The following is a 576,716-nucleotide window of genomic DNA, read 5'->3' on the forward strand; positions in this document are numbered from 1 at the left end:
GGATGCAACTTGATAGGGAAGCTTTGAAGGTTATGTGTGTGGGTCTGAAATTTGGTAGGCTTGTCTGAAGAGATGAGTTTTCAGAGAACGTTTAAAGGTTTGGAGACTAGAGGAGAGTCTTATTGTGCGTGGGAGTGCATTCCACAGAGTGGGTGAAGCCCGGGTAAAGTCCTGTAATTTTGAGTGGGAACAGGTAATACATGTGGATGAGAGACGCAGATCTTGTGCAGAGCGGAAGGGTCTGGTAGGGAGATATTTTGAGATGAGTGAGGAGATGTATGATGGTGCAGTTTGGTTAATGGCCTTGTATGTAAGTAAAAGTATTTTATATTTGACACGGTAGAATACCGGTAACCAATGGAGGGACTGACAGAGCGGATCAGCAGATGAAGAACGTCTGGCGAGAAAATTAGCCTCGCAGCTGCATTTAAAATGGATTGAAGTGGTGATAGCCTATGTTTGGGAAGACCAGTAAGGAGACTATTACAATAATCAATGCGGGAGATGATGAGTGCATGGATTAGAGTTTTTGCAGTGTCTTGTGTAAGATAAGGGCGTATTTTGGATATGTTTTTAAGGTGCATGTAACATGATTTAGAGACAGATTGAATGTGTGGATCAAAGGACAGTTCAGAGTCAAGGGTGACACCTAGGCAACGAGCTTGTGGGGTAGGGTGGATAGTTGCATTGTCAACAGTTATAGAGATATCAGGTTGGTAACTACTCTTAGCTGGTGGGAAAATAATTAATTCGGTTTTGGAAATGTTGAGTTTGAGGTGGCGAGATGACATCCAAGATGAAATGGCAGATAGGCATCCAGTGACACGAGCCAATACTGGTGGTGACAAATCTGGGGAGGATAGGTAGATTTGAGTATCATCAGCGTACAAATGATACTGAAATCCAAAGGAGCTGATTAGTTTACCAAGAGAGGAGGTATAGATTGAGAAAAGCAGAGGACCTAAGACTGAGCCTTGCGGTACTCCAACTGATAGAGGTAGAGAAGAGGAGGTAGAATCAGAGAAGTGAACACTGAAAGAGCGATTAGATAGGTAGGATGAGAACCAAGAAAGGCTGTGTCCTGAAGACCTAGGGATTGTAGTGTTTGTATGAGAAGAGAGTGGTCAACAGTGTCAAAAGCAGCAGAGAGATCTAGAAGAATAAGTAGTGTGTAATGGCTTCAGTGGCGTCACAAGGGGGGTGCGGGGGGTGCGGCCCGCTCCCGGGTGTCACCCGCCGAGGGGTGACACCAAAATGCCAGCTCCTGCTTAGAGACAGGAGCTGGGTGCTGCACTGTTACATTATGTGCAGCACTCGGCTCCTGTCACTCTGTAGGAGCCAGCACTGCAAGCACAGCACTCCCCGGGAGTGAGCCTACACCTCCTAAACCCCCCAAGTGACAAAAAAAATGGGTGTCGGGACGCGAAGCTCCGCCCCTTCTCAGAAATCACCGCCCCTTTCCAGTCATTCAAGAAGTGAAAACGGATGCCAGCCCGTGAAGTCCCGCCCCTTCTTGCGAAGCCCCGCCCCCTCTTTTGCCGCCGCACCGGGTGTCCAAGAGGTGAGTGACGCCTCTGAATGGCCTTTTGATCTAGCAGTGACCAGATCATTCACTACTTTGGCCAGTGCCGTTTCTGTGGAGTGTTGGGCACGAAAGCCTGACTGAAGTGGGTCCAATAAGTTGTGCGAGTTAAGAAAGTGTGTAAGGCGAGTGTGGGCAAGCCTCTCAAGTAGCTTGCAGGGACTGGGTAGCTGAGAAATGGGACGGTAGTTAGAGAGTGTGTTTGGGTCAGAGTTGTGTTTTTTTAGAATGGGAGTAATGACTGCATGTTTAAACAGAGAGGGAAAGATACCAGTAGAGAGAGAGAGATTACAGATTTAGTTAAGGTTGGGATAAGCAAAGGAGACAAAGTTTTACTGACCTGTGACAGTATAGGATCAAGAGGAGAGGTAGTGGAGTAGGAGGATGAAGAGTGTTGATACTTCATCTTCACTTGTGGGATCAAATGAAGAGAAAGTGCCAGAGGGTTCAGATAGGGATTTGAGCAGGTCACTGGCTGAGTTAGAGCATACCATTTCATCTCGGATTTTATCAATCTTATCCTTGAAGTAGGAAGCAAGTTCTTTTGCACGGATAGTAGCTAGTGGGGGAGGTGAGGGAGGGTAAAATATTTCAAAAGTAAGTAATGTACACAGTAACACAACAGTAATAGTAGCAATAATATGGTCCGTAGTGAAAAATAAAATCATGAGAAGTGACAAATCATCACATACAAAGATTTATGAAACAGAGCCCAGTCCATAGTTGCTGTAACAGAGAACAGACATCTTGATAAAGGTCTGACGACCGAAACGTGTTGATAAGGATACCAGGAGTTGATTATGGGACTGGCATTTGGAGGAGAATAACATTGCACTGCTTAAAAGATACCTTTATAGGAACATCATTGCATCTTGCACTGTGAGTTTGGGTACGCTGTGTGTATTATTTATTCACACTCCAAAGAAACCTTGATGAATTTACCACCAATTTGTTTGCCGTGAGTGTTGGGGTACGCTTGCTTATTAGTAGATAAAGACAACCTTTCTGTCAAACTTGACAGGTGGTAACACCCCCTTTCTCCTAGGCTCCACCCCCTTTAATATTAAATGATAGTGTTTTATATCGCTTTAATATAAAATTTTATATTAAATTTTATATAAATTTATAGTGTTCGATATTAAACCGTATTAAAAATTGTCGCGTAACACCAGTCGCAGAGTGTCACGTAACACCAGTCGCAGAGTGTCACACAACACCAGGCGCAGAATGCTCAATAAAGATAACAAGCCAGTTTGTGATGAAAAAATTCACTATTTTGACTAGTCTGTACACTTTGTTATAGTTCACACATTCCAACAATTTAAACATCACGCTTGGTACACATGGTGTCGTTTTAAAAGTCATAATGACTAATGACCATGTCCATTTTCTTAGATGTACGGAAACATCACACATGGCACTAATTTAAAAACATATTGCTTTTAATGGCCAGGAGTGATGAATGATGATCTGACATCTTTTAATGGCCATGAGTTATGAATGATGATCTGACCATGGCCATTTTCTTAGATGTACGGAAGCATCACACATGGCACTAATTTAAAAACAAATTGCTTTTAATGGCCAGGAGTGATAAATGATGACAGCACATTTAAAAAAAAAAAAAAGCAGTTTGTTATCTCTGTAGAAGAACATTAGCGCCACCTACAGGTTTATGTGTTGACTCAAATCGGATTTTCCATATTTTGGATTAATTAGATATCATAATGAGATATCATGGTGATGAGTCCTAAATCTAAGCACAGAATGCATTTATGTTACATGTACACATTATACACACATGAATATTTATGGAATCATAAAATAATTTGTATTCATGTACATTAGTTCATAAGTACTTCTGTATAATGCTTTTTATGAATTATTTTTGTTATTAAATAATTTTATTCTAAATTTGGAAGGACAGCCATTCAATCTATACAAGCACTTCAAACACATACCAAATACTTATATATATGCATATATAAGTATTTGTATGTGCTTGAAGAGCTGAGTATGGCATGTACGGTACCGCTAACAGATAATATCTTTATTGTAACTGAAAAGCATGATTACATTTACTAATGTATAAACCAAAGATTATATGTTTAAAAACCCATTTTCCGTATTTTGGATTAATTAGATATCATAATGAGATATCATGGTGATGAGTCCTAAAACTAAGCACAGAATGCATTTATGGTACATGTACACATTATACACACATGGATATTTATGGAATCATAAAATAATTTGCATTCATGTACATTAGCTCATAAGTACTTCTGTATAATGCTTTTTATGAATTATTTTTGTTATTAAATAATTTTATTCTAAATTTGGAAGGACAGCCATTCAATCTATACAAGCACTTCAAGCACATACCAAATACTTATATATATGCATATATAAGTATTTGGTATGTGCTTGAAGAGCTGAGTATGGCATGTACGGTACCGCTAACAGATTATATCTTTATTGTAACTGAAAAGCATGATTACATTTACTAATGTATAAACCAAAGATTATATGTTTAAAAACCCCGCCCCAGCATCTTGGAAATGTGGGACGGCATACCACAGGTTGGTGGGGGCCATATGGCTCACAGCCATAGCTATAAGAATAGGACACGGCGCTGAATTGAGACAGAGCACTGAGAAGAAAATTCAAACGAGCTTGCATCGCTATACACACGTGAAGACATTATGGTAAGTGTTATTATTATTATTATTATTATTATTATTTATTATTATTATTATCATTATGGATCTAGCATGTTATATTTTATTTTTAATTTTTTTTATTTTACAAATATGGCTGTGAAATAAGTATAATTGTCACCCACTGAAGGTTGTTTAAATATGTGGTAATAGCGCCATCTAGTGGTTCATTTTAGGAATGCACCAAAAAAAATTTTTATTTTTTTATTTTACAAATATAGCTGTGAATCAATATGTGTTAAGTGCAGAAATGATATATGAAATGTTAGGAAGCGCTTCCTAACATTTCAAATATAATTTCTGCACTTTAATCTACAATTGGTATTTAGTAAGTACCATTGGGAGCCGCTTAGTATTGTTAGTAAGTACCATTGGGAGCCGTTTAGTATTGATTAAATTAATTAATATTGTGTAAGATAAAACGCGCAGGCTAGTTGATCACACGAACAACAGTCATTTATTTTGGTTTTTAATTAATATGATTGCCTGAATGTTGTTTAAAATGTGTCGAGTACCAGGCATTTGTTTTGGATTTTAATTAATGTGACTGCCTGAAGGTTATTTAAATATGTGGTAATAGCGCCATCTAGTGGTTCATTTTGGGAATGCACCGACACAGTATTTCATCTAATTCGTTTGACAGATATTAATCGTATCTCATTTTCATTATTGGTTCAGAGACAGACAATGCAGAACATCAACAGCAAAGATGCTTTCATGTGTAGATCCGGATCTGATGATGATGATGATGTTTTGCCAAGTTATCAAACGACCCATGGTAAGCTATGTCTATAAATGCCATTGACACGTTTTTATTTATATTTAAAGTTTAAATAGTATGAAATTATAGTCAAGGTCTACAATTTGTTCATTTTTACTTATTTTTAAAAGTTTAAATAGTATGAACGTACAACAGTCTGGATACATTGATAAGTAATTATTAAATAGTAATTATTAAATAATTATTATTTTCTCATTTTTATTTCCCCCGATTTGACAGTAATCACAAATACAGAGAATTTCGATTCGGTTGAAGATAGCCCATTTGGTTTAGATTTCAGCATTATACCCGATTTTACTAATATTTTGGAATTGGCTCCAGCCTGTGAGTAACATGATATTTTTATTTATTTTTTATTTATTTATTTTTTATTATTAGTTTTATTTATTTATTTATTTATTTATTTTTCCGGGCTAAAGAATTAAAAATAAACCTTGTACAGTTGTGCTGATTTGTTGTCAACTGTACACACTTTATATTCTCAATAATGCATCTCTTTTTCATGTTATTCTAATTTTATACCGTATGTAATATTTATTTTTTCATTTTTCACCGGCTAAAGATTCCACAAAAATGGATGATGCGACGGCTGACGGTATTCTACGGGACATATTGAACAAACCTGAATATTGTCACAACGCCGCTATACAGACCAGCAATGTTGTTGATGAGCGACCGTTTTCCCCCCACGCGACAGGGGGTCGGGCTAAAACATTCGAATATAAAGCAGCTGTGTAATCAAACACTGTTATATGGTATATTGTTATGCTGTGATTTAAATGCTGATTTACGTGCATCGACGTTTATATTTATTTTATAATATATGTATTACAGATGATGCTGTAGCAAGGCGATATGATCCTACGATACCAGCAGGCCGTGATACCGTCGCACAAATACACAGGCCTAGTACAAGCGGGAAAACATCAAAACGCACAGCCGCAGCTGAAACGGAGAACCATCATTTCGCAACAGCAGGTGTGTAATCAAACACTGTTATATGTTATATTGTTATGCTGTGATTTAAATGCTGATTTACGTGCATCGACGTTTATATTTATTTTATAATATATGTATTACAGATGATGCTGTAGCAAGGCGATATGATCCTACGATACCAGCAGGCCGTGATACCGTCGCGCAAATACACAGGCCTAGTACAAGCGGGAAAACATCAAAACGCACAGCCGCAGCTGAAACGGAGAACCATCATTTCGCAACAGCAGGTGTGTAATCAAACACTGTTATATGTTATATTGTTATGCTGTGATTTAAATGCTGATTTACGTGCATCGACGTTTATATTTATTTTATAATATATGTATTACAGATGATGCTGTAGCAAGGCGATATGATCCTACGTTGCAGCAACAGTCGCTAATGCTTTTGAAAAAATATTCCAGCGCGGTGATGTGCCGATGAAGCTACAAACCGATAATGGTAAAGAGTTTCTAAACAGAAACCTAAAAAAGGTGTTAGAAAAATACGGTATAAAACATTTCACGACCAATAACGATGTGAAAGCGGCTGTTATAGAGCGCTTCAATAGGACTTTAAAAACACGCATGTGGCGCTATTTCACGGCAAAGAATACCTACAGATATATAGACGTTTTACAAGACTTCATACGCAGCTATAATAACACATACCATAGAACGATTAAGTGCGCTCCAAACGCTGTGAATGAATCTAACGCATTGAGTGTCTTCAAAACGACCTATGGTGATTACTTTAGAAGTAAGAAAGCACCCGTTTGTTTAGGAATCGGTGACCACGTCCGTATTTCTAAATATAAGGACATATTTCAGAAAGGTTACGAACAGAGCTTTTCTGAGGAGATTTTTGTTGTACATAGTGTGAACACTAAAGGGATTAAACCGCTTTATAAGTTGGCCGATCTGTACGGTGAAGTTATAACAGGTAGTTTTTACCCCGAAGAGCTTCAAAGCATACCAAAAAACTATAACAGAGTTTACAAAGTGGAAAAGATTTTTAAAAATAAGACGGTCAGAGGCCGTAAATACGCGTTAGTCAAGTGGCGCGGGTACCCCGCAAAATTTAACAGTTGGGTCGCAGCGGTGATAAAAGACATATAAAGATCAGCAGTATCTAAACAAGACGAGCGATGGATGACAAGTCGTTCTACATAACCTTACCCAGCAACGCATCGGCTGTTACCTTCCCACAAAATAAAATTTCTAACTATACGACAAAGTTGGCTAAACCGATAGACTTAAATGGCGAATGGGAAGTGGCACTTACTGAGATACAATACCCGCATACGTGAAATACATTGGATTTACAAGATTGTAGACTGCAATTATCATGGGATGGAACGGCGGACCAGCCGGTGGCGAGAGTCGCGAGTTTGTGCATTAAACCCGGTTTTTATGAAACAATCGAGGCGTTACTGAACGTAATCAACGCTGAAATTGTACAACTGAAACTGGACGTTGGATTAAGACTAACGTATGATCCATTTGCACGCGTTGTAACATGTGACAGTAAACTGTTGTATCAAATCCACGCCGGTTCTAAGCTGACATGGATACTGGGTTTACAGCCTAAAACTAATATTTCTAAACCATGCGCCGACATCAAAGGCGGCCAATATACGATGTACGTGTACACAGACATTATCGAACACCAACGGGTCGGGGATAGTTATGTACCGCTACTTCGCACTGTTGAAATGAAGGGTTATAACAATGAGGTTGTCACAATACGATACGAGAAACCCGATTACGTACCATTGTGCAAAACACATTTTGACACGATAGCCATAGAGATAAAGAACGACCAAAACGAGAACATGGCATTTAAGTTTGGGAAAGCGATCGTGAAGCTACACTTCAGACGCCGCAAAACTGAATTTTATTAACTAAGCAGAATGGTCGCTGTTAAAAATTATGGCGATCCGGGCCTCTATGCGCAATATTATAAATCTCAAGCCGGTAATGGATTACCAGGTTTTCATGGCAGCGCATACATGTACGGCTGCGGTTTAGGCGGTATTTTTCGAAGTCTTTTCAGAAAAGCTGTTCCTCTTTTCCGGAGAGGTTTAGAGTTGGCTAAACCGCATATGAAGACAGCGGTTCGTAATATAGCGAAAGATGTTATCGGGCAAGCAACAACGGCCGTTGTGAATAAGATACACGAGGCGAACCAAGCAAAGCAAGACGGTTCAGGACTAATATATACAAGAAAAGGCGTGTCTAAAAGAAAACGGAAGCGTATGATAACGCTTCCGCCTTGGGACATACCCTTTTTAAATAAAAAACAGAGACGACGCAACTCAAAGAAGAAGAGAAAGCCGAAGAGTGCCGTTGGTGATATTTTTTAAACATGTCTTTCATACACCACGAATCCGTTGAATGTGCAAAAACAGAGCTGGATCTTTTTGACGTGCCCCCGACACAAACTAGCATAGAGAAAAGTCTATACGTCGAAGTTCAACCTTTAGCGGCGTTATCCGACACAGCTCCGCTTGAATTTTATATAGCAGCCAGCGGTGAACACTACTACGATCTGAACAACACGCTGTTGTACGTGACATGCAAGATCGTACGAACCGATAACACGCCGATACCGCAAGGTGCGCGGGTCGCACTTATTAATTACCCAATAGCTACTTTATTCAACCAAGTGGATGTAACTTTGGGCGACAGGCTCATATCACAATCCAACAATCTTTACGCATACCGCGCGTACATTGAGACTATATTGAATTACAGCTCGGATGCATTGTCAACAAAACACACAACAGGATTATTTTACAAAGATGCGGATGGTGAATTTAACAACACGGCGCTGGACGGGCCGAATACGGGATTCAAAAAACGAGCAGGCGCAACAGCGCAGAGTCGCACTGTTGAACTGCTAGGCCCGCTTCACTGCGACCTTTTCCATCAACATAAACTAATTTTAAACGCCGTTGATCTGAAGATTAAACTAACCAGAAACAAAGACGCATTCTGCTTAATGTCGCCTGAGGCGGATGCCTTTAAAATACAGATCACAGCTGCATCCCTGTTCGTGAAAAGAGTTCAGGTCTCACCGGCCGTGCGGATTGGGCACGCACAGGCTCTGTTAAACGGTAACGCGAAATACGCGATTGACCGCGTTGGGATGAAAATCTACAGCGTGCCAACAGGCAGTAGAGTATTTAATCTAGAAAATTTATTTTTAGGACAAGTGCCGAAAACAGTTATAGCTGGTTTCGTGGATAACGAATCATTTTCAGGAATCCATAACCGGAACCCCCTGTGCTTTGAACATAAAAATGTAAGTTTTGCGTCCCTTTATCTGTGTCATGACTGAGGTTTTTGTGAACCCGGTGTAGTGAAGTCTGTGCGGGCGACTGGAGGATTATGTGAATACTACCACTGACCTGGTTTGGAAATGCTGTGGACTCTGGGTTTCCTCCGGTGACTGGGAAGAGGAACCGCAGCAGAGATGGCCGAATCTAGGTTCTCCTCATGCAGGATTAGGTCGGCAGACAGGAGGCATGCTGAAGGTCTCCTGAAAGACAGAACTGGAAAGGCACTGATGAATCAGTGAAGAATACCAGGTATAATTGTGCTAAAGGGCACGGGGTGCTTGGAGACACTGAGGTGCTTGCGGACACTGAGGTGCTTGCGGACACTGAGGTGCTTGGAGACACTGAGGTGCTTGGAGACACTGAGGTGCTTGGAGACACTGAGGTGCTTGGAGACACTGAGGTACATGGAGGCACTGAGGTGCGTGGAGGCACTGAGGTGCGTGGAGGCACTGGGGTGCGTAGAGACACTGGGGTGCGTAGGGGTGCTGAGGCACGGAGGTGCTGGAAGCACGGAGATGCTGTGGCATAGAGGTACTGAGGCACGGAGGTGCTGTGGCACGGAGGTGCTGTGGCACGGAGGTGCTGGAAGCACGGAGGTACTGAGGCACTGAGGCACGGAGATGCTGAGGCACTGAGGTGCTGAGGCACGGAGATGCTGAGTCACGGAGATACTGAGGTGCTGGAAGCACGGAGGTACTGAGGCACGGAGGTACTGAGGCACGGAGGTGCTGAGGCACGGAGGTGCTGTGGCACGGAGGTGCTGTGGCACGGAGGTGCTGAGTCACGGAGATACTGAGGTGCTGGAAGCACGGAGGTGCTGAGGCACGGAGATGCTGAGGCACGGAGATGCTGGAAGCACGGAGATGCTGAGGCACGAGGTACTGAGCCCTGGAGATCCCAACTACAACAGTAGTAAAACTGAAACACGACAGCTGTGGTTTTCAGTGGAGAACACGGAATTCAGTACTGTGCCTTTAAGACGAAACATTGCAGCTGTACCTTTACATTGAGACTCAGGGAAATGGTGAAATCAAATGGCAACACACAAATAAACCAAACGGTAACAAGGGAACAGAGTTTCCACAGGAACTTAGGTACAAAGGTTACCTTTAGGGAGCTCAGCTTAAGACCCACACAAGGCTGTATGTGACACAAGGAACTGGCCCAGATTCCAACTCAGCCTCCTGATTTATACTTCCTGGTCCTTGATGATTGGTGGGCAGGATTAGGTGATGTCACTGTCATGTGACTACTCTAGCCAAGGCTGTGATGTAGAATGAGGCCTAGCAGGCCAAGAGAACACTGAAGCCTGGACTTCTGCAAAACACAGGATGCTTGCTTTTAGATTACTGAATTCAGCCTCACACAGGAGATCACCACAGGTGGAGCTGATTACCTCTCAGGCAGAGAACTCAGGAAAACTCATAGTGCTGACAAGCTGTTTAACTCCGTGAGTGAAAAGACACAGGATCCAGGACAGATGGCAGGGGTAAGTCACCAAATATAAACCTACAGTCAGGATTGTGACAGTATCCCCCTCTTCAAGGGTGGACTCCGGACACCCATCTTGAATCTTAGAGGAACTTGATGAATAACTTGTACACAAAGCTTCTAAAAAGTGGAAACCAGAGGGTCCAGAACAAAACTTAAGCTGGATTCTTTAGAAGTCTTCCTGATCTTCATCTTCAGAACAGGTAGACCATCCATCATAGACAAGACTGGAATTTCCTTCATCCGAAAGGACTGAGGAATAAACTGTAGAAGGTTCCTCTCCTCGTTTTGTAGTGCGAGAAGATTGTGCTTTCGAAGCTAGCACTCCACTGAGGCTTAAATTAAATCTTGTTCTATAACGAGGACTTTTCATACAGAGACCTGTAGAGCTTTTTGGTGATTCTGGAACCTCTTCATGCATGGAAGCATAACAGGAAGGAACAGCACCTCCCAGGAAAGGAGTAGCATCATAAACTGGATCAAATTCAGAGTCTGAGTCCAAGTCTAACGGAAAATACAAATCTCCTTTAGATACACAGTTTGAAAATGACCTAGAAGTGCACTGTAACTTTAAATTCTTTGGCGGAGAACTTAGTATTGAGCTAGGAGAGACTCCTACATGACCAACCTGAATGGTCGGATTCCTACGGAAGGAGATACTTGGACTATCTTTGGCAGGCTTAGAGGATGAAACTGAAGAAAGCTTTGGCTGGACGAGTAGGACTGGATTGGATCCGAGGATACTTGAATTGGCTGGAGCCAAAGGAGACGGACCAGGCTGGTCCTGGAGTATTGCTGGACCGGCTGTAACCGGGACGGACTGACCAGGCGGAGCCTGGAGTATTGCTGGACCGGCTGGAACCGGGACGGACTGACCAGGCTGGGCCTGGAGTATTGCTGGACCGGCTGTAACCGGGACGGACTGACCAGGCGGAGCCTGGAGTATTGCTGGACCGGCTGGAACCGGGACGGACTGACCAGGCTGGGCCTGGAGTATTGCTGGACCGGCTGGAACCGCGACGGACTGACCAGGCAGGGCCTGGAATATTGCTGGACCGTCTGGAACCGGGACGGACTGACCAGGCAGGGCCTGGAGTATTGCTGGACCGGCTGGAACCGGGACGGGCTGAGCCCTTTCTTCACAGGGCTGGGCTGAGGCAAGAGCCCCCACTTCACGGGGCTGGGCTGAGGCAAGAGCCCCCACTTCAAGGGGCTGGGCTGAGGCAAGAGCCCCCTCTTCACGGGGCTGGGCTGAGGCAAGAGCCCCCTCTTCACGGGGCTGGGCAGCACTCTGTAGAATCTCTGGCTGGGCAGCACTCTGTAGAATCTCTGGCTGGGCAGCACTCTGTAGAATCTCTGGCTGGGCAGCACTCTGTAGAATCTCTGGCTGGGCAGCACTCTGTAGACTCTCTGGCTGGGCAGCACTCTGTAGACTCTCTGGCTGGGCAGCACTCTGTAGACTCTCTGGCTGGGCAGCACTCTGTAGACTCTCTGGCTGGGCAGCACTCTGTAGACTCTCTGGCTGGGCAGCACTCTGTAGAATCTCTGGCTGGGCAGCACTCTGTAGAATCTCTGGCTGGGCAGCACTCTGTAGAATCTCTGGCTGGGCAGCACTCTGTAGAATCTCTGGCTGGGCAGCACTCTGTAGAATCTCTGGCTGGGCAGCACTCTGTAGAATCTCTGGCTGGGCAGCACTCTGTAGAATCTCTGGCTGGGCAGCACTCTGTAGAATCTCTGGCTGGGCAGCACTCTGTAGAATCTCTGGCTGGGCAGCACTCTGTAGAATCTCTGGCTGGGCAGCACTCTGTAGAATCTCTGGCTGGGCAGCACTCTGTAGAATCTCTGGCTGGGCAGCACTCTGAAGACTCTCTGGGGCTGGACGCTCTGAAGACGCCCCTCCTGGGGCTGGACGCTCTGAAGACGCCCCTCCTGGGGCTGGACGCTCTGAAGACGCCCCTCCTGGGGCTGTGGACACGGACTCCTCTGTGACTGTAAATGGCTTGAACATTCTTCTCTGGACACCCAACTTGGGATAAGGTCTTTTAACCACCGGACCCCAGTCATAAATTTGAGTCTCTCTCAGAAGAGTAGCCTTCTTGATACCCCCGTCAGCAGCAGAAGGATCGGATACTGTGGATGACTTGTAGACATGAGCACTATGATACTGAGATTTGTCACTATTACCTGGCTTGCGAAGAATGCAGTCTTTAACAAAATGACCAGAATTTCCACAGTAAAGACAGAGATGTAGCTCCTTACGCCGCTGACGTTCAGCTTCAGAGAGCTTGGGCCGTGGATAGCTCTGATGAAAAACTTTCCCTTGCGCAGAGGAAGAGACTCTATTAACTGGATGGGACAAAACAGGATCAACAACGTTGGTAGTATTCCTGAGGAGATCAGGCATCACAGAGAGAATACTAGGCAAAAGTTCTTGTAACTGTAGTAACATCTGGTAGAAAATCTGCAGTTGGTCAGGAGTCTTAGAGCAGAAGGTCATAGAATCTCTGGAGGACGAATTCCGCTGCAGACACTGTGCCAATCGATGCTGAGTCGACTCCAGACCTTCCAAGCGTCCTGCAATATTGCTTAGGAGGTCATGCGTCAGACTAACACTTTCGGCCGGGTCCATGTGGCCAGTTCCTACTGTCATGACTGAGGTTTTTGTGAACCCGGTGTAGTGAAGTCTGTGCGGGCGACTGGAGGATTATGTGAATACTACCACTGACCTGGTTTGGAAATGCTGTGGACTCTGGGTTTCCTCCGGTGACTGGGAAGAGGAACCGCAGCAGAGATGGCCGAATCTAGGTTCTCCTCATGCAGGATTAGGTCGGCAGACAGGAGGCATGCTGAAGGTCTCCTGAAAGACAGAACTGGAAAGGCACTGATGAATCAGTGAAGAATACCAGGTATAATTGTGCTAAAGGGCACGGGGTGCTTGGAGACACTGAGGTGCTTGCGGACACTGAGGTGCTTGCGGACACTGAGGTGCTTGCGGACACTGAGGTGCTTGGAGACACTGAGGTGCTTGGAGACACTGAGGTGCTTGGAGACACTGAGGTGCTTGGAGACACTGAGGTACGTGGAGGCACTGAGGTGCGTGGAGGCACTGGGGTGCGTAGAGACACTGGGGTGCGTAGGGGTGCTGAGGCACGGAGGTGCTGGAAGCACGGAGATGCTGTGGCACGGAGGTACTGAGGCACGGAGGTGCTGTGGCACGGAGGTGCTGTGGCACGGAGGTGCTGGAAGCACGGAGGTACTGAGGCACTGAGGCACGGAGATGCTGAGGCACTGAGGTGCTGAGGCACGGAGATGCTGAGTCACGGAGATACTGAGGTGCTGGAAGCACGGAGGTACTGAGGCACGGAGGTGCTGAGGCACGGAGGTGCTGTGGCACGGAGGTGCTGTGGCACGGAGGTGCTGAGTCACGGAGATACTGAGGTGCTGGAAGCACGGAGGTGCTGAGGCACGGAGATGCTGAGGCACGGAGATGCTGGAAGCACGGAGATGCTGAGGCACGAGGTACTGAGCCCTGGAGATCCCAACTACAACAGTAGTAAAACTGAAACACGACAGCTGTGGTTTTCAGTGGAGAACACGGAATTCAGTACTGTGCCTTTAAGACGAAACATTGCAGCTGTACCTTTACATTGAGACTCAGGGAAATGGTGAAATCAAATGGCAACACACAAATAAACCAAACGGTAACAAGGGAACAGAGTTTCCACAGGAACTTAGGTACAAAGGTTACCTTTAGGGAGCTCAGCTTAAGACCCACACAAGGCTGTATGTGACACAAGGAACTGGCCCAGATTCCAACTCAGCCTCCTGATTTATACTTCCTGGTCCTTGATGATTGGTGGGCAGGATTAGGTGATGTCACTGTCATGTGACTACTCTAGCCAAGGCTGTGATGTAGAATGAGGCCTAGCAGGCCAAGAGAACACTGAAGCCTGGACTTCTGCAAAACACAGGATGCTTGCTTTTAGATTACTGAATTCAGCCTCACACAGGAGATCACCGCAGGTGGAGCTGATTACCTCTCAGGCAGAGAACTCAGGAAAACTCATAGTGCTGACAAGCTGTTTAACTCCGTGAGTGAAAAGACACAGGATCCAGGACAGATGGCAGGGGTAAGTCACCAAATATAAACCTACAGTCAGGATTGTGACAATCTGGATGGAACGCCGCACCCCGCCAAGCCATTTCAACCCGACTTTGAAAGCGGTAATGCTGTAAGAGAGTATATGTCACTCATACAGATCACAAATAAGCAGAAATCTGACAATGGTATACTGATTGACCGCGAAGAGTACCTCAGGGGCTACACACTCCTGTTCTGGTGAAAGGTTAAAAGCAAATAGCGTGTAGCCCCTGAGGTACTCTTCGCGGTCAATCAGTATACCATTGTCAGATTTCTGCTTATTTTTGATCTGTATGAGTGACATATACTCTCTTACAGCATTACCGCTTTCAAAGTCGGGTTGAAATGGCTTGGCGGGGTGCGGCGTTCCTTCCAGATAAAGGGACGCAAAACTTACATTTTTATGTTCAAAGCACAGGGGGTTCCGGTTATGGATTCCTGAAAATGATTCGTTATCCACGAAACCAACTATAACTGTTTTCGACACTTGTCCTAAAAATAAATTTTCTAGATTAAATACTCTACTGCCTGTTGGCACGCTGTAGATTTTCATCCCAACGCGGTCAATCGCGTATTTCGCGTTACCGTTTAACAGAGCCTGCGCGTGCCCAATCCGCACGGCCGGTGAGACCTGAACTCTTTTCACGAACAGGGATGCAGCTGTGATCTGTATTTTAAAGGCATCCGCCTCAGACGACATTAAGCAGAATGCGTCTTTGTTTCTGGTTAGTTTAATCTTCAGATCAACGGCGTTTAAAATTAGTTTATGTTGATGGAAAAGGTCGCAGTGAAGCGGGCCTAGCAGTTCAACAGTGCGACTCTGCGCTGTTGCGCCTGCTCGTTTTTTGAATCCCGTATTCGGCCCGTCCAGCGCCGTGTTGTTAAATTCACCATCCGCATCTTTGTAAAATAATCCTGTTGTGTGTTTTGTTGACAATGCATCCGAGCTGTAATTCAATATAGTCTCAATGTACGCGCGGTATGCGTAAAGATTGTTGGATTGTGATATGAGCCTGTCGCCCAAAGTTACATCCACTTGGTTGAATAAAGTAGCTATTGGGTAATTAATAAGTGCGACCCGCGCACCTTGCGGTATCGGCGTGTTATCGGTTCGTACGATCTTGCATGTCACGTACAACAGCGTGTTGTTCAGATCGTAGTAGTGTTCACCGCTGGCTGCTATATAAAATTCAAGCGGAGCTGTGTCGGATAACGCCGCTAAAGGTTGAACTTCGACGTATAGACTTTTCTCTATGCCAGTTTGTGTCGGGAGCACGTCAAAAAGATCCAGCTCTGTTTTTGCACATTCAACGGATTCGTGGTGTATGAAAGACATGTTTAAAAAATATCACCAACGGCACTCTTCGGCTTTCTCTTCTTCTTTGAGTTGCGTCGTCTCTGTTTTTTATTTAAAAAGGGTATGTCCCAAGGCGGAAGCGTTATCATACGCTTCCGTTTTCTTTTAGACACGCCTTTTCTTGTATATATTAGTCCTGAACCGTCTTGCTTTGCTTGGTTCGCCTCGTGTATCTTATTCACAATGGCTGTTGTTGCTTGCCCGATAACATCTTTCGCTATATTACGAACCGCTGTCTTCATATGCGGTTTAGCCAACTCTAAACCTCTCCGGAAAAGAGGAACAGCTTTTCTGAAAAGACTTCGAAAAATACCGCCTAAACCGCAGCCGTACATGTATGCGCTGCCGTGAAAACCTGGTAATCCATTACCGGCTTGAGATTTATAATATTGCGCATAGAGGCCCGGATCGCCATAATTTTTAACAGCGACCATTCTGCTTAGTTAATAAAATTCAGTTTTGCGGCGTCTGAAGTGTAGCTTCACGATCGCTTTCCCAAACTTAAATGCCATGTTCTCGTTTTGGTCGTTCTTTATCTCTATGGCTATCGTGTCAAAATGTGTTTTGCACAATGGTACGTAATCGGGTTTCTCGTATCGTATTGTGACAACCTCATTGTTATAACCCTTCATTTCAACAGTGCGAAGTAGCGGTACATAACTATCCCCGACCCGTTGGTGTTCGATAATGTCTGTGTACACGTACATCGTATATTGGCCGCCTTTGATGTCGGCGCATGGTTTAGAAATATTAGTTTTAGGCTGTAAACCCAGTATCCATGTCAGCTTAGAACCGGCGTGGATTTGATACAACAGTTTACTGTCACATGTTACAACGCGTGCAAATGGATCATACGTTAGTCTTAATCCAACGTCCAGTTTCAGTTGTACAATTTCAGCGTTGATTACGTTCAGTAACGCCTCGATTGTTTCATAAAAAACGGGTTTAATGCACAAACTCGCGACTCTCGCCACCGGCTGGTCCGCCGTTCCATCCCATGATAATTGCAGTCTACAATCTTGTAAATCCAATGTATTCCACGTATGCGGGTATTGTATCTCAGTAAGTGCCACTTCCCATTCGCCATTTAAGTCTATCGGTTTAGCCAACTTTGTCGTATAGTTAGAAATTTTATTTTGTGGGAAGGTAACAGCCAATGCGTTGCTGGGTAAGGTTATGTAGAACGACTTGTCATCCATCGCTCGTCTTGTTTAGATACTGCTGATCTTTATATGTCTTTTATCACCGATGCTGCGACCCAACTGTTACATTTTGCGGGGTACCCGCGCCACTTGACTAACGCGTATTTACGGCCTCTGACCGTCTTATTTTTTAAAATCTTTTCCACTTTGTAAACTCTGTTATAGTTTTTTGGTATGCTTTGAAGCTCTTCGGGGTAAAAACTACCTGTTATAACTTCACCGTACAGATCGGCCAACTTATAAAGCGGTTTAATCCCTTTAGTGTTCACACTATGTACAACAAAAATCTCCTCAGAAAAGCTCTGTTCATAACCTTTCTGAAATATGTCCTTATATTTAGAAATACGGACGTGGTCACCGATTCCTAAACAAACGGGTGCTTTCTTACTTCTAAAGTAATCACCATAGGTCGTTTTGAAGACACTCAATGCGTTAGATTCATTCACAGCGTTTGGAGCGCACTTAATCGTTCTATGGTATGTGTTATTATAGCTGCGTATGAAGTCTTGTAAAACGTCTATATATCTGTAGGTATTCTTTGCCGTGAAATAGCGCCACATGCGTGTTTTTAAAGTCCTATTGAAGCGCTCTATAACAGCCGCTTTCACATCGTTATTGGTCGTGAAATGTTTTATACCGTATTTTTCTAACACCTTTTTTAGGTTTCTGTTTAGAAACTCTTTACCATTATCGGTTTGTAGCTTCATCGGCAAATCACCGCGCTGGAATATTTTTTCAAAAGTATTAGCGACTGTTGCTGCAACGTAGGATCATATCGCCTTGCTACAGCATCATCTGTAATACATATATTATAAAATAAATATAAACGTCGATGCACGTAAATCAGCATTTAAATCACAGCATAACAATATAACATATAACAGTGTTTGATTACACACCTGCTGTTGCGAAATGATGGTTCTCCGTTTCAGCTGCGGCTGTGCGTTTTGATGTTTTCCCGCTTGTACTAGGCCTGTGTATTTGCGCGACGGTATCACGGCCTGCTGGTATCGTAGGATCATATCGCCTTGCTACAGCATCATCTGTAATACATATATTATAAAATAAATATAAACGTCGATGCACGTAAATCAGCATTTAAATCACAGCATAACAATATAACATATAACAGTGTTTGATTACACACCTGCTGTTGCGAAATGATGGTTCTCCGTTTCAGCTGCGGCTGTGCGTTTTGATGTTTTCCCGCTTGTACTAGGCCTGTGTATTTGCGCGACGGTATCACGGCCTGCTGGTATCGTAGGATCATATCGCCTTGCTACAGCATCATCTGTAATACATATATTATAAAATAAATATAAACGTCGATGCACGTAAATCAGCATTTAAATCACAGCATAACAATATACCATATAACAGTGTTTGATTACACACCTGCTTTATATTCGAATGTTTTAGCCCGACCCCCTGTCGCGTGGGGGGAAAACGGTCGCTCATCAACAACATTGCTGGTCTGTATAGCTGCGTTGTGACAATATTCAGGTTTGTTCAATATGTCCCGTAGAATACCATCAGCCGTCGCATCATCCATTTTTGTGGAATCTTTAGCCGGTGAAAAATGAAAAAATAAATATTACATACGGTATAAAATTAGAATAACATGAAAAAGAGATGCATTATTGAGAATATAAAGTGTGTACAGTTGACAACAAATCAGCACAACTGTACAAGGTTTATTTTTAATTCTTTAGCCCGGAAAAATAAATAAATAAATAAATAAAACTAATAATAAAAAATAAATAAATAAAAAATAAATAAAAATATCATGTTACTCACAGGCTGGAGCCAATTCCAAAATATTAGTAAAATCGGGTATAATGCTGAAATCTAAACCAAATGGGCTATCTTCAACCGAATCGAAATTCTCTGTATTTGTGATTACTGTCAAATCGGGGGAAATAAAAATGAGAAAATAATAATTATTTAATAATTACTATTTAATAATTACTTATCAATGTATCCAGACTGTTGTACGTTCATACTATTTAAACTTTTAAAAATAAGTAAAAATGAACAAATTGTAGACCTTGACTATAATTTCATACTATTTAAACTTTAAATATAAATAAAAACGTGTCAATGGCATTTATAGACATAGCTTACCATGGGTCGTTTGATAACTTGGCAAAACATCATCATCATCATCAGATCCGGATCTACACATGAAAGCATCTTTGCTGTTGATGTTCTGCATTGTCTGTCTCTGAACCAATAATGAAAATGAGATACGATTAATATCTGTCAAACGAATTAGATGAAATACTGTGTCGGTGCATTCCCAAAATGAACCACTAGATGGCGCTATTACCACATATTTAAATAACCTTCAGGCAGTCACATTAATTAAAATCCAAAACAAATGCCTGGTACTCGACACATTTTAAACAACATTCAGGCAATCATATTAATTAAAAACCAAAATAAATGACTGTTGTTCGTGTGATCAACTAGCCTGCGCGTTTTATCTTACACAATATTAATTAATTTAATCAATACTAAACGGCTCCCAATGGTACTTACTAACAATACTAAGCGGCTCCCAATGGTACTTACTAAATACCAATTGTAGATTAAAGTGCAGAAATGATATTTGAAATGTTAGGAAGCGCTTCCTAACATTTCATATATCATTTCTGCACTTAACACATATTGATTCACAGCTATATTTGTAAAAAAAAAAAAAAAATGTTGGTGCATTCCTAAAATGAACCACTAGATGGCGCTATTACCACATATTTAAACAACCTTCAGTGGGTGACAATTATACTTATTTCACAGCCATATTTGTAAAATAAAAAAAATTAAAAATAAAATATAACATGCTAGATCCATAATGATAATAATAATAATAAATAATAATAATAATAATAATAATAATAACACTTACCATAATGTCTTCACGTGTGTATAGCGATGCAAGCTCGTTTGAATTTTCTTCTCAGTGCTCTGTCTCAATTCAGCGCCGTGTCCTATTCTTATAGCTATGGCTGTGAGCCATATGGCCCCCACCAACCTGTGGTATGCCGTCCCACATTTCCAAGATGCTGGGGCGGGGTTTTTAAACATATAATCTTTGGTTTATACATTAGTAAATGTAATCATGCTTTTCAGTTACAATAAAGATATAATCTGTTAGCGGTACCGTACATGCCATACTCAGCTCTTCAAGCACATACCAAATACTTATATATGCATATATATAAGTATTTGGTATGTGCTTGAAGTGCTTGTATAGATTGAATGGCTGTCCTTCCAAATTTAGAATAAAATTATTTAATAACAAAAATAATTCATAAAAAGCATTATACAGAAGTACTTATGAACTAATGTACATGAATGCAAATTATTTTATGATTCCATAAATATCCATGTGTGTATAATGTGTACATGTACCATAAATGCATTCTGTGCTTAGTTTTAGGACTCATCACCATGATATCTCATTATGATATCTAATTAATCCAAAATACGGAAAATGGGTTTTTAAACATATAATCTTTGGTTTATACATTAGTAAATGTAATCATGCTTTTCAGTTACAATAAAGATATTATCTGTTAGCGGTACCGTACATGCCATACTCAGCTCTTCAAGCACATACAAATACTTATATATGCATATATATAAGTATTTGGTATGTGTTTGAAGTGCTTGTATAGATTGAATGGCTGTCCTTCCAAATTCAGAATAAAATTATTTAATAACAAAAATAATTCATAAAAAGCATTATACAGGAGTACTTATGAACTAATGTACATGAATACAAATTATTTTATGATTCCATAAATATTCATGTGTGTATAATGTGTACATGTAACATAAATGCATTATGTGCTTAGATTTAGGACTCATCACCATGATATCTCATTATGATATCTAATTAATCCAAAATATGGAAAATCCGATTTGAGTCAACACATAAACCTGTAGGTGGCGCTAATGTTCTTCTACAGAGATAACAAACTGCTTTTTTTTTTTTTTTTTAAATGTGCTGTCATCATTTATCACTCCTGGCCATTAAAAGCAATATGTTTTTAAATTAGTGCCATGTGTGATGCTTCCGTACATCTAAGAAAATGGCCATGGTCAGATCATCATTCATAACTCATGGCCATTAAAAGGTGTCAGATCATCATTCATCACTCCTGGCCATTAAAAGCAATATGTTTTTAAATTAGTGCCATGTGTGATGTTTCCGTACATCTAAGAAAATGGACATGGTCATTAGTCATTATGACTTTTAAAACGACACCATGTGTACCAAGCGTGATGTTTAAATTGTTGGAATGTGTGAACTATAACAAAGTGTACAGACTAGTCAAAATAGTGAATTTTTTCATCACAAACTGGCTTGTTATCTTTATTGAGCATTCTGCGCCTGGTGTTGTGTGACACTCTGCGACTGGTGTTACGTGACACTCTGCGACTGGTGTTACGCGACAATTTTTAATACGGTTTAATATCGAACACTATAAATTTATATAAAATTTTATATAAAATTTTATATTAAAGCGATATAAAACACTATCATTTAATATTAAAGGGGGTGGAGCCTAGGAGAAAGGGGGTGTTACCACCTGTCAAGTTTGACAGAAAGGTTGTCTTTATCTACTCTTATTCAGTGAAACCACTTGTTTCTTTATAACACATCCCTTTCCCTGGAGAGATTTGTGATTTGGACTGTAACAAAGATACCTTGATGTGCATTCACTTGCTCTTATTTGTTTGAGTGGGGTACGCTGCAGTACAGATCTTGTAGCATTGTCATTTATACTTACCTTAGGTATAGAACTTACTACACATTTGTTCTTTTGTGTTAATTTTTTTCATATTGGAATCGGCTCACAGGATACGCATTATTATAAGAAGATTTATCCAAAGGGTGCCCACGACAAAGGGACGTATTATCCATTCTTTAGCACTCAGTGTGTGATATAAGCTTGAACTATTGTGTATTCTATTTGTCTTTATAAGTGTGGTGACGTTTATTTTCTAGCTTTTCATACCAGAGCTGCTTTTGCGCCACCTAGGGAACTCTCCATACCATTTATTTTTGTTAGATACCAAAATCAGCCAAGCTGTATGAGTAAAATGGACCACAATTGAGCGTGTGACTATGTGTGATCCCTCTATTGTGGGGAGCCATAAAAGATCAGAAATGGGAAAAGGGGAGAGCAGGCTCCGTTCCAGTAATACCCATGTCTTAGGGTTTTCCATCATATACCAGGCACCTAATGGGGATAAGACACAAGCGACTGATAGAGTTGCAAATCAGGGAAAGCTAGACCTCCTGTCAGCAGTATCCGATGATCTGGCCACCTGTAGCACCATTTCCTTAACATGATAATAGTGGAACCTCATTAGAGTATCTCTGGGAGCATCCGTCTGGGCATTTCTGGATTTAGGGAGCGGATGGATACGATCCAGCAAGAAATCCGTGATTGTAACGGTCGGAAGCAGTTTCTTGAAGACATCCGTGACAAAGTCCTTCTAGTCAGAATTTTACACTGATTCCGGGATGCCGCAGACTTAGACCTTGTTTCGCCGTAATCTGTCCTTGAAGTCGTTGAAGACTTCCGCCTGGAGATCCTCATTAAGGGATATAAGGTCATTGTGAGATGTGACAATTTCCTCAAATTTGTTCTCCAGATGGTCAGTATGTTGGCCTATTGCGTCAATAGATTGTTGGCAGATTTGTAGGGCGGATTTGAATTCCAATGATATATCCGCTTTAAAGGATGCAAGCAATTGTTTCATAGAGCCAGTCATCAGTGGTGCATCATTGCCCAGAGCAACGGTCACAGCAGGAGACACGGTGACTGGGTCGAACGGGGCACTGAATGCGGACAACGCCCTGTGGGTTTTGTCTGCTGAAGTGCTGCCCTTTGCACCACTCAGAGGAAATGGATTCTTGAAAAAGCTCATTGGGGCGAACCCAAGATGCGTCCTTTTGTGCTTAGGCAGCATGTTAGTTGGCAATAATATGCTGCAATGAGATTGAAATGAGATGAAGTAGATGAACACAATAAAATCGAGCAAATTAATATAATCAACCGCTAGAAAGGGTAAAAAATCAAACCTTCCCTTGTATGGATGGGAATTCTTGTAGGAGATGCTTCTTCCCACAGCTCAATTCTTTTCCACTCATAAAATCAGACGATATGTAAAGAATACAAAACAATACAATAGTGTAGTATGTCGGTCAAAGTTCACAGTTCACCCTTGTGTTTGGGTTCAATTCATAAAGTGGTTCTTCATACACCTCCACCATTTTCTCAACTGGATTATTAATGTGTGAGAGAAATCCACGTAGGTGGAACTAAAGGAATGTGTTTTTAATCTCCCTTATGTTTCGTACCAGGACTCACAATGTGCTCAGATCTGCGATTACATATAAAGGTTTCTTTGCCACCGTGTTTAACTCACATTAGCGTGCCTCAACTCACAATAAAATCCCAGGTTCAGGCATATCAAGGTTTCTTTAAATGGTACTATATTTTTGCGTAGCCCAACTCACAATTTTGAAGGTGTTTTCAATCCCGTAAAGATATCTTTCAATATTCAAAAAACCAGGTGATGCAAAAACTTTGATATTTTATTCCATAAAAAGTCAGGTGTTTTAACATAAAAATTTCCAAAATCAGTAAAAATACATAAAACACAAAAAAGGTACAAGACAAATACAGGGAGCAAATGTATACACGATCTCACCAAAGGAGAGGGCCACTGGTAAATGACACCTGATTGGTCGGAATCTGGATAATCCTTCTTCTTTAGGGTCCCAATGGTCCAAAGTCTAGAGGTAGAGACCGTGTATGACAAAAATAGATGCTCCTCTCTGCCTCCAACGCGTTTCGATCTAAAAAGATAATTTTCAAGTCAATGAAGTAGATATTAATAAGCACAGAGTGGAGTGAGAATTCACATTAAATTGGCGTAACTAAAGGGAGTGACGGGGTGAATCAGAAAAATCATGGGAGAGACATGCTGTTCTGAAACAACACACAGCTCCTCAGGGCTGAATGGAGCTTATATAAGAAATAATCCTGCTAATATTTCCAAGCTGGAGCTGTGGTGTCATCTGTGCACCTGGGCAGTCCACACTCATGCAGCTGTAGAGTTTCCAATAGCCTCAGGTCCAGGGTAAAACAGGCTGGGAAGGAGTGACAGGCTGCAGGGATTCCCCGCACTTTTCCACACAGGACACTCCAGGTAGACACCAGGAAGCCAACCCAGGAGCTCCAGAGAGAGCAGCAGAGAGAGCACCAAAGAGCCTTATCTTTCCCCGCAGTCACCAGCGGCACCGGATCCCCAGCCACAGCTCTGGCTTTCACAAAGCTCAGCTGTCAGGAGGGACGTCCATCACTCGCCTGAGATACACCGCAGGGTCGTCACAGAGGCAGAGAACAGGGCAGCGGTGAGAGGAGGACGGGAGCCGCGGTAAATAAGGTCCGGAGCAGATGGGATCCCCTGTTGGTAGATGCACCAACTCTAGGTCCCGGGCTGGAGCTTGGCAGCAGGCCGCAACCCGTAGAGAGGTAGGAGACCTCTTCCGGCTCCGCAACCAGGGCTGCCTATACTGGAGCAGTGTTGGGCACAGGAATTTTATGGGTTTAGGGCTGCTCAGAAGGGAAACATGACAAATTTAAAGGGCGCCAGGCAGGAGCCACAAGGTTTAGCCTCCCCTCTCAACATCTCTATATGTTTTAAGTATATTACACAGTTTAGTGTCATCTGCGAAAAATGAACACTCTGCTCTCAAGACTATCCCCCAGGTCATTTATAAATGTGTTAAATAGAAAAGGCCCTAGTACAGACCCTTGGGGTACACCATTTAATACTTTAGCCCAGTTGGAATACTAACCATTGACCACAACTTTCTGCTCTTTATTTTCCAACCAATTTTCAACCCAAGTACAAATTTTGTCAACTAGACCAAGTTCTCTTAGTTTATGTATCACCCTTATGTGTGGTACTGTGTCAAAGGCTTTAGCAAAATCTAAAAATATCACATCCACTGTGTTTCCCTGGTCTAAGTTTACACTTATTTCCTCATATTTTTGTAGCAGTGAAAAAAATGTATCAGGCGCACAAAGCCCCCGGCATCCGGCAGAAGAAACCAGGCAGGGGCAAAGGGATCCTTGGATCCCTCTTCGTAAGCTGGGACTGTTTTCAATAGGTTGGCAGCAGGCGTGAGGGAGCATTCACCATCTATTAATGGCAACCGCTTCCACAGTCAGGCTCTGAAAATATTACTAGTGAATGGGGACACTGGGCCATCTCGGGGAGGGAAAGGTAAGCAGGAGATGTACAGAAGTACAGAAGTAGGTGAAAATGTTAATTTGATGATGATTATGCCCCCGTACCCCTTGCCTATCTCTCTGACCTTCTCTGTACAGATTTTGTCTCTCTCCCCTTTCACATCTGTTTCTCACCCTCTTCAACACGTTTCACTTCTATCTCACTATATTATTTTGGTGATGTTTGGGTTACTCAAATGCACACTGAAAAATCTTTCCAGGTGGATCGTTTGGCAGCTGCTTCACCTAGAAGTGTCCAACCTCATGTATAAATGTGATGAAACTTAGGGGCTGGTGACAGAACTATTACTTTTATATAGTGATGTTTTTGTGTTTTTGTAGTCTAAGATGAGTGTTGTTTGAATACTATATATGTTGTTTGTACCATGTTTTGATTTTATCTGCATATGAGCTTTATTTGCCTGTTTTTATCAGTGGTTGTATTAACACTGTGTGTTTTGGTGTGACGATGTGCCAAATGTTTTGTTAGGGGTACAGTACTAAATTCTGGAAGAAATATATGTGTTTTGCATAGCCACAACAGGGCTCACCACCTGTGCCGGCCTGCCCCTGAACCTGGAGAAAATGTAGAACTGGCCAGACGCTCCAGCGGCTCTACACACTGCAGGGTACATGCCCAAAGTGTCCTTTTCATGCTCTGAGCAGGACTGCAGTAGCGCTGTTCCAGACACCCAGCTAGCATGATGCTCTATACGCTGGGTGACGGCACTGATCACACACTTCTCTCTACAGCCCTGGTTGAGGCAGAAGCTCTCATATGGTTCTTAATTATGAGTCTCATAGGTGATTTGTCTGTGAGAAATACAGGTGTAACAGGTGTAACACTTTCAGACCATAAATACAGATGGCATAGATACTGTACTTACTGTGAATTGGGGTTGAATGGCATTGTCCTCCTTCAGTGTAATTTACACTGACTAACCCCAACACTCTTTTGCCCTTCACAAACCGCTTTTCCTCTTACCCTTTATTTTCTTCTGCCTTGCAATTCTTATTCCTCTTCTGCTCTCTTCACTACTACTACTACTACGGCTGTGTCCAATACATCATGTAAACACAATCTTATCATTTTAATAATTATTGCCGGGGTATGAAATAGGGTCCTACTGACACATTATGGATCCTATTGATCACGGGCAAAAGCCCAATGGCACTACCAGTCAGGGTCTCCTCATTACAAAAAGGATGATTTATCAAACATTGCAAAGGTCTATTAAAAACAAAAATATTTTGAGAGGGCCCAGAACCAGTATCTTGCCTAAGGTCCCATGAGGTCTTAATCCGCCTCCTCAGACAAATTGATTGTACACACACTGTAATCTTGCTAACAGGTTTGGTATGAGATCCTGGCAGCTAGGTATCCGGCGGTCAGAATACCAACACTGGCATCTTGACAGCCTGAAATCGCAACAGCTGTACTTGAGCAAAGTAACCCTAAACCTAACCCTCCCTCCTCACAGCCTAACCCGAACCCTCTCTCCTCGCAGCCTAACCCTAACCTTTTGCAGCTTTACCCCCCACCCCCTGCAGCTTAACCTTCCCCACCTAGCCTAACCCTACCCCCGCAGCCTTACCGTAACCCTCCCAGCATACTTACATTCGAAATTCCAGCTATCGGGAGTCCAGCATCAGCATTCTGACAACTGTTGGGATTCCAGCACCAGTATTCTGACCGCTGTGATCGTGTATGTTAGGATGTCAACTACATCCCTTGTTAATGAGAAAACAATATATTGCATCATTTGGTTGCATGCAATATATTGTTGCTTATGTTTGTATGTAAAAAGAGATAAAACAGCGCAGGGCTGCATTCACCACATTTCCTTTATATTGTTGCTTATGTATACACTAGAACAACCTTCATGCCACACCATTCTAGGGAGTGGCACAAAGGTGACATCAAATAGGTCCGACATATCATTTGTTGACTGGTTTGCCGTCCACACTTCACGATAGGCGCCAAATTGCTAGCTATATCAGTAAGTTTTTGTGCAGCACATCAAACCTGACATCACATGTGATTGTTCACATCACATCACATGTTCATTGCTCATATTGACCAATGTAGGATATATGTTGGTCTGAACCGCTCGATCTGACGACATATCGGTCAATGTGTACACAGCTTCTGATAACAATTACCTATATAGTGGCTAGATTAACCAGGCTTGCTACACAAGAGCAAATAGTTTATTCTGTAAAGTATATGATTGCAATACATAAGGTTGTGAGTTTAAGTCCCCTGCATGGTATGCTGTGAAGCTGTTATTGACTAGGTACATGTCAAGTGGCTGTATAATACAGGGGAAGGGGAAAAAAAACCTCCCAGATTTTAAAGGTTAGCAAACAATGGTTGGGTATAGGATCCCGACAGTCAGAATCCCAACACTTTTTAGTAGGTATGCTAACCCTCCCCCTCACTATCCGCAGCCTAGCCCTAACCCTCCTCTCCCACAGCAACCCTAAACATCTCCACCCTAAGCCCAACCCTAACCCTCCCTCTAGTGCCTAGCCCTAACTAGTCCCTCCCGCCCCTTCCTAGCAGCCTATCCCAGCATACTTATGTTTGTGATGCTGTCTATCAGGATTCCAGCGTCAGGATTCTCAGCATTGTCAGGATTCTGCTGCTGGTCTTCTGACCGTCTTCCTAACCGTCAAAATGCCAACTACATACTAACAAAATGCATGGTAATTGCTATTCAAAATTTTACTACATAATCTAAAAGTGCATGGAAAACAGTTTATTTTCAATTGGTTTTCAATGTGATAGTAATTACAGGTTGAGTCTCCCTTATCCAAAATGCTTGGGACCAGAGGTATTTTGGATATGGGATTTTTCCGTATTTTGGAATAATTGCATACCATAATGAGATATCATGGTGATGGGACCTAAATATAAGCACAGAATGCATTTATGTTACATATACACCTTATACACACAGCCTGAAGGTCATTTTAGCCAATATTTTTTCTAACTTTGTCCATTAAATAAAGTGTGTCTGTCACAACTGAGGGCCTGAGCTGACGGGAGGCAGCCTCTGTTGTAGGGGCTGAGATGTACCGGAACCTGGGAGGTTGTATCAGACCCCTGGACATGTAAGTAACATGAATAATAACTGCCCGAAGGCGTGACCACGACAACTTGGATAAAAGTCAATGATGTTTATTATGACAACTCCGCAACACAGCAGCAGTAAAAGAAAACGTAAAAGTCAGCAAAGAATAAATACAGTTCCTGGGTACTACAGGATGGCAGGAGCCACAGGGCACTGGTAGTGTGAGATAGTTCTTATAATCTTCTAGATGGAAAGTCCTTACCAGGCCCGACTGTAGCAATGGAGATAACCCAGGATTGTACCAGCTGGTGTTCCAGGAAAAGCTGGGTTGCTGAAGATAAAACGGCTGCTGTGGATACTGGCTGGAACCAGACTGTTGTTAGCACGGAGTGGATACTGGCTGGAACCAGTTAAATAATAAATGAACTTGGGAGCGATGAAATATGAACTGAAATGTAGAACTTGAGAGCGGAGAAATAATAATACCGGTGGAGAGTGGTAAAGTGTAGAAAGGACACCGGCCCTTTAAGAGAAGCTGTACTCTGCTGGAAGCTGGGCTGGAAGCAGGTAATGTTGTAGCTGGAAACAGATGAATCCACAATGGATTGGAGAGTCAGGCTACACCGCAGGTGGAATGCTGGTGCGGGTCTCTATGGTGGAAGTCTTGAGACAGGAGCTGGAACCTGGAAGACAATCACAGGAGAGAGACAAACAGGAACTAGGTTTGACAACCAAAGCACTGACGCCTTCCTTGCTCAGGCACAGTGTATTTATACCTGCAGCAAGGAAGGGATTGGCTAGGCAATTATGCAGATTAACAATACTGACAACAGATTGGAGGAAATGATCAGCTGACAGAATCCAAGATGGCTGCGCCCATGCAGACACTTGGAGGGAAGTTTGGTTTGTAATCCATGTGGTAATGAAAACAGTAATGGCGGCGCCGGCCACTGGAGACAGGAGACGCCAGGCTGACAAGTGCACATCCAACCACGCGGACACAGCGGAGGCCGCGGCTGACGTAATCGCCACTCTGACACTCTGCATGCAGAAGCTCAGGGACGGCGGCGGAGGCCGCGGGAGACGCCATGCCAGATGTAATAAGGCGTTACTGTGACAGCGTCTCAGAGAGACAGGAGAGGATGCAGGAATGTGAACATTAGGATAACAGATGGGATCCGGTCCTGGAGCGCTGAGCCAGCCTTAGGAGGCATCTGATGGGTAAGAAATGGCGTCCAGATACCCGGATCGTGACAGAACCCCCCCCCCCCCCTTTAGGAGTGGCCCCAGGACACTTCTTTGGCTTTTGAGGAAACTTGGAATGGAATCTCCGGACCAAGGCAGGAGCATGGACATCAGAAGCATTGGTCCATGAACGTTCCTCAGGGCCGTAACCCTTCCAGTCAATAAGATACTGTAGTTGACCGTAACGGTGACGTGAGTCCAGGATCTTGGCCACTTCATACTCAATGCCTCGTTGAGTTTGGACTTTCGGAGTTGGAGGAAGTGAGGAATGAAACCGATTCAAGATCAGCGGTTTCAACAGGGAAACATGGAATGTCCTGGGTATTTTTAAGAAGGGAGGCAACTCAAGTCTGTAAGCAACAGGATTGATGACTTGTTCAATCTTGAAAGGACCGATATAGCGAGGTGCAAACTTCATACTGGGAACTCTTAACCTCAAATTCTTCGTGGATAACCATACCCGATCACCTACCTTGAGAGCAGGAACTGCTCGACACTTCTTATCCGCAAACTTCTTGTACCTGAACGATGCCTTGAGCAGAGCTGATCGTACGCTCTTCCAGATATTGGCAAACTGATGCAAGGTGATATCCACTGCGGGAACAGAAGTTGCTGGAAGCGGTTGGAACTCAGGGACTTTAGGGTGGAATCCAAAGTTAGTGAAGAATGGTGTTGAAGCAGATGAAGAATGATACTGGTTGTTATGACAGAACTCGGCCCAGGGAAGTAATTGAACCCAGTCATCTTGACAGGAGGACACATAGATGCGGAGGAAGGCCTCCAAGTCCTGATTCACCCTCTCGGTTTGACCATTGGTCTGAGGATGGTAAGCCGTGGAAAACTTTAGCTTGACTTGAAGGACTTGACAAACTTCGCCAGAATTTGGCTGTGAATTGAACTCCTCGATCTGAGATAATTTCTTCAGGAAGACCGTGGAGTCGGAAGATCTCTTGTATGAATACTTGAGCCAACTTGGAAGCTGACGGAAGACCGGTGAGAGGAATAAAGTGTGCCATCTTAGTGAACCGGTCAACTACCACCCAGATGGTATTGAACTTGTTGCACATGGGTAAATCTGTAATAAAATCCATCGACAAATGGGTCCAAGGTCGACGGGGAACAGATAGTGGAACCAGTTGCCCCGCAGGCGACTGGCGGGATACCTTATGTTGAGCACACTTTGGGCAAGATGCAATAAACTCCAAGACGTCCTTTTTCAGAGTTGGCCACCAATAGGACCTAGAGATAAACTCCAGGGTTTTTTGGATACCTGTATGTCCGGCAAAACGGGAAGCATGGGCCCAATGCATGAGCTTCTTCCTTAGCATCGGTTTCACAAAACTTTTCCCTGATGGGGGCGTAGAGTCCATCCCTACCGTGGAGAATGCCAACGGATTTATAATAGGATGCTTGTCTGAAGACTCTGACTCATTTTCTTGCTCCCATGAGCGGGAAAGGGCATCGGCCTTGCGATTCTGAGAGCCCGGACAGAACTGGAGTTTAAAGTCAAACCTGGAAAAGAAAAGTGCCCATCTGGCCTGACGAGGGTTGAGACATTGTGCGCCTTTCAGATATAAAAGGTTCTTGTGGTCTGTAAGTATGGTGATTGAATGAGAAGCTCCCTCCAACAGAGACCTCCACTCTTCTAGAGCGAGCTTGATGGCTAGCAACTCCTGGTCGCCAATGGCATAGTTGCGCTCAGCTGGGGAGAACTTCCGGGAGAAGAAACTGCAAGGGTGTAAATGGCCATCTTTAGCCCTCTGAGATAACACCGCTCCTACTCCAACGGAGGAGGCATCCACCTCTAAGATGAAAGGAGAGTCGATGTCAGGCTGTTTCAGAACAGACGCAGAGATGAACCTTTGTTTTAAAAGATGAAATGCTTGCATGGCTTCTTCAGACCACTTGGACGGGTTAGCACCCTTCTTAGTGAAAGCAGTAATAGGCGCCACAATGGTGGAAAAGTCTCGTATAAACTTTCGGTAATAGTTGGCGAACCCCAAGAACCTCTGGACCCCTTTGAGGGTTAAGGGTATCGGCCAATTTTGGATTGCTTGTAGTTTCTCAGGATCCATCTCTAGTCCGGAACCGGACACAATGTACCCTAGAAACGGAATGGACTTGACTTCAAAGACGCATTTCTCTAATTTGCAATAGAGATGATTGACATGGAGACGGGACAGAACCTCTTTAACCCAAAAACGATGTTCCTCTAAATCGTTGGCAAAAATGAGGATATCGTCTAGATAGACCACGACATGACGGTATAGAATGTCTCTGAAGATCTCATTGACAAAATGCTGGAAGACAGCTGGAGCATTACTCAATCCGAAGGGCATGACGAGGTACTCATAATGTCCGTCACGGGTGTTAAAGGCGGTCTTCCACTCGTCACCCTCACGGATCCGGATGAGATTGTATGCACCTCTCAAGTCCAGCTTTGTAAAGATGGTAGCTCCGCTAACTCTGTCAAAGAGCTCAGTAATCAGGGGTAAAGGATAACGGTTCTTGATGGTAATGTCGTTCAAACCTCTGTAGTCGATGCACGGCCGCAGACCACCATCTTTCTTTTTTACAAAAAAGAAGCCTGCGCCGGCTGGGGAAGAAGAAGGTCGAATGAACCCCTTTGCTAGGTTCTCTTTAATGTATTCCTCCATAGAATGCGTCTCAGGCAGAGACAACGGATAAGTTCGGCCTCGAGGTGGAACCTTCCCTGGAACGAGATCAATCGGGCAGTCCCATTCTCTATGAGGAGGAAGGATATCAGCAGAAGCTTTACTGAACACATCCGTGAAATCTTGATATGGAGGAGGTGGAACATCAGACGACCTGGGGGAGGAAGAACAGACAGGCAATACTTTAAACAAACATGTCTCAGCACAGGAGGAACCCCATGCCAGGATTTGCGTAGTCGTCCAATCAATTGTAGGATTGTGAAGACGGAGCCATGGAAGGCCCAGGACCACAGGATGTGTGGCTCTTGGAATCACTAAAAAAGAAATAAGTTCGGAATGAAGAACTCCCACTCTCAGACGAACTGGTAGAGTCCTTAAAGAAATAACTGCATCAAAAATTTTGCTGCCATCCACGGCAGTTAAAGAAATGGACGAAGGAAGTCTCTCGGTGGGTAGGGACCACCGTTTAACATAGGCTTCGGTAATAAAGTTCCCAGCTGCTCCGGAATCAAGGAGGGCAATGACGTTCCGATAACGTTGAGCAACTTGAAGCGAGACTGGGAGATTACAATCTTGAGGAGATGGAGAGGAAATCATTACTCCTAGCCGGCCCTCTCCTTGGCGAGCTAGGATTTGGAGTTTCCCGGACGTTTGGGACAGGCATTAATGGTGTGAGACGGAGCTGCACAATAGAGACAGAGAGACTCGGAGAGACGTCTTCGGCGCTCAGCAGGAGTTAAACGGGAACGGCCAAGTTGCATGGGCTCATCTTTAGATGGTGACAGTTGACGAGGAGGAGGAGCAGAAGATTTTGGAGCAGATGATCTTCCACGCTCAGTTGCTCTCTCTCTGAAACGTAAATCAACTTTCGTGCAGAGTGAGATTAGCTCATCTAACTTAGAAGGTAAGTCTCTGGTAGCTAACTCATCTTTAATACGCTCAGATAAGCCATGCCAGAATGCAGCATACAGGGCCTCGTCGTTCCATGCCAGTTCGGATGCCAGGATCTGGAACTGTATCAGATATTGTCCTACAGTACGTGACCCCTGGCGTAAACGGAGAATCTCGGATGAAGCTGAGGTTACCCGGCCTGGCTCGTCGAAGATGCGCCTGAATGTTGACACGAAGGCAGTGTAGGAAGATAGCAGGGTGTCGGACCTCTCCCGTAACGGTGATGCCCAATCAAGGGCTGAGCCACTGAGAAGAGAAATAATGTAGGCAATTTTTGTACGGTCACTGGGAAAATTGCCAGGTTGTAGCTCAAACTGAATCTCACACTGGTTGAGAAATCCCCTGCAGAATCTTGGAGATCCGTCAAATTTTGCTGGCGTTGGAAGATGAAGACGTGGAGCAGAAATGGGTAAGGTGGGTGGGGTTATAGCTGGAGTCACTGTGGTTGACGCACCAGACGCGCCTGATCCACGGAGAGTTGTCTGAATCCCATCCAGCCGAGTAGAGAAATCCTGGAGACAGCGGATGATGTGGCCCTGTGCAGCCTCCTGATGTTCTAGTCGGGCTGCCAGTTCTTGCATCGGCCTGGCCGCTTGATCCTGGTCTCCGGCTGAATTCATTAGGTCAGTGCTTACTGTCACAACTGAGGGCCTGAGCTGACGGGAGGCAGCCTCAGTTGTAGGGGCTGAGATGTACCGGAACCTGGGAGGTTGTATCAGACCCCTGGACATGTAAGTAACATGAATAATAACTGCCCGAAGGCGTGACCACGACAACTTGGATAAAAGTCAATGATGTTTATTATGACAACTCCGCAACACAGCAGCAGTAAAAGAAAACGTAAAAGTCAGCAAAGAATAAATACAGTTCCTGGGTACTACAGGATGGCAGGAGCCACAGGGCACTGGTAGTGTGAGATAGTTCTTATAATCTTCTAGATGGAAAGTCCTTACCAGGCCCGACTGTAGCAATGGAGATAACCCAGGATTGTACCAGCTGGTGTTCCAGAAAAAGCTGGGTTGCTGAAGATAAAACGGCTGCTGTGGATACTGGCTGGAACCAGACTGTTGTTAGCACGGAGTAGATACTGGCTGGAACCAGTTAAATAATAAATGAACTTGGGAGCGATGAAATATGAACTGAAATGTAGAACTTGAGAGCGGAGAAATAATAATACCGGTGGAGAGTGGTAAAGTGTAGAAAGGACACCGGCCCTTTAAGAGAAGCTGTACTCTGCTGGAAGCTGGGCTGGAAGCAGGTAATGTTGTAGCTGGAAACAGATGAATCCACAATGGATTGGAGAGTCAGGCTACACCGCAGGTGGAATGCTGGTGCGGGTCTCTATGGTGGAAGTCTTGAGACAGGAGCTGGAACCTGGAAGACAATCACAGGAGAGAGACAAACAGGAACTAGGTTTGACAACCAAAGCACTGATGCCTTCCTTGCTCAGGCACAGTGTATTTATACCTGCAGCAAGGAAGGGATTGGCTAGGCAATTATGCAGATTAACAATACTGACAACAGATTGGAGGAAATGATCAGCTGACAGAATCCAAGATGGCTGCGCCCATGCAGACACTTGGAGGGAAGTTTGGTTTGTAATCCATGTGGTAATGAAAACAGTAATGGCGGCGCCGGCCACTGGAGACAGGAGACGCCAGGCTGACAAGTGCACATCTAACCACGCGGACACAGCGGAGGCCGCGGCTGACGTAATCGCCACTCTGACACTCTGCATGCAGAAGCTCAGGGACGGCGGCGGAGGCCGCGGGAGACGCCATGCCAGATGTAATAAGGCGTTACTGTGACAGCGTCTCAGAGAGACAGGAGAGGATGCAGGAATGTGAACATTAGGATAACAGATGGGATCCGGTCCTGGAGCGCTGAGCCAGCCTTAGGAGGCATCTGATGGGTAAGAAATGGCGTCCAGATACCCGGATCGTGACAGTGTCTACATTCACACAATTCATTTATGTTTCATTACACCTTATACACACAGCCTGAAGGTCATTTAATACAATATTTTTTTTTTTTATCAATAGTTTTTATTTATTTTTAAACAGTAACATTCCCAGCCGGGTATGGCAGCACACATACTCTCCAATTTAAGTATGAGTCGACTGAACAAAATATCAAACAGAAATATTACGATACATTAACAGTGCAGCCTTGTTTACAATGTCATAATCATGTACCGCCGAATCCGGCCGAAAACAAAAATAGAACTAAAATCTAACAGATAGAGAGAAAAGATAGAGTAGAACAAGAAGAAAGACATCACATTGAGACACATAGGGGGTAACAAAGACACGGGATAGGTTCCACGGATGGGAACGTTCCAAACGCATCTGATCATATATCTATCTTAATTAACAGTGATACATACTAATTATAGCAGTAATACTCAGGCATCCTCTGATTATGGGGATTGTAGCTGCGACAAGTCTATATGGTTGGTAATAACCATAGGAAGCCCTGTCCGTTCCAGAAATATTTTCCACTTCAGCCAATAATTCAATACTGAGGGTGGTAAGGACGTGTCGTAACCTCCCGATGTTTCAAATAGATAGTGTTTATGTGTGTTGTTAACAATGGCTTGGAGCGTGGGTACCCTTGGTGTTTTCCAAAGCTGTCCAATTGCAGCCTTTGTAGATATGAGAATATGGTCAGCTATATATCTATCACAGCGCATAAGGTCGGGTGAGGAATAATGGAATAGGGCGAACATGGGGGTCATAGGGACCCCAAACCCCAACACTTCCCGGAGAAGAGAGAACACTTCAGTCCACAACGCCCCCAAAGCAGGGCATTCCCAGAAAACGTGTAGGATGTTACCCACGTGGCCGCAATTCCTCCAGCATAACCGGGAAATCGAAGGCCAAATGGTATGAAGTCGCTGTGGAGTAAAGTACGCCCTTTGGCACAGTTTGAAGTACATGTCAGAGTGCTGCAGGCATCTTGAGATCCCAAAACACCTTGAGGAGATGGAGTCCCACTCCTCCTCCCGCAGATCAATGGAGAGATCCCTCTCCCACTTCAGCTGTGAAGGAAACTTACCCCTTTTAGTGAGGAGGGTTATGTACTGGTACCATTTTGATATCCCACCCCTATGGTCCGGAGAAGACAGCCGGAGGCGGAGGGAGGCCGGGAGGGGAACAGGTGCCACCCCCTCTTTCCCACAAGACTGCAGCCAGTGTCGAATCTGCAAGTATTTGAAGAAGTCTTGTCTTGGGATACCCAAATTACTTAATAACTTAGAAAAGGGCACCAACCCTCCCTCTGAGTATAGGTCTCCTAAATGCACAACCCCAGCACGGATCCAATTTTCCAATCCTAGGTTGGGTATGAGATTAGCAATAGTCTTGATTTCTAAATCAGCCGCAGGCAATACAATTTTCGGATCCGACGCAGCAACCTTATGCCAGAGCTTCAGAGTGCATCTAACCGATTCCCCCGGGCCTAGTCGCTTAGAAACGCTTTGGGCAGGGAGCAGAAACAAGTCTCTCAAGTCGATCGAACCCATGAAGGACCTTTCTATAAGGACCCATGGTTTGGGGCTGTGCAAGTCGAACCAATCTCGAGCCTGGCTGAGAAGGGACGCGGTTTGGTACGCTTCCAAGTTAGGGTATGCCACCCCCCCGACCATTTTAGGCAACATTAGGACCTGTCTAGCTATGCGGGGCCTCGCCCCTTTCCATATATACTGCGAGATAATCTTATTAGCTTTCACCAGGAGAGGTCTGGGGACGCTACGAGGTATAGCTCGGAACAAATAAAGAAGTTTAGGGAGTAGTATCATCTTGGTCGCGGAAATTCTTCCTAGCCAAGATATTTCATGAAGGGACCATTCTTTTATTAATTTTCCGAAGGCGCTAAGAAGGGGTCCATAATTACAGTCATACAGGTCTCCGTCTAGGGAGAGGTGAATACCCAAGTACTTAATGGATCTAACCTGCCAAGCATAACGGTATAGATCTTTAAGTCGGGTCACAGTACGTGGTGGTATGTGAAGCGGTAGGGCCTCCGTCTTGGTAGTATTCAACTTATAATATGAAATATTAGAATATCGGTTCAGCACGTCATGGAGCGCAGCCAATGAGGCTTCAGGGCGGGTTAAGCAGAGCAAGATGTCGTCAGCAAATAAACTGATCTTATGGGTTAAACCCCCAATTTCTGGGCCTGTAATCCTTGGTTCAGTCCTAATTATCTCAGCTAGTGGTTCAATGGCCAGCGCAAATATAAGGGGCGACAGGGGACAGCCCTGTCTGGTTCCGTTGGTGATATTGAAAGTCCCTGACAGACAACCGTTAACAAACACCCTTGCAGAGGGGGCAGAGTACAGAGCAAAAACAGAGTCTAAGAACCTCCCGGCGAACCGGTAATTGTCTAAAACAGCTCTCAGATATCCCCAATGAAGTCTATCAAACGCCTTTTCGGCGTCTAAAGAGAGTATAAGGAGGGGTGTTTTATGCGCATCACAATGTTCGAGAATATTAAACACCCTCTGGGTGTTGTCCGGAGCTTGTCTGCCCGGGACAAAGCCCACCTGGTCAGCCGCTATGAGGGAAGGGAGCAGAGGGGAAAGACGATTGGCAATTAATTTTGCAAATAGCTTAACATCTGTGTTCAACAAGGCTATAGGACGGTAATTTTGTACTGCTGTGGGGGGTTTGCCAGGTTTCGGAATAGCAACTATCTGTGCCTCCAGCATTTCTTTGGGAAACTTTCCCACATCCGATGCCTCGTTGAAAACAGATAGCAGTAGGGGAGCCAATTCATTCTTATATACTTTATAGAAATTGGAGGTGAAGCCATCAGGGCCCGGGGCTTTGTCCTTCGGGAGACCAGAGACAGCTGTGTTTAGTTCTTCTAATGTCCAAGGGGCGCTAAGGAACAGGCTAGTCGCGGAGTCTACCGTTGGGAGGGATATTTCTTTCAAGAATGACTGAATATCAACCTCTCTGGGTTGGGGGGTGGACGGGTCAGACCTTAAGTTATATAACTGAGAGTAATACTCTGCAAAGGTGTTTGCTATAGCATAGGGGTCAGATACCCTCGATCCAGACGCAGAACAGACATAATGTATCCTGGCTCTAGCTCGTTTAGACTGTAACTTCCGGGCCAAAAGGCGTCCCGCTTTATTACCTAGTGCATAGAACCTCTGATTTAATCTAGTAATATTGCGCTGCACCTCCCTAAGTGAAAAAGTGTTCACTTTTTCCCGGGCGGCTAATAAGAGCCTATAAGTGGTCTTATTGAGCGGGTTCGCTTTATGTAATGTTTCCAATCTGGCAGCTTCCCTTTCAGCAGACAGGCGTTCCGCCTGTTGGGTTCGTTTAAGTCTGGCAGCAGTCTGGATGGCTATGCCTCGAATCACCGCTTTGAGAGAACACCAGTTGTTAAAGGTCGAAGTATCTTCTGATTTATTTGTGTCAAGATATATTTGTATAGATTGTCTAATGGTGCTAAGGGCATCAGGATTGTTGAGCAGGAACCTCCCCAGTCTCCAAGGCCCTGGGGGGATCCCACCTGTCTCCAACCCCCATACTACCAGCACCGGGGAATGGTCAGACCAGGTCATTGGCAATATTTTGATTTCTCTGATAGCCGTCAGGGTCTCTTTTTTTGTAAGAGCAAGGTCTATCCTAGAGTATGTGCCGTGTACGTGTGAGTAGAAGGAATAATCCCTCTCTGTGGGATGCTTAGTTCTCCATGCATCATATAGGTCGAATTCCCCCAGTAACTGGCGGAGGCTAGGCCTCCCGTCCCGAACGTTTCGACCTCCCAACTTAATACCTCCAGTAGAGCCAGATTTGTCTAATAGGGGGTCGACCACTAACTTGAAATCCCCCATAATCATAACCGACCCCTTAGTATGTTTCTGTATCAGGGCACAAAGTTTCCTGCAGAAAGTGAGCTGACCAGTATTAGGGGCATAGCAAGATACTAGAGTGACCATAATGTTCTCCAGTGACCCTATCAAGATTAGATATCGACCCTCAGGATCTGCTATTTGGGACTCTAAGGTGAAAGTGCAGCTTGAAGAAAAAAGTATCGCCACTCCAGCTTTTTTTGTGGGGCCATTGGCCATATAGCAAGTAGGGAAACAATTATCTTGAAATTTAGGGGGATCTAATTTTTTGAAGTGGGTTTCTTGGACCGCGACTACATTTGCCTTCATTTTATAGAAGGAGGACAGCGCTAGTTTCCGTTTCTGTGGGGAATTTAATCCCTTAACATTAAGTGAGACTAACCTGACCATAACCAAGCAGTACAGGAGCCATCAACCGCTGAGTCCATCGTCTAGGAGCACATCCCTGGGGAAGACAAGACACATAGGGGAAACAGACTGGGGTAGACAAAAGAGAGTTATAAGAAAAAGAAAAGAAACAGACCCCATAAAGATATGGGGCCGCAGTAAGGCGCCAAAACATCCAGCGCCCCACCCAATGGAATAGAGGGGTTGGTGGCCAACCCCCCCGCAACCTAATAGACGAGGATTATATTTCTTGGTGTAAATACACCCACACGGCCTATCATTCCCATAAACCTTAGGGTTTAGTGCCACAAAGACATACAGCGCTAGTCAGCTAAGTAAGTACTGTTACTATGAGGTTATTAAGTTGAGAATTAGTAGGAGAAAGACAGCAAATTAATTCTGTACTGCTCATACATTAAAGTCTACTATCATGCAATGATTAGCAAACATAGTATAACCATGTCTATAGCGTTAGCCGGCTTAAACCTCTCTCGCAACCGTCTCTGCAGTTGATTGTCAAGACCCGGGGCTTCGATCCAGGTAAAGGCACCCATGGCAGATGAGTGTGATCAGTGTACTATTACTTCTCAACCGTCGACCAGTCCTGCTGAAGTCGATGGTCAGGGGAACTGGGCCCAGGATCTCCCCCCAGGTTCCATTTACGAAGGAGCTTCAGGCCCTCATCAGCCGACGAGACGGCTATAGTAGAACCGTCTCTGAAGATCAGCAGGCGAGTGGGGAAGCCCCACCTATAAAGGATACCAGTCTTCCGGAGAATAGTAGTAACCGGTTGGAAGGAGCGTCTTTTATTGAGAGTGTACTGCGACAAGTCCCCATATAGTTGAAGTTTTCCCAAGGCTTCCGCCGTATCAGAGGATGGTCTGGCCGCCTTCAGTAAAGATTCTTTTATATGATAGAAGTGTACCCTCATCAGAACATCTTTAGATGATCCCTCTGGGGCGCCTCGTGCCTTAGGGATTCGATGAACTCGATCCAACAAGAGATCTGAGGAACTGGCAGTGGGCAACAGTTTTTTGAAGATCTCCATAGTGAAATCGTGGAGACTACTGTTAGAGATCGAGTCGGGGACCCCTCTGAGTTTCAGATTGTTCCTGCGCGAGCGGTCTTCCAAATCCGCTACTTTATCGCGCAAGAAATTCACTTCGCCCTCCAGGGTATCATGGGAGTCTATCAACGAATTGTGTGAGCCGACTACCTCGCCCATCTTAGTTTCCAGTTGGTTTGTTCTCTCACCCAGGTCATCGATGGAGCTCTGGCAGGTTTTCAGCATGGCTCTAAACTCAGATGTCACGTCATTCTTAAATTGATGTAGTAAGAGCTTCATACTGCCGATCGTTAAGGCTTCACCATCTTCTAGACGCATTGAAGGGGATGCGCCACTGGGAGGAGGCTCAGAGGGCAAAAGAGAGGACCGCTTGGACTGAGGAGAGGGGCCCACCCCAGGGGTTTCAGCTTCTGGGGGTTTGTTACGGAAAGAAGAGGGTTTGAAAAAGGCGACTTGATTGACCGTTTTGGAGGCTTTATTCTTCCTCGGAGCCATGGTTTCTGTTGCCACGGAAATTGGACGGATGCGGTACTAGGGTGGCCCAGGTATCTTCAATTTAGCAGTATAGCGGCCCGGTGTAGGTATGTATTAGCTAAAATGGTTGCGGGGAGGTATTAGGAGGACATTGTAGCGAAGAAATCACATCTCAGTGCCGCACAGGCGGGGTGAGTGCACCAGATCCAGTAGCGATGTACGCCCCTGTCCGGGAGATATCAGTCGTAAAGATCAGCTCCTTTTCAGGTGTGCAGAAGTGTGCTGTACACAGCAGTAGCAGGGCGAGGGGTGAATCCGCTATCTCCCCGTTGTGAAAGAAGATAGTCTGAGGGAAGGATGTTATTCCGGGAGTTGTCCCAGGGGGGAGTTCCAGTCCCAGCACTGGTACCTCGTACTCCTTCTGTGTCGCCCCTGCAGCCTTTTAATATTGGGCCTCCATCTCTAGCCTCGGTGCTCAGTTTTACTTGGGAGAAGGTCCCCGGAGGTCGTGCAGGGTTCACTTTCTGCTGCAACGTGGTGCCCACAGCCGTGGGTGACCTCGTGGGGGGTCGCAGGCCCTTTAAGTGACCTAAGGCGAGCCGGGTGGGGGGCAGGGAGGAGGTTCAGCGTTATCTCCACGGGCCGCTCCCGCTCCTGGACCCAGGAGAGCACTTGAAATGGGTCTCTTGGGGTGTTAGATTGTGTCTGCAGGAGCAGATGACGTTCCCCCGGCAGACAGGGGGGGGGGGGGGGCGCGGGTGACTCTGCGGCACGTCTGTCTAACTGTCAGGCGATTGCTCCGGGGGGGCTTTTCAGCGGTGGTTATTGCGGTCCTTCCTCAGGGCTAGGGCCGCCAGCCGCGTTCTCTCGGAGGCCGCCTGCCGCCTACCTCGCGCTGCCGCCCGCCGCCGAGTGTTCTCTCCTCACCAGCATCCAAAATGGCCGCCGTCCGGGCTCCGGAGCGCGATGTCCGGCAATCCTCGGTCCCGGGGTAAGTCTGTCGGGCGGGATGGAGTCTCTGGTAGAGAGGACCGCTGTAGCAGCGATGGGAGGGTGTTCGGAGGGCACTGCAGGCGTTCTCGGGGTGGAGGCCCACTCGTCGGGGGATGAACTGAAAATTGAGGCCCCGGCTTCAGGGCGAGAAGGCCGCAGTCCGCAGGAGCCAGAAAACCGGCTCCCCGACTCCGCAGCACTGACTCCCCGCTTGCACCACCAGGGTAGGGCTTAAGGCTGGTCTTGTAGTTCGAAGATTTGTGGAACTGGAGGCTTTTTTAACACTATTTTGTCCCAGATCCCTGGGAGCTCAGATATAGTGCAGCCTGTTCAGTCAGCCTCCAAGCCACGCCCCCTAATACAATATTTTTAATAACTTTGTGTATTAAACAAAGTTTGTATACATTGAGCCATCAAAAAACAAAGGTTTCACTATCTCACTCTCACTCAAAAAAGTCTGTATTTCGGAATATTCCGTATTTCGGAATATTTGGATATGGGATACTCAACCTGTACTTATATAGCAACCTTCAGTTCATTAATGGTTCTTGGTCGATGTTTGTAGACCTCAGATTTCAGATGGCCCCGTTGGCTTTGCAGAGGCCTGTCATGAAACTGATGACTGTTTTCCACCCAGTAATGAAAATTCTGCTTGTTAACGTAGCCAGACAAACGAAAACGAGCTTCGTCAAGAAATTGCAACGATAATGCCGGAAATGACCTGACGAGTGATGCAAAACTTCAGAAATTGACTGAAAATGTGTATCACGAATGAAGGCCACCATTTGGATATTTATATTCAAACTAATTGAAAATAAACTGTATTCCATGCACATTTACATTTTTTGCCCATCCTGTATTTTTTAAAACTCTATTGCTTGAAATGTTATGTATTTTAATACCGTAGAATTAGGTCAATGCAGTTTTGTATGCCTATGGTGCAAGCACAAACTACATAATTACAGATGCAGTGGATCTCATATTGAATGTCTAGCTATGGCACATGTTGTCTGAAGTTTGAATCCCCTGCAGGATTAGTGTGTATTTTATTATGGAGAGTTATGTGTACTTGAATGTTATTTTAATTATATGTGTAGTATAAGAGTGTAGAGTAGACTAAGGGGGAATACAATTAGCGCGTAATCGCTGCAATTTTTCAAGTAAATTTTTGTGGTGCCAGTCGCCGAAAATTACTGCGAAAACAGCTTTCATTTTTCAACCTATACAATTGGTTGCAGTGAAAAGTGTAGGTGAAAATGGGAAAATCAGCCTGTACCCACAAAAATGCCAAAATAAAATAGGATAACAGAAAAGAAATGTATTAGAAATCACATTAAAGAGTTTTTGGGGACTGAAATTGTGTGAAATGGCTGTTATATGCATTTGAAGTCCAATGTGTAAAAGAGGCTCTACCTACAGTAATGAGTAAAAGGGTGCCCTACCTGCCGTAATGTGTAAAAAGAGGCTCTGTCTGCCGAAATGTGCAAAAGAGGACTCTACCTGCCGTAATGTGTAAAAGTGGGGTTCTACCTGCCATATAGTGTCAAAAAGGGTCTCTGTCTGGCGTAATGTATAAAAGGGTACTCTACCTGCCGTAATGTGTAAAAGGGGAATCTGCTGCTGTAATGTGTAAAAAGGGGCTCTGTCTGCCATAATGTGTAAAAGTAGGCTCTGTCTGCCGTAATGTGTAAAAGGGGGCTCTGGCGTAATGTGTAAAAGTGGGCTCTACCTGCTGTAATGTGTAAAAGGGGGAGCTATCTGTTGTAATGTGTAAAAGGGGGCTCTACCTGGTATAATGTGTAATAGGGGCTCTACCTGTTGTAATGTGTAAAATGGGGCGCTACCTGGCGTAAAGTGTGACATGGGCTCTATCTGGCGTAATGTGTGACGGGCTCTACCTGGCATAATGTTTTGTTGCGCATCTACAACGCACATTGGCCCTATTTTAAATATGGGGGGACGCCGATGCTGTTTCTTGCACACAGCGCTAAAATGTCTACTTACAGAACTGCCCTCCTATATGATGGTAAAATATGCTATACATAGAAGTGGTTACTGATAGTGGGGCTGATAGGACAGCTTGCAGTGATATAAATGTGAGGTGATTCTGTCTCTTTCATCACCTGGTGTGTTGCATGATCTATAGCCAGTGGCTTAGACAATCAATGCTCCTGTTGACTGCAGTGCAGCCCGGACAGTAGATTGCATCTCCTCTATCTGCAATAGAAAGTTACAAAGCTTCTGCAGCTATTATGGCAATGAAGGGAAAAGATGAGTACACACTGGCCAATATATCGTGGGTCCGTCGGCCAGTGTGTACAAGAGATAGGTCTGTGAACTCCGTCGTTCACAGACCTGTAGCGTCGGCCCTGTTGCACAGCCGACGACCAATATATTGTTAGATATATTGGTACGTCGGTGTGTGTGTGAACGGGCGGTCAGTCAACTGCCCGTCCACAAGCTGCAGGAGCCGGCAGTGACTGACAGCTGAACTGGGCGGGCGTGAGTAAATGACGTCAGTCCCCAACGGATCGGCCAGTGTGTATGCACACCACACTGCCCGATCCAGCTTTAGATATATCTGCGGATCAACTGATCTGCAGATATATCTTCAGGTGTGTACCCAGCATAAGAAAACCTGTATCTTTTTTCCTATAAGATAACCTATTAGCTTCCATGAATTCACCATTGCTATAGTTTTCACAGGTTATTTCATTTTTTTGTTTTGTACGGAAAATTCTCTTTTTCGGTATACTAGAATGGTTTAATATTCTTATTGAGAGATAGACAAATGTTTATGGTGTAAAACGATCACAGCCCCAGCTGGTTTTAAATGATCTGTGTTACAGTACAGACATTTATATACAAACTAATCAAAGCTTTATTTATATTGATCTTATGCATGCAATGCACTGCGCCATGGAACTTATTTTTGCGCACTGTTCTATACTACTGAATAAAGACTTGTCTGGATATCTGTTGTCATGGGAACTGTCTGACTACAGTGTAAATACCAGATTGCTGGACTCATGTCATTGTCATGCTGCGTTAGTCAGGGCTGCCATCAGAAATTGTGGGGCCCGGGACTGACAAAATAGACTGGGCCTCTCCCTCCCCAAAAAAAGATTCTGCCGCACTATAGGTGGAGTGTTGCGGACCTACAGAAACGGTTTACAGAGAGCTGATGTGCAAATAAGACTTGTTTAAGAAGTCCTCCCTGTGCATCAGCCTGCTGTTGATTCACAGACTGGTGCAGCTCTCCAGGTATTGGGGGTAAGAGCAAGCGGTGGGCACCCCTCTCTATAAGGGCCCGGACACCAGTCCCCCACAGTCCACCCCTGATGGCTGCCCTGGTGTTAGTGTCTGGTCAAATTTATTGGTACAGACTTTTATACACTAAGTTTAGATTTTGTCGCTACAGTTAGTACCACTGGGTCCTAAAACTTACACTCTCACTAATAAAATTGTCAATATAATATGTTGGTTACAGTATGTTAGGTAGAAGGTGTTTCTAGCGGCGGGCAAGCCGTGCAATCGCAGACAGATGCGCTTAGTGTGATGTGAGCCCGGTGCTGCTGACCAGTCAATTAAACTCACACAGAAGCCGCTCGCCTTTGTGGTAAGACCAAGCCCCCTTTTACATGGGAGGGGGCGCACATTTAACTGTTTGCACTGGGTGCCCAATTGTATAGAAACGGCCCTGAGTACCACAAATGTATCACACACTATAAAGTCAATTCTGTGAGTCACATAATGACACACAAAAACCCCAGTTCACGTATGCCACAGTGCCACCACACTGTTTATGTATCTATGTGTGGGGACCCATGAGTGACTGCCCCTTGTCGCCCTGTTAATCCGTCTCTGATTGCAGTAGTACCTACTTGCTTCATCATAGAGAGCTGCAACTCATACTTGCATACCCTCCAGGAATGGCCGGGAGGCTCCCGAAAATTGGGTGGCCCTCCTGGCCCCCTGGAAAGGTGGGCAAGTCTCCTGCTTTCCTTGGCAGCCCCCCACACCTCCCTCGGCCACCCACAGCAGAGAACAAGTGATTTGCGCTGAATCGCACCATTGTAACTCTGCCCCCCGCTCTACAGTGCCTGTTTTCTCTGCACTGTTTAGGGGTGGTGGGGCTACAATGACGCAATCGTGATGCCACGCCCCCAGACTGCCCACCTCCCATGCTGGCCACGCTCCCGGACAGCCCACCTCACCACCGGCTATGACCCCATTAGACTGCCACACTGCCTCCTCCTGGAGGAGGGTGCAGCAAGGTAGGCAACCATGCTGCAATTTATCCCATATGCTTATGATGGTGCTATAATGAGGAATAAATATGAGTTGCCATGACATCATTCGCTCTGTCACTGTGTATAAATCAACCAATTCACACTGTAGCTTTCTATTACTCAAGTCTATCTAGCTGTCTATCACTATCTGCTTGCTCAGGTACATAGATGCACCTCCATCCTAATATGCTGGCAAAGAGGGTGAAAGAAAGCATGGCCATCACACATTATTTAATTAGGTGCAAATGTTTCCGTTATTTCATGCAAATAGTTCAGATAAGCCATACACAGCAATATATATATTTATATTTATTTATTACAGATGTTCTTGCAAGTGCCACAATTGCCAGTGATGTGCGGTGAGGTGAATGGCTGGGGAGGCACACATAGGGATGGGTCTGAATGCTGGGAGCCTGTCTCACCCTCAACTCACTGTAACTCTCTCCTTACTACACTAAGCTAGTGTCCATTAAGTCTCCTACAACATCCCTGTGTCTTCTCTTGCTGCTGCTGACTGAGCTCCGCGTAAAGTGCACTTCCTGGTCACATGACACATCCAAGTGTCCATCAGTGCACAAGGCACACTCAGAGAGGTATGCCTCTATTCGGTAACATTCTGTGCAGCGTTACTGCCTGTGGTATGGCCCCGCCCCAGCTCTGCAATGCAGTGTCTGACTATAGAACCGAGGCAGAACTGTTGCTGCCTCATCTCTCATCTTCCTGCAGCTCCAGGGATCTCCACAAAGCTGGTGAGTGTTAAGGTGGGTACACACTGAGAGATATATCTTCAGATCAATTGATCTGCAGATATATCTATAGACAGATCGGGCAGTGTGCTGTGCATACACACTGCTCGATCCGTCGGGGACTGACATCATGAACTGGGCGGGCGTGTACACACGCCTGCCCAGTTCAGCTGTCAATCACCGCCGGCCGCCGCAGCATGTGTACGGGCGGCCGGTCGCCCGTACACACACAGCGATGCGCCAATAAATCGGTATTGGTATATCGGTAGATATATTGGCCATCGGCTGTGCTACGGGGCCGACGCGATATGTCTGTGAACGACGGAGTTGACAGCCATATCGCCCGTACACACTGGCCGACGGACCCGCGATATATCGGCCGGTCAATAGAACGGACGATATATCGGCCACTGTGTACCCACCTTAAGCTATAAAAAAGATTACAATAAACAAAGAAGATGTTTATGTTATAAATATCTTCTTCATATTATTCATTTTTATATAAAGTCTCAGGAGTTTGACAGAGAGTATAACAGCGGAGGAAATATATAACATAAGAGGGAATATAACAGGGGAGGCAATGTGTTTTTTTAAATTTGGCGTTCATGAAAGAAGTAAAAGACAATTTATAACTGCATTCTGAGGGGCTTGATTGTTACAGTTTCCTTTATAGAACACCTGGGGGTAAATTTACTAAGATGGGAGTTCTATTTAAGATGGGATGTTGCCCATAGCAACCAATCAGATTTCAGGTATTATCTTCTAGATGGTTCTAGATAAATGAGAAGTAGAAGCTGATTGGTTGCTATGGGCAACATCCCATCTGAAATAGAACTCCCATCTTAGTAAATATACCCCCTGGTTGCTATTCTCTGTTACCATAACCACGCACAATGGAATTTTCTTAACAATCTCAGTATTAACACTGTAATTTACACATTGCTCAGGGGAACACTGGACAAGCATATTTCCAGTTAGGAAATATTGGATGATTATTTTCACTCATTCTATGGTTTACCTATATAATATGCATAAATAAAAGTTATAATATTCTATCTGAAGGAATGCAGTTGTCAGTCCATTACACAGCTGACAGTTACATTACATTATAACCTAATCTTCCGTTGTTAATGAAGGCTCACAAGCTTCTGATCTTCCAGATGACTGGAGGAAAAAAATAATTTTACTTTAGAACATTAAGCATTTTTGTAACTTTTATACACATTAGACACAAAAACGCATTTTTAGAGGACCTTTGGATATGAATAGCTATTAGGATTACTTAGTAAGTAGCTATAGTCATTTCTAAACAATTTGTGATGAGACAGGTGCATCTGGAAATAAAAAAATAAATATTGTGGTGTTTTACTAATATTGTGCACAAGGACAGTCACACTGCAGTAACTACAGAGACAATGAACAATTTTAAGATTACATGAAACCTAAAAACAAATGAAACAATTTACTTTAAATTGCACTAGCAAAAATAGAGAAGATGGTAGCGAGGTTCCCCACTTGCAAGAGCCCACGCCTGCTTTTGTAACATAGTGGGGATACCAGCGTCAACATACCGACCCCGGAGTCCTGGCAACAGAATGCCGGCGGGGGGGAGCGAGCAAACATAGTCCCTTGCGGGCTCGCTGCGCTTGCCGCGCAGCACGCACGGTGGCTCTCTGCGCTCGCCACAGGTTCTGTTCCCACTCTATGTGTGTTGTGGACACCCACGAGTGTGAATAATCTCTGTTAGTCGGCATGCCGACTGAAGGGCTACTGATCGTTTGAGATCCTAGCATCGGCATGGTGACCACCGGGATCCCGAGCGCCGGCAATATGCCAGGTCAGGTTTCCATCAGGGGCGGGGACAGAGGCTGCATTGGGGGCGGGGGCGGCGCTGGGATCATCTCCGCGCTTCCTCTGCCTATACCCGTTCACACTGCACCTGACCCGGTAACAGTAATATCACTGCTTAGTAAATGTCCCCCTAAGTGAGACTAAACATGCCGTCCCTTGAGAGCCACTTAACCAGGTTCAACTCTATTAAGTATTAGAAGACTTACCACATTACTTATTTTCTCTGGTATAACATTTCCTCACTCAACAGGGATATAGAATATGCTAAGTCAGTGCCTACTATCACATTTTAAATACAACCTCTCTCATGTTACATTCACACAAACTAAAATGACTATTATAGATGCTTTTATTTCTACCATTTTAGTTTAGCATTTAAAATACATTGATTGATTTATGCATGCAGAATTGTGTGCATAGAAAGTGAATAAAAGAGTAATACCCCTTTCACACCACACAAATAATCTGGTATAGACCCGGTATATTGCTGGGTCGACGCGGGTCACTGTGCGGTGTGAAAGGGGTCACTCTCCTGAATTCCCGGGTCGCCTGACCCGGTATTTCAACCCAGGAATAAAGAAGGGTTATTCCCGGAGTGAGCCAGTGGAGAAGTGCCCATGGCAACCAATCAGCACTGAAGTAACATCTATAATTTGCATACTATAAAATTATACAGAGCTGCTGGTTGATGGGGAAACTTCTCCACTGGCTCACTTCTCCGCTCTTATCACTGCTTAGTAAATGTCCCCCTTAAAGAGGTATCCTCACTTATCCGGTTTCTCAATTATCCAGGTTCAAGAAATGTTTGTCTCACTTACAGGGGTTCTCACTTATAGATATTCAAACAGGACACCCCTGTAAGTCCAGGTACAGGGTACTTTAGTTGGGTATCACATAGAGACTTGTCAAAACCTGTGCTAATCCCAGCTACAGGTTCTAAAGGTGGTCGTCTCATTTATAGATGTTACTAATGCCCCTTTCACACCGCACAAATAACCCGGGTCGACGCGGGTCGGCGTGCGGTGTGAAAGGGGCATTGCCGAAATAGCGGGTCGCCTGACCCGGCAATTCAACCTGGGTATAAAGCAGTGTTATACCCGGGTTGAATACCGGGTCAGTGGCTGCGTAAACGGGCTCCCGGGTCGATGCGACCCGGGACCCGTTTACTAGATAGGGAGAGGCAGCGCGGAGATGAGCTCATCTCCCAGCGCCGCCTCCACCTCCACCCCCGCCCCCTCGCTGCTTTGGCAACCCGCCCGGCTTATTGCCGGGTCGGGAAAGCCTGCAGCTGCTGCCAATGCTGTATCCCATCCGGGAAGGACCCGTTTCCAATTCCGAGGTGGGATCAGGCATTGGCAGTGTGAAAGGGGTATAAACTGCACTAATCTCACTTAAAGAGGTTCTAACATCAGTCGTCTCAGTTATAGAGGTGATTATTCTATTAATCCAGAAAAATCAGTCTCAGTTAAAGAGGTCTGACAGTCTCACTAACAGAGGTTTTCTGGTGCAAAAATGCCGGGACCTCACAATTAGTACCAGTAATAGAGGTTTCCCCACTTATCCAGGTTCGACTGTATCTGTTTCATAAACAGGGACGATGGCGCTGCGGCACACCAGTTTTGGGGGTGGGGCCAACTTGCCATATCATTGGTAACCCTGCTCTGGGTGCAGCATCCAGTATAAATATACCTATGTCCATACAGAAAAAAAGTCCTATCAGCCATTTTCTTAAAATGCAAACATCTGCTGAGGTAAGTTCAATTCCAAAGTTTGGTTCACAACTCAACCGAAAGCAAAAGTTCTATGACTGTAGGATGCAACCAAATACTTAGGATTTGTCTTACAACATATTAAAACAGATTTCTCTGTGATTTTTGTGAAATTGGGTATTTTATGCACCACTCCGACCCTCTATCCCCACTGTACATTCCCACACAGTGTGCTTTTGTTGATATTCCATTCCATGAGTACAAAAATAGATGTCTGTTTACCACCTTTGCACAGTAATACCATATGCTTGGAATCAGAACGCTGCAGGCAACGTCAAACCTGACACTTGTTATAAAGTATGTGTGCACCATTTCATTCACTTCCATTATCGCTATCAGCAACACGGTGCATTTATTACATTTTAAGAATGTATGCAAAATGTTTAAACAGCTTGTGTGTACAAAGTCTTACATAACAGGATTTGGGTTTTATAAATAAGGAACACAATGTGTGTTGGAACTAACAGCAGATAGATAGTACAGTACAAGAGTCCTGAGCACTAAAGGGGGGTACTCATGGAGCGATCGCTGCTTAAAATCTAAGCAATCTGACTAGATTGCTTAGATTTTAAGCAGCGATCACTCCGTGTGTACCCCTCACAGCGATAGCGATGCGCAGTCCCAATCTAGCAGGACGCTCACTTCACCCACTGGGAGAAATGAGCGGCCCCCCGTCTCCCCCGCACGCTCAGCACACATCGCGCTGTGCTGAGCGGGGGGAGAGATGTGTGCTGAGCAAACCGCTCAGCACACATCTCTCCCCAAATCAGCCGTGTATATGGGCCTTTACCGTAGAACGGTCATGATGGTGTATATTATTATTGTGATTGTTAACAATAAAATTTGATGTCAGATAAGGACCACTTGGCCCATCTAGTCTGCCCCTTTTCTGACCATAATGTTACCTCAAACCCTTTCTGATTCTTATGTCTTTGTAAGGATATCCTTATGTCTATCCCATGCATGTTTAAATTGCCCTCCTGTCGTAACCTCTACCACCTCTGATGGAAGGCTATTCCACTTGTCCACTTCACTTTTAGTAAAATAATTTTTCCTCATTTTCCCCCTGAACCTCCTCCCCTCCACTGTCAGTTCATGTCCTCGTGTTGTAACACTTCTCTTCCTTTGATGAATGTCTCCCTCCTGTACCTTGTTAAAACCCTTGATATATTTGAAAGTATCTATCATGTCCCCCCTTCAGAGTCGTTTCAATAGAGAAGGGGGCTCATGTGCATCACCGGGTGGGCCCCCTCCTCTGTGCGGTGCAGTAGTTTCCGACATTTGCCGGAGTCTACTATGCATGCGCAGGTCTCTGTTTACATGGCGCCTGCCATGTTCTAGAGACCAATTTAACTACTGCGCATGCACAGCAGCCATTCTGCCTGTGATTTTCTCAGTGATGTCAGCGCCCTGGACCCCGGAAAGGTAAGTATTCAAATATGGGTGCAGTGTGTGTGCGGTGTGGGCCCCCCCCCCCTGGACCCAGGGGCCCGTGTGCACTGCACACATTGCACCCATTATAGAAAGCCAATGCCCCCCTTCCCCTTCTCTAAAGGGACTTACTGCTTTCAATTTAGCTCTGTCACCTAAAGTACTACAAATCACAATATATAGCAGTGAACATACTTTTAACAGCTCTGTTGAGAAATACCACCAATTTCTGTTGTGAACTCAATAATTTTGAGCATTCAAAAGAATATAACACATAGATGAAATGTTAACTGTATACTGTATTTTCCATAAAAGCAGAACATTGTGCAGTCAGGTGACTATATAACAACATATAAATAAAGGAATTCTATTTGTAATTATTTCAATCACTTAAAAAAAGTGTGTAATAACTATACCCAGGAGTCACAGTCAATATACTATAATGCCATGTTAGGTAATATAGTGCAACTTTATATAACATCATTTTTAAAGATGAAATATACATTTAGCATGTATTAGAATTCGTAATAGCAAAATAAACTTATTTAGCTTTTGAACAAAAAAAATATAATTAAGTTTGTTCACTGTCAAAATTTAGACAACTTTATATACTATAGTTTGATCTGTATAATTTCAGAGTTCTTTGGTGCATTCTGTACATATAAACATTGACATAAATACTTTTTCAACGTTATATAGAGTAAAGCATGTGTGTAAACATTCGATGTATTGGATAATAATATCCAGAATAATGCCATATAATAGATTTTAGGGTAAAGGGTTTAAAAGACTATACAATGTAGTCAAGGAAAATAAATATTTTAACAATTTCTATCTACTTCTTGACGGCAAAAGTAAGGCAATACTGATATTGTGCTCAGCTAATTGTGGAATAATGTGTTGTAAATAAGAATAAATACATGTCAGATGTGACAATAGTGTAAAACATTCGTTTGGTCTCATCAAATCAGACTACTGTATGATAATCTCAGACAAAATGGATGCAGCAAGACTCAAGAACGACATATCCAAACATACTTTTTTTAACCACATCCTCAGAGCCGTAACAGGGAGACAGTGTGACCTGTGCCACTCCTTAAACTTGTGACATCATGATGTCACACCTAGGGAGTAGGGCCACCGGCTCTGGCAAGTAGAGCACTGCTTGGGTACTACCCTTGGACACTCCGGGCGGCTCTGAGGTAGCACTACCTGCTACAGGGTGCTGTTCCAGCCTCCCTGCAAGGTACATTCAGGTGCCGTGAAGCATTGACAGTGCTGCCCCCACCACCCTGCTTGCCATTACTATAACACATTGATTTCTCATAGCAAACTGTGCAAAACTTTGGTGATTTTTTGGGATCTCTGAAAGCTCTTTCACAAATACTGTAAAGAAGCAAATATGTTTATCCGCTTCTCATATGTGTCTTTCACAAAGATATCAATTTCCTGAACTGCTGAGTCAGGCAGAAAACAGCAGCAGTGAGCGCAGTGCACTGGCGAGACAGGAGTTTAAAATGCAAATCACGATTCTCTATCTCTGAAGCCCTCTTGGCGGCTTGAACAAACTGATGATAGGTGCATACCAGATCACGTAGATTTGTTTGGACATCCATTTGGCGTTTATTGCACCGCGCGCAACCGGAAAATTGAAGACATACTTCAGTCATGTGCAGAAGATCGATGAATGTTTCCATCACTGCCTGATACATCTCCTCTGATGACTGCTCTGATATAAGCACTTTCTGTGATGAAGTCATAATCTTACGAGAAACACTACAAAGGCAGGACTTTTGCTCGGCAAACAGGGAAGAACATCTGTCCTCAGGATGTATTTTATGTTTGTTTTTAAATTCCTCTAGTATTTTTTGCAGATCCAGTACACTATCTTGCAATTTGCCAAAGCCAGTTGGGGCCTCGTGTCTTCTGCTTCTTAAGAGATCAAGAGCTTCACAGTGTTCTGAGGAGGACATGTTGCTTTTAGTGATGTTTGTGAGATCGTGATTATTTTCCAGAAACAACGGGCTTCCTGATACAGGTGGAATTGTTCTAGGTAATGGTGACACAGTCCCACTAAAATCAATAATTTCATCTTCTATATCATTGTCCACAAGTCGAAAACAACTAGTGTAAGATAACTGGCAGCTGCAGTTTCCAATTTTGGGTATAATAGGGCTTTTCTGTTCTGAATCATAAGGATTCTGATATCCATTTTCTATACTTGATGCTTCAATGCTCATGAAATCTTTATGTGTTGTGTCAGTTAATCTTGGCCCGACTGAATGTGCTTCTGTAAAGTATTTATCTTTGTATTCTGGATACCTGTTATAACCTTCATTTGAGCTTAGCTTAGGATCCATTTCCTCTTTATTTTCATCATAATATAGTTTGTAAGTATCTAATAGTGTTTCAGAGGAACTTGGTGGCGCCAGAAGTTCTTTCCTACCAATGGAATGTCTCAGCATGTCAGGTGAATCAAATGATGCAAACTGGTCTGGCTCTTGGTTTATTAAGAGATGTACTTCCTCCTCACAAGGAGGCATTCTTGGTACTGTAGCAGTTCCATCTTTAAACGCATTAACAGAGCAGCTGGTGAAAAGACCCTTGAAATCAAAAAGTAAATCAGTAGCGTTTGAGAAACTAAACAGCTTTCGTGTCTTGGATGATTGTGGAGAATCTTGATTACAAATTGCTTCTTCATGTATAGTATCTTCTTCAGACTCTGTAGGGTCAGCTTTTTCTATATTGTGCATGGGTGGCACTGGGACATCTGACTGAGAAATGTACAGTAACATTCTGACAGTGGGATCAATGGAGGAAACTGAACCAATGTAGTCCTCAGAAATGTCATTCTCATCTTCATGTTCAAATATGTTTTTTAGTGTGGCCTTAATGTATTGCGCAGAGTTGTTTTCTATGTCCTCATCCTTCATACAACTTTCATTATCCTCATAAACTGGTATCTGGCAGAAGTTAGATACTCCATTCATAATAGTGTCGTCCAGTTGCAGTGATATTTCAGATGGACTAGCTCTGCCATTTTGTTCTATTATATTCCAATCAAGAGTGTTATCCACATTGGAACTTCCAAGTACATAATAGTTGCTATTCTGAGTTTGCTCTATCAATCCTGAGTCACTCCTGAAACGAATAGCTGATATGGAAGACAATACTGAATCAGACACTGATTTAGTCTCCATGGTATCAGGCTCCATCTCCATTAGGCTTGGAGAATGGGTTTTGTTTTTAGATTTCCCTATGGAATGGGCTTGGACGAGTTGTTTAGTTTCTAGTAGAGCTGGTTCACCCTCAATGTCTTTTAAGGAGGAAACTGTAGGAGAATGTGGCTCTACAAGCAAGTGGGACTGCTTCTCAAAGCAACACACATGGTCAGTAGTCTCTAGAGAGTTTGATGGCAACAAGGGAAATGTGACCTGAGAAGTGTAATCTGTCTGCAGGAAGGATCTTCTTTTCCTTAACATTTTTGCTGGCCTTTTCAAATAGTTTTCCATTTTGCATTTTTCGATGCAATTTTCCACTGATTGAACATGTGGCCCATCTAATGCTGCACTGTTTGGGTAAGCAAATGTTTTCTCTGATCTTAGTCCTGTAAAGTGAATGCACATGAAATGAAAACAGATAGAGTTAAGTCAAGAAATATAAAGTGATGGTTAATATAAAAGTACTCTGTATAAGGTTATAATGTTATTGCAGTAATAATATTACATTTGCAAGACAATGGTCATGTGCTTGAAATAACTGGAAATGTACTTAAATTCTTTATTATAATTCCTCTTTACTACACCTGTGCTGGTGATAATGTGTTCTGTACTAGTGGGCTGAACCTGCATTTATTAGTAAGTGCCCTTCTGCTGTGACATGCTTTGGACTCTGCTTCTTTCTGCCTGCCACTGACTTCGACCTGTTTATTGTGTATTTCTCTTGACCACTGCCAATCCTTGATCTCTGTCAGTCTTGTAATCTATGTCTAGACATTCAGGGCCATATGCAATTGCGGTCGAATTTCCGCAAATGTCGAAAAACGGGGCATTTTCAACAAAAAAAAACTGATTCGACAATGCAATACAGTACTTTTTGACAAAAAAACGTCCGTTTCAGATTCGACTTTTTGCAATTCGACATTTGTCAAATTCGACATGTCTGCAATGGTAAAAATGCGGCTTTTCGACAAAAGTATATTCAATTGAAGAATGTCGATTCTACAACAGTGCTTTTCGACAGTCATTTCGGCAAATTCAGTCCGCCTCATTTTGCTGGCGTGATCTAATAAAAATGTTTAAAAATATATTTTTTTTGTGTGTTTTTTTTATTGCTAATAGCATATCTATTTATATTAAAAGGGATTATCTACTTGGTTTGTCTATTTAGGAGCCACAAGTATTATTTAATAGATTTTTTAAAAGAATTTTTTTTTTTTTTACTGACTAAAATAATATGGAGCGATCAGAGCATGTTTTTCAGTGGGAACTGGTGGGAATGGGTTAAAAATCCTGAAAAAAAATGTGTGGGGTCCCCCCTCCTAAGCATAACCAGCCTCGGGCTCTTTGAGCCGGTCCTGGTTGTAAAAATACAGGGGGAAAAAATGAAAGGGGATCCCCCGTATTTTAACAACCAGCACCGGGCTCTGCGTCCGGTCCTGGTGCCAAAAATATGGGGGACAAAAGATGTAGGGGTCCCCCGTATTTTTCACACCAGCACCGGGCTCCACTAGCTAGAGAGATAATGTCACAGCCGAGGGACACTTTTATACCAGTCCCTGCGAAATCCCCAACTAGTCACCCCTGGCCGGGGTACCCTGGAGGAGTGGGGACCCCTTAAATCAAGGGGTCCCCACCCTCCAGCCACCCAAGGGCCAGGGTGAAGCCCGAGGCTGTCCCCCCCATCCAAGGGCGGCGGATGGGAGGCTGATAGCCAAGTGTAAAAAAAAAGAATATTGTTTTTTGTTGCAGAACTACAAGTTCCAGCAAGCCTCCCCGCAAGCTGGTACGTGGAAAACAACAAGTACCGGCATGCGGGGGAAAAACGGGCCCGCTGGTACCTGTAGTTCTACTGCAAAAAAATACCCAAATAAAAACAGTACACACACACCGTGATAGTATAACTTTATTACATACATGCCGACACACACATACTTACCTATGTTGACACGAGGCTCGGTTCTCTTCACCAGTAGAATCCACGGGTTACCTGTAAATAAAATTATACTCACAAAAATCCTGTGTAGATCTGTCCTCTTCTGTTTTGTAATCCACCTACTTGGCAAAATAATAAAACGCAAAACCCGATCCACGCACTGAAAGGGGTCCCATGGGACCCCTTAAAGTATAATAAGATTGTCTCCCCATACCAAAGTACGCAGAGGCCCACAGGCGCCATGTGAGCCCATACATACTATCCACAGAATAAAATGGGGAGTACCTAGTCCCAAACACGTCACCATAAAGACACATCATTGTTAAGTATAATCCAATAGGATATAAAACGTCTGCCAAACAGCCACAAAAAATAAAACCCACAAAAACAAACCACCCCTGTAACCCCCCACCCTGTATAGCCTACCCCCATCTCAGGTATACTTGGATCCCTAAAACCCCATCCCCTGCTCTATCTACCCTAACTAGCAACCCCCCCCCCCCCCCCCCCCCACACACACACACACTTTATTCCAAAAGGATAATAGGACTCGAAACTAATAGGAGCAAAAAACTAATGACCTTAAGCTAGGCTAAGTCCGGCTCTCCCACAGAAGGATACAGCGTTCCTCCCATATAGCATACTAAGCAGTATATAAACGCATAGTATAGATACTTAGATAGGAGAAGATTCAACCATAAATAAATAAAAAATATACAGGTAATAAAGATATACAAATAATAAAACAAAGATACTGATAACAAAGACGAGAATCAATCCGGCCAGGCCTCCATCGCGTACAATATCACAGTATCAGTCTCGTCTCTGGATATCCAAGGATAGACACATCGGGGCACAAAGTACTAAAGGATAAGTCCAGGAACCTCCCGCCAGCGCGGGGATGTCCCGAAAGGTATTTGAGGCATGGGAGAAACGGATCTGGAAATATCACCACCGGCAGCAAAGGTGTAGAACGGATCTTCAAAAAGCCCATAATGGAGTCCTGACACCCACGGACTGAGGCAATATCCATAACAGTTGGAATCACATCCCTCAAGAAGGAGAAATCCAGAAGCTGCGACGAGACGCCATGAGCGCAGACCGCAGTGACAGAATGCAAAGGTACAGCTACCACATCTCCGAGCTTCGTAAGGAGCCTCTACGTAGAGGCAAGGATTGCTTGAAGGATTTGCTGCACAGAATTAGCCATCGGTAAGTTGTGATTTCAAGCCAAACAGGAGGCCCGTGGCAAGATGGCGGCGGCTAGCACACCACCAGAGCCTACCAATAGACATAGAGCGGGAGCCAACAGCCAGATGACCACAGCAGCAGGGAATAACAAGGAGACACAGCCACAGCAGTAGTATTGTCACACTGGAAAGACCGCATCCATCACCCAAAAGGCGTGGGAGCAGACAGGGGATCCGTGCTGCAGCCGAAGAGGACAGCAACAAGATGGCGGCAGCCCGCGCCCAGCACGCCCCAAACACAGCAGCAGACAGGCGTATGTCGAGGAGAAGCCACTTGCAGGGGTTACACACGATCCTGGAGAACACAGCCGGGAGACAACCAAGAGGCAGCACTCAGGTATGTATAATGTCCCCGAACAGCCGCAGGAGCTGGAGACGAGACACCAAGCCGCAGTGTGAGAAGGCGCGGCTGCAGAGATCTCTGTAAAACTGACAAAAGGCACCACACAGGATCCCTCCCTGGAGCTCCTGGTGATCAGCAGACAATACACCACTGCAGAACCAAATCCAGGGGAGAAAACAGCTACAAAAACAGGATATATTCAAGGATATGAGCGGAAGAGCCGGCAAAAGCTCCCTTCACCTAGCTACTCCAGGCCACGCCCCGCAAACATGGGACCCCTTTCAGTGCGTGGATCGGGTTTTGCATTTTATTATTTTGCCAAGTATGTGGATTACAAGCAGAAGAGGACAGATCTACACAGGATTTTTGTGAGTATAATTTTATTTACAGGTACACCGTGATTTCTACTGGTGACGAGGACCGAGCCTCGTGTCAACATAGGTAAGTATGTGTGTATGTCGGTGTGCATGTATGTAATAAAGTTGTACTGTCACGGTGTGTGTGTACTGTTTTTATTTGGGTATTTTTTTTGCAGTAGAACTACAGGTACCAGCGGGCCCGTTTCCCCCCCGCATGCTGGTACTTGTGGTTCTCCAAGTACCAGCTTGCGGGGGAGGCTTGCTGGGACTTGTAGTTCTGCTACTAAAAACAATATTCTTTTTTTTTACACTTGGCTATCAGCCTCCCATCCGCCGCCCTTGGATGGGGGGGACAGCCTCGGGCTTCACCCCTGGCCCTTGGGTGGCTGGAGGAGGGGTCCCCACTCCTCCAGGGTACCCCGGCCAGGGGTGACTAGTTGGGGATTTAATACCATGGCCGCAGGGACCGGTATAAAAGTGTCCCCCAGCTGTGGCATTATCTCTCTAGCTAGTGGAGCCCGGTCCTGGTGTTAAAATTACGGGGGACCTCTACGTGTTTTGTCCCCCGTATTTTTTGCACCAGGAACGGATGCAGAGCCCGGTGCTGGTTGTTAAAATACGGGGGAACCCCTGTAATTTTCCCCCCCGTATTTTTACAACCAGGACCGGCTCAAAGAGCCCGAGGCTGGTTATGCTTAGGAGGGGGGACCCCACGCATTTTTTTTCAGGGTTTTTTAAACACTTTTGTGCCGTCCATGAAGTCGAATCCAGGACGCACACTATCGTCAATTGGTCCGTTTTTCGACAGCGGGACTGTCGAATCCGTTTTTTATTGAATATGTCGAATTCGGGTCCCGGCGGGAGGGTGTTTGACTGTCGAATTGTGTCGAATTAAAAAACGGTCGAATTCCAGCCGTAATTCGACTGCAATTGCCCCCAGAGACTGTCGTGCCTATTGTCCTGGCTTCCACAGAGTGAAAGGAGGCAGGTTGCTGCACGTAATGTTACAGTGCAGCACCCGGGACCTGTCACTAAGCAGGAGCCGACACTTTGGTGTCACCGCCCGGCAGGTGAAACCAATTTGCGGCCCGCATCCCCGGCACTCCCTTGTGACGCCACTGCATGAGGGATTCAGAGGGCTTGGGCAATCTGACAACATATGGAGCTATATTTTAGCACAAAAGTAGAGTTGTGGGAGGGCATATGTGACGTGGAAGTAGGACAAACATCACGTATAGAACTCCCCCTTTGTCAAATATACATCACCCCATTATCTCTTTGTCATGTGTGCCCAACAGCTCCCCCTCATTGTGACAATGGGAGGGTGGTTGTCATATGTGAAAAGGGAAAAGTGGGTGGGGTATGATATGTGGCAAGAGAAGAATGGGGAAGCATATGTGACAAAGAGATATAAGAGACCTAATGTGACCCAAGACTAGGGAAGAGCTGTATGCAGCAGATGAAAGTGACTATCAACTACATGTGAAAAATGCACTATGTGTATCATCATGTATTTCAGACTCGGTTGTTGGGTGGGGATCCACAGCATACTTATAGCCCAGGGACCCAGATCATATTTTGTCCACCATTGCGGGTCTCCATCTCTCTGCGGCGCATTAGGTCGTCGGGAACTTGGCACCTGCACCACATTCCTGGAGACTTCTCTACTGCACATGCACAAATGTCCAGGTCACCGCGCTATTTTCCCTGTGATTCTAGCTGCTGCTGAATCACCAATGCAGGACTCTGGAGGGGTAATTATTAGACATAGGTGCAGGGTATGCAGGATGGGCAAACCCTGCACCCATTATAGGTACGCCAATGGCTAGGTGCAATTTGCATAATGTTACTTGAAAGGGTCATTGAACCATTATTTACTATATATTTATAAATTACAAAAGTCTCTCCTCCACATATTGCATTGGATGTGGCCAAGTCTCCTCTAAGAAACTATATTATATTAATGCACATACAAAGAGTATATATGACATGGAAACTCTCTAGCCTGAGAACTAATTGAAACTGAACTTCCTTGTACATACATGTATGACAGAGACAAAAGAAGAATGGCAGTAAGAAGAATGGCAGTAAGAAGAATGGCAGTAAGCTATGCAGAGACACATGGAGTGGCTGTGGGCTAACACTGCTAAACATTTGACTCGACTGAAACTTCATTTTCAGAATTTGAGAGAATTGCTGGCATATTATGGATTAGAATTTACAAAGTGATGTTCTTGACAGCACCCATCACTTTTGTGTAAGATACTAATGGTGACCATTCAGCAATTGAGTGAATCATGTAAACATGATATATTTCCTCATCCTATTACTCAATACTGATTTAATTTAAAAGATTTATTTGTTCCTTAACTGTCTGACTCAGATATACAAACAGTTATTGCCCAAAATGCCCTAGCTGAAACACAAATGGCTAATAAATCATTATCCTAGAACAATACCAGACAGAATACTCACAAAGATATAGGAAAAATGTACTATATTGTTTCCACATTTATTTATGTACTTTAATGAATCCTTACCACTATAGCTTATATATCTATAAATCTTATAAATCTATTGAGTAAAATTATTTTGAGCACGTTATGACTTATGTCTTGGCTCTGGTTCGTTGGGATGGATGAGTGCCCCACTGCAAATTTCTAGGGGTCCCCCCTGTTTAATCTATATGGAACGACAAGGCAGGGATGGCCTCCACTGCTACTTTATACTCTTCACTGCCTATACACACCATGGATTAATTTGGATCATATGGTGCACATACACTTGTGAGATAATCGGTGCTAACCTTCGATTTCGACCGCATCTGTGAGAGAAATCGAAGGATTGTATGCACATTTAAGGTACCTTTCGACGCGATGCGCGGGCACGCCGGTCGAATCTCACGTCTCAAGATAGTATGTGCTGCACTTAATATTTATCGAATCGCAGTCCGATCGCATGTGTTTTTAAAACACATGCTATATATCACACTGCGATGTACGATGGGCACCCGCACGGCGGTGACATACCCATCATGTGATTACCATAAGATCTATCGCATGATCGCATGGTAATCCCTTTGGCAGTTCAGGTGAGATTTCATTGCACCTGAACTGCCGGTGCGATGCCCCGCGATGTCGCACAAGTGTATATACAGACCTCAAGATTAATCTTGCCTGCAAAATGCTTCAGTTTGTATGGTCAAATGTGCTGAAATACGAGGACTTTGATATCACAGTTATTGACAATCGGATACACCTGAGTGAGCCAGTGAATGAGTGAGTTACCTCCTTAGATATTATGTATGCTGTAACACTATTTAATAACAATTTGAGATATATAAGCCTCTATCACATATCATTCATATGTAGTAGAAGACGTCAAGAGTGGGTGGGGAATGGTATTCCATATTTCAATAGATATTATTTGACCTAATAATATAAACAGATTAACTCCTGGATATTGGCATTATATTGGCATTATCATTACAGTAATTATTATTCGCATTTATTTATAAGATGCCACAAAGTTTTGCAGAACACATTAACGTTTTAACCCCAATTAACTTGCGTAAAGCATTTATCTCAAATCTGGTCTACAGTATCTATACCTGCAAACTGCAAATCAATCCAACTTCCCCCAATACCTTGCTCTGAGGTAGCTTCCTCCATCCTTGCTCTGAGGAAGCTTCCCTTTCCTTGCTCTGAGGTAGCTTCCCCATCCCTGCTCTGAGGTAGCTTCCCCCCTGCTCTGAGGAAGCTTCCCTTTCCTTGCTCTGAGGTAGCTTCCCCATCCCTGCTCTGAGGTAGCTTCCCTTTCCTTGCTCTGAGGTAGCTTCCCCATCCCTGCTCTGAGGTAGCGCCCTCCATCCTGCTCTGAGGTAGTTTCCCCCATCCTTGCTCTGAGGTAGCTTTCCTTGCTCTGAGGTAGCTTCCCTATCCTTGCTCTGAGGTAGCTTCCCTTTCCTTGCTCTGAGGTAGCTTCCCCATCCCCTCTCTGAGGTAGCGTGTCCTCCGTCCTGCTCTGAGGTAGCTTCCTCCATCCTTGCTCTGAGGTAATATCCCCCATCCTTGCTCAGAGGCAGATTCCCCCATCCTTGCTCTGAGGTAACTTTCCCCATCCTTGTCCTGATGTAGCTTCCCCATTCTTGCTCTGATGTAGCTTCTCCATCCTTGCTCTGAGATAGCTTCCCCCATCCATGCTCCGAGGTAGCTTCCCCATTCTTGCTCTGATGTAGCTTCCCCATCCTTGCTCTGAGGTAGCTTCTCCCTTCTCTGCCCTGAGGTAGCTTCTCCCATCCTTGCTCTGAGGTAGCTTCCCCCATCCTTTCTCTGAGGTCACTTTCCCCATCGTTCCTCTTCGGTAACTTCCCATCCTTGCTCTGATGTAGCTTTCCCCATCCTTGCTCTGAGGTACCTTCCCCAATCCTTGCTTTTAGGCACCTTCCCCCATCCTTGGTCTGTGGTAGCTTCCCCCATCATTGCTGTGAGGTAACATCCCCATCCTTGCACTGAGGTAGCTACCCCCATCCTTGCTATGAGGTGACATCCCCAATCCTTGCTTTGAGATACTTTCCCCCATCCTTGCTCTGAGGTAGCTTTCCCTATTTTTGCCCTAAGGTAACATCCCCATCTTTGCTCAGAGGTAGCTTCCCCCATCCTTGCTCTGAGGTAACATCTCCATCCTTACTCTGAGGTAACTTCTTCAATCCTTGCTCTGTAGCTTCCCCCATCCATGCTCCGAGGTAGCTTCCCCTATTCTCGCTCTAATGTAGCTTTCCCATCCTTGCTCTGAGGTAGCTTCCCCCTTCCTTGCCATGAGGTAGCTTCTCCCATTCTTGCTCTGAGATAGCTTCCCCCATCCTTGCTCTGAGGTCGCTTTCCCCATCCTTGCTATGATGTTGCTTTCCCCATCCTTGCTTTGAGGTACCTTCCCCAAGCCTTGCTTTAAGTCACCTTTCCCCATCCTTGCTCTGAGGTAGCTTCCCCCATCCTTGCTGTGAGGTAACATCTCCATCCTTGCTCTGAGGTAGCTTCCCCCATCCTTGCTCTGAGGTAGATTCCCCCATCCTTGTTTTGAGCTACCTTCCCCCATCTTTGCTCCGAGGCAGCTTCCCCCATCCTTGCTCTGAGGTAATATCTCCATCCTTACTCTGAGGTAGCTTCCCCCATCCTTGCGCTGATATAGCTAGCCCATCCTTGCTCTGAGGTAGCTTATGGATATCTCATAGAGGCACTATATATAAAAGTGTGACCCTACCTCAGTGTTCATACCTATATAGTATTTGATTTGTTCACTGCTAGCCTCTTTCTGGTTTTAAGAAGCTGCATTATACTGACCACACACAATCACAATATTAAACTACTGCAGATATGTCTTCATACACCTATCCTTTTTGTGCCATATTGCACGATGTCTGCTGTGATTCCTGTATGTTGCACTTTTTACTTAATTTTGCTGCTTAGGCACTTAGGATTACTATATTTGTGTAAAATAATTAGTATAAAGGAGAAGATAAAGCATAATGATGCATGGCACAGGTCACTTACTGTACATAGGGGGTCATTTCGAGTTGATTGACATGAAGTGGGCGTTACTGGGTGTCAACTGACCGTTTTCAGGGAGTGTTCGGAAAAACGCAGGCGCGGCTGGACGAACGCTGGGCGGGTTTGTGACGTCAAAACAGGAACTGAACAGTCTGAAGTGATCGCAAGCGCTGAGTAGGTTTTGAGCTACTCTAAAACTGCACAAAAAAACTTTGTAGCCGCTCTGCGATACAACCGTTCGCACTTCTGCTAAGCTAAAATACACTCCCAGTGGGCGGCGGCATAGTGTTTGCATGGCTGCTAAAAGCTGCTAGCGAGCGATCAACTCGGAATGACCCCCATAGTTCCTGTCTTTTGCCTTTTTATTCTAGATTATGAACTTTTTCCTCCATTTTACTACTATTCCTCCATTTTTGTGTCTGAGTTTGCTTATAGTTTACTAGGTTCTAAAGATTAGTATTCTGGTGCGTCTAAGTTGCAAAGTATATGGCACATCTGGATACATCTACAACCCATTATAGTGTTACTATTGGGCAGTCCAATGCGCTCTATAACAACTGATACATAAATTGTAGATATTTTGCTTAAACTGTGTGGTTATATGTTTATTTATACAGTCTGATTATTGAATGTGCATGCTGTGTATAAACCATATATATATATATATATATATATATATATATATATATATATATATAAAAATGCTCGGCTCCGGCACTCCTGCTACATTAGCTTGCTGAGGTGCCTTCCTTGTGGGGCAATCCCACACAGATATGCAAACAGGATTAAAGGCGGCACTCAAAGACTTGCACAAGTAGTGAAAAAAGCATCAATGCAGGGATGCTGTTTTAATTCGTGTTACGTTTCGGGGACGTATCCCCTTCCTCAGACAGTGATACAGTGCATCGATACAAGTATAAATACATAAATCAATTAATGCCACTTACCCCCCTTCCATGACTCCCAGCTGCGTGCATCACGGTGTTCCAAACCTCCCCCGTCCCACACTTCCGGTCTCTGCGTCACAGCAGGTCAGGAAGTGACGTACATGGGCCGGTTGGTTGCCATGATGACGCGCCGTGAGCTGTCACATAGAGAGCAAAGAAACATAAACAATAAATGAATTTAAAACATCTAGATACTAGATAAATATACTACACATTATAAAACAACAATTCTGTGACATACCTTCAAAAACATAGACATACATACAAATTGCGCTAAACATAAGCTAGAGTATGCCTGATAAGCAAAACAATATAACAATAAAAAGTGCAATGTGCTAGTACAATACATACACTGGACAGTGTGGCACCCAAACCTGGGATGTGACCAAATATCACGCAAAGATTTTTTATATATATACTTTCTTTCACCTTGTAAGTATTTACTAAAGTTTAGAGCAGTTACCACCATATCTCGCACCCTTGCCTGTAGCAAAACAACCTTTTATATAGGCCCCTATGGGGGAGCTGTTAAATACATACTATGACTGTGCCTTCTGCTGAAATGATAAACTGATCATGACTACAAGTATACCACTAGTCATTTACCCACCTCATATCACCCACTTACAAGAAATTGATGAGCCCCAAGGATTCATTCAATCACCTTGGTGCCATGCAATCCAGTTTGAAAATCCATTTGGACTCTAATTGGAGCAATCTCTTGCCCCTATCACCGCCACGTATAAAGGCAGGGACGTGGTCCACTGCTTTATACCTAAGGCTGGCCAGATTATGTCGCTGTGAGGCAAAATGACGGGCTACCGGCTGATCATTTGTGCCTGATTCTAATGCTGCCCGTATAGTGGACCTATGCTGTGTAAGTCTCACTTTGAGCTGACATTCGGTTTTTCCAACATAGTATAGCCCGCAGGGGCATACTATGACATAGATTACGAACCTTGTGGTACATGTTATTGGCCACATGATTTTAAGCAGCTTGCCTGTCTGTGGGTGCGGTATGGTATCGCCAGTGAGCATGAAGGAACAAGTTGTACATCCTAAGCATATGACACACCCGTTCTTTCTACTTAGAAAGTTTCTGGGTGCTCTTGATTGACAAAAGCCTGTTACATCAGTTTTGACAATCATGTCTTTAATATTTCTGCTGCGGGTGTAGCTGGGCATCAATCTATGGTTATGGAAACATTTCAGATCTGGATCTGAAGTTACCATTTGCCAAAGATTCCTCACCTGTCTAGATATCACAGTGCTACTAGTATTATATTCATTAACCCAGGGTGTAACGGCTTTAGCTGGATCTTTAGCTTTCCTCCTGTTTTTCTGTGTGACAGTGTGTTTGGCCTTCTCGCATGCTATGTTCAGCTCGGCCTTGGAGTATCCTCTGTCGCAAAAATTATTAACCATTTCTCTCAATTGTATATCCCGCATAACCGGGTCTGAGTTGTTTCTACATACCCTTAGAAACTGAGAGTATGGCAGACTGCGTATAATGGCCTTGGGATGAAAACTATCTGCGTGGAGGATTGTATTCCTCTCAGTGGGTTTTTTTGTATAGAGAGGTAAGTATCTTGCCGTCCCTTAGTTGAATCAGTACATCAAGATAACATACCTCGGTTTTACTGGCAGTGAGAGTAAGTTTGATGGGGCTGCTGGACTGATTCTGTCTATCAATAATCTCTGTGAGCCTAGTCAGATCTATATTCCATAAGATTAGGAGATCATCAATATATCTTTAGTATAATAACATGGCCCCTGATGTTTCCACATTTTCAAAGAACAAGCCCCTCTCTACCTCCTACATGTAGCAATTAGCGAAAGATGGAGCCACCGGCGAACCCATAGAGCAACCGGTCAGTTGTTTAAAAAACCGCCCATTAAATAGGAAAAAGTTATGATCCAATGTGAATGCCAGTAGCTCCATGAAAAAAACAATATCAGGACCCTCATGTAACTTATTACCAGTAATGAGACGTGCAACTGATGCCAACCCCGCCTGATGCAGGATGCATGTATACAAGCTGGCAACATCCAGTGTTACCAGCATCGCATCGCTGGGGACCTGCTCTATCAATGCCAATTTTTCAAGCAACATGCCGGAATCTTTAAGGTACGTAAATATATCCTGTACACAGGGTTGTAAGTAATGATCCAAGAAAATGGCAATAGGCTCACACAGAGACCCCCGGGCAGAGATGATAGGTCTCCCCGGGGGCCTCTGTGCGTCCTTGTGGATCTTAGGTAGGGTGTACAGAAGGGGCACGACCGGCCACTTGGTGGTCAGTTTGTCGGCCGGTCGTGCCCCTTCTGTACACCCTACCTAAGATCCACAAGGACGCACAGAGGCCCCCGGGGAGACCTATCATCTCTGCCCGGGGGTCTCTGTGTGAGCCTATTGCCATTTTCTTGGATCATTACTTACAACCCTGTGTACAGGATATATTTACGTACCTTAAAGATTCCGGCATGTTGCTTGAAAACTTGGCATTGATAGAGCAGGTCCCCAGCGATGCGATGCTGGTAACACTGGATGTTGCCAGCTTGTATACATGCATCCCGCATCAGGCGGGGTTGGCATCAGTTGCACGTCTCATTACTGGTAATAAGTTATATGAGGGTCCTGATATTGTTTTTTTCATGGAGCTACTGGCATTCACATTGGATCATAACTTTTTCCTATTTAATGGGCGGTTTTTTAAACAACTGACCGGTTGCTCTATGGGTTCGCCGGTGGCTCCATCTTTCGCTAATTGCTACATGTGGGAGGTAGAGAGGGGCTTGTTCTTTGAAAATGTGGAAACATCAGGGGCCATGTTATTATACTAAAGATATATTGATGATCTCCTAATCTTATGGAATATAGATCTGACTAGGCTCACAGAGATTATTGATAGACAGAATCAGTCCAGCAGCCCCATCAAACTTACTCTCACTGCCAGTAAAACCGAGGTATGTTATCTTGATGTACTGATTCAACTAAGGGACGGCAAGATACTTACATCTCTATACAAAAAACCCACTGATAGGAATACAATCCTCCACGCAGATAGTTTTCATCCCAAGGCCATTATACGCAGTCTGCCATACTCTCAGTTTCTAAGGGTATGTAGAAACAACTCAGACCCGGTTATGCGGGATATACAATTGAGAGAAATGGTTAATAATTTTTGCGACAGAGGATACTCCAAGGCCGAGCTGAACATAGCATGCGAGAAGGCCAAACACACTGTCACACAGAAAAACAGGAGGAAAGCTAAAGATCCAGTTAAAGCCGTTACACCTTGGGTTAATGAATATAATACTAGTAGCACTGTGATATCTAGACAGGTGAGGAATCTTTGGCAAATGGTAACTTCAGATCCAGATCTGAAATGTTTCCATAACCATAGATTGATGCCCAGCTACACCCGCAGCAGAAATATTAAAGACATGATTGTCAAAACTGATGTAACAGGCTTTTGTCAATCAAGAGCACCCAGAAACTTTCTAAGTAGAAAGAACGGGTGTGTCAAATGCTTAGGATGTACAACTTGTTCCTTCATGCTCACTGGCGATACCATACCGCACCCACAGACCGGCAAGCTGCTTAAAATCATGTGGCCATTAACATGTACCACAAGGTTCGTAATCTATGTCATAGTATGCCCCTGCGGGCTATACTATGTTGGAAAAACCGAATGTCAGCTCAAAGTGAGACTTACACAGCATAGGTCCACTATACGGGCAGCATTAGAATCAGGCACAAGTGATCAGCCGGTAGCCCGTCATTTTGCCTCACAGCGACATAATCTGGCCAGCCTTAGGTATAAAGCAGTGGACCACGTCCCTGCCTATATACGTGGCGGTGATAGAGGCAAGAGATTGCTCCAATTAGAATCCAAATGGATTTTCAAACTGGATTGCATGGCACCAAGGGGATTGAATGAATCCTTGGGGCTCATCAATTTCTTGTAAGTGGGTGATATGAGGTGGGTAAATGACTAGTGGTATACTTGTAGTCATGATCAGTTTACCATTTCAGCAGAAGGCACAGTCATAGTATGTATTTAACAGCTCCCCCATAGGGGCCTATGTGAAAGGTTGTTTTGCTACAGGCAAGGGTGCGATATATGGTGGTAACTGCTCTAAACTTTAGTAAATACTTACAAGGTGAAAGAAAGTATATATATAAAAAATCTTTGCGTGATATTTGGTCACATCCCAGGTTTGGGTGCCACACTGTCCAGTGTATGTATTGTACTAGCACATTGCACTTTTTATTGTTATATTGTTTTGCTTATCAGGCATACTCTAGCTTATGTTTAGCGCAATTTGTATGTATGTCTATGTTTTTGAAGGTATGTCACAGAATTGTTGTTTTATAATGTGTAGTATATTTATCTAGTATCTAGATGTTTTAAATTCATTTATTGTTTATGTTTCTTTGCTCTCTATGTGACAGCTCACGGCGCGTCGTCATGGCAACCGACCGGCCCATGTACGTCACTTCCTGACCTGCTGTGACGCAGAGACCGGAAGTGTGGGATGGGGGAGGTTTGGAACACCGTGATGCACGCAGCTGGGAGTCATGGAAGGGGGGTAAGTGGCATTAATTGATTTATGTATTTATACTTGTATCGATGCACTGTATCACTGTCTGAGGAAGGGGATACGTCCCCGAAACGTAACACGAATTAAAACAGCATCCCTGCATTGATGCTTTTTTCACTACTTGTGCAAGTCTTTGAGTGCCGCCTTTAATCCTGTTTGTATATATATATATATATATATATATATATATATATATATTGATACACACACACACAAATCATGGCAACACTCAAGTCGTCTCTCGACATTGAACGACTTACAAACTATAAGAGTCTTTCTATTCAAGGCCCATGACAAATGTTTGGATGGAGTGCCGCCTTGAATTGTGTGTGTGTGTGTGTGTGTGTGTGTGTGTGTGTGTGTGTGTGTATATATATATATATATATATCAAACAAATACTCTCCCTCTGCGCTAACTGGTATACTTAGTAAGGACTGTCACCTTAAATAAAACCAGGGGAAATTTAATAAAGGCAGCCTGATTCAACTAAGTCCCCTGTTAGACGGAACTAGAAATAGAAATATACAACAATAGGAGAATCGGCGCCAGGGGGTCGTATCAACACCCAATTTTTTAACCCTTGAATGGTTAACGATGTTTAAAACAAAGTAATAACATGTTCCAACATATAAAATTTATTAAGAGACATAATAACTTCAAAATCAATATTGATACAGAAGAGATGTGTTATTCCACACTTTAAGCAGTATGACTCTTAGCGTTGAATACAATTGTAGGTGATTAACCCAGGTGATTGACCCAGGGGTTATCTGTATTGTGATGTTATCTCCGAACCAACTATAAGGAGAAGGAGGAGACTGTTGTCAATCACCTACAATTGTATTCAACGCTAAGAGTCATACTGCTTAAAGTGTGGAATAACACATCTCCTCTGTATCAATATTGATTTTGAAGTTATTATGTCTTTTAATAAATTTTATATGTTGGAACATGTTATTACTTTGTTTTAAACATCGTTAACCATTCAAGGGTTAAAAAATTGGGTGTTGATACGACCCCCTGGCGCCGATTCTCCTATTGTTGTATATATATATATATATATATATATATATATAATCAGTCTGTCAACTTAAAAAGTAAATTTCATTTTACTGTGTCAGTTATGCCTCTATGCCACATATCAGAATAACAGGGTCAGGTGCAACTTTACCAATGAATCTGAAATGACAATATGTGTAGGATATTTAATATTTTACCTGGAAAGCTTAGTGTGGGTGTGAATCTGTCCGTAGCATCAAAAAACTCTTCTTCAGAACTACTGTCACCAAAACCAGGTGGGGGATCAAGGATCAGACTCTCCACTTCATCATTCCTTCCTCGGCTACAACCTTTCTTCTTTAGCTTAACTTGTGCTATAAGATCTTTGACACAGTTGCTCTCTGGGCTACTAGGGATGTTCCTGTCTACACTGCTGGCAGGGGAGACATTTGAGCACAGACTGTAGTATTCCATCATATTGCTTTCTGCAAGCTGACATCCAAAGAAGCCATGCAGGTCATTGTTTTCTCTGTTCTCAACCTCTCTCGGAGATCTAGCATGCTCCTTGTCATCTGTGTCAGGATCTTCTCTTCTGTTAGTCAGCTGCAAAAAACACAGTAATGGGTCTGATTCATGGCATCCATCTCCCTTGCATTTCATTTCTGTATTATCAGTGAAAACACACTGGTCTTCTGTAGACACATCTTTCAAAATTGGATTATAAAACTGAAAGAACTCTGGCCTACTAGAAGAACATGCTTCTAGGTCATCTTCTTCCAGAGCATCAATGGAGTCACTGGACCAGCTGATTTTGTAACCCTGGCTTTCTGTGTTAGCTGAGTCAGAGGCTTCAGAAATGCTGTCTCTGTCATTGCATACACCATCACAGTGACCTCTCTCTTGAACATCAGTTTCTTTCTTGTCTTCCTTTTCTTTCAATGGGCACATGTTTTCTCTATCCTTGTCATCTTCTTCTTCTTCTTCCTCCTCCTCTTCATCATGCAAAGGTTTCAAGCAGTGGTACTTTAGAAACTGTATATCTGATGAGAGGTCTAGGGAAGAATCAACTTCTGAAGACTCTTCTGAATCACTGCAAGCTCTGGATTCATATCCTAAGAGTAAAATGTAACAAAGGTAATAAAAACATTCAGTGTTTCAGCCAAAACAAATAGTATAATTAAAAGGATTGTGATTTTTTACATTCTTCTAATAACTGTAACCCATGCCCAGCCGCACCCCCCTACCTCCCCACCCCCTTCCCCCACACACACACAACCTCTCTCTATGTAGGAAACAGGGTGTAGGGCTATGGGGCAGTAATGTCGCTGCCCCATGGCACCTGCATGTGGTTTGCAGGGTGCCTGAATCCACAAGCCCTGCAGCTAGTAGCGGTATTGCAGTGCCACCTTACAACTTGTAGAGCTACAGGACACTCTTGCCCCTAGGTGTGACATCAGGACATCATGAGTTTAGAGGGTGGGACCAGCATAGGGCGCACTGCTGCCTTTTGCAACGTTCGCAAATAGACCTATTACATATATCTGGAATGCTGCAATACACAACACTGATGGAGACATACTTCTATAACCATGTCTGCTGAAATCTTGTGACTAAAATCTCTTCAGTGAGACAATACTGTCACTTTAGTTAAACTATATCCTGCAAAAGTCTGTATTTTAATTGATCTTTTCTCATAATTATACTTTATAACATATAAACATATATTTATAAAATTGCTGTTTTCAATACTTAAATGTTAGCCCATCTTTTGAAAAAAATAAGGCGAATTGTACACATCATGCCCTCTTGTTTATAGGTTTCCTTACCTTCTTCTGCAGATATCCGATGATAAAGGTTATTCCCCGGCCACTCAAATATGGGTGCATCAGAACTCACAAACAACTTGCAATAGCCAGAAATGAGACACGCAATGTCCTTCGCACTACTTGACTCCAATAGCAGAGATAGTGGCTTGATAAAACAAAATATATTGTTGGCGCAACAAAAAACATCAATTAAACACCTAAAAAAATTTACAAACAGAAAGGCACTCAAATGTTAGACAGCTATATTTCTACACTGCAATTTAGATTTTCATTTGGACACGCCCCACCCAAATCTAAATCTCTCTGCACATGTTACATTTACTCCACTTACTGTGCAACCTGGTTTGCCCAGGTGCACAGTTACTTCCGTTTTTTTTGCTTTACTGCCAAATCAGAATCAGGCCCTATGTTTGCAACCTATATTCAATAATTTCTAGATGGAGGGAATATATCCACATAATCATGAGTGCAAAATTCTAAAACCTTTCTAATGCCGCAAAATGGCTATCCTATATAATAAAAGGTGAACACTGCTCCTCACCCCTATGGGAGAATTCAAGTATTTTGCATGCTGGGGCCACTAGATGGCTCCCAATGGAGCTAATTCAAGTGTTGCTTCATTGTGCGCGCACAGCCGCCGGCGCTGACATTACTGTTATGTTGTTCCGTCATTTTAACGGGGTGGTAACTAGTAATTAACATAAAGAAAGATTCACATTGGAACCTTAGGAGCTTGTTAGGGCTGATCAGGTGAAAATAAATGTGGTTCTAGAGCTACTGAGTGAACGTATCATACAAATAATGGCTGATACTTTTATCATGGATTATGCTCCCAAATTCATTTGTAACATTTTGTCAACAGACAGCAAGAAGGAAGGTGTGTCTGATATGACCATATAAAACATACATTAAGAGGATAGTACCGTAAGAAAGGGCAAAGTAAAAAAATATTTTACATCTACTGTTCATGAAGGTAAGAATCTGAATTGCAGTTACCTTGACGTCCTGCAGGTAGACCTTCACCAAGCTCACTTTCTCAGACTCTGGGGTCAGCTCGATTCTGCTGATATTGGTGAATTCTGCTAGTGTTATCATGATGTTCAGTTTGTTGTTGATAATCTGGCTGATACCATACTTGGCTCCAACAAGAAGAGTAACATATGACTCTCTGTCCTGCAGCTGCCAGGAGACAAAATGTATGAGTGTTTCTCAAGAAACATGAAACTGTGCAATCTATTGTTGCATGTAAATACATTGCGGTCAGCCTTGGAATCGTCCCATTGGATGTGCAGCACATCCAATAGGTCAGTTCAATGAACGGCGGCTAGAAATGATGGATCTGGGGTACACCCTATACGATGTGTACGATATATCGATACAAACTGCGTTAGAACGATATATAGTATGATATATGTTACAGTGTGTGCCCTGCATTGGATGAGCATGGTAGGGGTTAAGAGAGGCTGAAGAAGGTCTACATGTGACATGCTGGAATATATACATTAATATATAATTAAAATGGTTACACATGTGCAATGGTATAGGAATATATAAAATTATACTGATATTAATAATAAAAACCAAGGTAGACAATGGAGGTTGTTATATTAAAGCAACACATTATAGGATGTAATATATACATATATATATATATATATATATATAATGATAATTTTTCGGGCGGAAAAAGGGACTTTACCACACTTTTTTTTAAGCAATTTTTTTCCACCTGCTCTTTTTTATTTGAAACATTTTCCATTTGCGGACACATAGCATACAAGTTCTTATGTGTGTTCACAGCCACGATCAAGAAAACAGGGCACGTTCCGATGATTTTTTTCAGGACCTCCGCAGGTCCTGGAATAAAATCTCCAATAAGTGCTGGTGTTAGGGCTAATTGGATAGCCCCCAGGGCATCAATTAGCCGCTATAAATTGCCACGGCTAATTGAATTCCCCCATGTCATTTACATTTAAGTTTAACAAAGAAGACAATACTATACATTGTCCAAGGGGCCTATTCATTAGGCTGAACAGGCCTGTTACACATGTGGAATCACTAGTGTCAGCATGTTTAAGCAACAAGATCCTTCATCACTTGGGGCCCAATGTGGTTGCTGAATAATCAACAAACCCTGAAAACCGAAAATTTCCAGAATTAGCTTGCGGGAACTGGAACCATTCGCAGAAAGCATTAGTTCACAAAGTCCTGTTCCATTCTACTGGAATATGCTCTAGAGTGTGAACAAGGAACCATTCTGATACCTCCACCGCACCTCCCATGGCTCTCTTGTGTGCACACACATGTGAAATCAGTTCATGCATGCACACTTACAGAACACTGCCTGACTGTGTAAACTTTCACTGCTAGTAATTAGCGGAGAAAGTGCAGATGATAGGGCTCGCAGGAGGGTTGGTATTGGGAGACCGGCGTCTGGGATCCCGGAGGTAACCATACTGACCCCGGGATCCTGATCTCCAGAATGCCGGTGGGGGTATGCCGACTGTCGGGCTGTCCAGAGCTCAAGATTTCGGCATCGGTATAGTGATTCCGCCGGTCACATAACTGCATCCCCTCGCAGGACAGCTGCTTTTTAGAACAGCTTTTCTGTCACCAAAGCAATAATGAATTGCTCTGGTACTTTACTGTACACCACCGCAACCTACAGCGATAAGGCACTAATCGACCCATGATAATGTTTTGTCCCCATGGGTAAGACCCCAATGCCTGTGCTACCATTAGGCAAACTTAGGAGTCTGCCAATAGTGCCAGCATTTTATAGATTTATTTTCCCCCCTGCAGCACTCCCACAGTCACCCCATGGAACTAAATGAAGTACACACCCTTGTTCTTCCACACTAGCTGGAAATACAGGATTATATTTAAATATTTAAATTAACTTGAGTATCCCATCCATGTTATCTGACTTGTGCTGTAATGATGCCAGCCACTGCTGTTCTGTGTCCTCAATAGGAGGCAACTGTGGCACTGACCTGTGATATGACGGCAGCAAATGACAGCATCACAGGCAACCCTGAGACAGAGAGTTTACTCCTCTGCCTGCTGCCCTTTGCTTGCTCTACACAGGGTGATGTAAGGGTGGGTGTGAAGCAGTGCAGATCCTGGGAGAGTGGTTGACTGTCAACTGGAGAGAACAGGGTAGGGTTGGCCACTGACGAATGATGTTTCTAAATCATCAATAGTTTATGGTCGATGTTAATTACTTTTACCATCGATGGGGGAAAATCATATGGTTTCCCACCATCGATGGTACAAAACCGCCCAATAGTTCTTTTTTTTTCCCTACAGTTTGTCGGGACACGGAGCATAGCTCCACCCCCTGACACCCTCAAAGTAAAAGAACAAGGTTGGTGAAACAATCGATGGTCATACATTGCATACTTTACATCCATCGATGATTATGATGGTAGCTACATCAATGGCTATCCCTAAGACAGTGTCTGTCTCGTACCCTTCCAGATTTGTCTTATGCAGAGGGCAATATACAATACCCTTTCAACTGCAGAAATATATTATTAAGATTCAGGTACCATTAGATACACTATGCTAGAGAATGCAATCAATAGAATGCTAAAATGAGAATTTTATTGACCAAACCCACGTTTTGGGTACATTTAAATCTAATCTTGCAGAAAAATAAAACTAACTAAGGTGATCATTTGCTTGAACAGATAAATAACTAATAATATGTGTCAATAGAAAACTGCTTATAAAACAAATTGGAACTACATACCATTAGTGTGGCATTAAATATTTTCCCTCCATACGTTTTCAGGTCTCCCAGAATCTTTAAATAATGTAGCCGAACCTGAGCTGCCGTTGCAGGCTGCTAAAATGAGGTAAATATACAAGAGAAAAAGTTACTTTGCTGTGTCATATTGGAAGGTGAAACTACTTACTCTTCATTGGTTGTCTGAACAGGCTTGCATTATATTTTCACCTTACATTCCAAGTCACAGATTTAGATTTATAAGCAAATTGCCCATTACCAGAATTCCTTAATAAAATCACACATTTTCAGTAACTTTTGCCATGGGATTCATTCAAATCAGCATTTAAAAAAACTGGTGTTTACTGTTTAGATATTACACTGTGTAGCAGATGACACGGTCCTCCAGGGTTTAACGTTGGCCACAGCAGTGTCTCACACTGGAAGTCTCCCCTGATGTTCTGTAGTAGCGGTTCCCCCCAAAAATTGTTGCTCATGTAAATCCAAATTACGTGTTGATTTTAGAGAGTGACCGATCTCTCTGGCACCTCCTCTTAAGCCTTCCAAATAACTGAAATCACGATATACTGCCATCTTCACTGCGTAATATACAACAACAGATTGCTGAGCTATCTGCCTCTGTATAGTACTTACATTGTGGAAGATATTCAATGCTGGCCTGAGGTGGCATATACTGGGAATAGAAGCAGCTCATAAGTGTGTGTGTGTGTGCATGTGTGTATGTGTATATATATATATATATATATATATATATACATACTGTATATATAATATAATCCTAGTAGCGAGTCCCCTCCCCTGCTCCATTCCCATTCGGTTGGTGGCATGGACCGACAGCTGGTGCATTGACTGCATCCTATATATATCTATATATATGTATATATATACATAGAGAGAGAGAGAGAGAGAGAGAGAGAGAGAGAGAGAGAGAGAGAAATGGCTGGATCGGCATTCACTCACTGATAATTGAAGGACCTGCATCCCTTGTAAACAAATGTAAAGAACCAGGAGACAAACACACGGCACTGCAGGATGTTTGAGATGCCAAATTATAATATATATATATATATATATATATATATATATATATATATATATAATGCATTGAGGATGTCTGGACCAAGCTGAATGTGTCCCTGGTATCAGCACATGCACTTTATTGGTTTATATACATACATGGGGTATTGAGAAGTCCTGCAGGATTCGAGCACCTTGCACTTTCTGATAGTGTTCTTTGATAACACTTGTTTGCAGTGATTTTCACTGATTTGGCACACTGCACGGGTGTGTGCATCATAATATACAATATTATTTTCATGAGAAGTCCTGGATCACTCTGAGAAGAGGATTCCAGGAAATGATAGCGCTCTGTAAATATGTTTGCACTGTACTGATTTTATTCATTGGTTTAGAACATAGGTTCTCAAACTCGGTCCTCAGGACCCCACACAGTGCATGTTTTGCAGGTCTCCTCACAGAATCACAATTGAAATAATTAGCTCTACCTGTGGACCTCTTAAAATGTGTCAGTGAGTAATTAACACACCTGTGCACCTGCTGGGTTACCTGCAAAACATGCACTGTGTGGGGTCCTGAGGACCGAGTTTGAGAACCCGTGGTTTAGAATATACTGTATAAGCACTTGATATGTTACACTAGATGGCGCTGTCTTCACACTCATTTTTTTAGATTCTATTTTATGACTGAACAAAGATTTTTTGGGGAGAAATTAAGCAGCCACCTGTACCATGGGGACTGTAACCATTTGTTTTATGGACTAGATCAGTGGTTCTCAAACTCGGTCCTCAGGACCCCACACAGTGCATGTTTTGCAGGTAACCCAGCAAGTGCACAGGTGTATTAATTACTCACTGACACATTTTAAAAGGTCCACAGGTGGAGCTAATTATTTCACTTGTGATTTTGTGAGGAGACCTGCAAAACATGCACCGTGTGGGGTCCTGAGGACCGAGTTTGAGAACCTGTGGACTAGATCATAGGTCTGCAAACTCGGTCCTCATTACCCCACACAGTGCATGTTTTGCAGGTAACCCAGCAGGTGCCCAGGTGTATTAATTACTCACAGACACATTTTAAAAGGTCCGCAGGTGGAGTTAATTATTTCACTTGTGATTCTGTGAGGAGACCTGCAAAACATGCACTGTGTGGGGTAATGAGGACCGAGTTTGCAGACCTATGGACTAGAGACTATTAGTACCACAGAAAGGACATTTTAAAGGACTCCTTCAGATCACTTTTAGGTGAAGCGCTGGTCATTGTTATATAGAATGAAGTATTTATATTAATTGCATAATGCATACCTCCCAACACGACCCTCTCCAGGAGGGACACAATGCTCTGCTTCTGGATTTCCCTCTTAATTTATGATTGCCATTACCTGTGCTGAAACACCTTTCTTATCAATTAAAACAAGATAGCAGGTAAGTATCACCATTGAATCAGGCGCTAATAGAGTAATAGTACATTTTAAAACAAAACACCAGGTGTACTAATTTAAATAAAAAAGCAGCTAATTTAAGGAGCGCTGGTAATATAGGGATACAAAATTATCAAATAATAAAAATATACAATTTTGTATCCCTATATTACCAGCGCTCCTTAAATGTCTCTTTAGAAACTTGATTAATTTCTTATCAATTAACTAGCTCACCACAGGTGATGGCAATCATACATTACAAGGAAAGTCAGGAACAGAGCATTTTCTCCCGCATGGAGAGGGTCAGGTAGGCAAACAGGGGTGTATCTACCAATTGGCCAGGATGTCCACATTTCCATTTTATATTTGCATTCCCCATATTCCCTGTATAGACTGTGTTTTCTATAGGGTTATGACTGTGTGGCGTAACGTGAATAAGATACACTACTGTGCGGTGTAATGTGATACTGTGTGGCATAATTTGAATTGGAAGTACTATTGTGTGGCCACGCCCCTTCCCCACAAGGCCACATTCCTTTTTTGACACGCCCCCCTTATTTCAAATATGTGTGTGGGGGGGAGAAGGGGGGATGGGGCAGCCCCTGACTTTGCCAGGGGCGCTCGGACCCCTAGATAATCATACACCCCTGTAGGCAACTATGAGTACCATCAGACATAATTACGTCCTTCTCTGCACAAGTCAGACGTCAGACAGTACAAGGACCTGTTTGTGCTAGAAAAAGGAATGCCAAAACTTCTTTTCATGGTTTAACCAGTCCAGTATGTTTGTCCAGCTCAGGTATTCCAGGTAAAAGTGACCCCCTTGCACTGCCCTAGTGACTGACAGAGTAAAATGAATATGAAAGCACACTACAATACTGGTATAATGGACATAGCCATTATTTATAGATAAATGGCAAAGACCCAGGTATCGGTCAATTCATATATAACATGAAGTGCCTACTGGTAATTACCACTATATCTTGCATCCTATAAATGCGACATATACTGTAGTAGTGTTATGTAACCTTTCAGTAATACGTACCTGTCTGACGACCTCCAATAAGCAGCCCCTCTGCGATCCCAGGAAGCAGCGTGGAGAGTGAGAAATTGAGGGGCCGGTAAAGCGATGTCACACTGTGCCTGTGCCGGTAGTGCCTTGGGCTCCAGTGACAGCGCGTCACAGTTCTGACACTAGACTCAAGGAACAGCGTGACGGAGAAGTAGCAAGAGCCGTGAGCGACTACATTATAGCTCATTTTTACATCTTCAGACGGCAAAATGAATTAGAGAAGTAATCAAAATGTTTCCATTCTTCTCTGAATCTCCCTCCCCATACTACTGTATGGGGAGCTGATTCTAACTCCAATCAGGGGCACCACTGGAGAATTCTTAGACTTTTCCATGGTATACCACTTCTTGAATACGATGAAGCAATTAAAAGCCCTATTTTCCAAAGTGCTTTGTGAAACAGACGTTTTCATTGCTGCAGGAACAGACCCCCTAATATCAATAGCATTGCTTTATAAACCTCTGTCTCTGATGCACTGAGTACAAGTAATAAACAGTTCTCATGTATCCATGCATTACATACCTCCCAACATGACCCTCTCCAGGAGGGACAGAATGCTCTGCTCCTGGACTTCTCTCTTAATGTATGATTGCCGGCACCTGTGCTGAAACCCCTTTCTAATCCATTCACCTGTTCAACGCAATCATGCATTAAGAGAAAAGTTCAGAAGCAGAGCATTGTGTCCCTCCTGGAGAGGATCACGTTGGAAGGTATGCATTAGAGAATGCAGCCTCCATGATATCTACCTTTTGTCTTGGCTCGAGAATACATTGGTTTCTCTTCATATGAAAGCTAATGGCCTTCTTTATGTCTTTTCCTCTCATGTTCCGCAGTAAAGTCGGAGACAGAAAATTGTCTATTCCCCAATCTTTCCTGTGTGAAAAAGACAACATTTAGTGGGTACTGGAACATATTGTTTCTTGACGTTTTACTTACAGAAGTAAATAGCTTAAGGGACTCTTGACTGACTGACTGAATAAATATATATATATATATAGTGGAGGAACTACTGCCGGTGCAAGTGGTGCATTGCACCAGGGCCCGACGTGGTCAAGGGGCACACAGCCAACGGCATTACAATGACTCACATTGACTCACTGTATGCCACCGCCACTGTTGCACCCGCCAGCAGTTCCACAGCACAGTTGTTCTACATTTCAGAAGTGACAGGGGGGGTCATTCCGAGTTGATCGCTCGCTGCCGATTTTCGCAGCGCAGCGATAAGTTAAAAAAACGGCAAAACTGCACATGCGTATGTACCGCAATGCGCAGGCGTGTCGTACGGGTACAAAGAGGATCGGTGCTGGGCGATGGATTTAGCGAAAATTCCATTCGCACAGCCGAACGCAAGGTGACTGACAGAAAGAGGGCGTTTATGGGTATCAACTGATGGTTTTCTGGGAGTGTTTGGGAAAATGCAGGTGTGTCCAGGCGTTTGCAGGGTGGGTGTCTGATGTCAATTCTGGCACCAAAAAGACTGAAGTGATCACAAGGGCTGAGTAAGTCCAGAGCTACTCTGAAACTGCACAACATGTTTTTGCTGCGCTCGGCTGCAAAGGCGTTCGCACACTTGCAAAGCGAAAATACACTCCCCTGTGGGCAGCGACTATGGGGGTCATTCCGAGTTGTTCGCTCGTTGCCGATTTTCGCTATACTGCGATTAGTCGCTTACTGCGCATGCGCAAGGTTCGCAGAGCGCATGCGCTTAGTTATTTTACACAAAAGTTAGGTATTTTACTCACGGCATAACAAGGATTTTTCATCGTTCTGGTGATCGTAGTGTGATTGACAGGAAGTGGGTGTTTCTGGGTGGAAACTGGCCATTTTCTGGGAGTGTGCGAAAAAACGCTGGCGTTTCTGGGAAAAACGCGGGAGTGTCTGAAGAAACGGGGGAGTGTCTGGGCGAACGCTGGGTGTGTTTGTGACGTCAAACCAGGAACGAAACTGACTGAACTGATCGCAATGTAGGAGTAAGTCTCGAGCTACTCAGAAACTGCTAAGAAATTTCTATTCGCAATTCTGCTAATCTTTCGTTCGCAATTCTGCTAAGCTAAGATACACTCCCAGAGGGCGGCGGCTTAGCGTGTGCAATGCTGCTAAAAGCCGTTAGTGAGCGAACAACTCGGAATGAGGGCCCATGTGTTTGCAAGGCTGCTAAAAGTAGCTAGCGAGCGATCAACTCGGAATGACCCCCAGGGTCCCGAACAGAGCAGGAGGAGGGTCCGGTCCGTTCTCCTCTCTCCACCTCTCCTCGCATGCCTTCTTCCCACAATCTTGGTGAAACACATTTTCAATTAAAGGAAGGTTTTTTGCACACACATTCATTTTTTAAAGCTACAGACAGTAATTCGTATATACCTACCAGCAGTAATCATCATCTGAATTGGATTAAGAATGTGCCGAAGGGCCAGTTAAGAAGGATGAGAAGGAATTGTACGGAGGTCGATGTTTTTAAGAAACAAGCAAGAGAATTAGAAGGTACATTTTTGATGAGCTTTTATTAACCAATAAGGCGGATATATTAGAATCCCAAGTAAAAAGCAAGTCAGAAGAGATTGTATTACCTTTTATTACCTCTTTCAATAGTCAATACAAAGGAATGGAAAAGATAGTAAAAAGACACTGGCACTTCCTGTTGAAGTATCCTGTACTTAAGGGGTACATTTACTAAGTAGTGATAAGAATGGAGAAGTGAGCCAGTGGAGAAATTTCCCCATCAACCAATCAGCAGCTCTGTATCATTTTATAGTATGCAAATTATAGATGTTACTTCAGTGCTGATTGGTTGCCATGGGCAACTTCTCCACTGACTCACTTCTCCGCTCTTATCACTGCTTAGTAAATGTACCCCTATATCTGTTATTCCATCTGAATTTATTTACCGCAGAGCACCTAATCTGAGGCAAAAAGTAGTAAAAAGTGCAATTCCCCCTGAAAAATCTAACAGAATTAAAACCAAAGGTTTTACAGGTGTGACTTGTGTAGTAGTTTTATGGCGCAACCAAGTAAAACCGAAAATTTTACATCAACATCTACAGGGAAAGTTTACAATATAAGGGATTTTATTAATTGTGATACCAAAAATTGTATTTATCTATTAGAATGTAAATAGTACGGTTTACAATATACTGGGAGGACTTCACGGCCATTGAAAGTGAGATGGGCTGAACATATCCGTAACATAGAAAAAGGGTTACCTTCGCACTCAGTTTCCAGCCATTCCAAAGAGATGCATAAAAGCAAATGTGAAGGCCTCGTAAAATGTATGGGTATAAAGACCGTACATAGCCATTGGCGGAGAAATAATATCGAAGAATCTCTAGCCCAGACTGAAATGAATTTGATTTATGAAATGAGTACACTTAGTCCAAAAGGGCTTAATATGGATTTTGAATTCAAATGGTTTTTATAATATTTATTATCCCATTAGACCACTGTGTGAAATGCTACTAATTTGGTAATTGGATTTTATATATGATTTTTAAATTTATTATGTGCTGATGAATTGTTATATGGTATGGTTATTTTATTGTTATTTATGAGCCAGATGTTATGATGAACGTTTGTGATATGTTAATAAGATATAGGGATGTCATTTGTCCCTGTTAATATAAGAGGTTGTGGATATTCGGAGCGCTGCACTAAACAGAAGTCAGCTCCGGGGATGCATTGCACTCCTGCACATACAGGAAGTGCGAGACTGGAATGCAGCCGCAGTTTGCGTTCCACGACCAGGAAGAAGGCGCACTTCCGGTTACCGCTGGAACGCAAAAGCGGAGAGCGCTCCACAAGCAAGGAGGTGACACTACTAGGAGGGGAAACGGAAGTAGCGTGCGTTCCATGGCCAGTGGAGCAGCAAACTGTAACCAGAAGGCATGGTACATGTTCAGCAACAACTGGTGAGGTGTGAAGGGAGTGGGATGAATGGATTTTGTATATGTAGGGGGAATAGCTAGTTGGTTTTTTTTTAAACATTAGTTTTTTATTAAGAATTTTTCATATAAAGAGAGGATACAGAAAAAAGAAGTAGGGAAAGACCAAGGGGGGAAGCCAGAAGCAAAGTACAAATAACAATACCATTCATAAGTATCACATAACGAAATAGTAAAGACTAGCCGATCAGAGGTATAACAAAAAATATATATATAAAAAAAAATATTACCGCGCATAACAGTAACAGCCATTTATAAAATAAAATAATAAAAGGGAAACAGAGACTGAAACGATGCACAAAAATACATTAAAAACAACAAGTACCGCAGGAGGATAATTACGGAGAATGCAGAACCGAGAGATCAGCAAGATTACTGTATATTGTTGTATGACTCACTTTTTTCCCTATAAAGAGTCCAACTGAACCATTTCATAAGGATTAAATTTGGGGGAGAGGAATATTTAGCTTCAGTAGTTTCACAAATAAAATGTTTATGAATATTATTTTGAATATGTACTAGAGAGGGAATCTTCTCCGATTTCCAAGCTGGGTGTTTTTATGTACCGTTTGATGGGGTGGAGGGGGTGTTGCTCTGGGCATTGTGGTGTATAAGGGGGGTGTCTGTGCATTGTAGTGTATGAGAGGGGGTGGTCTGGATGTTGTGGTGTGTGAGGTGGGGTGTCGGCATTGTAGTGTATGGGAGGGGGTGGTGGTATGTGGGCATTGTAGTGTATGAGGGGTATGGGGGGTGCCTGGGTGTTGTAGTGCAAGAGGGGATGTGTCTGGGTGTTGTAGTGCATGAGGGGGAGGTGTCGTTGCTGCAGAGGTATTAGTGCTGTATGGTGGTGGCTGTTGGTAGTGAATGAAGGGCCAGGGGGATTGTCGGAGTGCTGCAGAGGTATTAGTGCTGTATGGTGGTGGGTATTGGTGGTGAATGAAGGGTGGGTGATTGGGTGCTTCTGGTGCATCATTGGTGAATGAGGGGAGTGTCTGGGTGCTACCGGGGTGTTGGTAATGAATGTGTGCATATAAGCTTGTGTAGGTGGGGGCACCAACCACTATTTTGCCTCCATATTTGTAGGAGGGCACAAATTTATAGTTTGCAGGGGGTTGTCATACATCCTAGCACTGTCCCTGTTCCCGCCCCCTGTATCATTCAGGTTACTCTGCAGAAGAGGAACAACCCGCAAGGTGGACGGCAGACTAGCCGCATATGACAAGAGTGGCATTAATTACTAACAAGGAGGACTAATAGAAGGACTCAAGCAGAAGAGGATGTGGACATTGATGCCAGGGTGAGAGCTGCAGGACTTAGGAGTCGAGAGTAGCAGGATGACCTAGGTGCCCCAGCCCCACTGGCCCTGACCAGAGGAATGAATGAGGACTGATCAAAAGTTCAGAGAAAGACCAGGTACTGTGTATCAGTGTGTTGTGTTGTGCGGCTTGGAGCGGGTTGTATTAAATATTTGCAGATTTCAATTGTCACTGATGCTTTTTGTAGAAATCCTCCCCCATCTTTCTCTTCTCCCTCCCCCTTTTCTCCTCTTCTCCTCCCCTCTCTCTACCAACCCCCCCCCCCCCCCTCCCCTTTCCTGTCTCTCTCTCCCTCTTTTTCTATCGATCTAGAAAAACTAATCTTATTAGGGTGACACTGAAACATGGATTACAAACTGCTCTCACATCTGGCTTCGGCACAGGCCTAAGTGTCCGCCTCCCTAAGCTTAGGCCAATGCCGAAGCCAGACGTGAGAGCACTTTGCCCTGAATGACTCTGTGTCCCTCTTATAAGCCAGTTTTTATATTTAATACGTACATACAAATATTGAGTATTCTGTTTTTACAATGATACACCACTATCTGCAACCCCAGTTTATTTCATTGTAGGATCTGATGGTGTGTTGGTAGCATTGCTTCGTCACAGCACAGAGGTCATGGGTTTGATTCCCACCATGGCCCTAACTTTGTGGAGTTTGTATATTCTCCCCGTGCTTGTGTGGGTTTCCTCCGGGTACTCCGGTTTCCCCGCACAATCCAAATACATTGCTCTAGGATTTTAGTATAGTCCTACTCTCTGCCTTCACGATGCTCTCCCTCAGCTTATTATGGCCATGATTGTAGCTTTATTCTTAAATATATTATATTAGTGTTTATTACTAGTTATACCATAGATGATTTGTTATGCTTAGAGATAGTTAATTTAGCTACATTATTTCTCTTTTGCTACAGTAACATTCAATTCCGGTTTCCATGGTGATGGAAAGCACTTCCTGTACATGCTTCCTCTGCCCTCGCCGGCTGCAGCGCCAGTGTCTGGATATGGCAGTGCGGGTCAGCAGAGAAGCACCAGCGCTCTATTATGACGTCAGCGGTACCAGATCACGAGGAAAGATAGGCGGTTTTGAGCACTGGGTGTTTTTGCTATAAAGGTATGTGTCTGTATTACTGTTAAATGTTGTCCTGACGAAGGAGAGTAAAGGTCTTTGAAACGATGCATCACTAAGAGACGTCTCTGGTTGTGTTTATACGGAGTGCCGTTTGCTGCTAGGACTGCATATATATATATATATATATAAAAGCAAAATAGCCATAAGTTAAGCAAGTTATTATTGGCTTAATATAATATTTAGATTTTATATACAGTAGTTACAGATGTGCCCTACCTCATCATTGCTGCAGTCACATTAAACAGCCTTTCTAGTCGGGGCTAGTCATGAGTGCGTTTACTAACACCGGGCGTCTTTTTGTGCATTCTCCCCTGAAATGTGTCTTATTCGCATAGACCACAAGCAGACTCTGTTGATTATAATGATATGCGGCATGACTATATTCTGTGTGAAAACACTGTAATATAGCAATGCGAATAAGATGCATTTTTGGGGTTAAAAGACACTCAACGCTGGCAGAGTCACACGGAACCTGACTGCTCTCATGTGCCCTGTGTGCCACGGCTCATTACGTATGGAGGCTAGATGAGGAAGGACGCATCTGTACTTTCAGGGGAAGAACATGGCATCACCAGACCCCATAGCAATATTTGGGGATGGCCTAGCAGTGCAGATACATTCTGAGAAGAACAGAGTTGGGGCCTATTCTGAGCAAGCCCAACAATCATTGCACATGCACCAAACCTGCACATACTCAAAGGACGGCCTCCTATAGCAGGGCCCTCCTGAAGGTGCCCCAGCATTGGCGGACAGCTTAACCCTCGGCTGCACCCAATGCAGTGAGGTAATTCCAGCACTGACTACTTGCAGTCATTAGAAGTACAGGCTTGTTTACGACAGTGTATGCACAATAATGCGATTAATGTAACTGAATTGGAATGAAAATCTATATTGTTTGTTTTTAGCAAATTTGGTCACATTAGCAGCAGTAAAAAGACAGACAGTCAATGGGAGGACCCCAAATGGTCGACATGCAAAAGGGTTAGACAGTTTTAAAGGTTGACAGGTACAAAGGGTCGACAGGGTCAAAAGGTCAACATGTGTGTCATTTTCCATGTTTCACCATATCAGATCCTCATTAGTGTACCCTCACATGCTCGCTTCACTCGCGATGCTTCAGGCAAGGTGCCTCGCTCTGCTACTGCTGCGCTCGGCAAAGAATACTATTCCCAATCGTAGTCTACGTGGATGGTAAATGATAAAAAGTTTAATTTAAAAAAAAAAAAAACTTGTGTCAACCATTGTCATGTTGACCTTTTGAACGTGTTGACTTTTTGAACCTGCCGACCTTAAGTAATGTCTACCTTTTACCTGTCGACCTTCTGACCATGTCAGCCTTTTGCATGTCAACCGTTTAGGGTCGACCTATTGACAATGACTATCAATCCTTTTACTACAGATTTATCAACCTGATAGCGTATTAATGATGTGTACTTTTCATCCTATCACGGCAGAGATACACACTGCACAGACTCATAAATGCTTGGAAATGCAATTCCCCACTTACTGTACTTACTCAATGTACTTGAATGATATCTTCTGCGGCTGACCACAAGTATGTATGCGTTCCTGTATGTGCAAGGCAGCCAAACGTAATGCAACACTGCACTTCATCTCCACTGCAAATCTCTCCTGGAGCACGTCGCTGCAGCTCTTCAGGAAGAAAGTCAGTATTAGGCCAAGTTATTGCATTCAAGATTCTAACCTTCAAACCTTCAAACTAAAAACATATTTGTAAATGAAACTCCCACATAAGTTGGGTTCTGGTCAGGAGCCCGAAGGTCAGGATCCGGCTGTCGAAATCCAGACGCTGGAATCCTGACACTGATCAGGATGCCTGCACCGGCATCCCGAATAAGATCACAATGCCGGTGCCAGCATCCCGGCAGCCGGGATCCCGATCGAGTGACTGCTGGACTGCAGGAGAGGTAAGCCGCGGGGGGTTAGGCTTAGGCTGTAGGGGGAGGGATAGGGTTAGGCTGCGGGAAGGGGGGATTAGGTTTAGGCTGCGGGGGGAGGGATAGGGTTAGGCTGCGGGAAGTGGGGATTAGGTTTAGGCTTCGGGGAGTGGGTGGTTGGGTTTAGGCACCCCTGAGGACAGGTTAGGGTTAGGCTGTGGGAAGGGGGGGGTTATGGTAAGGCTGCGGGGCAGGGGAGGGGGGGGGGGGGTTAGGCTGTAGTAAGGGAGGGTTAGGGTGTGAGAGGTAACACGCTCACCCAATTGCATTTCAGCCCCAAGCCCATAAGTTATAACTATTATTACTGAAAGGAGTCCTAATAAGGACATTTTATTTAAACTATTGTTTTAACTTTATTCATTTGTTTGTGGCCAAAATGCATGCAAATGCCATACATTTTAGACTACTGTCGGAGAAGTATAATAAAGCATGGTAGATGAGGGACAGAGGTACATCGTTTCTGACAATAAGAGCTAAGAGATAAATGTGATGTTACATAAATATACTAACATACTTGTCAATTTCGTCACATTACAGTGAAGAACAGATAACCCCAATAACTGACGCTTTCATATCTGACTCATTGGGAAGATGCGCAGTTTGATGTTAAACATACGTCCACTGCTATTTAAAATATAATCATTTCATTTCCTTCTTTATAGACAGTAAAACCCTAAATCCATTATACTAGACATTTGCATATTTCGTTTTACAAATTGGCATGGGGGGGAGGGGCTGATTTATCCTGCCTCTGGGTGACTGGGATGAAGTTCCGCCACTGGTCAGGGGTGCTGTACAATGACACCATCAGACAGCCAATCCCAGACTTATTCTTATGGTATGTGAAGTGAACTGCATGGATTTGGATTAATGTTTTCATCATCATCATTTATTTGTCTGCCATCACAATACCACAAAGCATTAGACAGTCATTATGATAAATCATACATAAAACCAGACCACCGACATCTGAGGTTGATGAAGGATGTGCACATGTGAGACAGAATGTAGAGAGATTACTGCATTTGAGAGCATACAGCCTAGAAAAAGTGATAAGAGCTAGTGGCAGATAGGGGCCTATTTATCAGAGACCTCTCTTATCACTGCAATTTATAAAAAAAAAACTAGCACTATACCCCATGATTCTGTATCACTTCACTGGACATTTTCTGCAAATATGCGAATATGTGAGACATCTAACTAGCTTGTGCATGCACAGTACACCTGAAAGCTTGATGTACTCTTTAAAATGTGAAAAAGAAAATGTAATAAAAAAAAATAAAGTAATAAGAATTGAAAAAGAAAAAATACTACAATGCTTGTTGAATAAGCTTTCCCTCGCAATGGAGAATCATACGTTGTTGGGGGGAAGTTTCCTTTTCATGTATTGGGCAAACAGGAAAAAAATCCCTCTTTCCAAGATAAACTACAATCAATAGGCTTTCACCACTGGTAAATCAGCCAATCAGACCGGAGATGGGACCATAGCTAGTAGGACAACCAGACGAGGGACGTGTAGCTTATGATGAAGAGGTGGGTTTCATAGAACTCTTCACAGAATTAAGATTTTGGTACGGTCTGGTCCAGTGGGGTAGGGAGTTCTGTAAGTGGGGAGTAGCATAAATGATTTCTTGGAGGCATGAGAGACAGATGGATACCAAAGGTGCTTGTCACAACAAGATGGAAGAGGGGAGAGGAGGGTATCTGTAAAGCATCATAGATATATGTAGGGGATGCATTAATGAGAGCTCTAAAAGTGAGTGTGCATTAACATGGATTGGATTCTGAAGCTGGGGTAAGAATTTATAGAATGGCGCAGAATAGTTGGAGTAGTGATAGAGGATGATTAGTCTTTGTCAGCATTTAAAACAAATTGTTGAGGGGAAATAAGGGTGAAGGGAAGTCTAAATAAGAGTAGGCTGCTGTAGTCAAAGCAGGAGATAAAGGTGGTCATTCCGAGTTGTTCGCTCGCTAGCAGTTTTTAGCAGCCGTGCAAATGCTATGCCGCCACCCACTGTGAGTGTATTTTAGCTTAGCAGAAGTGCGAATGAAAGGATCGCAGAGCGGCTACAAAATAATTTTGTGCAGTTTCAGAGTAGCTTCAGACCTACTTAGCGCTTGCGATCACTTCGGACTATTCAGTTCCTGTTTTGACTTCAAGAACACGCCCTGCGTTCGCCCAGCCACGCCTGCGTTTTTCCTGTCACGCCTGCGTTTTTTCGAACACTCCCTGAAAACGGTCAGTTGACACCCAGAAACGCCCACTTCATGTCAATCACTCTGCGGCCAGCAGTGCGACTGAAAAGCTTTGCTAGACCTTGTGTGAAACTACATCGTTCGTTGTAATAGTAGCCGCATACGCATGCGCAGAAGTGCCGTTTTTTTGCCTGATCGCTGCACAGCGAACGAAAGCAGCTAACGATCGACTCGGAATGACCCCCAATGAGAGAATTGCTAAGGGATTTGTAAAATAGCAAACATTCACCTGTAAATAGAGATATTCAAAGGCAACTGGGTCCTCCTGCAGGAGATCAAGTGGATCCCTCGGTACGAAACAGACTCTGAAGAGACATCTGTAGTCATGGGACTCTCTCTTCTGCACCACCTACAATACAAAGATTGAAGTATAACTCACTTAAAAAAGTATTGTTTTCACCGGGTATGGAACTCAGGGTCCACAGTGTCTAGGTCGACACACATTAGGTCGATGCCTATTGGTTGACAGTGAGTACGTAGACACAGGAAATAGGTCAACGCGACCATTAGGTCGACATGGAAAAAGGTTGCCATGAGTTTTTTATGTTTTTTTGGTGTCGTTTTCTTCGTAAAATGACAGGGAACCCAAATTAGTGCACCGTGTCCCCTCACAAGGCTGGCTTCGCTCACCAGGTTATCGTTCCCAATTGTAGTCCACGTGGATCGTAGTATGAAACAGTAAAAAAAAAGTGTGAAAAATTCATGTCGACCCTTTTCAAGGTCGACATTCTTCATGTCGACCTAATGACCCTGTCGACCTATTTACGGTGTTGACCTAGTCGCTGTCGACCAATAGGCATTGACATAAGGTGTGTCAACCTAAGTGCTGTCGACCCAGAGTCCGGATACCATTTTCACCTACCTACGACTAAATGTAATAGCTTCCGAGTTCTGGAGGTGCGGGAATTTTGTGCGAGTCCACCCGTTTTTTTTTTTTTTTTAAACATCAATCACTTACAAGGCAAAACCAACCTGGTTTTGCCTTGTTTGATCACTGTTTTAAAAAAAAACAGGCAGACTTGCACAAAATTCCCGCACCTCCAGAACTCGGAGGTTATTACATTTAGCTGCGCTAGTCTATATTAATCCCATTTAAAATAAAAACATAACCTACATGTATTTAAATATAACATCACACATTTTTTATTCAAATCATTCAGCTGATAAATAAGGTGCTTTGCAGATTTTTTTTTGGTACCACTGTATCAATATTTACTAAAGATGAGTGAAATATTGGAAAGATTTTCACAGAATGTGTTTCCAATCCTACCCCAACCACACTACCCAGGATAATAAACTGACACCATCCTCATCCCAGCTCCATTTATACACGATAAAGTCAGCAAGATCTAAAGTTGCATAGCATTTGTAGAAGGACAAAGCAAAAGCACAATCCATACATCATATCTCCAGAACTTTGCATCTCTGCACAGGGCTAGATTAACAATGGGGCAGATGGAGCTACAGCTACAGACGTCCACATAAAAGTAGGCCCATCAACTTGGCTGCAAGATGATGACCAGCAGCCCAGCTGGCACACTGTCAGACATCTCCTATATATGAGCCCAGATCTATGACTCTGTGACTGTGTGTATAACTCTGGGTGGAGTCACAGTGCTGGGCGGAGTCAGAGTCATAGAGTCACAGATCTGGCCAAATACCTCTCCGCCATCTTCCCGGTCTGACGCGTCGTTCTTCCCTGCGGTTCCTGTGCTGGGGTTAGGAGGACTGCTGAATGGATGCCATGAGGCGGAGAATGAGGCCACCTCCCGCCATTGCTACTGCTGTGGGCACCAAGGATCCCCGGATCCCCTCTCCTGTGTCTCTGTCAGCCACCGGGAGTGCGCCCTGCGCATGTCACTGCCCGGCACGCTCCCGGCCGTCACCTACTGCTGCTGCAGCCCAGACGCAACCCCGACTCCGAGTCCCCGCCGCCGTTACCCGGACAGCAGGAGCTGCTCCATCAGATTGTGTGTGTGGTGTATTGTGTATAGTGTGTGCATGGGGTATGTGTACAGTGTACCATGTGTGAATGGTATGATGTATATACAGTGCCCTTCCCCCACCCGCGGCACCAATGCACCCGCCCCTCCACCACCCGCGGCACCCCTGCACCCGCCCCTCCACCACCCGCAGCGCCCCCGGACCTCCTCCCCTACCCGTGTTACATCCGGACCCCCTACCCCATCTGCGGCACCCCTGCATCCATCCCTCTACCACCTGCAACGCCTCTGGGCTCCCTCCCCCATCAGCCACTCCCCCAATGGCGGCAACCCCGCCCCTTCCCTACCTGCGGCGCCTCCTGGCCCCCTACACCACACGCGGCGCACCCGCCCCTTCCCCATCCACAGCGCCTCCAGAACCACTCCCCCATCCGTCGCAGCCCCATCCATGTCATGCCCACCCTTCCCCCACCTGCAGCCCCTTCGGACCCCCTCCCCCATTCACGGCCCCCACACCCCCGACCCTATCCCACCCGCAGCACCCCCCCCCCCCATCCGCGCACCCCCCCCCATCCGCCCCTCCCTTAACCATAGCACCTCCGAACACCCTCCCCCAACCGCGGCACCCCGACTCTTGGCCCTCCCCCACCCACGGCACCCCCGCAACCCCCCCCTCCCCCACTCAACAACAGCACCTACTAGATAATTCATCGTGCTCTGTGTGTACTGTTCACGCCATCGCAAGGGGCTAAGGCCCCTTAACCATCACACGCCCTTTGTCCATGCAACATTTCACCACTCACAAAAGGGCGTGCAAGGGTTAAAGGGGCGTAGCCCCTTCCGATGATGTGAAGAGCACCCGTAGGGTGCGATGAATCACCTAGTAAATTATAAGTATTCAAATTTAATTTCTATTTTACTCACAAAATATTTAGGTTTTTATGTATTTAGGCCGACATTGGGCTTATTAGCATATGGTGTGTACACACTCACACGGCACTGGCCACAACCATACAGCACTGGTCACAGCTCTTCCCCTTCTTGGTATAGGCCCTTGAACATGGCCAGTCATGCGGCCCTTAATCCAGGTCAACCTCCATGACATAACCTGTTCCATCATACACTTAATTTGTGAAACATTTTGCTACATGTTGCAAACTTTCACATCGCCATAATTTCCCTATTCGCGACAGCAAAAATGCAGTTTGAGACAGTTTAGAAGAAGCTAACTCATAATGATATAAAGAAAATTTTAAGGTCAAATCAGAACACTGGCACTCATAGTTCTATAAACATTTTAAGGTGGGCAGTGCAAGCTGGGATTAGTTGCGCAACATGAAAAAAGTACATTCACTTTCTAGGGCAGGCTGGCACTATGGTAAGGGGAACCCACTCTACTGGTTCCACTACTATAGTGGCAACCATAGGAACCAGACCTGTGGGTGCTTTGCGCCACATTATTTGTGCTGCCACTCTCCATGTCCACACATGCCATTTTTAAGTCATTCATTTTGAAATGTTGGCTCTGTTGATGACAACAGCCTTGGCGGGCATAGCTGTGGGCTGATATTGTCAAGTCATGCATAGCTCAGCACAAAGCCGACCCTAACCAATACGATGCCCTAGGCAAGATTTTGGCGGGTGCCCCCTAGCACCAATGCTAGTTCCACCTCTGACCCTGCGCTCCTTTCCCAGCACCATCACCCCTCACCCATAGCAGTCCTCATTTTGGCGTTCCTACCCCCTATATTTTCAATAGGAACAGTGCGCACATTCGGCGCACAGCCCAAAAAGGTGTGTTTTTGCTGGAAGGGGCATGGCCACACAATAGTACCCCCAATTCAAATTACGCCACACAATAGCTCAACTTTATTCACATTTTATGAGGCGATAGTGTCCCTAATTCACATTACATCACACAGTACCACTAAAGTACCACCTTATATAAGTTACTCCTCACAGCAGTGCCCCTTTTTCACATTACATCACACGGAATTGCTCCTTATTCACATTACACCACACCATATTGCACTGTATTCACATTAGACCACACAGTAGTGCCCTTTCTATACGTTATGCCACACAGTGGAGCACCTTATACACATAATGCCACACATTAGTAATGCATTTATACATATACAACACAGTAATGCCCCTTACACATATGACACACATTATTCATTTCTTTATAAACATAATGCACCTTACATATTATGTCAACCTTTATTAATGCCCTTATACACATAATTTCCCACATATGCTGTACATTATTAATGCCCTTATACACATAATGACACACATAATGTCCCTTTCACATATGCCGCACATTATTAATGCATTTATACATGACACACATAGTGCCTTTTACACATATGCCGAACACTACTGCACAACCAACCCACCCGCACACAGCACTCACATGGCCGCTAACACTGTGACCTCTGCCTTTGCTTGGATACAGATGTGTCCATATACATCTTGCCTCAATTCGCCATGCAGCAGGAGATGCCTGGCATGAGTCAGCTGGCAGCTCTGCTAACGTCGTATGCCTTTTTTGATGAAAATTCATCTTATTTACATTACTATGTGGCACAAGCAGCTTCTGCTGAATAAAATGATATGTGGCATGCCTATATTCTGTGTGCGACTGTGGCTGTGTCTGCATACGAAATGCTACATTACAGTGATTTCCAGGAATACACTTTAATGTAGCATTTCGTATGCACATACAGCTGCAGTCACACACAGAATATAGGCATGTCGCATATCATTTTAATCAGCAGGAGCTGCTTGTGCCCCATGGCATACCAAATTCCCTAGGCATTTGCCTAGTTTGCCTATGCCTAGAGCCGGCTCTGGCTCAGCAACAGTCAGGCAGATGCAGCCACAAATCACAAAATTTTGCCAAACTTACCTGTTCAATAAGTTCATCTTCATGAAGGAGGTAAAGTTTTGAGATGTTGTATTGCTCTTCCAGAGCTAGTGCAAAGTGCTCAATTATATTGATTGAAAGCTTCTCCTTTAGAGTCATGACGATGTCCTGAAATAACAACACACTTCTAGGTCAAGAATAATGGCACATGTATTCGCAGCTGGCTAAACAATGCTTACTTCATGATGTGTGAATATATATATATATATATATATATATATATATATAATAGGATTTTAATTACCTACCGGTAAATCCTTCTCTCATAGTCCGTAGGGGATACTGGGAATCCATTTAGTACCATGGGGTATAGACGGGTCCACTAGGAGCCATGGGCACTTTAAGAAATTGATAGTGTGCCCTGGCTCCTCTCTCTATGCCCCCCCCCTACCAGACTCAGTCTAGGAAACTGTGCCCGAGGAGTCGGACATACTTTGAGAGAAGGATAGATAAGGAAAGTGGTGAGATTACGAACCAGCACACACAGAACAAGAGAAAAGCTATGCTAACCAAACTTGAAAACCGGAACAGCAACAGCTGAACCAAACAACAGTAGTTAAACAAGTAACCGTGCAGGAAGAACAAAGCACCGGGCGGGTGCCCAGTATCCCATATGGACTACGAGAAAAAGATATACCGTTAGGTAATTTAAATCTTATTTTCTCTTGCGTCCTAGGGGATACTGAGAATCCATTTAGTTCCATGGGGATGTACCAAAGCTCCCAAACCGGGTGGGAGAGTGCTGAGGTTCCTGCAGAACTGATTGACCAAACTGAAGGTCCTCAGAGGCCAAAGTATCGAACTTGTAAAATGTAGCAAACGTGTTCGAACCTAACCAAGTAGCTGCTCGGCAGAGCTGTAAAGCCGAGAAACCCCGGGCAGCTGCCCAAAAAGAACCCACGACCTAGTAGAGTGGGCCTGTACAGAGTTTGGAACCGGCAAGTCGTCCGTGGAATACGCATCCTGGATAGTGAGCATGATCCAGCGTGCAATTAACTGCTTTGAAGCAGGACATCCAATTTTATTGGGATCATAGAGAACGAACAGCGAGTCCGATTTCCTGTGACGAGCAGTTCTCTTCACATACACCTTCAAAGCCCTCACAACATCCAAAGACTTTGAAGTACAGTAGCAGAGGTGTCTGTAATAACTGGAACCACCATAGGTTGGTTGATGTGAAACGCAGTGTGGTATAGCTTTATGGTTTAAGATAATATCAACATTCTCAGCAGACACCACCTTAAGAAGAAATTGCTGAAGAGTCCTGAGTTCAGCTCTGTCCTCATGGAAAATTAGGTAGGGGCTCTTGTAAGACAAAGCCGTGAACTCCAACACACGTCTTTCTGAAGCCAAGGCCAACAGTGTGACGGTCTTCCACGTAAGGTAGTTTACGTCTACCTCCTGTAACGGTTCAAACCAGTCCAATTGGAGGAACTGCAGCACCAAATTGAGATCCCAAGGTGCCGTGGGAGGCACAAAGGGAGGTTGGACGTGCAGAACTCCTTTCAAGAACATCTGGACCTCAGGGAGAGAAGCCAATTGTTTCTGAAAGTAAATAGACAAGGCCGAAATCTGGACTTTAATGGAGCCTAGACGTAGGCCCACATCCACTCCCAACTGCAGAAAGAGCAGGGAACATCCCAGATGAAATTCCACCGCAGAATATTGTCTGCTCTCACACCAAGAGGGTCATTCCGAGTTGATCGTAGCTGTGCTAAATTTAGCACAGCTACGATCATCTTCCCTGACATGCGGGGGGACGCCCAGCACAGGGCAAGTCTGCCCCGAATGTCAGTCAGCCCCCCTCCCCGCACAAGTACAAAAGCATCGCACAGCGGCGATGCTTTTGTACTTGTGGAGTAACTCTCGGCCAGCGCAGCTCCTGCGGCTGGCCGGGAGTTGATTGTCGCTGCCCCTGGTCGCAGTGGCTGCGTGTGACGTCACGCAGCCGCTGCGGCCAGCCCCACGCACGGTCTGGCCACGCCTGCATTGGCTGGACCACGCCCCCATAATGGCAGCCAAAGGCCGCCGTGCCGCCCCCTCCCGCCCAGCGACCACCTCTGCCGAAATGACCCCCCAAGAGACATATTTCTTCCATTACGGTGGTAATGTTTAGATGTTACCCCCTTCCCTGGCTTGGATCATAGTCGGGATAACCTTGTCAGGAATCCCTCTCCTTGCTAGAATCAGCCGTTCAACTTCCATGCCGTTAAAAGTAGCCACGGTAAGTCTTGATAGATGAATGGGCCCTGTTGCAGTAGATCCTCGCGAAGAGGTAGAGGCCAGGGATCTTCATTCACCAACTCGAGAAGATCTGCGTACCAGGCAATTTGAGGCCAGTCTGGAGCAATGAGTATTGCTTGAACCTTTTCCCTTTTTATTCTTTTTAGAATTCTTGGGATCAGAGGAAGTGGAGGAAACACGTACACCAGCTGATAGACCCACGGAGTTGTCAGAGCATCAACTGCCGCTGCTTGTGGGTCTCTCGACCTGGAACAATACCGCTTGAGCTTCTTGTTGAGTCGAGAGACCATCATGTCGATCTGTGTATATCTTCACAGACGTGTCATCCATAGGAACACCTCCGGGTGAAGGCCCCACTCCCCCGGGTGTAAGTCATGTCTGCTGAGGAAGTCTGCTTCCCAGTTGTATACTCCCGGAATGAAGACCGCCGACAGTGCCACGCCATGTTTTTCCGCCCAGAGGAAAACTCTTGACACCTCTGACATTGCTGCTCTGCTTTTCGTTCTGCCCTGTCGATTTATGTACGTTACTGACGTCACACTGGACTTGAATGGCTTGATTCCGAAGTAGAGATGAGGCCTACAGAATGACGTTGTAGATAGCCCTGAGTTTCAGGATGTTTACTGGAAAGACGACTTCCTGACTTGACCATCTTCCATGAAACTGCACCCCCTGGGTGACTGCTCCCCAACCTCTGAGGCTTGCATCTGTGATTAATAGAATCCAATTTTGAATCCCGAACCTCTGACCCTCGACAAGGTGAGAAGTCTGTAGCCACCACAGAAGGGAGATCCTGGCTTTTGGCAACAGACAGATTCTCTGATGCATGTGAAGATGCGATCTGGACCATTTGACCAATAGATCTAGCTGGAAGGTCCTTGCATGAAAACTTTCGTACTGAATTGCTTCGTAAGAGGCCACCATTTTCCCCAGAAGGCGAATGCACAGATGCACCAAGATCCGGGTTGGCTTCAGGACAGCCCAAACCATTGACTGGATTACCAGTTGCGTGGTTTACCTCTAGCGCCTCTGGTGGCGGTAGAAGAACCTTTGGGCTTGCCCCTAAACTTGGCACCTTCGAAAGGACTGTAAATTGGGTCCTGAGTAGGCCTTCCTAGCTGACCTTTGATAAAGCTGTTAGACAGTAGCGAAACGCATCAGGCTTTGGAACCTTCACCTCCCGTCAGCAGATACCTCTATTTTTCGCCTTACCAACGGACCCGACAGGACACATTGGTTTGTGGACACTGCCAACCCACCTAGTTTTTATCGTCTGGAAAGACAATATTTGGATTGGATACCGCACAATAGAGAGGACAGCTTCATTTCCATCAGCTTTACTGGATTCAAGCTACAGATCTTCCTCCAGCGGCCTCCACTGGTAACGTTACCTCCACAAACTTTGTTCATCACTGTTGATAAAAGGGTCCCTGAAGGCTATTCATTATGTGTTTACCAATATCCATTTGAGGTCTGCATAATTGTACGGGACTTAACCAGGTTCCTATATGAGGAATATTCGCTTATTTACACACTTTATTATCATTGCTGTCATATTATTGTTGTTAATAAATTTTATAAATTCATATGTTATTAGTTCATACATATTTTTTATTAGCGCTGCTATTTATCCTTTTTTTTATTGTGTATGTTATTCTGAATTGACTATTCTTAATTAGCAGCAGCTTACTGAGACGAGCCCCTTGGTCAGCGTCAAAGTAATTATCCTACTTGGTTAATTACCTCCTTGCTTCCTAGCTGGGGGAGCTGCTTAAGGAAGGTATGTGGACTTACCCGCAGTAGCTTTGGAGATCCATTTGTCTAGTTCAGGGGTGGGGAACCTCCGGCCCGCGGGCCGTATACGGCCCGCGAAGCCGTTTGGTCCGGCCCACCAGGTTGTGTCAGTGAGACACGCTGCCGCTCAGTCGGGCGGCAGCGTGTCTCAGCTGTCAGAGCAGGGAGACGGAGGAGAGCGCGGCTGTAGAATGGGACCAGCGGCGTGTAGTACTTCAAACCAGCCGCCGGTCCGTGAGCCAATCAGAGCTCGCGGACCGGCAGCCAATCAGGAGCCGCGGCTGCCGGTCCGCGAGCTCTGATTGGCTCTCGAACCGGCGGCTGATTTGAAGTACTACACGCCGCCGCTTTCACCCGACAGCCTCGCTCTCCTCCGTCGCGTCCACGGTAAGCAGCACGGAGGGGAGAGGGGAGGGGGGAGGGCATTTGTATACCTGGCACTGTGGGGTCTGTATACCTGGCACTGTGGGGGGTATTTGTATACCTGGCACTGTGGGGGGCATTTGTATACCTGGCACTGTGGGGGAATCTGTATACCTGGCACTGTGGGGGCTGTATACCTGGCACTGTGGGGGGTATTTGTATACCTGGCACTGTGGGGGGCATTTGTATACCTGGCACTGTGGGGGGCATTTGTATACCTGGCACTGTGAGGGGCATTTGTATACCTGGCACTGTGGGGGCATCTGTATACCTGGCACTGTGGGGGCATCTGTATACCTGGCACTGTGAGGGGCATCTGTATACCTGGCACTGTGAGGGGCATTTGTAAACCTGGCACTGTGAGGGGCATTTGTATACCTGGCACTGTGAGGGGCATTTGTATACCTGGCACTGTGGGGGCATCTGTATACCTGGCACTGTGGGGACATCTGTATACCTGGCACTGTGGGGGGCATTTGTATACCTGGCACTGTGGGGGGCATTTGTATACCTGGCACTGTGGGGGCATTTGTATACCTGGCACTGTGGGGGCAATTGTGGATCTGGCACCGCACTATTGGGGGCATATGTGTATCACGTCCCATTTTAACTGGCCACACCCATTTTTTTGGCGCGTGCGCGCCTCCGGCGCGCACACACAGTAACTCTAAGGGGCAGACCTACTGGGGGGCAGGGTAATTTTTTAAGTTGAAAATTTTTGTATGGCCCCCGAAGGATTTTATAAATATCCAAATGGCCCTCGGTAGAAAAAAGGTTCCCCACCCCATGTCTAGTTCATCTCCAAATAAGGCCTCACCTGTGAAAGGTAGGCCTTTCACACCTTTCCTGGAGTCCGCATCCGCAGTCCACTGGCGTAGCCATAGACCCCTGGAAGCAGACACTACCATAGCTCTAGTGCGTGCATTAAGCAAGCCTATTTCTTTTATGGCTTCCACCATAAAGTTCCCAGAGTCCTGTATATACTGCAGGAACAAGATAACCTCCTCCTGAGGCAAGGAGTCTAACCCCTCAATCAGGTTACCCAACTATTTAGCAATGGCTCTTGTAATCCACCCACATGGTATAGTGGGTCTCTGGGCCACCCCAGCAGCTGTATATGAAAATTTGAGTGTAGCCTCAATTTTATGATCAGCCGCGTCTTTTAGGGAGGCTGCACTTGGGACAGGCAATACAATTTTTCGTGAAAGCCTGCATACTGATGCATCCACTATCGATGGATTTTCCCATTTTTTCCTATCCTCAGGCAGAAAAGGAAAGGATGATAACAACCGTTTAGGGATTTGAAATATCCTATCAGGATTAACCCACGGTTCTTCAAACAGGGTATTTAGTTCCTTTGACACAGGAAACGTGGCTGAGGATTTCTTGTTTATATTAAAAAAAGATTCCTCACACTCATCTGTCACCTTATCAGGAATAATCAGAACTTCTCTGATAGCCTCTATAAGAGCCTCTATTCCCTGCAACAGAGTACCTTCCCCCACCTCTGAGTCCACCTCACCCTCCTCCATTTCTGACCCCTCATCATCCAAGTCAGACTGCAGGATATGGACCAAAGTGTGTTTCTGCGGACAAATGGCTTGGGACTGATACGCTGGTTTGGGTACAGAGTCTCTTTTCATAAACTCAGTCATAAGTATCGCGTCTCTTTCTCATTCCGAGATAACTTAGTAGAGATTGTGAAAATCATTCTCCCAATGGAGTCCAGCCATGCTGGTGCTGCCCCACTAGCCTGGGAAGGGACACTACATTGAGTACACACTAGTGAACCCCCTGGGGAAGAGGAACACTGGGGCTGATACAGACCTGATCGGTGCTGTGCATTTTCGCACAGCAGCAAATAGGTCTGAAGTGTGCATGCGCCTGCTCCACAGTGTAGCCCTGTGATCGCCTCTGCCTGATTGACAAGCAGAGGCGGTCACCGGGTGGGAGGGGGTGGGAGGGGGTGGGCCGGCTGCGTTTGGCCCCGGGGCAACCCAGGCGTGCCCGGACCATTGTGGGGACGGGCCGCGGCGGCTGTATGACATCACAAGCAGCCGCTGCAACACGAGCAGCGATGAGTTGCTCCCTGCCAGTGCGCAGGAGCTGCGCTGACTGAGAGCTACTCCTGAATACAAAAGCATTGCTGCTGTGCGATGCTTTTGTACTTGTGCGATGGGGTAGGGACTGACATGCGGGGCGGGCTACCCCTGTGCTGGGTGTCCCCCCGCATGTAAGTGTTACTGATCGTAGATGTGCTAAACTTAGCACATCTACGAGCTGGTCTGAATTAGTCCCACTGTCCCTTACATGAAACACACTCTGCCTTACATACTGTAACAGTGACAGCACACACACAGGAAAAGGTTAAATGCACAATTAACCCACAAAGAGCCCTTCCAGGGAGACACAAAGAGAGTATGGAACCAGCACACGGCACTCTTAACGCTAATGCCAAGCTTAGCCAGGTCGCAGACTAAGTACCTAGATTAGAGACTTAGTACACTAATAATTACTCCCCCCCCTGCTATGACCCCCTGGTACCGCTGGGGTAATCTGGAGTCTCTCCGGAGGAGCTGCGCGTCCCTGTCAGTCAGTGTCGTTGTCAGCTGCAGAGGGAAAATGGCTCAAGTAAGCTGCTGGATCCGCTCATAGTGAAGCCCCTTCAATGTTACGTGGTCTTCCCGCTCTTTTTTATACTGGCTGTATGTGTATATGTGCATAAAATGGAGACAGACTCCTTTAATGGCTATGCTGCCAGTCTGGGTAATGTGTCCGCTATTCAGCGTCTGTGTCGTACATGGCGGGAGACGCAGTCCACCCCATTTAGAAGCCGTGCGTCTCCGTACCCTCATGCCGCCATAATGGCCGGTGACCCACTAACCGGGACGCCGACTTAGTACTCACCACTCTTCATTCTTCTGGTTCTGTTAGGGGTGGCGGCGTGCTGCGGGAATGTACGCTCGCCGTGGTGGTGCATGCGAATAGTTTCCTCAGGAGCTAGTGTCCTGTCAGCGAGGAATGGGACCATTAACCCTGAGAGAGGTTGCCCCCCCCCCCCCCCCCCCCCAAGTCCCTTGAAGCAGGCAGGCGGTGCCATCTAGTGCTGCCTGAAAATAAAAAACTCAGAAAATAAATGCAGAAAAAGCTTCAGGAGATTCCAGAGACGTGACACATTTTCTAAACTGAGTCTGGTAGGAGGGGCATAGAGGGAAGAGCCAGCGCACATTATCAATTTCTTAAAGTGCCCATGGCCTCTAGTGGATCCGTCTATACCACATGGTACTAAATGATTCCCAGTATCCCCTAGGATGCAAGATAAATATATATACTGTACATATACAGCCACAATAAAGGTGGCACTCCTGTACTATTTGCTTGGTGAAAAAGAGGCTGTGTTTATTCAATGTTTCAGGGCACTTGCCCCGTCATCAGGGCACACATCAAGATAAATATATATACAGTTGTGCTCATAAGTTTACATACCCTAGCAGAATTAGTGATTCTCTGGCCATTTGTCAGAGAATATGAATGATAACTCACAAACTTTTCTTTCACTCATGGTTAGTGGTTGGGTGAAACCATTTATTGTCAAACAACTGTGTTTACTCTTTTTAAATCATAATGACAACAGAAACTATCCAAATGACCCTGATCAAAAGTTTACATAGCCTGGAGATTTTGGAATAATAACATGCACACAAATTGACACAAATGGGTTTGAATGGCTACTAAAGGTAACCATCCTCACCTGTGATCTGTTTGCTTGTAATCAGTGTGTATGTATAAAAGGTCAGTGAGTTTCTGGACTCCTGAAAGACCCTTGCATCTTTCATCCAGTGCTGCACTGACGTGTCTGGATTCTGAGTCATGGGGAAAGCAAAAGAATTGTCAAAGGATCTGCGGGAAAAGGTAATTGAACTGTATAAAACAGGAAAGAGATACAAAAAGATATCCAAGCAATTGAGAATGCCAATCAGCAGTGTTCAAACTCTAATTAAGAAGTGGAAAATGAGAGATTCTGTGGAAACCAAATCACGGTCAGGTAGACGAACAAAAATTTCAGCCACAACTGCCAGGAAAATTGTTTGGGATGCAAAGAAAAATCCACAAATAACTTCAGCTGAAATACAGGACTCTCGGAAAAAAAAGTGGTGTGGTTGTTTCAAGATGCACAATAAGGAGGCATTTGAAGAAAAATGGGCTGCATGGTCGATTTGCCAGAAGAAAGCCATTACTACGCAAATGCCACAAAGCATTCCGCTTACAATACTCCAAACAGCACAGAGACAAGCCTCAAAACTTCTGGAACAAAGTCATTTGGTGTGATGAGACCAAAATTGAACTTTTTGGCCACAACCATAAACGTTACATTTGGAGAGGAGTCAACAAGGCCTATGATGAAAGGTACACCATTCCTACTGTGAAACACGGAGGTGGATCGCTGATGTTTTGGGGATGTGTGAGCAACAAAAGCACTGGAAACTTGGTCAAAATTGATGGCAAGATGAATGCAGCATGTTATCAGAAAATACTGGAGGAAAATTTGCACTGATCAGCCCGGAAGCTGCGCATGGGATGTACTTGGACGTTCCAACATGACAATGATCCAAAACAAAAGGCCAAGTCGACCTGTCATTGGCTACAGCAGAATAAAGTGAAGGTTCTGGAGTGACCATCTCAGTCTCCTGACCTCAATATCATTGAGCCACTCTGGGGAGATCTCAAACGTGCAGTTCATGCAAGACAGCCCAAGGATTTACAGGAACTGGAGGCTTTTTGCCAAGAAGAATGGGCAGATTTACCATCTGAGAAAATAAAAAGCCTCATCCACAACTACCACAAAAGACTTCAAGCTGTCATTGATGTTAAAGGGGGCAATACACGGTATTAAGAAGGGGGTATGTAAACTTTTGATCAGGGTCATTTGGGTAGTTTCTGTTGTCATTATGATTTAAAAAGAGTAAACACAGTTGTTTGACAATAAATGGCTTCACCCAACCACTAACCATGAGTGAAAGAAAAGTTTGTGAGTTATCATTCATATTTCATATTCTCTGACGAATGGCCAGAAAATCACAAATTCTGCTAGGGAATGTAAACTTATGAGCACAACTGTACATAGAGAGTTAACTGTTAACTATTGAAGATTTTGGCAGTGTTTAGGGGCCCTACAAATGAATGCTAATTGTGACAACACCCTGTTCCTTAATTAGGTGAATAAAATCCATTTAAGTTAATGTCAGGGTAATAATAGCTTTCTAACATTTAACAACCACAAATTACCATCATAAATATTTTCTTAAAATAACATGTAACTTGACATTTCTTCATTTATGCTAGGACTATAATAGCCATACACACAGGAAGTCTGTAACAATGGCGAGTGTAATTAGTACCAGTTGTGATTATGCACGCTCCAGTTGTTCAGCACTACACTGCTCATTCCTAACAGATGTCTCATCCAAACAGGCAGTGCTGTAGTAGCCCATAACGCGATTGGGAAATTCCTGAAATGATGGCATGATCGCCTGTGCAGTCTGTCTGAAGCACACCAGCCTTAGTTTTCGAGAGGAGCAGTCATAAGAATACTGTTGGAGTGTAGTACAGAATGTGTCCTCTTGCTGCAGTCACGCTAACCAGCCCTTGTAGTCGTGCCATGCCATGTTGGGACACAATAGTGTCAAGCATATTTTTTGCAGGGTTTGTTTTCTGCGAAAATGCGTCTCAGACGCAAAGTAATGTAATAGGACGCACAAACAGCTTCTGCTGATTGAAATGATATGCAGCATGCCTATATTCTGTGTGTAATTGCGGCTCTATCTGCATCTGAAATGCCACGTTACAGTGTTTTCAATGAAAATACTGTAGCATAGCATTCTGTATGCAAATACAGTCGCAGTTACACACAGAATATAGGCATGCTGCATATTATTTTAATCAGCAGAAGCTGTTTGTGCGTCCTATTACATTACTTTGCATTTAAGACGCATTTTCATGGAGAAATTAAAAAAAAAAAAGACGACCGGTCGCCGCTACCGAGTCACACGGCACGGAGCAAAGATGTAAGAGGACACATCTGTATGTATTCAACACAGCTATGTTTTTAGTGTGTGGGCCCGGGAATCTTGCTGACTGGTAATATAACTAAAATAAGTCACTTATACCGCTTTCACATCGCAAACCCTGCTTTTAAAACGTTTCTTTAAATGGGTCTTAAAACGGGTCTGAGCAGTTAAACCCCCTTCACATCACATGTTGTAACCAGTATATTACCATTTCATTACCGTTTTGGTACCTTTCACACTGAACCCGTTTCACCCATAGAAAACAGTGGTTGTCATTTTAAATGGACTTTTCTGGCCCACACATTATTAATAAATAATTATTAATTAATTATTAATAATTTGGCTAGTCGTGCGATGGAACCCAGCAGCTTCAAGCATCTTTACCATGTTTTTGTAGATTACTGCATCCTTCACTGTCCCAGTGATTTGTCTACATATTTCTTCATCCCCTCTGATCCTAAGCAGCTACCTAACCTCCTCATAACTCCAATTTGCCATTTTAAACTGTATTCTGTATAATAAAATGCTTCTTCACTCTCATGTGTTTCCTCCAGTTTATTTCCTGCTTCTGCCTGGTGACATCACGCATGGAGACAGCCTATCACTTTCTGTGGTTTGGAAATACCGTTTCTGAGCCTTTCACATTGCACAATGAAACAGGTCTGAACCGTGTAGGACCCTGCTTTTTAACTGTTTTAAAATACCAGTATTCTGTAACCGGTAAATTCAATATGGCCCTTTCACACCGCAGCTAGAACCGTTTTGGAAGGCTTAAAAAACGGCAATTTACCGGGTTATAGCTGCAGTGTGAAAGGGGTATTAAAATCAAACTCATGCTTAGCACTTTCACATACCTAACTGCTTTAGCATTTCCCTATTCATCTATATTTGTAATGGTCACGATCACTATTTGTAATGGTCACTATTAACACCGAAGATAACTGAAAATCATAAGTACATGCTGTATACCTTCACAGTTGTTTTCTTCTCAAACTTAAATGCTTTTGTCTGACCGTTTTCCAGGTAGACTTTAAGGACATTGGGCATAAAGAGAAGCGAGTTTCCCTGCAATGACATTTCCAAATTAGATACATACAAGTCAGATGAAGTACACATAAACACTGGTCTGGGAATTCGTAAGTCAAAACGGCATAGAGTTAAACAGATTAATACCATGGGGGTAATTCCAAGTTGATCGCAGCAGGATTTTAGTTAGCAATTTGGCAAAACCATGTGCACTGCAGGGGAGGCAGATATAACATGTGCAGAGAGAGTTAGATTTGGGTGGGGTGAGTTCAATCTGCAATCTAATTTGCAGTGTAAAAATAAAGCAGCCAGTATTTACCCTGCACAGAAACAAAATAACCCACCCAAATCTAACTCTCTCTGCAAATGTTATATCTGCCTCCCCTGCAGTGCACATGGGCCCTCATTCTGAGTTGATCGCAGCAGCAAGAAAGTTAGCAATTGGGCAAAACCATGTGCACTGCAGGGGAGCAGATATATCATGTGCAGAGAGAGTTAGATTTGGGTGGGTTATTTTGTTTCTGTGCAGGGTAAATACTGGCTGCTTTATTTTTACACTGCAAATTAGATTGCAGATTGAACACACCCCACCCAAATCTAACTCTCTCTGCACATGTTATATCTACCCCTCCTGCAGTGCACATGGTTTTGCCCAATTGCTAACTTTCTTGCTGCTGCGATCAACTCAGAATGAGGGCCATGGTTTTGCCCAATTGCTAACTAAAATCCTGCTGCGATCAACTTGGAATTACCCCCCATATCTGCTTTAGAGAATATAACGGGAAATACATTTTACTATATAGCAAGTGTTCAGCACATTAAGTGCAGAGGCCCATATCATGTTTGAGAGATATGTGGGATTAGATAGCACATAAACATAAATCTGACACAGCATAACTCATGCAGGAAAGCACACTAATAGCAAGACAGATTTAATGCATTATTAGGCTGGGGATAATGTAGGTTTTTCAGTAAGTGGATGATGCAGAACTGAACACAAGTCAGATAGAATTGCTCCCACATTGTGCTCATGGAACTATAGGGGTCATTCCGAGTTGATCGCTCGCTAGCTTGTTTTAGCAGCGGTACAAACGCTATGCCGCCGCCCACTGGGGAGTGTATTTTAGCTTAGCAGAAGTGCGAACGCTTGTGCAGCCGAGCTCTGCAAAAACAGTTTGTGCAGTTTCAGAGTAGCTCTGAACCTACTCAGCGCTTGCGATCGCTTCAGCCTATTCGTGTCCTGATTTGACGTCATACACCCGCCCAGCGAACGCCTAGCCACGCCTGCGTTTTTTCAGACACGCCTGCGTTTTTGCAAACACTCCCTGAAAACGGTCAGTTGACACCCAGTAACGCCCCCTTCCTGTCAATCTTCTTGCGCCCACCAGTGCGAACCAAAGAGCTTTGTACCCGTACGCCGTGCGTGCGCATTGCGGGGCATACGCATGCGCAGAAATGCCATTTTTTCACCTGATCGCTGTACTGCGAAAATCGTCAGCGAGCGGTCAACTCGGAATGACCCCCTAATTAATAAGATTTTACTTACCGGTAAATCTATTTCTCGTAGTCCGTAGAGGATGCTGGGGACTCCGTAAGGACCATGGGGATAGACGGGCTCCGCAGGAGACATGGGCACTTTAAGAAAGAATTTAGTTCCTGGTGTGCACTGGCTCCTCCCTCTATGCCCCTCCTCTAGACCTCAGTTAGAGAAACTGTGCCCAGAGGAAATGGACAGTACAAGGAAAGGATTTTGTTAATCCAAGGGCAAGATTCATACCAGCCTGTTACGCACACCAGTGCTAACAGGAGTATACCGGTGTATGAACAGAGAGGGAAGCGACGCAAACGAACTCACAGACAGTATAACATAACATACACAGGAGGTGATGGAATAACTAATAAACACAAAGTGAACGGAGAAGCCCAAAGGCTCAGGAATTGGGTGTCTCCCTAGTGTCAGGAATGCTCAGATGGAATAGAGCGGACAATGAAGCGAGGTGTAGTGATTTAACATGTGGAGCACCTGAAATGATGTTGCTAAGAGCAACAGAAAAAACCCCAAAGGGTTACCAACGGGTGTGGGAATAAACTCCTTGGTCAGAGAGAGAAATATAGACACAAGGAGAGTATCCACAATCCTAACCCCCACTTGCAGGGCACAGGTTCAGCTTACTGCCACTAAACTGACACCTGGACGCCCTGCACAGTGAGGGAGGATTAAGCAAGCAGGTCTGAGAGTACAGCCGCAAACCTGCTGGGTTCACAGAATAGCAAAAGAATCCCAGCTGGTCAAACAACTGACTCCAGTCTTACTGCTAGGTCCGGATTGGCAGAATGAAGTACCGAATCCCAAGGCCTATTCGCAGTAAGCAACAAGTAAATACAAAGTCATTAGCTAACTCTCTGGAACTGACTAACTCTCTGGAACTGACTAACAAACAAAGATTCAGCAGCATTTGCCTAGCCTGAGAGGATGGTTTATATAGCAGGTGCTGTCCACGCCCCACTCAGACCTCACAGACTGTGAGCACAAAACCAGCGCCGGATACCCTGCCGTGCACAGAGCCTGTAACCACTACACAGTAAAAACCCGGACCGGAGTATCAGCTGCGCTCAGGTTACTTCGCTAACACTTGCCTCCCGGTTGCCATGGCGACGTGGCAGCACAGAGCAGGAGATCCTAACAGTACCCCCCCTCTGACGAGGGGTCAAAGAACCCCTACCACCGGGTTTATCGGGGAACTGCGAGAAGAAAGAGCGTTTCAGTCTGGGGGCATGAAGATCACAACTGCGCACCCATGACCGCTCCTCCGGGCCATACCCCTTCCAGTGCACCAAAAATGACAGCCGACCCCGAACCATCTTGGAGTCAAGAACCCTTTCAACCACAAACTCCCTCTGACCCCGTATCAGAAGAGGAGAAGGTCTTGCACTGGAAGAAGGATTACTAACCGCCAGTTTTAAAAGGGAACAATGAAATGTTTTATTGATACCCAATAAACGGGGCAGATCTAACTGAAATGCCACCGGATTGATAACCCTGGTGATCTTATAAGGGCAGATGAACCGGGGGCCTAACTTATGAGATGGCTGTCTCAACTTCAAATTCTTGGTGGACAACCAGACGAAGTCTCCTCATTTGAAGCTGCAGGGTCTTCTCCGCTTATCAAAAACCCTTTTGGTCACTAATGACACAGACACAAGGGCTTTCTTCACTTTCCTCCAAATACCCCTAAGGACCGAAACTACAGAGGAACCACCAGGCGTGGAATCCAGGGGGTCAAGAGAATTGGCCTTAGGATGATGCCCATACACACAAAGGAAGGGAGAGATCCCTGTAGCAGAGTGAGCCGCGTTGTTATAGGCAAACTCCGCCATGGACAGATGAGCAACCCAGTCAGTATGACACTTGGAGACATAACACCTGAGGAACTGCTCCAAGGACTGGTTCACCCTCTCAGTCTGCCCATTAGACTGTGGATGGTAGCCTGACGACAAGCTCCCAGAAATCTGGAGATCAGAACAAAATGCCCTCCAGAATTTGGCCACAAACTGGGATCCACGGTCAGAGACCACATCAAGTGGCAACCCGTGGAGGCGCACAACATGCTGCATAAATAACTCAGACAGGCGTCTGGCCGATGGCAACCCAACCAGTGGAACGATATGCGCCATCTTCGAAAACCTGTCAACGACAACCCAAATGGCTGTCATCCCCGAGGATTTGGGCAAGTCCACCACAAAATCCATGGAAATGTGGGTCCATGGCTTAGACGGAATAGAGAGTGGATGTAATGGGCCGACAGGAACCCCTCTAGGAGTTTTATTTCGGGCACGTCACATGCCCGAACCCACTGATCCACATCCCTAGCCACCGAGGGCCACCACACCGCCCTAGACAGCAACTCCCGAGTTCTGGCAATACCCGGATGCCCTGCCGACCTCTTGGCATGGAATTCCAGGAACACTCGCTGTCTTAAACTAGGAGGCACAAACAAGAGACCTACCGGAAGGTCTGGAGGAGCCTGCTCCTGTGCTCTAAGGACTAATGACAAGAGGTCCTGGGTAATGCCCACTTTAATACATGATGGGGACACAATGGGCAATGGCTCCTCGGTGGTCTCTTGAACTGGAGCAAAACTCAGCGAGAGCGCATCAGCCTTGATGTTTTTTGACCCAGGGCGATATGTTATCAAAAAATTAAAGCGAGCAAAAAACAAAGCCCATCGTGCCTGCCTGGCATTGAGCCGCTTCGCTGACTCTAAATATGCCAGATTCTTATGGTCGGTGAGAATTGAGACCACAAACTTAGCCCCCTCAAGCCAGTGTCTCCACTCCCCGAGTGCATCCTTTATAGCCAACAATTCCCGGTTACCCACATCATAATTCATCTCGGCAGACGAAAATTTACGGGAAAAGTAAGCACAGGGATGAAGGCGATTATCAGACACCCCCATCTGAGAGAGCACTGCCCCAATACCTATCTCAGAGGCATCCACTTCTACCACAAAAGGACGCTCTGGATCTGGGTGTCGCAGCACCTTGGCCGAGACAAATGCCCTTTTGAGATGGGCAAAGGCCGCTTTGGCCTCACAAGACCAGTGAGCAACATCCACCCCTTTCTTAGTGAGTGCCACCAAGGGGGCCACTATAGACGAAAATCCAGCGATAAACCGTCTATAAAAATTCGCAAAGCCCAGAAAACGCTGAAGCGCCTTCAAACTAGTGGGCTGCACCCAATCCAGGACTGCCTGTACCTTAGAACCCTCCATTTGGAAACCTTCTGAGGAGATCATATACCCTAGAAATGCGATTTGCTGGACTTCAAACTCGCACTTCTCCAGCTTCGCCCCAAGCTGGTGGTCTCTGAGTTTCTGGAGGACTAAGCGTACATGCTTCCGATGTTCCTCCAGGGAATGAGAGAAGATTAGGATGTCATCTAGATAAACAACTAAGAATCTATCCAAATATTCCCTGAGCACATCGTTCATGAATTCCTGGAAGACTGCCGGGGCATTAGAGAGCCCAAAAGGCATCACCAAATATTCATAATGCCCTGAGTGGGTATTAAAGGCAGTTTTCCATTCATCCCCCTCTCTTATTCGGATTAGATTGTAAGCACCGCGTAGGTCAATCTTAGAAAAAATGGTGGCAGTACGAAGCTGGTCAAACAAAACCGAAATGAGAGGCAGTGGGTACGAGTTTTTAATCGTGATACAGTTCAATTCCCTAAAGTCGATGCAGGGTCGCAACGAACCGTCCTTTTTACCCACGAAGAAGAACCCCGACCCAACTGGGGACTGTGAGGGTCTGATAAATCCCTTAGCCAAGTTCTCCTGAATGTACTCTGCCATAGCCTGAGTCTCAGGACGTGACAGGGAGTACAACCTGCTCTTGGGAAGCTTAGCATCCGGCAACAAATCAATGGCACAGTCATAGGGGCGATGGGGAGGTAGTACCTCCGCAACTTTTTTGGAGAACACATCCGCAAAATCTGCATAACATCCTGGCAATCCTGGCAAACTTAGCTGCGAGAGCCTGACTGGAAGGCTCAAGCAACTCCTGAAACAATCACTACCCCAACTAAGAATCTCCCCAGAGACCCAGTCAAATTGAGGGTTATGGGCCCTTAACCAGGGTAACCCCAAAACCAATGGGGCAAAAGAACAGACAGTCACATAAAAAGACAATTTTTCAGAGTGTGTGGCTCCAATAAACAAAGGACTTTGGCTGGTGCAGGAGGTAATTTTACCCTGGGACAATGGTTCCCCGTTTAACCCACAGATCTCAATCTCTGATGCCAAAGGTACTGAGGGAACAGAGTGATCCAGGGCGAATTGACGGTCCATGAAAACCCCATCGGCCCCACTGTCAACAAAGGCCTCAGTCTTGACAGTTTGACCGAGGATCTCCAAAGTCACCGGAATGAGAAAAGTCTTTTTGGGAATTTCTGACTTCTGGCCTGACAGGATATTTCCCATCACCCTCAGGCCCTGAAGTTTTCTGGTTTTTCTGGGCATGATACTACAACATGACCTTTATTCCCACAGTACAAACACAAACCCTGCTGTCTACTCCGCGTCTTCTCACGCGAGGAGAGGCGGGTAGCCCCAATCTGCATAGGCTACTCGGAATATTCCTCAGAGTCTGAGGTTCCCTTGGGAAAAAAGGAAACTGCGGTCTCCCTTTCAAGCCTACGCTCTCTCAGCCGTCTATCCACCCGGATGGATAACTGCATGAGCTGATCTAAGCTATCAGGCGAGGGATATTGTACCAGTTGGTCCTTTATCTGGTCAGAAAGGCCCCTTCGGTACTGGTTTCTTAGGGCTGGGTCATTCCACTGGGTATCATGAGCCAACCTTCGAAACTCCATACTATAAACCTCAGCTGGCCGTCGCCCTTGCTTAAGAACCGTAATCTGAGCCTCGGCTGAAGCCATCTTGTCAGGGTCATCGTACAAAATGCCCAGTGCCGTAAAAAAAGCATCAACACTTTTAAGCGACGGACAGTCAGGCTGTAACCCATATGCCCAGACCTGTGGGTCTCCTTGTAGCAAGGAAATCACCATGCCCACCCGCTGAATCTCCGACCCAGAAGACTGGGGCCTAAGCCTGAAATATAGCTTACAGCTCTCCTTGAAACAAAAGAACTGCGAGCGATCTCCAGAAAAACGATCCGGGAGATTTACTTTCGGCTCCTTAACCCCTGAACTTGCCGCTGCTGCTGCGGGAGCTCCGCTAGCGGCCTGCGGGGTGTTCATTTTAATGGACATCTCATTAAATTGTCGAGTCAGGACCTGCACCTGATCGACCACCTGTTGCAAAGTATTTTGAGGGGTATGCTCCAAATTCCCACAAAATTTCAACAGGAGTAGGGCTGCTGAATATGTTACGCACACCAGTGCTAACAGGAGTATACCGGTGTATGAACAGAGAGGGAAGCGAAGCAAACGAACTCACAGACAGTATAACATAACATACACAGGAGGTGATGGAATAACTAATAAACACAAAGTGAACGGAGAAGCCCAAAGGCTCAGGAATTGGGTGTCTCCCTAGTGTCAGGAATGCTCAGATGGAATAGAGCGGACAATGAAGCGAGGTGTAGTGATTTAACATGTGGAGCACCTGAAATGATGTTGCTAAGAGCAACAGAAAAAACCCCAAAGGGTTACCAACGGGTATGGGAATAAACTCCTTGGTCAGAGATAGAAATATAGACACAAGGAGAGTATCCACAATCCTAACCCCCACTTGCAGGGCACAGGTTCAGCTTACTGCCACTAAACTGACACCTGGACGCCCTGCACAGTGAGGGAGGATTAAGCAAGCAGGTCAGAGAGTACAGCCGCAAACCTGCTGGGTTCACAGAATGGCAAAAGAATCCCAGCAGGTCAAACAACTGAATCCAGTCTTACTGCTAGGTCCGGATTGGCAGAATGAAGTACCGAATCCCAAGGCCTATTCGCAGTAAGCAACAAGTAAATACAAAGTCACACAGTACTAGCTAACTCTCTGGAACTGACTAACAAACAAAAATTCAGCAGCATTTGCCTAGCCTGAGAGGATGGTTTATATAGCAGGTGCTGTCCACGCCCCACTCAGACCTCACAGACTGTGAGCACAAAACCAGCGCCGGATTCCCTGCCGTGCACAGAGCCTGTAACCACTACACAGTAAAAACCCGGACCGGAGTATCAGCTGCGCTCAGGTTACTTCGCTAACACTTGCCTCCCGGTTGCCATGGCGACGTGGCAGCACAGAGCAGGAGATCCTAACACAGCCACACCAATCACACCGTATAACTTGTGATAACTACCCAGTTAACAGTATGAAAACAGCATATCATCAGTGCAAGACCGATGCAACTATAACGTAACCCTTATTGAAGCAATAACTATATACAAGTATTGCAGAAGTAGTCCGCACTTGGGACGGGCGCCCAGCATCCTCTACGGACTACGAGAAATAGATTTACCGGTAAGTAAAATCTTATTTTCTATAACGTCCTAGAGGATGCTGGGGACTCCGTAAGGACCATGGGGATTATACCAAAGCTCCCAAACGGGCGGGAGAGTGCGGATGACTCTGCAGCACCGATTGAGCAAACATGAGGTCCTCCTCAGCCAGGGTATCAAACCTATAGAATTTTGCAAAAGTGTTTGAACCCGACCAAGTAGCAGCTCGACACAGCTGTAGTGCCGAGACCCCCTGGGCAGCCGCACAAGAAGAGCCCACCTTCCTAGTGGAATGGGCCTTGACCGATTTTGGTAACGGCAATCCAGCCGTAGAATGCGCTTGCTGAATCGTGTTACAAATCCAGCGAGCAATAATTTGCTTTGAAGCAGGGGCACCAATCTTGTTGGATGCATACAGGACAAACAGCACTTCAGTTTTCCTGACTCTAGCCGTTCTGGCCACGTAAATTTTCAAAGCCCTGACCACATCAAGTAACTCAGAATCCTCCAAGTCAAGTGTAGCCACAGGCACCACAATAGGTTGGTTCATATGAAAAGATGATACCATTTTCGGCAGAAATTGTGAACGGGTCCGCAATTCTGCTCTATCCATATGGAAAACCAGATAGGGGCTTTTATGTGACAAAGCCGCTAATTCTGACACACGTCTAGCCGAAGCCAAGGCTAATAACATGACCACCTTCCACATGAGATATTTTAACTCCGCCGTTTTAAGTGGTTCAAACCAGTGTGACTTTAGGAAACTTAACACCACGTTAAGATCCCAAGGTGCCTCCGGAGGCACAAAAGGAGGCTGAATACTCAGCACTCCTTTTACAAACGTCTGAACTTCTGGTAGAGAAGCCAACTCTTTTTGAAAGAAAATGGATAGGGCCGAAATCTGAACCTTAATGGAGCCTAAGTTTTAGGCCCAAATTCACTCCAGTTTGTAGGAATTGAAGGAAACGGCCCAGATGGAATTCTTCCGTAGGAGCATTCCTGGCCTCACACCAAGAAACATATTTTCGCCATATACGGTGATAATGTTAAGATGTCACGTCCTTCCTAGCCTTTATCAGCGTAGGAATGACCTCATCCGGAATGCCTTTTTTCGCTAGGATCCAGCGTTCAACCGCCATGCCGTCAAACGCAGCCGCGGTAAGTCTTGGAACAGACATGGGCCCTGTTGCAACAGGTCCTGCCTTAGAGGAAGAGGCCACGGATTTTCTGTAAGCATTTCCTGCAGATCCGGATACCAGATCCTTCGTGGCCAATCTGGAACAATGAGGATTGTACTCACTCCTCCTTTTTCTTATTATTCTCAACCCTTGTGTATGAGAGGAAGAGGAGGAAATACATAGACTGACTGGAACACCCACGGTGTCACTAGGGCGTCTACCGCTACTGCCTGAGGATCTCTTGACCAGGCGCAATAACTCTGCAGCTTTTTGTTGAGGCAGGACGCCATCCTGTCTATCTGTGGCAGTCCCCACCGAACTGCAATCTGTGCGAAGACTTCCTGATGAAGTCTCCACTCTCCAGGACGTATGTCTGGTGAGGAAGTCTGCTTCCCAGTTGTTCACTTCCGGAATGAACACTGTTGACAGTGCTCTTACATGATTCTCCGCCCAGCGAAGAATTCTGGTGGCTTTCGCCATCGCCACTCTGCTCCTTGTGCTGCCTTGGCGGTTTACATGAGCTACTGCGGTGACATTGTCTGACTGGATCAGAACCGGTTGGTCGCGAAGAAAGGTCTCCGCTTGACGTAGGGCGTTGTATATGGCCCTTAGTTCCAATATGTTGATGTGAAGACAAGTCTCTTGACTTGACCAAAGACCTTGGAAATTTCTTCCCTGTGTGACTGCTCCCCAGCCTCGGAGGCTCGCATCCGTGGTCACCAGGATTTAGTCCTGAATGCCGAATCTGCGGCCCTCTAGAAGGTGAGCACTCTGCAGCCACCACAGGAGAGATACCCTGGCCCTGGGGGATAGGGTGATCAACTGATGAATCTGTAGATGTGACCGGGACCACTTGTCCAGTAGGTCCCATTGGAAAGTCCTCGCATGGAACCTGCTGAAGGGAATGTTTTTCCCAGGACTCGAGTGCAGTGATGCACTGACACCTGTCTTGGTTTCAATAGGTCCATGACTAGAGTCATGAGTTCCTGGGCCTTCTCTATCTGAAGGTAAACCCATTTCTGGTCTGTATCCAGAATTATACCCAAGAAGGGCAGACGAGTTATAGGAACCAACTGTGACCTCGGGAAATTGAGAATCCAGCCGTGTTGCTGTGACACCTTCAGCGAAAGTGACACACTGTTCAACAACTGCTCTTTTGATCTCGCCCTTATTAGGAGATCGTCCAAGTATGGGACAACTGTGACTCCTTGCTTGCGTAGGAGCACCATTATTTCCACCAATTACCCTGAAATTGGTCATGACAATCCTGTACCGCAATTGTCAGGTACGCCTGATGGGCTGGATAAATGGGAACATGAAGGTATGCAGCCTTTATGTTTAGATACACCATCAAATCCCCCCCTTACAGGCTGGCAATGATCGCTCTGGGCGATTCCACTTTAAATTTGAACCTTTTCCCGTATAGGTTCAGAGATTTTAATTTTAAAAATAGGTCTGACCGAACCGTACGGTTTCGGGACTACAGCCAAGGTTGAGTCATATCGCCTTCCTTGTTGCAGGAGGGGAACCTTGAGCACCACCTGTTGGAGATACAATGTGTGAATTGTATTTAATATTATCTCCCTTCCTGGGGGAGAAGCCGGTAGGTCCGATAAGGAAAAACCGTCGAGGAGGCACCTTTCGAATTCCAGCTTGTAACTATTTTTTTTTTTGCCCCGGGAACCACCTGTGAGTGAACTCAGATGTGGCTGAAGAGTCGAAGACGTGCTCCCACTGGGGCGGACTCCCTTAGTGGAGCTCCAGCATCATGCGTTGGATGTAGTAGAGGCCGGGGAGGACTTCTGTTACTGGGAACTAGCTGTGCCCTGTACCCTTACCTCTGGTAAGAAAGGACGCTCCTCGTACTTTCTTGTTATATTGTGACCGAAAGGACTGCATTTGATAATGTCGTGCTTTCTTAGGCTGTGAGGGAATATAAGGCAAAAGATCAGAATTACCAGCTATAGCTGTGAAGACCAGGTCCGAGAGCCCTTCTCCACACAATTCCTCAGCCTTGTAAGGTAAACCTTCCATATGCCTCTTTTAGTCGGCATCACCTGTCCATTGCATGTTCCACAGGACACTTCTAGCAGAAATCGACATAGCGTTGACTCTAGAACCCAGTAGACTAATGTCTCTTTGGGCATGTTTTATATATACAGGTTGAGTATCCCATATCCAAATATTCCGAAATACGTAATATTCCGAAATACGGACTTTTTTGAGTGAGAGTGAGATAGTGAAACCTTTGTTTTTTGATGGCTCAATGTACACAAACTTTGTTTAATAGACAAAGTTATTAATAATATTGTATTAAATTACCTTCAGGTTGTGTGTATAAGGTGTATAAGAAACATAAATGAATTGTGTGAATGTAGACACACTTTGTTTAATGCACAAAGTAATAAGAAATATTGTCTAAAATGACCTTCAGGCTGTGTGTATAAGGTGTATATATAACAAATGTATTCTGTGCTTAGACTTAGGTCCCATCACCTTGATATCTCATTATGGTATGCAATTATTCCAAAATACGGAAAAATCCGATATCCAAAATACCTCTGGTCCCAAGCATTTTGGATAAGGGATACTCAACCTGTATATATAAGACAGCATCTTTTATATATATGTTTATATATATATATATATATATATATACACATATACTAGGGTCAATACCATGGTATCCTTATAGCGCTATAAACCCATGCCAACACAATCGCCGGTCTGAGTAGTGTACCAGAATGTGTGTAAATGGACTTCAAAGTACTTTTACTGCAAGCTATCTGCAGGATCCCTGAGGATAGCTGTTAAGTCAGCGCTACCTTTTGGGTAAACGTGACAAAGCTTTGTCCACCCTAGGGGAAGATTCCCATCGTATCCTGGCCCCAGTAGGGAAAGGATACTCCCTGAGAATTCTTTTTGGGAAGCTGCAGCTTCTTGTCTGGAGATTCCCGCTCTTTTTTTTTAAATATGTTTATTAGGAGAAAAATTATAGGTGTAACACACACATTTTACATGTTACATGATAATAGTTTAACAACGTCTTTTTCTATGACAATATCAAATTTAATGATATGTAGGAATGTACAACATTATATCTGTACAACAGCAATCACATATAATGGTTAGAGAATAACGTTAAAAGGATATCATGGATATTACAAGACATGTAGCAGGGAATGGTCATTTCGCGGTGCCATTAACAGTATAATTAAGCTAGGCAAAGAGGGTGTTCCTAAAATAATAAAGTTAAGGTTAGAATGGCGCTGATCCCCTCGTGAGAACCTCTGTATTGTACCAAGTAGTATATTTAACTACTTTACGCATGCCATCACGAGTTGATTGTGGCAGGGTTACTACATAGGGTAGCCATATTGTAAAGAATTTGGGGGAATTGGATTCCACTCTAAGAGAGCATTCGATCCAGTCCATTTGGTATAGATGTGTCAGTTTAGGAAGTAGGAGAGTTATGGGTATAGGGGTTTTGTGTATCCACTGAGACAGAATGGTCTTTTTCGAAGCTGCCGCTATCCGCGCTAGTAATAATTTATTACCTGGAGAGAGGGTACAGCCATTAGGGTCATATTGATTCCAAAAGGCCCAGCGCAAAGTAGGCGTGAGAGGAATATTTAAAGTCGCTGTAATGTAGTTACCGACATCTTTCCAGAATAGCTGTATTATAGGGCATGACCAAAGGCAATGAATGATGTCTGCGTCAGGTGAGGAACACTTGAAGCAATGGGAGTTATCAGAGATGCCCGTGAGGTATCTGAGACGGGGAGTATAGTATGCCCTGTGTAAAATTTTTAAATGCATTTCTGCATAGGAAGAAGACACCAAATATTTATTAAGTAATAAGTGCCATTGTATTATGGTCTGCAAAGGGGTGCCTGGGAAAGTGATCGACCATTTAGCTAGACCTGTGGTTTGACTATCTAAATCTATCTGACGTCTGGTGTGTGCATAGATAAAGGATGTTGGGTAGGGAGAGTGAGGATTTAAGCGCAGTTGGACGTCTAGGGGAAAGGTATAGTCTGTCTGCTGTAGGCGTGCTATCAATTGTGTTGCAAAGCTGCGGATTTGAAAATATGCAAATAGTGGTATATGCAGGTTTGGAAATTTTTGCTTTAATTGAGACAGGGTGAGCATTTCGGTACAGGTGATATTCAAGAATTGATACACTAAACGTAAGCCTTGAGAATACCAGGTCTTGATAATTGCATCGGCATTCCCGCCTTGAAAGTCTGGGTTATGGAGTAGTGGTTGGAATAAGGAGTAGGTGGGTGTCAGCCCTATGCGTTTACGAAGGTGTCGCCATGCTTTGTACGTAGCGAGCAGTAAGGGATTCGTACGTATAGACGTCAATGTGGAGGGGTCTGGAAAATGTAGTATGGTAGATAAAGCACCTTGGGGTAGCATATGCTGTTCTAGAGATGTATTAGCGTAGCTGGAGGAACCTCTCACCCAGTCAAGGGCATACCTATAGTTAGCGGCTAGAGAGTAGTCCTCTGGGCACGGTAAATTCACGCCACCTAATGTAGTCGGTTGTTTCAATTTGAAAAGGGCAATACGTGGACGCTTATTTGTCCAGATGAAAGTGTTAAGGGCCTTGTTAATTGTTTGAACATCTCGTTTGGTCAGGAGAAATGGGAGCATTTGGATCGGGTATAGCAGACGGGGGAAGGAAATCATTTTGTACAAGTGGCATCTACCCAAATATGAGACTGGCAAGCTCTGCCAGCGCGTAAAATCTTCAATCATTTTATTAATGGCGCGCGATAAGTTTAGCGTATATAGTTCAGCTAGGATAGGTGAAAAGCGCAAACCCAGGTAGGTTATAAACCCCATCGCCCATTTAAAGGGGAACCTGGAGCCCCAATTTTGTGTGGCTTTGGGGCCAAGAGCCAAAGCTTCTGTTTTATCAAAATTGATCAAAAAGCCCGAAATCAAGTGGAAATCATGGAGCATGGACAATAGAGAAAGGAACGCCGGTATGGGATCATTAAAATATAATAGCAGGTCATCAGCAAAGGCCGAAACTTTCACTGATTGTGGACCAATTTTTATCCCTTCCCAGGCAGCATTCTGCACGCAAGTGCGTATCAGTGGGTCTAGAGCTAGGTTAAAAAGTAGGGGAGATAGGGGGCATCCCTGGCGAGTACCTCTATGCAGAGAGAAGTCTGGTGTGTTCAATCCATTAATGGTTAGGTGAGCTTGAGGATTAGAGTAAAGCATAGTAAAGACTTTAGTGAACCCCTCACCGAATTGTTGAGTATGGAAGATCCTAAGTAGGTGCGCCCAAGATACCCGATCAAACGCTTTGTCGGCATCGCAGCTGACCACTAGCGCTTTAGATGTTGTAGAGTCTTTGACACTATGTATTGCTGCTATCAGGGTGCGCACATTATGCACGGACGTCCTAGTCTTCACAAACCCTGTTTGGGCTGGATGTAGAATGCGTATTAGTATCGGTTGGAGGCGAGTGGCCAATAATTTGGTGAATAGTTTTAGGTCTTGGTTGAGAAGGGATATGGGTCTATAGGACTGGACATAGGAAGGGTCTTTACCCGGTTTTGGGAATACTACTATTCTAGCTTCAGTGAATCTCGGGGGGGGAGGTGAGCCATTCAGCAGTGCATTAAATAATGTCAATAAATATGGTATTATGTGAGGAGCTAGCATCTTATAGTATACTGCCCCAAACCCATCTGGGCCCGGCGACTTCCCATTATGGAGTGATTTAATCAAAAACAGTAGCTCTGTGTCTGTTACGGGGCACGTTAATGATTCCCGCTCTTCCTCCGTTAATGTGGGCACGTCAGCTTTATCTAGAAACTTCATACCCTCTGTGGGACTATCTAAAGGTGCTGCGTATAAGTTAGTATAATATTGTAGGAAGGTGTCTGACATAGTTTGCGTATCCATAGTTAAAGTGGTTGGGTCCGTGTGTAAGCTAGTTATGCGAGAAGGGGCTGTAGATGACTTCACTAAGTTGGCCAGTAGTTTACCTGATTTATTACCCCCTCGGAAGAATTTATTCCGGTGGACATCGTAGGAGAAACTGGCTCGTTCAGTGTAAAGTGCATCATAAAGATGTTTCGCATCAGCGTAGTTTTGTCTGTTGTCTGGGGAGTCATTTAATAACATTGTATTATATGCTTCAGTTAAGGCCTTGCTCAAATCACACAACTGGGTATTCAATAGCTTGCGTTTTCTAGAAACATATTCTAGTATTTGTCCACGGACAACTGGTTTCGAAGCCGACCAAAATAAATTAATGTCGTTCTCATGAATTTTATTGTCCTCAGTATAGTTAAGGAATGCTCTAGTAAGGAATTTATCAAAGTCCTCAGATGTTTCCAAATATGCAGGGAAACGCCAATTATAGGATCTGGGCAAGGGGGTATCTAGAGTAATTGATATCCAAATTGGGGCATGGTCCGAGAGAGAGATTGGCTCGATTTTAGTATCCACTATATGATGCAAAAGAGAATCAGTGATTAGCCAATAGTCTAATCTAGAGGAGGAATGGTGTGGGTGGGAGTAGAAGGTATATTCTCGAGCGTCTGGGTTGCGCATTCTCCACGGATCGGTTAGTCGTAGAGAAGAGGTAAGTAGTGTGAGTGAGGGTGGAGTGGTAATTGCGGATGCACCAGACATAGATGTTTTATCTAGACCAGCTGATTGTACACAATTAAAGTCCCCTCCCATAATAATTTCCCCCTCTGCCCAACCCTGCAAACCTGCATATATATCAGAGAAGAAAGTTGCATTAGGGCCGTTAGGGGCATATATATTAGCTATCGTATACAGCGTATTTAATATTTTTAATTTTAAGAACAGAAATCTACCCTCTTGGTCGACCAAACTATCTATGATAGTGGCTGGCAGTGATCTATTAAGAATAGTTAGGACGCCTCTGCGTTTGGATGTGTATGAGGCTGTTCTATACTCTCCCACCCACGTATCTCGTAGTACATTGGGATCGGAGGTCCGCCAATGAGTTTCCTGCAATAACACTACATCAGGTTTTAGTCGTTTCAAATAGGTAAGGACCTTTTTCCGTTTGATGGGAGTATTAAGTCCATCTACGTTCCAGGACACTAACCGAAATCGTGATTGCACTATTGTTGGAGGATCAGGAGTTGACGGCATCAGCCGATACCGACCCTAGGCCAACATTGAAAAACAATATACCATACCCGTCGATCCCAGTCCTTCCCAGCGAGCGGACCTTTATGGATCAATGATGAGAAATAATAAATGTAAAACATCAAGTACATTCCTATCACAATATGTGAACTATGTGTGTGCACAGTAACAATGTTATGAACTAAGTTACAGAACCATTTTAACATTTTGCGAACCCATATGGGCGCCCTATTAACCCATGTCAGCCTCCAAATGGAGAGCACTAAAACGTTTGCGGAGGGTATCCTCCAACTTGGTGACCAGGGGCACCATATTCCAAAACAGTATGACAAAAGATGAGAAAGTAGGGTGAGGGGAAAGGAATATAATAAGAAAAGGAGTAATAGAGGCTTTTGTAGAGGGGGAAAGGAGTATTGAGAAATAAACAAAAGAACATAGCCAAGGTGGTACTGTCGGGTCGCGGCCCTCTTCGAGCTCCAGCCTCGGCAGCAATCCATCTCTACAGTGTAGAGATACATTTTAAATAACTTTTCAAACAGGAGGAAGTTATTGGACTTTAACATGAATGGGTCAGTCAGAGGTGACTATCGGCCCACTTGAGAAGGACACTTAGAGTCAATCAGCATCATCTGTACCCGAAAGAAGAGCTGCATCCAAAGAGTTCACGAAATTCCTGGCCTCCTGTACGGTTTCAAAAAAATGGGTTTTCCCACCATAGGTGATTCTTAGCTTGGCCGGATACATCAACGCAAATCTGTGGCCTAGTTCGTATAGATGTTTTCAGACAGGTGAGAACTCTCGTCTTCTTGCAGCAACCAGATATGAAAAGTCCTGAAACAATAGAATCCTGGAGTCCTGGTATCGAAGGTCCGTGTATTTCCTGTAGGCCTCCAGCAAACGGACTTTATCGGCATAATTGAGAATTCTCATGATGACCGGTCTGGGCCTATCTCTGCCGGATTGGTGATCGGGACCGATCCGATGGACACGTTCCACTAGGATGGAGCCCGTTGCTGATACGCATCCCAGCTCCCTGGGTAGCCACTGGGACACCAGGGCCATGAGTTCGGAGAATTTCACAGATTCTGGCAAGCCCACCAGACGTACATTATTTCTTCTATTCCGATTTTCCAAATCTTCTAATTTGTCTTGCAAAGATACCATCAGCTTGTCGTGTTCCATCTGGGTCGTTTTAACTGTTGACAGATCATCCTCTAGATCCGAAATTCGTTGCTCTGCCTCGGAGATACGTTGATCATGGGCTGTGAGTTGTGCAAGCGCTGAATCCAGAGAGGTTTTTAGGGGTGCCAGTTTTTGATCCAGCAGAGATGAGAGTATATTTGTAATTTCATTCGTAGTGAAGGATTTGGAAGGATCCATAATTGGCATGGGTTGCCCCCTAGGACTAGAGCCTTGACTATACGTCGGGGAGACAGGGGCACTGTTAGCGGGATTTTCACGATTTTTGCCTTTACCCGACTGAGCACCCCGTGGGTTACGTAATGATTTAGACATGAATTTGTCCATAGTATTAACAGATTCAGGGAGATCTATATCGCGGTCCAGAGGGCCGTGGTGAGTAGCCCCGTAGGGAGAGTGTTCTGATCTGGACCCTCCACAATCCTAGTACTGACTGAACATATGTGTAGGGATGGGATTGTGAGACAATATACTGAGGGGTATCTTCGGGGAGCTGCGAGTGTGTAAATATCTCTCGCAGGTGGAGATGGAGTAATGGCCCAGACTAAGCGTCAAGTATGACCCACTCCTGAAGGTCGGTATGTTAAGCGGTGGGAGCCAGTGTCCACTGAGTATTCCTCCAGCCTTTCCTCCAATCCGCACTTCTAGCCTTCAGTTTATAGGGGGTATCGGGCTTATGCTTTCTCCGTCTGTTCCCCTGTTTTTTTGTTTTTTTTATTTTTTTGTTTTTTTCCCCTTGTTTGTTTGTTTGTAGTTTGCTATTGATATATATATATAAATATATATAAAGGGGTATGGGTATATATATATAGTAGCCGGGGGAGGGGGGGGGGAGGTCAGGTAGGGGGAAGGTAGAGTTGGTTGCCTGTGTTCCAGTAGCTGACTATCTGGTACATATATGTATGCTCACAGACTATGCCCCAGGGTGAGAGGCTCCCAGGCAGGCCCAGGCCCCGGCCACCACCGTCCGTCGCACCCCCGACTCAAGGCGAACCTCTATGGTCTTCCTCCCCCGCTGGGACCCCTCAGACCGCCAGTCCGTAAGGTGTACTCACTCTGGGGCCCAGCGGGAGAGATGCAGCAGGGAGCCGCTGACGCGCTGGTAAGACGGCCGCCGGCCTTCTCGCGGTCTCGTCCAGCGTCCGCGATGACAGCGTTCCCGGGTAGCAGAGGCAGGCGGCGTGTGGCGAGGTGAGTCTCTCAGCCGTGGGCAGCGTCAGCACGGGTGTCCAGCGTCCCGGAGGAGCTTACTGTCTTGTCTCGAGGTCCCCGGAGCCACTGTCGGTACGGAGGATAAATCGAGGCCCCGGCTTCTATGTGCCTCTAAGGCCGCAATCCGCGGGAGCAGTAAAAACTACTCCCCGATTCCGCGGCTTGGACAGGGGCACTGCAGTGGGGATAGGAGAGGTAGTGGGGCTGCTAAGAGTCTTGAGTGAGCCCAGAAATGGGCTTTTTATGGGTATTTAAGCCCCGTTTTTCAGGAGCTCCTGTAAAAGGTGTCTGTCTCTTTTAACAGTCAGGCCACACCCCGATTCCCGCTCTTTTTCTTCATGAGAGGAGGGAAATTTACCTCAGCTTTCTTCCCCTTAAACATGTGTACCCTCGTGTCAGGGACAGATGAGTCATCAGTGATATGCAAAACATCTTTTATTACAATAATCATATATTGAATACTTTTCTGCCAGTTTTGGCTGTAACTTTGCATTATCGTAGTCGACACTGGAGTCAGACTCCGTGTCGATATCAGTGTCTATTATTTTGGATAGTGAGCATTGTGAGACTCTGAAGGTCTCTGCGACATAGGGACAGACCTGTGTAGATTCACTGTCTGTTCTCTAATCTTTTGTGCAATAAATTTACCTCAGCACTTTATTTCACATATCCAATCAGGTGTCGGCGTTGTCGACGGAGACACCACTCACACACACATTTGCTCCATCTCCTCCTTAGGAGAGCCTTTTACCTCAGACATGTCGACAAACACGTACCGACACACCACACACTCAGGGAATGCTCATCTGAAGATAATTCCCCCACAAGGCCCTTTGGAGAGACAGAGAGAGAGAGTATGCCAGCACACACCCCAGCGCTATATGACCCAGGAAAAAACACAGCAATTTAATGTTTACCCAGTAGCGCTGTTATTATCTGCGCCGAATTATGTGCCCGCCCCCCCCCCCTCTTCTTTAAAACCCTCTCTTCTACCGTGGTATAAGCAGGGGAGAGTCCGGGGAGCTTCCTCTCAGCTGTGCTGTGGAGAAAAACATGGCGCTGGTGAGTGCTGAGGGAGAAGCCCCGCCCCCTCGACGGCGGGCTTCTGTCCCGCTAAAAGTGTAAAATTGGCGGGGGCTCATGCATATATACAGTGTCCAGCTGTATATATGCTCCTTTTGCCAAATAAGAGGTTTATATTGCTGCCCAGGGCGCCCCCTCCTGCGCGCTGCACCCTGTGACCGGAGTATGTGAGGTGTGTGGGAGCAATGGCGCACAGCTGCAGTGCTGTGCGTTACCTCAGTGAAGATCATGAAGTCTTCTTTTCTTCTCATACTCACCCGGCTTCTATCTTCCGGCTCTGCGAGGGGAACGGCGGCGCGGCTCCGGGACGGACGGCGAGGGTGAGATCCTGCGTACCAATCCCTCTGGAGCTAATGGTGTCCAGTAGCCTAAGAAGCAGGACCTAGCTTCAGAGAGTAGGGCTGCTTCTCTCCCCTCAGTCCCACGATGCAGGGAGTCTGTTGCCAGCAGAGCTCCCTGAAAATAAAAAACCTAACAAAATACTTTCTATCAGTAAACTCAGGAGAGCTCACTGAAAAGCACCCAACTCGTCTGGGCACAGTATCAAACTGAGGTCTGGAGGAGGGGCATAGAGGGAGGAGACAGTGCACACCAGGAACTAAATTCATTCTTAAAGTGCCCATGTCTCCTGCGGAGCCCGTCTATCCCCATGGTCCTTACGGAGTCCCCAGCATCCTCTAGGACGTTAGAGAAACATATATACACCCGTATGCAGATTTGTAAGCATCAGTGTGAACATACTGTACCTATACATACACCATAGGGTTATGTAGGCTAGCTTTGGGGTCTATTCATGAAGCAGTGAAAAGTGTGGAGAAGTGAGCCAAGTTGCCAATGGCAGCCAATCAGCATTGAAGTAACATTTATAATGTGCATACTATACAATTGTACGGAGAAGCTGATTGGTTGCCATGGGCAGCTTCTCTACAAGATTTTATCTCTCACCCATCATACAATGGATACTTTTGATCTCTTTTTGTTTTGTGGGACTATACCACTACAGGAACAATTATGACCACCTAATATGGAAACTATAGGTGCACAGAAGGGTAAAAGCTGGTTCTGCACTGCACAGGGGATATTTTTCACTTTGTAAAATACCTCCTGTATGCGTCTTCAATAAATTTAAATTCAGTAAATGTTCTGTGCATAGGCTAGATGTTCACAAATGGTCACAGGGTATCTCAAATATATTTAGTTCTAATGAACAGATTAACTTTGTTATTCTCATTAGCAGTTTTATAAAAATAAAAATGACAGAAAAACACAACAGTTACGTCAGTACCGGCAGCTGTGTGTGCCCGAATGGAGAGTCACTTGAATTGTGGGCGCCGGCATGCAAAACACTTGAATTGCCCCATAGAGGTGATAAGCAGCATTACACTTTTATTATATAGTATAGCATTTACTTACTTGCAAAAGTAAACAGGTAATTAGCTAAAAACATATGTAAATAACAGATGGGAATAATAATCAATAATGTTATAATTGTGTACTGATATGGTGGGTGGGGGGCAGGGTGCAAATGTAGGATATACACACAGTCATCAGCCATAACATTATACCTGCCTAGTATTGTTTAGGTACCCTTGTGGAATCAAAATAGCTATGACCCGTCGAAGCATGGACTCCACAAGACCACTGGAGTTTTTTCATTTCAGCTCTGGGCCCCATATCATCTGCACTCCCTGCACCTAATGTAGCTACGCCCTTGTCCTTGAAAACCATTATGTTGCTAACTATTTTTTTTTTTTTTTCTTCTCGTCTCTCAGGTATGTGAAATCATTGCTACTATGCTACCAGGCTCAGACTGACACACATGCTGCGTGCAAACCACATCTTTGTTTTTCTTGTAATTTCCTATGTATGTGATTGAATTTATCGTGAATAGCTAGAGTAGTTTTAGTCTGTTGACCCATCCTGTGCAATTTGTTCTATGATCAATTAGCATTTCAATCAGGTGACTAAATGTTCAGAAGTAGGCCTGTTCCTAATCAGAGACAGTATTTCTTTAGAGTCAGTTAAGGGATCAGCTTGCTCGGGGTAGTTTGCTGGAATCTATTAAGTGTGGAATTAATAAGTGTGTTATCCGAACAGTTAAAAAAATCCAGTTGAACAAACATTGAAAAACAACAAGAAAAGGTAACTTACTTTAACAACTTACTCTAACTCCACTTAAACCATAAAACACATACAACCTCAGCATGTTCATCAAACTACTGTTTCTAATTTCAGCTCATGGAACACTCACCCTGAAACTCACCCCTCTGTACACATTACAGCTTCTATTCTCCACTCCCCTCTTCTAAACATTCATGAGATTTATACTTTCCTCTCTGCAAGTACTTTGACAACCGCAATTGGCCACCAGTATAAACACTCGCAAACATCCACCAATATTTATCTCACTCTTCTGCTTTTATTAGCTGGTGACATATCACCAAATCCAGGCCCCAACCACCTTTCCCTCTCACACTCTGCTGTCTCAAAACAACATAGAAAACCATCTAACCTCATAAATATCACGTGTCTCCCATCCCCCCTCCAAATCACTAAAATGTGCCTTGTTGAATGCACGCTCTGTTTGTAACAAATTAACATCCATCCATGACCTCTTCATATCTTACAACTTTAATCTGCTGGCTATAACAGAAACATGGCTCACACAATCAGACACAACCTCCCCTGCAGCACTGTCACATGGTGGTTTCCACTTCTCACACACATCTAGGCCTAATAATAGTAAAGGTGGTGGGTTCGGAATCTTACTGTCAGTTTTTCACATACACTGTTCTACCTCAGGTTCCATCACCCGCATTCACCTCATTTGAAGTTCACTCTATCAGGATTTTCACCCCCTTCTCTCTGCATGTTGCAGCTATCTATCGCCCTCTTGGGCAACCTAAACAACAATTTCTAGAAGATTTTTCTGCCTGGCTCCAACACTTCTTACCCTCTTACATCTCCACCATCATAATGGGCGATTTTAATATAGCTATTGACAGTCCACAATCTGTTCATGCATCCAAACTCCTCTCTCTAACCTCCTCTCTTGGCCTAACCCAATGGTCCGACTCCTCTACTCACCAGGAGGGCCACTGCCTTGATCTTGTGTTCACCAGGCTCTGCTCAGTTTCCGAATTCACTAACACTCTTTTCCCTCTCTCTGATTACAACCTGATCACCTTCACAATCTCTTCTATTACTTTAAATTCTAGGACACTAAAACCAAGCAAGCCTCCTCTAACCCGCAGAAATACTAACAATATACATTTTCAACAACTTTCCACTTCTCTGCAACAACTGCTCTCACCAATCTCTACATTTACTACACCTGACACTGCTGTATCACACCTGCACTAGACCCTAGAGAGTGCCCTTGATGAAGTGGCTCCAGCTACCCATCACACTCCACGTAGGCTAAGATGCCAACCATGGCACTCTAAATCAACAAGACACCTACAAAAACTGTCACGTAAAGTAGAACGTCAGTGGCGGAAATCTCAGAATCCAAGTCACTTTCTCACATATAAGACTACCTACCACTCCTATCGTCAGGCCCTGGACACTGCCAAACAAACATATTTCCAATCTCTCATCTCTTATCATGCCAACAACCCCAAGCGACTTTTTAATACATTTAAATCACTTCTTTACCCTCCCTCACCTCCCCCACTAGCTACTATCCGTGCACAAGAACTTGCTTCCTACTTCAAGGATAAGATTGATAAAATCCGAGATGAAATGGTATGCTCTAACTCAGCCAGTGACCTGCTCAATTCCCTACCTGAACCCTCTGGCACTTTCTCTTCATTTGATCCCACAAGTGAAGATGAAGTATCAACACTCTTTTCATCCTCCTACTCCACTACCTCTCCTCTTGATCCTATACCCTCACAGGTCAGTAAAACTTTGTCTCCTGTGCTTATCCCAACCTTAACTAAAATCTGTAATCTCTCTCTCTCTACTGGTATCTTTCCCTCTCTGTTTAAACATGCAGTGATTACTCCCATTCTAAAAAAACACAACTCTGATCCAAACACACTCTCTAATTACCGTCCCATTTCTCAGCTACCCAGTCCCTCCAAGCTACTTGAGAGGCTTGCCTACACTTGCCTTACACACTTTCTTAACTCGCACAACTTATTGGACCCACTTCAGTCAGGCTTCCGTGCCCAACACTCCACAGAGACGGCACTGACCAAAGTAGTGAATGATCTAGTCACTGCTAGATCAAAAGGCCATTACACACTACTTATTCTTCTAGATCTCTCTGCTGCTTTTGACACTGTTGACCACTCTCTTCTCATACAAACACTACAATCCCTAGGTCTTCAGGACACAGCCCTTTCTTGGTTCTCATTCTACCAATCTAATCGCTCTTTCAGTGTTCACTTCTCTGATTCTACCTCCTCTTCTCTACCTCTATCAGTTGGAGTACCGCAAGGCTCAGTCTTAGGTCCTCTGCTTTTCTCAATCTATACCTCCTCTCTTGGTAAACTAATCAGCTCCTTTGGATTTCAGTATCATTTGTACGCTGATGATACTCAAATCTACCTATCCTCCCCAGATTTATCACCACCAGTATTAGCTCGTGTCACTGGATGCCTGTCTGCCATTTAATATTGGATGTCATCTCGCCACCTCAAACTCAACATTTCCAAAACCGAATTAATTATTTTCCCACCAGCTAAGAGTAGTTACCAACCTGATATCTCTATAACTGTTGACAATGCAACTATCCACCCCACCCCACAAGCTCGTTGTCTAGGTGTCACCCTTGACTCTGAACTGTCCTTTGTTCCACACATTCAATCTGTCTCTAAATCATGTTACATGCACCTTAAAAACATATCCAAAATACGCCCTTATCTTACACAAGACACTGCAAAAACTCTAATCCATGCACTCATCATTGATTATTGTAATAGTCTCCTTACTGGTCTTCCCAAACATAGGCTATCACCACTTCAATCCATTTTAAATGCAGCTGCGAGGCTAATCTTCCTCGCCAGACGTTCTTTATCTGCTGATCCGCTCTGTCAGTCCCTCCATTGGTTACCGGTATTCTACCGTGTCAAATATAAAATACTTTTACTTACATACAAGGCTATTAACCAAAGTGCACCATCATACATCTCCTCACTCATCTCAAAATATATCCCTACCAGACCTCTCCGCTCTGCACAAGATCTGCGTCTCTCATCCACATGTATTACCTGTTCCCACTCAAAATTACAGGACTTTACCCGGGCTTCACCCACTCTGTGGAATGCACTCCCACGCACAATAAGACTCTCCTCTAGTCTCCAAACCTTTAAGCGTTCTCTGAAAACTCATCTCTTCAGACAAGCCTACCAAATTTCAGACCCACACACATAACCTTCACAGCTTCCCTATCAAGTTACATCCCCTCTGTACAGTCCACATAAACTCACATTTTGTCTTCCAACATTGCTGGGTGATCATATCATATACAACCCATTAAGAACCTAGCAACCTGGGGAACCATTATGTAACAGGTAGCATCTATCCTTGTGTATCAATGCCTATTTCCCTATAGATTGTTAGCTTGCGAGCAGGGCCTTCCTACCTCTGTCTGTCTGTCTGTCTGTCTTTGCCCAGTTTTGTTCTATAATTGTTGTTCTAATTGTAAAGCGCAACGGAATATGCTGCGCTATATAAGAAACTGCTAATAAATAAATAATATTGTTGAGCGCTGGCAAATGAGCTCTTGGGCTGCGAAAAATCAGTGACATTTCATACAGAATAGTGTTTAATCCAACAAATACATGTGTTTTATCCCCTACAAAGAGGAAAAGCTACAAACCTGAGTGTGGCCATTGACGATCACTTCTTCTGCAAATCTTACTTTCACTGGGTTACTTTTTAATTTGGCCCTCTTCTCTGCTGTAAGGAAAGATGACTTGGGACTCTATTGAAAACAAAATGAATGCAGTCATTTTTCACATTTTAAAACATTATGGGGTATATGCAATTGTGGTCGAATTCCCGAAATTGGCGAATTTCGGGTCATTTTCGACCAAAAAAAAAAATTCGCCTATGCAATGCAGTGCTTTCCGACCAAAAAACGGACTTTCAAAATTCGACTTTTTGAAATTCGACTTTTTTGCAAATTCGACTTTTCTGCAATGATACAAGTGCTGCAATTCGACCAAAGCATATTCAATTCAAGTTTGGAAATTCGACAGCAGTGCTTTTAGACAGCAAATTCGTCATTTTCAATCCGCCACACTTTGGAGGGTGAAAACAAATAAAAAAATTTTAAACATGTTTTTTTTGGTGTTTTTTTTTTTGGGAATAGCAGATCTATTTACATTAGAAGGGATTAGGTACTTTTTTTTTTTGGGGGGGAGGCACAAATATTATTTATATATTTTTTAAAATATTATTTATTTATTTATTTTTTTTTTTATTGCTGGAACGGTAAAATCAGAAAAAAAAATGGCGTGGGGTCCCCCCTCCAAAGCATAACCAGCCTCGGGCTCATTGAGCTGGTCCTGGTTCTAAAAATGCGGGGAAAAAATTGACAGGGGATCCCCCGTATTTTTAAAACCAGCACCGGGCTCTGCGCCTGGTGCTGGTGCCAAAAATACGGGGGACAAAAAGAGTAGGGGTCCCCCGTATTTTTAACACCAGCATCGGGCTCCACTAGCTGGACAGATAATGCCACAGCCGGGGGTCACTTTTATGCCGTGCCCTGCGGCCGTGGCATCAAATATCCAACTAGTCACCCCTGGCCGGGGTACCCTGGGGGAGTGGGGACCCCTTCAATCAAGTGGTCCCCCCCCCCCAGCCACCCAAGGGCCAGGGGTGAAGCCCGAGGCTGTCCCCCCCCATCCAATGGGCTGCGGATGGGGGGGCTGATAGCCTTTGTGATAAAAAAAAGATATTGTTTTTTCCATTAGTACTACAAGTCCCAGCAAGCCTCCCCCGCAAGCTGGTACTTGGAGAACCACAAGTACCAGCATACGGGAGAAAAGCGGGCCCGCTGGTACCTGTAGTACTACTGGGAAAAAAATACCCAAATAAAAACAGGACACACACACCGTCGACAGTAAAACTTTATTTCACACTACCGACACACACATACTTACCTATGTTCACACGCCGACATCGGTCCTCTTCTCCATGTAGAATCCACGGATACCTGAAAAGCAAAGTTCAATATACTCACCTCAGGGTCCAGAGATAAATCCACGTACTTGGCAAAAAAAGAAAACGCAAATACCCGCTCCAGAACGGACTGAAAGGGGTCCCATGCTGACACATGGGACACCTTTCCACGAATGAGGCCTGTCAGTGACAGCTGTCACTGACAGGTCTCTAAGCCAATCAGGAAGCGCAACTTCGTTGCGCTCACCTGATTGGCTGATCGCTGTGACAGCGCATCGCACAGCTCCCTCCATTATATTCAATGGTGGGAACTTAGCGGCTAGCGGTGAGGTCACCCGCCGGTCAGCGGCTGACCGGCGGGTGACCCCACCGCTAGCCGCAAAGTTCCCACCATTGAAAGTAATGGAGCGGCTTTGCGAGGCGCTGTCAGAGTACAGACGGCGTCCAGCCAATCAGGTGAGCGCCACGGCAGTAGCGCTTCCTGATTGGCTGAAGGGACATCAGTGACAGGAGTCACGTGATGTCCCGGCATTCGGGGAAAGGAGTCTAATGTGAAAACATTGGACCCCTTTCATTAGTCCGGTGGATCGTGTTCGGTTTGTTTTTTTACAAAGTACGTGGATTTACCTCTGGACCTGGACCTCTGGACGCTGGAAGGTGAGTATAATTTTTTGACAGGTACCCTCGGATCGTCGGAGATCGTTGCAGTCGGCGTGTCAACACAGGTAAGTATGTGTGTGTCGGCGTATGAAATAAAGTTTTACTATCAAGGTGTGTGTGTCCTGTTTTTATTTGGGTATTTTTTTCCCAGTAGTACTACAGGTACCAGCGGGCCCGTTTTTCTCCCGCATGCTGGTACTTGTGGTTCTCCAAGTACCAGCTTGCGGGGGAGGCTTGCTGGGACTTGTAGTACTAATGGAAAAAACAATATCTTTTTTTTTAACACAAAGGCTATCAGCTCCCCCATCCGCAGCCCATTGGATGGGGGGGGACAGCCTCGGGCTTCACCCCTGGCCCTTGGGTGGCTGGGGGGGGGGGACCCCTTGATTGAAGGGGTCCCCACTCCCCCAGGGTACCCCGGCCAGGGGTGACTAGTTGGATATTTGATGCCACGGCCGCAGGGCACGGCATAAAAGTGACCCCCGGCTGTGGCATTATCTGTCCAGCTAGTGGAGCCCGGTGCTGGTTTTAAAAATACGGGGGATCCCTGGCCGATTTTTCCCCTGCATTTTTAGAACCAGGACCAGCTCGATGAGCCCGAGGCTGGTTATGCTTTGGAGGGGGGACCCCACGCCATTTTTTTTTCGGGTTTTTCACCGTTTTTTCCCGTTTTTTAAAATCGCGGCAAAATCCGCCAAATCGGCCGATTTTCGCCCGCGACTCTGGCGAATCCGTTTTTCATTGCATATGGTGAATTCCGGAAGCCACCTTCCGGAATTCACCTGGCGAATTTGGTCGAATTGAAAAAACGGCGATAATTGCCGCGAATTCGCCCGCTATTGCATATACCCCTATATCTATTAGTATACCAAATCCAATAATCACCAATGTCTTCAGCCAAATAATGACACAATTCCATTTGAAAACTCACAAATGATTATAAAATAGTACTGGAAGAGATGATAATTAGCTAAAGAGGAACTACAGTATAGTTAGAGGGTTATACTTACAACTCAGCTGCTAATATAATTTAAGATTTAAGGAAGAGTAACATCAAAGTATTCAGCATGCATACCGCCATGTCTCTTTCTAGTTCTGTCATTGATGGTTGTTACTTAACAGCATTTATTATTATTAATTATGCGCATTAGGAAAATTGTCTTTGAGAAAGTAATTTAAAAGCCTCTCGCTCCTGGTGTCACCATGTGTGCATTGGTCCACAATGTACCTGAATCGTTGAATTTGTTTTTGTCACTGTTCATTTTGTCCACTTGTACAACTGTAATTACTGTATTGCTCTGCTGTCCTTTGATATGTACATTCCTCTTTCTCCTCCTCTTCCCTTGTGTCTGCTGTTGACACTCGGTAGAACAGATGTACTGAGTTATTATATTTTTAAAACCCTACCAAGCTCTACAGTCATACAGTGTGTCATCTATTAGAAGACTCGTTGCTTATCAAATTAATCCACAAATGTATAAAGGAAAGTTTAGAGCTTTGACGATGTTTTGCATCTGATGGCGATGGTTTTTCCATTCAATGGCTTAGGCCTAATGGTTCACGGTTTGCTTTTTTCACCTTTACCAACCCTAGTCAGGAGCCCTTTAGGATAATAGTCTTTTTGAGGGTATAACATCAGAAGTCTCAATAAAAAATTTTCATATTTAGTGGGAAGACAGATGCTAGATTTCTTCATAAGAAATTCAATTGAACTGATATGGCGATATCTGAAGAGGTATTGTCAAGATATAAGTATGCCCCAATACTTGGTTACAGGCTATGGTGATTAATATTAAACCCCTAATGGTGGTTATTTAACTGTAGCTAAAAAGATAATTTAAAAAAAAAATGGGCCTCAACAACTTCCCCATTACTGTTTGAAGTCAAGGTTTAATTATTATCAACCTACACTGTGCAGACAAAAGTGATTGGACACTAACAGCAAATAGATCAACAAAAGTTTATTGATGTCAGTACTTTGTAGGTCCACCACATGCTGTGATTACTGCAGACACCCTTCTTGGCAAACTGCTCACAAGTTCCTAGACAACAGCAGGCAGTATGTTTTGCCATTCTGTCTTAAGTACAGTGACCAACTGTGACACTTAAGAGAGTTGAGTCAGTCTAGAACGTACCCGTCGCTTCAATTTGTCCCAATGGGGTTAAGATTTGGACTCTGAGTTGGCCAGTCCATCCGTATTACCGGATGGACTGGCCAGGGTGTCGCCCTTGAAACATGACATCACGCAGCCTACAATGATCCTCTTTTCAAACTCGGTTAACTCATTCTGGCAAACCATTTAATTTGCAAATGATCTAATCAGTGCCTGTTTTATACCTTCACAAACACGTGCCTGTTGCTGGAGCACACCTTTTCACTTGCGGTTGGGTAGTGGATGGGGCACAAACACTTTTGCCTACGTAGTGTAGCATTTTTACCTTTGACACAGACTAAAAACCCTATTATGAAACTATTTGAATAAACTGATTTTTTCCTTTCCCGACAACAGCTTAGCCTATTTATTTCTGTCTTTACCTTGTCACCATCTCTAAAATCAAATTTATGTCTCTAATTATTCTACCAATTTAATTCTTTGTGCTCAGATGTGACATGACTGTTAATTTTACGACCAAGCACCTGCATGGTGACAACCTAAGTCCTTTGAAATATTTCATGTGCAATGTTTTTTCTTTCTCATGACTTAGGACCTCTATCATATTACAAGGCTTCTTGTTAAATATGTTGTTACCTTGTTCTATCTGTCTGTACCAATCTGTATTCCTTATGTCACATAGTGCATGTTATAGTATGCTGCCTTTTGTATTGCTCTTTGTAATGTTCTAAAACTTAAAAAAAAAAAGCTACAATAAAAAGTGTCACAGACACCTAAGTTTTATTACCCTTTTTCTCACATTAAACCCCATTGGCACACTTAAATATGGAAATATATGGTGAGCAAGCAAACTGATACAAGTACTAAGAGGTGTTGCTCACCTGTCTTGAGGTGTCAAGACATAAATGATTCAAAGTCAAACAATCCCTTCTTGGGATCAGTAGGGAAGGGTTAGGCAAAGCGAGGTCCAATTGCAAGATGAATAATCTGGCACATGGGTGGACAATAGTAGCAGGCATGGGCAATGCAAATACTGTACATAATCCACAAACAAGTCCAATATTTGGCGTAACAGACAAGGGTTTAAGCAAATTGTAGTCAGATAAGATGCAAGGTTAGTGCATAGTATTTCACCAGACAGGAGAGTAGTCCAGTAGCAAGCCAGGGAGTCACAAGCTGATGTCTAATTTCAAACTTTACGGAGTGTTCATAAATTCAGATTCACAGTGCAATCACCTAACACTGAGTACTAGGTGAGCTCTCATTACAAGTACTAAGGTATTGAGTGCTGATCACAGGTGGCTAATTGACTGCACATACTGTATACAGTCACTTTCAAACAATGCCAGGAGCAGGAAACCTGTTTCACCCTATGGGCAATGTCTCCAAACACGAGAGCCATACCGGCCGGCTAACATACAGTAAGTGGCACAAACCTTGAATGAATAATGTGATAACGACACATACAGTATTGCTCACAGTGGCAGTGTCTGTACAGCAAAGCAATAAAGTTATTTGATAAATTTGTCCCTAGGCTACAGTGAAAATCCCACTAGTGCAATACACTAGTACATATACTGTATATTTACTTATCTGCTGTGTTGGTGAGGCGTTCAAATGATTTTATTACTTCTAAAGACAGTACATGCCTTCTGTATCTGCTCTGTTGTTTCAGTTCCTCGACATGTACAGGCTGTAAAATGATGGCTATGAAATATTTCTACTGCACATTCTAAATTCCAGAGTAGTTTCCCTGTCTGCCCAATGTAATTCTATAATGCTAATAACCCAGCTCATTTCAAAATTATGTGATTACATTTGCTGCATTAGATCTAATATAATATAGCCATAAACTGTATGTGGCATCTATTAAGCTGCTATATTATAATGCTTTTCATTGATAGCATTCCTGTATCATTTACAAACGGCTAACTCAATTGGCAAGCCCTTTAATGAACAGACAACTTGTAATACAGTATTATTCAGAGTCTACATTTCTCTTACGTCTTAGAGGATGCTGGGCACTCCAAAAGGACCATGTGGTATAGACGGGATCCGCCGGGAAGGGGGCGGAACTTCGTCCCGCAGCTCACGGGCGCCATTTCTTTTTCATCCACTAGGGGTCACTGGAGTACTCTTGGGATATGGACGGCTTCCACCGGAAGAAGGCACTGAATAAATTAATTTTTGAGACTACTCCTCCCCTCCATATCCTGCAGCACTCCAGTGTTTTTTCTGTGCTCGACACAGTTAGAAGGCATAGTGGAGCTCATCCACAAAGTATTGGATTTTTTTCTAAGTTTTTTTTTTCTTCAATTTCCACGTCCTTTCCCCCCTTCTAACAGGCGTGGGTCAGGGACAGTGGAAGCGGCTGAGTAGCCGTGAGTGTCGGACCTCTCTGTAAAGAGCTCCCTCACTCCACTTGCAGGCTGCCTGCAGGAAAGCTGGACGGAGCTTGGATGAAGGCCCCGTCATAGACTTTTGTCACGGTCCAGGTATGTTGGGTTGGGGCGGTCAGCGCTTGCTGCCGCTCCACTGTTGGGGATTGTTGGGTACTCACCGCTGCCCGGAGCGCGTGTACATGGGCCGCTTCACGGTCCATGCGGCGCGCTCTCACTCTCCGGCTCCCAGCATCCTAAAAGACCGCTGCTCCCTGCGCAGCAGCAGCGCTGCTTGGCTACACAGACACGCCGTTATGCTGTGTGTGGCGGGCGGGAGCACGTGTGCATGGGCCGCTCCACGGCTCCATGCAGCACGCTCTCTGCTTCCGCCATCCGCCCGCAGCAGCCGAGGAGTTCCGTTGTCCGGGGTCTATAGACAGGCCGCTCACACGGCCCTTTGCAAAACTTCCACAGGCCCAGACCCGGTGCTGTACACGGAGGTCGTGGGAGTGGGGGGGGGGGAGACTTTAACAGTATTTGGCAGTGCAAGAAATGCTTAATATGTTTAAATGTTCTCCTGTCTGTTCCAGGTTTCCTATTTTTACATCTCGGCTAAGAGTGGTACTAGAGGAATTTTGGGGTCAGTTTTCGTATTTCTGGCAGGCACTGCACTTGCCTAGATATATACCAGGAACTTTGGTGTTATTACTGAGTCGTGCAGTCTGTCTGTGTGGAGTTTGTATTGTCTGTCTTCATAATGAGTAAGACACCAGCAAAATCTAAGAAACATTTGTCATGTCATGTCTGTAAGAGTGTGTTGCCTGATGGATCCACCACATGTACAGCATGTGTTGTTAATACAGCCATAAATACGATTTCCATTCCAGAAGTAAAGGCATCTCAGGACCCGCCATGGGCTTTACTTGCAGATGTATTAGTTGGTTTACAATCAGAACTGGCCGCCTCTCGTGAAGAAAGAGAGGCGGCAAGATCTGAGTTTAAGATGAGACCATTTGAGTTACCTGGGGAGTCTCAAACTGGTCATAAGTCCACCTTGAGTGGAAAAGATAAGTTTCCTTTTCCTACTAATTTTCCTGTCTCTGGGATACTAGACCTCACTGAACAGGAGTACGAGGAGGGCGAAATAGAACAACAGTCAGAAGGTGACGACTTTGACAGCCCAGGTATTGACAATCTCATCAGAGCAGTTCGTCAGTCGCTGGAGTTTACGGAAACTGAGGAGCCACTGACGAATGATGAGGTAGTCTTTACTAAACGACAGAGATCTCCGATGTGTTTCCCTATCTCGGAATCTCTTAATAAAATGTTACTGGAGTCACGGAAAAATCCGGACAAACGGTTTTCTATTCCTCGTAGATTTAAATCGAGTTACCCGTTTCCAGAGGCCATGACAGCTACATGGGAGAACCCACCTTTGGTGGATTCATCCGTATCTAAACTTACGAGGAAGTTAACCATACCAGTCCCAACTGCTACTACGCTTAAAGACCCTGCAGATCGTAAAATAGAGGCTATGCTAAGGTCCATGTACACAGCAACTGGAGTGCTGTTAAGACCTGGGTTGGTTGGCATTTGGGTTACTAAAGCTTTAATGGTATGGATAAAAGAGCTCAAGTCGGCTCTGCAAGATGATCATCTTATACTTCTCGCGGATCAAATCTGGGAAGCTGCTGAATATCTATGTACAGCTTCTACTGACGTCTGTCAGCTTACTTCTCGCCTGTCCTCATCGCTAGTCACAGTACGACGAGCACTTTGGCTGCGTTCGTGGCAGGCGGAGACGGAGGTTAAAAAAGGTATAGAGGCATTGCCTTATGATGGCGAGAAACTTTTTGGTCCTGAATTGGACAAATGGATTTCTGAGGCTACTGGAGGGAAGTCTGTTTTTCTTCCATCGCCTACAACTATACCTAAACGGAAATATTCTGGTCCGGCGTTCAAATCCTTTAGAACTCAGCCCTTTCGTGGGCAGGGAGGAGCAGTCACGCCGGGCAGAAGAGGTCGGGGACGTAGTGCCCGACAATCCAATGCACGTCGTCAAGACACCAAGACCACTAACAAACCAGTGGCATGACGGGCTCCCAGCCCATCTCGGATCTCCAATTGTGGGAGCACGCCTTCAGAGCTTTCAGGGGGCGTGGCTGCAGACGTCCACAGATGGGTGGATCCGCAATTTAGTATTAGAGGGTTACAAAATAGAGTTCGATTATCTTCCGACAGGAAGATTTTTCACGACAGGACTGCCTGTGTCGGACGACAAGAAAGCAGTTCTGCAGGTTGCCATTCAGTCTCTGCTGAATGCTGCAGTGATAATTCCGGTCCCTGTGCAGGAACAGGGGCAGGGTTATTATTCCAGTCTGTTTCTGGTACCAAAACCAGATGGCTCAGTCAGGCCAATATTGAACCTAAAAGGTCTCAATCATTACGTCACTTACCACAGATTCAAGATGGAATCTCTCAGGTCAGTAATTGCAGGGTTAGAGCCACAGGAATTCATGATTGCACTAGATCTCAAGGATGCGTATTTGCACATTCCGATTTGGCCACCTCACCAGAGTTTCTTAAGGTTTGCGATAAGACGAGACCATTACCAATTTCAGGCTCTACCGTTTGGCCTCTCATCAGCGCCTCGGGTATTCACCAAGGTAATGTCCGTGATGACAGCTCATCTCAGGTCCCTAGGGGTAATAATTGTTCCGTATTTAGACGATCTACTCATAAAGGCTCCGTTTCAACAATTGCTTCTCCAACATGCCTTACTAACGTACAATGTACTAGTTCAGCACGGTTGGATAGTCAGTTTAAAGAAATCACATCTAATTCCGTGTCAGCGACTTCAATTCCTAGGGATGATTCTCGATACAGTAAAACAAAGGGTTTACCTGCCACAACAGAAAGTACAGGGCATTCGTCATCTGGTGCAATTAGTGCTCAAGCCACGCACAGTCTCAGTACATTTGTGCATTCGCCTTCTAGGCACAATGGTGGCGGCTTTCGAAGCACTTCAGTTCGGAAGATTTCACTCACGTCCGTTTCAACTGGAGGTGTTAGCACAGTGGTCGGGATCACATCTGCAGCTGCACCACAGGGTGAGGTTGTCACCACAAGTCAGGGTGTCTCTTCTCTGGTGGTTAAAAATACACAATCTATCTGCAGGGAGACGATTCGGCGTCGCGAATTGGATAATTCTGACAACAGACGCAAGTCTCAGAGGTTGGGGAGCTGTAGTTCAGAGTTATCGGCTCCAGGGCCTCTGGGCGGATCACGAAAGATCGCTATCCATAAATGTTCTGGAACTCAGGGCGATTTACAATGCTCTAAGACAAGCGGTGTACATGTTTCGTTTTCAGACTGTTCAGGTGCAGTCAGACAACGCGACGGCAGTCGCATATATAAACAAACAAGGAGGAACGAGAAGCCGCATGGCTATGCGGGAAGTAGCTCGGATCCTCAGATGGGCCGAATATCACCAGGTGATATTATCGGCAGTGTTCATTCCTGGAGTGGACAACTGGGAGGCAGATTTTCTCAGTCGTCGGGATTTTCATCCAGGAGAGTGGGCATTGAATCCAGAAGTATTTCAGATGTTGATCCAGAAGTGGGGTTACCCTCAGGTGGATCTAATGGCATCCCGCCACAATCATCAGGTGTCAAGATATGTGTCCAGAACAAGAGATCCAGGGGCAGTGGCGGTGGATGCTCTCACAGCCACGTGGCCATACAGCCTTGTGTATCTGTTTCCACCGTTTCCGCTGCTCCCGTTGGTGCTAAAACGGATCAAGAGAGGGTTCGTCACAGTCATTCTAATAGCGCCTCATTGGCCTCGGAGGGCTTGGTTCTCGGATCTCCTCGGGTTACTCGCAGACGATCCGTGGCCACTCCCACTACGTCCGGACCTGTTACAACAGGGTCCGTTCCTTTACCCCGATTTAGCGCGGCTGCGTTTGACGGGGTGGCTGTTGAAAAGGCCATCTTAAGGAAAGAGGGCATTCCTGAGTCTGTTATACCAACCATGGTACGAGCTAGGAAGCCGGTTACGGCAGCTCATTATTATAGAATTTGGCGTACTTATATAGGTTGGTGTGAAGCTCGGAAATTTCCGACATCGTCTTTTAAATTATCCCGTCTTTTGTTATTTTTACAAATGGGGTTAGATGGAGGACTACGTCTTTCCACATTAAAGGTGCAGGTATCTGCGTTGTCAATTTATTTTCAAAGGAAATTGGCCTCGTTGCAGTCAATACATACGTTTCTACAGGGTGTAAAGAGGATACAGCCTCCTTTCATTCCACCTACAGCACCATGGGACTTGAATCTGGTTTTAGATTTCTTACAGTCCGATTACTTTGAACCCTTACAACAAGTGGATATTAAATTTCTCACTTGGAAAACGATTTTTCTTTTAGCCTTAGCTTCGGCTAAGCGTGTTTCAGATTTGGGTGCCTTGTCATGCAAGTCACCGTATTTAATTTTTCATGATGACAGAGCGGAACTTCGGACGAATCCCGCTTTTCTACCAAAGGTAGTGTCGTTTTTTCACATCAATCAACCAATAGTAGTTCCTGTGTTAACAGGAGACTCTGGAACGTTGGATGTGGTTCGCGCATTGCGTATCTATGTTTCCCGAACGTCTACTGTGCGTAAGACAGATACGTTGTTTGTTCTCTATGACGCAGCTAAGAGGGGTTGGCCAGCCTCTAAGCAGACCTTATCCAGATGGATCAAACTGACTATACGTCAGGCTTACCTTTATGCTAAGTTACAGCCACCTACTTCAGTAACAGCTCATTCCACACGTTCTGTGGGGACGTCATGGGCAGCGAGTCGTGGGGCTTCTACGACACAGCTTTGCCGTGCGGCTACTTGGTCGTCAGTGCACACGTTTGTGCGCTTTTACAAGTTTGATACGTTCGCGGCAGCAGCATCTAGCTTTGGCCGTTTAGTGTTACAGGTGCCAAACAGCTCTCCCGCCACGGAGGAGACTTTGGTACATCCCAAGAGTACTCCAGTGACCCCTAGTGGATGAAAAAGAAAATAGGATTTTGGTACCTACCAGGTAAATCCTTTTCTTTGAATCCATAGGGGGCACTGGACGCCCACCCAGAGCAGTTTACCTGTTTTAGGAGTCCAGTGGTTCTTATGGTAACACACTTTCACGACTGGTTTAAATTTAACAAGGGTTAATCAGTTATGGTGTCAACTGTTTAGTTGTCTGTTACGTTGTGTCAACTTTATTGTTGTCTGTGAGACTATATGTAATTCTCCTTTTGTCAATCTCTCTATCGATCCTGTTCGGCTCAGTAAAAAACACTGAAGTGCTGCAGGATATGGAGGGGAGGAGTAGTCTCAAAAATTAATTTATTCAGTGCCTTCTTCCGGTGGAAGCCGTCCATATCCCAAGAGTACTCCAGTGCCCCCTATGGATTCAAAGAAAAGGATTTACCTGGTAGGTACCAAAATCCTATTTTTCTCCCTACACGCGGCTGAGGGATAGACGCTGCCGGGACCTCCACGCTTCTTTACAAAGTAACGGGGGGCATTTCCAAAGGGGGGCCGCAGTGTGGTGCTTGAATTTAACAAAGGCAGCGCTGGGTACATATATCGTTTGTGTCGATATATGGGCGTTGGGGTGTGAGCTGGCATACTCCCTCTGTGTCCTCTCTCTGGGCTTCATTGTGGGCCTGTCACCTAGCTGGGACGTTCTGTGTATTGGGGTGTGTCGGTACTACGTGTCGGCATGTCTGAGGATGAATGGTATTCACCAGAGGAGGTTATTGGGGGTGTGGATGCGGGGCTAGAATTGGGACTGTCGACGCAGCCGACACCTGATTTGCTAGCACTGCTCAATACGATAAATTCCAATGTAGCTTCCTTATCAAAGAGGTTAGATAAGTCTGAGTCACAGACGCAGGTGTGGAAAAAGTCCATGGAAGAGGCTTTGTCTCAGGTACAGACCCCATCCGGGTCCCATAAGAGGCCATTTACTCAAGTGGTAGAAACTGATACCGACACGGACTCTGATTCCGAGGTCGATTTCACTGAGGCAGTTTTACATCCACGGTTAGTTAAGAGTATTCAGTACATGATTGTGGCTATAAAAGATGTTTTACACATTTCTGATGAACCTGCGGTACAGGAAACAAGGATTTGCTTGTTCAAAGAGAAAAAACCTGAGGTGAAGTTTCCCCCCTCTCATGAAATGAATACTCTTTGTGAAAAGGCTTGGGAGTCGCCTGATAAGAAATGGCAGATTCTCAAGAGGATTTACATGGCGTATCCGTCTGATGACAGGGAAAAATGGGAGACATCTCCAAATGTTGATAAAGTTCTATCCCGTTTGTCTAAGAAGGTGGCACTTCCGTCTCCTGACACGGCAGCTCTCAAAGATCCGGCGGATCGCAAGTTGGAGACGTGTCTGAAGTCCATTTTCGCTAATTCGGGGGCTTTGCTCAGACCCGCTGTGGCGTCGGTATGGGTGAGTAGTGCTATTGCTAAATGGGCTGAGAATTTAGCTAGTGATATGGATACCCTTGACAAAGATAATGTCCTTTTAACTCTCGGTTATATTAAGGACGCTGCAGATTACCTAAAGGACGCGGCGAGGGATATCTGTCTCTTGGGTTCAAGAACCAATGCCATGTCGATATCTGCCAGGAGGGCCCTGTGGATCCATCAATGGAACGCTGATGCCGACTCCATGAGGTCTATGGAAGCACTACCCTTCAAAGGTACTGTCTTGTTTGGGGACGGCTTGGCGGACCTGGTCTCGACCGCGACTGCGGGTAAGTCCTCTTTTCTTCCTTATGTGCCCACACAATAGAAAAAGGCATCATATCAGCAAATGCAGTCCTTTCGTCACAATAAATACAGGCGTGGAAAAGGTTTGTCCTTCCTCGCTTCAAAGGGTAGAGGAAGGGGAAGGAAACCTCCTGCAGGCTCAGGCGCACAGGACCAAAAGTCCTCCCCTGCTGCTACCAAGTCCACCGCATGACGCTGGGGCTTCCCTCGGGGAGTCCGGACCGGTGGGGGGCCGTCTTCGGATATTCAGTCAGGTCTGGATTCAATCAGACCTGGATCCTTGGGTGTTAGAGATCGTGTCTCAACGATACAAACTGGAGTTTCAGGAGATGCCCCCTCACCGGTTCTTCATTTCGGCATTACCAGTAGTTCTTCCGGACAGGGAGGTGGTGCTAGCAGCAATTCAAAAATTGTGTCTACAGAGGGTCATTATTCCCGTTCCCTCGTCCCAGCGGGGGGAGGGGTTCTACTCGAGACTCTTTGTGGTGCCGAAACCGGACGGTTCGGTCAGACCAATTCTAAATCTAAAATCCCTCAATCCATACTTGAAAGTGTTCAAGTTCAAGATGGAATCCCTTCGAGCGGTGATTGCCAGCCTGGAGGGGGGGGGGGAATTTTATGGCGTCAGTCGACATAAAGGATGCCTACTTACATGTGCCGATATATCCTCCTCATCAGGCTTTTCTCAGGTTGGCGATACAGGATTATCATTACCAATTTCAGACGTTGCTGTTTGGGCTTTCCACGGCTCCGAGGATTTTCACCAAAGTCATGGCGGAAATGATGGTTCTTCTTCGCAAACAAGGGGTTTCAATTATCCCGTACTTGGACGATCTCCTGATAAAGGCGAGGTCCAAGGAACGGTTGCTGAGAAGTGTAGAGTTGTCACTGTCGGTTCTGCGACAGCACGGTTGGGTGCTCAATTTGCCAAAATCCCAGTTGATTCCGACCACTCGGCTTCCTTTTCTGGGCATGATTCTGGACATGGTGTGGGCTCTTCACCAAGAGGTATTTGCAGAGGTGACAGAACGCTGGGGAATTCCGTTGATCGACATGATGGCGTCTCGTCTCAACAAGAAGCTCCCGAGGTATTGTTCCAGGTCAAGGGACCCCCAAGCCAGTGCAGTGGACGCCCTGGTGTCTCCATGGGTGTTCCAGTCGGTGTATGTGTTCCCTCCACTTCCTCTCATTCCAAAGGTACTGGGGATCATTCGCCGTGCAAGGGTTCAGGCGATTCTCGTCGTCCCAGACTGGCCAAGAAGGGCCTGGTACCCGGATCTTCAGGACTTACTGGTGGAAGATCCTTGGCCGCTTCCTCTAAGAGAGGATCTGTTGTTGCAGGGTCCATGCGTGTTTCCAGACTTACCTCGGCTGCGTTTGACGGCATGGAGGTTGAGCGCTAGATCTTAGCTCGTAAGGGTATTCCCAGGGAGGTCATTCCAACTCTCATTAAGGCTAGGAAGGAGGTTACGGCGAAACATTATCACCGTATTTGGAGGAAGTATGTTTCCTGGTGTGAGTCTAAAATGGCTCCTGCGGAAGATTTTCACTTGGGTCGCTTTCTCCACTCTTTACAGGCGGGCGTAGCTTCAGGCCTGAAATTGGGTTCCATCAAAGTGCAGATTTCGGCTTTGTCTATTTTCTTTCAAAAAGAATTAGCTGCCCTCCCAGAGGTTCAGACCTTTGTGAAAGGAGTAATGCATATCAATCCTCCGTTTGTACCTCCTGTAGCTCCATGGGACCTTGATGTGGTCTTACGGTTTCTCATGTCTTCCTGGTTTGAACCTTTGCGTAAGGTTGAGTTGAAGTTTCTCACTTGGAAGTTGGTTATGCTTTTGGCACTGGCATCTGCCAGGCGGGTGTCAGAGTTGGTGGCTTTATCTCATAAGAGCCCGTACTTAATTTTTCATTCGGATAGGGCGGAATTGAGGACTCGTCAACAATTTCTACCGAAGGTGGTTTCTTCATTTCACATTAACCAACCTATTGTGGTTCCGTTGGCTACGGAAAGCGGTGGCGATTCCAAAATCTCTGGATGTTGTAAGAGCGTTGAAGATCTACGTTTCTAGGACAGCTGTTGCTAGGAAGACTGAGGCGTTGTTTGTCTTGTATGCTGCCAACAAAATTGGTCATCCCGCTTCAAAACAGACTATTGCACGCTGGATTTGTTGTACGATCCAGCAGGCTCACTCTTCGGTCGGACTACCGGTGCCGAAGTCAGTAAAAGCCCATTCTACCAGGAAGGTGGGCTCATCTTTGGCGGCTGCCCAAGGCGTTTCGGCGTTACAACTTTGCCGAGCGGCTACTTGGTCTGGGTCTAACACATTTGCTAAGTTCTATAAGTTTGATACCCTGGCCGATGAGGAACTGGCGTTTGCTCAGTCGGTGCTGCAGAGTCGTCCGCACTCTCCCACCCGTTCTGGAGCTTTGGTATAATTCCCATGGTCCTTTTGGAGTCCCCAGCATCCTCTAGGACGTAAGAGAAAATAGGATTTTGGTACTTACCGATAAATCCTTTTCTCCTAGTCCGTAGAGGATGCTGGGCGCCCGTCCCGGTGCGGACTATTACTTGCAGTGTTTTTCTTGCTGGTTAAATTGGTTTATACACGGGTTGTGTATTGTTTATTGCAGCTTGTTGCTGGTGTTAATGCATACTGTTATCTGGTTTAAAGTTACTCCGGTTGTACGGTATGTTTGTGGTGAGGAGGTGAACGGGGGAGTGAAGTTTCTTCACTCCCCTGTCACCCGGCTCCATAGCACTGCATGCTAATATGGACGAGATTGTCCATATTGGCCTGCATGTTTAAACAAGCCAGCACCAACGATGATACACACTGAAAGATATGAACGATATCTCGTTCATTAATGAACAAGATCGTTCATATCTTTCATTAGTATCGGCCAGTGTGTAGGGCCTATACGATAGTATGTGCGGCTGGTTTAGCAAGCATTGAAGCTCCGTCCGAAGTGTCCTCTTACTTACCTGACAACTGTAAAATATTGCACAGAAGTTAACAGCAGTTTACTGTCAAGCCTGCTGTTGCCCCATAAGCAATGTGATCTAGGCAATGCATCAAGGCTTACCTTATTCTGCTCTGTATGTAATACTTGTCTACTTTGGGAACAAAACATTTCAGGAATATTTTAATATTTTGTAAGCATCAATTATGCACACAGTGCTGAAGAGAGTGTGTATTGCCCATTCTGAGATGGGGTGTAGTACGGTATGCCGGCGCTCGGGCTCCCGGCGACCAGCACGACCGCCGGCATACCGACAGCGTGGCAAGCGCTAAGGAGCCCCTTGCGGGCTCGCTGCGGGCACGGTGGCGCGCGTAGGGTCGTGGACCCCCACGAGGGAGAATAGCTGTCGGTATGCCGGGTGTCGGGATTCCGGCGCCGGTATAATGTGCGCCGGGATCCCGACATTCGGCATACTGAAGACCACCCCTGAGATGTGTGTCATAACATTAACATTGGGGGTAATTCAGATTTGATCGCAGCAGCAAACTTGTTAGCAGTTTGGCAAAACCATGTGCACTGCAGGGGGGGCAAACGTAACATATGCAGAGAGAGTTAGATTTGGGTGGGTTATTTTGTTTCTGTGCAGGGTAAATACTGTCTGCTTTATTTTTACACTGCAATTTAGATTTCAGTTTGAACACACCCCACCAAAATCGAACTCTCTCTGCACATGTTATATCTGCCCCCCCGTGCAGTGCACATGGGCCCTCATTCCGACCCGATTGCATGCTGTACTTCCTTGCAGCGGTGCGATCGGGTCTGGAATGCGCATGTGCGGCGTGCGCATTGCGCATGCGCATCGTTCGCCGGGCAAAAACGCTGACAGCGGTGAAAGCAGTTGCAGCGGCGACCGCAAGAAGATTGACTGCAGGAAGGGTATTCGGGGGGGGGGAGACCGTTTTCGGGGAGTGGTAAGAAAAACGCTGGCGTGTCCAGGCTAACGGAGGGCGGATGTCTGGCGTCAAAGCCGAGCCCATCATCGCTGGATCCGTCGCACAGGGTAAGTATGTCCAGGGCTGGTCTTGATTTGTGAGAAACTTTTTTAGCATAGCAGGCTGCACAAGCGATCGCAGCCCTGCTAAGCTAAAATACACTCCCCCATAGGCAGAGATTAGTTGATCGCACCTGCAGCAAAAAGTTGCTTGGTGCGATCAACTCGGAATGAGAACCATGGTTTTGCCCAACTGCTAACAATTTTGCTGCTGTGATCAACTCTGAATTAGGCCTCTAGTCTGAGTACGGGTGGTCTTCTGTATGCCGGCGGTCGGGCTCCCGGCGCTCAGTATACCGGCGCCGGGAGCCCGACAGCCGGCATACCAACACTTATTTTCCCTCGTGGGGGTCCACGACCCCCATAGAGGGAGAATAAAATAGTGTGGCGCGCGTAGCGCGCCATTATGCCCGTACCGTGGCGAGCGCAGCGAGCCCGCAAGGGGCTCATTTGCGCTCGCCACGCTGTCGGTAAGCCGGCGGTCGGGCTCCCGGCGCCGGGATGCTGGTCGCCGGGAGCCCGACCGCCGGCCAGCCATAGTGAACCCCTGAGTACACACTCTGCAATATATTGCTCGGGCAACCAACGAGCGATACATTGTTAGTGCTTCAGCAGTTGTTTACAACCAATGTATCTGTGAATTACATATGTAGATACTGTATGCTGGAACATCTGCTTGTGTGCAGTCGGTGGGTGGGTCACTCAGGTGTGTAACCAGCATTAGGTGCAACTGTAAATGAGCCCCAAAGCAGTTACATAAATCTGCACGTATAAGACAGACAGACAGACAGACAGCTCGCTCTGCTGTCACTGTATATACCAGCAGAATAATGCAGGCAAGGTGTAAATGTGGAGCCTGGTGTTGTAAACCATGCACAGTTTTCACAGTCAATACAATCTGCAATGGCAAGAGATGGAGCCTGCACAAATGTCTATGTAATATGTCTACTCTTTAACCCATGAACCCACTAGCAGATGCTTTATCATTGGCATGACTGTGGATGAAAAATATGCTGCACTGTACTGTATACCATATTAAATGACCCCTGGAACTCTCTCCTTTCCACCAAGTTCCAGAAATTTGGCATACATCCCCTTTAATGTAGCACACATTCTTGGGCACAGATCCACTGTCATACAGTACACACCCTCTGCAATGAAGCACACTTACCGTATAATGCAACACACAACCAGTCCATTACCATGCTTCCTCGGGCACATGCCTCACGTAATTAATCACACATCCTACAGCCACTCATGTAGCCATCGATGTGCTGGAGAGCGACAACCACACACATCCTCAGTCTTCTCCCCAGTTTTCCCTCCATGTGGATGGAGAGTGATCACATCATTGTGTTGTACCGTGCAAGGCCTCATGGAGATGTCAGAAGGACAAATGCCCCACATAGGTGGCAACAAATCACAGGGAAAATGGCCATTTTCTCAGCATTTTGCGCAAGCACAGTATGAAAAATACACTTGCACACCACCTAGTGCTTAGTTAGTAGACTGTAACTGTGCAGCCGCTGCCTGCTGGAGAGGGGGAATCCCTGAACGTAGACAGCACACAAGCTCCCTCCTCTCTTAATACACCCCTGCCACAAAGGATAAATGTGAGGCAAGCGTTTTAGGTGCACTACATAGGATTACACTGGGCAGAATATACAAAGCCTGGAAGATATGACATATAATGAGAGATCCTTGCAAAATCATCAGAACCATGAATTGTACAATTCCACACAAGAATATGAGGCAACCTCATATTTGAATTTGAAATGCCTGGGCCAGGGATGGCTGGGGCGCCTATTTTTCCAACCTCGTTTTCCTTTATGTCAAAAGCTGTCTACGCCTCTATTAGGAGAGGGCCTCTATTCATTATTATTTCTTGCTACTCCACCAACCGCTCTCTAATCAGCTTCGAACAGAGTGTGTTTAGTTCAGTTACACTGACTTTGCAGAATGTTACTTGGGCAAAATTATGTGACGTTGTGCAGCACTGCAAAACCTGGCATAGCTAGACATTCTGGAAAGGTCTGACAATTACAGGTTTCAGTACTTGCTAATTAAAATAACATGTGGACAGAGTACATGTTTCAACTTTAAGTGGCATCTGTATAATTAATTAGTACTGAATTTTCTCCAAAATGATCACCTTTATTCTTACATATACAAAATCATTATGTTAAACAACAAATGCACTTAAATTTTATATTTACCGAAGTACTTCGAAGTATTGTTACAGTTACAGTGTCCCCTGAATCCCTGTAATAGAAACATATATATACATATATTTAACATAGGGTGAGTTATAAGCATGCAACAATATATAACTAATAATTACCCAGTTAAGTTCAAATATATATTTTCCTCAACTCTTAATTTTGGTAATTGGTTTTCTTTTTTCATTTACACTTAACTTATCTAAAGATAAAGCATTGTTGTGCGCCACTCAGTGGCAACTGGGTAAAACCATGTGCACTGCAGTGGAGGCATATGTAACATGTGCAGAGAGTTATATTTGGGTGGGGTGTGTTCAAAATGAAATCTAAATGGCAATGTCAAAATAAAGCAGGCAGTATTTACCCTGCACAGAAACAAATTAACCCACCCAAATCTGTATCTCTCTCCCACTGGGTGAAATGAGGCCCCCCCTCCCCCCCCCCCCCCCGTGTACCCCTCCTCGCTCAGCACACATCGCGCTGTGCTGAGCAGGGGGAGAGATGTGTGCTGAGCGATTCGCTCAGCACACACCTCCCCCTACATCTCCCCATGAGTACGGTCCTTTACACCTTTGCACCAGCAATCATTGATCCCTATAGTATAATGTACCACAGCACTGTACACTCGAATGTTGTCTTAACAAAATAAAAGATGAAAGTGGGCACAAAAGAAAAGGACTTATTCACTTATAGGGGTATCCAAATAGGTGTGATCCTTTTTCGGGTGATAAAAAAAGCCTGACCGATGGATATTATGGCACTATCCAATGGTTGCTGAGGCACCCGAAGTATAATCCCCGATAAGTGCCACGTACCGGGGCTAGTTGGATAGACCTGGCCAAATCCATTAGCTCTGGTAAATTACTGCAGCTAATTAAATACTGGTCTTAGAGTTTATGAAGAAAAAGTCATAAGCAAAAGTCGGATGTATCTCAACATGCATCCAAATCAGTGAGAGTAGTATTTGCAGTAAGCATACATCCGGTATACAATGGCAGCATAGAGATGTGGCTTGACAGTGTTGGCAGTAAATGCTATAGTCAAATTACCTCATTTGTATATAATATAATATAATATAATAAGAAATAATGTAAATTAAATGTTATATACACAAGAGAGAAAAGGGTTATTATTAAATGTGAAAGTTGAGCCTCATCCATATAAAAAGTAATTAAAAAACACACCCCACATTCGTTTTTTCCATTATAAAAATAATTTGCTAATATTCTCTGCTGTAGTAGTCAATAAATAATGTTAAAGGCAGCTGTGATGCTAATGAACTACAGAACCCCCATGACGTGCATGAGCAGCACTGAAATGTGAATAATACACCAAAAGAATGAACATACACCAACTGTACATGAGGACCTGTACGTGGAGAAGCCTGTGTGCTCAGTGCACGGTGGTGCTTTTCATCATTGGGATAAATGATCTCTAGCACCTAACATCCAGCTTCATTATACCAGGTGGGATGCAAAATGGGCGGATTAAAACCAATTATGTACTTAGCTTAGAGGGAAAATGTGTCCCCTAACTGAGAGTAATGACTGTAGACATCACTTAGGACTTAAATATGCCATGAACCCCAGGGCAGCAGGTTGCTATAGCAAATTCTGTGTTAGTAATAAATATTCTTCTAATCAACTATATTGAATATATGATACATTTACTAGCCTTAAGATTAAATTTTTTGTTTCTAATATTGAAATGTGAATATGATAACATTCCTGCTTGCCATCTTATATAATAAAAGGCTAGCATTGTTCCTCCCCTCTATGGGGGCAATTCAAGTGTTTTGCATGCCGGTCGCCACAAGACGGCACCCAACAAAGCAATTCAAGTGTTGCTCTGTTCAGGTGCGCACAGCCGCCGGCGCTGACATTACGGTTATGTTTTTCCATCATTTTGACAGGTTGGTAACTAGTTTTTGTTCTTGCTATAATGATAAATAAAAACACTACAACCACTGTTACAGTTATCACCCTCAGACATTATAGGATGCGAGTCTCTAATCACACAACTCAAATTTGGCTAACATGAGATGCCCATATTTTCTGGATTAGATACCTGGTGGATTAGGGAGCTATATGGTTTTATTGTAGTGCCAGACTGAGGGGCAGATGTACTAAGCCTGCAGAAGTGATAAGAGGAAGGTGATAACACACCAGCCAGCTCCTAACTGTCAAGTTACAGGCTGCGTTTGAAAAATGACAGGAGCTGATTGGCTGGTGCTTTATCACCTTCCATTTATCACTTCACCAGGCTTAATAAATCTGCCCCTGAATGCTGTTCTAATTTTATTTTGATAATACTGGTCATTAATTCTAGAGCAAAACATTGTAAAGAAAATAAATTTATAGCAACCCCTTGTAGTACTAACCACAAGCAATTATAGTTTTCATACTGCCATATTTAATGTTTGTTTTTTTCAGATAAGAGAATCCCAGATAATTTATGTATAACATTTGCAAGTGTTCATATGCATTCAAGGGACTACAGAGCTGTGATAACTTTAAATGCATCATTTACAGCAGTTACAGGTTGTAAATGTCTCATATGAATGATGGACGATTGTTAACATTACATATGTAAGGGCATCATGTCAACAAATACTGACATTTTACCGCAACACAATTTCTGTACTTACTAACAGGAACTGGAAGAGCTAATTGTGGTCTTTTCTTGTGCTTGTGTCATGCATAATCCAAGACAGATAATGTAATACTAAAAGCCTGCTCTTCTGCACTTAGCAATGGGCAGTGGCAACATGCAGGAAACATTACCTGATCATGTCTGCTGCCTTCTGAACATGGATGTTTTCCACATTTTCATTGTTTATCGCAAAGATTTGATCATATGGTAAAAGCTTCCCTTCAGCTGGACCGCCTGCAAGAAATAACAGACAATGTATTGATCATGAATACTTCAGTGGATATTGTCAATGGCAAATCAATAGAATATGCCATTCAGATTATTGTGGAAACGGCCAATGTTTTGGAGTATTTTGAAATCTTTACTGTCTCTGGATCCAAGATTAGCACACAAATTTACTCGCATTTATTATATTTGTGTATTCTGTGGATGGCTTTGTAGTGGTCATTTGTGTCATTAACGTTTAAATGTATATTATATTTTGTAAAATGCCACTTAGGCAGGAGGGGATATAAGGGATGGTAGCTGGGTCTCAAAGTGGCAGGTACTGCAGCCCACAGTCATCCACACACCTCCCCTTTCCCTGTTAGTGCAGTACACTCATCAATTCAGGCCACACCTGTATCTTGAGTTATCTGGCCAGGGTTGGTTCAGGGAAAGTTGTCCTGACCAATGGCTGAGAATTTTATTCACAGCCAGAGGCTACAAATCCATCCCACCCACCCACCCTGATCTCATTCATTAGCCAAGGCGAAGGAATTCTGCAGCCAGCCACTTAAAAGGGGCCCTATGCTAGGCAAAAGAGGTCACTATAGCTGGCTCTTTGGTAATACACGTTGGGACATCTAGGGTGAAGCCAAAGAGGCTGTCAGTATGAATTGTACGGGTCAGTGTTAATTATGGCAGGTGTCCCAGCTCCATCTGTTTCCACCCACATCTTTGCTTTTTCCATTTTCAATTACTTAATTTCTCAATAAATATAGTGACCTAATCTCTGCCACACATGGGAATAGTTCTTTAACACCTTATCAATTTAAAAAAATATAACATTCAGATTTGTATTATGGTTTGAAGACTTACTTGTCAAAGTGTGACTAGTTGTCAAACTCCCAGCAAGGATATTCATGCTTGAGCACAAGTTATTCAGATAATAACTAAGGCACTCATTAAGTCACCTGTACCCAAACACAGATATTTAAAACCTGGACCGGAGTTTGAAAACACTTATACCCTGTATAATATGTGACAGTTGCCTTTAACACCTATTAGTGAATTGCAATATAAATTGTGCAAATGTTTCAGATTAATCTTCTGGTTAAGTTCCAAACAGTAGCTGGAACTCATTCTTATCTAATTTAACAAAACTACATTTTAAGGACAAAGGGCCTAATTCATACCTGATCACTAGGGTGCGTTTTTTTGCATCCCTGTGATCAGGTAGTTGCCGCCTACAGGGGGAGGGGGAAATTGCTTTGCAGGGGTGCGATCGCATGTGCAGGAGAGCTGCACAAACAGAAGATTGTGCAGTCTCTGCACTGACCAGGACTTACTCTTCCAGTACGATGAACGGGGCCGGAGCTGTCGTCAGAAACTCTCTCTTCAAACGCCTGGTCCCACCTGCGTTTCTCTGGACACTCCTTAAAAGCGGTCAGTTGCCACCCACAAACAGCCTCTTCCGGTCAGTCACCTTGCGATTGCCCGTGCGATCGCTTTTCTCGCATCATCCCATTGCTGCCCGTCGATCCCCGTCGCTGCGGACCGACGCGCCTGTGCATATGCATGCGCAGTTCAGACCTGAACGCAGGCTGTACGAAAACGCAGCCTAACGATCAGGTTTGAATTAGGCCCTTTGTTCATGACATAACTGTAATGCAAAGAAACAAATGATTCATTAATTACCTCATTATACAAGCCTTAACTTGACTTAAAACTCAGACATACAGTATATACTATAGGCAGATGTTTTCAAAGTATGTTAATTAATGGATATATTTTCTTGAAATAAAATTTTCTATTGTTTTCCATGTGACTCTTCCTCACATTGTTTGCATTATATACCGGTTTACATTGTTATCCTTTTTATTAAATCTGGAAGTTTATATCTATTGCTGATATTTACTAATAATTCATTAATATTGTTTTGTCATTGAAGTATATAAAATAAATAACATCTATATAAAATGTGTACTTTTAATCAGTGTTAATTTTGTCAACAAAAATTTCAACTAATACTATTCATCGACTGCAGTTTATTTCAGGACTACAATTAGACTAAAATGAAAACTGAGATCCACTGACTAAATCTTAACTAAAAGCAAAAAAAAGGCGACTAAAACAAAATTTAAAATCCTTGTCAAAATTAACACTGGAAATAGAATTTTAAATTTTTAAACAACAATGATGTGTTCTAGATAGTTGCAGAAAAGATATATGACCAGCTGTGAAGGAAATAACATTGTGTATTGCACTTGTTTGTTCTAACAAGCTTGGGGCATTCATTTGTATGTGATGGGTGTACTATGGTAAATCAGACACATTCCCAGCCTACTGAGCCTAGATTACTAAGCACATAGTTAAATCAATTTGCCGGCTGTCGGGATCCTAGCGATCAGGATACCAACGCCAGAAGCCAGAATCCCGACAGCCGGAAAACTGGCACCCAGAGGTGAAAATTCCCTCTCGTGTAGAGTTGACTCTTGATCCGAGGCACCAACAGGCTAAAGCTTTGACTGTTCCCAGGATGCATTGAACCGCCTCCTCTATAACCCCGCCTCCAGGCACTGGAGCTCAGTTTCGTTAACCAGTCCAATGCAGTAGCAGGTAAAAAAATGGTAGATGTTAGTCACATAGAACCACATTCTCACGACAGGAGAAGGGACTAGCGGCTAATGTCATACAAACCCAAAGAAGCTAAGTGCGTCAGGGTGGGTGCCCTGTGGAATCCAGTGTACCTCGCAGAAAGAGATTTAACAATGGTAAGTCTACCATAAATCTCCTTTTCTGCAGCGGGGTACACTGGGATTCCACAGGGAAAACATCGAGATGTCCTAAAGCAGTTCCTCATGGGAGTTGACGCACCGTAGTGGGCACAAGAACCCGGCGTCCAAAGGAAGCATCCTGGGAGGCGGAAGTATCAAAAGCATAGAACCTGATGAACGTGTTCACTGAGGACCATATAGCCGCCTTGCACAATTGTTCAGCAGACGCGCCTCGGTGGGCCGCCCAAGAAGGTCCAACAGATCGAGTAGAATGGGATTTAATAGCAGCAGGAGCTGGAAGACCACCCTGTGCATAGGCTTGTGCAATCACCATTCTAATCCATCTAGCCAAGGTTTGCTTATTCGCAGGCCAGCCACATTTGTGAAAACCAAAAAGTACAAAAAGGGTATCTGACCTCCTGAGGGAGGCAGTCCTCTCTATGTGAATACGGAGAGCCCGTACCACATTCAAAGACCGCTCTTTGGAGAAGAGATAAAGGCGGGAACCACAATCTCTTGGTTAAGATGAAAAGATGATACCACCTTAGGTAGATAACCAGGGCGAGTTCGAAGAACTGCCCGGTCCCGGTGAAAAATCAGAAAGGGTGGACGACAGGACAAAGCGCCAAAGTCCGACACCCTCCTAGTAGAGGCAATAGCCAGTAAAAACACGACCTTAAGCGTAAGTCATTTAAGGTCCACAGACTCAAGAGGTTCAAATGGAGACTCTTGTAGGGCATTTAAGACAACAGACATATCCCATGGAGACACAGGAGGGACATAGGGAGGCTGAATCCATAAAACGCCCTGAGTGAAAGTATGAACGTCAGGAATAGACGCAATTTTCCTCTGAAACCACACCGACAAGGCAGATATATGAACCTTGAGGGAGGCCAGGCGAAGGCCCAAATCTAGGCCTTGTTGCAGAAAAGCCTAGAAGTTCTGAACGAATAGGCATCATAATTCTTAGCAGAACACCACGTCAAGTAAGAATTCCAGACCCTGTAATAAATCCGTGCAGAAGCCGGTTTGCGGGCCTTCAACATAGTTTGAATAACTGCCTCAGAGAATCCCTTGGCCCTCAGGAGTGAAGCTTCAAGAGCCACACCATCAAAGCCAGTCTGGCTAGTTCTGGATAGACACAAGGGCCCTGAACGCGGAGATCTGGGCGTTGAGGAAGTAGAAGAGGACGCTCTATTGATAGACCCTGCCGGTCTGAGAACAAATGCCGTCTGGGCCATGCTGGAGCAACTAGAAGTAGTATTCCTCATTCTTGCTTGAGCTTCCGTAGTACCCTGGGCAGGAGTGACACTGGAGGGAAAACGTATGACAGCCAAAAGTTCTGTGGAATTGCCAGTGTGTTCACGAACGCTGCTTGAGGATCCCTTGTCCTTGATCTGAAGACCGGAACCTTGTGATTGTGTCGAGGCGCCATCAGGTCTACATCTGGTAGGCCCCACTTGTCCATTAGGAGTTGAAAGACTTCCAGATGAAGACTCCACTCTCGGCGTGAACATCCTGATGACTGAGGATATCCGCTTACCAGTTAAGGACACCGGGGATGAACACTGTAGATACTGCTGGCAGATGGCGTTCCGCCCAGCGAAGGATTTTTGATAATTCCAGCATTGCCATGGGGCTTCAAGTGCCACCTTGATGATTTATGTATGCCACTGTGGTGGCGTTGTCTGACTGTACTTGAACAGGCCTGTTCTGTACTATGGGCAGGGCCAGTGTCAACGCATTGAACACCGACCGCAATTTTAGAATGTTTATCGGTAGGAGAGACTCCTCCCTGGTCCACCGACCCTGGAGAGAGTGTTGCTCCAACACCGCGCCCCAACACCGCAGACTGGCATCCATTGTCAGGAGGATCCAGATGGAGATCCAGAAGGGACGGCCCCTGCTCAACTGTTGGTCCTGTAGCCACCAACTCAGTGACAGATGAACCTCCGGAGTCAAGGAGATCATTTGTGACCTGAGCTGATGAGGCAGGCCGTCCCACTTGGAAAGGATTAACCTCTGCAGAGGGCTGGTATGAAATTGAGCATACTCTACCATGTCGAAAACCTACACCATGAGGCCTAGTACTTGCATCGCCGAGTGTATCGACACTCTTGGGCGAGAGAGGATATTGATCCTGTCCTGTAGTTTCAGGACTTTCTCTGGAGACAGAAACAATTGTTGGTTTGTGTGTCCAGTAGTGCCCCCAGGTGCACCATGCTCTGTGTAGGGACCAGCGAGGACTTTTTCTTTTTTTTGATGAGCCGCCCGTGGGCTTGTAGGAATTGGACCATCAGTTCCAAATGACTGAGGAGAACCTCTTGGGAGTTCGCCAGGATCAGCAAGTCGTCCAGATACGGCAGGATCCTGATTCCCAGACGGCGCAGAAGAGCCGTTATCACGGCCATGACCTTGGTGACGTTCCGATAGGCCATGGCCAATACAAAAGGCAGTGCCTGGAATTGATAATGTAGGTTGCCAATAACAAATAGCAGATATTGCTGATGCGACATGGCAATAGGTATGTGCAGGTAAGCATCCTGTATGTCCAAGGATACCATATAGTCTTCGGGTTCCATGGCCAGCACTATAGAGCGCAGAGTTTCCTTACAGAATTTGGATACTCTCACAAACTTGTTCAATGATTTGAGGTTAAGTATAGGCCGGAAGGACCCATTTGGCTTCGGAACTAGAAACAGGGTCGAATAGTATCCCTTGCCTCTCTGAGACAGGGGAACCGGCACTACCACTCGTGTATCCAGGAGGGATTGTACAACCAAGTGTAGAGCTTGCGCTTTTAACGGATCCGCAGGGATAACTGTTGTGCAAAACTGGCGAGGAGGACGTCTCTTGAAAGAGATTGCGTACCCGCGAGAGACCCCTTCCCGCACTCAGGCATCTAAAGTGGTCTTTAACCAGACCTGGGCGAACTGCAGAAGTTGGCCTCCCACCCTGCGGTCCGTCATGCAGCAGGCTTGTCATGTTTGGAAGCAGGCTGACAGGCGGCCCAGGATTGTTTAGATTTAGGCTTAGTAGTTTTGGAAACATGAGCCTGTCGCGGATACGCCTGACCCTTTGCTTTCCCTGGAGGTCGAAAGGAACGAAAGGTGGTACTCTTAGCCTTCGGAGCAGAAGGATTAGTATTTGGGAGACTCCTGAATATAGTGGGAGGCTGTGGTAATATAAGACAGATATTGTCTGGCAGTGTCAGAAAAATCCTGAGGCAGCTCATCCTCAAATGCCTGAACCCATGCTTCAATTCCTTTCACAGACCAGGAGGCTGCCATAGTGGGTCTATGTACCGCACCAGTAAAACAGTAAATAGACTTCAGGCATCCCTCCACACGCTTATCCGTCGGTTCCTTCAGTGAGGTGACAGTGGTGACAGGCAGAGTAGATGACACCACAAGACGGACAACATGAGAGTCCACCGGCGGTGGAGTTTCCCACTTGGTGCTCAACTTCTTCTTAAAAAGCTCTTTTCAGGGCTGCCTAGTGTAGCCCCACCTGTTAGTGATCTGCACTGCAGGCACCAACTTACAAACTGAGCTCCAGTGTCTGGAGGCGGGGTTATAGAGGAGGCGGTGCACTGCATCCTGGGAACAGTCAAAGCTTTAGCCTGTTGGTGCCTTGGATCAAGATCCAACTCTACACCCGATGTATTCCCTGTGGAATCCCAGTGTGCCCCGTTGCAGAAATCTTCAATAAAACAAAGCGAAAACAAAAAACTAAAATGTGCCTTTAAACAAACTACAATTTGAAGTAAGCGACTAAAGTAAAACTAAATTTAAAATCCTTGTCAAAATTAACACTGCTTTTAATTTAAAGCAAAAATATTGCAATACAAGTACAGGGCAGTTGCAAGAAGATAGCTTTGACTATGCTGAAGAAGATGGCGATCATTTATAAAGGATTACATACTAAATTCCGGCGGTCGAAATGCCGGCGGTCACATGACCAACCACGGCATCCCAACGCCTAAGATCTCAACATAAGAGCGGGTTAAATATTTCAACCCCCCATCCCCTACCCTAATTTTAACCCTCAATCCCAATACTCACCTTCAGGATGTCAACTGTCAGTGATCCAGCGCCGGTCTCCTGAGTGGTGTCCCAACAGCCGGGATGCTAAACTCATCCCTTTATAAATCACTTTTTCAATGCTACAGATGTGTTCTCATACATCATTGCTGCAGTTGTGCCAAAAACAGCACGTCTCAGTGCGCCTCTTAGTCACAATGCAATGAGACTAGGGCGCACCAAGAGACTGTGCTAATTAATTTGATACATGACACTTTTATATCTGTGTGCAATTGAGTCTCCGTGCTACAATGTATCAGCCGCAGCTTTTTTCCAATTTTCTTTTTGCTCCGTATACAGACTCAGTTACACACAATATACAAGTGTCACATATCAAATTAATCAGCACACTCTCCTCGTCATTATGTTGCGACTAAGACACATTTTGGCAAAAACAAGTCGCCTGACGCTAGAAGAGTTGAATGGGACCTGGAGGCTCACTCATGCCAGGCATCTCACGCTGAATGGCGTATTGAGGCTAGATGTATGAGGACACATCTGTACTTCTCCTTTAAACTTAGCAAATACATATCTGTATACATGGATACATGTTCTTAGTTCTTACCTGCAGTAACAGCTGTGACAGTAAGGGGGAGGTTACGAGATATGTCAAAGCCATAGCTGTGTAGGTGCGGGTCCTTCTTTATCTCTAATGTGATCTTCAAGGAACACCCATATTGATTGGAACCAACAGAAGGACTCTCCCCGGTAGAGAGCCTTCCACTGTGCAGTACAAGAATAGAGTAAAATTATAGAAAGTTGACATAAATAACATTACAACAACAAATATATCAAGTTTCAGTAGACATTGCCCATTTTATTTAGATACAGTACTTGTTTATTTTGAAAAGTGATATTTAAACAGTATTCCTGTACCCTGTATTGGGTTCTGCGTTCTGGCAAAACAGCCATTTTCCCATGAACTTGGATCAAGTTTCAGCAACAAATTAAACCTAAGTTTGAGAAAAAGGGCCTGATTAAGATGCCCTAGGCTAATACACTTGCATCACCTGTAATGATGCTAAACACAGAGCAAAGGGCCTGATTCAGAAATGTACACTGATGCCAACGCAGCTGTGATTCAGTACGAAGCGGCTGTGCGTAAATATGCAAGCCGTCAATCCACCGGAGGCATCTAAGATCCGACACTTGTGTACAAAGATGCAACAATCGGATATTCATCGGCCCATAATTGACCTTCCACTATTACTTTGCTTCCGGGCTCAGACCCAGGTTCAGATCTAGTGTGCGTACTGTGCATGCACGCCTGTCGGATCCCTCTCCAAAAAGATACTGTATGCAAAAGAGTAGCACATAGGGTCGACCTTTTGACCATATTGAACTTATGTCCATGTCAACCTGTTGTCTATCTGTTGACCATGTCTACATTATGAGAGTCAACATTTTGATGTCTCAGTTTTGACTCTGTAAGATTTGACTACATCCCGTGGCGGCCATTAATGCATACCCAGTCAACCACCCTAGCAGTCTGGTGTATGGCCTGCACTATTCACTAATTAGAGTGAAGGAAGCTGTCTTGAAGATGTCCAGCACTCTGATTGGTGAATGGCTTATGCTATCCACTGCAATGTCAGTTTACATTATACAACAGCCAGACATCACATGATCTCCAAGCGCTGCAAGTCCCCACAGAGTGAGCAGGAAACGGGTCGCATCGACCCGGCTTCCCGTTTACACAGCACAGCGAGCCGGATTGAACACGTGTTCAACCCTGCTCGCTAAGCAAGTTGGAATATCAGGTCGCTCGACCCGGATTATTCCAACTGGGCCCTTTTAGACCGCACAGCAACATGGGTTATGCGTGGTCATGTGCAATAACCCATGTTCAAAGCTGGCGGTGTAAAAATAGGATTTTAATTACCTACCGGTAAATCCTTTTCTCGTAGTCCGTAGAGGATACTGGGGATCCATTTAGTACCATGGGGTATAGACGGGTCCACTAGGAGCCATGGCCACTTTAAGAATTTGATAGTGTGGGCTGGCGCCTCCCTCTATGCCCCTCCTACCAGACTCAGTCTAGGAAACTGTGCCCGAGGAGACGGACATACTTTGAGAGAAGGATACATAAAAGGATAGTGGTGAGATTCCGAACCAGCACACACAAACAAGAGGAAAGCCATACTAACCAAACTTGGAACAGGAACAGCAACTGCTGAACCAAACAACAATACTTAACCAAGTAACAGTGCAGGAAGAACTAAGGACCGGGCGGGCACCCAGTATCCTCTACGGACTACGAGAAAAGGATTTACCGGTAGGTAATTAAAATCCTATTTTCTCTTACATCCTACAGGATACTGGGGATCCCTTTAGTACCATGGGGAAGTACTAAAACTCCCAAACCAGGTGGGAGAGTGCTGAGGTTCCTGCAGAACTGATTGACCAAACTGAAGGTCCTCAGAAGCCAAAGTATCGAACTTGTAGAACTTTGCAAACATGTTCGAACCTGACCAAGTAGCTGCTCGGCATAGCTGTAAGGCCAAGACACTGCGGGCAGCCGCCCAAGAAGAACCCACCGACCTAGTAGAGTGGGCCTGTACAGAGTTTGGGACCGGCAAGCCTGCTGTGGAATAAGCATGCTGGATAGTGAGCCTGATCCAGCGTGCAAAAGACTGCTTTGAAGCAGGACACCCAATTTTATTGGGATCATAGAGAACAAACAGCGAGTTGGATTTTCTGTGACAAGCTGTTCTGTTTACATACACCTTCAAAGCCCTCACAACATCCGAAGACTGTGAAGTAGCCGAAGTGTCCGTCACAGCCGAAACCACAATAGGTTGGTTGATGTGAAAAGCGGACACCACCTTAGAAAGTTCAGCCCTGTCCTCATGAAAAATTAAGTAGGGACTCTTGTGAGACAACGCCCCTAGCTCCGACACACGTGTTGCTGAGGCCAAGGCCAACAGTGTGACGGTCTTCCACGTAAGATACTTTACGTCAACCTCCTGTAACTGTTCAAACCAGTGTGAGAGAGGAACTGCAGCACCAAATTTAGATCCCAAGGTGCCGTGGGAGGCACAAAGGGAGGTTGGATGTGCAGAACACCTTTCAAGAACGTCTGGACCTCAGGGAGAGAAGCCAATTGTTTCTGAAAGAAAATGGACAAGGCAGAAATCTGTACTTTTATAGAGCCCAGATGTAGGCCCACATCCACACTCGACTTCAGAAAAAGCAGTAAACGTCCCGGATGAAACTCCACCGCAGAATATTTTCCGCTCTCACACCAGGAGACGTATTTCTTCCAAATATTGTGGTAATGTTTAGACGTTAACCCCTTCCTGGCTTGGATCATAGTCGGGATGACCTTGAAAGGGATGCCCCTCCTGGCTAGAATCAGCCATTCAATTTCCATGCCTTCAAACGTAGCCGCGGTAAGTCTTGATAGACGAATGGGCCTTGTTGCAGAAGATCCTCATGAAGCGGTAGAGGCCATGGATCTTCGATCAGCATCTCGAGAAGATCCGCATACCAGGCCCTTCGAGGCCAGTCCGGAGCAATGAGGATTGCTTGAACCTTTCCCCTTCTTATCCTTTCAGAATTCTTTGGGGTCAAAGGAAGTGGAGGAAACATGTACACCATCTGATAGACCCATGGAGTCGTCAGAGCATCTTCCGCCACTGCTTGTGGGTCTCTCGACCTGGAACAATACCGCTGGAGCTTCTTGTTGAGACAAGAGGCCATCATGTTGATTTGTGGACATCCCCATTGACGTGTCAAGCACCTGAATACCTCTGGGTGAAGGCCCCACTCCCCCGGGTACAGGTCGTGTCTGCCGAGGAAGTCTGCTTCCCAGTTGTCTACTCCCGGAATGAAGACCGTCGACAATGCCACAGCGTGTTTTTTTACCCAGAGGAGAATTCTTGACACCTCTGACATTGCTGCTCTGCTTTTTGTTCCACTCTGTCGGTTTATGTACTGCCGTCACATTGTCCGACTGGACCGGGATGGCTCGATCTTGAAGAAGATATGAGGCCTGCAGAAGGGCGTTGTAGACTGCCCTGAGTTCCAGAATGTTGACTGGAAGGACGACTTCCTGACTTGACCATCTTCCTTGAAACTGCACCCCCTGGGTGGCTGCTCCCTAACGTCTGAGGCTTGCTTCCGTGGTTAGCAGAATCCAATTTTGAATCCCGAACCATCGGCCCTCGATTAGTTGAGAAGTCTGTAGCCACCACAGAAGGGAGATCCTGGCCTTTGGCGACAGACGGATCCTCTGGTGCATGTGAAGATATGATCCGGACCATTTTTCCAACAGATTGAGCTGGAAGGGTCTTGAATTTAACCTTCCATACTGAAGAGCCTCGTAAGAGGCCACCATTTTCCCCAGAAGGTGAATGCATAGATGCACTGGTATCCGAGTTGGATTCAGGACATCCCGAACGATCGACTGGATCACCAGAGCCATTTCCAATGGAACAAAAACTTTCTGCAACTGTGTGTCCTGTATCATTCCCAGAAACGCGAGCCTCCGAGTTGGCTCTAAGTGAGATTTCGGAAGATTTAGAATCCACCCATGATCCAGGAGTAGTTTGGTTGTGAGGCCAATGCTGTTCAACAACCTCTCCCTGGACAGTGCCTTTATCAGAAGATGGTCCAGGTAGGGAATCATCTCTGCCATCACCTTGGTGAACACCCTCGTTGCCGTGGAGAGACCAAAAGGCAGGGCCTGGAACTGGTAGTGACAGTCCTGCAGTGCAAATCGTAGATAAGCCTGGTGAGGCATCCAGATTGGAATGTGAAGGTGCGCATCCTTGATATCCAGGGACACTAGGAATTCCCCCTCCTCCAGACCTGAGATCACCGTTCTCAGAGACTCCATCTTGAATTGAACACTCGTAAGTACGGGTTCAACAATTTTAGATTCAAAATCGACCTTACCGAACCATCCGGTTTCGGTACCAAAAACAAGCTGGAATAATATCCCTTGCTTTGGAGATGAGTTGGAACTGGAACAATGACCTGAGTCTAATGGTATCCTGTAAGTTTATACTTGCCTCTTATGAAACTGGTAAGCCTGATTTGAAGAATCTGTGAGGTGGGAGCTCCTGAAACTCCAGTCTGTAGCCCTGGGAAATAAGATCTATGACCTAGGGATCCTGGCATGATGTTGTCCAGATGTGACTGAAATTTTTTAGTCGGGCTCCCACCTGCCAGTCTTCCAGGCATCTCGGTCCACCGTTATGCTGAAGGCTTTGAGGAAGCAGAGCTGGAGCTGTGTTCCTGAGAACCGGCCGTTGCTGGTTTGAGTGGTTTACCTCTAGCGCCTCTGGTGGCTGTAGAAGATCTTATGGCTTTGCCCTTAAACTTGGCAGTCCGAAAGGACTGTAGAGTAGGTCCTGAGTAGGCCTTCCTGATTGGGGGAGCTGCAGAAGGAAGATATGTAGACTTACCCGCAGTAGCTTTGGAGGAGATCCATTTGTCTAGTTTGTCTCCAAATAAGGCCTCTCCTGCGGGGTGGTCTTCAGTATGCCGAATGTCGGGATCCCGGCGCACAGTATACCGGCGCCGGAATCCCGACACCCGGCATATATTCTCCCTCGTGGGGGTCCACGACCCCCCTGGAGAGAGACGCGCGCCACCGTGCCCGTAAGGGGCTCATTTGCGCTCGTCACGCTGTCGGTATGCCGGCGGTTGGGCTCCCGTTGCCGGTATGCTGGTCGCCGGGAGCCCGGCCGCCGGCATTCCATACTACACCCCTCCTGTGAAGGGTAGGCCTTCCACGCCTTTCCTGAAGTCCGCAGTCCACTGGCGTAACCGTAAGCCCCTGCGTGCTGACACTGCCATAGCAGTGGTGCGTGCATTAAGCAAACCTACTTCTTTTATGGCTTCCGCCATAAAGTTTGCCGAGTCCTGTATATGTTGCAGGAGTAAAACAATCTCCCCCCTAGATAAGGAATCCAGCCCCTCAATTAGGTTACCTGATCATTTAGCAATGGCTTTAGTAATCCACGCACATGCTATAGTGGGTCTCTGGGCCACCCCAGCAGCTGTGTACAAGGATTTGAGTGTAGTCCCAATTTTACGATCAGCCGTGTCTTTCAGGGAGATTCCACCAGGGACAGGTAATACAATTTTTCGTGACAACCTGGACACTGATTCATCCACTATCGATGGACTTTCCCATTTTTTCCTATCCTCAGGAGGAAAAGGAAAAGATGAGAGTAACCTTTTAGGGATTTGAAATTTCTTATCAGGATTAACCCACAGTTCTTCAAACAGGGTATTCAATTCCTTTGACACAGGAAAAGTGACTGAGGACTTCTTTTTAACATTAAAATAAGATTCCTCACACTCCTCTGTCAACTTATCAGGAATTTGCAGAACATCTCTGATAGCTTCTAAGAGAGCCTCTATTCCCTGTAACAGTGCAGCGTCCCCCTCTTCTGAATCCACCTCCCTCTCCTCCATGTCTGACCCCTCAGCGTCAGAGTCAGACTGCAGGATATGGGCCAGAGTTCGTTTTTGCGGACAAATTGCAGGGGACTGAGACGCTTGTTTGGGGACTGAGTCTCCATTCATAATCTCATCCACAGACTGTCTTAAGTATTACTTCTCTTTCTCATTGCAGGACAATTTATTAGAGATATTAGAAATCATTCCTTTAATGGAATCCAGCCACACTGGTTCAGCCCCGCTAGTCTGAGAAGGTGCACTACACTGAGCACATAGTAGTGAGCTCCCTGGGAAAGAGGAACACTCTGCCATACATGAAACACACTCTTTGCCTGGCATATTGTAAATGTGACAGCACACACACACAGGAAAGGTTAAAAGCACAATTGACCCACAAGGAGCCCTTTCAGGAAGACACAGAGTATGTTGGAGACAGCACACCGCGCCCTTATTGCTAATGCCAAGACTAGCCGGGTTGCAGACTAAGTACCCAGATTGGGGACTTAGTACACTAATAATCACTCCCCCCTGCTATGACCCCCTGGAACCACTGAGGTAATCTGGAGTCACACCGGAGGAGCTGCGTGTCCCTGTCAGTCAGCGTCTGTGTCCACTGCAGAGGGAATATGGCACTGGTGAGCTGCTGGATCTGCCTATAGTGAAGCCCCACCCCTTTAATGGCGCGCAGTCTTCCAGCTTTTTTTTATACTGGCTGAGGTGATTTTGTGCTTAAAATGGAGACAGATCCATTTTAAGGCTTTGAATGCCAGTGTGGGTACTGTGTACAGTGTACTGAGACGCAGTTGTGTACTGAGTCTGGATATGCAATCCGCCCCGGTTAGAAGCCGTCCGTCTCCGGGACCATTAACCCTTCAAGAGGTTGGGCAGCCCCCCCCACCCCCCCTAAGTCCCACGAAGCAGGCAGGCTGGTGCCATCCAGTCCTGCCTGAAAATAACAAACAGAAAAATAAATGCAGAAAACTCTTCAGTAGCTTCCATAAGCATGACCGGCTCCTCCGGGCACATTTTATAAACTGAGTCTGGTAGGAGGGGCATAGAGGGAGGAGCCAGCCCACACTATCAAATTCTTAAAGTGCCCAAGGCTCCTAGTGGACCCGTCTGTACCCCATGGTACTAAATGGATCCCCAGTATCCTCTAGGACGTAAGAGAAAGGGGTATTAGACAGTGAAGTGAAGGAAAGGAAGGTTTCTTTGCAGAAATTCAGCAATGACCTAAACATTATATCATAGTAGTTGCACATATACAGATGTGTCCTTGATGCAGTCACGCTAAACAGCCGTTGAATATGTGCCATGTCGTGGCAGGACTCGGAGGCACCCAGCATATTTTTTTGTGGTTTTTCACAGTGAAAATGTGTCTTAGTCGCAAAGTAATGCAATAAGAAACATGAGTAGATCCTGCTGATTAAAATGATATGCAGCATCATATATTCTGTGTGTAACTGCAGCTGTATCAGCATCCGAAATGCCACCTTACAGTGTTTTCCAGGAAAATAATGTAGCACAGCATTTTGGCCCAGATTAATCGAGCATTGGATAAAGATAAATTGCACGGTGATAAAGTACCAACCAACCAGATCCTAACTGCCATGCTACAGGCTGTGTTTGAAAAATGACAGTTAGGAGCTGGTTGGCTGGTACTTTATCTCAGTGCAATTTATTACTCTACAAGGCATTATAAATCTGGGTCTTTGTATGCAAATACAGTTGCAGTCACACACAGAATATAGGCATGCTGCATATCATTTATATTAGCAGAAGCTGCTTGTCCTATTATATTACTTTGTGACTAAGACCCATTTTCGCATGAATAATAATAAAAAAGACGCTCTGCGGCGCTACCGAGTCACACGGCACTCACGCATTATGTGTAACGCAACTTGTAGTGCACGGAACAAACATTTACGAGGACACATCTGTAGACATCTGGCCTGATTCAGAGTTACACACAAGTCTGTTTGGTAGAAGAGTCACTGCGCATGCATCTGCGCTGAGCAACTATGTGTGATTCAGAGCCATATGCACCTTGCGGCTGAACGTGTGTGGTGGTGGTGGTGTTGGTGGGGGGTAATATTCTACCTGTTTCAATGTTGTGTAGGCGGAACTGCATGCTATTCAGAGTTGAGGAGTTTAGAGTTAAGGTATAGACTGGAGCAAATGTGTGCTGATAATGCAGCGCACAAGCAAAGATCCTGTTTTTATTTTGAACACACAACTTTAGTGGCGAATTAGGTGCAATTCTAATTAGGCCCACTTTAATTAGACCCATTTAAGATTAGATATGCTTTTAAAGGAATTTAGGATATCATTCAAACATAACACACTGTATACATTTAACATATATGCTGGAGGGGGTGACAGAGTAATTACACCGCAAGCTTTCTTAACAGCAAAGGGTTAACAATGAAAGAAATAAGTGATACACAGCTTACCGGGATGAGTTATCTCGGGAGCGGCGCAGCCATCTCACTACCATCTGTTCTATTCGGTGTCCTTTCCGAGTCTGGAATAGATGACTTTGTGGATCCTCCATTTACCTAAACAGTATTCACAAATTATAACTGACTTCAGACTGAACATTTCTACATCCTGGTAACAGTGACAGCCTTATTGCAGTCTTCACTTTAGGACAATCACATATAGGATATGTCAAGTGGCCCTAGATAGAAATTGCACGGGAGTGCCATCAGCCAATGCTGAATACTATTTTTGTTACACATATCTGCGAGTCTGATAGTACAAGAGGTAACAGCTGCATTATGAAATCTCTGCCCCGGGATGGAGAAAGACCTAAGGAGTCTGCATTAGGATCAGGCTGGTGTCTCTAACGCTGAGCAATAATCCCCTCACTGCCAACACTGTGGTTAACATGTCCACATTCATTATAATCAGGCTTACTCTTACTGAAGGGACTATTATGGCCTTGTAGGCCACTGTCTGTGAGTGGCACATAATACAGTAACAGCACTCGCCCCCTCTGTATGGCATGAGAAAAAAAGCTGATAAATCTAACTGATCATCAATGTAGCTGCAAAAATGCAGAGCTGCACTGCATAATCTGTGCATCTGTAAACATGACCCATATTGTTTTTTAATGCTTTTAATTACTGGCTATACAGTATAGGAGGCGGTCTAATACTGTTAATACCCCTTTTCGGCTTAAATGAAATGAAAATCTTGGGTTTTAGCTCATGAACGCGCACCAACCCGGGATTTTTATCAGTGGAAACGGCTCTACCCGGGTCTAGTCACCCAGGAATCCTTCCTGGCTACCTAGCAGGGTTTTTACAGGGAAAGACCTGGGTGAGATGCAGTGGAAACGGGTTACCTGGGTCATCCGACCTGGGTAACCTGTTTACAATGTGGTGATTAGGTCAAAAACCCATCACCCACCCACGACAGCCATGACCGGGGAGGGGGAGATTACAGCCTCCACCTATGGTCCAGACTGTCCCAGATTTTAACCCATCCCCACTTACCATGCAGGGAGGATGTAATGTGTCCCTGATTGTCTCCAGTGTGGCAGCATCCTCCTGAACGCACGCTGACCACTGTCCCCATCCACTAGTCAGCCAGTGTGCTATTCTGGGAGTTCTGCATTACTTGAAGATGTTGTCAGATGAATATACCAAGTCGGTGCCGCAGTGGAAACGGGGTAAATCACGGTTCTGACCCGGCTTGGAACCGTGTTCCAAATCAGGGGTCAGACATGGGATTTTTGGTGGAAAAGGGGTATAAGCTAGCTCACTGCTGTTTTTGCACTTATCTGAGCTTGTAATCTTATATTACACTCCTGGTTCTCTACCAAGTGTGTCCCTGTAGATGCATGACCTTAGGTTAGACTAGAGCATGATCACATATATTATGATGATGATGATGATGATGATGATGATGATGATGATGAATTATAAGAAGATGAAGAATTGGATCTAGCAGATAGATCCCTCTTTGCTCTCCTATAGCAGTTTTCATAGGAAACTAGCTCCTTCAGGAATAAGCTCCAAAAAGCTAAGCTTTTACAAGTTAAATTGGACAAGACTACTGTTACCTTACAGAACTACGGGGATAGTGTATTTAATGGGTTTAACACAGGAAATAATTGCAATATCTTCTATGCTAAATACCCCTGTTTCACAAATGGGGAGGCAGTCAATTGACCGCCTGTCGGGATCCCGGCGGTCAGGATACCGATGCCGGAATCCCGACACCACCAGAATTACCTGCGGTCGGAGTCCTGACCGCCGGCTGGTTACCCCTCTTGGGTGGTGGGCCACGCAACCACCCGGAGGGGAATAGAAACCCGCAGCGAGCCGCATCGGTCTCCTGACCGCCGGGATCTCGTACTGATCCCTTTGCCTGGACCCTGGCCTGATGAAGCAGGGTAGGCCTGGCTGACATATGACTGAATATACTGCTTCATCAGGCCGGGGTCCAGGCAAATGTGCATGAGTGACTCAGCGTGTTTAGAACATGGGGTTCTAGTACCACTTTAAAGAAAACAATAAATAAAAATAATAAAACATTTTTAAAAAAAGAAAAAAGAAATCAGATTACTATAAATGCTTTTTTTTTCACAATGCTTTCTATATGTAAACAAGGCAAAGCAATGGTGATCACGATCAGAGGATTGAAGTACTATAAGTGTGCAGTAATCCTTCTTAAGTAGGGGCAAGCTACAGTGTCATTGGAAACAACTGACAATGGCTATCACTGGCAATACCTAGTGATAGAAATCCCTGGCTGCTGGGCTCCTTATGTACAGAGAAATCCTATCTCTGGCAAACAGCCATTTGATTAATCTACAGTACCATTAAATATCAGCATTTATATTCCTTTAATCAGCGGATCAATCAATTTACATGTTGTCTGTTTTCAGTAATGAGACATTTTGTAACTATTGTAATTGTAACCAATTGTTCCCTGTGTGGTGGATGTGGGTGTATGTGTGTGTGTGTGTGTGTGTGTGTGTGTGTGTGTGTGTGTGTGTGTGTGTGTGTGTGTGTGTGTGTGTGTGTGTGTGTGTGTGTGTGTGTGTGTGTGTGTGTGAGTGGGGGGGGGGGGGGGAGTGGAGAGCCACTTGCCCTCATCTCACATGTGCAGAGGAAGATCAATAAGCTTGACATATAAGATTCTAAGAATGAGAAACATTGCAGTGGTAAAATCCCCTAAAGTTAGAGTTTTTAGAGCATGTATAGATTGAATTGAATAAAAACTGGAAAGGTCCAGACTGCAGAACGTCGGACCAGCTCACTGCAGCGACCTTTGCCACTCTGGAGCTTGTAGTGCGTGTCCTCGTATGGAGGGGTGTCCCATCCAGGGAATGGGGGTGTCTCTGACAGCTGTCACCATGAAGACAGGGATGGGGTAAAAACCAGAAAGGACCATACAGGGAGGCTGTAATCTCTTCCTCCCTGTCTCTCCAGTGACAGCTGTCACAGACACTCCTCGAACGGAACAGACAGGGATGTGCATTAAAGAGGTCGCTGCAGGGAGACGGTCCGGCGTTCCAGGGTCCACACCGTTCTGGTATCTACCCAATCCCTAGATATTTTATTGAATTACACTGTGTATACATTATAATAAAGACTGTGAATTGTTTTATCAGTGTAAAAAATAATAGCAACTATAACACTTCTGAAATCTCATCTCTCCCACACTATGATCTGTGTCAGACAACACATACAACAAATACAACAACAAAAAACCCTTTCACAAGCATTCCACTTTTAGGAAAAATTCATATTTTAATTTCTACTGGTAAAAATAGCAACACTCCTGCCTTGTGCACATGAATATTTAATACTAACTCAGAAACAGGATCTGCCAATGTGTGCAGATGTCAGCTTGTGGACAGGTTTATGGGCTGTGGCTTGAGAAGAATTGTCACTAAAAGTAAAATTAAGAACTGCTTGTTCTTTTCAGCTGTTATTTTCTCAGCTTACTGTCCTTGGAAAGAGTCAGAACATCTCGGTTTAGCTAGTTCAGGCCTTCTGGGTTGGGGGTAATTATTATGGTAGGAATGTATGCCCTTATTTATCAATGAGTGATACATTTCACTGTGAGCGATAAATTGCACCAGCCAATCAGCTCCTAACTTCCATGACACAGGCTGGGATTGAAAAATGACAGTTAGGAGCTGATTGGCTGGTGCAATTTATCACTCACAGTGAAATGTATCATTCATTGATAAATAAGGGAGTGATTATTTATTAATTAAATTATTTATTTATTTATTACTAAGGTTGGAGAAAAAACATTAAAAAAAAGTTTGTTTTGGTTTAAACTGTTTTTATTTATTTGAACCTTTTTTTGTATTAATGTTTTATTTAAAAATAAAATTAATCATGTATTAGAAACCTTGATCATCCATGTTTTAATGCTTTCTAACAGTAATAATGACCCTCATTCCGAGTTGTTCGCTCGCTAGCTGCTTTTAGCAGCATTGCACACGCTAGGCCGCCGCCCTCTGGGAGTGTATCTTAGCTTAGCAGAATAGCGAAGGAAAAATTAGCAGACCTGCCACTAAATAATTCTTTGCAGTTTCTGAGTAGCTCCGGACCTACTCACAGATTGCGATCAGCTCAGTCCGTTTAGTTCCTGGTTTGACATCACAAACACGCCCTGCGTTCGGCCAGCCACTCCTCCGTTTCTCCAGACACTCCCGCATTTTTCCCTGACACGCCTGCGTTTTTTAGCCAACGCCGGGAAAATGCTGAGTTGCCGCCCAGAAATGCCCCTTTCCTGTCAATCATTTTCCGAAACAGCAGTGCGACTGAAAAGCGCCGCAGATGCCACAGCAAAACTGCTAAGTTTTGTGTTAACTAACTAAGCCAATGCGCCCTGCGTGCCTTGCGCATGCGCAATTTGCAACAAATCACAGCATAGCGAAAATCGGCAACGAGCGAACAACTCGGAATGAGCCCCATTGTTATTAGGTTTTGATTTGATTTATTTTACATCTTTCACTAAAACCAATTTTTTCCAGCTTATTATTCCTATTACATCTGAATATATGTAGATAGACTAAACATATGAATACATAGTAGATTATGAATGATTTTTATAGTAAATACTGTAAAATACTGATTTTCTTTTTTATATATATATATATATATATATATATATATATTTACACACATATATATATATATATATATATATATATTCTGTGTCCATTTAAACCTTGCAATCCATTCCATCTGTTACTCAGGGTGACTGCTTATCATGTGCTTTTCCTTCTCTTACTTAAGATGCCTACACACTTAACAATATAGTAAACTGTATTCCAAATTTCCCCCCTACTGAGTGATATAGTTTACTATATCGCCCAGTGTGTGTGCAGCTGACGACAAGCGATGCGCGGCCCCGCGGGTCGTTAACAACCCTTGGTCTCTGCCATGCATGCAGCTCAATTTGGACTCATCGTCCAAAGCTGCATGCTCCGGCCGGGCGCAGCATGACGTCACTGTGCGATATCGCTAGTGTCTATGCTCGCCGTCAGGTGGCCCGGTCCGAGTGGGGAAACACTAGGCAATGTCGCTCACTGAGCCCATCCCATAGTATGTACCCACCTTTAGACTATCTTCTATACGGGATACATATGATACCCGGGCAGACGGGATGCCAGCTGTCACTATACCGACAGTGGCATCATGTCTGCCGGAATTCTGGCAGCTAGTCCCCTCACCCACCACACATCGGGCAGTCCCCGTCTCACATCTATTCAGTGATTGCCGAGCAGATCAGGGGTGATGACAGACTCTCCCAAACTACCCCGCCCCCCTTCCTGCTCGCGGGACACTGCACAGGGCAGCGGGACTGTCAGGAGGTATGAGAATGTAAGCTCCGCTGGGGGCAGGGACTGATGTGAATGGGACTCTGTAAAGTGTTCAGATTTATTTAATTATAATAAGTAACAGGTAGGACCAATGCTTAACATTAACTTGTTCTTATTTTCAATTTCATCTATTTCTGAGTGCATTTTTTTATGTATGTATTATTGTTATCCTTTATATGTCGCCACAAGAGTCCTGCAGCACCTAACAAAGAGGGTCATTCCGAGTTCATCTTCCCAGACATGCGGGGGGACGCCCCGCATGTCAATCCCGCCCCCCCCGCACAAGTAGAAAAGCATCGCACAGCGGTGATGCTTTTGTACTTGAGGAGTAACTCCCGGCCAGCGCAGCTCCTGCGGCTGGCCGGGAGGTGCTCGTCGCTGCCCCGGACCACAGCGGCTGCGTGTGATGTCATACAGCCGCTGCCGCCCGTCCCACGCATGGTCCGGCGCGTTAGCCGGACCGTGCCCCGAAAACGGCGGCTAAACGCCGCCGTGCAGCCCCCTCCCGCCCAGCGAATGTCTCTGAATCAGGCAGAGGTGATCGCTAGGTAGCGACGGCCTTCGGCCGTCTGGCATGCGCTGGCGCACTGCAGCACTGGCGCATGCGCAGTTCTGACTCGAACGCTGCGCTGCGAACAACTGCAGCATGCCATCGGATCGGAATGACCCCCAAAGTACATAAATAAATGAATTTCAAAAAACAGTGACTTAAGGTGTGTACACACGGTGAGATATATCCTTGCGATTAAACTCGCAAGGAAAGTTAGTGCAAATTGCAAAGTATTAGCCACCTTGCGATACTGATTTGATCCCGATGTGCATTCCCGCATTATCGCAAGGTTATATAGACTGTGCAGGCAAGTCAATTTTGACTATCTAGTACTAAAGTATAGTCAAAATTGGCACTTAGTCAGAATCGCACATTGTCAATATCGCATAATCCATATCGCATATTCAAAATCAAAGATAGCCAAAATCTCACCGTGTGTATGCACCTTTACAGTACAAGACAATATAGGACAAGTACAAGGTATATAAAAATTGCGGCATCAATGGACATGACACTGATATAAGCACCAGGGTGTCTGAAATCAACGGCTAGGTGCCACTGTAAGGAGAAGTGGATGCAGTTAATTTACCAGCTGTTTGGAATCCGGCGTTCAGGAAACCGACACCAGAATCCTGACAGCTGGTGAAATATCGATGCCCGGAATTCCGACAAACGCTCGGTATTCCCATTCAGTTGCAGCAAGTGAAGAGTCGCCCCCCACTACTATAGATCTGCACCGTCCGTCAGCTTCGTTGTGGGTGGCTGGCAGCACAGCCCAGCCCACTCACTCTTTTGCTTTTTTGTTTAGTTTATGGTGGCAGCCATGGTGAAGTGGGGACTGGAGCGGACGTCATCAGTGGGCGCCCGCTATCCGGAGCCGCACGCCGATTGGAGCACATGAGGTGGGGATTCTATTTAAAGGTATGTTTTTCGTATGCATGTTTTACCTGATGACGGAGTGCTAATAAATTCTCTGAAACGTTGCAGTAATACTCTGCATCTACTGTATTTATGTCCGAGTGCCGCCGCAATTGTGTGTGTATAATATATATATATATATTGTGACAAGAACACTGGGATAGTGTTTGAGGGCAGGTATATTTGTCCCAGGTTCTTGTCTTACATGTTTTAGAAAATGTTAACTTCTAGGAAAAATGCTTTTTGTTTTGTCTGAACCTTTTCAGTTTGCTGTAAAAGCTGGGTAAAGGCTCTGAGAGAGAGATAAGGCGAGTTCTAGACATTGGGCCCAGTTCGGGTCTTTGGCCTCACAGAGGGCTAATCAGGGTTTCAGCTGTGTAAGAGTGATATAGTGCTTCTAACCTGATTAGTATGGGCAGACTGCCTGGGAAGGCTGCAGGATCTGTGTGTGAGAGACACGCTTTCTGATGCAAGTAAGCTATACAGTATGTACTGAAGAACTCTGTGTTTTGTTTAGTGACAGTTAGGAACATCTTATGTTTAGTTAGTGCCGGACAGGCAAGGTATTTTTATTTTGGGGTTTGTTTTATTTTCTGTTTCAATAAAACTGGCCGGGGTCAGTTGTACCAGAAACTGGACTTGTGTTGTTCCTCAGCTGCTGCGTCCTGCCATATTCCCCAGGAAAAGGCACCTTGCACCCCTACAGTGTTACAACTTGGTGGAGAATGCGAGCAGGCCGTTCTGCGCATAAGTGAAAGCAGCAGCTTTGTGAGGCCTGCAGAAAACGGTGGTTTATGCAGATACAGCCCAGTGTGAAGTTACTGAGACTCACCCCTGAGGGTTTGATATATGTCCTGGGTGAAAGCAGCTGCAAAGCCGCCTGAAAAATCTGTTGACATGGAGGATCTGCTTAAAGCCTTGCTGCAAGCTACAGCGGCTCAGCAGGAGGCCAACAGACAGCAGCAGGTGGCAATGGAGGAAAATAAGAGACAACAGCAGGCAGTTGTTGATGAACTTTACAGGCAACAGCGTCAGGATAGAGAGGCCTTAGCAGAAGTGGTGCAGAGACTTGCAGCTCGGGTTGGAGATGTGGCCGTCAGTGCTCCAACCAGCTCTAGTTCTATACGAGCCAGTCACTTCCTGCAGAAAATGACAGAGGCTGATGATGTGGAGGCCTATCTGACCACGTTTAAAAGGACTGCCGAGCGTGAGAACTGGCCGAAAGCACAGTGGGCCAGTCTGCTGGCACCTTTCCTGTCAGGTGAGCCCCAAAAAGCTTACTTTGATTTAAGCCCTGCTGAGGCTCGGGACTATGATAAACTAAAGACTGAGATCCTGACCCGCCTGGGAGTCACGCTGTCAGTACGAGCACAACGGGTGCACCGTTGGCTGTACGCCATGGAGAAGCCTCCGCGCTCCCAGATCCACGACCTTATTCAGCTAACAAAAAAATGGCTACAGCCAGAGACATTAACTGGTCCCCAGATGGTGGAAAGAGTCGTCATGGACCGCTACTTGAGATCTTTGCCCATGGTCCTGCGCAAGTGGGTGAGCCATGGAAACCCGGGTACTGCTGCCCAAATGGGTTGATAATCGTGTGGTTAAATGTTTTAGGTGTGGTATGCCAGGTCATGTTATTGCCAATTGCCCAGTCACGCAAGAACCCATGCAATGTGATGCTGCCTTTGAATGTCGCAGAATATCTTTCTTTGCTAGGTTAGCCTGTACTGTGGTACCTTCACCTGAGCTGGAAAAACAAATGTGTGATGTGTTCTTAGAAGGTAACCAAGTAGAGGCCTTGCTAGATTCAGGAAGTTTAGTTACCCTCGTGAAAGCTGGGTTAGTGAACCCCTTAAAGGTCCAGCAAATACCTATTGGGGTAACTTGCATACATGGGGATACCCAACATTATGCCACTGCTGAGGTGAATATAGAAACTTGTTGTGGGTCAGCAATGGTTAAAGTGGGACTGGTCCCTACCTTGGTGCATGAGGCCATAATAGGGAGGGATTTTCCTCATTTTTGGAAACTGTGGGAATCACGGTTATCAACAGATGTGAGAAGTAAAAAGCCAGTTGATAATACCGGTGATTTTATGGATGTACGTGGGTCTTCGGAACTTTCTGGCCCTTTGCCTTTTGCTAGTTTGGCTGGGGAAGTGACAGATGGGGAGTCCAGTGAGGACCCTCTTGCCGGGAACAGAGACATAGTAGTTAGAACTGAAAGCGTGCCTGACCTGGAGGTAAAGAAGGATCTGTTTGCGTCTGAACAGTTAAAGGATCCTACCTTAATAAAGGCTAGAGAGAATGTTAAGATTGTTAATGGGGAACCTGTGGTACCAGGTGACAGGGTTACGTATCCCCACATGGCCATCTGTAATGAGCTCTTGTACCACATTGTCAAAAGGGGTGAGGATGTGGTGGAACAGCTGGTAGTTCCCCAGCCTTATCGGAGAACGGTACTAGATTTAGCTCACAGTCACGTTACCGCAGGACATTTAGGGGCAGAAAAAACCACTGAAAGAGTTTTACAAAGGTTCTTTTGGCCAGGGGTTTATAAAGAAGTGTCTGAATATTGTTCTTCCTGTCCTGAGTGCCAGTATCATGCCCCTAGACCCCATTTCAGGAGCCCACTAGTTCCCATGCCTATTATAGAGGTCCCGTTTGACAGAATAGCCATGGATCTCGTGGGGCCCTTGTTAAAGTCTGCTCGGGGCCATCAGTATATCCTGGTAATTATGGACTATGCCACTCGATATCCTGAGGCTGTCCCTTTACGCACTATCACAACCAAGGCGATAGCTAGGGAGCTGGTGCAGGTATTTAGTAGAGTGGGAATACCAAAAGAAATTTTGACTGACCAAGGTACTCCATTTATGTCAAGGATCATGAAAGAATTGTGCAAGTTATTTAAGGTCACTCACCTCAGGACGTCCATCTACCATCCCCAAACTGACGGGTTGGTGGAAAGGTTTAATAAAACATTAAAAAGTATGTTAAAAAAGGTTGTTGAGAGAGATGGGAAAAACTGGGATTGTTTGTTGCCCTACTTGTTAATGGCCATCAGAGAAGTTCCTCAGTCCTCTATGGGGTTTTCTCCATTTGATTTGTTGTATGGTAGACACCCCAGAGGGCTGTTGGATGTTGCCAAAGAGACGTGGGAAGGACAGCCCACTCCTTATAGAAGCGTTATTGAGCATGTAACACAAATGCAGGATAGGATTGCAGCCGTGGTACCTGTTGTCAGAGAGCACATGGAACAGGCCCAAAGTGCTCAACAGAGGGTCTATAACCGGAGTGCCAAGATACGGGAATTTGCTCCTGGAGATAGAGTTCTTGTTTTGGCACCCACTGTGGAAAGCAAATTCCTAGCTAAATGGCAGGGTCCATTTGAGATTAGGGAAAAAGTGAATGAGGTTAATTACAAAGTATACCAGCCGGGAAAGAGAAAACCCGAACAGATCTACCATGTTAACTTAATCAAACCCTGGAAAGATAGGTTGTCTCTGTCAGCGGAGCCTTGCCCTTCGGTGTCTTCACCCCGGTTGCTTCCCGCAGTGAAGGTGTCAGAGACATTATCAGCTGATCAGAACAATCAGGTTAAAGAATTTCTCATCCAAAATAGGGAGGTATTTTCAGAGCTGCCTGGCCGAACGACCATAATAAAACATGACATTGTCACAGAACCAGGGGTCAGGGTTCATTTAAAGCCATATAGGATTCCTGAAGCTCAGCGAGAAGCTATTTCTAAGGAAGTTAAAACCATGTTAGAACTTGGAGTCATAGAGGAGTCTAACAGTGAGTGGTCCAGTCCCATAGTGCTCATCCCGAAGCCCGACGGTAGCATACGCTTCTGTAAGGACTTTCGTAAGTTAAATGAGGTGTCCAAGTTTGACGCATACCCCATGCCCCGTGTGGATGAGCTTGTAGAAAGGCTGGGAACAGCCAGGTTTCTCACCACATTGGACCTGACCAAAGGTTACTGGCAAATACCTTTATCTGATAGCGCCAAAGAAAAAACAGCCTTTTCGGTTCCGGAGGGGCTGTACCAGTATAAGATGTTACCCTTTGGGTTGCATGGGGCTCCAGCAACCTTTCAACGGGCGATGGATAAAATTTTGAGGCCCCATAGAAAATATGCAGCTGCCTATTTGGATGATGTGGTAATTCACAGTACAGACTGGGGGTCACATTTGGTTAAAGTACAAGCAGTACTGGACTCAATCAGAGAGGCAGGGTTAACTGCTAACCCAAAGAAGTGCTGCCTCGCAATGGAGGAGGTCAAATACTTGGGCTTCACCATAGGCAGAGGTCTGATTAGGCCCCAATTGAATAAAGTTGATGCTATTCAAAACTGGCCTCGTCCAGTGAATAAAAAACAGGTAAGGGCTTTTTTGGGAATTACTGGGTACTATAGACGGTTTATTCCTAATTTTGCGACCACAGCGGTGCCGTTGTCAGACCTTACCAAAGGGAAGCAGTCAAATGTGGTGAAATGGAACCCTGATGCAGAAAAGGCGTTCCAAGCGTTAAAAGTGGCTTTGTGTTCACAACCGGTGTTGATAACACCAGATTTTTCAAAAGAATTTGTGGTACAGACAGATGCCTCAGAGGTAGGGATAGGTGCTGTGCTGTCCCAAACCAGAGATGGGGACGAACACCCTATCATTTATTTGAGTAGGAAACTCAATGAGCATGAAAAAAGGTATGCCATTGTGGAAAAGGAGGCTTTGGCCATTAAGTGGGCACTAGATACCTTGAGATATTACCTCTTGGGTAGACAATTCAGACTAGTGACAGACCATGCCCCTTTAAAATGGATGTATGTAAATAGAGGCAAGAATGCTCGTGTAACTAGATGGTTTCTAGCGTTGCAGGACTTTAAGTTTACTGTCGAACATAGACCGGGAACACAATTGGCCAACGCAGATGCATTGTCTCGCATCTTCTGTTTGGGGGCTACAAGTGTTCCGGCCCCTAGGTCGAAACAGGGGAGGGGGATATGTGACAAGAACACTGGGATAGTGTTTGAGGGCAGGTATATTTGTCCCAGGTTCTTGTCTTACATGTTTTAGAAAATGTTAACTTCTAGGAAAAATGCTTTTTGTTTTGTCTGAACCTTTTCAGTTTGCTGTAAAAGCTGGGTAAAGGCTCTGAGAGAGAGATAAGGCGAGTTCTAGACATTGGGCCCAGTTCGGGTCTTTGGCCTCACAGAGGGCTAATCAGGGTTTCAGCTGTGTAAGAGTGATATAGTGCTTCTAACCTGATTAGTATGGGCAGACTGCCTGGGAAGGCTGCAGGATCTGTGTGTGAGAGACACGCTTTCTGATGCAAGTAAGCTATACAGTATGTACTGAAGAACTCTGTGTTTTGTTTAGTGACAGTTAGGAACATCTTATGTTTAGTTAGTGCCGGACAGGCAAGGTATTTTTATTTTGGGGTTTGTTTTATTTTCTGTTTCAATAAAACTGGCCGGGGTCAGTTGTACCAGAAACTGGACTTGTGTTGTTCCTCAGCTGCTGCGTCCTGCCATATTCCCCAGGAAAAGGCACCTTGCACCCCTACAGTGTTACAATATATATATATATTATGATGGGGGAAAGCTTGTCGGCGCTTAACCGCGATACCAAACTGTACTAGTGTGCAGACCAGGATAGTGCGAATAAGCAATCAGATGGTCTCCTTATTTAGACACTCCCTTTTATATATTCGGGCGTCAGCTACACCTTAAAGAGAGAAGCATTGGTAAAGTGCTTCATGTACAGTGTAAAAGAAAAAGAGGATGAGGTGATTTTAAGCGACCAATGGTGTCTTAAAACTTAGAGGAGACTAAAATTAAAAATTATAAAAATTTAATAGAATATAATTAGCACCAATACAAAAGTAAATAAAACAGTGGCCCTATACAAAGAGCCAAAAAAAATTAATAAGAAATCACTGGAACTACATATAAATAATAAGAATTTACTCACCGGTAATTCTATTTCTCGTAGTCCGTAGTGGATGCTGGGGACTCCGTAAGGACCATGGGGGAATAGACGGGCTCCGCAGGAGACTGGGCACTCTAAAGAAAGATTCAGGACTATCTGGTGTACACTGGCTCCTCCCCCTATGACCCTCCTCCAAGCCTCAGTTAGGAACTGTGCCCGGAAGAGCTGACACAATAAGGAAGGATTTTTGAATCCCGGGTAAGACTCATACCAACCACACCAATCACACCATATAACTCGTGATAGGAACCCCGGTTAACAGTATAATAACAATGGAGCCTCTGAACAGATGGCTCGCAATAACAACCCGATTATAGTAACAATAACTATTTACAAGTATTGCAGACAATCCGCACTTGGGATGGGCGCCCAGCATCCACTACGGACTACGAGAAATAGAATTACCGGTGAGTAAATTCTTATTTTCTCTGACGTCCTAGTGGATGCTGGGGACTCCGTAAGGACCATGGGGATTATACCAAAGCTCCCAAATGGGCGGGAGAGTGCGGATGACTCTGCAGCACCGAATGAGAGAACTCCAGGTCCTCCTCAGCCAGGGTATCAAATGTGTTTGCCCCTGACCAAGTAGCAGCTCGGCAAAGTTGTAAAGCCGAGACCCCTCGGGCAGCCGCCCAAGATGAGCCCACCTTCCTTGTGGAATGGGCTTTTACTGATTTAGGCTGCGGTAATCCCACCGCAGAATGCGCCAGCTGAATAGTGCTACAAATCCAGCGCGCGATAGACTGCTTAGAAGCAGGAGCACCCAGCTTGTTGGGTGCATACAGGATAAACAGCGAGTCAGTCTTCCTGACTCCAGCCGTCCTGGAAACATACATTTTCAGGGCCCTGACTACGTCCAGTAACTTGGAATCCTCCAAGTCCCTAGTAGCCGCAGGCACCACAATAGGTTGGTTCAAGTGAAAAGCTGAGACCACCTTCGGGAGAAACTGAGGATGAGTTCTCAACTCTGCCCTATCCATATGGAATATCAGATAAGGACTTTTACAAGACAAAGCCGCCAATTCTGATACTCGCCTGGCCGAAGCCAGGGCCAACAACATGACCACTTTCCACGTGAGATATTTCAAATCCACAGTCTTAAGTGGCTCGAACCAATGTGATTTCAGGAATTCCAAAACCACATTGAGATCCCAAGGTGCCACTGGGGCCACAAAAGGAGGCTGAATATGCAGAACTCCTTTGACAAACGTCTGAACTTCAGGCAGTGAAGCCAGTTCTTTTTGGAAGAAAATCGACAGAGCCGAAATCTGGACCTTAATGGACCCCAATTTGAGGCCCAACGTCACCCCTGCTTGCAGGAAATGCAGGAATCGACCCAGCTGAAATTCCTCCGTCGGGGCCTTCTTGGCCTCACACCACGCAACATACTTTCGCCAAATGCGGTGATAATGTTTTGCGGTGACATTCTTCCTGGCTTTGATCAGGGTAGGGATGACTTCCTCCGGAATGCCCTTTTCCTTTAGGATCCGGTGTTCAACCGCCATGCCGTCAAACGTAGCCGCGGTAAGTCTTGGAACAGACAGGGTCCCTGCTGCAGCAGGTCTTGTCTGAGCGGCAGAGGCCAAGGGTCCTCTGCAAGCATCTCTTGAAGTTCCGGGTACCAAGCTCTTCTTGGCCAATCCGGAACCACGAGTATAGTTTTCACTCCTCGCTTTCTTATTATTCTCAGTACCTTGGGAATGAGAGGCAGAGGAGGAAACACATAAACCGACTGGTACACCCACGGTGTCACTAGAGCGTCCACAGCGATCGCCTGAGGGTCCCTTGACCTGGCGCAATATCTTTTCAACTTTTTGTTGAGGCGGGACGCCATCATGTCCACCTGTGGTCTTTCCCAACGGTCTACCAGCATTTGGAAGACTTCTGGATGAAGTCCCCATTCTCCCGGGTGGAGGTCGTGCCTGCTGAGGAAGTCTGCTTCCCAGTTGTCCACTCCCGGAATGAACACTGCTGTCAGTGCCAACACATGATTCTCTGCCCATCGGAGAATCCTTGTGGCTTCTGCCATCGCCATCCTGCTTCTTGTGCCGCCCTGTCTGTTTACATGGGCGACCGCCGTGATGTTGTCTGATTGGATCAGTACCGGCTGGTTCTGAAGCAGGGGCCTTGCTTGGCTTAGGGCATTGTAAATGGCCCTTAGCTCCAGAATATTTATGTGAAGCGAAATCTCCCGATTTGACCACAGTCCTTGGAAATTTCTTCCCTGTGTGACTGCACCCCAGCCCCGAAGGCTGGCATCCGTGGTCACCAGGACCCAGTCCTGTATTCTGAATCTGCGGCCCTCTAGTAGATGAGCCCTCTGCAGCCACCACAGCAGCGACACCCTGGTCCTTGCCGACAGGGTTATCCGCTGTTGCATCTGGAGATGGGACCCGGACCATTTGTCCAACAGGTCCCACTGGAACGTCCTTGCGTGGAACCTTCCGAATGGGATTGCTTCGTACGAAGCTACAATTTTTCCCAGTACTCGTGTGCATTGATGTACCGACAACTGTCCTGGTTTTAGGATGTCTCTGACTAGAGATGACAACTCCTCGGCTTTTTCCACTGGAAGAAACACTCTTTTCTGGTCTGTGTCCAGAATCATTCCCAGGAACAGAAGACGTGTCGTCGGGACCAGCTGTGACTTTGGAATATTGAGAATCCAGCCGTGCTGTTGTAGCACTTCCCGAGAAAGTGCTACCCCCACTACCAACTGTTCTTTGGACCTCGCCTTTATCAGGAGATCGTCCAAGTATGGGATAATTAAAACTCCCTTCTTGCGAAGGAGTATCATCATTTCGGCCATTACCTTGGTAAAGACCCTCGGTGCCGTGGATAACCCAAACGGCAGCGTCTGGAACTGATAGTGACAGTCCTGTACCACAAATCTGAGGTACTCCTGGTGCGGAGGGTAAATAGGGACATGCAGGTATGCATCCTTGATGTCCAGGGAGACCATGTAATCCCCCTCGTCCAGGCTCGCAATAACCGCCCTGAGCGATTCCATCTTGAACTTGAACCTTTTGATATAAGTGTTCAAGGCTTTTAAATTTAAGATGGGTCTCACCGAACCGTCCGGTTTCGATACCACAAACATTGTGGAATAGTAACCCTTTCCCTGTTGAAGGAGGGGTACCTTGACAATCACTTGCTGTGAATATAGTTTTTGAATAGCCACCAACACTGCCTCCCTGGCAGAGGGAGTTGCCGGTAAGGCAGATTTTAGGAAACGGCAGGGGGGAGACGTCTCGAATTCCAGCCTGTACACCTGAGACACTACTTGAAGGACCCAGGGATCCACCTGTGAGAGAGCCCACTGTGTGCTGAAATTCCTGAGACGTGCCCCCACCGTACCCGGGTCCGCCTGAGCAGCCCCAGCGTCATGCTGTGGACTTACCGGACGCAGGGGAGGACTTCTGCTCTTGGGAACTAGCTGTGTGCTGCAGCTTTTTCCCCCTACCTCTGCCCCTCGGCAGAAAGGATGAGCCTCTAGCCCTCTTATTTTTCTGGGGCCGAAAGGACTGTACCTGATAATACGGTGCTTTCTTTTGCTGTGGGGTAGCCTGTGGCAAAAAGGTCGATTTCCCAGCAGTAGCTGTGCAAACGAGGTCTGACAGACCATCCCCAAAAAGTTTCACCCCTTTATAGGGCAAAACTTCCATGTGCCGCTTCGAGTCGGCATCGCCTGACCATTGCCGAGTCCATAACCCCCTTCTGGCGGCAATGGACATAGCGCTTATTTTTGATGCCAGCCGGCAAATATCCCTCTGTGCATCACGCATGTATAAGACGGCGTCTTTTATATGCTCTATCGTCAGCAAAATATTGTCCCTATCCATGGTATCAATGTTATCTGACAGGGAATCTGACCACGCAGCTGCAGCACTGCACATCCAAGCCGATGCAATAGCGGGTCTCAATATAATGCCGGTGTGTGTGTATATAGCTTTAAGGGTATGTTCCTGCTTTCTATCAGCAGGTTCCTTTAGGGCGGCCGTATCCGGAGACGGTAGTGCCACCTTTTTTGATAAGCGTGTCAGCGCTTTATCTACCCTAGGGGGTGTTTCCCAACGTGACCTATCCTCTGGCGGGAAAGGGTACGCTGCCAATAACCGTTTAGAAACTATTAATTTCTTATCTGGGGAAGACCACGCTTCCTCACACACCTCATTTAATTCCTCAGATGCAGGTAGTTTTTTCTCACCAAACATAATACCCTTTTTTGTGGTACCTGGGGTATTATCAGAAATGTGTAATACATTTTTCATTGCCTCAATCATGTAACGGGTGGACCTATTGGAGGGTACACTAGTCTCATCGTCGTCGACACTGGAGTCGGTATCCGTGTCGACATCTGTATCTGTCATCTGAGGTAGCGGGCGTTTTACAGCCCCTGATGACATTTGAGACGCTTGGACAGGCACAAGCTGAGAAGCCGGCTGTCCTATGTCGTCAAACCTTTTATGTAAGGAGCTGACACTGTCACGTAATTCCTTCCATAAATCCATCCACACAGGTGTCGACCCCGCAGGGGGTGACATCACATTCACAGGCATTTGCTCCGCCTCCACATCATTATCCTCATCATACATGTCGACACAGCAGTACCAACACACAGCACACACACAGGGAATGCTCTGACAGAGGACAGGACCCCACAAAGCCCTTTGGGGAGACAGAGGGAGAGTATGCCAGCACACACCAGAGCGCTATATATCACAGGGATATCACCTTATAAAAGTGTTTTCCCTTATAGCTGCATATATATTGTATACTGCGCCTAAATTGTGCCCCCCCTCTCTTTTTTACCCTTTCTGTAGTGCAGGACTGCAGGGGAGAGCCAGGGAGCGATCCTTCCAGCGAAGCTGTGAGGGAAAATGGCGCCAGTGTGCTGAGGGAGAAGGCTCCGCCCCTTTTTCGGCGGGCTTTCTCCCGCTATTTTAAAATGTCTGGCAGGGGTTAATTTACACCTATATAGTCCTTGGGGCTATATAATAAGAATTTACTTACCGATAATTCTATTTCTCGGAGTCCGTAGTGGATGCTGGGGTTCCTGAAAGGACCATGGGGAATAGCGGCTCCGCAGGAGACAGGGCACAAAAAAGTAAAGCTTTACTAGGTCAGGTGGTGTGCACTGGCTCCTCCCCCTATGACCCTCCTCCAGACTCCAGTTAGGTACTGTGCCCGGACGAGCATACACAATAAGGGAGGCATTTTGAATCCCGGGTAAGACTCATACCAGCCACACCAATCACACCGTACAACTTGTGATCTAAACCCAGTTAACAGTATGACAACAGAAAGGGCCTCTTAAAGATGGCTCCTTAACAATAACCCGAATTAGTTAACAATAACTATGTACAAGTATTGCAGATAATCCGCACTTGGGATGGGCGCCCAGCATCCACTACGGACTCCGAGAAATAGAATTATCGGTAAGTAAATTCTTATTTTCTCTATCGTCCTAAGTGGATGCTGGGGTTCCTGAAAGGACCATGGGGATTATACCAAAGCTCCCAAACGGGCGGGAGAGTGCGGATGACTCTGCAGCACCGAATGAGAGAACTCCAGGTCCTCCTTTGCCAGGGTATCAAATTTGTAAAATTTTACAAACGTGTTCTCCCCCGACCACGTAGCTGCTCGGCAGAGTTGTAATGCCGAGACCCCTCGGGCAGCCGCCCAAGATGAGCCCACCTTCCTTGTGGAGTGGGCTTTTACAGTTTTAGGCTGTGGCAGGCCTGCCACAGAATGTGCAAGTTGAATTGTGTTACAAATCCAACGAGCAATCGACTGCTTAGAAGCAGGTGCGCCCAACTTGTTGGGTGCATACAATATAAACAGCGAGTCAGATTTTCTGACTCCAGCCGTCCTTGAAATGTATATTTTTAAGGTTCTGACAACGTCCAACAACTTGGAGTCCTCCAAGTCGCTAGTGGCCGCAGGCACCACAATAGGTTGGTTCAGATGAAATGCTGATACCACTTTAGGGAGAAAATGCGGACGAGTCCGCAGTTCTGCCCTATCCGAATGGAAGATTAGATAAGGACTTTTATAAGATAAAGCCGCCAATTCAGATACTCTCCTGGCAGAGGCCAGGGCTAGTAACATAGTCACTTTCAATGTGAGATATTTCAAATCCACCTTTTTCAATGGTTCAAACCAATGGGATTTGAGGAAATCTAAAACTACATTTAGATCCCACGGTGCCACCGGAGGCACCACAGGAGGCTGTATATGCAGTACTCCCTTGACAAAAGTCTGGACCTCAGGGACAGAGGCCAATTCTTTTTGGAAGAATATTGACAGGGCCGAAATTTGAACCTTAATGGATCCCAATTTGAGACCCATAGATAATCCTGATTGCAGGAAATGTAGGAAACGACCCAGTTGGAATTCCTCCGTCGGAACACTCCGATCCTCGCACCACGCTACATATTTTCGCCAAATGCGGTGATAATGTTTCACGGTGACTTCCTTCCGTGCCTTAATCAAGGTAGGAATGACTTCTTCTGGAATGCCTTTCCCTTTTAGGATCTGGCGTTCAACCGCCATGCCGTCAAACGCAGCCGCGGTAAGTCTTGAAAAAGACAGGGACCCTGCTGTAGCAGGTCCCTTCTCAGAGGTAGAGGCCACGGTTCGTCCGTGAGCATCTCTTGAAGTTCCGGATACCAAGTCCTTCTCGGCCAATCCGGAACCACTAGTATTGTTCTTACTCTTCTTTGCCGTATGATCTTCAATACCTTTGGTATGAGCGGCAGAGGAGGAAACACATACACTGACTGGTACACCCAAAGAGTTACCAGTGCGTCCACAGCTATTGCCTGTGGATCTCTTGACCTGGCGCAATATTTGTCCAGTTTCTTGTTGAGGCGAGACGCCATCATGTCTACAATTGGTCTTTCCCAACGGTCTATTAACATGTTGAAGACTTCTGGATGTAGACCCCACTCTCCCGGATGAAGATCGTGTCTGCTGAGGAAGTCTGCTTCCCAGTTGTCCACGCCCGGGATGAACACTGCTGACAGTGCTATCACGTGATTCTCCGCCCAGCGAAGAATCTTGGCAGCTTCTGCCATTGCACTCCTGCTTCTTGTGCCGCCCTGCCTGTTTACATGGGCGACCGCCGTGATGTTGTCCGACTGAATCAACACCGGCTTTCCTTTCAGGAGAAGTTCCGCCTGGCTTAGAGCATTGTAGATTGCTCTTAGTTCCAGAATGTTTATGTGAAGAGACTTTTCCAGACTCGTCCATACTCCCTGGAAGTTTCTTCCTTGTGTGACTGCTCCCCAGCCTCTCAGGCTGGCGTCCGTGGTCACCAGGATCCAATCCTGAATGCCGAATCTGCGGCCTTCTAATAGGTGAGCCTTCTGCAACCACCACAGAAGTGACACCCTTGTCTTTGGTGACAGGGTTATTCGCAGGTGCATCTGCAGATGCGACCCTGACCATTTGTCCAACAGATCCCTTTGGAATATTCTTGCATGGAATCTGCCGAATGGAATTGCTTCGTAAGAAGCCACCATTTTTCCCAGGACTCTTGTGCATTGATGTACTGACACCTTTCCTGGTTTTAGGAGGTTCCTGACCAGATCGGATAACTCCTTGGCTTTTTCCTCTGGAAGGAAAACCTTTTTCTGAACCGTGTCCAGAATCATTCCTAGGAACAGCAGACGAGTTGTCGGGATTAAATGGGATTTTGGAATATTCAGAATCCACCCGTGTTGTCTTAGCACCTCTTGAGATAGTGCTAAAGCTGTCTCCAGCTGTTCTCTGGACCTTGCCCTTATTAGGAGATCGTCCAAGTATGGGATAACTAATACGCCTTTTCTTCGAAGAAGAATCATCATCTCGGCCATTACCTTGGTAAAGACCCGAGGCGCCGTGGACAATCCGAACGGCAGCGTCTGAAACTGATAGTGACAGTTTTGAACAATGAACCTGAGGTACCCCTGGTGTGCGGGGTAAATCGGAACGTGTAGATACGCATCCTTGATGTCCAAGGATACCATAAAGTCCCCTTCTTCCAGGTTCGCTATCACTGCTCTGAGTGACTCCATCTTGAACTTGAACTTTTTTATGTAGAGGTTCAAGGACTTCAGATTTAGAATAGGCCTTACCGAGCCATCCGGCTTCGGTACCACAAATAGAGTGGAATAATACCCCTTTCCTTGTTGTAATAGGGGTACTTTGACTATCACCTGCTGAGCGTACAGCTTGTGAATGGCTTCCAACACCCTCTCCCTTTCGGAAGAGACGGTTGGTAAAGCAGACTTCAGGAAACGATGAGGAGGATCCGTCTCTAATTCCAACCTGTACCCCTGAGATATTATCTGCAGGATCCAGGGGTCTACCTGCGAGTGAGCCCACTGCGCGCTGTAATTTTTGAGACGGCCGCCCACTGTCCCCGAGTCCGCTTGAGAGGCCCCAGCGTCATGCTGAGGTTTTTGCAGGAGCCGGGGAGGGCTTCTGTTCCTGGGAAGGAGCTGCCTGTTGGTGTCTCTTCCCTCTTCCTCTGCCTCGTGGCAGGTACGACAAACCCTTTGCTCTCTTATTTTTGTAGGAGCGAAAAGGCTGCGGTTGAAAGGTCGGTGCCTTTCTCTGTTGGGGAGTGACTTGAGGTAAAAAAGTGGATTTCCCGGCAGTAGCCGTGGCCACCAAGTCTGATAGACCAACTCCAAATAACTCCTCCCCTTTATACGGCAAAACCTCCATGTGACGTTTTGAATCCGCATCGCCTGTCCACTGTCGTGTCCATAAGGCTCTTCTGGCTGAAATGGACATAGCACTCACCCGAGATGCCAGTGTGCAAATATCCCTCTGTGCATCACGCATATAGATAAATGCATCCTTTATTTGTTCTAACGACAGTAAAACATTGTCCCTATCTAGGGTATCAATATTTTCAATCAGGGATTCTGACCAAACTACTCCAGCACTGCACATCCAGGCAGTTGCTATAGCTGGTCGTAGTATAACACCTGCATGTGTGTATATATTCTTTTGAATAACTTCCATCTTTCTATCTGATGGATCCTTAAGTGCGGCCGTCTCAGGAGAGGGTAACGCCACTTGTTTAGATAAGCGTGTGCGCGCCTTGTCCACCTTAGGGGGTGTTTCCCAGCGCGCCCTAACCTCTGGCGGGAAAGGGTATAATGCCAATAACTTTTTTGAAATTATCAACTTTTTATCAGGAGCAACCCACGCTTCATCACACACGTCATTTAATTCTTCTGATTCAGGAAAAACTGTTTGTAGTTTTTTCACACCATACATAATACCCTGTTTTACGGTATCTGTAGTATCAGCTAAATGTAACGTCTCCTTCATTGCCAAAATCATATAACGTGTGGCCCTACTGGAAAATACGTTTGAATTTCTACCGTCGTCACTGGAATCAGTGCCCGTGTCTGGGTCTGTGTCGACCGACTGAGGCAAAGGGCGTTTTACAGCCCCTGACGGTGTTTGAGGCGCCTGGACAGGCATTAATTGATTGTCCGGCCGCCTCATGTCCTCAACTGACTGTTTAAGGGAAGATAAACCATCACGTAATTCCACAAATAAAGGCATCCATTCTGGTGTCGACCCCCTGGGGGGTGACATCTGCATATTTGGCAATTGCTCCGCCTCCACACCAATATCGTCCTCATACATGTCGACACCACGTACCGACACACACCGCAAACTCACAGGGAATGCTCTAATGAAGACAGGACCCACTAGCCCTTTTGGGGAGACAGAGGGAGAGTCTGCCAGCACACACCACAAAGCGCTATATATACAAGGGATATCCTTATATTAAGTGCTCCCTTATAGCTGCTTTAATATATATATATATAGCCATTAATGTGCCCCCCCTCTCTGTTTTACCCTGTTTCTGTAGTGCAGTGCAGGGGAGAGACCTGGGAGCCGTTCTGACCAGCCGAGCTGTGACAGAAAATGGCGCCGTGTGCTGAGGAGATAGGCCCCGCCCCTTTTTCGGCGGGTTCTTCTCCCGCTATTTTTCCAGTCAGGCAGGGGTTAAATATCTCCATATAGCCCCTATGGGCTATATGTGAGGTATTTTTAGCCTTGTATAAGGTTTATATTTGCCTCTCAGAGCGCCCCCCCCCAGCGCTCTGCACCCTCAGTGACTGCCCAGTGAAGTGTGCTGAGAGGAAAATGGCGCACAGCTGCAGTGCTGTGCGCTACCTTATGAAGACTGAGGAGTCTTCAGCCGCCGGTTTCCGGACCTCTTCACGCTTCAGCATCTGCAAGGGGGTCGGCGGCGCGGCTCCGGGACCGGACTCCACGGCTGGGCCTGTGTTCGATCCCTCTGGAGCTAATGGTGTCCAGTAGCCAAGCAGCAAATCCACTCTGCATGCAGGTGAGTTTACTACTTTCCCCCTAAGTCCCACGTTGCAGTGATCCTGTTGCCAGCAGGACTCACTGTAAAGAAAAAAACCTAAACTAAACTTTCTCTAAGCAGCTCTTTAGGAGAGCCACCTAGATTGCACCCTTCTCGTTCGGGCACAAAATCTAACTGGAGTCTGGAGGAGGGTCATAGGGGGAGGAGCCAGTGCACACCACCTGACCTAGTAAAGCTTTACTTTTTTGTGCCCTGTCTCCTGCGGAGCCGCTATTCCCCATGGTCCTTTCAGGAACCCCAGCATCCACTTAGGACGATAGAGAAATGGTGTTAGTTTGCCAGCCAAGGTGTATATTATTGCTGCTCAGGGTGCCCCCCCCGTCGCCCTGCACCCATCAGTGACCAAAGTGTGTGGTGTGCATGAGGAGCAATGGCGCACAGCTGCAGTGCTGTGCGCTACCTTGGAGGAAGACAGAAGTCTTCAGCCGCCGATTTTCCGGACCTTCTTGCTTCTGGCTCTGTAAGGGGGACGGCGGCGCGGCTCCGGGAACGGACGACGAGGTCGGGTCCTGTGTTCGATCCCTCTGGAGCTAATGGTGTCCAGTAGCCTAAGAAGCCCAAGCTACCACCAGTTAGGTAGGTTCGCTTCTTCTCCCCTTAGTCCCTCGCTGCAGTGAGCCTGTTGCCAGCAGGTCTCACTGTAAAATAAAAAACCTAAACTATACTTTCTTTCTAGGAGCTCAGGAGAGCCCCTAGTGTGCATCCAGCTCGGCCGGGCACAGAAATCTAACTGAGGCTTGGAGGAGGGTCATAGGGGGAGGAGCCAGTGCACACCAGATAGTACTGAATCTTTCTTTAGAGTGCCCAGTCTCCTGCGGAGCCCGTCTATTCCCCCATGGTCCTTACGGAGTCCCCAGCATCCACTAGGACGTCAGAGAAATATAAGTTAGTGTAAAATTGATAGTACAAACTGATATAAGACAGGAGGATAAATGACCTAACAATAAAAAATTGGAAATAAGATCAGCATAAAAAATGTATAAATAAGGTTCTTAGCTTTTGAGAAGGTATGTATCATAACACCCAACGCGTTTCGTCCTATCTGGACTTCATCAAGGGGTGATAGGTAATTGGGACAGCTCATCTATATATACCTGTGTTAATGAGGAAGTGATAGCTACATCACTTCCTGTCAATTAACAGATACCAAATTTAATAAACTGTTTATACATATCAAAACATAGTGACAATAACCTTACAGCATAATATCACTATGTTGTACAAAACCGCTTTGTAAAGGAACTGTTTTCATGTGTTTAAATTGGTAAAAAACACAATTAAAGTTCATGATCCTGGACTTCCTGTCCGGATCGTGGGTGACGTCATGTCCGCCCCACTTCCAGCGTCCGGCATTCTCTATTGCGCATGCGCTGGGTGCGGGTCATAGAATGTTTGTGTCCAACATCAGCTGCGCTTGCGCCTGTTCTCCCTTCCAATATCAGAGGCTCAAAACGTCTAGAAAATAGCGGCGGCCATGTTCTTGGAGTATGTTCTCACAGACATCTATTTGTATAATCAGGTAGTCGCGGCGGCCATTTTTGATGTGACAGTTCTTAATGGGAATATGCTCACAGCCGAGAAGTAAGAGAGAATAATGTGATTTAGGAATATTACTTATACAAATACCTCATATTTCTATTAGATTCTATTTGTACCCCTTGTCCCAGGCATAAGAATATTTAAACAGCCCATAGCATTAGATGCCTATGTGGTAGTAAAAATTAATTTTTTTTTGGCTCTTTGTAAAGGGCCACTGTTTTATTTACTTTTGTATTGGTGCTAAATATATTCTATTAAATTTTAATTTTTAATTTTAGTCTCCTCTAAGTTTTAAGACACCATTGGTCGCTTAAAATCACCTCATCCTCTTTTTCTTTTACACACATATATATATATATATATATATATTATGTGTGTGTGTGTATATATATATATATATATATATATATATATATAATGTGAATTTTGGCTCATTCTGTGTGGTATAATGTGAATTTTGGCTCGTTCTGTGTGCTATAATGTGAATTTCGGCTCATACCGTGTGCTAAAATGTGAAAGGTTTAGTACTAGATAGTATAAGGGGTAGTATAAGGAGAGTATAAGGTCTAGTACCAGTATAACCAGTACTAGATAGTACAAGGGGTCCTACTACACTGAAGGACCCCCCCCCCCCCTTTTGAGTGACCACGCCCCCTTTTTTGGAGCGCACGTGCCTTCGAGCCGTGCATAATTACACCCTTCACTTTTCCATACCCCCACTTCAAAACGTCTTCTTTTTTTTTTTTTTGGGGGGGGGGGGGGGGGTAGCGCCCATTATTGATCTTGCCCTGGACTCCAAAAACCCTAGTTACGACTCTGGTTTGTTTGCTTGGGTTTTTTTTTGGGGGGGGGGGGGGGTAGTGCCCATTATTGATCTTGCCCTGGGCTCCAAAAACCCTAGTTACGACTTTGGTAAGATCACACCCCTATTTGCCGCACGCTGTCCCTTTGTAAAGTATGGGAGGGCAGGCACAAATGTATCATTTGCAGGGGGGCGCCGAACACCCTAGCACCGACCCTGACTCTGGTGAAAACAGTGATAAAGCTAAATATTTATCGTATATAAAACACTTTAAGAGGTCTAAGAACACTGTACGCTATCTACTTAAGAAGTACCGTAAGGGTACGCAAGTTGTGTAGTGATCGCTCAACCGTAGTCGAGACGCTCAAGCGTCACGTTCGCTTACGGCCCAGTGATCACAGGCAGGCACGCTATTGGCTGCCGACTAACGTAATGATTCGCTATAGCGTAGCGTACGCTCGGGACCACGAGGAGATCACCAGCGGTGCAGACGCTTACAACGTTAAAACCTTTATATCTATACCTTTAACAATGAGATACACAGTATACCTTAGTGTAGAGACAGAGTGTAAGTGCAACCTGGTGTAACCTGATTAACTACAAAGCTGCTTGAGCGTCACCGACGCTCAGAGAATACTTAACCCTATAAAGAATACACAGATACCTGGGCTTAGGGTCCAAAACCTATTATATGTATTATAACTATTATACTTGCAAAAGGAATCACAGTACAAATGATACACTACAATATAACATAAACCAACTAACCAGATAACTACACAGGAAATACAATACAATACAATACAATAAAGGGAAAATAAGAGAGAGATAGAGGAGGGAGAGAGAGAGATGGCTCACAGTAAGACAATATGATTACGGAGAAAACTTACGCACAAGGGGAACGATCGCATGCGCCTCGATATCCAGCTCCCGATTATCAGCAATGAGAACCGTTGATGAGAGTGAATCTGGATATGGTCGGCCTGCCTATTTATGCCCCACACACAATACAATTCAATGGTCCCTACAATCTCATTGTCCATTGGACACAGGAATTCGGCTTCGCATTATAACAAAAGGTCATAGGTTGATTCATACAGGTGGGCTGTGACTGTTTCCAACTGTTCAGGTGGGTGGGATACTGGGTTTCCCGCCGCATGACTAAGTAAGAACAAATAATAGTAAATGGACATAAACTTCTTATGTCCATAACTATTCGCACGAGCGATTAATCCGCTCCAAACCAACACCGGAATATTGCTATTTAAATACTCTTCCGATGGGTACCAAACACTACTGTATGACCCCTGTTAGACCCTTCGTACAATACAAAGAGGAATCTCTCCGTTCAGGAACATGCTATGTTAACCAAACTTTCAGAATCTATCAAAGGGACCATGATCTATAAAATACCTTATTAGTGAAAATATGTAACGATTGAGTCGCACGCTACGACTACACAAACTTTACCGTAAATACGCATACCGAGCACCAGTGGGTGCACGCAACAGCGGGTATGCGCACTCACGGGAGAGCGCACGCATGCGCAGCGCGGACCTGAATGAGGTGCAAATATGGCAGTGTGCATAGAGATATTTTTCTGACTTTGACAGTCCACCCTTTGGCAGTCAACAATAACTGCCACTTCCTGAAAACATTTCAAAAGGAGAAAAATATATGTTAGGGGTTAATTCATTTCCATGGTTGGGTAAGGGAGGAGAGAGGAGTAGGTGTGAAGAGGGTATGACCTAGTGAGATAGCAGAAGCATGTGTGTATGAATCCGTGTTTGGGGGGTCATGTATCATCGTGCCGTACGTGTTGTAAATTAAGCTTCGAGGTATTGCGAAGTATACATTTGAATTCCTTCTTATCCCGTGGTACGGGTCTGTGGATGGGCTGTCAAACTTTACCGAGCTCTTTTCGGATTTTGAACAAAATGGGGAGCACATTTTAGTTGATGATACATGAATGGGGGAATATGTGATTGCTGATATCTGAGCCTGTATTCCCTATACTATGTGTGTCATTACCTGAGGGTTGTAGAAATGAAGATAAAGAACACTTATGGAAAATGCAGTAGTATTCTATGTCAGGTTAATGTACATCTGTCGGTTGAAGTTTTGTTCGGTATCAGTTGAAAGTCGTCTTCTTTGCGCTGTGTTGCCCATTAGGTGTGAGCAAAAAGCTTTGTCAATGCCATTAGATTTACATAAAAATGTTGGGCTAGCGTAAGTTTAAGAATTCTAGGGAAACTGGGGATCCATGGCAAAGTTCATCTAATGTCCATATCTCAAGTGGTCAAAACTTCTTCTTTGGTCTATCCGTTGTCTGTATAGCGTCTCGTCAACTTCCTCGTCCAAGGGGGTCTTTTTATCTTGGAGAAAAGCAGAAAAACAGGTGAAAGAAACGGACCGTATAATCGCATTTTCATTACATCATTATTTCTATCATTGGGTCATAAATCAAATCCAGGTTAATTACAGTTTCCTCACTCCTCAAACTCATTACCCTGGTACGATGTTTGCACTTCATTAAAGCCTGACCGCATCTAAATATCAAGCCAATTGATATGACAACACCTAAGATACATAGGAGAAACTTCCCAACATCCATTATGACTCCTTGAGCCCAGTCTCCCAAACCGGAGAACCAATTTCGCGGGTTCAACCATGACACCCAACCAGTCAGCTCATTACCTACAGCAGCAAGAGTGAGATTGTGTTTTCGGCGAAATTCCCACTTCAATTGGAGAATATCGTCCATCTTTTGGTCTATGACCTCGACCGGATCCTCGGTGCTATTCGTGATATACGTGCAACACTTCACGCCGTACTGTGTTGCTAATGTAACACAATATCCGCCTGTCACTGCTGTGAGGTAATTAAGAACCATTCTATGCTGCACCAGTTCTGTTTTATAAGCTTGAAGTTCCCTTCCAGTATATCTAAACGTGTCATCATACATTTCAGTGATATTATCTAACAAATTTGCGAGCGCCGATATGTATTTATAATTTAGCACTCCTCTAGCGGTGCGGGTGAAATCTAACGCGATTAAGAATTGAATCCCGGTGGATTCACTTATCAGATCAGAGGCCGGATGCTCTGTCTTCTCTATCAGGTGCCTTTTAACAACGTGCTCGTAATGGGTGTGAGTATAAGGAGCTTGGGCACCACGATGTATGTCTTTCATTTTATCATGTGTTACAGTCATTACTTCAGGCAATACTTTTCCAATATAACACAATCCTTCAGAGTTTGGGGCAAGCCACTTGTACGCCTTTCTCCCGCATATGAAATATGCATCATCGGGGAGAACATATGGGACGGAGAAGGACATAACCATATTACACACCTTCCAGGTGAAATCTCCTAACCCTAATTCTTCCATCTGCTTAATACACGTATCAGGTTGTACGATATGTGCACAGTATCCTGGTGATACTTCTCCAACTCTCGTAATCCTATTTCCTAAGGTGTACCTATACCGGAAAGATTTTCCTCTACTGGCTATGTGGCGTACAAGCTCTGTATCTGTGGGCATTCTATCTGCTCTATGCGAAAAGGTCATGGTGTGGTTACTCCATGACACTTCCCAATTTCCCGGCTTCCTGGGATTGGAGATGTTGAAACATAATAGGGACCTATCCACATGGTATTGGTGAAGCTTCAAACTAGGAGGGCTGGAGATATTAAACCTCCTGTCCACCGGTCTCCCACCATTTAACTCAAGTACCTCCCCTATCGTTAAAGGAAATGGTACTAGCCCTGATTTGCTATGACCTTGAGGTACTTGAGAGCATACCCAACAATCTGTTTTGTTTAACACATTACCCACTAAGGAGTGATAGTCACTCAATGGATGCCGGTCCATATGGATTTGAAAACTGGATTGGCATTTCTTAATGCACCCATCTTCAATGACATTGTTACAGAGCCTACAGATACAGTTTTCCTCAGCTAACAATCCGTCACAATTCCTTCTATGGTCAATGCTATCGGATCGTTTTCTGATACTCGCCTTTGCTTGTTGGTTAGGTTGATCTTGGAAAACTACGCCTCCATCTTTATCATCAGAACCCATTCCAGAACCTCTATCGACCTCCATGGTACTCTCGCCGGAACAGACTGCTCTGGTCAACATCATGGTCAACAGGAAAATCCGGATCACAGTCTCTTGGGGCAAGTCCATCTTATAGGAGGAAACGGAGAAGAATGAGAAGGAGGAAAAAGAAATTTGAGGGAGAGGGGATGGGAAGTGGAGGAAAATAATAAAAGGGAGTGGGGAGTCGACAACAGCTCTCGGTCTTCAAGGCTCAGGTGCCGCCTCAGTCCTCCTGGAACAGACACTCCAGTGATACAACCTCTACCGTCTGTTCCTTATCACGGGACTTCTCTGGATCAGCAACCTTCTTGCAGTGGGATGAATGGACCCAAGTCTCTCTCTCAGCAACCTTCAATGCTGTAGTGCTAGTCAATAAGACCTGGTATGGTCCTTCCCATCTGTCAATAAGGCAACCTGAGCGTAGAAAATTCCGTATCATTACATAATCCCCAGGTTCAATGTCATGACAATTACTATCAGGTAGATCAGGAATCACCAACTTCAGATTATCATTTTGATTCCTTAACTGTTTACTCATGTTAATCAAGTACTTTACAGTTACTTCATTGTTACATTTCAAATCATCCTGAGGGTTAATCATGACATGCGGTTGTCGACCAAACAAGATTTCAAAGGGAGACAGATTAAGAGGGGACCTGGGAGTGGTTCTGATACTGTACAATACAATGGGTAAAGCTTCTGGCCATGTCAATCCTGTCTCTGCCATCACTTTACTCAATTTATTTTTAATAGTGCTGTTCACTCTTTCGACCTTCGCACTCGCCTGTGGACGGTACGGAGTGTGCAGCTTGCTATCAATTCCCATCAACTTACACATTCCTTGAAAGACATCACCTGTAAAATGGGTACCCCTATCACTTTCGATTATTCTAGGGATACCATATCTACATACAAATTCCTGCACAATTTTCTTAGCAGTAAACATAGCGGTATTTGTAGCCGCCGGAAATGCTTCGACCCAATTCGAGAAAACATCTATACAAACAAGTACATATTTCAAATTCCGACAAGGGGGTAATTGTATAAAGTCAATTTGTATTACCTGGAAAGGGCCGCCGGCAGGTGGGATATGGGATGGTTCTGTAGGTATTGCCTTTCCAACATTCTTTCTCAAACAAGTAAGGCATGACATTGCTCTTTTACTCGCATGAGAGGAGAATCCCGGGGCGCACCAATATGCTCTTACCAACTTGCACATCCCTTCCTTGCCTAGATGAGTCAGCCCGTGAGCTGCTTCAGCCAGACATGGAAGATATGCTCTGGGGGCCACTGGTTTACCATGTCCATCCGTCCAGAGTCCTGAGGACTCCTGGCCACATCCCTTTGCCTTCCAGACTGCCTTTTCCTGTGTGGAACACAAATTTTGCATTTCACACAACTTCTGTGTGTTAATGGTATTAAATACCATCAATTGTGTGGTGTCTGTCTGTATGGGGGTAGCAGCTGCTAACTTAGCAGCTTCGTCTGCTCGGCTGTTACCAAGTGATACCGTGTCTTGGCTATATGTGTGTGCTTTACATTTGATAACAGCCACTCTGTCGGGTTCCTGTATCGCTGTTAGAAGCCTTTTTATGTGAGTTGCATGCGCTACCGGTGTACCAGCGGCCGTCATGAAATTTCTGAGACGCCATAGGGCTCCGAAATCATGGACTACCCCGAATGCGTATCTAGAATCGGTGTAGATATTGGCTGACTTACCCTTAGCCAATTCACATGCTCTGGTTAGGGCGACCAGTTCAGCAACCTGGGCTGAGTGAGGTGGGCCTAGCGGTTCCGCTTCTATGGTGTCTTGGTCATCTACGACTGCGTATCCAGTACACAAGTCTCCCGAGTCTGACTGTCTATGACAACTACCGTCCGTGTAGAACGTGAGTTCTGCATCTTCCAGTGGGTTGTCACTGATGTCAGGCCTTGCGGTAAAATTTTGGGTCAAATATTCCATACAATCATGTGTATCTTCCTTTATATTAAATCCTCCTTCCCCATCACTCTCACCTTCCACCCTTTGTGCCTGACCAGGCACACCTGGGAGATACGTTGCAGGATTTAATGCACTGCATCTCCTTATGGTGATGTTTACGGGGGCCATTAGTGCCAATTCCCATCTTGTAAACCTCGCTGATGAGACGTGTCTGGTTTGGGCAGAATTCAATAAGGCTGATACTGCATGTGGCGTATGGATTGTGAGGTTGTGGCCTAGCACGACGTCTTCGCTTTTTGTCACTAGCAATGCTATCGCAGCAACGCTTCGCAAGCATGTGGGGAGGGATCGCGCTACCGTGTCTAGCTGAGCGCTGTAGTATGCAACTGGCCTGCTGGCATCACCGTGTTTTTGGGTTAGTACACCTGCCGCGCAACCAGCACTTTCTGTTCCGTATAGTTCAAAGGGTTTCCCATAGTCTGGCATACCTAGTGCTGGTGCCTGCGTTAGGCACTGTTTGAGTCTCTCAAATGCTGTTTCGGACTCGTCTGTATGCGAAATCCTATCAGGTTTGTTTGAGGAGACCATTTCCTGCAAAGGTAACGCCAAAATGGAAAACCCTGGGATCCAATTACGGCAATACCCACACATTCCTAAAAACGTTCTGATCTGTTGCTGGGTTTGTGGCAGAGTCATGTCTCTAATTGCTTGAATTCTATCAGCGGTCAGGTGTCTCAGTCCTTGTGTTAGACAGTGTCCCAAATATTTTACCTTAGTTTGGCATAATTGTAACTTGTCTTTGGACACCTTGTGTCCTGTGTCTGAAAGATGAAACAGGAGCTGTTTCGTATCCTTCAGAGATGCTTCCAGTGAATCTGAACACAGCAGTAAATCGTCCACATACTGTATCAATACTGATCCACTGTCTGGTTGGAAAGACTGTAAACAATCATGCAAAGCCTGAGAAAATATACTTGGACTATCTATGAAACCTTGGGGTAATCGAGTCCACGTGTATTGGACTCCTCTGTATGTAAATGCAAACAAATATTGGCTGTCAGGGTGCAGAGGTACCGAAAAGAAAGCGGAGCAGAGGTCAATAACAGTGAAAAATTTGGCAGTGGGAGGGATTTGCATTAGGATGACAGCTGGATTTGGCACTACGGGGAACTGACTCTCAACTATTTTGTTAATCCCCCTTAGATCCTGCACTAGTCTGTAACCCCTCCCCCCACTCTTTTTAACAGGGAAGATGGGACTATTGGCAGTGCTGGACGTTCTTACCAGAATGCCCTGTTGTAGCAAGCGCTCTATTACTGGGTAAACTCCTAACTCCACCTCTGGCTTCAGAGGGTACTGTGGAATTTTTGGAGCTATCCTACCATCTTTTACTTGTACAACTACTGGAGCTACGTTTGCCATTAATCCAGTGTCTTGTCCGTCTTTTGTCCAAAGTGACTCTGGTACCTGAGATGTCATCTCTTCTATTTGGGATGGATTCCTATTTGTCATAATGGTATGTGACATTAATTTTGATGGGGAGTCTAACATGTCTCGCACTTCCTGAGCGTGTTTCTCAGGTATGTCCAAGAATACACCTTCAGGAGTACAATAAATGACGCACCCCATTTTACACAGTAAGTCTCTTCCCAGGAGATTGGTTGGTGCCGATGCAGCCAGCAAAAAAGAATGCTTGGTATGCAAAGGCCCTATTGTAATCTCGGCTGGTTTGCTAACAGGGTAGTGCTGGACTACTCCTGTTACTCCCATGGCTGGAATTGTCCTACCAGTGGTTCTCATGCCCACTGTCGAATTTATCACTGACTTGGCCGCCCCTGTGTCTACAAGAAAGTTTAAAGTTTTACCAGCTACATTAATTGCGATCTCGGGTTCACTTCCAAGGTTGGCAATTAATTTTACTGGCTGCAGATTACAGGTATGGCCACACCCCTATTGGGTATGGTGACCTTCCTGAATCCCGCTGGCAGCAACTACTTGTGAGGGAGTTAGCTGGGAACTACCAGAGGCATGCCAGTCTCTGTTCGGGGGATATCTTTTTGTTTCCCCTGTATGTGGCTCATAACTCCGTTTCTGTGGACCCCGATCCCAATGTCGTGTGTCGTGTCGTTGTCTAGGGGGTTGGTTTGAGTTTCGTGGATTCTTTACTCTACAATCTCGTGCCATGTGTCCCTGTTTGTGACAAGAATAACAAGTAACCATACTTGACTTACCCACAGGATTTGGTGATACAAACAAAGGCTGCCTTGTGGTCAGAGCCTGTATACTTACTGACATTAATTTATCACCTTGTTGTTCCCTGTGTCTGGTGATGTTTCTATCGTGATCAATAGCAGCCTCTCTCAAAGTAGCCACAGACAGACCTCGCCAACATGGTTGTGTGGTCTGTACCCTAGTCTTCAATGACTCTTTTAAACCATCCATCAGTACCGATACTGCTACTTCCCGATGGTTTGTGTCTGTTTTAATGTCCTCTATGCCTGTGTATTTTGCCATTTCTAATAATGCTCTGTGAAAATACTCTGCAGCTGTCTCTGACTCCTTCTGTTTAATGGAGAATATCTTATTCCATTTAGCTACCGCTGGGAAATACTCTTTTAACTGCAAGTTTATTCTTTTCACATTATCTTGGTTGTACACATCTGTAAGAGGTACATCATGATCTAGTCCGCAATCAGCTAAAAATTGAGTTGCGTCGACATTTGAGGGTAAACATGCTCTCAGCAATATCTGCCAGTCTTTATTGTTGGGCTCTACAGTGTTACCTAAGTCTCTGATGTATTTTTGACTGGCAACTAAGTCTTTTCTAGGGTCAGGAAATTCAGACACTATGGTCCTTAATTCCATTCGGGAAAATGGAGTGTACATGGCAATGTTCCTAATGGGAGTGGCTCCTGATGTGTCTGTTTTCCCATTTGGCACTGCTATTACTCTAACAGGTGTAATTCTAACAACCTCATTCTGTGTAGATTCTACAGGCTGTGGTGAAATAGTCTCAGCATAATGCATGGTGCCGTACTTACCAGTTGATACGACCTCACCTATCCCTCCGCTAGGGGCCTTTACTAATCTCGTGGGTGGAGCTGTGCCTACTGTGGTCTCTGCTATGGTGGCTGCTAGAGAGAGCGCTGAAATCGTTGCCGATTCGTCCTCTTGATCACACTCCTGAGGAAAGTTCAAAACAGGGTACAACTTGCACGGGTTAATACTTGCATGGGTTAATGGGTTAACATTATCATTAACATTTACACAGTTACTAAGTGATTTTGTGTTACACCTTAGTGCGTCTTTCTCCGCAATCAACTTCTCTCCTGATATATATGGTGGCGGTGGGGCCGTGGCAATCAGTTTTCTGTTAGAGCCAGATCCCGCCGCCTGAGCCAAACCTCTCTGTATCTCACCTTCCTGTTGCCACAACTGTAAATAATCATAATGCTGGATTCGTCTCTTTGTTGATTTTATGAGACATATCCTCCTCCTTAAATTTTGTAACACTTCTGAGCTGAAGCTCCCTACTCTTGGGAATTTCTCCCCGTCATGTACAGTCATTCTCTCCCATTCATCACATAAAGTTTCTGTGTGACTTCCGTATTTCTCACACATTATATACCTGGCCGACCCAATTGGTCGGACCACTGAATCAATCCGAACCGAGGTTGATCGCCCCCTACCTGAACAAGTGGCCCCCATAGTTCGAAAGTGTTGCTTTATTTAGCCAACCCTTACGCAAAACCAAATGTCCACAATAGGCTGACGGTGGCGGTTTACCGAGTACCCCACTCACTCGCCCACGCCGACCAATACGACCTGATCACACCGATATGGTGCTGGCGTACTCGACCTAGGGCCCCTGCGACCTGAACCTCTATTTACTGGAACCTGCGAGGGTTATCCGAAGAACACTTACTCTTTCCAGTAACTATTGGTTGCTGGATAGTTCCTGAGTGAGCAGCAAACTTCCCTTAAAATAAAAAAAATTACACAAATCACGTTAGAGTGTACAAATAGCGTTTGTGACCCCTTTACTCTAATGGTATTAGGTCAGATTACTAACTAATGTACACAATTACGTGCGGTCCAATCGTTCAGTACACAAACAACTAAGCTTATGTACGGAAAGACCAATGGAATCGAAAATTACGGCTGCGAATTCCTTCAGCCAGAGCTTATATGGCCTATATGGGTGTTGCACCAACCCTTTTCGGTGTTGTGCCTGTGAACTGTATAGCGGACTTCCTTGTCGGCTGTACCTGGACCTCCTGGTCTGCTATGACCTCCTGGTCTTGTTACAGTATGACCTCCTGGTCTGCTATACTCTAATGCTCAAAATTGTATATTTAACCAGGGATGCCTCCCTAGCCACCGTGCACGTCACTTACACGCATGTACCTCACGAGTACTCGACTTTTCTTGTGGTTCAACCTTTAAAAATTGTAAAAACACTCACTCATCACATGTACACTTTTGTTTCTATTTCTATTTCTGCGCAGAAATTTTTCTTTAGATCAGGTGTGTTACCAATTAGGAGCAGGATCTGTTAATTAAATTTCGGACACCCAAAAATAGACTTGCGTTATTTCTCGCCTCGCGTTATTTATCGCTTTGCGTTATTTATCGCTTTGCGTTAAAAATCAACTTATCGTGACTTGAGCTACGTGGACGTAACCGGACGCTCCGTTGCGTAACGTACGCTACGTGCGTCGGCCTTTGGATTGCGTACGCAAGTCTTTGTTAGAGACACGTATACGCAAAGCAAAGATCCACCGTAACACAATTTATGCTTTTATCAATGTAGATGATCCTTGATCATCTACCACACAACCCACTGACTTCGCCTTATCTCCCAGGCAAAACTGTGTGTTTTGTCTATCCTTTAACTATGTTATCTATTCTTAAACTATGAAATAACGGCAACTCTCTTTTAGCACTTCTATCAACTATAAAACTGGCAGACAGGAGAGTGATATACGAAAATGAAAAAGAAAAAGAAATGCAGATATATATATGTGTGCGTGCGTGTGTACGCAAGACAGAAAAATAAACAGTTTTAAAAGGCACTAGCGTTTTGTTCTTACCTCCGGTTCCCGGATTCCTTCAGCACTCTTTACCTAAGCGAAGCAGACGCTTATCCCGTCAGCACTACGAGGGATACAACCTCCCGCCCTTTGCTGAGGGATAATGTCTGCTGATCTACCTAGTGCAGATATGTGAAGGACGGGCGAGCCGCCAATTGATAAAGCTAAATATTTATCGTATATAAAACACTTTAAGAGGTCTAAGAACACTGTACGCTATCTACGTAAGAAGTACCGTAAGGGTACGCAAGTTGTGTAGTGATCGCTCAACCGTAGTCGAGACGCTCAAGCGTCACGTTCGCTTACGGCCCAGTGATCACAGGCAGGCACGCTATTGGCTGCCGACTAACGTAATGATTCGCTATAGCGTAGCGTACGCTCGGGACCACGAGGAGATCACCAGCGGTGCAGACGCTTACAACGTTAAAACCTTTATATCTATACCTTTAACAATGAGATACACAGTATACCTTAGTGTAGAGACAGAGTGTAAGTGCAACCTGGTGTAACCTGATTAACTACAAAGCTGCTTGAGCGTCACCGACGCTCAGAGAATACTTAACCCTATAAAGAATACACAGATACCTGGGCTTAGGGTCCAAAACCTATTATATGTATTATAACTATTATACTTGCAAAAGGAATCACAGTACAAATGATACACTACAATATAACATAAACCAACTAACCAGATAACTACACAGGAAATACAATACAATACAATACAATAAAGGGAAAATAAGAGAGAGATAGAGGAGGGAGAGAGAGAGATGGCTCACAGTAAGACAATATGATTACGGAGAAAACTTACGCACAAGGGGAACGATCGCATGCGCCTCGATATCCAGCTCCCGATTATCAGCAATGAGAACCGTTGATGAGAGTGAATCTGGATATGGTCGGCCTGCCTATTTATGCCCCACACACAATACAATTCAATGGTCCCTACAATCTCATTGTCCATTGGACACAGGAATTCGGCTTCGCATTATAACAAAAGGTCATAGGTTGATTCATACAGGTGGGCTGTGACTGTTTCCAACTGTTCAGGTGGGTGGGATACTGGGTTTCCCGCCGCATGACTAAGTAAGAACAAATAATAGTAAATGGACATAAACTTCTTATGTCCATAACTATTCGCACGAGCGATTAATCCGCTCCAAACCAACACCGGAATATTGCTATTTAAATACTCTTCCGATGGGTACCAAACACTACTGTATGACCCCTGTTAGACCCTTCGTACAATACAAAGAGGAATCTCTCTGTTCAGGAACATGCTATGTTAACCAAACTTTCAGAATCTATCAAAGGGACCATGATCTATAAAATACCTTATTAGTGAAAATATGTAACGATTGAGTCGCACGCTACGACTACACAAACTTTACCGTAAATACGCATACCGAGCACCAGCGGGTGCACGCAACAGCGGGTATGCGCACTCACGGGAGAGCGCACGCATGCGCAGCGCGGACCTGAATGAGGTGCAAATATGGCAGTGTGCATAGAGATATTTTTCTGACTTTGACAACAGGGACCCCAAATGCTGTATTTGCCCAAGCCTACCTTAATTAATGTATTTTATTATTCAAGTGCAAGACTGGTAAAATATTTTAATCTAGGAGGTTTTATAAATCAATGTAAGGTTTTTTATTTATGAAAAAGTAGTGCTAAAAAATGTCTCTTGGTTTTCTTTTAAAAAATATTACAGTTTGTGTGACAGATCAATGGCTATGCGGCAACACATCTCATCTCCTGTGAGAATAAGGCACGTCTTTATAGGTTGCTAATAACAAATCTACTTGCCAGATAAAGTCACCCACAAGAAATGAGGAGTCATCAGAGGACAATACAATGAAATTGGAAAATGAGATTCTTAGAACAGTTGATTATATCAATGTGAACAGGGACATATAACAATTATAACTGTACAGGAAGATGCTTAAGTATTCAGACAGTGTGTGATTAAATAATAAGCACAAGAGTGAGGAGACAGGAAAAGGAGCAGAACAGTAATTAGAAGCAGTCGCATAAAGCCCTCTAGCCAGTAAAGGAGAATGCTACACAAAAGTTTATTCAAACTTCTAAACCATAAGTTCACATCAGCAGTTCTGTGACATGTAACATTCGCGGCACTCCAGTTATGCAAAAAAACAAACAATAGTCTGGAGTGATCACCTGAGCGCCCCATGGGCCTAATTCAGACCTATTCGCTCGCCAGGGGTTTTTGCAGTCCTGCGTTCGCATAGTCGCCGCCTATAGGGGAGTGTATTTTCGCTTAGCAAGTGTGCGAACGCATGTGTAGAGCATGTGTAGAGCAGAGCTGTACAGATTTTGTGCATTCTCTGAGTAGCCCAGGACTTACTCAGCCACTGCGAACACTTCAGCCTGTCCGGGACCGGAATTGCCGTCGGGAAACCTCCCTGCAACCGCATGGACACGCCTGTGTTTTTCCAACCACTCCCAGAAAACGGTCAGTTGACACCCACAAACACCTTCTTCCTGTCAATCTCATTGCGAACGCCCATGCAAATGGATTCTTCGCACAAACCCATTGCTGAGCGGCGATTTGCTTGTACCAACGCACCTGCGCATTGCGGTGCATACGCATGCGCAGTTTAGACCTGATCGCCCACTGTATGAAAACGCACCCTAGTGGGGCACACCACTAGTATAAAATACACTGAAAAAGTCACTTCCAGATAAAATAATTTAAAAAGCCAGATCCACATAAAATATATACTGTAAAAGGCATATTCACATAATACACTGCAGCTCCCCCATGTGTCATTCCAGCCAACACCCTGCTGTGTCACTCCAGCCAGCACTCTTGTGTGTCACTCCAGCCAGCACCCACATGTGTCAATGTTGTTGAAGTCGAAAATATTATAGCCACACGCATCACGTTTGGCCTCCGTGCGGGTGCTTGTTCTACCGTGCGTGCGCATACTCGCAAGTTACGTATAAACGCTCACGCGGTCTTGCGTGTTAGCGCGTGATATGAGTAAATATGGTGACATACGCATTCGCATGGAAAAGCCATAAAGACATATTCCATATTTAATCCACATAGTATATAATTTACACATAGACCACACACACCACACCAGCGAGTTACATTTACTTTGGAAAGGGAACAATAGAGATATTCAACTTTACAGGATATGAGGGGACAGAATTAGGTTAGGAGGTGGTGTTTGGTATCCAGCTGTACAGTATTTTAAGAGCAGTATTCCGGTAGCAGTTTGCAGAAGATAGCACGCTCCTGCGCATAGATATGCGCAGGAACAGATTATTAATATCACACTGTATGTACTGTACACTTGATATTCAGAGGGAACCCAGTGGAGGACATCTGCAACTGCACCTGGACCAGGCATCGCCCACCTATTCAAACCAACCTATTTCCCCTGTACTGTAAATGACCAGCCCTTTAACCTATGGATGAAGAGATTACAGTTTCCTTTGTTTCATGCTTTGGACCATTGTATAAAACCAAGCCTCCTGGCTGGCCTCAGACTATTCTCTGAAGGTCATCTATTCAGATTGACTGAGGACCGGAACCGGGTTGCGCTGGCGAACAAACGTATGTATCCATTGATTGTAGCTTCTTCTCTTGTATTATTGTATTTCTGTTGTATCCCCCTTTTTAAGTAAATAATTGTTGCTGGGTTGGACCTGCAACATTGCATATACAATTGGTGTCGTATTCCTTTCCTGTTAGGGGTTTTAAAGTGTATTCCACCGCACGTGTAGCTACTTTGTGCTTACAGCGTGCCGGTGTGCTTATGCAACGTGTACGTATTTCATAGAGGGTTAACTGACACACGATTAGTGTTTGCTGCAGCCTGAACATGTGTGTATTTAAGGTATTGCTCTTTTCCTGAAAGTTAATCAGACTTTAACAGTGTGTCACTCCAGGCAGCTCCCCCATGTGTCACTCCTGCAGGCACCCTCCTGTGTCACTCCTGCCAGCTCCCCCATGTGTCACTCCTGCTAGCACCCTTCTATGTCACTCCAATCAGATCCCCCATTGTGTCTCTCCTGCCAGGATCCTCCTATGTCACTCCAGCCAGCTCCCCATTGTGTCACTCCAGGCAGCTCCCCCATGTGTCACTCCTGCAGGCACCCTCCTGTGTCACTCCTGCCAGCTCCCCCATGTGTCACTCCTGCTAGCACCCTTCTATGTCACTCCAATCAGATCCCCCATTGTGTCTCTCCTGCCAGGATCCTCCTATGTCACTCCAGCCAGCTCCCCATTGTGTCACTCCAGGCAGCACCCTCCTGTTTCACTCCAGCCAGCACCCTCCTGTGTCACTCCAGTCAGGTCCCCCATTGTGTCTCTCCTGCCAGGATCCTCCTTTGTACCTTCCACTTTGTGTCATTCCAGCCCACACTCATATGTCACTACAGCCCAGTATCTGGCTCACTCAGTTTTCAGTTCCCGTAGTGCTGCTGCTTGTCTGGCTGGAGTGCATCGGTTTAAGGATCTATTGTGGTCACATGACTTTGAGTGTCGGGAGCCATATTTGAATAAAGAAAGAGCCGCATGCGGCTCAAGAGCCACGGGTTGGCCACTGCTGATTTAGACTAATGACAAAATAGACCATCAGTCTCTATTTCATTGGACACCACCAGTGCTTAAAGTGGTCCTACAGAGGTGGTGGAACTCACCCCCCACCCCACGGCGCCCATGAAACAAAGGTATTAAAAAATGGGCGTGGTCTCAAAAAGAAAGGGGCGTGGTCATATAATAGTAATAATGTCCACAGTAGTAGCACCCCATAATACACATAATGCCCACCACAATAGCGCTTCTTATACAATGCCCACAGTAGTAGTGCTCCTTATGCAATGTCCACTGTACTGCTAGTGCCCACAGTGGTAGTGCCCCTTATATAGACCCCATAATAGTGGTGCCCCTTATGCAATGCCTGCAATAGTAGTGCCCCTAATGTCCCCAGGAGTGATGCCCCTTATGAAGTGCCCTCTTTACAATGCCCTCATTAGAAGGGCCCCCAGTAGTAAAGCTCTTAATGGTAATGCCCCTGTGTAGTATTGCCCCCAGTAGTAATGTTGCCTGTACTAATGCCCCCAGTCGTTTAGCCCCCTGTAGTTTAGCCCTAGTAATTATGCCCCCAGTGGTAATGCCCCTGCAGATATTACCCCAGTAGTTTACCCCCCACCTTTAGTTTAGACTCCCAGTGGTAATGCCCCCCAGTAGTTTAGCCCCAGTAGTTTGCCTGCTTGTAGTTTAGCCGCCAGCAATAATGTCCCCCTTGTAGTTTAGCCCCTGTAGTTAATCCCCGCTTGTAGTTTAGCCCCAGTAGTAATGCCCCCAGTAGTTTAGCCCCTGTAGTTATGACCCCAAGTAGTAATGACCCTGTAGTTACGCCCCCCGTAGTAATGCCCTCCTGTAGTTTGCCCCAGTAGTTAGCCCCTTTGTAGTTTGCCCCCAGAAGCTTGCCCCCTTGTAGTTTGCCCCCAGTAGCTTGCCCCCAGTAATTTGCCCCCTTGTAGTTAGGCCCCAGTAATAATGTCCCCCAGTAGATGCCCCCCAGTAGTAATGCCTCCCTGTAGTTTGCCCCCAGGTCCTCCTGTAGTTAGCCCCCAGAAGCTTGCCCCCTTGTAGTTGGCCCCCAGTAATAATGTCCCCAGTCGATGCCCCCCCCAGTAGTAATGCCCCCAGTAGATGCTCCCCAGTAGTTTGCCCCCAGTAGATCCCCCCAGTAGTAATGCCCCCCAGTAGTTTGTCCCCTGTAAATGCCCCCACAGTAGTTTGCCCCAGTAGATGCCCCTCGTAGATGTGCCGCTAAGGAAGAAAACAATCATAATACTTACCGAGCCCTGCTCCCGCTTCCAGACCGCTGCAGTCCTCTCTCGCTGCCCGCTCCTCGGCACTATGGGAGAGACGTCATGATGTCTCTCCCATAGCGCACAGTGACAGTGCCGGAAGCCGGAGCTCAGTACTGAGCTCCTGCCTCCGGCTGCCGCCGGGCGCCCGCTGAAAACGCAATCTCAGCGGGCGCCCGGCATCTCCCTCCAGCGCTGCACACAGCAGGTTAGGTGAGCCGGAGGAGGCGGAACTGCGTTCCGTCTCCAAGTGAAACTGACAGAATGCAGTTCCGCCCCGTTCCGGCTCACTTTAATCCCTGGACACCACACAACCAGGTACTCTCACTACTGCAAGCTCCAGTTCAAACTTTAAGCCATACCAGCCATGGGTGACTAAAGTACTGTAGGGGCATCTTAACTTTAGTTTTTTAAGTGAATCATGTGTAGTCCTTCAATTCAATTACAATATCATGGGTTACATTTACTAAGATGGGCGTTCTATTTAAGATGGGATGTTGCCCATAGCAACCAATCAGATTCCAGGTATTATATTCTAGAAGGTGCTAGATAAATTAGAAGTAGAAGCTGATTGGTTGCTATGGGCAACATCCCATCTCAAATAGAATTCCCATCTTAGTAAATTTACACCAATGTCTCAAACACACAGATGATAAACATTATGCATGCTGGTAATTTCTTATAATGAACCTTCCCTGGTCTGGTCAATCTTCTCTTTCTTCCTTCTTATGTTCTTTTTAACATCTTTCCCCCCACTCCTTTCTCTATTCCTCCCTTAATATCTTACTTGAAGTACACTCGGTCTCAAACTACATTGTGGAAGACTTTAATCATATTAACTATATACTAGGTTTGTAAACTCCATTATGCCTTATCATCTGGAATGTATATGTTTTTTTTCCTACTCAATGCGTCGAGTACTGCTGGTTTTTTTTATGATGATTGTCTTCCTATTCATATATTGTTCTGTACTTCTCAACTCTTTCAATAAAAACAGATTATACAAAAAACAACAACATTATGCATGCTATACTTAAAATATTTGTTTTATAAATCCTGTACACTCATATTTAGCTGTTTCTTTTGTGTATTGCTTTGTAACCTCTTTTCTATGCCACCTAAAATAAGATTTTAAACCTACCGGTAAATCTTTTTCTCGTAGTCCGTAGAGGATGCTGGGGACTCCGTAAGGACCATGGGGATAGACGGGCTCCGCAGGAGACATGGGCACTTTAAGAAAGACTTTGACTCTGGGTGTGCACTGGCTCCTCCCTCTATGCCCCTCCTCCAGACCTCAGTTAGCGATACTGTGCCCAGAGGAGACGGACAGTACGAGGAAAGGATTTTTGTTAATCCAAGGGCAAGATTCATACCAGCCACACCAATCACACCGTATAACTTGTGATAACTACCCAGTTAACAGTATGAAAAAAACAACATAGCATCAGTACATGACCGATGCAACCATAACATAACCCTTATTTAAGCAATAACTATATACAAGTATTGCAGAAGTAGTCCGCACTTGGGACGGGCGCCCAGCATCCTCTACGGACTACGAGAAAAAGATTTACCGGTAGGTTTAAAATCTTATTTTCTCTAACGTCCTAGAGGATGCTGGGGACTCCGTAAGGACCATGGGGATTATACCAAAGCTCCCAAACGGGCGGGAGAGTGAGGATGACTCTGCAGCACCGATTGAGCAAACATGAGGTCCTCCTCAGCCAGGGTATCAAACTTATAGAATTTTGCAAAGGTGTTTGAACTCGACCAAGTAGCAGCTCGACACAGTTGTAGTGCCGAGACCCCTCGGGCAGCCGCCCAAGAAGATCCCACTTTCCTCGTGGAATGGGCTTTGACCGATTTCGGTAACGGCAATCCAGCCGTAGAATGCGCTTGCTGAATCGTGTTACAAATCCAGCGAGCAATAGTTTGCTTTGAAGCAGGGGCACCAATCTTGTTGGTTGCATACAGGTCAAACAGCGCTTCAGTTTTCCTGACTCTAGCCGTCCTGGCCACGTAAATTTTCAAAGCCCCGACCACATCAAGTAACTCGGAATCCTCCAAGTCACGCGTAGCCACAGGCACCATAATAGGTTGGTTCATATGAAAAGATGAGACCACTTTTGGTAGGAATTGAGGACGGGTCCGCAATTCCGCCCTATCCACATGGAATACCAAATATGGGCTTTTATGTGACAAAGCCGCCAATTCCGACACTTGCCTAGCCGAAGCCAAGGCTAATAACATGACCACCTTCCAAGTGAGATATTTCAACTCCACCGTTTTAAGTGGTTCAAACCAGTGTGATTTTAGAAAACTTAACACCACGTTAAGGTCCCAAGGTGCCACCGGAGGCACGAAAGGAGGCTGAATATGCAGCACTCCTTTTACAAAAGTCTGAACTTCTGGAAGAGAAGCCAATTCTTTTTGAAAGAAAATGGATAAGACCGAAATCTGGACCTTAATAGAGCCTAATTTTAGTCCCAAATTCACTCCAGTTTGTAGGAAGTGAAGGAAATGGCCCAGATGGAATTCTTCCGTAGGAGCATTCCTGGCCTCACACCAAGAAACATATTTCCGCCATATACGGTGATAATGTTTTGACGTTACATCCTTCCTAGCCTTTATCAGCATAGGGATGACCTCAACCGGAATGCCTTTCTCTGCTAGGATCCGGCGTTCAACCGCCATGCCGTCAAACGCAGCCGTGGTAAGTCTTGGAACAGACAGGGCCCCTGCTGCAACAGGTCCTGTCTTAGAGGAAGAGGCCACGGATCTTCTGTGAGCATTTCCTGCAGATCCGGATACCAGGTCCTCGCAGCCGATCTGGAACAATGAGGATTGTTCTCACTCCTCCTTGTCTTATTATCCTCAACACCTTGGGTATGATAAGAAGAGGAGGATAAACATAGACCGACCTGAACAGCCATGGTGTCACTAGGGCGTTTACCGCTACTGCCTGAGGGTCTCTTGACCTTGCGCAATACCTCTGTAGCTTTTTGTTGAGGCGGGACGCCACCATGTCTATCTGTGGCAGTCCCCAACCGATTTATAATCTGCGCGAAGACTTCCTGATGAAGTCCCCACTCTCCCGGATGTAGGTCGTGTCTGCTGAGGAAGTCTGCTTCCCAGTTGTCCACTCCCGGAATGAACACTGCTGACAGTGCGCTTACGTGATTCTCCGCCCAGCGAAGAATTCTGGTGGCTTCCACCATTGCCACTCTGCTCCTTGTGCCGCCTTGGCGGTTTACATGAGCCACTGCTGTCACGTTGTGTGACTGGATCAGAACCGGTTGGTCGCGAAGTAAGGTCTCCGCATGACTTAGGGCGTTGTATATGGCCCTTAGTTTCAGGATGTTGATGTGAAGACAAGTCTCTTTACTTGACCAAAGACCTTGGAAATTTCTTCCCTGTGTGACTGCTCCCCAACCTCGGAGGCTTGCGTCTGTGGTCACCAGGATCCAGCCCTGAATGCCGAACCTGCGGCCCTCGAGAAGGTGAGCACTCTGCAGCCACCACAGGAGTGATACCCTGGCCCTGGGGGATAGGATGATCAACCGATTAATCTGTAAATGTGACCCGGAGCACTTGTCCAGTAGGGCCCATTGGAAAGTCCTCGCATGGAACCTGCCGAAGGGAATGGCCTCGTATGATGCCACCATCTTTCCCAGGACTCAAGTGCAGTGATGCACTGACACCTGTTTTGGTTTCAATAGGTTCCTGACAAGAGTCATGAGTTCCTGGGCCTTTTCTATCGGGAGATAAACCCTCTTCTGGTCCATGTCCAAAATCATGCCCAAGAAAGACAGACGAGTCGTAGGAACCCACTGCGACTTTGGGATATTGAGAATCCAGCCGTGTTGCTGTAACACCTTCAGTGAAAGTGACACGCTGTTCAGCAACTGCTCTCTTGATCTCGCTTTTATGAGGAGATCGTCCAAGTACGGGATAATTGTGACAACTTGCTTGCGCAGGAGCACCATCATTTCCGCCATTACCTTGGTGAAAATTCTCGGGGCCGTGGAGAGACCAAACGGCAACGTCTGAAATTGGTAATGACAGTCCTGTACCGCAAATCTGAGGTACGCCTGATGAGGTGGATAAATGGGGACATGAAGGTATGCATCCTTTATGTCCAGGGACACCATAAAATCCTCCCCTTCCAGGCTTGCAATGACCGCTCTTAGCGATTCCATCTTGAATTTGAACCTTTTCAAGTATAGGTTCAGGGATTTCAAATTTAATATGGGTCTGACCGAACCGTCCGGTTTCGGGACTACCAACATGGTCGAGTAATATCCTTTCCTTGTTGGAGGAGGGGAACCTTGACCACCACCTGTTGAAGATACAATTTTTGTATTGCATATAACACTATCTCCCTTTCCTGGGGAGAAGTTGGTAGAGCCGATTTGAAAAATCGTCGAGGAGGCACTTTTTTGAATTCCAGCTTGTAACCCTGAGAAACAATTTCTATTGCCCAGGGATCCACCTGGGAGTGAACCCAGATGTGGCTGAAACTCCAAAGACGTGCCCCCACTGGGCCGGACTCCGCCAGTGGAGCCCCAGCGTCATGCGGTAGATTTTGTAGAGGCCGGGGAGGACTTCTGTTCCTGGGAACTAGCTGTGTTGTGCAGCTTTTTTCCTCTGCCCCTACTTCTGGCAAGAAAGGACGCACCTCGCACTTTCTTGTTTCTTTGTGACCGAAAAGACTGCATTTGATAATGCGGAGCTTTCTTATGCTGTGGAGATTTGATTTTCCAGCTGTAGCTGTGGAGACTAGGTCCGAGAGACCTTCCCCAAACAATTCCTCACCCCTGTAAGGTAAAACCTCCATATGCCTTTTTGAGTCGGCATCACCTGTCCATTGCCGTGTCCATAGGACTCTTCTGGCAGAAATCGACATAGCGTTTATTCTAGAACCCAGTAGACTAATGTCTCTTTGAGCATCTCTCATATATAGGACAGCATCTCTTATATGCCCCAGGGTCAATAAAATAGTATCCCTATCTAGGGTATCCATCCCCACAGATAAGGTATCCGTCCATGCCGCTACAGCACTACACACCCAGGCCAACGCAATTGCCGGTCTGAGTAAGGTACCTGAATGTGTATAAATGGACTTCAGGGTAATCTCCTGTTTGCGGTCAGCAGAATCTTTGAGGGTAGCCGTATCCTGGGACAGGAGGGCTACCTTCTTGGATAAGCGTGTTAATGCTTTGTCCACCCTAGAGGAGGATTCCCATCGTAAGCTATCCGTTGATGGGAAAGGATACGCCATAAGAATCCTTTTGGAAATCTGCAGTCTTTTATCTGGAGATTCCCAAGCTTTTTCACATAACTCGTTCAGCTCGTGTGAGGGGGGGAAAGGTTACCTCAAGCTTCTTTCCCTTGTACATATGTACCCTCTTGTCAGGGACAGGGGGTTCCCTCTGTGATGTGCAAAACATCTTTTATTGCCATAATCATATATCGAATGGATTTTGCCAATTTTGGCTGTAACTTGCATCATCGTAATCGACACTGGAGTCAGAATCCGTGTTGGTATCTGTGTCAACAATCTGGGATAGTGGGCGCTTATGAGACCCTGACGGTCCTTGCGACATAGGATCAGGCATGGGTTGAGACCCTGACTGTCCCAAAGCTTCAGCCTTGTCTAATCTTTTGTGCAATGAGTTTACACTAGCATTTAAAACCTTCCACATATCCATCCAGTCAGGTGTCGGCGCTGTCGGCGGAGACACCACATTCATTTGCTCCCGCTCCTCTCCAACATAGCCTTCTTCCTCAGACATGTCGACACACACATACCGACACACCACACACACACAGGGAATGCTCTTTCTGAAGACAGTTCCCCCACAAGGCCCTTTGGAGAGACAGAGAGAGAGTATGCTAGCACACACCCCAGCGCTATATAACCCAGGAATAACACAGTAACTTAATGTTTGCCCAGTAGTGCTGCTGTATGTAATTTGCGCCGAATTATGTGCCCCCCCCCCCCTCTCTTTTCAACCCTCTTGTCTACCGTGGTATAAGCAGGGGAGAGTCCGGGGAGCTTCCTCTCAGCGGTGCTGTGGAGAAAATATGGCGCTGGTGAGTGCTGAGGGAGAAGCCCCACCCCCTCGGCGGCGGGCTTCTGTCCCGCTTAAACTGTAAAATTGGCGGGGGCTCATACATATATACAGTGCCCAGCTGTATATATGTTATATTTTTGCCAAAACGAGGTTTATATTGCTGCCCAGGGCGCCCCCCCTGCGCCCTGCACCCCTACAGTGACCGGAGTATGTGAGGTGTATGGGAGCAATGGCGCACAGCTGCAGTGCTGTGCGTTACCTCAGTGAAGATCATGAAGTCTTCTGCCGCCTCTGAAGTCTTCTTTTCTTCTCATACTCACCCGGCTTCTATCTTCCGGCTCTGCGAGGGGGACGGCGGCGCGGCTCTGGGACGGACGGCGAGGGTGAGATCCTGCGTACCAATCCCTCTGTAGCTAATGGTGTCCAGTAGCCTAAGAAGCAGGACCTTGCAACTCAGAGAGTAGGGCTGCTTCTCTCCCCTCAGTCCCTCGATGCAGGGAGTCTGTTGCCAGCAGTGCTCCCTGAAAATAAAAAAGCTAACAAAATACTTTCTTTACAGGAATCACAGGAGAGCTCCCTGCAGTGCACCCATCTCCTCTGGGCACAGTATCAAACTGAGGTCTGGACTCTGGAGGAGGGGCATAGAGGGAGGAGCCAGTGCACACCCAGAGTCAAAGTCTTTCTTAAAGTGCCCATGTCTCCTGCGGAGCCCGTCTATCCCCATGGTCCTTACGGAGTCCCCAGCATCCTCTAGGACGTTAGAGAAATATATTTACATATTTATGGTGAATTTTTTTCCCTTTTCGCTTTACTAATATTATAGTGTGTAGGTTAGATGCCTGTTTTCAGGGTGTAGTACGGGTGACTGGCGGTCTCCTGACCGCCGGTCACCTTACCGACACCGGGATCCCGGCAGCATACCGACGCCTGGATCCCGGCGGGGAGGGGCGAGTGCAGCAAGCCCCTTGCGGGCTCGGTGGCGACCTGCGGTCGCCACGGGTTCCATTCCCACTCTATGGGTGTCGTGAACACCCACGAGTGGAAATAGTCCCTGTTGGTCGGCATGCCGACCATCGGGATAGTGAGCCGTCGGGCTCACGGAGGAGGTCATGTGACTGCCGGTCAGCCGACCGGCGGTCACATGACTACCACCCCTGTTTTCAGACTATCAGGATAGCGGATTTAGATGTTCTGGAAGTTGATTCTGCAGTCAGTTCTGTAGAAGCCCTTTGATGCAGGAAGTCGGCGGCCAAAGGTAACTCTTACGCGTGAGGTAAAATATATACATATATATATATATATATATATTGGACTAATAACTGGAGTGTAGCTAGAGACACTGAATTGGAGTGTCGACTTGTAGGAACAGGGACTGATAAAGGCGAATAGAGACATTTCTGCTGCGGGGTACACTGGGCTCCACAAGTCTGGACAATGGGGTGAAGAGTAGGATCTTGATCCGAGGCACCAACAGGCTCAAAGCTTTGTCTGTTCCCAGAATGCACAGTGCCGCCTCCTATATCACCCCGCCTCCCAGCACAGGAGCTTAGTTTGTCAGTTGGTGCTGCAGTAAGCAGGCAGTTAACAGAGGGGCTGCTCCAAGCAGCCCTGAGAAAAGCTTTTTATGAGGTAAAAAGTGAAGATTTCAAGGGCAGCAGCGGTGGTAAATGTCTTGTGACATTCACTGCTCCAGCTCCAGCTCTCCCCAGCGGCGCTGTACACTCCCGAGCCCTGGTTGCCGGGTACCTACAGCGGAGGCTCCGGTTTTCTTCATGTTAGACAAACACAGCTGGGGCTCTCCAGGATCGCGTGGCCGCGCTTCGGGAGGTGGTGAGTGGGTCCCGCTCGCGGTACCCGGTCTTTATCGCGATCCGGCGCGGTCAGTGGGAGGCGGGCCGCGCGCGCTGGCGGTGGACACTGTGGATACAGGCGATCCCACTAGATCACCAGGGCATGGGCGCAGGTCAGGTTTTCTCTTAAAACCGATTTTAATATCGCCCACAGTGCCTGGTGGTTTTGCCAGCAAGGGGAATAAGGCTTAGACCTGAAGCCCCTCCCTCAGCCCCAGGGCGCCATTTCCAGCAAGTGTTCCCGCCCTGGAGCTGCATCTCTGTCTCTTCCTCACTCCCTGTCAGTGTAAGCTAATCCAGTGCAGTATTATTGTCTGTAATAACCTCTGCATTGTACAAACTGTGACTATTTGTGTGTGCATTGATAGCTGAGTGGTGTCTATCTCGTGTCTTTCACTCAACTTGCTATCCCTATATTCTATAACCTGAGGGGGCTTGGTGCGTCAGGTGTTATTTAATATAGGATTTTCACAAAGATATACTGTATTACGTATTTTTCTCTGTGATTTAGTCACCATATCTCTCCTTTATCTCTGCTGGTGCTGACTACACTGCGCAGGGGTTTGGGTTTAGGGATATTGGCCCTCATTCCGAGTTGTTCGCTCGTTATTTTCCTTCGCATCGGTGCGATTTTCCGCTAACTGCGCATGCGCAATGTTCGCACTGCGGCTGCGCCAAGTAAATTTGCTAAGAAGTTAGGTATTTTACTCATGGCATTACGAGGTTTTTTCATCGTTCTGGTGATCGTAGTGTGATTGACAGGAAGTGGGTGTTTCTGGGCGGTAACTGGCCGTTTTATGGGTGTGTGTGAAAAAACGCTGCCGTTTCTGGGAAAAACGCATTAGTGGCTGGAGAAACGGGGGAGTGCCTGGGCGAATGCTGGGTGTGTTTGTGACGTCAAACCAGGAACGACACGCACTGAACTGATCGCACTGGAAGAGTAAGTCTTGAGCTACTCAGAAACTGCAAAGAAAAATCTTTTCGCAATATTGCGAATACTTTGGCCCTCATTCCGAGTTGTTCGCTCGGAGATTTTCATCGCATCGCAGTGAGAATTCTCTTAGTGCGCATGCGCAATGTTCGCACTGCGACTGCGCCAAGTAACTTTACTATGATGAAAGTAAGTTTACTCACGGCATTTTCATCGCTCCGACGTTCGCATTGTGATTGACAGGAAATGGGTGTTACTGGGCGGATGCACGGCGTTTTAGGGGCGTGTGGCTGGAAACGCTACCGTTTCCGGAAAAAACGCAGGAGTGGCCGGAGAAACGGTGGGAGTGCCTGGGCGAACGCTGGGTGTGTTTATGACGTCAGCCAGGAACGAAAAGCACTGAACTGATCGCACAGGCAGAGTAAGTCTGAAGCTACTCAGAAACTGCAAACTCGTTTGTAATCGCAATATTGCGCGTACGTCGGTCGCAATTTTAAGAAGCTAAGATTCACTCCCAGTAGGCGGCGGCTTAGCGTGTGTAACTCTGCTACATTCGCCTTGCGAGCGAACAACTCGGAATGAGGGCCTTTGTTCGCAATTCAGCTAAGCTAAGATTCACTCCCAGAGGGCGGCGGCTTAGCGTGTGCACTGCTGCGAAAAGTGGCTAGCGAGCGAACAACTCGGAATGAGGGCCATAGTGCTGCTAATAATTGTACTGTGTTATCTCATACTGCAAGTTATATCATGTCTGCTTCTGAGGGTAACGGTTCTGGGGCGGAACACACTGCTGGTGTTGCTGAAGCCACAGGCACATATGGGGAGAATATAGCAGCTGTGGGCTCTGGTTCTGGGGGCTCCTTGCCCCCCAGTGGGACTGTGGCAACGGAGGCACATACTGACACTCCGTGGGCCGCTTTTTCCACGCTTCTGCATACGCTAGTTCATAAACTAACACCCCCTATGGGACCCCCAATGCCGGTACAACCGTATGTGGTCCCTGCAGCTAACCCGCCGTGGGCGGATGATTTATCTGCTCAATTAAAGAAGGTGAACCAGTCCCTGACTACTAAAAAGTCTGACCATCGCTCGCTTAAGTCCAAGAGGTCCTCTAAGCGAGCACTCGTCTCCTCACAATCCACTGCTGTCACTGACACCTCGTCTGATGAAGACAGCACATACACTGACCCCACAGGTTCTGACTCAGATACGGCTGATGGGGAGGGTAGTTCACATGTGGATGTTCCTGATCTTTTGGAGGCTATTAAGTTAATTCTGCAGATTACAGATGATCCCGAGCCATCCATTCATCCTAAGAAACCAGATAGGTTCAAGCGTCAGAAGGTGATTAAACAAATTTTACCTCACTCTGACCACCTAGTGGATATACGTCAGGAGCCCTGGCAAAGCCCGGGTACGAAGTTTGTGCCTCAAAAGAAGATGCTGGCTCGCTATCCCCTCGCGCCAGAGCTGTCTAAGAATTGGGAAACGCCTCCTCCAGTAGACTCACATGTGGCTAGGATGGTGGTTTCCTCAGCTCTACCTGTCACTACCGTCACGTCTCTAAAAGAGCCTACGGATAAACGTGTCGAGGGTTGTCTAAAAGCGATTGACACCCTCACGGGTGCTGCACAAAGGCCCACTATTGCAGCTACATGGGCGGCAGAGGCTATTCAAGCATGGGCCTTGGAGTTAGAAGCTGAAACCTCCTCTGACCATGCTAGACAATGCTTGTCATATATTGTCACAGCTTCTTGCTATATTAAAGAGGCGGTTTCTGATGCCGGTATCCTAGCAGCCAAGGCCTCTACTACGTCAGTCCTGGCTCGCAGGATATTGTGGCTGAGATCCTGGTCTGTGGATCTGGACTCTAGAAAAACCCTGGAGGTACTCCTTTTCAAGGGGGATATTCTGTTTGGGGAGGACTTAAATAAGATAGTGGCTGACTTGGCTACTGCCAAAACTGCCTGTCTGCCTAATACAGCTCCTTCTGTGTCGAAGGCCAAAGGCACGTCCTTTCGCCCCTTTCGTCCTTCAGGTAAAGCAAAAGGTCAGGCGTACCATAAGCAGGCCCGTACTTCCAAACCTGGTAAGCCGAAGCCCAAAAGAGCCTGGGCTGCCCGTCAGCCAGCAGCCAAGACCGATAAGCCTGCCGCATGACGGGGCGGGCCTCCCCCTGGGGGATCCCAGGGTGGGGGGCCGGCTTCTAGGGTATACCCAGGAATGGTTGAAGACCACTTCAGATGCCTGGGTACGGGAAGTCGTCACTCGAGGTTACGCCATAGCCTTCAAAAACCGACCCCCTCATCGATTTTGCCAGACAGACGTCCTGTCGGACCAGACAAAGGCAAACACTCTGCATTCGGTGGTACAGACCCTCCTGGATACAGGAGTCGTAGTACAGGTGCCTCTTGCTCAGAGGGGCTGGGGGTACTATTCTCCGCTGTTTCTAGTCCCGAAACCGAATGGGTCCCCCCGGCCCATTCTCAACCTCAAGGCACTGAACAAGTTTGTGAAGGTTTCCAAGTTCCTTATGGAAACCCTTCGCTCTATAGTTCTGGCCTTGGAACCTGGGGACTACATGGTCTCCCTGGACATACAGGATGCTTACCTGCATATTCCTATAGCAGTGTCACATCAACAATACCTGAGGTTCGCTATTGGCAACCTCCATTACCAGTTTCGGGCGTTACCTTTTGGTTTAACAACGGCTCCGCGAGTCTTCACCAAAGTTATGGCAGTGATGACGGTGGTACTCCGCCGTCAAGGGGTCAGGATACTGCCGAATCTGGACAACTTGTTAATCCTGGCAAATTCCCCAGATCTTCTCCTGCGTCATCTGGATATGACGGTCCGGTTTCTACAAGCCCACGGGTGGCTCATCAACTGGAAGAAATCCTCCCTGGTCCCTGCTCAGAGCATGGTGCATCTGGGAGCGCTGTTGGAACACTCACAACCAGAGGTTGTTCTTGTCTCAGGAGAAAGTCCTGAAACTTCAGGACAGGATTCGTTGCTTCCTTTCTCGTCCGCAAGTGTCGATACATTCGGCAATGCAGGTGCTGGGCCTCATGGTATCAGCATTCGACATGGTGGAGTATGCTCAATTCCATTCTCGCCCCCTCCAGAAGCTGATTCTAGCCAAGTGGGACGGCCTGCCTCACCGGATCAGGTCTCAAATGATCTCTTTGACTCCGGAGGTCCGTCTGTCGCTGCTCTGGTGGCTCCAGGACCGACAATTGTGCAGAGGCCGTCCCTTCTGGATATCCAACTGGGTCCTGTTGACGACAGATGCCAGTCTAAGAGGTTGGGGCGCGGTGCTGGAGCAGCACTCCTTGCAGGGTCGGTGGACCAAGGAGGAATCTCTCCTCTCGATCAACATTCTGGAATTGCGGGCAGTCTTCAATGCGTTGAACCTAGCCCAGCATTTGATTCAGAACCGTCCTGTTCAAGTACAGTCGGACAACGCCACCACAGTGGCTTACATAAATCATCAAGGCGGCACTCGAAGCCTTTTGGCAATGAAGGAAGCCTCACGGATTCTACGTTGGGCAGAACGCCATCTACCGGCAATATCGGCAATATTCATTCCGGGGGTCCTGAATTGGGAAGCGGACTTTCTCAGTTGTCAGGACGTGCATGCCGGCAAGTGGGGCCTCCATCCAGAAGTGATTCAACTCCTCGTGGAAAGGTGGGGTCTTCCAGATGTGGATCTGATGGCGTCTCGACACAATCACAAGGTTCCTGTCTTTGGAGCAAGGACAAGGGATCCTAGAGCAGCATTCGTGGATGCGCTGGCAGTGCCGTGGAGGTTTCGGCTGCCGTACGTGTTCCCTCCGGTGTCACTCCTGCCCAGGGTAATTCGGAAGTTCAAGCAAGAAAAATGAAATCTGCTTCTCATAGCTCCGGCGTGGCCCAGACGGCACTGGTTCTCAGACCTGCAAGGCCTATCGTCAGAGCGTCCACTTGTACTTCCACAATGCCCAGACCTCCTCGTTCAGGGCCCCTGTGTCTACCAGGACCTAGCCCGGCTGTCTTTGACAGCGTGGCTCTTGAAGCTTCCGTCTTAAGAGCTAAGGGTTTTTCTGAAGAGGTCGTTAAAACTATGTTGCGGGACTTCCGGTTCCGGCGCCCATGTGAGGAGAAGCTGATTGCTGCAGCTCTCCTGCACCCTCGGCAACCGCAGCACACAGCGCCTCTAATTCACGGCTTTTCTCCGCGCCGGTCGCACAATACCAGTGGGAAGGTGTAGAGAACTGGATGGAGAGATTTCTGTCCTCCCCTATGCCCCCTAAAGTCCAAAGATCGAGGTCTGAAAGACGGCCGGGAGAATCCAAGATGGCCGCCGCATCTAACTCACAAACGAGTCTGCAGGCTGCTGGCAGCACCAAACAGGCTTCTGCAAAACACACTTCTCCCTCAGGTGAGCCTGACTGTACCCCTGTCTCTCCAGTGACTTATGCTGATGTAGTAAGAGCTGTTAGGGATGCCATGGAGCCTATCATGGATGCACATGCTGTTAAAATGCAGCAGGCAGTAAAAGATCTAAAATCCCAAATCAAGCAGCTCCCCAAGACTGTTCTTACAAATGAACAAAGGCTGGGGGAGACTTTTCAGGATGTTGGGGATCTTAAGCACAGATATGATGAGCTCCAGAAATCTCACTTTCAACTGCTGAACAAGGTTGATGATCTTGAAAATAGATCGAGGAGATCGAATCTTCGGGTACTGGGGCTCCCTGAGTCACTGAAAGGTTCTGATTTGACTCTGTTTTTGCAAACGTCCCTCCTTGATTTACTGCATATCCAAGATGAATGCACCGGCTTAGTTATTGAGAGAGCCCACAGACTGGGTCCCCCACGTTCTGCACCTAATAGCAGACCACGTGTGGTCATATTTAAATGTCTGAACTTTCTCCATAAGGAGGCAATATGGTCGGCATCCAGGAAGCATAGAAATTTACAATGGGAGGGAGCTCGTTTGGCCATTTTCCAGGACTACTCCGCGGAGGTTTCCCGGGCCCGTCGAGAATTTACCCCCCTTTGCTCTCGTTTGGTAAAGGCGAATAAAAAATTTGCTCTGCTCTTCCCTGCAAGACTACGTCTGTTTGATGGAAATTCTTTTCGAGACTTTACAAATCTTGCAGATGCAGAGGCTTATGTTTCCGAGGCCTCCCAGGCAGATGACGACTCCTCTCAGGTGGACGACACCCTGGAGAGGGATGGCTGAGTATTGCTCCTGGACTTATCTGTTTCTGGCGATGCCCGCCAATCTAATATAATTTAATTATTGCGGTAAAAGCTGCCGCAGGTGTTTTTCCCCACAAAAGAGCATTTGGTCTTACACAACGGGCCGAACCATTTTACTTTGTTTTATGTTTTAGATTTTTCTTATACATCTGCTGTTTTCTCCTGGAAATGCAATCTTTCTAGAATGTTTACATATGTTTAGAGGAGATATTTCCATCCTTTTATTTATGTGACAGGCTGTATTTTTCTTTTTCTGTAACATGCTCTGTGTGCTCTGATATTTTCTGGTTAATTTTCTTAAGATATATCTTCATATAATATGTTGCCGAGGGTGGGTAAGGGCGCCCCCTCCCTCACTTTTTTTCTCAGGTTATCAAATTCTGGCTGGCTCAGTGGTGGTCTATGACGGCCTCTGTGCTTGCTCGAACCGGTTGTTCTTGTTTTCTGAAGTTATGATCGTCCTTAGCAGGACTTTCTTTCACAATTTTAATGTTATATTCTGTGTGTTTTCTATGTATTTGTTCTTCTTTTCTTCTCCCCCTCCCCTTCTTTTCCTTATGTGTCCACCCCGGTATGTTTGGTATTTGTTTCCCGACGGCTGTAGATATTGTGGTTACTGTGCATGTTTTCAGGTTCTCCCAGGTCATTTGATGCATGGCTAGTCTGAGTGTAGGCACGTGGAATGTGGGAGGGATCAACTCCCCAGCTAAACGCAGAAAGATTTTGCTCTATCTTCGGAAGGTGGGCATGGATGTTGTTTTCATTCAGGAATCTCACCTTATGCCAAATGCGGTGGTAAAACTGAACACTATGGGTTGGTCTGTGGTAGCCTCTTCCTCCTTCTCTTCTAAGGCTAGAGGAGTGATTATATTAGCACGACACACGGTCCCTATCTCTGTCCAAGCTATTATAGATGACACTCAGGGTAGGTATGTATTGGCAGATGTCACTTTGTATGCATCCAGGTTCCTACTTTGTAATATTTATGCCCCTAATCAGTACTCTAGGCAATTCTATACGAACATGGTCACTAAGCTACTAAGTTACTCTGAAATTCCCATAATACTGGGTGGAGATTTTAATATATATTCTTCTTCAACCATGGATAAATCCCCTCCCCCCCCGCACTCCCCCCTCGTTACCGCGTATTGGTATCCCCTATATTTGCTTGCAGCTGTCCTTAGTGGATGTGTGGCGCGCATGCTATCCATTAGAAAGGGAGTTTACATGTCTCTCAGCTGCGCACCACACGTTCTCGAGGATTGATTATCTGCTGTTATCTGAATCCCTTTTCTCAAAAGTGGCTGACTCAAAAATTGAGAATATCTGTATTTCAGATCATGCTCTATGCTGGATGAAATTGATGCTCCTTTCAGAAAAATCCCCATTCCGCTCCTGGCACTTCCCCTCTCATTTAAGTGGCTCTCTAAAATTCCGCTCCTCATTAGATGCAGCGTGGCTGGATTATCATATGCACAATGGAGAAACTCTGAGCGATGATCCTGCTCTTTTCTGGCAGGCGTCAAAATCAGTTATCCGGGGACACATTATTTCCTATAGTAAAAAAAGGGATTTAGATTTAAATTCACAATATTTGGAAGCCCAGGCGGCTCTCACTCTCGCTTTCCAGGAATTTAAGTCCTCCCCCTCCCCTTCTACTAGAGAACGGTACCTTACACAAAAAAACACTGTTCGATACCCTCCTTTCTTAATTGGAAGCGAAATATTCATTTTCAAGAGACTGTAGCATTTACAGATATGGCAACAAGTCTGGCAAACTGTTATCACGTTTATTAAAGGGCAGACACCCTAAAGTGGTCATTCACTCTCTGCTCACCCAAGGTGGAGACAGAGTACGGACCTCGGCCGAGATTGCTGAGGTGCTACAGTCTTTTTATTCCACTTTGTATGCACGTCCTATTATCAACCAGACACACAAGTCTAGCTTTTGGTCTTCTACTGATCTGCCTCAAATGTCAGAGTCGCACTGTACCTCTCTTCTTGCACCTATCACCACTGAGGAAGTTTCTCTAGCAATAGGTGGACTGAAGGCTGGGAAGACTCCGGGTCCTGACGGTTTTGCCAATGACTACTATAAAATTCTATCTACTAGACTGAGCGAACCTCTTTCTGTCTTATTTAATTCTTTTATGCAGGGTGCTTCCTTGCCCCAATATTTTAATTCAGCCGTCATAAAGGTTATCCCGAAGCCTGGCCGGGATCCTGAGTCTCCCAGCTCTTATCGTCCGATCTCCCTTTTAAACACGGATTATAAATTATTCACTAAAATCCTCTCAAATAGACTCAAATTCATAGTCCCTGACATAGTGCATACGGACCAGACTGGATTTGTCTGGGGTCGGCAATCAGTGAGCAATATCCGAAAGGTCTTGACTGTTATGCAGGCCTTTCAGCTTTCCAAACCCACGGATACTAATGTATTATTATCCATTGATGCCGAAAAGGCGTTCGACCTGGTCACCTGGGACCATCTGTATGAAACGCTCCATCGCTTTGGTGCACCTGAGAACTTTGTCTCTCTTATTTCCCGTCTATATGAATCTCCCTCCACTCAAGTTTTGGGGAATAGTATTCTCTCTTCCCATTTCCTTATCCAGAGTGGCACACGACAGGGCTGCCCCTTGTCACCTTTATTATTTGCCTTAGCTTTAGAACCCTTAGCTGTTTCCCTGAGAAACTCTCCCGAATTTGCAGGCATAAAAATCATGGACACCACGGTAAAATTATCACTGTATGCCGACGACATGCTGCTATTTATTTCCCATCCTGATACGTCCATCTCTGCGATTGTCTCCCTGATTGAACAATTTGGTTCTTTTGCGGGATACAAGATTAATATATCCAAATCCGAGCTCCTCCTCCTTTCAGGGGACTCCTCCCTCTTTCCATCACACCCTGTCCTGTCCCGATTCCCAGTTACCCGAGATAGTCTTAAATATTTAGGAGTTCAGATTCCTACTTCTCTCCCGGATCTATATGCGATTAATTTTGGTCCTATTTTGTCCAAGGTGTCTAAAATACTTACTGACTGGGCGTCCCTGCCCTTATCTCTTATGGGTCGTGCAGAGGTTATTAAATCTGTGATATTTCCCAAGATTGCTTATTTCCTGCTTATGCTCCCTATTGCCCTCGTTGAGAAAGATGTCCTTTTCCTTAAGCAATGTTTCACTAGATTTCTATGGGCCGGAAAACGACCAAGAGTCCCCTACGCTAGATTGCAGCTATTACGTGAAGAGGGAGGTATGGGAATCCCGGATCCAGTCCTATTTAGTAGAGCAGCAATGTACAGGTATATCACAGACTGGCTTTGGGGCAGATCAGTATTTACGAACCTGACACTTGAACTGGCTGTATTTCACCCTTTCTCCCCTGCTGCACTCTTACACACCCCGAACTCCCACCTCCCATCTGGGATAAAACAGAATATTTTGTTTTGGCATACATATCGAGCATGGCAGGTCACACACACTAAAGCACAGAGAAAACCTGACACCTCTCTTCACACTACGTTCTGGGGTAACCCATGTTTCCTTCCTGGCCTTGATAACACACATTTTTTGAGTTGGAGAGAAAAGGGGATCGCAGCTATTAGAGACATATATGACCCAGGAGGCAACGCAGTGCTTTCTTTCTCTGACATCCAAATAAAGTTTGGTATATCCCACCGGGAATTTTTTATGTACCTACAGGCTAGGCATTTTGCTCAATCCCAGTCTCATCCTATGATTTCTGAGGCTACCACAGACCCGCTGCGCACCCTAATGGTGCTCACTAAAGATTGTCCTTACCATCTCAATTATTTCAGAAACACCTTTAGGGTCTCATATAGAGACCGGCTCTGGGAACCCGCGCTGTCCTCATGGTCCAGAGATATCCCCAATATGGGATCGAGCGCTGAATTATTAGATAACATTTTACCCATTTTTAGGTCCTTATATTCTGCCTCTTTGCAAGAGGTACACTTGAAAACGCTCCAAAGGGCATACATAGCACCCAATCAGAGGGCACACATGGTCCCAGACGACACTGGCTGTTGCATCAAATGTACTGCGCAGAGTGCCACCTTGTACCACAATATGTGGTCTTGCCGGAAAATATCTAAGTTTTGGTATAAGGTGGTCGCTTATCTCAACACAGTATTTAACTTACAGTTAATAAAATGTCCTAAGGCTTGTTTGCTACTTGATTTTAGGGAATGGTCTCTTGGGCCTGAAGATAGAGATATTGCTCCGGTAATCTCTGTCATTTTGACAATTGCCAAGAAACAAATTCTTAATAATTGGATCAAACCGTCTACCCCTTATTTGATGGCTGTAAAACACATGACCCTCCGAATTACTTATTTTGAGAGGCGTGCTACTCTTCCTGACATAGAAATGGGGGTCAGGCGGTTTGCCAAGAAGTGGGAGAGGTACATTGATACTTTAGATCCGGACATACAATCTTTCATCTATAAATTATTTGAGACCACAAAGTGGTACCTATATAGACAAATCGATAGGGCCTATTGATAACTTAGGCCTATGTTCTGTTCCTTTGAGACCTCCTGTTCCTTGCCTAGGAAATGTAATCATACTAATCTTAATACCCCACGCTGTATGTTTAGTCCGAAGCCAATTAGATACTGAACCTTCTCTTTGGTTAGAATGGCTAACCATGCCGGAAATGCCTTTTTATTATTCTTAATTAAGATGTCTTTGGCCGTTACTCATTCAGGAACTGATCATACTTGTATTGTCTTCCCCATTTGTTCCCCCCCCCCCCCCCCCTCCTGTCTGTCTTCTTCATTGACCTCTCTGGTATATTGATGTTCTGTGAACTCTCAGGTAAAACTAGGTGCTTGACCTTGGGTATATGATAATTTCGTATGCTGAGACGCAAACGGGTACTGTTTTCATCATTTCTTAGACCTCATGTAGATTAAGATTGTCCATCCTTTGCCTTTACCCAAGCCCACAGCTACCGACCATATATGTATTTGTTGATTTCACTGATGTGATTTAAAAGCACTTTACGTTGGAACACTGTAATTATACCGGTTTCTCTCCGGTCTTTGGTTTGTCTGTACCATGAAGGTCTTCCCTGTTTATTGTATTTCTATATAAAAATCTAATAAAAATTGTTGAATTAAAAAAAAAAAAAAAACTATGTTGCGGGCCCGGAAACCGGCCTCTGCTCGGATTTACCATCGGGTCTGGCATTCCTACTTTGGTGCGCATCTAACCATTATGACGCTTCCAAGTTTAGTACAGCCAAACTTTTGGCTTTTCTACAGCAGGGCCTAGATTTAGGCCTGCGTCTGGCCTCCCTCAAGGTTCATATTTCTGCATTGTCGGTGTGGTTTCAGAGAAAAATTGCGACTTCACCTGATGTTCATACTTTCACTCAGGGTGTGTTGCGTATCCAACCTCCCTATGTCCCGCCTGTGGCTCCTTGGGACTTGTCGGTGGTTTTGGAGGCATTGCAGGAGCCTCCATTTGAACCTCTTGGTTCAGCTGACCTTAAGTGGCTTTCCCTTAAGGTGGTGTTCTTGCTGGCTATTGCCTCTGCTAGAAGAGTGTCGGATTTGGGTGCCTTGTCTTGTAGTTCCCCATATCTGATTTTTCACCGTGACCGGGCGGTTCTTAGGACTCGTCCCGGATATTTACCTAAGGTGGTTTCTTCGTTCCACCTGAATCAGGAGATTGTGGATCCAGCTTTTGTCTCTTCTGATTTGTCTCCCAAAGAGCGGTCTTTGGATGTGGTACTGGCTCTCTGTATCTATGTGAAGAGAACTGCTTCTATTAGAAAGTCTGATTCTCTCTTTGTTTTGTTTGGATTTCACAAACGTGGCTGGCCTGCTCACAAGCAGATCCTGGCCAGGTGGATTAGAATGGTGATTGCGCATGCTTATGTGAAGGCTGGTCTGTCAGCTCCTGTTCATATTACTGCCCATTCTACTTGGTCTGTTGGACCTTCTTGGGCGGCCCAACGTGGTGCGACCCTTGATCAATTGTGCAAGGCGACTACGTGGTCCTCCGGGAACACGTTCATAAGGTTCTATGCCTTCGATACTGCCGCTTCCCAGGATGCTTCCTTTGGACGCCGGGTTCTTGTGCCCGCTACAGTGCGTCCCCTCCCATAAGGAACTGCTTTAGGACATCCCCATTGTCCAGACTTGTGGAGCCTAGTGTATCCCGCAGCAGAAAACGAGTTTTATGGTAAGAACTTACCCTTGTTAAAACTCTTTCTGCGAGGTACACTGGGCTCCACAAGGCGCCTACCCTGACACACTTAGCTTCTTTGGGTTGATATGGCATTAGCTGCTGACACTTGTCGTGAGAGTGTGGTGTATGTGGCTACGAACCGTTGTCGTCTCTTTTCCTGCTACTGCATTGGGCTTGTTAACTAAACTGAGCTCCTGTGCTGGGAGGCGGGGTGATATAGGAGGCGGCGCTGTGCATTCTGGGAACAGTCAAAGCTTTGAGCCTGTTGGTGCCTCGGATCAAGATCCTACTCTACACCCCATTGTCCAGACTTGTGGAGCCCAGTGTACCTCGCAGAAAGAGTTTTAACAAGGGTAAGTTCTTACCATAAAACTCGTTTTCTGAACTGGAACTGGCAATCCTCTGATACTGGACTGGGACTGGCTGGAGCAATATTGATGCCTGACTGGAACCGACTTGGCCTCTGGTACCGGGCTGGAAGCGGCTGGAGCCATACTGATGCCGGGATGGAACCAACTTAGCTTCTGATACTGGACTACAACCGGCTGGAGTAATACTGATGCCATGCTGGAAACGGCTTGGTTTATGGTACCGCGTTGGAACCAGCTAGAGCGATACTGATGCTGTTCTGGAACCGACTGAGTTTCTGACACCAGGCTGGAACTGGCTTGAGTAATAATGATGCCGGGCTGGAACCGATTCTGGTACTGAACTACAACCACCTGGAGTAACATTGTTGCCGAGCTGGAACCGGCTTAGCTTGTGGTACCAGATTAAAACTGACTGGAATAATACTGATACTTGTCTGGAACTGGCTTAGCTTCTGGTACCTGAGTGGAACCAGCTGGAGCAATATAGTAGATGCTGGATTGAGACTGGCTGAAGTGATACTGAAGCAATGCAGCAGAAACCGGACTGAGACCGGTTAGAGTGATACTGGAGCAATGCAGCTGATACTAGACTGGGACATGCTAGAGTGCTACTGGAGCAATACAGTAGAGCAGAAACCTGAGATCGGGAGTCTGAGTACAGATTACTGGAGCATTGGAATGCAGTGATAAAACAACATTGTGCTGACAGATTGCTCGCTGTAGTCGGTGACCAGTACTCAGACATGGTGAGGTGCACGCCAGAAACAGAATCGGCACAACAGCGGTAACAGCAGGGAGCCCCTAGAAGAACAGAGCAGCTTCTGAGACCCGACCGAAGGCAGGAGATCCAGCAAGCAGGTAATAAATGATGGGTTGCTGCAACCTGGGACCTGACACAGACAAGTCTAACAATTCAAAGCCTTCTAGAGAAATTATCCATGCCAAGCCCGAAACTAGGATTTTAGTCACCTGGGTCAAGGCAGTAATTTGGCAGTCCCCCTCTTTCCCTAGTTGCGGTCCTGTCCAGGGGATAGAGAAATATGTTAACAGGTCCATCGTGTACTGGCTATCTGCATACAGGACATCTCCAATTATCTATTCTGCTATCTTTAACAGCAACATCACTGGGGGGACCTGTTCAGGATATCAGCATTCGGGAGCCCGGCAGTCAGAAACCAGAATCCTGGTGCTCTGCTCAGGATGGCGCCACAGGCATCCCTACATGGAACGAAATGCCGGTGCCGAGATTCTGTAGCCGGCCTCTGCCAGGAGTCCCCAGTGGTAAGCTGCGCGTGGAGGGAAGAGGGGGGGGGGGGTGTTAGGCTGTGGGGAAGGAGGGTTAAGATTAGGCTGCGGGGAGGGGGGGGTTAGGTTTAAGCACCACCGGAGAGGGTTAGGCTGCAGGAAGGGGGGTTGGGTTAGGCTTAGGGAAGGGAGGGTTAGGGGGGAAGTGTGAGGGTAAACATACTTATCCAACCCGTAGGGATTCTCTACTTCGGGATGCCGGTGTCCGTCATATGACCACCGGCATCACATCCGCCGGAATATTGTGTGTATTCCATCACAGGTACTCTCTCCACTGCACAGTGTGGAGCAAGCACGTTGGACACTTGCTCATCTGTCACTGCCTAATGGAGAACTGACCCTAACTGGAAACCCTCCAGTACAGCACTTACCAGTTTGATTCAGAGATGGATGCTGCTGTGTCCAGACTAGCGTCCATTGGCAGAGTTGCAGCTGCGGTAATATGCAAATACTAGTTTCAGCCTTCCCTAGTGTATGCCAGAGAGTGCAAGCACTAAGACATACATTTTCTGTGGCCATGTACACATTAGCACTGCTTGTGGTTCTAGACAGTCCACCATTGGAGAACCATCGTGTCCACCATAGACACTTACACCTCCCTATTGCAGGTGGAAGTGTCTCTGTCTGAACGGGCTCTGTAGAAGCGGCCATGTGTCTGAGAACGCAGCCCACTTGCAGTGACACGCCTGTGACATTCCTATAACACACCCAGGTTTTAAATATTTTTTTCTTTTTGTTAAAACCATCGTAATGCTTTGAATAAACCAGGCTGAGGTTTTATCAGGTTTTTTTATTTCACAATGTTAAAATGTAAATTTGATAAGAAAACCCATAAAATATAAATATATATATATATATATATATTATTTTTATTTATTTATTTATTTATTTTTTGGGGGGGTATTTGTAACAGAATAGGGATTATTGGCCCTCATTCCGAGTTGTTCGCTCGCAAGCTGCTTTTAGCAGCATTGCACACGCTAAGCCGCCGCCTACTGGGAGTAAATCTTAGCTTATCAAAATTGCGAACGAAAGATTAGCAGAATTGCGAATAGACACTTCTTAGCAGTTTCTGAGTAGCTCCACACTTACTCGGCAACTGCGATCAGTTCAGTCAGTTTCGTTCCTGGTTTGACGTCACAAACACACCCAGCGTTCGCCCAGACACTCCCCCGTTTCTTCAGACACTCCCGCGTTTTTCCCAGAAACGGCAGCGTTTTTTCACACACTCCCATAAAACGTCCAGTTTCCGCCCAGAAACACCCACTTCCTGTCAATCACATTACGATCACCAGAACGAAGAAAAAACCTTGTAATGCCGTGAGTAAAAACCTAACTGCATAGCAAATTTACTTGGCGCAGTCGCACTGCGGACATTGCGCATGCGCATTAGCGACTAATCGCTCCGTTGCGAAAAAAAATGAACGAGCGAACAACTCGGAATGACCCCCCTTGTTAGTAGTAGGTGCAATTGCTTTGCAGAAAGTAGGGATTACTGTAATGTGTGCACACAAAAAATTATCAAGTCCCTACGCAGAGGCTGATGTATCTTTTGCTTAATATCCTGTAAGCGTAGAACGGCGGAATGGTGATGAGAAGGAATGGGCAAGCTTAGATCAAGTACAGTAAGGGTGATTCATGGAAATTGCATAACACGGAGAGGTGGAAGCACCAGCAGATTCCCTACTCTTTAGTGTCATGCTCGGATCTGTAGTGCAGCTATATAAAATACACACAACACACAGTGCCAGGAACCAGTACTGTGAGTGCCCCTGTTAACGACACCCATCTGGGAAACCCTGTACACACACAAGTGCATCTACTTATCTATGCTCACTGTCTACCCCTTCTGTGTCACCCCGGCATGTCAGCCCTTCACATTTTAGATTGTAAGTTCGCAAGAGCAGGGACTTCTTTCCTCATGTGGCTTTCCTTTTCTTACTTACACTTATACTCCATACTCCCTTTGATTGTATCTAACCCCGGGTTTTCTATACCTGTCCTATATTGTCTTGAACTGTATGTGCTGTTTTCTTGTTTGCTCATTTGATTATGTACTGTGTAATGGGCAATGCGGATCCCTTGTAGCTACGCTTGCCAGATCATCCCTTTAATCCTGGAGACCTATCAATAATACAGGTTCTGTGGCTGATTAAATTTAAACCTGCATTCCACCTGTTTCTAATCAGCCACATAACCTGTGTAAATCACAGGTCTCCAGGATTAAAGGGATCATCTTACAACCCTACTTGTGGCGCCAAATACATAAAGGATAATAATAATAATAATAATAAGTGGGAAACAGGGTAACTATAGACAGCAACATATAAATAGAATTTATCCCAGGATTTGTGTCTGATTGTCCAGAAATGCTTGGTCCATGAGTTCTGAGGAATAGTATCAGCAGGGGAGTCTTCATGGGGGAGCTAGCAGGACTATTGCCACCAGCCAGCACTGTCTAGTCTTGTGGCCGTGGGTGAAACCGCACTGACTAGCAGTCAATGATTGGGACCTGCTGCCAGGATATAGGTCTGGTCTGGATTCCTTCTGTGTCCATCAAAAATAGTTGTTGCAAGTGCAGTTGCTCACAATTTCACAAAGCAGGGGATATTTTCAATTAGCTTTGCAAAATAGGGCTGTTATTTAATTCTTCCATGTATTGTATCTTCTCAATACATGCAGAAATTTCTGTATCTGCATGTACTGAGAGTTAAGGGGGGTACTCACGGAGCGATATTCTAAGCAATCTGACTAGACTGCTTAGAATTTGAGCATTATCGCTCCGTGTGTAGCCCCCTCAGCGATAGCGATGCGGAGCCCCGCACATCGCTATCGCTGGTGCTAGATTGGCCTGCCGTACAGGCCAATCTAGCGGGTCGCTCACTTCACCCGCTGTGTGAAGTGAGCGCCCCCCCCCCCCCCGTCTCCCCCTGCGCGCTCAGCACAGATCGCGCTGTGCTGAATGCCGGGAGAGATGTGTGCTGAGCGGTTCGCTCAGCACACATCTCACCCGCATCGGCCCGTCTATATGGGCCTTTACTTTGATAATTAGGCCTTTTGCAATCTATTTACAATGACCCTATAATGGAAATAGGCCTCATTTAAGCCCCGTACAGACGGGGGAGATGTGTGCTGAGCGATCTACCACAGACCGCTCCGCACCAATCTCTGCCACACTCAGCACAGCGCGATGTGTGCTGAGCGAGGGGGGGGAGCGGGGCGGCGGGTTGGGCGCTCACTTCACAGAGCAGTGAATTGAGCGATCTACTTGATTTGGCCGTGCATCGATATCGCTGTGGGCCATACACACCGAGAGATCCGTGCTTAATTTTTCTCTATCGTCCTAAGTGGATGCTGGGGTTCCTGAAAGGACCATGGGGAATAGCGGCTCCGCAGGAGACAGGGCACAAAAAAGTAAAGCTTTTACCAGATCAGGTGGTGTGCACTGGCTCCTCCCCCTATGACCCTCCTCCAGACTCCAGTTAGATTTTGTGCCCAAACGAGAAGGGTGCAATCTAGGTGGCTCTCCTAAAGAGCTGCTTAGAGAAAGTTTAGCTTAGGTTTTTTACTTTACAGTGAGTCCTGCTGGCAACAGGATCACTGCAACGAGGGACTTAGGGGAGAAGTAGTGAACTCACCTGCGTGCAGAGTGGATTTGCTGCTTGGCTACTGGACAAGCTCCAGAGGGACGATCACAGGTACAGCCTGGATGGTCACCGGAGCCGCGCCGCCGGCCCCCTTGCAGACGCTGAAGAGAGAAGAGGTCCAAAATCGGCGGCTGAAGACTCCTGAGTCTTCATAAAGGTAGCGCACAGCACTGCAGCTGTGCGCCATTTTCCTCTCAGCACACTTCACACAACAGTCACTGAGGGTGCAGAGCGCTGGGGGGGGCGCTCTGAGAGGCAAATAAAAACCTTATTAGAGGCAAAAAATACCTCACATATAGCCCACAGAGGCTATATGGAGATATTTAACCCCTGCCTAACTTCAAAAATAGCGGGAGACGAGCCCGCCGATAAAGGGGCGGGGCCTATCTCCTCAGCACACAGCGCCATTTTCTCTCACAGAAAAGCTGGAGAGAAGGCTCCCAGGCTCTCCCCTGCACTGCACTACAGAAACAGGGTTAAAACAGAGAGGGGGGGCACTGATTTTGGCGATATTGTATATATATAAAAGATGCTATAAGGGAGAAACACTTATATAAGGTTGTCCCTATATAATTATAGCGTTTTTGGTGTGTGCTGGCAGACTCTCCCTCTGTCTCCCCAAAGGGCTAGTGGGTCCTGTCCTCTGTCAGAGCATTCCCGGTGTGTGTGCTGTGTGTCGGTACGTGTGTGTCGACATGTATGAGGACGATGTTGGTGAGGAGGCGGAGAAATTGCCTGTAATGGTGATGTCACTCTCTAGGGAGTCGACACCGGAATGGATGGCTTATTTAGAGAATTACGTGAGAATGTCAACACGCTGCAAGGTCGGTTGACGACATGAGACGGCCGACAATCTATTAGGACCGGTCCAGGCGTCTCAGAAACACCGTCAGGGGTTTTAAAAACGCCCATTTACCTCAGTCGGTCGACACAGACACAGACACGGACACTGAATACAGTGTCGACGGTGAATAAACAAACGTATTTCTCATTAGGGCCACACGTTAAGGGCAATGAAGGAGGTGTTACGTGTTTCTGATACTACAAGTACCACAAGAAAGGGTATTATGTGGGAGTGAAAAAACTACCTGTAGTTTTTCCTGAATCAGATAAAATAAAATGAAGTGTGTGATGATGCGTAGGGTTACCCCGATAGCAAATATTGGCGTTATACCTTTTCCCGCCAGAAATTAGGGTACGTTGGGAAACACCCCTTAGGGTGATAAGGCGCTCACACGCTTATCAAGTGGCGTTACCGTCTCCAGATACGGCCGCCCTCAAGGAGCCAGCTGATAGGAAGCTGGAAAAATATCCTAAAAAGTATATACACACATACGGTGGTTATACTGCGACCAGCGATCGCCATCAGCCTGGAGATGCAGTGCTGGGTTGGCTTGGTCGGATTCCCTGACTGAAAATATTTTATTCATGTAGAGCATTTAATAGGATGCATTCTATATATATGTATGTGAGATGCACAGAGGGATATTTGCTCTCTGGCATCAAGATAAGTGCGTTGTCCATATCTCCCAGAAGATGTCAGGGACACGACAGTGGTCAGGTGATACAGATCCCATACGGCAGATGGAAGTATTGCTGTATAAAGGGAAGGAGTTATTTGGGGGTCGGTCCATCGGACCTGGGGACCACAGCAACAGCTGGGAAATCCAACCTTTTTTACCCCAAGTTACATCTCAGCTAAAAAAGACACCGTCTTTTCAGCCTCAATCTTTCCTTTCCCATGAGGGCATGCAGGCAAAAGGCCAGTCATATCTGCCCAGACATAGAGGTAAGGGAAGTAGACTGCAGCAGGCAGCCCTTTCCCAGGAAAAGAAGCCCTCCACCGCGTCTGCCAAGTCCTCAGCATGACGCTGGGGCCGTGCAAGCGGACTCAAGGTGGGGGGGTAGTCTCAAGAGTCTCAGGGCGCAGTGGGATCACTCGCAAGTTGACCCCTAGATCGTACGAGTATTATCCCAGGGGTAAAGATTGGAGAGTCGAGACATCTTCTCCTCGCAGGTTCCTGAAGTCTGCTTTACCAACGGCTCCCTCCAACAGGGAGGCAGCATTGGAAACAATTCACAAGCTGTATATCCAGCAGGTGATAATCAAAGTACCCCTCCTACGACAAGGAAAAGGGTATTATTTTTCCACACTATATTGTGGTACTGAAGCCAGACGGCTTGGTGACACATAGTCTAAATCTAAAATGTTTTGAACACTTACATAAAAGGTTCAAATCGAGATAAAGTCACTCAGAGCAGTGATAGCGAACCGGAAAAAAGGGGACTATATGGTGTCCCTGGACATCAAGGATTACCTCCATGTCCAAATTTTGTCCTTCTCATCAAGGGTACCTCTGGTTCGTGGTACAGAACTGTCAATATCAGTTTCAGACGATGCCGTTTGAATTATCCACGGCACCCCGGGCCTTTTTACCAAGGTAATGGCCGAAAAGATGTTTCTTCAAAGAAAAAAGGCATCTAAATTATCCCTTACTTGCACGACCTAAAAAGGGCAAGTTCCAGAGAACAGTTGGAGGTCGGAAGAGCACTATCTAAAGTAGTTCTTCGACGGCACGACTGGATTCTAAATATTCCAAGAATCGCAGCTGTTTTCCGACGATACGTCTGCTGTTCCTAGGGATGATTCTGGACACGGTTCAGAAAAAGGTTTTTCTTCCCGAGGAAAAAGCCAAGGAGTTATCCGACCTGTCAGGAACCTCCTAAAACCAGGAAAGGTGTCTGTACATCAATGCACAAGAGTCCTGGGAAAAATGGTGGCTTTTTACGAAGCAATTCCATTCGGCAGATTCCATGCAAGAATTTTCCAAAGGGATCTGTTGGACAAATGGTCAGGGTCGCATCCTCAGATGCACCTGCGAATAACCCTGTCGCCAAGGACAAGGGTATATCTTCTGTGGTGGTTGCAAAAGGCTCATCTATTGGAGGGCCGCAGATTCGGCATACAGGATTTGATCCTGGTGACCACGGACGCCAGCCTGAGAGGTTGGGGAGCAGTCACACAAGGAAGAAACTTCCAGGGGGTATGGACGAACCTGGAAAAGTCTCTTCACATAAACATTCTGGTACTAAGAGCAATCTAAAATGCTCTAAGCCAGGCGGAACCACTCCTGCAAGGAAAACCGGTGTTGATTCAGTCGGACAACATCACGGCGGTCGCCCATGTAAACAGACAGGGCGGCACAAGAAGCAGGAGTGCAATGGCAGAAGCTGCCAAGATTCTTCGCTGGGCGGAGAATCACGTAATAGCACTGTCAGCAGTGTTCTTCCCGGGCGTGGACAACTGGGAAGCAGACTTCCTCAGCAGACACGATATTCACCCGGGAGAGGGGGGTCTTCATCCAGAAGTCTTCCACATGCTAATAAACTGTTGGGAAAGACCAATGGTAGACATGATGGCGTCTCGCCTCAACAAGAAACTGGACAAGTATTGCGCCAGGTCAAGAGATCCACAGGCAATAGCTGTGGACGCACTGGTAACACCTTGGGTGTACAAATCAGTATATGTGTTTCCTCCTCTGCCTCTCATACCAAAGGTATTGAAGATTATACGGTGAGGAGGAGTAAGAACAATACTAGTGGCTCCGGATTGGCCAAGAAGGACTTGGTACCCGGAACTTCAAGAGTTGGTCACGGACGACCCGTGCCCTCTACTTCTGAGAAGGGACCTGCTACAACAGGGTCCCTGTCTCTTTCAAGACTTACCGCGGCTGCGTTTGACGGCATGGCGGTTGAACGCCAGATCCTAAAAGGGAAAGGCATTCCAGAAGAAGTCATTCCTACCTTGATTAAGGCAAGGAAGGAAGTCACCGCGAAACATTATCACCGCATTTGGCGAAAATATGTCGCGTGGTGCGAGGATCGGAGTGTTCCGACGGAGGAATTTCAACTGGGTCGTTTCCTACATTTCCTACAATCAGGATTGTCTATGGGTCTCAAATTGAGATCTATTAAGGTTCAAATTTCGGCCCTGTCAATATTCTTCCAAAAAGAATTGGCCTCAGTTCCTGAGGTACAGACTTTTGTTAAAGGAGTACTGCATATACAGCCTCCTGTGGTGCCTCCGGTGGCACCGTGGGATCTAAATGTAGTTTTAGATTTCCTCAAATCCCATTGGTTTGAACCATTGAAAAAGGTGGATTTTAAATATCTCACATGGAAAGTGACTATGTTACTGGCCCTGGCTTCCGCCAGGAGAGTATCTAAATTGGCGGCTTTATCTTATAAAAGCCCTTATCTAATCTTCCATTCGGATAGGGCAGAACTGAGGACTCGTCCGCATTTTCTCCCTAAGGTGGTATCAGCGTTTCACCTGAACCAACCTATTGTGGTGCCTGCGGCCACTGGCGACTTGGAGGACTCCAAGTTGTTGGACGTTGTCAGAGCCTTAAACATATACATTTCAAGGACGGCTGAAGTCAGAAAATCTGACTCGCTGTTGATACTATATGCACCCAACAAGTTGGGTGCCCCTGCTTCTAAGCAGACGATTGCTCGTTGGATTTGTAACACAATTCAACTTGCTCATTCTGTGGCAGGCCTGCCACAGCCTAAATCTGTTAAGGCCCATTCCACAAGGAAGGTGGGCTCATCTTGGGCGGCTGCCCGAGGGGTCTCGGCATTACAATTCTGCCGAGCAGCTACGTGGTCGGGGGAAAACACGTTTGTAAAATTCTACAAATTTGATACCCTGGCAAAAGAGGACTTGGAATTCTCTCATTCGGTGCTGCAGAGTCATCCGCACTCTCCCGCCCGTTTGGGAGCTTTGGTATAATCCCCATGGTCCTTTCAGGAACCCCAGCATCCACTTAGGACGATAGAGAAAATAAGAATTTACTTACCGATAATTCTATTTCTCGGAGTCCGTAGTGGATGCTGGGCGCCCATCCCAAGTGCGGATTATCTGCAATACTGTACATAGTTATTGTTAACAAATTCGGGTTATATTGTTAAGGAGCCATCTTTAAGAGGCTCTTTCTGTTATCATACTGTTAACTGGGTTTAGATCACAAGTTGTACGGTGTGATTGGTGTGGCTGGTATGAGTCTTACCCGGGATTCAAATTGCCTCCCTTATTGTGTACGCTCGTCCGGGCACAGTACCTAACTGGAGTCTGGAGGAGGGTCATAGGGGGAGGAGCCAGTGCACACCACCTGATCTGGTAAAAGCTTTACTTTTTTGTGCCCTGTCTCCTGCGGAGCCGCTATTCCCCATGGTCCTTTCAGGAACCCCAGCATCCACTACGGACTCCGAGAAATAGAATTATCGGTAAGTAAATTCTTATTTTAAGCAATCTAGTCAGATTACTTATGGTGCCCATACATTGTGTGATGCCCTGCGACGCGACATCGCTATCACTATGGGCATACACACGGAGTGATCCGTGCTTAATTTCTAAGCAATCTAGTTAGATTGCTTAGAATTTAAGCACGGCTCTCTCGGTGTGTATCTCCCTTTAGAGTTAGAAACAAATCCAGATAAAGGTTGGTAAACCAAGCTCCAATGCAAGTGGTGCAAATGCAGTTTTAAATTTGCATGCAGAGAAACACTGGCTGCATCTGCATTTAGCACACACATAATGGACTGCTTTATATTTACAGAATGACTTAGAATTAAGCTTGGGTGTACACAACATACTTCCTAGCTCCCCTGATTTAGGGGTTAACCCTAAATCAGATACAATGCCGATGTTTACTTAATTTTTTTTTTATTTGAGACTGCGCATGCCTCTAAATCCCCACAATATCACACAGCACATATGTCCCATGTTGTGTGCACACATACAGTGGTGCTTGAAAGTTTGTGAACCCTTCAGAATTTTCTATATTTCTGCTGAAATTTGGCCTAAAACTACTACAGTCCTATAAGTAGATAAAGAGAACCATATCAAACAAAGTTTGTCTGGCTTTTTGCCATCCGGTGTAAACCGGGTAGTGTGTTACAGCCCTTAGAGTCATATACACACCAGTCACATGAAAGACTTGTATGCGTCCCACTGCAACACAAAAGCCTCTGCTAAAGTAGCTGGTGAACTGAAAAGTGTCATGCTGACAGCACAGACACAGGTGTGAGAGGCACACAGCAACAAGAGCTAACTTCTCTCTTAATTTATGATTGCTATCACCTGTGGTATAACACCTTTCTTATCCATTAATCTGTTCAACACAGGTACAGGCAATCATAAATTAAGAGAAAAGTCTAGAAGCAGAGCATTCTGTCCCTCCTGGAGAGGGTCATGTTAGGAGGTATGTTACTGGACCCGGGGTGGAATCAACTGTATAGTGGACCCGACTGGAACAGGACTTGGAACGGACAGGAACTGAACTGGAGATACTGGACTAGACTGGAACTGGATTTGCACTGAACTGGAGTCAGGCTTGGATAATACTGCACTGGTATGCAGTGTCGTCACAAGGGGGGGGGGGCGGCCCGCTCCCGGGTGTCACCCGCCGAGGGGTGACACCAAAATGCCGGCTCCTGCTCAGTGGCAGGAGCCAAGTGCTGCACTGTTACATTATGTGCAGCACTCGGCTCCTGTCACTGTGTAGGAGCCAGCGCTGCAGGTACAGCACTCCCCGGCAAGCAGCCCGCACCTCCCGAACCCCACCAGTAACTAAAGAAAACCGGTGTCAGTCGTGCCACGAAGCCCCGCCCATCAAAGCCACGCCCCTCTGCAAAGCCACGCCCCTTTTCTGGACCTTCAAATGACAAAAACGGGCGCTGGGTCGTGAAGCCCCGCCCCTTCCAGTGAAGCTCCACCTCCTTTCCTTGCTGCCGCACCGGGTGTCCAGGAGGTAAGTGACGCCTCTGCTGGTATGCACTTGATACTTAATGTAGCTCTGAGGAGTCAGGAATGTAGGATTTAAACAGGACAAGGAGCAACACTGTACTGACTGGATAATGCTGTGCTTGAACAGGAACAATGGCCACTAGGTACTGGTGGAGGCTAGGGTATGGGATACCGGCAGTGAGGATGCCAGCGGTCAGAATAACGACAACGGCATCCCAACTGCCAAAATCCCAACAGGTGCGAGGCTCTACCCAATGCCATAACACCCCCCGCAGCATAACCCTCTCTGGCAGACTTAAGTTTGGCACTCGGACATTGGCATTGGCATTCTGACAGGTGTCGTTATTCTGGTGCCGTTTTTCTGATCGTCCATCGGGATGCCCACTACATCCCCTGGTGGATTGAGACTGTGCTGCTGGGTGCTGGTGCAATGACTGGAGGTGAAAATGTACTCATGTGTAGTATATACACTAGCAAATATATAGGGGTTAACAGCATGGCAGAGTTCAGGATCTATGGAGCAGATAGAGAAACACACCACAGCAGCAGCAGCAGCACTAGCTTGTAAGGGCTGTGGTAAACACTGTAATCAGGAGCAGGCTGCAGACACAGGTAGAGTCTCAGACAGAACTTTAGCCTGTAGTGTAGCTGCAGTAGAAACATAGGGGGTCATTCTGACCTGATCACTCGCTGCAGTTCTTTACAGCGCAGCGATCAGGTCAGAACTGCGCATGCGTCGACGCCACAGTGCGCCGGCGCATGACTGATAGCCGACGGCTGTCGTTGCCTAGCGATCGCCTCAGCCTGATTGACAGGCAGAGGCGGTCGCTGGGCGGGAGGGGGCGGCACGGCGGCATTTGACCACTGTTTTGTGGTCGCCGTCCGGCCAACGCAGGCGTGGCGGGACCGTGCGGGGGGCGGGCGTAACACACAGCCGCTGCAACCCAGGCAGCGATGAGTAGCTCCCGGCCAGCACGCAAAAGCTGCGCTGACCAGGAGCTACTCCTGAAGTGCAAAAGCATCTCCGCTGTGCAATGCTTTTGCACTTCTGCAGGTACTGACATGCGGGGCGGGCTAGCCCTCTGCTGGGCGTCTCCCCGCATGTCTGTGTTCCTGATCGTAGCTGTGCTAAATTTAGCACAGCTATGATCAAATCTGAATCACCCTCATAGGCCCAAATGTATTAAGCCTTAAAAAGTGATGAAGTGGACACTCAAACAGTGATAAATGATCAGCCAATTAGCTTCCTAACTGCCATGTCACAGGCTGTGTTTGAAAAATGACAGTTAAGGCCCGTACACACTGGTCGATATATCGGCCGTTCACTTGAACGGCCGATATATCGCGGGACCGTCGGCCAGTGTGTACGGCCGATACGTCTGTGAACTCCGTCGTTCACAGACGTATCGTGTCGGCCGCGCAGCACAGCCGACGGCCAATATATCTACCGATATATTGGCGCGTCGCTGTGTGTGTACGGGGCGGTCGGCCGCCCGCCCGTACACATGCTGCGGCGGCCGGCGGTGATTGACAGGTGAACTGGGCGGGCGTGTGTACACGCCCGCCCAGTTCATGACGTCAGTCCCCGACGGATCGAGCAGTGTGTATGCTGAACACACTGCTCGATCCGTCCATAGATATATCTGCAGATCAATTGATCTGCAGATATATCTGTTAGTGTGTACCCACCTTTAGGAGCATAGCCAGATTAAGGGGTACATTAACTAAGCAGTGATAAGAGCAGAGAAGTGAGCCAGTGGAGAAGTTGCCCATGGCAACCAATCAGCACTGAAGTAACATCTATAATTTGCATACTATAAAATGATACTGGGCTGCTGATTGGTTGATGGGGAAATATCTCCACTGGCTCACCTCTCTGCTCTTATCACTGATTAGTAAATGTACCCCTAAGGGAGAAATGCAGGGCATACTGTTCCCCGGGTCCCCCTCTGTCAAGGGGCCCCCCAGCCAGAGCCCACCAACATCACTAGCTCTCCCTCTTGTGCAGCAGCAGAACCAGGCTGCCAAGATGTGAGCAAGACAGTATGCATTGCAGGCAGAGACACAGGAGTATCAGGTTTTATGAGATATTGACGGAGCTTCCTGACCAGAGGAGAGATAGCAGAGAGGAGAGAGCTGTAAGTGACCCAGGGATCCCAGCTTCTCCTCCTCTCGCCTGGGTGTCAAGGTCCTGTGTACCATGTTATCTAATGAGAGCGTTCACGTCTGGAAAGAGACACACACAGAGCATTCTCCTGAGCCCTGTCCCAGTATGTTAGTAGTACAGAGGCTGCTGCTACTGCATTTTAGCGAGATAAATTCTAGATTTTATTTTTCTATGTGTATTTTAAGTTTAAGTTGTCTTTGTTCCACTACAGGAAAACATTATAAAACATTTGTATCTCTATTAGGTGGAGATATAAACAGTACCCAGGTCTTATTAAACTATTAGTTTAAATCTAATGTACACCATTGGTTTATATTTAATATACACAATCCATACCTCCCATTCCAGGAGGTACAAAATGCTCTCTACCTGGACTTTCCTCTTAATTATGACTGTAATCATTTTTGTTGAAATACCTTTTTTATCAATTAAATAGTTCAACACGTTATGCCAGAGGTTCTCAAACTCGGTCCTCGGGGGCACACACGGTGCATGTTTTGCAGGTCTCCTCACAGAATCGCAAGTGAAATAATTAGCTCCACCTGTGGACCTTTTAGAATGTGTCTGTGAGTAATTAATACACCTGTGCACCTGCTGGGTTACCTGCAAAACATGCACTGTGTGTGCGCCCCCGAGGACCGAGTTTGAGAACCTTTGCGTTATGCCAATCATATATTAAAAGGGAAGTCCAGGTAGAGAGCATTTTGTCCCTCTCAGAATGGGTCATGATGAGAGGTATGCACAATCTAATATACACCCTCCTCCTCCACCAGGGCCCCCCTGTCTTAAGTGCCCCAGGCCCCCCCAAGACTTAATCCAGCCCTGGTTAGGAGCTAGTTGGCTGGTCATTTATCACTCTTTGGGGTCTATTTATTAAGCCTTGGATGGAGATAAAGTCGCTGGAGATAAGTACCAGCCTATCGGCTCCTAACTGCCATGCCACAGGCTGTGTTTGAAAAATGACAGGAGCCGATTGGCGGGTACTTTATCTCGAGCGACTTTATCTCCATCCAAGGCTTAGCAAATAGACCCCTAAATCTATCTCCACTTTATCACTTTTTAAAGCTGAATACATTTAGGCCTAAAAGTCACTTGACCAAACTGTAATTGTTGCAGACTGAGAACCAGGAATCTTACAAGTTTACTGAAGGTAGAGATTTAAGGGCCCCATACACTACAGCGACATGTCGGACCCTCATGTCGCATAAGATTTCCCTTGAACCGCCTTGCAGCCTCCTTTTGCATACAATGTATCTTATTCGATCCCAACCATGCCTGCGGGAACCGACATATCACGAGTGCAGCACTAACAATCTAGGGGCTCCGATCCGATGCTCACGGGATCGCGCATCGGATCGGATGTAAAACACATCCGATTTGCCACTTTTCATCCAATTTATCGCCCCGAAAGGTGAAAATTGGATGAAATCGGGCATTATCGTTGTAGTGTATGGGGCCCTTAATTGCTGAAGTCTGTGTAATCTTATTGTGGTGAAAGCCGAATAAAGCACTGTTGACAGCAGGCAATGCAGACCAGAAATACAGCAAGGCAGTGTTAAATCACTGGGACTGTCAGACTGTGAATTGCTAGGAGTCAGAATGACTTATGCACTGGCACAGAACAAAAGGCAGACAAGGTATACATAGGGATTGTAAATGTCTGATTGGCTGCTAATTTAAGCTGAGGCAAGGAGCATTCTGACTAGTGGGAATATTCTTATATAAGGTCCTAGCGCTAAACTAGAGTAGAATATGTGTGGAGGGTTAAAGGCCCCATACACTCGGATAATGCCTGATTTCATCCGATTTTGGCCATTCAGCCCGCTATATCGGATGAAATCGGTCATTTTGGAGGTGTTTCCGTTTCCGATCCGATGTTATAGTTCTGTTTAAATGCCTCATCCAGCTCCTTTATATTGTCCAGCCGAATTCTGCTCAAATAACAGCGGGTGTAAACCGGGCTCAGACAGTCGGCAACGATGGCATAAGTGGAGCGCTGTGTCTCGTACAGTAGCTACTGGCTCTGGTACTCGGAAAGCCAGTGGCAGCGGAGAAATACTAGACACGGGTTGGGACCGCCAGTCACATAACTGAATCCCATTAGACACTGCAGCGGGTCGACTGTCCCCTGTATTCAGGCGTCCAGCAATAATTTAGCTGCTGCATGCGGTTGTGGCTCAAGCAGTCGGCATGGGTTCCTTAGTGAGAGCACCTTACAAGGCTGTTCTGATGCCCTGGTCCCGCAAATCTCACTGCTTGTGGGGGAGGATGACGTGTGGCTGTTACAGGCAAATCAGTTACATTGGGGGTCATTCCGAGTTGATCGCTCGCTAGCAGTTTTTAGCAGCTGTGCAAACGCATTGTCGCCGCCCACTGGGCAGTGTATTTTCGCTTTGCAGAAGTGCAAACAATTGTGCAGCAGAGTGCCTGCAAACTTTTTTTGTGCAAAACAAGACCAGCCCTGTAGTTACTCTTTGTGTGCGTTGATTCTAACGATGGAGGGACGGCTTTTGATGTCACACACCCGCCCAGCGAACGCTCAGCCACACCTGCGTTTTTCTGCCACGTCTGCATTTTACCAAACACTACCTGAAAACCGTCAGTTGCCACCCAGAAACGCCACTTCATGTCAATCTTCCTGCGTTCGGCCATGGGACAGGAATGTTCGTTAGACTCTGTGCAAAACCACAATGCTCATTGTACCTGTGCGACGCGCCTGCGCATTGCGGTGCCTACGCATGCGCAGAAATGCAGATTTTTAGCCTGATCACTGCACTGCAAACAACGGTAGCTAGCGATCAACTCGGAATGACCCCCAATATCCACAGTGGGGCCGTCGAAATGTCCCGTGGTGGTGCAATCGAAAAGCTGTACTCAGCAATATTAGAGAAATTCTCCAACACATTTCTCTGTGTCAGGCAGCTTCTTCAAGGAATGCAATAATCTGACATGCTATAACAGCGACAAGGTAAATCCAATAACAAATACAAAAACTTGATTGGTGCAGACAGGATCATAACAGACGCAAACCAAAATTAAAAGGCCGTGGCCTCACTGGTAAGGAGTATGGCCACCAAAAGTACTGATTCACATTATACCGTACAGTAGTGTCCGTTATTCACATTACATAGTACCGTAGTATCCATTATTCACATTGCACCGCACACTAGTGTCCGTTATTCATGTTACACCACACACTAGTGTCCATTATTCATGTTGCACCACACAGTAGAGCCTCTTACACATTACGCTATTCAGTAGATGTGCCTCGTATACATTATGCTACACAGTAGTAGTTCCCGTTACACATTATGCCCACACAGTAGTAGTGACCCTTCCACATTATGCCCACACAGTAGTAGTTTCCCTTACACATAAGGCCCACACAGTTGTAGTGCCCCTTACATATTATGCCCACACAGTAGTAGTAGTTTCCCTTAAACATTATGCCCACACAGTAGTAGTGATCTTTACACATTATGCTCACAAATTAGTAGTGCCCCTACACATTATATCACAGTAGTAGTGCCCCTTACACATTATGCCATATAGCAGTAGTGCCACATAACTTAGGGCACATAAAAGGGCCTGGCAAGATGCCCAGAGTCACTTTTATATACCCTCTGCCTGCCTAACCTGCCCCACAGGCCTGGGGCCTGATTGCACTTATGGGCCTAATTCACATACCTGGTGGAGAAGGGTGGTGGATTATCGGTGACCAAGGCAGCCTACTGGTAAACTGAGTGAGGCTGCAGTGGGGTACTTTGTTTCACTCTTTGCTTCTCCCAACCTGTAGCACTCTCTGGTCCTCATCTTCTTTCTTCTGGCCAGTGGCTCCATCTTCTAGCCTCTTCTGCGGTCACTGGTGCACTTCAACCAACTTAAAGCTCCATGTGAAGGCATCTGACATAGCAAGGGTGAGGAGCTATAATGCGGCTCGCCATGGTTGTTCCTCATTGGCTGCCGGTCCGTAAGCCATGATTGGTGCAAACAGTTCCCACTGCCTTTTGCCCGATGATCTGCAACTGGATCACGGTCGGTGTCAAATTTGCCAGTGCTCAGATATAGAGATATTGAGGTGGCGGCCAGTTCAGCTCACAGGGCATCCTGTGCTCTGTGCGGTGGCACCAGCCCTAGTTATGGCCCTGCATCTGGCAAAGGATTTTCTAGCTTCCAAATATAAAGTAAGGTAAGCATCAGCCAACATGCAATCTTATAGTTCAGTTCTTGCCTTGTTGGTACCAAAGGTAACTGAAAACAAGCCATTCCATTGCTTATTCAAAGGAGTTTTTCCTTCTGATCCATATCTATAATGGGTGCAGTGTGTGTGGTGCACATGGGCCCGTGGGTCCAGAGAGAGACCACACCTCACCCAATCCTTCTATACTTACCTTTCCGGCGTTCATATGTGACTTTGTGTGGGCCCCCTCCTCTCCTGTAGCTGTCACTGCCGCTGCTAGCGCACTGAGCACTAGAGACTCTGGCACAGTGCCAGTGTCCACAGCGCATGCGCAGGACTCCGAAAAATGGCGCGGCTGCCATTTTTTCGGAGTCCTGCGCATGCGCTGTAGACTCTGGCACTCTCAGTGCTGAGATCACTAACAGCGGTGGTGGTGGCTACAGGAGAGGAGGGGTCCCACACACGTATGCACACAGGTCCCCTCTTCTCTAGAAATGCCTCTGATTGGGTTATTATTTCTTCCTCAAAGGACACACCAAAATGTCCTCCTCTGAAAATCCTTTGAGTTCAACATAATCATAGGCAAGATAGAGCCAAGTCTACGTTTGGTAACATGCCTTACCTCATAAGTGATACTTACTGCTCCACTAAGAGGGGAAATTTCACAGTTATTATTTGATGTAAATTATTTTGGCCTACCATATCCTCTACACTTATAGCTATGAGAAGATCTAGCTTTCAAATGTCCCAAAAAAAGAGACACGTCCTTTTTTGGGATGCTGCCATTGGGGCCCACAGGGGTACAGGGAAAACCCCAGGTGGGCCCCAATGCCTGAGGGCCCACTTCCTCTTCTAGAGATTAGGTTTCAGACTGTGCACTTGAATTATACATATTCATATGTTACCTTATACTGGACTATGGTGTATTTTCTATAGTGCATTGCTGTTATTAGTCTGGTACGTTATAATGCATGCGCTAGCAGCATTTATTATATATATATATATATTTATCAAGGGGCTCAGCCCATGCACTCTCTAATGGTTAGTCAAGCCCCTGCAGACTGGCCACAGCCCTAAACATTGGCCCCTACAAAAGTATTTCCCGGTGGACCCTTCATGCCCCCATCCACCACTGGATGTGGCCACTACTAGTGCTGCAGCCAAAGATATGTCCCTTCAAACCTGAATGCATGTCGCTCGTTGGTATTGAGTGTTTGTTTCCAATTACTGGAGACTTACTGATCTGTAAATATTGAGTTTCTCAGAGCACCCACCAAGTACTGGTAGTCAGCACACCAGCAGTGGCTAGGTGCCAACGTTCCCAATGAACAAACAGTAGTTTCAGGAATCTATGACCTGCAAACTTTCTTTGTTTTAGGGAATAGGATTGCTACCTAGTAGCAACAGCACCCAGTAATGTTTAAAGAAGCCTTAAATAAATGCAATAAAAAAAAATGCTGTCAAAATCACTATACAATTAGTCAATCAATCCCAATGTCGTCTTCCTGTTTATTTTTCCTTTACCTTTCCCTCCGTCAGACATTACATCACAATTACTCTCAGCATTAGTCCCTCCCCTCCATACCAAAACACAGTTTAATGCACAGTAATTAAAATAATAAAAAGTATTATTTCAGGGTCTTTTACTAACGCACACGTCTTATGCATACTTGCCTACCTGACCCTCTCCATGAGGGAGAAAATGCTCTGTTCCTGGACTTTCCTGGTAATGTATGATTGCCATCACCTGTGGTGAGCTAGGTAATTGATAAGAAAGGTGTTTCACCACAGGTGATGGCAATCATACATTACCAGGAAAGTCCAGGAACAGAGCATTTTCTCCCTCATGGAGAGGGTCAGGTAGGCAAGTATGGTATTATGGCTTTTAAAATCATTACCTTCTAACTGTCTCATTTTAGGCAGAACAGTCCTGATTCATGGGAACTTAGAAAATAATTAGACAGGAGCCTTTGGTGTATAAACTACTGAACAGTCTTTTACAGTAGGGAAGGATAGTTGGTAGGGCTTAGCACTTCAGAAGTGCCGTCTCACTGTCCGGTAAACGGGATCCGGTCTCCAGGCCGACAGTAGCTAGGTCGACACTTTCTAGGTCAACCACTGTTGGTGGACAGTAATTAGGTCGACACGGTTTCTAGATCGACAGGGTCTCTAGGTCGACATGTTCTAGGTCGACAGGTCAAAAGGTCGACATGAGTTTTTCACAATTTTTTTCTTTTTTTTAACCTTCACATACTTAACTATCCACGTGGGCTACGATTGGAACGATAATCTGTGCCGAGCGAAGCGAGGCACCTTGCCCGAAGAAGGGTGGGCACACGGTGCACTAATTGGGGTTCCCGGTCACTCTAAACTCATGTCGACCTTTTGACCTGTCGACCTAGACCATGTCAACCTAAAGACCCTGGCGACATAGAAACCCTGTCGACCTAGTTACTGTCGACCAATAGTGGTCGACCTAGACACTGTCGACCTAGTTACTATCTACCTTCCATACCACACCCCCGGTAAACATGCATGCCTATGCAAAGTAAATTTCTTCTGATCCAGGACAATTTAGATAGTCAAGCAGTTTGTATGGTCACAAACTCCTCATTGACGTTTATAATAAGAATTTACTTACCGATAATTCTATTTCTCGGAGTCCGTAGTGGATGCTGGGGTTCCTGAAAGGACCATGGGGGATAGCGGCTCCGCAGGAGACAGGGCACAAAAAGTAAAGCTTTAGGATCAGGTGGTGTGCACTGGCTCCTCCCCCTATGACCCTCCTCCAAGCCAGTTAGGTACTGTGCCCGGACGAGCGTACACAATAAGGGAGGAATTATGAATCCCGGGTAAGACTCATACCAGCCACACCAATCACACCGTACAACTTGTGATCTAAACCCAGTTAACAGTATGATAACAGCGGAGCCTCTGAAAAGATGGCTCACAACAATAATAACCCGATTTTTGTAACTATGTACAAGTATTGCAGATAATCCGCACTTGGGATGGGCGCCCAGCATCCACTACGGACTCCGAGAAATAGAATTATCGGTAAGTAAATTCTTATTTTCTCTATCGTCCTAGTGGATGCTGGGGTTCCTGAAAGGACCATGGGGATTATACCAAAGCTCCCAAACGGGCGGGAGAGTGCGGATGACTCTGCAGCACCGAATGAGAGAACTCCAGGTCCTCTTTTGCCAGGATATCAAATTTGTAGAATTTTACAAACGTGTTCTCCCCTGACCACGTAGCTGCTCGGCAGAGTTGTAATGCCGAGACCTCTCGGGCAGCCGCCCAAGATGAGCCCACCTTCCTTGTGGAATGGGCCTTAACCGATTTAGACTGTGGCAGGCCTGCCTCAGAATGTGCAAGTTGAATTGTGTTACAAATCCAACGAGCAATCGCCTGCTTAGAAGCAGGCGCACCCAACTTGTTGGGTGCATACAGTATAAACAGCGAGTCAGATTTTCTGACTCCAGCTGTCCTGGAACATATTTTCAGGGCCCTGACAACTCCTAGCAACTTGGAGTCCTCCAAGTCCCTAGTAGGTGCAAGGCACCACAATAAGCTGGTTCAGGTGAAACACTGACACCACCTTAGGGAGAGAACTGGGGACGAGTCCGCAGCTCTGCCCTGTCCGAATGGACAAACAGATATGGGCTTTTTTGAGAAAAAACCACCAATTTGACACTCGCCTGGTCCAGGCCAGGGCCAAGAGCATGGTCACTTTTTATGTGAGATGCTTCAAATCCACATATTTGACTGGTTTTAAACCAATGTGATTTGAGGAATCCCAGAACTACGTTGAGATCCCACAGTGCCACTGGAGGCACAAAAAAGGGGTTTGTATATGCAATACTCCCTTGACAAACTTCTGGACTTCAGGAACTGAAGCCAATTCTTTCTGGAAGAAAATTTACAGGGCCGAATTTGAACCTTAATGGACCCCAATTTGAGGCCCATAGACACTCCTGTTTGCAGGAAATGCAGGAAACGACCGAGTTGAAATTTCTTTGTGGGGCCTTCCTGGCCTCACACCACGCAACATATTTTCGCCACACGTGGTGATAATGTTGTGCGGTCACCTCCTTTCTGGCTTTGACCAGGGTAGGAATGACCTCTTCCGGAATGCCTTTTTTCCCTTAGGATCCGGCTTTCCATCGCCATGCCGACAAACGCAGCTGCGGTAAGTCTTGGAACAGACATGGTACTTGCTGAAGCAAGTCCCTTCTTAGCGGCAGAGGCCATAAGACCTCTGTAAGCATCTCTTGAAGTTCCGGGTACCAAGTCCTTCTTGGCCAATCCGGAGCCATGAGTATAGTTCTTACTCCTCTACGTCTTATAATTCTCAGCACCTTAGGTATGAGAAGCAGAGGAGGGAACACATACACCGACTGGTACACCCACGGTGTTACCAGAACGTCCACATCTATTGCCTGAGGGTCTCTTGACCTGGCGCAATACCTGTCCCGTTTTTTGTTCAGACGGGACGCCATCATGTCCACCTTTGGTATTTCCCAACGGTTTACAATCATGTGGAAAAAACTTCTCAATGAAGTTTCCACTCTCCCGGGTGGAGGTCGTGCTGAGGAAGTCTGCTTCCCAGTTTCCATTCCCGGGATGAAAAACTGCTGACAGTGTTATCACATGATTTTCCGCCCAGCGAAAAGTCCTTGCAGTTTCTGCCATTGCCCTCCTGCTTCTTGTGTCGCCCTGTCTGTTTACGTGGGCGACTGCCGTGATGTTTTTCCCACTGGATCAATACCGGCTGACCTTGAAGCAGAGGTCTTGCTAAGCTTAGAGCATTATAAATTTACCCTTAGCTCCAGTATATTTATGTGGAGAAAAGTCTCCATACTTGATCACACTCCCTGGAAATTTTTTCCTTGTGTGACTGCTCCCCAGCCTCTCAGGCTGGGCTCCGTGGTTACCAGCATCCAATCCTGAATGCCGAATCTGCTGCCCTCTAGAAGATGAGCACTCTATAACCACCACAGGAGAGACACCCTTGTCCTTGGATATTGGGTTATCCGCTGATGCATCTGAAGATGCGATCCGGACCATTTGTCCAGCAGATCCCACTGAAAAGTTCTTACGTGAAATCTGCCGAATGGAATTGCTTCGTAGGAAGCCACCATTTTTACCAGGACCCTTGTGCAATCATGCACTGTTTTTAGGAGGTTCCTGACTTGCTCGGATAACTCCCTGGCTTTCTCTTCCGGGAGAAACACCTTTTTCTGGACTGTGTCCAGAATCATCCCTAGGCACAGCAGACGTGTCGTCGGGATCAGCTGCGATTTTGGAATATTTAGAATCCACCCGTGCTGATTGTAGCAGTATCCGAGATAGTGCTACTCCGACCTCCAACTGTTCCCTGGACTATGCCCCTATCAGGAGATCGTCCAAGTAAGGGATAATTAAGACGCCTTTTCTTCGAAGAAGAATCATCAATTCGGCCATTACCTTGGTAAAGACCCCAGGGTGCGTGGACAATCCAAACGGCAGCGTCTGAAACTGATAGTGACAGTTCTGCACCACGAACCTGAGGTACCCTTAGTGAGAAGGGCAAATTTGGGACATAGAGGTAAGCATCCCTGATGTCCCGGGACACTATATAGTCCCCTTATTCCTGGTTCGTTATCACTGCTCTGAGTGACTTCATCTTAATTTGAACCTTTGTAAGTGTTCAAAAACAAATTTTTAGAATAAGTCTCACCTAGCCTTCTGGCTTCAGTACCACAATATAGTGTGGAATAATACCCCTTTTCTGTAGTAGGAGGAGTAATTTAATTATCACCTGCTGGGAATACAGCTTGTGAATTTTTTCCCATACTACCTCCTTGTCGGAGGGAGACTTGGTAAAGCAGACTTCAGGAGCCTGCGAAGGGGAAACGTCTCGACATTCCCATCTGTACCCCCGGGATACTACTTGTAGGATCCAGGGGTCCTGTACGGTCTCAGCGCCATGCTGAGAACTTGTCAGACGCGGTGGAACGCTTCTGTTCCTGGGAATGGGCTGCCTGCTGCAGTCTTCTTCCCTTTCCTCTATCCCTGGGCAGATATGATCTTATAGGGACGAGAGGACTGAGGCTGAAAAGACGGTGTCTTTTTCTGCAGAGATGTGACTTAGGGTAAAAAACGGTGGATTTTCCAGCAGTTGCCGTGACCACCAGGTCCGATGGACCGACCCCAAACAAGTCCTCTTCCTGTATACGGCCATACTGTGCCGTTTGGAATCTGCATCACCTGACCACTGTCGTGTCCATAACATCTTCTGGCAGTTATGGACATCGCGTTTATTCATGATGCCAGAGTGCAAATATCCCTCTGTGCATCTCGCATATATAGAAATGCTCTATAGTCAATAAAATACTGTCCCTGTCAAGGGTATCAATATTTTTAGTCAGGGAATCCGACCAAGCCACCCTAGCTCTGCACATCCAGGCTGAGGCGATCGCTGGCCGCAGTATAACACCAGTATGTGTGTATATACTTTTTATTATATTTTCCAGCCTTGTCAGCTGGTCCTTGAGGACGGCCCTATCTATAGACGGTACCGCCACTTGTTTTGATAAGCGTGTGAGCGCCTTATCCACCTTAAAGGGTGTTTCCCAACGCGCCCTAACTTCTGGCGGGAAAGGGTATACCGCCCATAATTTTCTATCGGGGGGAACCCACGCATCATCACACACTTTATTTAATTTATCTGATTCAGGAAAAACTATGGTAGTTTTTTCACATCCCACATAATACCCTCTTTTGTGGTACTTGTAGTATCAGAAATACGTAACACCTCCTTCATTGCCTTTAACGTGTGGCCCTAATAAGGAATACGTTTGTTTATTCACCGTCGACACTGGATTCAGTGTCCCTGTCTGTGTCTGTGTCGACCGACTAAAGTAAACGGGCGTTTTAAAACCCTTGACGGTGTTTTTGAGACGTCTGGACCGTACTAATTGTTTGTCGGCCGTCTCATGTCGTCAACCGACCTTGCAGCGTGTTGACATTATCACGTAATTTCCTAAATAAGCCATCCATTCCGGTGTCGACTCCCTAGAGAGTGACATCACCATTACAGGCAATTGCTCCGCCTCCTCACCAACATCGTCCTCCTACCTGTCGACACACACGTACCGACACACAGCACACACACAGGGAATGCTCTGATAGAGGACAGGACCCACTAGCCCTTTGGAGAGACAGAGGGAGAGTTTGCCAGCACACACCAAAAACGCTATAATTATATAGGGACAACCTTATATAAGTGTTTTCCCTTATAGCATCTTAATATATATATAAGCATATCGCCAAATTAGTGCCCCCCCTCTCTGTTTTAACCCTGTTTCTGTAGTGCAGTGCAGGGGAGAGCCTGGGAGCCTTCCCTCCAGCCTTTCTGTGAGGGAAAATGGCGCTGTGTGCTGAGGAGATAGGCCCCGCCCCTTTTTCGGCGGCCTCGTCTCCCGCTCTTAACGGATTCTGGCAGGGGTTAAATATCTCCATATAGCCTCCGGAGGCTATATGTGAGGTATTTTTAGCCAAAATAGGTATTCATTTGCCTCCCAGGGCGCCCCCCTCCCAGCGCCCTGCACCCTCAGTGACTGCCGTGTGAAGTGTGCTGAGAGGAAAATGGCGCACAGCTGCAGTGCTGTGCGCTACCTTTAGAAGACTGAGGAGTCTTCTGCCGCCGATTCTGGACCTCTTCTTACTTCAGCATCTGCAAGGGGGCCGGCGGCAAGGCTCCGGTGACCATCCAGGCTGTACCTGTGATCGTCCCTCTGGAGCTGATGTCCAGTAGCCAAGAAGCCAATCCATCCTGCACGCAGGTGAGTTCACTTCTTCTCCCCTAAGTCCCTCGTTGCAGTGATCCTGTTGCCAGCAGGACTCACTGTAAAATAAAAAACCTAAGCTAAACTTTCCTAAGCAGCTCTTTAGGAGAGCCACCTAGATTGCACCCTTCTCGGCCGGGCACAAAAATCTAACTGGCTTGGAGGAGGGTCATAGGGGGAGGAGCCAGTGCACACCACCTGATCCTAAAGCTTTACTTTTTGTGCCCTGTCTCCTGCGGAGCCGCTATCCCCCATGGTCCTTTCAGGAACCCCAGCATCCACTAGGACGATAGAGAAATATTTATATTTTACAATATACAGTACATATAGAGGTGGAGATATAATAATTATATTATCACGTGGGACAGATGAACTCTGACCACTCCCACCAGTGTCAGTGATGTTACTTCCCAAGAGTTCCAGCTGAACACACACCTACAGTCCCCAAACACTACTGTTATTTCTCATACTTACTCATCACATAACACCTCATGATGAAAACAAAGACACTCCTAAAAATCAACCAAAAACAACATTGCAACATTAACCACGACCAGAAATGTCTAACAGCAGAAAGGAAAACATGCAAAGGAATACATAGAGAAGTAAAAACCCCTTGTAGAGGGGAAAGGTGAGGACATTCATAAAAAAGAATAATTAAGATGAAAATTATACAGTAAAATAAAGTGCTGATAAGAGAAATAGGGCCTAATTCAGCATGGAACGCTGCTCCGACAGCGTATGCATGCTGAAGCCCTCTGCAGTGTGCGCATGTGCAGAAGCTGATGGTATCTCACATGTGCGAACGCCTCTGCCTGATTGACAGGCAGAGGCAAATGCGGGTTGGGAAGGTGGGGGGCGTTCTGGCGCTATTGGACAACGCAGCCGCTGTGACCCGAAACATGACAGGTTGCCGTCTGCCTTAGCAGTTAGGATGTGTAGGCAGAGGGCAACCCTAAATGTGTGAGAGCATTACCGTCTTGCAATGAGTTTACTTGTTTACGGGAGGGGGGGTGGGGGATGCCCTGTGTAGGAAAACCCTAAACATGTGAGAGCATCGCCGTCTTGCGATGAACTTGCATGTTTGTGGGAGGGGACGCAGCATGCTGGGCAGACTTGCCCTCTGTTGGACATCCCCCTGCATGTCAGAGTAAAGGGTTGTAGATATACGATTTCTCGCACACCTATAAACCATGCTGAATTAAGCCCATAGACAGATGAGGGGGAAGAAATGATGGGGAAAGAGAAGAAGACAGAGAAGAAGACTAAAGGTGCGTACACACTAGACGATATAGGGCCTAATTTTTGCTGCCCTGCGATCAGATAGTCGCTGCCTACAGGGAGAGTGTAAAATCGCAGTGCAAGTGTGCGTTCCTATGTGTAGCAGAGCTGCACAAAATCAGTACTTACTCCTACAGTGCAATGAGAACAGGCTGATCGGGACCGGAACTGACATCAGATACCCTCCCTGAAAACGCTTGAGCCCGCCTGCGTTTTTCCGGACACTCTCTGAAAACGGACAGTTGCCCCCCACAAATGGCCTCTTCCTGTCAACCACCTCGCAATCGCCCATGCGAATGGATTCTTCGCACTATACTGTCGCTGACCACCGATGCCCGTTGTAGCCGTCTGTCGCATCGGTGAATTGCGGCTCATACGCATGCGCAGTTTGGATCTGATCACCCGCTGTGCGAAAATGCACAGCAGCGATCAGATCTGAATTATGCCCATTGTGTACGGTGTAGCCAATTCGGACACATCGTTCACAATATTGTCCAGTGACAATGAGAGAACAATGAGTTGTTAGCAACTTCCTCTGTTGGACCTGGATGACATTGCCAGTGTGGGCCATGCTGCCGAATGCAGCACGGCTGCCACTCACCCACGCTGCCGTTTGTCGCTGCTGGCATCGGCAAGTGTGTATGCACTTGTCGATGCCGGCACCCCTTGGGTTCCGTCGTTGATGACATTGCATCGTTTCCATGACATCTAGTGTGTACATTAGAGGAGGGAGCCTTGTATATAGAGGAGGAAAAGAGATAAGATGAAAGAGAGAGAAACAGACACACAAACACACACAAAGTACATATACACAAACAAAACAAATAAAGAAGCTTTATGATATATTGGGCGTGATTGATGTTTGTATGGAATTGCACATTCTATCTAATTAAAATTCTAATGCATCTGCATTATTTACTAAGGTCTCAGTGCATTTTTGGTCTTCAGAAAAATGGGTGTCACTTGTACAAATCAGTCACTAACAGACAGTGGAAGTTAATTTACCTGACACATATGTGCTCCATAAATGTATCAACTGCCCCTCAGCAGAATGAACAAGCCTAGAGTTCTACTTACAGTCAACAGGCATGTACTTTATTATTATTATTATTTATTTATTACCAGTTATTTATATAGCGCACACATATTCCGCAGCGCTTTACAGAGAATATTCGGTCATTCACATCAGTCCCTGCCCCAGTGGAGCTTACAATCTATATTCCCTACCACATGTACACGCACACACATTCATGCTAGGGTTAATTTTGTTGGGAGCCAATTAACCTACCAGTATATTTTTGGATTGTGGGAGGAAACCGGAGTACCCGGAGGAAACCCACGCAAGTACGGGGAGAATATACAAACTCCCCACAGTTAGGGCCATGGTGGGAATTGAACCCATGACCTCAGTGCTGTGAGGCAGTAATGCTAACCATTACACCATCCGTACTGCCCCGTACTGATAAAACCGTATACCTGCATGCTGAATGCTAATCTCAGTCTCCTTTCTATGTGTGCCTGTGTCACTGTATATGTCTACATCCCATGTTTGTAGCATGGGAGAGGCTGAAATACAGAGAATGGTATGGGTGCCCTACATGTTTGATTTGTATTGGGCTCTGCAGTTTCTAATGGCAGACGAACGTACCATGCACAATGGGTATCTGTTTTATGCCATCATAATTATTATTTTGGCTGTGTGAAACCAAATCTGAAAAACTAATTCACCAATCCTTAAATGCAGGGCCGACCCGAAAGATACAGGAGCATACAGTGCCAATCAGAAAAGAGTACTGTGCAACAGGTTCTATATTGGAGAAGTACCTTGCATGGCTGGCCGGTGCCCAAAATCATTGCGAATCAGCGACCATGGTCATGATGGTGATCCGAGGCTGCGTTCTCAGACTGTGCACTCGGATCCGCGCTAATGCATTCAGGAAGCGTCTATCATACATATCGTCTACAGACATATACAGGTTGAGTATCCCTTATCCAAAATGCTTGGGACCAGAGGTATTTTGGATATGGGATTTTTCCGTATATTGGAATAATTGCTTACCATAATGAGACATCATGGTGATGGGACCCAAGTCCAAGCACAGAATGCATTTATGTTACATATACACCTTATACACACAGCTGGAAGGTAATTTTAGCCAATATTTTTTGTAACTTTGTGCATTGAACAAAGTGTATGTATAGTCACACAATTCATTTATGTTTCATATACACCTTATACACACAACCTGAAGGTCATTTAATACAATATTTTTAATAACTGTGTGTATTAAACAAAGTTTGTGTACATTGAGCCATCAAAAAACAAAGGTTTCACTATCTCACTCTCACGCAAAAAAGTCCGTATTTCGGAATATTCCGTATTTTGGAATATTTGGATATGGGATACTCAACCTGTAGTATATTATACATATATGTATGGTAAACATATCAAACATATCGTCTACATACGCCTCCTGCTGTATTAGAATTGTAATGACACGGCATTACACAGCAGCTTCTTGTAGCTATGCAATCCCTTGTAATCATGAATCAGGCCCAATGACTATGTACGGTACATTCATCTAAAAAAAAAATATTGATGGGTAGCTCTACTTTCTTGTGTACAAATCATTAGACTGGCAAGTGTTCTGTAAATTCACACATAGAGGGGTTTCCGATTAGCCAATTGGTCACATGAAAAAATCGCCCGATTGTCATTATCGGGTTATCCAATTATAGCCCTTTTTTTTTTATTATATAGTAGGATAGCTCTGGGTGAGTCAATTAGCCGTGGTAAATTACTGCGACTAATTGGATACTGCCCATATAGTGCTTACTCTAAGATATTTATCATCGTGGAGTAAGCTATCATTGCACAAGACTAATTGCTGTGGGTTCTCATGGATTCATTTCCCTAATGTGTCTGATCCCAGTCTTCCTACTGGGACTGAAGGAGGAATTGCAATACTGACTACAATGACAGCCAGCCAACTGGAGGGGATTGATGGCAAATAATGGCATGTGCAGGGTCTGACTGTACATATACAGTATCTTCAAACAAAATATATTTTCCAAATGATAACATAGTTTATTCCAGCATGGAGTGCCAAAATCTATGTTCACTTATCAAAATAATTAGGCTCCAGACGACCCCGCTTAAAGGACTTAGAAAAACACAGTCACCGACTTGAAACTCTTTGCAAAAATTCTTGCCCTACGCCTGAACCCCCTTCTTCCGTCTCTTATACATCCCGACCAAGTCGGATTTGTCCCTTCACGCCAAGCTCTAGATAATACCAGACGTACCGTTAACCTGACCCATCAAGCTAACTCTGTCAACTCCCTTCTCTTCTGTTGGCCTTAGACGCGGAGAAAGCCTTCGATAGGGTTTTGTGGGCTTTTCTCGATCAAACACTCCGTAGCTTTGGTTTTCACAGGGAAATTCTCCAAGCCATTTCAGCACTCTATTACAACCCCTCCACTTCTGTCTTAGCGAATGGAATTCTCTCAGACTCCTTTGCCATCACCAATGGTACGCGACAAGGATGCCCCGTCGCCTCTTATCTTCGCTCTGATAATCGAACCTCTCGCTTGTCGCATCCGTCTTAACCCGGACATTACGGGCTTTTCTATCAAAGACTCACACTACAAACTTTCCCTTTTTGCGGATGACGTCCTCCTTACCCTCACTAGCCCGTTAATTTCCCTACCCAACCTTTTCAAAGAATTAACTCTCTACGGGGACCTCTCTGGATATAAGGTGAACAATGACAAGTCAGAGGCTCTCCCACTACACATCCCTCTCAACACGCTGAATCTTCTGAAATCCAACTTCCCTTTTGCATGGCGTCATACCTCCATTAAATATTTGGGGGTGCATATTACCAAATCTTACCATTCTCTTTATGACGCAAACTTTCCTCCCTTATGTAAGGGGATATCTCAAAACATCTTAGGATGGAAAAAACACTTCATTTCTTGGATTGGCAGGATTAATGCTATTAAGATGAACGTCATCCCCAAGATTTTATACCTCTTCCAGACTCTCCCTGTCCCAGTCCCTCTCCGGATTTTATCTTCCCTCCAGACCCAATATGGTAAATTCATTTGGAATGATAAGAAGCCGCGATTGCGTAGGGAGACTCTCCAGCAGAGCGCTACATGTGGTGGTTTGGGCCTTCCCTCGCTATCGAGATACTACTATGCCACGGCACTCAGCCAACTAGTTGCCTGGCATTCTCCACGACACACGAGGAGATGGGTGGACTTGGAGAGCGACCTGGCTCAGGTCGACTCAGTTTCTCATCTTCCATGGCTCCCTCGCTTGCACAGACCTAAAATCATTCAGTCAGTGCCAACAATATCCCTCACTTTATCGGTGTGGGACTCACTAAAATCTAAACTTTCACTTCACACACATCCCTCTCCCCTAACTCCCATCTGGAACAACCCCTCCTTCACCCCGGGCCGCTCCTATCATTTTGCTTCCAACTGGTCTAGAGCAGGCATCTCCTGCTTTCATCATCTACTTCATAACAATGTACCGTACTCATTCGCAGACCTTCAAACACAGCACTCTCTCCCGACTTCATATTTTTATCAATACCTTCAAATTCGAAATTTCGTGATGTCCTCTACTAGGACAACGCCTCTTCCTAATGTCCCGACTCCGATGGAGCGCCTTTGCATGTACCGTTCCACGGATCGAGGCATTATTTCTATTTTGTATCAGTCCATTTTGTCTCCAGTTTCGCCTCCATGCACAGCACATGAACTTGCATGGGAAACTGACTTGGGGACCTCCCTAGATGATGACGTATGGGAATCTGTTCGATTGAATATTTCTAAATGTTCATTAAGGAGAACTTCTACAAAGTCTATGCACGCTGGTATTTGGTTCCTGAACGCTTACACCAAATATATCCGAACACTTCTAACCTCTGTTGGCGCCAATGTGGTCAAGTAGGCTCGTATATTCATATTTGGTGGAGCTGCCTGAAGATAGCCTCTTTCTGGTTAATGGTCCGTATCCTTATTCAGTCGCTTATTCCGGACTGCCCCCCCCCCCCCCCCCCCCCCTTCCTCCTGAGACGCTGCTCCTGTGTGCCCCAGCCTGTCAGCTATCCAAGCCTGAAAACAAACTGGCTATGCATATAGCCTGTGCAGCTAAACTCCAGATTGCTAAATCATGGAAACTTCCCACCCCTCCAACCCGTCCTGAACTTATGAATCGTGTTTGGTTTGTAGCGAAGATGGAATACCTTTCCTCCTTGATGAACAACACAGTGGATAAATTCCACAGCGTTTGGACACCTTGGTACGCTAAATTTCAAGTAGCGCTCCCAGGTCTCTCCTAGTCCACCCTACCCTTTTCCCTCACCCTTCTTTTCTCCCGACTCGCTCTCCCCTCGTCTGTGGTTTATTTTTGCTTTTTTACTCTTTATTTCTCTCTACTCATTTCTCTCCTCAATTTTCATTTTCATCCCTGCTTCTTTTTCCCACTGACTGTCTTTGTAATTTCCTACAAGCCCTCCCAAGGGTTCCACTGGTTGGCCCTTCGGAATATTCTTTCTTATTTTCTATTTTTGTTCCTAATTCTTGACTGTTTTGGGTTTTGTTTAAAAAAAAAAAAAGAGACAAATTCATGCACTTAATTTTCTAGTCTATGTACTTCAACATGTTAATTTACGCTCTCACCTCTTCTGTTTAAGGTTGCTGTTATTCTAGTTTTCTTGTGCTCTGATTATGTCAATTACCTCCATTTGTCATTGCTTCTCTCTCGTCAATAAAACTTTGTGACTTAAAAAAAAAAAAAAGAAAAACACAGTCATGGAAAATCATAACCTAACAGGAAGTTATAGATTTTAGTAAATATATTTAGAACCTCACAGATGGTAGTATGATTCACCCACTTACTAAATTATGCAAAATGTATAATAATTCGTTAAGAGAGCTTATAATAATGTTTTATGTTGATAAACAGGGTGTGATTAACAGGACTGGAACGCCGGCTAGGGATGAGTCCTGTAGAAGGGGCCGGTAAATATAAATATTTCTACCATTTACGATGTTGTAGATGTTAATGCTGAAATTCTTTTTTACTTGGATCAAATGGCATGCCATTACTTTAGAGGTGGGTAACTCTGTGTAGCATTTAATTAACAAACCACACAGCATATTGCTAATAAGTTTATTTTACCAAGGTGAAAAGGAGGAAAGTGGGATCCTAAAGTAGCTCAGGAGCCTGAAACCAAAATACTTACATATGCAAAGTGACAAAGGATCTGATAAATTCCATCAGGGACTATTACATAAGTAACACATCCCAAAATTGCAGGTAATACAGAGGAAATGCAGTAATGTTTGTGGGTAGCAGACACAAATATTGGAAAAATTGTGTTAGAAATCTCACTAATGCCTTATTAAATTGAAGGTTAGGATTATAATAAGTTTATAATAAAAATGGAACGGTAACCAGATGGGTAATGCTTCCATCACCAGGAAAAGGGGAATATCTATAGGCCATAAGACAATTAGAGCAGTGTCAGCTAAATTGGCTGAAGTGTAAAGGTGCATACACACGGTGCTATGTATTCTTGCTATATAGTCAAACTCGTAAGAAAAGTTAGTACATATCACACCGTGTGTACACAGCTTGCGGGATCGGTATCTCAAGAAAAGAAAAACTGTCCAGGTAAAGCAATTTTGACTATTTGGTGTACAATCTAGTACAAAGGCCCTCATTCCGAGTTGTTCGCTTGTTCTTTTTCATCGCATCGCAGCGATTTTCCGCAAACTGCGCATGCGCAATGTTCGCACTGCGGCTGCGCCAAGTAAATTTGCTAAGAAGTTTGGTATTTTACTCACGGCATTACGAGGTGTTTTCTTCGTTCTGGTGATCGTTGTGTGATTGACAGGAAGTGGGTGTTTCTGGGCGGAAACTGGCCGTTTTCTGGGAGTGTGTGAAAAAACGCTGCCGTTTCTGGGAAAAACGCGGGAGTGGCTGGAGAAACGGGGGAGTGTCTGGGCGAACGCTGGATGTGTTTGTGACGTCAAACCAGGAACGAAACTGACTGTACTGATCGCAGTGGCAGAGTAAGTGTCGAGCTACTCAGAAACTGCTTAGAAATTTCTATTCGCAATTTTGAGAATCTTTCGTTCGCAATTTTGCTAAGCTAAGATTCACTCCCAGTAGGCGGCGGCTTAGCGTGTGCAATGCTGCTAAAAGCAGCTTGCGAGCGAACAACTCGGAATGAGGGCCAAAGTGTAGTCAAAAATGGCCAAAGTCAAAATCGCATATAGCCAAAATCACAACGTCTGTATAGACAATATCAGGGCTTCTGGGCTCTGGGGGAGTTCAAGGGAAATCGCATAGTCAAAATCACGCATAGTCAATATCTCACCGGGTGGTCTTCAGTTTGCCGGCGGCCGGGCTCCCGGTGACCAGCATACCGGCGCCGAAATCCCAACCGCCGGCATACCGACACCTTTTCTTCCTCTTGGGGGTCCAAGATCCCCCTGGAGAGAGAATAGATATCGTGTGTATGCACCTTTAGTTGTTTTTAAAAGAAAACAAATACGAAAGTGGTAATTTTCATAACCAGAAGGGCAAGCACATGTTCCACTAAAGGTGTGTACACAGTCACACTGGTATCCAGATGCTAGGTCAACATGGATAAGGTCAACAGTCAATAAGTCAACCACTAACTAATGGTCGACAGGCATTTGGTCGAAATGGACAAAAGGTTGACATGGCAATGGTTGACACAGTAAAAAGGTCGACTTGCTTTTTTTTTGCAATTGTTTCCATTTTGTTTATTTATTGCTATTATACTTTACTATCCACGGAGACTACGATTAAAAAAAGTAACCTGTGCCGAGCGCAGCAGTAGCGGAGCACCTTGTCCAAAGCATAGCAAGCAAAGTGTGCCATGCGAGGGGAGGTGGTGCATTAACTGGGGTTCCCGGTCACTTTACGGAGTAAACAACACCCCCGTTTATTGGTTAACACTCTTGCATTGTCACAGCAATATCGGGAGAATGGCCCGTCCATGGTATAGATGTGTACCCACCTTTAGGATGTGGTTAGAAAACAAAGTATTAGTGGATATGTAGCTCTGCTACACAGCAAAGTTGGTAAGTGTGTACAATTTTTACTGTTTTTAATGGCAGAACTGCACTTTGATGTTATTTAAAAAGGTCTTATGTTGGAAAATGCTAAACAAGGACTATCTATATCAAACGTATCCACACTGGAAGTATTTCCCAATTATGGCATAAACCCCTTTAACAATAAGAGTTTTTTTTTCTTGGGGCTGCGACCACACAATCATGTTGACATGAAATTCTACAGGAAAGGAAGAATGGGATTGTCTTATTATAGTGCACTTTTTTACATTAATACTCAACTTATTTATATATTTCTGTACGATACATTCAAGGTGAGAATTACAGCTAAGTAAAACATCTAAAAGAATAGTACAAAAGAGTGTGACAAAAAAAATAAAATTTCGTGAATAAAACACTAACGAGCAGGTGCCATCCCTTATTCGGTTATTTGTAAGTAGAGATGTCCAGTTCGGTTTTTTAACAATCCAAAACCACCCAAAATTAGGGGCTCCAAGCAAGGCCGGTGCTAGGGTGTTCGGCGCCCCCCTGTAAACTATAAATTTGCGCCCTCCCATACTTTACAAAGGGACAGCACACATAATGCCCGCTATAGCAGTGATGCTTATACACATAATGCTCCCTGTAGTAGTGCCGCTTATACACACAATGAACCCTGTAGTAGTGATGCTTACACACGTAACGCCCCCTGCAGCAGTGACGCTTATACAAGACTCCGCCTGTATTAGTGACGCTTACACGTGTAATTCTCCCTGTATCAGTGATGCTTACACACGTAACACCCCCTGTAGCAGTGACGCTTACATACGTAACGCCCCCTGTACCAGTGACGCTTACACACGCAACGCCCCTTATACCAGTGACGCTCTCACATGCAACGCCTTCTGTACCAGTGACGCTCTCACACGCAACACCCCCTGTACCAGTGATGCTCTCACACGCAACGCCCCCTGTACCAGTGACATTTTCACTTGCAACGCCCCCAGTGATGCTTACGCCCATTACCAGTGACGTTTACACACATTATGCCACACAGTCACACATTCATATACACACACAGATACACATAAACACATGGGGGTATATTCAATTGCAGTCAAAAGCTGCCGTCTGTCAGAAAGACAGCAGTTTTTTTACTTTTTTAGGTCGGAAGGGGGTTCCAACCTATTCAATACACCCCAGAACTATCCGACAAGTCGGGAATTCCGACATGTTTGAAAGCACTTGGATTGGCGGAATAGCCGCCGATCCGCGTGCTTCTGTCAGAGAATGGGCCAAATCTTACAAGTTTTGGCCCCCTTTCCGACCATCTCAATCCGACTTTAAAAAAAGTTGGATTGAGATGAGGGACTGAGAGAAGGAGACGGGGAGAGACGCGGGGAGACGGAGAGAGCAGCGGGGAGACAGGGAGAGCAGCGGCTACAGCAGAGCGCAGCAGGAGGATGAGGCACCGCCGCCGCTCACGGCAGCGTCACCCGAGTTCCGGCAAGCGAGATCCCGCGTGCTGGAGCTGGGTGGATGCTGCCGTGAGGTCTGGCGGCGGTGCCACATCCTCCTGCTACTGCTGTAGCTGCTGCTCTCCCCCGTCTCTTTTTTTTTTAAATCGGATTGAGATGGTCAGGTAAGCCGTTCATTGAACAGCCCTTGTCGGATCCATTCTGACAAATGCATGTTGGAATGGATCCGACTTTATTTGAATATACCCTATGATATCCGTTTGGCAGGTCGACCCTACTTAGGACGACAGTCACTAAGTCGACCACTACTGGTTGACATTGACGTGGTCGACCATTCATACCAGAACCCACACACATACATACTGTACATACATTACACACATACACAATCACACATACATATATACACAGATACTGTATACATACACATACACACACACACACACACACACACACACACACACACACTTACCTAAAGAAGTCTGGCAGGCCGGAGATATGGTGGCCAATCCCGGGATCGGTGGGATCCCGGGATTTAGGGACAAAAACGGACGGGATTCAATCTTGGGATTGGAAGGTCCAATCCCGGGGATTGAGGGATCAGCGTTGAGCGTCCACAGGATGCTCAGACGCTGCCCGGCTTCCTCCTTCCGGCTCCCCCGGGGCAGCATGAGGTCACGCTGAGCTGTCAGCCGAGCACTGAAGGAGTGCAGGAAGAGATCCCCACCCGCCCGCCCTTAGTATACGGTTAGTAATGTGTGCGGGGCGGGGTGGGGAGAGGGGGCAGCCACACACTTAAAAGCCAATCCCGGGTATCCCGGGATTGACCATTTTTCAATCCCGATACCCGGGATTGAAAAAATGGCCCGGGATTGGTTTCCCTAGCCGGAGATGTAGCAGCTCGCCCTCCTGTGTAGCAGGGGACTGCAGCCTGTTCCCGTGTAGCTCAGCCCCTTATTCCCATGTAGCCCCGCCCCCTTTTGGGTCCCGCATGGCCAATGTACTGTCACAGGGGAGGGGAGGTAAGAGTAGGCTTCATGCTGTCAGCCCTACAGTACTTTACAAGCAGCAGCTGTACCTCTCTGAGTCTCTGGCAGCCTGGTCCATGTAGCTCCGCCCCATGAAGCACCACCCCCTTTGTACCATGAAGTCCCGCCCCCTTTTCTGCCTAAGACTATCAAGTGGGGGAGGACAGGAGGCTTGAAGGTTCTGGCATCTGTCACGCACAGCAGCCGGCAGCAGCAGCAGCAGGGAGACAGGTGCAGCGGCAGCACATGGATGCAGAGCAGGGAGAGCGCCTCTCCAGCCTGGGGCCTCCCTGCTTTGCATCCCTTTGCTGAGTAGGTAGCGCCGGGCCTGGCTCCAATTCAAACTGAGTCCCTGTTTTGGATTTTTCCCTAGTGTCAAATCTCAGATTATAAAATAGAATTTTGTGTTTTGGATTGTATTTCAGAAAATTTTCAGGTGCCATTTCGGTGGGAAAAACTGACTGAAAATTAATGTTACGGATATTAATAATACTATAGGAACAAAAACAGGCCCAAATTACATGATTTATTTTAGATGTTCTTAAAAAAAAAAAATCCAAAACCAAATCCGAACCAAAACACTTGATGGTGGTCTTGCCAAAACAAAAAAACAACAACAACCAAAACACTAGGTTGCCCATCTCTAATTATAATCCGATACACCCTAATTCATAGTTTTCCATTTCAATGTCATGATAGATGTACCATAGATGTACCACAGTGTTTATTACACTGTAAGGGGTGTTTGAGAACATGCAGCATTAGAAGCATAATTTCTATTCCAAGATGAAAATTCAAATTCTTTCTTACTTTTCATATAGCACTGCCAGTTTTGAACAGACAGTCACATGACTATCGGATGTCCACTCTCATGGCTCACTTTCTAACTGAATAACAATGCTGTTAGACATTATTTTCCCAAAATTAAATCTTTCCATTTTTACAAGCCTAAAATGTAATTTGATAAAATATATAAAAAAAATCCAGCATTTTCGCTAACTACATTATTTAATTACCTAATTCTCCATTTTTGAAAACCACTTAATTATGTAAAAACCCCTATGTGAATACAAGATATTAGTAAATTACATTTTTAACGTATAAATTAATAAATTAAACACTATTCTGGAATTCGATGTCTTTCATATTGGTTTACTCAATTTTTCTCCAAATGGCACATTGCTATGAGAAATACAATCCCAGTGAACATATGGCGCTACATCTCTAAATCTCTCTAATAGGATTATAATCTATTTAGATACTCAATGTTGCATCAACCACTTATCTGGATCACTACACATGGCTTCCTTTCAAATGCTTGCCTGTAGAAAACAAAACACTTACAATCACCAAACTGATGGCTTGTGATTATTTGGCTGCTGCTATTACCAGTATTTCATAAACATGGATACAATGAATTTTAATGGAAGCAGAACACTTGCGGCTAAAAGGTTCAGTGTGAGAAATGGCAGAGGTGTCGGGAGGGGGGTGGGGTGCCGTTCTACTGTTCTGCTGCTTTCCACTTAATTACATAGAATATTTCACATAATCTTATCAAAGGCAAAAATCCGGAACAATAGCCCACAATTACTGTTCTACTTCTGTTTTTCATGACAAGCAATTAAAATCTCATTTGCAATCCACTGAAGTATTCTGGAAAATTATAATACTTATTAGCCATTAAAAACCTGCATTTTATACGTGCACAGGAATCAGCTTATCTATCAAGTAGGGACTATTTTATATTCACTCTTCATATATGATAACACATCAAATAGAGTTATTTCAGCGTCTCCCTTCAATGATTCTTTCTTTCAAACTCTCCCAAATGAAAAAAAGTCTTTTGAATATTATTTTATTATTTGCTTGTACTAACTATATGGCAGATGCAAAAAAAGGCACATTATTCTACGCAAAACTTTCACAAACATGCAATGGATTTTTAGGACTGCTCCTACAGCGGTATGGGTTAATATGTCGTCTGTCGGGATCCCGGTATTCAGGATCCGAACGCTGGAATCCCGACAGGCGGATAAATGCCGGCAGTCGTATTCCCTACCTCAGCCCCGTATTCCCACTCGGGTGGTGGGTCCATGCCACCACCTGAGTGGGAATATAACCTGTGGCGAGCAAAGCTCCCGACCAGGCCCGATGCGTGGCAAGCGCAGCGAGCCCGCGAGGGGACTCTCTGCCGGCTGCCGGGATGCCGATGTCAGGATACTGACATCTAGCATCCCGACGGCCAGTATATCGTATGTAATTCCCCTACAGTATATCTGTGTCCGGGAAATTCAGTAGGATTCAAACCTAAATGTATTTGAGTTGTACAATACTATATATAGAGCAGAGGTTCCCAAACCCAGTCCTCAAGGCACCCTAACAGTCCAAGTTTTAAGGATATCCATCTTTGACCACAGATGACTGAGGCTGGGCACACACTTGACAATGCGCATAAGATGGGATAACGTCAAGTGAAAAGATATACACACTTAACGATATTGTCACCGATATCGTAAGTATCGGCATCCACCCACACCCAGGTGCATCCAGTCTTTTACAATATCTTTAGATTTCAAGACTGGAACTAAAGATGTTGGACTTTGTTAACGACCTACGGAAGCACACTGGATGATGTGAATGATATAGTGTATAATCCGATTGGCCAGTTCAGACGATATAGCGGGTGCATATCGTCAAGTGTGTACCCAGCCATAGTACCTCAGCCAATTTGATTTAATCATCTGTGCTCAACCATGAACATCTTTAAAACCAGGACTGTTATGCCGGCCATACACTAGGTCGATATTGTGTTTGAATACACGATATCGACGCGTCATTCAACCCATCACATGCACATCGTACATGTTTTGGGTGCGATTACGATGCAATGCTAGGCCCCACAGGTCGCATCAAATGATCATATGTGCTGCACAAATGATCATTCGATCCAGGTAGGGGTCCACTGCAGATCGTGCGATAGATCGTAAGGTGCAAAAGACAACTTGGGGGTCGTCAGACGACTTGCATCTAATGAGAGTCGTCCTAATGTATGGCCAGCATTAGGGTGCCTTGAGGATCGAGTTTGGGAACCTCTACTCTACAGTATGTATATATTGTAAGACTCAAATACATTTAGGTTCGAATCCTATTGTTTTTGGCTCTTCCTTACACTATTAGTGTGTATTGACATAGAGGAATGTGCATCTGCAGTGGTGGATTCAATGGGGGTGGGCTGTAGTTTAGGGATTTTTTTCTCTCTATTACTAGAAATTAGCCACCCCGGTGAGCTTGTCTGACATGGGGCCACTAAAAGCATTCTTTTTTAATTTGTCTTTTTTTGTTCTAAAGAAACGTACCCGACACTACTCTGGGCTGACCCCCACAGTTAGTGGGCGTAGCGAAATTGGCTTACTTCCTGCATGGAAAAGACCAGTCACCACAGCAGCATGGCTCCACTACCTGCTCCTTTCTGCCACCCAGCACCACCCTGATATGTGCAATCTGTACTGCTGCAGCCCATCTCTCCAAACTATGCAGTATAAGCTGCTAAAGCTATCCTCCTCCAACAGCCCCCGTCCCACAGTGTGCATTGCTGTAGCCTGCCTCTTCCATCCCCCACAAGGTGTGCTGCTTAAAGTCTTTTGTAAATCTCCCACAGTGGGTCTGATTGAGATGCGGTTGTAGAAAGTATAGTTGCTGCTTCCAAGGGTTCATTACTTTGAACACTGATCTTCTGCCAATAAAATCAGGTGCAGAAACATACTCCAGCACAGGCAAAGAAACGTCACTCTGGATAAGCAAAACATACGTTTTACTGAAAAAAATCCCTATAAAGTGTTTTGACCCATTGAGGCATAGACTCCACAGGACCTCTGAAGGTGCGTTGTGGTATCTTCCACCAAGACGTTAGCAAATCTTTTTTTAAGTACTGTAAGTTGCAAGATGTGGTCTCCATGGCTTGGACTTGTTTTTCCAGCGCATCCAACAGATGCCCAATCCGACTGAGATCTAGGGAATTTAGAGGCCAAGTCAACACCTTGGACTCTTTGTCATGTTTCTCAAACCATTCCTCAAAATGTTTGCAGTGTGGCAGGGTGCATTAGCTGCTGCAAGAGGCCACTGCCATCAAGGAATACCATTGACATGAAGATATGTACTTGGTCTGTAACAATTTTAGGTACTGTAGGTGATATGTTTCAAAATAACAAACACATGAATTCCAGGACCCAGGGTTTCACAGCAGAACATTGCCCAGAGCATCACACTGCCTTCACCGGCTTGCCTTACTCTACATAGTGCATCCTGGTGACATCTCTTCTCCAGGTAAATGAAGCACACACACACCCGACCTGTTCTGACTCCTGTTTATCACATCCAACATTAACTTTTCAGCAATTTGTGCTACAGCAGTTTTTCTGTAGAAGCGGACTATTATTATTATTATCCTTTATTTATATGGCGCCACAAGGGTTCCGCAGCGCCCAAATACAGAGAACATAAACAAATAATCAAACAGGAAAACAGCAACTTACAGTTGATGACAATATAGAACAAGTGTAGGGTAAATAAACATAGCTACATCAGCAGATAACACTGGAATAAGTATCAGGTTGCAGAAGACTGCTGGATGTGGTACAGTTGAAGATTATAAAAGTAAGAAAAAGGATAAGCACATGAGGGAAGAGGGCCCTACTCATGACAGCTTACATTCTAAAGGGGAGGGGTAGACAGACAGGGGTGACACAGACGGGGTACATAGAGAGCGTGGAACAGAGGGTTAGGATGAGATTTGGCTGGGTTTGGTGAAGAAGTGGGTCTTGAGAGCCCGTTTGAAGTTTTGTAGAGAGGTGGAGAGTCTGAGGGGAAGAGGTAGGGAATTCCAGAGAAGTGGCGCAGCACGTGAAAAATCTTGGAGATAAGAGTGGGAGGAAGTAATCCGTAGGCAGGAGAGTCGGCGTGCATTAACAGAGCGAAGAGGACGGGTGGGAGTGTAAAGGGAGATAAGGTCAGAGATGTAGATGGGAGAGGAGTGGGTGAGGGCTTTGTAAGTGAGTATGAGCAGCTTGAAATGGATTCTGAAAGGGAAGGGGAGCCAGTGAAGGTCTTGTAAGAGATGAGAGGTGGAAATAGTGCGTTTGGTGAGGAAAATGAGCCTGGTAGCAGCATTGAGGATAGATTGGAGTGGAGAGACATATTTGTTTGGAATGCCAATCAGGAGGAGATTACAGTAGTCCAGTCTTTAGATGACCAGTGAGTGGATAAAAGTCTTAGTAGCATCCTGGGTCAGAAAGGGTCTGATCCTGGAAATATTTTTAAGATGAAAACGGCAGGTTTGTGAGAGGTGCTGAATGTGTGGTTTGAAGGAGAGGGAGGAGTCAAGGATTACTCCAAGACAGCGCACTTGGGGGCAAGAGGAGATAGTAGTGCCATCAATAGATAATGAGATTGTAGGAGGTGAGGTTATGTGGGAGGGAGGGAAGATGATCAGCTCAGTCTTAGACATGTTAAGTTTAAGAAAGCGCTGGGACATCCAAACAGAGATAGCAGAGAGACAGTTGGAGATACGAGTGAGGAGAGCAGGGGAGAGGTCCGGAGAGGAAAGATAGATTTGAGTGTCATCAGCAGAGAGATGATATTGGAAACCAAAAGAACTAATGAGCTTACCTAGTGAGGACATATATAGAGAGAAAAGAAGAGGACCAAGGACAGAATCTTGGAGTACACCTACAGTTAGTGGAAGTGAGGGGGAGGTGGAGTCATGAGAGGAGACAGAGAATGAACGGTCAGAGAGGTAGGAAGAGAGCCAAGAGAGGGCAGTATCATGCAGACCAATGGAGTGAAGGATTTGCAGTAGGAGAGGATGGTCCACAGTGTCAAAAGCAGCAGAGAGATCAAGTAGAATAAGTAGAGAGTAGTGTTGCTTAGATTTAGCAGCATGGAGGTCATTGCATACTTTTGTAAGGGCAGTTTGAGTGGAGTGGAGAGGACGCAAGCCAGACTGGAATGTGTCAAGCAGTGAGTGTGAGGAAAGAAAGGAAGTAAGGCGGTTGTAGACAATACGCTCAAGAAGTTTGGAGGCAAAAGGGAGGAGAGAGATGGGTCGGTGGTTGGAGAGAGTGTTTGGATCAAGGGTAGGATTTTTAAGAATAGGAGAGATGAGTGCATGCTTGAAGGCAGAGGGGACAGTGCCTGGCAAGAGGGAGAGACTGATAAGGTGGGAAAGATGGGAACAGGCACAAGGAGAGAGGTAGCGGAGGAGGCGGGAGGGGATAGGGTCAAGTGGGGAGGTGGTGAGGGGACAGGAACGAATGAGGGCCATGACTTCCTCACCAGATAATATAAATGTATCAATAATACTTTTTAATATTAAAATATCTAAAATAGCATGGTGAATACACCATAGACATGCAACATGAAATGAAAAATTAAAAAAACATGTAATTTTAAACTGTATGTATTAGTTAGGTTACCCAAGTGGACAAGAATTGGAAATATTGAAAAGTGGAAAGTCCGTTCCTATATGGTCCCCCAAAAAGAGTATAGTGTCCAGTTCAAGCAGTTTAGGAGATAAGCAATGTCCGATTTAGTGGTAAGTTACCGCTAGAGGTTATGATGCTCCAAGGTAATAGATGATGAGCTCCTCATGCGATGCGGTGGAAAGGAAATCGTCGGTTCAACTTGCTATTAGAATCCCCCATAAACAGATGGTAATCTGGATTGAGATGGGGGTGGTTCGGTCTTCCAACAATATCCAAACTTGGGTCCTGGTGTATCTGACGCGTTTCGCTGCTGTCTGCTAGCAGCTTTTTCAAAGGTATCCTTGGTTAAAATATATGGGGTTTATATACCCCTAACAATATGGTGGCTAATTAGCACCTAGTGTGTATTGTTGCATGATTATCTAATAATATATATAATAACAATATAAAATCAAGTATGAGGCAGACCTATCTCTCACATGATGGGAATATTCTAACTCTGATTAAGTTTTGGATAAAATATAATCATATATAGATTATATTAAACTTGTGAAGCAAAGGGAAACAGGAAGTGTAGGTATGTTTGCTAACCAATCATTACTTTTGTTGTGGTTAGCATCACTATAGAAACGTCACCCATAAGTATGTCATTGGTTGGGGATCGAAAAAGAAGTAACCCAAACTCCTCTCTGCGTAGGGAAGTCCGGTCACGTGATACTGTATAAGTCACGTGATCGGAGCTCCGTCTACGGCTGCTTGTATGATCTATTGGAGGGTGGGACGGGAGCAGCACAATAGACACCCAAATATGGAGGTCCGGTCACGTGACCATAGTTTGCCACGTGACCGGAGCTTCCATCGTGTGCGTCAGGACGTGAGGGACCGTCACGGAATGGGCGCTGTATTGATTACTTCCGCCCTAAGACAGAGGGGAGCAATCATGAGCGGCGCCCTCCCTAGCACTTCTGCCCGCACTTTACGGGGGAAGGCTTTTCCTTTTTTGGGAACTATACCTAGTGTCATTTTTTTAATTTTTCATTTCATGTTGCATGTCTATGGTGTATTCACCATGCTATTTTAGATATTTTAATATTAAAAAGTATTATTGATACATTTATATTATTGTTGGTACATCTTTGGAATAGCGCAGCCTCTACATTTGTTTTTTGTTTACCTCTGTGGGGGTGACTTCCCCGTTTTCGAGGCCACTGCTTGTTGGAGCATCTCATACTTAAGGCGTCTGAGTATCCTGGGTAACCGAACTTTACACTTCCTCACCAGATGCATGGGAGAAAGATGTCAGAGTTGGTGGGAGGGATGGGGAGGGGTAGTAAGGGATGAGAGAAAGCTGGTTACTGATGGTCTGGTGTGATGTGATGTCCTGACGTATGGAGTTAATTTTGGACGTGAAGTAAGTGGCAAAGTCAAGAGCAGAGAGTGAGGAAGGGGGACGAGGCTAGCCTTTTCTCCCTATGCGTATCAGGGAGCTTTGGAGCCCAGGACCCTGTCGCCGGTTCACTGGTTGTCCTTTCTGGACCATGTTAGGTAGGTACTAACCACTGAATACCAGGAACACACCACAAAAAAATGTTGTTTTGGAAATGCTCTGACCAAGGAGCTAATTCAGACTGGATCGCAGTCTGAATTTTTTTGTGGAGCCGCCGTGCAATGCTTTTCTACCTGGGGGGGTGGGGGGGGGGGGTCGGGCCTGACATGTGGGGCAGACTAGCCCTGTGCTGGGCGTCCCCCCGCACGTCAGAGTAACTGATCGTAGATGTGCTAAGTTTAGCACAGCTACGATCAGATCTGAATGAGTTCCCAAGTCATCTAGCCATCTCACAATTTGGCCCTTTTTAAAGTTGCTCAGATCCTTACGCTTGACCCTTTTGCCTGCCTCCAACATATCAACTTCAAAAACTTCAAGTGTTAACTTGCCGCCGAATACAGCACAACCTCTAGACAAGTGCCATTGTAATGAGATAATCAATGTTATAATAATAATAATAATAATAATAATTATTATTATTATTATTATTATTATTATTATTATTATTATTTTATTTATATAGCAATCTTTCACCAACAGGACTCAAAGCACTTTACAGACATCAAAAACAATGCACACAATACAGAAGATTTAAGTAATACAGCAATAGACAAGCCACACAGGCATGAAAAGAAAAGATTTTCTTCTAAAAAATATTTAAATCATTTATGTAAAAATATATCCAGGGGTAGGGGGAGTTGCTCCACACCCCATTGGTAGTAAAAAAAAAAATCCATATTTTGCAAGCCAACTTCCCCAGGAGATCCAGAGTGGATCTTCTCATCTAAAGGCGGGGTACACAGTGGAGCAGCGCAGTCGTCGCATGTGATGCGACCTTGCCAGCTTAAGCACTTCTGGCTACGGTCGAATCACATGCCACATCGCCAGCTAAGGGGTTAAGAATTCCAGAATGAATGAAGTACTTGGAAAGTCTCCATTGAGAGAGAGTGAGAAAAAGAGAGGTTTTGCATCTGTTTCTTGCAACCTAGTTCCCATGGTGATTTGCTGATAGGGGGTGAATTACCTGGTTAGACGGCAACATAGGCTATTATGTCTGCCAGGTGCCATCCTCCCAGAGACTTTCTATAGTCATTCATTGATGGCAATGCGGGAACAACAAACAACTTGGCCGTGCAACACACAGAGTTACCAGTATTTGTTGTTATCAACTGGCAAATCACAAGCATTTTCTGTCACTTATACACTAACCTGCTAAATTGCGTTCTGAGTTCCCGTCTTTTCAAGTCACAATCATTTAGTGTCAGAGCCCATAGCAAGCAGTTGCATTGGTTTTATCTTGATTTTTCCAGGATTTTTACAAATAACATCTGAACAGAATACACTCCCCAAAAATCTTCATTTACATTCATTTCAATTGAATGGGAAATAAAAGCATTTTCTTAATTTTTTTGTAACATTTTCACCTTTACAAAAAAGGTACTGCAATTTACACATTCAATATTAATTATCACTAACATGCTGCATCCCTACACTACGTTTTAGAAACTCTAAAAGGCATATTTATCAAAATTATTATTATTATTATTATTATTATTATTATTTTTTTTTTAACATGTTTTTATTTAAACACATCACCAATTCACAAAGTACAATTTGTCATTGTAGTACAAAGTAAAAAGATTAAACACAATATTCACATAGTTATAATGAATGTGAAGCAAAGTTATACTCATATTCAACATGTGGGATACTGTGGATCTTGATCTAAACAGTGGAGGCATACATTTATTTTGTATTCATGTGTATATATGCTTTAGCTGTGTTTTTTCTTTCTCTTTTTCTTTCTTTTCCTTTCCTTTCTCTTCTTTTAAACTTTCCAGAGAGTAACAAAACAGCATTACTTAAGTAACTCAAAATAATTTTTAGTTCACATTCTTTTTCACATTCTTTTAATATCACCTGAGTGTTCTAAAGGGCATTTGTAGGAGAATTTGCTAAATTCTCTTCAAAGCCTTTAAATTCACATTTGTTTAGTAACCAAATCTCATTTCCCATAGTTGTAATGGGAAATGCAATCTTCCCAAATTTACACCCCCCCCCCCCCCCCCACTGCAAAAAATAAAATAATAATTTGAAGAAAAAATACCAGAGGGAGCCCTGTGATAATAACACTATCTTGGGATAGTTCCTGTACTCCTGAGGCTGAGCTCAGAGACGCTGCTTGTGATCAGCTATGTGTATCTCATTTTACACAGGCTGATCGCTATTTAAAAAAAGGTTGAAAAATGGGTAATACTTACTTGCACCCAGAAACCAGTGATTGGTGATTTGGTGAGGGCAGAAGGTCATCTGATCATTGTGCTCCAGCTGTTAACCCCAGTGCAATAAAGTGATGCTATGAACCTTGCACATCTCACTGTACAGCACCGGGGGCGACAGCGGAGCACAGGATCAGATCATCAGCTACCCTCACTGATCAGAAGTCCTGGCTGCACATAAGTGTATGTGGAGGGGGTGGGGGGGGGGGGATAGGGGGGTTGCGGGCGGTACCCAGCAGTGGCAGTGCATGTGTGGTACAATCTCAGGGAAAGTTTCACAAAAAATACCCTGAGAATATCAGTAACCGGATTCGCAGGAACAGAGCTTTCTCGCAAGCTCTGTCCCTACGTGTGATAATACATCCTTGCAATGGATTCAGTTATCTCAGTGTGTTTATTAGGTGAATTTATCACAACCCCATCTGCATCTGAGATGCGGATTGTGATAATTATGCCCCTATATTAGGCTGTGGATTCAGAAGCAACATAGTGTCTTGCACAGTAGCAGTCTGCAGCCATAGAAAATAGAATGCCGGGTTGATCCGTAACATGGGATAGTAGGTGTCCTAAAGGTGAATTTGTAATTATTATTTGTTTGTCGATGGTATCTTTCCACCCCAGGAGATAAACAGAAAGGGTAACTGAGGACAGAAGAGGATAAGAATAACTGTATATTTATGTACCTAAGTGGCTCACATAGACTACTGTATAGAAGTCAAGTATGAATAATTAATTGAATTGAAGGAGTAAAGTTCACCATATACTGAGGCCATAAAGAAAAAAACAACTTCCAGGTTGGTAAAATGACCCCCATTTGATTACTGAACAAGATCTTCTTAATACACTTGAAAAGCCACAATTGTTGTCTTACTATTCTCCTTCCACTTAATTTAAATATCCTGTCCCAGTGCCCAGAGTAAAAGTGATTAGCAATAAACTCTATGACGCCTGCATCAACATCAGCCAATCTTTACCATCTTTGACACAACCAGACCACAAAACACAAAAACACAGGAAAAATCGTTAGCAACTGTCGTATTTACATAAGGATGTATTTGTGCTATGCTTAGTTAATTAACATAGTTATAATTAAAAGAATAATGGTACATAAATGGGCACACTAACAGTAATACATGTGTTGAAATTATAATGAGTTGTGAAGGCCTAAGCACAGGCCTCACAAACATAGCACTACCAACTACAAACTCATAGAAGCCAAGAGGCCGTTGAAGCAATTTAGAAAAACTATTTTGCTACATGAGCAGTAGCTAATGCACTGCGGTAATCCAAATGGGTAAAGGATCATTAAATATGCATGTCATAATGTACTGCCATTCATCTTTGTTTTGTATGCTTCGTAACTAACAATAAAGTTTTTTCAGCAGTCAAGGAAAGAGAGAAAGAAAGTTTACATTTCATCCAGACTAGCAGATTCATACAATCTGTTCTTGTTTTTATGAATTCTTCCAACACATTGTACATGTGAAGTATGTTCATTCTCATAAGCAGGGTGCACAAAAAAATTGTACGCATATATATAGTTTCTTGCGATTAAGCACATAGGATGGGGACTGATGGGAAACAGCAATTTTTATCTCATTGCTGGGATTAATAACCTAATAAATGTACAATACAGGAATTTGACTGGGACCAGGGGCGGATCCAGAAGAAAATGAAAGGGGGGGCACCATGATAGGGGAACGGTAATAGCTATATTTACATGCACCTAAGGCACGCGTGCTCCCAGATAAGGGGTGTGGTAGCACGGGGGCGTGGCCACATAGAATACGCCATCAGGTAATGATTGGCTGTAGGAGCGCATCCTGGTTTATGCCAATGTTTCACCCTGATGAAAAGGCTGATTGGGCTTTGAAATGTTGAACACCTGTTCCATTAGTTATGGGAGCCTGGAAGGCACCACCCCAGCACAATATAATTATTATAGTTTTTAGTTGGTGGTGGCAGGTGCAGCATACCTTGCTTTGGGCACTGCTCCGAGACTCAGACTGCAGGACACAAACTGCCCATCTTTGATTAGCAGAAGCAGCCAGCTGGATTTCCAACAAGCAATATAAGACATCTGCGGGACAACCCTGTCACAATCATACGTGCCGCCTTCTCAAAGCTGAGGCTGAGTTTGACTGCACCTAGCATGGTGGTAAAGGAAGTGAAGGAGGAAGCGCTGGGAAACTGTGCGGTGCAGTGAGGGCTAATGAAGCCTTCTGCGCCATCATAAGTAACAGTCTTACTCCATGCTGGCATTTGAACCCCGCGCCTGGGCTGGACTCTGGCTGGCTGGCAGTGGGGGAGGTAGGTTGCGGTGTGAGCAGGGGGAGGCTGGATCACGGACTTGCTGTTAGAGCCGCGGCAGGTCCTAGTGCCTCCCGGCTCTTTTATCAAATCTGACTGACGGAAAGAGCAGTAGTGCTGCCCGCTGTTCTCTTTTTGAAAAAAGAAGTCAGAAACGGCTGCGGGGGGGGGGGGGGGGGGGGGGGGGGGGTTATTGGGGGGGTCTGGAGCCCGAGTGACACCCCCCCCCCCCCCTGGATCCGCCTAAGACTGGGACATTGTTTGTTATATATTTCAATGTTGTTTTTGCATTGGCCTATTGTTTGCTGAAATATAAATCTTCTCCCAAATTCTAGATCCCGTGATGACTGGAGGAAAAATGTTCTGCAGATCAGAACAGAATGCTATCTGTGATATGATTGTATTATCTCTTTTGCCATGTGATTGTAACCTTTTAAATATTTTTTTTATTTTATTGCAGACAGTATTATGTCACATAGGTACTAGAGAACTTTTCTTTAAGTCTCAGGTTGAATTCTAGTGGCATAATGTCACAGTAATATGGCAGAGAGCAAATTAAAGCAATTCAGTCTCTCACATGCCCAGAAGGCTTCAGGGTAACTACCACAGGACTGGAGTGTAGCTAGCTGTTAGACACCAGTGCAGGAGGTTAGATACAGTCCAGACATCCGCCGCAAGAATCCAACAATCTCTGGAATTAATAATAGCAAGTCAGGGACTACCTGAGTCTGGTAACAGGTTAGGCATGCTTTACCTGCGGCCGGGATCCCAGTGGTCAGCATCCCGACGCTGGGATCTCAGCCGCAGAATGCCGGTGGGTGGGGAGGCGAGCGCAAAGAAACCTCTTGTGGGCTTGGTGGTGAGCTACGGGTTCTATTCCCACTCTATGGGTGTCATGGACACCCACGAATGGGAATAGTCCCTGTTAGTCGGCATACCGACTGTCAGGATTTTAAGGGAGCGGTATAGAGGTGTTGGTATTGTGACATAACTACATCCCCAGGTAACAGGTATCCAAATAAAAAGGGCACAGGCAATAATTAGATCTGGGGCAAATCTAGGTTCTGGCAACAAGTGTCCGAACAGAGAGGCCCAGGCAGCAATCAGGTCTGGGGAATACTGAGACTGCCAACAAGCATCCTAATAGAGAGTGCACAGACAGCAATCAGGTCTTGGGCAAATCCAAGTATGGCAACTGGTATCCAACGCAAATAGCAATGGAGGCTAAGCAGAGCCGGCCCTAACCAATATGATGCCCTAGGCAAGATTTTGGCTGGTGCCCCCTAGCACCGCCGCTAGTTCTCTTCCTGACCCTGCACCGCTTTCCCATCACCATCACCCCTCACCCATAGCAGTCATTTTGGTGCTCCTACCACCTATATTTTAAAAAGGAACAGTGCGCACATTCAGCGCACAGCTCAAAAAGGGGCATGTTCTTGCTGGGAAGGGGCATGGCCACACAATAGTACCCCCAATTCAAATTACGCCACACAGTACTGCAACTCTGCTGCACACATTTTATCATGCGATAGTGTCCCTTATTCACGTTACATCACACATTAGTACCACTTTACCTTATATACGTTACTCCTCACAGTAGTGCTCCTTATTTACATTACCTCACACTGAATTGCTCGTTATTCACATTACACCAGACCATATTGCTCTTTATTCACATAATACCACACAGTAATGCCCCTTACACATATGACACACATTATTAATGTCCTTATAAACATAATGAGGATATTCAAAATTACATCTCCTCCCGTCACCCCTCTGCTGCCCCCCTGCTCCCACCATTCCTCCCGTCCATCTATCCCACTCTGTCCTGCATCCGTCCCACCTCAGACAAGGAAGTCCACTCCCTCATCTTATCCTCTCCCCCCACAACTTGCCACTTGGACACCCTCCCCTCCCGTCTTCTCCGCTCCCTCCCCCCCTCTGCATGCTCCCACCTTGCTCACCTCTTTAACCTATCGCTCTCTACTGGCATCTTTCCCTCACCATTCAAACATGCTCTGGTGTCCCCTATTCTCAAAAAAGCCAACCTCGACCCTTCATCACTCACTAGCTACCGCCCCATCTCTCTTCTCCCTTTCGCCTCCAAACTACTTGAACGACTGGTCTACAGCCGTCTCACAAGCTACCTCTCTGACCACTCTATCCTTGATCCACTACAATCTGGCTTTCGCCCACTCCACTCCACCGAGACTGCCCTGGTGAAAGTCACCAGTGACCTGCTTTCGGCCAAATCCAAGGGCCACTTCTCTTTGCTCATCCTTCTGGACCTCTCTGCTGCCTTTGACACCGTGGATCACCCTCTCCTCCTCCGCACACTCCAAAATGTTGGCCTCTCTAGCACCGTCCTTGACTGGTTTACCTCATACCTCACTAACCGCTCCTTCTCTGTGTCTGCCTCCGGAACCACCTCACACCCTTCCATCCTTCCTGTTGGTGTCCCTCAGGGTTCTGTCCTAGGCCCCCTTCTGTTCACCCTCTACACCTCTTCCCTGGGTGCGCTCATTAACTCCTTTGGCCTTCAATACCACCTCTATGCTGATGACACACAACTCTACCTCTCCTCTCCTGATCTGTCCCCCTCTGTCCTCTCTCAGGTCTCCAGCTGCCTCTCTGCCATCTCCTCCTGGATGTCTGAGCGCTCTCTGAAGCTCAACATGGATAAAACTGAACTTATTATCTTTCCCCCAGCCAGAGCAACACCCCCTACAAACATCTCTATCACTGTTGACAACACTATCATCTCCCCCGTTCCCCAACTCCGCTGCCTGGGCGTCACTCTTGACTCCTCCCTCTCCTTTGCACCCTACATCCAAGCTCTGGCGCAATCTTGTCTGTTCCAGCTACGCAACATTGCTTGCATCAGGCCATTTCTCTCCCAGAGTGCAACTAAACTTATCATCCACTCACTGGTCATCTCACGACTTGACTACTGCAATGTGCTCCTCACTGGCCTCACTTGCTCCCACATCGCTCCCCTCCAATCTGTCCTCAACTCTGCAGCTAGGCTCATCTTCCTCTCCCACCGCTCCACTTCTGCCACTCCCCTTCAACAAAATCTACACTGGCTCCCATTCCCCTACAGAATCCTCTTCAAACTCCTCACCCTCACATACAAGGCCATCTCTAATTCCACTGCTCCCTACATCTCCAACCTCCTCTCCCTTCATACTCCCTCCCGCCCACTATGGTCGGCTGATGACCGTCGCCTCTCCTCTGCCTTGGTCACTGCTTCCCATGCACGAGTTCAGGATTTTGCCCGTGCTGCACCCCTTCAGTGGAATGCGCTCCCCCGCTCCATTAGACTCTCCCCGACCTTGCAAAGCTTCAAAAGGGCATTGAAAACCCACCTATTCATCAAAGCGTACCCCTCCAATGCATAACCTAGTCCTTAGGCTGCTCCTCCATCCCCCTGCCCCATGCCTTGGACATCTCTGCTTTGCTCGCATACCACCATCAGGCTTCTACCTGCTTGCACCTCATGTCATCTGTCTGTTGCCCCTCCCCACTAGATTGTTAGCTCTTCAGAGCAGGGCCCTCTTTCCTCTTGTCTAAACCCTCTTCTTGACACATTTCACTCAGCGACCATCTTTACCTGCTTTCTGTCCTGCTGGTAAAGGCTCATCTCTATTTATGGCCGCCAGCCCCAAGTAGTACAATGATTACTCCTTCGCTACTTACATCTAAGCTGTATTATGTTTTGAGAATTGTGTTGCTCTTTGTTACCTGCACTCCATTTTTGTTATTTATTTACTGTTATGCTAAGTTTTGTCTCCCTGTACTGTCCTTTGTACGGCGCTGCGAAACACTTGTGGCGCCCTATAAATAAAATGTAATAATAATAATAATAATGTACGTTACACATTATGCCAACCTTTAGTAATGTACTAAAAAACACATAATGTCCCTTACACATATGCCGCACATTATTAATGCCCTTATACACATATTGACACAAACATAGTGCCCCTTACACATATGCCCCACATTATTAGTGCTTATACACATAATGACACACATAGTGCCCCTTACATATATGCCACACATTATTAAAGCATTTATACACATGACACACATAATGCCCCTTACACATATGCCAAACACTACTGCACAACCAAACCAACTGCACACAGCACTCACATGGCCGCTAACACTGTGCCTCTGCCTCTGCTTGAACAGATGTGTCCTCATACATCTTGCCTCAATACGCCATACAGCAGGAGATAATAATAATAATAATAATAATAATAGTAACAATAATAATTTTATTTATATAACGTTCTTTCTCCAATAGGACTCAAGGCGCTTTTGCCTGGCTTGAGTCAGCTGGCAGTTCTGCTAACTTTGAGTGCCTTTTTTGACTAAAATGCATCTTATTTGCATTACTGTGTGGCTAGGATGCACAAGCAGCATCTACTGATTAAAATGATATGCAGCATGCCTATATTCTGTGTGCGACTGTGGCTGTATCTGCATACAAAATGCTACATTACAATGATTTCCAGGATTACACTGTAACGTATCATTTCATATGTAGATACAGTCGCAGTCACACAAAGAATATAGGCATGCCGCATATCATTTTAATCAGCAGAAGCTGCTTGTGCCTCTAGGCATACCAAATGCCCTAGGCATCTGCCCAATTTACCTATGCCTAGGGCCAGCTCTGGGGCTAACACACAATCATTAGGAAGCCACGCATCTGCAATGGAGACTAATCACATAACACCTGTTGTTAGGTTAAACTGCCTTAAAAATGCTGGAGAGGGAGAACCTTGCATGCTGGTCTAGGCAGCCCCTACAGCGCAGATGCCTGTTCCTCTGGCTCTTGCATTCCACCAGTTGGAGACATTGATGCTTTTGTACCAGTTCCCGGGCATGGAATCTATACACAGCTCCAGTGGCAATATACTGTAGCTGCGACCACTGGAGATGGGAACAGCACTCTGCTCACAGACATCAGGCTGCAACTGCTGACAGTATCACATTATTTGTACTTGTAGTGGCACAACATACATTGTTTTATAAACATCCTAGTGATATTTGGTGGACCCCCTTTATTAAAGTAAACCTTAGTTACCTTCTATACCAGTAAATAAAGACACGGAGATACGTACCTATATAAACGATACAACTACAAACTGCCGTTCTTTTCCGCCTATAAATAGCCAACGAATGAAAACCAGCCAGCAATTAAAACGCCAATGCACTCCGCGTAAAACAAAACAACCTCTACCCAATAGGGCGGGAGGGCGGGAAGGAAATTCAAACAGCAAAGAGGCCCAAAATGGCCACTGCAGCCTATATATACCCTAACCCTCCCCCTTTTCCTAAGGCTGTACTACCTCACAGCTAGGTCCACCCCTCACAGGATGTTTAACCCATTCCTCTCCTATGTAGTCAATTCTTTCTCCTAAACATCCTAGTGATATTTGGTGGACCCCCTTTATTAAAGTAAACCTTAGTTACCTTCTATACCAGTAAATAAAGACACGGAGACATGATTTTGGCAGAAAAATTGCTAGCTATTTATTTGACCCTAACCATAGCAAACCTGTAAATGGAAAAATTTGTTAAGCTGCCGAATCAGCCGGCATAATGGTGGCAGAAAAAAGAACGGCTCTATTAAACTATTGGTAAACTTAAATTGGTAAACTGACCGAAACCGTCCAACACCTTATCAAAAACCGGTAATAGGTGTCAACACAACCCCCACAATGACTTCCCACCGCTCCTGGGTGCCCTGCCGCTGCCTCCCGGATGGGTGGTCGAGCGGCCATTAAGTCGATGGAGGTGAGTGCACCTAAACCAAATAACACTGAAACTTACTACCTATATAAACGATACAACTACAAACTGCCGTTCTTTTCCGCCAAAAGCGAAGGACTCCCTCCCCGAGTCCTCGCACCGCCACCATGACCTACCCTAACTCCTGCAACACTAGGAACAGATCCTCCAGGAAAAACATCATCCCTTCATTTGATAGATGTACACCATCAGGCCGAAAAAGGTGTTTGTCTCGGAACCGAATCCTAGGGTGGCGAACCACTTTGCCTCCGTGGGCCAAGACCCACTTCGCCACCGCCCCATTCACCTTTATCCTGGCCTCATCTATTACGCGTCCGTCCTCCACACCGCGCCAACTCAACCTTGGCACCATCAGGGAAAATACCAATACACAATTGGTCCATGCTGCGGCCACCCTTGCCAGATCTTGTATCATGGCCCACCGTAGCTCCAAGGAAGTCCTCTTCCCTAGGTCGTTGCCACCTAAGTGGACAACCAAAACCTTGGGAACTCCATGCTTCCTAGCTTGACTGACTAATCTACTCAATAGATCTGTCCACATCATTCCTCGCCAACCAAGCCATCTGATTCCCTGACCTCCAGGAAACCTCTGAGCAGTATCAGAGGCCAAAAACCTAGCTGCCCAAAAGACATAAGAGTGGCCAACCACCCAAACGGACAAGCCGTCAGCGAAACAACCTGAATGGAAGGAAAAGGGGTAAAATGTGTTACTAAATTCTATGCCATAAATCGAAATTGTGTTAACCTGAAGGATCTGCCAAAAAGAAAAATTATTTTTATAGCTTCCTAAGTCGCAGCAGTCACGGCCTAGCCGATCTCCCGAGATTCTAATAAATTTGAAGCAAAAGCATTAAGACATTAAGGGAAAGGTAAAAAAAAAAATCAAAACGAAATTAAACAGGGGGTGGGGGGGGGGGGGGGGGGGTTTGGGGGGGGTGGGGGGGGGGGGTATGAAAAAGAGGGTAAAACATGAAATAACTCAGCTGGAGGTGAAAGCATAAAAAACCTGCTGAGGGACTTTGATAGCACAGATTAGCCGAATTAATGATTAGAATTCAGTCCGTCAAGTCAGGCAAAAATAGCAAAATAGCTCCAGACCCCCGCTGCCGGCTCACGCCCGCAGCGGCAAGTGGCTAATCCCTGAGTAGGATCACATACGGGTAAACGAACCAACATACAGTGACCATAACATATGCATACACCAAGCAAACCTTATCTTACACTAACTGATTGATGCAAGCTACGCTTACGCAAAGTATCTCAGGCGACGGGGCGAATGTACCGCTTATAACAGGACGACTTCCATCGTCCCACCGCCTGGATCTGGGCTCCCGAAAAACCCGCTGCCGCTGCCGCCGTAGCAGCCCCAATGCGGAAGGAGTGTGTACCGAAGTGGGAGGGGGAAAGGCCCAAGCTCGTCAGACAGCGACCCATCATCCACCGAAATTGGAACTTCGTTACTGGCAGCCCATCATAGTGCAGCAACCACGACCCCCGACAGTCGGGCCTTACTGCCTCATATTGTACTGCCAACCGTACTGGGCATATGCTCTCCTCAAGTGCCGGAACCAGGGTGACCCATCGGCCCTTCCCCACCTGGTCTGTCTTAGAGCGTCGCAATCTGCACAGCAAGGACCTCCCACTCACCACCACGTCCCCCACCAGCATGCGCGAATCCGTTTGCTTAGAAGGCGCTACCAACTCCGAAATCCTAAATGCACCGTGGTAGGCCATAGAGAACGCCAATCTAAAAAGCAGCGATTCAAACATAGACGATGCGATGGCTCCAACCGACCCAATGATGCCAGGCAGCAAAGCTGCATCAATGGGCCGCCTCCTGTCAGGCGGCGTAGGTGCTACGCGCGCCCATCCTTTCATAGCCTTAAGCAGAATCCCGCTTTTTGTCAGATCGGGAACACCCTTGATTCTGCAGAAGAACGCAATGCCAGCCAAGTACCGGGACACCACCGCTCTAGACCTACCCGAAACATAAAGTTGCCAAATAAAAGAAAGCATCATCCGATGCCCGCTCTTACCTCGTTGCTTCCGTCCTCTAGCAAATTCTTCCCATTCGCTCCAGGCCTGTTCGTAAGCCTTAAGCGTGGATGGCGCGACCGATCGCAGTGCTAGACCTTCCAGTCCGGCTCGATGACCTGCCAGACATAACCGGGACAATGAAAACCCCGTTGGTCGGCCTCGGGAGCCAACAAGTAAAACCTATCCCAATGTCCTCGCGATAGCGCATCAGCGACCCCGTTCTCCAGACCCGGCACATGCTGCGCGCGGAACCACACGTTCCTGCGCAGACAAGTAAGCAGCAACTGCCCTAGCACCCGCAGCACCACCAGCGATTTAGCCCTCTGGTTGTTAATCGCGTGCACCACGCCCAGATTGTCGCATCTGAACAGGATGCTGCGATGCGCTAGCCGCTCGCCCCAAATCTCCAGCGCAACCATGATGGGAAAAAGTTCCAGGAGCAGAAGGTCCCTAGTGAGACCCGCCTGGTGCCATTCCGCTGGCCACGATGCCGCGCACCAAGATCCCTCAAGATAGCACCCAAAACCGGATGCTCCTGCCGCGTCGGTGAAAAGCTGCAATCTGGCGCTATCTACCGTCGGTGCCTGCCATATTCGAACCCCGTTAAAATCTTCCAGGAACGAGGCCCACACTGCCAGATCTCTTTTTATCTCGGCGGGCAACCGTACAAAGTGGTGCGGCCTGGCACACCCCGCGGTTGCTCTTTCCAGCTTCCGGCAGAAAACCCTGCCCATCGGGATGACCCGACAAGCAAAGTTAAACATGCCCAGCAAGGATTGCGCCTGCCGCAACTTAACCTTACGCGAACCCATGAACTGGCCAATGGCCTCGCGAAGCTTAGCCACTTTGTCCGAAGGCAGGCGACACTCGCCTGCCACTGTGTCGATCTCGATACCCAGAAATGACAGGCAAGAGATCGGCCCCTCCGTTTTGTCTTCGGCAACTGGCACTCCGAAGTGACCAAACAATGCTCGTATACTGAAAAGCAGGTCGCCGCACCGCGGCGAACCCGCCGGACCCGTACAAAGGAAATCATCTAGGTAATGGGCAACGCCGTGCCCACCCGACGAAGATTCCACGCACCAATGCAGGAAGGTGCTAAAACGTTCAAAATACGAGCATGAAACAGAACATCCCATCGGCAAACATTTGTCGATGAAATATTCCGATCCAATCCGGAAACCCATAAAACGGAATGAGTCCGGATGGAGGGGCAACAACCTGAACGCGGATTCGACGTCAATCTTTGCCATGAGGGCCCCAGCTCCGTAGCTGCGGACCAAATTGAGCGCCTCGTCAAACGATTGATATACCACCGAGCAATGACCCGGAGGTATAGCGTCGTTGACCGAGGCCCCCGGTGGGTAGGAGAGGTGCTGGATCAGTCGGAAGGCCCCAGGTGTCTTTTTGGGTACCACCCCCACCGGGGAGATAACGAGATCAGCCACGGGGGGTGATGCAAACGGCCCCACCATCCTGCCCAGCCTGACCTCCTTATCGACCTTTTCCCGCAACACTAAAGGCAATGCCCGAGCCGACTGAAGGTTCCTCTGCGCCCTAACTGTAACCTCGCTTGCAACAGGCAAGCGGAAACCAAAACTAAAACCTTCGTATAAAAACTCGGCATCCTCCTTATTCGGATACCAACCTAACCATTTACGCATAGCCTTTAACCTAACTGGCGTTGGCGCCCTGAGGAGCACTCCCGCCGGATGCCCCTCTAGAGTAGGGTTGTTTAGCGCGGGGACCCTGCCGAGCATTCTTGAAGCAGGAGGAGGCAGGGTGGGAACCCCCGCAATGGAGGCAAGCGTGACGGAACCGACACTGCTTGCCGTAGGTACATGCCGCGTTGTTAAACGCGAAGCATAACCCTTTCGTTGCTGTCTGTTTCCCAGTCCGGGCGGCCGACCTAACTTGCTTGGCCGACCCGCCGTCCCCGCCGGGCGCATGGGCGGACGGCCCGACCCGGTGTCCGTCCGCCCCTGTGCCCCGGGGCTCCTTGGCCTGCTGCGAGGCCCTGGTGACCCTAAGCCAGACCTCCACGTCCTTGAACCCGAAGTCCATAACGTACAACCCGTCCTGTTTCTCTCTGAACTCCTCATCATACCTACGCCATTCGTCACCCGCCGACGTGCGTTGCATATCATGCACGAGGTGCAGGTACCGGATGACATTCATATGCTCGTCTGGCCTGTCCTCAAGGTAACAAGCCGCGAAAACCCAAAACCCCGCCAGCCAGTTATCGAACGTGCGAAATGCCTCAGCCCCCATGCCCTTCTTGGCGGTAGCTGCCTTGAACTCTTTCTTCGCGCTTTTCGTCAAGACGAAGACATCCACGTAGTCCCCCCTACGAATGCTTTTGCTGCAGCTATCCCTAAGCCCCCGCATGACAGCGGTATATTCGCAGCGAACCACGCCTGGCAAGTCGCGCCGCTTCCTAGCCTTGCGAGATTCTTTGCTAACCCTCCTTCGCCTCTTATGCCTCTCTTGCCTCCCAGCCGCCTTTTTGGCGTATTTAATCGCCCTTTTCCTCGCCTTTGCCGTGCTACTTATGTCGGACACCGCCGAGGAAAGGGAGGAGGAGGAAGAAGAGGATGAAGGGGACGAGCTGCGCGAACTTGAAGGAGTACTCGCAACCGACCCAGACTGCTCAGCCTCACCTGAAGCCGTAGAATGGTCGGATCCAGATTCGTCAGGCGCGATGTACGAAACGTCCTCAACTTCCGATTCCGCTTCCTCCGAATCCGTCTGATCAACTGCGGGCAAAAAAGGGGAAGAGGACCCAGAGACACACAGAGGCGAGCGCCTAGCCCTTCCAGGCGATGGCGTGCCAGATGAACGCACATTCTCATCTCGCCGTGGCTGCTGCTGCAGCTGAGCCGCGGCCGCACCCAGCTCGCGGCACGCACGCGCTACCCTCTGCGCGGCCGAGCCCGCACCCGCGCCCGATCCGCTAGGCAACCCCCCGGACCCAACCTCGCGCTCGGGGGCCGCTGAGAGCGGACCCAAAGCAGCCACCACCGTGGCGAGGGCCGCAGCGAACGCGTCTTGCGTTAGATTTGTACCCCGTGGCGTAGGAGCGTCAACTGCTGGTTGCCGAGCGGGCGGAACGCGCCGCGTGGACCCGCCGCTGGGCACGGGAAGCCATGACCCATCCGGACCACAAATCGGTCGGCCCTGTGGGGAAAGGTCCGTAATGCCCGGGCACCTCACCCTGGACATAAACCCCCCCCTACTTCCTGTGCCCGCCCGCCCAGGTCCCCTGGAAGTGTTGCCCGCCTCTCGCCCCGTCCCTACCCCGGGGCTAGCCCGCCGCCCGGATGAGCTGCCACGTCCAGCCCGGGAGGCAATGCTTCGTGAATCACGTGACGCCCGCGGTGCCGTGTTGTCAGCACCGCTGGGCGAAAGACCCCGAAAACCTGGTTGATCTCCACCAGGCCTACTTTCCCTCCTCGCCCCGCCGTAAGCAATCCGCAGTGAGGAGGGCTGAGGGGACACAGAAAGATGCGGCGTCGCTGCGCGCACCCGTGTGCGAGCGACGCCGCCGGAGCCGCGCGTTGGCGCGCGCGCCCCACCGCCTCCTGTCCTGGCGCCCCCCGCTGCCGATGCAGCCTCTTGCCGTGCATTTACATCCGACGATCCGGCGCTGGGCTCACCGACGGGCCCAGGCCGGACCGCCGTCACTTCCGACACCCGCCCAGCTCTCCCCCGCCGCGTGGAGCCTCTAAGCGGCCCTGGCAGGCGGGACCGGCCGGGTGTCACATCAGCGGGTGCCGAGCGCCGTCCAGCGAGGCGCGCCAGCGCGCGCCCGCGGGCTCGTACCGTCCCGACACCCCCGACCTCCCCCGGAGGTGAGGACCGTTGGTCCCCTCTCTCCAGGAGGTCAGACCTCCGGACCGCCACTTGCCGCCCACCGCGGCCGCCAGCAGCTACACCCGCGACCGCAGGGTCGCCGGCGGAGCGCGTCCTGCGCCCCGTACCCAACGACCTCGGAGCAGCCCCATGTGCAGTAACGGCCTCCCCGGGGCCGGACATCCCGGCCCCGGGCTCAGCCTCGCTGGCCTGGTAACGGGCTGGCGCGCCTACGGATCGCCGTGGGCGGCTGGAGGCCATATTAGAATTAGTTTCTCAAACAAGTGCACTAAATATAGAAGGGTGAACAATCTGCCAGGCAGAACTCACCCAAAGGAAATTCAAACAGCAAAGAGGCCCAAAATGGCCACTGCAGCCTATATATACCCTAACCCTCCCCCTTTTCCTAAGGCTGTACTACCTCACAGCTAGGTCCACCCCTCACAGGATGTTTAACCCATTCCTCTCCTATGTAGTCAATTCTTTCTCCTTATTTTTATGGTGTCATAATGCAAGACTTTCCAACTTAATACTAAGTTCATTGAAACCGTTGAAAAATGCATTCTCATCATTAAATACATTTGACCTGTGGAGGCTCTTAGCGCAAACCTTGCTTTATTTATTTATTTATTTGTATCTTACATGGCCACTTTGTGGCATATGTTGAAAAAATACAAGGAAAAAAGATTAAAAGGCTTTCTTATCACAACTAAAAGATAAGCAACTAATATTATTGTCCCCTTTCAACTTCGATCTAAGTGGAATTTGGGGTTCTCCTGTGTTACCTGTTGGCTGTATGACTTTTCAGAACAACAGATGAAAATCTTCCTTCTGAGTATTTATTACAGATGAAATGTTGCCAGTTTAACACGTGTTTAGGCCAAATAATGTAATCTTGGTTTCATGAGACAATAACGTCCCCCTTTTTGTCTGTTGTCTCCTATGTGATCTCTGGCAAACTTTAGACTTAGGGGGACATGTACTAAGCAGTGATAAAAGTGGAGAAGTTGCCCATGCAACCAATCAGCTGCTCTGTATACTTTTATAGTATACAAATTATAAATGTTACGTGAACGCTGATTGGTTGCCATGAACAACTTCTCCACTGGCTCACTTCTCCACTCTTATCACTGCTTAGTACATGTCCCCCTTAATTGAGAGTTTTTTCTATCATTCTAGAAATTATTTTTCTTTTAAAACACTCCATAAAGAGCAGATTGATGAAGCCATGTTACTTATTATTATGACATGGAGAGGTTATCCCTTATCTGCTGTGGAAGACTATAACAGTCAGAGTGGCCATAGACCTCCAGAACAAGGGCCTATCTTGCATGAATGCAGCCTTTGTGCCATAGGCGTGCGCACGGGGGGTGCCTGGTACGCACAGGCACCCCCTAATGTCTGGCATCCCCCTCACATGCACGGCACGCAGTGATACGAAGCGTGCCGATGCCTGATTCCTGTCCCCCTGCCGCTGGGCATTGTGTAAGGGGAACTACAAGAAATGGACATTGTGTGAGCGGCGCTACAAGAAATAGGCAATGTGTAAGGGGCGCTACAAGAAATGGCCAATGTGTAAGGGGCGCTACAAGAAATGGGCATTGTGTGAGCGGCGCTACAAGAAATGGGCATTGTGTAAGGGGCGCTACAAGAAATGGGCAATGTGTAAGGGGTACTACAAGAAATGGGCATTGTGTGAGCGGCACTACAAGAAATGGGCATTGTGTGAGCGGCACTACAAGAAATGGGCATTGTGTGAGCGGCACTACAAGAAATGGGCATTGTGTGAGCGGCACTACAAGAAATGGGCATTGTGTAAGGGGCGCTACAAGAAATGGGCATTGTGTGAGCGGCACTACAAGAAATGGGCATTGTGTAAGGGGTACTACAAGAAATGGGCATTGTGTGAGCGGCACTACAAGAAATGGGCATTGTGTGAGCGGCACTACAAGAAATGGGCATTGTGTAAGGGGCGCTTCAAGAAATGGGCATTGTGTGAGCGGCACTACAAGAAATGGGCATTGTGTAAGGGGTACTACAAGAAATGGGCATTGTGTGAGCGGCACTACAAGAAATGGGCATTGTGTGAGCGGCACTACAAGAAATGGGCATTGTGTGAGCGGCACTACAAGAAATGGGCATTGTGTGAGCGGCACTACAAGAAATGGGTATTGTGTAAGGGGAACTACTAGAAATGGTCATTGTGTAAGGGGCGCTACAAAAAAAAGGGCATGGTGTAAGGGGCGCGACAAGAAATGTGCCCCATTGTGTAAGGGGCACTACAAGAAATGTGCATTGTGTAAGGGGTACTACAAGAAATGGGCATTGTGTGAGCGGCGCTACAAGAAATGGGCATTGTGTGAGCGGCACTACAAGAAATGGGCATTGTGTAAGGGGCAATACTAGAAATGGGCATTGTGTAAGGGGCACTACAAGAAATGGGCTTTGTGTAAGGGGCAAAACCACTGTGTGGGCATTGTGTAATGTGCACAACTGCTGTGAGCGTTGTGTAAGGGGCACTACTGCTATGGGCATTATATTAGGGGCACTACTACTACGGGCATTGTGTAAGTGACATTACTGCTATGGGTATTGTGTAAGGGTCACTACTACTCTGGGCATTGTGTGAGGGAGACAACTATGTGCACTGTGTAAGGAGAACTACTGCTGTGGGCACTGTTTGTAGCTTACACTAGACCAGAGATCTTCAACCTTTTACAACTCGCGGCACACTGAACAAGATGTAAATATTGCCAAGGCACATTCAAATTTAATGGTGATGCATGGTGCAGTTGCGTGTCCTAGGATGTCATATCACAGCTTCTCCATAGGTAACACCTGAGCCACATCTGAGAAAGCCAGAAGAGCCCAACACTGGCCAGACCCAAAATTAGAACTGTCTCTGCAACCACTAAACCCACCAGTATTGATCATTCCAGGGCCTCAGTAGCGGCAAAATACTGAATTCAAATTATTTATAATGAATTTAATTGGCAAAACCAGTCCCTCACCACATAACTGATCCTGGATGACATATTATAAACACAATTTACTTCATTTTATATTTATTTCTGATTTTCTCACTAAGAAACTTTGGTCTAGGGGTGCCGTGACACAAATTCTGAAATTCCAGGGCAGGGGTTTCAAACTCTCGGCCCCTACCGCATCCTTTTGCGGCCAACGGCAGTGGTCCTTTTGCGGCCCGATCACATTGCTCGCAGCGAGGGCAGAAGAGTGCAGCGCGCACCTCTCCTGCTCCTCAGTCCGATCTCCGGCGGCGGCGCGGGTATCTTAAATCAGGCTCCGGTACGTGAGCCAATCAGAGCTCGCGGACCAGCATCCAATCAGGAGCAGTGCCAGAGTATTTGCTTTCTATGTGCAGCGCCATCTTTCCGAAGATATCACCGGGAAGATGGCGCCACTGCCACTGGCTATAGCACAGGCATACTGGGGAGGGATAGCAAACTGGGGCCCCTGCCGGGGCCCTTCAGCAGCCCCTCCACCAATGCAAATATTTTGGCGTTTTTGGGGTGTTTTTATAACAACATGGTGATGACACTGTAGCACAGAGATTTTCAAATTTTTACATCTCGCGGTACACTGAACAAGATTTAAATATTGCCAAGGCACATTCAAATATAATGGTGATGCATGGTGCAGTTGCGTGTTCTAGGATGTCATATCGCAGCTTCTCCATAGGTAACGTCTGAGCCACATCTGAGAAAGCCAGAAGAGCCCAACACTGCTCAGGCCGAAAATTAGAACTGTCTCTGCAACCACTAAACCCACCAGTATTGATTGTTCCAGGGCCTCAGTAGCGGCAAAACACTGACGGGCCCAGCACAGTGGTTGAAAAACACTGCACTAGACACAGAATGAAGGGAGGTGGAGGCTGAAAGACAGAGTGAAGAGGGCAGGCTGAGAGATAGAGTGACGGGTGGGAGGCTGAGAGGCACAGAGTTAAGGGGGAGGCTCGGAGACACAAAATGAGGTGGATTGAGAGAGACGCATGGCAGGGAGACGCAGGCAGGAGATGATGGTGTGAATGAGAGATGACGCAGGGAGGGGAAGATGGTGGGGGTGAGAGATGACACAGGGAGGGGAGGAGATGGTGTTTTAATTCTAGGATATAAGACAAGTGAATGTAAAAAGAAGCAGTAATGCAATCTATAACCACTTTAATTATTATAATACCAGTTATGTAATATTTATAACCTTGATTAATAAAGCCATTTTTTGAAAAGTCCTCTACTGAGGGTAATTAAGAAATTAAACAGGTTTCTGACATATACAAGTCAACTACCCTAACATGAAACTGAAAACAGGGGGTCATTGTCAGGGGCACATCCATACCCCTCTTGTTACTCTGTGACCTAACAATTTGTGTACTATGTCTATACAGAATATGGGTGGTCATTCCGAGTTGTTCGCTCGTTATTTTTTTTTTCGCAACGGAGCGATTAGTCGCTAATGCGCTTGCGCAATGTCCGCAGTGCGACTGCGCCAAGTAAATTTGCTATGCAGTTAGGTATTTTACTCACGGCATTACGAGGTTTTTTCTTTGTTCTGGTGATCGTAATGTGATTGACAGGAAGTGGGTGTTTCTGGGCGGAAACTGGCCGTTTTATGGGAGTGTTTGAAAAAACGCTACCGTTTCTTGGAAAAACGCGGGAGTGGCTGGAGAAACGGAGGAGTGTCTGGGCGAACGCTGGGTGTGTTTGTGACGTCAAACCAGGAACGACAAGCACTGAACTGATCGCACTGGAAAAGTAAGTCTCGAGCTACCCAGAAACTGCACAGAGAAGACTTTTCGCAATATTGCGAATCTTTCGTTCGCAATTTTGATAAGCTAAGATTCACTCCCAGTAGGCGGCGGCTTAGCGTGTGCAAAGCTGCTAAAAGCAGCTTGCGAGCGAACAACTCGGAATGAGGGCCATTATTTTACATAATAATTAAAGATTTCCAATTCTAGTTTTTAAAAAAACAAACAAAAACAAAACAGCCTTGCCTACTATCTAAATCTCAAGCTTAGCAGCAGGGATGCATGTATCCCAAACACAGGAACAATCCGTTTTTGGAAATGGGGGGTGTTTTATTATTAAAATGTAAACTGAGCTCTTTTATTTATAGCTACCTCTACTTTTGCTTTCACAAACCACACTGGGCCTGATTCAGCATGATTCATAAAAGTGCTGAAATCACTATTTGCCAATTTCAGCACTTCTGCACATGCGCATGGTCTTAAACTGCGTTCACGTCCGAATGCAGTATAGGACCCGGCGGGGGCGGTGTCGGGCCTCGACGGCATGATTTGTGGGCATCAACGCACCGTTCTTGGGGGGAGGGCTTGGTCCGGACAGCGGAGGCATGTCCGGAACGTTTGCGGAGCGGACTGTGGCGGTTGCGTGACGTCACACGCAGCAGCTGCGACCCAAAACATGGCAGCCTGCCATCTGCCTGCGTGCAGGGGGCTACCCTTATCTTACAAGTACTTTGCTGCTTAGCGAAGCATTCGCATGTTAGCCAGGGAGGGGGGAGGAGGACCCGGCATGCAGGGTGGCATTGCCCTTTGCTTTGCATCCTCCCGTATGCTAGTGAAGTGAGTTGTAGTTGTGCAAATAGTCGCACAACTACAACTCATGCTGAAGCAGGGCCTAAGTTCAACATAGAACTATTTAAACATAGGATTTGATAGCCTTAAAAAAGAACCAATTGGTTTAACTAATCTGCCCATTTTCATACCTAAATGTATAATTTTTTTGTTTCAAGTTTATTTTTTTTATGTCTATTAATCATTGTAAGAATAGCTCCCTTTTCTTTCTTATAAGGATAGCAACACTTTGTAGCAGCACACACAATCCTCTTAGGCGAGTTATTTTTCTTGAGCAGCTATTGCCACACTTCTATAAATGGCCATTTTCTGGGCCCAACCAGTGGTCTTGGCAGCGCAGCCCACCACCGTTAGTGTGAGACAACTCCGTGAAACCATAACACTTTCTGTAAATAAGTGTATACTTAGGATGGGTTGGGCATGGAATCCCAGCTGCCAGCTCACCACAGGTTCTATTCCCACTCTATGGGTGTCGTGGACACCCACGAGTGGGAATAGCTCTGGCGCAGCTGTCAGCATTCTCGGCAGTCGGGATCCATGTGTCGGTATTCTGACCGCCGGGATCCCAAATGCCAGGATAGTAACTACATCCCCTTATGACAGTGGTTCCCAAGTGATCACAGATTTGGTTTGGGTCTAACAGGACCTGGGCAAATAGGGGACTACCTCTTACCATCAGTAACTGCCTGTTACTTACTCTGCTGTACTTTGCTGCCACCACCAGGTCCTACCACCGACCCTTGAACCAGTTGCTGCTGTGTATACATAGACACACTGCTGACACACCTCCTAATTAGCATTGGCTGATTCCTCTTGGTCTCTCACTATAGACCAGGTCCTGCACAGTAGCTGGCAGAGATCGAGGTTTGGAGACGTTGCACTCAACCCAGAACAGCCAGAGAACAGGATTGCGTTTGTCACACACCTGTTGGTCGCAGGAATTCAGATGTAGCCATCTTAAAGGCAAAAGATTTTTGCAAGGGGAGTACAGTATACAGATATTCACAGCAGTACAATATTCTTGATGTCACAGAATATATATAACTACACACTCAGGGCTCACATGCCCTGTTTTTATCCTGTTCTTACACACAATACCACAGGGGTAGTTCCGCCCTGTGGTCTTTATAATTAATCATGCTATTTCCCTAAATATAACTAAATACATAGTATATTTCAAAAGAGTTAAACAACTGGATAAAGCAATTTCCTATCCCAAACCAGTTTGCTGTCCCAAGCACAATCTGATTTTGCTTACATTGGGGGGTATCCAATTAGCCGTAATATCGTGGTTTCGCGATAAATTACAGCAATTGTGATAATTTGTTGTCCTATTAGCGGTGATAAGTTATCAACGATAAGTCTCCATAGGTTTTATACAAGATTTCTCTTCACCAGCTCTGAGCTGGTGATAAGTACTGCAAAATCCCTAATTTACGTTAAAAATGTCAGGATTTGGTTCTGAACTCCTGGGACCCCCCCCCCCCCGAATGACTAACTAGGTACTTAGATGTTTTTAATTATTTTTAAATAGCCAATAACAACATAATTTTTGGGGTCAAAAAATGCAATGTGATGGAAAGTGGGGTACAAGGTTTGGGACAGGTATATTGGGGTGCTTAATGAGTGGGACAAGTGTTTTTAGACTTGCAGGTGGAAGCAATTGCTCTATTTCTACTTTTTTGTTAAAGTCCCCTAAAATTACCCAAATATATACTTATACCCATTTTTATGTACCCCCAAATTTAATGAGAGTGTTTATTTTGCTGGGGAGAAAAATAGCTTTATATCAGTTTTCCACATTTAAAAAAAAAATGCATATAACAGTAATTTGACCCAATTTAAGGACACCAATTGTTTTATTATGGCCACTAATAGACTTCTATAATGTTTTCCTATGTTAGTTTGGAGGCCAGGATGACCTGGTGAGTTTGAATCTTCACAACAAGCAGTATGTAGCAGTCACCTCTCATTGTAAAATACAGAGCCCATACTGTTTGTATGAGTGGGAGAAAGCAGAAGAGAGCTGCCACTTTGAATAAAACAAACTGTATTATCTACCATAATATATAGATATCAGGAAGGTGCTTAAGAATCTTTTACCATTAGAAATGAGCGATAAAACACATTATTAAATGCGGGTCCTGATTCACTGAAAATTGTCTGCAATTATGTTCATTATGATTAAAAAAATGTATTATGATAATGATCATTGTTTTAATCAGCAATTACAATATATAAAAAGTCTTATTTTGTCAAAATACATTTCTAAATTATACTGTAATGCAGAAATAAAGTTAGAGCACATACAGAATGTTTTATCATTCATTTTACTGTATATATAAAATGTAATGAAGTACAGACTGGGAAAACCTATGAAACATATGGGAGCAATCACTATACAGGTATCATTCTAAATGAAATGAACAAACTAGGACATTCACAATGCGCTTTCATTGTTGACAAGCCTCCATTTAAATATATAGCTGCAGGTTTTATTTTACAAGAGACCACATACTACTCGTGTAATACTGAGTGTTACATGTAAAACATGCACAGTAACTCCAAGCAGTAGGAAATGACTGCTTGCTATAAGTGCTGCAGCAATGAAGACCATTCTACAAGAATGGATTGGATACACCCAACCCCTATTAATGTTCCATTATATAGGGATACATGTGCTTTTATATTTCAAATGGACTGGGTAGAGGCAATGTATGATAAGGAGAAGAAGGCCTCTTCCTTTTTTGATACATGGAAAAGTTGTATTGCAACTTTGCCGAACCTCAACACAATCCCAGATCTATCATAGCATGCGTCTGACCCAGTGATACGAAACTCGCATTCTTCTGGGTTTCCCCCCCCCCCATTACATTGCCCGACAAGTGAGTGCCAGACACCTCTTTTCTATTACTTATGTTTTTAATTGTGTCTCTCATTTTCATGTATATCCAAACATTATGTACATGTCTGTATTTTACACAAGTCTTGGGCTATATGAATGCCTATTTATTGTAATGGATGCCCACGGAAGAATGCTGGGTTATATTTATTGCTTTATTGCTTATCGCTGTGTGTACTGTTCTTTATGACTGACTCATATGCCTATTGGTGCCCACACACAGTGCGATTCTCGCATGCTATTTGATCTTTTTAGTTCAAATAGCATTGCGTCTAGTTCAAATAGCACCGTGTGTATTGTCCCTTGCGATGCGATGCGCGCTCCCGTCTAGTCCATATATCAAGGCAAAATAGTATGTGCAGGCAGGTATTTTTGTACTATATCGCATATAGTACATTGTAGTGTATTCAAAATCGGATGTATTTCAATTTATGTATGTATGTAGTTCAAATAGCACAGTGTATACACTTCAAATCGCATAGCACACATTGTATAGGCTCAAATCGCTCCTAGCACAAACAGCACTGTGTGTGGGCCCCATATGTCTTGCAAATGTGTCTACAGTGGTTTTACTTCAATTAAAAAAACAACAAACATTTGAAAAAAACAAACCAAGCACAGTAGTTACTGCTTTGTTATATAATGTTCCTGCTGCTTATTTTGCTATTAGGGACAACTTAGTTACAGGCTAAACCTTTTCATGGGCATACATAGAACCCTGAAATCTAAACATTGCACACATTAACATATAAATGAAACGCTTCCCACATATAAAAATAACCTGTCTCAGTTCCATATTAACCTCCATGTTCCAATACTGTAAAAGAAATCAATATGTAGCTCAGACTAAATTTCTACTTTGTGACTGACTTTCCCTTTCAATTATACACAGTATATATATATATATATATATATATAAAACACACTATTGGGTCTGGCACTCCTCGTTCCCGCAGGGTATCCGCTCCGGTGCCCTCCCTGAGCAAAGTGGCTCTGTATATGGTGAGTAGAAGGCGGCACTCAGGAGGCTTTCACAAACGTAGAAAAGCAAGTTTTCTACGTTTGTGAAAGCCTCCTGAGTGCCGCCTTCTACTCACCATATATATATATATATATGTATATACATGAACATCGTCAACATATTCTTCAGGACTGTACAACCGACAACGTGAATTCTCTAACTTTAGTCAGGACCAGTGTGGGCTCTGTAAGCGGCCTAGGTGCCCATCCTGTCACTCCCCGCTGCTACCTGGCACCACTTCTCACCATTTCAGCAGGTGCCATGCGTCACCTTCTGCTCTCATCAGACAGGGAAAGTGGTGTCACAGCCCAGCATCATACGCCCAGTGCATCACTGGCATGGAGGTGCAGCAGCCGCCGTCACAGGTAAGATACTGCTGGCTGTGGCTCATCAGTGTCAGAGGCTGAGGCTCAGTATGAGGAAAATAAATTCCATGTTTCATTTGAACCCTCAGGAAGTTACTGGACGTAACCTAACATCTAGCGCATAACTTCTGAATCTTTTCATCCCCTTGAATTTTGTGAAGGCTGTGTTGTTCTACTTCTGTAATTGTCACACCGTGCAATTCCCTCCATCATCCTCAAGAATGATGTTGTTACCTCAAAAAAGTCTTAAAATATGCTCTTATTATTTTTTTATTTCATTTCGACATTAATACAGCGAGAAGGGAAACAAAACATCCTCAGAAAGAAACATCCAAATTAAAATATTAATAATGTCAGTACTGTTGAAAATTTAATGGTTTTATTATATATGACTAATTTTAATTCCCATTGTTTAAAAACCAGACTAAGGGGTTAATAAAATAGCTTGCAAGCTGCAGAAAACCACACAATATTGGCAATTCAGCCCCAGATTTAATGTGGCAACAATTTAAAAGACAGAACCCGGTGGGATTATTAACAACATGCACAATACTGAGATGCTCAATCAGCACTCAAACCAAGTGGAAATGAGCAGGTCACAACATAGGGGGTTATTCAGAGTTGTTAGCAAACCAAAAAAGTTAGCAATCTGGCAAAACCATGTTGCACTGCAGGTGGGGCAGATGTAACATGTGCAGATAGAGATTAGATTTGTGTGGGGTGTGTTCAAACTGAAATCTAAATTACAGTGTAAAAATAAAGCAGCCAGTATTTACCCTGCACAGAAACAAAATAACCCACCCAAATGTAAATCTCTCAGCACATGTTACATCTGCCCCCCCTTGCTGCAGTGCAACATGGTTTTGCCCAATTGCTAACTTTTTTTGTTTGCTAACAACTCTGAATAACCCCCAGAGAACGGAGGTTTCACAAAAGAGCAGGCTTCTGACTCATTCAAAAGAGAGAAAGTTCAGCAAAAAATTCTAAACAAGAAGAGGATCAAGAGGAGGAATGAGCAAGACCTCTAAATTCACAGAAGAGGTAAAGACTCCATATGAAACGCACAGCACACACAATTTTACAAAGTGGGGTTTAAGGATTAGATAAATGTATAGAATTTATTCCTTCTATGTTAATAGTTTTGGTATATATTGAAAATAGACAAACTATGAGACATTTATTAATCTATATGCATATATATGGGGGGTGTAGTATGTCTGACAGCATACCGACACCGGGATCCCGGCGGGGAGGGGCGAGTGCAGCAAGCCCCTTGCGGGCTCGGTCCCACTCTATGGGTGTCGTGGACACCCACGAGTGGAAATAGTCCCTGTCCATCGGGATAGTGAGGGGGCGGGATGTTGGTGGAGGTCATGTGACCGTCGGTCTCCCGACCGCCGGTCACATGAATACCACCCATATATGAGATGTAGTTATTAATTTGACAATGAGAAGTAAAATGTTCCCTACAAATTAAATGAGTGTGTAGATGACTATATTTGAAAGTGAAATCAAAAGCAGCTAGACATGCCAGTGATAGTGTAGGAGCTTCCGCAGTATAGCAAATATATATTGATTCACGTTTTTTTGCATTTATTAAGATATTTACTGTTAATCACAAAATGGGTTGATATGTCCTTAAGAAAAATGTGCAGACCTGGTCAGAATACTATATTTGCTGAATAATCTTGTTTTAAGGCATGACTTGTACAAGACAAATGCAACATTAAATGTATTGGAAATGTATCCAAGACGGACAAAGCAACACCAGATATATCCAAGGCTAATTGAGAAGAATAAAGAAAGAAATCTTTTGAGTTTATGTCCGAAAGACTGATAAACGAAACAATAACCATTTTCAAGGCTGTTCTAGTTGCCACTTGGAACATTGTATGACAATCGATGAATTTCAAGACATACATGGTGTATTCTGATTGGCTAAATGTATTGGCAGACATGAACCCTTTGTTTTTAAGCTATAAATAATAAAGCTATGATGGCCCCTAGCGGGTCATTTTATGATTTGATTAAGGTTACACATGAACTTGTGTCCTTTTTTCATTCACTGATCTCCAACCGGTTGCAAGAGAAACAGAATTCTGACTGATGACTGCAGAGAGTTTATAGACCAGACCTGAATAGGTTAACATACCCTAACATTTTGGGAGCATCGTCCGGCATATTCCAGCATCTCCTCCACTGGCAATAAATCCTCTGATCTTTCAGGAACCGCTGATAACAAAAACCGGTAAGTGAGATTTAATGTGTAGATTTCTACCTGCTCACTTGAACTCAGCGTTTCTTGAAATCTGGGGAAGTCCAGTCGGGAAGGTCAGAGAATATCTTACAGAGCCCAGTGTCAGTCAGAAGAAATTTTTTAAGGTACCATACATGTATGTTATATTGTTGAATTGTGGGCAAATAATTTCAGATAATTTGCCACAAGTGCACAGGGGGAATTAATCAAATATGCAGAAAACTTTTAAATTGTGAAAGTACTAATACATGTTTATTAAGAAAATAGAGCCGTTTTATAAAGGTGGCGCATGGCCAAGATATGTTCTAATGCTGATAACCAGTTTGAATTGATAAATAACCAAAGAGGTGTATGCAAATCTTGTACCTGTGTTGTTGTGTTAAGAAAATACAAAGGGTCCGTAGCACCGAGATTGGTGGCAATTACAAGCACTGAAGTCTCATTTGGTTATGTGGAAAATTATGATGAATTTTATTGTACAAAAGGTTGTCATTTTAAAAAGGGAATTGTTGGAACATTACATTGAGAATGATTGATCTAACATCATAACCTATTGGCCTAGGAACCACATAATCCCAGGTCTAAGACCCATGTGCCCGTGCAGCCTCAAACAGCTGCCGTGCACACAGATAACAGATATAGCATTTACTGTCATCCTTGTTTTTGTATCCTTGCACTGTTGTATGTACTCTGTCAATATGCTTTTGAAAAGGTGGGGGGGAGTCGGGTGTCTGCTGAATAATGAAACCAGTGTCAGTAACTAGATTCTGCTGCACACATTGTACTGTATATATTGTATGTCCCTATGCAAGACAGTTAAAGGGTAGGATTGGGTCTGTAATAAAGAACAGCTGCTGTCTGAAAGAGACACAAGGTGAACGTATTCCAAGAATAGTGGGAAGTTTACCAAGAACACAAGGTACAAACAGGAGTCTATATAGGCAGAGGGATAGACCCTTGGAGTGACTTAACAATAAATATTAGGGACGCATCTCAGTGATCCAGAAGAAATAATAAGATTTTACTTACCGATAAATCTATTTCTCGTAGTCCGTAGTGGATGCTGGGGACTCCGTCAGGACCATGGGGAATAGCGGCTCCGCAGGAGACAGGGCACAAAAGTAAAAGCTTTAGGATCAGGTGGTGTGCACTGGCTCCTCCCCCTATGACCCTCCTCCAAGCCTCAGTTAGGATACTGTGCCCGGACGAGCGTACACAATAAGGAAGGATTTTGAATCCCGGGTAAGACTCCTACCAGCCACACCAATCACACTGTACAACCTGTGATCTGAACCCAGTTAACAGCATGATAACAGCGGAGCCTCTGAAAAGATGGCTCACAACAATAATAACCCGATTTTTGTAACAATAACTATGTACAAGTATTGCAGACAATCCGCACTTGGGATGGGCGCCCAGCATCCACTACGGACTACGAGAAATAGATTTATCGGTAAGTAAAATCTTATTTTCTCTGACGTCCTAGTGGATGCTGGGGACTCCGTCAGGACCATGGGGATTATACCAAAGCTCCCAAACGGGCGGGAGAGTGCGGATGACTCTGCAGCACCGAATGAGAGAACTCCAGGTCCTCTTTAGCCAGGGTATCAAATTTGTAGAATTTTACAAACGTGTTCTCCCCCGACCACGTAGCTGCTCAGCAGAGTTGTAATGCCGAGACCCCTCGGGCAGCCGCCCAGGATGAGCCCACCTTCCTTGTGGAATGGGCCTTGACAGATTTAGGCTGTGGCAGGCCTGCCACAGAATGTGCAAGTTGAAATGTGCTACAAATCCAACGAGCAATCGTCTGCTTAGAAGCAAGAGCACCCAGTTTGTTGGGTGCATACAGGATAACAGCGAGTCAGTTTTCCTGACTCCAGCCGTCCTGGAAACCTATATTTTCAGGGCCCTGACAACATCTAGCAACTTGGAGTCCTCCAAGTCCCTAGTAGCCGCAGGTACCACAATAAGCTGGTTCAGGTGAAACGCTGACACCACCTTAGGAAGAAACTGGGGACGAGTCCGCAGTTCTGCCCTGTCCGAATGGACAATCAGATATGGCTTTTGTGAGACAAAGCCGCCAATTCTGACACTCGCCTGGCCGAGGCCAGGGCCAACAGCATGGTCACTTTCCATGTGAGATATTTCAAATCCACAGATTTGAGCGGTTTAAAATGTGATTTGAGGAATCCCAGAACTACGTTGAGATCCCACAGTGCCACTGGAGGCACAAAAAGGGGGTTGTATATGCAATACTCCCTTGACAAACTTCTGGACTTCAGGAACTGAAGCCAATTCTTTCTGGAAGAAAATTTACAGGGCCGAAATTTGAACCTTAATGGACCCCAATTTGAGGCCCATAGACACTCCTGTTTGCAGGAAATGCAGGAATCGACCGAGTTGAAATTTCTTCGTGGGGCCTTCCTGGCCTCACACCACGCAACATATTTTCGCCACATGTGGTGATAATGTTTTGCGGTCACCTCCTTCCTGGCTTTGACCAGGGTAGGAATGACCTCTTCCGGAATGCCTTTTTCCCTTAGGATCTGGCGTTCCACCGCCATGCCGTCAAACGCAGCCGCGGTAAGTCTTGGAACAGACCTGGTACTTGCTGAAGCAAGTCCCTTCTTAGCGGCAGAGGCCACGAGTCCTCTGTGAGCATTTCTTGAAGTTCCGGGTGCCACGTCCTTCTTGGCCAATCCGGAGCCACGAGTATAGTTCTTACTCCTCTACGTCTTATAATTCTCAGTACCTTGGTTATGAGAAGCAGAGGAGGGAACACATACACCGACTGGTACACCCACGGTGTTACCAGAACGTCCACAGATATTGCTTGAGGGTCTCTTGACCTGGCGCAATACCTGTCCAGTTTTTTTGTTCAGGCGGGACGCCATCATGTCCACCTTTGGTCTTTCCCAACGGTTCACAATCATGTGGATTACTTCCCGATGAAGTCCCCACTCTCCCGGGTGGAGGTCGTGCCTGCTGAGGAAGTCTGCTTCCCAGTTGTCCACTCCCGGAATGAACACTGCTGACAGTGCTATCACATGATTTTTCGCCCAGCGAAGAATCCTTGCAGTTTCTGCCATTGCCCTCCTGCTTCTTGTGCCGCCCTGTCTGTTTACGTGGGCGACTGCCGTGATGTTGTCCCACTGGATCAATACCGGCTGACCTTGAAGCAGAGGTCTTGCTAAGCTTAGAACATTGTAAATTGCCCTTAGCTCCAGTATATTTATGTGGAGAGAAGTCTCCAGACTTGATCACACTCCCTGGAAATTTTTTCCCTGTGTGACTGCTCCCCAGCCTCTCAGGCTGGCATCCGTGGTCACCAGGACCCAGTCCTGAATGCCGAGTCTGCGGCCCTTTAGTAGATGAGCACTCTGCAGCCACCGCAGAAGAAACACCCTTGTCCTTGGAGACAGGGTTATCCGCTGATGCATCTGAAGATGCGATCCGGACCATTTTTCCAGCAGATCCCACTGAAAAGTTCTTGCGTGAAATCTACCGAATGGAATCGCTTCGTAAGAAGCCACCATTTTTCCCAGGACCCTTGTGCAATGATGCACTGACACTTTTCCTGGTTTTAGGAGGTTCCTGACTAGCTCGGATAACTCCCTGGCTTTCTTCTCCGGGAGAAACACCTTTTTCTGGACTGTGTCCAGAATCATCCCTAGGAACAGCAGACGTGTCGTCGGAAACAGCTGCGGTTTCGGAATATTTAGAATCCACCCGTGCTGTCGTAGAACTACTTGAGATAGTGCTACTCCGACCTCCAACTGTTCTCTGGACCTTGCCCCTATCAGGAGATCGTCCATTTTCTTTGAAGAAGAATCATCATTTCGGCCATTACCTTGGTAAGGACCCGGGGTGCCGTGGACAATCCAACCGGCAGCGTCTGAAACTGATAGTGACAGTTCTGTACCACGAACCTGAGGTACCCTTGGTGAGAAGGGCAAATTGGGACATGGAGGTAAGCATCCCTGATGTCCCGGGACACCATATAGTCCCCTTCTTCCTGGTTCGCTATCACTGCTCTGAGTGACTCCATCTTGATTTGAACCTTTGTATGTAAGTGTTCAACTATTTCAGATTTAGAATAGGTCTCACCGAGCCGTCTGGCTTCAGTACCACAATATAGTGTGGAATAATACCCCTTTCCTTGTTGTAGGAGGGGTACTTTGATTATCACCTGCTGGGAATACAGCTTGTGAATTGTTTCCACTACTGCCTCCCTGTCGGAGGGAGACGTTGGTAAAGCAGACTTCAGGAACCTGCGAGGGGGAGACGTCTCGAATTTCCAATCTGTACCCCTGGGATACTACTTGTAGGATCCAGGGGTCCACTTGCGAGTGAGCCCACTGCGTGCTGAAACTCTTGAGACGACCCCCCCCACCGCACCTGAGTCCGCTTGTACGGCCCCAGCGTCATGCTGAGGACTTGGCAGAAGCGGTGGAGGGTTTCTGTTTCTGGGAATGGGCTGCCTGCTGCAGTCTTCTTCCCTTTCCTCTATCCCATGGCAGATATGACTGGCCTTTTGCCCGCTTGCCCTTATGGGGACGAAAGGACTGAGGCTGAAAAGACGTTGTCTTTTTCTCCTTTATACGGCAATACTTCCATGTGCCGTTTGGAATCTGCATAACCTGACCACTGTCGTGTCCATAAACAACTTCTGGCAGATATGGACATCGCACTTACTCTTGATGCCAAAGTGCAAATATCCCTCTGTGCATCTCGCATATATAGAAATGCATCCTTTAAATGCTCTATAGTCAATAAAATACTGTCCCTGTCAAGGGTATCAATATTTTCAGTCAGGGAATCCGACCAAGCCACCCCAGCGCTGCACATCCAGGCTGAGGCGATCGCTGGTCGCAGTATAACACCAGTATGTGTGTATATACTTTTTAGGATATTTTCCAGCCTCCTATCAGCTGGCTCCTTGAGGGCGGCCCTATCTGGAGACGGTACCGCCACTTGTTTTGATAAGCGTGTGAGCGCCTTATCCACCCTAAGGGGTGTTTCCCAACGCGCCCTAACTTCTGGCGGGAAAGGGTATACCGCCAATAATTTTCTATCGGGGGAAACCCACGCATCATCACACACTTCATTTAATTTATCTGATTCAGGAAAAACTACAGGTAGTTTTTTCACACTCCACATAATACCCTTTTTTGTGGTACTTGTAGTATCAGAAATATGTAACACCTCCTTCATTGCCCTTAACAAGTAACGTGTGGCCCTAAAGGAAAATACGTTTGTTTCTTCACCGTCGACACTGGAGTCAGTGTCCGTGTCTGTGTCTGTGTCGACCGACTGAGGTAAAAGGACGTTTTAACGCCCCTGACGGTGTTTGAGACGCCTGGACAGGTACTAATTGGTTTGCCGGCCGTCTCATGTCATCAACCGACCTTGCAGCGTGTTGACATTATCACGTAATTCCTTAAATAAGCCATCCATTCCGGTGTCGACTCCCTAGAGAGTGACATCACCATTACAGGCAATTGCTCCGCCTCCTCACCAACATCGTCCTCATACATGTCGACACACACGTACCGACACACAGCACACACACAGGGAATGCTCTGATAGAGGACAGGACCCCACTAGCCCTTTGGGGAGACAGAGGGAGAGTTTGCCAGCACACACCAAAAACGCTATAATTATACAGGGACAACCTTTATATAAGTGTTTTTCCCTTATAGCATTTTAATATATATAGTCATATCGCCAAATAAGTGCCCCCCCTCTCTGTTTTAACCCTGTTTCTGTAGTGCAGTGCAGGGGAGAGCCTGGGAGCCTTCCCACCAGCATTTCTGTGAGGGAAAATGGCGCTGTGTGCTGAGGAGAATAGGCCCCGCCCCCTTTTCGGCGGGCTTCTTCTCCCGTTTTTCTGAGACCTGGCAGGGGTTAAATACATCCATATAGCCCCCGGGGGCTATATGTGATGTATTTTTAGCCAGAATAAGGTACTATCATTGCTGCCCAGGGCGCCCCCCCCAGCGCCCTGCACCCTCAGTGACCGCTGCTATGAAGTGTGCTGACAACAATGGCGCACAGCTGCAGTGCTGTGCGCTACCTTATGAAGACTGAAAAGTCTTCTGCCGCCGGTTTCTGGACCTCTTCACTTTTCGGCATCTGCAAGGGGGTCGGCGGCGCGGCTCCGGGACGAACCCCAGGGTGAGACCTGTGTTCCGACTCCCTCTGGAGCTAATGGTGTCCAGTAGCCTAAGAAGCCAATCCATCCTGCACGCAGGTGAGTTCACTTCTCTCCCCTAAGTCCCTCGATGCAGTGAGCCTGTTGCCAGCAGGACTCACTGAAAATAAAAAACCTAACAAAACTTTTACTCTAAGCAGCTCTTTAGGAGAGCCACCTAGATTGCACCCTTCTCGGCCGGGCACAAAAATCTAACTGAGGCTTGGAGGAGGGTCATAGGGGGAGGAGCCAGTGCACACCACCTGATCCTAAAGCTTTTACTTTTGTGCCCTGTCTCCTGCGGAGCCGCTATTCCCCATGGTCCTGACGGAGTCCCCAGCATCCACTAGGACGTCAGAGAAAATCTATTATGCAGGTCTCACTTGGGGAGCAGTACTAACAGATTTTCCACCAACACAGGGAGGAAGGGACAACACTACAACCCATGTCATTTGTCCACAGACGGATTTAAGGAGCTTTTTAGGTACAAGGATAGAAGAGATTCTTCAGAGTCAGCGTCTCACAAGGAGATTTTAATTCCCTCATAAGGGGTTGCTAAAATACCACATCAGGATGGGTTCAAACCCGTGGATATTGTTAGTAACAGGGAGGGTAAGAAAAGCTTTAAAAGGAGATTTTAATTCCCTCATAAGGGGTTGCTAAAATACCACATCAGGATGGGTTCAAACCCGTGGATATTGTTAGTAACAGGGAGGGTAAGAAAAGTTTTAAAATGAGATTTTAAGTCCCTCATAAGGAGTTACTAAAATACCACATCAGGAGGGGTTCCGCGCACGTTCACCCAGGCATGGGAGCGCGGTCTGTAAAGATGTCAGGGCCCGACAAACCCGTGGATATTGTTAGTAACAGGGAGGGCAGGGAAGCTTTGAAAGGAATAAGTAAAATTTTCAAAAGAGCAGGTTTTCCGTCAGAAGTGACACTAGACTTAGAGAAATGGAAAAAATTTGCCTCCTGTAACAAGAGTTGGATTATTAAGCATAATAGTAGAGATCAAGCATCCATCTGGATCACTGTAGCAAAAGAATTAGGAGCAGCGAATAGAAAAAGAGATGAGAAAATGATTTCCCCAATATACCAGAATACCCAATAGTACCACAACCAGCGTTAAACTCACTGCCTGTAACATCAGCAACAGCACCTCCACTCTATGCCCCACCCCTATACCCAGACATGCATGCACACCCAGGTACCCATAGTATGAACAGAATGAAATCACCTGCAAGCTCACTAACAGTGAAATTGAAAAGAGATGAACCAGGAAAAGAGTGGCGAATAATCAGCCCTATCTTGGAAGGATCTGTGGTTGAAAACCCGAATAATTTACCTGAGCTATGTGTACAGAGTATGCCCCAGTGTCCTGATACTTTATCACAAGAAACCCCAACAAGATCAAACCAAAGAAACTGGGCACCTAAATTTCCTCATGTTTAAACGAGTGGTAGACACCTGGAATCAAGCTATGAGTCCAGTAAACAATAATCCACAATCAGGAACTATAGGCGAAAGGGTGCAAATCAGGCGGAGAGGAGAAGCAAGGGATCAAGACACACCCTCTACAGCTTTTCATGCCCAGGTACCTAATGTACAGAATAAAGTGACATATTTTCCAGAAAGATTGTGTCCGGTATGTCAGTTTTGCATTCCAGAAGAATATGAACATTGCCCAAATTGTGAAAACTGTATTTCACACCATGAACCGCCATGCCAAGATATCTATGCGACTAGAAATACTGAAAGACGGTCAGCATTGCCTATTGCTCTGTATCCAGTACAAGTGCAGAGAATACGCAACACAAATGATGCAACCAGGGTGGATGAACCATACATCGTACAGAGCCAACACCACAAACCCTGGTATGGCAACGACCTCGCAAATATAGTTGCAGAGTCCCCAGATCCTAGAAAAAACCCAACAGCAGTTTATGCCTATATGGAAAGAATTCAAACCATATGGACACCGGCATGGGTCGACTACCACCAGTTGTGTGAGGCTATACTAGGACCAGCAACTGCCCAAACAGTAAGCACCATGTTAAAAGCAGATGCAGTAGATGATTGCCCAGCCATAACGGACGTTCCGACAGAGGAAAATAGAACAACGTTTGAAAGTGGAAAGATGTACATGACAAGACTTAAGAGATGGTGTCATGCACAGACACTCAAAGCACCAGCAGCCCCAGACTTGAAACAGGAAAAGACTGAGTCCATCAGAACTTACTATGATAAAGTCACTATACGACACACAAGATGATAGAATATGAAGGTGTGCAACTCCTGTGTCGGCAACAGTGTACTCAGTCACCACTGGCAGTTCGATAAAAGTGACTTTACCCACAGGAGACCCAAGGGTTTCAAGAGCTGTTTTTATGCACAACCAGATTCCTCTACATTTACTTACAGATCAGGCCATTGCAACGACTGGATTGGGAGGTTAAGCCCTACCCCCGCAAGAAAGCAAAGATGTAACCTGAAATACAAGCTGCTATACAAGTCTATCTCTCACAGTAAAAGTAAGACAAAGAGGAACAACAACTCCCAGCATGAACATCATTATGTTGAACACTAGCCTGGGTGGACTTGGACTAAGAAGATGACATGCCAGCAGCAGTGAGAAAGAATATGCAAGTGAAGAAAGGACAAAGTATGAAGAATAATGAATGAATCATAAAGAGAGGTGACTGGAAAAAGAAAAGTTGAGAAACAATATGAAGGTCGCATGAAAGTTTGGAGACTAAAGGAAGTCTGCTTTAAAAAGGACAAAGAAAGACATCTGACAAGTGGTCAGTACTACATGGCAAGATTACAGAGATAATGCCATGATTTAAAGCAACAGAAGCTCCGGGGTTTAAAGCAAATAATAAGGAACAAGACAGAAAAAGTTTCAGAAGACAAATGAATGATGCTTCTTCTGCCAATATGAAGTACAAGCTTCTTCAGGTACTCCCCAGTGAACATAATGTCTCCAGAAGAAACAGCAGAAGGTATGATTACAGTCACCTTGCCCACTGGAGAAATACGTTTGTGCCTAATGAATACTGGAGCCAGCACACGCAGAAGACAGCAGAGGGAGATACCACAAGAACTGATGATATCAGAAATTCTTAAAAGGACAGGAGATGAAAGAAATACAGTCACCAATACCAGCCCAGTTCTTGACCTTGGAGTACATGTCCAGTGACTTTGCTGAAGCACAATGTACTAAAGCTTATCCAAGGAGAATACAAGAAGAAGTTTAACTTTCCAGCAACTTATCAAAGGAAAGAACAAAAAGCCATTTAGAAGCAAGTTAAAACAGAAGTTCAGTATTGGCTCATTCCCGCAGTACCAGTTGTAGAAGAAAGGAAGCAATACTACTGGACCAGGATAGCTTTGTCGAGGGGCTATATCACCAAGTGATTTATCCACAAAACACACAGCTAAATACAGGATGTGAATGAACTGTTGATTACCACCACCACTAAAAGAAGTACCAAGAAGGGGCAGTGTCCTTAGTGAAGTTTCTGGAAGAACAAGACTGCAGAGCCTCAGAAGGAGAAATTGCAGCTAGTCAAGCAAGAGTTAATCTTCCTAGGACACCCAAGGTACCCGACATCTAACAAAAGTGAGAAGGAAAAGATTCAGACTGCAAGCTAAGATGCCAACTAGTGTCAAGCAAGTCAGATGATCATTCCTGGGCCTAGTAGGACACTACAGAACACGGATACCTCTAGCACCAGTCTACATGCAAGCATTGTATGACAACACTGAAAGGGAGGAGGGTCCGCATCCTACATACAGCAACAGATGAATTAAGCTATTGAACACTTGGAAACAGCAGTTGCCTCATCTCAAGCCCTAGAACTACCTGACTATTAAAGAAAGAGGCCATACATAGAAGTCCTTACGCAAAATCATGAACTGAGGTGAAGACCAGTGGCCTACAACTCAAGCAAGCTTGACAGCAGTAATCAAAGAGCACAAACACAGTGCTGAATCAGTAGTCCTAGAAGAGGACAAGAGCACAGGCATAGTGCTGAATCATGAACTTATCATCCAGGGTCCACATGCAGGTACAGAGAAGCTTCAACAAGCAAGAACCAGACACCTGTCAGTGGCAAGGTTGACCATGTATGAAGTAGCACTGCCAGAGTGCGACAAGTAACCATCAGAAGATGTATTATCCTCAACTCAGCAACCCTTTTCCAACATTAATCAATAAAGGTGTTGAATCTCAAGATTCAAAAGGAGGGAAAAACAGATTATCTACTGATGAATGGGAAAGCCAGAAGTTTCTAACATTCACTCATGAAGGTAAACAATATTGTTGGACACGATTACCCCAAGGGGGAGCAACCAGTCCATCAGATTTCTCAGAGGCAAAGGCAATCCTGCAGAAATGGAGACCGTACTTTACAGACACCCAGTTAGTTCAATATGTCGATGATCTGCTTATTGCTGCACAGACAGAAGAAAAGTGCAAAAAGGAAACAGCATCACTACTCATGTCAAAAGCCAAACTACAGCTAGTACAGAAAAGAGTTATATTTTTAGGACACTGCATATCCCAAGGAACAAGGCATCTTACTGATGAAAGAACAAAAGCAATAACTCAAGCAAAAACCCCAAGAACATTAAATGAAATCAGAGCTTTTCTGGGCCTTATTGGTTATTGCAGAGAATGGATACCCTCAGCCTCATTACTGATGCATCCCCTATATGAATTAACAAAAAAAAAAAGGAGGCGTCCGTCAGAAAACAGGGACACCATTGAAGAAGCAGTAAGAAAACTAAAGCAAGCCATAATAACAGCCCCAGCATTGGGATTGCCTGATTACAAAAAAGCCTTTTAACCTATTCTGCCATGAAAACAGAGGGCATTCTTTAGGGGTGCTCACCCAGAAATACGGACCAAAACAAAGACCAGTGGCATACTATTCAGCCCAGTTGGATCCAATTATCAGAGGAGCACCATCCTGTGTCCGAGCAATGGCAGCAGCAGCAATACTGAAGGAAAAGGTGACAGACATCATTGTGCTTGATCATCCACTGTGTATACAAGTACCGCACGCTGTAACAGAAATACTAAGTCAAGAAAAAAGCAAGCATCTTTCTGCAGCCAGACTTACCAAATATGAAGTGATTGCCTAGCCCTCATGGAATTAGAGACTTTACCTCTTCCTAATGTCCAAGATACACCACTGGACAATCCAGACATGAACCTGTTCGTCGATGGATCAAGATATTATGATAATGGATCCCCAAGGACAGGATATGCAGTAACAACTGAAACTTAAGTCATAGACTCTGGACCATTGCTACCAAGAATGACAGCACAAGAAGCAGAACTCATAGCAATGACCAGAGCCTGCATACATGCTGAAAACATGACAGCTAATATCTAGTCCCAGGATTACGCTGTTATTTGGAAAAGTAGGGACTTCAAAGGTGCAAACGGAAAACCTATCAAACATGCCAGTTTGATTATGGAACTCTTCAGAACATTGGAACTACCTAAAAGGATTGGTATAATCAAGGTACAAGCACATACTAAGAGCCAAACCATGGAAGCTAAAGGAAATGCATTTGCAGATGCAGAAGCCAAGAGAATTGCCTTACAATCAAAAGAACTTGAGCAAGTCTTAATAGCTCAAGATGTGAAGCAAATGCCCAGTGAGAGGAGTTGATCAAAATTCAACAACAAACATCACAAGGAGAAAAGGAGAAATGGAGATGATTGGGGGCAGAAGAAGATGAACATGGACTTTGGAAGTCAAGAGAATTAAAGTACTGTCTACCAGCAGCTCTATTTCCACCTATGTTACAAGTAGCTCATGGACAAGTACATCATTCAAAGGAAGCCATGGTGAATAGAGTACAAGAGCATTGGATAGCTCCTGGCTTCAATAAAGCTGCAACAAACTTTGTAGCAGGATGCTGGATCTGTGGAATCAGCAATCCAGGACAAAGAACCAAGACACCTCTAGGAAGTATACCCAAAGCCTCTTACCCATTTGAAAGACTACAAATTGACTATATACAGTGGCCACGAAGCGGTCCATATGAATATGTACTAGTAACAACGGACATGTTTAGTTACTGGGCCGAAGCCTGGCCAGTAAGCAAAGCCACAGCAAAAACCACTGCAAAGAAACTGATAGCAGAAGTAGTATGTAGATTTGGGATACCTGAGGTTATAGAATCAGATAGAGGTACACATTTCACAGGAGAAGTCATGCAGCATATAATGAAAGATTTGGGGGTACAGCAGGCCTTCCACGTGCCTTACCGCCCCCAGGCGAGTGGGAGGGGGGACATCTGAACTTTGACCTTAAGCTAAAACTACAGAAAATGACAGAAACCAAAAGAACGGCCAGAATGCCTACCTATAGTATTGTTCAATATTAGGACCACACCCATGAAACCTAGTAAACTGACTCCATATGAAATATTGTTTGGGTCAGCTCTAAGAACAGGTTGTTATTATCCACAACAATTACAACATAATCATGGTTATTTTTACAGGTTATGTACAGGAGGTCTGTAAAACATTGACTAACCTCCATTGCCGAGTGTTTTCTTCCATTCCAGACCCAGAAGGATCAGCTACGCATAAGCTAAATCCAGGAGATTGGGTCTATTTAAAGAGACATGTGAGAAAGACCTTTGAACCAAGATATGATGGTCCATATCAAGTGCTGCTAACCATGTCTACCTTAAATTAAGGTGAAAGGTCGTGAGACCTGATTACATGCATCCCACTCGAAGAAGTTGACAGTGACTCTCCAGCCAGAAGAATGAAGTTGCTTATCCTTTGGTTGTTGTTAGGGGTAATCCCCAAGGTTTGGACTATAAGTCCAGGGGACTGGTTTACTGAAAGGAAATAGTTCAGGCCTAGGTAGTGTAGTGTAGGTAAAATAGGGAGAAAAAGTGGAATCAAAAAGAGGGGAAATGATAGTGTAGGAGCTTCCGCAGTATAGCAAATATATATTGATTCACGTTTTTTCGCATTTATTAAGATATTTACTGTTAATCACAAAATGGGTTGATATGTCCTTAAGAAAAATGTGCAGACCTGGTCAGAATACTATATTTGCTGAATAATCTTGTTTTAAGGCATGACTTGTACAAGACAAATGCAACATTAAATGTATTGGAAATGTATCCAAGACGGACAAAGCAACACCAGATATATCCAAGGCTAATTGAGAAGAATAAAGAAAGAAATCTTTTGAGTTTATGTCCGAAAGACTGATTAACGAAACAATAACCATTTTCAAGGCTGTTCTAGTTGCCACTTGGAACATTGTATGACAATCGATGAATTTCAAGACATACATGGTGTATTCTGATTGGCTAAATGTATTGGCAGACATGAACCCTTTGTTTTTAAGCTATAAATAATAAAGCTATGATGGCCCCTAGCGGGTCATTTTATGATTTGATTAAGGTTACACATGAACTTGTGTCCTTTTTTCATTCACTGATCTCCAACCGGTTGCAAGAGAAACAGAATTCTGACTGATGACTGCAGAGAGTTTATAGACCAGACCTGAATAGGTTAACATACCCTAACACCAGGTACAGTGATGGTCAGCAGCAGCAGGGCACTATTAAACAATGTAAAAGATTGATGAATTACAAAGGGTAGGAGCTGAAAATAAAAGATCGTTTAATGTGGAATACAACAAATATGATCTGCGCATTTTTTAGTATCTGTAATAATCATAGGTTGGATTAAAATAAAATTGAATATTGAAATCAGATAACTGCTTAAATGTTTTCAGGCATGTTTGTAGAACGTTATCTTTTTAGTCACTTCTAGGGCTGTATTTATTATTCAGACACACTAAGAGCATGGTTATGCAGCATAGAGGCAGCAGAGCAAATCATATATATATTATATGAGTTACAACGAGTGAATGAAGGGAGGGTCCACCCCCCTGTCTCCAGATACTCACCAATTTTCTCCAATGCTCACTGCATTGCCTGAACCAGACTGGCCCTGCATCACACTCCATTCTCTCCACTAGGCCATGGTTATACCATCTGGTTTTTTTCCACAGATGTACAATTAGCTGCCTTTTGACAGTCTGGGAATGTGGTCAGGTACTCAGAATGCCAACAGGGACAGCCTGTTCTGTTAGGTTAGCAAGTACCTACCGGACAGCTACTCTCCTGTCAACCAGGTAGTGAATGAGAACAGATGATGGACTATTTCTAGCACACTTTTAAGTCTGTGTGCAGCAAGTCTTTTGTTTGTTTTGGATTATAATGTGCTACATTCATATACAATACGACAGGCATGTCCAAACTGTGGCCCTCCAGCTGTTGAGAAACTACACATCCCAGCATGCCCTGACAGAGCTTTAGCATTCTCTGACAGCAAAACTGTGTCAGGGCATGCTGGGATATGTAGTTTCACAACAGCTGGAGGGCCACAGTTTGGACATGCCTGCAATATGAGATCATTTCCTTATCAGCTGTCCTTCATTTTCAAGTAAACATTATACACTAGTATTGAGATGAAATTATACTATTTGTTTTCCTTTCAATCTAATCGGCTCCTCTACAGCTGTCCTTTCCTTTCCTATCTAGTCAATCCATTCACATTCTATTTTCCCTAAACCTCTGATTTTGCCTTTTACTTGCTAGAGATAAATACTAAAAGTACAACAATCTTTTGCACCAGACCTACTATCTAATCTATTGCTCTGATAGCACCAATCTCCCTGTGATATACCATATACTCGAGTATAAGTCGACCCGAATATAAGCCGATGCACCTAATTTTACCACAAAAACCTGGGAAAACTTATTGAGTCGAATATAAGCCTAGGGTGGGAAATGCAGCTCTAGCCGTACACAGCCCTCATACTGCCAGATATGCCCCCACAGTGCCAGATATGCCCTCATAGTGCCAGATATGCCCCCACAGTGCCAGATATGCCCTCACACTGCCAGATATGCCCCCACAGTGCCAGATATGCCCTCATACTGCCAGATATTCCCCCACAGTGCCAGATATGCCCTCATAGTGCCAGATATGCCCCTAGTGCCAGATATGCCCTCATACTGCCAGATATGCCCCCTCAGTGCCACATATGCCCCACCCCCAAGTGCCAAATATGCTCCCCCAGTGGCAGTTATACGGTAACTTACCCTCTGCCGCTCCCGCGCTGTATTGTGAAGGAGGGACACGGAGGGCACAGCGCGCGCCTCTCCTGTGTCCCTCCTGCGTCTCCGGCGGCCGCAGCGGGTCTGTTAAATGAAGTGCCAGTTCGTGAGCCAATCAGAGCTCACGAACGGGTACTTAATTTAATAGACCCACCGCTGCCGCCGGAGACGCAGGAGGGACACAGGAGAGGCGCGCGCTGTGCCCTCCGTGTCCCTCCTTCCCACTGCTCTGACTGCCCTCCGTGTCCCCACTCCTTCCCACTGCACTGACTCGAGTATAAGCCGAGGGGGCTTTTTCAGCACAAAAAAAAGTGCTGAAACAGTTGGCTTATACTCGAGTATATACGGTACTTCACAATGTTACTGTTCCTCTGAAATTCTGCATACCTCCCCACTGTACTGATTTAGATGGGACAGTCCTTATATGTGTGTGTGTGGTGTGTGTGTGTGTGTACACACACACACACACACACACACACACACACACACACACACACACACACACACACACACACACACACACAGTGTACATTATATTGCATCCCTCAGCCTATTATTCTACCATTAGCCTTTCCACTCTAACATCCAGAGCACACGACACAGAAGAAAAAGTTCTCTACTTGACTGTATAGGCTTTGTACTTATAGAACTTTATTTCATAGACATTGCAAAGCCAAAGTGCACCAACTGTTTTCCTCCCAGTGTAGAAAGCATTTTTTGGGGATGGAGCAATACTGATGAGAATACTGCATTCACTGATGAAACTAGCAAGACATGAGGCAAGAATACTGGTACAAAACACAATATGCCTGCTTCCATTTACGGGTTGGGTTCGGGTGACTGACGTTTGGGATCCCGCCGGTCACCATACCGATGACGGGATCCCGATCGTTAGATAGCCGGCGCGGGGGGTGGGGCGATTGCATCGAAGATTCTATTCCCACTGTCTGGGTGTCGTGGTGGGTAGTGGGTATATTCCCTGTTAGTCAGCATGACGACTGTCGGGCTCTGTATCGTCCGGGATCCCGGCGTCGGTATAGTGACATATAACTACATCTCCCATTTCCAGTGATTAAAGAAGTCCAGCAAGAGTAATATTTTTTTCTTTTATGAAGATAAACTAGTAGAAGTCTGATACACTGGGAATAATGACTGGTAATCAAACACTGGAGCAAGGTAGTAGACTTGATACTCACGCACTGTTCAACGCTCCGATTAGTGTTAAAATACATAAAGAATGAAGAAAATATACAGTGCTCCAATATGGTTGTAAACAGTGGCGGCTGCAGCCCGCGCCAACTAACTAGTACAGGGGGGAGCTGCTAAGCACATACAAACATACATGTGTAGATGTATGTAATAGATGTGCTGCCACTGTATCTAGATTGGCAGTAGCACTGCGTATCATAGCCGCTGTGGTGAACCCCGGACTCGGCATTAGGTTTCACTGTCCTAAACCCGCCCCCAGACTCTCATTGGCTACTTTCACAGGAGTCTGGGGGCATGCCAAGGAGAGTTAAGCCTAATGCAGAGTCCCAGGTTCACCACGGCGGCTATGATATGGGTTGTGTCTGTGTTACCTTCGTGCTCAGGACCTGGAAGTGACAAATCGAGAGGGCAGGAGAGAACTTCCACCCTTACAGCACCTAAATGTTTTCTTCATTCTCCGTTCGTTTGGGGTAATTTTTTTATTCTATGCAGCATTGGACCCTCGTGGATGGATATCTTTGTAGCGCTCAATAAGCCTTAAGGTGTATTAGGTAGCAACTGTATTGTAATTGTATGGCGTGCTTGGTAATGAGTGGTTGATTGGAGCGTATTTTGTGTAAAACAAACTTTTATTCACTCCTAAACATTAATATAAAGGAAAAAAACAAATTCAAAATAATGTCATGCACTTGAGGTACTGCGTGACAACTTTGGGGTGCCAACTAAATTCCAGCGTCTATATTAGCAAACTCCCAACCAGGGAGTGAAGTCTCTATTTGTCCGTTTCAAAGGAAAGAAAAAGAAATCCTGTATTGCTGTGAACCAGCTAAATATAACAAAGTCAGTAGTTCATAGAAAAGTCTATGGATAGGCAGTTTGCGGCGTCCCGCTGACTGTCTATGGTGTTTGGTGCTGTGTCGGCTAACGGTGATTGCGGTGTTGCCCCGGGGTTGAGGGTAACAGGCGTGCGTGTGGAGGGTAAGGAGGAATTGGGAGCTCCGGACTGTCGATGACCCCGTGCAGTGCACGTCCCCTAGCGCCCGTCAGTTCACAGACAACGCGCCGGAAGCTGGAATGCAGCTGGAGGCAATCTGGGTCTAAGGCAGAGATCCGCTGGTGTGAGCCTGCTTCGCTCGCCACGCTTAGGGCTCGGTGTCTCACTTCGCTCGCCACACTTTACTATTCCAAATACATTGTGACATGGACACAGGGGGTTATGGGAAAGGTCCTCTCCACGAAGGTAAACCAGACGCTACCCTATGATATGCAGCGCTGCTGCCGATCTGGATACGGTGGCAGCACATCTATTACATACATCTACATGTATGTAGATACATTATCCCCCCTCCCCCCCCCCGCCCCAGGTAGACAACGCAGCGGCGTGGGGCTTGCAGCTGCCGCTGGTTGGCATGCCCCTAGCACAACAAAAAATGGGAACATAATGCACGGACACATCCCGTACAGCAAAGCCATGCCCCGATGTCAGGGTGTACACGTACTGCAGGTTGAGAAGTATGATTAGTATCACATGATGACACATATAGGATTTACTTTACTATCAATCAATTTTTCAGGTGTCTGACAAAATGTTACAATGAGTGAGAGCAAAAGTATACAAATGGTAGGTGGAACATATCTAATGCTGCTGTATCTAACATATGCTCTGTCTAATAATAATAATAATAATAATAATAATAATTTCTATATCACTTTTCTCCCAATAAGGCTTCATTTGCTTTACATTTGCATTTAAAAAAATAAAATATACAAAATGCACTTAACAGAGAAGAAAACAAATCATTTGTTGTCTTTTTTTTTATTTTTAACTAAACAAACATTAGTGAAAAGCATGAGTGAACAGGTACAGTAATTCTTGATTCTGTTTTTGAAGGATTCTTGAGTGGAGGCATCTGGAAGGATGTAGGGAAGCGAGTTCCATAGAGTCGGAGCTGCAAAGCTAAAAGTGCAAACCCCAAAAGAAGGGAGATTTTAGGCAACCAGAGGCTGCTTCAGGTAGCCTGGCAGCTGCATTTTGCACCCGCTGCAAGCAGTGCAATTATTTTGCTGGGAGACCCTGTGTAGATGGCATTGCCGTTTTCTGTTGGAATTAAGTGCTTGATTCTGGCTATGTTCCTCAGATGAAAGAATGAGGATTTGGTTGTAGCTCATACCTGATGTTTAAGTGTCAGGCCATTATCCAGGACAACGCCAAGATTCCACCCTTGTTCAGTGTTTTGTAATTCTGAACCCCCAAGCGTAAGTCAGGTTGGTTGGCTAAGCTGCAGTCTCATCTTTTGATGGTGAGCTCCAATCATAAAGACCTCTGTTTATCAGGGTTCAGTCGCAGCCAACTGGCACTCATCCACTCCTGGAGCTCAGATAGACAACCATTTAGGCTTGATATTGGGCTTTCAAAACCTGGAGCAAACAAGAGGTACAGTTGTGTATCTTCTGCATAATAGTGGGAGACTAGGCCATGACGTCTGATTGTTTCACCCAGTGCTAGCATGTATACTGCAACAAACATGGAGGATAGTATAGAACCTTATCGGATAGCATATGGCAGTGGCCGCAATGATGATGATGATGAGAGTACTCCAGTAAAAACGCTCTGTGACCTGCCAGTGAGAAATGATTTGAAAAAGCTAAGGACTGTGCCATCTAGTCCACAGACATTTTTCAGGCGCTCAACTGGAATCACATGGTCCATGGTATCAAATGCTGCAGAGAGATCCAGAAGGATTAAGAATGAAGTCACCTTGCTATCAGAAGATCATTAAGCACACAATCCTGACTGGAATGCCCCATAAATATCATGGTATATTGTTGCTCAGATAACCCAAAATACTGGCATTCTGCCTTCTCTACAATATTTGTCACTATTTTTTTTCTCCAGATAGCTGGTGTCACTGACCTGGGTTGGGGGTGTTGTGAACTCGGGGGTTCTTCCGATGGTCGGGAAGAGGAACCACAGCTGGGTCGGAGCAGAGATGGCCGGATATAGGTTTTCCTCATACAGGACTCGGACAGTTAGAATTGGTGTAAAAATGCTAAAGAACTTTATTATGGGACGGGAGCAATACAGCGACACATAAAAGGGAGAGAAGTTGTGGGTGATGTCCACGGTTACTGAAGAATTTGTGAGCGATGTCTACAGACACAGGTGAATGAAGAACTTTTGAGCGATGGTGAAAGACACTGATGAATGAAGAACTTGTGAGCGATGGTGAAAGACACTTGATGAATGAAGAACTTGTGAGCGATGGTGAAAGACACTGACAAATGAAGAACTTGAGAGCGATGGTGAAAGACACTTGATGAATGAAGAACTTGTGAGCGATGGTGAAAGACACTGACAAATGAAGAACTTGAGAGCGATGGTGAAAGACACTTGATGAATGAAGAACTTATGAGCGATGATGAAAGACACTTGATGAATGAAGAACTTGTGAGCGATGTTTAAAGACACTGTTGAATGAAGAACTTGTGAGCGATGGTGAAAGACACTTGATGAATGAAGAACTTGTGAGCGATGTTTAAAGACACTGTTGAATGAAGAACTTGTGAGCGATGGTGAAAGACACTGAAGAATTTGTGAGCGATGTTTAAAGACACTGCTGAAGGAAGAACTTGTGAGCGATGGTGAAAGTCACTGAAGAATGAAGAACTTGGGAGCGATGTTTGGAGACACTGTTGAAGGAAGAACTGGTGAGCGATGGTGAAAGACACTGATGACTGCACTGCAAAGAAACACGCTGGTTGCAGGGAACTCTGGAAACTTGGCTGCCGAAAGACACCCTGAAACGCTGGAAGCACTGGAGTACAGCTGCAGGGAGACACACGGTGAACAGGAGCACTGGCATCCACTTTAGGGGAAAAGACGATACTCAGGCGCCGGGGCTCTGCCGCCCCGTCAGCCACTCTCCGCCCCCGTGACACCGGACGTCATGGCGGCGCCCACGCTACGGGGAACCGCCGGGAGCCGCGCCAGCCAGACGCCGGAACCCGAGGACCGCCGGAGGTGAGAGCCGCCGGATCGACCAGCAGACACGCAGGGGTAAGCGCGGCCGCCGCTGCCCCTGGCGTGTGACAGCTGGTTTAGACTGAAAAACCGCAGAATACATCAAAGTGGGTGATGTGTGTGTAGGTATAAATTAGGTTGGATGTTATCAGGTATCTTTGCTTTTTGTAAGAACCCCTCAATAAAGTGTAGGGAAAAAAAGTTGTTCAGGAATGAAACATAATCAATAACAAAATCAGTCATCGAGCTGCTTACCTATAATTTGTGTTTTTGTCAAAAGGAGTTACCGTTTACACAAAATAAAGAACCATTGTTTTCATAAAAATGCTACATACAACTTGAAGACATCTAAAGGTCATAGATAACACATAAGTAAATGACTATACTGAGTGGGTGTCCCAGACATTATGGTGCTGAGCCCTGGCTAGCTGTGAGCACACTAAAACCCCTTTTCCACTAACGAGCACGGGTCGCAGCCGGGAGCCTGACACGGGAGCTGCCCCCTGCTGCGACCCGTGCTCGGTCCCTTTCCCATTAGCAGTCACAACCCGGCAAATGCCGGGTTGGTGACGCTTCTAGTGACACGGCAGGGGCGGCGCAGGGAGATCACATGATCTCCCAGCGCCGCCTTCCCTATGCACTGTGAACGGGAGCCGTGTCACCTCGACACGGCTCCCGTTCACACTAGACAGCTGGCCGGGTTGAACACGTGTTCAACCCGGCTAGCTACCAGGGTAGGATTCCCGGATCACTTGATCCGGGTTTACCCTTTTCCACTTGCAAAAAACACGGGTAAATGCGCGCCCCCGTGCATTTACCCGTGTTTTTTGAGCTAGTGGAAAAGGGGTATGAATTCCCCTCCAGAAAAACTTGGCCAGAAAATGAGGAAAGATTGCTGGTGACCAGAGTGTTCACTCTCCGCCACGCCTGTCACAAGCTGTCACCTCTCACTTTGTTGATGGAATAACTGGTGTTGAGCCAGACATGTTGTACAGTGACTGATAAAGAACATTGTGTTTCATTTCTCTTTCAACTTGTGTTATGTGCCGTCAAGAACTCCACCGTCACATGTACGTCTTCCTCTGCAACCTGTTGGCATGGTTTACAATCATTTTACAAAACCTGAAGTTTGCTAGTTATTGCAATTCAATAGTACAGTATTATTTTATGATACTGTAGATGGGATTCAGTATGTTTGTCCTGGCGGACGGGTTGCCGGCAGTCACAATACCAACCCCGGAAAGTATGTTCCCTCCTCTCTACTAACCCCTAACCCTCCCTTGCCGCAGCCTAACCCTATCCTCCCCCTTAGTGCCTACCCCTAACCTCCCTCCGGTGGTGCCTAAACCTAAGCCCCCCCTTCCCTGAAGCCTGTCAGGATTTGGGTGGCGTCTACTGACCCTGTCGTGATTCCAGCATCTACATTCTGACGGGTGTTGGGACTCTGGAGTCGGTTTTCTGACTGTTAAAAAAATTTGTTAATGTTCCGTCATCTTATTCCATGGGGTGTAATAAAGTACAAGTTTTTTTTAGGCTGGACAAACTCGCACCTTCATGCACATTAAAAGGTGCGAGTTTGTGTCGCAACTAGCACAATGTGATAGCATCAAGTTTGTAAGCTCAAGGCTATTACAATGTGCGATGTAGGGTAAGTTTTTTTTTTTTGCTAGTAAACTTGTAATGCAAGTTTCATTAAAAGGTGTGAGTTTTGACACCTTAAAAGTTAAAGTTAAAATGAAAAAAAAAAAAGAAAAAAAAGAAAAAGAAATGAAGTGTATTCTCATCCTCCAAAGCATAACCAGCACAGGTCTCTTTGAGCAAGGTCCTGGATGAGAAAACACAGGTGAAAAATTACTGAGGTTCCCCTGTATTTAAACCAGGACCAGGCTCTTGGACGGGTCCTGGTTCCAAAAACACAGGGGGAGGGGGAGGGGGGGAGACGTAGGGGACCTCATATTTTTTTAAACCAACACCAGGCTCCATTAGCCAGGGATGTTTTCCCCACCCCTCAAACATGCGGACAAAGTATTACCCTCACCCCCCCGCCGCCCCAACTAGTCAGCCCTTGCCTGGGTACCCCGTCTCCTCTACCTTCCCCAATAAAGGAGTCCCTCCCCTCCGGGGCACCCAAGGCTAGAGCTGAAGCTCGAGGCTATCCTCGGCTCTCCAGGGCGGTGGGTGGCGAGTTGATATAAGAAATGATATCGACTTTTACAGTGGAACTACAGGTCCCAGCAAGCCTCCCCTGCATGCTAGTACTTGGAGAACCACAAGTACAGTGTGCACGGCATCTATTAACCAGCAGCGATCGGAAACAGCAAGTTTTCCCATCGGCCTGGGGTGTGGGACGGCACCATGCAGACTGTTTTAGCAGGGCGCTGTGATTAGGGAATGACGCCTTTTGCCAGTTTAACATCAGGCAGAGAGTGGTACCCTGCTAAACCAGCTTATATACCCTGCACACCCACCAGTTACCTGATGACTGCCTTGTGCACTATTGCAGCATGTGTTTGCTGTGAATGTAATGTGTAAGACATGACGACTGATAATAGAAAAAGATATAATCCTTGAGTCATGCTGTCCTAAACTTCCTGCTGATTTCCAAGTACACTTATGAGGAATAGGAAGCAAACATTCATTACAAATGAGTTTCATTTTATGCTCTACAAGTAGATTAATAAAAGAATAAAATGCACAAATAAGATTTTCTGTTAGTTTATGTTGTCGGTTAACATGACCAGCCATTATTGATCCTGTTCGGTGAGGTCACACAAAATAGGATACAACATGTTGCATAACTATCCAAGAGTCCTACTTTTTATCATAAGAAATCAGTTGTTACCTGATATATACAAAATTAGCAAAATAGTATGAATGTGGTCTTACTGCTGTTTTACTGGCACCCAAAAAGAAAACAAAATGTGTGCTTTATGCATTTTACAGACTATTTATAGCACTGCATGTCAGATATTAGTAGATCCCATCTAATTTGTTTCACATCACTTTTAGTTTGTTTTTGAACAGCTGTGATGAAACAAACAACATGGGGGGTAATTCCATACCTCTCAACTTTGTCCATACTTGAAGAGGGACACACGCTTACAGCATTGGGCAACAGATCGATTCACTCAGCAAACATGACGAAGCCTAGCCTTAGGTGAAACGCATAGATCGTGGAGGTATATCGATCCCGCTCTGCACGGCATCTGGAAAGAACGAAGCAACGGAGCAGCAGCGACGGGAAGTCTGCCGGCATACTGAAGCACCAACGCCACACCATGGGAGACACAGAAGAAATTTCCCTGCACGGGCAATCTGTGACTGGGACTGGACTACATTAAGGAGACGGTAGGAAGACAAACTGATCTTACCATTTAAGTGCCTAACAGTTATACGGGACCTAAACGGTATACACCAGGCATGTCCAAACTGCGGCCCTCCAGCTGTTGAGAAACTACACATCCCAGCATGCCTTGACACAGCTTTAGCATTCTCTGACAGCAAAACTGTGTCAGGGCATGCTGGGATATGTAGTTTCACAACAGCTGGAGGGCCGCAGTTTGAACATGCCTGGTATACACCATTACCAATAGGACATTAAGACATTAATTCAGACTGCATCAGTTCTCAAACCCAGGGATAACATAAGCGTATCCAGGCAGAGAAAATGCCTGATTCTCAAGCCCTGGGATATATCCAAGTGGGGTAAATCGCAATCAGTGTACCAACCAGGAATTCATACAGCAATTTGTGTGTGTATATGTTGTTTGTATGTTTGTTTGTCCATGTACCGGTACTAGTCTAGAATAAGGAGAATCAAGTTGAAACATCAATTTTTAATAAAGATAATAGATATTAAACAATGGTGTAATCCATTTATTATACAAACATTTTTATAACTACAGAAAGTGTCTTGAACTCAAGTATATATAGATCAATGCATGAAGATTTAACAAATATATTTAAATATACATAATTAGTGTTCCAAATTAACAACCATGTGAATAAGCTAGGGGTGCACTGAAGACACAACATTGCCAATATACCTGTCTATTCTAGGGTGGGGTTTTGTAGTACACCCACCATTGGTTCACTAGCAGCAACCAGCTTATAAGGCTGCAAGAAAGATTAGCGCAGTTCTTTCCATCCATTTATTTGCTATAATTACCACTTTGTTTAGGGGTTTTTGTATTTGTTGTCCTTGTTTTCCTGATCCTCAAAATCCAGCTTTGCTATTCTGTTCTTGTTATTCTAATAAACCCATGTTATATATGATAATTAATTTTCACTACAAACAGTTCAACATAATTACTGCACCAGGAAAGTAGCATTAGGTTTTACATGTATGTAACGGGTGTAGTATGGTATGCCGGCGTCCGAAGCTCCCGACCGCCGGCATACCGACAGCTAGGCGAGCGCAAATGAGCCTCTTGCGGGCTCGCTGTGCTCGCCACACTGTGGCCACGGTGGCGCGCCACGCTATCTATTCTCCCTCCAGGGGGATCGTGGACCCCCAAGAGGGAAACTAAATGTCGGTATGCCGGCGGTCGGGATTCCGGCGCCGGTATGCTGGCCGTCGGGAGCCCGGCCGCCGGCAAAGTGAAGACCACCCGTATGCAACCCATCTGATAGCTCATAGTAGGCAAACCATAAATATACACTTCAGGTCCAGTTATGCCGTTGGCTAAGTGTTTGTTTCAGTCTCAGATCCTACAAACATTAGAGATGCAGGAGTCATACCTATTGGGCTCCCAACAGTTTGGGCATAATAAATAACCCCCCGACCTACCTACAGGTACAGCAGCTAATTCATTCTTTTGGTGTTTTGCCTTGAAGGATTTTTTTTCTCATTAAGATTTTCTACTAGATAGGACAAAAACAGACACCCAACTGACTTTTCAAACAATTGAATACCCCCCAATGATTCCATTAACGTGGGTGGTAAGCCTGCAACTTACACTGTAACACTAGTTTTGTCAGATTTCTGCTCACACCTCAGGAGGGTGCGAGCAGAAAACAGCGGCAAATTGAATAGCTCTGCCCATTCATTCCCGGCGCTATTCAATAGCGCGTTGAATTGAATTGTGCCCATTTAGCCCTTTTACATGAAAAAAAAGCCAAATGGAGTGATATCAATATATATCCATAACATTAGTAGATCCAGCATCGAATGTCCTTGCTCAGTGCTTTGACCAAAGCTTGAAATGAATGGACCACAAGCAAGCTTTTTTGTGTCCCTTGATAAGAACCAATCCTCTATCCAGCTCTGCTCCATGATGCCAGAGCACAGATTACATAAAAGTTGCCTCTTTCTATTTTAGCTAAAAGATGACACTTGAATATTATATCATCACAGAAATAGCCACAGCTTGTCATGTTTGTCACAAGTTTCCAAAATATCTTGCAAGCCACAGATTAAACTTTAGCAAACTGTCCAGATAACCCAATGGGATGTTCACCAACCACTGACCAAGCAGCGGGAACACAAAGGCCTCTTAACACTATCCCAGTGGCCAATCTCACCATGCTTCAAGCCAAAACTCACTACTTCCCAACCATCTAACATCTGGCAAGGATCTGACACAAAAAGTTCCGGAAACCTTGGGCTGTATGTTTTTCACGTTGAAAGTGAGCTGCCACTATAGGAAATAAGACAGGATAAAAGTGACTATGCATTGCAATGCACATCATGGCTATACCGGGAGTCGACAGCACAATAACAACATGGTCTTAATGCCGTCATTTAGGATGTTCTACAATGACATGCTAACACTGCCAGAATGTCGACACTGTGAATGTCGGCAATGGACTTTTAAGCTAAAACCTAAATATAAGCCTAGCCCTAACAGCAGGATAACCCTAAGCCTAAATTCACAATGTCAACATTATGCTATGGACATTCTGAATGCTGACATAATCACTACAATGGTTGTCACATGCTTTCTGGTTGTACACACTTCTGTACAAAAATAAAACTTTTATTTTGCAAAAAAAAAAGCAACGCGCCACATAGATGAAGAATGACAGTAGGCATGCCATGCAGTTAGGAAGCCGCAGAGGTATAGTTTCTTTCCATCACACTTAATCATTTCCCTGTAAGGTGCAGCGCAAGCAATAGCACAGAAGAGCAACTCCTAACAGTGATTTGAAAAGCATTCCTATTACTATTATCATGCCCCAGGAGACTCAGAGAAAGAGAGAATATAAGTGGTTTTCTATTGCTTTCTACATAGGTTCTTGGTATTCTCAGTCATTTACCAATAGCACTTATTTACTGGATATCATCAAGTCATTTTAGATGTCTTTTAGCGTTGATCACTAAGTGAGGTATGAATTGCTAAGTGAAATTAAGGAAATGTTGGGGAGGAGCTAAGAAAGAAAACAAATATCTTTGCCAAGAAAACACTTCAAATGAATTCAGTTTTTACATGTAAATATTAAACATGCATACAAAAGCCATAAGCATCAATCAGTATTATACAATAGATTATATACTAACAAAATAAAATTATTAATTTGAAAGAAATGTCTGGATTGTTCAAATAAACACTGCTTCATCTAATGCATCTGTGTTTTCAGCATTTTGAAGATTAGACTTGTATAACAAGACATAACTGAAAACTATGACATACATTTTGAAGTAATCTTTTTTTTTTGCAAATAGATTTTATTGAAGTTTCGAAATGAGCAAAAACAGGAAGTTGCAGAAACATTACAAATTACAATAGCTTCTAGTACCATCAGAGATACATCCTCTGGAGATACTCAATACCATGTAAAATAGAAAGACCCGTGAAGGGGGATATCTCTCCTCCACATATGTATCACATCTCCAGAGAAAGAAATATAAACAAGGCATAAAGGAGTATGATCTTATACATTTCATGGATTACAACTTCTTGAAGCAAAAGAGAGAGAGTAGAAGTAGGAGAGGAAAGAGGGGTAGCGAGAAGCAGGGAGAAAGAGAAAGGGATTAGGAGTAGTGTTACTCTCAATGTAGAGAAGTAAGAGGAAAGATAGCGTAGAGAGACAAGGTTTGGGGAGGGGGGGGGGGGGTTCTCATCCTATCCTAAGGGGCTTTAACCGTGATTTATATCATATAACTACTGGAGGCATGAAGGAGGGGTTTCTCTTAAAGAGAGGATTTGTGATGGGTTGTGGCTTTGTATTCCAGCCATGGGCTCCAAGTAGCTGTGAAGGAAGTGTTTCTCATTTCCAAAGATAGAATAAGGTCTTCCATTGCCATATAGTGATCTAAGCGGGCCGTCCATTCTCTCATAGTGGGGGACACTGTTGATTTCCAGTGAACTGGGATCACTGCCTTAGAGGCACTCAAAATATGGCGAAGTAGTGATTTCTTGAGATGATATCTAGGTGTACGCGTGTGATTTAATAACCAAAAACCCGGGAAAAAGGGTAAGTCTTCCCCGAGGATAATGCTAGCTGTCTCCACCACCTTGCGCCAAAACGGTTGCAAAAGAGAGCATTCCCACCATATATGTAGTGGGGTACCTAATGCAGTCCCGCATCTCCAGCACGTGTTGGGTACTCCAGGATAAATTTTCGCAAGGATATTTGGGCATCTATACCACCTTGTAAGTACCTTGTAGTGAGTTTCCAAGACTAGCACATTGGTAGTTAATGAGAAGGCATTTTTATAAATACCTTCCCAATCATCTGTGGTCACCAAACCCCCTAGGTCTAACTCCCAATCCCTGACAAATTTCGGTTGGGAAGAAAATCTATGGTTCAAGATCCATTTGTAGAACGTGGAGAGAGTGTGTCTAGGGTATGTGTGGGAGAGGCACATCTGTTCAAATAGAGTCAGTGTTCGTATACCCTTTCCAGAAGAGCAAAAAGTCTGTAGATAATGTTTAATTTGGAGATATCTCCAGATTTCCTTATTGGGTAGATTCCATTTATTTTGCAGTTCGGGAAAAGGTATTATACCAGATGAGTCCAGCAGTTGATTAGTTCTCAGGATGCCCCTCTCCTGCCATAAATAGAACGACAGGGAGTGGCACCCTGGGGGGAACTCTGGATTCCCAAACAACGGTGAGAGTGGGGAGGGGTGTGCTGAAACATGCGGGAGGGAGCGTAAGAGACGCCAGCACGAAAAGATGGGGCCAGCTAATGGGTGCAATACCTGGGGGACCTTAGAAAGCCAGGGGGAGTTCGGGCTAAGAGAGGGAAGAGAGGCCAGTTCAATGTCTACCCATTGTTTCCTGTGGAGTTCGCTACTCCACTCCATGACCCTCGTAAGGAGTACTGCATGGTAGTAGGATAGAAAGTGGGGAAGCTGAAGGCCTCCTTGATGTTTTCGTCTAAAGAGGATCTCATGCTTAAATCGGGGTTTACGCCCCGCCCAAATGTAGTCTCTGATCTTTCGTTGTAGTAAGAGGAACCATGATCGAGGGATAGTGACAGGCAGAGTTTGTAGTAGGTAAAGAATTCTGGGTAAAATATTCATTTTGATTACCGCTATTCTCCCTATCCATGAGATTTTTTTCCCACCCCATTTGGAGAGGTCAGATTGAAGTTTTGATAGTAGTGGGGGGAAATTCAATTGGTAAATCTGGGAAAGATCCCTGTGTAGGATTACTCCTAAATATTTTAATTGTGTTGGATGCCATGCAAAGGGCGAGATAGATTGTAGTACTTGGAGGCTGGTCTGGTCTAGTGTTAAATTCATTGCTGTAGATTTTGACAAATTAATTTTAAAATTGGAGAGAGTTCCAAAACGCTTGAACTCTTTAAGAAGGTTGGGTATAGAGGTCAAAGGATTAGAAATCACTGCAAGGAGGTCATCTGCAAACAGGGCAAGCTTGTACTCCTTCGTCCCCACCTGCAGCCCTGTGATGTCAACATTCTGGCGGATGGCCCTCGCCAGGGCCTCCATGCAAAGCACAAAAATAAGTGGTGACAGAGGACACCCCTGGCGAGCGCCATTCCGTATCTGGATCGGGTCCGATAGTTCACCATTGATACGAACGCGAGCAGCGGGACCGGAGTACAGGGCCCTAATTCTCTGGAGGCCTACCATGCCCATGCCCATGTGCTCCAACACCCCCAACAGGAAATCCCAGTCCACTCTGTCAAACGCTTTTTCTGCGTCTGTTGAGAGGAGGATGGAGGGGGATTTACAAGTTGATGCGTAATAAATTAAATCCAGCACCTTCGTGGTGTTGTCCCTGGCCTCGCGGCCCGGAACGAAACCCACCTGGTCCGAGTGTATTAGTTTTGGGAGGAAGAGTTTTAAGCGATTCGCCATTAATTTGGCGAAGAGCTTCAAGTCCACATTTAGCAGGGAAATGGGTCTATAACTGGAACAGTGTGACGGGTCTTTGCCCTCCTTATGGATCACTGTGATATGTGCTAGCATAGACTGGGGAGAGAAGAAGGACTGGTCTGAAACCTGATTAAAGGCTCTAAGCATCAGAGGTAGCAAAACATCCCCAAATGTCTTATAATATGCTAAAGAGAAGCCGTCAGGGCCCGGACTCCTGCCATTTGGGGTGGCTTTGACAGCCTCTTCAAGCTCTGCCAGAGTGTAGGGGTTCTCAAGTGACTCGACTTCTTCAGGTGTAAGAGTGGGGAAATTAATTTCACGTAAAAACTCTGCAATAGAGGCCTTTCGGGAGAGGTCCGATTCTGCCTCCGTGGGGCCTCTTAGATTGTATAACTGGGTGTAATAGTGTCGGAAGGCTGCTGCTATCTCTGTCGTGGTGTGTTGTGTTGTTCCCGTATGCGATTTTACTTTAGATATAAAAGATGCCGCGCGCTGGACCTGGAGAGCCCGCGCCAGCAGCTTCCCAGGCTTGTTCCCCCATAGAAAATAACGACTACGGCATTTCCTAGCTTCTAACTTCAATCTGTGGGACATAAGCGAGTCCAATTCCTTCCGAGCCATTAGTAATGATTGGAGGTTATCATCAGACATGGTGGATTTATGGAGAAGTTCTAAGGCTTGAATTTTTTGTAACAAGGCCTCCCGTGCCGCCATATGTTGTTTTTTCCTATGGGCGCCCAGTTGAATGAGTTTTCCCCTTATTACACATTTATGGGCCTCCCAGACTACCACTTTAGAGATTCCCTCTGTGTCGTTAACTTCGATATAGTTGGCTATAGCCTCTCTGATCTGCTGCTGGCAACCGGGATCCTGGATGATCATCTCGTTTAGTCTCCACGTGTAGGAATTCGGGCGAGCAGGGGACAGGCGAATCCCCAAAGAGACAGGAGCATGGTCTGTCCAGGACATGCTGCCCACAGCAGATGCCTCAGCCAGGTGCAAAAATCTATGCGGGATAAATAAGTAGTCAATCCTAGTGTAAGTGTTGTGAGGGTGTGAATAAAAGGTAAAATCCCGAGTGGAGGGGTGTTGTATCCTCCAGACATCAATGAGTTGAAAGTTATGTAGAATCCTCCGGACCCTACGGTGCAGTTTGTCCGAATACCTAGGGGAGGGATTGGAGGAGTCTATTCGGGGTTCCAAGGACCAGTTTAAATCCCCGCCAAAGAGCAAAACCCCATTAATGTGGGGTTGGGCTTGTGTGAGAACTCTTTCCAAAAAGCCTGGCTGTACCTTGTTGGGGGCATAAACATTAAGAAAAGTAAGAGCTCTATTGGCGATAGTGCAGTTTATAAGCAGAGCCCTGCCGGGGACAAGTTTATGACAAACAACATCTGCAAGGGCAACATGTTTGGCAAACAGAATCGCTACCCCCAGAGTCTTACCCTCCACGTTGTTGGAGAAATACCCTGTAGGGAAATCTCGATTCCTGAGAGAGGGGGCCACCCCCTCTTTAAAGTGGGTTTCTTGCACAAAGGCAACGTCTGCTTTTTCGGCTTTCAATTCTCGTAAGGCCCTTGACCTCCTCTCAGGAATGTTGAGTCCCCGGGCATTAATAGAAACCACTTTTAGTAACGCCATTTACCTGTTCCAAAAAGAATTAGTGAGTCTGGTCTGACAAAGGTCCCATCGGCATAGGGTAGGGTTTGGGCGTTGGTGTGTCTAGGTAGTTTTGGAAGGGAAGAGAGAACCTGAAGAAGAGAAGGGGAGAAAGAAGCGGACAGAGGAAGAACAACAGAACAGAAAAGCATAACAATATAGAACATTTGAACAAATGAAGACATAACACCGCTCCTGGTGATACGAACAACGGGGACAGTGTTCCCGCTGATCGTTCCAGGACCAAACATTGCGGTGTAAGTGGGGTAACAAGGGAGGGACGGATCAGCCCTCCAACACGAACTATATCAATGGAACATAATTAGCGACCACAATAATATGAACATTGCATGTCACAATAATAAGGACAGTACTGTATCCGAACTATGGTAATGCAGTAGAGACCGTGACAAAGTTGCTTCAATCTCACTCTATTCGGGAAACTGAAATGACTAGGTCCCTCGGGCATGATGGGACTATCAAACATAGAGACGGTGATCCGAGAGGCATCACGTCCCTCAACCTCAAGGTGCCTCAAGGGAGGAAGTCTTCCTGTAGGAGCCGTGGCCCCTCCTGCAGTGACTCGACATAATGAAGTAGTCCTCTTTATTCCAATCATTCGTGAGTAGTGAGAAAAAGATGCCATTCCAAAGGTGGGGTGATTAGGTCTTCGCAGCCAAGTAGGATGATGAAGATGAAGGGGACGGAAGGGAGCGATTCCGTTTCTGTGTTGCTGAGGGAGATCCCACTGTTTGGAAAGGTATATCAGCCCGGGGAGGTTGGGGGGGGGGCGAATCCTCAAGCCTACGGATTGCCATTCGGGGACCTGTACTGGGTCAATAGATAGGGTGGAGCAGAAGGGGGCAACATCCTCAGGGGTCCTAATCGTTGCAGACCGGCCATCATTGGTTGCTGTAATGCTGAAAGGAAATCCCCATCTGTATTTGATGTTGTTTTTGCGGAGGGCATCTGTTAGGGGTTTTAATTGACGTCTAGACTGTAGGGTGTGGCGAGAAAGATCCTGGAAGACCTGGATAGGTGAGCCGTTGAAGTCTAGGTCTCCGGCGTTCCGGAGTTTCCTGATTATCTCTTCTTTTTGGCTGTAGTAGTGAAGACGGCAAATAATGTCTCTTGGGCGGTCGGACTGCAAGCCTCTGGGGCACAGTGCTCTGTGTGCCCTGTCAAAGACAATGGGGTCGTTCGGGTCGGTTTCCAGGACTGCACCAAAGATCTTGTTGAGGGCATCTGGGATGCTTTGCTGTGGTATGTCTTCAGGGATGCCCCTCACCCGCAGGTTGTTCCTACGTCCCCTGTTGTCTATATCATCAAGATGGTCGTGCAAGTTCTGAATCTCCTCTGCTTGAAGTCTGATAGTATCCGCCAATGCGTGTTGGAAAGCGTTGGAGTCATCTCCCCTGGTCTCCAATATTTCAATACGAGAGCCCAGCTGAGTCAGTTCAGACCGAAGTGAGGACACCTCAGAGTGGACCACATCCCGAAGTTTACTCTCCAAAGATGTGAAGTCCGCTTTAGTGGGCAGGGTCTGTAGGAGGGTGAGGACCTTCTGCATGTCTTGCTGTCCAGCAGAGCTCCTATCTGGTGTAATCACCCTGGGTTCGCCTTGCGTCTCCGACCTCTCAGCATGTGCCGGAGAGGAAGGCGTCGATGGAGTCGCCATATCTGTATCTTTCCGGAGATTGAGAAACCGCCTTAGATCTGAGCGGGGGGTGACGTCAGATTGGCAAATAGAGGTTTTCACTCCCCTACGTTTCCTGCGACTCATGGGTGATAGGAAGGGGATTTGAGCGTCGGAACCTGCACGGCCAGCACTGGAGCAGGGGTGTCGGGCGACCCAGTACCACAGGTCACACCTTGATCACTCCCCCGGTCCCGTGTCCCAAAGCTTGGGGCTGATATTCACAAATCCCTATGTCGCCACCTTGTAGAAGAGAGTGTCATGTGCAGTGGTGAGTGCGTTCGGTAAGTCGCTTAATTACAGACATGCCTGGGTGGATGCGTTATCGTGTCGGACCTAGCGAGAGACTGCAGAGTCCGCAAGACAGATCTGTGGTCGTTTGGGTGATAGAACGTGTCAGAAGGCGTCAGCCATCATCCCTCGAGACGGCCCTACATGGCTGCAGGAGGAGGCATCTATTTTCTTTTGGGTGGAGACATGATGGTCACACTGCGGTGAATATTCGTAGGCAAGGTGATTTGTTATAATACAGACAAGTATAACAGTAGGAGAGGTGAGATGTAATAGGGATCCACAAGGGGGAGCCTCACTTCTCTATGTCGGGCTAAGAATGTGCAGTCAGGGTTAGGCTGGAATTCTGTGTCTACAGCCCCCTTCACCGACACCTTAGTTGGCCGCAGGGCTAGAAATCACCCCAGTTCAGCTTCACTTATTGTGGGTGCTTTTCCAGGCTTCTATTCCTGGTTGTCAGAAGTGTCTGCCAGGATCCAAGATGGCGCCGCCATGCCACCAGCTTCAGGTGCCTGTTATATGCCCCATATAGACCCTTCCTGCGGGAGATATTCAGTGGTGGCAGTGGCTGGGGTCTCCGGAGCTCAGGTGGGGTCTCAGGGGACACGCAGTGATCGCTGGTTGTAGCGGCGGCAGCGTTTGGCCCCGGGAGCGGCACCACGTGACCGGCGTATCGATCCCTCGCACTACGGAGCTAACTGCCGGGTACACGGGGGATCGCCGCACAGAGCGGGTCGGCCAGGGAGAGACTCACCCAGACTGGATACGGAGTGGTGAGTGGTGTGGGGGCTCCAGGGGTAATGGGGACAGCTCCGTCCCGGCCCTCCGCTGCAGGGCACCGAACTTCCGGTCCGGGGCTGCTCCGAGCGCGAGGTCCCGGCTCCAGCTGGCAGGGTAGGCCGCAACCCGCACGGGTCCAGGGGGCACCCGCCGGCTCCGCAACCGCCCTGTTCAATGCTTGGGGGGCCCGAGTAGATAGATGGAGGGTTATAATTCCCCGATTAGAAGTGCAATTGAGCAGTTAAAACTGCTACTGTCTCAGGAGCTCGTGTGCTGCACAACCTCCTGCATCCACAGCCAGGCCACGCCCCTTGAAGTAATCTTAATATAAAGAACAAATATAGTGAACACTGTTTGGGGCTGATATGCCGGCTGTCAGAATACTAACCCCAGCATCTCGATGGTTAGTACCCTGACAGGGGTCGGGTAAGAATGTTAACCCTCCCCCATACCCCATACCACTAACCCTCTCTACTAGCAGCCTAAACCTAACCCTCCAATCCCCCCCCACCCCTCCCCACCCCGCAGCCTTACCCTAACCCTCCCTGGTGGTGTCTAAACCTAACCTCCCCTCCCCCTCACGGCCTAACCCTATCCCTCCCCCCGCAGTCTAAACATAACCTTCCCTCCTTGGCTTACCTCTCAGGGAGCCCAGCAAACAGACGCTCGGCCCTAGTCGGGATGCCAGACCGGTCCTAGTCGGGATGCCAGACCATTTCGAGCAGTGTTAGGATTCCAGCATTGGTATTTCCACTGCCGATATCCCGACCGGTGATATCCTGACCGGATTTCCTTAATACATTGTATGAGCAGCCGAACCTGAGTTGTCTCTAGTGGAAATACAACTGCATGCATTCTCTACAAGCCTAGAAATATTTCATCACCCCTTCTGTCCAACAGTTGAACAGCCAGGTTCGGTATACCCTGGTCGGTATATTCTAACCCTCTGAGGGTGGAGGCCAGGGCTAACCATCTAACCATCCAGGGGTGGCGGCTAGGGATAACCCTTGGGGGGAGGTGTCAGCTAGGGCTAACCCTCCTCCCCTCGTGCCTATCCCTATCTACACTTATTGCCTAGCACTAATCCTAACACCCCCCCTGGGCCCTAACCGTAACTAGAACCAGTATACTTACCATCAGGATGTGTCCTGAGTGGTTTCGGGATTCCGGCATCAGTCACTTGACCGCTGGCATCCCGACTGTCTGGATGCTAAACATATCCCGGACAGCCTTACCATTAAAACTTTATAGGGTTTATTTAGAATGCAGCTGTGGGCACAGTTGCATTCCAAATATATGTAGGAAAAGATGCACATAAAAAGCATATTTATGTGAATATGGTCACTGGGACGCATCCAGGGCCGGACTGGCCATTAGTTTTACCGGGGAAAGTCCCGGGGGGGGGGGGGGCGATTGGTGTGTGTGGCCGCTTGTCATATGAGGCCCCTCCCCCCGCACATCACCAACGCAATGTGTGTCCTAACTATAGTACCGCGGCCACTGGCCGCTATTAGGAGAGGAGGCCCTCCCCCACCACCACCCAGCTGTCCAGAAGAGAAGGTCTGCGTTCCAAACGTCATTTACGTCATCGGCGCGGACCTCGGCGGAAGAGACAGTGCGGCCGCGAGGATTCATCTCGTCGGTGACGGTGAGTATGAGTCTTCTAACCGTCTCTAACCCATTTTCGATCAGGCAGAGGCGAGCCCTTGTGAAATACATGTGCTGCTGCGCGGTCACTTCTGTCACAGTGCGCGGCCAGCCGGCTCCATGCATTGACTCAACACTCTCTGTATATGTAAATTAAACCTCAAATTAGGGAGTTATTGTTGAGGTAAATAAACCGATGCCCATCAGCAGGTGATTCAGGGGAGCCCCCAGGGTCTTTGTGCAACTTTGCAATACACAGTCACAGCAATATAGTATCACAGTGTCGGCTCCATTGGATTGTGTGTGTATGTATATACAGTATATATATATATATATATATATATGTGTGTATATATATATATATATATATATATACATATATATATATACACACACACACATATATATACACACACACATTATATATATATATGTATATATATAAATATATATACACACATAGTTTTATATATGTGTGTATGTAAATATATATAGTGTCTGTATATATATATATATATATATATATATGTGTGTGTGTGTATATATATATATATACACACACACACACACACACACACACACACACACACGTGTATATATGTGTGTGTGTATATATATATATATATGCATGTATATATACATATATGTATGTATGTATATATATTATATGTATGTATATATCTCCTATATATTGGTATAGATCTGTGACTGTGTGTATAATGCTGGGTGGAGTCACAATGCTGGGCGGAGTCACAGATCTGGCCTAATATATAGGTTCTGCAGCAGCTGAGGCCTCGCCCCCCCATCGGTAATACCTGGCAGCGTCAGTTGCTGGTCAGCGCCGTCGGGTGACATAAGATCCCGGAGAAGCCTCCTTGTTCCTGGCTGAGCCAAGCTGTGCAGTGGCCGTGGCGGGGCGCCATGCTGCGGGTGTGCGGCGTGATGGGGAGCTCCCAAGGGCAATATAACATGCTCTGCCTTTTGTTGGTGTAACCCCATGTACATTACATTTTGAAGTATTAATCCCGCCTACTTTGGTATTAGCTCCACCTACAGTTGATTTGGTGCCGCCCACATGAGGCCACTTTTAGATAATTTTCCAGGGCCACTTTTGTTTCCCAATCCGCCCCTGGACGCATCATATGATGTGCATCCAGCTGTAAATCATTAACATTTGTGTCGGACATATGTCAGGCGTACAAGGGTGCATGCTTACTTCCAAAAATTACCATGGAGAAAAGGCTTGACAGTGTTAGTAGTAAATGGTAAAGATGCATTTACCCTTTTTGTATACAAGGTGATAATGTCTTGAAATGTCTTCTGTAATAGAGAATAGTGGGACCCGACCCGAATGCGGTGGTCTGCACAAGCACACTGGCTGCACATTGCGGTGCATCCCGGAAGGATGTGGCTGCAGTGTGATTGACATCGGCGGCCTTTCGTGAGGGGGGCAGCTGTGACACGGCGTTGGGGGGGGGGCGAGCAGGGGCATGCCGTGACCGTTTTGGGGGCGTCTGCGTGACATCACATGAAGCCGCTCTGATTAACCACTTAACTGGCAATTTTTTTCCTATAAATATGCTCTGAAATTGTCCGTTTTTTTTATGAGTGAATTAGGTGAAGAACATGAATTTACCCCTATCCAAAATAATTTTAGTAAAAAAAATAAAATATTTTTTTAAAAATATTTTTCAAACAGCGAAACATCGATAGACAACATCGGGACCATCATGACTTTAATTTTGAAAGCCGGGACAGCCTCCAGGTATACATGGGGGGGTCTGGTGGTGGCTTGGGGGGGTTCATTTACTCTTACCCATCAGCTGCTATTGTCTGCAGCGGGTGTAGTACGGCTGACCGGCGGTCTCCTGACCGCCGGTCAGCTTACAGACGCCGGGATCCCGGCAGCATACCGACGCCGGGATCCCGGCGGGGAGGGGCGAGTGCAGCAAGCCCCTTGCGGGCTCGCTGCGCTCGCCACGCTGCGCTCGCCACGCTGCGCTCGCCACGCTGCGGACTCGGTGGCGACCTGCGGTCGCCACGGGTTCTGTTCCCACTCTATGGGTGTCGTGGACACCCACGAGTGGAAATAGTCCCTGTTGGTCGGCATGCCGACCATCGGGACAGTGACCCGTCGGGCTGGTGGAGGAGGTCATGTGACTGCCGGTCAGCTGACCGGCGGTCACACGAATACCACCCGTCTGCAGCCGCTGGGTGGGGGGTCCTGCGTGCTGACCGATCAGCAGTGATCGGCAGCACGGCAATCAGTGGGGGAGAGTGCAGGGAGGCAGAGGGACCATCCGGTCCCTCTGACAGCAGCAGTGGAGGGAAGTTACCCTTCCGTGCCACTGCTAACACTGTTTATCTGACTGGTCGCATCCTGTGCGACCAGATCAGGTAAAGCATCTGATGCGACCATGCCAGGCAAGTGGTTAAAAAAATTGCTGGCTGGCCATCTAACAGCCAGTGCCGGAACTAGACATTTTAGCGCTGTGTGCAAGAAACAGCATCGCCCCCCCCCCCTTCTCATAAACAAAACAAGGTCAAAGAGCGTGACAAAAATATAGAGGCGAGGCTTCATGGGGAAGGGGCATGGCCACAGAGCTCCCTTTTACACAGTACGGCAGGTATAGACCCCTTTTACATATTACAGCAGCAGAGGCCCCATTTTACACATTACGGCAGTAGAGTCCCCCTTTTTTACACATTAGGCAGGCAGAGTCCCCATTTTTTACACATTAGGCAGGCAGAGTTCCCATTTTTTACACATTAATCAGGGTCCCTCTTTTTTTACACATTATGGCAGTAGAGTCCCCCTTTTTTACACATTACAGTAGCAGAGTCCCCCTTTTTACACATTAAGCAAGCAGAGTCCCCCTTTTTTACACATTACATCAGCATAGTCTCCCTTTTTTTACACATCAGGCAGGGTCCCCCTTTTTTACAAATTAAGCAGGCAGAGGAGTGGGCGGTGTGTGTGTGTCATCAGCAGAGTCCCCCTTTCTTACACATTAAGCTGGCAGAGGAGTGGTGTGTGTGTGTGTGTGTGTGTGTGTGTCTGTATGTGTGTTTTTTTTTACTCGCCTGGGGCTAGGCCACGATCCAACATTCACACAACACGCTCCGGCAGCAGCTACACACCACGGCGGGACAAGCTGGCCTCAGGGATGGAGTGGGGGGAACGGCGCCTCTTTGCAGCCCTAGCCAGCGGCAGCAGGAAACAGCCGGCGGTGCCAGCGGTACTCAGCCTCGGAGTGGAGGGATGCTGCTCTCATTTGCCGGCTGCACCAGACCTCCCAGTCCCTTGCACACACAGCCGGACTTAGGGGCGGCGGCGGGACTCATGGACAACAGCGGCGGGGCAGGTTTGTACTGCCAGATGGCAGCTACAACAGCGATCAGTGGCAGGGACACAAGAGGCGAGACACAAGCAGCGGCAGGACTTCAAGTAGTGACGAAAACAGCCATACGGTGGGTGTGATGACAGGTGGTGCACCTTCACTGCAGTAGCGCTATTGGCAATGCACCATCGGCACACACCTAGTTACGGCCTTACTGACAGCACAGCCAGGCTGCACAGCAACACTGCAGATAACTGTCCAAATATTCGTAGTCACAAACAGTGCATGTTCCAGTGCATGTTTCAAATGGCTCCTAACGTAAGCCCACACTTCCACTAGAGATGAGCGGGTTCGGTTCCTCGGAATCCGAACCCCCCCCCCGAACTTCAGCCTTTTTACACGGGTCCGAGGCAGACTCGGATCTTCCCGCCTTGCTCGGTTAACCCGAGCGCGCCCGAACGTCATCATCCCGCTGACGGATTCTCGTGAGGCTCGTATTCTATCGCGAGACTCGGATTCTATATAAGGAGCCGCGCGTCGCCGCCATTTTCACACGTGCATTGAGATTGATAGGGAGAGGACGTGGCTGGCGTCCTCTCCGCTTAGATAGAGAGTGAGACACTTGATTTACTAGTAATTTAATTTTAGTAATTTTGGGGAGCATTAGGACTGGAGTACTCAGAGTGCAGAGTTTTGCTGATAGTTATACTAGTGACCACCAGTTTTATTTATTATTTAAAATCCGTTCTCTGCCTGAAAAAAAACGATACACAGTCACATACCATATCTGTGCTCAGCCTCAGTGTGCTGCATGATAATATCATCTATGTATATCTGACTGTGCTGAGTGCTCACTGCTCACACAGCTTAATTGTGGGGGAGACTGGGGAGCAGTTATAGCAGGAGTACATAACAGTGCACACTTTTGCTGCCAGTGTGACTGACCAGTGACCACCAGTATATTGTCTGCCTGAAAAAGTTAAACACTCGTGTGGTGTTTTTTTTTTTAAATTCTATAAACGCATTCTGCTGACAGACAGTGTCCAGCAGGTCCGTCATTCATTATATTATAATGTATACCTGCAGTAGTGATATATATATATTTTTTATATCATTATCATCCAGTCTATACTAGCAGACGCAGTACGGTAGTCCACGGCTGTAGCTACCTCTGTGTCGGCAGTGCTCGTCCATAATTGTATACCTACCTGTGGTGGGTTTTTTTTTTCTATCTTCTTCATACTAGTAGTTTAGGAGTCTGCTGACAGTGTCCAGCAGGTCCGTCATTATATAATATATACCTGTCCTGCAGTAGTCATATATATATATTTTTTATATCATTATCATCCAGTCTATACTAGCAGATGCAGTACGGTAGTCCACGGCTGTAGCTACCACTGTGTCGGCAGTGCTCGTCCATAATTGTATACCTACCTGTGGTGGGTTTTTTTTTTCTATCTTCTTCATACTAGTAGTTTAGGAGTCTGCTGACAGTGTCCAGCAGGTCCGTCATTATATAATATATACCTGTCCTGCAGTAGTGATATATATATATTTTTTATATCATCATCCAGTCTATACTAGCAGACGCAGTACGGTAGTCCACGGCTGTAGCTACCTCTGTGTCGGCAGTCGCTCGTCCATAATTGTATACCTACCTGTGGTGGGGTTTTTTTTCTATCTTCTTCATACTAGTAGTTTAGGAGTCTGCTGACAGTGTCCAGCAGGTCCGTCATTATATAATATATACCTGTCCTGCAGTAGTGATATATATATATTTTTTATATCATTATCATCCAGTCTATACTAGCAGACACAGTACGGTAGTCCACGGCTGTAGCTACCTCTGTGTCGGCAGTGCTCGTCCATAATTGTATACCTACCTGTGGTGGGTTTTTTTTTTCTATCTTCTTCATACTAGTAGTTTAGGAGTCTGCTGACAGTGTCCAGCAGGTCCGTCATTATATAATATATACCTGTCCTGCAGTAGTGATATATATATATATTTTATATCATCATCCAGTCTATACTAGCAGACGCAGTACGGTAGTCCACGGCTGTAGCTACCTCTGTGTCGGCAGTCGCTCGTCCATAATTGTATACCTACCTGTGGTGGTTTTTTTTTTTTCTATCTTCTTCATACTAGTAGTTTAGGAGTCTGCTGACAGTGTCCAGCAGGTCCGTCATTATATAATATATACCTGTCCTGCAGTAGTGATATATATATATTTTTTATATCATTATCGTCCAGTCTATACTAGCAGATGCAGTACGGTAGTCCACGGCTGTAGCTACCTCTGTGTCGGCAGTGCTCGTCCATAATTGTATACCTACCTGTGGTGGGTTTTTTTTTCTATCTTCTTCATACTAGTAGTTTAGGAGTCTGCTGACAGTGTCCAGCAGGTCCGTCATTATATAATATATACCTGTCCTGCAGTAGTGATATATATATATTTTTTATATCATTATCATCCAGTCTATACTAGCAGACGCAGTACGGTAGTCCACGGCTGTAGCTACCTCTGTGTCGGCAGTCACTCGTCATCCATAAGTATACTAGTATCCATCCATCTCCATTGTTTACCTGAGGTGCCTTTTAGTTGTGCCTATTAAAATATGGAGAACAAAAATGTTGAGGTTCCAAAAATAGGGAAAGATCAAGATCGACTTCCACCTCGTGCTGAAGCTGCTGCCACTAGTCATGGCCGAGATGATGAAATGCCATCAACGTCGTCTGCCAAGGCCGATGCCCAATGTCATAGTACAGAGCATGTAAAATCCAAAACACCAAATATCAGTAAAAAAAGGACTCAAAAATCTAAAATAAAATCGTCGGAGGAGAAGCGTAAACTTGCCAATATGCCATTTACCACACGGAGTGGCAAGGAACGGCTGAGGCCCTGGCCTATGTTCATGGCTAGTGGTTCAGCTTCACATGAGGATGGAAGCACTCAGCCTCTCGCTAGAAAAATGAAAAGACTTAAGCTGGCAAAAGCACAGCAAAGAACTGTGCGTTCTTCGAAATCACAAATCCACAAGGAGAGTCCAATTGTGTCGGTTGCGATGCCTGACCTTCCCAACACTGGACGTGAAGAGCTTGCGCCTTTCACCATTTGCACGCCCCCTGCAAGTGCTGGAAGGAGCACCCGCAGTCCAGTTCCTGATAGTCAGATTGAAGATGAGAGTGTTGAAGTACACCAGGATGAGGAGGATATGGGTGTTGCTGGCGCTGGGGAGGAAATTGACCAGGAGGATTCTGATGGTGAGGTGGTTTGTTTAAGCCAGGCACCCGGGGAGACACCTGTTGTCCGTGGGAGGAATATGGCCATTGACATGCCTGGTGAAAATACCAAAAAAATCAGCTCTTCGGTGTGGAAGTATTTCAACAGAAATGCGGACAACATTTGTCAAGCCGTGTGTTGCCTTTGTCAAGCTGTAATAAGTAGGGGTAAGGACGTTAACCACCTCGGAACATCCTCCCTTATACGTCACCTGCAGCGCATTCATCATAAGTCAGTGACAAGTTCAAAAACTTTGGGCGACAGCGGAAGCAGTCCACTGACCAGTAAATCCCTTCCTCTTGTAACCAAGCTCACGCAAACCACCCCACCAACTCCCTCAGTGTCAATTTCCTCCTTCCCCAGGAATGCCAATAGTCCTGCAGGCCATGTCACTGGCAATTCTGACAAGTCCTCTCCTGCCTGGGATTCCTCCGATGCATCCTTGTGTGTAACGCCTACTGCTGCTGGCGCTGCTGTTGTTGCTGCTGGGAGTCGATGGTCATCCCAGAGGGGAAGTCGTAAGACGACTTTTACTACTTCCACCAAGCAATTGACTGTCCAACAGTCCTTTGCGAGGAAGATGAAATATCACAGCAGTCATCCTGCTGCAAAGCGGATAACTGAGGCCTTGGCATCCTGGGCGGTGAGAAACGTGGTTCCGGTATCCATCATTACTGCAGAGCCAACTATAGACTTGATTGAGGTACTGTGTCCCCGGTACCAAATACCATCTAGGTTCCATTTCTCTAGGCAGGCGATACCGAAAATGTACACAGACCTCAGAAAAAGACTCACCAGTGTCCTAAAAAATGCAGTTGTACCCAATGTCCACTTAACCACGGACATGTGGACAAGTGGAGCAGGGCAGACTCAGGACTATATGACTGTGACAGCCCACTGGGTAGATGTATTGACTCCCGCCGCAAGAACAGCAGCGGCGGCACCAGTAGCAGCATCTCGCAAACGCCAACTCTTTCCTAGGCAGGCTACGCTTTGTATCACCGGTTTCCAGAATACGCACACAGCTAAAAACCTCTTACGGCAACTGAGGAAGATCATCGCAGAATGGCTTACCCCAATTGGACTCTCCTGTGGATTTGTGGCATCGGACAACGCCAGCAATATTGTGTGTGCATTAAATATGGGCAAATTCCAGCACGTCCCATGTTTTGCACATACCTTGAATTTGGTGGTGCAGAATTATTTAAAAAACGAGAGGGGCGTGCAAGAGATGCTGTCGGTGGCCAGAAGAATTGCGGGACACTTTCGGCGTACAGGCACCACGTACAGAAGACTGGAGCAACACCAAAAACGCCTGAACCTGCCCTGCCATCATCTGAAGCAAGAAGTGGTAACGAGGTGGAATTCAACCCTCTATATGCTTCAGAGGTTGGAGGAGCAGCAAAAGGCCATTCAAGCCTATACAACTGACCACGATATAGGAGGTGGAATGCACCTGTCTCAAGCGCAGTGGAGAATGATTTCAACGTTGTGCAAGGTTCTGCAACCTTTTGAACTTGCCACACGTGAAGTCAGTTCAGACACTGCCAGCCTGAGTCAGGTCATTCCCCTCATCAGGCTTTTGCAGAAGAAGCTGGAGACATTGAAGGAGGAGCTAACACTGAGCGATTCCGCTAGGCATGTGGGACTTGTGGATGGAGCCCTTAATTCGCTTAACAAGGATTCACGGGTGGTCAATCTGTTGAAATCAGAGCACTACATTTTGGCCACCGTGCTCGATCCTAGATTTAAAACCTACCTTGGATCTCTCTTTCCGGCAGACACAAGTCTGCAGGGGTTCAAAGAACTGCTGGTGAGAAAATTGTCAAGTCAAGCGGAACGCGACCTGTCAACATCTCCTCCTTCACATTCTCCCGCAACTGGGGGTGCGAGGAAAAGGCTCTGAATTCCGAGCCCACCCGCTGGCGGTGATGCAGGGCAGTCTGGAGCGACTGCTGATGCTGACATATGGTCCGGACTGAAGGACCTGACAACGATAACGGACATGTCGTCTACTGTCACTGCATATGATTCTCTCACCATTGAAAGAATGGTGGAGGATTATATGAGTGACCGCATTTAAGTAGGCACGTCAGACAGTCCGTACGTATACTGGCAGGAAAAAGAGGCAATTTGGAGGCCCTTGCACAAACTGGCTTTATTCTACCTAAGTTGCCCTCCCACAAGTGTGTACTCCGAAAGAGTGTTTAGTGCCGCCGCTCACCTTGTCAGCAATCGGCGTACGAGGTTACTTCCAGAAAATGTGGAGAAGATGATGTTCATTAAAATGAATTATAATCAGTTCCTCCATGGAGACATTGACCAGCAGCAATTGCCTCCACAAAGTACACAGGGAGCTGTGATGGTGGATTCCAGTGGGGACGAATTGATAATCTGTGAGGAGGGGGATGTACACGGTGATGAATCGGAGGATGATGATGAGGTGGACATCTTGCCTCTGTAGAGCCAGTTTGTGCAAGGAGAGATTAATTGCTTCTTTTTTGGTGGGGGTCCAAACCAACCCGTCATTTCAGTCACAGTCGTGTGGCAGACCCTGTCACTGAAATGATGGGTTGGGTTAAAGTGTGCATGTCCTGTTTATACAACATAAGGGTGGGTGGGAGGGCCCAAGGACAATTCCATCTTGCACCTCTTTTTTCTTTCATTTTTCTTTGCGTCGTGTGCTGTTTGGGGAGTGTTTTTTGGAAGGGCCATTCTGCCTGACACTGCAGTGCCACTCCTAGATGGGCCAGGTGTTTGTGTCGGCCACTTGGGTCGCTGAGCTTAGTCATACAGCTACCTCATTGCGCCTCTTTTTTTCTTTGCGTCATGTGCTCTTTGGGGAGTGTTTTTTGGAAGGGCCATCCTGCGTGACACTGCAGTGCTACTCCTAGATGGGCCAGGTGTTTGTGTCGGCCACTTGGGTCGCTGAGCTTAGTCATCCAGCGACCTCGGTGCAAATTTTAGGACTTAAAATAATATTGTGAGGTGTGAGGTGTTCAGAATAGACTGAAAATGAGTGGAAATTATGGTTATTGAGGTTAATAATACTTTGGGATCAAAATGACCCCCAAATTCTATGATTTAAGCTGTTATTTAGGGTTTTTTGAAAAAAACACCCGAATCCAAAACACACCCGAATCCGACAAAAAAAATTCGGTGAGGTTTTGCCAAAACGCGTTCGAACCCAAAACACGGCCGCGGAACCGAACCCAAAACCAAAACACAAAACCCGAAAAATTTCCGGTGCACATCACTAACTTCCACCTATCGCCTGGGCACTAACTGCCGTCAGGACCCTGTGCACTGAACACATATAAAAGGAAGATTATAGGTTCTGTTAATTAATTAGCCTAGCTTCTGGCTGACAACTGATCGAGGCAAAACCTGGACTGGACCCTTCAATCTTGCTGCTCTGCTAAACCTGGGACATCCTGCTGTTCCACATTAACTCCATGTATAACTATGCTGTATCTGCCACTACACACACACACACACGTATATATATATGAAAACAAGATGTCCAGCACTCAGTGTATGATGCAAGATGTTGGGGTGCCCTGCTGATATAATGATATGAAGGCAACAGGTGACGTCACTGAGGTGCCTTCGCGGCAGTCAGCGTAGGAGCGTCAGCGCCATGGCACACCTCAGTGACGTCACCGCACCATCTGCTGGGCCGGACCGACCGCGGGTGGGAGCACAGATGGTGAGACATTATCTAGGTAAGCACTTTTTGTATTGTATCTTTATTCCTTGACAAAATGTAGCAATATATGAAACGTTGGAAATATCTCTCTGAGCTGTGTCAACTTTGTTAAAAGTCTGAGTACCGCCTACCTGTTGCATATATATATATATATCCGGTAAGTCCACACTCACTGCTGCAGTTCACAACATGGGCGGTGCTCCGTAGAGGGCTCTCAAGAAGTCCAAACCATATCCAAAAAGAGTACAGGCACTCACCACTTCCTTGATGATGAAAAATGGATTACAACTCACAGGTGTATCTCACATAGAGACAGTCAACAGCATGTCAGCAAAAGATGTCGACGTTTCGGCTCCATCTGAGCCTTTTTCAAGACAGAATCACATCAGGTTTACACCCAGCAGCCCCTAACACACACCAAACCCTGAAGCACCTTTATAGCAGAGGCATATCACAAACCCCACCCATCAATCAACCAACCAACAGGAAATAGCAAAAACACTGGTACTGCAGTGTCTAATCTGGAATATAAATATAGCCCATCCACTGTGTCATAGCGCCAAACACATACATGGCATATGGACACATTAAAGTATGCTGTTAATCCATCAAAGTGGCTAATTGCGGCTAATAGCCGCGATGCCGGAAGTGATGTGCGTTCCACTACCCGTGGAACGCACTCGTCAAAATTATTAATTGCGGCTGTTAGCCATGGTACCGGAAGTGGTGTGCGTTCCACTGCCCATGGAACGCACCCATGTGACCGGAAACACAGGCTGCTTTCGATGGTTTTCCTGCGAAATAGGTAAACTCTCTTTTAGATGAACGGGATGATGACTGGAGGCATGTAGGAGCGTATTCCTGTCAGTCTCTTTTCTATAGAAGGTCGAGGCAAGTCTTCCATTGTGTCGAAAAAGAGACACATCTAAAAAATTCACTTTATCACGGTCAATGTGATATGTGAAACGGATAGGGCTATCTAGACTATGAAGATAATCAATCATCTCATAGAACTCCGTGTCGGTCCCTAGCCAAATAATGAAAACGTCGTCAATATAACGAACAAAAAATAAACACTTAGGCCCAAACCTTGGCATAATATTATTAGATTCATATTTGTGCATGTATAAGTTGGCATACAATACTAAACCCGCAAGTTCAAGCAAAAATTCAGGTGGTGGACCCTCGTGTGGACTCGTGTGCGGGTCCACACGAGGGTCCACCATCTGAATTTTTGCTTGAACTTGCGGGTTTAGTATTGAAACAGAACCATTTTGCTTATGGTAAGGACTTCTACATCCGCGATGGGGTCAAATTTGGCCCCATCGTATGCCAACTTATACATGCACAAATATGAATCTAATAATATTATGCCAAGGTTTGGGCCTAAGTGTTTATTTTTTGTTCGTTGCCTCGACCCTCTATAGAAAAGAGACTGACAGGAATACACTCCTACATGCCTCCAGTCATCATCCCGTTCATCTAAAAGAGAGTTTACCTATTTCGCAGTTAATGCGTGTGCTACGAAACAACACCACGGATGAGGACACTGAGACACAGATTAAGGCGATGGCTGAAAGATTCTATGAACGTGGCTATACGAGGAAAACCGTCGAAAGATGTTTAAATAAAGCAAGGTACAGGCACTCCCACTCTAACAACAGTTGTCGTGCCAAGGGAGCCGCTAACAGAATGATTTTCACGTCTACATATGACGTTGCTTCACCACATTCTGAAAAAGTGCTACGCAAGCATTGGCCGATCGTAACTACTGACCCATTCTTTAAAGGGTTAAGTCAGCAGCCACCGCTCTGTGCCTACAGACGTGGAAAAAACCTACGACAAATGCTAATGCATCCGACTCTACAACCATCAGTCACCAGTAACACCTGGTTACAAGACACCAAGAAAGGTTGCTATCGGTGCCCCAATTGTACCACGTGCCGATCATTGATGACTGGTGTAAGTTTTGCACACTTACATAGTGGTCAACACCGGTTGCACTGTACCATGGACCATGTAATTTACATCATTGTCTGTTCCTGCGGGTACTATTATGTTGGCATGACAACAAGAAACTTTCGTGACAGGATGGCCAATCATCGCACATCAATTCGAGCTGCATTGGTTTCCAAGGTGTCTGATAAACCAGTAGCGCAACATTTTGCAACCAGAGGGCATTCAATATCCAGCTTGAAGTGTATGCTGATAGATCATGTACCAAGACCTTCACGTGGGGGTGACTGGGAAAGGCTGTTAAGGCAACGAGAGGCTAAATGGATCTATGAGCTGGACACTTTAGCACCACGAGGACTAAATGAGGCAAACCCATTTAATATTTTTCTCGGATAGGGCTATGACTAGACATCTTTACACATGTTTTTTAATCATACATGTTTTTTAATTATACATGTTTCTCACATATATGGTCATATATATGTGTGCTGTTTTGTTTGTTGTCTTTTCTAATTATATTGTCTTCTATGTTGGTGATCACCTTGGATTACCTAATGGCAGAGGCTATATCACACACCCTATATGGATTCCATTACGTCCTGGGATATGTATATCCATATTCTTTGGTTTTAGCATTTTTGCAATACACATTCTCCAGCTTACCTTGATAGTTTTTATGAACTGTTTTGTCTACCTGTAGGGGACTGTGGGAGTGCTACCTGGATACTATTTGGTGGCTACCAGTATTTACTATAGGAATATGGTTATCTTAGGTTGTATTAATATCAAAATTGAACAAGTATGTGTTTATCATGATATAAATGTTTATTCTTTACCCAGGATTGTTATGGAGTCCATACCCATGCTCAATACATCCAATATTTGTTTGTTGTGTTTCATTTGATTCACACACTCTATATGATATAACTATGGTTCTTATCGCTATGTTTTTTCTTGTTGCCATGGCAGCTCAGTCAGGTCATGTGATCGCGTTATGCAGGTCTATTACGTGTATCACAGTGACCAGTATTGTCAGTGTGGTTGCTTAGCGACGGCCGGCAGCCGTCCTACGCAGCCTGTGTTTCCGGTCACATGGGTGCGTTCCATGGGCAGTGGAACGCACACCACTTCCGGTACCATGGCTAACAGCTGCAATTAATAATTTTGACGAATGCGTTCCACGGGTAGTGGAACGCACATCACTTCCGGCATCGCGGCTATTAGCCGCCATTAGCCACTTTGATGGATTAACAGCATACTTTAATGTGTCCATATGCCATGTATGTGTTTGGCGCTATGACACAGTGGATGGGCTATATTTATATTCCAGATTAGACACTGCAGTACCAGTGTTTTTGCTATTTCCTGTTGGTTGGTTGATTGATGGGTGGGGTTTGTGATATGCCTCTGCTATAAAGGTGCTTCAGGGTTTGGTGTGTGTTAGGGGCTGCTGGGTGTGAACCTGATGTGATTCTATCTGTCTTGAAAAAGGCTCAGATGGAGCCGAAACGTCGACATCTTTTGCTGACATGCTGTTGACTGTCTCTATGTGAGATACACCTGTGAGTTGTAATAAATTTTTCATCATCAAGGAAGTGGTGAGTGCCTGTACTCTTTTTGGATATATATATATATATATATATATATATATATATATATATATATATATATACTGTATAATATATCTCAATAAAGCAGAGAGAAGCGATCAAGTTAATCCTCAATACACAGTAAATAGATCAGTGCTTCCCTCTAATCAGAGGGATATATACATATATGCTTGTGGATGTATATATAAGAAAAACATTTTCCCCTTGATGAAGTCCTAAACTAAAGGATGAAACGCGTTTGAACAGGGACTTACTACACAGTACTTCCCATAGCGGACAGATATGCTCTTTTAAATGTTTATCTTGTGCGTGTGCTACCTGCATTTGCTACTGGAATTTTTTATGTATATTAAAATTGTAAATCTTTTATATAGAGCTTGCACAAATGTTTGTTTCTGGAACCAGCTTGGCTCCTAATTAATTTTTTATCCAATTGCCCAATCATCCATGGGTCATTTGACCCAAGACTTTTTAAGCGAGATAAGTTATTGGCATGCTGCCTCACAGCACTGAGGTCATGGGTTTGATTCCCACCAAGGCCCTAACTGTGTGGAGTTTGTATATTCTCCCTGTATTTGCGTGGGTTTCCTCTGGGTACTCCGGTTTCCTCCCACAATCCAAAAATATACTGGTAGGTTAATTGGATCCCAACAAAAAAATTAACCCTAGCATGAATGTGTGTGCGTGTACATGTGGTAGGGAATATAGAGCATAAGCTCCACTGGGGCAGGGACTGATGTGAATGGCCAAATATTCTCTGTAAAGCGCTGCGGAATATGTGTGCGCTATATAAATAATTGGCAATAAATAAATAATAATAAATATATTTCACGCCTCGCAGGGTAATTTATCTCACCATTTCGTAATAAACACTAGTAGGCGCTCTTTTTGCACTTCACTTGCTGTATATATATATATATATATATATATAACACACCCACATATATTATATATATATATATATATATATATATATATATATATATTCTCGCAAGGTGAACGTCTTATAAGATGCAGCAGCAAATGTTTAGTGAAAATGATTATAAAATACTGGCAACTATTGCTAATATTATTTAAATTATTAAATTTTGTGTTATTTAAGCACAAAAAGAATATTACAGTAACTATGTAGTGTGCATCCCTTTCGTCTGCTAATTGCTAGGACTAAAGCAGATTATACATTTTAGAGGATCAACAGAACTGCATTCGCATTTCCACATGCTGTAGATGGCAAAGGAACATCTATTTTTAATCCCCTTGAAAAAAAAAAAATTCTACAAGAGCTGCCACATTTTGCAGTAAGGAAAACAGAGAGGCAACTGACGTGTGTCAGGCTTAAGATACTGCAGTAGATATCAGTAGTGGGATAAGCCTCTCTGCTCTGCTAACTGGAAATGCTTGCGCATTACAAACACAATGGAACTCCTAGTAAAACTAGTAAACAATGTAAGACTGTTACGGTGTACAGTAGCTCTGGGGGGAATTAGTGAGTTTGGTTATACTTTGATTCAACATCTTGTGTGGTTGGTTCTGGTCTTTTGCTCAAGCCTAGTATCACCACAATACTTGTTAAAGTAATTCAAATGTGTGATAGGATGGTACTTGAGACTGTTGTGCCCATTAAGTGCCACCCGGCTTCCATGCTTCTTTTAGCAGTCCCTTAAGAGTAGGGTTGATATTTTTCACTCCATTTATTCATGATAATGACAAATTTCAAAGCAAAAAGGTTTTGCCGGCAAGCAGCAAAAAAGTCATTTTTTTTCATTCTTTTTTAATATGCATTTTTTGGAATAGAAAGGTTTTCTTTTCTGCTTCTCAAAATTTAATAAAATGGATTTTGAGGCGAAATCTCGTTTTTCTTCATCAACACGTTATTTTTCATATACAAATACTGCCTCCATAATTAGAACTCAGATTTTGATGAACCTTGGTGCCCTACTTCCTGGCAGGTTATGGGTTAGCTCTCAGTTTAAAAACATTATGGATGTATGACGTAATATAGAGACTCTCAATATTTAGAGTTAGGACCACTCTTAGGAAAAGTGCTGTGTCATAGCGAGCAGATTATCACACTGTGGGTGTCATTCCGAGTTGATCGCTCGCTGGCGATTTTCGCAGTGCAGCGATCAGGTGAAAAAACTGCATTTTTGCGCATCGTACGGGTACAAAGCTCTTTGTGGTTGTGCTCAGGTTCTAGCAAAGTTTTCCTTCGCACCGGGGGCCGCAAGAAGATTGACAGGAAGGGGGCGTTTCTGGGTGTCAACTGACCGTTTTCAGGGAGTGTCTGCAAAAACGCAGGCGTGTCTGAAAAGACGCAGACGTGGCTGGGCATTCGCTGGGCGGGTGTATGACGTCAAATCCGGAACTGAATAGGCTGAAGTGATCGCAAGCGCTGAGTAGGTTCAGAGCTACTCAGAAACTGCACAAACTGTTTTTGCAGAGCTCGGCTGCACAAGCGTTCGCACTTCTGCTAAGCTAAAATACCCTCCGCAGTGGGCGGCGGCATAGCGTTTGCACGGCTGCTAAAACTAGCTAGCGAGCGATCAACTCGGAATGACCCCCTGTATACGGTATTTGCATATGTGTGTAATTAAATCTCCTGCATTTATTTACGCATATATGGTAACTTTTTATTGGTTTATGACAGGGTGCTGAGAGAATTTTTATATTTTTCCCATGTTTTAATAATTGTTAAGCAGGGCAGTGGATCAAACTGTTCCCAGGCGCTTTGCTAGTATTAAGAACAGTCAGTGACAGACTAGCTCCAACAATGAGAAGCACCACAGAGCCACCATTTTTGGCAAGACATACTAAATGTTATGTCTAGTTATGCTAGACAATTGCAGCCAAACAAGTCATTAATAGTCGTTTGGTCTGGAAGAAGTTACTTGTTTTTGAAATAAAAATAATCAGTCAGTGATGAATTTTACATTTCAACCTATCCAAAAAGAAATAATTTGGATGGATTTTCTTATTACAGTCATTTTAATAAGATTAATATAAGCTATTTTTACATGCACTATAAACATATGCCTTTTTCATTGGTGGGCTATATCTCTGAAAAGCCACATGATTTTAAAAGTGTAGTCTTCTGACATGGAGACAAATGCATTCCTTGTATATAGTAGTGAAATAAAACATATTTTTGAATGTCTAATTAATTAAACCAGGAAACAAGAAGAAAGCAATGTTCCGACTAAAGAAGAAAAATCATACTTTCACACACTACTTTTTAAATATGGGGCAGTAGGATTGAAAAGAAAAAAACGTAATACACACCACTAGTGTACATTCGGGATTTAGTCAGGATCTCGTGGGTTCGGGATCCTAGAAGTCAAAATACTGACACCGGGATTCCGACACTACTCAGAATGATGACACCAGCATCACAAATAGGGTCACAAGTCCAGGGCCGGAATCCCGAAGACTGGGATCCCAAACAATCGTTTGCTGGCATGCAGGAGAGGTAAGCCCTGGGGAGGGGGGGGGGGTTGTTTAGGTTTAGATCATGGGGGAAGGGTTAAGGTTGGACTGTGGGGCAGGGGTTTAAGTTTAGGCACCCCCGGGGAGGGTTAGAGTTAGGTTGTGGTAAGGGGGGGTCCTTAAAAAAAAAATCTTGGCGGTAAGAAATAAAACAAAACCAGGGTCCCAAACCACAGCCATACAAACAATGTGTTCATCTGTTAAAACAAGTATTGTATCTAGGGTTAGATTTTCATAGTTAAAGCCACGGCACACTTACCTACTTTGCTGCCCCCTCCTCCGGGAAGAGGCGGCGTTGTAGGTGCATGGGGGCATGGCCGGCAGCAAGATGGGCAGTCCGGGGGCATGAATGACAGGGAAGTGGGCAGTCCGTGGGCATGGCATCAGGATCGCATCATCTTGGCTCCGCCCCCCGCTATGCAGTGCAGCGCAAATCGGGTCACCAGACCCCCTCGGACCGCCCACTTGTTCTCTGCTGCAGGCGGCCAAGGAGGGGTGTGGAGGGGCTGCAGGGAAAGTGTGAGTCTTGCCCACCTTCACCGGATTTTCGGGAGCCATGTATGAGCCACGGATATTCCTTTCATAAGGTGGCACTGACTTAGGAATGGCAGAGATAATAGGCTAGATGCATCATCGTTTGGAGAGTGATAAAATGGAAAGTGATAAACTACAAGCTAACCAGCTGCTAACTGCCATTTTTCAAACAGGGCCTGTAACATGGCAGCAGAGGCGTAACTAGGGTTTTTGGAGCCCGGGGAAAAATGTAAAATGGCGCCCCCCCCTCCCCCCAAAGAAAAAAAAACACAGCAAAAGAAGCATGTGCGCGCGCCGAAGGCTCGTGCGTCGAAAAAATGGGCGTGGTCAAACACCAGAAGGGGTGTGACCACGCTCCAGAAGGGGTGTGGCCACGCTCCAGAAGGGGTTTGGCCACTGAAAATGGCCCACAGTGCCAGTTACATTGCCCCCCAGTGCCACATACAATGCCCCACAGTGCCGGATACATGCCCCACAGTGCCAGTTACATTGCCCCACAGTGCCGGATACATGCCCCACAGTGCCAATTGCATTGCCCCCCAGTGCCAGATACAATGCCCCACAGTGCCAGATACATGCCCCACAGTGCCAGATACAATGCCCCACAGTGCCAGTTACATTGCCCCACAGTGCCAGATACATGCCCCACAGTGCCAGTTACATTGTCCCACAGTGCCAGATACAATGCCCCACAGTGCCGGATACATGCCCCACAGTGCTAGTTACATTGCCCCACAGTGCCAGATACAATGCCCCACAGTGCCGGATACATGCCCCACAGTGCCAGTTACATTGCCCCACAGTGCCAGATACAATGCCCCACAGTGCCAGATACAATGCCCCACAGTGCCAGATACATGCCCCACAGTGCCAGATACATGCCCCACAGTGCCAGATACTTGCCCCAGAGTGCCAGATACAATGCCCCACAGTGCCAGATACATGCCCCACAGTGCCAGTTACATTGTCCCACAGTGCCAGATACAATGCCCCACTGTGCCAGTTACATACCTCACTGTGCCAGATACAAGCCCCACACTGTGCCTGATACATGCCCCACTGTGCCAGTTACATGCCCCACTGTGCCAGTTACATGACCCACTGTGCCAGTTACATGACCCACTGTGCTCTCCCCCCCACGGTCACTTACCGAGTCACCGGCGTGTTCTATGTGAGGGGAGGAGAGCGCCTCTCCTTCCCCTCACCGCTCCAGGACAGGTCTCCGGCGGCTCTGTGGCATCGGTTCGCTAGTCAATCAGAGCTCGCGGACCGGCAGCCAATCAGGAGCCGGTCCGCAAGCTCTGATTGGCTAACGCCGCTGGAGGCCGGACACAGCAGCGCTGCTGGCAGCGCTGCTATGGCTTTCAGCGGCGGTGAGGGGAGGGAGAGACGGTGCGCTCTCCTCCCCTCACATTTCGGCTTTCGGCGTGACGGGGGCGAGTGGGGCATGATGCCCTGGCCGCCGGCGGCGCCCCCCTCTCCTGGGCCTGCCAAGGCGCCCAGGGCACGTGCCTCACTCGCCCTACCCTAGATACGCCTCTGCATGGCAGTTAGGAGCCGATTGGCTGGTGCCTTTTTTATTCTCTCCATTTTATCACTCTCCAAGCGATGATGCATCTAGCCCCAACTCTTTACTTTTGAACCCCAACATGTCTCTTCTTCAGAACTGCAGTCATCAGTTGCTGAGTAGATATTTATTGCAGAACATGTGCATATGTCTTCTGCACAGAAGTCACATCTATGCTCCTTTCTAAGTAACTGCTGTGCAAAGTCTGAGTAGTAGTAAATACATTACAGAATGAGGAAGTATTTTGCTTCTACTCCTACTCTGTACGCCATCGTGCTTGTTCATGTCTGAGCAGCCAGTAACAGGAACAACAGCAGAAGATGAGGTGCAGCAGCGTCAGATTGGGCAGCATAATAAGGCAGAAAGCCCATGATTAGAGCCTGTAGATACACAAGGGGGGTAATTCCAAGTTGATCGCAGCAGGATTTTTGTTAGCAATTGGGCAAAACCATGTGCACTGCAGGGTAGGCAGATATAACATGTGCAGAGAGAGTTAGATTTGGGTGGGGTGTGTTCAATCTGCAATCTAATTTGCTGTGTAAAAGTAAAGCAGCCCGTATTTACCCTGCACAGAAATAAAATAACCCACCCAAATCTAACTCTTTCTGCAAATGTTATATCTGCCTCCCCTGCAGTGCACATGGTTTTGCCCAATTGCTATCAAAAATCCTGCTGCGATCAACTTGGAATTACCCCCAATATTTGCCACTTTATGCATGTCAGTGTTTGTGGGCACGTGTTTGAAAATGACATTTTGTGGGAAATGAACTAAGCAGTGATAAAAGTGGAGAAGGAGCCAGTGGAGAAGTGGCCCATGGCAACCAATCAGCATTTACGTAACATTTATAATTTGCATACTATAAAAGTATACAGAGCAGCTGATTGGTTGCCATGGGCCACTTCTCCACTGGCTCACTTCTCCACTTTTATCACCGCTTAGTACATCTCCTCATTAGTAGCTGGTTGGCTGGTACTTTATCTTCATCCGCTCCAACTCTCTCCAAAGCTTAGTACATACAGTAGACCCCATGGATACAGTAGCACAGCCACTGCGTCTTTGTATAAAGCGGCAGGAGACGGCAAGCTTCTGTCATAAGCTGCTGACACAGCATCAGATCACTCTGTGTGAACATCGGTCATCTGAGTAACCCCCAGGTTACTCAGGATGGTTGGTGTTTTCTCGCTGCTGGTGCCAAAGGCGCTGCATCCAAAGATGCAGCCACTGGCCTCGTCATGCCCAGAAAATGGGTCCGACACGCCCCCGCTTTCTGAAATGCTGACTGTGACTGCCCCTTCCCTGCACCCAAATGGCTGCAGCATGTCATTCGTGCTGCACCTTTGGGGATACTGCGACTGTTGTTGCAGACAGAGATCTGAACATGTGCAGTACAGATGCTACAGTGCCTATGCTAAATACTAGAGATGAGCGGGTTCGGTTTCTCTGAATCCGAACCCGCACGAACTTCATGTTTTTTTTCACGGGTCCGAGCGACTCGGATCTTCCCGCCTTGCTCGGTTAACCCGAGCGCGCCCGAACGTCATCATGACGCTGTCGGATTCTCGCGAGGCTCGGATTCTATCGCGAGACTCGGATTCTATATAAGGAGCCGCGCGTCGCCGCCATTTTCACACGTGCATTGAGATTGATAGGGAGAGGACGTGGCTGGCGTCCTCTCCATTTAGATTATAAGAGAGAGAGATTTACTGGAGCTTAGGACTAGGAGGAGTACTGTAGAAGTGTAGAGAGTGCAGAGAGTTTACTAGTGAGTGACCACCAGACAGTGCAGTTTATTTAATATATCCGTTCTCTGCCTGAAAAAAGCGATACACACAGTGACTCAGTCACATACCATATCTGTGTGCACTGCTCAGGCTCAGCCCAGTGTGCTGCATCATCTATATATATTATATATCTGTCTGACTGCTCAGCTCACACAGCTTATAATTGTGGGGGAGACTGGGGAGCACTGCAGTGCCAGTTATAGGTTATAGCAGGAGCCAGGAGTACATAATATTATATAGTGAGTGACCACCAGACAGTGCAGTTTATTTAATATATCCGTTCTCTGCCTGAAAAAAGCGATACACACAGTGACTCAGTCACATACCATATCTGTGTGCACTGCTCAGGCTCAGCCCAGTGTGCTGCATCATCTATATATATTATATATCTGTCTGACTGCTCAGCTCACACAGCTTATAATTGTGGGGGAGACTGGGGAGCACTGCAGTGCCAGTTATAGGTTATAGCAGGAGCCAGGAGTACATAATATTATATTAAAATTAAACAGTTCACACTTTTGCTGCAGGAGTGCCACTGCCAGTGTGACTGACCAGTGACCTGACCACACTGACCACCAGTATAGTTAGTAGTATACTTATATTGTGATTGCCTGAAAAAGTTAAACACTCGTCGTGTGACTTCACTTGTGTGTTGTTTTTTTTTTTATTCTATAAAAATAAAACTCATTCTGCTGACAGACAGTGTCCAGCAGGTCCGTCATTATATAATATATAATATATACCTGTCCGGCTGCAGTAGTGATATATATATATTTTTTATATCATTTATCATCCAGTCGCAGCAGACACAGTACGGTAGTTCACGGCTGTGGCTACCTCTGTGTCTGCACTCGGCAGGCAGTCCGTCCATAATTGTATACCACCTAACCGTGGTTTTTTTTTCTTCTTTATACATACATACTACTACGACATCTCTTTATCAACCAGTCTATATTAGCAGCAGACACAGTACAGTACGGTAGTTCACGGCTGTGGCTACCTCTGTGTCTGCACTCGGCAGGCAGTCCGTCCATAATTGTATACCACCTAACCGTGGTTTTTTTTTTCTTTCTTCTTTATACATACATAGTTACATAGACATCTCTTTATCAACCAGTCTATATTAGCAGCAGACACAGTACAGTACGGTAGTTCACGGCTGTGGCTACCTCTGTGTCTGCACTCGGCAGGCAGTCCGTCCATAATTGTATACCACCTAACCGTGGTTTTTTTTTCTTTCTTCTTATACATACATAGTTACATAGACATCTCTTTATCAACCAGTCTATATTAGCAGCAGACACAGTACAGTACGGTAGTTCACGGCTGTGGCTACCTCTGTGTCTGCACTCGGCAGGCAGTCCGTCCATAATTGTATACCACCTAACCGTGGTTTTTTTTTTTTTCTTCTTTATACATACATAGTTACATAGACATCTCTTTATCAACCAGTCTATATTAGCAGCAGACACAGTACAGTACGGTAGTTCACGGCTGTGGCTACCTCTGTGTCTGCACTCGGCAGGCAGTCCGTCCATAATTGTATACCACCTAACCGTGGTTTTTTTTTCTTTCTTCTTTATACATACATAGTTACATAGACATCTCTTTATCAACCAGTCTATATTAGCAGCAGACACAGTACAGTACGGTAGTTCACGGCTGTGGCTACCTCTGTGTCTGCACTCGGCAGGCAGTCCGTCCATAATTGTATACCACCTAGCCGTGGTTTTTTTTTCTTTCTTCTTTATACATACATAGTTACATAGACATCTCTTTATCAACCAGTCTATATTAGCAGCAGACACAGTACAGTACGGTAGTTCACGGCTGTGGCTACCTCTGTGTCTGCACTCGGCAGGCAGTCCGTCCATAATTGTATACCACCTAACCGTGGTTTTTTTTTCTTTCTTCTTTATACATACATAGTTACATAGACATCTCTTTATCAACCAGTCTATATTAGCAGCAGACACAGTACAGTACGGTAGTTCACGGCTGTGGCTACCTCTGTGTCTGCACTCGGCAGGCAGTCCATAATTGTATACTAGTATCCATCTCCATTGTTTACCTGAGGTGCCTTTTAGTTGTGCCTATTAAAATATGGAGAACAAAAATGTTGAGGTTCCAAAATTAGGGAAAGATCAAGATCCACTTCCACCTCGTGCTGAAGCTGCTGCCACTAGTCATGGCCGAGACGATGAAATGCCAGCAACGTCGTCTGCCAAGGCCGATGCCCAATGTCATAGTACAGAGCATGTCAAATCCAAAACACCAAATATCAGAAAAAAAAGGACTCCAAAACCTAAAATAAAATTGTCGGAGGAGAAGCGTAAACTTGCCAATATGCCATTTACGACACGGAGTGGCAAGGAACGGCTGAGGCCCTGGCCTATGTTCATGGCTAGTGGTTCAGCTTCACATGAGGATGGAAGCACTCAGCCTCTCGCTAGAAAAATGAAAAGACTCAAGCTGGCAAAAGCAGCACAGCAAAGAACTGTGCATTCTTCGAAATCCCAAATCCACAAGGAGAGTCCAATTGTGTCGGTTGCGATGCCTGACCTTCCCAACACTGGACGTGAAGAGCATGCGCCTTCCACCATTTGCACGCCCCCTGCAAGTGCTGGAAGGAGCACCCGCAGTCCAGTTCCTGATAGTCAGATTGAAGATGTCAGTGTTGAAGTACACCAGGATGAGGAGGATATGGGTGTTGCTGGCGCTGGGGAGGAAATTGACCAGGAGGATTCTGATGGTGAGGTGGTTTGTTTAAGTCAGGCACCCGGGGAGACACCTGTTGTCCGTGGGAGGAATATGGCCGTTGACATGCCAGGTGAAAATACAAAAAAAATCAGCTCTTCGGTGTGGAGGTATTTCACCAGAAATGCGGACAACAGGTGTCAAGCCGTGTGTTCCCTTTGTCAAGCTGTAATAAGTAGGGGTAAGGACGTTAACCACCTCGGAACATCCTCCCTTATACGTCACCTGCAGCGCATTCATAATAAGTCAGTGACAAGTTCAAAAACTTTGGGTGACAGCGGAAGCAGTCCACTGACCAGTAAATCCCTTCCTCTTGTAACCAAGCTCACGCAAACCACCCCACCAACTCCCTCAGTGTCAATTTCCTCCTTCCCCAGGAATGCCAATAGTCCTGCAGGCCATGTCACTGGCAATTCTGACGATTCCTCTCCTGCCTGGGATTTCTCCGATGCATCCTTGCGTGTAACGCCTACTGCTGCTGGCGCTGCTGTTGTTGCTGCTGGGAGTCGATGGTCATCCCAGAGGGGAAGTCGTAAGCCCACCTGTACTACTTCCAGTAAGCAATTGACTGTTCAACAGTCCTTTGCGAGGAAGATGAAATATCACAGCAGTCATCCTGCTGCAAAGCGGATAACTGAGGCCTTGACAACTATGTTGGTGTTAGACGTGCGTCCGGTATCCGCCGTTAGTTCACAGGGAACTAGACAATTTATTGAGGCAGTGTGCCCCCGTTACCAAATACCATCTAGGTTCCACTTCTCTAGGCAGGCGATACCGAGAATGTACACGGACGTCAGAAAAAGACTCACCAGTGTCCTAAAAAATGCAGTTGTACCCAATGTCCACTTAACCACGGACATGTGGACAAGTGGAGCAGGGCAGGGTCAGGACTATATGACTGTGACAGCCCACTGGGTAGATGTATGGACTCCCGCCGCAAGAACAGCAGCGGCGGCACCAGTAGCAGCATCTCGCAAACGCCAACTCTTTCCTAGGCAGGCTACGCTTTGTATCACCGCTTTCCAGAATACGCACACAGCTGAAAACCTCTTACGGCAACTGAGGAAGATCATCGCGGAATGGCTTACCCCAATTGGACTCTCCTGTGGATTTGTGGCATCGGACAACGCCAGCAATATTGTGTGTGCATTAAATATGGGCAAATTCCAGCACGTCCCATGTTTTGCACATACCTTGAATTTGGTGGTGCAGAATTTTTTAAAAAACGACAGGGGCGTGCAAGAGATGCTGTCGGTGGCCAGAAGAATTGCGGGACACTTTCGGCGTACAGGCACCACGTACAGAAGACTGGAGCACCACCAAAAACTACTGAACCTGCCCTGCCATCATCTGAAGCAAGAAGTGGTAACGAGGTGGAATTCAACCCTCTATATGCTTCAGAGGTTGGAGGAGCAGCAAAAGGCCATTCAAGCCTATACAATTGAGCACGATATAGTAGGTGGAATGCACCTGTCTCAAGCGCAGTGGAGAATGATTTCAACGTTGTGCAAGGTTCTGATGCCCTTTGAACTTGCCACACGTGAAGTCAGTTCAGACACTGCCAGCCTGAGTCAGGTCATTCCCCTCATCAGGCTTTTGCAGAAGAAGCTGGAGACATTGAAGGAGGAGCTAACACGGAGCGATTCCGCTAGGCATGTGGGACTTGTGGATGGAGCCCTTAATTCGCTTAACAAGGATTCACGGGTGGTCAATCTGTTGAAATCAGAGCACTACATTTTGGCCACCGTGCTCGATCCTAGATTTAAAGCCTACCTTGGATCTCTCTTTCCGGCAGACACAAGTCTGCTGGGGTTGAAAGACCTGCTGGTGACAAAATTGTCAAGTCAAGCGGAACGCGACCTGTCAACATCTCCTCCTTCACATTCTCCCGCAACTGGGGGTGCGAGGAAAAGGCTCAGAATTCCGAGCCCACCCGCTGGCGGTGATGCAGGGCAGTCTGGAGCGACTGCTGATGCTGACATCTGGTCCGGACTGAAGGACCTGACAACGATTACGGACATGTCGTCTACTGTCACTGCATATGATTCTCTCAACATTGATAGAATGGTGGAGGATTATATGAGTGACCGCATCCAAGTAGGCACGTCACACAGTCCGTACTTATACTGGCAGGAAAAAGAGGCAATTTGGAGGCCCTTGCACAAACTGGCTTTATTCTACCTAAGTTGCCCTCCCACAAGTGTGTACTCCGAAAGAGTGTTTAGTGCCGCCGCTCACCTTGTCAGCAATCGGCGTACGAGGTTACATCCAGAAAATGTGGAGAAGATGATGTTCATTAAAATTAATTATAATCAATTCCTCAGCGGAGACATTGACCAGCAGCAATTGCCTCCACAAAGTACACAGGGAGCTGAGATGGTGGATTCCAGTGGGGACGAATTGATAATCTGTGAGGAGGGGGATGTACACGGTGATATATCGGAGGGTGATGATGAGGTGGACATCTTGCCTCTGTAGAGCCAGTTTGTGCAAGGAGAGATTAATTGCTTCTTTTTTGGGGGGGGTCCAAACCAACCCGTCATATCAGTCACAGTCGTGTGGCAGACCCTGTCACTGAAATGATGGGTTGGTTAAAGTGTGCATGTCCTGTTTTGTTTATACAACATAAGGGTGGGTGGGAGGGCCCAAGGACAATTCCATCTTGCACCTCTTTTTTCTTTTCTTTTTCTTTGCATCATGTGCTGATTGGGGAGGGTTTTTTGGAAGGGACATCCTGCGTGACACTGCAGTGCCACTCCTAGATGGGCCCGGTGTTTGTGTCGGCCACTAGGGTCGCTAATCTTACTCACACAGCTACCTCATTGCGCCTCTTTTTTTCTTTGCGTCATGTGCTGTTTGGGGAGGGTTTTTTGGAAGGGACATCCTGCGTGACACTGCAGTGCCACTCCTAGATGGGCCCGGTGTTTGTGTCGGCCACTAGGGTCGCTAATCTTACTCACACAGCTACCTCATTGCGCCTCTTTTTTTCTTTGCGTCATGTGCTGTTTGGGGAGGGTTTTTTGGAAGGGACATCCTGCGTGACACTGCAGTGCCACTCCTAGATGGGCCCGGTGTTTGTGTCGGCCACTAGGGTCGCTAATCTTACTCACACAGCTACCTCATTGCGCCTCTTTTTTTCTTTGCGTCATGTGCTGTTTGGGGAGGGTTTTTTGGAAGGGCCATCCTGCGTGACACTGCAGTGCCACTCCTAGATGGGCCCGGTGTTTGTGTCGGCCACTAGGGTCGCTAATCTTACTCACACAGCTACCTCATTGCGCCTCTTTTTTTCTTTGCGTCATGTGCTGTTTGGGGAGGGTTTTTTGGAAGGGACATCCTGCGTGACACTGCAGTGCCACTCCTAGATGGGCCCGGTGTTTGTGTCGGCCACTAGGGTCGCTTATCTTACTCACACAGCGACCTCGGTGCAAATTTTAGGACTAAAAATAATATTGTGAGGTGTGAGGTATTCAGAATAGACTGAAAATGAGTGTAAATTATGGTTTTTGAGGTTAATAATACTTTGGGATCAAAATGACCCCCAAATTCTATGATTTAAGCTGTTTTTTAGTGTTTTTTTAAAAAAACACCCGAATCCAAAACACACCCGAATCCGACAAAAAAAATTCGGTGAGGTTTTGCCAAAACGCGTTCGAACCCAAAACACGGCCACGGAACCGAACCCAAAACCAAAACACAAAACCCGAAAAATTTCAGGCGCTCATCTCTACTAAATACAGACCCAAATGTATCATTTGCAACTTGATTTCCAAACGTAAAGCTTTTAAGTGGGCAAGCTCCATAGCAATACATGCTTAACATTTTCTGCTTGAAATTAACAGCATACAGTATAGCAGCTAGGCCAGAGTTAGTTTTTTCCCAAAAAAATATTTTTGCCATTATTTTGGGGGATCTTATAGTTGGCTGGGCTGATTTATCAAAGACAGCTGCCACCAAAAAGTTGCACTAAAACCCAACAAAAGTGACCCGATGCAAATTGCCATCCCGATATAATACAATAATACCTACAGTTACTGAAATTACAGTCTAAACAAATGAGATATCAGAAATCACAGTTGTCTTGACTGTCTTTCTCTGGAGTAAAAAATTATAAAAAATAAACCCCAGCCCTCCACGGGAAGGTGCTAGGCCTCTAGGTATGCCAGGGCCTATAAGAAAAGGGTTATGGCTAAAACCAAGTAGGAGAAAAACCCTCTGACGTCACCAGGGGAGGAGCCACATCACCAGGAGGAGGAGCCATGGCCGCCCACGGTACCCGAAATGTACCCTTGCGGGCTCGCTTCGCACGTCATGCTTCGGTAGGGTGGATAGTAGAAAAACTATCCCGCTGGCCTAGCTCCTCCCCTTGGTGTCGTGGCTCCTCCCCCTGATGTCAGAGGTAATTCTCCAAGTTGATTCTAGCATCTACCATAAGAAAAGAGTGATGCCAGATGTAAGAGCTAACAGTGCTCAGTGAGAGTGGTTTCTAGTGTGTGGTACGCAATAGAAAGAGACTGATTTTGAGATAGCGTTTAAAGGTTTGTAGCTGAAGTCGAAGTGGCATAGGAAAAGAATTGTGGAAGTGAGAGGTGGTTATGAGGTGAGACGGGAAGCGGTCACCATACCACTAGTCGGGATCCCGGATGTCGCAATGCCAATGAAATACAGAGATGCTGGAATCCCCACACCACAGGATTTCCTCCCTCTATTGGTGTCCACAACACCCATAGAGGGAGAATAAATCCTGTGGCGAGTGCAGCGATCCATGCTATCGCTTGCCCAGCTGCTGGTGTACTGGTGGTCAGGATCCCACTGTCGATATACTGATAGCCGGCATCCCGCCCACCGACTTTACATACCGATCCCGGTGAGACACATGCCAGAAGCTGATCTAAGAGGTGCAATAAGTAAGTATATGGAGGTGGGGTAAGAATTGTAAGAGTGGGAAATGTAGTTGAGAGGTCTATAGGTGAGGAAGAGTAGTTTGAAGTGAGTATGAGGTAGATGTGGAACGATGAGAGAAGATCATTAGTCTCACAGTGGCATTTAGGATGCATTAAGTGGGAATATTCAAGTAAGAGAAATGACACTTAGGAGAAGGATGCAGTAGTCGAGACAAGAGATAGAGAATGTATGAAAGGTCTGGTTACATATAGGGTGAGAAAGGGTGAGGTCTGGCAAATTATCCACTGCCACAAAGCAGGCACATACCTTTTCAGAGATTACTATACAGTGCAGAACTCCACTCTCTGCTGTCTAGTAAACACAGAGTTTACCTACTGTACTAGTAAAGAGATATGGACATTAAGTCGACACCACTTAGGTCAACAGTCATTAGGTCGACCACTATTGGTCGACATGCATTAGGTCAACAGGGTTACTAGGTCGACGTGGTCATTAGGTCGACATGTACTAGGTCAACAGTTCAAAAGGTCGTCATGAGTTTTTCAAAAAATTGTCTAATTTTTTTACTTTTTCATACTTTAAGAATCCACGTGGGCTACAATTGGGAATGGAAACCAGCACCAAGCGCAACAGTAGCGGAGCGAGGCACCTTGCCCGATGCGAGCCATGCGAGGGGACACGGTGCACTAATTGGGGTTTCTCGTCACGTTACTAAGAAAATGACACCAAAAAAAATAGGATTTTAAATACCTACCTGTAAATCCTTTCCTCGTAGTCCATAAGGGATATTGGAGCCAGTGCACTTTCAATTTCTTTAACTGGGTGTGCTGGCTCCTCCCCTCTATGCCCCCTCCCACAGGCAGTTATAGGTAAAACAGTGCCGAAGGAGAAAGGACATACTTCCTCGCACAAAGAGACATATCTCCTCCAGATATGATTAGAGATGAGCGGGTTCGGTTCCTCGGAATCCGAACCCGCCCGAACTTCATTTTTTTTTACACGGGGCCGAGCGACTCGGATCTTCCCGCCTTGCTCGGTTAACCCGAGCGCGCCCAAACGTCATCATCCCGCTGTCGGATTCTCGCGAGGCTCGGATTCTATCGCGAGACTCGGATTCTATATAAGGAGCCGCGCGTCGCCGCCATTTTCACACGTGCATTGAGATTCATAGGGAGAGGACGTGGCTGGTGTCCTCTCCGTTTATAGAGAAGAGATTGAGACTAGAGTAGAGAGAGACACAGTAGTAATTTTGGGGAGCATTAGGAGGAGTACTACTACTTGCTGAAGTGATAGATAGATAGATAGTGTGACTGTATAATGTATATCTGACTTGTGGGGGAGACACTGACAGTGGGGAGCAGTTAGAGTCTGAGAGCAGGACTCAGGAGTACATATAACGTACAGTGCACACTTTTGCTGCCAGAGTGCCACACTGCCATTGTGACCACACTGACCACCAGTATAATATATATTGTGATTGTCTGCTTAGGAGTACTACTTGCAAGTTGCTGATAGTGTGACCAGTGACCTGACCACCAGTTTAATAATCACCACCAGTTTAATATATATAATATATATATATAATTGTATATAATATATATATAATATTGTATACCACCTACCCGTTTTTTTTTTTTTTTTTTTCTTTCTTCTTCTTTATACATACTACTATAGTAGCTTACTGTAGCAGTCTGCGGTGCTGCTGAGCTGACAGTGTCCAGCAGGTCCGTCATCAGTCATTACATAATAAATATATATACCTGTCCGGCTGCAGTACTAGTGTGATATTATATATATATATATATATTGATTTCATCTCATTATCATCCAGTCTATATTAGCAGCAGACACAGTACGGTAGTCCACGGCTGTAGCTACCTCTGTGTCGGCAGTCGCTCGTCCATCCATAATTGTATACCACCTACCCGTGGTTTTTTTTTCTTTCTTCTTTATACATACTACTATAGTAGCTTACTGTAGCAGTCTGCGGTGCTGCTGAGCTGACAGTGTCCAGCAGGTCCGTCATCAGTCATTACATAATAAATATATCTACCTGTCCGGCTGCAGTACTAGTGTGATATTATATATATATATATATTGATTTCATCTCATTATCATCCAGTCTATATTAGCAGCAGACACAGTACGGTAGTCCACGGCTGTAGCTACCTCTGTGTCGGCAGTCGCTCGTCCATCCATAATTGTATACCACCTACCCGTGGTTTTTTTTTTCTTTGTTCTTTATACATACTACTATAGTAACTTACTGTAGCAGTCTGCGGTGCTGCTGAGCTGACAGTGTCCAGCAGGTCCGTCATCAGTCATTACATAATAAATATATCTACCTGTCCGGCTGCAGTACTAGTGTGATATTATATATTTATATATTGATTTCATCTCATTATCATCCAGTCTATATTAGCAGCAGACACAGTACGGTAGTCCACGGCTGTAGCTACCTCTGTGTCGGCAGTCGCTCGTCCATCCATAATTGTATACCACCTACCCGTGGTTTTTTTTTTTCTTTCTTCTTTATACATACTACTATAGTAGCTTACTGTAGCAGTCTGCGGTGCTGCTGAGCTGACAGTGTCCAGCAGGTCCGTCATCAGTCATTACATAATAAATATATCTACCTGTCCGGCTGCAGTACTAGTGTGATATTATATATATATATATATATATATATATTGATTTCATCTCATTATCATCCAGTCTATATTAGCAGCAGACACAGTACGGTAGTCCACGGCTGTAGCTACCTCTGTGTCGGCAGTCGCTCGTCCATCCATAAGTATACTAGTATCCATCCATCTCCATTGTTTACCTGAGGTGCCTTTTAGTTGTGCCTATTAAAATATGGAGAACAAAAATGTTGAGGTTCCAAAATTAGGGAAAGATCAAGATCCACTTCCACCTCGTGCTGAAGCTGCTGCCACTAGTCATGGCCGAGACGATGAAATGCCAGCAACGTCGTCTGCCAAGGCCGATGCCCAATGTCATAGTACAGAGCATGTAAAATCCAAAACACCAAATATCAGTAAAAAAAGGACTCCAAAATCTAAAATAAAATTGTCGTCGGAGAAGCGTAAACTTGCCAATATGCCATTTACCACACGGAGTGGCAAGGAACGGCTGAGGCCCTGGCCTATGTTCATGGCTAGTGGTTCAGCTTCACATGAGGATGGAAGCACTCAGCCTCTCGCTAGAAAAATGAAAAGACTCAAGCTGGCAAAAGCACCGCAAAGAACTGTGCGTTCTTCGAAATCCCAAATCCACAAGGAGAGTCCAATTGTGTTGGTTGCGATGCCTGACCTTCCCAACACTGGACGTGAAGAGCATGCGCCTTCCACCATTTGCACGCCCCCTGCAAGTGCTGGAAGGAGCACCCGCAGTCCAGTTCCTGATAGTCAGATTGAAGATGTCAGTGTTGAAGTACACCAGGATGAGGAGGATATGGGTGTTGCTGGCGCTGGGGAGGAAATTGACAAGGAGGATTCTGATGGTGAGGTGGTTTGTTTAAGTCAGGCACCCGGGGAGACACCTGTTGTCCGTGGGAGGAATAGGGCCGTTGATATGCCTGGTGAAAATACCAAAAAAATCAGCTCTTCGGTGTGGAAGTATTTCACCAGAAATGCGGACAACATTTGTCAAGCCGTGTGTTGCCTTTGTCAAGCTGTAATAAGTAGGGGTAAGGACGTTAACCACCTCGGAACATCCTCCCTTATACGTCACCTGCAGCGCATTCATAATAAGTCAGTGACAAGTTCAAAAACTTTGGGCGACAGCGGAAGCAGTCCACTGACCAGTAAATCCCTTCCTCTTGTAACCAAGCTCACGCAAACCACCCCACCAACTCCCTCAGTGTCAATTTCCTCCTTCCCCAGGAATGCCAATAGTCCTGCAGGCCATGTCACTGGCAATTCTGACGATTCCTCTCCTGCCTGGGATTCCTCTGATGCATCCTTGCGTGTAACGCCTACTGCTGCTGGCGCTGCTGTTGTTGCTGCTGGGAGTCGATGGTCATCCCAGAGGGGAAATCGTAAGACCACTTTTACTACTTCCACCAAGCAATTGACTGTCCAACAGTCCTTTGCGAGGAAGATGAAATATCACAGCAGTCATCCTGCTGCAAAGCGGATAACTGAGGCCTTGGCATCCTGGCTGGTGAGAAACGTGGTTCCGGTATCCATCATTACTGCAGAGCCAACTAGAGACTTGTTGGAGGTACTGTGTCCCCGGTACCAAATACCATCTAGGTTCCATTTCTCTAGGCAGGCGATACCGAAAATGTACACAGACCTCAGAAAAAGAGTCACCAGTGTCCTAAAAAATGCAGCTGTACCCAATGTCCACTTAACCACGGACATGTGGACAAGTGGAGCAGGGCAGGGTCAGGACTATATGACTGTGACAGCCCACTGGGTAGATGTATGGACTCCCGCCGCAAGAACAGCAGCGGCGGCACCAGTAGCAGCATCTCGCAAACGCCAACTCTTTCCTAGGCAGGCTACGCTTTGTATCACCGGTTTCCAGAATACGCACACAGCTGAAAACCTCTTACGGCAACTGAGGAAGATCATCGCGGAATGGCTTACCCCAATTGGACTCTCCTGTGGATTTGTGGCATCGGACAACGCCAGCAATATTGTGTGTGCATTAAATCTGGGCAAATTCCAACACGTCCCATGTTTTGCACATACCTTGAATTTGGTGGTGCAGAATTTTTTAAAAAACGACAGGGGCGTGCAAGAGATGCTGTCGGTGGCCAGAAGAATTGCGGGACACTTTCGGCGTACAGGCACCACGTACAGAAGACTGGAGCAACACCAAAAACGCCTAAACCTGCCCTGCCATCATCTGAAGCAAGAAGTGGTAACGAGGTGGAATTCAACCCTATATATGCTTCAGAGGTTGGAGGAGCAGCAAAAGGCCATTCAAGCCTATACAATTCAGCACGATATAGGAGGTGGAATGCACCTGTCTCAAGCGCAGTGGAGAATGATTTCAACGTTGTGCAAGGTTCTGCTGCCCTTTGAACTTGCCACACGTGAAGTCAGTTCAGACACTGCCAGCCTGAGTCAGGTCATTCCCCTCATCAGGCTTTTGCAGAAGAAGCTGGAGACATTGAAGGAGGAGCTAACACGGAGCGATTCCGCTAGGCATGTGGGACTTATGGATGGAGCCCTTAATTCGCTTAACAAGGATTCACGGGTGGTCAATCTGTTGAAATCAGAGCACTACATTTTGGCCACCGTGCTTGATCCTAGATTTAAAACCTACCTTGGATCTCTCTTTCCGGCAGACACAAGTCTGCTGGGGTTCAAAGACCTGCTGGTGAGAAAATTGTCAAGTCAAGCGGAACGCGACCTGTCAACATCTCCTCCTTCACATTCTCCCGCAACTGGGGGTGCGAGGAAAAGGCTCAGAATTCCGAGCCCACCCGCTGGCGGTGATGCAGGGCAGTCTGGAGCGACTGCTGATGCTGACATCTGGTCCGGACTGAAGGACCTGTCAACGATTACGGACATGTCGTCTACTGTCACTGCATATGATTCTCTCCCCATTGAAAGAATGGTGGAGGATTATATGAGTGACCGCATCCAAGTAGGCACGTCACACAGTCCGTACTTATACTGGCAGGAAAAAGAGGCAATTTGGAGGCCCTTGCACAAACTGGCTTTATTCTACCTAAGTTGCCCTCCCACAAGTGTGTACTCCGAAAGAGTGTTTAGTGCCGTCGCTCACCTTGTCAGCAATCGGCGTACGAGGTTACTTCCAGAAAATGTGGAGAAGATGATGTTCATTAAAATGAATTATAATCAATTCCTCCGTGGAGACATTGACCAGCAGCAATTGCCTCCACAAAGTACACAGGGAGCTGAGATGGTGGATTCCAGTGGGGACGAATTGATAATCTGTGAGGAGGGGGATGTACACGGTGATATATCGGAGGATGATGATGAGGTGGACATCTTGCCTCTGTAGAGCCAGTTTGTGCAAGGAGAGATTAATTGCTTCTTTTTTGGTGGGGGTCCAAACCAACCCGTCATTTCAGTCACAGTCGTGTGGCAGACCCTGTCACTGAAATGATGGGTTGGTTAAAGTGTGCATGTCCTGTTTATACAACATAAGGGTGGGTGGGAGGGCCCAAGGACAATTCCATCTTGCACCTCTTTTTCTTTAATTTTTCTTTGCGTCATGTGCTGTTTGGGGAGTGTTTTTTGGAAGGGCCATCCTGCGTGACACTGCAGTGACACTCCTAGATGGGCCAGGTGTTTGTGTCGGCCACTAGGGTCGCTTATCTTACTCACACAGCTACCTCATTGCGCCTCTTTTTTTCTTTGCATCATGTGCTGTTTGGGGAGTGTTTTTTGGAAGGGCCATCCTGCGTGACACTGCAGTGCCACTCCTAGATGGGCCCGGTGTTTGTGTCGGCCACTAGGGTCACTTATCTTACTCACACAGCTACCTCATTGCGCCTCTTTTTTTCTTTGCGTCATGTGCTGTTTGGGGAGTGTTTTTTGGAAGGGCCATCCTGCGTGACACTGCAGTGCCACTCCTAGATGGGCCCGGTGTTTGTGTCGGCCACTAGGGTCGCTTATCTTACTCACACAGCTACCTCATTGCGCCTCTTTTTTTCTTTGCGTCATGTGCTGTTTGGGGAGTGTTTTTTGGAAGGGCCATCCTGCGTGACACTGCAGTGCCACTCCTAGATGGGCCAGGTGTTTGTGTCGGCCACTAGGGTCGCTTATCTTACTCACACAGCTACCTCATTGCGCCTCTTTTTTTCTTTGCGTCATGTGCTGTTTGGGGAGTGTTTTTTGGAAGGGCCATCCTGCGTGACACTGCAGTGCCACTCCTAGATGGGCCCGGTGTTTGTGTCGGCCACTAGGGTCGCTTATCTTACTCACACAGCTACCTCATTGCGCCTCTTTTTTTCTTTGCGTCATGTGCTGTTTGGGGAGTGTTTTTTGGAAGGGCCATCCTGCGTGACACTGCAGTGACACTCCTAGATGGGCCAGGTGTTTGTGTCGGCCACTAGGGTCGCTTATCTTACTCACACAGCTACCTCATTGCGCCTCTTTTTTTCTTTGCGTCATGTGCTGTTTGGGGAGTGTTTTTTGGAAGGGCCATCCTGCGTGACACTGCAGTGCCACTCCTAGATGGGCCCGGTGTTTGTGTCGGCCACTAGGGTCGCTTAGCTTAGTCATCCAGCGACCTCGGTGCAAATTTTAGGACTAAAAATAATATTGTGAGGTGTGAGGTATTCAGAATAGACTGAAAATGAGTGGAAATTATGGTTTTTGAGGTTAATAATACTTTGGGATCAAAATGACCCCCAAATTCTATGATTTAAGCTGTTTTTTAGGGTTTTTTGAAAAAAACACCCGAATCCAAAACACACCCGAATCCGACAAAAAAAAATTCGGTGAGGTTTTGCCAAAACGCGGTCGAACCCAAAACACGGCCGCGGAACCGAACCCAAAACCAAAACACAAAACCCGAAAAATTTCAAGTGCACATCTCTAGATATGATGATATAGTGGTAATGACTTTTTTGGAAAGCCCTTTGTGAGCTTGGATGTTCCGCTCAACATCCATGCCATCAAACGAAGTCGCCGTAAGTCTGGGTAGACGAACGGTCCTTGCTGAAGATCTTTTCTTAGCGGCAGAGGCCAATGGTCTTCTATGGACATGTCCACTGGAGCACCCTTGGGATCAACAGAATAGCAGGAAATAGGTATACCAGCAGGTAAGGCAAAGGCGATGTCAGCGCATCCACTGAACTCGCCTGAGGGTCTCTTGTTCGCGAGCAGTAGCAGCGAAGCTTCTTGTTGAGGCGAGACGCCATCATGTCGATCTGCGGGTATTCCCACCTGTCGACAATCAGTTGAAACACCTGAGGATGTAATCCCCACTCCCCCGAGTGGAGGTTGTGGCGACTCAGGAAGTCCGCTTCCCAGTTGTCCACTCCTGGAATGAAAATTGCGGACGGCGCTCTTGCATTTCTTTCCGCCCAGAGAAGTATTTTTGACACTTCTCGCATGCAGGCTCTGCTTTTTGTCCCTCCCTGTCCATTGATGTATGCCACTGCCGTGGCGTTGTGTGACTGAAACTGGATCGCCTGATCCCTGAGTAGAGGGGAGGCCTGAATCAGAGCATTGTAGATAGCCCAAAGTTCCAGAATGTTGATCAGAAGTAGGGCCTCTTGGGCAGACCACCTGCCCTGGAACTGCGCCCCCTGGGTGACAGATCCCCATCCTCTCAGGCTCGCATCCGTCGTGAAGAGGATCCAATCCTGAATGCCGAAACGTTGACCTTCCAGCAGGTTGGAAGACTGTAACCACCACAGGAGTGAAATCCTGGCCTGGGGTGACAGCTGAATCATCCGGTGCATATGAAGATGTGAACCGGACCACTTGTTCAGGATGTCCAATTGGAAGGGTGTGCCATGGAACCTTCCGAACTGTATCGCCTCGCACAAGGCCACCATTTTTCCCAACAATTTTATGCAAAGATGAATGGAAACTCGAGCAGGTCGGAGAACCATGCGAACCATCTCTTGAAGTGTTCTCACCTTGTCTTCTGGAAGAAACACTCTCTGAGCTACCGTATCCAGTATCATACCCAGAAAAAGGAGCCTTTGAGATGGATCCAGTTGAGACTTCTGTAGATTGAGAATCCACCCGTGGTGAGACAGAAGTTGGCTAGTGCGATCTATATGGAGCAGTAGAAACTCCCTGGAACTTGCTTTTATCAGGAGATCGTCCAGGTAAGGGACAAAGTTGACCCCTTGGACTCTGAGCCGGAACATCATTTCCGCCATCACCTTCATGAACACCCTCGGAGCTGTAGACAGGCCGAAGGGCAACGCCTGAAATCTGGTAGTGATCTTCAGTAGGGCAAACCGCAGATAGGCCTGATGAGGAGGACAAATTGGGATATGTAGGTAGGCGTACTCGATATCCAGGGACACGAGGAATTTTTGTTGTTCCAGGCCCACGATCACCGCTCTCAAAGATTTCATCTTGAATTTGAAAACCTTCAGGTAAGGATTCAAGGACTTCAGATTCAAAATGGATCTCACAGACCCATCTGGTTTTGGCACTACGAACAAACTGGAGTAGTAACCTTGTCCTTGCTGTAGCAGGGGTACTGGAACAATGACCCGGGACTGGACCAACTTGTTGATGGCCAGTAGTAGCGTAATACGCATATTTTCTAAAACTGGCAAACTTGATTTGAAAAATCGTTGGGGAGGTGCACCGTCGAACTCCAGCTTGTAACACTGAGAGATAAGGTCCCTTACCCAGGCATCTTGGCAGGAACCGTCCCAGATGTGGCTGTAGTGATGTAACCGAGCTCCTACCACGCTATCCCCTTGGGGTAGGTGGGAAACGTCATGCCGAAGTCTTTGTGGAAGCTGAACTGGTGCTCTGTTCCTGAGAGCCAGCAATGGCTGGTTTCTTATGCTTATCTCTGGAGCCTCTAGCTGCATTGGAGGCACCCCGGGCCCTAGACTGAAACCTAGAGGACCGAAAGGACTGAGTAGATGGTCCCAGGTAGGTACTAGTGTTCACTCTAGGTGTCTTTCACAGGGCGCTGCGCCCTGCCCCTTTTTTAGACGCCTGAATGCCGCCCTGCCCGTTTGTGTGCGCCCTCCCACCCCGCACTTTGCTGCCCGCCGGACCCCGCCACGCTGCCGGACACATTAAGCACACTGCAGTAATCACACTGCAGTAATCACACTGTCTCCCTGCATGAGAGACAGAGACCTCCGCGGCCCGCCACGTCCCGTCTCGTCCTCCTCGTCCCGCCCATCCTTAGCTGTCAGCCACCACAGCTCCCCTTCTCTGCGAGCAGACTATAGGTCTGCTCATGATCTGGTGAGACAGGAGGGCTGGGTTTGCCTCTCCTGCCGAGGCAAACCCAGCACTCCCTCCTCTGTGTACATGGATCAGTGTGGTGGCCATTTTTAACCAGCTCCGTGGTGTGTGAGGGGGGACCAGCGCGATCAACTCCTGCAGCACCAGCCCCCAGTAAGTAAAATTGACACAAAAAAAGCGGAGATCAAAAATGTGCCCTACCTGGTGCAGTGTGTCTCAGTGCTCTCTACCTGGTGCAATGTTTCTCAATGCTCTCTACCTGGTGCAATGTTTCTCAGTGCTCTCTACCTGGTGCAATGTTTCTCAGTGCTCTCTACCTGGTGCAGTGTGTCTCAGTGCTCTCTAGCTGGTGCAGTGTGTCTCAGTGCTCTCTACCTGGTGCAGTGTTTCTCAGTACTCTCTACCTGGTGCAAGGTTTCTCAGTGCTCTCTACCTGGTGCAGTATGTCTCAGTGCTCTCTACCTGGTGCAGTGTGTCTCAGTGCTCTCTACCTGGTGCAGTGTTTCTCAGTACTCTCTACCTGGTGCAAGGTTTCTCAGTGCTCTCTACCTGGTGCAATGTGTCTCAGTGCTCTCTACCTGGTGCAGTGTGTCTCAGTGCTCTCTAACTGGTGCAATGTGTATAACATGCTCTGCCTGTCGCAGTGTGTATAGGAGGTTCTACCTGGTGCAGTGTGTATTAGCTGCACTACTGTGTGGTGTAATGTGAATTGCCACTATTATGTGGCCATGCCCCTTCCCCACGAAAAACAACGACCCTAAATTTTTGCTGTCCATTCTTTGACATGTGGGAATGGGAGGACCAAGCATTATAGTATGTACCTAATTTTGCCATTCTAACTGAAAAATGTGCCCTCCCGAATGAAAAATGTGCCCTACCCGTGATCAGCACCCTGCCCTAAAAAAATCCTAGAGTGAACACTAGGTACGCCTAGCAGGCGGAGCCCCTAAAGGGAGAAACGTGGATTTCCCAGCAGTAGCTTTGGAGATCCACGCGTCCAATTCACCTCCAAAGAGCCATTCACCTGTGAAGGGAAGAGATTCCACATTACGTTTGGCGTCAGAGTCTGCAATCCACTGACGCAACCAAATGGCTCTGCGTGCAGACACAGCCATAGCAATGTTTCTAGCATTTATATTGCCAATCTCTTTAAGGGAGTCACAGAGGACTCTCGCCGTATCCTGAATGTGTTTTAGGAAAGTTACAGTAGTAACCAAGGTCATATCACCCGAAAGACCCTCTTGAATCTGAGTAGCCCATGAATGAATGGCATGTGTCATCCAGCAACCAGCAATGACCGGTCTCTGAGCTACACCTGCAGCAGTGTAGATAGATTTTAGAGTGGTCTCTATTTTCCTATCCCCCGGGTCCTTTACCGTAAAAGAGCCCGGAGCAGGGAGAACCGCCTTTTTAGAAAGGTGAGAGACTGAGACGTCTACTGCTGGAGATTCTTCCCAGAATTTCCTGCCTTTAGGGGCAAATGGGAAGGTATTTAAAAACCGTTTGGACACCTGATTTTTTTTATCTGGATTTTTCTAGGCTAATTTAAATAAATCATCAATTCTTTGAAATCAGGAAAGGTGACTGTCAGTTTGTCTTGTGGGAGGAAAAATGACTGCTGATTAGTAGCATCCTCCAGGGGCAGCTTTAACACTTCCCGTATAGCCAATATGAGGGGTTCGATAGAAGTGGAATCCCGACCAATGGGATCCCCATCATCCCCATCCACCAGTACATAATCATCAGAATCTGATAGGATTGCCGGCAAAGCGTGTTTTTGTGCAACTTCAGTAGACAGCGGAGGATGGGAAGCATCAGTCCTGGCAGTTAGGCTAGCCACTTCTTGTTACAGTACTTGTGTTTTATTGGCATTGGCAGTGAGCTGAGATTACATATCCGACATCATGGTTTTTATAGCTCCCAGCCAGGAAGGCTCTGGACTCTCCTCCATGCTGTTATCAGCATTTTGTGATGACTGACTACACTGCTCACAGGATATGGAGCCCGATGAATTAGGGGAGAATCTGGCATTACATACATTACATGACTTCTGTTTCACCATAATGAAAGACAGAAACAATACACATACAACACAGACTGAATACAATACATGCCTGCCCTATTGCATGTGAGGAGGCACAGAAGGGAGGACACCAGCGCACCCAATGCTGTACAGCCCCAGTGAGACTGTCAGCGTTTTATGCAGTAACATAACAGTCATACTGCTGTACAGAGAATTCCCCAGAGGAATGTAAACTGTGCACTAATAGCGGCTCTCCCCCTTTGCACCCGGTACCATTGATCCTGGTACCGTTTTGAGGAGCTGCATGAGGCTGCTGCTGTTTGCTTATGCAGAGGAAGGCGCCAAAATGCAGCTGAGCCCGCTCTGATGTAGCTCCGCCCCCCGCTATGGCGCCGAAGCTACTAATAAGTTTTATAATGGCAATGTCTCCACAGGCTGTGTAGCCTCACATAAATGCTTGGTACAACACCCCTCCAGCCAGTCTCATGCAGGAGCACCCGCGGGTCCCCCCCAGGAGGGACCTGTACGCCTCACCCACGCTTCTGCTGCACAATGAACCGTGGGACCCCCCGTTTGTACTCACTGCGACGATCACCTTCAGGCTCGGTTAGGGGTATGCGGCAAGCTGCGGCTGTGACAGCTAAGGCGCAGGGCCCGCTGTACAAACAGCCCCTCAGGACAGTGGTCCTGCAGCGGAGAAGTGGCTCTGCACCTCATAAGGCCGGTAACTGTCTCCCCCCCTAACTCCCACGGCGCAGGTATGCTGTTGCCCAAACAGCATACCGAAATAAGTAAAGGTTTAAATGAAATTGAAGAAAAAACTCTAGAGCTTGCAGAGTGTGCATCCTCTCCTGTGGGCACTTTTTTCTAAACTGCCTGTGGGAGGGGGCATAGAGGGGAGGAGCCAGCACACCCAGTTGAAGAAATTTAAAGTGCACTAGCTCCTTTGGACCCGTCTATACCCATCGTACTTGATTCCCCAATATCCCTTATGGATGCTAGAGAAAGTTAAAAAAACCCATGTCGACCTTTTGATATGTCGACCTAATGACCCTGCCGATCTAATGCATGTCGACCTAAGTTGTGTCGACCCAACGACCCATACCCCTTATAAGAAAAGAAACTGGGAAATGTCCTCATGACATACTGTACAGCACATCTCAAACTGGGATGCCATGGCACAAGGTCTCAGGAGAATAGATCCGCTGATATTTGATGAAAACGTGGCTGACAACTGGCAGAGGTTTAAAAGGGAATGGCACGTATACTCCACAGCAGGCCTTTTTAGACAAGTCCAAAAAAGTCCAGGCATACTTGCTGCTGAACCTCGCAGGCACCGATGCTGTGGACACATCAGATGCTTTTGTATACGCTGACGGAGATGACAGAGAGGATCCTGACATCCTAATTGCAAAGTTTGAAGAGATCTGCATGCCAGTAAAGAATGTAATTATGGACTGGCATGTTTTCAACAGCACAAACCAAAAGGGTGATGACACTATACAGTCCTATGTCTCTACGCTAAAGCTGCTGGCAAAGAAGTGCAATTTCGGTATCCCACAGAGAAGCTCATCTGTGACAGAATCGTATGTGGTATACGCAGCGACAAGGTACATGCACAGCTGCTGCGGGAGAAGGGCCTCACATTAGAAACTGCCATAAATATCTGTATGTTAAATGAGCAGTCTGAAAAGGACACAAGGGAACTAAGAAAGGACGATGAGGAGTGTGCCATGGCGGCCATTCCGCGCCAATCCTCTACGTATGGGAACTGCACGGCACAGCACCCTCCTGACAAACAAAGCTGCCCCGCAGATGATAAACGTTGTAATGCATGTGGCAAATGGAATCATTTTGCAAAGTGCTGCCACTCCAAAGATCAAACTTCCATAAAGCGACAGTCTGAGTCGCGCTATAGCCGCTCACCGCGGCAGATTAACCAGGTTGAAACGGAATCAGGGTGTGAATCGGTTCGCATGACAATTTGTGATAGTATAGACCACTTGGATGAAAAGGGCGAAATATTTATTAAACTGAGAACAAAGCATATGAACAAGGTAGCCATAGTCAAAATAGACTCAGGAGCGAAGTGCAATGTCATATCCTACAAACAACTACGTGAAATAGATCCAACTGCACAGATAAACCCACAAGACAAGATCAACTTCATAGCTTATGGTGGCCAGATCATCACCACACTGGGTACCACAAAGCTAAAGTTTACCCGTGCCGATTTGTTATGCCACATTGTGGATCAAAAGATTAAACCATTGCTAGGCCTCCATGACAGAATGAAGCTGGGCCTTGCAGCTAGACGTTCATCGTCTGCAGACCCACTTTGTCAGTCCCTCCATTGGCTGCCTGTATTTTACTGTATTCAATATAAAATACTGTTACTTACAGACAAGGCTATTAACCATACTATACCAACATACATCTCTTCACTTATCTCAAAATATCTCCCAACCCGGCCTCTTCGCTCTTCACAAGACCTACGTCTCTCATCCACACTCATTACTTGCTCCCATGCACTATTACAGGACTTTCTGCGGGCTGCACCCACTCTGTGGAATGCTCTACCACATACAATAAGACTCCCCTCTAGTCTTCAAACCTTCAAGCGTTCCCTGAAAACTCACTTATTCAGACAAGCTTATCAAATTCCAGAATTGATCACATTACCTTCAAAGCTTTCCTATCCAATGATACAGTACAGTACAGCACACACATATCCCCCACATTTTTTCTTTCTTCACGCTCCCGTCCTCCTGACCCTGGTTAATCACTGCTGTGATGTGAAATCATCCAGCCCACCAACAACTATGCAACAGACAGCACCTATCCTCGTGTAACAATGCCTATTTCTCCATAGATTGTAAGCTTGCGAGCAGGGCCCTCCTACCTCTATGACTGTTCGTTTTGACCCAGATTTGTCTTCTAATTGTGTCCAGTTGTAAAGCGCAACGGAATTTGCTGCGCTATATAAGAAACTGTTAATAAATAAAATAATAAATTCTCAAATTGGGGCCTGAGGTACACGCAATACAGATGACCATCCGAGAGATAAAAGACTTTCAGGATTTATTTGATTGCAGTACACTTGGAAAACTTCCTGTTGTGTACCATATGAGGCTGGATGACTCCATTGTGCCTACTGTCTGTGCCCCCCGGAGGGTTCCTATCGCAATGAAAGACAAAATCATTAAAGAGATCCACAGAATGACTCAATTGGGTGTCACTGCCCCCACAGAGGAAGCAACACAGTGGGTGTCCTCCATGGTGGCTGCATCAAAAAAAAAGATGGGACTGTACGTCTTTGTATTGATCCAGTACACTTGAACAAAGCACTGCTGTGTCCATTTCACCCTCTCCGCACCATCGAGCAAGTGATTGCTGACATGCCAGGTGTCACAGTTTTTAGTACCCTGGATGCAAAGTGCGGATTCTGGCAAATCCCTTTGGACAGAGCTTCGTCCCTGCTCACCGCTTTCATGACCCCGATAGGGCGGTATGTCTTCCTTCACATGCCCTATGGAATCACTATGGGCAGTGAGGTCTTCCAGCGTTGCATGGAGCAACTGTTTGCAGGCTATCCCTGTGAAATCATCGTCGATGACATCCTGGTGTGGGGCGGCACCAAGGAAGAACATGACCAGCGACTGCACCAGGTACTTGAACGGGCCCGTGCTTTGAATCTCAAGCTCAACCCAGACAAATGCAAGTTTAGAGTTACAGAAGTGGCGTACGTGGGCCATGTGCTCAATAGTCAAGGTGTCAAACCGGATCCGAATAAAATCACTGCCATCCAGCAAATGCCGCTTCCGGCTGACTAACAGGCTCTGCAGCCCTTCCTGGGCTGTCTAAATTTGTTCCACAATACAGTGAAACCACTGCACATTTGCGGCAGCTACTCCACCAGGACTCAGAATGGTGCTGGCTGGACGCACACACGGCTGCTGATGATCGATTGAAGACCATGCTGACAAATCCACCGGTCCTTTAAAACTTCAACGTTCATGATCCGGTAGTCCCCTCTGCCGACGCTTCACAGAGTGGACTAGCGGCGTGTGCCTCACACACCGCAGACCGGTGGCTTTTGCTTCCAGGGCTCTCACTGACACTGAAACCAGGTATGCACAAATTGAGAAAGAACTGTTGGCACTGGTGTTCGTCTGCAACCGTTTCCATGACTTCTATGGCCGTCCTGTCACGGTGGAAACCGACCATCAGCCGCTCATCACCATACTGAAGAAGCCCATCCACTCTGCTTCTTCCCGTATTCAGGGCATGATGCTCAAGCTGCAGCGATACAACCTGGATGTCATATATAAGCGAGGCAAAGAAATGTATGATGCTGATGCTATGTCTTGAGACTTCCTTTTGACTACTGACATGAACGCTGCTGAGGATGACTATGAGGTCATGGATGTGGAGGTGCTCCCTACCAAGTGGCTGGAAGAGCTGCGTGCTGCTACACTTGCAGATGATCTTTGCCAGTGTCTCTCTACTGTAATTCTCAACGGCTGGCCATCTTCTTCCAAGGAACTGCCGCACTGCCTTCACTCCTTCTACTGTATGAGAGATGGGCTCACCGTGTCTGATGGTGTCATCCTGCGTGGTCATTGCTTCGTGATTCCGGTTGCCCTTCAGACGTTCTACACCCAGCAGATGCACCAGGGCCATCCTGGCCTGGAGACTGCCAAGCGTAGGGCCCGTGAAACCACGTTCTGGCCCTTCATGTACGGTGACATTGACCGTGTTGTCTCATTTTGTGCACCCTGCAATGCCTTGCATCCACACCTGCTACGGGAACCCATGCTGCTTCATGACATTCCTGATCTTCCGTGGACCATTCTTGTGGCTGATCTATTCGAATGGAGGGGGAAGGAGTACCTGCTACTAGTTGACTCCTATTCAGGATGGCTCGAGATAAACTACTTGCCCAGCACCACAAGTCAAATGGTCATTGCAAAGCTGAAGAGACACTTTGCAGCACATGGCACCCCACAGCAGCTGATCACTGATAATGCCATGCAATTCAAGAGTAGAGAGTTCAAAGACTTTGCGAATACATGGGACTTCCAGCAAATCACTAGTAGTCCACACTACCCGCAGTCAAATGGATTGGCAGAGCGTGCAGTCCGCTCTGCAAAGCACCTAATGGAGAAGTGTGCACGAGATGGATCAGACATATACTTGGCACTGTTAAACTTGAGAAACACGCCCCGAGATGGGCTTCCATCCCCCCATCCCCTGCACAGTGCCTATTAGCACGGCGCACCCGCACAGGCATCCCAATGGCAAAGCAGCTCCTGCAACCCAGAGTAGAGCCACAGGTACGGGAGAAGATCAGTAAGCGCAGAATGGCTGCCAAAGCTTCTCATGACAGATCAGCATACCGCCTGCCACCACTGTCTCCAGGCCAGCCTGTTCGCATGCAAACCGAGCAAGGATTTGACAGAATGGCAGTGGTTCAGCATCCTGCAGGTCATCCAAATAGCTACATGGTACAGTCTGATAATGCTCTCTATGAACGCAACCGTCATCTGTTAAGTGTACCTGAAGAAAGCTCTACACAGCCTGACTCATCAGTTTCTATCACAGCTGCAACCAATGTCAGTGATGATTCGCATTGCATGGACAGTCCTTCCTCAGAGACCACTTCTGAAGTAATAGAGCCCTCAGGTGTCACAGCGAACATGCCTATGGGTTCCCAGTGTACCATTACCAGATCGGGCCGTGTGTCCAAACCCAACCCAAAGTTCCAAGACTTTACTGTATAATGTCTTTTCTTTTGTTCACGCCTAACATTGTCACATTGTTGCATTTGTTTCATCTATGTTCTGCATCCTTCCAGTTTGAAAGGGGGGATGTAAATGCATGCTGTGCATCATGGGAGATGATGTCATGCCGAGGTGACTCACTTCCTCTTTGTCTCCTGTTACTTCCATTTGGTGTCTGGTTCATGCTGAGTAAAGACCTGTATTACACTGATGCTGCAAGTGTCATCCAGATTTTGTTGTACACATCTACAGGGAGCTCTGTGATGCCTCAGATAAGCACTGGCTCTGTTTATATCTTGTACATGTCTTGCATCGAATTCAGGCTCAGATTTATCAAGCCTTGGAGAGTGATAAATTGCACCATAATCAAGGACCAGCCAATCGGCTCATAACTGCCATGTAACAGGCTGTGTTTGAAAAGTGTCAGTTAGGAGCTGATTGGTTGGTACTTTATCACTGTGCAATTTATCACTCGTCAAGGCTTGATAAATCTGGGCCATAGTATGATATCCCGGTGGTCGGGATCTCGGCGGTCTGGAGACCGATGCCAGGATCCCGACAGCCAGAATACCGGCGGCTAGCACAGCGTGTCCCCTTGCGGGCTCACTGCGTTTGCCATGCTTCGAACCTGGTGGCGACCGTTGGTCACCACAGGGTTATATTTCCCCTCGGGTGGTGGCGTGGGGATTCTGGCCAGCGGAATTCTGACCGGCTGTATTTCACCGGTTGTCGGGATTCCGGCGTCGGTATCCTGGCAGCTGGGATCCTGACAGCCGGCAAAATTAATGCCTTCCCTTGCATCACTTGCCAAAGGTGCTGCTTGTTTAATAAACATTGACACTATATTACGCCCTCCTTTCTCTTTCATATATAAGGTAATTATTAGTTTAAGAAACTTGGACGTGTTATTATAATTAATTTTATTCCATATGTTCATATGCTGAACATTTTGTGGTTATTTGCTCTTATCCCCATATTTAGACTGAAAAGACATTAAATATTAATAAGCTATATATCATTAATCAAGAGGCACAGTTTCATGTGTACAGTACTTAGAGGTACATCAAAACTGATAGATCAGATGTAATTATAAGACCAATTGCTAATTAATTGGTAATTGTACAGTCCTAATTATGGGGGTCATTCCGAGTTGATCGCTCGCTAGCTGTTTTTAGCAGCCGTGTGAACGCATAATCGCCGCCCACAGGGGAGTGTATTTTAGCCTTGCAAGTGTGTGATCGCATGTGCAGCCGAGCTGTGCAAAAACATTTTGTGCAGTTTCTGAGTAGCCCTGAACTTACTCAGCCCTTGCAAACACTACAGCCTGTCCGGGGCCAGAATTGACGTCAGACACCCGCCCTGCAAACGCTTGGACACGCCTGCGTTTTTCCAAACACTCCCAGAAAACGGTCAGTTGACACCCATAAACGCAGTCTTCCTGTCAATCTCTTTGCGATCGTCCGTGCAAATGGATTCTCCGTAAATCCCATTGCACAGCAACGATCCGCTTTGTGCCCGTATGACGCGCCTACGCTTTGCGGTGCATACGCATGCGCAGTTCTGACCTGATCGCAGCGCAGCGAGAAAACCTAGCGTGCGATCAGGTCGGAATGACCCCCTATAGTGATTGATTATATTTTTGCAACACTTAATTGAAGCACAATTTGCTGTAAGAGACTTGCCTGTGATCCCATTTTCCATTGCTCCGTCAGTTCCGGGTTCACTACGATATGCCGGCAGTCGGGCTCCCGGCGACCAGCATACCGGCGCTGGGAGCCCGACCGTCGGCTTACCGACAGTGTGGCGAGCGCAAATGAGCCCCACGCGCGCCACACTATTTTTTTCTCCCTCCAGGGGGGTCGTGGACCCCCACGAGGGAGAATAAGTGTCGGTATGCCGGCTGTCAGGATCCCGGCGCCGGTATACTGTGCGCCGGGATCCCGTCAGTCGGCATACTGAAGACCACCCGTCAGTTCCTTGTGACACTTGTGACCTTAGAAAAGATTTGTCTTCCTGTGTTGCAAGCGTTAAAAGTAGAATGTAAGCTTAAGTGGGATAGGAAACTTACTGGGAATAACAGAGCAGTGTAAAATGTGTGATATATAGCAAGAAATAAATGATAAGTAGTAAGAGGGTAACCATGACTAGATAAACTGAAAGGTGAGCGTTATCTACAGGGGCAGATCCAGAAGAAAATGAAAGGGGGGGGCACCATGATAGGCAGTGACGTGCGGTGAGGTTAATGACTGGGGAGGCACTATACATTGATAACGGGATCCAAGCGGTCGTCATGCATCAGCGACATCCCGATATTTAAAATACCGACACTGGCTGATTCTAAAGACTAACCCTGATCCCTGAACCCCCTAACCATCCCTCCCCCACAGAGCAACCCTAACCTTCCCTGCCCTGCAGTCTAACCATCAATCCCCCCCACCCCCTGCAGCCTAACCCTAACCATTGGTCTGCGGGGTAAACCTAACACCCATCCCCCCCCCCCACCCCCACCTTACCTCACCGGCAGCCCGTGATAGCATCATTTGGGATCCCAGCGCCGGGATAGTAATGAACGCTGGGATACCGGTGCCGGCATTCTGAGTAATGTTGGGATTCCAGCGTCGGTATTGTTACTGCCAGGATCCCAACCAGATCATATATATTAAAGAACAATTTTAGGTCTTAAATCTTTATGTTTTTAAATTGACCTTCAGAGCGATGTAAAACAACATATTTAAAGTAGTGCCCGAGTGGAGCATAATCTATGCGGCACAGGGAGAAGGACAATACTGTATGGAGATGCTGTGTATGAGTAGCATCTCCCACTCACTCACAGGCACTGTAGGAAGACTTTACTGGCAAGAGCTCCTTGCAGGCTGCAGCGGTAGCTGCGATCGCGAACGCGATCGCGGTCATTCTTGAGACGGAGACACAGCTGTCTCCATCTCTAAAAAGCAAATTCACTCCATCAGGTGTGTGTGTGGGGGGTGGGGGGGTTACCCCTCCTGCATGCGCTACTGGGGTACCTGCTGGTCACATTTTCCCCCCGACTTCTGCTGGCAGCGCTGGGGTACTCTCCTGTCCCTCGGCCACTGGAATTATGAGCTGTCAAAGGAGAGACTGAGCTCGGTGTCTGCGGCGGTCCAGGGTCTCGGGTCTGCGGCTGCGCTCCTCTCCTCCAGTATACGGCCAGGCTTCCTCCGGTAAGCGGGTCCCGGCATTGCAGTGGCGGGGCGCTCACTATAACAGCTGGTCCGGGCTGCAGAAAATGGCCAGCCTCGGCCATTACGCTCCTAACGCAGTGCTTCAGTCTCTCTCTTCCTGGATGGTCACATGACACATCCGAGGGGTCTCCAATCACCGCTCAAGCTACTGTGAGGCATGCCTCACCTGGCTCTATTTTAACGGGTGTGATTGGGCTTCTGTGTAACCCCGCCTCACTGTATAGGCAGCGCTGCAGTAGTACCTATCTATGAGACGTGAGGCAGAGCTTTTGCTGCCTCACGTCTAGTTTCCCACTGCAGTTCCACATAGATCCTAAACTCTGAAGAGTATTAACTATACAAATTATTACTTTAATACAAAGAAGATGATTATTTGTTATAAATATCTTCTTTGTATTATTTTAATCATTTTATAGTAAAAACTCTGGAGAATGACAGGGAGTATGACAGGAGAGGCACTGCCTCCCCTGCCTCCCCTGACTGCACGTCCCTGATGATAGGGGAACGGTAATAGTTATATTTACATGCACCTAAGGCACGCGTGCTCCCAGATATGGGGTGTGGTATCACAGGGGGTGTGGCCTCACATAATAAGCCACCAGGTAATGATTGGCTGTAGGAGCTCATCCTGGTTTATTGCCAATGTTTCACCCTGATGAAAAGGCTGATTGGGCCTTGAAATGTTGGTCACCTGTTCAATCAGTTATGGGAGCCTGGAAGGCACCCCAGCACAATATAATTATTATAGTTTTGGTGGTGGCAGGTGCAGCATACCTTGTTTTGGGCACTGCTCCGAGACTCAGACTGCAGGACACGAGCTGCCTATCTTAGATTAGCAGTAGCAGCCAGCTGGATCCAACAAGCAGCATAAGACAAAGCTGAGCTGAGTTTGACTGCACCTAGCATGGTGGTAAAGGAGTGGAGGAGGAAGTGCTGGGAAACTGTGCGGTGCAGTGAGGGCTAATAAAGCCTTCTGCGCCATCATAAGTAACAGTCTTACTCCATGCTGGCATTTGAACCGCGCCTGGGCTGGCTGGCAGTGAGGGAGGGAGGTTGCAGTGTGAGCAGGGGGGAGTCTGGAGCTGCAGCTCCAGCATCCCCATTGGTTACCACACGGACTTGCTGTTAGAGCAGTGGGGGGTCCTAGTGCCTGCCGGCTCTTTTAGCAAATCTGACTTACGGAAATAGCAGTCGTGCTGCTGTTCTCCTTTTTAACAAAAAAGGAATGACAGGGGGGGCACGGGCCCGAGTACCCCCCCCCCCCCCCCCCCTTCATCCTGGATCCGCCAATGGTTATCTATCTGCACATCTCAAAATTATCACTGGCATTGGTGTCATCTACCCATTCCAGGCTCCTATGTGAATGCTTTTTCTGTGCACATTCTATATATTCCATTAATTAATTATTATTTTATTATAACACTAGTTTAGAGGTATATGTATGAATAAGCTATTTTCTAATTGACAGTTTGTATATTTAGCAAACTTATGCCAGATCTACAAGTCTAAAGCCCCGTACACACTGGGCGACACACAGATGATATGAACGATAACAATCTTTTTTTTTAAAAAGATCTATCGTTCATATCCTCCAGTGTGTATTTATTTATTTATTACCAGTTATTTATATAGTGCACACATATTCCGCAGCGCTTTACAGAGAATACTTGGCCATTCACATCATTCCCTGCCCCAGCGGAGCTTACAATCTATATTCCCTATCACATATACACGCGCACACATTCACGCTAAGGTTGGGCGCCAATTTACCTACCAGTATATTTTTGGATTGTGGGAGGAAACCGGAGTACCCGGAGGAAACCCACGCAAGTACGGGGAGAATATACAAACTCCACACAGTTAGGGCCATGGTGGGAATCGAACCCATGACCTCAGTGCTGTGAGGCAGTAATGCTAACCATTACACCATCCGTACTGACCACGTCTCTCTATGCCCTTCCTGCCGCCCCGCATCTCTCTATGCCGTCTCTGCCGCCCCGCGTCTCTCTATGCCCTCCCTACTGTTCCACGTCTCTATACCCTGCCTAATGCCCCATGTCTCTCTATGTCTTCCCCACCGCCCCGCGTCTCTTTATGCCCTCCCCACTGCCCACGTCTCTCTATGCCCTCCCTACCGCCCTGCGTCTCAATGCTCTCCCTACCACCCCACGTCTCTCTATGCCCTCCCTACCTCTCCGCTTCTCTCTATGGCCTCCCTACTGCCCTGTGTCTCTCTATGCTGTCCCTGCCACTCCACTTCTCTCTATGCCCTCCCCACCGCCCGAGTCTCTCTATGCCCTCCCCACCGTCCCATGTCTCTCTATGCCCTCCCTACCGCCAGCATCTCTTTGCCCTCCCTACCGCCCGCGTCTCTATGCCCTCCCTACCGCAACGCGTCTCTCTATGCCGTCCCGTACCGCCCCGCATCTCTCTATGCCCTTCCTGCCGCCCCGCATCTCTCTATGCCGTCTCTGCCGGCCCGCGTCTCTCTATGCCCTCCCTACTGCCCCGCGTCTCTATACCCTGCCTACTGCCCCACGTCTCTCTATGCCCTCCCCACCGCCCCGCGTCTCTCTATGCCCTCCCCACTGCCCCACGTCTCTCTATGCCCTCCCTACCGCCCTGCGTCTTAATGCTCTCCCTACCGCCCCACGTCTCTCTATGCCCTCCCTACCGCCCGCGTCTCTATGCCCTCCCTACCGACCCGCGTCTCTCTATGCCCTCCCGTACCGCCCCGCGTTCTTCTATGCCATTCCTGCCGCCCCGCATCTCTCTATGCCATCTCTGCCGCCCGCGTCTCTCTATGCCCTCCCTACCGCCCCACGTCTCTATACCCACCCTACTGCCCTGCATCTCTCTATGCCATCCCTGCCGCCCTGCGTTTCTCTATGCCAGGAGGTATGTAATAGGCCCTGCAGAAATTTCAGCTCCAGGCCTATGAGGACCTTAATCTGGCACTGATCATGGATATAAGAGAACGACCTGCGGGTGTGCGCATCGTTCATCGTACATCCATACACGGTACGGGAGGGCATAGACAGACGCGTTGCGGTAGGGAGGGCATAGAGACGCGGGGCGGTAGGGAGGGCATAGAAAGAAGTGGGGCGGCAGGGACAGCATAGAGAGACACAGGGCAGTAGGGAGGCCATAGAGAGAAGCGGAGAGGTAGGGAGGGCATAGAGAGACGTGGGGCGGTGGGGAGGGCATAGAGAGACGTGGGGCGGTGGGGAGGGCATAGAGAAACGTGGGGCAGTAGGCAGGGTATAGAGACGCGGGGCGGTAGGGAGGGCATAGAGAGATGCGGGGCGGTAGGTAGGGCATAGAGAGACGAGGGCAGTAGGCAGGCCATAGAGAGACGCGGGGCGGTAGGGTGGGCATAGAGATGTGGGGCGGTAGGGGTGGCATAGAGATGCAGGCGGTAGGGAGGGGTAGAGATGCGGGGCAGTAGGGAGAGCATGGAGACGCGGGGCAGTAGGGAGGGCATATAGAGACGTGGGGAGGCAAGGAGGGCATAGAGGGATGCGGGCGGTATGAAGAGCAATTACGGGGAGGCACCATGTGACATCAAGCGCAGAGGAGGCGCCGAGTCCCAGTGAGTATGCGGTGAGGGAGGGCTATGAAAGCCTTCCGCTGTGCCGCTATCATAAACGTCTATGCTGGCAGCTGCAGCAGCTGTTGTTGCACTAGCGCTACGGCCAGAGAGTGGGGGGTATTAATGGCGGAGGTGCAGGGGGGCTAACAGCAGGGCCTAGGACGCTGCTGGAAAAGGATTTTTTTCCCTAATTACAGCACAGACTTGCTGCGGCAGAAACTGTGGGCCTATTTTGGGATGTGGGCCTGGAGCTGGAGCTCCATCTGCCCCATTATTAATCCGGCCCTGTCCATGATCTACCGAACACGCAGCTCAATGTTAACTATATCTTTGACCTGCATGGTCGGGGAGTGACCTCACTGAACGATATCGATATCGGTCAGTGTGTATGCACTGTCAATCTCCCCTAATTAGCAATCAACGACATAGCGCTGATTGCTTACTAGAGGAGGTCGTCCAGTTTGTACCCGACTCACAAGAACTCTTACAGCAACTAATTAGTTCCACTAACATGATGTCTCTGTTCTGCTATGCTGCCAGCAGGGGTGTATCTAGGGGTCTGAGCGCCCCTGGCAAAGTAAAGGACTGGCGCCGCACACCCGCCCATATTTAAAATATCGAAGGCGCATGTGCCAAAAAGGGGGCGTGGCCACTCAATAGTACTCAAATACAAATTACACCACTCAGTAGCATTCCTTACTAACATTACACAGCACAGTTATGTCCTTTGTTTCACGTTACGCTACAAAGCACCCCTTATACACATTATGCCACAAAGTAGGGCCTATAGTGTATATATATATATATATATATATATATATAGTCCAATACGGTGTCCGGCACTCAGAAGAAAAAAACGTGGAATGCTGCGGTGCCCTCCTCATGAGAGAAGGCTTCCCATAATACAGATGGATGGAATAGGCGGCACTCGGCAGGCTGATATCAAGAATAATTCCTTTATTGGCAACGGGCCGACATGTTTCGGAGAAACCTCTCCGTCTTCAGGGCCAGACAGACTAACATAGAATGCATACAAGACATATATAGCAAAAACCACCAACAATTAACAACCCTGACCATACTCACCTGCTCCACGGCGCACCCGCCCGCCAGCCGTCGCGGAAGGCGCGTGCACTCAGAGAAAATGAGGCGTGGCTCAAAATGGGGTGTGGTCACTCAAAAGGGGGCATGTCCTTAAGTGTAGTGTACAACATCATATACCCCTTATACACATTATGCACCACAATAGTAGGACCCCTTATACCATCTAGTACTACTGCCCCTTACACATTATGCCACACTGCTTGAGCCAAAATTCACATTATGCAACACTGCATGAGCCAAAATTCACATTATGCAACACGGAATGAGCCAAAATTCACATTATGCAACATGGTATGAGCCAAAATTCACATTATGCAACATGATATGAGCCAAAATTCACATTATGCAACACAGACTGAGCCAATATTCACATTAGCCCACACAGAATGAGCTAAAATTCACATTACCCCACACAGTATGAGCCAAAATTCACATTACTCCACCCACATTACCCCCCAAAATTCACATTTCCGCACACAGTATGATCCAAAATTCACATTACCCCACACAGTATGAGCCAAAATTCACATTACTCCACCCACATTACCCCACACAGTATGATCCAAAATTCACATTACCCCACACATTATGATTCAAAATTCAGGGACAGGGAGAGTGACAGCAGGGACAGTGACAGAGAGACAGCAGGGACAGTGACAGAGAGACAGCAGGGACAGGGAGAGTGACAGAGAGTGACAGCAGGGACAGGGAGAGTGACAGCGGTGACAGAGGGACAGAAAGAGTGACAGAGGGACAGTACCTGAGCAGCTGATGGGGCTGTGGTCGGCGGCGGTGCAGAGGCTGAAGTCAGCGGCAGTGAGAAGGCCCTGGGCAGTGGTGGTGACCAGGAGAAGGCCCTGGGTGGCGTAGCGGAGGATGACATGGGCGGCAGCGGCGGAGGACATGGGCGGCAGCGGTGAAGAGGAGGAAGCCCAGGGCAGCGGCTGTGTGGAGATGGCCTTCGGTCCCTATGACCGTGGCGTCACTGTTTGAAATCTATTCCAGTGTATACCGGCACACTTTGAGCATTATATATATATATTTATACACACACACACACACACACACACACACACAATATTCCCCAGCACTCCAGGATCCCCTTAGAGTAACGTGTTCCAGGGCACTCCTAGGGGGTATGTGCCCCAAAATATGCAGGCAGGAATGAACAGGCAGAACTCGGAGACTCCTAAATAGTAAAATATCCCAACAGGGTGGTTTCATTAATCTACATTTCGGGGATGGTCTTCCTTTCCTGTCCTGAAGAAGGGGAAATCACCCCCGAAACATAAATTAATAAAAGCACCCTCTTGGGACATTTCACTATTTTCGAGTCTCCGAGTGCCACTAAATAATCGCAGGGTGGTGGTGGCACTCTTCAGACTTGCACAGTGTCCGTGGTATATCCCCGAAACATGACGGCCTAATGGTCAATAAACAGACACTGCCTTAAGGACCCTGTGCTAGTCTGATGAGTGCCGCCACCACCCTGCGATTATATAATAAATATATATATATCTCCCCGTTTTGTGTTCTCTTCTAGGGGTGGACTATTCCACCCTGGGTAATCCTACGCAGAGCGCCTAAGATGGCTGCCGCACCTGGTACCTTGTGAGGGTGGAATACACAACCCCTGGAGGTTATTACCCAAAATGCTTACACCAACCCTGCATTATGCTTTCTGTCTTTATTGTCTGTGTGGTTTATCTTTTGATGTAATACTTAAATCTTCTGTATTATGTGCATTGTTTGAGTTCTAGTTGGCGCCGCGGATGGCTGCCTCGGTGCTGCTCTGCCAAGCAGCCTTTGTGTTTAGTCCTACGTGTATAATATGTCTAATATGTTGAGTCTATTGTACAGTTGCAATGTGCAGTATCAACTCATACGTGTAATGTGTGTAATGTATGCTATGTTCTTCCCCCTTCGTATGCTATGTATTCCCCCTTCATGTTGCTGCTTGGCGATGCATTGTACCACAAAGAATTCCTAGTGTACGTGAGTACACCTGGCCAATAAAGCGGATTCTGATTCTGATATATATATAGCAAAATGAGGCGGCACTCGGAGTCGGTGTAAACAAATATAACGTGTATTAAGAATAAATGTCAGCGTTTCGGGGACCAACTCCCCATCTTCCCCGAAACGTTGACATTCATTCTTAATACATGTTATATTTGTTTACACTGACTCCGAGTGCCGCCTCGTTTTGCTGTCTATATGAGGCGTGTGTCTTCTGTGGAGGGAACCGGAGCAAGCAAGATCCTTGGTTGGATCACCTGAGTGCCGGAACGCAGGTGTGTGTGTGTGTACACACACACATACACACACATATACACACACACACACGTATATAAATATATATATATATATACACACACACACACACACACACACACACACACACACACACACACACACACATATATATATATATATATATATACATACACGTATACATACATATACACACATACGTATATACACACACAAAACGACATCCAATTTATTATTAAGCACTGGGAAGATGTGTGAAAGTTTAATAAAAGTGATACTGTTTTGAATAGTATTCATTAAAAAGGATAAACAAGAACTACTTAAAATAAATAATGTCAGTGCCATTCTTCGGAATGAGAAAAATGTACTCCTTGAAAAAAGAATAAAATCTTACATTAAACCTGCACATTTATATGTTAATATGTACTGGCATTATGGTTCTGTATGTTCCCACCCACCATAGTAAGCTATCCTTCTCCAGTGCCCACAGCATTTTGTGGTGCTTTTATGGGATAGGAGGGGAAACCACTTAACTGATGTATATATTATAAATTTTTTATATATGTGTACCCCCGAGCACTAAACCCGCCCCCCCCCCCCCCCCCCGTTAGTCCCTCACCCGCACTGACGCCCAGGATCCACCATAGCAGGCAGCCGCTGTCACAGTAATTGGCGCCGGTGTAGTGACCTCCCGGCAGCAAAGGGTGCTGGGAGCTGTAGTTTATGTGGTTTCCTCATTGTAGCGCTGTGTCGGACCCCGGCGCTAATTACAGTGACTGCCGCTGCTGCGGCTGCCTGCTATGGTCTTCAGTGCAGCCAGGTGTCAGTTCGGGGTGACGAACTACCGGGGCGGGAGTGAACAGCTGCTTAATATTAAATCTACCTACTGGCTGCGGGTGGCATCGCTGGGCGGCGCCCCTCCACGGCTGGCGCCCCTGGCGAGTGCCATCCTGGCCAATAGGTAGATACGCCCCTGGCTGCCAGTTTCATTTGCAACGTAATAAATCTATACAATTAGTGTAAGCTCGGAATAGACCCTACACTAGAAAATAATTGCAACTTGATACACAATGTAGTGAAAACAAAGATTATGCACAACTCTGTATACAAGCCACCTGACTGGGTTCAGTGTTTCACGGAAGCTACCAGGTTATACCGTAAGACAGTGATACTCAAACTGTGTGACGTGGCACGAGGACACTTGCAGTGGTGCCCTGGTTTGGTGGTCCAGGACCAATTAAAATTATTTATGGTCAATGTAATAAGCAGAACTAGTTCTGGTGGCTGTCAGTCATTAAATATGTGGGCAAACAGAAGCAAATCTTGTCCCTCACCACACAATTAAACTAAAGGGCCCCATACACTAGAACGATAATGCCCGATTTCAACCTTTCGGGTCGATAAATCGGATGGAAAGTGACAAATCAGATGTGTTTTACATCCGATCCGATGCGCGCTCCCGTGAGCATCGGATCAGATGCCCTAGATTGAATGTGCTGCACTTGTGATATGTCGGTTCCCGCTGGCATGGCTGGGATCGCATAAGATACATAGTGTGCAAAAGGACCGCATACAATGTATCCTAGGCGATCCTGCTGCCCGGGAGGCTGCCGGGCGGTGCAAGGGAAATCGAATGCGACACGAGGGTCCGACATGTCGCTGTAGTGTATGGGGCCCTTAAGGATGACATATAAACACAATTTACTTAATTAAATATTTCTTTCTAAATTTCTCAATAAGAAACTTTTAGCCTAGGGGTGTTGTGAAAACAATTCTGATACTATAGGGTGCCGTGACTCAAAAAAGTTTGAGAACCACTGCCTTAAGGTATACCTTAACCAGTGGTGCAAGTATGCAGGTACGCTTGGGTACGGAGTACCCTTAAGAATTTGGCAGCAGGTACGCAGTACCACCCACTGCACACTTTGCACCTGTGACTGCCATTACCGCAATTATAATGCGCTGCAAGGCAACAAGACCATGGTGTTCAGCAGCATGACGCCGCCTCCCACTTTGTCAGGGCTACAGGCAGCGTAACGGTGATGTCATGAGATCATATTACGCTTCCTCTCCTGGTGGCTGTGGCTGGTGCGAAGACGAGGAGCCTGGAGACTGGGCTGGGTGCCTTTTCCCACAGTGTTCAGCTATTTCCCTTCGCTCAAGTGACGCATCAGCACTGAGCGGCTTTTGTTCTTCACAGGCTGGGCTGCTGGGCATGTCTCTGGCTTCACTGTGTGGGGTAATTCATTTTTTAATATAATGTGGACACTACTATATATTTCTGTTATACCGGGGACACTACTACATATGTCTATTATTATGCGGGCATTACTATATATTTCTCTTGTAATGTGGACATTACTATATACAGCAGACCCTTCAACATGACCCGCCCCACTAGGTACAAAATGTTCTGTTTCTGGACTTCCCTCTTAATTTACGATTTCCATCACCTGTGTTGAACTAGTTAAATGATAAGAAAGCTGTTTCTTCACAGGTGATGGCAATAATAAATTAAGAGGGAAGTCCAGAAACAGAGCATTTTGTACCTAGTGGGGCGGGTGATGTTGGAGGGTATGTATACAGCTGTGCTCATAAGTTTACATACCCTAGCAGAATTTGTGATTTTCTGGCCATTTGTCAGAGAATATGAATGATAACTCACAAACTTTTCTTTCACTCATAGTTAGTGGTTGGGTGAAGCCATTTATTGTCAAACAACTGTGTTTACTCTTTTTAAATCCTAATGACAACAGAAACTACCCAAATGACCCTGATCAAAAGTTTACATACCCTGGAGATTTTGGCCTGATAACATGCACACAAGTTGATACAAAAGGGTTTGAATGGCTCCTAAAGGTAACCATCCTCACCTGTGATCTGTTTGCTTGTAATCAGTGTGTGTGTATAAAAGGTCAGTGAGTTTCTGGACCCCTGAAAGTGCATTGAGTTTACATAGTGGTGCATGAAAAAGCTTGTGGCCACAGTTAATAAGAGTTAACCAAAGATTAACCGTGCATGATACCATACCTCCCAACATGACCCTCTCCAGGAGGGACAGAAAGCTCTGCTCCTGGACTTCCCTAATAATGTATGATTTCCAGCACCTGTGGTGAAACACCTTTCTTATCCATTTACCTGTTCAACACAGGTGCTGGCAATCATAGAGAAAGAGAAAGTCCAGGAGCAGAGCATTGTGTCCCTCCTGGAGAGGGTCATGTTGGGAGGTATGCATGATACAAACAAATATAAAACCACAGCACTCGCCACCCCAGAAGCGGGGTGCAATGTCTGCACTCACCACTCAAAGGGTGGGGTGCATATAGCCCATGGCCACCTACTTAAATATATACAAATAGAAAACTCAATTGCTCTAAACCTGTGTCAGCTGTTCCTTAGTAATTTATCAGCCAGTGTCAGGTGACTAGTGTACCTTTAAAAGCCATAAGATGCACAGCAGATACACATTAAACCTAGTGGGCATATTTGCATTTATATTATGTGTGATACAGTTGCCAGGTTTTAATTTTTAAGACTCTGTGATAGTGTAGGACCTGCAAGAAGGTGGGGTACCTTGGCGAGCGGTTTGCAGGCTTCCGTGCATTGGCCAATTCACTAACTAAACCCCCATCATTTATTTATTGATGTTGCAAGGATAAGTGAGCTTGCTATGGTGAGTGCTGAATTTTCTGTTTGTATATATTTAAGTAGGTGGCCTGGGCTACATACACCCCACTCTATGAGTGGTGAGTGCAGACATTGCACTCCGCTTCTGGGGTGGAGAGTGCTGTGGTTTTATATTTGTTTGTGTGTGTATATGTATATATATATATATATATATATATATAATTTATTATTATTATTATTATGTTCGGCAATTATTTTTTTGGCAATGAATGGCTTAATTGACACTTTCCCCCCAAAACACCAGAATGAATGTAAGAAAGATGGATGAGGGGGGGAAGGGGGGGACACACGACTTTTAGGAGACAGATGGTCACATCATCACCTCAGTAATGTCAGTGGGAATTTCCCACTGTTATGTGGGTCACTGTCTGATCCTGCGGAACTCCGTCAGCGGTCAGCCACAGAACACTTCAAGTTCTGTGTGTGGGTTGGCGAGCCGCGGGCAGGAGAACAGGACAGCGCAGGATGAGCGAGCGTGAGGGAGCGCAGTGTGACATCACGTCACATCGCGGCCAGGAACACAGCACAGGGTGGCCAGGAGCACAGCGCAGGGCGGGCAGGAGGGAGCACGGTGTGATGTCAGCACGTCAGATCGCGAGCCAGCCGGTGCTGGACGGGGCTATGTCTCAGCAGCGCGACCGTCCATTACCCCCAGGAATTTCATTTTTACCCCATTTGGGGTAATTTACCCCTGTTCCCTGAGCACTGATCTAAGGGTCTGATTCTGAGTGGCATTTTGCCCTACAAACGCGGCACTGTACTCGCTGTCATATGTTAATGCGACAATTGTCCGTACTAAGTTGCAAGTCTGTGCATCTGAAATTGCAAGCCTAATCTGCCCACTGTTGTGGCATCATCGTTACTATTGGCACTTGCACCATCCTCATTAGGTGCAAGAGATCCATCATTAGCAGGCTTTCCTTACCAGTTTGCATGGCTCAATTCAAATTACACATAGACGTGTACACACACCCACAGCACTTCTGTGACACTCCCATCAGAAATATCCACTCCTTGAGTGTTGACACTCGCTGCCTAATTGCCGCTCAGAAATGCCTACTTCACACTGGCCTCCGTTTCTACAAGGTGCGGCACTCAACTACATTACTTGTGACCAGAGCCGGCCCTAACCATTATGATGCCCTAGGCAAAATTTTGGCTGGTGCCCCTTAGCACCACCGCTGGTTCCGCCTCTGACCTTGCACCTCTTTCCCAGCTTCATCACCCCTCACTCATAGCAGTCCTTATTTTGGGTTTGTACCCCCTATATTTTAAATAGGAACAGTTTGCACATTTGGCGCACAGACCAAAAAGGAGTGTGTTTTTGGTGGCAAGGGGCATGGCCACACAATAGTAACCCCAATTCCAATTACGCCACACAGTACTGCAACTTTAATCACATTTGATCATGCAATAGTGTCCATAATTCATATTACATCCCACAGTAGTATCACTTTACCTTATAAACGTTACTCCTCACAATAGAGCCCCTTATTCACATTACATGACACTGAATTGCTCCTTATTCACATTACACCACACCCTATTGCTATTTATTCACATTAGACGACACAGTGGTGCCCTTTTTATACGCAACGCCACATAGTAGAGCACCTTATACACATAATGCCACACATTAGTAATGTATTTATATACATAATTCCACACAGTAATGCCCCTTACACATATTCTGAACACTACTGCACAACCAACCCACTCACATGCACACAGCACTCACACTGCCACTAACACTGTGACCTCTGCCTCTGCTTGGATACAGATGTGTCCTTTATAAATCTTGCCGCAATGCTAACGTCTGGCACCTTTTTTATATGAAAATGCATCTTATTTGCATTGTTATGTGGCTAGGATGCACAAGCAGCTTCTGCTGATTAAAATGATATGCATCATGCCTATATACTGTGTGAGACTGTGGCTGTATCTGCATAAGAAATGCTACACACAGTATATAGGCATGCTGCATATCATTTTAATCAGCAGAAGCTGCTGATGCCCCTAGCAATATCAAATGCCCTAGGCAATTGCCTAGTTTGCCTATGCCTATGGCCGGCTCTGCTTGTGACTTTGGACACACTGTGTAGCGCATATGGAGTTGCACATGCACAATAGGCAGTTTTCATAGATGCATCCGACTCATAAGGCTCCCATACATCTACGATAAATTGGGTCAATTCTCCGTTTTGGAGATGACTGCCCCAGTAAATCATTGATGTATGGGCTCCCCTACTGGCGATCCCAATCACAAAGTATTCAGGATTGCCAAATCAAAAATAGGATTTTAATACCTACCGGTAAATCCTTTTCTCCTAGTCCGTAGAGGATGCTGGGGACTCCAAAAGGACCATGGGGTACAGACAGGATCCGCAGGAGACATGGGCACACTAAAAAGACTTTGACTGGGTGTGAACTGGCTCCTCCCTCTATGCCCCTCCTCCAGACCCCAGTTATAGGAACTGTGCACAGAGGAGACGAACATTTCGAGGAAAAAGGATTTTTGTTAAACTAAGGGCGAGAGACATACCAGCTCACACCACAAACACACCGTACAACTGGATCAGCAGGAAAACCAGATAACAGTATGAACTAACACCAGCAACAAGCTGAATATAACTGATACACAAACATCGTGTAACCGAAAATAACCAGTATCAATACAACTGCAAGGAACAGTCCGCACTGGGATGGGCGCCCAGCATCTTCTACGGACTAGGAGAAAAGGATTTACCGGTAGGTATTAAAATCCTATTTTCTCTTACGTCCTAGAGGATGCTGGGGACTCCAAAAGGACCATGGGGTCTATACCAAAGCTCCAGACTGGGTGGGAGAGTGCGGACGACTCTGCAGCACCGATTGAGCAAACATGAGGTCCTCCTCAGCCAGGGTATCAAACTTATAGAACTTAGCAAAAGTGTTTGAACCCGACCACGTAGCTGCTCGGCAAAGTTGAAGTGCCGAGACCCCTCGGGCAGCCGCCCAAAAAGAGCCCACCTTCCTGGTAGAATGGGCCTTTACTGACTTCGGCAACGGCAGCCCAGCCGAAGAATGAGCGTGCTGAATCGTATTACAAATCCAGCGTGCAATAGTCTGCTTGGAAGCAGGATTTCCAATCTTGTTGGAAGCATACAGGACAAACAGAGCCTCCGTTTTCCTAACAAGAGCCGTTCTGGCGACATACATTTTCAAAGCTCTTACAACATCAAGAGATTTTGGGACTGCCACAGCATCCGTAGCCACAGGTACCACAATAGGTTGATTTATGTGAAAAGAAGAAACCACCTTCGGCAGAAATTGTTGACGAGTCCTCAATTCCGCTCTATCCACATGAAAAATCAAATATGGGCTCTTGTGAGACAAAACCCGCCAATTCAGACACTCGTCTGGCAGACGCCAAAGCCAAAAGCATGACCACTTTCCAAGTGAGAAACTTTAACTCAACCTTACGCAAAGGTTCAAACCAGTGAGACATAAGAAACTGCAACACCACTTCAAGATCCCACGGTGCCACGGGTGGCACAAATGGAGGATGGATATGCAACACTCCCTTCACGAAAGTCTGAACCTCAGGAAGGACGGGCAATTCTTTTTAAAAGAAAATAGATAAAGCCGAAATCTGCACTTTGATGGAACCCAATTTCAGGCCTGCATCCACGCCTGCCTGCAAAAAGTGGAGGAAACGACCCAAGTGAAATTCCTCCGCAGGAGCTGCTTTGGTTTCACACCACGACACATACTTTCTCCAAATACGGTGATAATGTTTTGCCGTAACCTCCTTCCTAGCTTTAAGGAGAGTGGGGATGACCTCCCCGGGAATACCTTTCCGAGCTAGGATTTGGCGTTCAACTCCAACGCCGTCAAACGCAGCCGCTGTAAGTCCGGAAACACGCAGGGCCCCTGCAGTAACAGGTCCTCTCTTAGAGGAAGCGGCCAAGGATCTTCTACTAGTAATTCCTGAAGATCCGGATACCAGGCCCTCCATGGCCAATCTGGAACGACGAGTATTGCCTGAACCCTTGTTCGTCTTTTGATCCTCAACACCTTTGGAATGAGAGGAAGCGGAGGGAACACATACACCGACTGAAATACCCAAGGAATTACCAGGGCGTCCACTGCATTGGCTTGGGGGTCCCTCGACTTGGAACAATACTTCGGAAGCTTCTTGTTGAGGCGAGACGCCATCATGTCTATCAGAGGAATTCCCCAACGCCTTGTCACTTCTGCAAATACCTCTTGATGAAGAGCCCACTCTCTTGGATGGAGATCGTGTCTGCTGAGGAAGTCCGCTTCCCAGTTGTCCACGCCCAGGAGGAAGACTGCTGACAGAGCGCTCACGTGCTGTTCCGCCCAGCGGAGAATTCTTGTGGCCTCCGCCATTGCCGCCCTGCTCCTTGTTCCGCCTTGGCGGTTTACGTACGCCACCGCTGTTATGTTGTACGACTGGATCAGGACAGGGAGACCCTGAAGAAGGTTCTTTGCTTGCAGGAGGCCGTTGTAAATGGCTCTTAACTCGAGAACATTTATGTGGAGACAAGATTCCTGGCTTTACCATTTTCCCTGGAAACTTCTTCCTTGCGTGACTGCGCCCAGCCTCGGAGACTTGCATCTGTGGTCAGCAGGACCCAGTCCTGGATTCCGAATCGGCGTTCCTCTAGAAGGTGAGAACCTTGCAGCCACCACAGGAGAGAAATCCTGGCCCTGGGAGATAGACTTATTTTCCGGTGCATGTGCAGGTGAGACCCGGACCATTTGTTCAGGAGATCCCACTGAAACACCCGGCCATGAAACCTGCCAAACGGAATGGCTTCGTAAGCCGCAACCATCTTCCCTTGCACTCGAGTGCATTGATGAATCGACACACTTTTCGACCTCAGAAGCTCCTTGACCATGGTCTGTATTTCCAGAGCTTTGTCCTCCGGAAGAAACACTCTCTGTAGCTCTGTGTCTAGGATCATGCCCAGGAAGGGCAGCCGAGTTGTCGGGATCAACTGAGACTTTGGCAAATTTAGAATCGACAGGGAGAATTCCACACTTCTTAGCAACTGTTTGATCTCGCCTTTATCAGGAGATCGTCCAAGTACGGGATAATTGTGACCCCTTGCTTGCGAAGGAGTACCATCATTTCCGCCATTACCTTGGTGAAAACCCTCGGGGCCGTGGAAAGCCCAAACGGCAACGTCTGAAACTGGTAATGACAGTCCTGCACCGCAAATCTCAGGATGGCCTGATGAGGAGGATATATCGGGACGTGTAAGTAGGCATACTTTGTGTCGACTGACGCCATAAATCCCCCCCCCCTTCTAGGCTGGAGATCACAGCTCGAAGAGACTCCATCTTAAACTTGAAAATTTTCAAGTATGGATTGAGGGATTTCAGGTTCAGAATCGGTCTGACCGAGCCGTCCGGCTTTGGCACGAGAAAGAGGCTTGAATAAAACCCTTCCCCCCCACTGGGACGGGGGAACCGGCACAACGACCCTCTGTTGACACAGCTTTTGTATCGCAGCATTCACTACTACTCTTTCTGGAAGAGAAACTGGAAGGGCCGACTTGAAAAAGCGGCGGGGGGGGGGGGGGCATCTCCTGAAACTCCAGTTTGTATCCTTGGGACACTATGTCTAAAACCCAAGGATCCAGGGCCGATTGACACCGGACCTTACTGAAGAAGTGGAGACGGCCCCCCACCGGCACGGACTCCTGCAGGGGAGCCCCAGCGTCATGCGGTGGACTTGGTAGAGGCGGGGGAGGACTTTTGGTCCTGGGTGCCTGACACGGCAGGCGACCTCTTTCCCCTTCCTCTACCCTTTGAAGCGAGGAAGGACGAGCCCTTTCCTTTTTTGTATTTATTAGGCCGAAAGGACTGCATCTGATGATGGGGCGCCCTTTTCTGTTGTGTGGGAACATAAGGAAGAAAAGAATACTTACCCGCAGTAGCGGTAGACACCAGGTCAGAAAGGCTGTCACCAAACAAGACACTACCTTTAAAGGGGAGAGCTTCCATATTTTTCTTGGAGTCGGCATCAGCATTCCATTGATGAATCCACAGCGCCCTCCTGGCCGAGACCGCCATGGCATTTGCTCTTGATCCCAAGAGGCCAACATCCCTCGCCGCATCCTTTAGGTAATCTGCAGCGTCCCTTATATAACCAAGAGTCAAAAGAATGTTGTCCTTATCAAGGGTATCCATATCAGAAGCCAAATTATCAGCCCACTTAGCAATAGCACTACTCACCGATACCGACGCCACAGCAGGTCTGATCAATGCACCAGTATTAACGAAAATGGCCTTCAATGTCGTCTCCAGCTTGCGATCCGCCGGATCCTTGAGAGCAGCTGTGTCAGGAGACGGAAGCGTCACCTTCTTGGACAATCGGGATAGAGCCTTGTCCACATTGGGAGACGACTCCCATTTCTCACTGTCGTCAGAGGGGAAAGGATGTGCCATAAAAATTCTCTTGGGAATCTGCCACCTTTTTGTCAGGCGACTCCCAAGCCTTTTCACAAAGAGCGTTCAGTTCATGAGAGGGGGGAAACTTTACCTCAGGCTTTTTCCCTTTAAATAAGCAGACCCTTGTGTCTGGAACAGCAGGTTCCTCAGAGATATGTAAAACATCTTTAATAGCTACAATCATGTACTGAATACTCCTAACTACCCTAGGATGTAAAGTAGCCTCATTGAAATCGACATCGGAATCAGAGCCTGTGTCGGTATCTGTATCTGCCATCTGGGTAAATGAACATTTTTGTGACCCTGAGGTGGTCTGTACCTGAGACAAAGCGTCCTCCATGGACTTTCTCCATGTTTGTGTCTGAGAATCAGATTTATCCAGCCTCTTAGACAATAAAGCCACATTTGCATTCAGTGTACTCAACATATTCACCCAATCAGCAGTCGGCTGTGCCGACAGTCATTCCCAAATCCTTCTCTGCGCCCCCAGTAACTTCCTCCGGGGAGGAACACTCAACCTCAGACATGTCGACACGTAGTACCGACACACCCACACTCACACCGGGCAAAACAAGGGGACAGACCCACAGGAAAGCCTGTAGAGAGAAACACAGAGGGAGTATGCCAGCTCACACCCCAGCGCCCATATACTACAAATAAATAATATATGTGGTTAGCGCTGTAATATATAGATCAAAAAGCACCAAATTGCATGTCCCCCCCGTTTTGCTCCCTTGTTACTTGGAAGGAGCTTGGAGGTCCGGGCCAGCGTCTCTGCAGCGGCTGTGGAGAGAGAAAATGGTGCTGGTGAGCTGTGCGGCTAAGCCCCGCCCCTTCCCGGCGTGCTGTGGTCCCGCTCAATTTTGAATTTATTATACTGGCGGCGGTATTGTATACGGTGCACGGGCACCAAATATGCATTCTGCCAGTAAAATTGACCCCAGTAACTGCTGCCCGGGGTGCTCCCCCCCAGCGCCCTGCACCCTGTGAGTGCCGTTGGTGATGTGTGTGGGAGCATGGAGCGCAGCGCTACCGCTGCGCTGTACCGTTATTGAAGTCTTCTGCCGTCTGATGTCTTCTGCTCTTCTAATACTCACCCAGCCTCTTTCTTCTGGCTTCTGTGAGGGGGGTGACGGCACGGCTCCGGGAACAAGCAGCTAGGCGCACCAAGGGGTATAGAGGAAGGAGCCAGTTCACACCCAGTCAAAGTCTTTTTAGTGTGCCCATGTCTCCAGCGGATCCCATCTGTACCCCATGGTCCTTTTGGAGTCCCCAGCATCCTCTAGGACATGGGTCTTCAACCTGCGACCCTCCAGCTGCTGTGGAACTACACATCCCAGCATGCCCTGCCTCAGTTTTAGCATACCTTAATAGCAAAACTGTGGCAGGGCATGCTGGGATGTGTAGTTTCACAGCAGCTGGAGGGCCACAGGATGAAGACCCATGCTCTAGGACGTAAGAGAAATTTTAAATATCATGATTTTTTTTTTTTTCTGCTGTATGGCAAGGATCGACCATTTTGCCAATACTGTGGGCAGTGCTTGCAGATCATGGAGGGGAGGGGCAACAATGGCAGTGTGGTGAGGAGTGCGCGCGGGTGCCTATGTGCTTATCTTATAGCTGCGTCAGTAGTGAGGGTACAGGGGTCTGTGTGGGCACCATAACGGTCCTCTCTTGTATCCCGTTAGATGAATTCTTGTGATTGGTGGAACTGTCCATTTCAAAAATGGTGCACAGAGCCGTAATTGGCTCACTTACAGTGCCATTTTAAATTTCAAGTTGGCAGAGGTGAGTCAATCGCGGCTTACCGCATCATAGCACTGCCCTCTTGGTCTGGCTAATATTAGCCAGCATGAGACAGGGGACAGGCAGTTCAATGGTGGAGGAGGATCTGAGAAGAGTTCTTGACTACATGAAGACGCCAGAGTCCTGGGTGGGCGGCGGACAATTTAAAAGTGTTCAAAGGCCATTGCCTGCCTAGGTGAAGAATGCTGTTTAATACTTTTACAACCCTAGGTGTGTTCTGTCTTTATTTTAATATTTCCATTACAAGGAGACTACTGGTACCAGTGGGCCCTTAATGTCTGGGCATGCTGGCACTTGCAGTTCTGTAAGTGCCAGCATGCCTGGGCATACTTGCTGGGACCTGTAGTCCCCCTGTAACTACTTATGTCAGCTATCAACCTCGTACCCACCACCCAGAGTTTCAGGGATATCCCCAGGCTTCAGCCTAAGCCTAGAGTATTGGGGGTCCCCACTTCCCCAGGAATCCCTGGCATTGGCTGACTATTTGGGGGGTGGGGGTAATGCTTTGGGCTGGGCCAGGGGCACACTTACATTTCCCATTACAGGTATATTAAATACAATCTGATTCTTTCAAAAAATGCAGTAGTAAGGACTTGGAAGAGAAATTTACAAATTCTCTTCCAATTTCCAATTTAGTTGATACTTATAAAATGTGAAAAGAGCTTGAAAACACCTTCTTCTTTTTTTTTTACATTATTTTAGTACAAAATATTGTTGATAAATATGCCTATAAGTGTACAAGTCTAAATACAGTGTTTTTATGATAAAGTAATTATAGACAAGAAGTTTAAAGATACTGGAATTTGCAAGAATCGATGGCAGATGCAGAGCAGGATTAAAGGGAGGGTCCCGGGGATACGTACCCCGGGCCCCCCTTTCCAAAAGGGCCCCCTGCCACACCACAGATCGGATCTCTCTTCAATCCGATCTGCGATGCTGCGCTCACGAGTCCCGGCTCCCGCTGCCCTGTCAAACATGCTCCCTGCTGCCCTGTCCCTCCTCCTTCTTCAGTGCAGCGTGCGTCGCGCCAATGACTGAGCCGCAGGCTTGCTGAGCCGGACAGAAATAGGACAGCTGAGCCGTCGCTCAGCTGCGCTGACTACAGCTCTAAGTGCCCTAACAGCTGTAGTCAGGGCAGCTGAGCGACGGCTCAGCTGTCCAATTGCTGTCCGGCTCAGTCATTGGCGCGCCGCATGCTGCACTGAAGGAGGAGGGACTCTTAGCGATGTGTGGAGCCCCGGAGGCTGTGGCTCAGGCTGTGTTTGCTTCCTTGGAGAAGAGACCGAGAGAAGCCAGCTCTCGGTCTCCAATTGTACAGCACTGCCTGCCAGCAGCCTAACCAAAAATGTAAGGCTGGCCATATTTTAATTTATTTTTTATTCTTGGATATATATATGTATGTATGTATGTATGTATGTATGTGTATATATATATATATATATATATACTTTATTTTAGTCCATGGGGGCCCCCTGCTCTTTAGTGCCCCAGGCCTCCTGGGGCCTTAATCCGGCTCTGGGCAGATGGGCTTATATACAGGAAATTAAAAAATCCTCAATGACCCAAGCCTACACAACTGGAGACATCTATAAATCACACATTTTAAAATATCTATACTAGGCCAGTAGCATCTCCATCCCAAATCAAATGGGGAAGAATGTGGGTAAATAAAAATGGTGTAAATGATATATATTCACCACCCCAAAAATGGAAATAATTTACATAATTCTCACAGGTGGTTCCACGGTCCTACCCAAATGTTTCCAACTGCCCCACAAATGTGTTGAGACTGCAACTGTGGGGCATGCTCTATATATTCTGGAGCTGTGCACATAATAAAAGACATAATATGTACACAGTATGTGACATATGATTATCACATAGCACACGTGTTCTTACCCCACGTCTTCATGCTTCTACACCATAATGACTTGCCAATAGAAGCATAAAATATAAACATTCTTTTAAAATCCCTTTGAAATATGCACTGGGCTGTTATTCCATCAACGTCCCATATTGTTAACACGTGGTGGTAGCAAGTGTCTGTATTTGCCATGGAGAAACTTCCATTGATCCCGATGTGTTCATTTGCAGTGAATGCAAATACATGGACATACAACACCCAAAAAATGGACCAAACACTTTCAAGCAAAAATACTAATGGATTACATTCCATATTTAAAAAACACCAGTGAAAGCATGTTTTTTTTTAATGCCAGTATAAAGAGTCTATGACATAGAACTTTCCACAGTACAATACTGTCCTAATAACATTACACAATTACTACAGTAACCATTAATTCATTTTAGTGAGTCCAGGAGTGGCAGTCTTTGAACTGAAAATGTAAAGACAGAAATCATTCCCTGATAATTATGCCATCTCTTACTATATGACATTTATGATTAATACATAAAGCAAGGACAATCACAGAATTATCATATTAAAGGTTTCACATTAGCCTTTCTCAAAATGTTCGTAAGAATTAGATAGTGTGGCATACCTCCCAACTTTGAACTTGGTGCAAGCGGGACATACGTGCAGCGAAGCCGCGCGCGCTCCCGAAAAAGGGGTGTGGCCTAGACAAAGGGGCGTGGCTTCACGGGAAGACCCACGATCGCGAGCCACGCCCCGTTTTTGTCACTAAGGGGGCATGCCCAGCGCTCTGTGAGCCGCTGGCATGCCCCCTCTCCCTCGGACTCCAGTGAATAGACGCTGTCTATTCACCGCTGCTCTGCTAAGCAGGGCAGCGAGAGAGAGAGCCTACCAGCTGCCCCCCCCCCCCCCCCCCCCCCACCGCGGGACACTGCGGTCCACGGGTGGGACAGCAGGACAGTTCCCAAAAAAACGGGACTGTCCCGCGAAAATCGGGGCAGTTGGGAGGTATGGTGTGGGCTGGCTCCTCCCTCTATGCCCCTCCTACCAGACTCAGTCTAGGAAACTGTGCCCAAGGAGACGGACATACTTTGAGAGAAGAATATAGAAAAAGGAAAGTGGTGAGATTACGAACCAGCACACACAAACAAGAGGAAAGCCATGCTAACCAAACTTGAAACCAGGAACAGCAACAGCTGAACCAAACAACATTACTGAACCAAGTAACAGTGCAGGAAGAACGAAGCACCGGGCGGGTGTCCAGTATCCCCTATGGATTACGAGAAAAGGATTTACCGGTAGGTAATTAAAATCCTATTTTCTCTTACGTTCTAGGGAATACTGGGAATCCATTTAGTACCATGGGGAAGTACCAAAGCTCCCAAACCAGGTGGGAGAGTGCTGAGGTTCCTGCAGAACTGATTGACCAAACTGAAGGTCCTCAGAAGCCAAAGTATTGAACTTGTAAAACTTAGCAAACGTGTTCGAACCTGACCAAGTAGCTGCTCGGAAGAGCTGTAAAACTGAGACACCTCGGCAGCTGCCCAACAAGAACCCACCGACCTAGTAGAGTGGGCCTGAGCAGATTTTGGAATCGGCAAGCCTGCCATGGAATAAGCATGCTGGATAGTGAGCCTGATCCAGCGTGCAATTGACTGCTTTGAAGCAGGACACCCAATTTTGTTGGGATCATAAAGAACTAACAGCGAGTCCGATTTCCTGTGAAGAGTTGTCCTCTTAACATACACCTTCAAAGCCCTCACAACATCCAAAGACTTTGAAGTAGCAGAGGTGTCCGTAACAACCGGAACCACAATAGGTTGGATGACGTGAAATGCGGACACCACCTTAGGAAGAAATTGCTGACGAGTTCTGAGTTCAGCTCTGTCCTTATGGAAAATTAAGTAGGGGCTCTTGTAAGACAATGCCCCCAGCTCCGACGCACGTCTTGCTGAAGCCAAGGCCAGCTGTGTTACTGTCTTCCACGTAAGGTACTTTACGTCCACCTCCTGTAACGGTTCAAACCAGTCCGATTGAAGGAAGTGCAGAACCAAATTGAGATCCCAAGGTGCCGTGGGAGGCACAAAGTGAGGATGGATGTGCAAAACAACCTTCAAGAACGTCTGGACCTCAGGGAGAGAAGCCAATTGTTTCTGAAAGTAAATAGACAAGGCCGAAACCTGGACTTTAATGGAGCCTAGACATAGGCCCACATCCACTCCCGACTGCAGAAAAAGCAGGAAACGTCCCAGATGAAATTCCACCGCAGAATATTGTCTGCTTTCACACCAAGAGACGTATTTCTTCCATATACGGTTGTAATGTTTAGACGTTACCCCCTTCCTGGCTTGGATCATAGTCGGGAGACTACTACTTCTTCTTTACTGTCTCTCAGCCCATTCTGAGGCTCCACTTTCAGGAGTGTCAAAATCTGCTTAACAACAAGAGACAAGAGTTTTAGCTTAATGCACTCAGTGATACTTTGGATAACTTAAATTTATAGATATACAGGATTCCTTCATATCTTTTTCTTCGATATTTTCACCTTTTATTGTATCTTGAACCTTATTTGTTAAAAAGGCAATCAAGTTTTTTTTAAAAAACACAATTAGTTGTGTTTACCGACCGCTTTGATCAGTATCTTATTCAAGAACTAAATAAAGGTTAAATTTTATCTATATAGTTTTTTTCCTTGTACACATATCATTTATACCCCAAAAGAGTGCTCCCAAAAAAGGTATCTTGTCTTTTTTTTTCTCTTCTTCCATTGTAGTCTAATCTACAAAATTCAAGGTAGCACCGCCAATCAAATACTGTTCAGAATCAATACAAAAACAGTTTACATATTGGTTACTTTATACTTACATTTATACATACATTTTAGTTCCTAATTTTTCCTGGCTGGTGCGGACCCACACAAGAAACTTGTGAGATTTTGGTAAGTCCAGAATCCACCCATGATCCAGGTGTAGTCTGGTTGAGAGGCTAATGCTACCCAACAACCGCTCCCTGGACAGTGCCTTTATCAGAAGATCGTCCAGGTACGGAATTATGTTCACTCCCTATTTGCGGAGTAGAAACATCATCTCTGCCATCACTTTGGTGAACACCCTCGGTGCCATGGAGAGACCAAATGGCAGGGCCTGGAACTGGTAGTGACAGTCCTGCAGTGCAAACCATAGAGATGCCTGATGAGGCGGCCAGATCGGAATGTGATGGTATGCATCCTTGATATCCAGAGACACTAGGAATTCCCCCTCCTCCAGACCTGAGATCGCTGCTCTCAGAGACTCCATCTTGAATTTGAACACTCATAAGTACGGGTTTAATGACTTGAGGTTCAGAATCGGTCTTACTGAACCGTCCGGTTTCGGTACTTCAAACAAGTTGGAATAATACCCCTTGTTTTGCAGATGAGGTGGAACTGGAAAAATGACCTGAGTCTGTACCAGTTTTTGAATGGCGTCCTGTAAAGTTATACTTGCCTCTTGTGAAACTGGTAAGCCTGCTTTGAAGAATATGTGAGGTGGGAGCTCCTGGAACTCCAGTATGTAGCCCTGGGAAATAAAATCTATGACCCAGGGATCCTGGCACGATTTTGCCCAGTTGTGACTGAAGAATTGTAGTCGGGCTCCCACCTGCCAGTCTTCCAGGCATCGCGGTCCATCTGAAGGTTTTGAGGAAGCAGAGCCGGAACCCTGTTCCTGTAAACCAGCAGTTGCTGGTTTGCGTGGTTTACCTCTAGCGCCTCTGGTGGCTGTAGAAAAACCTCTGAGTTTGCCCTTAAACTTGGCAGTCCGAAAGGACTGCAAATTGGGTCCTGAGTAAGCCTTCCTAGCTGGAAGAGCTGCAGAAGGAAGATATGTGGACTTACCCGCAGTAGCTTTGGAGATCTATTTGTCTAGTTCATCTCCAAATAAGGCCTCACCAGTGAAGGGTAGGCCTTCCACTCCTTTCCTGGGGGTGTGGTATGGTATGGTATGCCGGCGGCCAGGCTCCCGGCGACCAGCATACCCAGTCGCCAACTTGAAGACCACCCCTTTCCTGGAATCCGCGTCAGCAGTCTATTGGCATAGCCACAAGCCCCTGCTTGCTGACACTGCCATAGCTGTGGTGCATGCATTAAGCAAGCCTATTTCTTTTATGGCTTCCACCATAAAGTTTGCATAGTCCTGTATATGCTGCAGGAGTAAAATAATCTCCCCTTGAGGTAAGGTATCTAACCCCTCAATTAGGTTACACGACCATTTGGCAATGGCTCTTGTAATCCACTCACATGCTATAGTGGGTCTCTGGGCCACCCCAGCAGCTGTATACAAAGATTTGAGTGTGGTCTCAATTTTACGATCAGCCGCATCTTTCAGGGAGGCTGCATCCGGGACAGGCAATACAATCTTTCATGACAGCCTGGATACTGATGCATCCACCATCAGTGGATTTTCCCATTTTTTCCTAAACTGAGGAGGAAAAGGAAAAGATGATAACAACCTTTTAGGGATTTATCCGGATAAACCCACAGTTCTTCAAACAGGGTATTTACAGTAGTTCCTTTGACACAGGAAAAGTGGATGAGGATTTCTTTTTTTATATTAAAATAAGAATCCTCACTCACCTCTGTCAGCTAATCAGGGATATGCAGAACTTCTCTGAGCCTCTATTCCCTGTGACAGAGTACCCTCCCCCACCTCTGAGTCCACCTCCCCCTCCTCCATGTCTGAGCCCTCATCATCAGAGTCAGACTACAGGATATGGACCAAAGTACATTTTTGTGAACAAATGGCAGGGGACTGAGACGCTGGTTTGGGTACTCTTGAGTCTCTTTTCATAAACTCAGTCGTAGATTGTCTTAAGTATTGCATCTCTTTCTCATTGCGGGACAATTTAGTAGAAATGTTGGATAACATTCCCCTAATGGAGTCCAGCCATACTGGCTCTGCCCCACTAGTCTGGGAAGGTACACTACACTGAGTACACACTAGTGAAACCCCTGAAGAGGAACACTGTGCCTTATACGAAACACACTCTTTGCCTGACATACTGTAACAGTGACAGCACACACACACACACACACACACACACACACACACACACACACACACACACAGGAAAAGGTTAAATTGCACAATTAACCCACAAAAAGCTCTTCCAGGGAGACACAGAGAAAGTATGGAGCCAGCATACGGCGCCCTGACTGCTAAAGCCAAGCTTAGCCGGGTCGCAGACTAAGTACCTAGATTAGGGACTTAGTACACTAATAACCGCTCCCCCCCCCTGCTATGACCCCCTGGTACCGCTGATGTAATCTGGAGTCTCTCTGGAGGAGCTGCGCGTCCCTGTCAGTCAGCATCTGTGTTAGCTGCAGAGGGAAAATGGCACATGTGAACCGCTGGATCCGTTCATAGTGAAGCCCCGCCCTTCAATGGCACGCGGTCTTCCTGCTCTTTTTTATACTGGCTGAGGTAATTTTGTGCCTAAAATGAAGTCAGCCCCTTTTTAAGTCTGTAATGCCAGTCTGGGTACTGTGTACACATATAGTGTACTGAGACTCAGTTCGCTTCCTCAGAAGCTGTGCGTCTCCACTGTATACTAAGTCTGGAGACACAGCCGCCCCATGTAGAAGCCGTACGTCTCCGTACCCTCATGCCGCCATAATGGCTGGCGACCCGCTAACCGAGACGCCGGCTTAATACTCATCACTCTTCTTTCTTCTGGCTCTGTTAGGGGTGGCGGCATGCTGCAAGAATGTACGCTCACCGTGGTGGGGCTTGCAAAAAGTTCCCTTAGGAGCTAGTGTCCTGTCAGCGGAGAACGGGACCATTAACCCTTCAAGAGGTTAGGCCGGTAACCCCCCCCTCAAGTCCCACGAAGCAGACAGGCTGGTGCCATCCAGTCCTGCCTGGAAATAACAAACATATAAAATAAATGCAGAAAACTCTTTAGGAGCTTCCAGAGATGTAACCAGCTCCTCCGGGCACATTTTCTAAACTGAGTCTGGTAGGAGGGGCATAGAGGGAGGAGCCAGCGCACACTTTCAAATTCTTAAAGTGCCCAAGGCTCCTAGTGGACCCGTCTATACCCCATGGTGCTAACTGAATTCCCAGTATCCCCTAGGAAGTAAGAGGAAAAACCCATGATCCAAGAGCTATTATGTAGCAATTCTAACCACTGTGCAGTATACTTCACATAACTTGAAATGGCAATATACTGTAGATCCCAGTTCCATACTGGAGAACATTTATAACACTTCAATTGAAAGAGGAAATGCTTTAATTGATATATCTACAGAGTTGTGGTCTAGAACTGCACTCAAATAATAAAAAATTTTAAATGTAGAAATAAAAGCAATTTTCCTCATTAGCCATCTAATGCATTGTTTCTGACAAGAGTAAAAGTACTCTATTTGTTTCATTTGAACACAGCGTAAGCCACATATGTCATGCTTACACATTGTGATATGAGATCAACAGTGATGGAAAAACCCAAACAATTCTATTACCAAATTTACTAATAAGAAATCACTGGGTGGCTTATCTTTCCAGTGTTACTTACTATAGTATACTTACACATATCTATTACATTTTGCTACTGAATAAAGGTAGATGTGATAGAAATGTAATAGTTAAACATTCCGAATGACCAGAAACTATATCATAATTGTAAGACACTATAAAAACAGAGTAGCACTATAACACACAATGAACAGTTGTTCCATTACAACACAGGTGCTATCTGCATAGACTATGGCCCAGATTCATCAAGCCTTGGAGAGTGATAAATTGCACAGTGATAAAGTGCCAGCCAATCAGCTCCTGTCATTTTTCAAACCCAGACTCTAACATGGCAGTTAGGAGCTGATTGACTGGTACTTTATCACCGTGCAATTTACCACTCTCTAAGGCTTGATTAATCTGGGCCTATGCATGTTCTTACCGTATTTTTGTGGGTTTCTTTACATTGTTTCGGCTTCAAAAACATAACTGATTGACCACTGATTAAGCAATAAATAAACAGAAATGATATACTCTGTAATTGGGCGCTGCGGAAGCCTTGTGGCGCCATATAAATAAAGGATAATAATAATAATAATAATATAGTGTGTGACTACATGTGAGCATGTGGTAGGGAAGATACATTGTATTCTGTTAAAGTAGAGCTCTTTTCTAATGTGTTATTAAGAATAGCAATGATAATAATAGAAATAGTAACTGTCTATTATATAAGTGTGACTTTAGAGAGATACTGTATAATATTGAAATCTACTAGACATCAGTTCACTGAGAGAAGGGGTTAACAGAACTATGTTATGTTAAGAAAACATCTGTGCACCAGATGAAAGTTTTTTAGTCTTATTAATGCATTCTATGATATAAGGTGTAATTTGTTTGCACAATTACTTTTCCTTTCTGGGAAATCCCTTGTACATTTCTCAGTGGGATTCCAGACGTTACACTAATGGTAGTAGACAGTACTGTGTAAATGAGCACTTTATAGACAGGCAAGAGTTCAGCAGTCATTGTCAAAGTACTGCCTTTAATTAACACTGACCAGAGGTGTAATGCTTAGATTGGGAAACAATTCTACACCAGAAAAACTTAATAACGCTTTCAATTTACATATTTTTTGTCTATGGATGTCATCCTGGTGACAATTATAAAAGCATTACTGTGTAATCAGCTAGAAATCACACACTAAGCAGTTCTACTGGCACCCTTAGCAGAATAGTATTCCTCCAGACAGTGCTGGCGACGCGTAATGCACAATGTATCACTAACAAACATTACCTAAGGATTTCTCAATTACTGCCTTCTAATCTGTAATTACAATTATTTGTATTGCTGTTGTAGCAGCTGGAATAACATCATGTCAGAGCAAGGGAGAGACAGCAGCTTCACAAAGAAGTAAGCCCTGGAACATGACAGGACACTGCATCTGATATAGCAGGGCTACATACAGCATATTCACAAGGTTTTATAGGACATCACCATGTAAGCACTGTATAGAATAAATAAAAAGTGGTCTTTTACCTTCCTGGTGAGCTGGAGAGACCCCCTCAGCAACATCCAAGGCATGCTCTCCTGGTCAGGGCAAAGCACCTGGTACTACACACTGCTGACTTCCATCCCTCTCCTGTGCTCATATATAAGAGAGATTATGTATCACTGTGCAGGTGGTCACTGGGGACACAGGAGCCACACAGGTCACCTAACACCCTCAGGCGTCTCCCTAATGATGATATGGTGCTGAAAGTGTGAGTGACACAGAAAGTGGCTGCTCAGTCAGCTCTAATGAGCTTGTCTCAGGGCTGGTAAGCAGCAAAGATGCTGGGAGAAGAACATCCCGGTAACTCCACCCAGACAGCAGCTCTCATCCCTCTCTGACTGAGCATGTACTGTCTGCCAGGAGTCGCTTCTTCTGTGTGAGCTGGGGGCAGGCACACCTTCCCAAATGTGCTGGGCTCCTCCCTTCTTATTCTCTCTCTTCCTAATCCTCCCTGCCTTGCACATCACAGAGCAATCTGCAAACGTGACTGGCAGAGTCCTTACTGCTCTTCGCAGACATATACAGTAGCAGGTGCTCTTCATGTTGTCTTGTGTTCTTGTGAAGTTTGTTGTAATGAAGTAGCTGATATACATTGGTTACTAAATAGATATTTCTAATGTATCTTTTTTTTTACATTTCTTTTGCTGTGATAGCTTTGTATAATGACAGGTACATATGTATAGGCTGCAGATTGATTACTGATAAAACACCTGTCAAAACGAATAATAAATGCTTACCTGTGAGCAATACTTTATAGATAGATAGATAGATAGATAGATAGATAGATAGATATTCAAAAGTCGCAGTACACCCTTTTGTTTCAAAAACTGTGCAGGAAATGGGAAAACTGAATACTCCAGGACACTAAGGGGGAATTCAATTGGGCACAATGTTTAGCGAGGTAACAACCTTGCGGAGCACGCACCCAGTTTTGGATTAATGCGGCCATGCACACTCCCGATACCCGTGGTATCAAATAAAATAATAATAATGATACCTACCTGTCCAGTATGTGTCTGTGAATGTGTGTGTGTATGGGTGTGTGTGTGTGTGACCCCCCTCCCCAGCAGCTGGGGAGCTGTGGTGGTAATTCTGAGTTGATCGCAGCAGAATTTTTTTTAGCAGTTGGCCAAAACCATGTGCACTGCAGGGGGGAGCAGATATTACATTTGCAGAGAGAGATAGATTTGGGTGTGGTGTGTTCAATCTGCAATCTAAATTGCAGTGTAAAAATAAAGCAGCCAGTATTTACCCTGCACGGAAACAAAATAACCCACCCAAATCTAACTCTCTCTGCACATGTTATATCTGCCTTCCCTGCAGTGCACATGGTTTTGCCCAACTGCTAAAAAAATCCTGCTGCGATCAACTTGGAATTACCACCTATATCTCCCGACAGCCACTTCCCCTCCCAGGGGGATCAGTACTAAATGCCGCCGGCCGGAATCCCGGCGGTCGAAATACCAATGCCGGAATCCCGACCACACAATCCCGACAGGGGTGGCGAGCGGAACGCAGCCCCTTGCGGGCTCGCTTCGCTCGCCGCGCTGCGGGCACGGTGCCTCGCTACGCTCGGCACACTATTATATTCTCCCTCTATGGGTGTCGTGGACACCCACGGAGGGAGAATATGTCGGGATTGTGGCAGTCGGGATTGTGGCGGTCGGGATTCCGGCGTCGGTATTTCGACCGCCGGGGTTCCGGCTGGCGGCATCTTGACCGCATCCCCTCCCAGGTCCCTATCTAGTGTAAAGATGGAGGGAGTGGACAGGATAAGTCTCAAGTTCTTTAGTTGATTAGGGCCGGATTAACAATGGGGCTGATGGAGCTGCAGCTCCAAGCCCACTGTGCAAATAGGCCCACAGCACTCTCACATTGTCTTGCTGCTGTAAACAAATAAAAAAAAAATATTCTACCACAGTCTTCAGTGACAGTCCGAGGCTCACCCCCACCCAGCCGCAACACCCAGCCGCAACACGCCCACCAGTACACCAGGCCGTGTATAAAACGCAGCTGGAGTGCTGGCCCCGGTATTCTACCCATGCCTGCGTTGCAGAGGAAGGCTTCGTAGCCCTCCCTGCGCCGCATACGTACAGTGACTCGGCGCCTCCTCCGCGCGTCGTGACGTCATTCAGGTGCATCCCCCAGGATTGTCCCGGCTGCGGCTCCATGCACAGACGCCACAGCACAGCCTAGGCAGGCTGCAGGCACTGCAAAGCACAACAGCAACACTAATGGCAGCTCCATGAAGGTGGCTCAGCAGCAGCAGGGGGTCTGCTCATCCTGACTAAAGGTGAGGTGGCAGACTTGCTGGCTGCCGGGCTGCTGCTGATAATATAACAATATAGTATGCAGGGCAGCTGTGTCTAAATGTAATATTCATAAAATATACTCATATTGGTACAGTATGTGTGTGTGTGAATATATCTATATATCTATATATCTATATATATATATATATATATATCTATATATATATATATATATATATATCTGTATCCAGTAGGTAAAGCTAGCGCACGGGATCCCGACGTACAAAATACCGGAGTCGGGTTCCCGATTGAGAAAAAGCCAACAAGGGTGAGTAAAGGGTGTTATACCCTCTCCCATACCCACTTACCCTAGCCCTCCCTACCCACTTCCTAACCCTAACCTCCCCCTTAGTGCCTAACTGTAACATTCCCCTGTAGGTGCTTAAACCTAACCCCCCCCATCCCGCAGCCTAACTCTAACCTTTGGAGAGGGGTGCCTAACCCTAACACCCCTACCCCGCACCCTAACCCTCCCAGGGCACAGGCTAACCCTAACCCTCCCACCGCAGCCTAAACCTAACACCCCCCCAGTCCCACCCCGTGGCTTTATGTACGTTTGGCATCTCGGCTGTTGGGATTCCGACGCCGGGATGTGTACCTATTTGGGATGCCAGTGTCTGCATGCCGAATAGTGTCGGGATTCCGGCGTTGGTATTCTAACTGCTGGGATCCCGAAAGGCAGGATCCTGACTGTATATATGTGTATGTATGTGTGTATATATATATATATATATATATATATTATGAATATAGTATTTTGACTCACCATATATAAAACTGTGTTGCAGATATGTGTATATGTACAGTTACAGTATATATATTTATATATCTATCCATCTAACTCAATCTATCTATATATATGGTGTATATGTAAGATAGATGTTTTATGTATGTATGTATGTATGTATATATATTTAGTGGAACACATCTCATCAGTCCTTTGCACTACAGGATCACATTCCTGTGTGTTGTTGATCGGTTCACGGGGGCGATGCAGGACAGTACGGGCATCAGGAACATCACACTCCTTGCTGGAGAAACCTGGAGCTTTTCAGATGTGGATGCTGATACCATACGGTTCAAGGAACACTTTGAACAGTCGGAAACAGGAGAATCTGCAGAGCAACTGTATGTACAGCTTTTGAGGTTATCTAAAAAAGAGGTGGATTACTTCCTACATGGAGTGACTCTTTCAGACTATCACCGCAGTGGTCAGATTCCCAGGGGGTTTCGGATTAGGAATTCCCCCACTATAGGGAAATATAATGCTGAGTTTTGCCGTAAGTGGGCTGCAATCCTTAATAAGTGCAGCCTAGACCTAATTTTGTTAGTCATTGAGGAGGCCACCAGGGAGCTGAATATTATTAAGAGTAAGAAAGCAGAATTTGAGACATTGCATCTCGCCACAATAAGACTAGACCAGAATACGGATTGGATAGGAAAACTAGCGTTACAAGTGGATAATTACCGTAAAGATCTGCTCAAGTTCAAACGGAATAAACTCACCTTGGTACAAAAAGATTATGCAGAAGGCAGGGTTTATCCTTGGGCATTGAACCCTAGCTATAAGAGGACATATAATCCCAGACAAAGGAAGTTCAGAAGATTTGCTGGGGATACGGAAACCTCTAGTGGGGGACAGTCCTCACAGAGTGAGACAGAAACAACTGGAAGACGCAATACTGGCAAATCCCCTTTAGGGGTCAGCACTCGTGCACAACGAGAAGCAAAAGGAGACCGTTTACCAGAAGAGGAGGACAGTGGCAAAGGGTCCTCAAAGCGCAAGAACAAAGTCCCTGCGAAGAAATAGTCTTCAATTTATCTAAAAGGCCTTTGTCAAGTGAGGAAAAGAGTCTTCTCAACAAAGGTCTGTCCTTCGTTCCCTCTAGCCAGTTCAATGAATTCCAATGGAAAATAGATGCCTACCGCTTTAATAGAAAAGTAAGATTACGAGAGCATTTTGGGGATAGTGGGTCTATGGACTCAGGGGATGAAAATCCATTGAGGAAAATCCAAGGGTCCTCAAAATTTGATCCCACTAGCATGAATACGTCACTGAGATGCTTTAACCGGTCATTGGACCAACAAGTTAAGGGTGTCGCTCAAACCATCAAACCATCGAGATCAAATATGTCCAAAGTGGAATGGGAGACGCTTAAGAAGTTGAGTAGTGATACCAGTATCGTTATCCGCCCCGCAGACAAGGGGGGTGGTATTGTGATACAAGACCTTCAAATGTACAAGGAGGAGGTATACCGTCAGTTGGAGGATACGGCAGTATATCTGGAACTCTCAATGGATCCAACTACAAGATTTGAGGCGGAGCTTAGAGGAGTGTTGGAGGAAGCGGTTATGAATGGGATCATCCCCCAGGCAACTATGAAGACACTGATACAGCAGAATCCGGTGGCTCCGGTTCTGTATACGTTGCCAAAGATACACAAGCACCCCACTGCTCCCCCGGGTCGTCCGATTATATCGGCTAGAGAGTCGATATTTTATAAGATATCCCAATATTTGGATACCTTTCTCCAACCAGTAGTTCAGGCCCAAAGTACATACCTCAAAGATACGACCTCACTAATAATACTCTTACAGAATTTACCAGCGCTCCCTCCCAATGCATATTTATGCACTTTGGACATTGTAAGCCTATATACCAATATCCTGCATACAGGCGGCCTGGAAGCTGTGACAGAATTAATTTCATCTAGTTCCATCTACAGGGGCCCAGAAATAACATTTTTCATCAAACTTCTGGAATTAACACTAAAAAGGAATTACTTCTTATTTGATTCACGTTGGTTTGTACAACAACGGGGCTGTGCCGTGGGATCTTGCGTGGCACCAGCCTTCGCCTATAGTTATATGTTTAAAGTTGAGCGACAGGCATTCTTCAGTAAAAGGGAGATCACTGAGACGATAGCTTTCTTTGTACGCTATATCGACGATCTTCTCATTTGGCTGGGCACTGATGTCGAATTTAGTGAACTTATGGAAAGGATCAATTCTACTGAGAGTGCTATCAAATTTACGTACAACATGAGTACCGAGTGTGTCAACTACCTGGATGTCCAGCTATCGCTTAAGGACGGAAGGGTGCATACTGCCTTATACAAGAAAAATACGGATCGCAATACCATTCTGCGTGGCGACAGTCAGCATCCGGGTTCTACTAAGAAGGGACTTCCATACTCCCAATTTCTCCGGATACACCGGATTTCAGATGACATGGATAACACCATTAAATAAGTTGACATTATGATTCGACAATTCATAAAGAGAGGATATAAGTATCATGATTTGATAGAGGCAAAGAAGAAAGCGCTGGCCATTCCACGTTCCAGAACTTTGGTTCCAATGAAAGACAACAATATACAGAAGAAGCTGGACATTATACCTTTTGTGCAGCAATACAACTCTGCTAGTCCAGCAATTGCGAAGGTTGTCAAGAACTTATGGCCAGTAGTGACCTCCGATCCAGAACTCCATATGTTAAGAAAGTCGAAACTCATGTCAAGCTATACCCGCAACAAGAATTTGAAAGACTGGCTTGTGAAGAATGATATATCCGCTCGCACGACAAGTGGTCCTAGTACGTTTTTATCTAGGAAACCGGGTTGCTACCGTTGCACCGGTTGCACGACATGCAGTTTTATGGAATATGGGGATTCGTTCGCCCACCCACATTCGGGGGAGCGAATAACCATACGCCATATACTGACCTGTAGTAGCACTCATGTAGTCTACATCATGCGTTGTCCTTGTGGTCTTCTCTATGTGGGGAAGACCACAAGACAGTTTAAAGAGCGTATGGCACTCCACAGGTCCTCTATCCGACAGGCCCTGGAAGGGGGCAAAAGTGGGATTAACCAACCCGTTGCCCGACACTTCAAAGCACTCAATCATGGTCTAGCTATATTAAGGTATAAGATCATAGATACAGTACCCAAACGATTACGAGGAGGTGACAGAGGTAAAGCACTGTTACAAATGGAATCTCGATGGATCCATCGTCTGAATACCATTGCCCCGAGAGGCCTCAATGAACATTTACCTTTAAATTGCTTTCTTTAATAATTTTCTGTACTTTACTTGTTACAGCGATATTAGTGGCTATTCTGCAATGCCAATATTCTTGTCTCTAGTACCTGTTTGTCTGATTGATATATCGATGTTCCATTATTATACTATTGAGCATGGACCTGCATTTGCGGGCATATTTCTGAGACATAAATTAGACAGTATGTTTCTTTTTCTGATATAGTATACACTATCTAGCTCCCTAATATATCTGTATATGTGTTTGGATACATGGTTATCTGTCAGATCTCTGAGACAGTGTCCGAGATTTTAAGACATTTTTCTATAATGTGGATTTTAGCTAAGTCTGTGTCTGTGACTATGCCTGCTCGATTCCCCTCACTATGTGTGTTGTCATGTTGCCTAGCTACCGTCCGATGCGGCCGGACGCACGGGAAGTGCGTGATGTCGAGGGGCGTCGTCAGTGGACCCGGCGCCGCGGACGCTGGCGGGGACTCACGAGGTGTGGTAAGTGGCTATATATTGTTGTGTGTATTTGTATTATGCATCCTGATGAAGTTATTAAATTAACGAAACGTTGATCTAAGCTTGAGACCAGTGTGTCCGTTTTTCCTCTGAACTACAAAGACCCGCGAGTGCCACCATTCCTGCACTGTATATATATATATATATATATATATATATATATATATATATTCGGAGCCCTCTGGATAACATAACAGCAAACAAACAGGCAGTAGAGATTGAAAAAAGCTTGTATTAAAATGTCACTTGCATAGAACAACTTATCAGGGCTAACTTGCCCCTTTGCCAAGGTGAGTGCCACTGCCTGTTTGGATGTTGCAGGTGGCAGATTCAGAATTTAGGATGTAGCCTATAGTGTTATGAATAAATACTTTTTGTATTAAATATGAAGGGACAGGTGCAATACTACAATTTTCATCAGGGTGCTCACCAACATAAACCTTATTCAGGTTGAATTGCATCTGAGATGCAATTGCATATCCCCAAATATCAGCCCAATGCACATGCGTGTGCATGGAAATGCGATTGCATTACAGTAATACAAATGCTTCAGCTTGATTGACAGGCAGAGGTATTTGTGGGGGGGGGGGGATGAGGGCGGCGATGCGTCAGGAATACAGGCGAGTCCGGGCTGTTTTCGGGGTGACCGCATTTCACAGCTTAGTCGTTTTCCTCTTTACCTCAGTAACTGATGTAAAATGGGTTCCCCTGAGTACAGATTTGACTTTATGGAAAGGAAAGAAGTCACACGGTTCTAGGTCTGGCGAGTATGGAGGGGGTTCTAGCACTGCAATCTGTTTCTTGGCCAAAAACATCCTCACAGAGGGAGTTGTGTGGGCTTGTTCGTTGTCCTGATGGAGTATGAAAGCATTTTTCCACAACTCTTTCTTGTGATTGTTTCCCGCAAAGTTTCTAGACCATTTTGTAGTAATGTTGATTCACTATTGCACCTTCTGGTAGCCAGTCTGCCAAAATAATACCCTTGATACAGATTTTTCCCGCTATATCTTCTCTGCGCATAGCAGCATTCTGTAGCGGGACAATTGTAGTGAATGCATGGCGGGAGCTTGCATACGAACATACCCACTATGCCACGGACTTCCCATCACAGCCACAATGTAATGGACACATCTGTATAAAAAAAAAAAAAAATAGCATGGCTTTGAGAATTTGGATTATCTTTGACGTGCTTTCTTCATTCTTGGTGATGATGGTGTTTTCCACTGCATGGACTGGCGTTTTGTCTCAGGATCGTACTGGGAGATCCATGTTTCATCACAGGTGATAACTTTATCTAAGAAAATGTGAATCCGCTTGAATTTGTTCCAAAATTCTGATTTTTTTCCCCCTACATTTTCATTCCTGGACGATCATCATCTTTAACATCCTCACGATCGCCACTAAATCTTTTGTGCCACTCATGTGCATGTGACATACAATCTGCCTTGTAAGCCTCTGTTAGCATACAGAAGGATTCGGTGGGTATTTTGTTAAATTTGAGTACAAAATGTAAGTTAACACGTTGCTCTACTTTTGAACTAAGCATTTTTATGACACAGGAAAAACACAGTTGGTTCGAACAGTGTGCGACAGCAGACTATCTGTACAAGAGGGATGACACTTCTCTTACAGCACTTTATAAATAGAAATTGTTGCATTTTATTAATAAACCATAGTTTGTGTTTTCTTAATGTATTTTTTGCCAGTGGTCAATAATATAACAGGGTGTGCTTCAAATAAGCAAAGAGGGGTGGGATAATGAGGTGGTGGAAGTTAGGTGAGTAGCTACGCCGTCTAAGGTGCTAGCCACACCCCACAGCACAGACCACACCCCCACATCAGCAGCCACACCCATATATCAGTAGTTACACACCCACCATGCTGGTCACACCCCTTGTGGCGGTACACAATAGGCCCCTCATAAATTTCAGCTCCAGGCCCATGAGGACCTTAATCTGGCACTGCCCGCAGGGTTGTTGAGAATGGATTTGGCATTCCCAGCAACCAGTTCAGGATCTTCCACAAACCCATTAACATGAGGTTGTACAAAATTGACTGTGTAGTAACAGCATGTTGTATACTACACAACATGCTCCGTCGCAAGGCCACGAGGCAAATGCCTCTGCTACCAGCAGGACCAGAAGATCCCAACTAGCCAGTGATGACTGTGCCGATTTGCTCGGTGGGACCACCTGCAGCAACTATACGCGGCACTGCAAGGGCAAAAGAGGTCAGGGAAAAATATAATGCCTTCTTCAATGGGGAAGGAGCTGTGGCATGGCAGGAGGAATATACTATATTAGGTAAAAACCATTTAAAAAGCAACTTACCCCTTCAGCCTCCTCCACGTCCAGTCTTCCCTCCTCGAACTCAGCCATCACCACCAGGGACTCCTTAGCTGACCTTTTCTCCAGGAGGAAGTTGAGATCTTTGTAATACCACAGCTGCGGCACATACACCTTGTCTGCGCCGGCCCCTGACCTCTTGGACTCCTCCACCTTGAAATTTTCTTTCACAAAGACTGTCCGTAGATTTGGCGATATTCTTTCGGACCCAGGCCACTGAGGCAGCAGAGAAGGTGGGCTTGGAGTACTCAACCATGCGGGTATAAGCAGCCTCCCTCTTCTGCTTGTTGCTGTAGTCTGGTGAGGAGGTCAGCTACAGACACTCCTCCTGGCGGTACAGGCTGATGAAGCCGGAAAGAAACTCACGGTTCTCACAGGACATCTGCAGAATGCAAAAAAAGGGAAATTAATATTCCATAGAATGGCCGATATATCGGCCAGTGTGTACCCAGCTTTAGGTATGGTCGGAGACAGGCCAAAGATCGGCACGGTGGGACAGGGTCCGAATAGCGGGACTGTCCCGTTTTTAGCAGTTGGGAGGTATGCATTTATACCTTTAAAGAAGCCAATGTGAAGATAGTTTTGTTTGTTCCCATATATTAAACACAGATTTCCTATTGTAATTTATGGAAAGCTGCTCCCTATGCACATAGTTATAAGTATAAGGTAAACTACATATGAATTACACTGGAATAAAACGTCACCTCTGTGTAAGAGTTTGTGGTAATTTGCTGTTCGCATATTCAGTGTTGACATATTGATCATTGACTAAACATATGTATCCCAGTAGAAGAGGGTGTTGTGCAGTCACATGCAGTCATGTAGACGACTTTCACAATATTCATGTTACCAACACTAATGTCCATTGGTTCATAACGTCATCATGCAACATGTAAACATTCAACACACTGACACTGACAAAATGTCAACAAGTTCAGAATATCATGACATTATGCATGTCTACAGTCTGAACATAGCAGCGACAGGTTTAGGTTGCTGTTAGGGTTAAGCTGCAATTAGGGCAAGGCTTCAGTTAGAGGTAGATACTATGGTTGACATTCTCACCGTTGACATGCATAATGTCCAAAATGTTGACTTTTATACCCTGTTGACATTCAGACAATGATGACATTCATGCTGAATGTTGATAATATGAATGTCTAATTCATATAACCAGGTACTGCTCGGAGACATATAGATGGTATACTGTGATGAGAACTTGTGGTATAAACTCTTTATTATCTTCCATAGCTGCACAAGGATTAACCAGTCCTCCTGTCCACCCTATTGTAACTAACTGCACAGTTATCAGACTATGTTGATTTCCACATACAAGTATATAGGGCCTAAGTCAGACCTGATCGCTGTGCTGCTAATTTTGCAGTCCTACAATCATATAGCAGCCGCCCAAGGGGAGTGTAAATACGCCCATGTAACTATGTGATAGCATGTGTACGCCGTGCTACAAATGTCCCTCAGTCAGCGGACAGCTGTATATCCGTTCACATCACACTTACTATCGAATGATTTTTCCACTGTGTGCAGTCTGTGCGCAGCCCAGGACTTACTCCTACAGTGCAATGAGAACACACTGATCAGGTCCGGAGCTGACGTCACACACCCTCCCTGAAAACGCTTGGGACCGCCTGCGTTCTCCCTGACACTCCCAGAAAGCAGTCAGTTACCACCCACAAATGGCCTCTTCATGTCTATCAGCTTGCGAATGGTTGTGCGATTGAAATTTTTGCACTAGCCTGTCGCTGTCCGGCGATGCCTGTTGTTGTTTGGTGACGCACGTGCGCATTGCAGTGTATACACATGCACAGTCAGTCGATAATCGTCCACTGTGCGAAAACGCACAGCAGCGATCAGGTTTGAATCGGGCCAATAGTCTCAACTGTTTGGTTTCCCTTTTGTTTGGTCATAATTGGTGGTCAATCACTGTGCAAAATAATTTCCTATGATTTACAGTAGGTGCTCAAGCAGTTTCTCAATTTCTAAATGTATTTAATGTTTATAATCCTTATCAACAATGTATTTTAGATTTTATAATAGTTATTCTAAGATATAGTTTTTTACATATTGGAGGTGTGTTCTAAAAGCAGACACTTGGGAATGGCCATGGGCAGAGGCAGAACTCTGGGAGGCAACGGAGTCATCTGCCGTCGGGCTCCTGCTCTGAAGGGGGCACCTCTCCTCCCATTCTGTGACACCATTGAATTAAGTTAATTGATAGCTGTCGCTGTCTCTTCAGTGGCCGACTTCCTCACTGGTCCCTGCACCTTACATATCACACCCTCTTTATTATACTGAATATACACATTTTACAAGTATCACACCCAGGATTAGAAACCGCTACCTACAGTATTACACTGGAAGCAGACACCTTACTGATGAAGCTGTTTGCTACTGTATAGGAAATATGAGAATTTTAACTATATGAAGATACTTCTCTGACAATTACACGTAACTTTATATAGTTAGAATTCTCATGCTTCCAGGAGCAAATAACTACATCAGTAAAGTGTCTGCTGTTAGTGTAACAGGTCAGGGGTTCCAATCCTGCGTATGACTGCTAAGAAATGTGTGATTTAAGATAAAAAACAATTAAATGTATAAATACAGTATATATTTTTTTTTTCAGAACACTCCATACACACGTACGTACGTACGTACATATATATATATATATATATATATACACACACACGCACAGTGTATACACACACGCACAGTGTATACACACACGCACACACACATACATATATTTATCTTAATATAGGAAATAGGGGGGCGCCAATATTTATCTTGCCTCCGGGCAACTGTGATGAACTTACGCCACTGGCCATGGGGACGTACTTTACACCCTCATTTGCCAACATATACTTTGTTTTGTGAGAGTCATTAGAAAATTTTCTTAACAGTATTTCCCATCCATAGATTATTCAGTGGAGGAGATACATCAAGAATATTACAATTTTGCCAGATTTTGTCATTGAACATTTAAATATAATTATGTTAATTAAAAATAAAATAATAATTTATACTTATTTCAGTGAGAGCAGTGCTTATTTATTTAATTGATCCTGCTATTTGTCACAAAAATAAGTGTTCATTTAAGCTAAGTATTGACCTAAGTTTGTTATCATAAATGCAATTCATACCATAAAAAAGATAGATAGAACTAAATTCTTAGAGCCAAAATAAAAATAATAATAATAATTTTTATAATTTTCATATTTTCTCAACACAATATTTATCCAATCATAGTTAAACTTTCTAAATAATTACTATAACAAACAATATTTTACTATAGGATATACTTTCACAAATCTTCCTATCAAACTTGAAGTCATTTTAAAAAGACTTCTAATTTTAAGGAACTTTTTACTACTTGAAAAAGTTTCAAACATAGATTATATGTTCACTCTGTAACTAAGATCCAATGTAATGTTTCTTTATACATGAATTGTTACTATGAATATATGAACTGTGCTTTGACAGGACCATGGGGTTCATAATATATTGAAAAAACTTTCCTAAATTGAAAATTTAATTGTTACAACACATAAACAATACAAGGAACAGCCACATTAATACAAAGACTAAATATACCCTTAATCATATATTAATAACTTTGATCCACATCATATTTACAGTTTGACATAATCAAAATGTATAGGGTTTAAAAATTTTCTCAAAATTTAGGTAGAAACTCATCTCTACTTATTTGATATCAAGCATTCAATGTAGGGAGCCTACAGTTTTTAATAAATTGAGTCTTTCCTAGTAGGAAACATGAATAAACATACAGGCCAAGATTTATCATGCCTTGGAAGTGATACACTGCACGGTGATAAAGTACCTGTACCAACATATAAGCTCCTAACTGCCATTTTTTAAACACAGCCTGTAACATGGCATTTAGGAGCTTAGTGGTTGGTACCTTATCACAGTGCAATTTATCACTCTCTAATAGGGATGGCCATCTGTGTGTTCGCCATCAATGGTTGCCATTGATGGTGAACCTGAGAGTGGCCATCGATGGTCACTAACTATGCTATAGGAGACCATCAATGGTTTTTCTCTTTGATGGCCATCCCTGTTATTCCTATGAAAGGCCCGCTGGCCAATCACAGCCTGTGGGTGGGGCTTCATGGGTGTCAGGGGCGGAGCTATGCTCCATGTCCCGGCATCTTGTAAAAAAATGTTTACAAAAATATTCGTTTAGGCCTAGCCATCGATGGAGGGAAACTATCTGGTTCTCCCCCATCAATGGTAAACGTATGTTACATCAGTCATAGACCATTGATGATTTTGAATCATCGATGGTCGATGGCCATCCCTACGCTTGATAAATCTGGGCATTACAGTCTTATTTCTCAGTAGATCACTCAACAGAACAGTAGTTTTAACTAGAGATGTGCAGCGGGCATTTTTCGTGTTTTGTGTTTTGGTTTTGGATTCGGTTCCGCGGTCGTGTTTTGGATTCGGACGCATTTTGGCAAAACCACCCTTTCGGATATTTGTTGGATTCGGATGCGTTTTGGATTCGGGTGTTTTTTTTTTTAAAACCCTCAAAAACAGCTTAAATCATAGAATTTTGATCCTATAGTATTATTAACCTCAATAACCATAATTTCCACTCATTTCCAGTCTATTCTGAACACCTCACACCTCACAATATTATTTTTAGTCCTAAAATTCTCACAGAGGTCGCTGGATGACTAAGCTAAGCGACCCAAGTGGGCGGCACAAACACCTGGCCCATCTAGGAGTGGCACTGTAGTGTCGGACAGGATGGCACTTAAAAAAATAGTCCCCAAACTGCACATGATGCAAAGATAAATAAAAAAAAGAGGTGCAAGATGGAATTGTCCTTGGGCAATTATGTTGTATAAACAGGACATGCACACTTTAACAAACCAATAATTTCAGCGACAGGGTCTGCCACACAACTGTGGCTGAAATGACTGGTTGGTTTGGGCCCCCACCAAGAAAGAAGCAATCAATCTCTCCTTGCACAAACTGGCTCTACAGAGGCAAGATGTCCACCTCATCCTCATCCTCCGATTCCTCACCCCTTTCACTGTGTACATCCTCCTCACAGAGTATTAATTCATCCCCACTGGAATCCACCATCACAGGTCCCTGTGTACTTTCAGGAGGCAATTGCTGGTAAATGTCTCCACGGAGGAATTTATAATTCATTTTGATGAACATCATCTTCTCCACATTTTCTGGAAGTTACCTCCTACGCCGATCGCTGACAAGGTGACCGGCTGCACTAAACACTCTTTTGGAGTACACACTGGAGGGGGGGCATCTTAGGTAAAATAAAGCCAGTTTGTGTATAAACAGGACATGCACACTTTAACAAACCAATAATTTCAGCGACAGGGTCTGCCACACAACTGTGGCTGAAATGACTGGTTGGTTTGGGCCCCCACCAAGAAAGAAGCAATCAATCTCTCCTTGCACAAACTGGCTCTACAGAGGCAAGATGTCCACCTCATCCTCATCCTCCGATTCCTCACCCCTTTCACTGTGTACATCCTCCTCCTCACAGAGTATTAATTCATCCCCACTGGAATCCACCATCACAGGTCCCTGTGTACTTTCAGGAGGCAATTGCTGGTAAATGTCTCCACGGAGGAATTTATAATTCATTTTGATGAACATCATCTTCTCCACATTTTCTGGAAGTTACCTCCTACGCCGATCGCTGACAAGGTGACCGGCTGCACTAAACACTCTTTTGGAGTACACACTGGAGGGGGGGCATCTTAGGTAAAATAAAGCCAGTTTGTGCAAGGGCCTCCAAATTGCCTCTTTTTCCTGCCAGTATACTTACGGACTGTCTGATATGCCTACAGTGATGCTGTCACTCATATAATCCTCCACCATTCTTTCAATGTTGACAGAATCATATGTAGTGACAGTAGACATGTCAGTAATCGTTGGCAGGTCCTTCAGTCCGGATCAGATGTCAGCACTTGCTCCTGACTGCCCTGCATCACCGCCAGCGGGTGGGTTTGTAAATGTTATCCTTTTCCTGGCAGCTCCAGTGGCGGTAGAAAATGAAAGAGGAGCTGTTGGCGGGTCACGTTCCGCTTGACTTGACAATTGTCTCACCAGCAGGTCTTTGAACATCTGCAGACTTGTGTCTGCCGGAAAGAGAGATACAACATAGGCTTTAAACCTAGGATCCAGCACGGTAGCCAAAATGTAGTGCTCTGATTTCAACAGATTGACCACCCGTGAATCCTGGTTAAGCGAATGAAGGGCTCCATCCACAAGTCCCACATGCCTAGCGGAATCGCTCCATTTTAGCTCCTCATTCAATCTCTCCAGCTGCTTCTGCAAAAGCCTGATGAGGGGAATGACCTGACTTAGGCTGGCAGTGTCTGAACAGACTTCACGTGTGGCAAGTTCAAAGGGTTGGAGAACCTTGCACAACATGGATATCATTCTCCACTGCACTTGAGTCAGGTGCATTCCCCCTCCTTTGCCTATATCGTAAGCAAATGTATAGGCTTGAATGGCCTTTTGCTGCTCCTCCATCCTCTGAAGCATATAGAGTGTTGAATTCCACCTCGTTACCACCTCTTGCTTCGGCTGATGGCAGGGCATGTTCAGGAGTGTTTGCTGGTGCTCCAGTCTTCGGCACGCGGTGGCTGAATGTCGAAAGTGGCCTACAATTTTTCAGGCCACCGACAGCATCTCCTGCACGCCCCTGTCATTTTTCAAAAAAATTCTGCACCACCAAATTAATTGTATGTGCAAAACATGGTACGTACTGGAATTTGCCCACATGTAATGAACGCACAATATTGGTGGCGTTGTCCGATATCACAAATCTCCAGGAGAGTCCAATTGGGGTAAGCCATTCTGTGATGATGTTCCTCAGTTTCCGTAAGAGGTTGTCAGCTGTGTGCCTCTTATGGAAAGCAGTGATACAAAGCGTAGCCTGCCTAGGAACGAGTTGGCATTTGCGAGATGCTGCTACTGGTGCTGCCGCTGTTGTTGCTGCGGGAGGCAATACATCTACCCAGTGGGCTGTCACAATCTTATAGTCCTTAGTCTGCCCTGCTCCACTTGTCCACATGTCCATACATGGGTACAACTGCATTTTTTAGGACACCGAGGACACTTTTTCTGACGTCTGTGTACATTCTCGGTATCGCCTGCCTAAACAAATGGAACCTAGATGGGATTTAGTACCGGGGACACACTACCTCAAGCAATTCTCTAAGTCCCTGTGAACTAACGGTGGATACCGGACGCACGTCTAACACCAACATAGTTGTCAAGGCCTGAGTTATCCGCTTTGCAACAGGATGACTGCTGTGATATTTCATCTTCCTCGCAAAGGACTGTTGGACAGTCAATTGCTTACTGGAAGTAGTACAAGTGGTCTTCCGACTTCCCCTCTGGGATGACGATCGACTCCCAGCAGCAGCAACAACAGCAGCGCCAGCAGCAACAGCAGCAGTAGGCGTTCCACTCAAGGATGCATCGGAGGAATCCCAGTTAGGAGAGGACTCGTCAGACTTGCCAGTGACATGTCCTGCAGGACTATTGGCGTTCCTGTCTAAGGAGGAAATTGACACTGAGGGAGTTGGTGGGGTGGTTTGCAGGAGCTTGGTTACAAGAGGAAGAAGGGATTTAGTTGTCAGTGGACTGCTTCCGCTGTCACCCAAGATTTTTGAACTTGACACTGACTTATGATGAATGCGCTGCAGGTGACGTATAAGGGAGGATGTTCCTAGGTGGTTAACGTCCTTACCCCTACTTATTACAGCTTGAGAAAGGCAACACACGGCTTGACACCTGTTGTCCGCATTTTTGTTGAAATAATTCCACACGAAGAGGTGATTTTTTTGTATTTTTACCAGGCATGTCAATGGCCTTATTCATCCCACAGACAACAGGTGTCTCCCCGGGTGCCTGACTTAAACAAACCACCTCACCATCAGAATCCTCCTTGTCAATTTCCTCCTCAGCACTAGCAACACCCATATCCTCATCCTGGTGTACTTCAACAGTGACATCTACAATTTGACTATCAGGAACTGGACTGTGGGTGCTCCTTCCAGCACATGCAGGGGGCGTGCAAATGGTGGAAGGAGCCACCTCTTCCCGTACAGTGTTGGGAAGGTCAGGCATCGCAACCGACACAATTGGACTCTCCTTGGGGATTTGTGATTTAGAAGAACACACAGTTCTTTGCTGTGCTTTTGCCAGCTTAACTCTTTTCATTTTTCTAGCGGGAGGATGAGTGCTTCCATCGTCATGTGAAGCTGAACCACTAGTCATGAGGAACATAGGAGAGGGCCTTAGCCGTTCCTTCCCACTCTGTGTCGTAAATGGCATATTGGCAAGTTTACGCTTCTCCTCAGAAGATTTTAATTTAGACTTTTGGGTCATTTTACTGAACTTTTGCTTTTTGGATTTTACATGCTCTCTACTATGACATTGGGCATCGGCCTTGGCAGACGACGTTGATGGCATTTTATCATCTCTGCCATGACTAGTGGCAGCAGCTTCAGCACTAGGTGGAAGTGGATCTTGGTGTTTACATATTTTACCCTCCAAATTTTTGTTCTCCATTTTTTAATGTGTGGAATTATATGCCAGTAATATATCTGGAATTAGATGGCAGTAATGTCTGGAATTAGATACTACTAGATAGATACCAGATACCACTGTGACTGGAATGATGATGACCTATGCACAGTGACAGGACACTACCACAGCACCCTACAGCAGCAAGATGCAGCACAAGACACTGGACTAGTATTAGTAATGTAGTATTACTGAGCACCACAAGACAATGAGCAGTGATACTGAGCACTGATGATACTGAGCACTGATGATACTACGGAGAACTGACACTGAGCAGCACGATTAGCACAAGACACTGTACTAGTATTACTAACGTAGTATTACTGAGCACCACAAGACAATGAGCAGTGATACTGAGCACTGCTGATACTGAGCACTGATGATACTACGGAGAACTGACACTGAGCAGCACGATTAGCACAAGACACTGTACTAGTATTACTAATGTAGTATTACTGAGCACCACAAGACAATGAGCAGTGATACTGAGCACTGCTGATACTGAGCACTGCTGATACTGAGCACTGATGATACTGAGCATTGCTGATACTGAGCAGTGATGATACTGAGCACTGATGATACTACGGGAAACTGACACTGAGCAGCACGATTAGCACAAGACACTGTACTAGTATTACTGAAGTAGTATTACTGAGCACCACAAGACAATGAGCAGTGATACTGAGCACTGATGATACTGAGCATTGCTGATACTGAGCACTGATGATACTGAGCACTGATGATACTGAGCACTGATGATACTACGGAGAACTGACACTGAGCAGCATGATTAGCACAAGACACTGTACTAGTATTACTAATGTAGTTTTACTGAGCACCACAAAACAATGAGCAGTGAAACTGAGCACTGCTGATACTGAGCACTGATACTGAGCACTGCTGATACTGAGCACTGCTGATACTGAGCACTGATGATACTACGGAGAACTGACACTGAGCAGCACAATGCAGCACAAGACACTGTACTAATATTAGTGAGCAGCACAAAAGCACTCTGGAATTGTCATCCCCCAGATACCACTGTGACTGGAATGATGATGACCGATACACAGTCACAGGACAGGACACTACTACCACAGCACCCTACAGCAGCAAGATGCAGCACAAGAGAGACACTGTACTAGTATTACTGAGCAGCACAAAAGCACTCTGGTATTGTCACCCCCCCCCCCCCCCCCCCCCCCAGATACCACTGTGACTGGAGTGATGATGACCGATGCAGTCACAGGACACTACTACCACAGCACCCTACAGCAGCAAGATGCAGCACAAGAGAGACACACTACTAGTATTACTGAGCAGCAATAAGAACTGATACTGAGCACTGATGATACTATGGAGAACTGACACTGAGCAGCACGATGCAGCACAAGACACTGTACTAGTATTACTGAGCAGCACAAAAACACTCTGGAATTGTCACCCCCCAGATACCACTGTGACTGGAGTGATGATGACCGATGCAGTCACAGGACACTACTACCACAGCACCCTACAGCAGCAAGATGCAGCACAAGAGAGACACTGTACTAGTATTACTGAGCAGCAATAAGCACTGATACTGAGATTTGACCCTGAGAGAACGTAGCCACGTCCTCTCTGTACCCTCTACAATGAACGAGTGAAAATGGCGGCGACGCGCGGCTCTTTATATGGAATCCGAATCTCGCGAGAATCCAACAGCAGGATGATAACGTTTTGCCTTGTTCGGGTTTTCCGAGTCAGGCGGGAACAACCGAGCCAGCCTCGGACCCGTGTTTGACACGTGAAGTTCGGTAGGGTTCGGTTCTCAGAGAACCAAATCCGCTCATCTCTAGTTTTAACTAGTGATGAGCGGGTTCGGTTCCTCGGAATCCGAACCCCCCCGAACTTCACCCATTTTACACGGGCCCGAGGCATACTCGGATACTCCAGTATTGCTCGGTTAACCCGAGCGCGCCCGAACGTTATCATCCCGCTGTCGGATTCTCGCGAGATTCGGATTCTATATAAGGAGCCGCGCGTCGCCGCCATTTTTCACTCGTGCATTGGAAATGATAGTGAGAGGACGTGGCTGGCGTCCTCTCACTTTGTTTCAGAACTTTCAGGGGGCTGCAAATATCTTTATTCTGGGGACCAGCAGTATTATAGGAGGAGTACAGTGCAGAGTTTTGCTGACCAGTGACCACCAGTATTATACGTTCTCTGCCTGAAAAACGCTCCATATCTGTGCTCAGTGTGCTGCATATATCTGTGCTCACACTGCTTTATTGTGGGGACTGGGGACAAGCAGTATTATATAGGAGGAGTACAGTGCAGAGTTTTGCTGACCAGTGACCACCAGTATTATACGTTCTCTGCCTGAAAAACGCTCCATATCTGTGCTCAGTGTGCTGCATACATCTGTGCTCACACTGCTTTATTATGGGGACTGGGGACCAGCAGTATTATATAGGAGGAGTACAGTGCAGAGTTTTGCTGACCAGTGACCACCAATATTATACGTTCTCTGCCTGAAAAACGCTCCATATCTGTGCTCAGTGTGCTGCATATATCTGTGCTCACACTGCTTTATTGTGGGGACTGGGGACCAGCAGTATTATAGGAGGAGTACAGTGCAGAGTTTTTCTGACCAGTGACCACCAGTATTATACGTTCTCTGCCTGAAAAACGCTCCATATCTGTGCTCACACTGCTTTATTCTGAGGACCAGCAGTATTATATAGGAGGAGTACAGTGCAGAGTTTTGCTGACCAGTGACCACCAGTATTATACGTTCTCTGCCTGAAAAACGCTCCATATCTGTGCTCAGTGTGCTGCATATATCTGTGCTCACACTGCTTTATTGTGGGGACTGGGGACCAGCAGTATTATATAGGAGGAGTACAGTGCAGAGTTTTGCTGACCAGTGACCACCAGTATTATACGTTCTCTGCCTGAAAAACGCTCCATATCTGTGCTGCATTGTAGTATATAGTAGGAGTACAGTGCATAATTTTGCTGACCACCAGTATATAATATATAGGAGTACGGTACAGAAGGCCACTGCTCTACCTACCTCTGTGTCGTCAAGTATACTATCCATCCATACCTGTGGTGCATTTCAGTTTTGCACAGTTTGCTGACGACCAGTATATAACATATAGCAGTACGGTACAGAAGGCCACTGCTCTACCTACCTCTGTGTCGTCAAGTATACTATCCATCCATACCTGTGGTGCATTTCAGTTTTGCACAGTTTGCTGACCACCAGTATATAATATATAGCAGTACGGTACAGTAGGCCACTGCTCTACCTACCTCTGTGTCGTCAAGTATACTATCCATCCATACCTGTGGTGCATTTCAGTTTTGCACAGTTTGCTGACCACCAGTATATAATATATAGCAGTACGGTACAGTAGGCCACTGCTCTACCTACCTCTGTGTCGTCAAGTATACTATCCATCCATACCTGTGGTGCATTTCAGTTTTGCACAGTTTGCTGACCACCAGTATATAATATATAGCAGTACGGTACAGTAGGCCACTGCTCTACCTATGTCTGTGTCGTCAAGTATACTATCCATCCATACCTGTGGTGCATTTCAGTTGTGCGCAGTATATATAGTAGTAGGCCATTGCTATTGATACTGGCATATAATTCCACACAATAAAAAATGGAGAACAAAAATGTGGAGGGTAAAATAGGGAAAGATCAAGATCCACTTCCACCTCGTGCTGAAACTGCTGCCACTAGTCATGGCCGAGACGATGAATTGCCATCAACGTCGTCTGCCAAGGCCGATGCCCAATGTCATAGTAGAGAGCATGTAAAATCCAAAACACAAAAGTTCAGTAAAATGACCCAAAAATCAAAATTAAAAGCGTCTGAGGAGAAGCGTAAACTTGCCAATATGCCATTTACGACACGGAGTGGCAAGGAACGGCTGAGGCCCTGGCCTATGTTCATGGCTAGTGGTTCAGCTTCATATGAGGATGGAAGCACTCATCCTCTCGCTAGAAAAATGAAAAGACTTAAGCTGGCAAAAGCACAGCAAAGAACTGTGCGTTCTTCTAAATCACAAATCCCCAAGGAGAGTCCAATTGTGTCGGCTGCGATGCCTGACCTTCCCAGCACTGGACGGGAAGAGGTGGCGCCTTCCACCATTTGCACGCCCCCTGCAAGTGCTGGAAGGAGCACCTGCAGTCCAGTTCCTGATAGTCAAATTGAAGAAATCACTGTTGAAGGATGAGGATATAGGTGTTGCTGGCGCTGAGGAGGAAATTGACAAGGAGGATTCTGATGGTGAGGTGGTTTGTTTAAGTCAGGCACCCGGGGAGACACCTGTTGTCCGTGGGACGAATATGGCCATTGAAATGCCTGGTCAAATTACAAAAAAAATCACCTCTTCGGTGTGGAATTATTTTAACACAAATGTGGACAACAGGTGTCAAGCCGTGTGTTGCCTTTGTCAAGCTGTAATAAGTAGGGGTAAGGACGTTAACCACCTCGGAACATCCTCCCTTATACGTCACCTGCAGCACATTCATCATAAGTCAGTGACAAGTTCAAAAACTTTGGATGACAGCGGAAGCAGTCCACTGACCACTAAATCCCTTCCTCTTGTAACCAAGCTCCTGCAAACCACACCACCAACTCCCTCAGTGTCAATTTCCTCCTTACACAGGAAAGCCAATAGTCCTGCAGGCCATGTCACTGTCAAGTCTGACGAGTCCTCTCCTGCCTGGGATTCCTCCGATGCATCCTTGAGTGTAACGCCTACTGCTGCTGGCGCTGCTGTTGTTGCTGCTGGGAGTCGATCGTCATCCCAGAGGGGAAGTCGGAAGACCACTTGTACTACTTCCAGTAAGCAATTGACTGTCCAACAGTCCTTTACGAGGAAGATGAAATATCACAGCAGTCATCCTGCTGCAAAGCGGATAACTCAGGCCTTGGCAGCCTGGGCGGTGAGAAACGTGTTTCCGTTATCCACCGTTAATTCACAGGCAACTACAGACTTGATTGAGGTACTGTGTCCCCGGTACCAAATACCATCTAGGTTCCATTTCTCTAGGCAGGCGATACCGAAAATGTACACAGACCTCAGAAAAAGAGTCACCAGTGTCCTAAAAAATGCAGTTGTACCCAATGTCCACTTAACCACGGACATGTGGACAAGTGGAGCAGGGCAGACTCAGGACTATATGACTGTGACAGCCCACTGGGTAGATGTATTGCCTCCCGCAGCAAGAACAGCAGCGGCTGCACCAGTAGCAGCATCTCGCAAACGCCAACTCGTTCCTAGGCAGGCTACGCTTTGTATCAGCGCTTTCCAGAAGAGGCACACAGCTGACAACCTCTTACGGAAACTGAGGAACATCATCGCAGACTGGCTTACCCCAATTGGACTTTCCTGGGGATTTGTGACATCGGACAACGCCAGCAATATTGTGCATGCATTACATCTGGGCAAATTCCAGCACGTACCATGTTTTGCACATCAGAGGCGTATCTAGGGTAGGGCGAGTGGGGCATGTGCCCTGGGCGCCTTGGCAGGCCCAGGAGAGGGGGACACCGCCGGCGACCAGGGCATCATGCCCCACTCGCCCCGTCAACCCTAAATGTGAGGGGAGGAGAGCGCAGCGTCTCTCCCTCCCCTCACCGCCACTGCCAGCACTAGCAGCGCTGCTGTGTCCGGTCTCCGGCGCTAGCCAATGAGAGCTTGTAGACCGGCTCCTGATTAGCTGCCGGTCCGCGAGCTCTGATTGCCTAGCGAACCGGCGCCAGACAGCCGCCGGAGACCTGGAACGGTGAGGGGAAGGAGAGGCGCTGCGCTCTCCTCCCCTCACATAGAGCAAGCGGTGAGTAATGGGGGGGGGGCAGGGGTGGCGGCGGGCTTGGCGGCACAGTGGGGCATGTATCTGGCACCAAATGGGGCATATGTAACTGGCACTGAGTGGGGCCTGGCACTGTGGGGCATGTAACTGGCACTGTGGGGCATGTAACTGGCACTGTGGGGCAATGTAACTGGCATTGTGGGGCATGTAACTGGCACTGTGGGGCATGTAACTGGCACTGTGGGGCAATGTAACTGGCATTGTGGGGCATGTAACTGGCACTGTGGGGCATGTAACTGGCACTGTGGGGCAATGTAACTGGCACTGTGGGGCAATGTAACTGGCATTGTGGGGCATGTATCTGGCACTGTGGGGCAATGTAACTGGCACTGTGGGGCAATGTAACTGGCACTATGGGGCATGTAACTGGCACTGTGGGGCAATGTAACTGGCACTGTGGGGCATGTATCTGGCACTGTGGGGCATGTATCTGGCACTGTGGGGCAATGTAACTGGCATTGTGGGGCATGTATCTGGCACTGTGGGGCAATGTATCTGGCACTGTGGGGCAATGTAACTGGCACTGTGGGGCGTGTATCTGGCACTGTGGGGCATGTATCTGGCACTGTGGGGCAGTGTAACTGGCACTGTGGGGCAATGTAACTGGCACTGTAGGGCAATGTAACTGGCACTGTGGGGCATTGTATCTGGCACTGAGGGGCAATGTAACTGGCACTGTGGGCCATTTTCAGTGGCCACACCCCTTCTGGAGCGTGGCTACACCCCTTCTGGTGTGTGGCCACGCCAATTTTTTCACCGCACGCGCCTTCTTTTGCCATGTTTTTTTTGTTGTGGGGGGGGGCGCCATTTTACATCTTGCCCTGGGCTCCAAAAACCCTAGTTACGCCTCTGTTGCACATACTTTGAATTTGGTGGTGCAGAATTATTTAAAAAACGACAGGGGCGTGCAAGAGATGCTGTCGGTGGCCCGAAGAATTGCGGGCCACTTTCGGCATTCAGCCACCGCGTGCCGAAGACTGGAGCACCAGCAAACAGTCCTGAACCTGCCCTGCCATCAGCTGAAGCAAGAGGTGGTAACGAGGTGGAATTCAACCCTCTATATGCTTCAGAGGATGGAGGAGCAGCAAAAGGCCATTCAAGCCTATACATCTGCCTACGATATAGGCAAAGGAGGGGGAATGCACCTGACTCAAGCGCAGTGGAGAATGATTTCAACGTTGTGCAAGGTTCTGCAACCCTTTGAACTTGCCACACGTGAAGTCAGTTCAGACACTGCCAGCCTGAGTCAGGTCATTCCCCTCATCAGGCTTTTGCAGAAGAAGCTAGAGACATTGAAGGAGGAGCTAAAACAGAGCGATTCCGCTAGGCATGTGGGACTTGTGGATGGAGCCCTTCATTCGCTTAACCAGGATTCACGGGTGGTCAATCTGTTGAAATCAGAGCACTACATTTTGGCCACCGTGCTCGATCCTAGATTTAAAACCTACGTTGGATCTCTCTTTCCGGCAGACACAAGTCTGCAGAGGTTCAAAGACCTGCTGGTGAGAAAATTGTCAAGTCAAGCGGAACGTGACCCGTCAACAGCTCCTCCTTCACATTCTCCCGCAACTGGGGGTGCGAGGAAAAGGCTAAGAATTCCGAGCCCACCCGCTGGCGGTGATGCAGGGCAGTTTAGAGCGAGTGCTGACATCTGGTCCGGACTGAAGGACCTGCCAACGATTACTGACATGTCGTCTACTGTCACTGCATATGATTCTCTCACCATTGAAAGAATGGGGGAGGATTATACGAGTGACCGCATCCAAGTAGGCACGTCAGACAGTCCGTAAGTATACTGGCAGGAAAAAGAGGCAATTTAGAGGCCCTTGCAGAAACTGGCTTTATTTTACCTAAGTTGCCCACCCTCCAGTGTGTACTCCGAAAGAGTGTTTAGTGCAGCCGCTCACCTTGTCAGCAATCGGCGTACGAGGTTACTTCCAGAAAATGTGGAGAAGATGATGTTCATCAAAATGAATTATAATCAATTCCTCCGTGGAGACATTCACCAGCAATTGCCTCCAGAAAGTACACAGGGACCTGAGATGGTGGATTCCAGTGGGGACGAATTAATAATCTGTGAGGAGGGGGATGTACACAGTGAAAGGGGTGAGGAATCGGACGATGAGGAGGAGGTGGACATCTTGCCTCTGTAGAGCCAGTTTGTGCAAGGAGAGATTGATTGCTTCTTTTTTGGTGGGGGCCCAAACCAACCAGTCATTTCAGTCACAGTTGTGTGGCTGACCCTGTCGCTGAAATGATGGGTTTGTTAAAGTGTGCATGTCCTGTTTATACAACATAAGGGTGGGTGGGAGGGCCCAATGACAATTCCATCTTGAACCTCTTTTTTCTTTCATTTTTCTTTGCATCATGTGCTGTTTGGGGACTATTTTTTTGAAGTGCCATCCTGCCTGACACTGCAGTGCCACTCCTAGATGGGCCAGGTGTTTGTGTCGGCCACTTGTGTCGCTTAGCTTAGTCACACAGCTACCTCATTGCGCCTCTTTTTTTCTTTGCATCATGTGCTGTTTGGGGACTATTTTTTTGAAGTGCCATCCTGTCTGACACTGCAGTGCCACTCCTAGATGGGCCAGGTGTTTGTATCGGCCACTTGGGTCGCTTAGCTTAGTCATCCAGCGACCTCGGTGCAAATTTTAGGACTAAAAATAATATTGTGAGGTGTGAGGTGTTCAGAATAGATTGAAAATGAGTGGAAATTATGGTTATTGAGGTTAATAATACTATGGGATCAAAATGACCCCCAAATTCTATGATTTAAGCTGTTTTTGAGGGTTTTTTGTAAACAAACACCCAAATCCAAAACACACCCGAATCCGACAAAAAATTTTCAGGGAGGTTTTGCCAAAACGCATCCAAATCCAAAACACGGCCGCGGAACCGAATCCAAAACCAAAACACAAAACCTGAAAAATGTCCGGTGCACATCACTAGTTTTAACCAGTGAAAATAGTCCCCATGCTGAATGAATACAGTATTCATTCAGCATGGGGTTTTATACATTAGGGAGAGTGCTAAACTGCTTTGTTTAGTTTGTTTTACATATGATCTAAATGTAATAAATAAAACAAATAAAAATAATAGTTTTATGTAAATATTGCTAATAATAAGTAAATAATAGTAGAGCTGTTATGTAACAATTAATCTGAAAATCCACTGGGATCAACACTAATCTTGTATTATTTTTCTCTGTTTATTATTCACAACTAAAATAGCTCTTAAGAAAGACAGGTTTTGCAGTGTCAGGTCAGGATGGATTGTGTTGTAGAAGACCTAAATCAACATTGCAAGTTTCATCAAAGTTTAATTAGAGTCTGAATAGAGGCACATTTATTTGCAATATATATTAACATGTACAGTGGAATACAGAAGTATTTATAAGCAAATGAAATTATACATATAGAATTCAGTCAAAACTATATGCAAACTGTAGGTTTACAAGTAAATATTAAGGCCACTGTTAACTCTCATTGGCTATGATTTACTACAGATAAATATGACGTATTCCATGGTTGTTGCACAATGTTGTTATAGACAATGTAATATATGTTAATTTTCAGGTTGTTAGGAGAGAGCACTCAGCACTTTGTCTGCACACTAGGACCAGCAGCCTTATGGAGGAGCGACCTCTGACCTTGTGTGCTAGTTCGCTTGTACAGCATGTCCGCATGACTTCAGCCTCATCCTCCATGCCGGAAGGATGTACCCCAGTATACTCACAGTGAGACGGCGTTACAGAGGCCAGTGACCTCCTTCACAGTTCCACTGCTTCACCACCGTTATACTGCTACATGTACAGTATACAGCCAGCATGCATACTCCACTGCCATCACTGTATGTATACTACCTGTGCTCTTCCTGTCTGGATGTATTGTGTACATACACCATATACTGCGCTGCGAACCTGTTATACGGGATGCGGTAAAGAGCCCGGCATTTGGGTTCCCAACAGTCAGAATACCGACAGCAGGATCCCAACGGTCACAATCCTGATAGATCTCGTAGGTAAGTACTGGCCTTCGGGTCAGGGTTAGGCACTAGTGTCAGGGTAAGGCTGCGAGGGGTGGGGGAGGATAGAGTTAGGCTGCTGGAGGGAATGGTTAGGGTTAAGCTGCGGGAATGGACAGTTAGAGTTAGGCTGTGAGCATGGTGGGTTAGGGGTAGGATAAAAATACTATGATCTGACAGGATTCTGACTGTCAGGATCCTTCTGCCGGGATTTCTTACCCAACCCCGTTATCTATACCTGCTGCATTAACCCTGTGTGTCATCCTGTAAACCTGTTCTGCCTGGTTAATAAGACCTGATTAAGTAATCTACTGTGTGGACTAACCTCCGTCACACATCGCTGTCATCCAGTGGCAGCACCGGGGGTTGGTCTGGCTAATTGTAACCCACTGGCACACTGTATACACACAAGCTTGAAAAATGGTGTGGCCTCTCAGGTGTCCCCTCGTGACGTCACGAGGTGGTCTGACATGGGGGAAAGTAGGTGAAAAAACGACCTGTGTATTTATTCAACGTTTTGGGGGTCGCACCCCCGTCTTCAGGAAACACAATACAAACGTGACAAAAAGTGTAAAAACCTTAAATAACTCACCCCTCCATGGAACGCCAGCCTCCGGTGCGAAGGTGCCGCCCACGACTACGGGTCCTGCACTTCCGGTCACGTCTCCCACCCGTCACAGGAAGCCACGTCACCACGCAGCCCGGCGGCGCCCCGTAGCGGCTGTTGGCATGGAAACATACAGTTATATCCATGGAAACGGTGTAAACAGCACTCAATAATACATAAAAACAAAGTAACGCCTGCTATCATATCACTTGTAGGACTACATGATTATATATATTTATGCAGGGATTAAAGTGTAAATTTAGAAGTGGAGGTATGAAAAATGTAAGTGAATACAGTACATACTGCCATATAAAGGCACGACCACTGTCATATGCAGACCTGACACATGTGTCTCCCTATGCTTTAAGAAGTGAAACACAAGAGAGAAGGGTCATGCAAACACCGATAAGCGTGTGTTCACATAATTGCAAAATGAAGCAGACCAGTACATACTGTAGATGCATATATGCTTTTAGCTGCCCATAGCTGTGTCATTGGCAGGTGTCTGAGAGCTGGTGCAGATAAACACAGATGAATATAGCTACAGTAGCTAGCTGCTTTTATTTGATGATTGCGGATACACCTCATGTAAATATGATGTTAATAAAAGCCTGATCAGCAATGCAAGCATAGCCAATGACAACAGACTATGAATGCTGCAGCACAGCAACTAAAATAAGATTTTACTTACCGATAAATCTATTTCTCGTAGTTCGTAGTGGATGCTGGGGACTCCGTCAGGACCATGGGGATTAGCGGCTCCGCAGGAGACAGGGCACAAAAATAAAGCTTTAGGATCAGGTGGTGTGCACTGGCTCCTCCCCCTATGACCCTCCTCCAAGCCTCAGTTAGGATACTGTGCCCGGACGAGCGTACACAATAAGGAAGGATTTTGAATCCCGGGTAAGACTCATACCAGCCACACCAATCACACCGTACAACTTGTGATCTGAACCCAGTTAACAGTATGACAAACGTAGGAGCCTCTGAATAGATGGCTCACAACAATAACAACCCGATTTTTTTGTAACAATAACTATGTACAAGTATTGCAGACAATCCGCACTTGGGATGGGCGCCCAGCATCCACTACGGACTACGAGAAATAGATTTATCGGTAAGTAAAATCTTATTTTCTCTGACGTCCTAGTGGATGCTGGGGACTCCGTCAGGACCATGGGGATTATACCAAAGCTCCCAAACGGGCGGGAGAGTGCGGATGACTCTGCAGCACCGAATGAGAGAACTCCAGGTCCTCTTTAGCCAGGGTATCAAATTTGTAGAATTTTACAAACGTGTTCTCCCCCGACCACGTAGCTGCTCGGCAGAGTTGTAATGCCGAGACCCCTCGGGCAGCCGCCCAGGATGAGCCCACCTTCCTTGTGGAATGGGCCTTGACAGATTTAGGCTGTGGCAGGCCTGCCACAGAATGTGCAAGTTGAATTGTGCTACAAATCCAACGAGCAATCGTCTGCTTAGAAGCAGGAGCACCCAGCTTGTTGGGTGCATACAGTATAAACAGCGAGTCAGATTTTCTGACTCCAGCCGTCCTTGAAATATATATTTTCAATGCCCTGACAACGTCCAGCAACTTGGAATCCTCCAAATCGCTAGTAGCCGCAGGCACCACAATAGGCTGGTTCAGGTGAAACGCTGACACCACCTTAGGCAGAAAATGAGGACGCGTCCGCAGTTCTGCCCTGTCCGAATGGAAAATCAGATATGGGCTTTTATACGATAAAGCCGCCAATTCTGACACTCTCCTGGCTGAAGCCAGGGCCAGTAGCATGGTTACTTTCCATGTAAGATATTTCAAATCCGCCGATTTGAGTGGCTCAAACCAATGGGATTTGAGAAAATCCAAAACTACATTAAGGTCCCACGGAGCCACTGGGGGCACAACCGGGGGCTGTATATGTAGTACTCCTTTTACAAAAGTCTGGACTTCAGGAACTGAAGCCAATTCTTTCTGGAAGAAAATCGACAGGGCCGAAATTTGAACCTTAATGGACCCCAATTTGAGGCCCATAGACAATCCTGTTTGCAGGAAATGTAGGAATCGACCCAATTGAAATTCCTCCGTGGGGGCCTTCCTGGCCCCACACCACGCAACATATTTTCTCCAAATGCGGTGATAATGTTGTGCGGTCACCTCCTTCCTGGCTTTTACCAGTGTAGGAATGACCTCTTCCGGAATGCCTTTTTCCCTTAGAATTCGGCGTTCAACCGCCATGCCGTCAAACGCAGCCGCGGTAAGTCTTGGAATAGACACGGTCCCTGCTGAAGCAGGTCCCGTCTTAGAGGTAGAGGCCACGGATCTTCCGTGAGCATCTCCTGAAGTTCCGGGTACCAAGTTCTTCTTGGCCAATCCGGAGCCACGAGTATCGTTCTTACTCCCCTTTGCCGTATAATTCTCAGTACTTTTGGTATGAGAGGCAGAGGAGGAAACACATACCCTGACTGGAACACCCACTGTGTTACCAGAGCGTCCACAGCTATTGCCTGAGAGTCTCTTGACCTGGCGCAATACCTGTCCAGTTTTTTGTTGAGGCGAGACGCCATCATGTCCACCTTTTGGTTTTTCCCAACGGTTCACAATCATGTGGAAGACTTCTGGATGAAGTCCCCACTCTCTCGGGTGTAGATCGTGTCTGCTGAGGAAGTCTGCTTCCCAGTTGTCCACTCCCGGAATGAACACTGCTGACAGTGCTATCACATGATCTTCCGCCCAGCGAAGAATCCTTGCAGCTTCTGCCATTGCTCTCCTGCTTCTTGTGCCGCCCTGTCTGTTTACGTGGGCGACTGCCGTGATGTTGTCCGACTGGATCAACACCGGCTGACCCTGAAGCAGGGGTTTTGCCAGGCTTAGAGCATTGTAAATCGCTCTTAGCTCCAGTATATTTATGTGAAGAGACATCTCCAGGCTTGACCATACTCCCTAGAAGTTTCTTCCCTGTGTGACCGCTCCCCAGCCTCTCAGACTGGCATCCGTGGTCACCAGGATCCAGTCCTGTATGCCGAATCTGCGGCCCTCTAACAGATGAGCACTCTTCAACCACCACAGAAGAGACACCCTTGTCCGTGGCGATAAGGTTATCCGCTGATGCATCTGCAGATGCGATCCGGACCATTTGTCCAGCAGATCCCACTGAAAAGTTCGTGCGTGGAATCTGCCGAATGGAATCGCTTCGTAAGAAGCCACCATCTTTCCCAGGACTCTTGTGCATTGATGCACAGACACTTTCCCTGGTTTTAGGAGGTTCCTGACAAGTTCGGATAACTCCCTGGCTTTCTCCTCCGGAAGAAACACCTTTTTCTGAACCGTGTCCAGAATCATTCCCAGGAACAGCAGACGTGTCGTCGGGGTCAATTGAGATTTTGGAAAATTCAGAATCCACCCGTGCTGTTGCAGCACTATTTGGGTTAGTGCTACTACGTCCCCCAGCTGTTCCCTGGACCTTGCCCTTATCAGGAGATCGTCCAAGTAAGGGATAATTAATACGCCTTTTCTTCGCAGAAGAAACATCATTTCGGCCATTACCTTGGTAAAGACCCGAGGTGCCGTGGACAATCCAAACGGCAGCGTCTGAAACTGATAATGACAGTTTTGCACCACGAACCTGAGGTACCCTTGATGTGAAGGGCAAATTGGGACATGCAGGTAAGCATCCTTGATGTCCAGGGACACCATAAAGTCCCCTTCTTCCAGATTCGCTATCACTGCTCTGAGTGACTCCATCTTGAACTTGAATTTTTGTATGTACAGGTTCAAAGATTTCAGATTTAGATTAGGTCTTACCGAGCCGTCCGGCTTCGGTACCACAAATAGTGTGGAATAATACCCCTTTCCCTGTTGTAGGAGGGGTACCTTGACTATCACCTGCTGAGAATACAGCTTGTGAATGGCTTCCAATACCGTCGCCCTGTCTGAGGGAGACGTTGGCAGAGCAGACTTTAGGAACCGGCGAGGGGGAGACTTCTCGAATTCCAACCTGTAACACTGAGATACTATCTGCAGGATCCAGGGGTCCACCTGTGAGTGAGCCCACTGTGCGCTGAAATTCTTGAGTCGACCCCCCACCGCCCCTGAGTCCGCTTGTAAAGCCCCAACGTCATGCTGTGGGCTTTGCAGAAGCCGGGGGGGGGCTTCTGCTCCTGGGAAGAAGCTGCTTGGTGCACTCTCTTACCCTTTCCTTTGCCTCGGGGCAAATATGACTGTCCTTTCGCCCGCTTGTTCCTATAGGAACGAAAGGACTGCGGCTGAAAAGACGGTGTCTTTTTCTGTTGGGAGGGGACCTGAGGTAAAAAGGTGGATTTCCTGGCTGTTGCCGTGGCCACCAAATCCGATAGACCGACCCCAAATAATTCCTCCCCCTTATACGGCAATACTTCCATATGCCGTTTGGAATCCGCATCACCTGACCATTGTCGCGTCCATAAACTTCTTCTGGCAGATATGGACATCGCACTTACTCTCGATGCCAGAGTGCAAATATCCCTCTGAGCATCTCGCATATAAAGAAAAGCATCCTTTAATTGCTCTAAAGTCAATAAAATACTGTCCCTATCTAGGGTATCAATATTTTCAGTCAGGGAATCCGACCAAACCACCCCAGCACTGCACATCCATGCAGAGGCGATGGCTGGTCGCAGTATAACACCAGTATGAGTGTATATACTTTTCAGGGTAGTTTCCAGCCTCCTATCCGCTGGATCCTTGAGGGCGGCCGTTTCAGGAGACGGTAACGCCACTTGTTTTGATAAGCGTGTGAGCGCCTTATCCACCCTAGGGGGTGTTTCCCAGCGCGCCCTAACCTCTGGCGGGAAAGGATATAATGCCAATAACTTCTTTGAAATTAGCAGTTTTCTATCGGGGTTAACCCACGCTTCATCACACACTTCATTCAATTCGTCTGATTCAGGAAAAACTACAGGAAGTTTTTTCAGACCCCACATAATACCCCTTTTTGTGGTACATGCAGTATCAGAGATATGTAAAGCCTCCTTCATTGCCGTGATCATATAACGTGTGGCCCTACTGGAAAATACGTTTGTTTCTTCACCGTCGACACTAGATTCGGTGTCCGTGTCTGGGTCTGTGTCGACCGACTGAGGTAAAGGGCGTTTTACAGCCCCTGACGGTGTCTGAGACGCCTGTACAGGTACTAACTGGTTTGCCGGCCGTCTCATGTCGTCAACTGATTTTTGTAATGTGCTGACATTATCACGTAATTCCATAAACAAAGCCATCCATTCCGGTGTCGACTCCCTAGGGGGTGACATCACCATTACCGGCAATTGCTCCGCCTCCACACCAACATCGTCCTCATACATGTCGACACACACGTACCGACACACAGCAGACACACAGGGAATGCTCTTATCGAAGACAGGACCCCACTAGCCCTTTGGGGAGACAGAGGGAGAGTTTGCCAGCACACACCCAAGCGCTATAAATATATAGGAACAACCCTATAGAAGTGTTGTCTCCCTTATAGCAGCTTAATATATATCAAAAAACGCCAAAAAAAGTGCCCCCCCCTCTCTGTTTTACCCTGTTTCTGTAGTGCAGTGCAGGGGAGAGTCCTGGGAGCCTTCCTCGCAGCGGAGCTGAGCAGGAAAATGGCGCTGTGTGCTGAGGAGATAGGCCCCGCCCCCTATTTCGGCGGGCTCTTCTCCGGAGTTTGTGAGACCTGGCAGGGGTTAAATACATCCATATAGCCCCAGGGGCTATATGTGATGTATTTTTTAGCCAGAACAAGGTATTCTCATTGCTGCCCAGGGCGCCCCCTGCAGCGCCCTGCACCCTCCGTGACCGCTGGTGTGAAGTGTGTGACAACAATGGCGCACAGCTGCAGTGCTGTGCGCTACCTCATGAAGACTGAAAAGTCTTCTGCCGCCGGTTTCTGGACCTCTTCGCTTTTCGGCATCTGCAAGGGGGTCGGCGGCGCGGCTCCGGGACCGGACTCCATGGCTGGGCCTGTGTTCGATCCCTCTGGAGCTAATGGTGTCCAGTAGCCTAAGAAGCCAATCCATCCTGCACGCAGGTGAGTTCACTTCTTCTCCCCTAAGTCCCTCGTTGCAGTGAGCCTGTTGCCAGCAGGACTCACTGTAAAATAAAAAACCTAAAAACTTTTTCTAAGCAGCTCTTTAGGAGAGCCACCTAGATTGCACCCTGCTCGGACGGGCACAAAAACCTAACTGAGGCTTGGAGGAGGGTCATAGGGGGAGGAGCCAGTGCACACCACCTGATCCTAAAGCTTTATTTTTGTGCCCTGTCTCCTGCGGAGCCACTAATCCCCATGGTCCTGACGGAGTCCCCAGCATCCACTAGGACGTCAGAGAAAGCAGGAGATGAAAAAAAAGTAAATATTGTACAACAGTATATATAGGGGGTAATTCCAAGTTGATCGCAGCAGGATTTTTGATAGCAATTGGGCAAAACCATGTGCACTGCAGGGGAGGCAGATATAACATGTGCAGAAAGAGTTAGATTTGGGTGGGTTATTTTATTTCTGTGCAGGGTAAATACTGGCTGCTTTATTTTTACACTGCAAATTAGATTGCAGATTGAACACACCCCACCCAAATCTAACTCTCTCTGCACATGTTATATCTGCCTCCCCTGCAGTGCACATGGTTTTGCCCAATTGCTAACAAAAATCCTGCTGCGATCAACTTGGAATTACCCCCATAGTGTATTGATCTACTAATTAACTGCAGTTCAAAAATATCTTGGAAACATAACAGATTGTTACTGCACATACATGCAAATGATTGTCATTAGCAATCAAATTTTTATCCATCCCATAAAAATCCAATAGTTTCTGATGAGATTTCAAGCAAGCCGAATAACTATATTGTGCCCACAGCCCCACACACATAACAATGGCAGGTCAGCTGAGTCAGAAACAAGCAAATAGGGTAACCTGAGCTTCCCATACTGTATGTACTTATACTGTTCTACAAGACAAGACACATTGGGGCAGATTTATTAAGCCTGGAGAAGTGATAAAGCAGTGATAATTGAAGGTGATAACGCACCAGCCAATCAGCTCCTGTCATTTTTCAAACCCGTAATGATTGGCTGGTGTGTTATCACCTTCCACTTATCACTACTTTATCACTTCTCCAGGCTTAATACATCTGCCCCATATTATGTCCTCTCATCTGAACTGTTAAGATCTTCTCCCAATAAAAGAATAGCAGAGGTTATCTGGAATCTGGTGACATTTGAGACTTGTGATGACCCTTGATGTCATTCCTCTTAGTAAGTTTTTATCAAGTATAAACTCTGGTTCTCTTTAGGAAATACACAATCTACCTTTTAATATTTCACCATTGGGCGTATCTTACACATACACCTATACCAGGCTGCCGCCCTTTCAATATAAATATTAACTAATTTATTGACTTACTGTCATATTTCAATTGCTTTGATTACAAATAGAAACTTTGTTGACTTTGGCTTACAATAGAGTGCTAATTACGCAGTTAGGTATATTTTCCAGCGCTTGGTTACACATAATATTTGTTTACTTGTGGTCACCAAAACCCCATAAATCCTTTTCAGATCTCTTATAGTGTATCTCATAACATGTTTTAGATGATTTTAAAATTAGCTAATTGCATTGCCTGGAACTAGCAGTACCATGGCTCTTTAGTGGTCTTGGAACTTGAGTTTTCCAAGAACTACTGTACATGACACTTTACATTAATTTAAATATAGCACTAAAATGCTTAGCCATGGAAAAGGATGTGCATAATGAAGAAATAATTCCCAAGGCAAAACTTTCAGCTACTAAGACATTCCTGTAAGATACTGTTGGGCTGAAGAACTTTAATAAGCATCAAGACTGACAAGTAGATAATCTACATTATATCACTGTGATAAATGTTCTGTGTGCCCTAACTGAATCAGACATACCCTATCTAATATATACACTAAAGGGAGTTTATAAGGGACCAGTTGTAATGCCATCCAAGTTGGCCGGAGGTGCGGATTGCTGGCCAAACTCTGAAGTTTTTTTTAAAGCAGCAATCATTTACAAGGTAAAACCATGCCGTGTATAATGATTGTCACTTTAAAAAAGCACCTGAGTTCGTCCAGCAACCCACACCTCCATCCAACTCGGATGGCATTACATTCGGCATAATATTTTGTTCTCTGTATTAGACAAAGAGGGTAGGATTTAGCTAAAGAGAAATATAGGGAAATGCCAAGAATTCAAAATAGAGGTTAAGAGACCTCTAACAGAGACAGTTACTAAAGAGAGAAGCTGCAGAGAGAGCAATTAATGAGAGCAGTTACAGAGACAGTTATTAAAGTAATTACAATTAGGGGGAAATTTTTCAAAACTTGGAGAGAGATAAAGGGGAGAGGGATAACGTACTGTCAAAGTCAAATTGCATATTTCGATATTTAGAATACACTATGGCATTTACTAATGGATGCGTCTATGATGCATGCGTCAAATACGCATGCTATCAGAAGACGCATTTGTTAATAAATATCATACTGTAACACAATAGCAAATATTTCTTATATACACTCAAATGTGCTACATCCAAAAAAAACACAAATCAAAAATTATCTTAAACATATCAGATTGTTTTGTCCAAACAGGCATTGTGCCCATGAAAGATAGGCCTTTGACTGATTGAATGTGTAAATACCATTGTTTGCCTCAGTTGTTAACATGAACAATTGAGGCTTGGTGATGATCCCTTTGATCCCGTTTTGTCATTGTCTCTAACAAACAAGAAGCCAGATACGATACAATAGCTAAAGATATGCAGATTCCTGATTGTGTGCATAAACACACATTCATGCACATCAGAATCCTGTGTGTTTCTTGTTGATCTAAGCCAGGCGACCATGAAGTGATATTCAATAAAATACAGACCAGATATTGATACTTGAATTAATAGTGATATGTCATATGTATTATGTATTCTTGCTTTATGGTTTACACAGCACTGACCTGTCCCCTTCACAATGAGTTATACATAGCCTTTACACAACTGGTCATCTGTGTATATATATATATATATATATATATATATATGTGTGTGTATAAAGGTATTGTTCTATTAAATATCAAGCCATACGTGTAGTACAAAGATGGGACTGCATAAGGACACCGTATGTGGGATCAAATTGTTCAGGGTCACATAAGTAATAATTCAGTGGTTGCGAGGATATTGTCACCTATTGCGGCAACAAGTTATTAGCGATACCGGATTCATGTATATTCCTGTATGATACTGTGGTCGGTTTGAACTGGTCTTTAGGTGGGAGCCCAGAGGTAAACAACTGTAATCCCATCACAAGATTAGGTATCGCCCAGTGTTCGAGCTGACCAACAACCCACGGTGTACTGAATATGTCCCGCCCCTTGGCCAATGGAAGAAGATCTTACATTCCCCATTGTACTGTTATCGGAACATTGTATAAAAGGACACGCATCTGGCCCAGGTTTCAGTCACTTTTCTCAGAGGTCATCTTGTAAAATGACTGAGGCCTGGAATCCAGTGGCGCAGCGTATGTATGACGGTTACTGTTACTATTATATTGGTATAGTTGTATTGCTAATTGTACTTGCGTTTATTTCCCCTGTGTCTGTTGTATATTATTGTACGTATTATTGTATCTTTGAATTGTATTGTGTTGCCCTTTGTGTCCGCTAGGCACTAATATATATGGTTAGTGGGTTGGACCTTTAATCCAAACTTACACCTCTGTCTCGGCTAAATTATTTTGTTAATCTGGTGGAGCGTCAGGGATGCTTCGACACTATACTGAGGTTTAAGTGTATTATATTGCTGTAGCTATATATAATCACCAAGGTATTACGAGAGCGCCACAAACGCTCAAAAGGTACTCTAAGTGGCGCTACGCCATTTTGTATTTAGCTACGCATGGGAACACCCGTAGCTAGGAATAAAGTGTAAACAGTTAGCGTAACATTGAGGAAACTGTGCAACTGACTTATTGTCCATCGGTTTACTTTAAAAACAGTTTATCACAGTACCAACCAATCAACGCATGTCATTTTTCTAGCACGGACTGTAAAATGATAGAAGCTGATTTGTTAGCACTGTACTTTATTTCTCTCTCTCTATAATGGACGGCATATACTAAGTATCGCTTCCACGATGCAGTATACCCTGCCACTTACCGCAACTATACTAATCACATATGTACTAACATATGCGATTATTAATGCAAAGAACAGCTCTCCTGATAAGAGCATGCACAGAGGGATGCGACTGCTGTGGGAGGTACAGGGCAGAATGCGTAAATAAGCCAATAGGCTTCTATAGGGTAATGTGAGCAAAAGTTGGAGTTACTCTCCGCATCGAATCCCAGGATACCTGAGCTTAGTACATACATAGTACCATTTTCGGGTTTGTGGTCGCATATAGGGGGTAATTCTGAGTTGATCGCAGCAGGAACTTTGTTAGCAGTTGGGCAAAACCATGTGCAGTGCAGGGGGGGGGGGGGGCACATATAACATGTGCAAAGAGAGTTAGATTTGGGTGGGTTATTTTGTATCTGTGCAGGGTAAATACTGGCTGCTTTATTTTTACACTGCAATTTAGATTGCAGTTTGAACACACCACACCCAATTCTAACTCTCTCTGCACATGTTATATCTGCCTCCCCTGCAGTGCACATGGTTTTGCCCAACTGCTAACAAAGTTCCTGCTGCGATCAACTCAGAATTACCCCCATAGTGCAGCTCGCCCTTAATATATATGTCCTATACTTTTTTAAATATTTGTTTTACAGGTGGACTACAGTTACCAGCAGTCCCTTAATGTCCCGCATGCTAGTACTTGCGGTATTCCAAGTAACAGTATGCAGGGGAGTCTTGATAGGACCTGTAGTGCCACATTTAAAAGTCAATATTCCCAAATTTAACACTTAATGCTATCAACTCGGCACCCACCGCGAAGGGTGCTGGGGATAGCAATGGGCTTCAGCCCTGGCCTTGGGTGCCCTGGAGGGGCTTTATAGCCTAAAACTTGCAGGGTATTATATTAGCCAAATTTTGGGACAAACTCATATCTTTTAATGTGCAAACTCGGACCCTATTATATTTGGTCCCTTGCATCATTTCAGAAATCCTGGCAAAACAAAAAACATGCCTCTATGGCTCCTCCTGGAGTTCCGTTGTGAATGAGTAGTCATACAGGAACACTGTCCATAGCAATCAATAGGGACATGCTGATTGGTCAGTTTGCTGCAGTTCCCACACTCTCACCATCGTGTGTCCCCTTTCATGACAACAAAACTCTGTAATTAACTGTAAGAAAAAAAATAAGATTTTAAACCAACCGGTAAATCTTTTTCTCGTAGTCCGTATAGGATGCTGGGGACTCCGTAAGGACCATGGGGATAGACGGACTACGCAGGAGACATGGGCACTTTAAGAAAGACTTTGGATCTGGGTGTGCACTGGCTCCTCCCTCTATGCCCCTCCTCCATACCTCAGTTAGAGAAACTGTGCCCAGAGGAGACGGACAGTACGAGGAAAGGATTTTTAGTTAATCCAAGGGCAAGATTCATACCAGCCACACCAATCAAACCGTATAACTTGTGATATACTATCTAGTTAACAGTATGAAAAAACAACATAGCATCGGTCCAAAACCGATGAAACTATAACATAACCCTTATGTAAGCAATAACTATATACAAGTCTTGCAGAAGTAGTCCGCACTTGGGACGGGCGCCCAGCATCCTCTACGGACTACGAGAAAAAGATTTACCGGTAGGTTTAAAATCTTATTTTCTCTAACGTCCTAGAGGATGCTGGGGACTCCGTAAGGACCATGGGGATTATACCAAAGCTGTAGTGCTGAGACCCCTCGGGCAGCCGCCCAAGAAGAGCCCACCTTCCTAGTGGAATAAGCCTTAACCGATTTTGGTAACGGCAATCCTGCCGTAGCATGCGCCTGCTGAATCGTGTTACAGATCCAGCGGGCAATAGTCTGCTTTGAAGCGGGAGTGCCAACCTTGTTGGCTGCATACAGGACAAACAGTGCTTCTGTCTTCCTGACTCTAGCCGTTCTGGCCACGTAAATTTTCAAAGCCCTGACCACATCAAGGGACTCGGAATCCTCCAAGTCACTGCGTAGCCACAGGCACGACAATAGGTTGGTTCATATGAAAAGATGAGACCACTTTAGGTAGGAATTGAGGACGAGTCCGCAATTCCGCCCTATCCATATGGAAAACCAGATAGGGGCTTTTATGTGATAAAGCCGCTAATTCCGAAACTCGCCTAGCCGAAGCCAAGGCTAACAACATAAGCACCTTCCAAGTGAGATATTTCAACTCCACCGTTTTAAGTGGTTCAAACCAATGTGACTTAAGGAAACTTAACACCACGTTAAGGTCCCAAGGCGCCACCGGAGGTACAAAAGGAGGCTGAATATGCAGTACTCCCTTCACAAACGTCTGTACTTCTGGGAGAGAGGCCAAATCCTTTTGAAAGAAAATGGATAAGGCCGAAATCTGAACATTAATAGATCCTAATTTTAGGCTCAAATTCACTTCAGTTGTTAGGAAGTGAAGAAAACGGCCCAGATGGAATTCTTCCGTAGGAGCATTCCTGGCCTCACACCAAGAAACATATTTTCGCCATATTCGGTGATAATGTTTTGATGTCACGTCCTACCTAGCCTTTATTAGTGTAGGAATGACCTCATCCGGAATACCTTTTTCCGCTAGGATCCGGCGTTCAACCGCCATGCCGTCAAACGCAGCCGCGGTAAGTCTTGGAACAGACAGGGCCCCTGTTGCAAGTCCTGTCTTAGAGGAAGAGGCCACGGATCTTCTGTGAGCATCTCCTGCAGATCCGGATACCAGGTCCTTCGTGGCCAATCTGGAACAATGAGGATTGTTCTCACTCCTCTTTTTCTTATTATTCTCAACACCTTGGGTATGAGAGGAAGAGGAGGAAATAGATAGACCGACCGGAACACCCACGGTGTCACTAGGGCGTCCACAGCTACCGCCTGAGGATCTCTTGACCTGGCGCAATACCTTTGTAGATTTTTGTTGAGACGGGACGCCGTCATGTCTATTTGGGGCAGTCCCCACCGACTTGCAATCTGCGCAAAGATGATGAAGTCCCCACTCTCCCGGATGTAGGTCGTGTCTGCTGAGGAAGTCTGCTTCCCAGTTGTCCACTCCCGGAATGAACACTGCTGACAGTGCGCTTACATGATTCTCCACCCAGCGAAGAATTCTGGTGGCTTCCGCCATCGCCACTCTGCTCCTTGTGCCGCCTTGGCGGTTTACATGAGCTACTGCAGTGACGTTGTCTGACTGGATCAGAACTGGTTGGTCGCGAAGTAATGCCTCCGCTTGATGTAGGGCGTTGTATATGGCCCTCAGTTCCAGGATGTTGATTTGAAGACAAGTCTCTTGACTTGACCAAAGACCTTGGAAATTTCTTCCCAGTGTGACTGCTCTCCAACCTCGGAGGCTCGCGTCCGTGGTCACCAGGATCCAGTCCTGAATGCCGAACCTGCGGCCCTCTAGGAGGGGAGCACTCTGCAGTCACCAAAGGAGAGATACCCTGGCTCTGGGGGACAGGGTGATATGCTGATGAATTTGTAGATGTGACCCGGACCACTTGTCCAGTAGGTCCCATTGGAAAGTCCTCGCATGGAACCTGCCGAAGGGAATGGCTTCGTATGATGCCACCATCTTTCCCAGGACTCGAGTGCAGTCATGCACTGACACCTGTTTTGGCTTCAATAGGTTCCTGACCAGAGTCATGAGTTCTTGAGCTTTTTCTGTCGGAAGAAAAACCCTTTTCTGGTCTGTGCCCAGAATCATGGCCAAGAAGGTCAGACTAGTCGTAGGAACCAGCTGTGACTTCGGGATATTGAGAATCCAGCCGTGTTGCTGTAACACCTTCAATGAAAGTGACACGCTGTTCAGTAATTTCTCTCGTGATCTCGCTTTTATGAGGAGATCGTCCAAGTATGGGATAATTGTGACACCCTGCTTGCGCAGGAGCACCATCATTTCCGCCATTACCTTGGTGAAAATCCTTGGGGCCGTGGAAAGCCCAAACGGCAACGTCTGAAATTGGTAATGACAATCCTGTACCGCAAATCTCAGGTACGCCTGATGAGGAGGATATATGGGAACATGCAGGTATGCATCCTTTATGTCCAGAGATACCATAAAATCTCCCCCATACAGGCTGGCGATGACCGCTCTGAGCGATTCCATTTTGAACTTGAACCGTTTTAAGTAAAGGTTCAGGGATTTTAAATTCAAAATGGGTCTGAACGAACCGTCCGGTTTCGGGACCACAAACAGAGTTGAGTAGTATCCCTTCCCTCTTTGAAGCAGGGGAACCTCGACCACCACTTGTTGAAGACACAATTTGTGAATCACATGTAACACTATCTCCCTTTCTAGGGGAGAAGTCGGTAGCGCCGATTTGAAAAACCGGCGAGGGTGCACCTCTTCGAATTCCAGCTTGTATCCCTGAGAAACAATTTCTATTGCCCAGGGATCCACCTGTGAGTGAACCCAGATGTGGCTGAAAAGTCGATGACGTGCCCCCACCGGAGCGGACTCCCTCAGGGGAGCCCCAGCGTCATGCGGTGGATTTTGCAGAGGCCGGGGAGGACTTCTGTTCCTGGGAACTAGCTGTGTTGTGCAGCTTTTTCCCTCTGCCCTTACCTCTGGCAAGAAAGGATGATCCACGTACTCTTTTGCTTTTATTTGAACGAAAGGACTGCATTTGATAATGAGGCGCTTTCTTAGGTTGTGAGGGAACATAAGGCAAAAAATTCGATTTACCTGCCGTAGCTGTGGAGACGAGGTCCGAGAGGCCTTCTCCAAATAATTCCTCACCCTTGTAGAGTAAAAACTCCATATGCCTCTTTGAGTCGGCATCACCTGTCTACTGTCGGGTCCATAAGACTCGCCTAGCATAAATAGACATAGCGTTTATTCTGGAACCCAGTAAACTAATGTCTCTTTGAGCATCCCTCATATATAACACAGAATCTTTTATATGCCCTAGGGTCATTAAAATGGTATCCTTATCTAGGGTCTCAATTTCCGCTGATAAGGAATCTGTCCATGCTGCTACAGCTGTCCTTTGGCGGGAAAGGATACGCCATAAGAATCCTTTTGGGAATCTGCAGTTTTTTGTCTGGAGTTTCCCAAGCTTTTTCGCATAATTCGTTCAGCTCATGTGAGGATGGAAAGGTGACCTCAGGCTTCTTTCCTTTATACATGTGTACCCTCGTGTCAGGGACAGGGGGTTCCTCTGTGATATGCAAAACATCTTTTATTGCAATAATCATATATCGAATACATTTAGCCACTTTTGGCTGTAATTTTGCATCATCGTAGTCGAAACTGGAGTCTGAATCCGTGTCGGTATCTGTGTCAACTATTTGAGATAGTGTGCGCTTCTGAGACCCCGAAGGTCCCAGCGACATTGGGACAGACATGGTTTGACTCCCTGACTGTTCCCTAGCCTCAGCTTTGTCTAATCTTTTGTGCAATAAATTTACATTAGCACTTAAGACATTCCACATATCCATCCAGTCAGGTGTCGGCGCTGCCGACGGAGACCTTACATTCATACACTCCCCCTACTCCTTAGGTGAGCCTTCAACCTCATACATGTCGACACACGCGTACCGACACACCCCACACACAAAGGGAAGCTCTTTTCTGAAGACAGGTTCCCCACCAGGCCCTTTGGAGAGACAGAGAGAGAGTATGCCAGCACACACCCCAGCGCTATATGACCCAGGAAAAAACACAGAATGTTTACCCAGTAGCGCCTTTATGTATGTATATGCGCCAATTATGTGCCCCCCCCCCCCTCTTGAAAACCCTCTGTCACCGTGAGTAAGCAGGGGAGAGTCCGGGGAGCTTCCTCTCAGCGCTGTGCTGTGGAGAAAATGGCGCTGGTGAGTGCTGAGGGAGAAGCCCCGCCCCCTCGGCGGCGGGCTTCTGTCCCACTCAAAATTCTTAAAAACATGGCGGGGGCTCTTTATATACATGTACAGTGCCCAGCTGTACATGTGTATATGTACTTTTGCCACAGGAGAGGTTTATATTGCTGCGCAGGGTGCCCCCCCTTCCTGCGCCCTGCACCCTTACAGTGACAGATGTGTGTGAGGTGAATGGGAGCAATGGCGCACAGCTTCACTGCTGTGCGTTACCTCTATGAAGATCAAGATGTCTTCTGCCGCCTCTGAAGTCTTCTTTTCTTCTCATACTCACCTGGCTTCTATCTTCCGGCTCTGTGAGGAGGACGGCGGCGCAGCTCTGGGACGGAATGCGAGGGTGAGAACTGCGAACCAATCCCTCTGGAGCTAATGGTGTCCAGTAGCCTAAGAAACAGAGCCTTGAAACTCAGAGAAATAGGTCTGTTTCTCTCTCCTCAGTCCCTCGATGCAGGGAGTCTGTTGCCAGCAGGCTCCCTGAAAATAAAAAACCTAACAAAAATACTTTCTGACAGGAAACTCAGGAGAGCTCCCTGAAAGCACCCAGTCTTCACTGGGCACAGTATCAAACTGAGGTCTGGAGGAGGGGCATAGAGGGAGGAACCAGTGCACACCCAGATCCAAAGTCTTTCTTAAAGTGCCCATGTCTCCTGCGGAGCCCGTCTATCCCCATGGTCCTTACGGAGTCCCCAGCATCCTCTAGGACGTTAGAGAAATAATAATGGCTGCACAAACAAGAAAATCTTTAATAATGTATTCACAAATGTGACATATATTAACTGAGCAAAACATTATAAATAAAAAAATATATCATAAAATGCATAAAATCACCACTGTTATTAGATTTACAAAGGTATATTTTCTTATTCTGGCTGCCTTTCTATTGCTAAATATGATCAATTGTTAATATCCAAATGTCTAACATCCAATTTAAGAGTCATATAGCCAGGGCTGAACTTGCCATCTGGAGATTGTCTGATTGGTCCCTTGCAGTCTTGGCGTTACTGTCCCATTACACACTTTGGGGGATATCCAATTATCCCCGTTAAAACACTGGGTCCGAAAAACGTCAGTTTTCGGCCGTTTATCGGACCTTTTTCCGATGTTTCACCAATTTTTATTTACAGGCTATCCTGTTAAATCGCGTGTAAAAAAAAACCCTTTCTCCCGAAAACACACAGGTTCAGTGAAACCTGTGTGTTTTCAGGTGAAACAGCCCCGTTTTCGGACGAAAACGGGTCTGTTGCCGGGGATTCTGCTTCGCCTGCCGGAGGCAGGTGAAACAAAATCCCTGATAAGGTGGCACGTGGCGGGGCTTATCGGGGCTAATTAGATAGCCCCCGGCAGGACAATTAGCCCTGGTAAAAAACCGTGGCTAATTGGATATCCCCCTTTATCAGATGAGAACGAGGTGTGTTACTCCATTTCTACAGTGTCTAACATGTGCTGCCCACTATGGTAGTTGAGGTCAGAACCAATCCCTGGGATAACCAGCCAGCACATATATTACATACATCATAACATGTATGTTCATATGTGGCCCCTCCTGCACTATGTGGTTGGTGCTGCAGCACATGGGAAGCAGCCGCTGCTGATCCTAACACGCAAGGATAATAGTGCCCACATTTGGTCATACATGATAATAGCACATACATTTATATATTTCTAAATGAAAAGCTAACACCTTTAGGCACACCAAGATCCTCCAAATGGCACTACAAGCATACCCTCCAACTGAAGTGGCTGTTGGCTTATTCTTATCTTTGCAAATATATGTAATTAAGATTTCTGCATTTCTACTATTATATAGGGCGTGTAAATCTTACTTACTGGTCAGTTATAGTGTGCTGTGGGAATTCTGTGTTTTTTTTTGCTTAGAAGACATCTGGGGGACTTGGCTTTGCAGAAAGCAGCAGTGGTTGAAGCTGTGACACAGAAGAGGTAAGCACTAAGGGGGTTAGGTAATACTGTTGTTTTAGTGTGACTTTCTATACATACTTTAGCTTATTTATTTTATATTTATTTTTTAGGATTGTTTGGAATGTCATTTTATTTGTAATTATTACATGTAATAAGCATATTTTAATGGCTGTCACAAATCTGAGCACACTATTGTGCGTTCACACAGGCTGGGCTGGATTGGTAGCTGTATTCTCATCCTTCTTGCTAGATGCTTTCATGTTTTTATGCCACCAATAATGCACTAACTGTATGTTAATATTGGTATACCACAGTGAACGGGTGTCTTAGTAGTCACTGGTCTGCTTTATCCTGATTCCCATCATTCTGTTCATCATCTGGCTGTTGTATTCTGTTGGGTTCTGATAAGCTGTCAGTGGGTGATTTCCAGGCTTCACTTCACATTGTATCATCCATAAGGCATAGAAGGGGCTCCTGAGGGGTTTGATGGCATATAAGGGGCACTTGGAGAGGACTGATGGCATAAAAGGTGTACCTAGAGGAGTCTAGTGGCAAATAGAGGGAACATGGATGGTTCTCATAGCATAAACGGGCAGCTGGAGGGGTCTGATGGCATATAACGGACATGTGTAGGCAGCAGATGACTTAAGGGTCATGTAAAGGAGCCTGATGTCATATAATGGCCATTTAGTGTAGCATAACAGCATGTAAGGAGCACATGGGAAAGTCTGATGGCATATGAGGTGCATGTGTAATAATCTGATGGGATATAAGTGACATTTGGTAAGGTTTTAGGAGTATTTAAGGGGCATGTGGAGAAGCAAATATTGAACCTAGAAAAGGTGAGTTTTTATTTCTCTTCTCCTGAACAACACATACATTAAATCAATGGTGTGTTACAAAAGTAGAGAGAAAATCTACATTTTGTGAAATTAGAAATATATAAATTTGACGTATCATACTGTAGGTGTATGTTTAGGCTATGTTATTTTCACCAGAGTGCTTTCTATGCATAATGGTAACATTCAAGCTATCAAAGATTGGGTAGTGTCCTCTAATCATCCGACTCTCCACCTCTCTACAAAACTTCAAACGGGCTCTCAAGACCCACTTCTTCACCAAACGCAGCCAACTCTCCTCCTAACCCTCTTGTCTATGCTCGCTGTCTACCCCTTCTGTGTCACTCCGGTCTGTTAGCCCCTCACCTTTTAGACTGTAAGCTCGCAAGAGCAGGGACTTCTTTCCTCATGTGCCTTTCCTTTTCTTACTTACACTATCTTATACTCCATACTCCCTTTGATGGCACCTAACCCCGGGTTTTCTATACCTGTCCTATATTGTCTTGTACTGTAAGAGCTGTTTTCTTGTTTGCTCATTTGATTATGTACTGTGTAATGGGCGCTGTGGATCCCTTGTGGCGCCATATAAATAAAGGATAATAATAATAATAATAATAATAAATTATAAGGCCCTCTAAAGATTTTTGCGTTTTGCCACTTACTACAGGTAGTTTATGTGTTAATTTTCTGTGATTGTGACATGGGTTACCAACATGACTAAGACAGGAGCAGATTCCACTAAATGGTCTTTGGAGGAAAGTAAAGCCTATCTGAAATGTAATCCTGTGCTGGAACTACCATTTGCTGAAGGGCACCCTTATACCTTCTTCGCAAAGAAACTAACGGAACAGTAGATAAATTATGATGTGTGGAATAGTGAGTTGTTGGCTATAAAGTGGGCATTTGAAGAATAGTGACATTGGCTGGAAGGTTCTAAACATTATGAGGGAGATTATCCAAGCTTGGAGTAGAGATAAAGTGGTGAGAGATGAAGTACCAACCAATAAACTTCTAACTGTCATTTTTCTAGCACAGCCTGTAAAATAACAGTTAGGCGCTGATTGATTGATTGATTGATTGATTGATTGATATTTTCTCTCGCTCCACTTTATCTTTCTCCAAGCTTTGATAAAACCACACCTGTATAGTGACGTGCTAGAGGCTGATCACTAGTACCTTTTACAATTGCAGCTTTGATGGCGGATCTTTGAAGCGCCATCCTCTCTTTGAATTGGCGCTCCGCTTACCAACATATTGTAAGGAGCAAGGACAAGTTATGACGTATACCACATATTGGCTGGAACAAGTAAGATGATGCCTAATAGAAAATCTTTTACCTGAATAAGGATGGTTGAAAGTCGCACCAGTTTGTAGAAAACCACAGGTGGTGCAGTTAGGGCAACGAAAGCACCCGTTTTGGGGGGGACTGAAAAACGTAGTACCTTTAGTTCTATTGTGCCCATACTGGTAATATCCGTTCGGACCAAATTTTTAAAAAAATATCTACCCCTGTGATAGCAGGGCATCAATGCAGAATTAGCCAGGTTTAACTCTGTATCTGTTTGTACAAGCGGACATAATTTCTTAGCCTTTTTCATTACAAAAGGACTTAAATGAGTATATGAATTGGGCCACACAAAAGATTTAGCACCATCCTTAGCTTTTTTTCTACTTAGTAACAACAACCTGTCTTCAGGTATAGATAATGCTTTGAGTTTAATAGCATCCAAATTCTTGGAGCTATATCCCCTATCCAAAAATTTAGACTATATTAAATCAACCTGAGCTAAGGCTTCAGTCCTATTACTAGTTATACGTAAAACCCGTAGAAATTGGCTATAAGGCAAAGAATTTTTAAGTGACCTATAATAGGGATGTTATGGCTGCAATTGATATTATCGCCCCTGTGCGCATAAGACCTCGTAAACCACAATGTCGAGCTCCCTGGTTCGACAACAGTGTTAGTGAGCTCAAGAAAAGGGGGCGTAGACTGGAAAGACGATGGAGGAAGACTAACCTAGTGGATGACAAAATAAAACTAATAAAGCATAATGAAGAATATCAATCGACAATCACCCGTAAGAAATCACAGTTTCTGTTAAATGAGATCACGGCAGCAAACAATAGGCCAGCTCAACTTTTCCGCACAGTGAAGATGCTTTGCAAGCCAGCATGCCTGCAGACTGATGAGACCCTCTCCCAGGCAAGATGCAACAAGTTTGCAAACTTCATTGCAGATAAAATATCCACCATCCGGGCTGGAATCTCCGCAGTGCCATCAAAGGAGTGTCAAACTACAAAACCTGCCAATATAAGCTACCTGCCTTCATGGACCAGCTTTCACCCAGTGGATGTAAAGGACATTGCTGAAATTGCTTGGATTTTGCCTCCCACCACCTGTGATCTGGACCCTGCCTCAACCAAGCTTCTAATAGGTTATATGGATATAATTGGTCCTGTCTTTGCAAAAAATTGTTCAATGCTCTTTGCAGACAGGCATATTTCCTGGACCCCTAAAGGAAGCAATTGTTAGACCTCTTCTTAAAAAACCTTATTTAGATCCCGACTGCATGACCAACTATAGACCGATATCAAACCTTCCTTTTCTAGGAAAGGTTATTGAGAAAGTGGTTGCAAATCAACTGGAAACCCGCCTGACAACCCATGATATTGATGATCCATTCCAGTCAGGATTCAGGAGAAGACATAGCACTGAAACAGCCCTGGTGTGTGTGTTAAATGATCTTCTGATGGCAAGAGACAGAGGTGACTGTTCAATATTAATCCTTCTGGATCTCTCTGCAGCATTTGATACCATGGACCATGGGCTTCTGATTGAGCGTCTGATACATTTTTGTGGACTGGATGGCACAGTCCTAAATTGGTTCAAATCATTTCTCACAGGCAGGTCACAGAGAGTATCGTCTGGATTATACTCATCACCACCAGTGCCATTGCCATGTGGTGTCCCACAAGGTTCTATACTATCCCCCATGCTTTTTGCAGTATACATGCTCCCGCTGGGTGAAATAATCAGGCGCCATGGGCTTGTCTACCACTGCTATGCAGATGATACACAACTGTACTTGTCCTTTGCTCCGGGTACTGATAACCCAATAGCAACCCTAAACGGCTGTCTAGCTGAACTCCAGGAGTGGATGAGTGCTAGTTGGCTGCGACTGAACCCGGATAAAACAGAGGTCCTTATGATAGGACAGCAACATCAAAGGACAAGACTACAGCATAGCCAACCAACTGGACTTACACTCGGGGATTCGGAATTACAAACCACTGATTGTGTGCGGAATCTTGGCGTTGTCCTGGATGGTGGCTTGACACTTAAACATCAGATATCAGCCACAATCAAATCCTCATTCTTTCACCTGAGGAACATAGCCAGAATCAAGCACTTAATTCCCTCAGATGATCTGCCAAAAGTCATCCACGCATTTGTATCATCTCGATTAGACTACTGTAATGCCCTCTACCTTGGTCTCCCAGCAAAAGAATTGCACCGCTTAGAGCTGGTGCAAAACACAGCTGCCAAGCTGTTAACCAACCAGCCCCGTTCTAGCCACATAACACCCATACTCTACTCCCTTCACTGGCTGCCTGTAAGATGGCGTATCATCTTCAAGATTGGCTTACTGAGTTTCAAAGCACTACATGACCAGGGCCCAAGGTAGTGGTACCTGAAGCAGCTACTGACCCCATACTGCCCCACTCGATCACTGCGATCTGTAGATGAAGAACTTTTAGCAGTACCTAGAATCTCCCGTAATTCATCTGGGGGTCGACCTTTTAGTCATGCGGCTCTGACTCTATGGAACTCATTTCAGCGCACAGTGCGAGAGGCCCCAACTATAGAATCGTTCAAAAGTAGACTCAAGACTTTCCTTTTTACTCAAGCATTCCCATAATTGTCCCTTTAGTATCTCCATGCTTCTGTATTTTATGAAAAGCTGTTCTGTACTTCATTATTTTCTGTACTATATTATGCTATGTATCTGTTAAGCGCCTTGAGTCCTATTGGAGAAAGAGCGCTATATAAATAAAATTATTATTATTATTATCATTATATTATATATATATATATATATATATATATATTAGAGCAAAAACGTGGCACTCACGGCAATTCGAAGAACTCACACAGTCAACAGAAGTTGATGTAACGTTTCAGTGGACACCCCACTGTCGTCAGACTTTTATTAACAATGCAATAAAAACATACCTTTATAGAACTACCCACGTGTGCTCTCCCAAACCATCCGGACGCCAAGCATCCGGTCATAACCCCGGAAGTGATGTAATAGTGCCGTCAGCGCACTGAGACAGAAAGAAGCCCGTCACCATGGAAACCAAATAGTTACAATGGAGATACATCATAAATCATGTCATTTAAAAATGTTACAACAGTATCACATAGGTCTACAAGTAGCAACATTAGGCAGAAACTAATAGCAGCACTACAATATGTAGAGTTGTATAATAAGGAACCGATTAATTTTACACAGCCTGAAAACAACACAACCCGCATTGCAAATGGACCTGTTGTTATCACATTGAACACAAACTTTAACTGCACAGCGACAGATAGATTCTACTGCAGATAAATCTTTACAGGATGTTATAGGAAAGATGCGTAAGAAAATTGTTCATTTAAACCCTTTGGGTGAATCACCTCCAATCTCGCTATCCACCTTGCTTCAACTTGTAATAGTTTTAAAGCACGGTCTCCTCCTCTGATGTTATTAGGGACCTGATCAATCATTCTATAACGAATAATACTGATGGGATGTTTAAAAGTCATGAAATGCTTAGCTACCGGCTGATCACTCTTACCTGTTTCTAATGCGATTCTAATCGCAGACCTATGACATGTCATTCTTTCTTTAAACTTACGTTCAGATTGAGCAGGTCCCTAATAACATCAGAGGAGGAGACCGTGCTTTAAAACTAGTAGTGCAAGTAGTGCAAGCCTCCAGCAACAAACAGGTAGGTCGACAGCTGTTTCGGTGCTCAGAGGCACCTTCCTCATGTCCATGAGGAAGGTGCCTCTGAGCACCGAAACAGCTGTCGACCTACCTGTTTGTTGCTGGAGGCTTGCACTACTTACCACGTTGAAATGGTGATATGATATTATGCAGTTTTTTGAAACCCCATGTGCTTCTACTAATGTTTCTTGCCTCTGGTGCTTTTAAGATCTTATTTTTTGATAAAGATTTTATTATGCAGTAATTTGGAGGTGCTGGTTTCTTTTCTTCTGGGACTATATATATATATATATATATATATATATATAATATTATACTATAAACAAAACAGACCTTGGTGCTTAGTATTTACCTAGTATACAACTCAATTAATAAATTAACAAAAAGTCAATAAAACATAGCGACACTATGCTGTAAGGAGTACCTTTATTTCGGAGTGCCACCATTTTGAGATTTTACATGGAGAAGGAACACAGACTGGTCCAGCTTATGGAAGGCACCCGGCTCAACATATGAACATTATTCAGTGAGTGCCGGTATTTGTATGTTCTATCTATCTATCTATCTATCTATCTATCTATCTATCTATCTATCTATCTATCTATCTATCTATCTCTCTCTCTCTCTCTATCTATCTATCTATCTATCTATCTATCTATCTATCTATCTATCTATCTATCTATCGATATATGCAAACACAAAATCCAGCACGCAAAACATCCCAGTATACAGCTTGCCAGGTGCCCTCTGTAACGGCCGTTACTGCCAACAGCCCAATGTATACGTCACAAATCAGCGGCACTCTGGACAGAGAATAAAGACTAAAGCGTCATCTTGTATTAAATCGACGTTTCAGTGCATGGCAGCACTTTTATCAAGATTTTCAGACAGCATAACAAGCAGTGTACATTCACCATAGAAATAGCCACAGTCAAACTGCACGCCAAATGTCAGGTCCCGCCCCACTCACAATCAGCGGGTTGCCAGGCCATGATGTGAAGCCACAGCTGATTCAAATCAATGAATAAACACATACCATCAAATGTGAATCTTAATACCATATAGAAATCACATAAAAATAATAATAATAACAACAACAACAACAGTGATACATAACAAGCACCAATGTTGCAGCATGACTTAGATACATAGAATGAAAAATTTGTAAATATATTCACGCTACTGAAACAGTATCATTAAATACTAGTCAGTAATACGAAGTAACAATGTCTGTGTAAGAATTCCGGTCTCAATAAGTATGCCCCTTTTGCTAAAGGACAAAACACATATTAGGTTAAGTAATGCATGAATTTACAGATAACAATGTAACCCCAAGGCTTCATTTGACCCCCTAGGGGACAATGTGCCTAGCCTCTCAATCCATTGAGTCTCACGCTGAAGAAGCAGCTTTTTTTCTGTCACCTCCTCTAGTTAAAACTGGTATATGGTCTATCATCCTATATTTATTGGCTGTAATACTATGTTTTGCTACTGCATAGTGACGTGCTAGAGGCTGATCACTAGTACCTTTTACAATTGCAGCTTTGATGGCGGATCTTTGAAGCGCCATCCTCTCTTTGAATTGGCGCTCCGCTTACCAACATATTGTAAGGAGCAAGGACAAGTTATGACGTATACCACATATTGGCTGGAACAAGTAAGATGATGCCTAATAGAAAATCTTTAACCTGAATAAGGATGGTTGAAAGTCGCACCAAAACAGGTGGTGCAGTTAGGGCAACGAAAGCACCCGTTTTGGGGGGGACTGAAAAACGTAGTACCTTTAGTTCTATTGTGCCCATACTGGTAATATCCGTTCGGACCAAATTTTTAAAAAAATATCTACCCCTGTGATAGCAGGGCATCAATGCAGAATTAGCCAGGTTTAACTCTGTATCTGTTTGTACAAGCGGACATAATTTCTTAGCCTTTTTCATTACAAAAGGACTTAAATGAGTATATGAATTGGGCCACACAAAAGATTTAGCACCATCCTTAGCTTTTTTTCTACTTAGTAACAACAACCTGTCTTCAGGTATAGATAATGCTTTGAGTTTAATAGCATCCAAATTCTTGGAGCTATATCCCCTATCCAAAAATTTAGACTATATTAAATCAACCTGAGCTAAGGCTTCAGTCCTATTACTAGTTATACGTAAAACCCGTAGAAATTGGCTATAAGGCAAAGAATTTTTAAGTGACCTGGGATGGGCACTAGATGAAAATAACAAGTTGTTTCTATCGGTAGATTTAGTATAAAGTGACGTCTCCAAACCGTCACCCTTTTTGGTAATGGTAACATCCAAATAATTAACTGATTCCTTACTTAGCTGGTAGGTAAATTTAACAGGACTATTAGACTGGTTATGATCTTCAATTAAAGCAACAAAATCACCTTCTAGACCCTGCCACAAAATCAGCACGCCATCTATATAACGGAAGTACGCTAAAATCTTACTAGAGACCAGGGGATCAGTGAAAAACACGTCTTGTTCGACCATAAACATAAATGAATTCGCTAGCGACGGAGCCACAGAGGTCCCCATCGCCACGCCGGATGTGTGCAGGTAAAAATTTTCATCAAAATAAAAATACATTTCTAGTCAGAATCATCTCTAGCAATACCAAAAACATCTATATCTGGACCAGTGTATTTAACGTTGCTGGTCAACAGCAATTTTACAGAAAACAAACCTAAATTATGTGGAATCCACGTATACAAATGACACACATCTACAGAGATCAGAAAAACATCTGCTGGCAATGGTGGCAACTTTTTTAAGGCTAATAATAAAGATGTGGTATCCTTCATAGACGTGGGTTTAGATTTAGACTGAATAAGGGGCTGCAAAAAAACATCTAGGTGCACAGATACCGGCTGGAAAATTGATCCTTTCGCCGATATAATCGGTCTTCCTGATGGTCTAGTGGGGTGTTTATGTACCTTCAGCAGGGTGTACAAAATAGGCTTAATAGGACAAGTAGTAACAAGGCAGTTCCTGATTTGTTCAGAAATTAGGTTTTCCTTAACAGCATTGTCCAACACATTATCCAGTTCCATCTTAAAAATAATTGTACGGTCCTGTGCCAATAATTTATAGGTGTCCACATCCGACAATTGCCGGTAGATCTCCGAGCGATAGGCGGTGAGATCTTGAATAACAATAGAGCCGCCTTTGTCTGATTGGCGGATAATAATGTTATTGTACGATGAGAGAGATTCCAATGCTCTTTTTTAATTCTTATTGAGATTCCAATATTTGGGTTTAAAGGATCCAGAATTATTCATGACCTCACGGTTTAACAATCTACTGAAAGTTTTTAATGAAGGATTATTACTGATGGGTCAAATTTAGAGCGTGTTTTAAAGGCCAATAAATGTGGAGGCAGTGTGTCTATCTCAGAAGATACCGCAGATTTCCCAAAATGCTCTTTAAGCTTAATGTTTCTGTTAAGCTTGAATAAATCAACCTTCCATTGTAAATTATCAAAGGGGGTTGATGGGACAAAAGACAAACTCTTCCGTAACACTTTGATCTCATCATCAGACAATACACGGGTAGACAGGTTAAATATCAGGTCCTGCGTTGGACCGGCGTTTTTTTGTTTGATCTTCCCCTGCCGCGTGTTTTGCCCACTGCGGCGGGTGTGTTTCCGTTTGAGTTCTGCAACCGTGCCCGTGTTTGCACCCCTAAAGGGTTCTGAGTTGAAAATGCACCCTCAGTATAAGAGTCACTGTCACTGCCTGTTGTAGCAGAATCATCTTGGAATTTAGTAGCCCTTCGGTTATAACGTTTTCTAAACTGGGGTTTTCTTTCCTCTTTAGTATAAGACAGTCAACCAGCCATAAACTCATTGGTGCTTGTAATCTAAATCAACTTTAACCCGTTTTTCTTTTTTATATTGAATGAGATCTTGTTTATAGTTATCGACATCTTTCTCCAGTTTATTGATCCAATCACAATCTTTATCAGCCAATAATTTACTTAAATGGATTTCTTCAAAAGCTTTAATTTTATTTTTAACTACTTCCATCTCACGCCTAGATTCCTCTATTACTAAAAGCAAAAGGTCGAAAGAACATTTGTTCAAAACAGAACTCCATTTAATACAGAACTCTGGATCATATCTCGAAATCGTAGGTATGTTTTTTATTCTGAAATCCGTGGGATTCTTTTATCACGGTAGTAGTTAGACAAAGTAAGCCCATGGAAAAAGAAATCCAATTCCCGTTTCTTTAACTTAAGAAAGTCTCTATACTGATCTTGTAAATTATCAATGCCTGTATGTTCCAATGCATTATCGGTAAACAAAATATTCTCAGCTTCTGATTCTGAAAAGCTGAAAAATGAGCCAGGTGTAAGAACCACTCTCTGATGAATTACTTCAGCCTTATCAGGAATTTTGGTCGTCATTATAGACCAGCTTGAGCACAGAACCACCGTCCACAGTCAATGTATCATTTCAATGAGACAAGCCTGTCATCATAAGCAACATTAAAAGTGCAAGTGTGCTAATTTAAAAAAATATATACAACCCAGTGCTAAGAAAAATAATCCAAAAGTAGAAAAATGAAAAATATAAAAATGCAGTTCACTGAGCCTTGATATGGAGATAAATAAGGAAAACGGTGCCTTGATCAATAAACTTCACCTATACTCATGAGCCTGAGTTGTTAGCGAGAAAGTTCCATATGCAAGCACAAGATCCGGCACTCAAAACATCCCAGTATACAGCTTGCCAGGTGCCCTCTGTAACGGCCGTTACTGCCAACAGCCCAATGTATGCGTCAACAAATCAGTGGCACTCCGGACAAAGAATAAAGACTAAAGAGTCATCTTGTATTAAATCGACGTTTCAGTGCATGGCAGCACTTTTATCAAGATTTTCAGACAGCATATCAAGCAGTGTACACTCACCATAGAAATAGCCACAGTCAAACTGCACGCCAAACGTCAGGTACCGCCCCACTCACAATCAGCGGGTTGCCTGGACATGACGTGAAGCCGCAGCTGATTCAAATCAATGAATAAACACATACCATCAAATGTGCATCTTAATACCATATAGAAATCACATAAAAATAATAATAATAATAACAGTGATACATAACAAGCACCAATGTTGCAGCATGACTTAGATACATAGAATGAAAAATTTGTAAATGTATTCACGCTACTGAAACAGTATCATTAACAATAGTCGCTGATTTGTGACGTATCTATAGATATATATATATATATATCTACTATATAAAAGTGAAAATTTGTCCTTCTGTCTGTCTTTCTATACAAATCCACAGTTTACAAGCAAAGACCGTGAAATTTGGCATTCAAGCATATTAAAATTTAAAACACGCCGGAGGCAACAAAAAAAAATTAGAAATCTCTAGCACTAGGGGGCGGGACAGCAGCACAGAGTATATCAGGAGACAGCATATCTCCGGAATTGCTGGACCCATGTTCTCCAAAATTGGTACACATCTGCCTTACACACTGGAAGCAAACACTGTGGGGGGTAAGACACCCCTAAGGGGGGGACAACAGCACAGAGTATGTCAGCAGACAGCAAAACTGTGGAAGGCCTGGAGCAATTTACACCAAACTTGGTACACATCTGACTTACAATCTGGGAACAAACTCTGTGGGGGTTAGACACCCCTAGCACCCCTAGGGGTGGGACAGCAGCAGAGAATATTTCAGGAGACAGCATAACTCCCGAATGCCTGGATCAATTTACAACAAACTTGCTGCACATATGACTTACACTCTGGGAACAAACACTGTGGGGGTAACACACCACTAGCACTCCTAGGGGTGGCCAGCAGCACAGACTATATCAGGACATGCATGATATGTCAGTGATGACATGGCTGCATGTGACAAGGCCAGTGACATGATGTGAGGAGGGGAATGCAGGTAGCACGAACCCACACACTGACAGTTATATAGTGGAAGTAGCATGGTCCCCCAGCAGCACAGAGTATATCAGGAGATACATAATGTGCTGCGCTGTATAAACAACTAAAAAAAAATCGATAATTTCACAGGGGCAGTGACATGATGTGAGGAGGGGATTGGAGGCAGCAGGAAGCCACAGACGAAGAGTTGTATAGTGGAAAGAGCAGGGGGTCCAGCCACTACACAAAGTGCGTCAGGAAAGCAAGATATGCCTATATACTAGATCTCCAACCAACGTAAATTAACAAACAACTATCATTCTAATTTACCATTCTCATCTCGTAGCGAAGCACGGGTATTCAGCTATCTACAATGTTATTTACACTGTGTGTTTAATATTTACATTTATTTTTGTAAACAGACATTCTTAAAATCCCGGGCAATGCCGGGTTCTCCAGCTAGTATATATATATATATATATATATATATATATACATATACACGACTGTTGGACCGGCACTCCATGTAAGTATGACCTTCTTCTGGTGCCCTCACGGGTGAGGGACATATAGAACACAAAGGTGCGGCACTCAGGATATTTGTAATAAAACAACGACACATCCAGTGTAATATCAACAATTCAATCTTATTAAAAGATTGTCATCAGGATATATCAAACAAGTAAGACAGTACAACTCACCCATACTTGTACCCGTCACCAAGTGAATGCGAGTCCGCGGTTCGCGCCGGAGTCCCGGCGGCGTCCTGCATAGGTGACGTCATCGCGCATGAACGCGATGCACGTCCACCTCCATTGTGTACTGTCACCATGGCAACCGGATCCCACACGCCGCACTGAAATGTCAATGTACATTGTAATTCAGATCACCAATATGGCTATATTAGACACAATGTGGCCATGAGTAAACAGTGAAAGAGTTACAATAAATCCATAAAAGTCACATTAGTTAGTATAACAAAATGACTAAGAATATGTACAATTCATTAAATACATGATAATGAAAGCATGTCATTAAGCCCTCGAGGATGGATAACATCCAAATGGTGTATCCACTCATTTTCACGTTTAATTTATAACGCATCCCGATCACCTCCTCTTTTAAGGGAGGTATATGATCGATCATGCGATAGCGTACAGTAAACTAGGTAAATTGTGACGAGCTAGGAGGAAGTGACTGTTCACTATGCCCATTCTCAATTGCTGCTTTTATCGCAGAACGGTGGGTATCCATTCTTTCCTTAAATTTATGTTTATTTTTGCCGATATATGACAAACCACAAGGGAAAATTATTTGGTAAATTACAAATGTACTGTCACAGGTTAGATGGTGCTGAATACAATATTTCTTTCTCTTATGTCCTAGAGGATACTGGGGTCCACATTAGTACCATGGGGTGTAGACGGGTCCACTAGGAGCCATGGACACTTTAAGAGTTTAATAGTGTGGGCTGGCTCCTCCCTCTATGCCCCTCCTACCAGACTCAGTCTAGAAAATGTGCCCGGAGGAACCGATCACAGCTAGGGAAGCTCCTGAGGAGTTTTTCTAGTTTTATTATTTTGAGTTTGTTATGTTACAGGAGGCTGGTTGGCACTAGTCTGCCTGCTTCGTGGGGCTTTAGGAGGGAGAACGGCCCAAGTTCCTAAAGAGTTAATGGTCCCGTTACTCCGCTGACAGGACACTGAGCTCCTGAGGGAGTCATTCGCAAGCCCCACCGCGGCGAGCGTACCCTCCCTCAGCACGCCGCCACCCGTAACAGAGCCAGATGAAATGAAGAGTGGTGAGTACAGCGCCGGCGTCCTGGTTAGTGGGTCGCCGGTGGGTATGGCGGCACAAGGGTAGGAGCGCAGCGCTGGGTGCAGGCTATGCTCCAGGAGGCTCAGAAATCACACGTGTGTGTGTGTTAGACGCTGCTGAGGGGCGAGTCACCGCTGACATCCTACACTGGCTAATCGTCTGACAGGGGTTCCAACCCGCTGTCAAACACTAAAATACCTAAAATACCTCATGCCAGTATAAAAGAAAATGCGGGAAGCCGAGCGCCATTACGGGGGGTGGGGCTTCACTATGAGCAGACCCAGCAGCTCACCAGCGCCATTTTCTCCCTGCAGATCTATACAGAGGACGATGTCAGGGAAGTGCTGCCCCTCCACATCAACTCCAGACTACCTCTGCGGCAGGCTCGGACTGGGCCACTGGGGAGCCGGTGAACTCACCAGTAGGCCCTGCCGAGCATTAGCCCTGCCCTCTTTCATGTGAGGGCGGGGCTGTGCTTTCCTCCCCGGCTCCCGTCCGAGCCACAGGAGCTGATCGCAGAGTTCGGCTGAGGGGAGAGGAAGTGCGCGCTGCGCTCTCCTCCCTGGGCCCCAGGACCAGCAGCATGAGCAGCAGGCGATCCCGGGCGGCGGTGGTGATTTAAGATCAAAGTCGGACTAAGGGGAAGAGAGGCATGCGCTGCGCTCTCCTCCCCGGTGCCCAGCCCCAGCAGCGAGAGCAGCAGCAGCAGAGCACAGGCGTCGGCGGAGGTGAGCAGCACTGTGGGGGCATCTGGCACTGTGTGGGCAGTACCTGTGTTTATGGCACCGCTGGGGGGGTATGTGTACCTGGCACTGCACTACTGGGGACATCTGTGTATCTGGCACTACTGGGGATATCTGGCACTGCACTACTGGGAGCATCTGTGTATCTGGCACTACTGGGGATATCTGGCACTGCACTACTGGGAGCATCTGTGTAACTGGCACTACTGGGGGTATCTGGCACTGCACTACTTGGGGCATCTGTGTATCTGGCACTGCACTACTGGGGGCATCTGTGTATCTGGCACTGCACTACTGGGGGCATCTGTGTATCTGGCACTGCACTACTGGAGGCGTATGTGTATCTTGCACAATTGGGGGTGTATGTGTATCTGGCACTGCACTACTGGAGGCGTACGTGTATCTTGCACTATTGGGGGTGTATGTGTATCTGGCACTGCACTACTGGGTGCATCAATGTATCTGGCACTGCACTACTGGAGGCGTATGTGTATCTGAAACTGCTGGGGGCATATGGGTATCTGGCACTGCACTACTGAAGGCGTATGTGTATCTTGCACTATTGGGAATGTATGTGTATTTGGCACTGCACTACTGGAGAATCAGTGTATCTGACACTGCACTACTGGAGGTGTATGTGTATTTGGCACTATTGGGGGTGTATGTGTATCTGGCACTGCACTACTGGGGTCATTATTTGTATCTGTCAGTATACTGGGGGTCTTTATGTGTATATACTGCTCTCTCCCGGTATAACCCAGGCATGTATACTGATGCTCTCTCCCGGTATAACCCAGGCACATATACTACTGCTCTCTCCCGCTGTAACCCAGGTGCATATACTACTGCTCTCTCCCGGTGTAACTCAGGTGCATATACTACTGCTCTCTCCCTATGTATCCCAGGCACATATAGTACTGCTCTCTCCCGGTGTAACCCAGGCTCATATACTACTGCTCTCTCCCGGTGTAACCCAGGCGCATATACTACTGCTCTCTCCTGATGTAACCCAGGCACATATACTACTCCTCTCTCCCGGAGTAACCCAGGCACATATACTACTGCTTTCTTCCGGTGTAACCCAGGCGCATATACTACTGCTCTCTCCCGGTGTAACCCAGGTGCATATACTACTGCTCTCTCCCGGTGTAACCTAGGCACATATACTACTGCTCTCTCCCAGAGTAACCCAGGCACATATACTACTGCTCTCTCCCGGAGTAACCCAGGCACATATACTACTACTCTTTCCCGGAGTAACCCATGCACATATACAACTGCTCTCTCCCGGTGTAACCCAGGCACATATACTACTGCTCTCTGCTGGTGTAACCTAGGCACATATAGTACTGCTCTCTCCTGGTGTAACTTAGGCACATATAGTACTGCTCTCTCCTGGTGTAACTTAGGCACATATAGTACTGCTCTCTCCTGGAGTAACCCAGGCACATATACTACTACTCTTTCCCGGAGTAACCCATGCACATATACTACTGCTCTCTCCCGGTGTAACCCAGGCGCATATACTACTGCTCTCTCCTGATGTAACCCAGGCACATATACTACTCCTCTCTCCCGGAGTAACCCAGGCACATATACTACTGCTTTCTTCCGGTGTAACCCAGGCGCATATACTACTGCTCTCTCCCGGTGTAACCCAGGTGCATATACTACTGCTCTCTCCCGGTGTAACCTAGGCACATATACTACTGCTCTCTCCCAGAGTAACCCAGGCACATATACTACTGCTCTCTCCCGGAGTAACCCAGGCACATATACTACTACTCTTTCCCGGAGTAACCCATGCACATATACAACTGCTCTCTCCCGGTGTAACCCAGGCACATATACTACTGCTCTCTGCTGGTGTAACCTAGGCACATATAGTACTGCTCTCTCCTGGTGTAACTTAGGCACATATACTACTACTCTCTCCCGGTGTAACCCAGGCACATACACAATAGCTTGAAGTGGGCAGCGAGGTAGAGCTCTTTTTCTTTATATACTATGCTAGGTGGGGCCTATAATGGGTGGCCACTCCTCTCTGGTCATGTGCTCACACCCCTTCCAGCATATGGCAACGCCCCTTAGCGAGCCCCTGTGATTGCATTTCCCTGGTGGGCCCTTCATACCCCAGTCCGACACTGCTCTGCGGTATCAGGGGGTTATAGAGGAGGGGGGGGGAGCAAGTTTGTTAGTACCAAATACCCTATTAAAGGTCTTTAGTCTGTGCTTGGATAGTTTTATTATTAGCTAAGAAGGGGCGCTGTGTGGCTGGTTTCCTCATACTCTGTGGTTCTCTGAAGGACTCTGTGGGAAATTTTGTCTGACATTTCTCCTGTGTGTGTGTGTGTGTGTGTGTGTGTGTGCATATAACTCACATTACCATGTCAAAAGACTGTGTGTCTTGTACAGCAAAGTGTTTCTCTTCTCCTGGAGAGTCTGTACAATGTACTCAAGACAGTACACATTCTCAGGCTTCTGGGTCCGAACCCTCGTGGGTGGACTCCATAAGGGGGATGATTTACAATATTTCTACAAAGTCATCCCATACTGAGAAGGAGACACAGTTTTTAAGAAAATCTGTGGGGGATCTGATGAATAAAGACTCAGCCCTCACAACTGCGCCTATCATCCCACCTACCTATCCATGAAAGCGTAGGCTGACACTGATGACGATGCCTCAGATACAGGGGACGGTGTGGTGGATCCGTGGAGGAGGGGTGGGGGGATGCAACTATCATCCAAGGGGTGCAAGCTATGATTGAGGCTATTAGGGATGTATTGCCGATTTCAGAGAAGGTACCTGTTGAAGATGAGGAGTCTTATTTTAATGTAAAAAAAGAAATCCTCTGTTACTTTCCCTGCATCAAAGGAGTTAAACTCCCTCTTTGAAGGTGCTTGGGTAAACCCAGAGAAAAAGTTTCAGATCCCTAAAAGGTTACTCATCTCCTTTCCTTTCCCTCAGAAGGATAGGAAAAATTGGGAAAACCCACCTATTGTGGATGCCTCTGTGTCTAGATTATCACAAAAGGTTGTTTTACCTGTCCCTGGCGCAGTCTCCTTAAAGGCTAAGGCTGACCGCAAGATTGAGACTACTCTCAAATCACTGTACACAGCTGCAGGCGTGGCCCAGAGACCCATTATTGCTTGTGCGTGGATCTCTAGGGCCATTGTAAAATGGTCAGGTAACCTAATTGATTATTTAGATTCACTGAATAGGAGTGAAATTGACTTACTATGATGTCACATTCAGGATTCTGCAAGCTTCATGGTGGTAGCCATGCAGGAAATTGGCCTGCTTAACGCACGGGTTACAGCTATGGTGGTTTCGGCATGCAGAGGACTGTGGCTACACCAATGGACTGCGTATGCAGACTCCAGGAGAAGCGTGGAGAGCCTGCCCTTCACAGGTGAGGCCCTGTTTGGTGACGAACTAGATACGTGGATATCCAAGGCAACTGCGGGTAAGTTGACATATCTTTCTTCCGCAGCTACACTGGCTAGGAAATTATATCCTGCACCTACACTGCAGTCCTTTCGGACAGCAAAATTTACAAACAAATCCAAAGGTTCCTCCACTGCCTTCAGAGGGGATCGAGGAAAACCCAGAAAACCTGCAGCGACAGGTTCTCAGGAGCAGACCTCAGGTTCTGCTTCCTCAAAGCCTTCGGCATGACGGTGGACCACACTGCCTGAACAGAACAGAACAGGCAGGTGGGAGCACGGTTAAAAGATTTCAGTCACATCTGGGAGACATCATGCCTAGACCCCTGGGTCAAAGAGATTGTTGCCCAGGGATACAGACTGGAGTTTCAAGATCTCCCACCTCATAGATTCTTCAAATCAGGCTTACCAGCTTCTCTGGAAGAAAGTACAATTCTGCAAGAGGCAATTCAAAAATTTATACAAACACAGGTCATTCTTCCAGTTCCACCTCACCTACAGAACAAAGGTTATTATTCCAACCTGTTCGTGGTACCGAAACCTGACGTTTCGGTAAGGCCAATCTTAAACTTAAAATCCCTGAACCCCTATTTATGGATATTCAAATTCAAGATGGAGTCTCTGAGAGCAGTAATCTCAGGTCTGGAGGAAGGGGAATTCTTGGTATCCTTGGATATCAAGGATGCATACCTTCATATTCCGATCTGGCCGCCTCACCAGGCCTATCTCAGGTTTGCACTACAGAACTGTCACTACTAGTTCCAGGCCCTGCCATTTGGCCTCTCCACAGCACCGAGGTTGTTCCCCAAGGTCATGGCAGAGATGATGCTCCTCCTCCGCAAGCAGGGAATGAACATAATTCCATACCTGGACAATCTACTGATAAAGGCATCTTCCAGGGAGATGTTGTTGCAGAGTATTGCTCACTCAACTCAACTACTCCAGGATCATGGATGGATTCTGAACCTTCCAAAATCACATTTGGAACCAACAAGGAGACTTCCCTTCTTGGGGATGATACTCGACACGGAAGTACAGAAGGTATTACTTCCACTGGAAAAAGCTTTGGTGATCCAGTCAATGGTCCGGGATGTCCTGAAGCCACCAGCCCAGGTATCGGTTCATCAGTGCATTTGCCTATTGGGGATGATGGTAGTCATCTACGAGGCACTGCAGTATGGAAGATACCATGCAAGATTCTTCCAGCTGGATCTCCTGGACAAGTGGTCCGGATCACATCTTCAAATGCACCAGCGGATACGCCTGTCGCCGAAAGCCAGATTTTCGCTCCTCTGGTGGCTGCAGACTTCTCAACTGATCGAAGGCCGCAGGTTTGGGATTCAAAATTGAATTCTTCTAACCATAGATGCAAGCCTCAGAGGTTGGGGAGCAGTTACCTGGGGGGAAAACTTCCAGGGAAAATGGTCAAGTCAGGAAGCCATCCTTCCAATAAACATTCTGGAACTAAGGGCCATATACAATGCCCTTTTACAAGCAGCACATCTTCTCCAAGATCAAGCCATTCAGGTTCAGTCAGACAGTGTAACGGCGGTGTCCTACATAAACCGACAGGGCGGAACGAAGAGCAAAGCTGCAATGTTAGAGGTAACAAGAATTCTTCTCTGGGCAGAGACACGCAGTGGCGCTTTCGGCAATCTTCATTCCGGGAGTAGACAACTGGAAAGCAGACTTCCACAGGAGGCCCGATCTCCTTCCCGGAGAGTGGGGCCTCCACCCGGAGGTGTTCGCAGAGGTGACAAGCAAGTGGGGAATACCTCAGATAGACATGATGGCCTCTCATCTCAACAAGAAGCTCTGGCGATACTATTCCAGGTCAAGAGACCCACAAGCAGTGGCTTTGGATGCGCTGATAACTCCGTGGGTGCTCCAGACAGTGTACGTGTTTCCTCCACTTCCACTCATCCCAAGAATTCTCAAAAGAATCAAAAGAACAAGGGTTCAGGCGATCCTCATTGCTCCGGACTGGCCAAGAAGGGCTTGGTACGCAGATCTTCTGGAATTACTAATAGAGGATCCGAGTCTTCTTCCTCTTCACAAGGACCTTCTACAGCAGGGGCCGTTTATCTATCAAGACTTACCATGGCTACGTTTGACGGCATGGAAGTTGAGCGTCAGATTTTAGCCTGGAAGGGGATTCCGAACAGGGTGATTCCTATTCTGATCCAAGCTAGGAAGGGAGTAACGTATAAGCATTACCATCGTATTTGGAAAAAATATGTGTCTTTGTGTGAATCCAAGAAGTTTCCTGCGGTGGAGTTTCAACTTGGGCGTTTCCTCCTGTTTCTGCAAGCAGGTGTGGATGTGGGCTTACGCCTGGGCTCCATAAAGGTCCAGATTTTGCCCTTGTCCATTTTCTTCCAGAAACAATTGGCTGCCATGCCTGAGGTTCAGACATTCTTGAAAGGGGTTCTGCACATCCAACTGCCCTTTGTGCCTCCTACGGCTCCTTGGGATCTTAACGTGGTGTTGCAGTTCCTGCAATCAGATTGGTTTTAGCCTTTACAGGAGGTAGATGTAAAGTTTCTTACGTGGAAGGCTGTCACACTGTTGACCTTGGCGTCAGCAAGACGTGTGTCAGAGTTGGGGAGGGGGCATTGTCTCACAAGAGCCCATACTTCATTTTCCATGAGGATAGAGCTGAACTCAGAACGCATCAGAAGATTCTTCCTAAGGTAGTATGAGCATTTCATATCAACCAACCTATTGTGGTGCCAGTGGCTACTGACACCTCAGCTACTCCAAAGTCCTTGGATGTTGTGAGGGTTTTGAAGGTATATGTGAAGCAGACAGCTCGTCATAAGAAATCGGACGCGCTGTTTGTGCTTTATGATCCCAACAAGATTGGGTGTCCTGCTTCTAAGTAGACAATTGCTCGCTGGATCAGGCTGACTATCCAGCATGTTTATTCCACAGCAGGATTGCCGATTCCAAGATCTGTACAGGCCCACTCTACTCGTTCAGTGGGTTTTCCCTGGGTGGCTGCCCAGGGTGTCTCGGCTCTACAGCTTTGCCAAGCAGCTACTTGGTCTGGTTTGAACACGTTTGCTAAGTTCTACAAGTTCGATACTTTGGCCACTGAGGACCTAAAGTTTGGTCAATCAGTTCTGCAGGAACCTCAGCACTCTCCCACCCGTTCTGGGTGCTTTGGTACATCTCCATGGTACTAATGTGGTCCCCAGTATCCTCTAGGACGTAAGACAAAATAGGATTTTAAACACTTACCGGTAAATCCTTTTCTCGTAGTCTGCAGAGGATACTGGGCGCCCCCCCCCCCCCAGTGCTTCTTGTTTCCTGCTTCATTACTCGGTTAAGTATTTGGTTCAGCCATTACTGTTCATGTTCAAGTTTGGTTAGCATGGCTTTCCTTTTGTTGCGTGTGTGCTGGTTCGGATCTCACCATGTCTGTGTATATCCTTCTCTCGAAGTTTGTCCATCTCCTCGCGCACAGTTTCTAGACTGAGTCTGGTAGGAGGGGCATAGAGGGAGAAGCCTGCCCACACTATTAAACTCTTAAAGTGCCCATGGCTCCTAGTGGACCCGTCTATACCCCATCGTACTAATGTGGACCCCAGTATCCTCTACGGACTACGAGAAAAGGATTTACCGGTATGTATTTAAAATCCTATTTTCCTGAATGCAGATGGCAGAATGTCACCCTGAATGAGGAAGTTGCAGGAGCATTTGAAGCATCCTGCTTTCCTAGTGCTTAGAAAACTTTTTAATGGTCCCTGTACTTTTTTGCTAGAAATATCAGATTTTACAAGGTGGTCACAGAGATTTTTGATTTTGAATAACAGAACATTAAATTTGACATCGGATAACTGTAGGTCTTGATCCGAAGAGACCACAGACCAATGATTTTTAGTAGAGATGTGCAGCGAGCATTTTTCATGTTTTGTGTTTTGGTTTTGGATTCGGTTCCGCGGTCGTGTTTTGGATTCGGACGTGTTTTGGCAAAACCACCCTTTTGGATTTTTGTCGGATTCGGAGGCGTTTTGGATTCGGGTGTTTTTTAAAAAAAAAACCGCCTCAAAAACAGCTTAAATCATAGAATTTGGGGGTCATTTTGATCCCATAGTATTATTAATCTCAATAACCATAATTTCCACTCATTTCCAGTCTATTCTGAACACCTCACACCTCACAATATTATTTTTAGTCCTAAAATTTGCACTGAGGTTGCTGGATGACTAAGCTAAGCGACCCAATTGGGCGGCACAAATACCGGGCCCATCTAGGAGTGGCACTGCAGGGTCAGACAGGATGGCACTTAAAAAAATAGTCCCCAAACAGCACATGATGCAAAGATAAATAAAAAAGAGAGGTGCAAGATGGAATTGTCCTTGGGCCCTCCCACCCACCCTTATGTTGTATAAACAGGACATGCACACTTTAACAAACCAATCATTTCAGCGACAGGGTCTGCCAGACGACTGTGGCTGAAATGACTGGTTGGTTTGGGCCCCCACCAAAAAAGAAGCAATCAATCTCTCCTTGCACAAACTGTCTCTACAGAGGCAAGATGTTCACCTCATCCTCATCGTCCTATTCCTCACCCCTTTCACTGTGTACATCCTCCTCCTCACAGAGTATTAATTCGTCCCCACTGGAATCCTCCATCACAGGTCCCTGTGTACTTTCTGGAGGCAAATGCTGGTAAATGTCCCCACGGAGGAATTTATAATTCATTTTGATGAACATCATCTTCTCCACATTTTCTGAAAGTAACCTCCTACTTTCAGAGTACACACTGGAGGGGGGGCAACTTAGGTAAAATAAAGCCAGTTTGTGCAAGGGCTTCCAAATTGCCTCTTTTTCCTGCCAGTATACGTACAGACTGTCTGACATGCCTACAGTGATGCTGTCACTCATATAATCCTCCACCATTCTTTCAATGGTGACAGAATCATATGCAGTGACAGTAGACGACATGTCAGTAATCGTTGGCAGGTCCTTCAGTCCGTACCAGATGTCAGCACTTGCTCCTGACTGCCCTGCATCACCGCCAGTGGGTGGTTTTGGAAATGTTATCCTTTTCCCGGCAGCTCCAGTGGCGGTAGAAAATGAAGGAGGAGCTGTTGGCGGGTCACGTTCCGCTTGACTTGACAATTGTCTTACCAGCAGGTCTTTGAACATCTGCAGACTTGTGTCTGCCAGAAAGAGAGATACAACGTAGGCTTTAAAACTAGGATCGAGCACGGTGGCCAAAATGTAGTGCTCTGATTTCAACAGACCACCCGTGAATACTGGTTAAGCGAATGAAGGACTCCATCCACAAGTCCCACATGCCTAGCGGAATCGCTCCATTTTAGCTCCTCCTTCAATCTCTCCAGCTGCTTCTGCAAAAGCCTGATGAGGGGAATGACCTGACTTAGGCTGACAGTGTCTGAACAGACTTCACGTGTGGCAAGTTCAAAGGGTTGGAGAACCTTGCACAACATGGAAATCATTCTCCACTGCGCTTGAGTCAGGTGCATTCCCCCTCCTTTGCCTATATTGTAGGCAGATGTATAGGCTTGAATGGCCTTTTGCTGCTCCTCTATCCTCTGAAGCATATAGAGTGTTGAATTCCACCTCGTTACCACCTCTTGCTTCAGCTGATGGCAGGGCATGTTCATGAGTGTTTGCTGGCGTTCCAGTCTTTGGCACGCGGTGGCTGAATGCCGAAAGTGGCCCACAATTTTCTGGGCCACCGACAACATCTCCTGCACGCCCCTGTCGTTTTTCAAAAAATTCTGCACCACCAAATTAATTGTATGTGCAAAACATGAGACGTGCTGGAATTTGCCCACATGTAATGCACGCACAATATTGGTGGCGTTGTCCGATATCACAAATCCCCAGGAGAGTCTAGTTGGGGTAAGCCAATCTGCGATGATGTTCCTCAGTTTCCGTGAGAGGTTGTCAGCTGTGTGCCTCTTATGGAAGTGGTGATACAAAGCGTAGCCTGCCTAGGAACGAGTTGGCGTTTGCGAGATGCTGCTACTGGTGCCGCCGCTTTTGTTGCTGCGGGAGGCAATACATCTACCCAGTGGGCTGTCACAGTCATATAGTCCTTAGTCTGCCCTGCTCCACTTGTCCACATGTCCGTGGTTAAGTGGACAGTGGGTACAACTGCATTTTTTAGGATACTGAGGATACTTTTTCTGACGTCTGTGTACATTCTTGGTATCGCCTGCCTAGAGAAGTGGAACCTAGATGGTATTTTGTACCGGGGACACACTACCTCAAGCAATTCTCTAAGTCCCTGTGAACTAACGGTGGATACCGGACGCACGTCTAACACCAACATAGTTGTCAAGGCCTGAGTTATCCGCTTTGCAACAGGATGACTGCTGTGATATTTCATCTTCCTCGCAAAGTGCTGTTGGACAGTCAATTGCTTACTGGAAGTAGTACAAGTGGGCTTACGACTTCCCCTCTGGGATGACGATACACTCCCAGCAGCAGCAACAACAGCAGCGCCAGCAGCAACAGCAGCAGTAGGCGTTCCACTCAAGGATGCATCGGAGGAATCCCAGGCAGGAGAGGACTCGTCAGAATTGCCAGTGACATTGCCTGCAGGACTATTGGCATTCCTGGGGAAGGAGGAAATTGACACTGAGGGAGTTGGTGGGGTGGTTTGCGTGAGCTTGGTTACAAGAGGAAGGGATTTACTGGTCAGTGGACTGCTTCCGCTGTCACCCAAAGTTTTTGAACTTGTCACTGACTTATTATGAATGCGCTGCAGGTGACGTATAAGGGAGGATGTTCCTAGGTGGTTAACGTCCTTACCCCTACTTATTACAGCTTGACAAAGGCAACACACGGCTTGACACCTGTTTTCCGCTTTTCTGTTGAAATAATTCCACACCGAAGAGGTGATTTTTTAATGTATTTTGACCAGGCATGTCAATGGCCTTATTCATCCCACGGACAACATGTGTCTCCCCGGGTGCCTTACTTAAACAAACCACCTCACCATCAGAATCCTCCTCGTCAATTTCCTCCTCAGCGCCAGCAACACCCATATCCTCATCCTGGTGTACTTCAACAGTGACATCTTCAATTTGAATATCAGGAACTGGACTGCAGGTGCTCCTTCCAGCACTTGCAGGGGGCGTGCAATTGGTGGAAGGAGCCACCTCTTCCCGTCCAGTGTTGGGAAGGTCAGGCATCGCAACCGACACAATTGGACTCTCCTTGGGGATTTGTGATTTATGAGAACGCACAGTTCTTTGCTATGCTTTTGCCAGCTTAACTATTTTCATTTTTCTAGCGGGAGGATGAGTGCTTCCATCGTCATGTGAAGCTGCCACTTCGTGTCGTAAATGGCATATTTGCAAGTTTACGCTTCTCCTCAGACGATTTTAATTTAGAATTTTGGGTCATTTTACTGAACTTTTGCTTTTTGGATTTTACATGCTCTCTACTATGACATTGGGCATCGGCCTTGGCAGACAACGTTGATGGCATTTCATCATCTCTACCATGACAAGTGGCAGCAGCTTCAGCACTAGGTAGAAGTGAATCTTGATCTTTTCCTATTTTACCCTCCAAATTTTTGTTCTCCATTTTTTAATGTGTGGAATTATATGACAGTAATATATCTGGAATTAGACGACAGTAACGTCTGGAATTAGATACCACTAGATAGATACCAGATACCACTGTGACTGGAATAATGATGACCTATGCAGTGACCGGACACTACCACAGCACCCTACAGCAGCAAGATGCAGCTCAAGACACTGTACTAGTATTAGTAATGTAGTATTACTGAGCACCACAAGACACTGAGCACTGATTATACTGAGCACTGATGATACTGAGCACTGATAATACTGAGCAATGATGATACTGAGCACTGATGACACTGAGCACTGATGACACTGAGCACTGATGATACTGAGCACTGATGATACTGAGCACTGATGATACTGAGCACTGATAATACTGAGCACTGATGATACTGAGCACTGATGATACTGAGCACTGATAATGAGCACTGATGACACTGTGCACTGATACTGAGTACTGATACTGAGCACTGATGATACTGAGCACTGATACTGAGCACTGATGATACTGAGCACTGATGATACTGAGCACTGATACTGAGCACTGATACTGAGCACTGAAGATACTGAGCACTGATGATACTACGGAGAACTGACACTGAGCAGCACGATGCAGCACAAGACACTGTACTAGTATTACTGAGCAGCACAAAAGCACTCTGGAATTGTCACCCCCCAGATACCACTGTGACTGGAATGATGATGACCGATGCAGTCACAGGACACTACTACCACAGCACCCTACAGCAGCAAGATGCAGCACAAGAGAGACACTGTACTAGTATTACTGAGCAGCACAAAAGCACTCTGGTATTGTCACCCCCCCAGATACCACTGTGACTGGAATGATGATGACCGATGCAGTCACAGGACACTACTACCAGTGCACCCTACAGCAGCAAGATGCAGCACAAGAGAGACACACTACTAGTATTACTGAGCAGCACAAAAGCACTCTGGAATTGTCAACCCCCCCCCCCCCCAGATACCACTGTGACTGGAATGATGATGACCGATGCAGTCACAGGACACTACTACCACAGCACCCTACAGCAGCAAGATGCAGCACAAGAGAGACACTGTACTAGTATTACTGAGCAGCAATAAGTACTGATACTGAGCACTGATATTGAGATTTGCCACTGAGAGAACGTAGACACGTCCTCTCTGTACCCTCTACAATGCACGAGTGAAAATGCCGGCGATGCACGGCTCTTTATATGGAATCCGAAATCTCGCGAGAATCCGACAGCGGGATAATGACCTTTTGCCTCGTTCGGGTTTTCCGAGTTAGGCGGGAACAACCGAGCCTGGCTCGGACCCGTGTAAAACACGCGGAGTTCGGTTCACAGAGAACCGAACCCGCTCATCTCTAATTTTTAGCAATACGACTAAATTCAGATGACATATAGTTATACCTATTTACCCATGGATATTTTTTCTTTTGTGTTAATGATCTTTTATGTTCCTGACTCAGCAATTACTTGCGGTTAAGACATAATTAAAATGTCTTTGCATACTGTAATAAATTAAATGAGTAACCCATTTTAATAAATGTATTGATTAAATCATCAATTTGAACAATAGCTGTTTCAAGATCACTGTTGATTCGTAAAATACGTATCATTTGGGAGTAGGGGAATCCTCCCTAAAGCTCACAGGGTGACAACTTTAATAATGTAAAATGGTATTTATATCCGTTTCTTTAGAGAAGACTGTTGTGGTGATGTCACCATTATGGACACCAATTCTTTCTAACATCCAGGAAGTTTTCTGTTTCTTGACTCATAATAAATGTTAATTTCGCTGGTGCTACTGACTGAGAGTGAGTTTCAATTAGGCTAGTGAATTCCTGGCGTGTACCTGTCCAAATCATCATAATGTGGTCTATGTACCTGGTATAAAAGAATATCTTTGATGCAATAGCCAGATATTTGAAAAGTAATGTATCCTCAGCTAAGAACATGTAGGTGTTAGCATATGTCGGTGCTACCGACACGCCCATAGCACAGCCTTGTATTTGAAGAAAAAATTATTATCAAACAGAAACATTTTTTTTTGTAAGTATGAAATGTGACGTTAACAGCAAAATATCAATATGTACAGCATCAAAACTTCCCTTAGATAATAACAACAGCGTGCAATCTACTCGGAATGACCCCCAATATGTCATCTAAATTTAGTCGTATTGCTAAAAATCATTGGTCTGTGGTCTCTTCGGATTAAGGCCCTCATTCCGAGTTGATCGCTCGCTAGCTGCTTTTAGCAGCAGTGCACACGCTAAGCCACCGCCCTCTGGGAGTGTATCTTAGCTTAGCAGAAGTGCGAATGAAAGAGTAGCAGAATTGCTACTAAAAAATGTCATGCCGTTTCTGAGTAGCTCCAGACCTACTCCTATCTTGCAATGAATGCAGTCTGTTTAGTTCCTGGTTTGATGTCACAAACACGCCCTGCATTCGGCCAGCCACTCCCCCGTTTCCCCAGCCACTCCTGCGTTTTTTCCTGACACGCCTGTGTTTTTTAGCACACTCCCTGAAAACGCTGAGTTGCCGCCCAGAAACACCCACTTCCTGTCAATCATACTACGAACACTCGAGCAACTGAAAAACGTCGCTCGAGCTTGGGTAAAACTACAAAGTTTTGTGTGAAAGTACTTAGCGCATGTGCGCTGCATACCATGCGCATGCGCAGAATTGCCGCTTTGTCACTTGATCGCTGCGCTGCGAAAAACAGCAGCGAGCGATCAACTTGGAATGACCACCTAAGACCTACAGTTATCCGATGTCAATTTAATGTCCTGTTATTCAAGATCAAAAAATCTACATGACCACCTTGTAAAATCTGATATTCCTAGCAAAAGAGAACAGGGACCATCAAAAAGTTTTCTAAGCACTAGGAAAGGAGGATTGTTCAAATGCTCCTGCACAACCTGTAAGTTCCTCATTCAGGGTGACACATTCTGCCATCCGCATTCAGGAAAGAAATATTGTATTCAGCACCATCTAACCTGTGACAGTACATTTGTAATTTACCAAATAATTTTCCCTTGTGGTTTGTCATATATCGGCAAAACTAAACGTAAATTTTAGGAAAGAATGGCTGCCCACCGTTCTGCGATAAAAGCAGCAATTGAGAATGGGCATAGTGAACAACCGGTTGCTCGCCACTTCCTCCTAGCTCGTCACAATTTACTTAGTTTACGCTATCGCATGATCGATCATATACCTCCACTTAAAATAGGAGGTGATCGAGATGCGTTATTAATTAAACGTGAAAATGAGTGGATGTATCGTTTGGATGTTATCCATCCTTGAGGGCTTAATGACATACTTTCATTATCATGTTTTTAATGAATTGTACATATTCTTAGGCATTTTGTTAAACTAACTGATATGACTTTTATGGATTTATTGTAACTCTTTCACTGTTTACTCATGGCCACATTGTGTCTAATATAGCCATATTGGTGATCTGAATTACAATGTACATTGACATTTCAGTGCGGCGTGTGGGATTCGGCTGCCATGGTGATGGTACACAATGGAGGTGAACGTGCATCGAGTTCATGGGCGATCATTTCATCTATGCGGGACACCGCCGAGACTCCGGCACGAATGACGAAGTCAAAAGTTTGGACACACCTCATTCAATGGTTTTTATTTATTTTAATTATTTTCTACATTGTAGATTAATACTGAAGACATCAAAACTATGAAAGAACACATATGGAATTATGTTGTAAACAAAAAAGTGTTAAACAAATCAAAATATGTTTTATATTTTATGTCCTCAAAGTACCCCCTTTTTGCTTTGATGACAGCTTTGCGCACTCTTGGCATTCCCTCAAACAGCTTCATGAGGTAGTCTCCTGGAATGGTTTTCCAACAGTCTTGAAGGAGTTCCCAGAGGTGCTGAGCAGTTGTTGGCTGCTTTTCCTTTACTCTGCGGTCCAACTCATCCCAAACCATCTCAATTGGGTTTAGAGTGGGTGACTGAAGAGGCCAGGTCATCTGACGCAACACTCCATCACTTTCCTTCTTGGTCAAGTAGGCCTTACATAGTCTGGAGGTGTGTTTGGGGTCATTCAAGGTTATTCTGACCCGTTTGCACGCAGCAGTTCTTCGCTGCGGTGCGAACGAGTCAGAACTGCGCATGCGTGGCTGGCCGGGCAGCAGCTAGAACAAAGAAGAAAGTGATCGCTCGCACGATCGCAAGAAGTTTGACAGCAAGGAGGCGATCCAGGGCATCTACTCACCGTTTTCCGAGCATGGAGATCTGAACACAGGCGTGTCCAGGCGTTTGGACGGCAGATGTCTGACGTCAATCCTGGGACCTTCGTCGCTGGATCCGTCGCACAGGGTAAATAGGTCTGACCCTGGTCTTGTTTTGCAGGATACTTTTTTTTAGCATAGCAGGGCTGCACAAGCGATCGCAGCCCTGCTATGCTAAAATACACTCCCCTATAGGCGGCGTCAAGTTGATCGCACGAGCAGCAAAAAGTTGCTACGTGCGATCAACTCGGAATGACCACCATTGTCTTGTTGAAAAACAAATGTTGGTCCCAGTAAGCGCAAACCAGATGGGCTGACATGGCGCTGTAGAATGCTGTGGCAGCCATGCTGGATAAGTGGGCCTTGAATTTTGAATAAATCACCAAAAATGTCACCAACAAAGCACCCCCACACCATCACACCTCCTCCTCCATGCTTCACAGTGGGAACCACACATGCAGAAATCACCCGCTCACCTTCTCTGCGTCTCACAAACACACAGCGGTTGGAACCAAAAATCTCAAATTTGGACTCATCAGACCAAAGTACAGATTTCCACTGGTCTAATGTCCATTCCTTGTGTGTTTCTTGGCCCAAACAATTCTCTTCTTCTTGTTGTTCATCCTCAGTAGTGGCTTCTTCGCAGCAATTCGACCATGAAGGCTTGATTCACGCAGTGTCCTCTGAACAGTTGATGTTGAGATTTGTCTGCTACTTGAACTCTGTGAAGAATTTATGTGGGTTCTAATCTGAGGTGCTGTTAAGTAGCTGTTTCTGAAGCTGCTAACTCTAATGAACTTATCCTCTGCAGCAGAGGTTACTCTTGGTCTTCCTTTCCTGGGGCGGTCCTCATGAGAGACAGTTTCATCATAGCGTTTGATGGTTTTTGCAACTGAGGATACATTCAAAGTTCTTGAAATTTTCCATATCAACTGACCTTCATGTCTTAAAGTAATGATGGACTGTCGTTTCTCTTTGCTGAGTTGAGTGGTTCTTGCCATAATATGGATTACAACAGTAGTCAAATAGGGGTGTCCACTGTGTACTAACCCTACCTCTGCACAACACAACTGATGGTCTCAAACACATTAAGAAGGCAAGATTAACTCTTGACAAGGCACACCTGTTTATTCAAAACCATTCCAGGAGACTACCTCATGAAGCTGATTGAGAGAATGCCAAGAGTGTGCAAAGCTGTCATCAAAGCAAAAGGGGGCCACTTTGAGGAATCTAATATATAAAACAGATTTTGATTTGTTTAACACTTTTTTGTTTACAACATAATTCCATGTGTAAAAACCATTGAATGAAAAGGTGTGTCCAAACTTTTGCTGGTACTGTATATAACTTTTATTTTAGTCAATGGGGGACCCCTGCTCTTCAGTGCACCTGGCCTCCCAGAGCCTTAATCCAGCTCTGCTGACACCGCACTCACAAACAATACAGACAGACAGTAGAACAGTAATGGAAACAGATCAACCTAAAGTCAACAAAAAAAACCCCACAGGATACCTCTCATTATTTGCAACTGGAAACTCACAAAACCGCTCTGGCCCTCTACTCTATCTTTAACCCAGCTCCTCACAATGCTATCAACGTTAATAAGGAAGTCACTTGGCTTTTATAATGGTTAAGAGGAATAACTAAGAGAAACCTAAAATGACATTTATTTTCATCTAATGGCAGCTTGCTTACTTCTGGAATGGTGACCCTTGACGCATTGAATCCACAGCCATATTAAGGGGGGCGCAGGGGATACTGTACACTGGCCAGAGAACACTGACATCTCTAGCTGTCCTTCTTGTGCAGCAGCAGAACCATGCAGCCAGGATGTGAGCAGGACAGAATGGAGTACAGGAGTATCAGGTTTCACAAGGTACCAATAGAGCTTCACAACCAGAGGAGAGAGAGAAGGGGGGAGAGAGAGCTGTAAGTGACACCTAGCTTATTCCAATAGCAGCAAGCTAAATTACAGTTATCTTAATTAGCGCTAAGAATTTAAGGATTTTCACTATCCTTATAGTAAAAAACATTACCATTAACATTTCCATAAGTATGTTATGTGAGTTATATACAGTCAGACACTGACAGGTACGCTACCGTAAGTCAGTGACCGAGTTAATTGATTAAAGTGTGGACATAAAACATGCATCCACCCTTAAGGGGGGTACACACTGTCGAAGTCAAAAATATTACATAGAGAAACATACAGACTCCACACATATGAGTCGCTAAGCTTGCAAATACGCGCAGCGAGCACAGCAATATATGGTAACATACGCATTTACACATACATGCCACAGAGATAGATTCGACACATATTTCATACAGCACATAATTATAACATATCAAGCGCCAGACATCATAATGATTTAAAATTATATAATGGAGTAACGTCATGTATGTGTATTATTGGAGCAGAGCAAGATAGACATGTCGTGCTTGGTATTACAGTAACCAGATTAATGTGTAGATTCATTTGATACTTGTTATTAAGTTGTAGAACATTGCAACAAGTAGTTATGATTAAATGCATGAAAGCTAAAGTCACTCTTATTAGGACAATGGACATTCCAAACAGGTGGTGGACAGGAAACTCATGCCAGCCCTTTTGATGTCTTCAAGGCTGAACCTGGTTTGCATATGAATTGACCAGTGACTCATCATGAATGAGAAAGTTCCCTCCCTTAGACTAGATGTGTGCACTCCCCCAAACTATATAGCACATTGCTGATCAGACACACAGGAGTTGCTGTTTTTGGCCCAGACGATGGTAAAGATGCTGCCAGACCATTGCCTACATGATTTTACAGAGAGAGAGAGAGAGTGATATGGAGGGAAGACTTTTAAATGAGAAAGATATGGTGATGTATTTGCTAGCCTGTAACTGTATGTATTTGATTTAGTATGTATTAACTGCTTACTGTATAAATTGTAACCATGTAACTATATGTATACTGTACATTGTGATTTATTGAATACATATCCTTTTAATAACAAATATATACATCAATGAGCTTTGGAACTCAGATAATGTGTGGGTGTATTGTTTTCTCTTATGGGATGCAGTGTTTTGCGATGTATAGCGCACATTCATGACACATGGTAATAAGATGTGCAGGCATCTACAGTATATATTAGAGCGGGCATTTTAAATATTTGTTAGGAAGCAATTTGGTATTTACAGATGGGGGCGTTGTCCGTGATATCACGGTCTTAATGATGCACTGTACATTACAAACGCGACGCTGTGGTCGATCAGCTTATGGTGGACGCATCGTGATGCTGAGAAATCATATCCGTGTGTTCTGTTGTGTTATCAGTAAGCCGCTGATATGAAATTCAAGGGACAATGTGTTTCTCATAATATTTAAGATGCTAAAGCATATTTTTATTGTTGCAAAACAAAGTTCAAATAAGTCATATTGTGTTTGATTCAGATTGGATTGTTTATCTGTTAAGTAGATTTAAAAGTACATTTAAAAGTTGCTGCATAGCCTTGATATAGCTTTTTTTTTTAAAACTCAGGCCTAAAGTAACTTCTGGCGCTTGTATAATTTGTGATTTCTTTGTGACAAAGGAGCCACATGGTTTGTCCTCCATTTTGGCCTAACCACATGGCCTGTCCACCATCTTGTGTAAACCTCATGGATGTGGAAGGGGGAGGAGCAGTGTCCATTTTAGGAAGGTCACTTTCTAAATAGCTGATTTTCAGTGTGCTCAGAACAATCAGTTTCGTTTGTCACATCCAGCACCATTTATGAGTTACCAATGCATTTATTTAACCCATGCCATAGTCAATAACAAATAGTTTCAATTGAGCCTAGTGAGAGTAAATGGTGAGATAAGTGAATTTTTTTTCCTTCTTGTCTGTGAAAAAAAAAATAGTTTTGGTTTTTCCCCCTTTTCTTCCAAGACTTGTAGAGTCTGCTTACTAGGGAGTATAGCCATTGAAATGCAAATTAACCTGTGTAAATACTTTTTTTTTTTAGTAGTGAAAAGCAAATATCTTTGATATGAAAATTAGAGGCAGTGAAGAGGTAAGGTGTCTCATAGAAGGCCAGTGAATGATACATATATATAATATTATTATAATTATGTGTATATTTATATCAGTGTACGTTCTGCAAGATAGCTATCCAATCTGAATCATATCATTTAAATTATAGATTATTGCAGTCATTATAGACCTGTGTGAAATGGGATACATTTTTTTGCTATACAGATAAATTTGAAATAAATGTATTTAAGGGAGTAATTATAAGAAAACACAAAACGCAGTTCTGGCCCAGTCGTAAAGGGTTATACGGAACAAGTGTGGGGTGTATTGAGTGAGTAATTATAGTTTGTATTGCTCACATTTATAGAGATTGTGTGATTTGTTTTATTGCGGATGCACGTTTGTACACTTGGTCCGGACAAAGTACAGGAGAGCGCTCGTGGTGTAAAAGGCACGCTGGTTCGCGTGGTTACGCAAGGTTGCGTAGGAATACGGACGCTAAGTACAAAGCACACGATATTTGTTCAATTAGGGTGGGATAGTAGACATTTAATACAATAGCACATAACTGTCTGATTTCAAAAGCAGGTTACTCTAAATTTAGTTTAAAAACTGTGAGCACCTCTGGAATAAAGCTACTGACCTAAAGGGAGTAAAAGATTTTCTGTACAGAAAAGAAAAACAAGGTGTATTTGAGTGAGTGAAAGCGGAGTGAGAGGATTTGAACCCCGGAAATTCGGGTCCCGTGGGTACACCAAGTGAGTGGAGACTTGGTGGCGTGAGGCGGCTGACTCACGTTAATAGAGGCAGAGATAAGACGCAAATCGTGAGGTGATTTGTAGAGGAGGTGATATAGAATTGTGCATTGTGCAGAAGTATAGAAATTGTGAATTGAAGTTTAAAGGTTTTGTATTACGCTCCGGCTGAGGTTTCGCAGCTTGTGATTCGATTCCAGTGGTCGTGAGGCGGATAGGTAACAAGTACCTATACGCTGTGTGATTGGACCGCATGTTTGTGGGTGCGATACATAGCGCAAGTTGATACCCCTTTTACGAGCTTTTGCGTAAAATCACGGTATCATTAGTGCTGTGTAGAGCATACGCAAGCGTGATTTGTGTAAGTCAAAAAGGGAAGTTTTCGCTGGTCTCTCTCAGGAAAATCTTCAATGGCGGATATTCGCTGGATAAGGTAAGTTACTCCTAAAACTTCCAGTGAATAGAAGCTAGTTAGGGCCTCACTGGGTACGCGGTGGTCACTATTGGAGTGAGTCATGGTACGTCAGCGGAGAAGGAGCGAGTAAAAGCGCTAGGTGTCTTTCACCGTCTATTTGCGGTGTGCATTGGGGATTGCGTTTATTGGCAAAAAGTTCGCGATGGGATCCAATTGCACAAGCAGTGGACGTTTGGTAGCTAGGGTTTAGGCAGAAGAGTTGGGACCGAGAAGGTCAGAATTGTGGCCAAGAGGGTCAGCAAGGTTTATTATGTGTGAAAAATATGGTTCACACATGGAGGCTTTTTGCAATGAGTGGGTACGTATGACTGCGGAAGATAGGGCCCCATTCCCAAAGATGGGTAGCTTTGAATCAGAGGTGTTACAGAACGTAAAGATTAAAATATGTCTGATTAAATCCAGAAAACAAAGGGTCAGACATACAAATTGTTTAGACCTGTGGCAGCAAGAGGGGTTGGTGAGTTTGATCCTAAGGTATTGCAGGTGGTATGTCTAACCAAAGTCATATAAGACAAGAATGGAAATATAAGAACTGTTTGAACTTGTAGTAACAATAAACAAGTAGGAAGAAAAAGAGAAAGCAAGTACACCGCCATATGTAGATGTGGAAGCAGTTACGGCCAGCATACAAACTATAGAAAATAATAAAAATATGAAAAATATGACTGTAACCTATATATGTACTAATGAATGTTGAAGTTTTATTTAGGAGGAGAAGGTAACCTGATCATTTTCAGCCATCTCACATGCACTCAGAGGAGTATCCAACCGGTAAAAGAAGAGCAGTAGCCTGCGCGGGAAGTGGCTGAAACCAGTGGAACTGGTAAGCATGGTATCATTCGTGTACATATATAGTAAAACCCAAAAATAAAAATAAAAATCAAGAAATTAACGTCAGAAATGGAGAAAAACCTGTCCGCACATTAGTATTTGCCAGTAGGAAAGCGGACAGAGACAGGGTAACCCCCGGGTATTTCTTTTAGTTACCATATAAGTATTCATTCCTATTAATGCCCCTAGTCAAGATGAGCTCGGAAATGTTTGTAGGACCATGTACAGACCCTTAATACGGGATGAGAAGGATTGAATGAATACTTCGCATGACCTAGAACAGGCCTGGCCAACCTGTGGCTCTCCAGCTGTTGTAAAACTAAAAGTCCCATCATGCCTTGCCACAGTTTTGCTGTTAGGGAATGCTAAAACTGTGGCAGGGCATGCTGGGATGTATAGTTTGACAACATCTGGAGAGCCACAGGTTGGCCAGGCCTGACCTAGAAGCTTGTTAAACTTTTTTTTTTTTGTCTTTTGCAGTAATAGAAAACTCTCCGTCTGGATAAGATCACTGGTAAACACTAATTCGACAATTGGGAGGTGGTAGCTGTCTCTGTGCTAATGGACGGGCTCAATAAGGCATTGAGGGTAAGGGTGCAGACTTCTTTGCAAAATTGGAAAGGGGTCACAGTAGCTAATCTTAGAGAGTGTGCTATTGAACATCACAAAAATAGTGCTAGGCGCAGAGAACATCAGGTGGAGAGGTTGAGGACAGTACGTATACAGGCACATACAGGAAAGACCCATCAGTCCAAACCCCAGATCCCTTATGGTAAGTCAAGGTCAATAATATGTTACACTTGTAGGAAGGAAGGGCATTTTGCCAGAGATTGTAGGAGTAGTAGGACACATAGTCAATATAGACCCCCCTAGACAGAAAACACAAGCCACATTATTAAACACATAGACGGGACCAAGGGACATATAGTAAGGAATCATAAGCCATATAGAAAACACAGATTCGGCTAATGGGAAGAACAAAATAAATGCAACATTACCCTTTGACAAAACTTGCTGGGGTTAAGATGGGGACTCTAAACTTTTGCTTCTTTTTCCTAGCAGAAATGGCCCCTGATTAACTTAACAGGAGCTTTGTTAGATATGATATACATATAATGTGCTCCCACTCAGGAAGCACAAAGTATGTTAGACATCCACGAAGACTAATGTTACATTTCACTGTTCTAGATGCATGTCCATCACAGGTAGAGGAAATTATCTCACAGATACCGGGTTCCCTATGAACTTAGGATGGACAGGACACTGGATTGATGGCTGGGATAGTCCCAATAGCGATACGACAAACAGAATTTTTTTAAGGGGAGTAGACCAAGTAGAGAATCACTTCCCCGTAGTGCCCAATCCAGTTGTCAAATTTTTATAAAATCTTCTCTACCTCTACAAACTCATCTGTCACCAACCTCTATTCTGTTTCTCCACAGTTTCCTCTTCATCTTTTGCGTTCACACATGGTGGTACAATACATGGACCCAATTACAGTTCAAACTCCACATGCCTAGGTCCTTCAGAGTTTCTGCCCAAACCCAGTATATCCCAACAGCAGGATGACACCAGTATTACTGCAGTGTGCCTTGTCATGCACAAAGGGTGGAGGAAGGATGAGAATACTGGTGAAGGGAAATTTTGTAGAGATAGATTATATGCCTGTTGGTGAATGGCAAACCTGGCATTTTCTTTTTTATTTTCTTCTTCTTTCTCTTCTCTAGAGATGTTTTTTTTTTCTTTTTTTTGAGTTATGCTCATGGTACTCTACATTGCAAACACACAACGACTTCGTACAGTTAACACCCTTTAGGAATTATTGTTATGTATTGGTGTGCACTGATGTTTTCTCAAACTGGGTAGAGGCATTTCCTGCCGCCACGGATGCTGCTGTGTTTACCGCAAAGAAAAATTGCGCAGTAATTTGTGGGTAGATAATGGTACCCCTAGAAGTAGGAGCAAAGCTTGAAATTGTACTATTGTGATCATAGATACTGCCACTAGTATTATGTAGCATCGGAACCACTCCCAGATCTTCACTTAACGAATCACCCTCTTTGAAATTTGTTTTTGTTTTGGTAATTGTGTCTTTTTGGTTTTTTTGGAAGACAACCTCATGTCATGATTGATCTGCACAATGATCAGAAATACACCAATGAGATGAGCCAGCATTTGAGAACTTGACAAAAGAACTTGAAACTGTTGATTGCTGGTATGCCAAATACTAACTGTCTTGATTGTGAACCAAGAGACTGTGTGATTGTTCTTACGCTCAGGTTGCCTAATAGACAGGTGGGAAGGACCATATCAAGTTTTGTTGACAGCACTATCCCAGTGAAAGTAGCCGAGAGAGAGACTTGGGTCCACGATTCCCATTGCAGGAAAGTCGGTAGTCCGGAAGGAACTCGTAAATGGAGTGAGATCGCAAAAGTATCACCAGAGACTCTGTTCCGTGAAGACTGAGAGGCGGCACTGTTGAACACTACCTGAGCATGCTAAAGGATCACAGAAAGACCAGTCGTTGTAATTGATTTGCTATGAACAAGAGTTGTTTTGTTCTATTTCTCTTTTCTCTCTTTCCCGCTGACAAACATTTTTTTTCAGGACATTCTATTTTTGCGAGGTTTTTTTATGAGGAGTCGAGTGTGGGACTGGAACTGGTTCTGGAGGAAGGAGTGATTTCCTTATGGGATCCCAGGATTAGCCGATCAGTCTGTTAAAGCCAGAGAAAAATCAAAGGTCTAGTAGTTACGGAGTTCAGAGGTAACGTGATAGGCTATTGTCTGAGGAATACTGTATGTTGTAGTTATTGTGACACCATATTTGAAGATGAGAGCATCCAGAGACGTCAGTCTAGCAATAAGGTGACAGACAACCCTTGTGTGATTGCCACTCACTAGTGGGTAAGGTCTTAAACCAAATGGAATGTTGGATGTGCTCACAGGTACCTCTAAGACGAAAAGATGCAGGATTAGTGCCATTTTTTTTTAGAGTTAGCTGAGGTACTTGAATTACACGGAAGGGGGAGGGGACCGGTGGACAAAGAATATAATATAACTAGACCTCCTAACCTTAAGATCCACCAGTATCATAGATAAATCCTTGGTATGTTTAAATCTCACCAATTTCAGGAAATTGGGAGGCAATCAGGAACAATCAGACAATGGCTATTCACACATTTCAGATAAAGAGCTCATTAATATATGCGGAAGAAAGGTTTATGAGTGGCTCTCCCCGAACTCTGAAGGTTTATGTTATTTAGGAAGGACACTACTTATAACCCTTGTTCAATGATTAAACAGACCTAGCATACGTTCCAGAAATGGAAACAATGTTCAGAAAAGGATAGGAATAGGTAGATCATGAAAATTTTATATGTCACTTTCACGATTTGTTTGTATCTTCTTCATCTACCCAGCAGAACCTCAATCGAATCCGAACATCAGTGTACAAAGACGTAGGTACATGTATGTGTTAAATGTTCATCCAAATCAGACATTATAGGCCAAAGCACTGTCCCAGCACACTCTATAGGTTGAATGTTGTCCCACACCCAACCAGTGATCCCATGACCGCCGAGTACATATAGAGGATGTCTCGTCCTCCTCCCTGTCTTCCTCAAATATGGTCAAACATCTGATTTATGAAATGAATACATACTTGTGTCTAGGTCACCGATTATTGTCTGAAATATTTTTTTCTTATGTTAATAATTGATGGCAGTTATTGTTTACTGCCAAAGGGCGGACTGTCGAAGTCAAAAATATTACATAGAGAGAGAACATACAGACTCCACACATATGAGTCGCTAAGCTTGCAAAAATGCGCAGCGAGCACAGCAATATATGGTAACATACGCATTTACACATACATGCCACAGAGATAGATTCGACACATATTTCATACAGCACATAATTATAACATATCAAGCGCCAGACATCATAATGATTTAAAATTATATAATAGAGTAACGTCATGTATGTGTATTATTGGAGCAGAGCAAGATAGACATGTTGTGCTTGGTATTACAGTAACCAGATTAATGTGTAGATTCATTTGATACTTGTTATTAAGTTGTAGGACATTGCAACAAGTAGTTATGATTAAATGTATGAAAGCTAAAGTCACTCTTATTAGGACAATGGACATTCCAAACAGGTGGTGGGCAGGAAACTCATGCCAGCCCTTTTGATGTCTTCAAGGCTGAACCTGGTTTGCATATGAATTGACCAGTAACTCATCATGAATGAGAAAGTTCCCTCCCTTAGACTAGATGTGTGCACTCCCCCAAACTATATAGCACATTGCTGATCAGACACACAGGAGTTGCTGTTTTTGGCCCAGATGATGGTAGAGATGCTGCCAGACCAGTGCCTACATGATTTTACAGAGAGAGAGAGAGAGAGTGATATGGAGGGAAGACTTTTATATGAGAAAGATATGGTGATGTATTTGCTGGCCTGTAACTGTATGTATTTGATTTAGTTTGTATTAACTGCTTACTGTATAAATTGTAACCATGTAACTATATGTATACTGTACATTGTGATATATGGAATACATATCCTTTAATAACAAATATATACATCAATGAGCTTTGGAACTCAGATAATGTGTGGGTGTATTGTTTTCTCTTATGGGATGCAGTGTTTTGCGATGTATAGCGCACATTCATGGCACATGGTAATAAGATGTGCAGGCATCTACAGTATATATTAGAGCGGGCATTTTAAATATTTGTTAGAAAGCAATTTGGTATTTACAACACACGTACCGATGGGTGCTGAGTGATCTAGCACAGAACGCTCAGCACACATCTCTCCCATCGCGTTGTGTGCTGAGCGAGGGGGAAGGGGGGGAGTGAGTGATCTAACTAGATTGTGCCAATCTAGAGTCAGCGATAGTGCTATCGCTATGGGGCATACACACAGAGAGATGTGTGCTACTTTTCTAGTCAGACTGCTTAGAATTAAACACACATCGCTACATGTGTACCCCACTTTAGGGAAAAGTCTACTGCTCACACACGAAAAATGCATCAGGGTTCGAAGCTACATAAGTTGTAGAACACCAGGAGCTGCATATACTGTTTCCCCACTGATGGTAGGAGGAAGAATTGGACCATTACAATTCAGGCCTGGATATAGCTTGTTGCTTCTGCTAAGCTATTTTAGTGATATGTTTATTTTTTTTTATTATTAAGCCACATTAGGGTTTACTAAAGTACGGGTTTACAGAAGTGGAGATGTTGCCCATAGCAACCAATCAGATTCTATATATTATCTCTTATAGGAGATCCTAAATAAATGATAAGTGGGATCTGATTGGTTGCTATGCTCTGTATAATATAATAAGAAAAAGACAAAAAATATTTTGAAAGAATTTTATTTATATAGCGCTTTTCTCCCGCAATACTCAAAATCGCTTAATACAAACATAAAAAAATAAATAGCACAGAGTTTTAGTGTTACAGAAAAGAAGAGAACAAAATAACAATGAACATAACGGGCACAATAAACATAATGCAGGCATGGTGCCGCCATTTGGGGTAATAACTTTAATGGGTTATACCAGTGGTTTCCAAACTTTTTTGAATCACGGCGCCCTAGAGTATCAGAATTTTTTTTCACGGCACCCCTAGGCCAAAAATTTTATATTGAGAGATTTAGAATAAATATTAAATGAAGTATATTGTGTTTATATGTCATTCTTAGGTTCAATTGTGTGGTTTGGGACAGGAATTGCTTCTGTTTGTCCACATAGTTTATGATTGGCAGCCACCAGCACTGGTTTTGCCTATTACATTGACCATAAATAATTTAAATTGGTCCTGGACCACCAACCCAGGGCACCCCTGCAAGTGTCCCGAGGCACCCCATGGAGACACGGCACACAGTTTGGGAACCACTGGGTTATACAGTATATCCCATCCTGAAAGATACAAGACGAGGCAGCCATTTTTAAAATAAGCCATACTAGGAGCTAAGGCATATGGGTAACTGGAACATGTGTAATATGTTATGCACTGCATGCAAACCAGTCTGTGTGGTGGACGTTGCAGAACAACGCCTGCCCAGGAACCAGTCGCTTTCAGCTATAAAAGGTACTGCTAAATAGTTTAACACAGAAACATAATATAGCAGATATAAGTATGGCAAGAACATGGCTCTCTACCTGTTGCGAAGATGGGGATATATAGCTGATGCTAGCATGATGCAGTAGGTGACGCCGGCTGTAGACAGCTCCCAGCTGCGTCAGTCACTAATAGAGCACTGATGTTCTATATAGACCAGACAGGACATCCCACATACAGCTTTAACAGAAAGGCTAAGGAGGGATAATATATAGAGCCACACAGCTGCCGCCCAGAGCCCAACGCTAACTCACCATGACAGGCCACACAACATGCAGATGCAGGTAGAGGCCGCAAAGTGAGGACCAGCCCCGACTCTGCACAGGTAACCCCGCCATAGTCCTGTACTACTCTGGATGGGCTGATGGTTTCGGGGGTTAATATCTGTAAATGCTCACTTGAGTAAATAGACCCCTAAATGTTCTGTTTGTTACAAGGCCATATGATCATGAAAATGATTCAGGGCCTATAGGGCGGTTGTACTAAAGGGAAAATGCAGACAGATATCCGATAACTGACGTTTTGGGAATTTGGCCACATTTCCCATATGTTCCAAGTGCCGGAATGCAATTCATTTTGGAACTTGGATGAGGTGGGAGAACCATCTTTATGTGGATTTACCCAATAGAAGCCTGTGGGCTTTTCTCCGCCACTTCCAGCATCCCTCTCTCTCTGCACCTCCCAGAACCCTCCTGCGGCTGCCGCGTCACTCTGTGCATAAGCAGAAGGACTCCCGAGTCCAAAATTCAGAAATCCTGTGATCACAAAGGACAGCTCTTATAAGGAGAGCTGTCCTTTGAGATTTTAATCACATTTCTAGGTACATACTGGCATGTACCGCATTGCGGAATCGATGCTTAGCACATCACGTCCATAGTAAGAAGGGGAGGAGCTATGACCAGTGATATGTGGTGTGGCAAGTGCTGTATGGGTGTGGTCAGTGCTGTGTGGGCCTGTACACCCCCTACACTATTAACCCCAATGTCTCCTTAAATATATTACACTTGGAAAACATCAGAAAAATACTTTTTTTAATTTTTAGTATTTTTTTGAGCGGCTGGTCATCATGATACTGTTCCAATGATGGGCCTTAGTGGCATTCTCTGTGTACTAAGGATGGCCGTCAATCATCGATTGTTAACAACCATTGATGGCTTTGATTGTGGTTTGCATGTGATGGTTCTCTGACATTGATAGCTTTTATATCCATCACGGGGCAAGGAGCTTAGCCACATCCTAGGTGATCCAATAAACCCCACACCTTTACCATCCTTGGTCCAATTTCTGTCCTTCAAAGTGGGGAAAACATTGATAGTTTCACATCGATGGCTTCATGATATTAATGCTAACCACCGATGGCACCATTGAATGTGACTATCGATAGTTAACTTACTGATGGATTGTGTACCAGGCCTCCATCTTGTTTATTGATTTGGACCTCTTTTTTTGAAACTGCTACTCCCTACTAGCTTCTGTGGCATCAGCCTGTCAGAGGGCAGTGATGTGTGTGTGACTTACAAATTCACATCACATGGCCTCTGGTGGTGCCAATCCTTGCTGACAGTAATGGGTGTAGCTAGAGGTCCATGGCAAAGTAAGGCTGGCAGCCTCCCATCCCCCCCTCCATATTTGATATAGGGAAGACGTGTGTGCTGAAAAAGAGGCATGGTCTTGTGGTAAAGGGGCGTGGTGACACAATAGTACTCCCATTCACAGTAGTGCTCCTGACTCCCATTACATGGCATAGTAGTGTCCCTTATTCATATTACACCACACAATAGTGTCTCTTATTCACATTACACTACACAGTATTGTCCTTTATTCATGTTATGCCACACAGTAGTACCCCTTATACATGTTACACCACACACTAGAGCCCCTTATTAACATTACACTACACAGCAGTACTCTTTATACACATTATACCCACACAGTATTAGTGTCCGTTACACATTATGCCACACTTTAGTAGTACCCCTTACACATTATGCCAACAGTAGTAGTGCCCCTTACACATTATGCCCCCCGTAGTAGTACTCCTTATGCATTATTCCACACAGTTGTAGTGCCCCTTATACATTATGCAGCAATGCCTGGCCAGGCCGAGGAGGGGTGCCACCCGGCAGTACCACACGTGGCCAGTGGGTAGACACACATAGTAGTGACTGGCCTGGAAAACTGCATATGCATTCAGGAGCCAGTGTTACTGGCTCCAGTGTCTGGCACCGCACTGCACTACATTGATCAAACTTCCAATACTCTACAGCTTCCGACAGCCCTTGCTGCCAGAAGCTGTAGTTTATTTTAAGTATTTTCACTGTAGTGCAGTGCTGGACACCGGCGCTGGTAACAGTGGCTCCTGCCTGTGTGAGTCTCCAGGCCAGGTACTACTACTATTATGAGAGTCTACCTCTACCCCCTGGCCACGGGTGGTACCATCGGTTAGCGCTAAGGATGCACTAATTGATATTACTGCATGTACGTGTGCTGAAAGCACATAGGGATGCAAAGGAAGGACTTTGTAGTGGCATTTACATAACATCGCAGAAGGACGGACACCAACAGATGCAGCTGTGGGCTTTTTTTTTTAATCGACCTCTGAATCATGGCCATAGTGTGCCACTGACATAAGAGGAATGATAGAACAATCAGTTGTTTTATTTCACAGATTAATAGGCTTTATGTCAAAGGCAACTCTTTTTTTACTGATTTTACAATTCCAATATCACCATGCTCTGCCTTGTACAGTTAGGGTAGCACCGACATGAGGAGCAATGGTTATACATATGCTTGTGTGAATAATATTGTCCTACAAAACAAATGAAAGTCTTTGCATTTTGGTAATTCATGCTCAGCTACAAATGCCACCACTCTGCCCAGTTCTACTCATCAGACAAAATAAAAATTTGCCACCTCCTTTTCCAGCACGACCATCTTGGCTTGGAATTTGTAAACACAACTGCATTTACTCAACAGTTGACACCACAGAACAGCACAGAAATGAATTATGTTCAGGTATGCAGTTTTCAATGAATTAAAAAAATGTATATGTATACAAGGAAATAAAATCATTTGAACAAGTGCTACCAGGACAATTAAGACCTCTGTGTACTGTATGTCAATATACAAGAAACTCCTGTACTTTGATACAAACAATTAGGGCCATTTCTAGGCAATTTGGCTCCCAGTGCGAACAATAAAAAATGCGCACCCTCATAGACGTTCTAAAATGTGCCCCCTCCCCCCATACACAGTCTAAAAAAATTACTTTTGTGCGCACCCCCCGGAGAAGGGGCGTTGCATCATTAAAATTGGCATGGCCTCTCTAAAATGGGTGTGGCCTTACAGGAAAAGACTACCTTACACCCCAGTTTTTGATCCTGCACCAACAGACCTCAGCCACCACAGGAAACAAAAATTTCCACCATATTAAGCCCCACACAGTAATGCCCCTTGCACCATATTATGCCCCTCACAGTAATGACCCCTGCACCATAATATGCCCCACACAGTAATGTCCTCTGCACCATAATAAGTCATAGACAGTAATACCCCTGACACTTTAATATGCTCCCCCGCATTAGAGCAGTGGTGGACGGACAAGCAGTCGGGAGGAAAGGCTGGGGGGGCGTCCAATATCATTGTGCCTAGGGGCGTCCCCTAAATATAGCTCTACTTCGCACGTGCCTGCATCCTGCCATTCACGGCAGCGATGCAGGCAGCATTTAAAGATGGTTTTATCTGCAGAGGTGCCCTGCCAGGGTGGTCTTTACTTTGCCGGTGGTCGGGCTCCCGACGACCAGCATACCAGCACTGGAATCCTGACCGCTGGGATACTGACAGTTCTTCTCCCTCTTGGGGTCCACGACCCCCTTGGAGGGAGAATAGATAGCATGGCGCGCGTAGCGTGCTGCTGTGCCCGCAAGGGGCTCATTTGCGCTCGCCCAGCTCTTGGTATGCCGGTGGTCGGGATTCCGTCACAGGTATGCTGGTCACCGAGAGCCCGACCACCGCCATACCATACTACACCCGCCTGCCATGCCACCCCCTGCAAGGGGCATCTGCCTCGTGCGCCTATTGGGAAATCTGCCACTGCTTTCTATGTATTTGTGGGTAATTACTGAACATATGTATTATACATATATCTGTGCCATTGTCAACCATTCCAAAATAAAAGAATAAAGAATTGTAAAGAATTCAGTTAATCAGATCAGTTATAGGATCAGATTCACTCTGGTCTGATTAAAGACATTAAGGGGTCTATTTACTAAGCCTTGGATGGAGATAAAGTCGCAGGTGATAAAGTACCAGCCAATTGGCTCCTAACTGATATGCCACAGGCTGTGTTTGAAAAATGACAGTTAGGAGCTGATTGGCTGGTACTGTATCTCTAGCAACTTTATCTCCATCTAAGGCTTAGTCAATGGACCCCTAAATTTCATAAAATCAGACAGTTAGTGTTTTGTGGCATGCACCATATGATGAGAAGGGCTTATTACTTAAGCATTGCACAAAAGTGGGAGCATTAGTACTGAGCATAATAGATTTATAAGCATGCTGATGAGTGTCAGCATTTCCGCTGAGCCGCTGTGCACTGTATTTGAGTGGATGCATTATATAATATACATTTAGTAGTATGCAATGACAATGCATTACAGCTATTTAAAAAAATTAATTATTTGTATTTTAAAGCTAATACATAAACAATTCATACCATGATTTTCAAATGTTTTCCTCTGCGTTCTTCATTCATCTTCTACTGTGTTCTCCTTTCCTCCATATAATATCATTCAATCTGTTTTCCTTCAAGCAAAATGACATTTAGTATTTTTCCCTCATTTTGCCATATTTCATGTCCTTCACAGATCATGGGATATGCAGGGAAATGTATCTCTTATAGGCTTAGGGCCCAGTCAGACCTGATCGCTCCTCTGCAAATTTGCAGAGGTTTGTGATCACATAGTCGCTGCCCAGACAGAGTGGAAACCCACCCCGTGCAAGTCTGCGAATGCCTTGCAAAAAGCTCTGCGTCAGCCGGTCAGCTGCAAATCTGTTCACAACTCACTCACCATCTAATGTTTTTTCCAGTCTGTGCCTAGCCCAGGACCTACTCCTACAGTGTGATACCAACTGTTTTTTTTTGGGCCAGAGATGATGTCACACACCCTCCCTGAAAACGCTTAGGAACGCCGGCGCTTTTTCCTGACACTCCCAGAAAACGAGCAGTTACCACTGCCAAACGTCCGCTTCCAGTCAATCAACTTGCGTACACCAAGCGATTAAAAAAAGGCGCTGGATTCTTTTGCAGTTTGGCCTTATGCGCGCGCATTACGATCCGTACGCATGCGCAGTCAATCGATAGTCGGCCACCCTGCAGAAACGGTCAACAGCGATCAGGTCTGAATCAGGCACTCAGTCCAGTATAGGAAAAAACATATATAATTTCATTATTCAGTTTATTCAATCACGAGAACAAGTATTTTGTTTTTATCCATATTGTTTATGTAATAATTTTTTTTCTACAATATAACCAGTGCCGTAACTAGACATTTTAGCGCTGTGTGCAAGAAACGGCCTCGGCGCCCCCCTCCTCTATGCAAAACAAGGGCAGTGCGCGCCGTAGGCGCGTCAATTTTTTTTAGGGGCGTGGCTTCATGCGGAAGGGGTGTGACCACAAAATAATACCAATTCATTTTACTGAGCACAGTAGTCTCTATTATTCAAATTATGCCGCACAGTAGCGCCACTACACCAGGTAGAGCCCCTTTTACACATTATGGCAGACAGATTCACCTATTAACACTGTACGGCAGACAGCGTCCCCCTTTTTACACATTACGGCAGACAGCGTCCCCTTATTACACATTACAGCAGATTGCGTCCCCTTATTACACATTACGGCAGACAGCGTCCCCTTTTTACACATTACGGCAGTGTCCCCTTATTACACAATACGGCAGACAGCGTCCCCTGTTTTACACATTACAGCAGATTGCGTCCCCTTATTACACATTACGGCAGACAGCGTCCCCTTTTTACACATTACGGCAGACAATGTCCCCTTATTACACATTACAGCAGATTGCGTCCCCTTATTACACATTAAGGCAGACAGCATCCCCTTTTTACACATTACGGCAGACAGTGTCCCCTTATTACACATTACGGCAGACAGCGTCCCCTGTTTTACACATTACAGCAGATTGCGTCCCCTTATTACACATTATGGCAGACAGCATCCCCTGTTTTACACATTACGGCAGACAGCATCCCCTTTTCTCTGACGTCCTAGTGGATGCTGGGAACTCCGTAAGGACCATGGGGAATAGCGGGCTCCGAAGGAGGCTGGGCACTCTAGAAAGATTTCAGACTACCTGGTGTGCACTGGCTCCTCCCACTATGACCCTCCTCCAAGCCTCAGTTAGAATTCGTGCCCGGCCGAGGTTGGATGCACACTAGGGGCTCTCCTGAGCTCTTAGAAAGAATAGACTTAGGTTTTTTATTTTCAGTGAGACCTGCTGGCAACAGGCTCACTGCAGCGAGGGACTAAGGGGAGAAGAAGCGAACTCGCCTGCTTGCAGCCGGATTGGGCTTCTTAGGCTACTGGACACCATTAGCTCCAGAGGGATCGACCGCAGGCCCAGTCCTTGGTGTTCGGTCCCGGAGCCGCGCCGCCGTCCCCCTTACAGAGCCAGAAGCAAGAAGATGGTCCGGAAAATCGGCGGCATGAAGACTCACCAAGGTAGCGCACAGCACTGCAGCTGTGCGCCATTGCTCCTCTCACACTTCACACTCCGGTCACTGAGGGTGCAGGGCGCTGGGGGGGGGGGGGGGGGGGGGCGCCCTGAGGCAGCAATAATAACACCTTGGCTGGCTAAAATACCTCAATATATAGCCCCAGAGGCTATATATGAGGTAAATACCCCTGCCAGAATTCCATAAAAAGCGGGAGAATAGGCCGCGAAAAAGGGGCGGAGCCTATCTCCTCAGCACACTGGCTCCATTTTTCCCTCACAGCTCGGCTGGAAGGAAGCTCCCTGGCTCTTCCCTGCAATATACAGTAACAGTAAGAGGGAAAAGAGAGGGGGGGGCATTAAATTTGGCAGTATATATACATATATTATATGAAAAGCAGCTATTAGGGACATAACTCAGTTAGTCCCTGTATATATATAGCGCTCTGGTGTGTGCTGGCATACTCTCACTCTGTCCCCCCAAAGGGCTTTTTGTGGGTCCTGTCCTCTGTTGAGCATTCCCTGTGTGTGTGGGGTGTGTCGGTACAGCTGTGTCGACATGTTTGATGAGGATAATGAGGTGGAGGCGGAGCAGATGCATTTTGAAGGGATGTCACCCCCTGCGGGGCAGACACCCGAGTGGATGAACTTATGGAAAGAAATGAGTGCACGTATAGATTCTTTACATAAGAAATTTGACGACATGCCAAATGTGGGACAGCCGGGATCTCAGCTCGTGCCTGTCCAGGTGCCTCAGGGGTCGTCAGGGGCTCTAAAACGCCCGCTACCTCAGTTTGCAGACCCGGATGTCGACACGGATACTGATAACAGTGTCGACGACGATGAGTCAAACCTAATGCCTGTCAGGGCCATTCACTGCATGATTGAGGCAATGAAAGAGGTGTTAAACATTTCTGATTTACATCCAGGTACCACTAAAAAGGGTATTATGTTTGGGGAGAAAAAACTACCTGTAGTTTTTCCCCCATCAGATGAACTAAATGAAGTGTGTGAAGAAGCGTGGGCTTTCCCTGATAAAAAATTTGTAATTCCTAAGAAGGTACTAATGGCGTTCCCTTTCCCGCCAGAGGATAGGTCACGTTGGGAAACACCACCTAGGGTGGATAAAGCGCTCACACGTTTGTCAAAAAAGGTGGCACTACCCTCTCAGGATACGGCCGCCCTTAAGGAGCCTGCTGATAGAAAGCAGGAGGCAATCCTGAAGTCTGTATACACACACTCAGGCATTATACTTAGACCAGCTATTGCGTCAGCTTGGATGTGCAGTGCTGCCGCTGCATGGTCAGAAAAACTGTCAGAAAATATTGACACACTAGACAGAGACACTATTCTGCTAACGATTGACCATATAAAAGATTCAGTCTTATATATGAGAGATGCACAGAGGGAAATTTACCGGCTGGCATCTAAAGTAAGTGCATTGTCTATCTCTGCTAGGAGATGCTTATGGACTCGTCAGTGGACGGGAGATGCAGATTCCAAGAGGCACATGGAAGTTTTGCCTTATAAAGGGGAGGAATTATTTGGGGATGGTCTCTCCGACCTAGTTTCCACAGCAACGTCTGGGAAGTCAGCATTTTTACCCCATGTTCCCTCACAGCCTAAGAAGGTGCCATTTTATCAGGTTCAGTCCTTTCGGACCCAGAAAAGCAAGCATGGAAAAGGAGGGTCTTTTCTGTCTAGAGGCAGAGGTAGGGGAAAAAGGCTGCAACAGACAGCAGGTTCCCAGGAACAAAAGTCCTCCCCCGCTTCCTCTTCCAAGTCCGCCGCATGACGGTGGGGCTCCACAGGTGGAGCCAGGTACGGTGGGGGCCCGCCTCAGAAATTTCATCGATCAGTGGGCTCGCTCACAGGTGGATCCCTGGATCCTTCAAGTAGTATCTCAGGGATACATGCTGGAATTCGAGGCGGCTCCACCCCACCGGTTCCTAAAATCTGCCTTGCCGATTGCTCCCTCAGATAGGGAGGCGGTGCTAGCGGCAATTCACAAGCTGTATTCCCAGCAGGTGATAATCAAGGTACCCCTACTTCAACAAGGCCGGGGTTACTATTCCACACTATTTGTGGTACCGAAGCCGGACGGTTCGGTGAGACCCATTTTAAATTTGAAATCCTTGAACATGTACATAAAAAAATTCAAGTTCAAGATGGAATCGCTCAGGGCGGTTATTGCAAGCCTGGACGAGGGGGATTACATGGTTTCCCTGGACATCAAGGATGCTTACCTGCATGTCCCCATTTACCATCCTCACCAGGAGTACCTCAGATTTGTGGTACAGGATTGCCATTACCAATTCCAGACGCTGCCGTTTGGACTCTCCACGGCACCAAGGGTATTTACCAAGGTTATGGCGGAAATGATGATACTCCTTCGAACACGACCTCCACCCGGGAGAGTGGGGACTTCATCCAGAAGTCTTCCAAATGATTGTACATCAGTGGGGTCGTCCACAGGTGGACATGATGGCGTCCTGCCTAAACAAAAAACTAGAGAGGTATTGCGCCAGGTCAAGAGACCCTCAAGCGATAGCTGTGGATGCTCTGGTGACACCGTGGGTGTACCAGTCAGTTTATGTGTTCCCTCCGCTGCCTCTCATACCAAAGGTATTGAGAATAATAAGAAAGCGAGGAGTAAACACAATTCTCGTGGTTCCGGATTGGCCAAGGAGAACATGGTACCCGGAACTTCAAGAGATGATCTCAGAGGACCCGTGGCCTCTGCCGCTAAGACAAGACCTGCTACAGCAGGGGCCCTGTCTGTTCCAAGACTTACCGCGGCTGCGTTTGACGGCATGGCGGTTGAACGCCGGATCCTGAAAGAAAAGGGCATTCCGGAGGAAGTCATTCCTACGCTTATTAAAGCCAGGAAAGAGGTTACAGCAAATCATTATCACCGCATATGGCGGAAATATGTTGCATGGTGTGAGGCCGAAAAGGCCCCAACTGAGGAATTTCAACTAGGTCGATTTCTGCATTTCCTGCAAGCAGGAGTGAATATGGGCCTAAAACTGGGTTCCATTAAGGTACAGATCTCGGCTCTATCGATTTTCTTTCAGAAAGAACTAGCTTCAGTACCTGAAGTTCAGACATTTGTAAAGGGAGTGCTGCATATTCAGCCCCCATATGTGCCTCCTGTGGCACCTTGGGATCTCAACGTGGTGTTGAGTTTCTTAAAATCACATTGGTTTGAACCACTAAAAACCGTGGATCTGAAATATCTCACGTGGAAGGTGGTCATGTTATTGGCCTTGGCTTCTGCCAGGCGAGTATCAGAATTGGCGGCTTTGTCTTATAAAAGCCCTTATCTGATTTTCCATATGGATAGGGCAGAATTGAGGACTCGTCCCCAGTTTCTCCCTAAGGTGGTGTCAGCGTTTCATTTGAACCAGCCTATTGTGGTGCCTGCGGCCACTAGGGACTTGGAGGACTCCAAGTTGTTAGACGTGGTCAGGGCCCTGAAAATATATGAGAACAAAGAAAATAACCCGGACGCGCTGTCACAGCTGCCAGAAGGGATTGTCAGTCCCTGAAAATGTTTTTAGAAAATGAGGAAATGAAGACTGGCGCTAATGTGTTTCTCCAATAATAATGAATGACTGTGGATCAGTTTGAATATAATAACATAAAATTTATTACCTATACATCACAATTTAAAAACTAAAAAACATCTGAACATATATATCATATATAAATTGAGGCATATATGGAGCTAAGAAATATTTAAAGGTGGCTGCTTTCAGTGTCCACAAATGGATCCCGGACTGAGTGCCTTGTGCAAAGTTCTCTGGTAGGAGGAAATGTGTGCAGCTGGTATTACCCGTATTGATGGAGACTTCCAAAGGTTTTTGTTGGTTTTTTCAGCAAGCAAGCTGTAGTGATGAAACAACCTGGGTCTCTCCCATCGATGCTGTACATGTAAAATTCCTCAGAGTTCCAAACGGCAAGTTTGAACGGCAAGTTTAAAAGTCCATATCTGGATCCGACTTGAAAGTGGAACACTTATGGTGATGGTCGCAGCTTCAACACTTAACGCGTTTCCCTAGGTAAAGTCACCTAGCTTCATCAGAAGTATGGCTCCAACTGATTTTGGGATCTATTTATACCCCATTTAATAGCCTGATGCCCCACAGGTGTGATGTAGTAATTTTCAATAATCCACAGTCTTGTTAAAAATACAAAAATTATATAAATAATGCACTCATGATATACATAAGAAAGGATGGGAGGCAAACCCACATGAAATAGATGTTTCAAAAGCAGCAAATCAATAGAATAAATATCTATAGTAAGGAGGGTCAAAGGTCAGTGTCGTCACATGACTCACCCCCTATATATTATAAGTGACCACTTTCAATCAAATGAACTGATTGTATAAACTTCACTCCCCCAGTCACTGGGATGATAGTGTCCCCATAATGATTATAACTTACATGAATATCCCCAATCTGTTATATAGAGATGGGGAGGTTTTACTCCTGAGCTCCGTATAGCGCTGTGTGCTCCTTCCGGGTCACGTGACCGGCGGCGTCACGTGTCAATTGTTTTACTGAAGCGCCCTGGTTGCTAAGCAACTCAGCGTGTAACTACGTGGTGTGTAGTGACGTGACGCCGCCGTCACGTGATCGGAATCCTGAAACAGACAGATTTGTGAGGCTGGTTGCTATGTTACCGGGACGTACGCCCGCAGGATGTACATAGCAATCATGCCGCTGTGTCATGACAAAAGACTTACAGTTATATTGCTACAGACAGAGTATTACCACTGATAGACTAATCAAAAACACTTTATACATGGATATATACACATATATTTACTACAATAAGATCACCATGTCTACATTGGCTAATAACTCTTTTGTATAATATATATATATATATATAAGCTATAAACGTCAGCATCATACTATTATACCACCCACATGACCAGGTGTAATCATATATTAAGCACTCGCTGTGCACATCAAGCCTTACGTAATAAATAAATAAATAAATAATAACAAATATTACATCATATCACTCATATCCCTTGAAATGGGAGACACCTAAATACTATTGTGTTGCTTTCTGTTATTTGTTTTTAATTGTTTATTTTGTTATTTTCTATATTTTTTATATATATTTTTTATATATATATATATATATATGTATTTTTTATTATATATATTATTATTATTATTTTTTATATATATATATATAAATTTTAGCCCTCAAGAACTCTAAAAAAAAAAAAAAAAAAAGGGAGAGAAGAAAACATAATTTTGATCTATTTAATAATAACATTCATTACATTTATAAGTAGGTTTGTCCCGTTCATGGGTGTCTAATTATGTATACTCAATAGAGAAAACTGACTCATATTGAGTCCAGAAGGTACTTAAGTATATTAAATACTGAAAATATTAAGATATGTTAGACCTCAGTCATCACAACTCTGTCGATACCCTAGGGTGGCTGTACAGCCGTGGAGTGACTCCAGTTGACAGGAGTTCCTGAGCACTCAGAAGAAACTTCGAATGACCGCTGATCCTGGACGCGCTGACAGGGGTGAACACTGTCCCGTCCAGGATTGCGTGGAAACCTCCAAGGCCATACAGACCACACACAGGTGACATAGCTTATATATATATATATATTATACAAAAGAGTTATTAGCCAATGTAGACATGGTGATCTTATTGTAGTAAATATATGTGTATATATCCATGTATAAAGTGTTTTTGATTAGTCTATCAGTGGTAATACTCTGTCTGTAGCAATATAACTGTAAGTCTTTTGTCATGACACAGCGGCATGATTGCTATGTACATCCTGCGGGCGTACGTCCCGGTAACATAGCAACCAGCCTCACAAATCTGTCTGTTTCAGGATTCCGATCACGTGACGGCGGCGTCACGTCACTACACACCACGTAGTTACACGCTGAGTTGCTTAGCAACCAGGGCGCTTCAGTAAAACAATTGACACGTGACGCCGCCGGTCACGTGACCCGGAAGGAGCACACAGCGCTATACGGAGCTCAGGAGTAAAACCTCCCCATCTCTATATAACAGATTGGGGATATTCATGTAAGTTATAATCATTATGGGGACACTATCATCCCAGTGACTGGGGGAGTGAAGTTTATACAATCAGTTCATTTGATTGAAAGTGGTCACTTATAATATATAGGGGGTGAGTCATGTGACGACACTGACCTTTGACCCTCCTTACTATAGATATTTATTCTATTGATTTGCTGCTTTTGAAACATCTATTTCATGTGGGTTTGCCTCCCATCCTTTCTTATGTATATCATGAGTGCATTATTTATATAATTTTTGTATTTTTAACAAGACTGTGGATTATTGAAAATTACTACATCACACCTGTGGGGCATCAGGCTATTAAATGGGGTATAAATAGATCCCAAAATCAGTTGGAGCCATACTTCTGATGAAGCTAGGTGACTTTACCTAGGGAAACGCGTTAAGTGTTGAAGCTGCGACCATCACCATAAGTGTTCCACTTTCAAGTCGGATCCAGATATGGACTTTTAAACTTGCCGTTCAAACTTGCCGTTTGGAACTCTGAGGAATTTTACATGTACAGCATCGATGGGAGAGACCCAGGTTGTTTCATCACTACAGCTTGCTTGCTGAAAAAACCAACAAAAACCTTTGGAAGTCTCCATCAATACGGGTAATACCAGCTGCACACATTTCCTCCTACCAGAGAACTTTGCACAAGGCACTCAGTCCGGGATCCATTTGTGGACACTGAAAGCAGCCACCTTTAAATATTTCTTAGCTCCATATATGCCTCAATTTATATATGATATATATGTTCAGATGTTTTTTAGTTTTTAAATTGTGATGTATAGGTAATAAATTTTATGTTATTATATTCAAACTGATCCACAGTCATTCATTATTATTGGAGAAACACATTAGCGCCAGTCTTCATTTCCCCTGAAAATATATGTTTCCAGGACGGCTGGAGTCAGAAAATCTGACTCGCTGTTTATCCTATATGCACCCAACAAGCTGGGTGCTCCTGCTTCTAAGCAGACTATTGCTCGTTGGATTTGTAGTACAATTCAACTTGCACATTCTGTGGCAGGCCTGCCACAGCCAAAATCTGTCAATGCCCATTCCACAAGGAAGGTGGGCTCATCTTGGGCAGCTGCCCGAGGGGTCTCGGCTTTACAACTTTGCCGAGCTGCTACTTGGTCAGGGGCAAACACGTTTGCAAAATTCTATAAATTTGATACCCTGGCTGAGGAGGACCTGGAGTTCTCTCATTCGGTGTTGCAGAGTCATCCGCACTCTCCCGCCCGTTTGGGAGCTTTGGTATAATCCCCATGGTCCTTACGGAGTTCCCAGCATCCACTAGGACGTCAGAGAAAATAAGAATTTACTCACCGGTAATTCTATTTCTCGTAGTCCGTAGTGGATGCTGGGCGCCCATCCCAAGTGTGGTTTATCTGCAATACTTGTACATAGTTATTGTTAACTAAATCGGGTTATTGTTGAGCCATCTGTTGAGAGGCTCAGTTGTTTCATACTGTTAACTGGGTTTCATATCACGAGTTGTACGGTGTGATTGGTGTGGCTGGTATGAGTCTTACCCGGGATTCAAAATCCTTCCTTATTGTGTACGCTCGTCCGGGCACAGTATCCTAACTGAGGCTTGGAGGAGGGTCATAGTGGGAGGAGCCAGTGCACACCAGGTAGTCTGAAATCTTTCTAGAGTGCCCAGCCTCCTTCGGAGCCCGCTATTCCCCATGGTCCTTACGGAGTTCCCAGCATCCACTACGGACTACGAGAAATAGAATTACCGGTGAGTAAATTCTTATTATTACACATTACGGCAGACAGCGTCCCCTGTTTTACACATTACGGCAGACAGCGTCCCCTTATTACACATTACGGCAGACAGCGTCCCCTTATTACTCATTACGGCCGACAGTCCCCCTTATTACACATTACGGCATCCAGTGTCCCCTTATTACACATTACGGCAGCCAGTGTCCCCTTTTTACACATTACGGCAGCCAGTGTCCCCTTATTACACATTACGGCAGCCAGTGTCCCCTTATTACACATTACAGCAGACAGCGTCCCCTTATTACTCATTACGGCCGACAGTCCCCATTATTACACATTACGGCAGCCAGTGTCCCCTTATTACACATTACGGCAGCCAGTGTCCCCTTATTACACATTACGGCAGCCAGTGTCCCCTTATTACACATTATGGCGCAAACTGTCCACACACACACACACCTTGTCACTTCCAGTCACACCACACACACATCCTCCCCCCCTTCCTCCCCTCGTGCCAACTTTACCTCCGGGAGAGGAATTGCAGGGGAGGGGGGCCGGGCTGCCGCTGGGCCATCATCAGACTGCTGTCATCCACAGTAACAGTGAAGCCGCAGCGCTGCGGCTTGAAAACCTCTGAAGTTGAAGCCGCCGCCGTCCGCCTGCCCGTCCGCCCGCCTGCCCGCCCGCCTGTGTGCAGCTGAAGCCGACGGCTTCAGCTAGACACAGGCGGGCGGCGGCGGCGGCTTCAACTTCAGAGGAAGTTGCGGGCGGGCAGCGGCTGCAGAGGGACACGGGCGGGCGGCGGCGGGGGCAACTTCAGCAGCATGCAGGCGGCACCACCGTCCGCGGGACACAGGCGCCGCCACCGCCGCCATCAGCAGGCAGTCAGTCAGAGGCAGAGCTAGCAGCGGGTGTGATGGCCGATGGTGCGCCCTCAGTGCATTTGCGCTGTGTGCAAGGCACCATCGGCACACACCTAGTTACGGCTCTGAATATAACCACCCTATAACTAACCTTACTAACATTATGCACAGTTACTTTCTAGCAGTAACTGTTCCATATATGCATTTCTCTCTGCATCTTCTCTCTTGTACATACATGTTTCTGGTTGGTCAGCAGTCAATGTATTAGACACAATTGCAAATACCTTGACCATTTATTGCATAGAAGAGGATATTGCAGTCGTCCAGAATCCCCACTTAAAGACCACATTTACTGTGCAATATAGTATATGAAGAAACACTGCTGTTCTGTCGCGCCACTGCACATTCATTGTCACTGAGCACAAACAAGAAATATATTTGCACCTAACTACTTATAACTAGGCTGATTCACATCTGATCGCTGGGCTGCAAACTTTGCAGATAGTCGTCGCCTCCAGGGGGAGTGTAAAATCACTGTGCAAATGTGTGCGATCCCATGTGTATGCTGAGCTGCAAAAATCTACTGTGTGCAGTCTCTGCGCAGCCCAGAACTTATTCCTCCAAGGTGATCACAACAGGCTGATCGGGGCCGGAGCTGACGTCAAACACCCTTCCTGAAAATGCTTGGGAACACCTGCGTTTTTCCGGACACTCCCTGAAAACAGTCAGTTACCACCCACACACGCCTTCTTCCTGCCAATCACCTTGTGAACGCACGTGCGATCGGATTTTCCTCACCATCCCGACGCTGACCGGCGATGCCCTTTGTTGTTGTCCGACGCACGTGCCCATTGCGGTGCAATTTCGCACAGCAGCGATCCGATCTGAATCACCCCCTAGGTCCTATTGTGCTTCTAAAATCATGCATAATAACAGATGCATTGCGTGTAATAAAAACGTGTTTGTGCCAGACGTCTGTGCTGATCCATCAGTTTTTAAATGAGCCCTGAGAAGTTCATGGGGGTCAGTAAGAACTTTAACTTTTAACATTTAGGGTTTTTAAATTTTAGCAAAGACCTCAATTTATGGTCAAAATGTGAGGTCTGAGGGCAGATTCAGAGATGGGCGGTAATACACTCGCCGCTGCGGTCCTGTACACAGCAGCTGTGCAAAAATATGCAAATGCCGCAGCTGCCAGGATTTGTACAGAGACACCCAATGGAGGAGTCTCAGATCCACTGCTCTTGTACAAAGACGCAACCATTGGATGCAGATTGGACATACATTGAACTTCTGAAAACCCCTATGGCTGACGTAGACATTGGAGCCATATTGTCTGCATATGAAATCGCAGATGCCGTTTGTGACCTGCCCAGGGGCGGAACTGCCAGAGACAACGGAGTCAATTGCCGCCGGGCTCCAGAACTAAAGGGGCTTCCTCCATCGCCCCCTGGCCGTTCTGTGCCCTTCCTACTAAATAGACAAAGGCGCTGCCAGCGGGGGCTGGCAGTTTGTACATTCCACGCCATAACACCCTTCTTTCCACCTTTTTCAAAACCCAGCCCGGCAGCCTCGCCGCTACCACCGCTAGCTGCAGCATTGCCAGCGGTGGGATGCCCCTAGCTTCTTCTCATACCGCAGATAGCCGGGCGGCAGTGCAGCTGCCTGGCTGATTGCTGCGCCCCCTCCCAGCTCCCAAGTGCCTCTGCTGCCCAGTGATCCAGGAACCGGCTGCTAGGAAGCAAGGAAGAAGTGGCCGAGCTTCAACAAGCGGAGGAAAGCCATGATAACAGGATAACGAGGAGTAGAGAGACAGAGATATGGGATGGGGACTGCACCGGGTGCAGTGCCGGTAAGCGGCTCTGTTTATCCTGTTGCTAGGTAATGTAACAGAGAGAGTGGGACTATTGGTTGACATGCATTAGGTCGACATGGTCACTTGGTCGACATGGAAAAAGGTCAACATGAGTTTTTTAAACTTTTTTTGGTGTCGTTTTCTTCGTAAAAGTGACAGGGAACCCAATTAGTGCACCGTGTCCCCTCGCATGACTCGCCATGTTCGGGCATGGTGCCTTGCTCCGCTACCGCTGCACTCGGCACAGGTTACCATTCTCAATTGTAGTCCATGTGGATCGTAAAGTATGAAAAAGATCAAAAATGTAAAAAAAAAATGTGAAAAACTCATGTCGACCTTTTGAACTCTCGACCTAGTACATGTCGACCTAATTACTGTCGTCATAATGACCGTAAGCCTCTGTGCCAGCCCTGCCTCCCCTCGTTCCTGGCCTCTCTGTCCTGTCCCTGTTACCCCTGCCCTGTTCCGGTCACCCTTGCCCTGTCCCTGTCACCCCTGTCCTGTCCCTGTCACCCCTGTCCTGTCCGTCACCTCTGTGCCAGCCCTGTCTCCCCTTTTTCCTAGCATTCCTGTCCTGTCCCTGTCACCTCTGTCCTGCCCCTGTCATCTCTGTGCTGGCCCTGACTCTCCTCTCTTCTGTCCTGTCACCCCTGTCCTGTCACCTCTGTGATTGCCCTGTCTCCCCTCTCTCCTTTCCCTATCACCTCTATCCTGGCCCTATCATCCCTCTCTCCTGACCCTTCTGTTCTGTCCCTGTCCACTCTGGCCTTGTCCTTTCACCCCTGTCCAATCCCTGCCACCCCTATCCTGTGCCTGTCACCTCTGTCCTGTCCCTGCCACCCCTGTCCTGTCCCTGTCACCACTGTGCCAGCCCTGCTTCCCCTTTTTCCTGGACTCTCTGTCCTGTCCCTGTCACCCCTGCCCTGTCCCCCTTGCCCTGTCCCTGTCACCCCTGTCCTGTCCCTGTTACCTCTGTCCTGCCCCTGTCACCCCTGTCCTGTCCTTGTCACCCCTGTCCTGTCCGTCACCTCTGTGCCAGCTCTGTCTCCCCTTTTTCCCAGCATTCCTGTCCTGCCCCTGTCACCCCTGTCCTGTCCGTCACCTCTGTGCCAGCCCTGTCTCCCCTTTTTCCTAGCATTCCTGTCCTGTCCCTGTCACCTCTGTCCTGCTCCTGTCATCTCTGTGCTGGCCCTGACTCTCCTCTCTTCTGTCCTGTCACCCCTGTCCTGTCACCTCTGTGATTGCCCTGTCTCCCCTCTCTCCTTTCCCTACCACCTCTATCCTGACCCTATCATCCCTCTCTCCTGACTCTTCTGTTCTCTCCCTGTCCGCTCTGGCCTTGTCCTGTCACCCCTGCCCAATCCCTGCCACCCCTATCCTGTCCCTGTCATCTCTGTCCTGGTACTGTTAACCCTCTCTCTGTCCTTTGGTTCTGTCCCTGTCCCCTCTGTCCTGGTTCTGTTATCCCTCTCTCTGTCCTTTGGTTCTGTCGCTGTCCCCTCTGTCCTGGGACCTCTGTCATGGTTCTTCCCCTGTCACCTCTATCTTGTCCCTGTCATCGCTGTCCTGGCCCTGTCACACCTCTGTCCTGTACTGTCTTCACCACCTCTGTCTCCTCTGTCCTGACCCTGTCACCTATGTCATTGTCGTGTTCCTGTCACCACTCTCTTGTCCCTGTCACCTCTATCTTGGTTCTCTATCTTGGCCCTGTCATTTCTGTTCTTTTCCACTTTACCCTCCCTGTCATCTCTGTCAGTGGCGCACGGAGGGGGGGTTTCTGAGTACCCAGAAACCCCCCTGATTGACCAAATTATTTTTTCCAGAGATGGAGACAGCTATGCCTCCGTCTCAGAATAAACCTCGACCGCAGCATCACGGACGGGAGAGCTGGGGAGTTGCTGCGCGTGCTCATCCCACAGCTGCTACTTCGTCCAACTTGTCACATTCTGAAATGCATGGGCCGGCTGCCGCCAGTCTCCTCCTCTCAGCACTAGGTTTGTGTGTAACTGTGTAAATATGTACAGTGTGTGCGTGTAGTATGATATGTCTGATTTTGCAATGTATATGTGATTGCAGTGCTACTGTGTGTGGTATGATATATATGTTTGTTTAGTGTACTATGTATGTGTGTGCAATGTTTGTGGTGAGATATATGTGTGTATGGTATGCTGTGTATGATCATTTTGTACTATGTATGTGTGTGCAATGTGTGTGGTGATCTATGTGTGTATTTGTGTGGGATACTATGTATATATGTATATGTATATGTATATGTATGGTGTGCTATGTATAGTGTGTCTGTGCAATGTGTGTATTTGTGTGGTGTGGCATGTAATGTATATGTGTGTGTGCTATGTATGTGTATGCAATGTGTGTTGTGAGCTACAGTATGTATGTATGTATGTATGTATGTATGTATGTATGTGTGGTGTGCTATGTATACAGTATGTGCGTGCATGTGTGTGTTATGCTATGTATGTGTATGCGACGTGAATATGAATGTGTGTGATGTGCTACTGTATATATACATATATATATATATATATATATATTAGTGATGAGCGGGTTCGGATCCTCGGGATCCGAACCTGCCCGAACTTCACCTTTTTTTTCACGGGTCCGAGCGACTCGGATCCTCCCGCCTTGCTCGGTTAACCAGAGCGCGCCCGAACGTCATCATCCCGCTGTCGGATTCTCGCGAGATTCGGATTCTATATAAGGAGCCGCGCGTCGCCGCCATTTTCACACGTGCATTGAGATTGATAGGGAGAGGACGTGGCTGGCGTCCTCTCCGTTATAGTAGAAGAAAAGAGTAAAGAGACTGAGTGACTTATAATTGTGGGGAGGATTGGGGACGGGGAGCAGCTGTTGGAGTACAGTGCAGGGTTTTGATTATACCACCAGTGAGTTTAATCCTTTGTTTCTCTGCCTGAAAAAAACGCTCCACCATATCTGTGCTCACTCAGTGTGCTGCACTGCTGCATGATATATCTGTGCTGAGTGCACTGCTCAGTGCTCACACTGCCTAATTGTGGGGACTGGGGAGCAGTTATAGCAGGAGTACAGTGCACAGTTTTGCTGACAGTGACCACCAGTCCAGTATACGTTTGTCTGCCTGAAAAACACTCCTGTGGTGGCTTTTTTTTCCTTCATACTAGTTTAGCAGTCTGCTGACAGTGTCCACCAGGTCCGTTATTATTACACAGTATATTTATTATATCTATTAGCAGTACGGTAGGCCACGGCTGTACCTACCTCTGTGTCGTCAGTGCACTCGTCGTCCATAAGTAATATAATACTATACTATCCATCCATCTACATTGTATACCTGTGGTGGCTTTTTTTTTCTTCATACTAGTTTAGCAGTCTGCTGACAGTGTCCACCAGGTCCGTTATTATTATACAGTATATTATATATATATATATATATAGCAGTACGGTAGGCCACGGCTGTACCTACCTCTGTGTCGTCAGTGCACTCGTCGTCCATAATAATATAATACTATACTATCCATCCATCTACATTGTATACCTGTGGTGGCTTTTTTTTTCTTCATACTAGTTTAGCAGTCTGCTGACAGTGTCCACCAGGTCCGTTATTATTATACAGTATATTATATATATATATATATATAGCAGTACGGTAGGCCACGGCTGTACCTACCTCTGTGTCGTCAGTGCACTCGTCGTCCATAAGTAATATAATACTATACTATCCATCCATCTACATTGTATACCTGTGGTGGCTTTTTTTTTCTTCATACTAGTTTAGCAGTCTGCTGACAGTGTCCACCAGGTCCGTTATTATTATACAGTATATTATATATATATATAGCAGTACGGTAGGCCACGGCTGTACCTACCTCTGTGTCGTCAGTGCACTCGTCGTCCATAAGTAATATAATACTATACTATCCATCCATCTACATTGTATACCTGTGGTGGCTTTTTTTTTCTTCATACTAGTTTAGCAGTCTGCTGACAGTGTCCACCAGGTCCGTTATTATTATACAGTATATTATATATATATATAGCAGTACGGTAGGCCACGGCTGTACCTACCTCTGTGTCGTCAGTGCACTCGTCGTCCATAAGTAATATAATACTTAGAGATGTGCACCGGAAATTTTTCGGGTTTTGTGTTTTGGTTTTGTGTTCGGTTCCGTGGCCGTGTTTTGGGTTCGAACGCGTTTTGGCAAAACCTCACCGAATTTTTTTTGTCGGATTCGGATGTGTTTTGGATTCGGGTGTTTTTTTCAAAAAACCCTAAAAAACAGCTTAAATCATAGAATTTGGGGGTCATTTTGATCCCAAAGTATTATTAACCTCAATAACAATAATTTCCACTCATTTTCAGTCTATTCTGAACACCTCACACCTCACAATATTATTTTTAGTCCTAACATTTGCACCGAGGTTGCTGGATGACTAAGCTCAGCGACCCAAGTGGCCGACACAAACACCTGGCCCATCTAGGAGTGGCACTGCAGTGTCACGCAGGATGGCCCTTCCAAAAAACACCCCCCAAACAGCACATGACGCAAAGAAAAAAAGAGGCGCAATGAGGTAGCTGTGTGAGTAAGCTAAGCGACCCTAGTGGCCGACACAAACACCTGGCCCATCTAGGAGTGGCACTGCAGTGTCAGGCCGGATGGCCCTTCCAAAAAATACTCCCCAAACAGCACATGACGCAAAGAAGAAAAAAAAGAGGCGCAATGAGGTAGCTGTGTGACTAAGATAAGTGACCCTAGTGGCCGACACAAACACCTGGCCCATCTAGGAGTGGCACTGCAGTGTCACGCAGGATGGCCCTTCCAAAAAATACTCCCCAAACAGCACATGACGCAAAGAAGAAAAAAAAGAGGCGCAATGAGGTAGCAGTGTAACTAAGATAAGCGACCCTAGTGGCCGACACAAACACCTGGCCCATCTAGGAGTGGCACTGCAGTGTCACGCAGGATGGCCCTTCCAAAAAACACTCCCCAAACAGCACATGACGCAAAGAAAAATGAAAGAAAAAAGAGGTGCAAGATGGAATTGTCCTTGGGCCCTCCCACCCACCCTTATGTTGTATAAACAGGACATGCACACTTTAACCAACCCATTATTTCAGCGACAGGGTCTGCCACACGACTGTGACTGAAATGACGGGTTGGTTTGGACCCCCACCAAAAATGAAGCAATTAATCTCTCCTTGCACAAACTGGCTCTACAGAGGCAAGATGTCCACCTCATCATCATCCTCCGATTCATCACCGTGTACATCCCCCTCCTCACAGATTATCAATGCGTCCCCACTGGAATCCACCATCACAGCTCCCTGTGTACTTTGTGGAGGCAATTGCTGCTGGTGAATGTCTCCACGGAGGAATTGATTATAATTCATTTTAATGAACATCATCTTCTCCACATTTTCTGGAAGTAACCTCGTACGCCGATTGCTGACAAGGTGAGCGGCGGCACTAAACACTCTTTCGGAGTACACACTTGTGGGAGGGCAACTTAGGTAGAATAAAGCCAGTTTGTGCAAGGGCCTCCAAATTGCCTCTTTTTCCTGCCAGTATACGTACGGACTGTCTGACGTGCCTACTTGGATGCGGTCACTCATATAATCCTCCACCATTCTTTCAATGGTGAGAGAATCATATGCAGTGACAGTAGACGACATGTCCGTAATCGTTGGCAGGTCCTTCAGTCCGGACCAGATGTCAGCATCAGCAGTCACTCCAGACTGCCCTGCATCACCGCCAGCGGGTGGGCTCGGAATTCTGAGCCTTTTCCTCGCACCCCCAGTTGCGGGAGAATGTGAAGGAGGAGATGTTGACAGGTCGCGTTCCGCTTGACTTGACAATTTTCTCACCAGCAGTTCTTTGAACCCCTGCAGACTTGAGTCTGCCGGAAAGAGAGATACAACGTAGGTTTTAAATCTAGGATCGAGCACGGTGGCCAAAATGTAGTGCTCTGATTTCAACAGATTGACCACCCGTGAATCCTTGTTAAGTGAATTAAGGGCTCCATCCACAAGTCCCACATGCCTAGCGGAATCGCTCTGTGTTAGCTCCTCCTTCAATGTCTCCAGCTTCTTCTGCAAAAGCCTGATGAGGGGAATGACCTGACTCAGGCTGGCAGTGTCTGAACTGACTTCACGTGTGGCAAGTTCAAAAGGTTGCAGAACCTTGCACAACGTTGAAATCATTCTCCACTGCGCTTGAGACAGGTGCATTCCACCTCCTATATCGTGGTCAGTTGTATAGGCTTGAATGGCCTTTTGCTGCTCCTCCAACCTCTGAAGCATATAGAGGGTTGAATTCCACCTCGTTACCACTTCTTGCTTCAGATGATGGCAGGGCAGGTTCAGGCGTTTTTGGTGTTGCTCCAGTCTTCTGTACGTGGTGCCTGTACGCCGAAAGTGTCCCGCAATTCTTCTGTCCACCGACAGCATCTCTTGCACGCCCCTGTCGTTTTTTAAATAATTCTGCACCACCAAATTCAAGGTATGTGCAAAACATGGGACGTGCTGGAATTTGCCCAGATTTAATGCACACACAATATTGCTGGCGTTGTCCGATGCCACAAATCCACAGGAGAGTCCAATTGGGGTAAGCCATTCTGCGATGATCTTCCTCAGTTGCCGTAAGAGGTTTTCAGCTGTGTGCGTATTCTGGAAAGCGGTGATACAAAGCGTAGCCTGCCTAGGAAAGAGTTGGCGTTTGCGAGATGCTGCTACTGGTGCCGCCGCTGCTGTTCTTGCAGCGGGAGGCAATACATCTACCCAGTGGGCTGTCACAGTCATATAGTCCTGAGTCTGCCCTGCTCCACTTGTCCACATGTCCGTGGTTAAGTGGACATTGGGTACAACTGCATTTTTTAGGACACTGGTGAGTCTTTTTCTGACGTCTGTGTACATTTTCGGTATCGCCTGCCTAGAGAAATGGAACCTAGATGGTATTTGGTACCGGGGACACAGTACCTCAAACAAGTCTATAGTTGGCTCTGCAGTAATGATGGATACCGGAACCACGTTTCTCACCGCCCAGGATGCCAAGGCCTCAGTTATCCGCTTTGCAGCAGGATGACTGCTGTGATATTTCATCTTCCTCGCAAAGGACTGTTGGACAGTCAATTGCTTGGTGGAAGTAGTAAAAGTGGTCTTACGACTTCCCCTCTGGGATGACCATCGACTCCCAGCAGCAACAACAGCAGCGCCAGCAGCAGTAGGTGTTACACTCAAGGATGCATCGGAGGAATCCCAGGCAGGAGAGGACTCGTCAGAATTGCCAGTGACATGGCCTGCAGGAATATTGGCATTCCTGGGGAAGGAGGAAATTGACACTGAGGGAGTTGATGGGGTGGTTTGCGTGAGCTTGGTTACAAGAGGAAGGGATTTACTGGTCAGTGGACTGCTTCCGCTGTCGCCCAAAGTTTTTGAACTTGTCACTGACTTATGATGAAGGCGCTGCAGGTGACGTATAAGGGAGGATGTTCCGAGGTGGTTAACGTCCTTACCCCTACTTATTACAGCTTGACAAAGGCAACACACGGCTTGACACCTGTTGTCCGCATTTCTGTTGAAATACTTCCACACCGAAGAGCTGATTTTTTTGGTATTTTCACCAGGCATGTCAATGGCCATATTCCTCCCACGGACAACAGGTGTCTCCCCGGGTGCCTGACTTAAACAAACCACCTCACCATCAGAATCCTCCTTGTCAATTTCCTCCCCAGCGCCAGCAACACCCATATCCTTCTCATCCTGGTGTACTTCAACACTGACATCTTCAATCTGACTATCAGGAACTGGACTGCGGGTGCTCCTTCCAGCACTTGCAGGGGGCGTGCAAATGGTGGAAGGCGCATGCTCTTCACGTCCAGTGTTGGGAAGGTCAGGCATCGCAACCGACACAATTGGACTCTCCTTGTGGATTTGTGATTTCGAAGAACGCACAGTTCTTTGCTGTTCTTTTGCCAGCTTAAGTCTTTTCATTTTTCTAGCGAGAGGCTGAGTGCTTCCATCCTCATGTGAAGCTGAACCACTAGCCATGAACATAGGCCAGGGCCTCAGCCGTTCCTTGCCACTCCGTGTGGTAAATGGCATATTGGCAAGTTTACGCTTCTCCGACGACGATTTTATTTTAGATTTTTGAGTCCTTTTTTTACTGATATTTTGTGTTTTGGATTTTACATGCTCTGTACTATGACATTGGGCATCGGCCTTGGCAGACGACGTTGATGGAATTTCATCGTCTCGGCCATGACTAGTGGCAGCAGCTTCAGCACGAGGTGGAAGTGGATCTTGATCTTTCCCTATTTTTGGAACCTCAACATTTTTGTTCTCCATATTTTAATAGGCACAACTAAAAGGCACCTCAGGTAAACAATGGAGATGGATGTATACTAGTATACTTATGGATGACGAGTGACTGACGACACAGAGGTAGCTACAGCCGTGGACTACTGTACTGCGTCTGCTAGTATAGAGATGATAATGATATAAAAAATATATATATATCACTACTGCAGGTATATATAATATAATGACGGACCTGCTGGACACTGTCAGCAGACTCCTACTACTAGTATGAAGAAGATAGAAAAAAAAAACCCACCACAGGTAGGTATACAATTATGGACGAGCACTGACGACACAGAGGTAGCTACAGCCGTGGACTACCGTACTGCGTCTGCTAGTATAGAGATGATAATGATATAAAATATATATATATATATCACTACTGCAGGTATATATAATATAATGATGGACCTGCTGGACACTGTCAGCAGACTCCTAAACTACTAGTATGAAGAAGATAGAAAAAAAATCCCCACCACAGGTAGGTATACAATTATGGACGAGCACTGACGACACAGAGGTAGCTACAGCCGTGGACTACCGTACTGCGTCTGCTAGTATAGAGATGATAATGATATAAAAAATATATATATATATCACTACTGCAGGTATATATAATATAATGACGGACCTGCTGGACACTGTCAGCAGACTCCTACTACTAGTATGAAGAAGATAGAAAAAAAAACCCACCACAGGTAGGTATACAATTATGGACGAGCACTGATGACACAGAGGTAGCTACAGCCGTGGACTACCGTACTGCATCTGCTAGTATAGAGATGATAATGATATAAAAAATATATATATATCACTACTGCAGGTATATATAATATAATGACGGACCTGCTGGACACTGTCAGCAGACTCCTAAACTACTAGTATGAAGAAGATAGAAAAAAAACCCCCACCACAGGTAGGTATACAATTATGGACGAGCACTGACGACACAGAGGTAGCTACAGCCGTGGACTACCGTACTGCGTCTGCTAGTATAGAGAGGATAATGATATAAAAAATATATATATATCACTACTGCAGGTATATATAATATAATGACGGACCTGCTGGACACTGTCAGCAGACTCCTAAACTACTAGTATGAAGAAGATAGAAAAAAAAAACCACCACAGGTAGGTATACAATTATGGACGAGCACTGACGAAACAGAGGTAGCTACAGCCGTGGACTACCGTACTGCGTCTGCTAGTATAGAGATGATAATGATATAAAAAATATATATATATCACTACTGCAGGTATATATAATATAATGACGGACCTGCTGGACACTGTCAGCAGACTCCTAAACTACTAGTATGAAGAAGATAGAAAAAAAAACCCCACCACAGGTAGGTATACAATTATGGACAAGCACTGACGACACAGAGGTAGCCACAGCCGTGGACTACCGTACTGCGTCTGCTAATATAGAGATGATAAAGATGATAGAGATGAACAAAAAAAATATAACACTACTGCAGGTAAATATTTATATAATATAATGAATGACGGACCTGCTGGACACTGTCAGCAGAATGCGTTTATAGAATTTAAAAAAAAAACACCACAGGAGTGTTTAACTTTTTCAGGCAGACAATATACTGGTGGTCACTGGTCAGTCACACTGGCAGCAAAAGTGTGCACTGTACTCCTGCTATAACTGCACCCCAGTCTCCCCCACAATTCAGCTGTGTGAGCAGTGAGCACTCAGCACAGTCAGATATACATAGATGATATTATCATGCAGCACACTGAGGCTGAGCACAGATATGGTATGTGACTGTGTATCGTTTTTTTTCAGGCAGAGAACGGATTATATTAAATAATAAATAAAACTGGTGGTGGTCACTAGTAACTATCAGCAAAACTCTGCACTCTGACTACTCCTAATGCTCCCCAAAATTACTAAGTTAGTAGTAAATCAACTCAAGTGTCTCTATCTATTCTAACGGAGAGGACGCCAGCCACGTCCTCTCCCTATCAATCTCAATGCACGTGTGAAAATGGCGGCGACGCGCGGCTCCTTATATAGAATCCGAGTCTCGCGAGAATCCGACAGCGGGATGATGACGTTCGGGCGCGCTCGGGTTAACCGAGCAAGGCGGGAAGATCCGAGTCTGCCTCGGACTCGTGTAAAAAGGCTGAAGTTCGGGGGGGTTCGGATTCCGAGGAACCGAATCCGCTCATCTCTAATAATACTATACTATCCATCCATCTACATTGTATACCTGTGGTGGCTTTTTTTTTCTTCATACTAGTTTAGCAGTCTGCTGACAGTGTCCACCAGGTCCGTTATTATTATACAGTATATTATATATATGTAGCAGTACGGTAGGCCACGGCTGTACCTACCTCTGTGTCGTCAGTGCACTCGTCGTCCATAAGTAATATAATACTATACTATCCATCCATCTACATTGTATACCTGTGGTGGCTTTTTTTTTCTTCATACTAGTTTAGCAGTCTGCTGACAGTGTCCACCAGGTCCGTTATTATTATACAGTATATTATATATATATAGCAGTACGGTAGGCCACGGCTGTACCTACCTCTGTGTCGTCAGTGCACTCGTCGTCCATAAGTAATATAATACTATACTATCCATCCATCTACATTGTATACCTGTGGTGGCTTTTTTTTTCTTCATACTAGTTTAGCAGTCTGCTGACAGTGTCCACCAGGTCCGTTATTATATTATACAGTATATTATATATATATAGCAGTACGGTAGGCCACGGCTGTACCTACCTCTGTGTCGTCAGTCGTCCTCCATAAGTAATATAATACTATACTATCCATCCATCTACATTGTATACCTGTGGTGGCTTTTAGTTGTGCGCATTAAAATATGGAGAACAAAAATGTATAGGTTAAAAAAATAGGGAAAGATCTAGATCCACTACCACCTCGTGCTGAAGCTGCTGCCACTAGTCATGGACGAGACGATGAAATGCCATCAACGTCGTCTGCCAAGGCCGATGCTCAATGTCATAGTACAGAGCATGTAAAATCCAAAATACAAAAGATCAGTAAAATGACCCAAAAATCAAAATTAAAAGCGTCTGAGGAGAAGCGTAAACTTGCCAATATGCCATTTACGACACGGAGTGGCAAGGAACGGCTGAGGCCCTGGCCTATGTTCATGGCTAGTGGTTCAGCTTCACATGAGGATGGAAGCACTCATCCTCTCGCTAGAAAAAAGAAAAGACTTAAGCTGGCAAAAGCACAGCAAAGAACTGTGCGTTCTTCGAAATCCCAAATCCCAAAGCAGAGTCCAATTGTGTCGGTTGCGATGCCTGACCTTCCCAACAATGGACGTGAAGAGCTTGCGCCTTCCACCATTTGCACGCCCCCTGCAAGTGCTGGAAGGAGCACCCGCAGTCCAGTTCCTGATAGTCAAATTGAAGATGTCAGTGTTGAAGTACACCAGGATGAGGATATGGGTGTTGCTGGCGCTGGGGAGGAAATTGACAAGGAGGATTCTGATGGTGAGGTGGTTTGTTTAAGTCAGGCACCCGGGGAGACACCTGTTGTCCGTGGGAGGAATATGCCCATTGACATGCCTGGTCAAAATACAAAAAAAATCAGCTCTTCAGTGTGGAATTATTTCAACAGAAATGCGGACAACTGGTGTCAAGCCGTGTGTTGCCTTTGTCAAGCTGTAATAAGTAGGGGTAAGGACGTTAACCACCTCGGAACATCCTCCCTTATACGTCACCTGCAGCGCATTCATAATAAGTCAGTGACAAGTTCAAAAACTTTGGGCGACAGCGGAAGCAGTCCACTGACCAGTAAATCCCTTCCTCTTGTAACCAAGCTCGCGCAAACCACACCACCAACTCCCTCAGTATCAATTTCCTCCTTACCCAGGAAAGCCAATAGTCCTGCAGGCCATGTCACTGGCAAGTCTGACGAGTCCTCTCCTGCCTGGGATTCCTCCGATGCATCCTTGAGTGTAACGCCTACTGCTGCTGGCGCTGCTGTTGTTGCTGCTGGGAGTCGATCGTCATTCCAGAGGGGAAGTCGTAAGACCACTTGTACTACTTCCAGTAAGCAATTGACTGTCCAACAGTCCTTTGCGAGGAAGATAAAATATCACAGCAGTCATCCTGTTGCAAAGCGAATAACTCAGGCCTTGACAACTATGTTGGTGTTAGACGTGCGTCCAGTATCCGCCATTAGTTCACGGGGAACTAGACAATTGCTTGAGGTAGTGTGCCCCCGTTACCAAATACCATCTAGGTTCCACTTCTCTAGGCAGGCGATACCGAGAATGTACACGGACGTCAGAAAAAGACTCACCAGTGTCCTAAAAAATGCAGTTGTACCCAATGTCCACTTAACCACGGACATGTGGACAAGTGGAGCAGGGCAGACTCAGGACTACATGACTGTGACAGCCCACTGGGTAGATGTATTGCCTCCCGCTGCAAGAACAGCAGCGGCGGCACCAGTAGCAGCATCTCGCAAACGCCAACTCGTTCCTAGGCAGGCTACGCTTTGTATCACCGCTTTCCAGAATACGCACACAGCTGAAAACCTCTTACGGCAACTGAGGAAGATCATCGCAGAATGGCTTACCCCAATTGGACTCTCCTGGGGATTTGTGGCATCGGACAACGCCAGCAATATTGTGCGTGCATTACATCTGGGCAAATTCCAGCACGTCCCATGTTTTGCACATACCTTGAATTTGGTGGTGCAGAATTATTTAAAAAACGACAGGGGCGTGCAAGAGATGCTGTCGGTGGCCAGAAGAATTGCGGGCCACTTTCGGCGTACAGGCACCACGTACAGAAGACTGGAGCACCACCAAAAACACCTGAACCTGCCATCATCTGAAGCAAGAGGTGGTAACGAGGTGGAATTCAACCCTCTATATGCTTCAGAGGATGGAGGAGCAGCAAAAGGCCATTCAAGCCTATACATCTGCCCACGATATAGGCAAAGGTGGTGGAATGCACCTGTCTCAAGCGCAGTGGAGAATGATTTCAACGTTGTGCAAGGTTCTGCAACCTTTTGAACTTGCCACACGTGAAGTCAGTTCAGACACTGCCAGCCTGAGTCAGGTCATTCCCCTCATCAGGCTTTTGCAGAAGAAGCTGGAGGCATTGAAGGAGGAGCTAAAACAGAGCGATTCCGCTAGGCATGTGGGACTTGTGGATGGAGCCCTTCATTCGCTTAACCAGGATTCACGTGTGGTCAATCTGTTGAAATCAGAGCACTACATTTTGGCCACCGTGCTCGATCCTAGATTTAAAACCTACGTTGTATCTCTCTTTTCGGCAGACACAAGTCTGCAGAGGTTTAAAGACCTGCTGGTGAGAAAATTGTCAAGTCAAGCGGAACGCGACCCGTCAACATCTCCTCCTTCACATTCTCCCGCAACTGGGGGTGCGAGGAAAAGGCTACGAATTCCGAGCCCACCCGCTGGCGGTGATGCAGGGCAGTCTGGAGCGACTGCTGATGCTGACATCTGGTCCGGACTGAAGGACCTGCCAACGATTACTGACATGTCGTCTACTGTCACTGCATATGATTCTCTCACCATTGAAAGAATGGTGGAGGATTATATGAGTGACCGCATCCAAGTAGGCACGTCAGACAGTCCGTACGTATACTGGCAGGAAAAAGAGGCAATTTGGAGGCCCTTGCACAAACTGGCTTTATTCTACCTAAGTTGCCCTCCCTCCAGTGTGTACTCCGAAAGAGTGTTTAGTGCCGCCGCTCACCTTGTCAGCAATCGGCGTACGAGGTTACTTCCAGAAAATGTGGAGAAGATGATGTTCATTAAAATGAATTATAATCAATTCCTCCATGGAGACATTCACCAGCAGCAATTGCCTCCAGAAAGTACACGGGGACCTGAGATGGTGGATTCCAGTGGGGACGAATTAATAATCTGTGAGGAGGGGGATGTACACAGTGAAAGGGGTGATGAATCGGACGATGATGATGAGGTGGACATCTTGCCTCCGTAGAGCCAGTTTGTGCAAGGAGAGATTGATTGCTTCTTTTTTGGTGGGGGCCCAAACCAACCAGTCATTTCAGTCACAGTCGTGTGGCAGACCCTGTCGCTGAAATGATGGGTTCGTTAAAGTGTGCATGTCCTGTTTTTACAACATAAGGGTGGGTGGGAGGGCCTAAGGACAATTCCATCTTGCACCTCTTTTTTCTTTCATTTTTCTTTGGGTCATGTGCTGTTTGGGGAGTATTTTTTTGAAGGGCCATCCTGCGTGACACTGCAGTGCCACTCCTAGATGGGCCAGGTGTTTGTGTCGGCCACTAGGGTCGCTTAGCTTAGTCACACAGCTACCTCATTGCGCCTCTTTTTTTCTTTGCGTCATGTGCTGTCTGGGGAGTATTTTTTTGAAGGGCCATCCTGCGTGACACTGCAGTGCCACTCCTAGATGGGCCAGGTGTTTGTGTCGGCCACTAGGGTCGCTTAGCTTAGTCACACAGCTACCTCATTGCGCCTCTTTTTTTCTTTGCGTCATGTGCTGTTTGGGGAGTATTTTTTTGAAGGGCCATCCTGGGTGACACTGCAGTGCCACTCCTAGATGGGCCAGGTGTTTGTGTCGGCCACTAGGGTCGCTTAGCTTAGTCACACAGCTACCTCATTGCGCCTCTTTTTTTCTTTGCGTCATGTGCTGTTTGGGGAGTATTTTTTTGAAGGGCCATCCTGCGTGACACTGCAGTGCCACTCCTAGATGGGCCAGGTGTTTGTGTCGGCCACTAGGGTCGCTTAGCTTAGTCACACAGCTACCTCATTGCGCCTCTTTTTTTCTTTGCGTCATGTGCTGTTTGGGGAGTATTTTTTTGAAGGGCCATCCTGCGTGACACTGCAGTGCCACTCCTAGATGGGCCAGGTGTTTGTGTCGGCCACTAGGGTCGCTTAGCTTAGTCACACAGCTACCTCATTGCGCCTTTTTTTTCTTTGCGTCATGTGCTGTTTGGGGAGTATTTTTTTGAAGGGCCATCCTGCGTGACACTGCAGTGCCACTCCTAGATGGGCCAGGTGTTTGTGTCGGCCACTAGGGTCGCTTAGCTTTGCCATCCAGCGACCTCGGTGCAAATTTTAGGACTAAAAATAATATTGTGAGGTGTGAGGTGTTCAGAATAGACTGAAAATGAGTGTAAATTATGGTTATTGAGGTTAATAATACTATGGGATCAAAATGACCCCCAAATTCTATGATTTAAGCTGTTTTTTAGGGTTTTTTGAAAAAAACACCCGAATCCAAAACACACCCGAATCCGACAAAAAAAATTTGGTGAGGTTTTGCCAAAACGCGTCCGAACCCAAAACACGGCCACGGAACCGAACCCAAAACCAAAACACAAAACCCGAAAAATTTCAGGTGCACATCACTATATATATGTGCATACCTCCCAACTGTCCCGATTTTCGCGGGACAGTCCCGTTTTTTGGGGACTGTCCCGCTGTCCCACCCGCGGGCCGCAGTGTCCCGCGGTGGGGGGGTCAGTTGGGAGGCTCTGTCAATCGCTGCTCTGCTTAGCAGAGCAGCGGTGTATAGACGCTGTGCGCATGCGCACAGCGTCTATTCAGTGGAGTCAGAGGGAGAGGGAGCATGCCAGCGGCTCACAGAGCGCTGGGCATGCCCCCTCAGTGACGAAAACGGGGCGTGGCTCGCGATCGCGGTCCTCCCGCGAAGCCACGCCCCCTTTTCATAGGTCACACCCCTTTTCATGAACACGCGCGGCTTCGCCGCGCAAGTGTCCCGCTCCACAGAACAGTAAAGTTGGGAGGTATGATATGTGTGTGTGTGTGTACAGTATGGAAACCCCCCTCAGAAAATCCTGCGTTTGCCCCTGTCTGTATTGACTCTGTCACAACTGTCCTGTCCCTAACACCCTTCCCTCCTGTCTCCTCTGTTCTGTCCTGGCACTGTCACCCCTGTCCTATTCCTGACCCCTCTGTCTTCGTTTATCCTGGCCACACTGTACTGTCTCTGTCATCTCAGTACTTGCCCTATCACACCTCTCCTGGCACTGTTCCTCCCGGTCCTGTCACCTTTGTCCTAGCCCCAAATTATGTATATATATATATTTTTTTTATTCAAGGGGAAGGGGCACCAAACTCTAACTTGCCTTTGGGTGACAAGGATGAACTTACGCCACTGGACCTGCCCCATAAACAGTCACAACATGCCTCCGTTTTATCTGCCCCTCCCCCATTACCTCACACATGTGGTCCCTGACTCTCAATAACTTTGTGAATAAATCCTCACTGCGACTGTCACAGAAAGACCATCACAGCACATGCACAAGGGGAAATTTGCTAAGCAGTGATAAGAGCGGAGAAGTGAGCCAGTGGAGAAGTGCCCATGGCAACCAATCAGCACTGAAGTAACATCTATAATTTGTGTACTATAAAATTATACAGAGCAGCTGATTGGTTGATGGGGCAACTTCGCCACTGAATCACTTCTCCACTCTTATCACTGCTTAGTAAATGTCCCCCTTAGATGCATGTACAGACCGCCCATAATCACTGAAATGCCAGTTGTATCCGTCTCTTAATCAGGCCCTGAGACCTTGAATCATGACTTCCGCAACTGGCTACAGTATCTGCTATTAGAAATAACAATTTAACTCATTATACCATATTTCAAAATCTACTTACCTGAGGCACTTCTGCCAATCTTGCTGTCAGTGGCAACAAGCAATAGACAGTGGCACTGGGTGCAGCGATGGGTTAACACTTCATGTGGCCCTAGGCAAGTTACTGGCCTGCCCCCCCCCCCCCCCACCACCACCACCACCATTCGAAAAATATTCATCTCCTCAACTACTCATGAAATTATATTTATGCGCAAGCACACACACACACATACATAAATAAATAAATCTATCTGTCTTGTCTGTCTGTCTGTCTGTGTATCATGAATAGGTGCAGTCCTGCAGCAGCGTTATAGGGGAAAAATAGGATTTTAATACCTACCAGTAAATCCTTTTCTCTTAGTCCGTAGAGGATGCTGGGGACACCATAAGAACCATGGAGTATAGACGGGATCCGCAGGAGACATGGGCACTTTAAGACTTTGAATGGGTGTGAACTGGCTCCTCCCTCTATGCCCCTCCTCCAGACTCCAGTTATAGGAACTGTGCCCATGGAGACGGACATTTCGAGGAAAGGATTTATTGTTAACTAAGGTGGGACACATTCCAGCTCACACCTCAAACACGCCGTACAACATGGCATTTAACAAAAACTCCAGTCAACGGCATGAACAACGTCAGCAACAGACTGACCATAACTTAACACAACCCGTGTGTAAACATAACTAATAACTAATAACTGCAGATAGAGTCCGCACTGGGACGGGCGCCCAGCATCCTCTACGGACTAAGAGAAAAGGATTTACCGGTAGGTATTAAAATCCTATTTTCTCATAAGTCATAGAGGATGCTGGGGACATCATAAGAACCATGGGGTTTATACCAAAGCTCTAGAACGGGCAGGAGAGTGCGGATGACTCTGCAGCACCAATTGACCAAACATGAGGTCCTCATCAGCCAGGGTATCAAACTTGTAAAATTTTGCAAAAGTGTTTGAACCCGACCAAGTAGCTGCTTGGCAGAGTTGTAATGCTGAGACTCTGCGGGAAGCCGCCCAGGATGAGCCCACTTTTCTGGTAGAGTGGGCCTTCACTGATTTCGGTAATGGCAATCCAGCCGTTCTGGCGACATAAATTTTCAAGGCCCTGACAACATCGAGAGATTTTGACTCCGCGAAGGCGTCAGTAGCCACTGGTACCACAATAGGCAGAAATTGTTGACGAGTCCTCAACTCCGCTCTATCTTCATGGAAGATTAAATAAGGACTCTTGTGAGGCAAAGCCGCTAACTCAGACACCCGCCTTGCGGATGCTAAGGCCAATAGCATAACCACTTTCCAAGTGAGAAATTTCAACTTAACCTTCTGTAAAGGTTCAAACCAATGTGATTGAAGAAAATGCAACACCACGTTAAGATCCCATGGTGCCACTGGGGGCACAAATGGAGGTTGGATGTGCAAAACTCCTTTCACGAAAGTCTGAACTTCTGGAAAGGAGGCCAATTGTTTTTGAAAGAAGACCGATAAGGCAGAAATTTGTACTTTAGTCGAGCCTAACTTTAGGCCCGCATCCACACCTGCTTGCAGGAAATGGAGAAAACGCCCTAGCTGAAATTCTTGCATAGTAGCCTTCTTAGATTCACACCAAGACACATATTTTCTCCAAATACGGTGATAATGTTTAGCCGCCACTCCTTTTCTAGCCTGATGAAGTGTGGGAATAACTTCTCTGGGAATACCCTTTCGGGCTAGGATCCGGCATTCAACCGCCAAGCCGTCAAACGTAGCTGCAGTAAGTTCTGGTACACGCACGGCCCCTGCTGTAACAGATCCTCTCGTAGAGGAAGAGGCCAGGGATCTCTTATGAGTAATTCCTGAAGATCTGGATACCAAGCCCTCCTTGGCCAGTCAGGAGCAATGAGGATCACCTGAACCTTTGTTCTTCTTATGATCTTTAGCACCTTTGGAATGAGTGGAAGCGGAGGAAACACGTACACCGACTGAAACACCCATGGTGTTACCAGCGCGTCCACCGCTATTGCTTGAGGGTCCCTCGACCTGGAACAATATCTCTGAAGTTTCTTGTTTAGGCGAGAGGCCATCATGTCTATTTGAGGAATTCCCCAAAGACTTGTCACTTCTGTGAAGACCTCTTGATGAAGACCCCACTCTCCTGGATGGAGATCGTGTCTGCTGAGTTGTCCACTCCTGGAATGAAGATCGCTGACAGAGCGCTTGTATGTCTTTCCGCCCAGCGGTGAACTTTTGTGGCCTCTGCCATTGCAGCCCTGCTCTTTGTTCCGCCCTGGCGATTTATGTGCGCTACTGCTGTTATATTGTTCGATTGTATTAGGACGGGCCAGTTGCGAAAAAGACGTTCCGCTTGAAGAAGGCCATTGTAAATGGCCCTTAACTCCAGAACGTTTGTGTGTAGACAAACTTCCTGGCTTGACCATTTTCCCTGGAAGGTTTTCCCCTGTGTGACTGCTCCCCAGCCTCGGAGACTCGCATCCGTGGTTACTAGGATCCAGTCCTGGATCCCGAACTTGCGTCCCTCTAGGAGGTGAGAGCTGTGCAGCCACCACAGGAGTGAAATTCTGGTCTTGGAGGATAGAATTATTTTCCGGTGTATGTGCAGATGGGATCCGGACCACTTGTCCAATAGGTCCCACTGAAGCACTCTGTTAGGATTCTGTTCAGTATGTATCTGGTGTCAGCTGATCCATATGTGTTCTGTTCCTTGGCTCTGTGTACATGCAGCTCAGCAGGTGCACAGGGTTTGTAATTACTAGTGAACACTCCCAGCCTGGCCTTGTTCATTGGTTAGTGTGGCTGTTAAAGGCCAGCTAGCTGAGTTCTCAGACGCCGGTGATATTATACTACTTTCCTGCCTGAACTACCTGCATTGCCTGGTGTCTTCGTCCTAGCTCCTGTTCATGCCGAGAAGCCTGGTTTTCCAGTTCATGTTATCCTGCCACAACCATTCTTGCCAGCTCATGTTCATGCCAGAACTATTTAGTTAAGTATTATGGACTTTCACTGTGCTCTGTGGATTCTCTAGTATTCACTATTCGTGTTACATGTTACTATGGACTCCTTCTATGCCTGCATGCTGTTATGCTTTATTATACAAATCCTGCAATCAGTTCTGTGGATTATATTACTCTGATTCCTTATTCAACTGTCTCATTACTCTGCTGCAATTCTCAGTCTGCAAACCCATTTACTCTTAGCTCATATTGTACCCTGGATTGTTACTGTGATTCCTCTGCCATACCTCATTATACCACTGCTATAATAAATACTTAGTATTCCTGCACTTCTGTGGACATTCATTACCTGCAACAGTGATTGTGATACATTCTAGTCCTGTAATCAAGTCCTGGCTCTTAGCTGTGTTATATTACTCACCTGCTGTCCATAATCAGTGTAAAGTGTGATGCTGCACATTTCAGTATTAAAGGGAGAGTCCATAGTCTGCTAACCTTCAATTCTGCTACAACGTGCTCAAGTTATTACTGTATTCCCCAGTCAAGTCTGGTTAACCATTTCTATGTCACACTGCATCTGCCTGCACCTCCAGTAGTAATTCTCTCCTTGTAATTCACCTGCCAAACATTAGAGGCAGGTGAATCGTAACACACTCGGGCATGGAATCTGCCAAACTGAATGGCCTCGTAGGCCGCCACCATCTTCCCCAGCAACTGAGTGCATTGATGAATTGATACTCTCGCTGGTTTCAGAATTTGTTTGACCAAACTCTGAATTTCCAGATCCTTCTCCTCTGGAAGGAAAACTCTCTGTAAATCCGTGTCCAGAATCATTCCCAAAAACAACAGCCGCTTCGTCGGATTCAACTGTGACTTCGACAGGTTATGGAGCCAACCATGTTGTTGCAGAACTGTCAGGGAGAGCGCAATGTCCTGCTCCAGCTTGTCTTTGGATTTTGCCTTTATCAGGAGATCGTCCAGGTAAGTGATAATTGTGACTCCTTGCCTGCGAAGGAGAACCATCATTTCCGCCATTACCTTGGTGAAAATCCTCGGAGCCGTGGACAGACCAAACGGCAACGTCTGAAATTGGAAATGACAATCCTGAGTAGCAAACCTCAGGTAAGCCTGATGCGGAGGATATATGGGGATGTGTAAGTAGGCATCCTTTATGTCGACCGACACCATGAAATCCCCTTCCTCGAGACTGGAGATCACTGCTCGGAGAGATTCCATCTTGAATTTGAATTTTCTTAGATAAAGATTGAGGGACTTTAGGTTCAGAATTGGTCTGACCGAGCCGTCCGGCTTCGGAACCACAAACAGGCTTGAATAAAAGCCTTCTCCCTGTTGTGCCGGGGGGAACCCTGACAATGACTTGATTCAGACACACAACTTTTGTATTGCATCGCATACTACCTCCCTGTTCGGAAGAGAAGCTGGTAAGGCTGATTTGAAAAAACGTCGAGGGGGGATGTCTTGAAACTCCAGTTTGTACCCCTGGGACACTATTTCTAAAATCCATGGGTCTAGGGCCGAACGAGCCCAGAATTGACTGAAGAGCTTTACATGTGCCCTCACCAGTGCGGACTCCTGCAGAGGAGCCCCAGCGTCATGCGGTGGATTTGTCAGAAGCTGGGGAGGACTTCTGCTCCTGAGAACCTGCCACGGCCGGAGATCTTTTACCTTTTCCTCTTTTTCTATTAGCAAGGAAGGAATAACCTCGGCCTTTTTTGTATTTATTTGGCTGAAAGGACTGCATCTGATAGTGGTGTGCTTTCTTTTGTTGTGGAGGAACATAAGGCAAAAATGACGACTTACCCGCGGTAGCCGTAGATACCAACTCAGCGAGACCTTCACCAAACAATACACCACCTTTAAACGGTAGAGACTCCATAGCTTTCTTAGAGTCCGCATCAGCATTCCATTGATGAATCCACAATGCTCTCCTAGCTGAGTCTGCCATGGCATTGGCCCTTGATCCCAAAACAATATCTCTCGCCGCCTCCTTTAGGTAGGCTGCAGCGTCCCTGATATAACCCAGCGTTAACAGGATGGTATCCCTATCCAGGGTATCTATATCAGATGACAAGTTATCTGCCCACTGAGAATGCTTATTTATATACAGGAATGAAAACTATACCTTAAACACACCTTAAATACACTTTACCATGGAGCCGCTGCGGCCGCTATACTTAATACACACTCTACGTACTTTGTACGCTATTAGCGTATAGAGTCCCGTACTGTGGCCCTCATTCCGAGTTGATCGGTCGCAAGGCGAATTTAGCAGAGTTACACACGCTAAGCCGCCGCCTACTGGGAGTGAATCTTAGCTTCTTAAAATTGCGACCGATGTATTCGCAATATTGCGATTACTAACTACTTAGCAGTTTCAGAGTAGCTCCAGACTTACTCTGCCTGTGCGATCAGTTCAGTGCTTGTCGTTCCTGGTTGACGTCACAAACACACCCAGCGTTCGCCCAGGCACTCCCACCGTTTCTCCGGCCACTCCTGCGTTTTTTCCGGAAACGGTAGCGTTTTCAGCCACACGCCCCTGAAACGCCGTGTTTCCGCCCAGTAACACCCATTTCCTGTCAATCACATTACGATCGCCGGAGCGAAGAAAAAGCCGTGAGTAAAAATACTTTCTTCATAGTAAAGTTACTTGGCGCAGTCGCAGTGCGAACTTTGCGCATGCGTACTAAGCGGATTTTCACTGCGATGCGATGAAAAAGAACGAGCGAACAACTCGGAATGAGGGCCAGTGTACGGACTTTGCGTACAAACGCCGTGCTGACGGTACAAAGTACACACAGCCCGTACACACCCAGAGATACATCGCAAACCCTTAACAACAATGCAAGCAATAGCAATAAACCTTTAAACCTTAGCAGGGAAAGGAAAAACACGACACCGGTTTGCTATTTAAAATGCTTGGTTCCGACACCACAGCGTATTATTACGGAAAGGGGGTTACAATATAAACAATACGATACAATACAACAGAATAATGGCTACAGTCAGTGGTACATACTTTTGGTTTTGCCTGCGCTTCCCAGTCCGGTCCTCGGTCATCTAATAGATAACTTTGTGAGTCTTGTGTCTGACCAGGCCTGCAGCAGGCTCTCTTTATACAATTCATCCAAAACTTGACACAATGGATACTGTAATCTCTTTGTCCATTGGACACAGGGATGGTCATTTACAGTACAGTAGAGGTCATAGGTCGGTTTGAATAGGTGGGCGATGTCTGTTCCAACTGCTCTTGTGGGTGGTCTCCTCTGGATTCCCGCCGCATACATAATGTACAGTAAATACAGTTTATATCTATATTCTGCTCCTGCACATAACTATCCGCAGGAACATGCGATCTGCTTCAAACCAACACCGGAATGTTACCCTTAAAATACCCCACAGCTGGATACCAAACACCACCTTATAACCTTGTTCTGTCCCCTCCTATACTGTAAAGGTGAATCCCTTTGTTCTGTTACCATTTAAACTGCTGTTACTTTCTGATGTGGTGCAGGGAGACCAAATATATGGGCAAAGAGAGAAAAGTATGACTCTTGTTTGGGCGCACTCTTATGTTATCTCAGTGTTAATTGATAAGTAATGTGACTAACAGTTAATAATGTAGTCTTTATTTCTACTCTTTAAGATACATGGGAACTCAACAAAACAAGTTAGACATAAACAGCCATTGATATGCTCGATGGGAAATAAGTCTCCCAAAATTAAGAAATGTTCAGATCTTAATTATACCTAGATAAATGCATATCGTAAGATAGCTACATACTATGCTGCTTCCGTCTGCCAAAGATCTGTACAAACTGTGTTTGTATTAATGCAGCTCTAAATTGGGTTTAATTCGTGAGTGGGAGAGCCCACACACAAATTAACAATTCTAATAATTGACCACTATTATGGATGAGTTAAACAGTGACAAATGAAAGTTCAAGAAATAGTAGGATTGAGTATAAGTGGTGATACTGCTGTTGGTGTTGTTTCTATAGGGAAGAGATTCTTCCTACTTCACTGGGTATACCCTAGCAGTCGCCCGTCTAGGTACTGACCCAGCCCACCTCTGTTTAGCTTCCAAGATCGGACGAGATTGGGCGTGATCGTAGGGGTATGGTCGTAGGAAGATTTGACCCTATACCACCAATGAGAGTGCACCGAAACGGAAGGATTGGTTCCTCCTCAGGAAAATAATAATGGGAATGCGTGGGGAAGGCGAATGGCAACAGATAGGTAAGTGTGAATCTGCTGTCCACGTTAGACTGAAGAGACGTGTCTCCAGAGGGGACACGTTTCCCAGAATCGTGGATGAGAGTTCACAGAAGGAAGAAAAGTGGGATAATAATTACAAGGTGGAAGAAATAAGAGTGGTTGAAATTGACAATTGAATTGAATTATGGTGGGTCCCTTTGGGTCACCTCAATCGTATAATACTAGTCAATCCTAGTTCAAATAATTCACTAAAGCAGATGTCAAGACAAAAAATAATAAAAATGAATTCTTGTAATTAGTACTGATTCACTGGGTATGGTATAACATTATTTGTACATAACAGACCCTAGTGTAATTATGTAATTGATGCTAAACCCTAAATGTCACTGGTGATAGTGGCAGAATTTTTTTTTTCCTGTCAAAACAGTTATTGCTTTTTAACATGAAACCACCATATGAGGCAAATAGATTATCATCTATGCAATTATCACTTAGGTTACATGCCTTTAAAGAAACAGGAATGTACAACACACATTTTGAAAATACCTAAGGCAGAGTAAATGCGGGATCGCACAAAACCTGTCCCTGTTATATTGAATGTGAGGAAATGGTATTTCACAATATACTTGAATAAGGAATCAAGCAGATATGCTATGCTAATTCACTGGAAACACCAGCAATATTAATAGCAGGAATTCTTTCTGAAACACAAAATATTTTGCTGGAGCATGCAGGCTAAATCAGATAAAGCAGATAAATGTTAAGTGTCACCCCTTCAATCGGTAGGCAGACAGGGTGCCCGCAGGAAATGCGGGGCCACAAATTACCTGCCCCTATTACAGGGTTAAATCACCATGTACCCAAGTGAGAGAGTACACACATATGCAGTACAGCCTAACTGAAAGCACCAGCAATGATAGTGGCAGAGATACTCTCAGAGGCAAAGAAATATTCTGCTAAAGCATAAAATCTGACTAGATAAAGCAAATAAGCATAAATATCACCCATTCAAATGTCAGACAGGCAGGGTGCCCGCAAGGAAAACGCGTTTCACCCGGTCACGGGCTTATTCACTTCCAATTCTAAGCAGCTGTTGCTAAAGGGTACAGTACTAATCCTGACTTGCTCTGACGAGCACACCCAGCATTCTGTTTGGTTTAAGACCTTACCCACTAGTGAGTGGTAATCACTCAACGGATGACGGTCCATGTCGATATTAAGGTTGGACTGACATCTCTGGATGCACCCATCCTCAACTATATTCTCAAAATTCCTACAAATACAATATTCATCAGACAATAACCCCTCACAGTGCCTCCGAGCTCCCTGACTACCAGAGCGCTTACTGATGCCAGCCTTTACTAAAGTGATGCGCTCATCCTGAGATCCTACAAATTCATACTTGCCATCAGAACCCATTCCAGATCCCTGCTCGACCTCTCTGGGACCCTCACCAAAACACACTGTCCTTATCAAAACCAGAATTACTAACAGAACCCGAAACGCAGTCTCTTGTGATCGATCCATTTCGTTAGGGGAAAGGAGGAAAATAAGGAGAAAAGAAAGAAAAAATGCAGGGTGAGGTGAAAAAAGAAAGTGGTATGACAACCGTTCTAGATCTTGTTACTCTCTGTGCTCAGATGCCCTTCAACAGTCCTGCCTCTCAACTTTCCCGGAACAGAGACTCCAGTGATACGAGATTCTCTACACTCTGTTCTTTGTCACGAGTTCTCTCCGGGTCAGCGACCTTCTTGCAGTGGGACGAGTGGATCCAAGTCTCTCTTTCGGTGACCTTCAATGCTGTTGTGCTGGTTAACAAGACTTGATATGGTCCTTCCCACCTGTCTATGAGGCAACCTGAGCATAAGAAATTTCGAATCATCACATAATCCCCAGGTTCAATGTCATGACAATTACTGTTCGGTAGGTCAGGAATCACCAGCTTTAAATTTCTTTGTTGATTTCTCAGCTGCTGGCTCATCCCAACCAAATATTTCACAGTCACTTCATTATTACATTTCAAATCATCCTGGGGATCTATCATTACATGAGGTTGTCGACCAAAAAGAATTTCAAAGGGTGATAGGTTAAGGGGAGACCTGGGAGTGGTTCTGATGCTGTACAACACTAGTGGCAAAGCTTCTGGCCACAACAATCCAGTTTCAGCCATTACTCTGCTCAGCTTATTCTTAATAGTGCTGTTCATTCTCTCCACCTTCGCACTCGCCTGTGGTCGGTACGGAGTATGCAGCTTGCTATTAATTCCCATCAGTTTGCACATGACCTGAAAGACTTCACCTGTAAAATGGGTACCCCTGTCACTTTCAATTATTCTAGAGATACCATATCTACACACAAATTCCTGCACAATTTTCTTTGCAGTGAACGTAGCAGTATTTGTGGCAGCAGGGAACGCTTCTACCCAGTTGGAAAATACATCAATACAAACTAACACATATTTTAAATTCCTACAGGGTGGTAACTGTATGAAATCGATTTGTATTACCTGAAAAGGTCCGTCTGTCGGGGGGATATGGGATGGCTCTGTTGGTATTGACTTTCCAATATTCTTCCTCAAGCAAGTAAAACATGTCATTGCTCTCTTACCTGCATGAGAAGAGAATCCTGGTGCACACCAGTAGGCTCTCACCAGCTTACACATACCCTATTTGCCCAGATGAGTCAGACCGTGTGCCGCCTCAGCTAGACTTGGAAGATATGCTCTGGGGGCCACTGGCTTACCGTGTCCACCTGTCCAAAGTCCTGAGGACTCCTGGCCATACCTCTTTGACCTCCAGACCGCCCTTTCCTGTAAGAACACAAATCTTTTTCATTTTGTTTAACTGTTGTATATTATCAGTTGTGTGAAGTAAACCGTCTGTGGAAAGCGAAAAGAGAGGGGAAATAATAAAAAGAAAATTTGTCAGATTTGCGTTCACCATCAGGCTGTCACACCATCATGCATATCGGTGTCTATGCACAGTCTCCCTTCACCAGTATTCTCATTCTCCACCCTTTGTGCATGACCAGGCACACTGCATTAATACTGGTGTCCTTATGTCCTTATGCTGGTGAGATATACTGGTTTTGGGCAGAGCTCTGAAAGACCGAGTAGGCATGTGGCGTTTGAACTGTAACCGGGTCCATGTGTTGTACCCTCCTGTCGGTGAACGTAAGAGATGAGGAGAAAACTTTGAAGAAAGATCACATAGAAATTAGTGACAGGTAAGTTTATAGAGGCAAAGATGATTTTACAAAATTTGACATCTGGATTGGGCACTACGGGGGAATGATTCTCTACCCGGTCTGTTCCCCTAAAAAAAAATTCTATGTGTGTTATATCTCTACTGGGACTATCCCAGCCATCAATCCAGTGTCCTGTCCATTCTAAGTTCATAGGGAACCCGGTATCTTTGAGATAATTTCCTCTACCTGTGATGGACATGCATCTAAAACAGTGAAATGCAACATTAGTCTTCGTGGGTATCCCACATACTAATGTGCTTCCTGGGCGGGAGCACTCAATATGTATACCATCTCTAATAAAACTCCTGTTAAGTTAATTAGAGGTCACTTCTGCTGGAGAGAGAAGCAAAAGTTTAGAGGCCTCCTCCTAACCCCAGCAAGTTCTGTCAAAAGGGTAAAGTTGCATTTATTCTGTTCTTCCCATTAACCGAATCTGTGTTTTCTATATGGCTCGTGATTCCTTACTATATGTCCCTTGATCCCATCTATGTGTTTAATAACGTGGCTTGTTTTCTCTGTCTAGGGGTCTATATTGGCTATGTGCTCTACTACTCTTACAATTTCTAGCAAAATGTCCTTCCTTCCTACAAGTATAACATATTCTCGGTCTTTTCTTACCACCAGGGTTTTGGGGTTTAGGCTGATGAGACTTTGGTGTAAGAGCCTGTATTCTTTCAATCCTCAGCCTCTCCTCCTGCAGTTCTCTACGCCTAGCAATATTCTTATGGTGTTCAATTGCGCACTCTCTAAAACAAGCTACTGTGGCCCCTCTCCAATCAGGCAAAAATGTTTGTACCCTGTCCCTTACTGTCTTATTGAGTCCGTCCATTAGCACAGAGACAGCCACTTCCCTATAATTTGCATCGTTCCCTGTATCTGATACCCCAATGTATCTATCCATTATTTGCAGGGCCCGATGGAAATATTCAGATGTCATTTCATTTTCCCTCTGTTTTATGGAGAAAATTTTTCTCCACTTAACAGTTGTGGGGAAATACAACTCTAGTTGCATGTTAATTTGCTCTAAGTTCTCCTGATTGTGTTTGTCAGTCATAAACTATCCGACTCTAACCTACAATCAGTGATAAATTTTTGGGTGTCAATATTAGGGGGTAGGCACACTTTCAAAAATATCCGCCAGTGTTTGTTTGTCGGTTCATACGCATTACCCAGATCTCTGATAAATTTCTGACATCTGGCTAAATGCTTCCGAGGGTCGGGGAATTCTGAAATGATTGATCGCAGCCCATCTCTGGGCCACGGGCAATACATTGCATTATTCCTGGTGAGGACTACTCCCTGACTATCGGTTCCCCCATTGGGAGTTACTATTTCCAAGACAGGGTGTAATTCTACCATTCCGTTCCTAATCTGTTTACTGTGAGGTGTTGTTGTCTCTGTGCAATGAACTGTCTCACACTTACCGGTAGCTGTGACCTCACCAGTTCTTTCATTGGGGAATATTGTTACTGCTCTACCTGGTTGGACAGGCCCCACCTGAGTTTCCTGCAAGGTGACTGCTTGGAGGAGAGCTGCAATTTGGCTGGATCCTTCATCTTCTTGTGACCTATAACCTTGAAAATACTTCAAAACAGGATACATCTTGCAAAAATTAGGGTTAATACATTGTTTTTGCATACTACTATCATTTACTGATATACCATTGACTGTTGCCATCTCTTCCCCTTCGACCTGTGTCGACAATGGTGTGTTTGTGTTCTCATTCCCGCTAGGTTTTGAACCTGTTTTGCGAATTTGTTCCCTTTGCATATCCCCCTCTTGTTGCCATAAATTTTAAACAATCTGTATGTTTAATCCTTTGTTTCTTGGATTTTAGAAGACATATTTTACTGCCTACATTCTGCAGTGCCTCTGGTTCAAAGTTGCCCACCCTAGGGAATGGTACCCTATCTTTGTTAGTCATACATACCCACTCATTGCATAAAACTTCTGTGTGTGAACCATATTTTTCACACATGATAAACCTTGCTGAGCCTTTTGGCCACAATTCTGCCTGAACCCTGTCTAAACGTCTCTCACTTGAGCAACTGGCTCCCATATTTGTGGGTCTTTTTTAATAACTTTAAAAAAATTCCCACAAACACCAAAATACTCAATATAAGTAGATGGTGGAAGTATCTCCGAGCGCCTTCCACTCGCTCTCCGCCCACGTTGGCCAGTACAACGATACACTGTTGATAGCGGATCGCAATGTACCCAACTTAGGGCTCCTATCAGACCTTACAGCACCGTAATTTCTTTCGGTGGAAGTTCTTTTTGGAATATTTTCCTGAGAGAGGCAGCGAAAAATTCCTTTTCGGTATCTTTCAACTGAAATTGTTTGTAGGGTGAAAAACAGAGAAATTAGATAACTATCCTTCACCCTTTCCAGTGAAGCCCACCAGGGAGATTTCCCGACGTTATTAAAGAAAAACCCCTTTGTCTATACAATCACGTCTGCGTATGCTCTTCCACAGCGCATATGACACAATAATATCACGTTGCGCTTTGCAGAACAAACGGACATGTGATGCAATAGCACAGCCTATAGATACTAGTTATCTATATGCCCTACTATTGCTGTAGACCACTTTAGCCTAGACCACTCCAGACCACTTTAGTTGTATGGGATTACTTCAGACCACTTCAGTTCCTAATAACGCAGGGTAGCGAACCCTACGCCACCGGGCCCCTACTAACCCAGTGTTACCACTTCAGACCACTTCAGTTCCTGGGTTCAGTATCCACTCACTCCTGCGTTCGCTCACTCAAATACACTTTGTTTTTCTGTACAGAAAATTTGGATTCATTCAGGTTGGCAGCTTTACCCCCAGAGGCAATTAAAAAAATATATTTATACTAAGTTTTGTTTTTATAATAAATTTTTTAGAAACTGGGTAGTTTTGTGCTATTGCAGCGTGGCTACTGTCCCACCTTTAAACTAAACGAACTATTGTGTCATTTGTACTTAGCGACCGTACTCTTACGCAATTTGCGTAAACACGCGACCGTGCGTGTCCCTTACACCGCGTGTGCAGTTCCGTACTTTGTCCGAGACACGTGTACAAAACCGTACGTCCGCAATAGCACAAATCATACAACTCTATAAATTTGAGCAATAAAACTACTATTGCCCACTAAACACAACACAGTTTCTTTCTGTATAAACCTTTACAACTAGGCCAGACTGCGTTTGTGCTTTACGCTTACTTCCTTAAATATTTATTTTAGTTTTAACTATATAGCAACAAATATCTCCGGTTTCACACAGGTCTAAATGAATCTAGCAATCTGAATGTTATGGCAACAATGTGAGGCTAAACAAAGAGTATGGGTGCCGTGTACTCTTTTGGCGCCATAAAAAAAAATTCACAGATTTTAAATAGCTTTTTTTCCTATTTTTACTTTACGGGTTCTACCAGCATCTCTACAAACCATACAGAGCAGACGCCATCTAATCAGCAAATAAGTAGGGTTTTCAGTGTATCCATCGACCAGGGAAAGGATACGTAGGATACTTTCTGTCCACCCTTTTGCTGATAGATTAAGTCTGCTGTGACCTGTTAGGCTGTGAGTATGTGGAAAACCGGACAGAGCCCCCAATTGAGAATGCTGATCTATATACAGGAATGAAAACTATACCTTAAACACACCTTAAATACACTTTACCATGGAGCCGCTGCGGCCGCTATACTTAATACACACTCTACGTACTTTGTACGCTATTAGAGTACAGAGTCCCGTACTGTGTACGGACTTTGCGTACAAACGCCGCGCTGACGGTACAAAGTACACACAGGGCGTACACACCCAGAGATACATCGCAAACCCTTAACAACAATGCTAGCGATAGCAATAAACCTTTAAACTTTAGCAGGGAAAGGAAAAACACGACACCGGTTTGCTATTTAAAATGCTGGGTTCCGACACCACAGCGTATTATTACGGAAAGGGGGTTACAATATAAACAATATGATACAATACAACAGGATAATGGCTACAGTCAATGGTACATACTTTTGGTTTTGCCTGCGCTTCCCGGTCCGGTCCTCGGTCATCTAATATATAACTTTGTGAGTCTTGTGTCTGACCAGGCCTGCAGCAGGCTCTCTTTATACAATTCATCCAAAACTTAACACAATGGATATTGTAATCTCTTTGTCCATTGGACACAGGGATGGTCATTTACAGTACAGGAGAGGTCATAGGTCGGTTTGAATAGGTGGGCGATGTCTGTTCCAACTGCTCTTGTGGGTGGTCTCCTCTGGATTCCCGCCGCATACATAATGTACAGTAAATACAGTTTATATCTATATTCTGCTCCTGCACATAACTATCCGCAGGAACATGCGATCTGCTTCAAACCAACACCGGAATGTTACCCTTAAAATACCCTACAGCTGGATACCAAACACAACCTTATAACCTTGTTCTGTCCCCTCCTATCCTGTAAAGGTGAATCCCTTTGTTCTGTTACCATTTAAACTGCTGTTACTTTCTGATGTGGTGCAGGAAGACTATGTGTACATTGTGCACTATTTGGATTAAATATGTAATGTGTTTTGATAGCTTTCCATGCGTTCACAAACTCCACCGTAAATACTCATACCACGCGCTAATGCGCAGGACCGCGGGAGCGACCATACGCAAATTGCGGATATGTGCACGCACGGCAGAACAAGTACACGCGCGGAGGCCATCTGTGTGTAGTTTGTACGTGATGTGTGTACTGCAATATTTTTCGACTTTGACACCACTTTTCGATAGCACTACTCACCCACGCAGATGCAATAGCTGGTCTGAGTAGTGTACCTGTGGTGACGTAAATGGATTTTAACTTATTTTTCTGTCTACGATCCGCAGGATCCTTAAGGGCTGCCGTGTCAGGAGACGGTAAAGCCACCTTTTTAGACAACCGTGATAGCGCCTTGTCCACAATGGGAGGTGACTCCCACTTTTCTCTATCCCCAGAGGGGAACGGATACGCCATTTGAATCCTTTTGGGAATCAGAAACTTTTTGTCAGGATTTTCACACATTTTTTAAAAAGGGCATTCAGTTCATGAGAGGGAGTAAATGTTACCTCAGGTTTCTTTCCCTTAAACATACAGACCCTAGTATCAGGAACAGCAGGGTCCTCGGAGATATGCAACACGTCTTTTATTGCCACAATCATGTACTGAATGCTCTTTGCCAATTTTGGGTCTAATCTGGAATCACTATAGTCGACATTGGAGTCAGTGTCCGTGTCGGTATCTGTGTCTGCTAACTGAGCAAACGAACGTTTATGTGACCCCGAGGGGGTCTGGACCTGTGATAACACATCCTCCACAGATTTTTTCCATACCTGTTTCTGAGACTCAGATTTATCTAATCTCTTATTAATATTCAACACATTTACCCAGTCAGGAGTCGGTGGTGCCGACAGGGTCACTCCCACAGCCGTTTCTGCCCCTAGCACAGTCTCCTCCTGGGAAGAGCACTCCGCCTCAGACATTGCGAAACACCTGTACCGACACCCACAGACACACTGGGCCAAAAGGGGGACAGACCCACAGTAAAGCCTGTCAGAGAAACACAGAGGGAGTTAGCCAGCTCACAACCCAGCGCCAGTCCCCGTTCTGAAACCTTAATATATAATGCCTCAGACCCTGCAGCGCTTTATAATAACTTATTTAAGCACCAAATTTGCTGTGCCCCCCCCCCCCCCCCCCCCCCCCCATTTTGCACCCTGTTACTTGTTATAGCAGTGGTGAGGAAGGACCAGCGTCTCTGCAGTGGAGAGAAAATGGTGCCGATGAGAGCTGTGAGGGCTAAGCTCCGCCCCCTTCATGGCGCGCTTCAACCCGCTATTTTTTTAAGCTAATAATGCTGGCGGGGGTAAGAATTTAGTGCCAAGGCACTCCAATTTCACTTTGCCAGCCTGAAAAGAGGATTTTTATGCTGCCCAGGGCGCCCCCCCGCACCCTGCACCCTGTAGTGCCGCTGTGTGTGGGAGCATGGCGCGCAGCGCGATCGCTGTGCGGTACCTCAGAAGCCGTCACTGAAGTCTTCTATCTTCTTCTACTCACCTGTCTTCTGACTTCTGGCTCTGCAAGGGGGGTGACGGCGGTCTCTGGGAATGAACCCCTAGGCCAGGCATGTCCAAACTATGGCCCTCCAGCTGTTGTGAAACTACATATCCCAGCATGCCCTGACACAGTTTTGCTGTCAGAGAATGCTAAAGCTGTGTCAGGGCATGCTGGGATGTGTAGTTTATCAACAGCTGGAGGGCCACAGTTTGAACATGCCTGCCCTAGGCGTACCTAGTGTTCCAAACCCTCAGGAGCTAATGGTGTCCTGTAGCCAAGAAGCAGAGCCTTTAAACTCACTAGAAGTAGGTCTGACTTCTCTCCCCTACGTCCCACGATGCAGGGAGACTGTTGCCAGCAGTGCTCCCTGAACATAAAAAACCTAACATAAAAGTATTTTCCGAGAAACTTAGTAGAGCTCCTCAGTGTGCACCCAGTCTGCCTAGGCACAGATTCTAAACTGGAGTCTGGAGGAGGGGCATAGAGGGAGGAGCCAGTTCACACCCATTCAAAGTCCTAAAGTGCCCATGTCTCCTGCGGATCCCGTCTATACCCCATGGTTCTTATGGTGTCCCCAGCATCCTCTAGGACGTATGAGAAATAATTTAAAAGAGAAAATTATGCTTAGCTGCCATTCTCAGGTTTCTCCAAGGCGCTTCTGATTGGCGGATAGCGGGACCCCATCGCATTCATAATAAGAGGAAGAAGGTTGAAGAAGCTAGAAGTGGAGGAAAAAAGGAGTGGCAGAAGTTGGGAGAGGACAAGAGCATGCCGGGCCCTCGGCATACGCCAACTACTGGCCACAAAGAGTGCCGGACCGGTGAGGGTGCTGCTGAAGTCTGTGACGGTGAGTCAACGTCACTCTCTCTGCCACCCGCCCTGGACAGTAACAGCCAGGCACCTCTGACAAGCTCACAGAGGAGACCTGGAACTGCCTGCTCCGCCTCCAGGTTGACTGCTCTGTCTCCACTGCCCTCCCCCGATGCAAGGGAACAGAGGGAGGGAGACAGTGCAGCGTCTGCTAACGAGGGGAAGCTGGAGTTATGACTTATAGATGGAAGTTACGTATGGAATATAGAGTTTGCTCTGCCTATTGGGATAAACAGAGTGTACGTTTTTATCTTTCTAGTAGTCCAAAGAGTTGTGTGTCTTTTCACTTTTCAACAACAAGTCTTTTTTACATACACTGATTAGCCTCAAAAACAAAACAAGAAAAAAACACTTCTCATAGGGGCTAATTCAGATCTGATCGGTGCTGTGCAGGTTTGCACAGCAGTGATCAGGCCTGAACTGCGCACGCACTGGCGCCGCAGTGCGTCTGCACATGCCAGAGAGCTGACTGCTGTCTTTAGCTAGCGATCGCCTTTGCCTGATTGACAGGCAGAGGCGGTCACTGGGTGGGAGGGGACGGAATGGTGGCGTTAAGCTGCCGTTAAAGAGGCACGGTCCAGCCAACGCAGGCGTGGCCGGACTGTGCCGGGCCAGGGCGGCTGCCTGACGTCACACGCACCCGCTGAGACCGAGGCAGCGACGAGTAGCTTCCAGCCGGCGCGCAGGAGCTGCGCTGGCCGGGAGCCACTCCTGAAGTACAAAAGCATTGCCACTGTGCGATGCTTTTGTACTTCTGCAACGGGGCAGGGACTGACATGTGGGGCGGGCTAGCTCTGTGCTGGGTGTCCCCCCCGCATGTCAGTGTGCCTGATCGTAGCTGTACTAAATTTAGCACAGCTACGATCAACTCTGAATCACCCCCATAGTACACATCAGTGGGTCAGGATAAATGATAGATAATCGATATAGTTTGCTTGGTACCCTTATTAGGCCTTAAATAGGCCAAAGATCACACGTGTTAGACACCAGGCGTGTTCAACAACTCCTTCGTAAATTGAATTTTTTTCTGGGTATTGACCTCAATGAAATACAAAATAGTCAGATTGCTTAGATTTTAAGCACGGATCTCTCTGTGTGTACCCACCTATACACACACCAGGGGCTAGGGGGAAGACATGGACACATACACACTGGTGACAGCGGGAAAGAGGGCATGAAGAAATACATACTAGTTACTGGGGGGAGGGTGATGTAAAGAAATACATATGACATGGAGACATAAACACTGGGGACTGAGGAGGACTTCTAAAATACACAATAGTGACTGGGGACAACAACATGGAGACTCACACCAGTGACTGAGGGTGGAGGTGGGAAGCATGGAAACATACACATTGGTGGAATTGAGGACATCCACCCTGAGGTCTGAGAGGGGACATGTAGAAATCCACACTGAGATCTGAGAGGGGACATGGTGACATCCACACTGAGGCCTGAAGGGGAACCTGGAGACATACAAACTCATGACTGGGGGAGGCAGACTGGCAAAAAAAACCTTTTCAATATTTTCCTGATGGGGAAAGGCTGGCCCCCTAGAGCCTTCCGGGCCTTAGATGGGCACCTCTACTGCCTTATGGTTAATCCGTCTCTGACTGGGTGTAAGGGGGACTTCAGACCCCATACTTTTGGGATGATGGATCCTTTTAATATACTACCCACAGTGTTTCACATACATTTTTGATTAATGGGGCTCTAGAATATCAGCATTATTTTTTGTACGCCACTCCAAGGCCAAAAGTTTCTTACTGAGAAATTCTGGGGGGGGGGGGGGGGGGGGGGGGGGGGGGGGAATGTAGTAAACTGTGCTTACCTGAAATCCTTAGGTTTAGTTATGTGGTGGTGGACAGGGTTGTGCTTTTGCTTGGCAGCCACTGTCATTGGTTTTGCCTATCACATTGACCATATACTGTATATATTTGTTTGGTCCTGGACAACCAACTCTTTACAACCCTACATGTGCCCTATAGCACTCCAGGGTGCCACAGGACCCAGTTTGGGAACCACTGTTCTACCTATTGTTAGGTCCAGCTAGAATTATCCTTTCACGTACCTCTTTAGATTGGTAAGATATATAGAGGGGTATTCAATTAGACCAAAAAAAAATATGCGCGCAAAAAAACCCCTGATTTCTTTTTAGAGCTGATTTTCTTTAATCGGGCTATTCAAGTAGTCCTCATTTTTACTGTCTGAAAAGTTTTGAGCAAAAACACATAGGATCCATGAATAATTGCGGACCTATGTGTTTTCACGGCTGCGATTGTGAAACAAATGCATGCTTATTGCAAATTTGGTAAAACCCCCATAAGTACAGGTTAATTGTATATCCCCAGACAGGTAAACTGGCCATGGAAAACTACTAATTGAATACCGCTCATACTAGCTATTAAAGTCTTCCCAGTGTTAAGATCATTAGGAATGGAAAGCTTACTGTAGGAAGTTCTCATCAATGTTAGTGAAAAGCTGAATTAAGGGCCTAATTCAGACCTGATCGTAGATGTGCGGTGTATGTCTCTGTTTGTTAGGTATATGTAAACTAGTGATGTGCACCGGACATTTTTCGGGTTTTGTGTTTTGGTTTTGGATTCGGTTCCGCGGCCGTGTTTTGGATTCGGACGCGTTTTGGCAAAACCTCCCTGAAAATTTTTTGTCGGATTCGGGTGTGTTTTGGATTCGGGTGTTTTTTTACAAAAAACCCTCAAAAACAGCTTAAATCATAGAATTTGGGGGTCATTTTGATCCCATAGTATTATTAACCTCAATAACCATAATTTCCACTCATTTCCAGTCTATTCTGAACACCTCACACCTCACAATATTATTTTTAGTCCTAAAATTTGCACTGAGGTCGCTGGATGACTAAGCTAAGCGACCCAAGTGGCCGGCACAAACACCTGGCCCATCTAGGAGTGGCACTGCAGTGTCAGACAGGATGGCACTTAAAAAAATAGTCCCCGAACAGCACATGATGCAAAGAAAAAAAGAGGTGCACCAAGGTCGCTGGATGGTTAAGCTAAGCGACCCAAGTGGCCAACACAAACACCTGGCCCATCTAGGAGTGGCACTGCAGTGTCAGACAGGATGGCAGATTTAAAAAATAGTCCCCAAACAGCACATGATGCAAAGAAAAAAAGAGGTGCAATGAGGTAGCTGTGTGACTAAGCTAAGCGACCCAAGTGGCCGACACAAACACCTGGCCCATCTAGGAGTGGCACTGCAATTTTCTAGCGAGAGGATGAGTGCTTCCATCCTCATGTGAATCTGAACCACTAGCCATGAACATAGGCCAGGGCCTCAGCCGTTCCTTGCCACTCCGTGTCGTAAATGGCATATTGGCAAGTTTACGCTTCTCCTCAGACGCTTTTAATTTTGATTTTTGGGTCATTTTACTGAACTTTTGTAGTATACTTGACGACACAGAGGTAGAGCAGTGGACTACTGTACCGTACTGCTATATATTATATACTGGTGGTCAGCAAAATTATGCACTGTCCTCCTACTATATATACTGCGCACAACAACTAAAATGCACCACAGGTATGGATGGATAGTATACTTGACGACACAGAGGTAGGTAGAGCAGTGGACTACTGTACCGTACTGCTATATATTATGTACTGGTGGTCAGCAAAATTATGCACTGTCCTCCTACTATATATACTGCGCAAAACTTAAATGCACCACAGGTATGGATGGATAGTATACTTAACGACACAGAGGTAGGTAGAGCAGTGGACTACTGTACCGTACTGCTATATATTATATACTGGTGGTCAGCAAAATTATGCACTGTCCTCCTACTATATATACTGCGCACAACAACTAAAATGCACCACAGGTATGGATGGAAAGTATACTTGACGACACAGAGGTAGGTAGAGCAGTGGACTACTGTACCGTACTGATATAATACTGGTGGTCACTGGTCAGCAAAATTCTGCACTGTCCTCCTACTATATACTACAATGCAGCACAGATATGGAGCGTTTTTCAGGCAGAGAACGTATAATACTGGTGGTCACTGGTCAGCAAAACTCTGCACTGTCCTCCTATTATATAATACTGGTGGTCCCCAGTCCCCACAATAAAGCACACTGAGCACAGATATTTGCAGCACACTGAGCACAGATATGGAGCGTTTTTCAGGCAGAGAACGCAGATATTTTCAGTACACTGAGCACAGATATTTGCAAGCACACTGAGCACAGATATTTGCAGCACACTGAGCACAGATATTTGCAGCACACTGAACACAACTGAGAGAACGCTGCACACGTCCTCTCCCTATCATCTCCAATGCACGATTGGAAATGGCGGCGACGCGCGGCTCCTTATATAGAATACGAATCTCGCGAGAATCCGACAGCGGGATGATGACTTTCGGGCGCGCTCGGGTTAACCGAGCAAGGCGGGAAGATTCGAGTCCGCCTCGGAACCGTGTAAAATGGGTGAAGTTCGGGGGGGTTCGGATTCCGAGGAACCGAACCCGCTTATCACTAATTTAAACCCCAGCTTGAATACATATTAGGGCCTTTCCTGGATTTCTATCTGTTCCCTACAAAATGAACTTGCTTTACATCTGGATAATCACTAGAAGGGTCATTGAGATCCCGTTGGACCTACAACTTCATTCGTAAAGTACCGATGTTCAGTACTTTACGCAGGATCCATTCTGTATGTGTGCAAATGGGTCCTGCGATGTAGGAAGCATGACGGCGGCAGACTGTCAGTCATTGACAGTCTACTGCTCTTCGGAGGGGGACGGGGGGGATGGGGGCTGCGATGGCCTCAATTTCCCAAAACGGAGTTGTGTTGCTGCCATTTATGGAGAGGGAAGAGGCCAAGGTCTACTAATAGACCCTCCTGCTGCATTACCGTCGGGCACTATCACTGCTGCTTCCACAGAATCACCTCCACCCACATCTGAAATAGCCACAATAAGCAGAAATGGCCAGCGGTGGATTGGGATGCCGGGACGCCGATTCCGTTTGGCTGGTTCCGGGCGTCCCCTCAGTGGCTGCCATCATACCCTGTGCTGGCCGGTTGCCGCGATTGAAGCTTAGCTCCGATCACGGCACCGTTAGCCCAGCACAGCCCTGCAAGCCACCATGGAGAGCGGATGTGGAGAGCGGCCGTGGAAGCAGCGGTGGATCCCTCCCCTTCTCTTCTCCCCACCCCCTGCATGTTGGGAGCTGCAGACAGTGACATCCAGGAGGCGGTGTGATGGGGGAGCTGGCATGGAAAGCAACTTTGCTGGGGAGTTTGACGGCCCGTGGCAGCTAGGAGCGCAGAGGAGAGGCTGGAGGAGGAGAAGGAGTGGCCAGTCCCAAAGTAAGCTAAGCAGCTCCATAGGCTGGCACTGTGTGTAGGCTGCTAGTAGTACTCTCCTGTGTGGTGTTTTTATGGGCTGTCACTGATCAGTTGGGGGGGGGGAAGCTGTCACTGACCTCTGTGTGTATGTGTGTAGGTGACGTGTGTGTGTAGGTGACGTGTGTGTGTGTGTGTGTGTGTGTGTGTGTGTAGGGTGGCACTGACCCCTGTGTTTGTGTGTAGGTGACCCCTTTGTGCTCAAACAGTGAAAGCCATTAAAAAACGAGAGGGCTCACGTTATGTATAAGTGTATAACGTGCTCTACCTGGTGCAATGTGTATAAGGTGCTCTACGTGGCGCAAAGTGTATAACGTACTCTACCTGGCGCAATGTGTATAACATGCTCTGCCTGGTGCAATATGTATAATGTTCTTTACCTGGTGCAATGTGTATAATGTACTCTACCTGGTGCAGTGTGTATAACGTGCTCTACCTGGGGCAATGTGTATAACGTGCTCTGCCTGGTGCAATATGTATAATGTGCTTTACCTGGTGCAATGTGTATAATGTGCTTTACCTGGTGCAATGTGTATAATGTGCTTTACCTGGTGCAATGTGTATAATGTGCTCTGCCTAGCGCAAAGTGTATAATGTGCTCTACCTGGTGCAATGTGTAAAAATGTTCTTTACCTGGTGCAATGTGTATAATGTGCTCTGCCTGGCCAAAGTGTATAATGTGCTTTACCTGGCGCAATGTGTATAATGTGCTTTACCTGGTGCAATGTGTATAATGTGCTCCAGTGGCGTAACTACTGCCCCCGCAGCCCTCGCGGTGACTTGGAGGCGCAGGGCTGCGGGGGGCGCCGCCACTGATTTAGCGCAGATTAACATGTGGATGTGCCGTCCGCATGTCAGTCTGCTGTCTCCTCTCCCTCCTTCCCTCCGTTGCTGTGAAGGAGGGACACGGAGGGCATAGCGCGCGCCTCTCCTGTGTCCCTCCTGCGTCTCCGGCGGGTCTATTAAATGAAGTGCCCATTTGTGAGCTCTGATTGACTCACGAACCGGCACTTCATTTAATAGACCCGCCGGAGACGCAGGAGGGACACAGGAGAGGCGCACACTGTGCCCTCCGTGTCCCTCCTTCACAGCAGCGGGGAGCGAGGAGCGGGGAACAGGGGGTGGGGGTTAGAGTTGTACCTGCCACTGGGGGAGCATATCTGGCACTGGGGGAGGTGGTGCATATTTGGCACTTGGGGGGGGCATATGTGGCACTGAGGGGGCATATGTGGCACCAGGGGTATATGTGTACCTGGCACATGGGGGGGCTATATTTGGCACTGGGGGCATGTGTGTACCTGGCACTGTGGGGGAATATCTGGCACTGGGGGCATATGTGGCACTGGGAGCACATCCCTAGCAACAAGCATTACCCCCTAGCAACGAGCATGACACCCAGTGCATGAAACCCCTGGCAACGAGCATGACACCCTGAGCATGAAACCCCCTGGCACCGTGCATGGAACCAAGAGCATGAAGCCCCTGGCAATGAGCATGACACCCAGTGCATGAAACCCCTGGCAACGAGCATGACACCCTGAGCATGAAAACCCCTGGCACCGTGCATGGAACCAAGAGCATGAAACCCCTGGCAACGAGCAGGTATTTTAAAAGTAATTAGAAGCCTTACTGTAGGACTTAATGTGTAATGGGCATAGCGGTGTGTGGCATAATGTATCACGGACATTGCGGTGTGTGTCATAATGTGTCACAGGCATTACGGTGTGTGGCATACTATACCACGGGCATTGTGGTATGTGGTATAATGTCGCAGGGGCATTGCAGTGTGGCATAATGTATAATGGGCATTGCGGTGTGTGGCATAGGGTATAACGGGCATTGCAGTATGTGTCACAGGCATTACGGTGTGTGGTATACTATATCACGGGCATTGTGGCATGTGGTATAATGTCTCAGGGTCATTGCAGTGTGTGGCATAATCAATGCCGTTTCTAGCGGCGGGCGAGCCGTGCAACCGCACGGGGCGCCCACCGCGGCACTTTGCAGGTCCTTTTCCCCCTCCTCCCCCCTTCCCGAGTAATCCTGCTCGGGGGGCGGAGTTTCGCGAAATGATGCGGTTGCGTCGCAATCGCGTCATTCCGTGAAACTCCGCCCCCCGAACAGGAGTACAGATGACAAGAGGAGGGGGAGCCAGCAGGAAGGAGGAGGCAGCCGGCGCGGGCCGAAGAGCGGGAAGAGCGTCTTCATACTGCATGTAAGTAATCTCTCTCTCTCCCCCCCTCCCTCTCCCTTCCTCTTCCCCCACTTGACACTTGCCTGCAATGCTGTGTAAAATGGGGACTCTTGCCTGCAATGCTGTGTAAAATGGGGACTCTTGCCTGCAATGCTGTGTAAAATGGGGACTCTTGCCTGCAATGCTGTGTAAAATAGGGACTCTTTCCTGCAATACTGTGTAAAATGGGGACTATTGCCTGCAATACTGTGTAAAATGGGGACTTTTGCCTGCAATACTGCGTAAAATGGGGACTCTTGCCTGCAATACTGTGTAAAATGGGGACTATTGTCTGCTGTACTGTGTAAAATGAGGACACGTGCCTGCCGCAATGTGTAAAATGGGTACTCGTGCCTGTATACTGTGTAAAATGGGGACTCGTGCCTGCCGTACTGTGTAAAATGGGGACACTTGCCTGCCGTACTGTGTAAAATGGGGACTCGTGCCTGCCGTACTGTGTAAAATGGGGACTCGTGCCTGCCGTACTGTGTAAAATGGGGACTCGTGCCTGCCGTACTGTGTAAAATGGGGACTCTTGCCTGCCGTACTGTGTAAAATGGGGACTCGTGCCTGCCGTACTGTGTAAAATGGGGACTCTTGCCTGCCGTACTGTGTAAAATGGGGACTCGTGCCTGCCGTACTGTGTAAAATGGGGACTCGTGCCTGCTGTACTGTGTAAAATGGGGACTCGTGCCTGCTGTACTGTGTAAAATGGGGACTCGTGCCTGCCGTACTGTGTAAAATGGGGACTCGTGCCTGCCGTACTGTGTAAAATGGGGACTCGTGCCTGCCGTACTGTGTAAAATGGGGACTCTTGCCTGCCATACTGTGTAAAATGGGGACACGTGCCTGCCGCAGTGTGTAAAATGGAGACTTTTTTTTCCCCTGTGGCGGGCGTGATGATATCAGATGAGGCCACGCCCATTTTACTGAGGCCACACACCCTTTCCGGGAGCGCGCGCACCTTCGGCGCGCGCTTGCTTTTTCTTTTTCTATCTATGGGGGGGCGCATATATATATTTTTTTAATGTTGGGGGGGGGGGGGGCATTTTGAAATCTTGCACTGGGAGCCAAACTGGCTAGAAACAGCCCTGGGCATAATGTATCATGGACATTGCGGTGTGTGTCATAATGTATCAGGCATTACGGTGTGTGGTATACTATATCACGGGCATTGTGGTATGTGGTATAATGTCTCATGGTCATTGCGGTGTGTGTCATAATGTGTCACAGGCATTGTATGTGCTATAATGTATCAGGGGCATTGCAGTGTGTAGCATAATGTAGAAGAGCGTCGTTGTGATTCCTGTCATAATGTGTCACAGGCATTACGGTGTGTGGCATAAGGTGTCGGGGGCATTATGGTGTGTGCATATTGTGTCATGTGCATTATTTTGTGTGGCATAATGTCTAAGGGCCATTGCAGTATGAGGCATAATGTATACTGGCCATTACTATAAGGAGGAAAAATGACAAATAATGTAAGGGGCATGAATCAGGATTATTTTTCTTTCCTGTGGTGGCCAACGTCTGGGCTTGCAGGTTGCAAAACTGGGGTATAAGTCTTTGCCTGCAATGCCATGCCCCTTTATGCGAAGCCTCACCCATTCCAACAAAGCCACTCCCCTTTTTGCAGCGCACGCAGATTCAGAGCTTTACTAGTACCAATTATTGGGGGGGGCGCCAGATAATTTTTTGGCTTGGGGGAGAAAAATTTCTAGTTACGCCACTGATGTGCTCTACCTGGTGCAATGTGTACAATGTGCTCTACCTGGTGCAATGTGTAAAAATGTTCTTTACCTGGTGCAATGTGTATAATGTGCTCTGCCTGGCACAAAGTTTATAATGTGCTTTGCCTGGGGCAGTGTGTATAATGTGCTCTGCCTGGCGCAAAGTGTATACCATGCTCTACCTGGCACAAAGTGTAGAACGTGCTCAATCTGGCACATAATGTATAACATGCTCTACCTGGTGCAGTGTGTATAGGAGGTTCTACCTGGTGCAATGTGGGGCTGGTTTTCGATCCCAATCCGCCCCTGGAAATGGCTGAATATTGATATTGTTTCAACAAGCAGAGTCCGAGGTGTAGTCCTCCCATACAGTCTGCTTTACCCATAAAATAACTGGTGTAGGATTATTGCAGAATCGCATATTATGATTAATGTTATCAATTATAAAAATAACGAACCAATAAACCACCATTCAGCCACATAAACAAGTTCTTCCATAGGGAAGAGTACAGACCTTCTTTGTTCAGATGTCCTGCAACTTCTTATCTGAGTATTGGGGATAATTCTGAGTCGATCAAAGCAGCAAGTTTGTTAGCAATTGGGCCAAACCATGTGCACTACAGGGGGGGCAGATATAACATTTGCAGAGAGAGTTAGATTTGGGTCGGTTATTTTGTTTCTATGCAGGGTAAATACTGGCTGCTTTATTTTTACACTGCAATTTAGATTTCAGTTTGAATACACCCTGTTTTGTTCATATGTTTTTAAATGCAGTCATAAGGATACAGAGACATGTGAGTTCACTGCTGTGCTGTTTATTCCATCACCAACTCCAGACACACTGCACACTGGACCACCCACTTCCCAGCATCCCCCTGGTCCTAGGGACCATCACTGAAGTTTCAGGCTTACACAGATTAGTAAGGGAGTGTCTACAAATATTAAGCATTCTAATACACTAACATCACATCCTCTTTTCTTTAAAGATAAGCCCTATACGCTTCAATGCAACAATTAACAACGTCATATGAAGAACATCATCTAACACATTTCAATGAGTCTCTCAGGTCTGCGTATTTCCCTTTTGGGTCTTAAATACACAGTCTGTGTTTCATCGACCATGTTGGACCTTTCTAGAATCGTGGTTGGTTCACCATTATCAGGATCATCATACATGTCAGATGAAGGGTATTCTTCAGTCATGTTGTCTTCATTATGGTTAGGTTGAGATCTTAAATCCACCCGATTTCTTCTTACTTCCGTTCCACGCTCTGTACGTATAGTATAAGATCTTGGTGCTACTTGTGCTTGCACAATACCTTTCTGCACCCAAATACCTTTCTCGTGATCTCTGAGACGGACTTGGTCACCCAATTTTAGATCAGATAAGCTTTTTGTTCGTCTGTCATGGAACAGTTTCTGTTTTGCCTGTTGACGTTCCTTACTCAGTCTGACCAATGCTGAGTTATGTGTATTAAGCAGTTCATCATGTATCGGGAGATTTGCTCTAATCCTCCTTCCCATCAGCATTTGTGCAGGAGAAAGTCCATTCTGTAAAGGTGTACTGCGGTAGATTAAAAGACTTTTGTAGAAATCTTCTTTACCTTCTTGAGCTTTTTTCATGAGACTCTTTACAGTTTTTACTGAACTTTCCACCAACCCATTTGAGCGTGGATAGTGGGGACTTGACATAGTATGGACAAATTCCCACTCCTCAGCAAATTGTCTAAATTCAGCACTGGAAAACAGAGGACCATTGTCAGTGAACACTTCCATAGGAACACCATGCCTTGCAAAGATTGACTTCATGCAATTGATTACGGCTATACTAGTAGTTGTATGTAGTGTCTTCACCTCAGGGTAGTTAGAGTAATAATCAGTCACGACAATGTACGTTTTCCCATTACAATCAAACAAATCTGCGCCAACTTTCTGGTACGGTCTCTCTGGCACTGCGTGAGGACTCAGTGGCTCGACTAGTTGTTTTGGTCTATACGTAAGACATAATTCACATGTAGCTGTAGTTTGTGCTATGTCTTGGTTCATTCTTGGCCAATACATAACTTCACGCGCTCTCCGCTTACATTTTTCTTCTCCTAAGTGGCCTTCATGTATCTTGCACAGCATAGTTTTTCTTAGTCGTGCAGGTATGACAAACCTATTGCCTTTGTAAATAATACCATCGACAACTGGAAGGTCACTGCGGTACATCCAATAATCATGGATAGACAGCGGGCACGCATGTTTTTCTGCTGGCCAACCTTTCAGAATGATATCTTTCAGCACTTTCATAGTGTCATCTGTCTCAGTTTCTTTCCTAATCTGTTCTTGTCTTGCAAGAGACACTGGTAGAGAAGCTACGATCAAATTAACATAGGCTTCTATCTCTTCATCCATCAGACTTTTGGAACCTTCACTTTAGTCCACAGCATGAGAAAGTGTATCAGTAATGTACATGTATTTGCCGGGACAGTACAGCAAGTGTACATCATATTTCTGTAGTCTGATAAGCATTCGTTGAATTCTCATGGGACAGTCATGTAATGATTTAGTCATGATAGCTATCAATGGCTTGTGGTCAGTTTCCACTGTAAATGTTTGCCATACACAAACTGATGAAATCGCTCACATGCATATGTGATTGCTAGAAGTTCTTTTTCTATCTGAGCATACCTTGTTTCAGCACTTGTCAGTGCTCTTGATGCATAGATTACTGGTTGCCATGTATCCTCATGTTCTTGTAACAGCACTGAGCCTAGGCCAAATTGCGAAGCATCTGCTGAAATTCTTATTCTTTTCGCAGGATCAAAGAATTTTAGCACTGGTTGCTCTGTAATGATCTGTTTCAAGTTTTGCCAACTTTCTTCTTGTTCATGTGACCACATCCACTCGTTATCTTTGTCCAACAACCATCTAAGAGAGGCTGTTTGTTCAGAGAGTTGAGAAATAAACTTTCCTAAGTAAGTAATCATTCCTAGGAATCTTCTGACGTCGTCTTTGTTGTTAGGACGTTCCATGTTCACTATGGCTGATATTTTCCTTGGGTCTGGTTTTACACCTTGATCCGAGAGCACGTCGCCCATAAAGGTAAGTGTATTCACGCCAAATTCACATTTGTCCTTGTTTAGCTTTAGATTCACTTTCTTGACAAGTTCCATTATGTCTCAATCCATTATGTCTCAACTTGTCTCAATCTAGAATCATGTTCTTCCTTTGTAGATCCCCAGACAATAATGTCATCCATCATTGTTTCAACACCTGGAATATGTTCAAAAATCATGTGTATCTTTTTGTGATATACTTCTGGAGCAGACAATATTCCATATGGTAGTCGAAGAAATCTGTATCGACCTTCTGGTGTATTAAATGTACAAAGCTTTGAGCTGGCCTCATCTAGAATCATTTGCCAGAATCCTGAAGATGCGTCCAATTTACTGAACCAATTTGCTCCCGCAAATTGCGACATGATTTCATCTCTGGTTGGTAGTTTGAAATGTTCTCGTTTAATAGCTTTGTTTAAGTCTCTGGGGTCTAGACATATTCTGAGTTGTCCATTTTTCTTTTCAACAATTACAAAGGAGCATACCCATTCAGTAGGCTCGTCAACTTTCTGTATCACACCCAAGGCTTCC

At 45.8% G+C, this 576,716-nt stretch overlaps 1 protein-coding gene across 2 annotated transcripts; it reads right to left on the minus strand.

The window, feature by feature from the left end:
• Positions 1 to 53,259: 53,259 nt before the first annotated feature.
• On the minus strand, positions 53,260 to 424,388 carry FRMPD1 (FERM and PDZ domain containing 1). 2 transcript variants are annotated; one of them, XM_063914260.1, is made up of 16 exons: positions 424,015 to 424,388; positions 171,766 to 171,870; positions 163,464 to 163,621; positions 155,970 to 156,072; positions 153,184 to 153,229; positions 133,675 to 133,779; positions 108,003 to 108,098; positions 96,487 to 96,612; positions 91,859 to 91,978; positions 88,932 to 89,068; positions 81,785 to 81,911; positions 77,533 to 77,625; positions 74,775 to 74,957; positions 73,779 to 73,923; positions 72,171 to 73,064; positions 53,260 to 56,352 (listed from the first exon to the last, which is right to left on the minus strand). In XM_063914260.1, exons 2-16 carry the CDS (start codon positions 171,864 to 171,866, stop codon positions 54,176 to 54,178), a joined length of 4,611 nt encoding a protein of 1,536 aa, XP_063770330.1. In that variant the 5' UTR covers positions 171,867 to 171,870; positions 424,015 to 424,388; the 3' UTR covers positions 53,260 to 54,175. The 2 variants fall into 2 exon arrangements, with proteins under 2 accessions (XP_063770330.1, XP_063770329.1); XM_063914259.1 differs by having other exon boundaries at positions 77,533 to 77,628.
• Positions 424,389 to 576,716: the final 152,328 nt, after the last annotated feature.

This window comes from Pseudophryne corroboree, chromosome 1, assembly GCF_028390025.1.
Source record: "Pseudophryne corroboree isolate aPseCor3 chromosome 1, aPseCor3.hap2, whole genome shotgun sequence".
Lineage (NCBI taxonomy): Eukaryota > Metazoa > Chordata > Amphibia > Anura > Myobatrachidae > Pseudophryne > Pseudophryne corroboree.

Coding starts and splice junctions, on each gene's coding strand:
- FRMPD1 (XM_063914259.1), bottom strand. CDS start 171,866: ATGGAGGATCCACAAAGTCATCTATTCCAGACTCGGAAAGGACACCGA. Junction 108,099..133,674: donor TCGTCAATGGCCACACTCAG/GTTTGTAGCTTT, acceptor ATGTCATTGCAG/GGAAACTCGCTTCTCTTTAT. Junction 73,924..74,774: donor TCTACCTGCAGGACGTCAAG/GTAACTGCAATT, acceptor TGTTTTATCAAG/CCACTATCTCTGCTATTGGA.